The sequence below is a fragment of the Antedon mediterranea genome, chromosome 5, assembly GCF_964355755.1.
Source record: "Antedon mediterranea chromosome 5, ecAntMedi1.1, whole genome shotgun sequence".
Lineage (NCBI taxonomy): Eukaryota > Metazoa > Echinodermata > Crinoidea > Comatulida > Antedonidae > Antedon > Antedon mediterranea.
In genome coordinates this window covers 16,235,128-16,786,928 of record NC_092674.1, presented here as the reverse complement: position 1 = coordinate 16,786,928, position 551,801 = coordinate 16,235,128, and the positions used below count along the sequence as shown (strand labels likewise).

The following is a 551,801-nucleotide window of genomic DNA, read 5'->3' as shown; positions in this document are numbered from 1 at the left end:
ATAATACGAGGATGCTTCGCATTTACCTATCTCCTTCTACGATAATTGTTTTTAATAGCTGAAAACCGGTCAAACAGCATAAACATCATAATGTTGAAGACCGACCAAATACTATTTTTAGTATACATTTATACAAACGTATTGATTGGCGATAAATGGAACAATCCAATCTTTCAGTCTCCCGGTATAAATATTTGGTATAACGCAAATTTCTTACTGTGAGTGTGGGTACTGTTAGATATATTTATTACTGACAGTTGCTTCTTAATGTTTGTATTAATAATTACAAAAAAAATATGAACTTTACCATTTCAAAAAGGTGCGAGGCATATCTTAACGTGCTATTATGCTATATTATAGGCCTAATAATCAATCGATACAAGCGTATCTAAATAGATTCGTGTATACACTCATCATGTTGTTTATTTTTATGTAACGATTGTTTTTTCATTCAAGTCATATCGTGTCCAATTTTACTTTTACAAAAGTGCCCAAACTACGGTTAAAAAATCTGAACGACAGTCTTCAACTTTCGATAAACAATAATTGTTATAGCGACACACTCATCAAATGACTGCCATGTTTGTTGGCATTTCGAGCGTGTTCACTTTACAATTAATTTAACATGTCTCTCGAACATAACAGAGTGAAAATAATATTTTGTCACACCCCTGCGCCTCGATCCGGAAAATCCCTCTTTACTATTTAGCAGGTAGCGGAATGATTCTGCCCTCAGCTCAGAGGATTCAGCCTTGTGGTGCATTCCCCTCCTATAGCACGCACGTGGTTTCAGCAGCAACGCACAGACTTCTCTCTGAGCCAAAGACATTTTTGACATTCCATTCTCTAGGAAATCAACACGTGTACCTCTCTCGCAAATAAGGTGAACAGCGATTGCCAGGACAAGTTCAATAACTGGCGGTGAATAAAAGGTAACTGATATGCCGATCAAATAACATGCCGCAAAGAAAAAAAATTGCGAGAGAATTCTGGAGCGCGTGTGAAAAAAGACTTACGTCCGACGGGTGTCACGAAAGCTCAGACCACGAAAGCTCAGACCCCCTAAGACCTAAGATCACGAAAGCTAAGACCCAACACCTAAGATTACAAATACTAAGATATACTACAGCTTAAAAACAATACTTGTTTATCCATACATAATTTTAAACACAGTAGGTTTCATTTATTACCATAAATATAATTTAATACTACCGCAAAACATAGATAAACTCACATTATTTTCGCCCGTTGAGTAAATGTATATGTTATGCGCGATTTGAACGATTTGCGCAATTTGAAATTGCGCAAAAAAAATCCTTGCGCAATTTGAATTGAAACATGTGTTTCAAATTGCGCAAGCAACGTATTAAATTGCGCAAGTAATCTGCAAATTGCGCAAGGTTTTTCGACAGATTGTGAAATCATGCACACCCATATTTTTATAGTATTTAATTTCTAAGAATGATTCAAAATTAAAGATAAATATCGCATTTCCTTATTTTAGTAGTGCAAATATTGTTATAAGTTAGCATACCGTCGAAGAACCGACGAAGGAAAACGAAGCGGTGGTGTTCCACCAGGCGGGCGCGGCGCGGGCGGCCGGCTACACTAGGCCTACTCTAGCCTAGCTAGGGTCTGGACTACTGATACTGACTAGGTTACATGGCCTAGCTTAAACTAATATTAAAAACTTAAAAAGTGAGTATTAAACATTATCTTCATTGAAATGGTCTTATTTATATAATAAAATACTAAATTTTAAACTCCTCTGCCTAGGCCTAGCCTAGCCATGTATGGGAAAATTTACAGTTCGTTTTCAAATTGCGCAAAGGTGTCATATTGCGCAAGAACTATCTTGCGCAATTTACAAATTGTGCAGCGCAATTTAAAATTGCGCAAAGATTTTCTTGCGCAATTTGAAATTGCGCAAGTTGATTGCGCAATTTGAAATTGCGCAAAAAAATCCTTGCGCAATTTTAAATTGCGCAAGAATTCTTTGCACAATTTCAAATTGCGCAAGGATTTTTTTGCGCAATTTCAAATTGCGCAAATCGTTCAAATCGCGCATAACATATATTTTTTCTTTACAACAAACAAACTTGACGGGTTGTTTGTTGGTATATATTTACTCCATTGTGTTGGTTCAGAGGATGTTTTTCTTACGCACCTGCCTTTCTTGTATTTTGACTCCAAATTTGTTGACTAACTTTATCCTGAACACCACACTTTAAAATTAGGACTTATAAGTACTTTCAGAAGGAGAAACACATAATAACAAATAAATAAATCCTTTAAATTGATGATTTTACAGATGTGTTTCTTTGTATACTGTAATGACAATGTTTTTGTTTCTATGGAGCGACAAAAGAGCAACAGTAATAGAACAAGTATAAAAACAGAAAGAAAACGAAACAAAAAAACGTATCAAGATTTTTAAATTAAAATTTATTTGCCAGTATTTATTTCTTCGTACTTGCATGATTATACTATTATCATTACAATTTTAATTTTACATTGTTCCATCCACACTGTAGATGGACTCCACAGAGTTTTCAGCCCTCTATATAATTTTTGCTCTTTTGACGTTCCATAGAAACAAAAACATTGAACATGGCCTATGGGGTAGGCCTACTGTACTGTAGGCTAGTCATTTTGTGTGTGAGAAAAACGTCTGTAAAATCATCAATTTAAAAATGTATTTGTTACTTTTTATGTGATTCTTTTTCATGAAAGTGCCAATTCTAAGTTGTGGTATTCAGAATAAATGTTGGGAGTTAAAATACAAGGCAGGTGCGAAAGATAAATATTTGTAATCTTAGGTGTTGGGTCTTAGCTTTCGTGATCTTAGGTCTTAGGGGGTCTGAGCTTTCGTGGTCTGAGCTTTCGTGACACCCTACGTCCGACAATTGTAATACTAGGCCTAAAATTAAACTTTAGCTAATATGATTAGCCCTAACCTAGATAAGAGGCCTATGTAGAAAATAATTTAATCAATTTTGATATAATAATAATTGGTGTAATATTTAATAATGATACACTATTCCTGTTTTAGTAAGCTAGGTATATTACGAACGATTTTTATTTATTGTTGTCCATGTAGGGTGTCACGAAACCTAAGACCACGAAAGCTAAGACCCCCTAAGACCTAAGATCACGAAAGCTAAGACCCAAGACCTAGATTACAAATATTTATCTTTCGCACCTGCCTTGTATTTTAACTCCCAACATTTATTCTGAATACCACACCTTAGAATTAGCACTTTATGAAAAAGAATCACATAAAAAGTAACAAATAAATTTTCAAATTGATGATTTTACAGACGTTTTTCTCGCACACATACTGTTTGCGAATTTCGCATGGCCTACACTACAGTTAGGCCTACATCATGTTCAATGTTTTTGTTTCTATGGAACGTCAATAGAGCAAAAATTATATAGAGGGCTGAAAACTCTGTGGAGTCCATCTACAGTGTGGATGGAACAATGTGAAATTAAAATTGTAATAATAATAGTATAATCATGCTAGTACGAAGAAATAAATACTCGCAAATAAATTTTAATTTAAAAATCATGATAATAAGTTTTTTTGTTTCGTTTTCTTTCTGTTTTTATACTTGTACTATTATTGTTGCTCTTTTGGCGCTTCATAGAAACAAAAACATTGAGCATGAGGAGTTACAGTATACAAAGAAACACGTCTGTAAAAACATCAATTTAAAGGATTTATTTATTTGTTTTTATGTGTTTCTCCTTCTGAAAGTACTTATATAAGTCCTAATTTTAAAGTGTGATATTCAGAATAAAGTCAGTTAACAAATTTGGAGTCAAAATACAAGAAAGGCAGGTGCGAAAGAAAAACATCCTCTGAACCAACACAATGGAGTAAATATATACCAACAAACAACCAGTCAAGTTTGTTTGTTGTAAAGGAAAAATATACATTTACTCAACGGGCGAAAATAATGTGAGTTTATCTATGTTTTGCGGTAGTATTTAATTATATTTATGGTAATAAATGAAATCTACTATGTTTAAAATTATGTATGGATAAACAAGTATTGTTTTTAAGCTGTAGTATATCTTAGAATTTGCAATCTTAGGTCTTGGGTCTTAGCTTTCGTGATCTTAGGTCTTAGGGGGTTTTAGCTTTCGTGGTCTTAGGTTTCGTGACACCCTGTCCATGTACGTACTAATAAACCTGGCGCTAGTTTCCTTCGCTTGTATTTTTACTCCAAATTTGATAAATAACTTTATCGTGTGAATACCACACCTTAGAAGTATACCTCATGAGTACTTTAATGCAAGAATCACATAAAAAGGCGTGTTTCTCGCACACTTCGCGAATTTCACTTATTCAATGTTCAATATTTTTGTTTCTATGGAGCGCCAAAAGAGCAACGATAATAGAGGACTAAAACTCAGTGGAATGCGTCAATTTCTCATGCATTTATTGGTGAAACACATAGTCCGGTGGCAGGAGGGGGGATATCACCACCCGAAAGGGGACAAATTGCCATCCAACTTTTCTGGACCAGAATTTTCCGTAGATTACGAATATGGAAGGTAATCGATCAGGATAGGAAGCGTTCGAGATATAAGGGGTCAAGGTTCAAAATTGACCAATTACAACAATGTATTATGTATATGTATTATAACAAATTTATTTATTTTTAAATTGATGATTTTACAGACGTTTTTCTCGCACACAAACTGTTTGCGAATTTCGCATGACTAGCCTACAGTACAGTAGCAGTAGGCCTAACCCATGTTCAATGTTTTTGTTTCTATGGAACGTCAAAAGAGCAAAAATTATATAGAGGGCTGAAAACTCTGTGGAGTCCATATACAGTGTGGATGGAACAATGTAAAATTAAAATTGTAATGATAATAGTATAATCATGCAAGTACGAAGAAATAAATACTGGCAAATAAATTTTAATTTAAAAATCATGATTTGTTTCGTTTTCTTTCTGTTTTTATACTTGTACTATTATTGTTGCTCTTTTGGCGCTCCATAAAAACAAAAACATTGAGCATGTGTGTGGGGGGAGCTCGAGGAGTTACAGTATACAAAGAAACATGTCTGTAAAATCAGAGGTAAAATCATCAATTTAAAGGATTTATTTATTTGTTTTTGTGTGTTTCTCCTGAAAGTACCTATAAATCCTAATTTTAAAGTGTGGTATTCAGGATAAAGTTAGTCAACAAATTTGGAGTCATACAAGAAAGGCATGTGCGTAAGAAAAACATCCTCTGAACCAACACAATGGAGTAAATATATACCAACAAACAACCCGTCAAGTTTGTTTGTTGTAAAGAAAAAAATAGACATTTACTCAACGGGCGAAAATAATGTGAGTTTATCTATGTTTTGCGGTATTATTTAATTATATTTATGGTAATAAATGAAACCTACTGTGTTTAAAATTATGTATGGATAAACAATGGTGTCACGAAACCTAAGACCACGAAAGCTAAGACCCAAGATCTAAGATTACAAATATTTATCTTTCGCACCTGCCTTGTATTTTAACTCCCAACATTATTCTGAATACCACACCTTAGAATTGGCACTTTCATGAAAACGAATCACATAAAAAGTAACAAATACATTTTTAAATTGATGATTTTACAGACGTTTTTCTCGCACACAAAATGACTAGCCTACCCCATGTTCAATGTTTTTGTTTCTATGGAACGTCAAAAGAGCAAACATTATATAGAGGGCTGAAAACTCTGTGGAGTCCATCTACAGTGTGGATAGAACAATGTAAAATTTAAATTGTAATGATAATAGTATAATCATGCAAGTACGAAGAAATAAATGCTGGCAAATAAATTTTAACTTAAAAATTATGATAAGTTTTTTTGTTTCGTTTTCTTTCTGTTGCTCTTTTGGCGCTCCATAGAAACAAAAACATTGAGCATGGGGAGCTCGAGGAGTTACATTACAGTATACAAAGAAACACGTCTTTAAAATCAGGATGGGAAAGGATTTATTTATTTGTTATTATGTGTTTCTCCTTCTGAAAGTACTTATAAGTCCAAATTTTAAAGTGTGGTATTCAGGATAAAGTTAGTCAACAAATTTGGAGTCAAAATACAAGAAAGGCAGGTGCGTAAGAAAAACATCCTCTGAACCAACACATTGGAGTAATATATACCAACAAACAACCCGTCAAATTTGTTTGTTGTAAAGAAAAAATATACATTTACTCAACGGGCGAAAATAATGTGAGTTTATCTGTGTTTTGCGGTAGTATTAAATTATATTTATGGTAATAAATGAAACCTACTGTGTTTAAAATTATGTATGGATAAACAAGTATTGTTTTTAAGCTGTAGTATATCTTAGAATTTGTAATCTTAGGTCTTGGGTCTTAGCTTTCGTGATCTTAGGTCTTAGGGGGTCCTTAGCTTTCGTGGTCTTAGGTTTCGTGACACCCGGATAAACAAGTATTGTTTTTAAGCTGCAGTATATCTTAGAATTTGTAATCTTAGATCTTGGGTCTTAGCTTTCGTGATCTTAGGTCTTAGGGGGTCTTAGCTTTCATGGTCTTAGGTTTCGTGACACCCTACGGGCTTGTGTGGTTGTGTCGTTAACTGTATTATTCATATGATATAGTTAATCAAACTTATTATGTGATCTTTTAGATTAATAAGTAAATAATTAGACACCAAAGCCATTTTTTCATAGCATATTTATTCTCAGAGTAATTGATAATCAAAAATTGTTTACCTGGCCTAGTGAAGAAAAATAGCACGTCAAAGAAATCGCGCGCATAGTAACGTATCGTAGTTGAATCGTGGCAAGCAAAATACTGCTCTGGAACGCGTGCCTCTCGGACTCCCTAATAATAGACCTAGCCTATATTATTATTATTATTATTAATAATAATATTATTATTGAACTTCCTAACGTCATTTGAAAATGAGGAACCACGCATTTTAAATTAATAAAGTACATAACAAATGGGAGTAAAATAATTGCTAAATACGTCGGGCCAAAAAAGTTTCGTGCGTTTTGTTGTATATAGTAAATTATATATGTAAAGTAAGGGCTCTAAACACAGCGTGTACAACTCAACATTTATTCAGAAGAGAGAAAACAATTATGGCACACCAAAGGCGTCGTTACAACATGCATATATAACACGTTTATATGTTGTTATTGTTATGCTATTTTTTTGTAATTAGTTTTTTTTTTTAAAACATTCACCATCATATTTATCCTCAATGTTTAAGTTTAATGACTCCCTCCACCCCAAATGCACCCGTAGCCAAAGTTGTAAAAGATTAATAACACCAAATTGGAAAAATGCTCCAGGTAAAAGAACCTTCAAATACAGAGCAACAAAAGAATGGAATCTTTTACCAACTGAAAGTAGAACAAAAGTAACTGGGAAAAATATTTATACTCAAAAATATAGCAAATCTAATGTCATCTAAGTGGTGATCCTACATTTTTTTTTTATTAAAACTGTACTGTATATATCTTTTAAATTAGGCCTACTATGTATTTTTATATGTTATAATTTTTATTTACTTTTAAACTTGTAACTGGACCATTTTGGAAAGCATTACTGTCAAAAGAAAGAATAAATAAACCAAACAATTATTTACTTGAAAAAAATTTCAACGGTTCATAAAATTCTTCCAAAAGAAATTGGTAAATCAATTTGTCAAACCGGATCAAGGTTAGCTCATTTGTATGGATTGCCTAAAACACACAAAGAAAAGTTATCTATGAGACCAATCTTGTCAGCAACAGGTACCTACAATTATAAATTAGCTCAGTGGCTGGATGAGAAGTTGAAACCGCTATCCCAGAATGCATATACAATAGATGATGTATTTTGATATACGCTCCACCGTTATAAATGCTAGTGATATTTTGGTATCATATGATGTCTCGTCCTTATTCACAAATGTTCCTTTAACCGAAACAATTCAAACTAGATTTAATTCGTCACTATGACGAATTATAGGTTATATGCATTGATAATTAATAAAAATAATTGATTTTTAAAAGATATATTGATTGATTGATTTTCTCAGAATCTTTAATTATTTATAATATATGATAGGACCTTGCTAACGCGAACACCATAGCCGGTAACACAATCCGATCAAAGATCCATATGCGTATAATGTCATAAACCACATTTGTTGTTACATAATAATAATAAAGACATAAGTTAATTTTTATCTAGATTTCATTATAAATCATGTGTATAATCTATACACTAAGAAATAAATTTGAACAAACAATACGGATAATAAAAAAAAAAAATTTATTTCGTTTCCCAAGGTGAGACTCGATCTCGGTACCTTTAATGCCATAGACACGAGCACAGACCACCGAGCCGTACACAACTGACTAATAGTTGTAGAAAAATTCCTCCGTGTATTTACTATGCAGTAACCACTTTGATGCAAATAGATTATTACATACCGAAATGAATTATAATTTTTTACTATGATGACATCTTTAAAATGTATACAAATGATGCACTGTCAAACTACATACTTTTAACTTTAATATATGAATTTTTGAAGAAAGAAAGTTAATGTTAAGTTTGTTATTTTGGCCTAAGAAAATTTCATAATTTGTTTGATTGTCGAAATTATTTTTTTTAAATTTAATATGCAATTAATGATGACTTAATCAGCTTTGGTCCTCTTTATTTGATAATAAATCATACATATGATACATACACTTCAAGAAAATGAAATAAAAAATAGGTGTTCCCCTGCATTCTGACGATATATATTAATTTTAAAATTTAGCATATTTTCACCATTTTGTTAACTTATACGTGCGTAGTCAGTCACTTTTGACGTGCTCGTATAACGCAATTTCGAGTTGAAACGTGAATCAAATATGATGATATTATTAAAGAAAGATTGTAAAACAGAAATCGGGCAAAAAGAGTGCGCATTAACGTTTAACGCGCCATGCGCGTGAAAAAATCTGCGCACTCATGGCAATTTTTTAAACGCTTAAAATTGCCTGAAACGTACTCTAATTTCATCGAAAATAAATTTTGACAATTTTGAACATTTTAAGCGCACGTACGCAAGCGTTATATGCGCTACGCACGTAATTTTATTGCCATATGATGAAATATGACCTGAAATTTATGAGTACCAAATTTTGTTTAATTGTGATTCATGCTTGTGAAGATATGATTACAAACGTGATTTCGTAAAATCGCGCGTAGACCGCGTAATTTTTGATTACGCATCATGAAAATATAACCACATCGATTCCTGGCCATGAGGAATATACTCTGAAAACTTGACTTAGCTAGATTAAACTGATGCCAAGATAATGCACGGACAAAATAGTGCTAAGGAAAGAATAAATAAATAAATAAATAAATAAATAAATAAATAAATAAATAAATAAATAAATAAATAAATAAATAAATAAATAAATAAATAAATAAATAAATAAATAAATAAATAAATAAATAAATAAATAAATAAATAAATAAAGATTTTGACAGAATCAAGAGGTTATATGCATATCATGCATATAACCTAATAAAGAAATAAATAAAGATTTTGACAGAATCAAGAGGTTATATGCATATCATGCATATAACCTAATTATTGCTGAACATCTGGTTCAACGATAATTATGGACTAAACTTAGATAAGGACGATTTAATTGTACTCCTCAATATAGCAACGAAAGATCAGCTATTCCAATTTAATGGTAACTTGTATGAACAGGTTGATAGAGTTGCAATGGGATCACCTCTAGGGCCCCTTATGGCAAATGTATTTATGTGCCACATCGAGGAACGCCTTGAATCTACGAACCACATGCCCAAATACTACAAACGGTATGTTGATGACACACTAGTATTCATGCCAAATCTAGAAGCAGCCAATGAATTTTTAGCTTTACTTAACACAACCCATCCTGCGATAGCGTTCACAATGGAAACTGCCGTGAACAATTCAATCCCTTTCCTAGGAATGCTGATAACCAAAGATTTGGAAAAATTGCACACACGGGTTTATAGAAAGCCAACAGACACAGGCTTATTGCTACACTACAATAGTCACGTTGACAACAAGTATAAAAGGTCACTTTGTATAACTATGTTAAATCGGGCTTACAAACTATCGTCGACCCACCAGCTTTTTAATGATGAATGTGAAATTTTAAGGAAGATTTTTAAGCGTCTGAAATATCCAGATGAGTTTAGTCCATAATTATCGTTGAACCGTGAACAGTAGAGATTGGTACAAATTTGGAAACATTGTTGACTGATGCTTCACATAATAAATGTTCATACTCACTTCTATCCATGACTACTACTCCTGATCCTTTGTCTGGCTTTCTGATGATTATATCATCTCTCTTCTTTAATTGGCCAAGCGCTCTTGTTAAGGCTTTTGGTGGGGATGGTCCTTTCCTTTCTATATAATTAAGTGCGATAGACTTTAGAGTAGCTGCTGTTAATTCTTTAGTTTCCTCACCAACAATGTTAGGCTCCAGCTTTTACCAGGGAAGAGTTAAATTACTCTTCCCTGCTTTTACAGAGTCACTTTATTTATTCAGACTAGGTTTTAATTGTCTGATATACAACATTTCATAGATAAGACAGTCAAATTTGTTTTTGCATTTCTTAAGTATACTATTCTTTGGCTATAATAATAATATTGGAACAACACTTTTTTAACAGTGGCACACATGCGTAGATGGTGCGTCCATACAAATTACAAAATTTAATACAAAAACAATGGAAAATAAAAACTGAAACTAAACCATTTTTCATATTTGATTATGAACTATAACAACATAAAATTTGACTAAACGCTATTACAAAACTTATTTTAAAACTAAAACTACTAATTTTGCAACAGCAATGGAAAAGAACACACACATTTTTAAAATAAAACAGTTCAAAGTTGTGATACAATTTCATTTCTTAGTTTCCAAGCACGGCTTGTGTAAATTTTACAATAACTGTTAAATACAGCATAATTTTCATGAGAGTTATTTTTATGAAATAACGTGCTTCCTAGGACATATTGAACCTTAATAGATATTAAAACTGCAGCTTATCACATGTGCTGCTGTCTCGTATCGATAAATTGTGACGTAGGAAAATGGCAGAGAATTACCGAACTCAAGGTTCGGCAGTTGCAAAAAATTGGTCTAAAAAAAAACTTTTTTTGTACAAATTTGCAATTCTAATATAGACTAATGGAGAAAGGGGAATGAAAGGGGAATAAAAAGGCGCTAGTATCGATTGGTTGGCTGGCTTAGTGGTGTGGTACTGCGGCTAGAGGTCTAGTGGTTTTGTAGGTTCAATTCTCAATCAATTTTTTTTTTTATTAAAAAAATTGTATTTTTTTCACCATCGTCTTTATCCATCATCGTCTTTACCCACCATTGCCTAGAGGGATGTTTTTTTTTTTAGTTTTAGGTTTTAGTTCTCAGTGAATAGTTTCTGTCGGAATCTGTTACAATGGGCAGTTGAGTTCCGGAATCCTAACCACGGCGTATATTATGATGATACTTAGATCTTAAGAACAACTTCATAGACCATAATTTAAGTATGTATTGGGATAATTTTAATTGTGGATCTCAAGAATTATAACACCACTTTATGCTAGACAATTTATTCACTGAGAATGAAACATTAGGAAAAAATTTTTGATTTTTTTAATGAAAGCATGGGTTACTAGATGTACAATATTATCAGCATTATCTCTCTCAAACGTAAAATCATTAATTAATAGAAAACAAGATACAGACTATATGAGGATTGTATCTGTAATCTGTAAGTTTTAGTTTTTTTTAAATATCCTATACTTTTATTGTTCTGTTTTTGTTTTATTTATTTATTATTTATTATGTATTTACATACTGTTTTGATGTTATGTAGAACTTTGTGGCTTATGTTATTTGTAATTTCATTTTTTTAAATGGATGTTGTCACATGCACGGCTCAATAACACATGTACAGAAAGAAGTAAGAACTGGAGTTACAATATATACAATTTATTTACACAACGATAACCAAATAAAGTAACATAAAATATATGCGAGTTTGGTCAATTTAGGAGGTGGTGAACATTAAAAAACAAAAATGTAGTCTTACCCAGAATTGCACTATAAGAAGCCAAGTAACATCCACAAATAAGGATGGAGTGAGTTGGTGGGAGAAGGCAGCAAAAGAACCACACAACAACTAACAGTCTTTGGGTGTAGCTGCTATTTAAAGGGGGTAGTTAACTATTTTACATATAGGTACTTATCCAATCAGAATTCACTGGGTAATTTAAAAATATAAAGTGGTCTGATTCTGATAATTATACAAAGTTGGTAAACATGGTCATCAATATGTCAAATCGATGACCCAGGGTGGGGGGGGGGGGGGGTAGATTCCTAAGTAAATAGACAAGGGAGTAGTTATTTCCACAGTGAAAGTGCACACAGCAATATATTCATAAACAAGCGAGTACAGTAAACAGCTGTGTGACACTCCCCGCCCTATCAGAAGAAAGTTTAAAAAAAAAAATTTCTGGGTAAACTCCATGTAAGACAATATACGTTACTTGGGGTAAAGTACAATAAAATTAAGAAAAGCATGCATATAATAACAAATTAAGTATATAGAATATGTCGCATCAATTTAATGTGCTCGAGACAATGCATCTGCAAAGACGTTATCCTTGCCTTTTATGAAGTGAAAGTCCAAATTATACTCCTGTAACATCAGTCCCCACCTTAGAATTCTCTGATTCTTAAATTTCATTTTCTTAATTAAGGTGAGAGGGTTATTGTCCGTATGTACACTGATGGGGCAGACGGTAGTGTTCGAGTAAATGTCAAAGTGAGTTAAAGCTAACATTAAGGCTAAGCACTCTTGTTCAACCGTCGAGTAGTTCTTTTGGTGTCTGTTAAACTTCTTTGAAAAGTAACATATTGGGTATTCAATTCCATCCTCGCTTTTCTGCATTAGAACTGCTCCGGCACCGACTCCGCTGGCGTCGACAAAAAGCAGGAACTGCTTGTCAAAATTAGGAGCGTGAAGGATGGGACCGCTAATCAATAACGCTTTGATATGTTCAAAGGCGATATCACACTCTTTCGACCATGTGTAGTGTGTGTTTTTGGCTAAATTAGCCGTTAGTGGTGCGGCAAGTTCTTACAGAACTTTCGGTAGTATCCCGCCATTCCAAGAAACCGCATCAGTTGTCGTTTATTCTCTGGGACAGGAAATTCATTGATCGATCGGATCTTGGCGTCAATTGGTCGGACTTGTCCACTCCCAACTGCATGACCCAGATAGTTAACTGTTCCATGGCCAAATTCGCATTTTATCAAGTTGACAGTTATGTTCCGCTGAGTTAGTCGTTCAAATAAAGTTCTCAAAATGTTCAGGTGTGCACTCCATGAACTACTGTAGATGCTCAAATCATCAATGTAATCGTCACAACCATCAATATCTCGAACTAGTTCATTAACTAGACGTTGAAATCGTGACGGAGCATTCTTCATTCCGAAGGGCATGCGTTTATATTGGTATAAGCCAGTGCTTGTGGCAAATGCAGATATACGTTTTACTCTCTCAGTCAGGGGAATTTGCCAGTACCCCTTAAGTAAGTCTAGCTTGCTTACATATTTAGCGTTACCGATTTTATCAATGCAGTCATCAATTCTAGGTAATGGATATGAATCTGTGATGGTAACATTGTTGACTTTTCTATAATCCGTACAGAATCGATAAGTTTTATTCGCTTTTGGTACGAGCAGACAAGAAGAACTCCAGTCACTGTTGCATCACTTTCTCTTTAATTGGGTTTATGCGATATGGGTGTTGTTTGATTGGCTTGGCCTCGCCCACATCCACGTCATGGTAAACTCCATTCATTTCACCAGGAACATCAGGAAACAAATGCTTATTCTCAAGAAGCAAACATTTAATTTCAGAACGTTCATTTTCATTCAAATGCTCTAGTTTGTCATTTAAATTGGCAAGTGCATCTGAGTTTTGAAGTTTAACTCTAAATTCACTACTATTGTCTTTAATTTCACCAATATCAGATTTTGGATCAATATCATTAAATTTAGAAGAAATTGTGGCAACTGCCTTAGCAGTTAGCCGTGTAAAGTATGGCTTAAGCATGTTAATATGGCATAGCTGTGTTTTCTTTCGCCTTCCCGGAGTTTCTATTATGTAATTAACCTCACTTAACTTCTTACTCACTACATAGGGGCCTAAGTACCTAGCCTGTAGTGGTTGTTTGGGAATGGTCCTTTCGATCATTTTGACCTGTGACTCTGCCAAGTGCTGATTGGCTAAACTAAAAGCATTCCTAAGTCTATCCTTAAATGTAATAACATAGTCCAACAGATTTAAAGGGGAGGAATCTTCCAGAAAGGAGTCCTTAAGGGCACCAAGTGGACCACGAACTGTGTGTCCAAAAATAAGCTCAAATGGGCTAAAACCCAGAGAATCATGAACAGACTCTCGAGCGGCAAATAAGTAAAAATGTACCCCTTCATCCCAGTCAGCAGAATTTTCAACACAGTATGTACTCAGGCCACATTTTAAAGAAGCGTGAAATCGTTCAATTGCTCCTTGGGATTGAGGGTGATAAGCACTTGACTTAATTTGGTGAATTTTTAGCTCATGCAGAACTTGTTGAAAAACTCCAGACATAAAGTTGGAGCCCTGGTCGGACTGTATTTCTTTAGGCAGACCAATAAGAGTAAAGAATTTTAGCAAAGCATCTAATATAGTTTTCGCCTTAATATTGCGGAGTGGAATTGCCTCAGGAAATCGAGTGGAGGCACACATTACAGTCAGTAAGTATTGTTTACCTCGCTTGGTTTTAGGAAGGAGACCAACACAATCTATAATAACCCTACTGAAAGGTTCAGCAAAAGCTGGAATGGGTTTTAAAGGTGCAGGTGGTATCGTCTGGTTTGGCTTGCCAACCATTTGACATGAATGACAGGATTTACAAAAAGTAGTAATATCTGCCTTCATTGTCGGCCAATAGAAATGGTTGAGAATTTTTTTATAGGTCTTATTAATACCCAGATGCCCTCCTAGAGGACCATCATGAGCCAAACTTAAAATTTCATGACGTAAACCTTTTGGTACCACAATTTGATGGACCATATTTACGTCGTAAGATGCAGAGTCAGAAGGTTGCCATTTTCGCATAAGCAAGCCTGATTTAATATAAAAACAGGAGGTCTCAAGTTGAGATTCCTCCTCAGTCAAAGCATCTTTAATTAAATTAATCAAATCAGGATCTTTGCCCTGTTCCTGAATAAATTGATCCCTATTTGTAGGGTGTTAAATTTTTGAAAAGTCATTCATTGACTTATTAGTTGGCTGTGTACCCATATCATTAACCTCAGATTGAGGTGCAAGTAGGAATCAATCTCATCATCCGAAGATATAGATTTACTACTCATAGACCTAGTTATGGCACATAACGGAAAAAATGAGTCAAAAGGTTCCGATCCAGCTTTCACCGGATCGGAACAAACAACAGGCTCGGTAATAACGCGAGCACCAGCTAGATCATTACCTAGCAAGAAGGTGATACCTTCAAAAGGCAGTTTCTTCTGAACGCCTATTTTTACTATTCCCGATACTAAGTCCGATTTTAAATATATGCTGTGTAAATTAACAACAAATGGGGTCAGACTAACGCCCTGTAAAAGTACACTGGATCCAGTGGCGGAGCTCTCACAGACAAGGGTAAGATACCTTCTAAAATCAAAGACTGGGAGGCACCAGTATCTCTAAGGATACGGACAGGTACTTGTTTGGAGTTCTCTTCTAGAGATACATAACCATTAAAAATAAATGGTGAAAAATCACATAACTGAGATTTTGATTGATGATAAAGCAGTATTATCAATATCAGTTATGGTGATTGGGTTGGGTTTAGCAATACAACCACTCGGTTTCGACTCAGGCTGATTAGTATTTGCTTTAAGTGCTTCCTTACGCTTAAGCGAATAGCATTCAGACATAATATGTCCTACTTTTTTGCAATAGTTGCATTTAAGACTAGCCTTACTGTTCAACTTAAATTCATTAGGGGATGGTTTCTGGTCACTCGACCCCTTCGGAGGAGATTCCGGTCTAGGTTTTGGTGACTGACCAGCACCCTGTTTACTACTACTAATACTAGCATAGGGCTTGTTAGATGTAAATACCCCTTTGTGGGTCAAGGCATAATCATCGGAAAGTATTGCTGCTTCTTTTAAAGTTTTTGCTTTCTTTTCATCTAAATGGGTTTTAAGTGCTGGGTGTAAACAGTTTTTAAATTGTTCAATTAGGGTAAGTTCTCTGATCTGAGATTAGCATAATTGCCATTAACCTCTTGTGAAGTGCACCACCTGTCAAACAGATTTTCTTGTTCCCTAGCAAATTCTACATAGGTTTGCTTGTCCCTAACAGTATAGTTACGAAATTTTTGTCGATATGCTTCAGGTACTAACTCGTATGCTTTAAGGATAGCCTTCTTAACTAAGTCGTAATTATTAATGTCCCCTGGACTTAATGAAGCATACACCTACTAAAACACTCTGTAACAATAGGGTGTATTTACCTTTCGGCCACTCCATGGACTGCTGACCTATTTTTTCAAAATGTTGAAAGTACTTATCTACTTCGACCTCTTTAAAAGGTTGAACTAATCTTATGTTCTTACTAACATCGAACATAGGCACTGGTTTTGGTCTAGTATTTAATTCTACTTCTCTAAGTTTCACTTGGTGCTCAAATTCAATTTTAAGCCTTTCATTCTCTAGTTCTAACTTTTCACGTTCTAAAGCTAGTTGTTGATCAAATTTTTGGTGATCTACCTGCATTTGCAATTTCATCTTTTCAATTTCTAATTCTACAGAAGGAGGTTCATTGACCCTTTCTAAATACTGTAGAGCCTCTTCATCTAAGATGTCATTATCAACTAAATGATCAATAATAAAATTTCTTAAGTGAGGTTTCCTCATCTTTTGATCACTCTCTAACTTAAAATGTTTTATTATGCTTAAAAGATCTACCTTTTTACATTTGTCTAGAACTTCTAGAGAAGGCGATTCAACAAACTTTGCCAACACAAATGCCATCTTGTTTAGAATATAAAAATAATTAAAGTCAAATTAAAAGAAAAATAATCAAAAGTGTTCACGTTTCCCGGACGAGCCCCCAATTTCTGTCACATGCACGGCTCAATAACACATGTACAGAAAGAAGTAAGAACTGGAGTTACAATATATACAATTTATTTACACAACGATAACCAAATAAAGTAACATAAAATATATGTGAGTTTGGTCAATTTAGGAGGTGGTGAACATTAAAGAACAAAAATGTAGTCTTAGCCAGAATTGCACTATAAGAAGCCAAGTAACATCCACAAATAAGGATGGAGTGAGTTGGTGGGAGAAAGCAGCAGAAGAACCACAACACAACAACTAACAGTCTTTGGGTGTAGCTGCTATTTAAAGGGGAGTAGTTAACTATTTTACATATAGGTACTTATCCAATCAGAATTCACTGGGTAACACAATTTAAAAATAGAAAGTGGTCTGATTCTGATAATTATACAAAGTTGGTAAACATGGTCATCAATATGTCAAATCGCTGACCCAGGGGGGGGGGGGGGGTAGATTCGGACATACCAAAGTCCTAAGTAAATAGAAAAGGGAGTAATTATTTCCACAGTGAAAGTGCACACAGCAATATATTCATAAACAAGCGAGTACAGTAAACAGCTGTGTGACAATGTACCGATATAAATGTGATTCCTATGAATAAATAAATAACTACTACAGATGGCAAAAATAAATATTAAAATTATAATTTCAGTTTATTTAGATCTGACGTTTTAGTAACTATGAAACATCTATTGTCCTGATATAGAATGTAATTCTATTGTCTCGAGTCCAGATCAAATAGCAGGACTGGTAGCAGTAAGGTTTTCCTTAGTGTGATATCGCTTGACTTTCAAAAGGACTTGACAGTATTGAAAGACCTTTTATGATTGCATCTTATAAGAAATTTGGCTTTGGAAAATCCTGTATCAAATTGAAATACTTGCTAACAATATTGGAGAAAATAAACTCATTAGAAGTGGTATAAATGTTGATAATCATGACACAAAAATTTCTCAATAGTTATTTAAAAAAATAATATGGCCACATGACTTGTTTTAATGGGCCAAATAACTATTATATGTATTTTTTGACATGGGTACAATGGGAGGTAGTAGAATTTTGGCTAGTTTGAAATCCATGGCAGCTATTAAGGCTGGTAAAAAAAACAAGTTGGTTAAAAAGATCTATTTCAGCACAAAAGAAACACAAAAAACAAAAATATTTAAGTAAATTTAATATATATTATAATATATAGTATTTATTTATATGTTTTAAATTTATTATAGTATTCATGATGGTGCTTGTAAAGATCCTAATCTGTATCTTGTCTAGGATACTTTTGAGAAATAAGCTGCTTTATTTATACAGTAGGTTCTTATTTTTAAAAATTCATTACTAGTGTCATTTTAAATTTATTTGATAACTACAGTATGATAAAACAAGTCAAATTCTTTTTTTTTTACTAGAAATCGATATTAAAAGTATGCATGTTATTTTGCACCATCTTAAAATTAGTGACACATTTATTTGTAAAATGACCACTGTAAAAATTCTCCCAGTAGCTAAAATTAAATAAAGTAAACTGCTTCCAAAATCTTATGGAATACTGTGTTTAAAAACACAGTATCCTATTATTAAAACACAATTTATAAATTAAGTAATTGAATATATTTCACTTATAGATAGATAAATATTGGTGTTAGTGTGATTTAAATTTCTAGTAATGTTCTTTACATTCTTCACAAATAGCTGGTAAAATCTGTGCTGTGCATCTACATCTTCTTTTTCGTCACTTTTATTGGCTGGCTATGACTTTCTGTTGACTAGAGTTTGAAGCAAGGTTTGATCTCCTGAAAAAAAAAAAAAATTGGAATAGTTCTGTACTAGCTCAATTGAAAGACTGACTGTAAATCCCACCATCTTAAAAAAATATGTATTAAGGTTTATTTTATAATTATAACAATAAAACCAATAATATACAAATAACAGGCCCGTAGCCAGGATTTGTTATGGAGAGTTCGAATCTGGAACTAGATTTGAACTCGTTACTTTGACGAGTTCAGGTTATCCGTGCAAACGCAACATACACATACATTAAAATATGAACGGCAACAATTATTATGCCATCCTATGACATGAATTAAATATGTTTACAATGCTGAATTGTACCTATTTTGTGTCATAAAGCATTTACGGAATACACTGTATATGTTATATACAGTGTAGCATAGATGAGAAATTTTAATCTATTTTTGATCCAATTTTTAACATGATAATGTCATCAAAATGTAACATAAAGATAGCAATTTTAGAAGGTAATTATCAAAATAATTACATTACTTAAAATTTTAAGAATTTTAGACACGAGAAAGCGAGATGCGCGCTATTTTAAAATCAATCAATCAATCAATTCCAACATTCATTGCTCATGGCACTGTAAAAAATCAGAAAAGGTGAGTTTTGAGTAGTGACTTAAAGTGACTCAATAATGATGTGTGTTTAATGTTCAAGGGTAGGTGGTTCCAGAGCCTAGGTCCAGCAACACTGAAAGTCCGATCTCTCCAACCCAACTATGTTTGCTCCTTGGAATGTCCAGTAGCACCTGATGACTAGATCTTAGTTCTCGCTTTCCCTTCTTGACTGTCAACAATTCTGAGAGATATTTTGGAGCGCAACTATTTAGGCATCGGAACACCAGCAGCAGGATCTTAAATTTAACACGCGACTCCATGGGTAGCCAATTTAACTCTTTGAACAATGGTGTGACGTGATCATACTTCTTGGCACACATCACCAAGCGAGCTGCCCAATTTTGCACCTTCTGGAGAGTCCGCAACTGCTTCTTTGGCAGACCATACAGCAGGGAATTTCCCATATCAAGCCGACTGGTAACAAAAGCATGTACAATCTGCTCTGTTGCACAATGGTTCAGGTAACGTCTGATCTTGGCGATGTTACATAAATGGAAAATAGCAGATCGGCAGATTTTGTTGATATGTGATTCCATGGTCATTTTACAATCAAGTTGTACACCAAGGTTACGAACTTCTGATGATGGATTGACTAGTACGCCACCAATATGTAGGCCATCAAACCGGATCTTTTTTCTCTGCTGAACAGAACCAAATAGGATCACCTCAGTCTTTTTATCATTTAGCTTGAGGAAGTTGGAGCCCATCCATTTTCTAATCTCAGCAGTGCATGATTCTAACCGTTTTACGGCGGACAGAAACTTGGTCTGGCAAGGCTTGACAGAAACGTAGATTTGTATATCATCTGAATAGAAATGATGACATAATCCGTGTCTTCGTATTATTTCAGCAACTGGGGCAACATAGATGGAAAACAGCTGTGGTCCAAGCACCGAACCTTGTGGGACACCACATAATAGAGGAAGGTCATCTGATAAAAGGCACATTTTTACGAAAGAGATGAAAATCTGACTTTTTGAATTCAACTGGCCATGATGACGTCATGACATCATATAGAAAAAATGTTTATATGAATTTATATCTACAATTCAACAGCTTCCATAATAAGTTTTAATCATGCGGTTCACTTTTTATTCCGAGGAGCTATAACAGATTAGCCCTTTCTCACAGAGCTGTGTGCCAGGAATGTTGCGGGAATATACCATTACCATGCAGGTATGGTTTTCTGTGAAAACAGGTCGTCTTGGCATCATGCCGGCATCGACATGACCTGCTTTAGACCAGGGAAGAGTTAAATTTCTTCCCTGTTTAGACCTAGTAATATTACTAGGAATATTCCCCGTAATGCAAGATGGGCATTCTGTGAGAACGTAACACCGTTATATAGAACTAGTTATTAAATATGTTTACAGTGCTGAATTGTACCTGTTTTGTGTCATACAGCATATTACTTACAGTATTTACAGAATACACTATATATGTTATATACAGTGTGTAGCATAGATGAAATTACGAAGTTTAACATAAAAAAAATACATTGCTGTTGAAACACAAATTGTTAAGTTGTTTTCATGTTCAACAATATATAAAACCATTTGGAATCATTTTTGTTTGTGTTTGTTCATTTTTATTCATTTACATTTTATTTTTAATTCAATGGTTTTGATATTATTTTTACAATTTTTTTGTGTGGGAGATTTGTTAGCTATTTGTACTTCTGTAATAATCCGTTCTGTATAAAAGCGCAATACTGGATATGAAAGTGACAACGTGCATGAGAGGTGCATGTTGAAGTATGTCAATCAGTCGGCAGATTAAAACATTTTAATGATAAAATATGAATATGAATTAAGTTATAGAACTATAGAAAATAAAACTACAGCTGCTTATGGACACAAACAGTGTCCAAAATAAATGATGTAATGTAATTATCTGTAATTACAATGTGGTCTAGTTTTGATTTTTAGATTTAACCGGTGATAGAATGAGAGATATGCGTGCAACAACATTTGTGGAAGAAAGAAAAATAAGAAAGATGAAGGAAAAAAAAAGATCCTGACAAATACAAGGGATTATCCGCCAAGTGCGGATAACCAAAAAGTGGAGCCTTTGATGGACCAACCACGATTAATTGTATCCAAAAATTAATCAATAATTGAAACTGAAATGTACACTGGGGTGGTGGGGGTGGTAAGTGGGAGGGTTTGAACTCAAAATTGTTACATGAATTCATATCTACAATTCAACAGCTTTGATAATACGTTTTAACCACAAAGGTCACATTTTATTCTGAGTAATTATAACAGATTTAAATTTACTGTATATATGAAATTAAGTGACCCCAAGTTATTCCAATGTTTTGACATGATAACGTCATAAAAATTAAAATATTTTTTTATAAGCAAGATAATTGATTTAGACAGAACATATGATAATCTGAGAGAACGGATAAGCAAGACGCGCTATTTTGAATATGATAAACTATGACAAAATAGACAAAAATCCAATTTTTTTCATTTGAGTGGCCATATGTTGACGTCAGAACAGTTGTCAAGTAACAATATTACATTAATTCATATCTACTACTCATTAGCTTTCATAATAATTTGAAAAAATGGTGGGTCACCATTCATAGGCATATTTTTCATAAATTTGCATTGAATTAGCAATTTTTATGAGCACAGTTTTTAAAGTTTAACGTGCACATGCATCGTTATTCTGCAATTAAAGTTCATAAAATGAATGAAGATGAACAAAAATTAATTGCAAAAACTATGAGTGTACGAGTTGTCCGCAAGCATGCGCGCGAAACACACAAAAAATATGAACATTTTCAAATGCTCAAAAAGTCCTGAAACATATAGAAAGTTGATTTGAAATGATTTTAAATGCGTGTGCGCGCTTAACTTTGTGTGAAACACGCCATTTTCACTCCACACAAAGTTGACACTTGATATGAATTAAATTCTCAGCAAGTGTCAATAAAAAATGATATTTGGTTTTTAATCTATGATGAATCAATAAAATCCATAAAATCGTGCGTAAGTCATGTTGCTGCAAGTTGTGACATCATTTAAAAATTGGAGGTGCACAATTCATGTAAATGTCGATATGTTTACAAAGTTATGAAATATTGTGACGTTTTAGAGATGTATGCACAAAAAAGGGTGTAAAGAAAGAAGAATAATACAGAAAAAAAAGAAAGAAGATGATCTCATACAATTACAAGGAGTTATCCGCCAAAGTGCAGATAACTAATAAATTTGCTTAATTTTCATATATATTTTTATAGGCGGGCCATAACCCGACAAATGATGAATTCAGAAATTTTTTAATATTTTGTATATAATTTATGTATAAGTATTATACAATTATAAGTCAAACTATTTATTGATTTCCTCCATGTATGCACTTAAACAAAACCTCAGAACATCGCAGCAAATATTTGTCATGTCATCCAAAATGAAAAATCCGAAATTATGGTAATCGGAATGTAGTTTTGATGATAAAAATGAATTTGGGACCTTTTGGTATAGAGTTTCTGGTTTTCAAATAGTTTGGTATTGAGAGATTTGACTGCATTATTCTTTTGGATTGGTCATTTTGGATCACATGGCCAATACTTTGGCCAAATCTGGCATAATTTTGTTCTATCTGGATATCAGGATGCTAACAAATCTGGCATAATTTGATTTAATATCTGGAATCCTTTTACCCTAAATCTGGCATCATTTTTCTACAAATTGGGAAACCATGTTTGTACAGTCCAGTCTATTTGGAATCTGATTTATGTCCACAATATGTATGGTCAACCAACCAATCCTGTATTAAGCAAACAATGCCTATTTTGTTATTTGACCAATAGGCACAGAGAATTTGTTTCACTGTAATGATTCAAATTTTACTGCACTTTCAATTTAACAAATTGCATTTCTTAGAGGCATTGTATAAAACGTAATTCATGTAATTTTCATTGTAATGTTCACATTGTGTAATTTATCAATCCATACAAATACGTCAGAGGATCTATGGTGTTTCATAACTTATTTCCCTGTCATACCTTTCGCATTCTTGTGTATAACGTCAAGAAATGTTTTGAAGTAAAACATTCGTTAGTAAAAATCCAGTAATATCTAGGGTACACAAAATTTGTTTCTCTATGAATCTTTAGTATGCATCATTATATATGATATAGTATGCATTATTACTCTAATCTTACCTTGCCTTTATCCGCTCACATTTTTTACAATCTTTGGTTGTTTGAAAACATACTACATGATAACATGCCCAGCATTCTAAAATGAAGAATAATACATTTAAATGTTCATTACCATTCAAAGTAATTTTGGGTAATGATTTAACTTTAAAATCAATGCAGTCTGTGTGTAAATTGTTATTTGTTATTGTTTTAAATTAACTGTTATTTTACATTTCAGCAGAAGCTATTAACAGTCAACAACAACTCTGTGAGTGCATCTTCCGTCTCCGGAAAATATATATTTTTTATTTTTGTGTCTTTAGTGCTACATGTGATTAGGCTAATTGTTGAGATCCATGGTTCAAATCCTACTGTGGACCTTTTTTTATTATTTAATTTTTTTAATTATTATTTTTCAAAAATATTTTTTATATTTCAATGGACGTACAGCCTAAGTAAAATAAAAAAAAGTGGTCCTGGTCCGGATTGCTTGTGAGACTAAAACCAGGTTTCTATGACAACTGGTTTTGAGAAAATGACATCTTTAAAAGTGAGGTCATAGGTCAAAAGTCCTACTCCCGGTCATTTTTCACAAGAAACTACCATTAGAGTGAATATAACAAAAAATATTTCTTACAATAAACGCTGCTCGCTTGTTGCGTAATAGTTTTAAAGATATATTGTCCCCCTGAAAAATATTTTTTATTTCAAATTTGTTTTTGAATGTGTCATTTTAGTGTCACATAATAGTTATTTACGTTAACCAAACAATTATTTACCTGAAAAAATTTAATTTAAAGCAAAAAATACTTAAATTGTCTGTCAGACAATGGTTTTTAGGTTATAATTAAACGTTTCTTGTGAATAAATATTATTTTTTTGTTACAGAAGTGAATAACTTTTGTATTTGAAGTAAAATACAACAAGAATTCATACTTTAATATGAAACAAACTCAATTTCTGTCACTTTAGTTTATTTTTTGCTAAGGTCAAGTCTAGGGGTCACTTCATCAAGCCTAGATACTTCAAGTGTGAAGTATCCTATTACAAACAAAACTTTACTATGTGTACTTTTTTTATAATAATTCAATGATTATCTGACAGCGATTACAGTATTATAATATCGGTCTAGATTGACAGTCAAATGGGATTCATTGTAAATACCAGAAATAATGTTTTGATTATTTGACAGTGAATTATTATAACTAGATGGTACGCTCGCTTCGCTCGCGTACCATCTAGGTCGTGCCCACAGATGGTTCTCGAATACATTTCAGCGAAAAAAAACTGGCGATTTCAAATGTACGTACCGCAGGACTATAAAATATTGTCGTTTACAGAAACAAATAAATAGACACAATGATTTATGTAGTCAACCAAAATTAGCACCCTGGGAATTACTTCCGAAAGCGAAACTGGTCACAAAATGAGTCCAAATTTTTGATTTGGACTCATTTAAAGATGTACTGTCCCTTGAACACAAAAAAATGAAGATCAAAATATTCTAAATTTAAATTGGCCATATCAAAGTAATATTAAAGTTATTCACTTTAAGTTGAAAATTCGAGCCAAAAACAACAAGTTTACGTAATTAACAGGTAAATTAGTTTGATTACATTTCGTCTGGAAAATCGTTTGCGAGCGAAAGTAAACAAAGATTTTAAACCATGAGTACGAATTATGCATGATGCTAATTAGGATTGTTTACAACTCGTCACGGTTGAGAAGGTATTTTCACACAGATCGTGAGGAAGTTTTATGATTATGCATACAGAGTAGCCAATACAAGCGTGTTGCATTATGAGATATGTTTTGATCGAAAACTTTGACTGGAAGTCAAAGTTATTTTTTAAACAAAAAAAACGTCTGTATTTCAGTTAAATGATTTTTTTCCCCGAAAAATTTTTGGTGATAGTTAATAACTATTATGATACTTCAAAATGACCCACCTTTTTTCGAAATCTTTTATTTTTTATTTTTTTGGAATTAGTCACAGGGACAATACATCTTTAAACAAACCCAATTTGTGTTTTGTATCTAACATTAGGGTTGAGGGTTGGGGATGAGGATGAGGATAGGTACGGAGGAACAATTTTTAAATATATTCTTTATATTAAATTATTCTTTATATTTCTTTATTATCCACTCAGTAACGAAATTTTTTTTTTATAGGCCTATAAATAATATACCACTAAATAGAGTAAAACATTTCCGATTTAATACTTTGTTAAAACTGTCACTTTCATTGTCGATTGAAATAGTAAAGTACATGTAATGATACACCACTACGACGTTTATATTTTTTTCAATCATTAATTAATACAAACATTGAGAAGCAACTGTCAGTAATAAAGTATTATATTATTATGTGTTTATAATCTAAAAGTAGGGGCTACCCACACTCACAGTAATAAAGTTTATTATTATATCTAACAGTACCAACACACACAATAAGAAATTTGCGATTCAAATGGCGATCAAAAGTGGTTAATACCTATTTACAGTATTGTATAGCATTACAATACTATTTATGTTTATTCTCCAAAGGCCCATAAATTTACCTACTTGTGTTAAACCATGGAGGTATGCATCAGAGAACATTTTCGCCAGTGTAGCGTAGCAAAAAGCTATACAAAACAACCTCATTGCTACACATTTTGAAAATTGTGTAGCAAAAAATACAATACAAAACTATGTTTCTCGACTTAAAAATCAGTTTTATTAGCAATATTGCTAAACAAAATTTTTAAATGAAAATTTTCCCTGTGCATGCATGGTTAAACCAAATAATTTGGAATGTTCCATTCATAATTGCAAATCAACACATTTGTATAAACGTATATTACAGTAAATCTACCAAAATAGCATTTTTTAAAGAAAATCGGCCTGTCTTCAACATTATGATGCTGTACTCGAGCTGTTCAACCGGTTTTCAGCCATTAAAAACAATTATCGTAGGAGGAGATAGGAAAATGCGAAGTATCCTCGTATTATTGTATGTGGGTATTTTTCAAGATGGACATGCATTAGACAGTGTATACCACGATCGGAAAACACCCCTATTTGGGGCAAACCGATGAACCTAAATTCGTTTTAATTGTCAATAACTAATTATCGAACTCAATTTAATTAGTAAACAGGGTTACATCAGGTGGTTAAAATCAGTATCGAAAGTACGGATCAACTTTATATACCATCGAGTAAACATTCTAGAAATAACGCGCGATTTACCGAATTTTTCCCTTACGTAAATTTATACATAGATACTGGCCTAGGTTAACAGCAAGAATTCATTATTTATTATTTTCAAGATTTTACAGATTACTGTCTACATACATCTATATAATACTGTATTATCAGCAAATTTTTTCATGGACTCTCTTCTCCCAAACGTGCTTTGGGATTTGTAATTTTAGCATGACCTGTCCTAGTTTACAAAAAACCAAAAATGTCGGCCTCTAGAACTATAACTGCTGCTTGCTTTCAGCTTCTGAATGAGTGGTCCTCTTGGGACGTAGCTGGCTAAAGCAGCAGCGTGAAAATGCATATCGAGAGTACTTTGGCACAACAATTTTATTTCTATGTCTGTTAGTTATCGAGAACTGCAAATGCACCAAAATACAGCAAAATTTGTAAAAGGACAAAAATATCATTTAGCCAAAGCGGATATTGGCCCTTGATAGCATTTGCAGCAATAAAGAAATTGAATTGAATTGAATTGAAGTAGATAATGGAATAAGCGAGTACACACTGTATAGTTTCAATACGAGATTCTGTTTAAAGAAAAGAATTTACTTAGTCTGAATGATTTGTACAGTAGAGGATATTATAATATACTTCTCTATAACTTCATTCTTATATTATTAATTTGACAATCGATGAACGTTCTATTATTATGCTTAATGAGGAAAGTGGAAAAATCTTTTCAGCTTCACCGTAAGGCCTAAAAGGGCTGTAATGTACGTAAACTTTAGAAGGAAAATTTAGAAGGAAGCATGGCGCGGAACCTTCCCCTCCCCTTGCCAACCCCTCATGCATTTTGGTTTGAAATTCTATTATAAAAAAGTAAACCAACCTTGACACTGATGAGTTTTATTAAGTTCAAATGGAAATATAATATCAGACTCATTGTTACACAGTTCACAGATAAATCCACGTGCCTGACAGAGCTAAAAAATATTAATATAGAATGGTAGGTTAAAAAAATAAAAAGACAACAATTAGACAAGATACAAGATAACTTGTTGTGTTCAATGACTTAATCCAGACTTTATGCAGTAGCTATGTAACCGGCCCGCCACTGCCACAGAAGAATAAACGTACGAGTAGCATGGGTGTTATACCTTAGCTATCTACTGCATTGTTAAATAATAATGGATTTTGCAATTTAACTTCTATGTTAAACATAAATATGTATGGAATGAATAATAGAAATATTATTTTTTTAAAATATATTTATACATAAGGTTATACAGTACTGTACTCAGATTAATGCAGAATAATACAAGTAATCATTATAATACCACAGTATTTGAAATAATAAACCAACTAATTAACAACATGCCTAATGTGTATATCTTATACAAATATATTTAAACTTGATCCAATTGGTTCTGGCATATCTGGATTATTTAGAATTAATAAACTTAATTTTGTTTTAACCTGTGGCGTGGTATGGCGGAACAGCACTAGTCCCTCAATTGTACACATGCACACAAGAGAACAAATTGATACGCCATCATCTTTCTTCATTTTATTCAAGAAGCAGGATCTCCAAAGAGATACTTTTATATATATAAACACATCAGGCATAGAACATTAATTCTAAACAACCCGGTGATATACTGAAATTTAATTAATTTGAAATGATAAAGATGAGGAAATCTGGGAGAATGAGAAAGTCGCCCCAACTGAGACACGGAACCTTCTGCTTGATATGGGGCTATATATATTATATCTGTCTGTATATTGGATATACTAGAGGGTGAGCTCGCTTCGCTCGCTCCCCCTCTAGGAAGTGTAGACGATGGTTCTCGGAATCATAATGTTCTCCTTATACATTTTCTGTCGGTTACCATTATTGAAAATGCTTGACATTCGTAAAACTAAACTACTTTGTTTCACAGTGTTTTAGATGATTAATAACATTTTAAAGTATAGTTTTTATTGTTTGGTAGGGCCCTTTGGGGAGGCGGAGGTCATTTGAGGGAGGTGCTTATTCGAGGGATATATGTTAAATTTTTTAGTTCTAATAATATGGTAACATTTATAATCAAATGAACTTTCGTCTCATAGATATGAAAAGTGGTAAAAAAGAATAACAAATGCTTGGTAAATTGCAGATAACAGTGCGGTGAATTCTACTACAAATAGTATAATTGTGTTATTATAAATATGTGAATGGACGTTTATTAGATAGTTGGGTTGTGTGTGGGGGGGGGGGGGGGGGGGTTATTATTCAAAGTGATGTTTTATTGGAGAGGCGTTTATTCAAATGAATACCATCCTAATAATTATTAATACATTATTTAATTTAATCATCTTTTGAAACTAACTGCCGTGACAGAGTGGGCCCAAGAAAGAAGACATTACGGCTTGCAACATGGGCAGACATCTCGGTCCTAACGGGACACAGGAAGATAGCCTACAGTTATTCCTGCAAGCTTACTCAATAAAACTCAGCTATCTCAATAAAACTCAGCTATCGGGATTTCACTCGAAAAATGTCTTATCAAATCTCCCTATGTAATTTTATAATACTATTCCCCACAATATATTCTGATTCTTTATGGCGTATATTTAATTTGATCTTTATTAATTTGCAGTATAATTCCTATTATTTAACTACTGCACCTTCACACACGTGTGGTATGTTTTACAATAAACAAAAAACTGAAATGGCTATGATTAATGGCCAATTTTTTTTTCGTCTTCCAAAGGGACACTGTATTGATTGATGGAAAGTGCCTGTTTCCAGTCACCTTTAGGGTCAAATCTATTATTTTAACTGCTCCCTTGTGTATAAAAGAGAGAAAATATTTGATGTTATCAAATCTACGTTTCGCGGTACATCTCGGATAGATAAGGTAGGTATCCAAGGCGGAGATTTGTAGAGAAGTTTTTGCATTGTGCTCGCCTATGTCAGAATTAACCATAATTTATATATAGATGGATATGTACCGCAGAACTGGCACATATATAGGCTGAGTCTTTTATGCGATGATATTATAATCAAAGTTTGATTTTATTCATCTTTATTTTTCATGTTTCGGGGGATAACATCCTAAAAAAAATTCTTTCCATTTATTAGATTTTAATTCATAAAATACTTACCTGACACTGTTGTACATGGTGTTTTATGTCCTCTACTAAAACGTGTAACTCATCTGCTAACTCTCCAGTCTTTACCTTCAACAGATCATGTATAGAGTACAAATGAATATCTGTATACAGGTGCTGGGGGTACTGCTGAAGAGTTGGCAACAAACTATGGAAAATATGTATAACAGAAAGAATTGTAAACGAAATACCGCAAGAGTACAAATACAGATTTTTTCTATTTTGAGCATTTATATTGTTCAATACAGCAAATCTGCAAAAAGACTCTGCTGAGAAGGCAAGCAAATAAAGCCGAACATGTTATTGCTTATATGATATATGAACTGGATTCTTCTTTTTGAACTAATTTGAAGTTTGATTTAAACACAGAAATTACAAATGGTGAGGATCAACTTAATGACACTTAAGGTTTGTCTAGTATTAATATGTTTTTACATGATCTAGTTGATTCTATTGACATTCATGCAGGTAAATGTGGTCATTGGTTAAGCCTTTATCTGATTCAGTACCAAGGTCTTTTCAAAATTTACCAAAATCTGGTTAGTGGAACATATAATTTAGGGGTCATTAGAGGTCAAATTTGGTATTATATAACTTTTTTAGATATAAGTTATGACTGGTTTACCAAATAAAATAATGTAAAGCCCAACATTTTCGTGGCCCTAAATTTTCATGATTTTACATTTTCAACTATTTCGCGACCTTTTATTTTCTTGATTTGATTTTCTTGTGTAATTTGTTGCACCAAATTGGCGAATGTATTTCGCCTCCGCGATGAACGTCAAAAACAACAATTGAATAGTGTCAAGAGTAAATTTACAGAATACGTGATTGTAAATTTAGGGATGTAAATAAATATATGTTTTGGCTACAGTCTGTGACGCACATGTTTAATAGGCTCTTAAATAGTTAACACCCCCATAATTAATGTACTCTACCAAATTATTGTTGTTTCTACAAAACAACGAACGGACGCGACACCGGCCAGATGGTGGTTGTGGAGAGCATGGTGATGGTATTTTTGGCGTTTGCTGCACCACAAGCTAGGTTTATGCACACATTACAACTTATTATTTTATTTAATGGACAAAGGATTCGTCAAGCAATACACTATACATTTCACAAAAATTACCTAAGAAATGTTGTAAGCTTTTTTATTCCAATTCGAACAATTATTTTAGCGATCAATCCTCCCACGGCAGGAATTTCATCATTGTTTTGAGCGAGGCAGCCTAGGCTTAGCTAGCATATTCGGTCGGTTGCAATTTATTTTAATGTTTTAATTACACCTAAACAAACAATATAAATAATAATCAGGGTTTTTTGTAAATGTTTCAAAGAATACACAATTAGAAGTTTATCGTAACTATTTTAAATCTATTTTGTCCATATTTTAAGCCTCTAGCAAGGCTAGGCCTAGCTAACTAAGCCTGATTGACTGTAAACAACATCGTTGGGAATTTCGCTATTTTCGTGCTCGTTGTTCAATCGCGAAAGTCGTGAACATTTTGGGCTTTACAGTATATAATAGCAATTTAAATTATCTATCTAATGGTAGCAAACATGATACGTTTACATGCAAACATGGTATAGTTTTTGCGTGAAAATTGTAATATTTTAAAATTTTAATCAAAAAATACAATTTTTCAATAATTATATTTTAGTAAAAATAGAATAGAATAGGGTATGTTCAGACTGACAGCGTTAAGGTAATCCGTGGAATTAAAACACTCAGATCAGACTGACAGCGTTAAGGTAATCCGTGGCGTTAAAACACTCAGATCAGACTGACAGCGTTAAGGTAATCCGTGGCCATTAGGCACAGGAGCCCCGGATAGCGTTACGAAGTCGTTAACTCTGTCAGCCCATGGTCAACCCAACTAATGTGTTTTTCCCAAGGACAACTTATCAATAACTAAACTTTGTCACCACCCATAAGTGTGCTGTTCATTTCCTATTGACCAATGAACACCAATGTAACTGGACCTGAGTTTCTTGCTATTCGACCTTGTGTGCAAATTATACAATTAATTGATGTTAAGGCCACTGACTACTCTTTTCTGTATAGAAACACTGAATTGACTGAATAATAAGAAAACCCTACAATAATTTCTACTACTACTTGATGTTATACAAGAACTATATTAAAAGAATTGAATGTATGGAGAATGAAAAGTTAAACGTTATAACTTATATGTAAAACATCACTTAGATGATATCTATCAGATATATCATTTTCTAAAAATTGTTTCATTAGTTAGAATAGATCACGGAAAACCAATACCAATACTGATCTGGACTCGGAAATTCAAAATGTAGCAGGCAACGTTTCACCAATGAAAACTTTCAAGACAAACAAAGTATCATAATTATCATGATATCCATTTTTATTTAATAACGATAAATGGATATAAATATTTCGTCTTTTTTGTTATTTTGTGATGGAAAATATATTGAGTGAACATTGGCACTGAGCTTAAATGTTCCCCGTCCCCTTAATGTCCGCTTTATAGGAGTGTCCCCTCAGTAAGGATTTGCTGTTTTTCCCCTTAATAATAAATTATGATGTCCATCTTATCCTCTCAATTTTAATGTGCTACACCCGATAATAGAATACACATCTAGCTCGTGTGTACTTTAAAGAACCTAGTACATCTTTCGAGACGAGTGGGGGGTTACCCCGGTGTATTAGTACATCACAGCCACTGATCACCAACTGGGCACTCTGGGAGACCAGTCTTTGACTGAAGAGGTTACACAGTATAAATATATATTTCATTCAATTCAATAGAATAACTGTACAGTAGGCTCCTATTTGATGCAATGTGTTTAATACCCAATGTGCTCAATTTGATTGTGCTACCCAAATCCATGCTATCCATTTGAAATAATTTGCTATCCATTTGAAAGAATGTGCTACCCGATAATCCGTATAGAATAATGTACAGTACAATTATATCCATTTGATCGTGCTACCTAATGTGCTATCCATTTGAAATAATGTGCTATCCATTTGAAAGAATGTGCTATCCATTTGAAAGAATGTGCTACCCGATAATCCATATAGAATAATGTACAGTACAGTACTATATCCATTTGATTGTGCTACCCAATGTGCTATCCATTTGAAAGAATGCGCTATCCATTTGAAAGAATGTGCTACCCGATAATCCGTATAGAATAATGTACAGTACTATATCCATTTGATTGTGCTACCTAATGTGCTATCCATTTGAAAGAATGTGCTACCCGATAATCCTTATAGAATAATGTACAGTACTATATCCATTTGACTGTGCTACCTAATGTGCTATCCATTTGAAAGAATGTCTACCCGATAATCCGTAGGCTATAGAATAATGTACAGTACAATTATATCCATTTGATTGTGCTACCTAATGTGCTACCCGATAATCCTTATAGAATAATGTACAGTACTATATCCATTTGATTGTGCTACCCAATGTGCTATCCATTTGAAATAATGTGCTATCCATTTGAAATAATGTGCTATCCATTTGAAAGAATGTGCTATCCATTTGAAATAATTTTCTATCCATTTGAAAGAATGTGCTACCCGATAATCCGTATAGAATAATGTAAAGTACTATATCCATTTGACTGTGCTACCTAATGTGCTATCCATTTGAAATAATGTGCTATCCATTTGAAAGAATGTGCTATTCATTTGAAATAGGCCTAATGTGCTATCCATTTGAAAGAATGTGCTACCCGATAATCATAGAATAATGTACAGTACTATATCCATTTGATTGTGCTACCTAATGTGCTATCCATTTGAAATAATGTGCTATCCATTTGAAAGAATGTGCTATCCACATTAGGTGTACATCCCCATTAGAACTTTTTGGTCAAAATCCTTATCAGATAAATCAACTAAGCAGGTGATAAATGACCTAAATCCTATTATACCCCTGTGATTTTATTAGCTCTCTTGTAATTGATTGATTAGGACAAGGTACATTCTTCAGTATGCAAGGTCAATGGTCAGGCAAAAACTAGCAGAATTCGGCAATGATCAAATAGTTTAATGACCTGCCTATCAAAGTTGGACTTAAATAAACACATGTCACAGTAGGAGGTTAAGTGACATTTACCTGAAGTTTTTCAAAACTTCGGGTAAAAATGAACACATTCTCTAATGGGGCTGTACACGTAATGCATTTGAAAGAATGTGCTATCCATTTGAAAGAATGTGCTACCCGATAATCCGTATAGAATGCACAGTACAGTTATATCATAGTTATATCCATTTGATTGAGCTATCTATTGTGCTATCCGTTTGAACTAATGTGCTGTCTGTTTGAAATAATTCAGGTTTTTTTTTTAAAATATGTTTTGCTATCCATTTTAAACGTGCTAAACAAGTTACATATTTGTTGATATAAATTTGCGGTACACCACGTAGGCCTATATTAGTTCTGAAAAGAACTGTTGAGTTGCTTGACGTTTCGATTTAGGCCTACTCCAAAGTCAAAGTCTCCAAAGCTATTCCATCATGTCGTATTCGGGGAATCGCCCACAAGTGTTTTCTCAGAGAAGGGTATGTTCTGTATGGGGTTCTGTATGCTATTTGTTAATAATGTACAAAAAATGAAATAAAAAATCATATTAATTATCGGTATGTACGGAGGAAGCTCGAACAAGACGAAGCGCGAAACAAATAAAAGCGCAGCGCGAAACATCTGAAATGATATACAATTTCTCAAAACATGAAAACACAGAATATATTATATTAATATAACTTTTTAATATTTCCAAAGGCTCGGACAAGGAAGAAGGGCCTTAAAAAACTGAATTGCTATATGTTAGACCACATTTCCATAACTTTTCAAAACTCATCGAACCCTCTGCTAGTAGGCCTAATTAATATAGGAGCGTATCGCCAAATCATTAGAGAAAAAAAAACATGGCATGAAGATGTAATTAATCAAACAACGGCCAAAGAATACCAACAATTTTAATTTAGGTTTCGATTCGTAATTACTAATGTGGTGGACTAAGCCTAGTTTGAAACTATAGTGACCATTTATTTTAGAAAGAAAGATAGACAAATTTGTTCCCTCTCCATGTTATTGTTAATACCAAGGCACTTTTCAATTAAAAATTCTGGCCTAGTATTCTTGCAAGGTCGTCACAGCTCCAGTTACAAACTGTGATACAAAGTGTCAATCATTTGACCAGTGAACAGCCCACTGGTAGGATAGTCCTTGAAACCGTCCGTAAAACACATTAATCACTCACATCAGTCATGCCGCTAATGGTTGAAAACCTCACTTTTTGGGGTTTTCAAACGTAACGCTATCCGGGGCTCCTGCGCCTAATGATTAAAACACTCGGATCAGATCAAAGCAGATAGAACTATATGTATACATTCAATGCATGAAAGTTTACATCGCAAAATTGTTTTTTTAAATTTTTATTTATATAATGTTACCTTCAAATATACTGATTTGTTCTTACTACTTGTAGAATTGCATTTTATACCAAAATAACTTAATTATTACACGGACAATAATCTGATTTAATTTATGAAAATATCATATCACTGACGACAACTTTACTGTTCTTTAAAATTGAAAACCTGAAAATACATTTGACATAGCTACTTCACTGTCATATACTAGGGTACATGTATGTAGTTGCTGTCTGCTAATCGTGGTCGTGTCTTGGTTAAGGTTAAAATCACTGATGCGTCACTGGATTAGCCTTATCTGCTGCTAGGGTTATTAACGCCACTGGCGCGGTGCAACAGCTCCCTAACGCTAATCCGCGGCCTAGTTCAGACACAAAAATATGTACGCCGCTTACATAACGGCACCTTAACGCTGTGAGTCTGAACATACCCTTAATGACATATTTTTTTAAACACAGTTTTACCAATATTTTGAAACGCAATTTGGTACGAAATTACAGGAATTACAATAGAAACACTCAAAATTTTATGTCAAAGGTTAGACTGGTCCAAACTAGGACAAAACTGTTATTCTTTCCTGTCATCTCAATGATATTTTCAACTCGGAATTGCCATCCAAATACCATATTCTTTAAAATAACCTTGGGAGCCACGCTTATCCATGATCCATGATGCCGTCCAAAATGGATGCCAAATTTATGTAAACTGTATTCTTAATGCCTATTAAATGTCCATTTCTCACTTTTTTAAGTTCTCAGCAAGTATCTTTTAATTTAGAATTTTAATTTATAATAAAATTTAGTGGCATATGACTTATGTGTGTGATTGATGTGTTTTACGGATGGTTTCAAGGACTATCCTACCAGTGGGCTGTTCACTGATTGACACTTTGCATCACCTTTTGTAACTGGAGCTGTAACAACCTTGCAAGAAGACTAGGCCAGAATTTGTAATTGAAAAGTGCCTTGGTATTAACATGGAGATGGAAACAACTTACCATAGTAATTACGAATCGAAACCTAAATTAAAATTGTCTGTATTCTTTGGCCATTTTATTCTTTTTTTCCTAATAATTGGGCGATATCTTCCTTTATTAATTACTAGCAGAGGGGTCGATGAGTTTTGAAAAGTTATTGAAATGTGGCCTTACAATTACATATAAAAATTCAGTTTTTTTAAGGCCCTTCTTCCAGGTCCGATCCTGGAAAATGACTTTGGTTCTGCCATGGAAATATTAAAAAGTTATGAATCAAATATATTTGTGTTTTCATGTTTGTCAATGTAAGAAATTATACATGATTTCAGATGTTTCGCGCTGCTTTTGTATTTGTTGGCAATGTTTCGTGCTTTGTCTTGTTGGCAAAAGAAACGCTCAACTTCCGCTGTACATTATTATACAATAATGAATGTTTATGGGTGTAAGGTACAAATAATGGCATGAGGTGAATGATGAAAGGTTATACATCAACGAGGTGACAGCAACTACCGTAACCTTTCATCATTCACCAAATGCCATTGTTTGTACCATTACACAAATATAAAACATTCATTATTTGTTTTATATAACATCTAAATAGATTCCTGTCATTTGAATCAAATAAAAGGTAGGCCTAGCCAAGGCCTACAATTGAATCACTTGGTAACATTTGGTTTTTAAAAATTATTATATTAAATATTATTATTTATATGGATTTTATAAATGCATCTATTGTTAGTGTTAAATATGTCAACAAACGACCAAACAATCCTAGGCCTAGCAAGGCTAACCCGCCTAGGCTAATAACTAACAGGCCTTAGCCTATTAGGTAACAGGACGATTCGGCCCTGAGACGATTCGGCCCGGGACGATTCGGCCCGGGACTATTCGGCCCGGGACGATTCGGCCCTGAGACGATTCGGCACACTTAAATTTATCGGCGTTGATATGCATTTTATAAGCACAAAATAAGCTTTTTCCCCAAACGTTATTTCCAGAGAGACTATGGGGTAGTACTACTAGGGATAAAGATGCAATAAAGCAAACCTTTTGAAAAAATTGTCGATAAATACCCAAAAAAATGAATATGAATTTGGTCTAAAGTGAGACGTTTCGGCCCACAAAGTGGGATGTTTCGAATAGTCCCGGGCCGAATCGTCTCAGGGCCGAATCGTCCCTGAACCGCCTATTAGGCCTAGCTAGGCCTAGGTTGAAGATAGCAATACGAAACCTTGACAGACAACTGGAACTCATCTAGGCTAATTATGTTTTTCCAACAATTCCATGTGTTGTAAAGATGTTCCCATTAATTAATAAAAATCCTAAAAACGATCTAAAGTTAATTTAAATGCCTTTTTGATCTAAATTAGTACATAAACCGAATTATTTCAAACAGACAGCACATTATTTCAAATGGATATAGGCCATAATTCATCTCGTTCCAGTGTTATGGGTCAAGAATTTCTTAACATATTCAGAATGTTAATTTTATAGTTACCAACATATCAAAAGTTCTCCACAATCGTGGGTGTCAATTTAGAGAAATTATCGATTGATTTTGGTACTCTATTTTGATATACATCGTGATTGTGCCAAAATCTTTCTGGATAAACGTTTTGTACAAATGGACACTGCCAGACAAGTGTGTCTTATCTCTAGCAAGTAACTTCATATTTTGGTCTTTATAACTTTGATACAGCCCAGATATTGACTCGTGAACAACAATGAAAATGAGTTCGTTCATTAGATGTTGTACTATAATATTGTATATATTGTTACTAGAAATGAGTTGATAAAATATATTAGATATATTAGATATATTAGAAGGCCTAATAATTTGTTTCCATCAGAAATTACTGAAGTGGGGTGGGAAGAGTTACGAAATCCATTCCGACTTAAAATAACGCTATACGAGCAGGTTAAAAATGACAAAATGCGCACATTAATTGCACAAAAGTGCTGAAAATGGTAAAAAATAAGGCATTTTTAAAATGAAAATAATTCTTCAGAATGCACGGTGACCTCCAATTTTTTTTAATAATTCTGGAAGCCATCGAGTTGTAGATATGAATTCATGTACACATTTGACGTCAACATGTTGTGACGTCATCAAATGGCCACTTGAATTTAAAAATTAGGATTTTTTATCTTTTTTTTTTTTTTTTTTTTTTTTTTTTTTTTCAATAGAACGCATCTCTGTTATTTTGTGCCTGATTTTCGCTCAAATTTTAGTATGTGATTGCTCAATTAATTGACTTTCTTATCACTTGCCACTATTTTTATTTTGATGACGTCATCACGCGTAAAAACTTGAATAATGTAGGTCATGTAATTTCACCTTCGCCGTAAATTTGAATATCTTACAGCTCTTCAGAATTGAAGGTTACCTTGATGATTATAATTTATTATGAAAGCTGATGAAATGTAGATATGAATTCATATAAAAATCAAGCCTATTGGATGTTGTGACGTTAACATATGGCCAGTTGAAGTTAAAAAGTAGTTTTTTCATTCCTTTAGTCAAAGTTATACAAAAATCAAAGAAAAAAAAAATCATTGCGCTTCTACGTGCCAAATTCTCTTCCAATTCTTATGTTTATTTGCTCAATTCATTATCTTTTGAAATTGTCATCTTCAAGTTTATTTTGATAATTTCATCAAACCAAAAAATTAGAACATGGTGTGTGTCCCATATTTTCACCTATGCTACACTGTATATATAGGTATACTGTATATATTCTATATTGCATATAATAGGCACAACTCAGCACTATTATACAAATAATGAATGTTTATGAGTGTAATGGTACAAATAATGGCATGAGGTTAATGATGAAAGGTTATATATCAACGAGGCAACGCCGAGTTGATATTAACCTTTCATCATTCACCAAATGCCATTATTTGTACCACTACACGAATATAAAACATTCATTATTTGTTTTATATAACATCTAAATAGATTCCGGTCATTTGAATCAAATAAGGTAAGTAGCCCTAGCCAAAGGCCTACATTTCATTCACATTGATTAAAAACAGTAACATTTGGTTTTTAATATTATATTAAATGTTATATTAATTTATATGGATTTTATAAACACACCTACTTTAGTGTTAATTATGTCAACAAACGACCAAACAATCTTAGGCCTAGCAAGGCTAAAACGCCTAGACTAGGCTAGCATGGCCTAGGCTAGACCTAGTAGCCTAGTACTAGCTTGGCTGAAAGGCAAAACTTTGACAGACAATTGGAACTTATCTAGGCTAATTATGGTTTTTCCAACAATTCCACGTCTTGTAGGGATGTCCCCATTAATTAATCAAAATCCTAAAAACGATCTAAAGCTAATTTAAATGCCTTTTTTTTTAAAAATAGTACATATATATGTCCAAATCGTACACAAATATCTGCTGCTGTTGCATATCTCACGGTGGTGTTTACAAATGAAACTGAGACCAGACGACAGGTAACGCTGTTGTATTTCACAGTAATTTGTAGAGTAGATTTTTTTTCATCCGCGAAACGTGTTTTTTTCGTACACAAATGTTTAAAAGAGAAATGAAACTGAGGCCCGACGACAGGTGGCGCTGTTGTATTTCACAGTACAGAGCCATATTATAGGGTAATTTGTATACTAGATTTTTTTTCATCCGCGAAACGTTTTTTTTTTCGTACACAAAAATTTTTAAAAAAGTACTATTAAACGATCGTTTAACAATGCGTACTATTGCACGCCATGTGACCCACAATCGTCCAATCAAATGACAGGAATTTATTTAGGTGTTTATAAAAGCGTTTAATGCATCAGGTCATAGGATACATCAACATTTATCAATCGTATGTTAACGTACGTGTATGTTTTTAAAATTTAATGTCAGTAAAATTATAAAAATGATCACCTATAATTCGTCATAGTGACAAATTAAATTCTAGAATTGTTTTTGCTCTTGTACGTCTGATTTTGTTTGTGATCCACCAGTGATATCAGTTATGATACTGAAGGTATCTTCACAATAAAGACAGAAATAAATAAATAAAATACAATAAATCTTATTTGAAATGTTTATGTGAAGCCTAAAATAACTTTAATCATTATTTTTTCCAACATTACTTACCTTTGACCAACACGGCATGTTTTTATGAAGTCTTTTAAGTGGTAAAGTTGTAATCGTAATTCCTAAAAATAAAATAATAACATTTTATGTTGAATTTAAGTTTTTCTCGCATTGACTGGTTGTAACCAATAACAACAGTGTGGTCAATTCTATTCTACTTTTGGATTGTTTCAATCATGTCTAAAATGATATTTATTTTTTTGACTGATTCTATTATATTTTGAAAAAGCAGATTTAAATATACTGTAAAGTCGAAAATGTGCCTTTAATTTTCTTAAAGAATTTCCCAATTAGACTGAATAAGAAGTTAACATCTTGGAATCGACGGATGCATGCAAAAAAATTGGTGATAGATCACATCGATCATGTCGTTGATTAATTTTTTTTCAAATATACATACTGTACATAAATAAATAATTTGGAGGTTACTTACTCTGCACTGGTCCAATATATTCAATTTTCTATATAAAAAAGAATTCCTGTCTTGCATATCAAATAGCGCATCATTGTGCATCTTGCGAAGAAGTTCAAATGAAAAATTTGAAACACTAAATTTACGAAAGTCCCACTTTTCAAGAATGTGACCAGGAATAACAGCAGTAGAGTTATTATGGCAACAATGGCAAAAATATTTTCCGAGGTAATGACAGTAACGCAAACGATTCTGATAGCCAACTTCCACTCTCATGCCACAGCCTGCACAGCGCTGATTCTGCCTTTTCATTACATCTCTCCTCCTATAAATTATAAGGAATTAATTAGTGTTCGGATGATACCAACAACTATAGCAATCAATTCTAAAAATAAATTACATTAACTTAGTTCTTCACAAATAATTCCCTAATAATAATAATTTAACATACATACTTTTGATTCTTATGGATATTAAACACAATTTGGGCTCTGGGTGGTGCCCACTCTGAATTGCCTCTGATACGAGTCTGTAAAAAAAAAAAGCTTGTCAGTCAATGTATAAATATAATGGCACCTTATATATTAGTCAGTGTCCTCATGTAATTCCATAGGATTTTATGCCCAAAGTGAGATTTCACTTGATTTCACTTTATTATGGTACAAGAAAACCAAAAATGTTCTGGTAACAAATTTTCACGACACCCGTAACCATGGTAACAGCCACATTTCAAAATGGCCCACAAATTGCCCTATCTCCGTAACCCTTTGGTCTATCAACAAGATATTGGTATCAAAATACTCAGAATTTTATATTTATTGTAATGGAACATTTTGACGAAATGTAATAGGAAATGCTATTGTGGTCAGTGTTCTCCCCAGGCCTTTGAAGCGTCACGGTACCGTGACGTTTGGGTTCTGTACTGTGACGCTTTACGGTCGGCCGTGACGCTTAAAACCTTATCCGTGACGCTTAAAAATATCAACCACAACCAATCTAAAAATAGATTAATAACAGGCAGGTACTTTCTAGAGCTGAGGCGCAGCATGCATAAAGCCTAATGCATACGAGACACGTGACATGACCACAAGCCAAGAAACAAAAGACTGCATAACAAAGTGTTATAACAACTGAGACGCGTTTTCACCGGCCGTCGCCGAGAGATGTAAACACATGTTTTGTTTACTGCCATGTCTATCTTTCGACTCTAGTATTGGCTGTTGTCTGAATCGTCTAAAAATGCGGTAACTTGTATATTGTAAATAAAGTTTTCAGTTAAAACAATGATTGATTGTATTGTTTTTCTTGTAAAAATGTTATGTGTATTAAAAAATAAATATCAATGATATTTTCAATATCACACTGAATTAATCGACTCTCTATGGATCGGTGGGATTTACTCTTTCGTTGGTAACGTACGCACATCATCAATTGATTTGCTAGGCGCAATTCATTGCTAGCTGCTTTGATCGTATAATACATTCTACAGTTGTCCTACTGATGAGTAGGCATATTTTTTTTTCATTGGGGACTTCTCCTTGACGTTCGTAATGAAAGCAAAAAATGTTTCTTATCGCGTAGGACTATGTTTACCGGCGAAAAAGTAGATTACGATCATGCTGTTTGCTAGCACGCTATGAAGTGTCCTTTCCAGCCAACTACAGAGAATTGTCCTACTGATGAGTAGGCCTATAGTTTTATTTCATCGGGGACTTCCCCTTGACGTTCGTATTGAACGCAAAAACATTTTCTTATCGCGTATGTTTACTGGCGGAAAAAGTAGGCTACGATCGTTTCACTGTTTGCTAGCGCGCTATGAAGTTTCGTTTCCGGCCAATTAGAGTTGTCCTACTGATGAGTAGGCTTAGGCCTATTTTTTTTTCATTGGGGACTTCCTCCTGATGTTCTTAATGAACGCAAAAAATGTTTCTTATCGCGTATGTTTACCGGCGGAAAAAGTAGGCTATGATCGCTTTGCTGTTTGCTAGCGCGCTATAAGTGTTGTTTCCGGACAAACTAGAGGTGTCACTCAAGTCAAATATCATTTATTATCAATATGAATGTTACGTGTGAGAGTACCATTTCCGGCCATCTAGGGTGTCAATTACCAAAAATCGCTTCGCCACAGCCCAAACCATGGTGGGGCTGTGACTCATGTATTTAGTGTCGGAATTGCCCCTCTCCCACTCCCCGGAAGCGTGACGCTTGATGTGAATCCTGGGGAGAACACGTCATAGAAAAAAAAATGGTCTCAACTTGTTCAGACCATACATATTTATATTTATTGTAAAGTAAAGTTATTGACCTTTAACCTAATAAACATGAACTTGATATAGGCATTTGTATAAGCATATTTGAGCATGTATCGGAAATTATTTGTGGTAATTGGGCCAGTTCTGCGGTACATTTCATTTCGAAACTTGAGATCTAATAAGATTGAAACAGTAGCTTGGAAAACAGTAGTAGATTGGATATATAGTTTTTATATATTTTATAAATATTATATCTTTATAGTGTAAATAAACACATTTATCTATGTAAACAACTTCGGCCGATAGTAAAAGTAGAGTAGAAATTCATTGTACCATATTCATTTTCTTCCCATCCACTTTACTAACATTACATAGTCCAATTGATTCTTCCTCCACTTTTCTTGGAAATTTAATTGCTACACTTTCTACACAAACTGGAGCTCCAAAACAGGATTAAAACATCTTTAATTACATCAAAAGTTAAAGCCCCATTCCCTACGTTTTTTAGATCTAATTTAAGATCACAAACTATATTTAATGTAAAAATAATACTATATGGTCCTATTGCGATAACTTTTTTCGTCTTTAAACGGTTAAAAATGTGAAAAATAAATCGATTTTAATAATTATAGCGGCCCGCTATAAATCCCAAAATGCATTGCGCGCGGATTGATATTTTTGTTTTTCACTTGTAATTCGCCCACTTTTCGATCGATCGTGAAGCCAAAACAAATGGAAGACTCCTAACTTTTCAGCGAAAATACCGGGTTTTCCCCAATTTGTATCAACGGAGTCTGGCAAAAATAGAAAGACAATTAATGCAGCAACTATACAACGTCAGGCTAGGTATATAGCTAGCGTACGATGTTCGTACGTTACCGATGTTTACCAGCTAGGCCTACAAAACTAAGCCTAGCTAGGCTAGGCCTGAGACCGTCCACGAGAGGTCGATCGCCGCGAGCTACTTAGGTAGTGCATTGTTTCTCACTTTTTATCATAATTTACCATAAAACGTACATTTAAGACAAGGAATGACATGGTTTAATGTTTTTAAAGTGATATATATGTATTATTTTCCAAAAAACGTCCAAAATTGCAGGGAAGGGGTCTTTAAGGAGTGAGAGTGGTTGATTCTTCATCAACTTTTGTGCTTTTTTTTGCTTTGCTATAAATTCATCATGAATTGCAAATTCCTTTTTATTTCCTAATGCTTGTTTTTCATATATTAGAGGTTTCTCATACATTGAACTACTGCCGGCCATACATTATTATTACGTGGTCATAGATGACAATTTTAGTGTTTGGTTCCTTGGTTTTGGTTCTTGGATGTTTTGAGATATGAGAGGCAATCTTCCAATGCTAACATTGACTGCCATTTTGTAGTCATCTTCACTTTAAGGAGTGAGAAGTGACCAAGAGGTTTTTTATGTTTACAGCATTTTATGATTTCATCTCTTTTTAGATGCACACCAGTCTTGACTGTCAAGCTACTAAATGTTTTTAGTTTCATTTTCTTTTTAGGGAATCCAAACAGTGGCTGCTCACGGAAGTTCAACTGTATGTATGGTCTGAGCAATTTGAGACCATTTTAAAATGTCTATGACCAGCCGTTTTTTAGATACAGTGGGAGTCAATTGTCACTAGTAAAGAAAAATAGCATTTCTGGTTACATTTAGTCAAAATGGTATATTACAACGAATATAAATATATATATTTCGAGTATTTTGATACAAATATCTTGTCAATAGACAAAAGGGTTATGGAGACAACTGAATGCAAATCCTTGTAAGCTATTCTCTATGTCAAAGGTCAATAACTTTGCTTCCGGACATTTTTAAACAAAATAATGCATTACAATAAAATAAGGTCTGAGCAATTTGAGACCATTTTTGGTCGCGTGGATGCGACTCTATAGTTCACTATGTTGGTCGGTTGGTCTGTCTGTCTGTCTGTCTGTCTGTTTGTCGGTCCGGTATCACTATGCGTTTTATCGCTTTCTGACCTTATCTTGATATCAGTTTAATCTAGCTAAGTCAATTTTTCACAGAATATTCCTTATGGCCAGGAATCGATGTGGTTATGTTTTCACAGTGCGCAATAAAAATTACGCGGTCTACGCACGATTTAACGATTAATCACAATTAAATAAAATTTGGTACTATAAATTTCAGGGCATGAATCATCATATGGCAATACAATTACGTGCGTAGCGCATGTAACGCATACGTACGCGCGCTTAAAATTTTCAAAATTTATTTTCGATGAAATAAGAGTACGTTTCAGGCAATTTTAAGCGTTTACAAAATTGCCATGAGTGCGCCGGTTTTTGCGCGCGCACTGCGCGTTAAATGTTATTGCGCACTCTTTTTGCCCGATTTCTGTTTTCTTGACTTACTTTTCAACTCGAAATTACGTTATACGGCACGTCAAAAGTGACAGGCTACGCACGTGTAAATTAAAAAAATATAAATGTTTTTAAACATTTCAACATTTTTAAACATGTTCAGTAATTTCGGTCAGTATAGTTCACTATGTCGGTCGGTCGGTCTGTCTGTCTGTCGGTCTGTCTGTCTGTCGGTCCGGTATCACTATGCATTGTAGCATGCGACTTAATGGCTGTTGGCCTTGTTTTAAATGGTTCCAATCACAAAAGCCTAGAAGGTTTGAAACTAGACTTGCCCCAAGTCTGTATTCATTGTCTTTTTAGTTGCGTGGACGCGACTCTATAGTTCACTATGTCGGTCGGTCGGTCGGTCGGTCTGTCTGTCTGTTGGTCTGTCTGTCGGTCCGGTATCACTATGCATTGTAGCACGCGACTTAATGGCTGTTGGCCTTGTTAAGATACAATACGAGTCAAGGCCAAGGGTCAAAAGTACAGAAAAATAGCATTTCCGGTTGCCTTTAGTAAAAATGTTCTATTACAATTACGAATATAAATATATATATTCTGAGTATTTTGATACCAATACCTTGTCAATAGACCAAAGGGTTATGGAAATAAGGCCATTTGGACGCCATTTTGAACCGTTCATACATGAGGAACCTGACTACAGCCAAAGCCTGTTTAACATTTAATATTGTTATGCCTTTTAAATTATTTTATGGATCTTTTTAATGGTAATATAGTAAAAAGGATATATCACTTTAATACAAACATTTCATTGAATTTTCATGTTTCAGTTCCAAAACATTCCATACTTCTATTCCAGTATTCTTATATGGTACTGAGTATTTGATACAATTCACAATAGATTTAACAAAATAATAAAAATAGATGAAACAAACATTTCAAGAACCTTACACTTTTACTGCTTAAAGAAGACATGTTGACATTTTCTGTTTGATCAGGAGATATTGGCACAGACTTGGGAAGTGGAAGAAGCTGTGAAAAAAATATACACATAACAGTGATTAATCTTTATTTATATATTCTTTCCTTAGCATTATTTGTCCGTCAATTATCTAGGTACATCAATTTTTCAGAGTATATTCCTTATGGCCAGGAATCGATTTGATTATCTTTTCATGGTACGCAATCAAAAATTATGCGGTCACGTTTGTAATCATATCTTCATATTATAATTAAACCGAATTTGGTAATCATAAATTTCAGGTCATATTTTATCATATGGTAGCGCATATAACGCATGCGTACGTGTGCTTAAATTTGTCAACATTTTTTAAATTATATTTTCTATGAAATTAAAGTATGTTTCAGGCAATTTTAAGCGTTTAATGGTAATGTGCACTCTTTTTGCCTGATTTCTGTTTTACAACCTTTCTTTAACAATTTCATCATATTTTATTCACTTTTTCAAATTGAAACCATGTTATACGAGCACGTCAAACGTGATAGGCTATGCAGGTGTAAGTTAACAAAATGGTGAAAATATGCTAAATTTTTTAATTAATATAGATCGTCAGAATGGTGACCCTATTTTTCTTTTTTTTTGCTTAAGGCCCATTTACACTAGGACGATAACAGTCAACGATAAATAGATAAATATGCATTTTTCATACATAAAAATAAGGAAATCTAAAAAGTTTTCATCCTAGAACTATAGGATAACCATTTTATGCTGTCTTTGATGAAAATTACATTTCCACACGTCCAATCAAATGACGTTATGATCAGTAAGATCAATAATATCGTGGTAATACAATGATGTTATTGTTTTTATTGATCATGACGTCATTTGATCGGATTTAAAAAATATTATTTTTATCAATGACAGCATAAATGATTATCCTATAGTTCTAAAACAAAAACTTTTCCAATTTATTTTGCTTTATGTAAGAAAAATGTATGTTTATTTATTTATCGTCGATCATTATCTGCTATAGTATAAATGGACCTTTAAAGTGTATGTATCATATGTATGATTTATTATGAAATTAAAAGAAAAATTGCATATTAAATAAAACATTTTTAATTTCGACAATCAAACAAACTATGACATTTTCTTGGATCGAAAAAACAAACTTAACATTAACCTTCTTCTTTAAAATGTTCATATATTAAAGTTAAAAGTATATACTTTGACAGTGCATCATTTAAAACATTTTTTAAAGATATCATCGTAGTAAAAAATTATGATTCATTGCGGTGTGTAATAATCTATCTGCACCATCACTCTCCCTGATCGATTCCATTTTCAAACAATTCAAACTGAAAATAAATGCGACTAAAACAGAAACCATGACTACCAATCATAAATTCACATATGGAGAAGATGTTCATCCCAAGAGTGTTATATCCCTTGATGGAAAACCTATCAAAAACACCGACATTTTTGCGCTATCTTGGCTCTCAAATCGTCCATGACCAGAATACCACAGGAAACTGGGAATATTCTTCTCCAAATTCGTTTGATTTTCCTACTAGCTTATATTCGAAGTCGATTGACATTCAATTGTCAAAACTAGGTTTTAACGTCTGCACAATCAAATAAACTTGATTTTGACCTGGTGTACGTTTTTACGACAAATGATCCGTAATGGTTATCGGCGAAAAAACACTTTAGATGATGAATGTTATAAACTGTATTACACTAACATCGACATTCACAATATATTTAAGACATGTGATTTATCTACATTCATCAAAACCCAGAAATTATGCTGAACATCTGATTAGATCCGATAATGATCGGATGACGAAAAAGCTATTCTTCCAAGATGACAAATGCTCGAAACGTGGTAGAAATACGAACACATTATTCAAGTTCTCGATAATGTTGGAATGGTCAGACAAGCCTTCATTAACAACTCGAAGGCCCGCTTATTTTGAATCGGCATTTATTTATCATATGCCATCTAGAACACTCTGTCAGAGTTACAGATTAAATGTTTATATTATATTATATAAAGTGGTCTGCATAGTAAATACACAGAGGAATCTTTCTTCAACTTTCATTCAGGTGTGTATATGGCTCGGTTGTCTGTGATCTCGTCTATAGCATTCAAGGTACCGAGATCGAGTCTCACCTTGGCAAACGAAACAAAACAAAAATTTTTGCTATATCTGTATTGTTTGTTTAATTTTATTTCTTAGTGATGATTATGATTTATAATGAAATCTAAAGAAAAATTAATGTCTTTATTATTATGTAAGAAGGGTGGGTTTATGACATATATGAGGAGGGATCTTTGATCGGATTGTTTTATTCAAGTACCTAGGGTTACAGGTCTCAGGTTTTTAGTTATAAAATAATTAGTGTTCCATGACCTTCTCATCAAAATTAATGTCTCTCATTGTTGTGCTATGTCAACATAATGTCAATGACGGCGAAATGTCCCCAATAATGGGGATAGCTATGCAAACAAGTAACAAGTAAGTAGTATATGGCTCGATGTGCAGTGATACCGGCTATTGTATTTTGCGTTGCCAAGTTCCTATCTTTCATATATTATAAAAAAGATTCTGACAAAATCAATCAATCAATATATCTTTTAAAAATCATCTTTATTTAAATCAATGCATATAACCATGCACATACAACCAAGCAGTAACACTAAACCCATAGACTTCAATAGCATAATAGGATATAAGTATCAACTACAACTGCTTTCTAAGCTATAGCAGCTATAGCAGCTATAGCAGTAATACCAAACCCATAGACTTCAATAGCATAATAGCATATCAGTAGCAACCACAACTGCTTTCTAAGCTATAGCAGAAATAGCAGCTATAGTAGTAACACTAAACCCATAGACTTCAATAGCATAATAGCATATCAATAGCGAGCACAACTGCTTTCAATTGCATCAATCCAGTCCTCAGTAATGTTTAATAAAGCTGATGTGGTAGAGAAATTAGGTCGGAAACCTGAGATTGTTGTTCATAGATTAAAGGGTCAATAAATGGGTAAAGCTGATCAAAAACAGCAGTTCAAGAAGTTTAGATATAATGGGCAAAATTTAAATTGGTTGATAAATACATGATTCTTTATATTACCATTTAAACAAATTTAACATATCCTTGCATTTTTCCAATGATTAGGGAATTCTCCAGAAATTAAAGACATATTTATTATAAAAGTTATATTGGAGATGTGATAGCTAAATTTGGTCCTACATTTACAAAATAATTGTTCACTTCATTATCAATAGTTTTGGGATATGATTGAAGACCATTTTTAGTATTAAGTGCAGGTATTTGATTGCTTTTACTTTTAGATGGGACAATATACCTAATGTCTTAGTTTTTAATTGATTTGAGAAATACTCTGTCTTACACTTTTTAATATTTTTATTTACTTTGTTTCTTAGTTTTTTAAGAGGGCCAGTCACTAAATACCAAACATTAGGTAGCAAGGGTCAAAATTTCGAATTTGCTCATATTTTGCCTTGACCTTGATGTAAGTAAACCTGATGTGTAGTTTGTTTGGTAAAATATTGCTTAGTTTTCGAGAAAATCAAAAAGTAACGATTTTACGATTTAACAGCCTCTGGAAGCCAAACGTAACCACCTAGCGTTTTAATATTTTACAGTTACGTTAACTAGCACCTGGACAATAATTTAGTAAAGTTTCAAAAAATTTGATAAAATCCTAAAATTTGTACTAATTAATTACTAATTAGCATATAATATGGCACTAACGAAAACCTTATTACGACATCTTCAGATAAAGGTAAAAATTCTGGTAAAGTTACAAAATGATATGCTTTTGAGATAAGCTGTGCACAAAAGTCGTGGAAAGAAAGAAGAATAAAGAAGATGGAAGATGAAAAAAAAAGGGGGGGTAATACCTTGAGGATAACCAATTATTGTCTGATTACAAACAACATGGAGATTTCATGTTCTTTTAAATCGGTTGTTGGTGGAGCTTGTGGATTCGATGGGAAAGAGCGCAAGCAGAGCACTAAAGTTTACCTTTACAAGCATGCCAGAAGGAAATTTCGTAACATGCATATTTCTATTTGTCCTAATGGAACATTTTGCAGTAAATGTCATTCATATAATGAATCTATATATAAATTTACGTAAGGGCATATTTCTTAATTTTTGTAAATGTATGTTAAAATCCACTCAGGGTCTCTACATAAAATGCAGCTTTCTGTGCTAAAAGTTTACTATGCTTAGAAGAAAAAACAAATAGAAATAACAAGTCCTAGTGAAAGTGAAAAATCAAACTTGGCCAAATCGCATAAAGTAAATGACAAATGCTGCCTGACTAAGAAGTTTTCCCCAAGACCTTTTAGGGCCTGTTTCTGCTGCTACTATATATAATACGGTATTTTCTAAATATCTAATATCTAAATATATTTTTGGCAGCAGAAATGGTGCTTGCAAAAATACCAAATTTGTGGATAAAATACGGTAATTATAAATTTATACCGTAATTGTGTACCCTTTTCTGCTGCCAATACAAAATACTGTATATTTTGATTTTCAGAAAAGCGGACCCTTATATGTATATATTTTGAAAACAAGAAAAACAAGTTATAATTACAGCTTGTGGTGCATCATTTTCTGTAACCATCCATTGAAGGTCTGAAGCCGCTGGAAGATGCTTCTCAGAAAACTTCTTAAGCAATGAGAGGGCAACAGATTCTGCTGTAACAGATGGGAGAATTGGCAAGACGTATGTAGCAGCCACAACACCTCTACGTACATCAGCATCTGCACATAAAAACACATTAACACCGTAATTCTAGGCTTTGTATTTGTGGTTCAGTATAATCAGTAATAATGTAACCTTATAAGTTAATGTCACTCTACTATAGAGGGCGTTCAGGGAGAGACCTCGTGGGTTGAGGAGGAGAGACTTGTGTTGTGAAATCAGGTTGTGTTGGAAAACCCAATAAAGTGTTGTATTTTTTAGCTATTGAATGTCAAGTCTCTCGCCCATATTCTTAAACCAGACTTTAGTCGCAGTTCGAACTGAGACGTTCAAAAAGTGCCAATTTAAGCTATTCAAGTTCGATTTAATGAAGTCAGGCTTTTAGTCGAGTTTCACACGTCTGTGTAAATAAGGCTAATTGTCCAATGATAAAATTTTGTGTATTAATATCACTTTCCATTTTGTTACTACAAAACTTTTTACGCATCAGGACTATACATGAAATATAATTTTAATTGTTCATTATTAGAACAAGATCAGTATTAATTTAACAATGAAGTACTTTTGATTAACAACAACCAAAAACTACAAAATGTTTGTAGGAACCATGGTGGTATGGTAACTTTCATATTTTCTAGGCCTCCAACAAAGTATAATAGCGACAAAGTATGATAGCGACAAACCATGCACTTCATAGCGTGAACAGAAAGCGCTAGGCCCTCTAAACAACCCATCGCATGCGTAATTTCCGCATCTCCCGTTGTTGCTCTGACGTGATGTAGTTGGACTTGCCGCGAAGAAAATAATGTAATTTATATACGGTTGTAAATAAACATGCTTTTCATTATTATAACAGTAACACACTACCAATCATATCGCGCCCAGGGCAGGGTTTCAAAATTAGTTTAAAACCTTCTCAGTACAATTCCAATTATTTTGATACCTCATAACCCCTGGACCTACTGTATACTCACCAACCTCCACTAAGCTATGAAATCCAAATGGAATTGCAAGCCTACCTACTCTAAATGGGCATGTTTTTTTAATTGATCTCTTAAAATGCCGACCTCTGTTCAAATCTGTTTCCCATTCTCACAGATTTCCTCATCTTATCGTTTCAAATATATATATGGACTGACAAATCTTATAAGAAACGTCCAAAAGAAAACAAGTTAACAAAATTTATGGGAAGAAGATTTGAGCTTTCACAACCACTAATTAAAAAAGAAACTGAAAAAAAAAATGTAAAGAATGTTCATTGTTAAACGTGAAAAGCCAACAACTTTGAGAAGAAATTGTAGCGATGCGAAAATCGGGAGAGGAAATGGGGAAAAAAATTGGATGTTAAATCTGAAAATGAAAATCTTGCTTCAAAATTAAAGAAAGCTAACATAAAATGGTTCAACTTTGCACTGAAACGAAAGGAAAAGCAAATAAAGCTTAAATAGAAGAAAGAATGAAAAAAAGAAATCAAATTTTTTTACACAAATGCAGATGTGAATGATGTACACAGCGAACTGAGACGTTAAACGGCAAAACAGAACCTCCCAAAGGTTTTATAGAACACAAAATAACAGATCATCCAACCAAGTCAAGCAAGTAGCAGAACAGCTCTTGATAGTAAAAAAAGCAGTTGGAAAATGATGCGAAAGATCAAAGTTCTCTTGGTGAACGTATACAAAAAAAAGATGATGGAAAAATGTTCAATCCAAAAATCAGAGAAGTGGTTTACTTCTGTTTTTAACATGAAGTGACGGCAGCTAATATTGCTCCGGTTATCCGTCACATTGTAAACATGACTGGTTGTAAGGTTGAAGAACTTCCGAATAAAAGCAGCTGTCTGAGATTGTTGCGTGAAATGCAGGAACTTTCACGATTACATGTGAAGAGTGTTTTAAGTTCAAAGGAAAAAACCACACTATACTATGATGGTACATTTAAAAAAAAAACATTTTGCTGACGCACAAATTAGTGATGCCGACCAAATATATACACTAGGCATTGGAGAAATGGCGTCTGGAACAGCAGATGCATATGTTAAAGTGGTAAATCACTTAATTGAGCCACTCGATGAAGGAAAAAACAGTGTAATAAACAACGTAGCTAACACTATGACAGATAGATGTGTAGCAAACAAAGTTGTCAATGCTCAACTTAGACAAGCAAAGGAAAACAAGGAACTGAACGAATTCCATTGAGCAATGCACCCACTCGATTCTTTTGCTAAATCTATACGGAAGACTTAACACCGCCATAAAATGTTTAGTTGCCTTAAAAACTTAACATCCGAAAACAATTTCTATCACAGAAAGCAGACCCAACTCTCTTCTGCTTTTCATCTGCAGGGAAGAAGTTCAACAACAATCAACTTATAAACACTAATAAACTTAAGTAATGTATCAACCAATCAATCTAATCAAATACATAAAATTATTACGTCACATCACATCACATTCTGATTGGAAAAAAAATCCAACACCTATGGAACAATCACGATAAGTGGTGGGATGGCAATATTGTAGATATGGTAGAGGATGAATTTAAAGTAGACTATGTGATAGAAGATGGTACATCTTTCTTAGAATTAGAGGAAATAGTTGCTGATTTAAAAAATGGTGATATGATTATTGTTTGATTGTCTGTGTTGTAAAGTAAATGCACACACAAAGAAACGAAGAAGTGTTGCAAAAAAATTGAAATGTCTGTGACAGACTTAAAAAAAAATGATGCCATGGCATCATTTTTTTCATCAACAGATGTTTAGATTTGTCCATGGTGTAAAGTAAATATACACACAAAGAAACAAAGTGTGAAAAATTTAAATATCTGTGACAGACTTTAATGGTTAGATCTGTGGAAGGTGAAGGGCAATTGTCAGTTTTGTTAAAGGATTTTGATTAAAGGAACATTGCGTATTGAGCTTACTGTGGCGAATTTTGACACCCCTAGATGGCTGGAAATGGTACTCTCGCACGTAAAAATCATGATAAATGGCACCTCTAGTTGGCCGGAAATGACACGTCTCTAATATTAGCGAGCTTAGCCATTGGCAAAACGGTAAACACATTTGCGTTCAATGCTAACGTCAAGGGGTTCTCCCGAACCATAAAGATTTCCCCTGGCTAGGGCCTGAACAACATCGCTATGAGTGTAATTTGGGATGGACCTGTTTATATTGTTCTTTCTAATATTCTAATGTGTATTGTAAAAGTTCCCACTGAGTTCACAGTTTTTCAGTCAAGTTACACACTCCTTTGCAAACTACAGAAAAACAGCGTTGGAGAACCATTTTGGTAGGTTGTTAAATCCACGTCCTAAAAGGGATTCCCCTCTTATATATTAACAACGAACTATGCGTCAAATACGTCGATTCCCAATTGAAACAATTTTCGCGAATCATTTTTTTTTCTCAACCCATAGGTTGCGGAACGGCGGTGTAAAGTAAATGCACACATGAAGAAAACAAAGTGGTAATGAAAAAAATTGAAATATCTGTAACAGACTTTAAAAAGAATTTAAAAATTGAAAACATACCATGCGTGCACATGTTTTCTGATGTTTTTTTGTGTCCGTCGTTTAGTTTTATTGGTTTTTATTTACGATGCATAAAATAATAATTGACACAGTCTTTCTCAATCAAGCAAAATGTCCCGAATTATCCTTGCTTCGCTGCGTAAGCAGGCGTTATATAGTGGACTCTTTCACACAGATCAGGCTTACAATCGTGACGGTAATTATTATATTGTATTAGTTCTTCGGTTTAAGAATTAAAATGAAAAAAAGTTTTAGCTCGTACTACGACTAAAGTTCGGTTTAAGAATATGGGCGTCTGTATTTTTTATAACTGCCACTATCTGATCAATGGTTACAATAACTCAAAACCAATCAAAGAGAACTCACTCGGTAAATGGTAAACTCTACAGTAATAGTTTAAAAAACTGTAAATCCCATTTAATGTTTATTATGAACAATATACAATTTTGAGTTTCTCAAGACAATTTTCACTTGGGCCATACAAACAAAGAACTGGGAAAATGTACACAAACAATATTATTATACAATAAAAATAGATCAAAAAATATACTGTGAAACCTCAAGTCATCTTTCGAAAAGAAGCCCATCTCGGATAAAAGCAAATTTAATGTGACCAGTGGCAGATCCAGATTTGTATATAACTGTAATTTCCAAATCATAAGTTCCCATCATTTGCACCTGCAAACACTCCTTTACATAGACCTAATCGGACTGCTTGACACTAAATAGAGAAAAAAATCACACAGACTACAACTTCCTTGTTACCTGAATACAGTGATGCCATTGAGCCTGATAGTCCACTTGTTGTCATAGATTCTAAATTGCTACTTTTCTCAGTCAGTTCTTCTGATGAGGCACTGCTACTATCAAAATGTTCTATAAAGTAAAAGAAGACATAACTTGTTTCATCAAAGATTGTATATCCGTAAATAGATCAGACCATTTAGTTCAGTACGTAATGTTGCAGTTCATGAAAATTTTATAATACATTTTTTTATGCACCAGGGGGGGGGGGCGGGTGTCAGCCTCCATTTAATACTGCAAAGCAAGTATTGCCAGAAAATTGTTTTTTGATGTAAAAACATCATTTTTCATTCTATCATCATCATATCATTTTATGATTAATTTATGTTCAATCTGTTTAATGACATATTTGTCATTTCTTCTGAAGAAGCTGTCCGAGCAGGACAGCGAAACTGTCAAGTTTCCACCAAAACGATTTAATATTATGAATTTGCTCTAAACAATAGAAATGAAGTCACAGAAATCATTCTGAAGATATAAAAATTGTTAGGCAAACTATTTCTACTTGCTGTAATGGTACATTTTCAAACTAGAAAATCCATTATCCCATAAAACAGGAACATTTGTATTTATCCAATGATAATTAGTAATTATAATCACTGTCAGATGAATCAAACAATTCTTCATAAAGATGGTAACGGCATATTGTGGTATATCTCCCCTGTCTCACAGTACATATCTTCATTTGCTTTACGATTTAAGGTTGTCTTTCTTGTACAGCAAGCATTAACTGGATAATATTGATGGTTTCATAATAATTTTAACAGTATATGCCTAATTGAATGATTAAATGGTGATTACAAAATTTTGATTGACATCTCCGGGACCTGTATATAAAATATTCACACGGTAAAATAATCTAGCTCCTATCACGTAAAATCTATATAAACGACGAAAATGTGATCGCACCCCATACATCATGCCGCAAGCCAATGGGTACGAGTAAGACAACAAATTATATTTTATTTATTTTAACATTATTTTACGAGGATGGCCCGTTCAGCCGAAACTGATCATTATAGACCCTTCCAAAAATTCAATTTGACAAGACATTCACATACAACAACAATAATAATGGGTACGAGTACACCAAATTATGGGTACAAGTGAGACATATAATTAGGTACCAGTTAGTGTTAGCACAAGTTGGTTGGGGTTCGAGTTAGCTAAACTGACTTGGGGATGAACGAGTTGGGGATGAACGAGTTGGGGATGAACGAGTTGGGGATGAACGAGTTGGGGATGAACGAGTTGGGGATGAACGAGTTGGGGATGAACGACTTGGGGATGAACGAGTTGGGGATGAACGACTTGGGGATGAAGGGTTTTGAAACAGCTAGCTTCATGATGATTGGTTTGGTTTCACCATGATTGGTCTAGCGATAAACAATTTGACTTCACGTGAAGGGTTTGATTTCGCGATGAACGTTTTGTGTTCATGATGAATGATTTTGCGATGAATCGTTTGACTTGACGACCACAGATTTGACTTCGTGATGAATGAATGCATTGAAGGTTGATGATAAATGCATTGTTGTTGAATGGTATGAATTGAGGACTTTTGGAGGAAGTTTTTTTTTTTCAGAGCAACCTAGGCCAGTAATTTTGTTCATATATCAATTTATAAGTCCAATTTCCGGGACTTAGAAGCTTTATTTTTCAAAATTTTCTTACAGATCGGCCCGCATTTTTTCGCACCCACAGACAGCAACTAGCCTATGCCTCTGGCACTATATAACGTAATATTGAGAGATTTATGGGGTCTATATTTTTTAGATTTCTTGAAAACTGAGTTTTCATATGCCTATACACACAAGAAAATACTCATGGTAATAAGTTTTTTAAACCCTACATGATGATGTGTGCATTATTATGAACCTTTTTTTAAAATTTCAAATCAGGACGACCCTATTGGAAATAAGCTTTTTCAGCTAGCTTTATGGGTTATCTTAGTATGTATAAAAAATAGGAAGAAACAAACATTATAGCAACGAAACGAACGCATTCATCCATGTCTCAAGGCGCTACCGATGAATTTATTTGGTCAAATAAAATCAGAAATTCGTTTCTGTACACTATAACATTTATTAAAAATAAATAAAACTGAATGCCAACTACCTTTTGTCAGTGATGGTAATCGTATGTTAAAATAGAGTAAACTCATTATAGAATAGGAATGTGGAAAGAGAAAATAAAACAGAAGTTTTAACTTGATATTACCGTGTATTTTATGTCTAAAGAAATCTGGTGAAATAGAAAATATACAACATTTTTTATTTAATTGCTAAGCTCTTAATGCTATATAATATAAGAGAGATTGAATTAGTAAAGCTAAATAATGACCTTGAAATTTTGGATGAGTCTGCAACAAAGGGAAATAATTAAAATTAATGTGCAAAAAAAATGTTATCGTATGCTATTTGTTATGTTATCGTTACCGATTTTGACATACAAAACATGATAAAAACATAATGTCAAAAGAAAGACTAATCGCGCGATTGGTGTATTTTATGTGACTGACTAAGGTAACAAAAAAGCATCGGTAGCGCCTCATAGTTGACCGTTGAATACAATACGCAAGAGACACGGATGAATGCATTCTTTTCGTTGCTAATGTTTATCAAACGCATTCGGTTCTAGAATAAGACGGCGAGAAATTCAACTTTAAACTTCAATTTTTATCAGTTTCTGAAAGAATTAAGCTTTGAAATTTGCAATATACCCTTAATAATCAATTCCAAACAGGTGGCTGCTCTCTGGTGGTAAGATTTATTGCTCTAGTAGGTATCTGGTGGTATCTGGTGGTATCTTGTGGTGTTTAGTAGGACCGCCGGGCTGTTGTTGTTGTTATGCACTATTTTTCATTGATCCATGGGTATCATTTTTTCAAATCCATCTTTACAGTCAGTTCTTCTTCATACTTATAGATAATATAAATAACACAAACCTGCATTTTTCTGAACAAAGTAACCATACCCAGAGTTTTTCGGAACTAGAGATAGATACCATGTGTTGCGTCTAGCCAGATGAAAGGGGCTACCTGTACATTTATAGATGTTGTGCCGGTGCACAATAATTAAAAGATGAAGGTGTTAGCAAAATGACCAGGTACAATTACTTTGGCTACATGCAGTGTTTGTTGAAGGCATGGTGAAAGGATTTCAATCTACTGGTACATGTCTGTTTTGATGTTGCACATACTTTTGTGTTATGTTTCTGTGCTTGGAGAATGACTGTAGTTGATGGGTCATTGGTCATGTATGTGGCATCGGTGTTGCATCTATCTGTCTGACGGCTTAGTTTTATCAACTATGAACTTGTCTTGATGAAAAACATAAATAATAAAACTCGTCCTAAATATTAAAAACCTAACCCTCTAAATAATCTCTCTCAAACTAAAAAAAATATTTTAAAAAAATTGTCAAGTAGGAATACAAGCCTACTGAGTCATCCAGCTCGTCGATCCAATTGGGTGTTACTTTGTATATGAATGAATAAAACATACATTATACGTAAGCATTCAGAATCCTGGATATTACTTTTAACGGGTCTTGTGTGTCATATTTATTATGTACAAACACAATCTGTTAAAAGTCATAAATACCTACGTAAAGAATGCGAATGTACGCTGCAAAAAACAATTTATGTCCTTGGTTAAAGTACCCTTTTTTTCTGGATCTTTCTTTTAGAAAATGTTTGGATCCGCTCCAGCTTGCCATAATGATGTCGCATTTAATCCAGTTATTATTGCTGACCTGTGTCAATTGGCTGTCGTAGAGCCTGTCAGATGTGTGTTGCTCTGCAAATGCATGTTAACACATTACAAGTCATGCAGAGAATATATTCAATAAATACTATGTGTACAACAAGCGAGGTGCAGTAGAGAACTTTTTGATTCATCTGATTCATTACAGTGATTATGATTAATATCAATCATTGGATAAACACAAAATGCAACCGTTTTTTAATTAATATAGTAAAAAAATAGCAATAAAAAATGGCAATAATGTTTTTTTGACAACCTATTAAACAAATATTTTATTACAGCTAATACAAACCTTAGTATTTGGAACATTTTGATACAAAAATCAAATAGAACATACATTTTTAGTGTCACACATTATTATGTGTTGATATATTGAAAATTAGGTGAAAAATATTGTATTTCAAAAGTTAATTATTTAAATAAAATTAATGGTATAATTTTCTTTTTAATTTGTTGTATGATTGATTAATTTACTGCAGCTGTTTTTTGACATAAATTAATATAGTAAATGGATCTTGGTAGAAAAAAAATCTACATCTACCCCCTCTATGGCGAGTAAGTAACTAGCTTTTTCGAATGTTATAACACTTGACCTATTTAATTTTTCAAAATATTTTGGTATGCATCGATGACCCTCGACCTAATCTACCATTTGCCACCCTACTTTCACAAACTATTTTGCATCTACGCCCTGTACGACGAAAAGTAACTTGCTTTTACGAACCTTATAACACTTGACCTACTCAATATTTTGGTATGGATCAATGACCCTTAACCTAATTTATCTTATTTCCGCGAACTTTTTTGCATATACGCCCTCTACGGCGAATAAGTAACTAGCTTTTACGAACCTTATAACACTTGACCTACTTAATATTTTCAAAATATTTTGATATGGATCGATCACCCTTGACCTACTCTACCATTTGCCACCCTATTTTCGTTTTTGCATCTACGCCGTCTACGGCGAATAAGTAACTAGCTTTACGAACGTTATAACACTTGACTTACTTATATTTTTCAAAAACAAACAAATTAAAAATTAATTTTAAAAATTGCGGAACTAGGGCAGCTAATGGTAGAGTAGGTCAAAGGTCATCGATCCATACCAAAATATTTACAATTATTTGACCAGAAGAAGTAGAGGTCAAGGCTAAAATGTTGATGCAATAACAACTCAAATATTAGGTATTAAAATCTGTTTTTTTATATATTTGTGACTGTCCCTTTCATTTAATTTGAATAAGGAACTAGGAACTAGTAACCAACTTTACAGACATTATTGGACTATTGTGTATAACATTTTAATTCATTCACTCATTCCTTCATTATTTAATTCCAATCTTCACATATGGAAAAGTGAACATTTGAAAATAACTAAAATTCAACTTTTTGAAATAAGCGGCAGACAAAATCTGTGCAGAAAGAAACAAATATGATGATTAAATAAAGAGTTTGTGTAACAATAATGAAAAGAGTAACAAAATATATTGAAATTTGGGAGAAAATCGATAAAGGATATCAGAGATACGCAATGAATATTAATTAAGTCAATTTTATTACAGATAGGAATGGTTAATTCTGTGTACCCCATAAATTGCATGTGTAATTTTTAAATTCACACTGTGCATCTAAGCTATTGGTATTGGATGAAAATGTCCAAAATCATTACAAGGTCCAATAAGCTGGCAGGAGTGGGCTAATCAAACACAAAAGTCATACCTAAATCAGAGCTTTCTACTGGCGAATTTTCTCCACTGCTCGAGGTTGTAGTAGCTGAAATAAAAATTATCATTTGGTAAAAAAAAAACACTACAAACATATGTATTCTGAAAGGGGTTAAATGTACTACAGTACTATAACAAACTACAAAATAAAATTTTCAGCACTAAAATTAGCACCCTGGGAATTACTTCCGAAAGAGAAACTTGTCACAAAATGAGACCAATTGTTTAAGTCAAATTTAAACAAACTTAATTTGTGTTTTGTATGTAACATTAGGGTTGAGGGATGGGGAAGAGGATTTTTAAATATATTCTTTATCCATTTAGTAATGAAATATTAATTGTTTTCATGTTTTACAAATAATATACCACTAAACACAGTAAAACATTGCGATGTAATACTTTGTTGAAACTATCACCGTCCTAGTCGATTGAAATAGTACAGTACATGTAACGATACATCACTACGACGTGTATATGTTTATATTTATGTAAAACAATTTGTGAAAACCAGCTCTATTCGGGGCAAATCATAAATTCAATTTAATCGTCAATAAATATTAAATTATCTAACTCAACTTAATTAGTAGGCCTAATGGTTTTCAATTGTTTCTTAGAGCCAATTCATACTTAAGTTGGTTCCTACCCTACCCACCAAAGTTGTTCTGCGTTTAGGGCATGTGATGCACCGTAGGTCTATCCTCTACTGGCTTTACAACGCTACTCATGCCAGTGAGGAAAGGGTGATGATGTGGGTGGTTTAACTGCAATAATAAAGATTTGTACATAATATATACGGCGACTGAAAACGCTAGCTCATTATCCGTTTAAAAAAAATCTATATTCAACCTCTGCAGCACAGATTGAAAAAAAAATGGATCGAATTTCTGTTATGAGTATACAGTACCGTACTTGTCTTTACGACGCCTGAGGGAATAGACACTTGTGGAACAGAGATTGGAATATTCCATTCATCGCAAATCAATACATTTGTATAAACGTATAATAAATCTATCAAAATAGTATTTTTTAAAGAAAATCGGCCTGTCTTCAACATTATGATGCTGTACTCGAGCTGTTCAACCGGTTTTCAGCCATTAAAAACAATTATCGTAGGAGGAGATAGGAAAATGCGAAGCATCCTCGTATTATCGTCTGCGGGTATTTTTCAAGACGGACATCCATTAGACAGTGTATACCACGATCGAAAAACACCCCTATTTGGGGCAAATCGTTGAACCTAAATTCGTTTTAATCGTCAATAACCTCAGGCTACAAAAAATTCGAGGCAAAATGTTCACCAAATTTGCAGGTTATTTCAGCGATAATCCAATTATACTCGGCCTTCGAGGATAATAAATCTCCGATAGAGGCAATGTGTCAAATTTTGACAAACGTTCGCTGCCTAGGCCCGTCATTTCACCTACGAAGCTCTTCCATACACGCTTCGAGAGCGATCGTCAGCTGGTGCTGTCCTTGTTGGTGGTGTAAACCGCTTAGGAATACACCCCGCTTAGTAGGCCTAGCTGGTCGGTGGTGTTTCCGTCGTGTAACATTGGGCTCAAATTCTTCGTCAATGAGTAAAATAATGGTCGTCAGGAGAAGGCATATTTCGGTAGGATTATCAGCGTTAAGAGGCATAAGGTTTGTCGCAAGGATAAGCAGTGTAAAAGGTAGCAAGTAATTGTTATTGTAAAGAAAAATCGCGAGTAAAAAATATACAACACGAAACTAGCGTGCAAAAATGGGGTCGTAGGTTGTAAAGACAACTGACCTTAAAACGTAATTTCCGGTTTGTGATTCGTCGATTAAGCATTTAAGCGGTTAACTATTTCAAGTACGAACAACGCTCAATTTATAACCCGAGGCATGGGTGAAATTAAGCGCTTATTTTAACCACCGTACGAACACGACCCAATTGTTTAAGTCAAATTTAAACAAACTTAATTTGTGTTTTGTATGTAACATTATGGTTGGGGGATGGGGAAGAGGATGGGTGCAAAGAGGAACAATTTTTAAATATATTCTTTATCCATTTAGTAACGAAATATTAATTGTTTTCATGTTTTACAAATAATATACCACTAAACACAGTAAAACATTGCGATGTAATTGAAACTATCACCGTCCTAGTCGATTGAAATAGTACAGTAGGCCTACATGTAACGATACACTACTACGTATATATGTTTATATAATGTTAAACAATTTGTGAAAACCATCTCTCTATTCGGGGCAAATCATAAATTCGATTAAATCGTTAATATATATTAAATTATCTAACTCAACTTAATTAGTAGGCCTAATGGTTTTCAATTGTTTCTAGAGCCAATTCATACTTAAGTAGGTTCCTACCCTACCCACCCGAAGTTGTTGTTGATCCTTCGTACCACCGTAGGCCTATCCTCTACTATGATGCTGTACTCGAGCTGTTCAACCGGTTTTCAGCCATTAAAAACAATTATCGTAGGAGGAGATAGGAAAATGCGAAGCATCCTCGTATTATTGTCTGTGGGTAGTTTTCAAGACGGACATCCATTAGACAGTGTATACCACATCGAAAAACACCCCTATTTGGGGCAAATCGTTGAACCTAAATTTGTTTTAATTGTCAATAACTAATTATCGAACTCAATTTAATTAGTAAACAGGGTTACATCAGGTGGTTAAAATCAGTACCGAAAGTACGAACCAACTTTATATACCATCGAGTAAACATTCTAGAAATAACGCGCGATTTACCGAATTTTGCCCTTACGTAAATTTATATATAGATACTGTAATATGCTGTATGATACAAAATAGGTACAATTCAGCACTGTAAACATATTTAATTCATGTCATAGGATGGCATAATAATTGTTGACGTTCATATATTTTAAGATGTGCCTGTTGCATTTCCGCGGATAACCCGAACTCGTCAAAGTGACGAATTCAAATCTAGTTGGTTATCCGCACTTATCCGATTTTATGAAATGTTATGGTAATTGATCATAAATTCTGGAAAAAAAATTCATTTTTCATAATATAATATAGAGCAAATTTTGACATTATAAAAATAGGATGCTATGAAATAAATAAAAATTAAATAAAATGCGCAAAATTAATTTCAACTTCCTACGCGATTCATGACATTTGCGCATTTCAAAAATACCTGTGCCAACAATTTTACGCATATAGTGCGCACGGAGTAAAAAAATCATGTTTTTTTCTCTTGAATTATGATTTTCCAGCCTTTCCTAGTCATTTTAAAAAAGATTGACATCATTTCAAATTAAAAAAGAAAGATCTCTCAGATGTGGTGACGTCATCATGGCCGCCTTATAGGATTTTTGTATCTTTTGTCACAGCTCATCACATCTCACTAACCCATACTCCGTTTCCCTCCAGATTTTAATATTGTCTAGGTCAATCAAATATCTTTTGCAAATACTTTAATTTTAATGACATCATGTCAAAAAATTTGAATAACCTGGATCACTTATTTTTATCTTTACAGTAAATTTCAATATGTTATAGCTCGTCAGAATGAAAACTGACCCTCGTGGTTAAAATGTATTATCGAAGCGATGTCGATTCATGTAACAATTTTTCGGATCGGATGTTGTGACGTCATCATATGGCCAATTGAACTAAAAAGGTCCAATGTTAATCTTTTGCGTCATAGTACATCACATTTAAAAGAGAGTGCATCTATATGCTACATATTCAAATCTTTTTAACATGCTAAAATGTTGTTGCTCAGACAATTTTCTTTCGAAATTGCTATCTTTGTGTTTAAAATTGATGACGTCATCATGCTAAAAAAAATACTAAAGAGAATATCTGATTGCATCTGGGAAGAAGAGACACTACCAACAGATTGGCAAACGATGTTAATTACACTCATACACAAGAAAGGAGACAAGCTAGACCCATCAAATTATAGAGCAATTTCCTTACTTTCAAAACCCAGTAAAGTATTCTGTAGAATAATTATAAATAGGATAAAAGAAAAAGTTGAAGCAACGGTAGAAGAAAGCCAATTTGGATTTAGAGAAGGAAGAGGAACAATGGATGCCAATTTTCGTAATATGACAGATAATGGAAGGGCAAAGAACACCAGGTACCTGTACATTTGATACAATATGGAGATAAGTCCTTTGGAAAATGCTCAGCACCATCAGTATCAATCCAAAGATCATCAACCTCGTCAGAAATCTTTATGGTGACACCAAGTGTGCAGTGGTGAGATAGATGGTGAGATTACCAACTGGTTTGATGTGCTAGTGGGAGTTCGTCAAGGATGTCTCCTATCACCAACACTTTTTAACATTTTTCTGGAATTTGTTATGAAAGATCTAAATAGTATTCAACGTTCATTTGATCTGAACAGCAACATCTCACTAGATGTAAGATATGCAGCACCACCCTAATTTCATGCATCTTTGCGAAATTACAACTGTCGACCGAAGAGCTTGAGATAGCGTGTAGCAAGTGGGGTATGAAGATCAATGTAGACAAATGCAAAGTTATGACTTCACAAGATTCTAACATCACATAGACAGCAAGTGTTCGTTTTCTTGTCTGTCGTCGAATCTCCCTAGCAGCAAGTGCATTTGGAAGACTAACAGTCCCGATATGGAGCAAAAGAAATATTGAAAAAAATTAAAAATTAGATTATACATGCATTAAACATCTCCATTGCGACATATGCATCATAAACATGGACTCTAAAAACCGATGACAACAGAAAGCTAAATACATTTGAAATAAGATGCTTAAGAGCAATACTTGGTGTTACGCGTTGGGACAGACTAAGAAATGAAGACATAAGGGACAGATTAGGAATAAAAGAAACAATCTCTGAAATAATTCAAAAGGAACGAATATGCTGGTTCGTACATGTGATTAGGCGCACTCCAAACACATGTTAAACATAAGTTACAAACAGACCTTAAAAACAAAAGACCAAGAGGGTGTCCGCCAAACAGATGGAAGGATCAACTACTTAAAACATAATACCAGTCTACCTCTACTAACAGCAGGACAGAACGCGCTACAAAGAGACTTCTGGCGCGGTAAAAACAACATGACGTGTGCAAGGATACGAAGAGGATTACGCAATTAAGTCAAGTAAGTCAAGACGTCATCATGTTAAAAATTGAAATAAAAGGCGGGTCCAGTATTTTCACCTATGCGACACAAAACAGACACACTAGTAACAAAATTTTATTTTCTTCAGATAATAATGGCATACGGTAATCTTTTTCTGCACGCAATATTCTAATGTATGATTAATTTTTATCTATACGGTATATTTCAATCTGTCATAGCTCCTCGGAATGAAAAGTGACCCGCACAATTAAAATTTATTATGGAAGCTGTTGAATTGTAGATATGAATTCATATACAAATTTTGTCTATCTGATGTCATGACGTCATCATAATATGGCCAGAATTCAAAAAGTCAGATTTTTATCTCTTTCGTAAATGTTTGTCGCATTTAAAAGAGAGTGCATCTCACATTTAAGTGCCCAAAATTCTTCAAATTTTTTTAATCTAATTATCTTCTTAAATATTTATCTTTATATGTCACTTTTATGACGCCATCATGTTAAAAATTTGATTAAAGATGGGACACTGTATATAACATATACAGTATATGTTATATACAGTGTATTCTGTAAATACTGTATGATACAAAATAGGTACAATTCAGCAGTGTAAACATATTTAATTCATGTCATAGGATGGCATAATAATTGTCGACGTTCATATATTATAACATAATTATGTGCATGTTGTTGTATTTCCGCGGCAAAGTGACGAGTTCAAATTTAGTTATTCTTCTTTCTGTTTTTACAAAGAGCATAACAAAATTGATTTTTTCATTATATACTTTTAAAGCCTTTCCTATTTATTGCATAAAATGTGGGACTATTTCAATTTGAAATCACGTCATACGAGGACTCTGAATTAGAAGATTTGCACATGTTTAATAGTTACAAAATATTGTAAAATTGATGCCTATTTGTGGCAGGGACAAGCCAGATCAGTCACATGTCGTAAATATTTAATTTTGAGATAATATCATTATTATGCAGGTTATTATCTGTTTTATTATGGTAAAACAATTATTGCAATCCGACTTTTAATTACAAAGTTATGTGAAATTTAAAACACGTATGTGTTGGAACTCTCTGGATTATGTTTCGGAGAAATGTGCGTTCAAAGTTTACCACTGTGGCCTTCGCGGAATGAACACCCTTGCAACGGACAAGAGGACACAGTTTTATTATTGTTATATTGCTAGTTATCAGATGTTAATAAAATTCCGACAATTTGCTCACGATAATACTTCAGTTTTGTCTTGATCTTTACATGGCATTATTAATTTTAATTTTTTACCAAGTAAAGTATACACTGCTCTCGTGTTGTGTCCTGCTTCCTCCTCTGAACCACTGCACATGTGTGTGTGGATATTTGACAGCTACAACATTGTGAGCATGCGCAGTCATGAGCTTTAAAGCCATATGAGCACAATTGGCCAATCACAGCATCGAATACAGCGTTCATCGTTAAGGAAAATATTTTTGTTTATATCACTAAAAAAGTAGTTATCATTGGTTAGGATGAAGAACAACTGAAATCATTGTTCAATGAAAAATCACCTCTTTAAATTAGCATTATATTCGTAGCAAACAAGCCAGATTTCTCTTAGAAAATGGTAGCATACGAACCTTTTGAAAAGACAATTCTACAGGCGAAAAATTTGACATCTTACAAAAACATAGCCTTTACTTGTTTTAGGTTGAAAAATTTAAAAAAAAACCAACACAGTATGATTCTAGAATACATAATGGTTAGATTTAATCGATAAAATATTTGTCAACATGATTTTGCCTATTCCAGGCTATCCCTTTGCAAAAAAACCGTATACGAACGTATACGATTTACATACGTTTCGTATATGTTTCGTATAGGAAGTCCACTTCGTATACGAAACGTATACGTCAATTCGGAAGTTCCTGCCCGCATAATAAACATATACGAACCGTATACGATCATTTATAAACAACTTCCTAATTATACGCTCCATATACGATCCGTATATGATCCGTATACGACGACGCGTGTATACAAACTGCATCGTATCACCAAGCGAAAAGGGACTGTCCCTCTTTTTACAAGACGACGATAGCATACGTTTACGATCGCAGGAGCATCTTGACTTCAATAATTAGTGTACAATTTTTTTTTTTCAGTCGGTATATGTACATTAAATTCTCTATGATGATTTAGTTCATAGTTTTCGCGAATGAAAAAAATTGGTGCTGTATTTTACTAGACGTTGTTTTTCTAGCAAGCATAAAAACCCACCCAGGCTGTTCTGCCTTGTTTATCTCCTCTGCTATTTCTTTACCTTTTGTATGTTCCATTAATAAGTGAATCACAAAAAAAATTTGCTGTTATTAATTTGAAAGTGCTTCAAATAATATTAATGTACTTGGAAATAAATAAATATTAAATTGGGCCCGCAGTATATTAAATTTAAAACGAGTAAGTAAAATCCATAAATTACGATTTAATAAAAATGTAGAATACATGTGGCTCCCTACTATATGGAATGATCCAAATAAATTCGCCCAAAACGTGCCTGTGTTATGTGCGCTGCATGCATGCATCACATGGATGGATCAGATTTCATTTCAATCATTGTTGATTTTTTGGCTACAGGTTTTAACTCGCCATAAAAAAAAAAAATGGGATGTAGGCCTATAGTTACAGTAGGCCTATAGTGTAGGCCACTATTTTTTTGTTAAAAGCAAAATTCCAGCTGATTTAGTGTCTTTAGGATGTAAAGTAATGAAAAAAATATGTTGCCATTTTTTTAAAAAAAGCTTAAGGGTGTCAAATCCAAGATGGCCGCCAATACGTAAAATATCCAATAAATGTACCATATTGGACAAAGTAACACCCATTATGAATAATATTTTAAGTTCATATGGGTTCTCTGCTATATAAGAATTATTATAAACCTATATTCATTAGTATTCTGACATTTTGAATTTCAAAATGGCCGCCATTTTTTAAAAATGGATTAAATTTCTTATTAAAACATGTGCAAGTTATGACGTGGATTGAAATCACATAAAATGATTAATCACCAATGTTGTTGTCATAGGCCTAACACAAAATGGCCGCCATTTTTTAAAAATGGGTTAAATTTCTTATTAAAACGTGTATAAGTTAAATAAAATTAGATTGAAATACACAAAATGATATGCTTATGACAACAACATGGTGATTAACACAAAATGTTGACCATCAGGAGGTCTACAGTACTGACAGTACACTTCTTCATATTAAAACATCTTATAAACTTCTTCAGTTAAATGACAACTAACTCTGCCAAAGTCCTTCAATGAAATATTTCTAATCTTGAATACGATACAGTAAGTTGACCTTCCTTCATTCTCTACAACTGTATCCATCAAACTTCCACAGACTGATCTGCGTTCCCAACAACCTTGTTCAGAAACAAATTGGCAAAATAACTGAAATACCTCATTTCACCGGCAAATAATCTCTATAGGAGTCCTCTTTTACTTTGATAAGTTTGTGACCTGTATTCACCGTCATATTTATTTTTTTCCAATATTCGTCTTTTTCTTAGGATACCATATAGACAGTTTGCCTTTTACCAATGCCTCAAACATTTTCTGTCCAATTTCATCATGCCATGGCCAACAAACACCTTTGTGCGAATTGCAGCATTCTTCATTAATCGGGATATCATCTCTCTTTAAATGTTAACTAGATTTGCCAGCTCTGATGAAATCATTAATTTGTGTTATTCCAATTATAGCACGCTCAATGACCCTGATCAATTGATGTAAATCCAGCAAGTCCCACACATACATGTCCTCTCATATACATATATAGGAATATAGTTTAACCACATCATTTAGATTTCGTCGACTCTCAGTGTTCAAGTTAATGTCTTTATGATCAGCCTCTTTCAAACAAAATGATACTTAACTTAGAATCTCTTTCTCTGTCTGCATTTGTAGAAGCAAGTTGTAGAGAGAAAGCAGAATTAGTGTGCTTCTGTCCTTTAGAGATGTTTTCCATTTAAGATATTTGTGGCATAGGTAATACAAGTTCAGTTTCAACAAAAGCACTTGCCTCAACACTATTTTCACAATGATACATGTCCAAAAGCCATATAGTTCACCGGGTCGACATAATAATTGCTTTTTGATGTCATCTCTGTCCACCTCCACTCATCTCGGGCAAGAGTCATCACCAGGCATTCTTGTCTTTCCCTAGTACATGAGTTTTTATACCACAACCATGTGCACTCATCAAACGAGTGTATAATGCTACATATCTAATGAAATTGGTTGAGATTGTAGAAGATGAGAAGTAGGAGTTCATTCATTTACAAGGTTATTTATAGGCAGAGCTGTATCTGTATTTCTTTCAAGCTTTTACCAAAAGTTGACAGGTTGAAAACTTACCAACCATACTGGTGACTATGACCCTGAAGGTTCAGACATTGAATTACATAGCAATAACGCATTTATTATTTAACATATTTATACAGGATTTCACAATAAGGTATAAATGCACTTGTTTTATATTGTGGTCCTGTCTCCTGTCAAGTTTCAGTTTCATGAAAAGAAATGAGATCTGTAATTTAGAATCTATATATATATAAATTATGGTTAATTCTGACATAGGCGAGCACAATGGAAAAACTTTGGAACAAATTTCTGCCTTGGATACCTACCTGAACTATCTTAGGTGTACCGCAAAATGTAAAACAGTTTTCACTATTACGATATTGTTCCATATTTCTATCTATTCTATCTAGTTTTAAAACAAAATATCTGATTCATTGGTAGATTTTCAACTCAATTTCAATTGTACGCGGTCAAAGTAATTTCCGGATTCACGATGAGTTCACAGGTTCACCTTGCAACAACTACCTGGTTTCAGTTAAGTTGGTCGTTAGTGGCTATAGCTATTTTAGTTTTTTGTTTATTTTCGGATCGGACCGCACGTGTGAAGGTACAGTAATAAAATAAATTAAATCCCGATAGCCGAGTTTTATTGAGAAAAGCTGGCAGGAATAACTGTAGGCAATCTGTGTCCCATTAGGGCCCATATTGCAAGCCGTCTAAAACATCTTCCTTCTTGGGCCGAAACGGCCTACACTGTCGCGGAAGTTAGTTTCAAAAGATGTTTAAATTAAATAATGTATTATGATGGTATTAATTTGAATAAACGCCTCCCCAATAAAACATCACCCCTCCTACCCAACTATCTAATAGATAATAAAACGCCCATCCACATTTATAAACACAATATTGTATATACTATTTATAATATAATTCATTACACCGTTAACTATAATTTACCAAGCATTTATTATAATTTTTTACCACTTTTAATATCTATTAGAGGATTTTATTTGATTATAAATGTTACGATATTATTAAAACTAAAAAATCCCTCGAATAAGCATCTCCCTCAAATGAACTCTGCCTCCCCACCTCCGCCCTATAAAACAATAAACACTATACTTTAAAATGTTATTAATCATCTAAGACACTGTGAAGCAGAGTAGGTTTAGTTTTTCGAATGTCAAGCATTTTCAATAATAGTAACCGACAGAAAACGTACAAGGAGAACGTCCTTCTAAATCCTTTTTACCCGAGTCATTATCATTCCGAGAACCTTCGTTTACACTTCCTAGAGGGGAGCGAGCGAACTAGAGGTCTAACCCTCTAGTTAGACGTAATTGTTGTTGAATATTTGATATAAATTGTTAAGTTGTTCCATACTTTTGCAACTCCAACTTTGAACAATTATTTTATTTAATAGTCATAGTGGGGTATTATATATCTGTTATATAGAGGACATTGACAACTTTAGACAGCCTTATATTTACAATTTACAATCCTGTGAGAAGTGACAATTTTAGAACATTGTGTACAAACAACAATTTATGCACACATATTTAAAAAAAATTATTTAAAGAATTTAATTTTTAGTGGCGGCCATTTTGAAATCCAAGATGGCCGACAGATTATCGCTTTACATAGTTAGGATTGTATAATGGGTACAGTAATACCATCAAAATGGACTTGTTCCACATTCATAATTTGTATTATAGGTGATATTCTGATTTTTAATAGGGTTATTTGAATGTTGGCGGCCATCTTGAATTTGGTCCTTTAAATGTCTTTTGAAAAAAATGGCAACATATTTTTTTTCATTCCTTATATTATCAAGATATGAAATAAAGTCAAAGTTTGCTTTTAACAAAAAATATACACGACATTCATATAAACGACATACCAGCCTACACTACTAGGTAGATAGTAAATTCGATGACTTCTAGCTAGCTAGGCTATAGGCATATTGTAATTGTATATATCGAATATGCAGTATATAGCTACTGCAGCAGCTCTAGCAGTTCAGTAAACTAAGAGTAACTAGGCCTGGGGAAAATACGCCAAGGAAAAGAGTCTGTGGTACACTCATTGTGAAAATAAGCTAGCTAGCTTTCCCCCATATATTAGATTTGGTAATATTGTATTATTTTAATAACCTACTCTAGCTAGTAGTATATCAACAACGGTGAAATGGAAATACGATGCATTATGGATATCATCAGAGTTAGGGGGTGTCAACAAAACACTCAACAGCCAGAAATACAAAAAAGAAGCTCCGACGTTTTTATTTAGAGCATTTTAGTTACTATTTTAGGCATACAGAACTAATTGCTGTAAATTTCCTAGAGTTGTCACTGATAAATACAATTTAACATAACCTACATATAACTTTAAAAATCCAAATGATAAATTTTACGCGAACACCGTAAAACCAACCAGTTAAATGTTTGTTAAATAATTATTTTACATCTCCCTGGTAAAATGGTACCCTACGCCCCTATTTTTATGCCTCCATCATTGATAAGCCGAGCGGTATTTAATTATTTTTATTATTTAATTCGTAAATTAAAAAAAAAAATCGTTAATATAAATATGTGAACCTTTGTAACTTTTTTTTGTATATGCGCGGGCGCGATACTATTTAATAAGATAGGCTTTATTCATATCATTGGCGTGGAGTTGTAAACAACTATGAGCCTAGTTGATACCGCCTCGTAACCAGGTATTGACGTTTTACTATAATATTGAATATGCACTGTTAGTGTTACTTTAAAAAAGGATGTAATAAAACTGTGTACAATATTAGTAGGTACAGGTAATAGGTTTTTTGTGCCCCCTCTGTACACACGCCTGCCGGCTATTTGTTTATCCTTTTAATGAATGTAGTACGAGTCTAACTCCAAATAAAGATATAGAACACATTTTGAGAATTCAAAGTGTTTTTTTTTTAAGAATCTCATATTACCATGAATCATCTTTTTACATAATATACAGCATAAGCATGTACAATCTAATTTAATTGTCACGCAATTGAATTAACAAAGGACAAGGATTTCAAATAAACTGTTACAAAGAAACAATTATTAATGAAATAGTTGGGGTATTGTTGGGTCCATGGGAAATCAACAATGTTTAGTAGACTTATTTAATTTGTTATTTAAAGTTGAGGGTAGTTATTTTTTAAACATATTGGAATACCATGAAAATAAAGAAAGATATGTTTTATGATTTCTTAATCACCAAGCAGAAATACCGCTGAGATAAATGAAAGCAATTCAATCTGTTCGCTACCGGGAATAAATTGAGATTCGATATAATTGTATTTACTATCACCACTAATTGTGTTTTTTTTTTCCTCGGCGGAAGTGATCGACTTCATATTCAAAATCCGAATGTATTCATCGTTAAATAATAATTATTATTATTATACAATGACCCCACTTCTGTTTTGGGTCATGGTTTTCCTCTTCGGCATTATTTGCCGAATTATTGTTACTCCATCTCCATTGCTACAACACACGTCGCGGAATAATATCGCTTAACATTGTACGATTAACGATGTAATTTGACCACCCAAAGCTCGCACGTGGCGTGACAAATTGAGAACGACGAACCCGATGATTCACTCGATGATATGCATGATTGGCCACCCGGGAGCCGAGTCGACCACGAGTTGGAACTGTAGGCAACCGAGCGACGCTCGGTCGTCGTCGGCGGCTGCACTTACTGACCTCTGTCATATTTTATAAATGAAAACTGCAAACAACATCGTCGATTTGTGAAAATGGCCCCTTGTTTTTTCTAGGTCTACCTAGTAGTATACCTGTTAGTACTTTATTTACTTGCGAAAAACGTTGTTTGAATTTTATCGGTAGCCTAGGCTATCTAATAAATATAGAAATAAATATGATCTTATGTACTAGGCCTAGCTCCTCCTACTACTTACTAATAATTAATACTACTAGACTAGGCCTATCTAATGGCTGGTGCTAGCTAGGCCTAACCCTAGGCCAGAGCCTACGTACGTATTTGTTGTTTTATTTAGCTCTATTCTACTCATTACTGCTATTATAATTTATAAAATGGCCTAGTTTGTTCGTATATTATTCGTATACGTCCCGTATACGATATTCTTATCATGAATAAACAACGTATACGTTACGTATGCTAAACGTATACGATGCCAACTCTTTGTGGGAGCAACAGAGTGGAAATAATGTAAACAGTGAAATCGTATACGATCCGTATACGTTTTCAGCGTATACGGATCGTATACGGCTTTTTTGCAAAGGGATATCTCAGTTCGGGGATTACTGTTACATTAGTGGTTGATTTGAGTTATGTTAGTGGTTAATGTTATGTATGCGGACTTAAAAGCGGAAAAATATGACTTGATTGATTTTGAGCCAATACAAATATGTATAAATTTGAAAGAGCCAGAAATGCCTTGTATATGGAAAAACTATTTGCAGGAAAATTGCAACAACAGATTATCAGACGCATATACATATGTTACTAAATTGCAGATATTAAATATCATCATCTGTTGATAATTTCCATGACTCTTATGGTGATACAATCTTTGTATATGCTTCCGCCAGGTACAGTAGTTTTTGGTCTACCAACTGGTTTTTAATGTGAATAATATGATTCTCTTACTTACTATCTGTTTTACTCTCACCATCACTGAATAGAGACTTGGCTCTAATTTTTTGAGAATGTCGTTCATTTCTTCTTATTCTAATACGCTGCTTTAATTCTTGAATCTCTTCATCTGATGCATCAGAATCATGATTACTGTCAAGAATGGTTAACTGTTTCCATTTTATTTGCTCAACTGCAGAAATGATTGCTTCTGATATACAAAAATGAGCATTTTCCTGCAATAGAAAAATTATTACAGATAATACAATGGGTGAAATATAATCAGGGATGTTCCACTTTTAAAAGAAAAACATAACACTTCTTAAAGCTCAACCAAATGATTGTCAATATTCATTTTAGTGGTAAATTTTAAAAATGTAAAATATAGGTGTATGCATTTTAATGTATATTACAATAAAAATGTAGTTTCCTGAATGCCAACTCCAACTGTATTACCTCCGTCGTTATTGAATAATCAATAATACCCTCCCACGCTATTTATTAGAACTTTAAAATAACAGTTTCAGCAAAGTATATAATCTCAACATACAAATAAACTTAATAGTAGATGAAGGTGAAAAAATAATTATTCCTTAAAAATTACACTGATTAAACCAATGTTATGACAGTACCTTGCCGTTGAATCGTTAATGTTATGACAGTACCTTGCCGTTGAATCGTTAATGTTATGACAGTACCTTGCCGTTGAATCGTTAATGTTATGACAGTACCTTGCCGTTGAATCGTTAATGTTATGACAGTACCTTGCCGTTGAATCGTTAATGTTATGACAGTACCTTGCCGTTGAATCGTTAATGTTATGACAGTACCTTGCCGTTGAATCGTTAATGTTATGACAGTACCTTGCCGTTGAATCGTTAATGTTATTACAGTACCTTGCCGTTGAATCGTTAATGTTATGACAGTACCTTGCCGTTGAATCGTTAATGTTATGACAGTACCTTGCCGTTGAATCGTTAATGTTATGACAGTACCTTGCCATTGAATCGTTAATGTTATGACAGTACCTTGCCGTTGAATCGTTAATGTTATGACAGTACCTTGCCGTTGAATCGTTAATGTTATGACAGTACCTTGCCGTTGAATCGTTTTGCATTATTCTTATGTTAAGTTGAATTGACTTTTAGTCCCATTTTTTTCTGTGATTGCCATACCCATGGTATTTTACAAACCACTGAGATTTGTAAAAATTAAAATATTATTAGTGGGTTATGGTTTATTTCTGCAACTAAATGGTATGCTATGTGTACCATCTAGGTTGTGCCCACAGATTTTTTAATAATGTAATCAAGCTTCAGCATAAATAACTGACAATTTTCATTTATGTGCATCAGTAGGAGAATACTTGATAAAGTATATATGTAGCAGGTCACTCACTTTCCTGGAATTCATGTGGTTGACCATACTTAACTAATGTAGGCTATATACCTGGGCTATAACCACTAAGGTGTTTTATTTGAAGAAACTGGTATCTAATAATTACTTGAGTGGGACCTTAATGGATGTACCAGCTCTTGGGAGGAGACAAGTAGGGTCACTGAACTTATAAGTCACCCTCTTTACTGTTCCTTGAATAGTATGTATATTCTGTAATTAACTCTTTTTAAAATTCACAATTTGGAAATAACTTGAACTAATAGCTACAACTTAATCATTCTCTGAGTACCTGTATATAGTGTAAATCAAGTACTGTTGAGAAATTAACAAGAGTCTGTGTCAGTAATATATAGCTACATATATATAGAACCATGTTTTTATATAGATTATATAGAAATAAATCGTATAGAGGTGAGAGTTTAGAAATTTAGAATTTGAAAATATTGCCAGAAAATGAAATGTACAAAAAAACTAAATCTGGTCGCTGGGTAAATAACTATAAGAAAACAGAACATAAACCAAGTCATTTTCGCACTCTTTTTAGAATTTCAATTTAATTTCTCGACTATGTACAAAATAAAGATGGAAGGTTACATTTTTTTCCAAAATACAATGCATAACATACCTGACATTTTAAAGTGTTGTTTAGATTTATTTTGTTTATGTTAGTAATTTAATTTTGTTACATTAGTATATAATTAAGTTTGTTTAGTGGTTAATATTACATTGTTAGTTGATATGTTAGTGGTTGATATATGACAGGCCTACACAGCATAAATGTTGTGTACCTATAATAACATTGCATGCTAATTTTCTTACTCTGTCTAATTCAGGACACATTTTGAAATCTTTTAATGACAAAAAACTGAGTAGTGATTGACCTTCGACTGGGCGAGGGAAGTAGCCATCTGTAACAGGAGACACACTGCAGGACCCTACAAAATAACCAAATGCACTGAAATTAATATTTACAAGAGATATTATAATTCACAACACTTTTGAATGTATTAATAATTATAACAAAATATAGAATAAAGTGTAACAATTCTCAACAACAAAGTTTATTGCAAACTTCCCAACTTGTAAAAATGAAATATGGGAATTTTTAAAATACATCAAACCATAGAGGGAGCTTTTAAAAAATGTAAAGGTATTGGTATTTATAATAGTAAACCTGGGCTGGATGTCAGACGTGCCAAAAACAGAAAATACGATGCCAACTCATTATTTAACTTAACTAATAATACATGAATGTATTATCCATTTAATTTAAACCTAACATTATTTACATGTCGTCTAGTAGTACCAAATATGATACGCTTAGTTTTTCCGGCATGCATCGTGATACCATTGTCAATTAACCAGTCATTGCAGCTATTTAAACAATTATTCAATTTAGCTTCAATTATAATAGGATTTGGATCACTATACAAAATAGCACAATCGTCGGCATAAAGAAAAAGTATACAATGAGGATCAATTGATGTTACAATGTCATTAATACACTAAGAAAAGTAGGGGGCCCAGAATACTGTTATTAGTACATGCTATTATGACCCAATGTGGCATTCTTAACAGCAACATATTGTTTTCTGTCTGATAAATAAGACCAGAACCAGCCAGTGGGGTCACATCCTATATCGTACAGTTTTTCACATATAATACCATCAACTGAATCAAAGGCTTTACGCAGCATGTCCTGTAAGTTGACCATTAGCCATTTTCGAATTAACATGGACGATGAGATGAATGAGGTAGGTCTCAGTTGAGAAACCTTCACTGAAGCCATATTGTAGGCTATATATCAGATTGTTGTTTTTCAGATGATTGGCTAGTTGGACATACATTGCCCTTTCAAGAATTTTTTATGCAATGCATAAAACGCCAACAGGTCGATAGTTATTGGGGTCTGTACGATCCCCCTTTTTAAAAATAGGCTTAACTTTACCAAGTTTAAAGTCATCGGGTAAATTTTCACTAACAATTGAAGCATTAATTATGTGTGTCAGTGTAAGCTTAAGGATACCTGTCCCGTCTTGTAAGAAACGAGCAGGTATTTGGTCAATAACGCTGTTGAAGTCGTCGATGAAATCGTGATATCTTGGTGGCCGATAAACACATCCAACAATTATCGGTTTTGTATAGGGAAAGATAATTTCTATCCAAGTGGCTTTCAGAACTGAGATAAGTAGATCTCTCATTAAGTAGATCTCTTTGTAAGTTTGTCGCTTACATATAAGAGGGTTCCACCGTGTGAATCATTTAGACAATCTTGTCTAACAGCACTATAAATAACCACTTATTCGTATCTCATTGTATGTTACTGTAGCATTTAAGTTTCTGAGACTGCCAGCACATCAGGTATTTTCCGCAATCAACTTGATTTCTGAGAGCTTTGGTAATAACGATCGCGCATTGAGATGAAGAAATGTTAATTGTTTTTTAACACTGACAGATCCACCATGGGATCAAACCCATCAGTGATTTTGTTCTGTGATGGTGAATGATTTAGAACAGCTTCATTTATTTAATTGGGTATGTGTACAAAAAGACATTTTGACAAATCTAAGTAGTGAAATTTGCTTTCCTATAGTCGTTTGGAGACACTCGTCCACATTTTATGTGGCACTCAAGGTTGCAATCTGTACATCTTATGCACCTATGTGATACCACAACGGGTCTGTCACATACTGAACATGGGTTCTTCACTGGACCCGGATTCATCTCTATGTCACCTGTAGATAGAAGGGTGATATGTAACGTAGCTGTGCAGTTACTGTAGTACGCGCAGCAGCACTGTACTTGATGATCTTTCTTGATGTAGATAATTGCAGAAGTACAGCAGACATACCGTATATTTCGGTGTATAAGTCGCACTTTTGACACGAAAATTTGACCTCTAAATTAAGGGTGCGTCTTATACACCGAACATAAATGCCTTGCCACACAGATTGTACATATTGTCACCTCGTTGGCTAGGACTGAGTAGGCTAGGCCTAGCTACAGTGTACTAACGTAACGGCAACCTGCTTCTGCCTAGTTTTCAAGGCATTTTAGCGTGATGTTATAAATGTTGAAAAGATTTGTTCATTATGGAGCTGTTTTAGGAGCTCCGATAAAATTTAATTTGTAAACGTTTACGATTGGAATAGGCCTAGTAGTATTTATTTATAGTTATACGCACGATTGCCGATCGCCGTACCCCCAGCGCAAGCCCTTCTTGGTGTACGGTATTCGACTAGCTATGCACACTGAACCGTAAGAACGAGTTAGTCTCTACTTGTAGACATAGGAAAAAATTCTTACTAAATTGCAGATCCAAATAGTTTATCTAAATCTAAAACAATAGGCTATTGTATACGACTTCCTGATGACTCACTTCTATTAAGCACTATATGAGACAACTGTGTCACTTATGTTTTACATTTCACCTGAAGAGTGCGGCCAGCTACATGCTGGTCGTACAAAACAAATTTGTAGTGACTAAAACAATGAAGTAACCAAGTTTTCTGCTGTTATTTTATTTATTTATTTATGCTCTACCTTGGTATTGAGCACTCTATCCTAACGGTCTGATAATTTCAACCTGAATATATATATATATATATACTCATCTTTATCGTTTCAAATTAATTAATTAAATTTCAGTATATCACCGGGCGGTTTAGAATTAATGTTCTTTGCCTCTTGTGTTTATATATATAAAAGTATCTCTTCGGAGATCCCGCCTCGTGAATAAAAATACTGAAAGATGAGGGCGTATCAATTTGATCTCTGTTGCGCGTGCGTACAACTGAGGACTAGTGCTGTTCCGCCGTACCACGCCGAGAATGTTAAAGAGTCGTTATCCAATCGAGTTCGAACAATACCATGAAAGCCCCAGTGGTCTAATGGTTAGGACATCTGCATATCAAGCAGGCGGTCCGAGTTCGAGTCTCGGTTGGGGCGACTTTTTCTCATTCTCACAGATTTCCTCATCTTTATCGTTTCAAATTAATTAATTAAATTTCAGTATATCACCGGGCGGTTTAGAATTAATGTTCTTTGCCTCTTGTGTTTATATATATAAAAGTATCTCTTCGGAGATCCCGCCTCGTGAATAAAAATACTGAGAGATGAGGGCGTATCAATTTGATCTCTGTTGCGCGTGCGTACAACTGAGGACTAGTGCTGTTCCGCCGTACCACGCCGAGAATGTTAAAGAGTCGTTATCCAATCGAGTTCGAACAATACCATGAAAGCCCCAGTGGTCTAATGGTTAGGACATCTGCATATCAAGCAGGCGGTCCGAGTTCGAGCCTCGGTTGGGGCGACTTTTTCTCATTCTCACAGATTTCCTCATCTTTATCGTTTCAAATTAATTAATTAAATTTCAGCATATCACCGGGCGGTTTAGAATTAATGTTCTTTGCCTCTTGTGTTTATATATATATACTGTATATAAATCCAAAGGCAAACTAGACTTGAACTCGTTACTTTGACGAGTTAGTTATCCGCACGACAAACGCCACGCGCATGTCATACGTTGGAATTTTGCACACGGAAAAAGGTTATGGCATTATGACCTAAACTGAAGAATATCATAAGCTGTTAGTGCTGAATTATGTAAATTTTGTGTCATATAGTATATACAGTATAAACAGTATATTCTGTATACATATTACATACAGTGTAGTATAGGTGAAATGACGGGTGCCCCCGTTTATTCATATTTTTAACATGTTGACGGTTTTAAAATGAAACGCGAAGGTAGCAATTTCGGAAGGAAATTATCTCAGCAACAACATATTAACGTGTAGAAGAAATTTGAATACGTGAAATATTGATGCGCGCTCTTTTAAATGTAATGAATTATGACGCAAAAGATGAAAATACAACATTTTTTATTTAACTGGCCATATGATGACGTCACAACATCTGATTGGCAAAATTTTCACATGATTTCGTATCTACAATCCAATAGCTTCCAGAAAACGTTTTAATCGTGATTATTACATTTTATTTTTACGAGCTATAACAGATTAAAATTTACTGTAAAGATGAAATTAATGCCACACGTAATTTAAATTTTTAGGCATGATGACGTCATAGAAATTAAAATATTTTTAATTCATGCGAAGGATAGTTGATTGACCTAGACAATTTCAAAATCAGGGTGAAAATTGAAAACGGATAAGTAGAGATGCGCTCTATTAAATGTGATGAGCTATGACGAAAGATACAAAAATCCTAAATTTTATATTCGCGTGGCCATACGATGACGTCACAATGTCCGGTTAGCCATATTAATACATGATCCGATATCTACAACTCATCAACTTCAAGAATATGTCATCCACAAAAAGTTGACCGTCCAGTTTAGAAATTACGACTGTTTAAAAAAAGGCATAATTTTGACAAAATTTGACGAATTTTTGAATTTTTTCATCAAAAACGCACATAAATTATCCAATTCGACGTGCCCGTATGACGTAATTTTAAGTCGAAATCTTTTAAAAGTTGGTAAAATTACTAGAAAAGGCTGGAAAAACATAAATCACGCGAAAAAAATTGTTTTCAACACGTGGGAATTTTTTACCTGCTCAAAATGACATGAAACGCGTAGAAAGTTGATTAGAAATTGATTTTTCGCGTTTTGAAATTTTAAACGCGCGTAACTTCGTGTGAAACATGCCATTTTTTTTACACAGTCAGTTAGCGCAAGATATAACTTAAACTTTTGTTAAGTTTCAATTTAAATTGTTATACAGTATGGTTTTTGATCTATGTTAAATACGCGAAATTCATAAAAACGCGCGTAAGTCACGTTGCGCAGCTCTGACGTCATTCACAATAGCAGGTGCACAACTTCACGTGAATGCCCACATGTTGACAAAGTTATGAAATGTCATGTTTACACGTTTTAGAGATACGCTCTGCACAAAAATGACAGAAAGAAAGAAGAATACAGAAAAAAAAAAAGATGATGAAACAGGACAGTTACAAGGAGTTATCCGCTGAATGCGGATAACTAATAACTGAAAAAATGACAATGCTTCAGTTGGTAAAATTGTTTCACTGACTATATGAGGCCTGGCATCACAAAAGCGGCGCAGAGTCGCAACCCAAACTTTTGAGATATTTAGCCTTGAAGTTCAGAATGTGAAATACGGCCTAACCTACCCATTTTAAAATTTCAATAAAAAACGATACACAGTGATATAGTTTGCCGTTATTGAGGAGATAATAGCGTTGATCGGCGGGCTAGGCTAGGCCCAGCTAATCGGCGTCACTACTTCATTGTTGATTTTTCAAAATGAAGATTTCCTGAGGTAGAAAGTGACTCGTATGTTTTCATTTATAACTCTTCATATAATAAACCAAATTTTAATAACCAACACCTCATTTTAAAGCTTATATTAAATATAGATTATGAATATATAAAAATCTAAAAAATTATTATTTCTGACACTAAGCCGATTTTGTGATGCCATGCCTCATCAGTGAAACTGACTTTACCTGACTTACTGACCTACCTTCTTCAAGTAAACTTCCACTTTGACGTTCCATAGCTTTTGGAAAAGATGATGAAAAAAGGCTACCCTTGTTAAATTCATCAGCTTCTGGAGGTCTTTTCATTGCAGACAAACTGTTCATTTTATGAAGAGTTCGTCTCCTTTGTTTATTAGACATTGCTGCTGACTTATCATTGTTATCGGCAAAGAGTGGATTTTTTGGTAATGTTGATAATTCCCTAGGCTGAAGGGTCTGTGAAGTATTCCATTGGATTTTATCATCTTCTGTAATCTTTAGTTTTTTTCCACAAAGGCGACAGTAGGCTTTCCCGCCACCATAAACAAGGGCAGCCTCCATTTCACATTTCCATTCAGAATCAATATCTGAGTTTGTACTACATTCACATGATCCTTTCTTTTTTGATAAATTCTCACTTGGAAGATCAGAATGTGCCATATGTCTATCAAACTTCTCTTCAGCTACACGACTTATATTCATCAAAGGGTCGTTTGAAACATGTGTAATATGCGATTGCCTGATATTATTACTAAGCGCTTTATTTTCTTGTAAAACTAACATAAGAGCATCTTTTGCTGTAGTTCTGTCACGATTTTGTGTTTCAGCAGATTTATCAAGGGTCAACACATCATTTGTAGGTGATGTCAAGACTGCAGCATTGATCTGATTATAAGATGGATTATGATTAAAAGTCATTGTCTTATAGAAAGGCAATGATGAACTTCGGCTATGATGACCCACGTTTTGTCTCTGAAGCTGAAATTAAAAAAATATGGTTCAATATAAGTCATGAAAAAAATGACACAACAATACCACAAGTCATGGGCTTGCAAGGAAAATTGTCTATACTAGATTTACCGAATTTTGCCCTTACGTAAATTTATATATAGATGCAGGAAGCAATTTAATTCTATGTCAATGTTTAATGGTTATTGATTAATAGGTTGCTGGTCAAGTTGGCCTCATATGAGGTCAAAGGCCAAAAATGGTAAAATCATACTTTCGGCCATTTTTGGACAAACTTTCCCATTAGAACAAATTTTAATATGCAAATAATTATGTACTGTTAAATGACATTATGCTGATTAATATTATAATCTTAAACTATGTTTACAAATTGTCATTTTTTAAGGCACATCTTTCTCATCATCGGTAAAATAAAACAAATTCAATTATTAATACTAGAATTTAATTCGTCACTTTGACGAATTATAGGTGATCATTTTTATCATTTTACCGAAATTAATTTTTTTTAAACATGCACGTACATTAACATACGATCGGAAAATGTTGATGTATGCCATCCTATTATACGCTTATAGTGCTGAGTTGTGCCTATTATATTCCATATACAATATGTACAGTATATACTGTATATCTATATACAGTGTAGCATAGTAGCCTGGGTGCAGTACAAATTTTGCGGGAAAAAAGTATAGGAAAATTTTTTCCTTTTTTTTCTGATAGAGTATACCATATAGAATGTCAGAAAAAAAATCCCCATCCCAGGGTCTTGGAGAAAATTTTTTACGGCACTTTTAAATTTTGGCCTATATAACACACACAAATGCCTATTAACACACACAAATACCTATATATAGGGGATAGGGAAAACCAATTCACGTTTTTACTCGGGGTACCCGAGTCTAGTACTTACTCATTTTCTCCTTCTCTTCCTCCATCTGGACACTATTGATTAAAAAGTGCGATTTTTAAAGTACTACTCCTCCCTTATTCGTTATAGTATTGAGCTGGGATTTGGCATGAACATACTACAGGGACATGTCCTCAAAGCTATAGAGCCGGATTTTTAATTTTTTGTTAATTAATTTGTTTAATTAAGAAGCCACAATGTGTGACACACACCACAGCGTTATGTAGTTATATGGTTATATGCGGCTTCTTGCCGTAGTGGTTATCACGTTTGCTTAACACGCAGAAGGTACCTGGTTCGAGCCCGGACGAAACCTTTTTTTTTTTAATTTATGGTGAAAAGTACTGTATACGCAATATGACAATTATACAGAGTATATCTTATTTTTATTATTTTTTAAAATACTTATTTTGTGTAATCGGTAATTATCACTTTTACACATGTTTATTTTGCTTTGTGCTTATTACCATTTATTTGTAATTTAAATGGATTAAAAAACTTTCTGTAACCCACATTTTTAATGTAAGAGGTTTCGTAGTGTAGTGGTTGTCAAGTCTGCTTAACACGCAGAAGGTCCCGGTTCGAGCCCTGGCGAAACCTATTTTCTTTACTTTCTAACTGTATATGTCTGTATACAGCTTCTTTCGCTGTACCCCGAGTATTGCACATTCGTGCTTGTTTTTACTTGAAGTTGTGTTATGATGATTAAAATTTGCTGAGGCTTACTTTAATAACTACTTCTCATAGTAGTTGATAAATCGAGTCGATAACAATGACATCATCATGCCAGAATCCAATATGGCGTCCAATTTGGCGGAAAAACAGGGTATTGCTAAACCCCGCAAACCCTTGCAAACCTCCAAAAAAACATAGCAAACCCCACCGAACCAACATAAAAGTGATTGAATCATGGAGTGTACGCCCCACTGGGTATATCCATGTAAAAAAAAAAAATTTATTTCTACTGTTAACTACTTATTTTTGGGGTAAAGCATCATTTTTTTGGTCAAAAATGATTGTTAAACCCTGCAAACCTAAAAAAAAACATAGCAAACCCCACTGAACCAACATAATAAAAGTGATTGAATCATGTAGTGTACAACCCACTGGGTATATCCATGTTTAAAAAAAATATAATTTCTACTGTTAACTACTTATTTTTGGGGTAAAACATCATTTTTTGGTAAAAAATAAATGCTAATTTTTAACCAAAAAATGACGTTTTATCCCAAAAATAAGTAGTTAACAGTAGAAATTTTAATTTTTTTTTACATGGACATACCCAGTGGGGCGTACACTCCATGATTCAATCACTTTTATGTCGGTTCGGTGGGGTTTTCTATGTTTTTTTTGGAGGTTTCCAGGGGTTTGCGGGGGTTTAGCAATACCCTGTTTTTCCCGCCAAACTGGACGCCATATTGGATTCTGGCATGATGATGTCATCGTATCGACTTGATTCATCAACTACTATGAGAAGTAGTTATTAAAGTAAGCCTCTACTAATTTTAATCATTGAAACACAACTGCAAGTAACAAAAACTGTTAATTGATTTTCCCTATCCCCTATATATAGGTATTTGTGCAAGTTAATAGGAATTTGTGTGTGTTATATAGGCCAAAATTTAAAAGTGCCATAAAAAATTTTCCCCAAGACCCTGGGATGGGGATTTTTTTTCTGACATTCCATATGGTATACTCTATTAGAAAAACCAAAAAAAAATTTTCCTATACTTTTTTCCCGCAAATGTGTATAATAATTGTTCTGCACCCAGGCTATAGGTGAAATTACGGGACACACATCATGTTCTAATTTTTTGGTATGATGGAATTATCAAAATAAACTTGAAGTTGACACCTTTCGAAAGATAATGAATTGAGCAAACAATTATAAGAATTGGAGGAAAATTTGGCACGTAGAAGCGCAATGCGCGCTCTTTGAAATTTGTATAACTTTGACTAAAGAAATTTAAAAACAACTTTTTAACTTCAACTGGCCATGATAACATCACAACATCCAATAGGCTTATTTTTTATATGAATTCATATCTACATTTCATCAGCTTTTTTAATAAATTATGATCTTCAAGGTCACCTTTAATTCTGAAGAGCTGTAAGATATTCAAATGTATGGTGTAGGTGAAATTACACGACCTACGTTATTCAAATTTTTACGCATGATGACGTCATCAAAATGAAAACGCCGACAACTCATGAGAAAGATAAATAATGAAAACAAGCACATACTGAAATTTTTGAGAAATTCGAGCACAAATAACCGAGATTCGCTCTGTTGAATGTGATAAACTACACAAAAAGTTAAAAAATCCTAATTTTTAAATTCAAGTGGCCATTTGCTGAGGTCACAACATTTTGTACGTCAAATATGTACATGAATTCATATCTACAACTCAATGGCTTCCCGAATAAGTTTAAAAAATTAGAGGTCATCTTGCATTCTGAAAAGTTATTTTCATTTTAAAAAAGACCTATTTTTCACCATTTTCAGCACTTTGATGCAATTAATGTGCGCATTTTGTCATTTTTAACCTGCTCGTATAGGGTTATTTTAAGTCGGAACGGACTCAAATTTGGTGAATGTACTAAGGATGGTGGGTAAATTGCGATTTGTACAAAAAATTCGTATTTTTTACGCTTTTTAAGCATTGCACGCGCAAAAACGTGTTTTTGCGCAGTAATTTTTTTAAACACGCAAATGGCCTAATTCATGCTCTAAATTGATCAAAACTTAATTTGGAGCTTTTTAAATTTTTAACGCGCAATTTCACGTGCATGACCTTGAAACGCGTAAGTTTTTATTTGCTAATATTTTTACCCTTGACCTGAAGTTTACGTGTAGTGAATTTCATTGATATGTGATAAAGAGTTATGGAGATATGATTGATAGTGTGATTTCACAAAATTGCGTATTAATGACGTCACGGTTGAGTGATCACACTGAAAAGCTTATTATGGTTAAGTTAAAGTATTTAAAAGACATTGTGAAAAATTTGTGATCATTGACATATAACTTTTTGAGATAATTGTTACCCAAATTTGTACAGAGAGAAATAAATAACTAGACATGAAACTCGTCACTTTGACGAGTTAGTTATCCGCACCACGACAAACGCCACGTGCACGTCATACGTTGGAATATTGCACACAGATAAGGATTATGGCATTATGACAAGAACTGAAGAATATGATATGCTGTTAGTGCTGAATTCTGTCAATTTTGTGTCATATAGTATATACAGTGCAAACAGTATAATCTGTATACATATTACATACATGTAGAATAGGTGAAATTATGGGACCCGCCATTTATTCCTATTTTTAACATGGCGACGGTATCAAAATGAAACACTTAGATAGCAATTTCAGAAGGAAATTATCTCAGGAACAACATATTAACGTGTAGAAGAAATTTGAGTCCATAAAATAATGATGCGCTCTTTTAAATGTGATGAACTATGACGCAAAATATGAAAATACGATTTTTCAATTCAACTGGCCATATGATGACGTCACAACATATAATTGGCAAAATGTTCACATGGATTCGTATACAATCCAATAGCTTCCAGAAAACGTTTTAATCATGATTATCACTTTTTATTCTGACGAGCTATAACAGATTAAAATTTACTGTAAAGATGAAAATAAGTGACCCACGTTATTTACATTTTTAGACATGATGACGTCATCAAAATTAAAATATTTTTAACTCATGCAAAAGATAGTTGATGGACGTAGACAATATTAAAATCCCGGGGGAAATGGAATATGTATAAGCGAGATGCGCTCTGTTGAATGTGATGAGCAATAATGAAAGAGACAACAATCCTATATTTTACATTCGTGTGGCCATACCATGACGTCATAACATCCGAGAGGTAAAAATTCTGCATTCTTACATAAAAAGTTAAAAAAATTGGGGTCACCTTTGATCCTGAAGAGCTATAATAGATTAAAAATTGGCATTATTTTGACAATATTTTATAACTTTTTTAACTAAAACGCGCGCAAATGGTCTAAATCAATGTGTTCGTATGACGTCATTTTAATTTGAAATGATGTTAATCTTTTTTTAAATGACTAGGAAAGGCTGTAAAATCATAATTCAAGAGAAAAATACATGATTTTCATGCTCCGTGCGCACCTTACGCGCAAAATTGTTCGCGTGCGTGGGAATTTTTCACATGCTTAAAATGTCAGGATCAGCGTAGAAAGTTGATTATTTCATTTTCATTTATCTTTTTATTTCGGAATATCATGGTGACATAATATTATATCCATAGCAAAAGAGAGAAAAAAAAAATCTTAATCTAACAGCTCATAGAACAAAAACAAAGATATGTAAATATATAAAGTCAATGCAACAAAGCATTCCATTGTATGTGCATTCTTGACACACTAAGAACGTGGCGATTAATGGCCATGATCAAGGAATTACTACTTGCGTTCACACGATTTTTAAAACTAAAAACAGATTTTCTAATGAACTCATCAAAGGATGGGACGTCATTTAAGACAAACATCATGCTTGCACTACAATGTCTAGGCTGCTTCAGCAGCAAACGTAAGGCATTGTTATAACATACTTTCAGTGATCTCAGAGTGCTCTTATTATATCTACACCATAAGGTTGAACAGTACATGCTGACACAGTAACTCTTAAATAGATAACATTTAGTCTTAGTAGAACATTTTCCAAACTTTCTATTTAGAGAGTTGGCCCTAATGCAAATAGATCGATATTGACGTTTGATGTCACTTTCATCACTCAGTTTATTACTGATCACATGACCAAGATAGGTTATTGAATTATCAACGATTAGAGGTGCCCCATTTAAGGTAATATGTCCAAGTCCAATTAGGCTTTGTAAGCCAGTCACTGACGGAGCCAAAAGGACCAAGTCATCGGCAAAGCTTAGGCAATTCAGTTTAAGACTGTTAATTTCACAACCTTCTTTTGACTTACTCAGTTCAACAGTTAACGGATCAGTGTACACATTGTAAAGTAGAGGGGACATAACGCCTCCCTGGCGAACCCCATTACGAACAGTGAAAGAATCGGAAACGGAACTTCCCCACCTGACAACAAATTCCTGATTCCTATACCATGACCTCAGTATCTTAACTACAGGTGAAGGGGAACCCCTGTCAATTAGGGTCTTGAAAAGTGTCCAGTGATTCACTTTATCAAAGGCTTTGCTAGCGTCCAAGAAACAGCAATAAACTGGGCTACCATGATTGTTGTAATGCTCGATAATCTGTTTAAGAGCAAATATACACAATTCGGTTGAGTGACCAGATTTGAAGGCAAACTGGTTGTCATGGGAGTCCAGTGAATTACCACAATGTTGTATCATTACAGACTCTAGAAGTTTAGAAGCTACACATGCCAAAGCTATTGGCCGATAATTCCCTTTATCAGTGATATTCCCTGATTTAGATTTAATTACCGGAACAAGCGTGACTTTTGTGAGATTACTTGGAACAAACCCGTGAACAAACATAGCCTTAAAACATACACTTATTTTATTTTATTTTATTTTATTTTATTCAGTCAAAACCAACAGCGATAAATACCGCCACTAACAGGTTTGAAACATAAAACAATACAACATCAAAAACGGTTAACAATAAAATACAGATAAAATATATATATATATATGCACCCCTATACCAGGAAGCCCTCAAGAAAGTGGATACAACCATCAACTTGAGTTCAATGCTGAACAGCAGAAGCCCAAAAAATCACGTACCAGAAACATAATTTGGTTTAACCCACCATTCAGCAAAAACGTAGCAACCAACATCGGCCACAAGTTTTTAGCTATAGTAGAAGATTGTTTTCCTGCCGGCAACAAGGTCAGAAAAATATTTAACAAAAATACCTTGAAACTAAGCTACAGTTGCATGCCCAGTGTAGACAAAGTAATTAACGCACACAACAAATATGTGATAGCCAAAGAAAAATCTACTGAAACCAACGCGAAAACAAGCGGATGTAACTGCCGCAATCCCAATGAATGCCCGCTCCCAGGTAACTGCCTAACAAAAGGTGTAGTTTACCAAGCTACAGTAAAGAGAGAAGATTCATCAAAAGAAGAAACATATGTCGGACTAACTGAAAACCAGTTTAAAACCAGATACAGAAACCATACGTCTTCATTCCGGAACGAAAAACTAAGAAATGCAACGGAACTCAGTAAATATATATGGACACTTTAGACTCTAAAACAAATTACTCAATTAAATGGAAAATTATAAAGAAATGCAAACCTTACTCAAATATTAACAAAAGATGTAATTTATGATGAAAAGTATGTTATTATATGTCAACCAGAGCTGTGCTCACTGAACCGTAAGAACGAGTTAGTCTCTACTTGTAGACATAGGAAAAAATTCTTACTAAATTGCAGAACCAAACAGTTTATCTAAAACAATAGGCTATTGTATACGACTTCCTGATGACTCACTTTTATTAAGCACTATGAGACAACTGTGTCACTTATGTTTTATATTTCACCTGAAGAGTGCGGCCAGCTACATGCTGGTCGTACGAAACAAATTTGTAGTGATTAAAACAATGAAGTAACCAAGTTTTCTGCTGTTATTTTATTTATATATATATATATATATATATATATATATATATATATATATATAACATAGATCGGCATGCCATAAACAATTTCAATTAATCAAACAGGTTATGCAGGCTGTTCAAGAAGTGAACACATAATCGTCCTCTTAAAATAACCAAGTCTATCATTAAAAATATCGATATGATTGCTATTTAGATTATTAAATGTATAAGGTAGCCTTTAAAAAAGTCCCCTCTTAGTACAGTCGACACGGCTAAAAGGAATATGCAATAAATGTCTATTTCGTGTACGACCAGGAACATTTAAACTAAATAGTGAAATTAATGAACAGTCATATTTAGAATTTAAAATATTATATAGAAAAACCATATCAGATATCGTTCGACGATTGCTGACAGAATCAATGGAAAAGGCAAAATTAACACAGTTATAAGACAGGAATCGTACAAACTTCCGTTGAACTTAAAATAATACTAAGTCGACGCTCAGAAGCGAATTTGAAATGCTCATTGCATAGACCATCATATCCCGCTGCTTTAGCATTGGGCAATTTGTCAATTAATAGCTTAATATTATGGGGTGAAACATCAATTTCACCGTCTGTACAGTTTTATGCTCAGATGAGTCAATACTATTAAATAAATCGGAGAAATGTTGACGCCATAGGTCACAAATGTCATTTTCCCCCTTAGCACTACCAATAATGTTAGACTGGGAATTGGTGTAGCTGGATTTCTTAACCTTAGATTATAAATTAATTCTGCGCATTTTGAAATTTTAAATGGGCGTGCGCGCATAATTTCTTGTGAAACATGCCATTTTTAATCCATAGAAAGTTTGCCCTTAATATGACTTAAATTTTCACTAAGTGTCAATATAAAATAACTTTTGGTTTATAATCTACAGTACTGACTACATATCATATACCAAGCCCACACATTTTACACGGGTGTGAAAAACGCGTGACTCGCGTGTAATTAGGTACTAACAATACTGTCCATATTCACTCATGCATTACTGCATTGAGTAATTCAACTGCAGCGAACTGCATTTATAACTTGTTGATGTTTTGTTCATATATTATTATCATCAAACAGACAATAACTGGAATTACAGTACAGGATAACAGCATTTTATATAACAAAATATAGGCCTATTTGAAATAAAAAATCGATTTATTTATCATAGTGCAATCATGGAGGTAAAAATTAACCTCCATGATGCAATTATGTCTGTGAATGTGATATAAAATACTATTAGTATTACTACCCTAGGCTAGTTAGTAGGCCTACTACACTACAGTACTACTATTCTAGGCCTAGTTTGCTTTCAGAGTTTGTTTATATATATTTTTAAGTTATATTTATTAAGTATTTGAGAAAACTCATTAAAAAAAACAAGGTAGAAAAGACCCATTAACAATATCTTTCAAAACACGATCGTCGCTGGTGGCCGAATGACGTACTTTCTGTACGCACCACGTTGTAGAGTTCATCCATTGAGTACACACAGTTGCTAGGCCAAATAATAACATAAAGGTTTTACCATTCCCCGTCGGGGAGGAAATAATTTATATAGTATTACAACGCCAGTATTGACATGCATGTATTTAGCGCGGTAACTAATGTACACCCCTGTTACGGACTGGACCATTAATCGCTCCACGAAACCACGTTGGAGCGATCCTCCGAACACAGCCAGAGCGAGAGAGAAGCGAGGTCGAATAAATACAAGTTTTTACCATTTCCCGTCCAGGGAAAATCAGTTCTCTTATAATTACAGCCCTGATACCGTGCGCATATGTTTACGTTGATATTATTTAATTGCACACCTCATTTTGGACTGTGCCATTTTCGGAACCCTGTTTTGTTTTCATTATAAACATGGGCTGAAGTCAGACAAATATCTGCTTTAAACGTCAATTTAGCAACTTATTAAGTCATTTCATAAGCAGAGAATTTATAAAGCAAGTATACAATGCAGACATGTTAGATAGAAATATACTAAAAGACATTTAATAAACGTGTTGGAAGAACGTAATAATTTGACTTTCTACACCGAGCGGCGGAAAAACCCATTCACAGTTATGTACGGGAATCCTTATGTACTTGGCCTAAAACACTAGCTCTGTATTTTAATTTAAATATTTGGCTTACGGTTATGAAAATACAAGGAAACATCATTTTATAATATTACTATTATTAGGCTATTTATTGACCTAGGCACCTATTAAAGATCGCTAAATATGTTTTTTTGTGGGGGGGCTTAGGTACAGTAGCTCTCTATTCTAGCCTAGCCTCCCTGCTGTTGTACACTTCTCGCTGTACGCCTCACATTATACTGTATAAAATAATACGACGTGAACTCTAAACAAAACCCCGATGAAAAACAATTTACATGAATTCTATAAACTTTCTTATTTATTGTTTGCCTAACAATAGAGAAAAAAGAAACTTTGTTACATACAGTAACGGGCAGGTTCAGATTACATAAATATGATGGTAGGCCTAAACAATAGAAACAGAACTGATATCCACGTGTGTGTTGTCGCGGGCGTCGTACCGGGAGTTCCATATTTTACCAGTAAAAAGCTACAAAGTGATGACGTCATGGTCCACACGGCAAATACAGGCACGCGGCAATTACACATATTTTACACGCGCGACAAACGCAGGTTATGGTACATGATTTGTAGTCAGTACTGTATGATCAATCATTGAAATTCATAAAATCTCGCGTAATTCACGTTGCGCAACTCTGACGTCATTCAAAAATAGGAGGTGCACAAGTTCATGTAAATGTCGATATGTTGACAAAGTTACGATATGTTCTGTGGGCCGACTTTGTGTTGGGGCGACTTTGCGTTGGGGCGACATTGGGATGGGACAACTTTGTTTTGGAGCCACTTTGCGATGGGGCGACTTGTAAGGGGTGACTTTGTATGAGGCAACTTTGCGATGGGGCGACTTTGCGATGGGGTGACTTGACTAGCATCCGTTTTTATAACCAGCATGCTTCAAATATTCATAAAACACAATGTTTACACTTTCCCCATGATTTGCACATGAAAGGACTTATTTATGACATAGGAAACTGGACTATTATTTATTCTTTTACATGAGCATTGATGTGATACGCTCTCTCATTCACTTTCCTGAAGAGGCAGTTGGATAATTGTGTAGTAATAGTTTCAGTGTCATAGGCTTGTTTCTGCTGCATTTCATCAATCAATACACAACAATAATTATATAACAACACACGGTATATATAATTTGATGACCCATTTCTGCAGAATCTACTTTGTTGTAGGAAAGTTGTCTTTCATGAACCAAAATGCATTTCGTTAGTTGGAAGAAGTATGGATTGATCCTGTGAACTCCCGTCAAGCAAGTCATGGGAACTTGCAGTCATCGTCCATGGCCAAGTTTTATTGTTTGCATGCAGTATTTTATTCTTACATTTCACTTGCTGGCCTGCGAGCTACTATTTTAAAACATATGGGTATTATCATATTTGTGGGCATTTTAATATTTGCGAGTCCAACATTATTCTCAACCAGAATATTATAAATTTAGCACTTACAAGTGATGTATCCATTTCTGCTAATACAGATATGTCATTACGCTCCACTGCTTGTAAACACAAATAGAGTGCATGAAAATGTGAGGGACTTCTAACAAATGCACCATCTGTAATAATAGAAAATAAAACTATAACTAGACAAATTATAGGTGATTTTTATAATTTTACTGACGTGACATTTAATTTTAAAAAACATGCACATACGTTAAAATAGGATTGCAAAAAAGTTGATGTATGCCATCCTATGACCTCATGCATACACTTATAGTGGTGCTGAGTTGTGCCTAATAATTATGTGTCATGTAGCATGTACAGTATACTGTATATCTATACACAGTGTAGTATAGGTAAAATCATCTTCTAAATTTTGGGTATGATGACGTTATCAAAATAAACATAAAGATGACAATTTCGGAAGATAACAAATTGAGCAGATATGAGTTGGAAGACAATTTGGGAGAAAATTATAACAGATAAGCGATATGCGCTCTGTTAAATATGATTGTCTAAGATAAAAGAAAAAAAAATTTTAAATTCAGGCCATATGATGATGTCATAACATTTTGCACGTCAAATGTGTACATGAATTCATATCTACAACTCATTTGCTTCCATAATAAGTAAAACAAATTGGTGGTCACCTTTCATTCTGAGGAGCTATATAAGAGATTTAAAAAGATATGATTTTACAAAAATGTGCATTAAATTGACCATTGGAGGTCGCACAATTAACTAAGTTTCATGTGTGCATGTGTCGTTATTTGATATTTAGAGGTCATGGAAATTATAGCAATTCACCACATAGGGTATGAAGAACAAAAATTAATTGTTAAAACAAACTTTTTGCATTAATTATGTACTATGTGTGCAAAAACCTTGCGCATGATGCAAAAAAAGGCCAAATCTTTTTACACTCAAAATTTCCTAAACGATGATTTGATTAGAAATTAATTTTGAACATTTTCAAATTTTCTGCGTACACCTATCTTTTTTTTGTGCTTATATGTTGACTCTTGACCTGAGGTTTATGTGTAGTTATCTGTAATATAATAGCACTAAGCCAAAATTTGTTTCTCTATCTCCTCTTAAACCACAAATCCGATATTAACGCCGTTCAGGCTGGGCCACCTTTATGCATTAGTCTATATTAGAACGGAAAATTTGTACGAAAAAGGTGTTTTTTTAGACCAATTTCTTTGCAACTTCCAAACCCTGAGATTGGTAATTTTCGGCCGTTCCAAAGATCGATCGAGCATGCAAAATACAATAACAATTAAAGAGCGCCACGGGCAGCAGGTCATTGGCGCTTGAGCGTGCAATATACAATAACAATTAAAGAGCAGGTCAGACCATGCACATACTGATTTATTACGAACGTAAATCCCAACCCGGATAGAAGGTAAGAATTCTCAACTCATCCGCCCATGTCTGTACACCAATGCATGCCACCCGGACACATCCATCCCCGCCTAACTTTTAGAATCATTTAGAATAAAATGATCACCAATTGTTATTGTATAAATCTTTAATTAGGTGATCATTTAGAATAAAATGATCACCTATTGTTATTGTATAAATCTGTAATATTTTTCTTTTTATTTATTTATTTCTGTAGAGATTTTATGTTCCGATCATCTAAAAAACTTCAATCTCAATGGTTTTTAAATTTTCACAATATTTTTGTCATATTAACAAAACTTAGCCATAATACCATATTTTCCGGAGTATAGGTTGAGACTTTGTGGGAAAATTTTAATTGCAAAATCGGGGGGTCGACTTATACTCCGACCATGCGATTTTTGAAAAAAATCAAGCCGAAAAAATTTGTTCAAAAGCCGTCAGCTGTCAAGGCCTAGCAAGGTCAGTGGCCTATCATCAATCACTCACAGGAGTTTTCAATTTAATAATACCTACATTGTACAAAATAATACAACTCCAACAAGTACTGGTGGTACAAGTACTATTAATATATAACACAGATTAAAGATGTATTGTCCCCCTGAACAAAATTTTTTTTTTTTTAAAGGCCATTTTAATGATACATAAAAGTTATTCACTTTGAAAAAAAATTGGATCAAAAAAAAAATTATTTACCTTAGAAAATCGTAATTTAAAGTAAAAAATAGTCAACTGGAAGTCGGTTGGCTGGCTGGCAGCCAGCTGGCTTCCTGTTTAATTTAACCCTTGACCTGAATTAGCTTATGAATTATGCATATTGTATGATTCTTGTGCGTGTATGTGACCTCTAGGTCATCAGAAAAAAAATACGACGTGATGTGGGAAAGTTCTGTAGTTTAACAACAACAAAAAACAACTCCTACTTGAAGAAAAGACTATGGCTAGGCCCTAGCAGATTGGTAAGTAAGAACTGTAGTTTCTATGGTGCAGCTTTGTTAGTTAAAGTATAGGAAGCCTAGCTAGCCCATTACAGCTGTACTGGCTATCTAGTGTACTATCCCCTATCTATTGGCTAGGCCTAGAGTAGTAGCTAGTCTAGTAGTGGTAGTAGTACTAGGCCTAGTTGTAGGCCTGAGTGAGGGTTCACCCTGAGTGAGTAGCAGGCCTAGCTAATACTAATAGATACAACCTGTAAGCCTTATTAATAGTTATTGCCAACCTAGCTTTAAATAGGATTATAACATTCATCTGTGAGCATGGAGTAAGGAATAAGGTTTTAGCATGGAGGTATAAAAATAAAATATTTTATACCTCCATGGTTTTATTGTGACTTGTGTGAATTTCGACACCACCAACTCGTCTTATTTTTAGTATAATACTATAATATTAATAATAGTCTTTAATTTATCATTATTCATATCACTTTTCATTCATTTTAAAACATTTAATTTTCTTTTCTATGTAGAGTTTGTGATTAAAAAAAATTATACATAAGAGCAGCGAAACTCAAAAAGCGATAACTTGTGAATGGCTGCCAAAAATAGAAAATAAGGTCACCACCAGGGCCAGGAGAGATTATGGTGCTTGGTTTTTCCTTCATGATTAATTAGATTTTAATGCTAATATAAATTTGTGAAAATTGTAACTAGGCCTATACTGTACATCCAATAATGTAATTATTTTAGAGAAAATGACCAAATAATCTAAGTTGAATATTTTTTGGAATGTGTACTTTACAGTACTTAGTACCGTTATGTTGAAAATTCTTCCAAAGCAATAACGTTCAAACCAACATTCACACAATTAAACTTTTTATGTACATATTTTAATAAATAATGTCTTTCTTTTAATAGGTATTAACACACTTGAATGAACAATATGAGCAAGTAGTGGAAAATGGTGAAGAAATCAACACAAAATGTGGTAGCAACATTCACAATATTTATTTGAACGTTTCTTACTATGACACTTTAAAATGGATGAACAATCACAGAAGACAAGCTATTGCTGTAATGCCACAATCAACACATCAATTAATAGTTGAAAATAAATTGTCAACAATAATGCAGAAATTCAATGAAATATACTAGTAATTAACTCATTTTTTACTGTACTGTACTGTAAATCTTCACACATTAAAATTATGGTGATTTTATCTCATGTGTAGTAGTATTTTTATTTATTTAATGCTGTATACAAATGTTATTGCTCTAATTATGAAAACTATACAACATTTTAAAAGCTGGAAAACAACCAACACATTTGCCTAATGCTTTATGATAGTCATCCAATATTTATCTTGTGTTCCACTACCGAGTCTACTGCCAGTTGCCTTTAAAATGCTGTATGGGTGTAACTTCTGTTCCATTCTTCATTAGCTTAAGTCTATAAATTGAAAAACAATGATGTATAAATACAAAAGTCAAATAGAAAAGTTAAATATTTCACAATTTATTGCATACATGATACATATAATTATTATTTCTGTACATGAATCTGAAGTTTTCAATTTGGGGTACTAATGTACAGTAAGGAATCCCTGAAAAGTGCATCTCCTCCCTAAAAAAGGCCTAGTCTAATTACTAGTGTTTTCGTTTTGGTTGCTATCAACAACAATCTATTCTACCGTCAACTTCTTTGGTACTGTATGCTGATCATTTTCCAAATGTTCGTTTTTTGTCATCAGTTAGTCTTTTTTAGACTTTAAAATTAATTCGAGCTCCAAATGTATATCAGTGGTACATCAACATAGTAGGCCTATTTCCTGTAGCTAGTTGTGGAGTGATGGCTTAGCTAGGTGAGTACGACATATAGGACCTAGCTAGGCCTCAAAGTGGGTTCCCGTCTACTTTTCTGACCCGATTATCTGCCTGCCTACATCTGCTGCTACACTACACTACACAGTAGTAAACTACAGTACCAACTAGGCCTAGGCCCTACTAGATAGTAGAAGTAGGCTTATATTATAGCCCTAGCCTAGATAGCTAAGCCTATAACTATACGCCAAAAACTATTATAGGAGGATGTGTCATTCATCTAAAATAGAATTCTACTTACCAGCAAATTAACGGCAGAGCTTTTTACATCATACGATCAGGGAAACCCCAGCACTTTCTTCTGTTCTTCGGACATGTTTGTTTACGTGGTGAACAGATCGGATCTCCCCTGTTTGGATACTCATTAACATATCATGCATATTTATGAGCTGTTAGCTAACCATCGTTATTTTGGAATTTCTGAACTTATGAGTTCGAAAAAATGGTAAACTTATTTTGATTTTTTATAAGCGAAATCAATATTTTTTTCGGATTTTTTTTCGGCGAAAGTGAATAACTTTATTATAACTACAAAATGGTCTATTCAAAATTTGATTTTTTTCATCTTTATTTTTCATGTTTTGGGGGACAATACAACTTTAATGTTGATGTTTATATTACGCTTTTATTAAAATAATTAAGAATAAATAGTTTTCGTTTGTGTTTCATATGCTTCGTATTCACTCGCGAAAACAACGTAACACACACCACAAACAAACTACACGATGTTGGAATGTCCATGCAGCATGTTTGTTATTGCGCGATATTTTCATCTATACACATGCGCAGTTTGTTTGTTTGTTCGTAATTACAATTACTGCGCATGTCTATTCATAAATAAATTCTCCTCAGTCCGGCGCGTGTACATTTACAGATAACGCGATTTACAACTACTCGCCTGTACAATTTAATAAGCCTCCTAACGAAAAACTCGTTTTAATTTATTCGAGTGACGCGAAAAATCATCGCTGATGGCAAGTACTGTAACGCTACATCGCTGTCATTTATTATAGGCTGGCGAAGACGGCGGCAAAGCCGTTGTGATTACGTCCGTCCGATATTGATTAGGCCTACACTTTAATAATTGTATAAACAACCAACCACATTTCATACATTTCTAGCCTTCTTTGAACTTTAAAGTAAGTTGTGTTATTAGCCGATTTTGGGGGTCGACTTATATTCAGGTCATACCAAAATCAACGATATTCTAGGTCAAAGTTGGGGGTCGACTTATACTTCGGGTCAACCTATACTCCGGAAAATACGGTAAGCTTTTCAGTGTGATCACTCATCTGTGACATCATTTATACGCCATTTTGTGAAATCACATTATCAGTCATATCTCTAGTCATCACATATCAATCAAATTCACTATACATAAACTTCAGGTCATGGGTAAAAATTTTAGAAAATAAAAACGTACACGTACGTAGGGTCATTAAAAATGCTTAAAATTCCGTTTTGATCAATTTAGTGCATGAATTAGGCCATTTGCGTTTTTCAAAAAATTACTGCGCAAAAACCTAAGCGATACTTGTATACATTTAAAACATTAAATATATTTGATGTAATTGAATTAAATACTGCCATAATAATGTACAAAGCCCATGGACAACAACTTCCTCCTATAATCCAACTGTATTTTAAACAAAATAAAGATATCCATAACAATAATACCAGACAGCATGAACATTTTAATACCAATTTAAGGAAAACTATGTTAAAAAAAATGTGTTTATCAAATAAAGGAATTTTAATATGGAATAAACTCTCCGTTGAACTTAAAAACTCCACAAATGTTCATGTAGTTAGAAAACTGTACAAAAAAACGTCTATTAGAAAATTATATAATATGATAAAGTAATTAGTAAACCCATTCCTATGCATTTGATTTCAGAAAGTAATTCGTAAACCCATTCTTCTTTTGTAAATCAAAAAAAAAAATTTAATTGTTTGCTTAGTATTAATGTAGTATTTTGTTGCAGAAAACTTCTTTGAAATTATAATTTTTAGCTGATTTACATTTATTAATGAATTTGATATTTAAATGGTGAAAATGATGAAATGATGAAATGGTGTCTCAGAAAACCAGGAGGTTTGAGTGATAGAGACCCCGCAGATTACTTAAAAAAAATAATTAAAAAATTGGTTTACAAAATATTATAGTGCATGTTTAACAGTAAAAATGATGAGGGGAGAAGACCAAAACATGGACAAGCTAATTATTTACAAATAAATAAATAATAAAATAACAATTAAAAAAAATATGTACAGTGTATTTTTTTTTTTAGATAGTAATTATAATATTATTTACAAAACAAACAAGGATTTGCGTTTTAAATGAATGTACAGTAGTAGTTTAAAATATATAGACATTTGTGTATACTCGACAAACTGTTAAAAATTGTAAACTGTATAGTGAATGAAAACATAAAGAAAATAGAATTTGTCTTGAGAAAAAAAAAACTACTGTACCAACTAAAGCATATTTCACTCTTACCCAGTTAAACGGTCTGCCTATCATCAAGCTGGTTGTGTTTTGTTCTAATCAACTGAGAAAGGGCAACACGTTATTGTGATGGACCAGATTGAATATTTCAATATATATATATGACGCTAAAAACCAACATACCATTAACTGGAGGGCTGGTTTATAATTTTCCCAATTATAGGTGAACATTGTGATAAAAGATAATTTTAATGAAATTTCATTTTTTTAAATATGAGCGCAAAATGTTAATGTATGCCATCATCCTATGATGTTAAAATTGGTAATAGGTAAACACATTATTGTTTAAAGGCGAATATTAAACACTAATACATAAACAATTGGCTTGAGCAACAAACTTAGTAAAAAAAAAGTCAGAATTTATGCTAATTGGAACACTGTAAATAATAGCTTATCTAGGATAGACAATTGTAAATAATTATCTTGGTGTATATGTTGATAAACATTTAATTTGGGATAAACAAATAGAAAATGTTTGTAAAAAAAGCTGGCATATACATGTTAAAAAAAGCCAAACCATTTATCCTAAAACACACTCTTGTAAATGTCTATAACAGTATAGTTGTGCCACACTTAACGTTTACAGGTTATTCAAAATTAGCTTTTCTATTGCAGACTTAAAGAAAATAAATACACCTTTATGGCCTTCCTGGACTTTCATAAAGCATTCGACAGTGTTTGGCGAAACGGCTTACTTAAAGCCGTTTGGTCATCAGGTATTAGGGGCAAAATTTGGCGATTGATCGATAAACTTTATGAAGATGTTAAAGGTTCTGTAAGATTTGGAGATATCGACACAGAATTCTTCAAAATTCAACAGGGTGTAAAGCAGGCTGTGTACTTTCTCCAATCCAATTTAACATTTCCATAAATGAATTTAGAAAAATGCTAGTATCAAACAATATTGGTATCAAAATAAATAACACTTTGATAAGTGGGTTATTCTGGGCAGATGATGTTGTATTAGTTGCCAATAGCAAACATGAATTGTCAAAAATGCTTGATCTTGCAGCATTATTTGCAAAAAAATGGAAGTAAATTTTAACTTTGATAAATCCAATGTTCTGGTTTTTGGAAAAAGAATTGACAGCCATAAACAATGGAAGCTAGGGGAGAGATTTATTGTTGACGCAGAGACTTACAAATACCTTGGTGTCCATAAGAAACTAAATGACAATGTGCAGTTCCAAAATGTAATTACAAAATGCAATAGGCTTATAGCTTATATCAAATTGTTAATTGACAATTGCAATAATTTTAACAGGGTATTTTTTGCAGATATATTATAGAGGACAATCGGTCTACCTGTAATTAATTACGGATCAATAAAGTTGATATTGATAAAATAGAAAAATTACAATTGCAAATGGCTAGATATATTCTTAAGGCATCTAGAAACACGCCGCATGCAACCTTATATGGTGAACTGGGTTGGTTCCCACTAAATGTCACACACTATAGCTTGCATATAAAATATTTTAATCGAATTGTACACATGGAATCACATCGTTGGCCAAAGGTTTTGCTTAATGCTCTGCTTCAACTTAATTGTAATCAGAATGATGTTCGTTTTAAATTTTTAACTTGTTTACATACTACTTTTTCTAAATGTGGATTAGATAATTTGTTTGAAGAGACATGTAACACGATAGATAACCCCACCGTAGATCTGACCAGCTTTATGTTGTCTAAGATTAAAGAACGTGCTTGTATTGATTGGAGGAGTTATCTTGCATTAAAATCTTCTCTTTTAGACTATCAAATTATTAAAGAAACCCCCTGCCTAGAAAAATATTGACTTGAACCATTAGACTTCGAAAGCGCAAGCATAAAATTGTAATTGCGATCTAATACGTTACCATTAAACAGACGTACCTCAAGCTGGTCAGATAAAAGCAATAATGACGGTCTATGTACCCTATGTAACTCTAAATCCACTGTCCTGCGCTCCAGAATATTAGACTGGAGGAATTGGTAATACTCGAGGCAAAATCTATCAAATGCAATTAACGTTTGGAACCAATTTATTATTGGAACAATATACCAAAAATTAATGCATGTTCTTGGTTCACCTACTTGATCTTCCTATAAATATTGAAGTTGTATTCGATAGATTTTGTAAAGGTTTCACCAAACGGGCATGGAAAAAGAGAAGAGAAATCAACAATGAAAATGATTAGTTCTTTGCTTTTTAAATCCTGTATTACTTTTAATATTTATTTTTTTTTTATATCTTGTACACAATCTATTTCAAGTTTCCTTGTATTGTAAATAGGCCTATTGTTATATCATTTTTTTTCTTTAACTTTTATTTTATTTTACTGTATTATGGACGCACCTTCATTCAAGAAGTGTGCCATTGTTTCAAAAGTATTACTTTTGTTAAAATGTTATTTTTTTATATCGTACATAATTTAGTTTAAGTTTCCTTGTACTGAAAATAGGCCTATTGTTAAATCATTTTTTTTTCTAACTTTTATTTGACTCACTCTGGATGCACCTTCATTCAAAAGTGTATTTGTATTTTTTTTTTTTTGTGCATGGCCCCAGGGAAGAACAAGCATGTGTTGATCTGGTCCTTCGTTGTTATATAAAGTTGAATTGAATTGAATAAAGTGAGGCTTGCAGTACACCATATGTTTTCAAAAAGGAAATAAAGTATAGTTGAGAATACCTCAACTTTTGGTTGTTATACTACAAATGTCTGTTTTAGTACAAGACTGTTATTAACATCAGTAGCTTGAAGGAAGAGCATAAACAAAACCACTGCTAATAACATTCATATGCAGATTTCTTTTTTTTTCTTTTTTTACTACGGAAAACACTTCACAAAATATCACCAAGGGCTGAGAAGTTCGCCATCAGAATTTGAGTGACTAAGGAAAATTACACAACTCATTAACACCAAAATCACCCCAATATCAGTAATACATATGAAAAGGCTGTGGCTTTAAGTTTAAAACTTCACAAGATAATGAAAAGTCATACCCATCCTTTACACGATTCCTACAATTTTAATGGATTTGGAATCCGACTTTTGCTACCGAGAACATCAAATTTATTTGTGCCAAATAGCATTCATAGTTTCAAATCAAATGTAAAAAAACCCTAATATTTTAACCGTACATTTAAAGCAAGTTTTAACATTTTTTAAACATACATTTAATGACTTTACTGTATTGCTACAAATTGTATGTGCCTGTAATGTTTTGATGTTTGATATTTGTTATATATAGTGTAATTGTTACTGTATAATGTAACTGTTATTGCAGAGTATCACAAATTTCTGTATATTTATAAGGAAAATAACATTTTCTTGCATATGACAGAGCAAACACAGGGAGAGATCTTCTTCAGGGTTTATTCAAGTGTATATGTGGCTCAATATGTAATGATACTATAGTATTTTTAACCATGGCAGATAACTCTTTGTTATTGTATGGAATAATCTTTTTTTGTATTATTCTTTCTTTCTGTCCCTTTTGTGTTGGTCGCGTTTCTATCTATATATAAATTATGGTTAATTCTGACATAGGCGAGCACAATGGAAAAACTTTGGTACTAATCTCAGATGTACTATCTCAGATGTACCGCGAAACGTAGATTTGATAACATTAGTTTTCAGTACTACGCTATTGTTCCATTTTTGTCTTTTACAACGACAAAATTTAGCATTGCCTATCGAAATTTGTGGATATCACAGGGTTATTTTCACACACTCTCGCTGTTGTTCAACTGGCTTCCGGGTACGTCACTTCCTGCAAAATGGCCGTTGGTGGCGACATTCAATATTAAATACAAATATTTTAGTGGTTCAACTGATCGTGAACTACTGCAATTAATTTGTTTTAGATATTCAACTAAAAGGCATTTACTTTACGTACAATTACGTACAACCTACAATTTGTTTTAGTAATTTAACTATTATTGAAGGCCTTTACTTTTACGTGAACTACAATGTGATTTTAGTGATTCAACTGAATCGTGAACTACAATTTATTTGTTTTAGATATTCAACTAATCAATTATAAAGGCCTTTACTTTACGTGAAATACAATTTGTTTTAGTAATTGAACTAATTATTTATGCTATTTATTAATCATTCAATCAAATTTAGGTGCGATTCAATGTTACTACTATTATAGGAGGTCTGGTAGGCCTACCAGAGAAACACCTTTACTGTTTATCATTATCGAATATTTCTGTTGCTTGCTCTATTTATAATTAAATATGGTTTCTACTACGACCGATATATAAGTAGGCTACAAAAGTTGTTTTTGATCATTTCTTCCAAAATTAACAAGATGCTGTTGTCATGATATATTGTGATACAAATGTTAAAGCACCACTCACTGTCTGTCACCCACTTTGATAAACTATGCTTTTGGTCTCTTGGTACGGTCACGTTAGAGACGGTTTCAGTGATTGATGACCCCTATTAACGGGTTCCTCCTGTGTGTAACGTTCAGATAATATATATAATAATATAATATGTATATTATACGTATACTGTTCTTTACAATTATATTATTTGCATCTTACGGTCTTATGATTAATACCAATTGTTGTAAAGTTTTTACATCATTACAGGGGAATTAATGTACATTTTGTTTACAAATAATTAAATCTATTGAGTAACTTTTCCCCTTCACGTTCCTATAACCACCGATTGCTGTCACGTGTCCATACATCATTACTGACAGGGGACATAATCAATCATAATTGGCATACATTTCGCATCTTACCAAACTTATTTTCAGTACAGGTTCAAATCTCACACACTCATTCGGCGGAAGACCGAATATAATAATTAACCTACAATGTTCTCTATTCATACATTTTTTAATTTTACTGATTACACTATGCCCAAGATAAAGAAAAAATCAACTACGTTTCACGTCTACTACCGAAGACAACGAAGGAAATGCAAAGCATGAAACCGGTTAGTTTGATAGCATTCACACAACAACAGTCCCACATAGAATACCCACGTTACCTTATAACTTGCCCTACCACAATATACTCTAATTTGCTATATTACCCTGGAAGCGATATTTTTGGCGTACCTAATTTATGGACCATCATGAAACATCACAAAATAAACATGCATTACTCATCAGTCATATGCATAGGTGTCACCCGGGCTTTAATTTCCAGAGGCAATGGTCATGTTTTCAAGAACCATTCGGGTACACCCACTAGAGGGTGCGAGTTTTCCGTTAGGAGGCTTATTAATTGTACAGGCGAGTAGTTGTAAATCGCGTTATCTGTAAATGTACATGCGCTCAACTAAGGAGAATTTATTTTATGAATAGACATGCGCAGTAATTGTAATTACGAACAAACAAACAAACTGCGCATGTGTATAGTTGAAAATATCGCGCAATAACAAACATGCTGCATGGACATTCCGACGTCGTAGTTCGTTTGTGGTGTGTGTTACGACGTTTTCGCGAGTGAATAAGAAGCATATAAAACACAAACGAAAACTATTTATTCTTAATTATCTTAAAAGCGTAATATTAACATCAAAATGAGTCCTTGTGATATATTAATATTTTATTGACCAGTACTTGTTGGAGTTGTATTATTTTGCACAATGTAGGTATTAAATTTAAAACTTCTGTAAGTGATTGATGATAGGCCACTGACCTTGATAGGCCACTGACCTTGCTAGGCCTTGACATAACATATTTTTTCAGGCTGATTTTTTTCAAAAATCGCATGGTCGGAGTATAAGTCGACCCCCTGATTTTCCCACAAAGTCTTGACCTATACTCCGGAAAATACGGTATAGGTTGATGAAAGACAAATAATTTTTTTAGTTTCACTGGAAAATATTTTATTTTCTATAGTTTCAAAATGTAAACGACTTAAAGTATTAAGACCCACTGTATAAACTTACCATAGTAACAAAGTTGAACATGTTCTTGATTCTTCACAAGCAGTTTAAGTTGGGATGATAAGCTCAAATTCTCAAGACTAATTTTAACCCATAATTCACCTTTAACACAACCTTGTTCCACTGCTTGACGACTTATTTGGTCAATAGAGGGTGCTAATACTGGATCTAGTGTCCGGAGTCTCTTGATAAAAATCCAATGATCATCAAGATGTGTAAACATCATCTAAAGTATTTAATAGTAGCATTGTTTTACAATTGACAAGACAATGACAAAAAAAGAACAAAATTTAATTTTAAAATAATATAGGTATATATAATATATATAAGATTTTTATCAAAATTTGCCTATAATTTAATTTTTTTTTAACTTGGATACTGTATACTGTATTATCTATATTTAAATTTGCTTAATTCTGACATACTGTAGGCGAGCACAATGGAAAAACTTCGGGAAAGATCTCCGCCTATAGTACCTCATCTATCGCAGATGTACTGCGAAACGTAGATTTGATAACATTAGTTCTCAGTATTACGATATTGTTCCATATTTCTCTCTTAGGAAGATATCTTGGAGGGTTTTAAAAAGAAATATTGGGTTTCATTGGTAGATTTTTAAGCGTTGACGGTAAAGTTAGTTCTGGGTTCACAGTGAGTTATCATCTTGCAACTACCTGGTTGAAAGTTGGCTGTTGGTGGCAATAGCCATTTCAGTCTTTTTGTTTATTTTCGGACCGCGCATATGAAGCTACAGTACAGTAGAACCTCCATTTTACGTACGGTACGGGACCGAAAGGCGAACGTAAAACACAGGATTCGTAAAATCCAGGTTGACCTTAAATTTACCCCAAATACATAGAGATCGTAGCTATAAAGGCTGCCGTGTTTGCCTACAGTATGCAGGTGGTCACTAGCTTAGCTAGGCTAGGCCCTTCCTAGACTAATCTAGGCCAGGCTAGCAGGCCTAGCAAGATGTGAGGCCTAGAAAAGTACAGTATATACAGGCTGTGCGATTTAGAAAGTGTTATAAATAAAATATCAATGTTCTTGTATTTCTATCAATAAAAACAGTCACTGCTGTAGGGGAATGCACATGAGTTCCTCACACAGCAGCCATGGCTTTGTGCTTTGTTGTTGTTAAATTGCGCCCTCAATGTAAGAAAATGATGACGTCATCGGTAATTTTAAGCGTACGTAAAATCAAGGGAACGTAAAATCAGGGTACGTAAAACGAAAGTTCTATGGTAATTAGCAAAATAAAAATTATACTGCAAATTAATAAAGATCAAATTAAATATACTAGATGGTATGCTCGCTTTTCTCGCGTACCATCTAGGGATCCCCACAGATGGTTCTCGAATACAATAGAACCCACAGGGACATTTTGGGACACTAAACAGAAACGGAAGTGTCCCCTTAATTTTGGTATTCAGAAATAAAGACAAAATCACGAATACTGGATACCATAAAGAACAATTAATTGATTTAGACTCAGGAAATTGAGAAATGGAAATTTAACAAACGGAGATTGGGCGGCACGGGGTGGTGGTGATGGAACCGCAATAATAAAGTTGATTGTATTTATATGTATAAGAACCTCACTAAATAAATACAGTAAGACATTCGGTGATTGGAAATGCTAGCTCTTATTTACGGTAATAACAAATTAAACAGATAGTCTACCTCTTATTAACACTTTCACCGCCAAAGACAGAAATCTCCGTCTTTCGATGCCTAGCGCCAGACCGCCAAAGACGGAAATTTCCGTCTTTGACTTTTTATTGCACAATTTGTTAGATCAGGTATATATGGACCGCATGGAGAAATTTCAACATCCAAATCGATCTGGACCGTAAATATTTTGATACTTTATTAACCCCTAGTGCCATGACCCAGCTGGCCTACATCGCGTCCTATCCGTATCCAACAACATAATGTGCTTTACTGCAGACGAAGCAATTGCAGAAATATTTGCCGACTCTGACTCTGAAAATGAGTATTTATTATCCCCAGATGATGAAGGTATATTTGTACCTAAATCTGGTTTATAAAATGTAATAAATAATTGGAGATAATTTAGCTAGCCTAGCCTAGGCTAGTTTGTAGAATAGGTTGAGAAACGTGACACTGACAGAGAGTGCAGCCAGGCTAAAAACCTCATTATCTCTGCTTTGTTCTCCGATTGAGCCTAAAGTGCTAAAAGTGAGCCAAGTTCTTTGTACAATTATGTGGTATTACAGTTTTATTTCAATAAAGTGTTTGGTACCATTGGAAAGTTTATTTCTATCTCATTATTTGAGTGTATATTGCATGTTATTCTGATTACAAACACCTTTGCTATGAGCTTTGAAAAACAAGTAAATTTATCTAAAATGGCTGGCGGTGAGGGGTACTTCCTTTATTGAATGCCTGGCGGTGAAAGTGTTAAGCTAGGGATTATAAGACAGTTTGCTAAATATTTAGGGCTAATCATCGGTTGCGGTGTTAAAATTCCTGGAAACATTTGTGCGAACAAAACTGGATCGAATTTCATGAGTCATGAGTACTGATTTGTTGGGCCGTGATTTATGATGCCTATGGGATCTAGACTTATTTTTTCGAATAAATGTACTACTATTACAATCTCATCAATGAAAACACAAATATGTATATGCTTATTCACTTATTTATGAAAACGCATACTATAAAGTTTCGTTTGTCTGTAAAATGATGTAATCAAGCTGTTTACAGTAGTAACTAAAAGCCAAATTGTAGTTGGAGAAAAGATACTACGAAGCTTGTTTATGTTATGTTGTGTGCCGTTATGTTTTTACCATTGACAGCCATTGGAGTGGAGCTGTATCATGGAGGTTGGTGTTTGCCTTCCAATCCCGATTTAGTGCCATTTATTATATGTTTATAACTCACACTCTTTTAACTGCACTCCCTAAGCCTCGAATGAGACTTAGTTTAACTGCATGATGCCTATTATATACTCTACGATAATCATTTGATTTCCTAACTTTTTATTTTATGTTGTATGAGTAGGCCTAATAAAGTTTATTTTGTATTCTTGTTTTATTGTAACCATGTACACATCAGTAGGCCTAATTCGCTGGTTGGAATGGATGGTAACCGAAAACGTGAGCTATAGACCTAGTTTAGTTCTTATAAGTCTAACTACACTCCCAGTTTGATGAATCTTCATTTATCGGTCATGGATCTAAAATTATCCAAAAGCCACTTAAGTTTTACTGTTCTGTATACAACACACGACAATATTTCTAATCTAAGAATTTGTCGAAATAATGCGCCCTCTATTTACCGAGGAATTTGAAGGTTCAAATACAGATTGGAATGTTCCATTTATCGCAAATTAATACATTTGTATACATACTGTATATTAAATCTATCAAAATAGTATTTTTTAAAGAAAATCGCCCTGTCTTCAACATTATGCAGTGGGAAAGCCACTTCGCGTTTTGACCGTTAAATCGTGTAAAATCGACTTACTTCCGCATTGACGATTTTGAAGCGCCACCTATCGTTGAAAACTAAAACCACGATTTTTCGTCGCCTAGCAAATAAGTGCTGTTTTATTTTAAGCTCTCATGAATATTTAAGAACCGCCCAACATTACCTATTATGGTAAAATCATTTCCTAATAAGTATAATTGAATAACCAATCGGTTTCCTTCAAAGAAACCGAAGCTAATACAATACATTCGGCGACTGAAGTCGGGACTCGTGAAATTTATAAATGTGGTACGATTTGACTACTGTTTTGTTGTCCATTTTCTGAATAGTCGGAGGTGCATCCCAACAAATTAAAAAGATTATAATCAATTGTTTTATCAAGAATAATATTAGTTTAATCGAGTATGATATATTTCTATCCTGTTCAAAATTTGTTGGTGTATTCTCAGGCCTCGAAAGGTAGGTACATTTTCTAGCTGTGAGCGTGGTTTCGGCAACGCGAGACACGTGTGTCAGTATAGGCGATAGCGAGACGTGTGTTGTACTGTGTTGATGCTGATCCGATAGTCGTTAAGTTGTACTGATTACGAGTATCATTGGTCCTGGCCGGCCTGGCCTGGTGATCTGATCCCCCCAAAAAAATACTTTTTTTCAATCAGTATTAATATTATTATTTAATTTTTCATTTATTATTTGATTTATTAGCCTCAATAGATGCCTAGCTAGGTTACTAGTAGGCCTAGATTATATAAATAATAATAGCAAATACTGTAATAATTAATTAATAAAATACAGCTTCCATTTGACATTAACATTTTTTTTTTAAATAATATTTATTTTCAGGAATCGTTGATGATGCAGAGTTCTTTGTCTTTGTGACTTCAAACTGAGAGTGAAGTGGATAAAAAGATGACACCGGTACCTACCGACATTGTCATACCCAAACTATAATTTAATTATTTAAAACAAAATGTTGAATTACAAATATATGTATGTTGCAGAGGATTTTAGATGAATTACAATACAAATATTTATGTTGAATGCAAACCTACTACACTATACTCTGTAAATTATGTTATTGTCATGTGGTAGACCTTAAAAATTGAATATTTATTGTATGTTAGGCCTATTTTATATTTTATTAATACTGTATTTTAATATTACTATTAATTTATATTATACAGTACTAGTTTGTACATGTTTTTACCCTGTATCTGTAGATTATTAATTTTTCTAACAGGGATTTTAAATTCAGGACTGTTCAATTTTTCTAAATATTTTATTTTAACGATTTTCTAGGGTACAATTTCGGAAAAAAGACATTGGTTGATTTTGCCGTTAAATTACAGATTATCGTTTTGTTCAAATACATTTAATTTTACATGACAATATATTAAAACCATTTATGAATTTATTTCACTAACAATATTTTTCCGATAATCAGCTAAATTTACAAATATTGTGTTTTTCCAACACCCTAAAATTTAGCAATTTTGAACTAAATTAGAAAAGTAGGGCGCCCTCTCCGAGTCGAAATTTGACACGATTTGTCGACTGGCTGTCCCACTGTATGATGCTGTACTCGAACTGTTCAATTGGTTTTCAGTTATTAAAAACAATTATCGTAGGAGATAGGAAAATGCGAAGCATCCTCGTATTATTGTGTGCGGGTATTTTTCAAGATGGACATCCATTAGACAGTGTATACCACGATCGGAAAACACCTCTATTTGTGGCAAATCGTTGAACCTAAATCCTTTTTAATTGTCAATAACTAATTATCCAACTCAATTTAATTAGTAAACAGGGTTACATCAGGTGGTTAAAATAAGTACCGAAAGTATGAACTAACTTTTATATACCATCGAGTAAAAATTCTTGAAGTAAGGCGCGATTTACCAAATTTTTCCCTTACGTAAATTTATATACAATAGATTCATAAAGTATCGGAGTATAGTATACAAAATTAAATTGGGAGAACTGATGATAAGACCTTTTGTTTGAAATTGAGTGAAACCATGATAGCTGAGTTGTTGAGTAAACTGGCAGAACTGTATAACGGTGTGCTATCGCCATGTTGCAAGCCGTCTAAAACGTCTTCCTTCTTAGACCGAAACGGCCCACTGTGTCGCGAAAGTTAGTTTTACAAAAGATAAATATTGTATCAAATATACCAATTAGGATGGTATTTATTTTAATAAACGCCCAATACCTCCCCAATAAAACATCAATTAGAATAATAATCGCCCCACCCCCAATCATCTAATAAATGCCCATCCACATTTATACACACAATATTGTATTATATTTAACAAACAATGATACATTAACACAATTATAATATTTGTAGTAGACTTCATCGGACTGTTATCTAAAATTTACCAAGCATTTTTCATATCTACTAGAGGATTTCATTTGATTATAAATGTTACCATATTATTAAAACTAAAAAATTAAATTTATCTCTCGAATAAGCACCTTCCTCAAATGAACTCCGCCTCCCCACCTCCACCCTGTAAGTAAGGGCCCTACCAAACAATAAACACTATACTTTATACGGCATACCATTCTTCGGACTTTTGCACAATCTCAAACTGGCGGTAAGTACAGTACTGTATTCTTGCTCATGTTTCTACCTCATGCACGCTGCTCGTGCCAAACATAAGATTTGGCACCCTTTTACCATTTTTCCAAACACCAAATGCAGTAATAACACTAGGTTATGGTTTCTTACTAATTACTTGTTTCTAAGCTGCTATAGGCCTATTATAGGCGATAGCTGAATGCGGGACGATTCGGTCCACTTTTAGACCGATATATCTAACTAAGAGATGCTTCTAATTCTATTAGCTCCCAGGGTTTTATGATATGAAATATTGTGAAGTACATGTATGTTTTGTTATTTTTTTTGAATTTTTAATTTTTAAGTAATAAGTAATGTAATTTAAGTTTTATGTAATTTATTTTCAAGGAATGTAGTCTACACCAACAGAAAACATACATTGTTATTCATCTTAAAGAAAAACCACTAAACATTTTTACCACCACAAATCAAGACATTCAACTGAACAACAGAAGACTGCACAAGATTATTTAACCAGACCAGACTGTTCTCCAGTCGGAAATGATAATAATATAAACTTTGGAAGCTTATACAAAACATGACAATTTACCAGACGACCATGAAATGTAGTATTATGTCCTATACCAAACAAACATTAAGACGGAAATAACCGACATAATAATATTAATGAATAAAATAATGAACGTCTATTATTTTAATATATTTACACAAACAAAATTAGAACAAAGATGTATATTAAAAATGAATATCTAACAAGATTCTTTTTTTGTGACTGCATGTTTTGCAAAAATTCATTTTACAGTGAGCACTAACATTATTTGCAATGACTCTGCAAATTTGTATTTAAAATTGCTTGCTTGAACCTTAAAATCATTATACGATGGTGCCCGTCCATTGGATGGGTACCTGCTAGTACCATAATAAATACCATATTGACTTTGGCCAACAATTGGATTGAGAAAAAACAATTAATTAACAGACATCAAGTTGGAAATCAATTGGTTTATTTTATTTTTAAAGAGAAATCCAATACTTTCTTTGGCCAAAAGCTAAATTTTTTATATCCTATCTTTTATTTTTCATGTTTCTTTAAAGTTTTACACTTACTTGATTTTGTCTAAGTTTATGGCATAGTATCTTGTTGACAGCACTACATAGCCTACCAAGTCCACCATATGTTGACCATACATAGGTTGAATGAGATGCTAGTAATCCCTCAACAGTTGATTTAAGTGATAGTAATAACTCTTGCAAAGTATCTCTAGAATGAAAATTATGTAAGACTTTATTTACATGGTGATAGTGGCATTTTATTTCAAATGGTTAAAGATAACTTTCAAAAACCTATAACACACAATTTATTAAGAACGAGCACACAATGGGTTCCTCGATTTAAAAATCCAATTCGTCTCACGGCTGTTCATACACGGTAAGTCGAGCGCCCTCAGTAATAACAGATGACGTGAAACCAGAGCTGCAAATTGTTTGCGAAGTTAATCATATCAGAACTTTACATTTCATTATACTACCTATGTTTACAATTTACCTACTAATTTTAGTAAATGTTATACTTAATTCTTACTTTAAAATAGTTCTATCTAGCAAAGTTATGTTAATGACATCTTTTATTGTTTTTTATTGAAATATTTGCAAAGCCTAGACTGGAAATGGGAAGTAGTTACGTTTATTTACAAATGCGATCAAGTTGTTCATGTAGCTGAAAAAGTCCTCTTCATTTATTACATTTCTTAATAATACCGGTAATTATTGTTGTATACAGTACATATAAGGTAAGACTAATATTTATTATGTATTAACTGCTTTTATTTTTGTGTAAAAATTTGACACTTTATGAGCAAGACTATAATGAGATGTATCAATGCCAAATTTGCAACAACTTGCTTTCTCTCAAAAATGTACAATACAAACACCATGTCAGCATTTTTTTTTTATTTCATGTACAAATAAAGTATTCAAACCAGTCGGAAAAACAAAATCGATTGTTTTACGTGAAATTGCAAAGTTTCACAGGGGATTCAAAAGAAATTCCTATGATTATTAAAGATGCACTACCATCTGTGATCCTGATATGTGAGCACTGCAAAGAAAAATTAAACCTCACTGATCTAATCACAAGTGCAAAACCATCAAGGAACAGGTACATTCGATCATTGTAAAAGCTGTAAAAGCCTCAACATCAAACCAACCAAGTCTGGCCATGCGAGTTGAAGAAAATGGCTCACAAATTATTGAGGAAAGATGTAATAGATGGAAGAATGGCTCTTCAGAGTAAGTTTGTTTGTATATTTGCAGAAAAGTGAGCGTTTTCTATATAGTTTTACATTTCTACTTTTTCCCAAATTTACTTTAAATACTGAATCCTAATAATCTCAGAAAAAAGTCTTGACAAATCTGAATAAAAGTAAAAAATTGACCTTTAAACCTGTTTCTATACATAACTATGGATAATTTTTTTTTAAAATAAAATATGGGGTTTTCATGAAAACAAAAATGATTAAATTTTCATTGAGCTCAAATGACATCAACATTTTACCTATAGTGTATTGTAGCAACTGTTTCTATGCGTAACTAAGTTTTTTTTAATACAGGGTTTCATGACTACAAAAAATTGATTACATAGCTTTACTACTTTTTCCCAAATTTACTTATTAGTCAGGCAGCATTTGTATTTTACTTCATATATTTAGCCAAGTTTGATTTTTCACTTTTAAGTGATCAAGGACATCACAACGAACAACTTCCAACTTGTTGTCCAAATTCTAAACGCGTTTTTCCTTCGCTGGGGGCGCTTTTTCAAAATGGCCGCTTATGCTATCAAGTACTTATATCTCGGCAACCACTAATCGTAGAGACTTGGTTTTAATCTTAAAATTTTTGTAAGGTACATATTTCTATTTACTCTAATAGAATATTTTGACCAGAAATGACTAAAAATGCCATTTCTGACTGTTTGACCTTTGACCTTCTATCATCATATCTCGAGAACTAATGGTCACACAGACTTGAAATTTGTTTCAAATTGTTCGCAGTATGCCTTTTTATATTTACTGTAATTAAATGTTTTGTTTTAAAGCAAACAGAAATGCCATATCTGACCTCTTGCCCTAATGCATGTAATATCCACAACTGAGAGTCTATAGATTTGTCTAGTATTGTTTATAACTTGTACCGGTACTTGTGGTTTTGTTGATGATATCCCTTGTTCCAAAATCAATATTTCAAATCACCAATGGAACTGTTATAATAAATAAATACATACCATAAATATTGAATATAGTCAGATTACCCTCTCCAGTCAATAAAGTTCATCGATATCGTCTACTAGCTCTACATTCCAGTCCTTTGTATTCTCACATTCATCACCACACTCACATGCATCAGTACTGAGCAAGTTGTTTTTCTTACAACTACAGCGATTTGTTGAACATGAACCATCACAGGTACATCGACGAATTTCTAGAAGAGCTTCTGGTGCTGGTGGATTGTTGCAAAATACCGGCTTCAAGTGACCATCTTCTAGTTGCCAGGAGTAGTCAGTTGCTGGTGGAATAGATGGAGTTGGCTTGCATGATGAATTCCATACAATAGACATGTAGAAGTATGCTCTTTCAACGTGTGGTCTAAGAGTTCCCATGGTTGGAGGTAATTGTTGTCCTTCCTTGCCTTTCTGTGCAAATAACATCCATCTCAAGTCTGTGTGACATAATCTGCCTTGATCTTAAAAGTACTGTATAATATGCAAACATATCTTTCCATTTGCCTGAAAATCCAATTTGGTATTTCAGAGGTCAGTCCATATACAGCAAATGCATCTAGTATTTCATCGTCACATTTCATAAGTGCTTTGAAATGGGCGGACACTCCTTTTCCAGCAAATGTACCTGTGTTATCTGTACCTTTAAATGCGTACCATCCAATCAGTGCTGCTGATATTTGTTTTCAAAGTCGGTAATAGCATTCCCATATAGGTATTTTTCCCCTCTTTTCCTAAAAAATGTGGTCATTGGAGGAAGTCGAGGATAGCTTCCTGTTAAAAGGATAAAGACATCAGTATCTACAGAAAATATGTCAACATTGGCACTTGGGTCTTTGTTCATACAATCAAAGGCATACAATAAGACCAGTTGGTCCCCTTCTTCTAATGTGTGTTGTCCGTGTGTCATCTCTAGCATCATGACAACTTCTGAGAGATTGCAGTTTGCCATCATGGACGTGTGATGCGTTACTAGGACCTTCTTCGTGTTGTTCTTGAAGTGATTAGATATCTTCTCTGACAGATATTTTGTAAGTTCAGCTTTGGTCTCTTTGTGCGATAAAAATGTCTTAATGTTCTTAATCTCCGTGTTGTCATTGACATGGTAGTGAATGGTAGTTGTTTTCTGTGTTCTCTTATCTCGCGTAGATTCTTTTAAAGATGCTGATAGATATTGATCAAATAAAAGATGTCAGAAGCATTGAACTTATCAGACACCTTCTTTACCATATTGACGACACACATTCCATCAATAATTAGGATTGATGCTGCTTTTTATCATCTTTCTGTACAAGCCTGTTGACATTATCTGGTAGAGGGAGTTCTGTTATTGACTGCAATACCTTGGATTTTCCAGAAAGCATTATCATTCTTCCATCTGGATGGAAATTTGATGGTGGAGTGCTATTGAACTCATAGTTGCCTATGACATCCTTTAGAGGAACTCTGGCCTGCTTTTCACCACAACTAACAATCTAGACAGCAGCTTTCTCTCTTGCTTAATTGAAACTAGTTGACCTTTAATTTTGGTTTTCACCACTGCTCCTACATCCTTGAAATAAGAGAAGTTGTTTTTCTTTTGAGGGTCCCAACATTTTACGGTTTTTTCAACCATTCGTGAAGTCACAAATTTATCCAATGCTTCTTTTCCTAATTGGTCTCGCTTTTCAATCATTTAACTGACATCATCGGAGGTTACCATGCCAGGCACTGAGTTGGCTTGTCACTGAGTTCCACGGGGATCTCACAAGGCTAGCATTGTTTGCTAGGTGTTAGCGACAAGGCCTAGGCTGGAACTATAGTTTATAACTATTTAACTAAGGCCTCTCTGTACAACATTTATATCAGCATAGGTACATTATTATACAAGTAAATGTATATGTACTAATAATAAGTATGATTTCCCAGCAAACACTGTTTAAATCGGTTTAAAAAACTCCATTTAAACTCATGAATCTAATCTGCTTGAACTTTCAGCCAATCACAGGCTAGGATTATGTATGGAGATAATGAGTGGATTTTATTTATTTTAAAACTTTAATTTCCAAGCTTAAGTGAATGTTTTAAAGCATCAATAATTGAAAAATCAATAATGTGTTACAAATATGGATGTTCTGAGCAATCTGTCGAAAAATGTTATCTATAACCAACATGTTGTGGATATCACACAAGTTATGGTCAAAGGTCAGATATGGTTTTTTCGGCCATCTTGAAACAAACCTTTGCATTAAAGCAAATAGAAACATGTATTTTCAGAACAATTTGGGATAAATATCAACTCTTTCTGACCAATAGTTATTGAGATATGATAAGATCAGGTCAAAGGTCAAATGGTCAGAAATAGTATTTCCGGTCATTTTAGGGCAAAATGTTCCATTAAATAGAATTATGTACCTTACGAACATTTTAAAACTAAAACCAAGTCTCTACGATTAGTGGTTGCCGAGATATAAGTACTTGATAGCATAGGCGGCCATTTTGAAAAAGCGCCCCCAGCGAATGAAAAAAGCGTTTAGAATTTGGACAACAAGTTGGAAGTTGTTTCTTGTGATGTCCTTGATCACTTAAAAGTGAAAAATCAAATTTGGCTAAATATATGAAGTAAAGTTAATATAGTGACAAATGCTGCCTGACTTTATATCTACTGAATCCCAAAAATCACTGAATAAAAAAGTCTGATCTTGTGAAAGGGTCATTTGTGGGTCAATTTATGTCAAAATGTATTATTTATGTTATCTTAGAACCTGTTTCTATGCGTAACTAAGGATAATTGATTTTTAAAATACAGTTGAACCTCTCGTAAGCGGCCACCCTCGGGACCTGGAAAAGTGGCCGCTTACAGGAGGTTCTGCCGATAAAGGGCCAAAATCACGTATTATGGCTATGCACGATATTTTTAAGTGTTCCTAAACGCAACGAGCCTCTTAATTTTCCAGCTAATTGTATTATTGTTTATAATCAGGTGGTTTAGTATTATTTATCATTTTTAGACAAATTTTAAAAGCGTTTATCATATGAAAAATGGTTGGTCAAAATCTGTGTAGTTTTCTCATCTCTTCACAGAAATGTTTTTAAAACCGCTTCGAAATAAAGCTAATATATAAAGAAATACAATAAACATGGACCTCTGATTTATAGGTCCATGCAATAATTGCATGTAAAACTATTCAACCGGTCTGGAGAAAGTTTAAAGATATGCTGGTTCAGTGTCTTCCAAATGAGGTTACAGTACAGCAAGACTTCCCAAAGTGGGTTAATGTAATTTTGGGAACAACAAACAAACTTGTAAACGAATTAATTTCAGTTTTTACTTTTTGTATATATAAATCCTCCATAATATATAAAGAACTAGAAACGACAGAAAAAAAAAGAATCTGCAAATATTTGTATAACTTTTATACTGCTGAACAGAAATTGAAAAATAGTAAAGACAAGATATTTGACCTATTGAATAATTAAAATATATATGTTCTGGAGATCTCTCTCCCTACGCTTTAAAATGGTATTTTATATTAGTGTGACATATGCTGCATAAGAAGTTTTAATATAAATGTGTAGCCCTTTTTTATTTCAAGTGATTTTAAATGTAACCCTTGATTATGTTTTTAGACAATTTTAATATTACAGTATATGAAATCCGCAATATTCAGCATGTCTGTATATGTGACCCGATCTGGCAAAACCCTACTTTTGTCGGAAATATTCATTTTGAATTTTTTCATATATTTGGATTATTTGAATCATAAGCTTTGCAATGGTGTTTATTTCATAAATATTGAGTAAATATTTATAAAGTTATTATATTTTAAAAACTTATAAATCATTCAATTAGTTTACAAGAAAAGTTTGCAATGAAATTCTTTTTGATACGCGCAGAAAACTCACTCCGTAGCAACGCGGTATTTTGGTCTAAGGCACAATGACGTCATACCAGGAAGTGTGTGCGATATAGCAGCAGCATGGACACTATTGTCAATTTGACTGATTTCAGACGCCGTTTTAACCTATTTAGTCACTCAAATTAACTATTTTTCACTATTGAAAAGCAGCATTATAACTACCAAGCTAATGTTAACTGGTTTCGAAAGTGTTTACGATATCAACAGCAAAAAACCAAGCAGGCCTAGCTTGGCCTAGGCGCGCCTATTCAGATTTTCGCCGTCATCGCCTGTAAGACCTACTGCTGATGATGGGTGTTCATCAGGCCGTGTATGGCAGCGGTGCATCGACACGGGGGCTAGCGTTAGCCTAGACAAGTTAGGCGCCTTGCAGAGTCACAGCTAACTGCAAGCTAACATTACATTGTATTGACGATTACATTTGTTTTTTTTTTATAACGTGGAAGATTCGCTGTGATGTTTGGGCTTGAATCCAATGATTTAAAAAAACATTTAATATCGGAAAGGAATGGACAATAAATTAAATGAATAAATAATTAAGAGCCGATTGGATATATAAAATGTATAAATAAAACTATTGACAATAACTAGAAATTATGATAATTATTTTTGTTCAGAGAAGTAGAAATTTTATATAATTTAGGAAATGTATAGACTTTATGATACTGTGATTGTGAGAATGAAATGTTCAGGTTATATACATTTCGCATGGAAATGCTCAATTGGCAGGAAACACTATGTACTACATGGCACATATTATACTCAGGATTGTCAAAAACCTAATGTTAAGGACCATTTTATTTGTAAAAATAATGCATTTTGAAACATGAAACCAGGTCATTCCTTGTTTTAAAAGAGAATACACTCTTGAATGTTTTATTTTACCTACGACAAATATTTCTTGAGATACGGTAAAGAGATATGAATAGGTCAATAAGAGGTCAATAACCTCACTTCCGGTCATTTTGGGATAAAATATTTCATTACAGCAAATAAAAATATGCATGGTCTGAACAATTTGGGCCTAATCTTAATTCTCTATGACAAGCCATTACCGAGATATGATAAGACCAGGTCAAAGGTCAAACTGCCAGAAACTGTAGTAGCGGCCATTTTTTGACAAAATTTTCTGTTAGAGCAAATAGGAATGTATATATTGTGAACTATTTGACACCAAAATCGATACTCTACGACAAGCGGTTACAAAGTTATAGACCAATTTAAAATGGCAGCCATTTTGGACGCCATCTTGGATTTCTCAGAGAGCACAAGGAGGATTTTTCGGGACTTTTAGTATGATGTTCCAATCATAGTTCTTGACCTTTCCTGAAAAAATTAGCTTGTTACCAGAAATTTTCGGGTCAAACCCTAATGCTCTTGGACTCTTTTCATCAAATTTTTCTGTTAGAATGAATGTAAATATGTATATTTCCAACAATTTGATACTAAATTGAAGTTTCTACGACCAGTACATGTACTTACAATACATAGATATAAAGATGCCCTAGTATGTGGGTCAAAGGTCAGAAATGGCATTTCTGATCATTTTTCACTAACATGTCCCATTAGACTGAATATGAATGCATGCCTTCTCAACATTTTGAGACTAAAAAAATTAAAATCGAGATACAAGTACTTATTTGTGTTTGTTCATATAACCCTTGACCCTGACCCTTTGACCTTTTTTAACATTTTTCAAAATGTGCAACAAATAATAAAATGTATATTGCAAACAATTTAAGACCTAATTTTTTAAGTGTCTATGACCAGTAGTTACGGAGATCTATACATACATGCCCTGGGTAGTGGGTCAAAGGTCAGAAATGGCATTTCCGGTCATTTTTTACTAAAATGTCCCATTAGACTGAATATAAATGTATACCTTCTGATCAATTTGAGACCAAAATTACCTTGCTGTGACCAGTGGTTGTCGAGATTTAACTACCTATTGGTGTTTGGTATAACCTTTCACCTGACCTTTTGACCTTTCGCCACATTTTCAAATTGTGTAACCAAGCCAAAAATGATTGTTTAACCATCCTAAACAAATTTGTGAAGTCAAGTCTCTGGACCTCAAAGTGCATACGAAAGTTACTAGAGTATTAAACCATGTGCAAAATTTGAAAGAAATCCATTTTTTTTAGTCTGCCACTACTATTTTTTATATTTCTTTGATTCTTACAGACAATGGCTCTTAAACTGTTTTAACATTTCGAAAATATTTGATACATTTTTAAGTAGTCACTAATTTTTAAAATCACGAAACTATTTAAGTGGATACCAGCCTCATTTTTGCTGCTAAGTGAGCATAAGTTTTAGAATACATGACATGGGCAGAGAGCACGTGTATCGTCGTCTTGCTCCTCAGCAGGAATGTACAGTATACGTTACACTTCATTGATTTTGCCGTAGCTGCACTTGTAATCTGGCCTCATTTCACAGCCTTCGCTCTGCTTCACTGGGCGCTTATATAAATGAAACTTTCACCATTCAAGAGACAAACAAATATATTTTTTATTATTCATTTTAAACCCGGAACCCCACTTTAAACAGAGCGTTGTTAATTCAAATCATTTTAAATATACCAACACAATAGAAATAAAAATTACTTGATCAAATGTAGGCCTAATCAGGGAAGATAATTAGGTGATAAGAATAAAAATTGATAAGTATAAAAATTATACGTTGTTGGTGCTTTACCTCTGGGCTTAATTGAATTGTAATATACTATACAACAGTTAATTTTTTATTAATTAATGTTGTCTTACGTAAATAAAAAAGACACAAACATACGTTTATAAAAATATAATACTACATTGAAATAAATGTTAACAAATATAATGCCTTGCCCTAATTAAACGAAGTTTACAATTAATGGTCATTTTTATTGGCACACATTTCACCGAGACCTGTAAAATAAAAAAACAATTTAAATATAAAAATATTCATACGGCAAAAGCATACCACTAGTTTTGCGCCAATCAAATCATTACCAAAACAAGTAATTATTCAAATTGGGTACGAGTAGGCCAAATAATGGGTACGAGTAAGCCAAAAATGGGTACGGGTAAGCCAAATAATCGGTGTCTGATCATTTCGGCCGCCAGTCATTTCGGCCGCCGGTTATGGAATTGCCAAATTCATGAAACGCCAAAAAGGACAAAATATGTATTGTTAATTTCGGCCGCCAGAATTGTAATTATTCTTGAATATGTATGACACGCCATGTGTGTTAAAATGTTAATATTTTACTAAATAGTGTATTATTAAGCCGAATCGGCGGTCTTCAATTCCAGAAACAGCAAGCGATATTTATAGCGTGCACATTGCCATCACTACAGTGAATATTAATATTTTTTTAATAAGAAGGAGTTGATGCTGAAGTTTTTAGCCCATTGCACAACTGATCTCTAGTTTAAATGACCATAATTCTCTGTGGCGTTCCATAGACTTGATAAAGTTATTTTTTTTCACTGTAATTCTGTACAGTTATTTCTGGCTATTTCAATTTGGCGAGCCATACCTGGCAGCCGAAATGATCATGCCATATTTTGTCCTTTTTGGAGTTTCATGAATTTGGTCGTTCCATAACCGGCGGCCGAAATGATTGGCGGCCGAAATGCACTGTGACCAAATAATCGGTACGAGTAAGCCAAATACTTGGGTACGAGTAAGCCAAATATTTAGGTACGAGTTGGCATGGGTACGGGTTGGTTTGGGTACGGGTTAGCCAAAGTGGGTACGAGTTAGTTGACCAATTATTTGGGTACGGGTTAGCCAAGTTGCGTACGAGTTGGCATGGGTACGGGTTGGTTTGGGTACGCGTTGACCAGCACCCCCTACTACTAACCCTCCTCCTAGCTAGGCCTAGGCCTCTAGGCCTAACTACTATCTAGGGCCTCTAGGCCTACTCTAGCTAGGCTAGTTAGAGGAGGTCATCAACATATTGTTGGAAATACAACATTTCTTAAATGGCATGATTAGCAATGGTAGTTCAATCACATTTAGAAACTTGATAAATACCGCAAAAACGTAGGCCTAGCCTAGGTAGACCTAGGCCTAGGCCTATATTAACATTACTAGGCCTAGGCCTAGGATAGGCCTAGTTTGATCTAAAAAATGGGACGAATCAATCGCCGACCCGCCCGGAATCCCCTCCCTACCCTGACCTTTTTTAGTAATTTTAAGTTAGAGTCCGGGTGGTACGGTACTAAACTGCACCGTCACCTATAAACTTATGGCGAACTTTTATCCTACCTTGAATTATCTGGATTACATTCGGAGGAGGAGGAGGAGGAGGTAGGCCTAGACATTATCGTAATTTGGTAAGCATAATATAGGCGGCCTCCTACTACTAGCCTAGTACTAGGCTAATACAGTAGTACTTTTTAGGAGACTAGTAATAGTATGGAACGCCGTTACTGCCTTCTTCGGCTCTTTTACCATTCGGTCCTTTACTGAGGCGGACTTGTATTGATGGTTATAATAGGTATTAATGCATTTTCCACATTCTTTGCGTCAAACTTTAACTAACCTAATCGTAATTTCAATGTTAACCATGAGATCTGTAATTGTGTTCACCCAGATATTGTTCCCCTTAATAACATTAATATTACTGAAAAAACTATTTTCGAGGCTCTATTGTCATTGAAACCCAACAAATCCCCTGGACCAGACGGGATTACACCTAAAATGTTATCCATGTCAGCTCCAATTATTGCCCCAGTGTTGTGCAAAATGTTTAACAAGTTCTTAACGGATGGCTTTGTACCAAAAGATTGGAAACTCGCGAATGTCACTCCTATTTTTAGTCAGGTAATCGTAACGATGTTAATAATTATCGACCCATATCGCTATGTTCTATTATAGGTAAGGTTTTTGAACGTATTATAGCAGATAACATTCTTTTTCATCTTCAATTTTTTGGATTTATAAGTCCCACGCAACACGGGTTTTATCCAGGTAGATCATGTATTACACAGGCCTCAGCGTTATATCATGATTGGTCACAAACATTGGATGTTAGACAACCTCCTGTAATTGATGCAATATTCCTTGATTGGGAGAAGGCCTTTGACCGTGTTCCCCATGATTTAGTAATCAAGAAACTGCACAACATGGGAGTATGTGGATCTCTCCTAAAGTGTCTTCACTCCTTTCTCAGTGACAGATTCCAACGTGTTGTTCTTAATAAGGAGCATTCTGATTGGGATAGAGTGGGCTCGGGTGTTCCTCGGGGATCATTGTTAGGCCCGCTTCTATTTAATCTCTTTGTTTATGACCTACCTCTAAATACCTCTTCTGTTATGAAGCAGTAGGCAGATGATACAGTAATTTATAAACCTGTATTCAGTCGTCATGATGCACTTACCTTACAACAGGATCTTTGTAAAATTTCCAAATGGTGTGAGGATAATAAAATGAAATTAAATGCAAAGAAGTGTAAAGTCATGCACATAACTAGGAAACGTAATTATAGCCCTCATTTTATTTATACAATCGAATCCAATCCCCTTGAAGCTGTTATGTCATTGATAATTGTGGCTAAGTTTGGTGAGAATCGGATAAAAACTGTGGTCTCTAGGCAGTAAAATAGTTTTTTGTTAGTTGTGACCTTGACCTATGACCTTTTCCCCTCACAATCGAACTCTTCCAAGCTTTTGGGGCATCATTGTGTCCAAATTTGGTGAGAATCGGATGAAAACTGTTCACAGACACACACACAAACATACAGGGGTGAAAATATAACCTCTTTGGCGGAGGTAATAATACTGTAATGATTTTGGGGTAGAAGGAACAGATAGAGGGCGGCAGATGGAGGCAGAGTTAGGCAGGAAGAGTAGCAGAGAGAACGGACGTGAGAAAAAGGGCAGAGAGGGATTGGAGAAGGAAGGCAATGGAGGGTTACCTCGAGCTGCGTTAAAAAAGAGGGAGAGATTGGAGCTGGAAAAGCGGAGAAGCAGGGAAAAGACGTGTTAAATAAGTAGAGAAATTGGAAAACAAAGTGTACAGAAGATTAGAGAAAGGAGAAGGAGAAAATTAGAGCTGAATAATAAAAGGAGAGTTAAGACACAGCAAGTAAAGTTAGCCGGAAGGTACAGCCTACCACTTGTGCTACTGTTGGAGACATAGTGAGCCGGAGGTTGCAACTACTGGTTGTATCACTATTTGAGACATAGTGAGCCGGAGGTTGCACCTACTGTACTGGTTGTATCACTATTTGAGACATAGCTGAGCCGGAGGTTGCACCTACTGGTTGTGTTACTGCTTGAAATACAGTTAGCCCGTGGTACACCCTGTGGTTGTGATACTGCTTTGCTGGTGGGTACACCTATTAGCCAGTGGTTAAGACTACTGGTGGTTACCCTGTTAGCCGGTACGTGGTTACGCCATTGTTGGTCATGGTTACGTGCTGTGGAGGTTACACCATTGTTGGTGGTTACGTTTATGTGGAGGTTACACCATTGTTGGAGGTTACGTTGCTGTTGGAGGTTACACCATTGTTGGTGGTTACGTTGCTGTTAGAGGTTACACATTGTTGGTGGTTACGTTGCTGTGGAGGTTACACCATTGTTGGTGGTTACGTTACTGTGGAGGTTACACCATCGTTGGTGGTTACGTTGCTGTGGAGGTTACACCATTGTTGGTGGTTACGTGCTGTTGGAGGTTACACCATTGTTGGTGGTTACGTAGCTGTTAGAGGTTACACATTGTTGGTGGTTACGTTGCTGGTTGGCGGTTACGCCATTGCTGGTGGTTACGTTGCTGTGGAGGTTACACCATTGTTGGTGGTTACGTTGCTGTGGAGGTTACACCAAATTGTTGGTGGTTACGTTGCTGTGGAGGTTACACCATTGTTGGTGGTTACGTGCTGTTGGAGGTTACACCATTGTTGGTGGTTACGTTGCCGTAAGAGGTTACGCCGTTGTTGGTGGTTACGCTACTATTGGAGGTTACGTCATTACTGGTGGTTACGCTGTTGTTTCAAGTCCGGCGTAATAGCAGAACTAATCTAATTAATTATTATAATCGGTGGTTACCAATAATTTGGAATCAAAGAAGAATAAAGGAGGAGGTCACTCCAGTAATTGTAATTGATTTGTTTGTTTCATTCGAGTGTGTCGCAGTACCGCAGACCCCTCCCCCCAAAAGGGAACGAACCCGAGAATGGATTTTCGTTACAATACATTGAACTTGTTTACTACTGATTGTAGCGGATTAAGTTGTTTGTAAAGGTTTATAGAATTTGGGATCAGAAGGTTATAATTATCATGGATTAATATAATTTTGTTTCAGTTACTAATGAGTGTATTTTGACGGGTCGAAAGTATGACTTGTGCTAGGCTTGTGCTAGGAATTTGCCTGACAAACAGTGAGTTATTGAACAAATGTTAAAATAAAGTTATAATAGCTATTCAATCATACGTCAGTTCTTGTTTCTAACATGTAAGTTATGACTTGTATTTGCTTTCAGATTTTTTTTTCTGAATAAATCGTCTCAAACACAGGCGAATCTCAGGGTAGCGGGACGATTCGGCCCTGAGACGATTCGGCCCGGGACGATTCGGCCCTGGGACGATTCGGCCCGGGACTATTCGGCCCGGGACGATTCGGCCCTGAGACGATTCGGCACACTTACATTTATCGGCTTTGATATGCATTTATAAGCATAAAATAAGCTTTTTTCCCCAAACTTTATTTTCAGAGAGACTAGGGAGTAGCACTACTAGGGATAAAGATGCAATAAAGCAAACATTTTGAAAACATTGTCGAAAATGATCATTTTTTAGTCACGCGAACGATGTAAACAAGTTACGCCCTCTGTTGACCACTTGGCGAATGCACGAAATAAACAAGGTTTTCGCAGTAATAAATTGAATATAAAATTACGTTTTTTTTAGTAATTTATTATATATATTATATCAACTTTGTCAATATCAATAAAATACGGATTGTTAAACACCTTTAAAATCTTGATAAATACCAAAAAAAATGAATATGAATTGGTCTAAAGTGAGACGTTTCGGCCCACAAAGTGGGATGTTTCGGCCCAAAAGTGGGCCGAATCGTCCCACCAAAAGTGGGCCGAATAGTGGATTTAGAAAACTCATCACCATATTGGAGCAAGAACTGCAAGAAGGACTATTACGAGTTAAAAGAACGTTTGATGCCATTGAGCAATCTCATGCGGAGTTAGTCGAGTGGATGATGATGATGATGATGATGATGATGATGATGATGATGATGATGATGATGAATTTCAAAAGGAAGAAGAAAGTGATGCAAAAAGGAATATATGACAGAAGTCCATACTATCAAGACTGAATATAAGACCAAAACAGTATCTAACAACCTAGCAGCAAAAGCAATTCAAGATGTTGAAACAAAAACATTATAAAAGACTCAACCTGATACTATAGTTAATGATAAGGTAAACAATAGTGAAAATCATAATGTTGTAGATCAAGCTAATGTTGTTGAAGCAATAATGTGTACGCTTCGTACACCCTGAAACATTATGACGGGGACCTTGTATATTATCATTCCTTTATAACTTCTTACCAGAGCATGTCAGGAGTTGATGATGATAGTGTTAAGTTGAACACCTTAATATTATTTTGTAAAGGTAAAGCTCCGGATGCAATTCTGTGTCATGAAACCACCCACTGAAGGATTTAAAGCTTGGGACACCTTAAGGGAAAGAGTTGGTAATACAGCAATCATTGTCCAGGCATGGGTCCAAACTGAGATTTTGACTAGAGGAAAGGTGAATGTTTAAGGGAGTTTTCAGATGAAATTGAAAACTGTTATGAGGCACTAAGTGCACTCGGTTATTTAAATGAATTGAACACAATCAAGCTAGTTTAAAACAAATAATTGACGGTTTGCCTAACTTGTTTCTCCAAAAATCCAAGAAAAGCACAAGGTGAGAGTAAACCAAATTGCTGCCAAACAGAATACCATTTAAATGTTGGGTAGGTCTGTACAGAAGTGCAATTGGCAATAAACCATTACTGCAGGTACTCGAAGTTGAGGTAATTAGGCCTAATGGAAAAACAAGCAGGAAAGCAAATGTGATGTTAGACAACGGCTCCCAAGGTACTTTCATAAGGGAAGGCTTTGTTAACAGTTTGGGTATCCATGGTAAAAAAGTTACAGCAACGTTGATACTGTGGGAGGTAAGGAGGAAAAATATGATACAAAAATCTTTGACATACAGCTCGTAGGTGAGAATCCAAAGAAAATACATGTTAAAATCAGTAAACCTGTTGACCTTGCAGATTTATGGTCAACCTGAAGCAATGGGAGTAGTAGACAGTTCCCTACCCATGGGTAAGAGATCCGTCTGACCTGATGGACAATAAACAGCGGAAAAAAAATGTTGGGTCTGTTAGAAAGGAGATTAATTATATTAAGTATACATATATAAAATACTTAGGAAGATACTAAGTATCATAGCAAGGTTGTTTGACCCTATTGGCAAAATTGCGAATTCAAGAATTGTGGGAAACAGGAGTTGATTGGGATGAGTAGTTAACTGAACAAACTGAAAGCTAATGGAAAAGACTGATGATGTAACATTTAAAGGATTAATGATGTAACATTCTCCCGATGCTTGACCCCACATAATGTTTCAGATCAGCTTGTATTGGTGATTTTCTGTGATGTTTCTGAGAAGGCGTTTGGCGCATGCGCATATATAAGATGGAGACTGAAAGACGGAGCCTATGATACACTATCTAATTATGATTATAATAGGTAAATCAAGAGTAACACCGTTAAAGACACTTACTGTTCCAAGGCTCGAGCTTCAAGCGGCTGTAATAGCAGCTAGAATGAAAGCTGCAGTAACCGAAAAATTGACGCTGAGGTTCAATGAGATTATCATGATGACAGACAGCATTGTAGTTCTCGGTTGGATCAGGAAGCTCAGTTAGTCACTTCGAATCATTTTTAGGCATCAGGGTAGCAGAGATTCAAAGTAAAACAGAAATAAAGAGTTGGAGACATGTGCCAGGCAGCTTGAACTCAGCGGATGAAGAATTCCAGTAGAAAACATAAATGGTCGATGTTCCTCAAACTACCCATGCAGGAATGGCCCCATAAAAGAATTGAAATTTAGGAAGACAAAGGGAAAGAAAAAGGAGTAAAGTTTTGCGGGGCTATTATAAACTCAGGTGATTAATTTAAATGTAGCGGAATTTGGAACATGGGAAGGTATGTCAGAAGAATATAGAAAGACAGTATACCGAGTAGATTCCGAAGCATTAGATGTGCAGAAAGTGGGAGATATGGAACTGATGCTTTTACGAGAGAATGTTTCCCAGAAGAAGTGCAGTTGCTGCAGAGTGGGAAAAATGTGCAAAAAGGTATCCGACTAGTTAGCTTGGACCCACAATGGGATGAGTCAGGATTAAACAGAGTGAGAGTAGTAGACGTAGACGAGAAGGTTCATAAGCGTCCTGTTGTAAAACTGATAAAGTTTGATCAATGGGAATAAGTATGATCAATGTAGTTTAAGTTATAATACGTTTATGATAATGTTTTGAGTTTGCATTGTTTAAGTTAAATTTGTATTTATTTTTTAAGGAGATTTTCTCATTGCTGGGGGAATGTAGGATTTATAGCAAATCAGAGCGTCTACCCAGTAACTATGTCAGTTGCTAACCCGGATGTTGAACGCGCGTGAATAATGTCTTATATTGAAAAGGACTGGATCTGGATCATTATATTCCAATAAAGGGTCTTTCACACCCGTTCCGGCACGGTTCCGGTCCGGCGAATCGAACATCAATGTTGCGTTTTCACGACGCTCACCGCGGCTATGCGCCAATCGATATGCGCGTAGCCGCGTGAAAACGAAACATTGACGTTCGATTGTATTTTCCGGCGCCGGACCGGAACCGTGTTGGAACAGGTGTGAAAGACCCTTTAAGCAGGAAAACTGCATCACACTAGAGTTTATGACCCGACCTCAAAGAACTTATAACACAAGAATCTCCTGTTCGTCCGAAGCGCGTAACAATTTCGAAAGGCATTGTGGGATAGAATAGAGATATGGGTGCCGCCATTGTGAGCCATGGAGTAGGGCGCCCGCTTCAAATTAGAAAGTCAAAATCATAGAGGGGATCTGCTAATGCTCTAGAGGGGATAGAGTAATTGACTGAGGAGTAGGGCGCCCGCATCAAATTAGAAAGTCAAAATCATAGAGGGGGTCTGCTAATACTATAGGGGGTAGAGTAATTGACTTCCTAGTTTGGAGGGGGCGCTTCTCCAGGTTGTGAAATGGCGTCGCCCAGTTTGACCTTTTAACCCTGTACTTCCGATACTGTGTTTTGAATGCAAATTGAAGAACAGGAGATTCTTGTGTTATAAGTTCTTTGCCCGACCTTTAGTTGTTGATATGACTGGGTTGATTGAAGGTTGTGATGAGTTCATTGTACACATTATGCCGAAGTATTTTTTAAGTCCATTTTAAAATTGAACAAAAATATGTTGTGTGGTAATTCATTCCAATGTTTCACTGTCCATGGGAAAAAACTATATTCGAGGAAAGTCGTTCTTGTCTTGTTGACGTTGGTTGGCCGCTGTACTCGAAAAATGCAGATGTAACCTGTGTGTGCAGATCTGAGCCACAAACAATAAACCACTTTTGAATCAGAGATGCACAGCAAAAGACCTTGCTGCTTCAACGGCTGCTCATGATTGTGTGCAGCTTTGGCTGAAACACAATATCTAATTTGTGGATTCGATAAGAAGAAGAAGACGTTTGTTCATGGGTTTTTCTTTATTGACGCAGAGGTTTTTCCAATCGATGTTCCCAATGAGTGACTTATTACATGATTAACCGCGTGATAGTACGTCTTGTCTCAAGACTTTGCTATTCAAGTTCATGTAGCATTGATGTGACACTTGATTCCCGGGAATAGTCATTTTTACATAATTTGGCTGCTGATCTTTGGATCATATCTAAGCGGTATCTTTCCTTGTTTGTAAATTGTACTTGGAAATGCTGCGCAGCCACACTCCAATTTTGGTTGCACAAGTGATAAATATAAGCGTGATTTTATCTCTGATGTAGGCCTACATGAATCATGGAGGTATAAAATACCTCCATGCATGAATTAAAGTTCCTGCGGATAACACCAAGTATCTTTTTGCTATGGAACGCCATCGCTGCCTCCGGCAGCAAACTTTAATTCTATTCGGCTCTTTTAGTATTACGTTCGGCTTTTTCAGCATTCGGCGGTACAGTTTTAAAAGACAATATACCGTATTATATTGTCCTCTGAAAAATATTTTTTATTTCAAATTTGTTTTTGAATGTGTCATTTTATTTTCACATAGGCCTAATAGTTATTCACATTAATAACCAAACAATTATTTACCTGAAAAAATGTAATTTAAAGCAAAAAATACTTAAATTGTCTGTCAGACAATGGTTTTTGGGTTATAATTAAACGTTTCTTTTCTGTTTTTATACATGAATAAATATTAATTTTTTGTTACAGAAGTGAATAACTTTTGTATTTGAAGTAAAATACAACAAGAATTCATACTTCGATATGTCATAATTGTGCAGTTGAAATTGAAAAATAAAAAATACTGAATCTGCTTATTAAATAATTTAAATAAAAATGATGTCTAAATAATATTACTTTATTATACTAAACAGATTCAATTTCTGTCACTTTAGTTTATTTTATTGCTAAGGTCAAGTCTGGGGGTCACTTCATCAAACCTAGATGCTTCAAGTGACGTGTCCGAACAAATTGTATCCTATTTATTATAACCAAACATTTTACTATTACTGTATATGGACTGTTTTGGTAATAATTCAATGATTATCTGACAGCGAATTACAGTATTAATATATAGATTGACAGTCAAATAGGACTCATTGTAAATACCAGAAATAATATTTTGATTATTTGACAGTGAATTATTATAATACTGGCCTATGTTGACAGCAAAAACAAAGTCATTATTTATTGGACAAGATTTTACAGATTACTGTCTACATGCATTCTATAATACTGTATTATCAGCAATTTTTTTCATAGACTCTCTTCTCCCAGACGTGCTTTGGGGCTTGTAATTTTAGCATAACCCGTCCCAGTTTACAAAGTACCAAAAACGTCGGTCTCTAGAACTATAAATGCTGCTTGATTTAGCTTCTGTATGAGTAGTCCTCTTGGGACGTACCTGGCTAAAGCAGCAGCGTGAAAAGTCACTAAACATACATTACCCTTGATATAATGGTACAACCCACCATTACAAAAAATTATTAGTTTTCTAGATCTAGAAAACTAAGATTTAGGTCTTTGTTTTCTAGATCTTAGTTTTCCAGACAACCATCATCGGATCTAGAAAACTAAGACCTAAGATATCTTAGTTTTCTAGATCTAGAAAACTAAGATATCTTAGGTCTTAGTTTTCTAGATCTTAGTTTTCTAGACACCCCAACAATACTAATAAGAATAATAGCAATAGCAATATAAAGGTGTCGTTTTCCAATAAAGATTATTATTTACTATTACTATAACTAGGCTATAACTAGTTATTATTACTGTAAATAGTAACAGTAAATAATAATCTTTTTTTGAAAACGACACCTTTATATCGGTGGCACACGTGTCAAACGGTGCGTCCAAAAAAACTACGAACTGAGTATACAACAAAAGTAAATCAAAAGTAGTAAAAAATAAATCAAAATAAATCAAAAAGAAATCAAGGAACTATGTACAGATTAAACTTTAAAAGAACACAACGATTAATTATGGGATTGAGTCATCAATCAATAAAGATGATCGTTTTTCCATAAAATTTGTCTATTTTTTGGATTATAACATTTTCATAGGTATTTAATGTGACATAATACGGTATCTTCTTTAGTCTGTATACATCCGCCCGTGTGAGGGCGGGCACCCATGCTCTTTTAAAAGTGATACAAATTTCCAATCCAAAAATCGCGGATTGCTCATTCTTCTCTGACGATTACTGTATATTCTTTAATTATACTATTTCCGGGTTGCGATTTTTTTTCCGTACGGACGTGGATCGACTCCGAATATCAATCAATTCAATGAAATTTCGATCGTTTTTTACTTGCGCATAGAGCCTGGCGATTCGTATTTTGTTGGAAGTAAGTAATCTAGGCCTACCTTATTCATAAAAGAGAATAATGTCAACATGAAAATATTTTTTAGATACTTTTTGAGCTTATTAATTAGGCTAGACCTATAGGCTAGTAGGCCTAGCCTAGGTAGGCCTAGGCCTACAAACAAAAATACTCGGTAGTCTAGGCGGGATCCGTCTAGGCCTAGGCTAGGCCTAGGCCTAGCCGGCTAGCCTCGTTAGGGTGTCAGATGAAATCGGTCGCGCTTGAAATCGGTTGCGATAAAATCAACATCCGGTATTTTGTATGGAGCGCTAGCCTAGATACGCTTTTTATTATATTAGTTACGTTTGATTGATATCAGTCGCGTTTTATTTTGGTCGCGCTATTATTTGTATACAAGCGGTCTATAGGCCTATAAACGGTCTTCAATTCACTATTCCATTTGGTGAAAGATATTAACGGGGGCGGACTGCTATAAACAGTCTTAGCGCTTAGGAAAGTACGCCCTCTATTAATTTGTTACTGTACGCGGTCTAAAGACCGCTTTATAGCAATGGTCTAACAGGAGTGGCTTTAGACTTAGTAAGACCCCTGGGGCTTATACCCATGTGGTCCTTCGTCAGTATTCATCCAGATCCAGACCATCTATCTGATAAAGCAGGTAAAGCAGGAGAAAGATCTAGGTGTTACCTTTGATCCTAGTTTAATCTTTAATTTGCATGTAGCGGATATTTGTAAAAGAGCTAATAAGAAACTAGGAATGATTTATAGATCTTTTAAATTCTTGAATAAAGATGGATTTTTGAAGCTGTATAAGTCTATTGTAAGGCCAACGCTTGAATATTGTAACACTGTTTATAATCCTATTAGAAAACGAGATCAGGACGAAATAGAGAAGGTCCAGCAAAGAGCAACAAGATTGATTCCTAGGTACCGTAATATTCCTTATGAACAACGTTTGAGAATTCTTGGTCTTCCTACCATGAGATATCGAAGGCAGAGAGCGGATATTATCCAAGTCTTTAGGATTGTTAAAAGTTTCGATCGTATTTCGATCAACACATTTTTTGAATTTGATCTAGAATCTCGGACCCGTGGACACCCATATAAACTCAAGTTTAAAAGCTCTCGTCTTAATATTAGGAGGGACACGTTCTCCAGGAGAGTTATTCTCTTATGGAATGCTCTGCCTGCGGATGTAGTTTCATGTGCTACGGTGAACTTGTTCAAAGCAAAACTTAACGTCGCATGGTCTAACCACCCGCTGAAGTTTTCACCCTATATAGAATATGATTTTATTGCTAAGAGGGGCTTTTAAGCACTGAGTGCTTCGCCTCGATCCCGTAGACGAAAGTGTACGGGAAACAAGTAAACAAGTAAGTAAAAGCCAGCTTTTTGGGGAGTTAAGACCATCAGTTAACACTTTGACTGCCAAACACGAAGATCTTCGTGTTTGGAAACACAACGCTTGACTGCCAAACACAAGGATCTTCGTGTTTCGCGTTTTTTTTACGAAATCCGGTAGATAGGTTAATTATTGGTATACTATAAATATGGACAATATATTCGGTCTGGACTGTCAATATTTTACTATTTGAAAGTAACTAATCTGGTTACGAATGACTGTCAAAATAGTACCTGTCGAAATAACATACACCGCGCATCACAGTAGCGCGTAGAGCGATAGCTTGGCGCATTGTGTATCGGTCGCGCGCTAGCTATGCCGCCGAAGCATTACAAAGGTTTTTGTGGATTGGTATGTTATTTGTTATCTGAATAAAAATTAATGGAGTCATTTTCATATGAAGTCTTTAATTTAATTTTATTATTGTATGTATACCCTAATTGTTTTGGTGTTTCACTGTAAGTGACCGAGTTTCACGCAACAAACTTGTTTAGGAATGGTATGGATATCTACGCTAACGCTAAGGTCAAATTTGCTTTTGCAAAATTTGTGAAAGGTCGCCGATTTTTTTCCCCAAAATTGCAAATTCTTTCGCGAATTTAAAAACCATGAAAATGGCTAAGCTAGGCCTAGTCGTAAAACGGTTCCGGACAAACTTTAGGCCTGGTTAATTAGGCCTGGTGTCTTTACTATGTGGATTTTGGCGAAACATTGATGTAAGATTTATGATTTATAAAAGGTAATACATTTTTCGATAGTGATAACTTGTTTTTATAGGCCTATCGGTGCCGTGTAAGTAACTTTTTCATTGTTTGTTGATCTCACCGAGTGATATTTTCATATTGTGATGTCTTGCACAAAATCGCGAATATCTCAACTTTCTTGCGCGAAACTACGAAAAACTAAAAAAGTGGGTTACTTTTATTTTACTATTACGATTTACATATTGCGATTTGAAAATCGTTCTTGGTACCATTGTAAAGCTAAAATCTTTATGATTATTTTAGTCTAAATTACATATAAATCAGATCACATACATAGTTTCAATCAGCTTTAATAAAAACATCGAATTGGGCTAAAAACGCTGGCGGTTGCAGTTTCTAATTGGAAAAACCTCTGGCAGTCAAAGTGTTATGACTGTTTTATAGCAATCCGCCTCTTATCTCGAAAATATGAAATTGAATGATTTTCATTAAAAAAAAACATAATTTCATACATAAAATAATGATATTTCTCAAAACGCAAAAAAAACTGTGGAATTTAGATCGCAGTTTTTATTTATGCTTGTATTGAAATACGTTTATTGTTTACTAATTGTATCTAATATTAAAATTATACCATTTTTTAAGTGTACTAAAATTGGAAAAATTCCTCCATTTTCCACAAAGCGCAACCTCACAATTAATGAAATCAGTGATGCGTTACCAACATAGCTTTCTGACTGAGTGGAGGTGTACTCAAGGGCTTTTCTTTCTGTTATTTACTTCAGTATATTAATATTAGTATGTACAAACAAACAAATTCAACAATTTTTTGAAAATATCAAAAAAGCGCTGTATATTTTTTTTCAGCAGTTTGGTGGTTAGTTGTTAAGGTCATGTTATCATGTTACGTTATATGTCTCCTCCCATCTTTCTCTCTCGTTGCTGCTGCATGCTTGACAAGCGAGACGACACAATGTGTATTCTCGTCTCATCATCCTGATCAAACAAACCCTAGGCCTATTTCATTTACATTTATTTGACCAACAAACCAAATGAAAAATATACAGTTAATTGGTCAGAGACTGCTAAAGTAAATAAAGATTACTCTAACTACAAGAGTCTGCAGTCCCATGATCTTAACTAAAACTAGATTTGAACTCGTCACTTTGACGAGTTGGTTATCCGCACCACAACGCCACGTGCACGTACGCTAGAAAATGCGAACAGGAAAAGATTACTGCATTTATGACCTGATGATAATAATAATATTATTTGGCCTGATCACCTTACAATGGGCCCGGTTGTCTGTTTCCTCGTTGAATAGTCCCTACTAGTCTAGGCCTATCCAGATATCCGCCACTTTTAAAGTAAATAAGCAAAAAAACTTTATATTATATATTTATTTTTAAAGTTTTCCCTGAAACCACTTCACTACAGAATGATAATGGAAGATGATGATGGATCATCAGTTGTCTCGCTTCCATTGCATGTTGTAATATTTCCAGTTTTAGATGAGGTGAGTAATAATAATTTTCTTTTTAACTCCTCTTTTCAGAAATGTAGAGAAATGTTATAGTAATTCTGTTCTTCCCTAATGTAAATTTAAACCAAACATAACATGGTTGTCTGGAATATGGAAATTGATTGTAATTAAGAAAGATGAGTGAATTCATGTGCTATGTAGCTTTTTATATAGCGCTGCAATGTTTTACATAGTAGTACTGGTACATTTTGTATAATACCTCACCAACAATGATTTTCCACAACTCATACGCGCTGCCCATTTCAGCACTTTCTCTCACCCCAATCCATCAACATAGGCTAAATTAGGCTAAATTGTCAGGGTAGGTGCCATCAAGCCAGTTTTGAAAGTCTTTTTTCAATTGTTCATGTTTTGCTACCATCAGCATTTGATAATGCTTTCAACATAAATGCTCCATGTAATGCCAGTTAGACTGCCAGATGATAATGCTGCTTTTTGCAAAAATGCTTGACCTTATTAAGTGTTGTTTAGAAATTTGATATTTCAATTAATTTATTCAAATTCATATTGGATTTGTAAAATAAATAAATTTCACAATATTAATATAAGAAAGACTTACAATATTTAATATCAAACATAGTTACAAAAAACAGATCTTGCTGCAGCCCAAACATTGAGAGCAGCATTAAACAAAGTTGAGAAAAAACATCCAGGCTTTACACAGGATCTTGTCAATGGCATACTTAAGGCAAAGTCTGCAGATGTGAAATTAGCTGAATGCCTTCTACGCTTAGCAGCTTATGATAGTGAAGGTATGTACATATTTAAAATTTGTAACCTTCTAAGTTCTAGTGGTGGAGTGGCTATTCTGAAGAATACCTAGCTATAGCAACACCCGCATATACAGGGTTTTTTTTAAAAACAAAACCCAAAATCCTAAATTTGTTTTGCATGTCTCTTTTTGATATTTGAGATTGTTTAACATTCATTCATTTTACTTTTATTTCGGATACGTACATCCATAGTACTTTCAGTTTTTGTGACAGGGATTTCATATTCCTTTTATTTCTAAGTTGCATTGATGAAACATTTTTTGATTTTGGTAGCCAGTGATTAAAACATTCATTTTTGTTTACTTTTTTTGCAAAACTTATGCACAGGTTGGTCCTGCGTTTCTGCACCCTTTCAAGTGAAACATGAATTTTTACAGAAAGCCCACCAGACCATACAGGGGCAGCATATTCTAAAAGAATATAGCCCAAGTAAACACTTACTAATTCTCTATGGTTCAAACCAAATTCTCTTAATTTTCTTAGCATAAACCTTTTTTAATTTGCTTTTTTGATATCATTTGGTCAACGTGGCTATACCATTTAAGGTCATCACTTAACACGACACGTAGAAAAAAAATTAGAAATGTGAAAATTTGTGTTTGGAATATTGTTACGACCAAAATAAATTTGCATGACCTGACACTTCAGCGCAAGTTTATTATTGGTTGACCGATCATATAGTTTATCTGATCCTTGCGAGACTTACTTTCTCCAAGTGTCAGGCCATCGACATATTTTCAAACATGGAATTCATTAATATGAGCACTAGGTTCATTATCAATATCATTAAGATCAGAGTTTATAACACACAGAAAAATTAGTGGAGCTAAAATAGTCCCTTGGGGCACGCCTCCTTTTAGAACCTCCCAATCGGAGAAACAATTTTTATAATTACATCTTTGTTTGCAATCAGACAGGAAGTCAACAACCCACTGCAAGATAAATGGTGATAAACCTAGATTATATGATCTACTGTATCAAAGGCGATTCTGTGATCTATGGTATCGAATGCTTTAGTAAAATCTGTGACAAGAGAGGATATTAGAAATTAAGAAATTTACACATCTATCAGGCAGTTGGTCGTGGACACCCCTTTCTGATTGCCATATTGCTGAGGATCAATAAACGACTTAATTTGTCGTTAATAACAACTTTCGACACCCTTTTTTCAACAATCTTAGCTAAGGTACATGTTAGTAAGATGAGCCTTAATTTATCAATGGAGGGGGGAGGGGGGGGGTGTCTTTGGAAGAGGGACCACATTGGCCATTTTCCATTGCGAGGGAACTTTGCCCTCAGCATGTGACGAGTTGATGATATGCGTGACAGGTAGGCTAAATACATAAGCACATTCCTTGATCATTTTCTGTGGAATGCCATCAGGGCCAGCAGTTTTCGAAACAGCCACCCTCCTCAAGTCTTATTAATGAATAAAGTGCTTGTTGTAAGAAAAACGCTGGTGGTATATAACATCCGATGATCAAGTATGAAGCTGCTCTTGGTAATCTAGGATGTGATAGAAGTAACCAAATTATTTCATCATTGTTTACTTGATGCAATAAAGGAAATGCAATGAAATAGCTTAAAAAACAGGCCCAAACCTTGGACGACCATTGTCACGCAAAAAGAGAAAAGCTTCCCAGGTAATATTGTGTAAACTCATTACATTCCTTATTACAACCAGGAACAAATCTTAAAATGACTATGCTTATTACTCTTAAAAGACAATTCAGCACCTTCTTTCAAACAATAATAATTAAAATAATTGACTTTTACGACCCACACTCTCTCCTAATCCATGTGAACAGCTAAGCTATCACCAGCCACTCAATGATCGTACTGTATGTGAGCGATGACCTCAGATCGGCCCTACTGTGTTAAACACTGGATCACTAGAGTTACGCAGTGTTGGGCCCATTTACACAGAACATGGAGTGGACAGGCGGTTGAGTGGAAATCCGCTCAGGATAAAAACAGATTCTATTTTGTGAAAATACCGCACGGTAATTGTGGATTATGGATTATTATCAACGACATGATTGATGTGACGTCAACTATCAACAACTTTCTAGTTTTTGTAAAATCTCCTCGACCGTCTGTCAACTGTACAATCAAAATTTTGAATGTTATTGGGGAAATACTGGTCTTCTAAACCCAGTCAGTCCTAGGCTCAGCTGCTAGTAGTAAGCTTACAACAATCAGTAAATACGTCTAAATAGAGTGGCGCTGCTCAGTGAGGCGACACAGATTGCATTTTTCGTCTGTGAAAGTTGGTGATTTCTGTCCTTTATAGTATTTATTTGAGCAGTTTTGTGTTTATTTTTTCCTGATGTTTTGGAGAACGATAGTTTATCTGTTAATTGGTTATTTTATGTTGGCCATGAGTTTTAGGAGTGAGCTACTACGACTACGTGATCAAAACCAAGCACACCTGGACAAAGCGTATCTGAATAATACCTCCCTTGGGAAGTACATTGACTGGCTTAAAGAAATCAAACGCCGCAAACTAGGCAAAGCAGGAGGTCTTAGAAACAAATTCGACGGAGAGGATCCAGACCATACATCCTGTCACTGATAATCGGTAATGTACAATCGCTGGATAGCCAACAATGGCTGAAAATTAATGGCTCGGATCAAATGTGCAGCACCTAAATGAATTTAGGAATGCAAGTTTAATTTCATTGAAACCTGGCTAACTGACCAACACAATGATAGTCATACTGAGCTAAGTGGTTTTTATATAGATATGGATAGATACTCGCTGGCAACTGGTAAATCGCAAGGGATATTGCCATGCAAATAACGTATCGGTAAAATCCCATGTATGTACTCCAAACTCAGAAATCATGGTGACTAACATTCGGCCATACTACATACCACGAGAGTTCTCACACGTCATCGTAATGACCGTTTACATGCCTGATAAAACATTAGCTAAAAGTGCCATTCAGGAAATGTTTGTGGCTACATATGATATCGAAACAAAATCACCTGATGCTTTGATCATCATAAATAGAGATAAATTTTTCTACATTTAAGGAAAAAAGGAGCCAAAAAATGGAAGGATAAGAGTGCGTTTTTCAACTCAATAATAAATTGTCCTTTATACTCTAGTAGCTAGATCAACTTTCGTATGCACTTTGAGGTCCAGAGAATTTGACTTCAGAAATTGGTTTAGGATGGTCAAACAATCATTATTGGCTTGGTTACACATTTTGAAAATGTGGCGAAAGGTCAAAAGGTCAGGGTGAAAGGTTATCGAACTAAACACCAATAGGTCCTTAAATCTCGACAACCACTGGTCACAGCGAGGTAATTTTGGTCTCAAATTGATCAGAAGGTATACATTTATATTCAGTCTAATGGAAAATTTTAGTAAAAAATGACCGGAAATGCCATTTCTGACCTTTGACCCACACCCCAGGGCATGTATGTATCTCCGTAACTACTCACCGTAGACACTTGAATTTGGTCTTAAATTGTTCGAAATTAAAATTTTATTATTTGTTGCACATTTTAAAAAATGTTACAAAAGGTCAAAGGGTCAGGGTCAAGGGTTATATGAACAAATATAAATAGATACTTGTATCTCGGCAACCACTCGTCGCAGCAAGTCAATTTTAGTCTCAAAATGTTCAGAAGGCATGCTTTCATATTCAATCTAATGGGACATTTTAGTCAAACATTATCAGAAATGCCATGACCTTTGACCCACATATCATGGCATATTCATATCTCTGTAAGTACTGGTCGTAGAAACTTAAATTTAGTATCAAATTGTTCGAAATATACATATTTACATTCATTGTAATAGAAAATGTGGTTAAAAGATGAACAGAAATACTATTACTAATGTTTCAAACAAAAAACATATCTCTACATAACTTATCCTTAGACAGTAATGTTATGCAATAACTGATACTTTAAATTGTTTCAATTTCAAGTACTAGTTATTGCTGTCCCCAAGAACATTTTGATAGAAACGTCAAGCTCAACAATTCTTTTCAGAATGCTAGAAGTAACTTGCGATGTGTATCCGATTAAACGCCCCGGGCATTTATTGTTCAAAGGGGTTTTTAGGGGGAGGGGAGGCATCTTTATTTGGGGTATAATATGGTAATATGTATAATCAAATAAATACCACCTAGATGTAATTTAAATGAAATAAAACAGCAAACACTTTTAAAAGTATTATTAATAGAATTCGGTAAATTAACTGCATACTAATCAATAATAAATCCTAGTGAAGTAGTCTTCGTTCAGGACAATATTGTGTGGTATTGTTGAACTGGGGGTTTTTTTTTTTTTTTTGGTCAGCCATACAGTATAACAAAGGATTCATGACTAGTAGTTTCAATCTAAACAATTTGAAAAATTGCAATAGTCAGTCTGATAGTAATTGTAGATCATAGATAAAGTATGTGGTATATTTTGTACATGTAAATTCAATTACTTAATTAAATTTAAGTTTTTTGCGTATTCATTCATCAATTAATCATCTAGCAATATATCTATTGTAGAGTACATGATTATGCGTCCTGAGCCAGAGTTCAATAAGCTAAATCAACAAGCACACAATTTAAAGCATATATTGTCCATGCTTCCTGATGAAATTGAGAATAGACCAGCTTTTTTACAGAGAATAAAGTAAGTAAAACAATTTTCTAATTTAATTAATACTTTTATTTTAATGTTCAATTTTCATAATGAACTTGATTCTGACAGCATGTGTGCACATGGAGTGTGGGGTATGAATGTACAAACAATGAGGAGAATGTTTTCTGACATGTCCAAACAACAAGTGAAGATTTGCTAATCTTTTCGGAAATGTGTTTAAGATATATAGTAGGGATACCGAGAGCGGACTCCATTTTCATTACCACGATTAAACAGCACACGCGTTACTATGCGCGCAATGTCATTTTTACTTTGGTAAACACTTTTTATTAGGTTATTATTCTGAAAATAAATTAATTATGAAAATACCCCTTTGAGTAAATATTTATTTACCTATTATTCTATAAAATCAAGTATTTTTTATTCCCATTTGATTCAACCAAAAATGTGAAAATAGTGGTTAAAAGATCGTTATCGCCTAGCGCGTATAGCTTTTGTTTACTACAAAACCCTCGAAAGGCTCAATGACATACCATTTTCAACCTTTTGTACGTAGTTGAGCCTCTTATGACCTCAAAATGTTTTTTTTATTCCTACACCAAGATAATATAGTTATAGTGCAAAAAACAGTTTTATCCCGATATGAGGCCTTTATGATTCAAATATTTCATAGTAACAACCATGAAAAATATCCGTTTTGTCCATTTTAAAAATAATTTTTGGAAAATTCCGAGGGGCTCAACTAAAAAACGCCATTTTATGGTATGATGTCATCGCAAGCCAATCAAACCTCCGCATTCGACCGCTCCGCAGGTCTCATGGTTGAACGATTTTGGATTCTCGCCCCTTGATTGGTTGACTCGAATCACAGCGGAATAATTTACTTGCGAGTGCCGTGAAGTCACATGGTGTCAGGCCTGTCAAATTACACGGGAAAATAATGCATTGAAATTCTTCAAATATATAATAAATAAGTAATATCATATTTTATTAAATTTTACAATGTTGATATACAAAATACCGTGATTTTATATAATTATTTTTACGAAAAATGACTAGTTCATACAATTGTCGACTGAGGGCGCAATTTGTTTACACCGTTTGTTGCTAAAAACGATCATTTTCGGCGATGTTTTAAACTCTATATTTCGAAAACTACAAGTCATATTTTCATAATTCTTTCTTTATATATTGATACAAAATACTAACTTAACAGGCAATGTATTATAATTTGTTTGAAAAATATTAACTTTTAATTTTACATTGTTATCCCTATATATAGTCCATATTTTTAATTTGTAATTTTTGGAGTCTTGCATTGGAATTAGGCTACATTCACACACGTCTGTTCTTTGTACAATTTTCTATTCAATAACTATTCCATTTGGTGAATAAACGGGGGCGGATTGCTATAAACAGTCTTAGCACTTAGCCGGCTATAATTTGTGACGTAGTCTAACCTGTAAGTGGCCTACTCAAATGAGTCTTAAACCTCTCTTTTTGTTGCTTTTACGTATTATTTAAGTGTAAAATCAAATAATAATGGTGATTTTATTCTTATAATTAAATAGGCCTAGAATAGATTTTCTCGCTTAGAAATGTACATACCGTTTGATTGTAATTTGAACAAGCATGACCTACATTACGCCCTCAATTTGTTATTTTACACTGTCTTATCTAAGACTGTTTTATAGCAATGGTCTAACAGGTGGCTTTATTAAGACCATCTATATGATTAACCCAGCTGTAATCAGGGAATTTAAGACTGTTTTATAGCAATCCTCCCCAGAATAAAGCTTTACAGCAGGAACAAATGCATACACTAAACTAATAATGCCGAAATATGAACCAAATTGATATTGCCAAATATTTTATAAGACTATAATTAGGTATCCCAATGAAAAAATTCAAATTAATTTTTTTACTTTTTCTTTCAGTTAACCATAAAGAACTTAATGTAATTAGCATTTTGCAATTTAAATGATTGAAATCCGATTACCCGTTCTAAAGTTATGGTTATTTAAAGTGGTAAAAAAATATACGATTTTTTGCCTAAAAATGGTGTTTTTTGCAGTTGAAATTGGAAGCATTTTTAAAAGGTTATAACTTTTACAATAATTAGTTAAAAGTTTTGAATTTTGTTAAACCTATAGATATCACAGAGTTGTACAACTCTATTTTTTTTGGAGCCTCAACGAAACCTATTTTTTAAATTATTGGTCCGCAAAGTGGTAGGAAAGCATTTAGCACCCATTTTTGCTGGAATTCCCTAAAATATGAAAAAACTGCAATTTTTCAATGATCTGTAACTTTTGAACTACTGTACTAATTCATTTAATTTTTTTTGTACTTGTTAGAATGTAGTGTATATTTCATTAATAAATATATTTTAGATGTGTATATGAAAAAACAAAAATTTTTAATGGTGAAATTTAAAATTATAAAAAAAAAAAATGAAAAAGTATGTTAAAAACGGTGTGTACTGTTTCCTTTCTTTTACACTAATTTTCGGTAAGTATAATTATTAGAATATTTTAATATACTTTATATTTATAATTTCAATCATAAATACTATTATATATAACTTTTGAATACGTAAAACAAGATTTTAGGCCCGTATGATTATGACACCAAATCTAAGCCGGGCTGCTAAGTAAGATATGCTCTTTTAAGGCAAACGCACAATATGGGTCAAAATAAACTCATTTAAAATAATCAATGTTAATTAAAACAATTAATTGTTTACCTGAATAGTATATATAACATTATAAAAATTGTTTTCTTTTCCTATTATTACGTTATTAAATTGAAATACGGAGCTAAAGTTTAGGCCAAGTCACGGCTTACTCGCGATCAGTAGTCGCGACCGTTAAAGTATTTCGGTCGCAGTTAATGACTTTCGACCGCCGTATACAGAGTCAAATGTAACGTTGGTAAATTAGCTTAATAAATGTCTTCGGTACATTTTAACCTAACGCATTTGCATTGTATACTTGCATAATAAATCTTCCGCACATTACATCAATTTTAAGTTGTTAAATTAATGTGTAAAACCAGATATTCTACGACGGAAAAAGACATGTCAATCTCCGACATCGCTGCTGTCACACATCTCGCGTCGAGCCGGTCGAACTCGAGCGAGGAAAACTAAACAACGTGTTCAAAATATGGAACGTACCATTCGCTGATAGGGTGCATTAATGTATTTAACGGAAAACGCCACAACAAACACGCGCGTATTTTAGAGTACAATATTTTACTCACTACAATATTCACCGGATTATAATGGTTGGATCTTTAAAATTTTGAACGGGATTTACGCCTCATGCACCATTTTAAAATGTAGTTCGCACAATTACCATGCACAATACGTTTGTAAACTATGTTTTATCGATTTCAATGTAGATTTAGCTATAATTTAATACCAAAATCCATAATATTTTTCCATAAACGGTGAATCAAAATTGGATTTTTGTCACAAAAATTGACTTTTCGTTACGAAAAACCTATTTATAGAAGACGATTTTCGTATCAAATTAAAGCTTATTTAAAGCCTGATAACATACAACAAAAATTAATCCGCTAGCTCCAATGGTAATCGTGCGATCGTGTTTTGAAAACTGATGGGGATTTTCCGATGAGGTTTTCAACGCGCGGAAATCGGCTCGACTGGATTTTAGAACCGTTTTAAAATCGCATTTTCTCGGCAACTAATTCATTAATTTTAATTATAAACACACTTATACATAGATTAAAACAAGTACTTTCAAACAATATAAATTTTGTAAGTATTAATTAAGATTGAATACGATTTATTTAACATCAAAGTCGTACTACTTTTTCGAATTTCGTCAATATTTCAAAAGTGATACCCCTCTGTGCGCTTTCATTGGGATACCTACTATAATTACAATTTTAATTTGTCATGTCTTTAAAACTGTTTTTTTGCCATTCAGTTTTTAAACTGCAAGTTGGGCTGACCAATTTTTGCTGTAATCAACAGCCATAACAGGTGCGGTGAGGCCAAAACCGGGCCGGGCCTTTAAAATCGCTTATCTAATTCAATTCCATTCAAAATTCTTTAATCATCCCACACGGGGCAATTCAAATAAAAAGGTCTGGATTAAAATGATCTTACAAAATATCACAATACACAGTATTATATTACAAGAGTCAAAGTTCAAGAATTTAAGAGTCGGATGGCCACTGCCAAAAACGAATTTCTTCTCCGGTTTGTTCTACATGTCGGGCATCGAAAGTGACGCTCATGAGGCATGAGCTCGAAATCACTGAACAACGCATGGTTAACATTTTTTAGAATAGCTCTACTTTTTTCCAGAGTTTGCATGTCATTGTCACAGAAAGAAGATAAGCTATGAAGTTGACAACCTATTAATTTAGAACTTAAGTTAACAATTCTTTGTAGTGAGTTTCTCTCTTTGACCCTAAGACTAAACAAGAAATAAATCTACTAATTAAAAAATGGCATTTAAAAATGGTCAATTTTGAACTTTAATGTGCTGTAGCCTGTTTGTGTGTGGCCTCAACCTGTACTGAAGGCATGCAACTGAATACCCTAGAGACAACGTGACTTCACGGTGGTACACAAGTGAGAACATTCTTCCAGTCTGTTGATTCGCGTCAACCAATCAAAGGGCGAGAATCCAAAATCGTTTAACCGTGAGCCCTCATAGACTCTCTTTTCCCAGACATATTTTGGGTCCAGCAGCTGGGACCTATAAATTATAGCCAAGTTTACAAATTCGCAAAACTGTTGGCCTTAGATACTAAAGCTACCCGAAGAATTACTTTATCGACATTAAAATTGTTCAGCTTTCTTAACAGATAAAGTCTCTGGTGTCCTTTCTTTACTATTACCTCTTTAAAACATCTTAAGAAGCATGGAAAAAGTTCAAAAAGGTTGAAGTAAACTATGCTTAAAGTAAGTATACTAAATATTACCGTACAAACGAAAAGAAATTATTAAATGTGAAGAAACTCTAATCGACTTTTGAGATATTCTATTATTCTTTAATTAATTAAAATTAATAGCGCCCTCTAAGTTATTTTAAAATATGTACAGCGTATTCAATAATTATTAGTATAGAATATTAATAATTGGTTATCCGCACTTGGCGGATAACCCCTTGTTATTGTCAGGATCTTTTCTTTTTTTTTGGTTATCCGCAACTGTAAGGTATTGCGGATAACCCTTGTTATTGTAAAGATCTTTTTTTTTTCATCTTCTTTGTTCTTTCTTTCCCGGAATTTTGTTGCATGCATTTCTCTCATCCTTGTCAACATAAGATTGTATAACTTTGTCATAATATTGACCTGTAGCTGTAGATGTGCAGGAAACTTTGTTATATGACGTTAGTTAGAGTTGCGTAGCGCAAGTTACGCGCGATTTTATGAATTTCAATGATTGGTCATAGATTATAAACCAAAAGTCATTTTGTATGACACTTGGTGAAAATTTAAGTCATATCAAGGGCAAATTTCTATGGATTAAAAATGGCATGTTTCACAAGAAGTTACGCGCGCACACGCATTTAACGTTTCAAAATGCGCAAAATTTATTTCTAATCAACTTTCTACGCTGATCATGACATTTTGAGCATGTCAAAAATTCCCGCGCGGAGCATGAAAATCATGTTTTTTTCTCTTGAATTATGATTTTCCAACCTTTCCTAGTCATTTTAAAAAAGATTGACATCATTTGACAGTCGGGCAGCAAAGTGGTTGACCTCGCGAATTATTACCAAATCAAAATTTGAATTGCCGCCATCTTGGAATCGCGATAAAGCAAGTAGTGCGGAATTACAAAATGCAGCAAAAAAAAATGTCAATAACATTTAAATAGCATATTCATACAATTAAATTTATATTAATAAAATTCAACTAAGGATTTTACGAAAGATAGGCTACTTAAGAAATACTGCCGAGATCGGTTCCCCCACACGGCGTATGGTACCGCAGTGCTAAGGGGCCTAGGTAGGAAAAAATCTGATTTTACCTGTTAAACATGCTTGAACCAAGGCCATTTTAATATATATTATCCAGATTATATATCAAAACAAACTGATAAAAGGATTTGTTGATTTGCTTCTGATGAGAAAAGTGCCGGATTCATTTCGCTGACGGCGAATGAATACACGAATTTTCGCCATTTTCTAGCACTAGCCTTGGGTACCCAGACAGCTGATAACGATTATATTCGATTGTCCAGACGTCTCTGCTACTGGTGCTCAATACTACAGTATGTATTACTATGGACCTATAGGTCCATGGTATTACTGTACATAATAATAGTAGTACTGTATGTTTAGTTTTTGCTTTCTTTATGGCAAAATAAATATTTAATTTTTATTATTGCTTATTTTGCTTTAACTTTATCCAAGAAGAAGTAAATATTATTATCTATATGCATATTACAGTCAAGTTGCAACTGCCACGAATCCACTCCACTTTGGTTACTAACTAAATAATTAATAGTATAACATCATAACTAAAACAAAACAAACATAAAAAATTAACAAGTTAATAAATTAACCACCATTAAATAATTTTATTTACAAAAAAGTATTTTACATACAGTATAACATGTAATATCATATTTACATCGAAGTAAAATATGCCTATCAAACTATCTTGCTCAGGCTAAAATATCAAGTTATATATGTCAATATTTGAGTTAAATCATCGCGATAATAAAAATTTTTATTTTTTTTTTATTTTTAAAGACATCTGTTACGTACATCAATTTACAAATATCAAAATAGGATTGTTTTTGCAGCACAAGATGAATCACAAGTCTGATAGTTTATTCTTAGAAACCTGAAAGAAAAAAAAAACACCAATAATGAGCTATTCATAGTTAAATAATTTTAATGTCAACTTTAGTCATCCTAAATTTTGTCGCCATGATCACTACTATACACAATACTGTATATATAAATATCATATGTACAACCATCCAAATTACCTCATCCTACCTACAGTCCTTCCTAGCCTAGCTAGGCTACATTATTGTCATATATTTACAAACCTCCAACAGCCACAACGTATTTTCTTTTCTTTGGCAAAGAATTTCCCGTAATATAGTCCTAAATTAATTAAATAAAAAGGTCTAGGCCTAGGCCTTTCTTTAAATATCTGACGATATATATCCATAATCCAGTGGATATAGATTCAACATTTTAAACATAATAATAATATGGCTTCATATTGATTATAATAAGTCGGCGATATGCCACTAAAAACTAGCCTGCGGCCCTCTCTATCCGCCTACAAATAGCACTGGGTTTCCATCAAATGGGCTAGGCCTAGCCTAGGCCTAGATAATACTACAAGTTGGGTACATTTTTTTACAACCAAATAATCTACAATTATATTGCAATATTTACCAAACTAGCACCAAATCCAAAATAATAAAGCTACTAATAACATATTTTGGTATATTAACTGGTTTAAAAACGGATTGCACATAGTGATTTTGAAGGATTGAAATTACTCAACCACACGGCCTGTACTAAACATACGAATCCAAGATGGAGTCTGCTTAGAATATATCCCCAGCTTTGAACGGATATTGAATCCGTCCCACAAGCTGAACCAAGCTTAAACTTTCAGAAAAGATAGATTAATAACCTAATAACCAACCACTAAGTTTTTATAAAGGTTCCGTGCTGATGAGAAAAGTGCCGGATTCCCTACGAAACCAAACAAATAAATCATGTAGCCTACCTCAACGAACACCTCCATCTGCACTTTTTTCTTCAATAAGCTCTGTCGTCCTTTCCTGGGCTATTTATACCAAAATTTTGTGGCGGGAATAATCTTCCATATTAGGAGTAACAATTTCCAAATATAGAAAGATATAATTTAACCCGGATGGTGGAAATTGCAGCAGATTTGTAAGGGTATTCCTATGCAAAATGCTTGCCGCGAAGTGAAAAGCGAACCGGAAGTCACTATAACTTGGCGATGCTCAGTGACCTGCGCAGTTAAAAAACAGCGTTTTAACGGTTAAATGAGCACTTTGCTGCTCGACTGTTGAAATTAAAACATGACGTCATACGAACACGTTGATTTATACCATTTGCGCACGTTTTAGTTGAAAAAGTTATAAATATTGTCAAAATAATGCCAATTTTGAATCTATTATAGCTCCTCAGGATCATCCACGACCCCCAATTTTTTAAATTTTATATGTAAGTAGATAGGTTGTAGATATTAATTCATGCAGAATCTTTACCACTCGGATGTTATGACGTCATCGTATGGCCACACGAATGTAAAATATAGGATTTTTTACTCTTTCGTTATTGCTCATCACATTCAACAAAGCGCATCTCGCTTATACGTATTCCATTTCTCCCGAAATTGTAATATTGTCTACGTCAATCAACTATCTTTCGCATGAATTAAAAATATTTTAATTTGTATGACGTCATCATGTCTAAAAACGTAAATAACTTGGGTCACTTATTTTCATCTTTACAGTAAATTTCAATCTGTTATAGTTCGTCAGATTAAAAAGTGATAATCATGATTAAAACGGTTTCTGGAAGCTATTGCATTTTAGATATGAATTGATGTGAATATTTTGTCGTGAGGTGGTTTCCCGAATGATCGTAAAATCAAAACGGTACTGGGTATGACCAACTAGCGTTATTGTCACCGGCTAGTCATCCATTCATAGAAGTACTAATGTAGTAGCCTACTGTACCTGTACGGTGACCATAGAATGTGACCCGAGGCATGACTAACTACGACTTTTAGATGATAGAAAGTTGAGAAAAAAAAAAATCTAGTTCTATCTTATTAGTTATCCGCTTAGTAGCGGATAACTCCTTGTAATCATCCTGTTTCATCATATTTTTTTTTCTTTTTGGTTATCCGCACTTGGCGGATAACCCCTTGTTATTGTCAGGATCTTTTTTTTTTTCCATGTTCTTCTTTCTTTCCACGATTTTTGTTCGCAGCGTATCTCTAATTCTGGACACATATGATTGTATAACTTTGTCAAAAGATTGCCCTGTAGCTGTAGATGTGCAAGAAACTTTTTTTTTTGAATTTCGAGTTGCGCAGCGTAAGTTACGCGCGATTTTATGAATTTCATTGATTGATCATAGAATAAAAACTAATCGTCATTTTGTATTGACACTTTGTGAAAACTTAAGTGATATCATGCGGAAACTTTCTATGGATTAAAAATGGCATGTTTCACAAAAAGTTACGCGCGCACGCGCGTTTGAAATTTCAAAATGCGAAAAATCAATTTCTAATCAACTTTCTACGCGTTTCATATAATTTTGAGCATTTCAAAAATTCCCACGCGTGCGCATTTTTTTTACGCGCGCGTGCGCACGTAGCGCAAAAATATCATTTTTTTGCTTGATTTTTGTTTTTCCTGTCTTTTTTAGTAAATTTACCAACTTTCAAACAATTTCGACTTAAAATCACGTCATACGAGCATGTAGAATTAAACAATTTACGCGCATTTTTGATGAAAAAGTTCAAAAATTTGTCAAAATTATGCCTTTTTTTAAACAGTCATAGATTCTAAACTACGTGGTGAACTTTTTTAAAATTACATATTCTGAATGTAAATGAGTTGTAGATATAGAATGATGCATCCATTTGGCTAACCGGACATTGTGACGTCATCGTATGGCCACACGAATATCAAATATAGGATTTTTGTCTCTTTCGTCATAGCTCATCACCTTTAATAGAGCGCATCTCTACTTATCCGTATTCCATTTTCCCCCATTTTTATATATTGCCTAGGTCAATCAATTATCTTTCGAATGATTCACCATTTTTAAAATTGTTATGACGTCATCATGTCCAAAAGCGTCAATAACTTTGGTCACTTATTTTCACCTATTCTGCACTGTATGTAGTACGTATACAGTATTATGTGTATACCGTATATACTCAGACGTGACACAAAATAGAGAGCGCACTAACATTTTTTAAATGGCATAATCGTTTTTCTACGCGCAATATTCTAACTTATATCGTGCGCGTGGCTTTTGCGCTGCGGATAACCTAACTTGTACGTAGTGACGAGTTCAAATCTAGTCTGTATTATACTTCTTTCCTTCTGTCATTTTTGTGCGTCGCGTTTCTCTAAAACGTGTAAACAGAACATATCGTAACTTTGTCAACATATCGACATTTACGTGAACTTGTGCACCTCCTATTTTTGAATGATGTCATAGTTGCGCAACGTGACTTATGCGCGATTTTATGAATTTCAATGATTGATCATAGACTAAAAACCAAACATAATTTTGTTTTGACACTTTGTGAAAATTTAAGTCATATAAAGCGCAAACTTTCTATGGATTAAAAATAGCATGTTTCACAAAAAGTTATGCGCGCACGCGCGTTTAAAATTTTAGAATGCGAAAAATCAACTTCTAATCAACTTTCTATGCGTTTCATGTCATTTTGAGCATGTCAAAAATTCCCACACGCGCGAAAAATTTTTACGCACGCGGTGCACACGTAGCGTTAAAAACATATTTTTTCCGCGTGATTTATTATTTCAGCCTTTTCTAGTAATGTTACCAAACTTTAAACAATTTCGACTTAAAATTACGTCATACGAGCACGTCGAATTAGATAATTTGCACGCGTTTTTGGTGAAAAAGTTCAAAAATTCGTCAAAATTATGCCTATTTTTAAACAGTCATAGATTCTAAACTACATGGAGAACTTTTTTTTAATTACATATTCTGGAAGTTGATGAGTTGTAGATATCGGATCATGCATTAATATGGCTAACCGGACATTGTGACGTCATCGTATGGCCACGCGAATATAAAATATAGGATTTTTGTCTCTTTCGTCATAGCTCATCACATTTAATAGAGCGCATCTCCACTTATTCGTTGTCCATTTTCACCCCGATTTTAATATATTCTAGGACAATCAACTATCTTTTGCATGAATTAAAAATTTTTTAATTTTTTTAACGTCATCATGCCTAAAAATTTAAATTACGTTGGTCATTAATTTCATCTTTACAGTAAATTTTAATCTGTTATAGCTCGTAAGAATAAAATGTGATAATCACGATTAAAACGTTTTCAGGAAGCTATTGTATTGTAGATACAAAATCATGTGTAAATTGTGCCAATCGAATGTTGTGACGTCATCATATGGCCAGTTAAATAAAAAAAGTCGTATTTTCATCTTTTGCATTATATTTCATTACATTTAAAAGAGCGCGCATCAATATTTCACGTATTTAAATTTCTTCTACACGTTAATATGTTGTTACTGAGATAATTTCATTCAGAAATTTCTACTTTTGCATTTCATTTTGAAACCGTCAAGATGTTAAAAATTACAATAAAATAGGGGTCCTGTAATTTCACCTATTTTACACTGTTTGTGATATGTATACAGATTGTACTGTGTATACTATATGACACAAAATAACAGAATTCAGAAATAACAACATATCATATTCTCCAGTTCAGGTCATAATGCCTTAATATTTTTCTGTGTGCAATATTCTAACGTATGACGTGCACATGGCGTTTGTCGAGCGGATAACTAACTCGTCAAAGATGACGAGATTCATGTCTAGTTCTTATTTCTTTCCCGGAATTTTGTTGCACGTGTATCTCTAATTCTGGTCAACATAAGATTGTATAACTTTGTCATAAGATTGACCTGTAGCTGTAGATGTGCAAGAAACTTTGTTTTATGACTTTCGAGTCGCGCAGCGTAAGTTACGCGTGATTTTATGAATTTCAATGATTGATCATAGATTAAAAACCAAAAGTCATTTTGTATTGAAACTTGGTGAAAATTTAATTCATATCAAGATCAAACTTTCTATGGATTAAAAATGGCATGTTTTACAAGAAGTTACGCGCACACGCGCATTTAAAATTTCTGAATGCGCAAAAATAATTTCTAATCAACTTTCTACGCTGATCATGACATTTTGAGCATGTAAAAAATTACCCCGTGCGCAAAATATTTTACACAACGTTAAAAACATATTTTTCACGTGATTTATGTTTTTTCAGCATTTTCTCGTAATTTTACCAACTTTTAAACAATTTAGACTTACAATCAGGTCATACGAGCACGTTGATTTAGACCATTTGCGCACGTTTTAGTTGCAAAAGGTACAAAATATTGTCAAAATAATGCCTATTTTGAATCTATTATAGCTCTTCAGGATCGTAGGTGACCCACAATTTTTTTAACTTATTGTGCAAGAAGATAAATTGTAGATATGAATTCATGCAGAATCTTTACCTCTCGGATGTTATGACGTCGTCATATGGCCACACGAATGTAAAATATAGGATTTTTGTCTCTTTCGTTATTGCGCATCACATTCAACAGAGCGCATCTCGCTTATACATATTCCATTTTCCCCGAGATTTTAATATTGTCTACGTCAATCAACTATCTTTCGCCTGACTTAAAGATATTTTAATTTTTATGACGTCATCATGTCTAAAAATGTAAATAACGTGGGTCACTTATTTTTATCTTTACAGTAAATTTCAATCGGTTATAGCTCGTCAGAATTATAAGTGATAATCATTATTAAAACGTTTTCTGGAAGCTATTGGATTGTAGATACGAATTCATGTGAATATTTTGTCAATCAGATGTTGTGACGTCATCATATGGCCAGTTGAATTCAAAAAGTCATATTTTCACCTCTTGCGTAAAAGTTCATTGCATTTAAACGAGAGCGCATCTCAGTTTTACGTGCCCAAAATTCTTCAAATTTGTATTAATGTAATCAATTAGATAATTATCTTCTAAAATTGTTATTTTTATGTCAATTTGATGATGTCATTGTGTTAATAATTGGATTTAAAAGATGGGTATCGAAATTCCGTCTATGCTGCACTGTATAACATACAGTGTATTCTGTAAATACTGTAATATGATGAAAAAATACCTACAAAATAGGTACAATTCAGCACTGTAAACATATTTATTTCATGTCATAGGATGGTATAATAATTGTCGAGGTTCATATAGTTTAAAGTATGTGCATGTTGCGTATGCGCGGATAACCCGAACTCATCAAAGTGACGAGTTCAAATCTAGTTATTATTGTTTTATAGTTGTGTAGATTTATGAGTTGCAGTGTGTTGGACACCGATCAAATCCAACTCTCGCCGCATTGCTTGTATCCTTAGGCAAGGCACTTACATTTGCCTCTCCCCATCCAGGTGTATAAAATGGGTACCAGGCTAGATCAAGACACAACTTTGCGCCGATTCCTAGCTGCATTATTATGGGAGATGTTTCCATATGTTTTTGATTCAAAAACAACTGGAATAAAGCGCTTTTGAGCATGGTTACTTATGAAAAGGCTGTTATATAAATATATTTATACACTTGGCGGATAACCCCTTGTTATTGTCAGGATCTTTTTTTTCTTCTATCTTTTCTTCTTTCCACAAATTTTGTCCGCAGCGTATCTCTAATTCTTGTTAACATAACATTGTATAACTTTGTCATAAGAGTGACCTGTAGCTGTAGATGTGCAAGAAACTTCGTTATATATGACGTTCGAGTTGTGCAGCACAAGTTACATGCGATTTTATGAAATGTTATGGTTGCTCATAAATTCTGAAAAAACAATTATTTTTCAATGAAACTTTACAAATGTGTATTTCATAATATAGAGCAACTTTTGACATGATAAAAATGACATGCTACGCAAAAAATTATGCGAGTACGCGTATTTGAAAATTTTAAATGCGCAACATTATTTTTTTAAATCAATTTCGCATACATTTCAGGCAATTTTAAGAATTTCAAAATTTTCAAATTTATTTGCGTTTTGCGCATGCACAGCTTGTACAAAGAGTAGGAAAATGGTTTTTGAAATTGATTTTTGCTTTTCATACCTTCTGTAGCAATTTCATTCATTTTGATGAACTTTAATTGCAAAATAACGACATGTGTGTATGTTAACTTTAATAATCGTGTGCTAAAGAATAGGTAATTTAATGCAAATTTGTGGAAAAAAAGTTATAGCTCCTCAGGATTTTTATATACATTCTAAAATGTATTATGGAAGCTATTGTAGATATCAATTCATGTACAATTTGTAGCTACATGATGTTTTGACGTCACCATATGGATTTAGAGATTTTTTTTTCTCTTTTTGTACTAGTTAATCCAATTTAATAGAGCGCATCGCGCTAATGCGTTCCCCATTTTCTCCTAGATTTTAATACCTTTCTCAATCAATTCTCTTTCAAGAGTTACAAAAATTTTAATTTTTATATCATATAAAAATATTAGAATAATGTGAGTTACTTAATTTCATATTTACAGTATATTTTAATCAGTTATAGCTCATCGGAATGAAAAGTGACCACGTGATTAAAACTTATTATGGAAGTTGTTGAATTGTAGATATGAATTCATATACAAATTTTGTCTATCTTATCTATCATATGGCCAGTTGAATTAAAAAAGTCATATTTTCATCTCTTGCTTTATAAAAGGAGTGTAAAATTCTTCAAATTTGTATTAATGTAGGTATCCCAATGAAAGCGTACAGAGGGGTATCACTTTTGAAATATTAAAAAAATTTGAATAAGTAGTATGACTTTGATGGTAAATAAATCGTGTTCACTCTTAATTAATACTTAAAAAATTTATATTGTTTGAAAGTACTTGTTTTAATCTATGTATAAGTGTGTTTACAATTAAAATTAATGAAGTAGTTGCCGAGAAAATGCGATTTTAAAATGGTTCTAAAATCCCGTCGAGCCGATTTCCGCGCGTTGAAAACCTCATCGGAAAATCTCCATCAGTTTTCAAAACACGATCGCACGATTACCATTGAAGCTAGCGGATTAATTTTTGTTGTACATATGTTATCAGGCTTTACATGAGCTTTAATATGATGTGAAAATCGTCTTCTATAAATAGGTTTTTCGTAACGAAAGATCAATTTTGGTGACAAAAAAACAATTTTGAATCACCGTTTATGGAAAACTTTTATGGATTTTGGTATTAAATTATAGCTAAATCTACATTGAAAATGATAAAACATAGATTACAAACGTATTGTGCATGGTAATTGTGCGAACTACATTTTAAAATGGTACATGAGGCGTAAATCCCGTTCAGAATTTCGAAGATTGAACCATTATAATCCGGTGAATATTGTAGTGAGTAAAATATTGTACTGTAAAGTACGCGCTAGTTTGTTGTGACGTTTTCCGTTTAATACATCAATGCACCCTATCAGCGAATGGTACGTTCCATATTTTGAACACGTTGTTTAGTTTTCCTCGCTCGACTTCGGCCAGCTCGACGCGAGATGTGTGACAGCAGCGATGTTGGAGATTGACATGTCCTATTCCGTCGTAGAATATCTGGTTTTACACATTAATTTAACAACTTAAAATTGATGTAATGTGCGGAAGATTTATTATGCAAGTATACAATGCAAATGCGTTAGGTTAAAATGTACCGAAGAAATTTATTAAGCTAATTTACCAACGTTACATTTGACTCTGTATACAGCGGTCGAAAGTCATTAACTGCGACCGAAATACTTTAACGGGCGCGACTGCTGATCGCGAGTAAGCCGTGACTTGGCCTAAACTTTTGCTCCGTATTACAATTTAGTAACGTACTTACGGGTAGAAATACAAAAAGAAAACATTTTTTATAATGTTATATATACTATTCAGGTAAACAATTAATTGTTTTAATTAACATTGATTATTTTAAATGAGTTTATTTTGACCCATTGTGTGTTTGCCTTAAAAGAGCATCTTAGCCCGGCTTAGATTTGGTGTCATAATCATACGGGCCTAAAATCTTGTTTTACGTATTCAAAAGTTATATATAATAGTATTTATGATTGAAATTATAAATATAAAGTATATTAAAACAATCTAATAATCATACTTACCAAAAATTTGTGTAAAAGAAAGGAAACAGTACACACAGTTTTTAACATACTTTTTCATTTATTTTTTTTGGATCATTTTAAATTTCACCATTAAAAAATTATTTTTTTTTCATATACACATCTAAAATATATTTATTAATGAAATATAAACTACATTCTAACAAGTACAAAAAAAATTAAATGAATTAGTACAGTAGTTCAAAAGTTACAGATCATTGAAAAATTGCATTTTTTTCATTTTTTTGGGGAATTCCAGCAAAAATGGGCGCTAAATGCTTTCCTACCACTTTGCGGACCAATAATTTTAAAAATAGGTTTCGTTGAGGCTCCAAAAAAAATAGAGTTGTACAACTCTGTGATATCTATAGGTTTAACAAAATTCAAAACTTGTAACTAATTATTGTAAAAGTTATAACCTTTTAAAAATGCTTCCAATTTTAACTGCAAAAAACACCATTTTTAGGCAAAAAATCGTATATTTTTTACCACTTTAAATAACCATAACTTTAGAACGGGTAATCGGATTTCAATCATTTAAATTGCAAAATGCTAATTACACTAAGTTCTTTATGGTTAACTGAAAGAAAAAGTAAAAAAATTAATCTGAATTTTTTCATTGGGATACCTAATTAATGTAATTATTTAGATAATTATCTTCTAAAATAGTTATCTTTATATGTCAATTTGATGACATCATAGTGTTAATACAGTTATTGGATTTAAAAGATGGGTCTTGTAATTTGGTTTATGCTACACTGTTATAACATATACAGAGTATTCCGTAAATATTGTAATATGCTTTATGACACAAAATAGGTACATATTTAATTCATGTCATAGGATTGCATAGTAATTGTCGGCGTTCATATATTTTAAAAGTATGGGCATGTTGCGTTTGCGCGGATAACCCGAACTCGTCAAAGTTCAAATCTAGTTATCATTATTTTTTTTTTGCCTTTGTGAGAAATGAATTCCGTCTTAATTTTCCCTACGAATTAGCTAGAATAATAGACGATTCCAAACCGAACTCCAATTTATTAATGTTTCTTGCACATTTTTAATCTGTCCGTTTTTATAATTTCTTTTCGTTTGTACGATAATATTTAGTATATATTCACTTACATAAGCATAGTTTACTTCAACCATTTAGATTTTTTCCAGGCTTCTTACGACATTAAGAATAAATAAAAGCGATTTTAAAGGCCGGACCTGTTTTGGCAGCTGTTTCAACGCCAAAATCTGTCCGCAATTCTTGTTTTAGTACAGAACCATCGTTACCAAGGAGGTATATGTAATCGGTAGCGCGTGTTTGTTACTTGGCCAAATTGAAAATTGGCCAAGTATGTTGATCTGTTTGGTTTGTGTGTTTGTTTGTTTGTTACTTGGCCAAATTGAAAATTGGCCAAGTATGTTGATTGGTGCGGTTTGTGTGTGTGTGTGTGTGTGTGTGTGTGTGTTTTGTTTGTCATCACTCTAGCGCTCACAATTTTGATTCGAATGACTCCAAATTACTACCATACATGTCACCTAGTGCAAGGACGACACTGCCCGAAACTTAAATTGCATTTTCTCGGGAAATACTTGTCCAAAAAACTTCATTTTTGTACAAGAGGCAAGAGTTATAATTTGTGATTTGTAATTTTAAAACTGAATTAGATTTAATATAGAGGTTTTTTGATGCGAGTAGTTTACAAAACCTATTTCTTTTCAAATTCACCCGTGTGTTTTTCGCGTTGCTGTTCTATTGTTAGCCGACTGAAGCTATTGTTTGTTGAAAGGCTGGTTACATAACCTGTACACCAAACTCGTATACACATGATTGTAGTGAAATTAACCTAAATCACACAGCATAAGACACACACTTTTGGCGAAAATCGTGTCATGGTCAGGAGGCCAATTTTGATTTGGCCAAGTATTGCGCTATGCGCGAAGGCTAGTTTGTTTGTTTGTTTGTTTGTTTGTCATCACTCTAGCGCTCACAGTTTAGATTCGAATGACTCCAAATTACACCATACATGTCACCTGGTGCAAGGACGACACTGCCCAATTTTGGTTAAAATCCGGACCACGGTCCCAATTCGGGACCACTTTTAAAAATTATTTTCAGACCTGCTAGTGTTAAAAGATAGGACAGAATTATCAAAAGCCGGTGAGCAGTCTTAAATTAACAAGTAAACTAAAATTGCATTTTCTCGAGAACTACTTCTCCAAAAAACTTCATTTTTGTACAAGAGGCAAGAGTTATAATTTGCGATTTGTAATTTTAAAACATAAGTTGATTTAATATACAGGTTTTTTGATGCGAATAGTTTAAAAAACCTATTTCTTTTCAAATTCACCCGTGTGTTTTTCGCGTTGCTGTTTTATTGTTAGTCGACTGAAGCTATTGTTAATTGAAAGGCTTGTTACATAACCTTTACACCAAACTCGTATACACATGATTGTAGTGGATTTAGCCTAAATCACACAGCATAAGACACACACTTTTGGTAAAAATCGGGTCAAGGTCATTAGGCCAATTTTGATTTGGCCAAGTATCGCGCTATGCGCGAAGGCTAGTTTGTTTGTTAGCAGGATTGCTCAAAATGAATATACAGATAGATATGTGGTCAAGGACCATTCCATAAAATTTTGGGACCATGGTCCTAATTCTGGACCACTTTTTGAGTATACTTTTCAGACCTGCTAGTGTTAAAAGATAGGACAGAATTTTTCAAAAGCCGGCGAGCAGTCTTAAAGTACCAAGTAAACTGAAATTGCATTTTCTCGAGAACTACTTGTCCAAAAAACTTCATTTTTGTACAAGAGGCAAGAGTTATAATTTGTGATTTGTAATTTTAAAACATAATTTGATTTAATGTGCACGTTTTTTGATGCGAGTAGTTTAAAAAACCTATTTCTTTTCAAATTATCTACAAAAATTGAATGTATTGGTAAAACTAGCTCACAGCTAATAAATTGCCCATGTGACACTTTTTGTTGAGTGGAATCATGCTGCAAGTAAGCTAAAGGCCTTTTCACACGCATTATTGCCGGTCAAGATCCATTCACGCAGAAGATAATTTTACGGTAATTTTACCGTTTTCTGTGTGAAATGCTACAGTGAAAAGGCGCAATATATAAAAATTACTGTCTTCATAAAATAGAGGTCACATTTTTCAAAAAAATGGCGGGCACCGCCGCCGACAAAACATGCCATGTGCGCACATGTTTGCTGATGTTGTTTAGTGTGTCCGTCGTTTAGTTTTATTGGTTTTTATTTGCGATGCATAAAATCTATATTTTTGCCCAACACCACTCCATGCTAATAACTGCCCGATCGTGATGGTCATTCTACAGAAACAAAATATATTAATTAGGCCTACAAAGAGACGCGAATTTAATTATCAGAAGCTGTTATGAGCTAGCACTAGGGCCTAGGCTTTCGTACGTTACAGCAAGTTAAATAATCTTTGAACCAACATCTGTTATATTTTTATTATTATTGGCCTTATTCACAAACTAACCTAAAAAAAAATATATATATGGATATATCTAATAATTTGGCCTAAAATAATTGCCACAGTCTTTCTCAATCAAGGAAAATGTCCCAAATTTATCCTTGCTTCACTGCGTAAGCAGGCGTTATATCGTAGACTCTTACACACAGATCAGGCTTACAACCATGACGGTAATATTACCGCAATTTTACTAGGTCCAGAGGCGGTCTAACGGAAGCCGGTATTAAGGGGGTTTTACCCTTTCACACATAAGCCAGTGTTGCAAATTACTGCAATATTACCGTCTTACAGCTCTGTGTGAAAGGGGCTTAAAATAATGTCGTCATTCGAACCAAGTTGACTACATAGCAACATAAACAAGAAATATTTCTTACAAAAACTGCTGCTCGCTTATTGATGTAACAGTTTTAAAGATATATTTTTTATTTCAAATTTGTTGTTGAATGTGTCATTTTATTGTCACATAATAGTTATTTCACCTGAAAAAATGTAATTTAAAGCAAAAAATACTTAAAGGTTTTTGGGTTATAATTAAACGTTTCTTTTCACTTTTTATACATGAATAAATATTATTTTTTTGTTACAGAAGTGATTAACTTTGATATGAAACACAGATTTTTTGTCACTTTAGTTTATTTTATTGCTAAGGTCAAGTCTGGGGGTCACTTCATCATGCCTAGATACTTCAAGTGTGAAGTATCCTATTACTGTACAAACAAAAACTTTAATGGACTGTTTTGTTAATAATTCAATGATTATCTGAAAGCGAATTACTGTATTTTATTTATCGGTCAAATGGGATGGATACCAGAAATGCTTTGGGATTTGTAATTTTAGCATGACGTGTCCTAATAGACTCTCTTTTTTGGGTCCAGCAGCTGGGACCTATAAATTATAGTCAAGTTTCCATTTTAGCAAAAACGTCAGTCTCTAGAAGCTTTCAGCTTCTAAATGAGTCATCTCTAGTGACGCAGCGTGAAAAATCAGAAAAAGACCAGTACAGCATATTAGTATTTTAAAAATTGGACTGCTTTTTTTGTGTATCTAAATATCATAATAATTGTTTGCCTTAACATACAATCTCTTGCATCATAACAATTATGTGGAAATATTAATCATGTGGATTTTAACCTTAATTTTTGAGTAAAAAACAGTGAAATTGACTCAGAAATTATTTTTATACTGCAGAGATATTGCCAGTGGTATTAAAGAGCTCCTGCAAGCAGTAAATGTCATATTTAAACAATATGAAGCTTTTCGTCTCAATGAACATATACGAGTAAGTAGTCCCTTTTGATATTATTCATATACTGTAGACATTGATTTATTTTGTTTTAATTTATTTATTACATGTAAAATTTGATTGATTGTTATTATATTTTATACTTCATTCAAGACGTTCTGTATGTCCCCTGAAAATAAGAACATGTTTTGAAGAAAAAAAGAACCCAATCGGCACCCAAAAAGCTAATCTAAAATAATATTATTACGCTAATGGGGCTTCCGAGGTACAATCACACTATAAAGTGGTTTCACAAACTAATAAAAAAAAACACTTGAATGAGGGTCCTTTCAATATTACGGGCAGTAAAGCTGTTATGAAATGAATTTAATTTGAAATATGATGAAAATTAAAGACACCTTCCCTACATTTTTTAGATCTAATTTAAGATCACAAACTATATTTAATTTAAAAATAATACTATATGGTCCTATTGCGATTTTTTGTTCTTTAAATGGTTAAAAATGTGAAAAATAAGTTGATTTTAATAATTATAGTATTAGCAGCCCGCTATTGCACGCAGATTGATATTTTTTGATTATTTTTTTTTTTTTATCATAATTTACCATAAAACGTACATTTAAGACAAAGAATGACCCGGTTTAATGTTTTTAAAGTAATATATATGTATTATTTTTACAAAACGTCACAAATTGTAGGGAAGGTGTCTTTAATGCTGCTTTGTTTGGATGGAGCGATGAACCTTCATATTACGTACGGCACGGGACCCATAAAATCCAGGTTGATCTTCAATCGACCCCCAAATACGTAGATCGAAGGCTGCCATGTTTGCCTACTTTACTTACAACATGCAGTGGTCACTGGGTGTCACGAAACCTAAGACCACGAAAGCTAAGACCCAAGATCACGAAAGCTAAGACCCAAGACCTAAGATTACAAATTCTAAGATATACTACAGCTTCAAAACAATACTTGTTTATCCATACATAACTTTAAACATAGTAGGTTTCATTTATTACCATAAATATAATTAAATACTACCGCAAAACATAGATAAACTCATATTATTTTCGCCCGTTGAGTAAATGTATATTTTTTCTTTACAACAAACAAACTTGACGGGTTGTTTGTTGGTATATATTTACTCCGTTGTGTTGGTTCGGAGGATGTTTTTCTTTCGCACCTGCCTTGTATTTTGACTCCAAATTTGTCAACTAATTTTATCCTGAATACCACACTTTAAAATTAGGACTTATATAAGTACATTAAGAAGGAGAAACACATAAAAACAAATAATAAATCCTTGAAATTGATGATTTTACAGACGTGTTTCTTTGTATACTCTTACTCCATGGTATACTGTAACTTCTCCCATGCTCAATATTTTTGTTTCTATGGAGCGCCAAAAGAGCAACAATAATAGTACAAGTATAAAAACAGAAAGGAAAGGAAACAAAAAACTTATTATCATGATTTTTAAATTAAAATTTATTTTCGAGTATTTATTCCTTCATACTGATTTTCACTAAAAAATGCGTTAAAATAGATGGACTCCACAGAGTTTTCAGCCCTCTATATAATTTTTGCTCTTTTGACGTTCCATAAAAACAAAAATATTGAACATGGGGTAGGCCTATAGGTCATGCGAAATTTGCAAACAGTATGTGTGCGAGAAAAACGTCTGTAAAATTTAATTTTTTTATCAATTTAAAAATGTATTGTTACTTTTTATGTGATTCTTTTTCATAAAAGTGCTAATTCAAATGTGTGGTATTCAGAATAAATGTTGGGAGTTAAAGTACAAGGCAGGTGCGAAAGATAAATATTTGTAATCTTAGGTCTTGGGTCTTAATTTTCGTGATCTTAGGTCTTAGGGGGTCTTAGCTTTCGTGGTCTTAGGTTTCGTGACACCCAGTGGTCACTAGCTAGTCTTAGGGGGTCTTAGCTTTCGTGGTCTTGGGTTTCGTGACACCCAGTGGTCACTAGCTAGGCTAGACTAATCTACAGCAGTGGCCCAGGCTAGGCCTAGCTATTTGTGAGGCCTAACTAGAAAAGTATATGCAGGCTGTGCGATGTTTAAATAAAGTAAAAAAATCAATGTTTTTGTATTTTCTATCAATAAATAAAAGCAGTCGCTGCTGTAGGGGAAATGCCACACAGCTTGTCTCACAAGTTATGAATTTTTTGTTGTTAAATAGAAAATAACACTGTAATAAAATACTAAAAAATGATGATGTCATCGGTCATTTTATGCGTACGTAAAATCAGGGAACGTAAAACAAAGGTTCTACTGTATACTATGGTAGTTTTGGGTTACAACAACCAAATGAATTAAAGCAAGGCATTCTAACAACAGGGCACTATAAACTCGCCTTGTCAAGATAGGAACTTGTAACGGTCCTTTGCTCTTATGTCCGGCTACGGCAAATGCCAACAGTACTGTACTATGTACATATTCTCCGCAGCACACAGTGTCTGTTAACGAGCCAGGAAATGATCGTGTCGCAGCCATAGACAAACCCTTTGATCTCCGGAGCTCAGCATCCTGTTAGATTGCCTTGATTTAAGATATTTCAGCATTTAAACATTTTTAAAACCTTTTCCGGCCATATCAATCATTACCTTAGAAGCCCAATCACTGTTCTGCTGCAAAGCCCTAGGGATTTTTTTATAAGTTTCATCACAGCCGTTCAGCTAGTATTTTTTGCTAGTTTATAGAAATTATAAAAATGTTTCTACACTTTAATAGATAACACATCCAATACTTTATTTGGCAATTTTCAGTGACATCATCATGGTTCACCTTTGTGGGAGCCAGCTGCTTGATTCCAGTTTTAAACCTAATAATTACTAATTGTTACATTTTTTTAGGAACTGGAGCTTCATAAAAAGGAATTTATCAAGTCCTCCAAAAAGTTCAGCTACACCTTAAAAGGTTATTTTCGTGATAGTAAAATTGATAACGTCTATGACAGTGCAAATGTTCTTGTTAATGAGACTAACACAATCCTAAAAATGTTGAAAACTGTGAGTCGAAAAGTTCCTGATCAACAAGCAAGTTCATAGAGTTATGGAAAGATACTAATCGAGTTATGAAAAGATAGTAATCGAGTTATGAAAAGATACTAATCATCTACATATTTGTTTTTGTTTGCAGCTTGCAAAGTATAAATAGATTTGAAAAAGTAATTATATTAATCATACTGCTGTAAACAAAAATCATAACTTTATAATTTTGTAATAAAATAATTAGCAGTAGTCTGTAGTTATATAGTGACCTATTGGTACACAAAGAACTAGCATTTCAACCTTTCTCAGCCCTAAAAACAAGAAAGTCCATAAAAAATAGTTTATTTCAATGATATACTTGTATTTTCTATTTTCTGTATAAAAATGTTTTTAACTACAGGTACTATTTTAGTTCTTTATATATTTATTATATTACTGTTTTAATTAGTTTAAAACAATTTTTTTCAACCCCATGAATGTAAACTTGGATAACCTTTTCAGGTCTATATGCCCGCTAGAATGGATCATGCAGTTTTCTATAGGGTCTACAAGCGTTCTTGCTCCTAGTCATCCATTCATTGAAGCAAACCTATAGAATGGTTCTAAGACAATGACTATAATACTTCGACCTTATTTGATAGAAGATTGAAATGGTTTGTTAGAGAGTATACAATGTTTTGACTATATTCAAATTCCATGTCAAATCAACCATAGGTCCCTATTTGAATATTTTTTATTTTGATGAAACTTCATAAAATGATCGACTATGTGAAAAGCCAACAAAAAAACTGGATTTGAACTTGTCACTGCCTATGCTGCACAAAAAGTGTACAAACAGCATAGCTGTAGGTATTTCAGTTGAAATTTGAAACAATTTCTACCATTCAACATGCATAACAAATTGACACTATTAGCATTCTACACAACTCGCATTTATTCAATTATTTGAAATAATTTTTTTCAGCAATGTCTTAATTGATAAACGAGATGTGATCTATTAAATGTGATGAACTATGAAAAGAGCTTTTATAATTCTTTAAAAAAAAGTAGAGGGTCACTATTGCTGACATGCAGGTGACAATATACTTTGTATCTTAAATAAAATTCTGTCTCCAGTATAATTTACAAAGCTAACCATGGATCATCTATTTGGTATTACTATGAGTAACATAATTAAGACAATAGGGAGTTTTCACAACCTTACGAATACGATAACGAAAACGGATACGTCACGCACACGTATTCGTTTTTCGTAAGCCAGTAAAAATCTGTTTTGCATGGCAACAAAATATTGAGGGCGCCGTCCAAAATATAACTGCGGTAAATTTGAGCAAAGCGCAGGTACGTGTTGCTTGATGCTTGGCTGCCTAGGCCTAGCGTAACATCAAAGCGAGTGAGGACTTTAAAACTGCTATTATCAAAATTGACCTGGCATTTTAGTAAATTACTTTCAATAAAAGTATAATTATATTATAATCATGAATCATTCCTGATTCAAGTGCAAAATGTGCAAAATACATCAAAAACTATACTCGTTTATATGACTAGTGATATTCGTCAACACGAATACGCTTTACGAATATGAAATGGGGATCAGCTCAAAAGTTTCACAAATGTGTGACGTATCCGTTTTCGTTATCGTATTCGTAAGGTTGCGAAAACTCCCTTTTATCTTATTAATAATTAGCATATATCAGTCAGCTAAACAAACAAAATATTTTATGAATAAATTTAGCAAGATTCGACAATTTCTTAGTAATCTAGTCTGGTAATAAATAATTTGTACATTTTAATTTGATTATTCAAAAACAAATGTGTTTATATATGTATTATTTAAGTCGTTGATATAAAGTTTGCGGTACACCTTGACATTTCGATCAATTTATTTTTATTTATTTATTCTTTTTAGGCATTTATAGCCAAGGAAGACCACAAGTGAACTCAATCACTGTCCTTCTCTCAAAGGTGGCAATCCTGTTCACAACACAAACATATACACAACACAAACATACACAAGATGCTCTACATAAACAAAGACTTAATTACAAGTCTTTGGGAGTGGAGTTGCAAATTGTCATGAGAAAAAATCCTGACATATGACAGGACTTGAACCCAGGACGCCAAGCATCATAACCACCAAGCCACAACTCCACTCCTTCAATATACATTAATCGTCCTCAAGAATGAGAATACAGAAAGTTAGGGGTTTTTTGTAAAGTGTGTCTACTAGGCCTAGTTAGAGGCTACCTTTTAACTTGTTTTAGGTCTGGGTCTAGCATGTAAGTCACTAAATAAAACAAATAATTGTACACATGGGCTAGCTGGTAGAAACAGGTACTGTAGATTATAGATAGGTCTACCTTGTATAGATAACTATCAAAACTATTTCTTGAATAAATTAAAATTTAACTAACCAGTTGACATTTTAATCATTATATTTCTTCAATTTATGTGAAGTACCGTTATTTTACATTTTAAGAGTAATGTAGTGGAAGAGAAAGTAGGCTATGATTATGGAAGGCAAAGAAACAAGTTCTGTAATTTTTCTACAATCTATTAATTTCAGTAAATTACTACTTGTAGCAAAATTTATTAATTTTCAATTTATTTTGTTACATCTTATTATTGATTATTTGTTATATTATCACTTTTCAGATGTCACTCCAGTATGGTCGTGGCAATTTCAGATTAAAATCAGAAATAATAAACCATGCCTTTTGGTGCTGTCTTCTTGACAAAAAAGTTCATCTTACATTTCATCAACATAACATTTCATAACTTTATCAACATATCGTCATTCACGTGAAGTTGTGCAGCTAACATTATCTTGACGCTTACAATTGCGCAATGTGACTCGACACACGATTTTATGAATTTCGCGTTTTTAGCATAGTTCGAAAAAGAAATAACATTTTAAATTGTGTAATTTATATTTATATTTTCTGTTGGAAAAAATGGCATGTTAAAACCATATTTTTTTCATGTGATTTATGTTTTTCCCGCCTTTTCTAGTAATTTTACCAACTTTTGAACAATTTCTCTTCCGTAAAAGCTATATTATTTGTAAACCCAATCATAGTCAAAACTATAACCCAATTAACATTTAGGCCTACTACCACATACATTTCGCTGTTGGTACTAGCCCTACTCTCTAGCTAGCTAGCATTTTTATGTAAAATTTTAATTTTGAACAAAAACAATTTGAAACCATGTACAGTACATATTTTTACTGTGCTTGACCATGAATAAATGAATAATGAATACAAATAAACAAAACAAATTACATACAGAGAAGTGTAAAGACAAAAGAAAGAAGATAAATCAAATGAAAACATAACATACTAAAACAACTATCAATTTTTATTTTACTGTATTTCAATACAAGTTTATCTCCCAAGGGAATTTACTTACTTGTGTGAGAGGTTGGAATGTTACATTCATCACCAATTAATACGTTTGTATAAACGTATATTAAACCTATCAAAATAGTATTTTTTAAACAAATTTGGTTTGTACATTATGATGCTGTACTCGAGCTGTTTAACCGGTTTTCAGCTATAAAAAACAATTATCGTAGAAGGAGATTGGTAAATCCTTGTATTATTGTGTACGGGTATTAGACAGTGTATACCACGGTCGAAGCAAATCATTGAAGCTATTAAATTAATTTTAATTGTCAATAACCAAATATCTAACTCAACTTAATTAGGGTTACTTACTACAAGCTTTCTCCAGCCACAACGGTCCTTGGCTAACTCTGACAGCTTATCAGAGGTAATCATGCCTCCTTCATCCCCTAAAAGCTGTTGGATGGTTCTCTGCCTTCTCTTCCCACGTACTCTTTGCATGGTTCGTCATCAGGCATTCGAAGCGAGTGGCCCAGGAACTTTAATTGACGGGATCTAATATTAAATTCAGTACCAAAAGTATGAACCAACTTTATATACCTAAGGGGCTTTTTCTGCTGAAAAAATAAAAATAATAGATTTTTCCTAAGTACCACAAACCACAGAATTGACCACGTTGCAACTGAAAATGTTAATCGGTTATCTGGTAATTGCTTTTTAAAAATCATGTCATCCACAGCGCAGTTCAAGTTATGGAAGGCCAATGAGAGTTGGTTTGTTTACATCCTATTGCTGCCTAAAACTCTCACATGTAGGATTAAAAATTAAAGGCCAGGTGCGGGCAAAAAATTTCTATTGATCATACATTCCAATAATTATCGATCTATAGTTTCCCCTATGTTTCATAATTTTTGGGATTTTATTTGTGTTACAGGAGCTTGTTGAAAATTAGTACTTTCATATCAGTGGGGGGATAGTTCAAATTACACAGTAAAATCTCTATTCTTTTGTACACAAATTTTAAAAATAGAGAGGCATTTTAAAAAGCTATGAAAAATAAACAGTGTGGTAAAAAATGTTATCAGATGACTAAATATAGGTAATATAACTTGAATTTTACATTTCTGGTATTTTTATTCAACTTCAGAATTTTATTTTCATGCTATAGCAAAATCCACCGTATATCCACCATCTTTTTTCACCTTTTAGGGAGTCACCAGACATGTTATTGCATTATGTTAACTACCTAACTACTGAAAAAAAGTCTTCCTGTTTTTTTTGGCAGAATTTTGCCAAATTTTGTATTTGACCATATTATTATTCATGGTTTTTCGTCTTGATTTCTGTTACAAATATTTGATTTATGTACAATTAACCAGATATTATACTTAAAATTCATGCCTTTACCTGAGCTTTAAACTCTTACATAAAGCTACTGTATATTATTTGTAAAATAAATATCTAGGCCTACTTCTACCGAACCACATACAACAGAATGTTATATTAATAAGGGCTGCGGGCACGTCGCCGAGAAAAGTTCATTTCGCCGTTGTTGGTTCTACTCTAGGGCCTAGCTAGGCTATATATTTCTACCGAAACAACAGGCCTAAAAAAGGACATGCAAAACATCAGCCTGGACTGGTGAGATGTAACTGTATACTTGTAACGCAGAATCCTGGAGTCTCTCGGTATAATTCCCCCCACAAAATTTGTTGATAGTCGTCGATCGCGCAAATAAATAGCATGCTTTGTGTTGCCATACTCTAGAGGTTAAAGTGTGGTCAATAATCGCTATTTGTGTTGCAGCTCAAAACTGCTCCGCAATAATTGGTTATAACAAGAAATAATCGGTTAAAACACGCAATGGATATGGTTGAATTTTTATTCGGTTATTTCATTTTGCGCCGTTTCTGCTGCCAAGTACAAATGAGTTTTTGAGTTTGAATGAGTTTTTCCCTTACGTAATTTATATAGATTAGAAACAAATCAATAAAATACAAATACCATACTAACTATACTGAATAAACACCATTACTTTTATTATATTCACAGATACATTACATTCAAATTATTTAAACTAATGATTTAGTATACTAATTACTATAGCGTGTAGTTTGATTTTAGTGTCTGTTTCAGTTTAAATGACTACACAGTACACACAGATTGAATCATAGAGATAGTGACTTATAATATCTCAATGATTCAAACTGAATAAAAATAAAAGAATCTAATCTTTATAAAAAGCCAAATTGACAATCTACTGTATACATGCTATAGACCACAATAGCTGGGTTCACATTCACAAATTATCGTAAGTTTCTTTATCATGATGTTCTATGAACCGGCAGGAAGTCGTTAACGTGATCTTGTTTATCACGTTAATTCTGGCTAACATGCTCTTGGAGAGCCTGTTAATTTATCATGATCTTACGAAGTAATCATGATATATTAGACACCGTTAAATGCAGACACGAAATTCAAACAATCAGCGCTTGGTTATTTACTGCATCATCGGCCACCCAACGGAAGAAGAAGTCACCATTGTTGTTTTGATTTTTTGATAGTCAAATTGCTTATATCACTATATCGTTTCGGACATCATACATCAAGTTAGAATACCTGATTGAAATCTGGTGAACGAATCAGAAATTAATGTGAAACAGCCAGGACTATTTAGAAAGCTAGACCGTCCAACCCACTCGATCCACCACAAAAGCATATATGACCTTACGAAAAGGCTGACACACTATTTGCACGCACACCGCAACTTGCCTTTATTTTGTAAACTATTGATTTTAACCACGAAATGGATAATAAAATATCGTTGTGGTGCATGTAGATGATTTCACCATTTTTTTTTTTTCACAAAGTAAAACATGTATTGTTGTACGTAAACGGTGGGGGTAGGGCCTACTTACTAACTATCCTAGACCTATATGCATATTAAATATTGTTGTCATGAATTTCAGTAAATACATTGAAATTACAGTAATGTAATACCAATAATAAAATATTTGATGTAGTACAGTTGTGGCGTGATTGAATACATTATCATCAGACGGGACAAATACGTACTAGTCTGGTGAATAAATTCGTCCACGTTCAATCTTTCGTGCAAATAGAGAGTGTACGATGGAATGTTAATAAATCACCAACTTCATTTCCAAACAAGGTGAGATTTTTATAGTTAAAATCATGTGTGTTTTGAAACTTAAAGTTCTGCAAAATTATCGATTTTGAATGTTCTTGATTACTGCCGAAATTGAGGTGAAATAAGTAATAGAGTTTGTTTTCAAATTAATTCACGCTCGCTACTTACTTAGGCCTATTTTTTGACACGAACAAATTTGAGGCAAGATGCCATGGTTCATCCGCAAAAGAATCGTGGACAAAGCCTATTAGTTACTATTCTTTATTATTTTAGGCCTGCTGGCTAGCTACTGCTACTAGATAGAGGCCCACACTACAAAAACAAATCAACAATCCCTTCCCACGTCACGTGTTCTCTAAACACATCAGTTCAGTGCCCCTTTATAATAGCATACTTATATCACAATGTTAATTCTATTGTGAACACTCTTCCTGCTGACGTGATATTCAATATCACGATAAGAAAGTACGATAAAATCTTATGTGAACATGGCTATTATGACAGTTACTTATCAAAACAAGGCTAAAACTTAAATGGGATGACCTTGACACTAATAATAAACAACGAACTAAAACATTTTCAAATATAAACTGGTAAAAAATGGATAAAAGCATTCCTAATTACATGAACATAAACAGTGACCTCATAAAATAGGCTACAACTACCAGATAGCATTCTGGTTCAGTGGTGGAAGCTGTACCTATGACAGCAAAATACTTCCACCTCCTCAGTTTGTTATAGAATTACTATTGAACTTTGTTGTGTAACTATTGGGATAAAGTAAATCTCCTATTAGCACCCTTTCACATTCAAACAACTGTAAACTATTGGCAATTAACATTTACATAAATGTACCGTTCACATGTTTGCCAACATTTTGATGAAAACTGGTATATATTGGGTTTGGTCTATAATGGCCAAATCTTAAATTGTAAGCAAAATCTGGTCATTATTTTATTTTATAGGTTCACTAGGGTAGTAAGCTTTTGGGAATGTGGGTACAAGGAGTTGCAAATTCTAGCCATACCATGTTAAAAAAAACATTGTTCTGGGTTGCTCAAACTTTTGATTTTTGGCATAAAAAACCCCACTCAATATGTACATCAATTTTCATCAAAATCAAATCATGTATAAAACGCTTTGGATGATTTTATAAGAAATGACTTTTGACAGAAAACAAAGTAGTACGAGAAAAAACTCTTAACGTCTAACTACATCCCTTACTATGTGAATTCTAAAGCATATAAATGTTTTCGATTCAAAATCAGTCACATGAATCCTTGCTCAATTATAAAAGTAATAAAATAGGAAAGTGTCAGCATCTACATAAAAAAAATTGTTTCATTTGAAAAGTCAACTGCAATTGAAAACAAATTGCTTATCATTTGCATTGATTGGACTTCAAATGATTAATACTGTAGATAAAAATAACTTGCAAATTAGGTATTAGAGAATTTCATACATGTATGTTTTCAGTGCTTTCTATAAATAATACATAAAAAATCAGCACACACTTGGACCCAATGCGAGACCATGAAAGTATTATGAAAGTACTATGAAAAATCAAACTAAAACTAAAACTTTGGTGTTAACTCATCACTTATGCCAATTTAGGTTATCTGAGCTAACACATACACATATATGTTCAAAATAATGAGCACAGAAAACCGATTATGTAATCCTATGCATTTTTGGAAATTTCAAAGATTCATCAACTAAGGCCCCGTTTCTGCTGCCAAAAATATACCGTATATATACGGTATATTTTATATACGGTATATTTTTTGGCAGCAGAAATGGGTCTCATAAAAAATATACCGTATATATATGCGGTATATATACCGCATAAATATCCCCATCGTTTGTGGATATTATACGGTATATTCCAAAATATACCGTATATTTCGTACCCCGTTTCTGCTGCACTCAAAATATACCGTATATGTGACCCGGCCCATGACACGAGGTCAAAAACTAACAGAGCGTGACGCGTTTGTTTGGTTTTTCTGCTGCATTGACACACACGTGTATAATAAGCAAGCAACAGATCAAAATATCACTGTGGACTGAAGAAATAACTATTTTTGCAATTCAATTGTGGAGAGAAGCGAAAGTTGGGGGGAGACTACATGGCAACAGAAGAGATACCGAGATTTACAAAAGTATCTCAAACAAAATAAAAGCAGAATTTGTGGTAGACTTAATAACGCCAAAGTTATCGGCAAACGCCGTCGTCTTCTTTGCATAAATGTAGTCAATGCCCATTCTACATTTCTAGATTGTTTGTGCGATGTAAATTCGTTGCCACTTCTGATCATTAGATTTAAAATAGAAAGCAATGCTAAGACGTTTTGAGAAACCATCATTGTTTTGTTTTTGTCATGTAACCTCACTACACGAGACTCTAGGTCAATCCATACTTCCGTCTCACAAAATGCATTTTGGGTATATGAAAGCCAACTTTTTTTACAGCCCACCCACGAAGTATGTGCAGCGGAAACGGTGCATGAATTTCATATACGGTATATATACGGTATATTTATACGGTATATTTGGGATTGGCAGCAGAAACAGGGCCTAAGTAATGCGCATGCACTACCGGTATGTTATGTTAAGACGATGTGGAGACCAGTGGCGGATCGTGGAGGTTGAATAGGGTTGCTAGCCACTCCCCTTAATTCTAAAAAAAAAGATGCAACGTATTCTTTCAATTTGACTCTTTTTTTAATTAAGAAGAGTAGGCCTAGAGCTAGGGTTGGCATTAGTTGTGTAAATAGGCCTACATAGTTAAAAAGCTAAGAGTTTATTTACTATTTATGAATTCAAGAGTTTAAAAAAAAAAAGGCGATTTAAAATCTTCAGAAAATACCCCCAACTGAGTTATTTTCAAGACACAGGCACTCCTCCTACCTACGTTGTCTAGCTCATCGCGCCTCGTGTGAATGCCGACGTCATCATTCTCCAAAAATACACCATTATTTTCCATTTCAGTTAATTACCGCCTTGGTCCTCCGTGTGTGCAAGTTTTAGCGTGGTATATTTACACCCCTGATTGGAGTGTAATATCGTTAAATGAATAAAACAATAGTTTACACAGAGATTATTCTATTTTATAATTACGGTGAGATTGCCAAAGCTGGTTTTTCTAAACAACATCATCATAAATAATCAAGGCAAGGATACTGAGCAAGGGTCTCATGTGACTGAGTATCATTAAACACGCCCATTTTTAGGCCGCATTGATACAAATTCATCATAGCTAAGATTATACTTTTCACTTTGGTAACGTACAACACGAATTGTTTTCAAAAATTCTAATGTAACTTTGCCTCTAAAACCACCTTTGCGTAGAAGAGCTTCAAGTGTTTGGCGACGGTTCCATCCTGCAAAAAAAACAAAGTTATTTAAAAAAAAGGAGTAAAGTAAACAAAATAAGGTACTCTCTCTTACGGATGACGAAATGTTGAAAAATTATTTTACTACTACACTCAGGAATATATTTTCCACTGTAATTTGTTTTATAAAACCTACAGTACATTCCAGAAAACATCTACCATACCCACACTAGTGTCCGATGTTGCAATTGAATTATGATTAAGTTTATCAACCTGACAAAATAACTAATATTAGGTTAAATTTAAAACTATTGCAAGAGTTAAAATTTGGTATTAAAGCATAATGATTTGGGCAGTCTATGTGTGTGGAGACTTTCCCTATCCATAAATTAAAAGTAGACAGTACAAACAACATTAGTGTTAAAGAATTGAGAAGTTTGATACGATTGTACCAACTAAAAGGTCTATGTTTCCCTTTTTTTACCTCAGCCCCAACCATGATGGGACTGAGGTGGTGCAGAAGACCCCTTCACTTAACCGCCTCTACCATTGAAATTAGCGCGACCAATGTGTATATTTCAGATTCAAATATCATTTTAAAGTTTTATACAATTGACTCCAAGGTGGAACTTTGATACAATTTTTACCTAACTTAATTTCTGGTCAACTATAGGTCCATCTATATATAAATTATGATTAGTTCTGACATAGGCGAGCACAATGGAAAAACTTCGGGACAAATCTCTGCCTTCTATCTTAGGAAGATATTATTTTTGTTAGATGGGGTAACTCTATGTCTTCAGGTTTTAAAGTTACCAATGGCATTAGACAGGGTGATGTTATGTCTCCTCTGATATATAATGTTTACATTGACAATTTAAACAGTATGCTTAGTGATTGTAATTTTGGTTGTGAGCTCAATAATACAAAGTTCAACAACTTAAGTTATGCAGACGACATGGTGTTACTTGCGCCCTCTTTAGATGCCCTCCAAAAGAAGGTCAACATATGTGAGGATTTTGCTAATGACTTTGATGTATTATATAATTTTAAAAAAATCAATTTGCATGTGCTTTTGCCCTAAGAAAAGAAAACTGAATGGTAATTATACTGTTCTACTGTATGTGGTAAAGAACTAAATTACGTTCAATCCACTACCTACCTTGGTTGTGTTATAATAGTAATGATACTAGGGACGAACTGGATATTAAAAGGCAATATCGATCATTATGTATTAGAGGTAAACTCTCTTTGTAGAAAATTTAGTAAATACTCAACGAATGTTAAGATTACTTTGTTTAAGTCATACTGTATTAGTATGTATTGTGCGGCCTTATGGTGCGATTTTAATGTAAAAACTATGAAGTCATTTACAGGTATGTTATAACAACACATTTAGAAAGATTTTAAGATGCTCAAGGAGCTGTAGTGCTAGTGCAATGTTTGTTGATAACCATGTTCCCTCCTTCTATGAGTACATTCGGAAATAAATTTTTTGTTTCAAAACAAAAATTGAAAAAAGTGTTTTTTCTCGAATTCTAAAAGATTCAAAGTTGCACAGAAAATGGATTGAACTTCTGTATACATAATTTCATTCATACTTTTACGTATGTTAACTTGTGTCAGTATAGCCATAATAATGTGGTTTTTTTTCACTCCTAGTTGAAAACCGACGGTTTTCCGACGGCATTATTATGTGCGACATGTGGTATACTACTTTACTTGCATCTATTTATTAGGTGATCATTTAGAATAAAATGATCACCTATTGTTATTGTATGAAATCTTTATTATTTTTTTTTTTTTTATTCTTTCTGTACACTTTTTGTGTAACAATTATCTCAAAAAGTTGAATGGCAATGATCACAAAAAAATCACAATGTCTTTCAAATACTTTAACTTAGCCATAATAAGCTTTTCAGCGTGATCACTGACCCGTGACGTCACGTATACGCCATTTTGTGAAATCACATTATCAATCATATATCCATAATTCATTATCACATACAGTATTTATGAAATTTACTACACGTAAACTTCAGGTCAAGGGTAAAAATATTAGCAAATAAAAACGCGCGCGCACGTAGGGTCATGCGCGTGAAATCGCGCATTAAAAATTTAAAAAGCTCAAAATTACGTTTTAATCAATTTAGAGCATGAATTAGGCCATTTGCGTGTTTCAAAAAATTACTGCGCAAAAAAATTATTTTGCGCGCGCGATACTTACAAAGTGTAAAAAATGCAATTTTTTTATACAAATCGCATTCTACTCAGCATCCTTAGTACATTCACCAAATTTGAGTCAGTTCCGACTTAAAATAACGGTATACGAGCAGGTTAAAAATGTCAAAATGCGCAAATTAATTGCATCAAAGTGATGAAAAAGGTGAAAAATAAGGCCTTTTTAAAATGAATATAACTCTTCAGAATGGCAGGTGACCCCCAATTTTTTTAAGTTATTCGGGAAGCCATTGGGTTGTAGATACATATTCATGTACACATTAGACGTACAAAATGGTATGACGTCATCAAATGGCCACTTCAATTTAAAAATTAGTAATTTTTATCTTTTTGTATGGGTTATCACATTCAATAGAGCGCATCTCCGTTATTTTAGGTCGATTTTCGCAGAAGTTTTAGTATGTGCTTGCTCAATTAATTATCTTTCTCAGGAGTTGTCAACATTTTTATTTTGATGTTATCATATGGCCAGTTGAAGTTAAAACGTTGTTTTTAAATTTCTTTAGTCGAAGTTATACAAATTTCAAAGAGCGCGCATTGCGCTTCTACGTGTCAAATTTTCTTCCAATCCTTATATTTATTTGCTCAATTCATTATCTTTCGAAATTGTCATCTTCGAGTTTATTTTGATAATTCCATCATACCGAAAAATTTGAACATGATGTGGGTCCAGTAATTTCACCTATGCTACACTGTATATAGATATAAAGTATATACTGTACATAATAGGTACAACTCAGCACTATAAGTGTATATGCATCATGTCATAGGATGGCGTACATCAGCTTTTTACGGTCGTATGTTAACGTACGTGCATGTTTAAAAAATATTAATTTCATTAAAATGATAAAAATGATCACCTATAATTCGTCAAAGTGACGAATTAAATTCTAGTTGAATATTGTTATTTGTTATGATATGGACTTTGGTCTGAAATAAAAGTGAATTGAATTATAAAGGGTTTTATAACAAAATTTCTGATTTCATCAGTAGATTTTCAATTAAATTTCAATTGTACGCGGGTCAAAGTAATTTCCGGGCTCACGATGAGTTCACAGGTTCACCTTGAAACTTCTTGGTTTCAACTATTGTTGGCCGTTAGGCGTCATCTACAAATTATTTCAGACCACAGAGACGCGTCTGGAAACTTGCCACTCATCAGACGCGTCTGTCCAATGCTGAACCTCATTAACGATCTATTATGAATATTCATGAGCTACCCAATCGCGGTGAAGACGCGTCTGTGTGATTGAAACCCGTCTTCGCTGTTAGTAGGTAAAACAATAGAAAACGCGTCTGAGTGATTAAAACCCGTCTGTATTGCTTGTATGGTGAAACAATAGATAGAAGACGCGTATTACCACCTATGTTGTTAATTAACCAACAAGCTTATCATTGTTTAGGTCAAAACGTTAATTATTAGTTAACATCACTTAAATCTGCGAATTACAAAAAAATGTAATACATACTACAGTACAAAAAATGAATTATTATTAATAATTTGTTTGGAAATCTACACTTTTAAAACAGTGGCACACTAGCAAAGAAAATATATCTGCGTATACAAGTTTATGCACACAACGGCCGGAAACGTAAAACCCACAAACGAGGTTTTTTCCCATTGGATCGTACACGAAGTAATTAACCGTCTGTAAACTTCGCCTGGAAAGTAACTACAGTACACATTTTGGTCCCTGGATGGAACATGATATCGCGCGTGTGGACCCAACGCTGAACGATTCGTACAAAGGGACACCGCCAGACAAGTGCGTACTACCTAGCTATTTTGTTTAGTAGTTAGATCGCTGGCAATAATGAATGCATATAAAGTGCATAATATCCCTCTGACGTAGGTCTACTTACGGTCAAAGGAATGTAATGGTTTTCTAGGCGCTGAAGCTACGAAGTGAACGCGAACGATTTTTACTGTATATTATATTCCCCGACAAACGCATAATCATCCATGTCTCTGGCAAAATGTAAAAATAACCGAAATTTACCTGATGCTAGGCCTAATTGATCGCGAGCGAGAGTGACAGTAAATCGTTGCGTTGCATTACCTACTGTACTATCTTGCTACTTCGCGCCAATTCGCGTTAACACGAATCAAGTCATGATTGAAACCCGCGTTAACATGCTGATAAGCGTCACTAAATCGTCAATCGTAAGAGGTATTGATTCATATTTCATATCAAAGCCCAAAAAAAATGTCGTCGGCAAACTGAATGAAAACAATTTTTTTAAACGGGATTTAAACGTTATTTTCGTATATAGACAAATAAGTAGAAATAATTACAATTTCAAGAAGACTTATTTATTTATTTATGATTAACACAAACAAAAATGCAAATACATATTTAATTTAGAAGCATATATCATTATTTATAGGTATATTAGGCCTACTCTGTATACTAAAAATGACAATTTCAAAACATATCTTTATATACACATATTTACATATAACCTTTTCATTTAAAAAACATATTAACACAAAAAAAATGCAATATTTAATTTAGAAGCATATATAATTATTTATAGGTCTATTACTCTGTATACTAAAAATGACAATTTCAAAACATATCTTTATAATACACATATTTACATATAACCTTTTCATTTCAAAACATTGCCTATTCTTTTAAAACATCTTGTCTTGGGTGATATTTTCTTCTGTGTGATGTTACCTCTGCATTGCTGCTAAAAGTGTATGATGGGCAAAAGCGACACCGACCGACAGGCGCACGCATTGCCATGTCGGTTGTGTCCCATGATGGTAGACCAATAACTTCATTGAAAGTCAAGTAATGGTCCCCTTTCTCATTGCACATTGGAGATGGAAACCCCCCAGCCTGAATTATCGGTCGTAATATATCGTTGGCAATAATTGGATTAGCTGTGCAGTGAGAACAAGTATTGTCTAAACATTTGATAAATGAAATAAATCCTATGCGTTTATCTATATGTTTAAGCATAAAGTTAACCTCATCCTGTAGTTGACTTTCTCTGTAGACTTTACCACTGTTACTCGACATTACGGCATAAACCTCATTATAATCAGCATATGGTAGTTCCTGGCCCGACGAGGGAATATACTGAACATTAATCGGAAGCCCCCCAAACTCCACATTACTTAAATAGTTGCCAAGAGTCTGCATCGCAATGTCGTACATTCTGCACTCCTTCTGTTGTTGCTCGTCTTCTGATAGACCTTGTTGCCATGGACAGAGTGTTTCTCCGGGAAGTTTATCTGGTATGGAAACAGATGTCAGGGCTGCCGTACATGCTCCCCATACATGTTCGATCATGTTGAATGCCGATTGACCAGGAGCGTAAGCGGTAACTATTAGGGCATCCAGTGCAGTTTTTCGGAAAAGCCTTGCATAATACAGAAGATTCGTATGGTGTCCAGTGTTGAAATCCCCACCGCCATCTGCAATAATAGAAACTATCGTTTTGCCGTTATGAACTTCATTTATCACTAAAGGTAACAAGTCGTTTATATGCGAGGCAATGGTACATTTTGTCATCGGTCCTCTATTAACTATCGTCACTGGTCCACTTCGATGAACTTTAAGTTCCTTACGACCATGCTTATCTGATGTATTTTCAGGAGGGTTCGGTAGAGTAAGCTTCATATACCCGCATGGAGTAACCAAGTTGCCAGCACGTGAAGGGAAGTCATGATCACTGTATATAGGTTTGTCGTTGCACGGGAAAAAACGGCGTATGCTTATGTGTCTATCCACTGCAAGAACATCCGATCCTAAATAATAAATATATTTGGTAATATACACTTGGTAAAAGTTTAATTTATATCAAGGGCAAACTTTTTGTAAAAATGGCGTGTTTCAAAAATTAGACTGTGTTTAAATTGTGAATACCGTGATTTAGATTAAAAAGCACTTAATTTACATACCAATTTTAATTTTGTTCTTGTTGTCCACTGAAAACACGCAACAATTAGCTGGGTAGCTAGCAGACAGTTGAAGGCAATACTTTACACGGGCGCTGTAGAAGTGTCCATTTGGATTCTCCTTCATCTTTGAGTTGTCTTTAGGTGGGACTTTTGCATTAATGTTTCCTTTGTAACGCGCAGAGGTTTTTCTCCCTTCATGTGGACTTTTGAACATTTTATGAACAGTATCAACACCTACAAAAACAATTGAATAACTTGAAGCAGGAAATAATATAAAAACGATGTGGGCAATGATAATATAAAAAAACAAATTGTAAAACAATTACAATAAAAGTAATCTGCTAATCATCTGAAGAATATCTATATATATACTGTAATTTAAATTGTATGAAAAAATAAATTTTGTTGCTGTCAAACTTAATTTTTTTCAATTTATATTTTAAAACTAAAAACTAACTAAACAAATTTAAACAATAAAATGTATAATAAAAAGCAGTAAATATTGTCAACTTTCGTTCTCAAAACATTTATACTGTACTTACTAAATTGTGGATGTTGATCGCGAAGTCCTTCGATTTCTTGTAGCAGGTGCCTTCGTAGCTCCTTCAACCCAGTACCACAAAGGCCTGTGGTAGACTGCCGTCTCCTATGGGCTTCAAACCCGTTGTTTTCTACAAATTGCCTTGCAACAGTGATCATATATGGAAATTTTGACGTAATGGACGGACGACCAACTGGTTTAATATTTGATATGCATTTTGTTTTCTTGGTTCTAAAGTAATTGCCCGAGGCTAGTTTTGAAGAAAAATTCGGAGAACGTGGACTTGATAACATCTTGAATAGTAACAATAGTATAATAATAGTATACTGAATTTGTTTTTGCATAGGCCAAGGCGTTGCTAAAACCATAAATCAACGCTTTTGTTCACTCTTAATTGAATTGGGTGTTGCTGTTCTATAAAAAAAAATAGGTGCTAGCTTTTAATTGTATATAAGCAAATTAATTGAAACGGCTTTCAATGCACAAACAAGGGAGTTCCTACAACTCCCTGTATACCTAAATAAAAAGGCTCTAAGCAGCTATTAAATTCACTTCTCTTTCTGCAATTGCCTTAGATACATCAAATATTAAATTCGTCAAATATCATAGTAAATCATGAGTCGCCGTCGCTTATCAAGGAATCCAGAGTTTGCCTTAGTTTATTTCGAGTTCGATGAAAGCACGAGCATTGTGCCATCCAAAAAACTTCGTGGAGACGTAAACATTAAAAGTGTGGCGGAAATTACTTTCAGTGGAAAGAACCTGAAATGCCAAATCTTGGAACTGTCCGATGACAGCGATGTTCTCATTAAAGTAGACGCCGAATTTTGGAAAACCAAAAATAACAACGCTGACAACAATGGTAAGTTAATTATATTAAATTGTAGTGAATATGTATGCCTTGTGCAATTATTATGTCTTTTAAGACGAATGTTTCCATTTGTGGATTTTACTCATCATTTTATCACCATTCATTAGGACGATTTTGCGTTTTAAAAGTGTGTTTACATATCATCATTCGCAATGACCATTTGACACAATTTTAAGCCCGTACACACAAAATATGATGAAATATAAAATCCCTTTAATAATAGATGCACACACGTGTACAGTATGTTTTTCTATCGTACTGCAGTTGTGTACATATTCAAAAAATAAAATATGTTCCATAATAATGTAGATGTTTATGTACGGTATTGCCCTATGTAATATATGTTGTTACATTTTATTTAACATTGACTTTTTTTAGATGACAATGCAGCACCACTAAAAAAACGTCGATGTGTTGTTGAAACTGCACCAGATTCTGCACCAGACGCTGAACCAGATTCTGCACCAGACGCTACTCTTAGCAATGATGACAGTATCATCCACGATTTCTTAAACGAAGCGATGGGAATTCGTCGTAAGTAAATTGTTTTTATTTTGTTCTTCCAACACACGCATCCAATTTTATCTCTTCGTGTATTGTACAAATCGACCCGATGACTACTAACGAACAATATTAATTTTGTTTAATAATATACAAATGTCTTGTTTACATTATTGCATATTTTCATTCATATTCTGACATACTTTCGATATATAAATTACATTTGAATTTTTGTAACACTGACTATAATTATTTAATTCTAATTATTTTACAAAATGGTATACCCCATAGTAATAGTATTTTAAGATTGTGTCGCCAGTGAAAATTAACTAACTAAATCTGCCCCTTAAAAACTTAACACATTGATTACTAAAAATCAGACTTTATATGCCATTTTGCAGGTTTTTTTTTTTTATTGATTTCACTTAGAAGCCTTTAGCTAATTAGTAACCAACTGCCTTGACAAATAATTTGGCTATTTTTTGCTTTAGGCCTAAATTACAATTTTTGTTTAAATTTATTTTTAAAAAAATAAGAAATATGTACATGTACATTAATCTTTTATAATTATTAACAGATGTTTGCAATCACGGAGAGTTGTTAGAGCAGTTGGCGTCACGACAAGCTCGAGTTGAAGAGATGCTTTTACAAATACTTCAAAATCAGAAGGAGTTATTAAACATGCAACAACAACATAGTTCACCAGCTCATATTAGTCCACATTCACCAACTGATACTCATCTACATTCACCAGCTGATACTCATCCACCAGCTCATATACCTCTACCAACTCAAATACATCATCAACCAGCTCAACTACATCAACCAGCTAAAGTCAACAGACGGCTATTCAACAACCATCCCGTGACCCGAACCGCTGGGCCAGACGGTCTAGTAATGGTTGGTGGCAAAGTACCATTAAACAAAGATGTTTACAGAACGTGCATTGCATCTGGCCATACAGCAACAGCCCTGACGAGACTGCTTCTTAGAAAACTATTTACAGTCGAAGAATTAGCTAAATCAAATCTACATGGAAAAGCTACGAAATTAAATGGTAATCGAGTAGAGTGGGCACCACTATCTCCAACAAGAATGAAAGGTATTTTCATAGAAGTGGAAACTGTATTTCCCGGTTCGACTACAACACAAGAAAGAGCCCTGAAAGAAGCCGTCAATGGCAAATGCCGTTCGTGTCGCCAGATTTAATTGTTTGTATATACTGTAGTATTTAAGTTGTTTTTTTTAAATCAATGTAAATAAATACACTGTTATTCATATTTTCTTTACGATTCGATTGCTGTTTAAATTGTTTGAAAAAAAAAAGATTATAAGATAAGATAAAATTGTAAATTTTGTCTTTCAAAATCATCGTTATAATATGAGTAAAATATTAATAAAATAATAAATTGTTCCCACTTTTAATTTCCAATATTCATTTCTGTATTAAACTGTCTTACGAATCATAAAAATCATCTTACTGACACCATTTCCATGGTTACAATTCAACGTACATGTAGGCCTACCAGCAACACCGTGGGAATATAGACAATCGCACGGAAGTACCATTTATATAGGTAATTAATAAATGAACAGCAGGCCTACATTACTGTATTGTAATTTCCATGATGTTATGACCATCCCTTATGAAAATGGAATCGTCTAAACCATACAACAACAAAATGAACACATAGCATAGGCCTATCATAACTAGCGGTTATTCCTGATACCCTGGCTAGGCCTAGAGACCTGCCCTAACCTAGCTAGAAGATCGATCGTACGTGCCTAATTAACTGGGTTCGCCTAAATTAGCCTAGCTATCTTGCTAGGCCTAGACAAGACCAACCAAGGTCTGTCCACGATGGATGTTAAGATAGACTAGCACGCAGCAGACTAGCTAGGCCTAGGTCAATAGTTTGAGTGATTCCATGTTTTTTTACGTTTTTTTGCATGTGGTAAATTCACTCTTTAGCACAAGAAAAATAAAATCGCAAAAATGAAAGGTTGCGAATAAAAACTAAAATTTGCGCTTTATAGTATACTCTGTAAAAGGGTATACCAGTACTGATTTGTTTGTCTTACCGCCGGTTGTGCGGGCGGCGGGCGATACTGCATACGCAATTCAAAGGCCTGAAACAAGGTCAAACCAGTACACGTCAAACTATGTCAAAGGCGACGAATACTGATTCGTTGTCTTTACCGCTTGTTATGTGTTGTGCGCTGCACGACCGATACAGTGGATACCACATTACAAACAAAAAAATCTACAATTATGTGCTTAAAATTAAAATCGGATATTGTGGATATTTTCTTATTGGTTTTTTACAAAAAGAACATCCGCAACACTAAATAATATCACAAACTAATTAAAATATGTCAAAGCATGGAGTCAAATGCTAATATAAAGTTATTTTCAACTTGATCGTTTTCAAACGATCGTCCGACAATATAGTGTCGAATAACGTCGACAGGAAAACGGGCTTAATACCACACCACCAGTACACAGAACCAAGAATGTGCAGTCAGCCGTATAATAGGGGCGGGGCCAAAGTCGAACATGCATATTGGCGTCTAGACGCAGCCAAATCAGACGGGTTTTGAGACGCGTTTTTGGGTAAACAATAGAAAACGCGTCTGGACGCTGATTTGTGGTCTGAAATAATTTGTAGATCACGCCTTAGTGGCTATAGCCATTTTAGTTTTTTGTTTGTTTTCGGACCGCGCGCGTGAAGGTACAGTAGTTAAAAAATAAAAAATATACTGCAAATTAATAAAGATAAAATTAAATATACGCCATAAAGCATTGCAGTATATTGTGGGGAATAGTATTTATAAAATTACATAGGGAGATCTGATAAGACCCTTTGTTTAAAATGGAGTTTTTAGCCGAGTTTTATTGAGTAAGCTAGAAGGAATAACTGTGGGCTATCTCGAATACGTCTGCGCATGTTGCAAGCCGTCTAAAAAGTCTTCCTTCTTGGGCCGAAACGCATTGATTTAACATTGCTTTGTCGTAAATCCCAATAAATTACGTTTTTACATAATTTAGAGTTGTTCATCTTGCTTTATTTTAATACGTTACTACTGTTGAATATTTTGCAAGTTCACTTTCAGTTTATAATCGCGATGTTCAAAAAATAGCATTTAAAATTTCGTGTTACAAGCACTTTTTAGGCCTCTTTCTTTGGCGACGAGTTGACTCTTTTAAATATCTTGGGGTCACATTTGATCCGCAATTAAATTGGAATGATCACATAAGCAAGGTATCCTCAAATGTTTCAAAACGTATTTGTGTCATCCGGCGTGTAAAATGTTTTCTTCCGTCATATACGCTTAAAATGTTAGTCAACGCTCTTGTTTTTCCCCTTTTTTATTATTGTTGTTGTGTATGGTCTAATTGTATTGTTCAAAATACTAATTGTTTACAAGTACTCATGAATAGATTAGGTAGAATTTTGCTTTCTGTTGATATTAAGACCTCAATTGATTTTATTTTAAATAACCTTGGCTGGAACAGACTAAATGTACTCTGCAATGAAAAATTATTATTAATGACTTTCAAGTGTTTAAAAGGGTGTGCTCCTCCATATTTGACCTCAAAAAGGCCTTTTAATAACACTACCCATTCTAAAGGCACACGAAGCCAAAGCCATAACAATTTAGTTGTCCCCACCTGGAACATTTGTCAAGGCAAAAAAACCTTTACTTATCGTTCATCTAAAAGCTGGATGAACTTCCAAATGAATTAAAAATTAACTTTAAAGATTTTTCAATAACTTCATTCCAAAATACAATTAGTACTCAATATTTTTAACTGAATTTTTTGTTTTCTAAAATTGATTACTATTTTTAATGTATATTTCAATTACTCTTTTTTTTTTTTTATTATGTTTGTTATATTTTCAATTACTGTACCACTTTGGAAATCAATGCACTAGTACTGAAAGTGCCTGCAGAATAAAGAAAGAATAAATAAATAAATAAATAAATAAATACTAGCAGTATTTCTAACTTTCAGTTTACTATTTATTTATTTATAATGTATTGTTTATTAAAGTTTGAGTTTTTAATGTGGTAGGTAAAATGTTGAATTTTAATAGTTTTGATGCATAAGCTAGGCCAGATATGGATCTTATTGATCGGCAAAATGTCGTTGCTATAGGCGGCTTAGAACGACTGCACACGGCTACATAGAGACGCCATTTTGTGAATTCACATTATCCATCCTATTTTTGTAACTATCATAAGATATCATTCAATTAAATTCACTACACATAAGCTTCATGTCAAGGGTCATCATATAATTATAAGCACAAAAAAAAGGATGCGTACGCAGGAAACTTTGCGCACAATCGCGCTTCAAAATATTAGAAAATTTCTGAAAATCAATTTCTAACACCTAAGAGCATCATTCAGACAATTTTTCCAATTTTGTTAACGGCATGCACCTATATTTCTGTGCGCATAGCATGTAAATAATGTAAAAAGTTCATTTTTACAGTAATTATTTGTTCTTTATATATACCCTATGTGATATATTGCTTTCATTCCATGTCCTCTAAATGTCAAATAACGACACACGTGTAGGTAATAATGCGCTCTCCAAAGGGAAATTTAATGCAAATTTGTGTAAAAAGATATCTATTTTGAATATTTTGAATTTCTTATAGTATTATTAACATACGTGGATGTTGCTTTTGCGCAGAGTATTAAAAAATCAAAATCAATGATCACCTATAATTCGTCAAAGTGAGGAATTAAATTCTAGTTTTATCTTTTTCTTTTAACTAATTATTATTTGTACAATTAAGGATAAAACATATTATTCCTTGGTTTTTAACAATTTTACAATTGATGTATTTATAATACCTTGTTCAGAGGCAACTTCTGGTAAATATGTAGCTGATTTACTAGATCCTTTATCATTTGTAAATTCGATACGAATACCATGGCGACCAATCTGTAAAAAACATTTGATAAAATTAGTATATTTTATAGTATGCAGCTGTGATCATCATTTAATTATAAATCCTCATGAACTTATACTTATAGCTATCCAGCAGAGTGATGTTTCAAAAACATGCCTAAACATGTTTGCCATTGTTTTTTTATTCCAAAACCCTAGGGGGGCTTGTCACAAATGTGAAAACGCATCACCCACAAATGTGAAAACAACCATTGCCTACAAATGTAAAAAAAAAGAGACTTTTTCGCCCAGAAATGTAAAAAAAAAAAAATCACATGTAGTTCTAGACTCAACAATTTTGATCGAGTTACCGTAATACATTATATCATGATTATATTGAGTTGTTTCAATACTTGTGTGTTCACGATACGTCTGTCAACGCATTGAATTATTACTATTTTGCGATCTTTTTTGCTCAATGTCAAGGTCATATATACTATTGCTACTTGTAGTGTGTTGTTGATATTTATCATTGGCTAACTGTTATGTATGTATAGTTCCAAGTCGATGTTTTTTGCGCACGATACTACAAGGTCAAGGCCATGTATACCATTGCTACTTGTGTTTGGTTGTTAACATCATTTGCTTACTGTTATACGTATAGTTCCAAATTGATGTTTGATTCGATGTTTGTATGTTGTGCGCGTACATGACACTACAAGCAAGGTCATGTATACCATTGCTACTTGTAGTGTGTGGTTGTTAACTTGTTGGCTTACTGTTACGTACATCTAGTCCCAAGTAGATCTTCAATGATTTCTGAGCGTGAACATGATAGTACAAGGTCAGGGTTATATAGTGTCATAACGAAAGTTCTGGGAAATTAGACATTTTGATTACAAGAATGTTGGGGTTTGTGGGTCACTACGACATTAAGGAATAACGCCTCTACACCGGAATATGTACTATAGTTTAGTCTAAAATTATACTTTTGTTCTATACAATACAGCCATGGATTTTGTTCTGAAATAAAAATAGATTGTTTGATTCAATTAATTGATTGGTTTTCATTATTTCTTAAATTATCAAACAGAATATCAATTATTAAATCTATGTATTTTGTTGATTAAGAAAATTATATTTAGTTACAAATTAACTCACAAAAAGCCAGTCTTCCAGGTTTTCTTTAATCGGTTAAAATTTAATTATAACGTAGAAAAAAACATTGCTTCTAAAAGAAGTACATTGTATAATTTCAGACAAAAGTGGAGATTAATAGAAGATTATATTTAATAACTTAATGATACTGTTTCTCGAGAAAATGACTTACTTTTGTGTATTATTATTATTACGCTTGCTCTTTATTACTGTATTGAATTAAAACGTAAACCAGAAATTATTAGGTGATCATTTAGAATAAAATGATCACCTATTGTTATTGTATGAAATCTTTATTGTTGTTTTTATTGTTATTTATACGCCATTTTGTGAAATCACATTATCAATCATATCTCCATAACTCATTATCACATATTAATAAAATTCACAACACGTAAACTTCAGGTCAAGGGTAAAAATATTAGCAAATAAAAACGCACGCGCACGTAGGGTCATGCGCGTGAAATCGCGCGTTAAAAATTTAAAAAGCTCAAAATTATGTTTTGATCAATTTAGAGCATGAATTAGGCCATTTGCATGTTTTAAAAAATTACTGCGCAAAAACACGTTTTTGCGCGTGCGTACACAGAAAGCGTAAAAAATACAATTTTTTTGTACAAATTGCATTCTACTCATCTTACTTGGTACATCCACCAAATTTGAGTCCATTTCGACTTAAAATAGTGCTATACGAGCACGTTAAAAATGACAAAATGCGCACATTAATTGTACAAAAGTGCTAAAAATGGTAAAAAATAAGGCATTTCTGAAATGAAAATAATTCTTCAGAATGCACGGTGACCCCCAATTTTTTTAACTTATTATGGAAGCCAATGAGTTGTAGATATAAATGTATATACACATCAGACGTACAAAATTGTATGACGTCATCATTTGGCCACATGAATTTTTAAAATAGGATTTTTTCCCCTTTTGTCATAGACCACCATATTCAACAGAGCGCAACTCGCTTATCTGTGATCGATTTTCTTTTAATTTTTAATACATTGTGCCTCAACCAATTATGTTACTTATGAATTGCCAAGATTTTCATTTGGATAACGTCATCACGTCTTAAAATTTAAATAACGGTGGTTACGTAATTTCAACTACAAGGTAAATTTGAATACCTTACAGCTCTTCTGAATTAAAGTTGACCTTGATGTTTATAACTTATTATGAGATCTAGTGAAATGTAGATATGTATTCATATAAAAATGAAGCCTATCGGATGTTGTGACGTTATCATATGGCCAGTTGAAGTTAAAAAGTCATTTTTTCATCTCTTTCGTCGTTATACAAATTTTAAAGAGCGCGCACCGCGCTTCTACGTGCCAAATTTTCTTCCAATTGTTATATTTATTGCTCAATTCATTATCTTTCGATATTGTTCTCTTCAAGTTTATTTTGACAACGTCATCATACAAAAAAATTAGAACATGATGTGGGTCCCGTAAATTCACCTATGCTACACTGTATATAGATATACACAGTACAGTATATACAGTACATATTGTATATGGCATATAATAGGCACAACTCAGCACTATAAGCGTATAATAGGATGGCATACATCAACATTTTCCGATCGTATGTTAACATACGTGCATGTTTAAAAAATATGAATGTCAATAAAATGATAAAAATGATCACCTATAATTCGTCAAAGTGACGAATTAAATTCTAGTTATTATTATTATTATTATTATATTTTTTATTGGCATACTATTAGTTCCTTGGTTACAATACAGATAATTAAAAATATATTATGTATTTTTTTAAAGAAACAAAAATGGTTATGTTGTTAAATGTAGTTATCAGATTTTAATTAATACAATTATATTATAGTTCCTTGGTTATAATACAAATTAAGATATATTTGTGTGTATGCATGTGTATGTATATGAGTATTATTTATTATTGCTATGTAAAGACAAAAAAAAAATTAATATGTTAGTATATCTCTGGCTAATTTGATTAATACAATTATATTTAGTTAGATTAGTTACATAATTGTGGAAAACACAGCATTTACAAAATTAATTAATTATTTACTTTAAAAAAAAATGGAATTAATAATTTATAGTTTTTAATATTGTTTGATCACTATTTTATTTAAACGTTCATATCATTTTGATACCTATTACTTTATATAAGTGATTTTGTGTTATGGTTGTATTTTTTTGAAATGAATAAAAAAAAAAATTAAAAATAAAAAAAAAAATTAAAAAACATCATTTAATGACAAAAGAACAATAATTAAAACTATTAAATAAATTCATCTGGTTCTCTGAATATAATTAACTGGAAATTTATTACTTTTATGTTAACCAAAAAAAATACATACACAAACTAATGTTACCGTATTTATACCAATTGTGTATGTATTTTTTTGGTTCAACATAAAGTAATAATTTTCCAGTTAATAATTCAAACTGGTCAAAAAAGTCGAGCAGCGTTTTTTGTAAGAAATATTTCTGGTTTTTTTAATATTTTAAATCTTACATTTATGTTCTAGAATCATATTGAGATTTTGCATGTTACTGTACAAGAGTAATATAAAAACAAAATAATTCAGGAATTTTATTTAAACATACTGATAACTAAAACAAATTTCTCCGAAACATAATCCAGAGAGTTCCAACACATACATGTTTTAAATTTCACATAACTTTGTAAGTAAAAAGTTGGATTGCAATAATTTTTTTACCATTATAAAACAGATAATTACCTGCATAATAATATGATATTATCTCAAAATTAAATTTTGCGACATGCGACTGATCTGGCTTGTCCCTGCCACATATCAAGCAAGCATTGGACTACCAGTTTAACACCAATGATGTTCGATATTATTTCATTATTAATGCAGTATATGTACCTTCACCCGGAGGTTTTGGTTGTACTGTTATTTATAGTAGTCTTATGTGCAGCCAGTCTGGATAATACCTGAAGCATCCAAAGTAAGTAGAGAATTAATACTAAAGTGTGAACGTAAAAAGCTGCCCGTCTGCTCAGTAAACAACTGCAAGTTCCGATCAGCAGGATTTTCTTGCACAGGTCTTTGTTATCCATGCCGCGGTACTTGTATGACATATAAGCTACACAAGTAGTATAGTCTAATACCCCTTTCACACCAAAAGCAAAACTCCGGAGACACTCCGGAGACACCCCGGAGTTGACGTCCCGCTGTTTGGTGTGAAAGGTAAAATCAAGCAACTCCGGAGTTTAAAACTGCGGGGTTGAACAGCTGAACATTCTCCGGAGAGCGAACTGCGGGGACACCCCGGTGTTTTGGTGTGAAAGGTACCAACATCAAACTCCGGAGTGTTTCGGGTCAAAAGGTCATCCTCACACGATCACTCATTGCTTTAGTTTTATTTCAAAATACTTTAAATATTTGTACAACATATATAGCAGGTTCAAAAATAATAAGTAGTATCAATAAAACATTATATTACTTCTGAGACTTTTGAAAGTAATTATTAAATTAAACATATTATTAATTAAAATGATTCTAATGATCGTCGCTATGTAAACAAACAAAATAGAGGGCGACATTTACAATTTTATTTTATAAACCCCGGAGTTGCTAGGTTGGTGTGAAAGGGGTATCTCCGGAGTTTCTCGACGTTTTGAATGGTCATAAACCCCGGGGTGTCTCCGGAGACACTCCGGAGTTTTGGTGTGAAAGGGGTATTAGTGTCAATACAAATATGTCATGATTCTAGACGCATAACAAAAACGTAGATCCATGCTATAAATGTACTTGCACTTTATTTGTACACCCTTTTAGAATTGTTAGGTACTAAAGAAGGTTTCTGCCAAGTTTGGTGCTTTTGTCACGAAGTGCACAAAAAAGTGGTAAGCGACCTGACTATGTCAAATAATGAATAACAGTAAAAACTTTATTTATGGCCTGTATTTAAACTGACTGATTTTTGGCTGTCAATCTGGGCCAATATTATAATAATTCGCCATCAGATAATCATTGAATTATGGTTAAAACTCGAACTGGGCATGCTCATGAGTGTACTGGTTTTTGTTGGCCACTGATTTATTATGCCTGAGGAAATTAAAACTTGGAAGAGAGATTGGAATGTTCCAATCGCCAAGCCATCCGCATATTATTCTGTGCAGAAATTTATCACAACATCGACATCTTTTGAGGCAAATCGTTAATCCGTAATTCGTTTTAAGTTCAGTTGATCGTCTTGTTTTAAAAAAATAACACTAGACTTTCGCTCGAGCTGCAAGAAGACGTACGCCGTGTGTGAAAAAAATAGTCTACAAAATAGAAATACTGCTCAAGCTACAGTACTTGAAAATAGACTTCAATCTGTGCCGTTTTCATAACATTGTTTACGAAAATAGAAATATCCTTGATTCCCACTTGAGCTTTAAGAAGTACTACTGTGTGTAATTACTCCATGGTAAAAATACCACATGCATTTTGCTCTCAACCACAGTACAGTATTAGCTCCATTCCATTCCATTCATTATTGCCAGCGACCTAACTACTAAATAATAGCTACTGTAGGTACGCTACGTACGTTGAGTCCAGACGCGTCATATCATGTTCCATCCAGGGACCAAAATGTGTACTGTGGTTACTTTTCAGGCGAGGTTTACCGACGGTTACGTCGTGTACTGTGTGTCTACGTACGCTACAGCAAAAACGTTAAAAAAATGTTAATTGTTCAAATGTTCACCAATTTTTTTATTTACAAGTAACCCTCTGTACCGTGGGGCACCTAAAATAAATATTTCATACATTACTAAACAAAAAACATGCCATTTTCACTTCTTTTTTTTAAGCCAACATCTTATTATACCGTATATTTCGGTGTATAAGTCGCACTTTTGACACGCAAATTTGACCTCTAAATTAAGGGTGCGTCTTATACACCGAACATAAATGCCTCACCACACAGATTGTACATAATCGTCACCTCGTTGGTTGGCGCGCCTAGGCTAGCTACAGTGTATTAATGTAACGGCAACCTGCTTCTGCCTAGTTTTCAAGGCATTTTAGCGTGATGTTATACTAAATATGATGAAAAGATTTGTTCATTATAGAGCTGTTTTAGGCGCTCCGATAAAATTTCATTTGTAAACGTTTACGATTGGAATGTATTTATTTATAGTTATACGCACGATTGCCGACCTCTGTACCCCTAGCGCAAGCCCTTCTGGGCGGCCACATGGTGTACGGTATTCGACTAGTATATTCTCCAGTTGATTATAGCATGGACCTAGCGTATACACTTCTCGGATACATAGATACTAATCGAATACGATTGTCCGTGAAAACGTGCGCCCTCTCGAAATGATCGAGCGAGGCTAGCCCACACACGATCATGCACTCGATGTTGCGGGTGCGAAACTCATTAATAACAAGTTAGAAAGAACTTGTTGAGGCTGGGCGCGACCGAGCCTAGGTAAGAAAAAACCTAAATAAAGACTTCGTTGTAGATATAACAAAAAATATTATTACAATAATATTGATTACAATTTAAAAAAACATTGTTTTGATGAAATTTCTTCTACACGTTAATATGTTGTTGCTGAGATAATTTCATTCTGAAATTTCTACTTTTGCATTTCATTTTGAAACCGTCAAGATGTTAAAAATTACAATAAAATACCGGTCCCGTAATTTCACCTATTTTACACTGTTTGTGATATGTATACAGATTGTACTGTGTATACTATATAACACAAAATAACAGAATTCAGAAATAACAACATATCATATTCTTCAGTTCAGGTCATAATGCCTTAATATTTTTCTGTGTGCAATATTCTAACGTATGACGTGCACGTGGCGTTTGTCGAGCGGATAACTAACTCGTCAAAGTGACGAGTTTCATGTCTAGTTCTTCTTTCTTTCCCGGATTTTTGTGCGTCGCATATCCCCTATTGCTTGTAAACGTAACTTTGTATAACTTTGTCAAAAGATTGACCTGTAGCTGTAGATGTGCAAGAAACTTTGTTATATGACGTTAGAGTCGCGCAGCGTGAGTTACGCGCGATTTTATGAATTTAAATGATTGATCATAGATTATAAACCAAAAGTCATTTTTTATTGATACTTGGTGAAAATTTAAGTCATATCAAGGGCGAACTTTCTATGGATTAAAAATGGCATGTTTCACAAGAAGTTACCCGCGCCCGCGCATTTAAAATTTCAAAATGCGCAAAATTAATTTCTAATCAACTTTCTACGCTGATCATGACATTTTAAGCATGTCAAAAATTCCCGCGCGCGCAAACAAATTTACGCGTATGGTGCGCACGGTGCATGAAAATCATGTTTTTTTCTCTTGAATTATGATTTTCCAGCCTTTCCTAGTCATTTAAAAAAAGATTGACATCATTTCAAATTAAAATGACGTCATACGAACACGTTGATTTAGACAATTTGCGTGCGTTTTAGTTTAAAAAAAGACAAAATATTGTCAAAATTATGCCTACTTTGAATCTATTATAGCTCCTCAGGATCAACCGTTACCCCCATTTTTAAAAATTTAATATGTAAGCAGATATGTTGTAGATATGAATTCATGCAGAATCTTTACCCCTCGGATGTTATGACGTCATCGTATGGCCACACAAATGTAAAATATTGGATTTTTGACTGTTTCGTTATTGCTCATTACATTAAATAGAGCGCATATCGCTTATACGTATTCCATTTCCTCATATATTTTAATACTGTCTAGGTCAATCAACTATCTTTCGCATGAGTTTAAAATATTTTAATTTTTATGACGTCATCATGTCTAAAAATGTAAATAACGTGGGTCACTTATTTTTATCTTTACAGTAAATTTCAATCGGTTATAGCTCGTCAGAGTTATAAGTGATAATCATTATTAAACGTTTTCTTGAAGCTATTGGATTGTAGATACGAATTCATGTGAATATTTTGTCAATCAGATGTTGTGACGTCATCATATGGCCAGTTGAATTCAAAAAGTCATATTTTCACCTCTTGCGTAAAAGTTCATTGCGTTTAAACGAGAGCGCATCTCACTTTTACGTGACCAAAATTCTCCAAATTTGTATTAATGTAATTAATTAGATAATTATCTTCTAAAATTATTATTTTTATGTCAATTTGATGATGTCATCGTGTTAATAATTGGATTTAAAAGATGGGTCTCGTAATTCCGTCTATGCTACACTGTATATAACATAATATACAGTGTATTCTGTAAATACTGTAACATGATGTATGCTACAACATCGGTACAATTCAGCACTGTAAAGATATTTATTTCATGTCATAGGATGGCATAATAATTGTCGAGGTTCATATAGTTTAAAGTATGTGCATGTTGCGTATGCGCGGATAACCCGAACTCGTCAAAGTGACGAGTTCAAATCTAGTTTTTCTGTATTCTTCTTTCTTTCTGTCATTTTTGTGCAGAGCATATCTCAAAAACGTGTAAAGTTAACATTTCATAACTTTGTCAACATATGGGCATTCACGTGAAGTTGTGCTTTTTTATTTTTGAATGACGTCAGAATTGCGCAACATGACTTACGCGCATTTTAACGAATTTCGCGTATTTAACATAAATCAAAAACCATATAACAATTTAAATTGAAACTTAGCAAAAGTTTAATTTATATTCTGCGCTAACTGACTGTGGAAAAAAAATGGCATGTTTCACACGAAGTTACGCGCGCACGCGCATTTAAAAACTTTCTACGCGTTTCATGTCATTTTGAGCATGTAAAAAATTCCCACGCGCGCGGTGCGCACGTAGCGTTGAAAACAATTTTTTTCGCGTGATTTAGGTTTTTCCAGCCTTTTCTAGTAATTTTACCAACTTTTAAACGATTTCGACTTAAAATCACGTCATACGAGCCCGTAGAATTGGATAATTTATGTACGTTTTTTATGAAAAAGTTCAAAAATTCATCAAAATTTGTCAAAATTATACCTTTTTTTAAACAGTTGTAGTTTCTAAACTAAACGGTAAAAGTTGTTTTTATTACGTATTCTGGAAGATGATGAGTTGTAGATATCGTATCATGCATCAATATGGCAAACCGGACATTATGACGTCATCGTATGGCCACTCGAATATAAAATATAGGGATTTTTTCTCTTTTGTCATAGCGCATCACATTTAATAGAGCGCATCTCCACTTATCCGTTTTCCATTTTCACCCCGATTTTGATATTGTCTAGGTCAATCAACTATCCTTTGCATGAGTTAAAAATATTTTAATTGTTATGACGTCATCATGCCTACAAATTTAAATTACTTGTGCCTTTAATTTCATCTTTACAGTAAATTTTAATCTGTTATAGCTCGTACGAATAAAATGTGATAATCACGATTAAAACGTTTTCTGGAAGCTATTGGATTGTAGATACAAAATCATATAAATATTTTGCCATTCGGATGTTGTGACGTCATCATATGGCCAGTTAAATAAGAAAAGTCGTATTTTCATCTTTAGTGTCATAATTCATTACATTTAAAAGAGCGTGCATCAATATTTCACGTATTCAAATTTCTTCTGCACGTTAATATGTTGTTACTGAGATAATTTCCTTCCCAAATTGCTGTCTTAGTTTTTCATTTTGATACCGTCGCCATGTTAAAAATAGGAATAAACGGGGGGTCCCGTAATTTCACCTATTCTACACTGTATGTAATATGTATACAGATTATATTGTCTATATGACACAAAATAACAGAATTCAGCAATAACAACATATCATATTCTTCAGTTCAGGTCATAATGCCATAATCTTTTTCTGTGTGCAATATTCTAACGTATCACGTGCACGTGGCGTTTGTCGTGCGGATAACTAACTCTAGTTCTTCTTTCTTTCTGTATGATTTTTGTGTAACGCTTTTCTCCAAAACTCGCAAACATAACATTTCGGTAACTATCTTAACATATTGACATTTACGTAACGTCAGCAAGCGAAGCTTTTCATGATGTTTACAATTGCGCAACGTGACGTACGCGCGATTTAACGATTTTGTCGTATTTAACATATGTCGAAAACCAAATAACATTTTAAAGTGAAACTTTGCAAAAGTTTAATTTATATCATGCGCTAACTTTCTGTTGAAAAAAAATTACGTGTTTTACACTAAGTTACGCGCGCACGCGCATTTAAAATTTCAAAATGCGCAAAATTAATTTATAATCAACTTTCTACGCGTTTCATGTCGTTTTAAGCATGTCAAAAATTCCCACGCGTGCGCACATTTTTAAGTGTGCGGTGCGCACGTAGCATTGAAAACGTTTTTTTTTCGAGTGATTTATGTTTTTCCAGCCTTTTCTAGTAATTTTACCAAATTTTAAACAATTTCGACTTAAAGATACGTCATACGAGCACGTCGAATTGGACAGTTTGCGCGCGTTTTTTATGAAAAGGTTAAAAAATTCGTTTAAAATATGCCTTTTTTTAAACAGTCGTAATTTCTAAACTAGACGGTCAACTTTTTGTGGATGACATATTCTGGAAGTAGATGAGTTGTAGATATCGGATCAGGTATTAATATGGCTAACCGGACATTGTGACGTCATTGTATGGCCACGCGAATATAAAATTTAGGATTTTTGTATCTTTCGTCATAGCTCATCACATTGAATAGAGCGCATCTCCACTTATTCGTTTTCCATTTTCACCCCGATTTTGATATTGTCTAGGTCAATCAACTATCTTTCGCATGAGTTAAAAATATTTTAATTTTTTTAACGTCATCATGCCTAAAAATTTAAATCACGTGTGGCATCAATTTCATCTTTACAGTAAATTTTAATCTGTTATAGCTCGTAAGAATAAAATGTGATAATCACGATTAAAACTTTTTCTGGAAGGTATTGGATTGTAGATACGAAATTATGTAAAAATGTTGCCAATCGGATGTTGTGACGTCATCATATGGCCAGTTAAATAAAAAAGGTCGTATTTTCATCTTTTGCGTCATAATTCATTACATTTAAAAGAGCGCGCATCAATATTTCACGTATTCAAATTTCTTCTACACGCTAATACGTTGTTGCTGAGATAATTTCCTTTCGAAATTGCTACCTTCGCGTTTCATTTTAAAACCGTCAACATGTTAAAAATTGCAATAAATAGCGGGTCCCGTAATTTCACCTATTCTACAGTACAGGACAGAATTATTGCAAAAATCCCAACGCATTCAACACGTTGTCGTTGCGTTGTGTTTGCGTTGCGTTGAACGGCTTTCAACGTTTAGTTGTTTATTCAACGAAAGTCATTATCAGCATGTCAAGTAAACAATTAGTTATTTCAACGCTAGCTGCTGCAGCACTAGACTGGCCGATTGCACGCCTGAACGATCAGTAACAACAACAGGCAAAATACCTATCGGCAGTCACTACCAGATATTTTAATATAAATAAAATATATATGAAGCTTAGATATATTTTTAAGTATTGAGCGGACAGTTACCAAATAAAACACACAGTGATATTTCCCAGTGTTTAGTGAAGGAAAACATCGAATAATAAGGTCGATGCCAAGTCTAACAGTTAACACTGTACTGTAGGCCTTCCGGGGGAAAACACGATCTCGCGTCGTAAAATCAAACAACGTGGAAATTACTGACATCAACACACGAGGCCGCCACCCTGGTTTCCTCAAGAAAAACACCACGTGTGTTATGACGTATTTAACGATCGTTAATGACGACGAAGTAATTAATTTTATTTAGGCCTACATTTTTTAGCTGTTCGAGATTCAAGAGATAAAGTTAAAATATTGTTTCTCTATTTTGGTTTTTATTTTATAATTGTCCCATTGTTTGTTGTAATGTAATTTGAAAGAACTAAAAAATTTGACGTGTCCGACACCCATGAACCAATTTAAATCTTTATAAATCGAACAACATTACATTTTTAAGTACAAAAAGCGTTTTGAATACGTTAACAATAGAGCGTGTTGAATGTGTTGAACCCGTTGACCGTTCATTGACGACGTTAAACAATTGAATCCCATAGCGTTGAACGCGTTGAAAACGTTGCGCGTTTTGAAAAGCATCACACTGTAAACTGATTAAAATGTTGGCTGTTCGCTCGCATATTCTCGCAACTCCCATCCCATTCATACAGTTTCAGGAGGAGGCCAATATAATTATATTAAGAAACAAAACAATAGTATGTTAAAGAGAAAACGCCTAAACCTCGCCTGTAATAATATATTGTCTTGCATCAGAATAAAGTGGTTCTTTATTCTGAATTGTTTGGTTATTCAAATATTTGTGGGTTACACCTTGGCGTGAATAATATGGTATGGCACAGGTTTTGATTTTAAAGAAAACGCCTAACATTGCCTATTGTCATCAAATTGGTCATTCCTATTTCTTGGTTATTATATTTAACGCTTTTCTCTGCATGGGTTACGTTAGGCATCACAATAATTAATTTATAATATAATACATGATAATGATATATTTATGGATAATAATAAAACTAAACGATTTTTTCCCTTTTAATTACGCGTTATTTCATAATGAATGAACTCTTCACCTTTCGATCAGTCCCTCACGTCACGAAAAGCATGCGTGAAAAAGACGACGACCATGCTGGATCGTTATGTTGGTGGTGTATTGTTGCCTTCCATGGCGGCGGGTGTAGGCTATGTTGTTTTTATAAATAATCGAGAAAAATGTAGTACAGTACTGCGAAGTTTTTAGTTTGGAAATAATTAATTACGATGTGACCTAGCCTCCAAGATTCACCGCCGCCTTAACTTTGGTATTTAATACTCCAGTTAATATAGGCACACAGTAATTGAGGACATGACCACGTACTTTTAACTGCGATGGCAGACGCGGCTCATATACACACGGGGCCTACTCGTTAGTAGTAGGCCTAGCCTAGTGTAATATATTAAGCTAGGTTTCCGCGGAAAAATACACATTATGTTTGTTTTCGTAAATATTTGTAATACTGTATTTTATACTATTACTACTACCGTATTTTCCGGAGTATAGGTCGAGACTTTGTGGGAAAATTTTAATTGCAAAATCGGGGGGTCGACTTATACTCCGACCATGCGATTTTTGAAAAAAATCAAGCCGAAAAAATATGTTCAAAAGCCGTCAGCTGTCAAGACCCAGCAAGGTCAGTGGCCTATCATCAATCACTCACAGAAGTTTTCAATTTAATACCTACATTGTACAAAATAATACAACTGCAACAAGTACTGGTCAATAAAATATTAATATATCACAATGACTCATTTTGATGTAAATATTACGCTTTTATTTTAAGATAATTAAGAATAAATAGTTTTCTTTATGCTTCTTATTCACTCTCGCGAAAACATCGTAACACACACCACAGACGTCGGAATGTCCATGCAGCATGTTTGTTATTGAGCGATATTTTCATCTATACACATGCGCAGTTTGTTTGTTTGTTCGTAATTACAATTACTGCGCATGTCTATTCATAAAATAAATTCTCCTTAGTCGGGCGCGTGTACATTTACAGATAACGCGATTTACAACTACTCGCCTGTACATTAATAAGCCTCCTAACGGAAAACTCGTTTTAATTTATTCGAGTGACGCGAAAAACATCGCTGATGGCAAGTAACGCTACATCGCTGTCATTTATTATAGGCTGGTGAAGACGGCGGCGAAGTTGTCATCATTACGTCCGTCCGTCCGATATTGATTAGGCCTACACTTTAATAATACAGTATAAACAAATAACCACATTTCATACATTTCTAGCCCTCTTTGAACTTTAAAGTAAGTTGTGTTATTAGCTGATTTTGGGGGTCGACTTATATTCAGGTCATACCAAAATCAACGATATTCTAGGCCAAAGTTGGGGGTCGACTTATACTTCGGGTCGACCTATACTCCGGAAAATACGGTACTACTAATACACACTGGCAATCTGTAAATACCATACGAATCCGATTGTTCGTTATTTCAACGCAAACTCAACGCAACACATTGTGTTGGTTGAATAAACAGTTCAACGAACTCAACACTTTCAACGCCAACGGACAACGCAGTTTCAACGCGTTGTCAACACTTTAACAATGCGTTGAATGCGTTCAAAATCTGCAATAATTCTGTCCGGTACTGTATGTATGTCACTGTATGTGATATGGATACAGATTAATATACTGTGTATACTATATATGAATTTAAATAATAAAATTCAGCAATAACAACATATTATATTCTTCAGTTCAGGTCATAATGCCAACGTGAACACTTCCTTTTGTCCTCAACCTATGCCCTTAATGTTAATGTTGCACCACTTGCGCGGCGGATAACCAAACTCGTCAAAGTGACGAGTTACATGTCTAGTTCTTATGATTCTTCTTTATTTCTCTCTGTACAGATTTTGTGTAACAAATATCTCAAAAAGTTTAATGTTAATGATTACCAAAATCTCACAATGTCTTTCAAATACTTTAACTTAGTCCTAATAAGCTTTTCAGCGTGATCACTCATCCGTACGTCATTTATACGCCATTTTGTGAAATCACATTATCAATCATATCTCCATAATTCATTATCACATATTAACGACATTCACAACACGTAAACTTCAGGTCAAGGGTAAAAATATTAGCAAATAAAAACGCACGCGCACGTAGGGTCATGCGCGTGAAATCGCGCGTTAAAAATTTAAAAAGCTCAAAATTAAGTTTTGATCAATTTAGAGCATGAATTGGGCCATTTTGCGTGTTTCAAAAAATTACTGCGCAAAAACACGTTTTTGCGCGCGCGATACTTAAAAAGCATAAAAATACGATTTTTTTTGTACAAATCGCATTCTACTCACCATCCTTAGTACATTTACCAAATTTGAGTCAGTTCCGATTTAAAATAACGCTATACGAGCAGGTTAAAAATGACAAAATGCGCAAATTAATTGCATCAAAGTGCTGAAAATGGTGAAAAATTAGGCATTTTTTAAATGAAAATATTTCTTAAGAATGCACGATGACCCCCAAATTTTTTAACTTATTCTGGAAGCCATTGAGTTGTATATATGAATTCATGTACATATTTTACGTACAAAATGTTATTACGTCATCAAATGGCCACTTAAATTTAAAATAAAGTTTTTTTTCTTTTTAGTCATATTTTATCACATTCAATAGAACGCATCTCTGTTATTTTGTGCCGATTTTCGCTCAAATTTTAGTATGTGATTGCTCAATTAATTGACTTTCTCAGGACTTGCCACTATTTTTATTTTGACGACATCATCACGCGTAAAAAGTTGAATAACGTAGGTCGTGTAATTTCACCTTTGCCGTAAATTTGAATATCTTACAGCTCTTCAGAATTTAAGGTTACCTTGATGATTATAATTTATTATGAAAGCTGATGAAATGTAGATATGAATTCATATAAAAATCAAGCCTATCGGATGTTGTGACGTTAACATATGGCCAGTTGAAGTTAAAAAGTAGTTTTTTCATCTTTTTCGTCAAAGTTATACAAATTTCAATTTCACAGCGCTTCTACGTGCCAAATTCTCTTCCAATTCTTATATTTATTTGCTCAATTCATTATCTTTCGAAATTGTCATCATCGAGTTTATTTTGATAATTCTATCATAACAAAAAATTAGAACATGATGTGTGTCCCGTAATTTCACCTATGCTACACTGTATATAGATATACATTAAATATATGTACATATTGTATATGGCATATAATAGGCACAACTCAGCACTATAAGCGTATAATGGGACGTCATACATCAACATTTTCTGATCGTATGATAACGTACAGTACGTGCATGTAAAAAAAAATTAATTTCAGTAAAATGATAAAAATGATCACCTATAATTCGTCAAAGTGACGAATTAAATTCTAGTTCATCTTCTTTCTTTCTGTATGATTTTTGTGTAACGCTTTTCTCTAAAACTCGCAAACATAACATTTCGGTAACTATCTTAACATATTGACATTTACGTAACGTCGTCAAGCGAAGCTTTTCATGACGTTTACAATTTCGCAACGTGAGTTACGCGCGATTTAACGATTTTGTCCTATTTAACATAGCTCGACAACCAAATAACATTTCAACTTGAAACTTTGCAAAAGTTTAATTTATATCATGCGCTAACTTTCTGTTGAAAAAAAATTGCGTGTTTTACACAAAGTTACGCGCGCAAGCGCATTTAAAATTTCAAAATGCGCAAAATTAATTTATAATCAACTTTCTACGCGTTTCATGTCGTTTTAAGCATGCCAAAAATTCCCACGCGTGCGCACATTTTTACGTGTGCGGTGCGCACGTAGCATTGAAAACATATTTTTTTCGCGTGATTTATATTTTTCCAGCCTTTTCTAGTAATTTTATCAAATTTTAAACAATTTCGACTTAAAGATACGTCATACGAGCACTAATGCGAATTGGACAATTTGCGCGCGTTTTTTATGAAAAGGTTAAAAAATTCGTTTAAAATATGCCTTTTTTTAAACAGTCGTAATTTCAAAACTAGACGGTCAACTTTTTGTGGATGGCATATTCTGGAAGTAGATGAGTTGTAGATATCGGATCAGGTATTAATATGGCTAACCGGACATTGTGACGTCATCGTATGGCCACGCGAATATAAATTTTAGGATTTTTGTATCTTTCGTCATCGCTCATCATATTGAATAGAGCGCATCTCCACTTATCCGTTTTCCATTTTCACCCCGATTTTGATATTGTCTAGGTCGATCAAGTATCTTTCGCCCGTGTTAAAAATATTTTAATTTTTTTTACGTCATCATGCCTAAAAATTTAAATCACGTGTGGCATTAATTTCATCTTTACAGTAAATTTTAATCTGTTACCTGTATAGCTCGTAAGAATAAAATGTGATAATCACGATTAAAACTTTTTCTAGAAGCTATTGAATTGTAGATACGAAATTATGTAAAAATGTTGCCAATCGGATGTTGTGACGTCATCATATGGCCAGTTAAATAAAAAAGGTCGTATTTTCATCTTTTGCGTCATAATTCATTACATTTAAAAGAGCGCGCATCAATATTTCACGTATTCAAATTTCTTCTACACGCTAATACGTTGTTGCTGAGATAATTTCCTTTCGGAATTGCTACCTTCGCGTTTCATTTTAAAACCGTCAACATGTTAAAAATTGCAATAAATAGCGGGTCCCGTAATTTCACCTATTCTACACTGTATGTGATATGGATACAGATTATACTGTGTATACTATATAAGAATTTAAATAATAAAATTCAGCAATAACAACATATCATATTCTTCAGTTCAGGTCATAATGCCAACGTGAACACTTCCTTTTGTCCTCAACCCATCGCCTTAATGTTAATGTTGCACCACTTGCGCGGCGGATAACCAAACTCGTCAAAGTGACGAGTTACATGTCTAGTTAGTTATCCGCTTAATAGCGGATAACTCCTTGTGATTGTATTGGATCAATTTTTTTTTTTCTGTATTATTAGTTATCCGCATTCACGGATAACTCCTTGTAACTGTCCTGTTTCATCATCTTTTTTTTTTTTTGGTTATCCGCAACTTAGTTGCAGGATAACCCTTGTGATTGTAAATATCTTTTTCATCTTCTTTGTTATTCTTCTTTCTTTCCCGGATTTTTGTCTACAGCATATCCCCTATTGCTTGTGACTATAACTGACTGAACTGTGACTATTGTGTATAAGTCGCACTTTTGACACGCAAATTTGACCTTTAAATTAGAAATTTAGACACGTGTCGCCCGACGTACCAGGCTAAAAAATAGCATGAATCGAATCGTAAATAGTATGCTTAGACCTATATTTTTATTTTACCGTGTAGGCCTCAGCCTATATATATTTTTATTTTACGGTAGGCCTAGGATACAGTATAATACATGATTATTTTAATAAATATAATTATAACATAACATAACATAACATACGAGCCCAAAAAGCTATTAAACGAATTAACAATCGTGTTAACAACGCGTTGTAACAACAATGACCGGACTGCTAATAACCCGTTATTTTGAGTCATCATAGGATTTCACGCAACATACCATAACAAGGACTGTTAATAACGCAACACTGAACGGCATGTCCGGTCTCCCGTTAATTACGCGTTAAACAATGGAGTGATCACAACAGCATAGTAGCTAGTAAACGGAGGGCTTGATATGCCTCACTGAACACGCCCAACCCCATTTAAATTAGCTCGCATATAACGGTAAATCGTTAAACTAGTTGCGTTACAACAAGTTTAACGGAGTAAAAACATTTGGGCACGCTCCCTTAGACGTGACACAAAATAGAGAGCGCACTAACATTTTTTCAATGGAATTGTCGAGGTTCATATAGTTAAGTTTGTGCAGGGAGTTGAAAACTCCCTGGTTTGTGCATGTTGCATTTGCGCGGATAACCCGAACTCATCAAAGTGACGAGTTCAAATCTAGTTGTTGTATTTTATATGATCAAAACAATTGTTCAAATTGTTTTTAATCATACAGCATTCATACAGTTATCAATTTAATAATAATCAACATAATAAAATTATGTACGACGGTACGTCGTATAAATGCTAAAAATATTTCTAGCAAACGAACACTCGTATCGTTGTTGAACGTGCAGATAATATAGGCCAAAGCACAGGGAAAAAGCGTTTCTGTCGGGGGAGAAATTTATACCATCCCAGCTCGATTATTTATTACCCAACAACACAGAAGCCGGCGGCCGGCCGGCCTTGCTGTTTATATAGTCCGCAATAAATGCACGTGTTTGTTTAGCTAAATCCCTGTTAGACTCTACCATTTCCCGAATGTTATTTTGTTTACTCTACTGACGCACTGCACGCACGAGGAAACTTTATTAAGGGTAAAATATGAAACTACATTATTGGAGCCTAAAATGCATAACGCATAAATATTGATTTTGATAAGATCATTCATTGAAGATACTATGTTTGTTTTGAATCTGAAAAGTACACCCCTATCGAAAAATAGACAATCCCGGTAAATAGCCGACCGTCGGCTGTCGAGTCGTCGATCGTTTGTGCAGCGCAACACGTGATAGTTTGGGTAGACTCCATCATCCATGTGTCGTGTAATGTCTGTCTCTCTGTGCATTATACCTCCATCATATTGAAAAAACAAAGAGACGCCTGGTACAACGAAACAAGTTGACGAAAATGGAGCTTGAAGTAAACAACATTATAACGAACAAAATAAATGCTTGAAGATCGACAAATGGACCTTTTAGTTGGACTTTATACTTTCGCCAAAATGATTATTTGATTATCTATTTTATCATATGTCATCGCCAAAATGGCTAAAGTAGCCGTTTTATTTTTCGCCAATCTGGAAACGTTTTTGCCCATGGCGACTTGGCGATCGGCCAGTGCGAGCCCAGGAAGTAAAATAAACTTTAGTATTGTTTATATAGATTTAGATAATATTTAATGTATCAGCAATTGGTTTTTATTTATACTTTATGTTGAGGTATCGCTACACTCTCGCTACTACTACTACTAGCCGCCTACTATCGTTCGGGCAGGCGGCGTAGGCCTCATCGTCTTCGTAGGCTACGCATAAAATAATCGTGTGTGTACGTAGGCTACGCGTGGTATGTTACAATCGTACATTACGCCACGCAATTACCACGAGGAATGGACGTGTAGATTACGTTGTATACGCGTAGGGAAAGTTGCAGTATTTATTATCTGTACTGTACTTACTTCCCAATCCTGATAATCTTTTGCATCTTGAAAATGACGTAAAACAGAAACAGAGCAATGTAGATGAGGGAGCTCTTCTTTAGCAATTGGAGGAAATCTACTATCTCGAAGAGCACTGAAATTAAAAAGATAAGACAATAGTATGTTACGAAAACCTGCAATTGCACAATCTACCTGGATCAATCTGTGCTTCTGTGCCCCTCTTGACCAGAACATATTCTTCTTTGATTCATACTTTAACAGGTGGTCAGACCTATGCTTTTTTTTTAAGTGCAGTTTTAAATTAGTTTAAATTTTGAGAGTGCGCACTCTGATAAAAATACTTTGACAAATTATTAAAATAAAAACAAATTGTATCACGAATAAAATTCGGAGCTACTGTATTTACGGCGGCTATTGATTTTGTTATACACTATCCCTTCACTTTGAAATACTAGAAAATGAAAGCAATACTTGATGAGGAATTTTATACTTTACTTTACTTTTGACTGTTCAGACTTTGCGAAAATAAAAGACGCTAAAGAAAAATTGTGCTGTGTGAATTAGATTTTTATATTTGAGGAATCTACCATTTTTCAACAAGGGTTATAAAATCTGAGCGTTACAGACGAACATTTCATAAGAATTTTCAATAAGGTTTATAGTAGTATCCCAATGAAGCAGATTTCGTTACCACGATTTGAACACGTTCGTGAAATTTAAAAAATGGGTATGTCTTTAGAAGTTAAAAATATACTATTTCTTATGTACCCATGTGAATAAATTATGTCTGGAAAGATTTTGATTAAGGGATTATTTTTATATATTTTTAATCTATGTTTATTAAATATTTTAATTTGAGTCTTTCTCATTATCAAAATCTGGTTAATTTAGTAAAATTGAAGTTAATTTATATTTCTGTTTGATAAACAACATTGTTTTATTTGACTTTGCGTGGACCTCGTGCACAGAGGCCAACCACTGAAAAAAATAATCCCGACCATAAACATCAGTGTTTACCATTTTCCTTACAGGGGGATTCAGTCTTCCTTTTACAGTATTACTAAAATACGTCGCCCAGGCAATGTGCAGGGTATTCATGTACTGTATTAGCATGTTAATTAATAATTTGATACCCTCGCCGTGGACTGTTCCATTTTCAGAACTAGTCTTCGCCGCACACGAGGCATGTCGAAAAATGTCGCCTCTCATGGAACATTTGCTTTGAACCATCAATTTTGCCGATTTTTAAAGTTATTTAACAAGTGGAATATTTATCAATCTCTATAATTAATATAAAGTAAGTACGTTAGGAAGAAATGTAATGAAGAAATTTAAGAAGCTTAAAATTTGCTATGCAGCAGCCGTAACCAATTCTATATAGACATTCCACTGTGGGTAATTCGCGTTCACCAATCAAATAGCCAGAATCCAAAATCATTTAACCGTGAGCTCTGCCGATCGCGGGAAAGATCAGTTAGTTTTGTTTTTGAACCTCATGGAATATTCACAATTTTGTTTAAAAAATGAAATAAATGGACATTCGTTATGGTATGTGTGCTTTTTCTCTAATAGATTTGAATAATAAAGGCCTTATATCGAGAAAATTGAAACTATAATAAAATATGTGGAACTATATTATTTTGGCATAGGAAGACAAAAAAATCCCAGGTCATGAGAGGTTGAATAGGGTAAGGTCACCGGACCGTTTGTACGGCCCTACGCGTTAGATGATATCATATTTTAACCACATTATTTACATGTTTGGTTGGATGTAATTGAAATAAAAAATAGTTGATCTGATGGAATGATATGTAAATAAACAAACAAACACTCAAAAGAATTATTTTACAGTTCAATTATTTTCAGAATAATAATACATAAAAATGTGTTTACCTATGGACAAAATAATTTCATCAATGACATCGCGCGCATGGTAACGTACTGTACTGTAATATAACGATATACTTTTATAAGTAAGAAATTGACCTTTGTATCAGAATTCAAATAGGTTCACAAACTTGACCCAGAAAGTCCAGAGGAGAGTTTGTCCAGATGTTTTAATGACCATTTAGTTTATAATAGAATCCCTAAAGAAAACACTTAGCTTAACTTTGTGACTGTTCCCATCGTAAAACAATTAGATATTGACAGTTTTTAGCAGAGATTCGACAGGGCCAATTCATCATTGTAACCTCCCCAGATAAGATCAATCACTCCCACTTAAACACCCCTGGATCAACTTAGGACCAATCGTTACCCTCACAGATTACGTAGTGACATATGCAAATGAACCGAAGCCAATATACCCCCAAGTTTCAGAAGGGCCCAGACACACCTTACAGCCACTTCTTCAGAAGCAGACCTACACACTTCACACCTCACCGACAGCATCACTGATCCTCCGTTCCTTATCTATACTTATAGTTGTATATTGTACTGAAGTATTATACTGAATAAACAATATGTGTTACGACAGTTAAGCGAGTAAGAGTCTTCATTAGTACCTCAACCCAAAACACTATATTACAGTACCCAGAGTTGTTTCATAATTTGCTAGTTGAAACTTGCAGTAACTAGCAAATGTTTGCCATTCGTAATTTGTCAAAAAAGGGTACTTTTTAGTAGGTATCCCAATGAAAGCGCACAGAGGGGTATCACTTTTGAAATATTGACGAAATTCGAAAAAGTAGTATGACTTTGATGTTAAATAAATCGTATTCAATCTTAATTAATACTTACAAAATTTATATTGTTTGAAAGTACTTGTTTTAATCTATGTATAAGTGTGTTTATAATTAAAATTAATGAATTAGTTGCCGAGAAAATGCGATTTTAAAACGGTTCTAAAATCCCGTCGAGCCGATTTCCGCGCGTTGAAAACCTCATCGGAAAATCCCCATCAGTTTTCAAAACACGATCGCACGATTACCATTGGAGCTAGCGGATTAATTTTTGTTGTATGTTATCAGGCTTTAAATAAGCTTTAATTTGATACGAAAATCGTCTTCTATAAATAGGTTTTTCGTAACGAAAAGTCAATTTTTGTGACAAAAATCCAATTTTGATTCACCGTTTATGGAAAAATATTATGGATTTTGGTATTAAATTATAGCTAAATCTACATTGAAATCGATAAAACATAGTTTACAAACGTATTGTGCATGGTAATTGTGCGAACTACATTTTAAAATGGTGCATGAGGCGTAAATCCCGTTCAAAATTTTAAAGATCCAACCATTATAATCCGGTGAATATTGTAGTGAGTAAAATATTGTACTCTAAAATACGCGCGTGTTTGTTGTGGCGTTTTCCGTTAAATACATTAATGCACCCTATCAGCGAATGGTACGTTCCATATTTTGAACACGTTGTTTAGTTTTCCTCGCTCGAGTTCGACCGGCTCGACGCGAGATGTGTGACAGCAGCGATGTCGGAGATTGACATGTCCTTTTCCGTCGTAGAATATCTGGTTTTACACATTAATTTAACAACTTAAAATTGATGTAATGTGCGGAAGATTTATTATGCAAGTATACAATGCAAATGCGTTAGGTTAAAATGTACCGAGGAAATTTATTAAGCTAATTTACCAACGTTACATTTGACTCTGTATACGGCGGCCGAAAGTCATTAACTGCGACCGAAATACTTTAACGGGAGCGACTACTGATCGCGAGTAAGCCGTGACTTGGCCTAAACTTTAGCTCCGTATTTCAATTTAATAACGTAATAATACGAAAAGAAAACAATTTTTATAATGTTATATATACTATTCAGGTAATTGTTTTAATTAACATTGATTATTTTAAATGAGTTTATTTTGACCCATATTGTGCGTTTGCCTTAAAAGAGCATATCTTACTATAGCAGCCCGGCTTAGATTTGGTGTCATAATCATATGGGCCTAAAATCTTGTTTTACGTATTCAAAAGTTATATATAATAGTATTTATGATTGAAATTATAAATATAAAGTATATCAGACCTTGATTTATAAATATAAGAGGAGAGCTCCTAATGGCTCTCCTAAATATGTTGAGGAGAGCCATTATTTTGATTAAGTATTCGAGGCACAGGCCCACCATGGTTGGGCCTGTGGCGAGCCGAATTTTGATAAATGACACCTCTAGATGGCCGGAAATGGTACTCTCGCACGTAAAATTCATCGTAGGTCATTGTTCTCTGAACGTAGTCTACGATGTATTGTTATGATAATTATCAACGCGTCGATCGTAGGGTGGTTCGTAGGGTTAGTAAACACCATTGTCATCGCCTTTAGAAGCATGGACAATGCAAACAAACAATTGTTTGCTAATTAAAATCCTATCTAAAGATAGTAGACGTCAATTTTTGTAGCCACCCTAGCTAGGCCTACGCATCGGTTATCCTAATTTGGACGGAAATCCGCCGACGAGACGACATCGGGTCAGTGGACCTCTCAGCTCACGCAGAGTCTGAGAGAGAGAGTCGAGGCTATCTATCTAGTCTAGTTTCGGCGGCCTACACTATAAATTATTTAATCCTACCTTGGGTTAGCGAATTATAAAAACAACGACACCTAGGCTAGGACACCAACAAAATATATGCAAAATAAATATATATTCCATATTAATTACTATAAGATTTAACATAAAGGCGACATGTGTATAAGAAAAGGCCCGACCAGAATTTGGAGGGGAAAACATGTGAGCAGTTATTATAAAGATCAGAGAGAGTATTATGTTTCATGTCATGCGGTAAAGCAGAGAGTATCGCGTTTCATGCCATGTGACCAAAAAAACTAGGTCTGTATAATTACGGTCTTCTGACGGCAGTCTTTTTGAGCTACCGATTGAACGTTCTGATACTATATTTAGAATGAATTGTTTACGATATTTTTCTCGCAACATCAAAGATCGTAGGCGCGCCTAGCCTATCGGGGGTAGCCATAACAAAGATCGTTTGCGCTACTATATATAGACTGTGTGTTGTATTCGGGGTTAATATTCTTATCATTATATATATTTTTATGACGCACTGTAACAGGTTGGGGAGCGCTATTTTAGGCGCTCCTTTGATCGTTTTCAGGAGCGCCAAGGAGCGTCAGCGCCATGGCGCTCCTTTTAAATCAAGGTCTGGTATATTAAAATATTCTAATAATTATACTTACCGAAAATTAGTGTAAACGAAAGGAAACAGTACACACCGTTTTTAACATACTTTTTCATTTTTTTTTTTATAATTTTAAATTTCACCATTAAAAAATTTTTTTTTTTTCATATACACATCTAAAATATATTTATTAATGAAATATACACTACATTCTAACAATTACAAAAAAAATTAAATGAATTAGTACAGTAGTTCAAAAGTTACAGATCATTGAAAAATTGCAGTTTTTTCATTTTTTAGGGAATTCCAGCAAAAATGGGCGTTAAATGCTTTCCTACCACTTTGCGGACCAATAATTTAAAAAATAGGTTTTGTTGAGGCTCCAAAAAAAATAGAGTTGTACAACTCTGTGATATCTATAGGTTTAACAAAATTCAAAACTTTTAACTAATTATTGTAAAAGTTATAACCTTTTAAAAATGCTTCCAATTTCAACTGCAAAAAACACCATTTTTAGGCAAAAAATCGTATATTTTTTTACCACTTTAAATAACCATAACTTTAGAACGGGTAATTGGATTTCAATCATTTAAATTGCAAAATGCTAATTACATTAAGTTCTTTATGGTTAACTGAAAGAAAATGTAAAAAAATTAATCTGAATTTTTTCATTGGGATACCTATTTTTAGTATAGGCACAATAGCCACTTATCGCTATGTCGACACCGGCTATTAGGAATCAATTTGGATCACCTCTGATCGCCGTGTGTAGAGGCCTAGCTAGGATCAGAGAGGCCTACTGTAGCTAGGCCTAATGCTAAACTATTCTGTTCGCCCATGGAATATCATGTTAACATTATAATTTTATTTTCCTTTTTATTATTCTAACCGTAAAGATGTACATTAAATTGAAATACGGAAGTTTAGGCCAAGTACATACAATGACAATTCTTGTTAAATCGCATAGCAAATTCTTTTGGATAAACACAGAGGGCCCAAGTTCCCCAAAATCGGTTATTAGTATATTATTATTATTTATGATTTTCAGACAAATTTTAAAAGCTTTTATCATATGAAAATGGTTGGTCAAAATATGTGTAGTTTTCTCATCTCAATCTAAAACACAAAGGAATGTTCTTCACAGAAATTTCTTTAAAACCATTTTGAAATAAAGCTAAATAAAGCACAGTAAGCATAAAAATTATATTTTTGTTGTCAAAAGTCAATACAAATTTTTTGGGAGGTCGCTTTGGGAGGTAATTTACCATACAAGGTACCAAATGCACTAATTAGAAGAACAAACAGGCTTTTGAAAGTGCGGCCGCTTACGGGAGGTGCAATTAGTTATATTAATCTGTTTTCATCCGAGTCACGGTAGAGGTCCCAAGCATCACGGTACCATGGCACTAAAAAGGTCTGGGGAAAATACGGATATAAACCAGAGGCCTATACAAATTAAGTAAAATTAGCTTCTTGTATTACCGTTGAATAACAGTTAAATGATTTTCACCCAAAAATTCAGGCTTAATTAAACTTTTTATAATCTGAATACAACATTACCTAGTTATTGCATATTCCTTAAGACCTTCATGCAACTGCATAGCAGTAAACGTTCCTATACAACCTCGTAATTTCTTTTCATTTCCAACTTTCCAGGTAACAAACACAGGACTGTAAATAAAAATAAAATACCACTAATAAAATCTATCTAGAAGACGGGAAGAAGGTGGAGGGTTACTCTGTCTACCGAGCTGGCAAATTCGTACAAGGCTGGGTATAAAAAAGGGCAAGGGAAAGACAAATAAGGGAGAAAGAAAATAAAATAAAAAAGTAAAAGTGCATCAATGATGCAATATCTCACTGGTATACAATAAATAAACCAACTCAGACATACAGTATGAACTTTATTTTTAATTTGAAAAAGTCATCATATTCATTTCAAACAATTAAATAAATTGAATTGGCAGAGCTCACGGTTGAATGAATTTGGATTCTGACTATTTGATTGGTGACGCGAATCACCCATCAACGGAATGTTTTCTCTCGCGTATTTAGATCAATGATTTGTCCGAATTCCGTTAAAGAAACAACTTTATCTATCTTATAAAACATTTAATAACATATTTTATTGATATTTCCAATGTTGATATACAAAATAAATTATTAAAAGACGCGGAAAATTGTGTAGTTTAAAAATTCCCAAAACTGTCGGCCTTAGAACTATAGCTACCGCGATGATAAAGCTTCTTAATGAGTATGTCCTCTTGGGACATTGCTGGCTAAAGCCGCGGCGCGAAAACAAATTTAGTAGGCAGGGATGTCACCAGCATGTCATGAGTGGTGGTCGACGATCCCCCAAAAATTGGGTGAGGGGTTCCGGCTACTCCGCCAAACCCACGCATTTCAAAATAAGGTCGGAAAAAATGCATTTCGTAGACAACCCTATGATGTTTTTTGTGAGGTAACAAGGTGTGCAAAATTAATGAGTCAATTTTGACTGACGGAGGACCAAGTTGTAAATTACTCAGAAGCATTTATTAATAATAAATATTATTAATCGTAACCGTATTCTTCGTGGTGTTTTTTATCTACTCGACTGCGACTGCAAATATATAAATAAATAGAAATTTCCCACGGTAGAGGCATGATGGCACACTAGGCCTAGTAGTAGTATAGGCTTAGGCCAACTTCTAAATAAAACGTCCAGTCGATCCAGAAACGATGCCGACAACAAAAGATCATTAACATTCTAAATATAGTATCGGAATGTCGATCGCACATAGACCTAGATTTTTTTTTGTGGTCATATTATGGCAGGCCTGGAAATGCGACGAAGATCGTTTACCTAGATTTTGTGTCACGTGACATGAAACGCGATACTCTCTCTAAATTAACTGTTTCCCACCATCACACAATAGCTACAGAATACTATTACACAGTGACATGTTGTAATAATTAAATAGGTGGCCTACTGTAAGCTTATGTTACTGTAAATCTTAACATGAAATATATTGGTTTGCATATATTTTTTTATATTTACGTCGGCGTATTTATAATTAGCTAAGCCAAGGTAGGATTAAATAATTTAGCGTAAGCCTAGGCCGCAGAAACTAGACTCCACTCCGATGTCGATTCGGCGCATGAAATTGTCTCGTCCGGCTAAATTAGGCTATACACCTAGGCCTAGTCTGGGTAGGATTTTTAGGCGGCGCCGATTTTAATTAGTGAACAGTACATTGTTAAAGATGTATTATCCCTTTGACCAATTCCCAAAAAATATTTAAAAAACCGATTTCGAAAAAAAGTGGATCATTTTGAAGTATCATAATAGTTATTAACTTTCACCAAAAAAAAAATCATTTAACTTTTTGTTCAAAAAATAACTTTGACTTCCTTCCAGTCAAAGTTTTCGATCAAACATATCTATCTCATAATGCAACGCGCTTGTCTTGCTACTCTGTATGCATAATCATAAAACTTTCTCTCGATCTATGTGAAAACAGCTTCTCAACCGTGACGAGTTGTAAACAATCCTTATTAGCATCATGCACAATGCATACTCGTGGTTGGAAATCTTTGTTTACTTTTGCTTGCGATGATTTTTAGACGAAATGTAATCAAATTAATTTACCTGTTAATTACGTAAACTTGTTGTTTTTGGCTTGAATTTTCGACTTAAAGTGAATATGGCCAATTTAAATTTAGAATATTTTGTGTTTCAAGGGACAATTCATCTTTAATTTGCATTGTCCATGCATTTTCTAAAGGCAATGACAATGTTGTTTAATAACCCTACCCTCTGATCGACGTGTTGATAATTATAATAACAATACATCGTAGTAGGAGTAGTAGGTTACGAACAATTTAGCATAACATGCGTAAATATAGTGGTGATCGGCGTCATGAAAACTATGGTCGACAATTCTGAGTGGTGGACGGGGCCGTCCATCGTCGACCACCATGGTGAAACCGATAAAAATATTTTTCAACCAAAAAAATAGGGAATGCACGCCTCTACGCTCGCGCTAAGGTCAAATTTTCGTTTGCCAAAATGGCGAAAGGTTTTGAAAAACATTAGCCAAATTGAAAATCCTTTAGCCAAATTTTAAAAACATAAAAATTTGCAAAAGAGTTTATTAAACAAATAATTAATGCATGTATTTGTTAGTTATTTTACTTCTTTTACATTCAAAGTCGGAACAAAAATATAACTCTTGTAAGAAAGAAAATAAATAAGGTACTACTACTCGCCGGTTAGGCCTAGATGCGATCGTGCGTCGTGCCCGCCGGCGCCACCAGTGTTGGCTATACTTGAACATGAATATTATTATTAACCAAATGATAATAATTCACTTTGTAAATAAAATAAAACATCCTCCTACCGTATGACAATAATGTACAACCCTACTAGCGAAGTTAATTATAAATATCAATTATAGGCACTATGCCTATTAACTATTGCTAGAAAACTGATGATACAAATCAAAATGGGAAACACACACACATATCCGGCGGACGACCGGGGCGGCTATGCGCGACTACTTCTTCGAATGCAGCTAAAGTAAAATGACGTCACGTTAAAGCGGTCGTCACAGTGTCTTGCATATTATAATAAAGCAAACTTGCTGAGGAGAGTGTTTTCCACACCACGCGTTTTATCGAAACTCCCGAGCCATCGACTGACGATCATGTTTTTGACAATTAAAATCACTACACGGCATATTCAACCAAAAAATAAAATTTTAAAAAATATTTTCACTGAGGATAATTTTCAGATGCTGCAAGACATGAGAGCCGAAATAGGCTAGGCCTAGTGGCAGTGCATACATAGCTAGATAGAGCTAGGGTGCCTGGCGAGTGTAGTTAGCTAGTAAGCTGGGTTAGTGTACATACTACACAATGCCACGCGATACAATGAAGGAGAATATGGACGGCCTGAGCCAGGTAGTGTACTAAACTACAAGCTACTCTGGACTACTGTATTTTAGGCTGCTAGTGAGTAGGTGATAGTATGATATAGATAAAAGTTCTTTACTCTAGCTAGGCCTAGTACAGTACGTCATTGTCACTTCTTCTCCGGCTGCAGCCGACGCAAACCAGTACACGTAACAGAAAATGAAAACCAACAGCTTTAAGTAAAACATCTTACAACTACAATATAACCCCATTAATACTGTCTCAACGATGATATTTTGGCCCCTTTTTAAATAAAAGAACAGCCTTTTGAATAAAATAAAATATTAAAACAAGAGTAGGCAAAGCCTTTCACGCAATTTCAAAGTAAAATCTATATTTTTATTTCATATTATAATGACTTCAAGTAGTAGGAATAACTGTATAAACGGCCAAAATAAAATCAATAATACGCTGCTATCGGCCGAAGTACCTAATGACACAAATTAATATTTTTTTATATATAAAAACAATTAACTCATTTCTTTTCGCTGTGTTTATTCGGTCCTGAAATATGTACTAGGCATACTTTCTCTATTTCTAATGATTCAAATACACCAACAACAAAACATAACCAATTATACGTTTACGGAAGTATTCATCTACATGTTTCTGTTTACATTTTCTTCTAGAAGTTCATTTTCTGCGTCAAAGAATAGGGACTTCCCCTTTTATTAGCTAATCATCACGTCAACGGCTAACCAATCACATTAACTGTGTGTCATTAAAACGTAATCGCACGCTCTGCACATGTATAAACAGAACTAAAAAAATGAACATGGCGATCGTGATGTCACATAAAATGCTGTGGTGGTAAAAAGTGTACCCGAGTCAGTGACCGTGATTGTGTTGTCAGAAAGTACCGAAGTGTGGCTACTTCTCCGACCAGGTTAGGCCTAGGCTTGAAAATGTATTTTCACCATTTTGACGAACGAGGCAATACTTATTTTCGCCAAATGGAGACTCCAGTCGCCATTGGCGAATTGGCGAACGTTTAGCGCGAGCGTAGCGGCTGTCAATGATAACGTACGCAGAGTTGAATCGTGGCAATAACAATGGAGACAACATTGGTAACCCTAATGATAGATTGGGTACATAACATATATATCACATTTTCCGTTTCTTCAATCATCAATGGAAGCCTACCCTTCTATGATTTGCCAAAAAAAAAATGTTTTTGTACAGTTTGGGGCTTGAATCATGTACGTAGCGCATACAGTCTGACAGAGGTAAGATGAATAAGCAAACAAAGAAAATTATACAAGGCACATTTGGTATGCCATATACACGACCGATTTGAAACTCGACCGATTTCAAACGCGACCGAAATGATCTGTAACACTACTCTACTAGGCAGTAGGACATAGGCCTTGCCCAGGCTAGCTCTAGTCTAGGCCTAGACAGTAAGTAATCACTCACAAAGAATGGTTGGCAAATTTTGGTGTTGAAGACGGTGGTGGTTGATTGTGAAGATGGCAGTAAAGAAGGTCGAAACAAAAACAGCACATTTCTGCACACACGACTAGACTGCGATCTATTCCATTCGATGGATAAACTGCATTAGATCCATTACAACAGTTTTTAGTGCAGTTTGATCCACTACAAACTTTCTGTCTTTTAACACCACAACACCCCGTAGCCATCTTTGATACCAAACACTGTATTGCGCATGTGTATATTTATTTTATTGTCTCACACGCCCTCCGATGACGACGACCAAAAAAAGTTTACTAGACGCACAGCAAAGAACTTATAACCAAAGATCGTATATACTATTTATTTATTTGGAATTATACCTTTAGATCGGTGGCACACTTAGCACAAAGGTGCATCCTTGACCATATAAAATATAACAATTAACCAGTGGTGGCGCCAGCGGGGGGGGGGGGGGGGGGGGGCGGGGGGCCAGGGCCCCCCGTCGGGGAAAGCTGGCCCCCCCGTCGGGGAGTATTGGCCATATTTGTCGGGAAGAAAAATAGGATCATTTCTTTTCTGGTAAAAAATAAAACAATATTAAGTGTACTACTATATATTTTAAGTAACTGCGGCATTCCATTTTTGACGTACGTACGGTATACTGACAGCGAAGTAAACAGTATGTGGTACGCATTTGTCTGGCGGTGTCTGTTTGTACGAATCTTTCACTCACTGCGGTATACGCGTCGACATATCTGGGCTGTATCATATTACATCCAGGGACCAAAATATGTATTTTTCAGATTCCAGGCAAAAATCGAAAATTCATTTGCAACTACGCATCGACGTACGTTCATACAGGGATAAAGGTACGAGTTATGTTCTCACGGTTGAGTTTACGAATTGTTTCAATTTACCAATAACCCTTGCGTATATGTTCGCTGTCGATTAAAGGGGTTTGGGTGGGGGTTCGATTGGGAAAAGGAAGCGGTTGGCCCGAACCATAAAACAGGGTCTGGTCACGTTTCTTTTCGCGCATAAATCTCGATCTAGGGTAGGTGGGTGAATAGGGTGGCTTACTTCTAAAGGGAAAAAAAAGATGCAACAAACCCGTGACCGTCGCTAGACGCGGATTCGGCGCACTTGACTCTTTGAATTAAGAAGAGTAGGCTAGAGCTATAGTTGTGTAAATAGGCCTACATAGTGAAAGAACTATTTATGAATTCAAGAGTTTAAAAAGAAAACGCAATTTAAAATCTTCGGAAAATACCCACAACTGAGTTATTTTCAAAACACATGCACTCCCACTACCAGCATCACGTTGTCTTAGCTCGCTCCTCGTGTGAATGCTGACGTCATCACTCTCCAAAAATACACCATTTTCCGCCCTGGTGCGTGTGCAAGCGTTAGCGTGGACCTGTATATTTACACCCCTGTACAGAGTAGAGTGTAATATCGTGAACTTTTTTCTCGCGTAAGAAGGTTTTTTATATAATGGTATGCAGTATAAACGATAAAAAAAACGATAAACATGACGTTCTTTTTATTATTATTTTATAGGCATAACATAAACATGAAATGTCTTGTTCTATGTACACGGCCGAAAAAACGGCATTTTATTGATTTGTGTTATAGACACGGCGATTACGGCAATCATCATTGTATACGGTACTAAATTACATTGAGTTATTCACCCGGCTATAGGGTATATATCTGAGGTTAACAGACCACCAAAGCACAGTCGTACACTAAACACATGCACTATCGAGGCATTTTTGGATCAAAGTTTATTATTAGTTCGTCGAAAAAGATCCGTATTAATTAGAGTATTTAGGAAAGATTTATTTAAATTTACATTATTATGTGACATTGTTATTAAATGTAAATGGAAACAGTTGCTCTAGCCCATTAAACAGTGTGTAAGCATCTATTTTTTCAAAAAAAAATTCCGTGGGGGAATTCGGCCCCCCTGTCGGGGAATTCGGCCCCCCCGTCGGGGAAATCCTGGCGCCACCACTGCAATTAACACTAACAGAAAAGTAAAAAAAGGCAAAAGCAACTATCAACTCCTATCCCCCCCCCCCCCCCAATTTACATCGATACGTACAGTAGATCATTACTTTACACAATGAATACAAAACAAGATATAGTAAAAGTGTATAAAATAAAATAAAATCAACTGATAAACACAGCTTATTACGAACCACTTTTTTTTTCAATTTACTTAATGTAGCAATGTAGATAACATAGTTATTGAGTCATGGAATTCAGTGAATCATTTCGAAATTTCCATGCTTGTTTTAGGTATCTTTTACAAAAACTATCCAAAATATTTTCACACTCTTCATCAATTAAATTATCTGAGTATCCCAAAATATATTTAAGTTTGTCATTTTCATGAGAAGTATAAAAAGTATCAAACATATCTTTGCTGCGATTTCTATACATATCCACATATAAATTAAATAATTCCTGATTACGTATATTATTTAAAGCTGGACAATTAAGGATGAAATGATGGATGTCTTCGTCCGAATTTGTACCGCACAATTTACATTTTTTATTATTATCAATATTCCAATTTGCAGTTCTATCATTCAAAGGTAGAGTATTTGAACGAGCTTTAAATTTTAATGCAGCACCTTCAAAATTAGTTTTATCAATTAAGAAATTTTTAAGTCCAGGTTTTGATTTTAATGTTTCATAGATGTGGAGACTTGATTTATTTTGTAATTCAATTCTCCATTCATCTATCATTATATAGTTAAGTTTTCTTAAGATTTCATAAATTGGAAAGTAGACTTCTTTATAATTTGAGAGAGTGGTGAAAATATTTTTGGATTCACAATTACACTTCAAGAGAATATCGTTTATACAAGATAGAAACTTATACCTTAAGTCTTTAAATTCACAATTAAGTTGTAGCATTCCAATAAACATAATTTTTGGCCATCGATAGTTTTCCATCTTTATAATTCTATGGAAGTATTTCATACGAAGAGCGTTATGAATATCGTTAATTGGAGACCAACCAAGCTCTCCATATAAGGCGGCACAAGGTGTATTTCGAGGTGCTTTTAAGATATACCGTAACGCGCCATTTGGAGCTGGAGACGCTCTAGTTTATCTATATCTATTCTACTTAAAGAGCACCATACTGAACAACCATAGTTGATAGATTGGAGAACTATCGATCTCCACAGAGTATCCCCATAATATACTCTGTTAATCTTTGACCTTTTTTTATAACATTCTCAATTTGTATATGGTCATCATTTAATTTACTAGAAATATGTACACCGAGATATTTATATGATTCAGTTTCAGATATAAAGCCATTACCTAATTTCCATTGTCTTACTTTATCAACACGTTTACCAGTTATCAGTATATTTGACTTTTCAAAATTAAAGCATAATTTCCATTCCTTAGCAAAATTTCCTGCAAGGTCTAACATTCTTTTCATTTCCAGTTCATTGTTAGCTAATAATACAATATCATCAGCCCAAAAAAGGCTACCCATCCATGTATCATTTACTCTAATACCTATATCCTTGGATCTTAACATTTTGGTAAACTCATTTATGTAGATGCTAAATAAAACAGGTGATAAAACGCACCCTTGCTTTACTCCTTGATCAATATCAAAAATATACTAAAGATGGGACACTCTCGGAATTTTACGTGCATGGAGCTCATTTTATAGAGCGCCCTCGCTCAAACAAGTAGATTTATGGATCAGATATGTCTACTGTGTTGTAACTGAATACTCAATTTTTTTCATCACAATAATTGCGGTAATGTGCGATTAAATTATAATGATAGACTTATTTCCTGTACTTTGTATATCTCTATTTGTTTTAATTACTGAATATTGTTGTTATTATTGAATGTTTATCATCATCCTCAAAATCATCATCTAGGAGTAATCATCACTCACATCATCCGCACTACTACTTATTTATGCGAGTCTGCTCTGGTATTAACACTAAGCGCATCGTATTCCGTTTTTGTTCTTGATGTGTTCTTCTTTTTCATCCAGCAGCAAAACAGTGCAGATTAGGAAAATATAGTAGTCAAATAGTGTGTTATAAACAATTAAAAAAGAACAAGAAGTCACTTTTTAAAATCACTACTTCGACTATTTTATTGCAGTAATTTTTCGGAATATATTTATAAACAATCACAGGCTTAAGCCTACAGGCATGATATGAAACAGATTATGATAGTCAATTCTGAGACAATTCATACTAGGCATACATGTACCCATCATTCGCCATGACATTCATTATTTATTATCATAATTTATTTAAAACCTGAGATAACAATTAGTTATGTTATAGTAGTCTCAGTTTAAAATTAACTCAATAACTATTGCGAAAATGATGCACAGGCCACCCAAAAGAAATATAAAAAATGTAGAAACATTGAAATAAAATCATCATATTTACAATTATTCAATCATCATACCAGACCGTCGTAATGATCATCATTTCTAGCCGATAATGCACAGACCGGGGCGCGTACAGACCTCCTACAACTTTACCATACCTCATAAATGTGATACTTTAATTAATTTTTTACTGTTCTTCTTATCACTGATTATGTCTCTGTTGAAGAATATGCGTAGGTTTACGTACGTTTCAATTAGCAATGTTTCAATTGCTGGTGAACAAAGATTCAACTTCATACCAAATCTATGTAACATGGTAGCGATTTTTAACTTTATTTTTCTGCTGATGTTTGATGTATGTAAGTATTTGTTAAAGTTTTTTTTTTGTCTTGTGTGGGTTCGTCCCACTTTTATTATAGTTCTATAAATATAAATAATATATGTATATATGCACATTTATATATTTCTCTTATTTATAAGGTACATTGTTAAAAAATACATATCTTTTGAACAGTATATACATAAGACTAAGATTATTTTGATGTTAAGAAGTAACCACATTTACATTCATATACATTTTTAAAAATACAGTATTTGTTAAAGTTAGAAACAAAAATCTTTCACAGATAGATAGGACATTAACTACTTGGTGTGGTGGATTTGGGACATCAAATATTGTAGGGACGGCATTCCATACAATCTTCTTGTGACCATCAGTATTTGAGATTCTTCGAAATGAATATTGCACAAGTGGCAATTACGGTGTAAATAGGAACTTGGTTTCGTTCTCAAATCCGCGCGTCGTGTGTTCTGGGCCCATTTTGCACACCTGTAAATTAATAATATTGTCTAGTGAGTTTTTGCTTTATCATAATTAACGTTTACGTAATTATAGGACGTCTACGTGCATGCTAATTGATTTTCAAATTGGTTAGGGCCTAAAATCAAATACTTAAACCTAACCTAAAACCACTAAATAACTAACGGTTGAATTTCATAAATTTTAAGTATAAGATTCAATTAAAAATTGTTTGTTATGGCTACTCAACGGATAAGTAATATAACCAGGGAACAATACAAATAGTACAGTACATCCCTCCACTTTTTCTCTTTTCATTCATTGTTTCTTAACCATTCAAACTTTGGCGCGACTCCTCAATCCCATTTTCTAAAGAATACTGTGCGATCATCGTCACGCAAAAGTTCGTTACTTGTTTAAGCGAGGGGGCGCACTATAATTTGACGCTTCTAAAGTGTTACGCGTAAACGCGGGAAGTGTCACATCTTTAGTATATAAGATCTTTGCTTATAACACAAGAATCTCCTGTTCGTCCGAAGCGCGTAACAATTTCGAAAGGCATTGTGGGATAGAATAAAGCTAATGGGTGGCGCCATGTGAGCCATGGAGCAGAGCCATAATTATATCGTATCCGGATCAGTGGTGGCGCCAGCGGGGGGGGGGGGCTACGGGGGCTCTAAGCCTAGCCCCCCCGTCGGGGAACACGGGTACTTTTTGTCGGGGAATATAATATACAGTAAAAAACGTTCGCGTTCACTTCATATAGCTTCAGCGCCTAGAAAACCACGACGTTCCATTGACCGTGAGAGTACGTCAGAGGGCTAATATGCACTTTTATGCATTCATTATTGCCAGCGATCTAACTTACTACTAAACATTAGCTAGGTACGCACTTGTCTGGCGGTATCCCTTTGTACGAATCGTTCAACGTTGGGTCGAGACGCGTGATATCAAGTTTCATCCAGGGACCAAAATGTGTAATGTAGTTATTTTCCAGGCGAAGTTTACCGACGGTTACCGAAGGAAACGCGTGTACTTTTTGTCGGGGAATATAATATACCTGTACAGTAAAAAGCGTTCGCGTTCACTTCGTAGCTAGCTTCAGCGCCTAGAAAACCGCGACGTTTCATTGACCGTGAGAGTACGTCAGAGTGATATTATGCACTTTATATGCATTCATTATTGCCAGCGATCTAACTTACTACTAAACAATAGCTAGGTACGCACTTGTCTGGCGGTATCCCTTTGTACGAATCGTTCAACGTTGGGTCGAGACGCGTAATATCATGTTCCCTCCAGGGACCAAAATGTGTACTGTAGTTATTTTCCAGGCGAAGTTTACCGACGGTTACGTCGTGTACTGCGTCGACGTACGCTACACTACAGCAAAAACGAATTATGTTAATTTTTCGTATGTTCACCAATTTTTTAATTTACAAGTAACCTTCTGTACCGTGGGGCACCTAAAATAAATTTTTCATCCATTACTAAACAAAAAAACATGCCATTTTTGCTTAGCCAACATCTTTATAATAGCTAAGTTATTACATTTTCAATATCCTGTATGTCATGAATTTCTCACCACTCGGAAGTCCAGATGGTACGCATGCATACACCTGGGAGGAATAAACTTATTTCCCCGACTGAAAAAGGTCTACGCTTGCGTTTTTTTAAGCCTCTAGGCCTGATGTTTCCAAAGTATAAAATGCAATTTTTTGAAGACCTGCAGCTCTAGTTTTAAACATTTTCTTAGCTCAGCCTCAACAATAAAGCTGGTCATATTTCGAAGAACAAGAAGTACATTTTCCGGGACCTAACATCTCTATTTTTCAAACATTTCTTAGCTCAGTCACAACCATGATAGGGACTTATAAATTTGTTTTCATGTTTTGAAGTATAATAAGTCCAATTTCCGGGACCTCCAACTCTATTTTTCTAAATTTTCTTTGAACTTTTAATTTTTAAATTGAAAAATATGGATTGAAACAGTCATCGCGCATCGTTTTTTTGCACGCAGTATTTTATTTATGCATTATAAAAAATGGAAAAAATGGCTACCCTAAATCTGATTAAAAAGACCTCAAATGACGCTAGAACGCATTGCTTCCGGGGGCGTCGCCCCCTGGACCCCCACCGGGCCCTTGGCGTCCCCCTGGCCCCCAGCCTAGTGATGCTCGCATAGCCCCCTCGTCGGGGAATGTAGCCCCCGCGTCGGGAAGATCCTGGCGCCACCCCTGATGACAACTACCCCTTTAGGACAACTACCCCCCCCCCCCGGACAAATACCCCCCCGGACAAATACCCCCTTAGGACAACTACCCCCTGGACAACTACTCCCAAATAATTTGACACTAAAATTATTTCATTTAATCTAAGCGTTGCAAAGATATGACCATTTTGTTTTCAATGGGTTAAAACATTCAAATTGAGGTCAGAGGTCAAAGATGAATTTTAGAAATTTGACAACATGGGTTTTTATAACCAGCATGATTCAAATATTCATAAAACACAATGTTTACACTTTCCCCATGATCTGCACACGAAGGCACTTTTTTTGACATAGGGATCTGGACTATATGTCGTTATTGAGAAAAGCGGGTCAAATGCTAATACACAAAAATTACATGTTCCGGTCACTTTTGGGAAAAAAAGTATAAACATATATCTTGCGAACAATTTGACACCAAAATTAGCTCCCTACGACAAATTAATTTATGTTATTATAATATAGAATAAACTTGTTTAATTATGTGAAAGGTCAATAACCACACTTCCGGTAATTTTCAAGCAATATCATCTGTTAAACTGAATATAAATGTATATCTTGAAAACAATCTGCTCCTAGTTTTGTTTTCTCTCCGACCTACCGTTACTTAGATATAGCGAAAAGGTCAAAGGTCAAAATTGCTAAAAATTGAGTTTCCGGTCAATTTTAGAAAAAAAAATCTACTAGAGCTAATATAAACATATACATTGTGAACAATTTGACACCAACAATATCTCACTACGTCCAGTATTTCCAGATATATAGCATATTTTATGAAAATAGCGGGAATTTTGTTTTTGCTAATTATGTAAATTGCTCAATGCTGACAGCCATCCACTAAAAAAAATTCTTCTTCATTCTGATGGTATCAAGAATCAAAATCCATACAAAAAAAATATAGAAAACATTGCAAGTTAAACCCTTTGCTGGCGGACTATTTTACATAAAATTTTATGTTAATTGTTAGTTTTTATTTGGTTTTATAGGTAAGTTCTATGATTGGACAATATTGACATTTGACTTTTAATCGCGAAGGATTTTTTTTTCATAAGGTGATTGAATAGATACATATAATCATAAAAATGTAAGAAAAGACCAAATTGTGTTTCAATAAATTGGTTAGAATACTTGAAAGCTTGGTTATATGCGCTATATAAGAATGAACTATTATATTATTATTATTATTATTATTATATATATAATACACTGTTGTAATTGGTCAATTTTGAACTTTGACCTCTTATATCTCGAAAACGCTTCCTATCCTGATCGATTACAATGGATCCCTGCTTTTTCTTTGCTACGTTAATGACATGCCAAGTAAGCTTCTGCTATATGCAGACGACAGTGTTTTAAATATGTCAAACAACGATCCGATCTCATTTGCTAATAAATAAAGTAGCCTAGATAACTAGATTCATGTAATGAATAGTTGGTCAACAACAAAGTATCAATTCACTTAAGTGGTAAAACAGAAGCTATTCTATTTTGAACTAATCACAAAGTAAAGCAATTGAATGAGTTTTTGGTCAGTTGTAGGCCTAATGGAGTTTTCATTAAGGAATCGTCTTGTTTAAATTACCTATCTATCACTTGACCAGTCGTTAACAAGTGAAAATGTTGCTAGTTGTAAACAAAATTGGTACCAGACAAAAGTTGTTATATAGACAGGCATCATTCCTTAAAACGCCAGAAAATGTTCTGCTCGTATTCAACATCATTTTGATTACGCATGTTCATCATGGTATTTTGCCATCACAAAAAAGTAAAAGAAAAATGTTGGACAAAAAGAGATAGACAAATTAAGATTTTGAATGTTGAAATAGAGTTGTTCAAATTAAATAGGTACTGTTCATAAAATATTACCATCGTATTTGAACGCCAACTTTAAACATAATCACAGTACACAACAAAGTTTTATCACCAATATGTAAAAATATGACAAAATAAATTGTTAAGTTCTAAGTTTTGCTTTAAATTACAGTTTTTCAGGTGAATACATCTTTTTTCCAATCCAATTTTTGGTCAAAGTGAACTATTATGTGATATTAAAATGGCATATTCAACAAAAACAAGAAAAAATGTCCAAGGGGACAATACATCTTTAACGGATTCTTTTGCGTAACAGCGTAGTTCAGTGAACAGTTGCTCTACCGTACTTGTTCGTTTTGATTTCGCTTTGACGGGAAGTGAGTGTTAGAACGCAACTCATGTGTCGCGCACGCAACATACGCCGCTAGAATTAAAACAAATCATGGAATACTTTGTATTCTAGGCAACCTAATATCACAAATGTAAAAACATGTCACCCGCCACCCGCAAATGTAAAAATGTGTTGTTTTAGTTAGACAATGTCTCTAAAGTATTAGTTTCAACTCATGTGTCGCGCACGCAACATACGCCGCTAGAATTAAAACAAATCATGGAATACTTTGTATTCTAGGCAACCTAATATCACAAATGTAAAAACATGTCACCCGCCACCCGCAAATGTAAAAATGTGTTGTTTTAGTTAGACAATGTCTCTAAAGTATTAGTTTCTACCGTAGGCCTATCGTTGTTTTCTATTCAAATTGAATTAAAAAAAGGTTTTTACAATATTTCATAACTGGACCCCTAGAATTAAAGTAGTCACAAACTTCAAGTCATGCGTTATCAAAGAATGGCAGATTATGCATGTAAGTAGGCCTATGTGTCAAATTTTAAACAAATGTTTAAAAAAATTATTAAATGTTTTTGATGGATAAGAGTTTAAAATCTTTTTGAGGCGTTTCGTAAATTCCAATGCGTTACGTGCGCACTTTTTTAAAGCACAATCTGAAGTGCATTTGTCAAACCTTAGGACTATTATTCGACATCAATGCTGGTTATACGAGCACATTTAATGTGACAAATTGCGCACATGTAGGCTTAACTTTAAAAAGTTTGTAAAATTAGGAAGATTATACATTATTTTGAAAACGTCATATCTCATTAGAATGTACAAACATAATGTTATGTAACGTCATGTTGCATTTTAATGAAATTTGAACGCGCGATTTTCTGAAATCAACATTTTTATCATATCTTCACAACTGGCAGCAGCTTAAGACGTGTTACTGTATACTGCTTTCTATTAGGCTTTTTCACTTTAAATTTTTTATTTGAGGTAAAACAAATAAATTAAAAGAAAGGATAGTGGACATAAACTTCAGGTGAAGGCTGTGAGCGGAATGTACCTTAATTTCCTGTCATGTAACGCGTATATTAATATTGACTAAACACTTATTTTAGGAAGCGTTACGTTTTCTTGATATATGCATTACATTTCTCAGCAGAAAACAAACAATATACTAAAGATTTGTTTTGATCTTTCTTTTTTTTATTGAAAATTAACAGGTATGATAGATGTTGGCCTTTTGATTGATTGATGTGTTCTTTTAAATTAGGTTTATCAACGTGTCTTTTGATTCGTTTTCGTCTTTAACTATGTTTTACTTAGGGCTACTTATATTACTATAATAGTTAAGAATGCATTCATAATTGACATTATGCATAATTGTATTACTCTCATATACTGACATTACACCATCTTTACATTGTGTGCATAACTTAGTATCCTATGTAATATGTCTTCTGTAATTTGGGATGTAAAGGAAACAAAACAGCAACATACTAATCTATAACTCAACAAAAAAAAAATATCAAAAACTTAATTTAAAAACAATCTGGAGACTATTATGAAATTAGAACTTTGAAAAACAACATTTTATGTGACTGTTAATTTTTTTCCTCTAAAATCATACGCGTTTGTGTATACTACCCAGCTGGTTGATCATTTCTGGATACAACCAACCATGCAAAATACCACAATGCGGCATTTATAATACTTCGAATATTCATACTCAGTCCACTGTATTCCTGAATTTCTTACAATTTTGTTCACACTTAAGAGGATCCTAAGTTTAATGCGTGTTGCATTGCTGGATTTATATATAAACATAATTCTTTAGGGGAATGACTTCTACTGACACATGGCAGGAATTGCCGAGATGAAATGTCGTGTCTCGTGGCATATTGTGCAATCTGAACTAAAATTTCGAATGGCAGTTTGTAAATTGACATTCTGCAGGTTCATCTTGATTTGTGTTACTGCTAAGTAAGTTTTCACCCGATTCATCGGAATTTGTGCTTTCATATTCCCTCCACCCCCCCCCCCCCCCAGCGAAAGTTACCTAAGTTTTCACCCGGTTCATCGGAAATTGCGTAATCTCTACTTGAGCTTTCAGCATCTTCCTCTTAGGAAACGTTACATCTTGATTTGCAGCATCATTTTCAGAAATTTCATCCTCTATTAAAATTTGAGTACTGATTTTAATGATAGAAATCAGTTGTCTAAATCATGTCGGAGTGAAACAAAGTGCTCACCATTTCCTTCTGCTAAATGTCCTATGACAATGCAAGGAATTTTAAATGAAAACAACATTTTCCCTCATACCACTTTATCAGTGTAGTCCTTGGTTAAGAGATGAACAACAAATATTTGTACATTAAAAATATCCGAAACGGCCTGGAGAGTAATTTGATCGCCATACGTGCCATCTTGAACCATTTAATTCGATTAGGTACCTTTGTGGAGATTCTGTGATGAATGAAGACCACAATGAGTTATGTATGTGGAGAAATCGTACAACTTCCGAGACCTATCTATGTCAATAGTTCTTAATTTATGTGTTAACGCAGAAGATTTCCATCACCAATCGGATTGTATGAAAACTGATCATGATCAATCTAATCGAGCCTGTTGATCAATAGTAAAAAAGTAATTTGATTTATTACCGGTAATTTGCTTTTTCCATAAAGATATTCTCTTTTTTTCTGTTGTGCTAGCGTTATCTCAGTAATATCAGGGTCTTCTTTTGTAGTACGGTGGACAAATGTTACTTTGTATTTATTCTTTTTTAAATTTCTTTTCATAATTTTTAAGGTAACATTTAACCTACTACAAACTCGAGATGATTTTGATGGAAATTTTATAAAAACGTTGTCCACTAGTTCATATATAGGTATTTTAAGTCGTCGCTGTTGATTAATTTTTGCTCTTTTATTTATGTGTTTGGATGCAAGATACGCCTTTTCTCTAATAGGCCAGAAACACTCTCTTTGAGCTTGTGATTTAGACGTCTTGCACCAGATCCTTTGATTTTAAAATGCGCATCTGAGACAACCTTTCGAAGCTCAGACGTTCTCAGTACCCTCCTATCATCAAGAAATAGTTCTTGTGAACCTCATCGCAGAGAATATCGATGCCTATTTCTGTAAAATCGTGTAATGGCAGTCTGTTCTAATCGTGTTCGCTCACAACATGGGACAGCAAATGAACCTTCAACAAGCTTTACTCTTATTTTGTAAATGTCATCATTCATAGCTGATGGCTTACCACCAGCACATTCAACAACTGTTATGAGCAATAACAGTATAAAGACCTAAAGAATAATAATACCGATGATGTGTTTATGTCTTGAACATTTATACTTATTTAATTTTATTCCAATTCGTATTCTACATCAAAGAATCTCCTAATTTTACTCTCTTTTTTTTAAGTCTGCAATATCAATTAATTGATATAGACCCTCCGTATTTATGTCTTGGCCTCTCTAATATAACATGGCTATAATATAATTTATTTTGAATAGCCTTAGACATTTTAAAAACTTTTTTAGAGGACTTCTTGCTGGAGACTCTTTGTGGCAGCCATCATTTCACTAAACACACTGTTTCCATCAAGAAGGAGTGAGGAAGGCTTGTCAAACTCAACAACCTGTATAAAAACATACATCCTGTATTAAAGTGTGATTCCTTTTTCATTAGTTTTATTAAAATAAATTCTATATTATTCAATATAAAATGGCATTGCAGAAAATCTGTGCCAAGTTTACATTCAAATAAATCATTATATAAAAAATATCAAAATTGAAAGTTTAACCACAGTACAAACAGAAATTATATTAATTAAGATATATTGCTAAAAGCTAAAATTAAATTTTCAATTCCAAACAAATAAATACATTCAAAATACAAAAAAAAAACAAGGCAATCAAAGCAAAATTTAAAATCTATTTTGAGGTTTGAAAATTAAGTCATTTGATAATACTGGGTACAGATGATTTTGTGAAACGTTAAGAGCCATTGTCTGTAAAAATCAAAGATTTGGTGGCAGATGTAAAAAAATGGATTTCTCTCAAATTTTTACCATGAATAGACATTTCAATAAAAAGCATATCTACAACATTCATTTTAATTTTTAGCCTCCGTTGCCATGACAACAGTCAATTATCCAAATTTTGATGTTTTTGCCATTTTTAACAGATTTTCTATAGTGAAAAAGTACAAACTTGTATACTTATTTTAACCAAAAATACTTACAGTATACAGTTTTTGTTTATAGCAGTGTAATCAACATGTATTGAGTTCCATTTAATGTAGAAAAAAAATAAATTACAAAATGGAGTTTGGTTGATACCATTATTTTAAAAAGGGGTGTTTTAAAAAAATATTTTTGTTATAAAAGTATACCTCATAAACGTACCTATAACTTCCAAAGTGGTGTTTTTAAATCAATAAGGTTTTTTAATTTGATAGTCAATAGGTTTTTCAACAATAATCACAAAAAAAACACTGGGGTAAATTTCGTACATAGGTTTTGTGTTGCCAGGAAAATACAAAAAATACAAAAAATATAACAAAATATCAACAAACAAAACAAATGAAACACAATTTAAATATGGCTAATCCAATAATAAAATGTATATGTGGCTTGTCATAATGCTACTAGAGTCATACGAATAGTTTAGATAAAATAGGAGAATGTGTTACCAGGTTTATTTCAATTAATTGCCAGAAAAACAGTATTTTGCATTGAAATATTTAGTTGATGGAAAATAATGTTAAACTTGGAAATAACTGCGTCAATGGTTTTTATAAATTTTTAAACCTATTTTGTGTAAAGAGATACAGAAAGACCTCCCAAAAAATCTGACCTTGTAAATAGGTCATTTGAGTTCAAAAGGGGTCAGAATGCAAAACATGACAGGTCCCCACTTTACTACAACTATTAATGTTTGATCAAAATTTACAAGATAGTTCATAACAATTCTCAACAATTTTCATATTTTACCTAGTGTTACCTTAGCAACCATTTCTATGTGTAACTAAGGCAAGTAATTTAAAAAAAAACGTAAAAAATGGCGTTTTTATAAATACAAAGAATTGATTGCATTTGTAATTTTTCTCAATTTTACTTCTAATGCATTCCATTAATGACAAACTTGACCTTGTAAATTCATTCATTTTGAGGTCAACATTTTACCATAGTAACTGTTTCTATGCGAAAATTTAAAAAAAAATAAGGGGTTTTTCATAAATACAAAACATTTTTTCTACATAGATTTACATTTCTACTTTTTGCCAAATTTACTTTAAATACTGAATCCTAATAATCTCAGAAAGAAAGTCTTGACGAATCTGAATAAAGGTAAAAAAATGACCTTTAGTGTTATCTTAAACCTGTTTACGTAACTAATGATATTTAAAAAAAAAAATTAATATGGAGTTTTCATGAAAAAAAAAAAAAATTTACATATTGAGGTCAAATGACATCAACATTTTACCTATAGTGTATTGTAGCAACTGTTTCTATACGTAACTAAGTACAATATTTTTAATATGGGGTTTCATGACTACAAACAATTGATTACATAGCTTTACTACTTTTTCCAAAATTTACTTATCTACTGAATCCCGGAAAATGTCTGACCTTGTGAAAGGGTCATTTGTTGGGTCAGTTATTTCAAAATGTATTATGTTATCTTAGAACCTGTTTCTATGCATAACTAAGGAAATTGTTTTTTTAAATACAGTTTAACCTCCCGTAAGTGGCCACCCTCGCGACCTAGAAAAGTGGCCGCTTATAATTGTAGGCCTATTATTATTTATAATCAGGTGGTTTAGTATTTTTTAGCATTTTCAGACAAATTTTAAAAACTTTTATCATATGAAAAATGGTCGGTCAAAATCTGTGTAGTTTTCTCATCTCTTCACAGTAATGTTTTTAAAACCTCTTCAAAATAAAACTAATATATAAAGAAATACAATAAACATGCACCTCTAATTCATAGGTCCATGCAATAAGTATCACATTTTTCGATTGGCCGCTTTAAGGGAGGTGGCCGCTGTAAATAAAATATGGGGTTTTCATGAATAAAAATAATCACAGAAGAAAGTGCTTACGAATATGACCTTGTGAAACGGTAATTTGAAAATGCAAATAAGGCATGCCTGCTAATAATCTACAAATTTAAATTTGTATAAGATAAATATGTAAAATCTAAAGAATATCTCAATTTTAGTTACCATAGTAACTGTTGCTATGCATAACTAAGGGAAATTAAATAATTATCAGATAATTAATTATTAATTAATAATTAATACTGAATCCAACCATCACAGTAAAAAAAATATAGAATTTAAAACCAATATTTAATAATAAAGTGTGATATTTTACATGCTGACCTTAAATGAAATGAAATTTCAAATCAGGGCTTCAATATTTGTTATGTAGCATTAACATACCTGAGTATATCATTGATTTTTGATTGGTTCTATGGGGAGGGGAAAGTGGTGGATCCAGGATCAGGACTTTTAAATAGTTAGGGGGTATAAGGCGAGGGTCTAAAAACTTAACTTTATGTCTTATCTTTTGCATTGCAATTTTTAACTTGGGGTGGGTGGGGGCTTGGAGAAAGGGGAGGGGGTGGGATGGAGGAGTTTGAATCCGTCTATTCATTGGGGCGATAGTAGCGGCAGTGTGGGTGGTGCTTGAATGCATGCATTTGACACTCTATAGTGGATGATCGACCAAAGTGTTGCAGTTTATCTTTTTGTGGTTATATTCGGGGTGGGGGGGGGGGAGGGGTGGTAGTCGAAAGTGGTGGTGGATTGGCATGTGGGATCTGCTTAGGTTAGCAAATAAAAGAAGTAAACAAATGAAAGAGGAGCTTCAAAATAAGAGGAGTAATCTGTTGCAAAGATTAAAATTCACAACGATCTGATAATTTATTCAAATTTCCAGAGGATATAACCTATAAAATGACATTAAAACTGGGAATTACAGAATCTATAATTAAAACATTTTTTTTTTCTCACAACACAACTAGAACTATATAAAACGTTTTTTTCTGACCAATGAGTTTCAAATCAAATAATCAAAGAAAATAAAATGTTTTTACTAATATACCATGTTTTTTTTTTATAAAAATGCCTATGTTTCTCGCAACACTGCTTGTAGATTTTATATTTACCCCAGTATTTTATTTTAGAAATCAATTATTAAACATTAGAACTACCTATTTGTAATAAATCAGTCAAAAAAATACACCACTTTGGGCGTTATGGTGAAGTAAAGTTTAGTTGCATTGAACAATTTAAAAAAAGTGAAAAACACCCCTTTTTAAATAAATGGTATCTCCAAAATTATGAAATAAAAAAAAATTTTAAAAATTTGAAACAGGTACACAATGCATTGTTATTATGCATACACTAATTATTTTTTATAACTAAATGAACAAAACAAAAATATCGTTCATTAAAGTAGTACCAATATCCATTTTTAAAAACCTTAAAAAAGGACAAAATTAGTCAAAAACACAAATTTGGCCGTTGCCATGGAAATATACGTGTGAAATAAAAAATACTTCATATTTGATTTCTCTCAACACATATATAGCCATGAGCAAAATTTGAAAGAAATCCATTTTTTTGAGTCTGACACTCTTTTTGATATTTCTTTGATTCTTACAGAATCAACTCTTCACTGAGTTTAGCATTCGAGTGGAGGTATCTAATTCTATTGTGTTCTAAAAGGTTCTTCAAGGCTTATACTGTTGGCGCAAAATAAATGCTGATCTGATTTCTTTAATTTAAGTTGAATTTAAAGATTATTGCAAAACTGGAGAGGCATATTCATGAATAGACTGAACAAAAATAATTTAAAGCATTCACAAAATGGGGATGGGAAATCCAATTTTAGTAAGGCAATAGTGCACAACGTACAAAGAACTTGATTTCACCAACAGTATCTAAAACATCATCATTAACAAAATCTGATTAATACAATTAAATGGCATTCATTGTTTTTCAATTAAAAAAAAATTTTTAATTTCAACTTCATATGGTTATTGTTGTTAAAATGGTTTTATACCACCATGATCCAAAGTATTATGTCTTTCTGTTTGATATGCAATTATGAAAATATTATTAAAAAAGATAAAAAGAAACTGAATTGCATTACAAGGAAAGCTGAATGCATCAATAAAGATATATTGTCCCCTGAAAAAATAATTCTTAACAAATGTAAGATAATAGTTATCCACTTTGACCTAAAATTGAATCGAAAAAAATGTATTTACCTGAAAAAAGTGGGTTTTGGTTGAATTTAACCATTTATTTTTAATATGCCTTTGTTGCAAATGCCATTCATATTATTAATTCACATCACCATCGATAAAATACTGTATTTTAATTAAGAGGATTTTATTTGTAAATGTACCATATTATTAAAACTAAAAAAATGTACGTATCCCTCGAATAAGCACCTCACTCAAATTAACTCCGTCTCCCCACATCCACAATATAAGGGCCCTACCAAACACAATAAACACTATACGTAAAACGCTATTAATCATCTAAGACACTGTGAAATAGGATAGTGAGTAGGTTTAATTTTACGAATATCAAGCATTTCAATAATAGTAACCGACTGAAAACGTCCTTCTAAAACCTTTTTACCCGAGTCATTATCATTCCGAGAACCATCGTCTACACTTCCTAGAGGGGAGCAAGCGAAGCAAGCTCATCCTCTAGTGGTATTTAATTTATAATAATGTTTCAAATTACAAATTGATTCCCAGTTGAAGGGCGGATAACCCCTTGTTATTGTCGGGATCTTTTTTTTTTTTTTTCTATCTTATTAGTTATCCGCTTAGTAGCGGATAACTCCTTGTAATCGTCCTGTTTCATCATATTTTTTTTTTTTTCTGTATTATACTTCTTTCCTTCTGTCATTTTTGTGCGTCGCGTTTCTCTAAAACGTAAACAGAACATATCGTAACTTTGTCAACATATCGACATTTACGTGAACTTGTGCACCTCCTATTTTTGAATGACGTCAGAGTTGCGCAACGTGAATTACGCGCGATTTATGAATTTCAATGATTGATCATAGACTAAAAACCAAACATAATTTTGTTTTGAGACTTTGTGAAAATTTAAGTCACATCAAGCGCAAACTTTCTATGGATTAAAAATAGCATCATTCACAAAAAGTTACGCACGCACGCGCGTTTAAAATTTTAGAGTGCGAAAAATCAACGTCTAATCAACTTTCTATGCGTTTCATGTCATTTTGAGCATGTCAAAAATTCCCACGCGCGCGAAACTTTTTACACACGCGGTGCACACGTAGCGTTAAAAACATATTTTTTTCGAGTGATTTATGTTTTTTCAGCCTTTTATAGTAATGTTACCAACTTTTAAACAATTTCGACTTAAAATTACGTCATACGAGCACGTCGAATTAAATAATTTGCACGCGTTTCTGGTGAAAAAGTTCAAAAATTCGTCAAAATTATGCCTATTTTTAAACAGTCATAGATTCTAAACTACATGGAGAACTTTTTTTAATTACATATTCTGGAAGTTGATGAGTTGTAGATATCGAATCATGCATTAATATGGCTAACCGGACATTGTGACGTCATCGTATGGCCACGCGAATATAAAATATAGGATTTTTGTCTCTTTCGTCATAGCTCATCACATTTAATAGAGCGCATCTCCACTTATTCGTTGTTCATTTTCACCCCGATTTTAATATATTCTAGGTCAATCAACTATGTTTGCATGAATTAAAAATTTCTTAGTTTTTTTAACGTCATCATGCCTAAAAATTTAAATTACGTTGGTCATTAATTTCATCTTTACAGTAAATTTTAATCTGTTATAGCTCGTACGAATAAAATGTGATAATCACGATTAAAACGTTTTCAGGAAGCTATTGTATTGTAGATACAAAATCATGTGAAAATTGTGCCAATCGAATGTTGTGACGTCATCATATGGCCAGTTAAATACAAAAAGTCATATTTTCATCTTTTGCGTTATATTTCATTACATTTAAAAGAGCGCGCATCAATATTTCACCTATTCAAATTTCTTCTACACGTTAATATGTTGTTGCTGAGATAATTTCATTCTGAAATTTCTACTTTTGCATTTCATTTTGAAACCGTCAAGATGTTAAAAATTACAATAAAATACGGGTCCCGTAATTTCACCTATTTTACACTGTTTGTGATATGTATACAGATTGTACTGTGTATACTATGTATATTACACAAAATAACAGAATTCAGAAATAACAACATATCATATTCTTCAGTTCAGGTCATAATGCCTTAATATTTTTCTGTGTGCAATATTCTAACGTATGACGTGCACGTGGCGTTTGTCGAGCGGATAACTAACTCGTCAAAGTGACGAGTTTCATGTCTAGTTCTTCTTTCTTTCCCGGAATTTTGTTCGCAGCGTATCTCTAATTCTGGCCAACATAAGATTGTGTAACTTTGTCATAAGATTGACCTGTAGCTGTAGATGTGCAGGACGTTTCGTTTTTTGACTTTAGAGTCGCGCAGCGTAAGTTACGTGCGATTTTATGAATTTCAATGATTGATCATAGATTAAAAACTAGAAGTCATTTTGTTTTGAAACTTAGTGAAAATTTAAGTCATATCAAGCGCAAACTTTGTATGGATTAAAAATGGCATGTTTTATAGAAAGTTACGCGCGCACGCGCGTTTAAAATTTCAAAATGCGTAAAATCAATTTCTAATCAACTTTCTACACGGTTCAGGTCATTTTGAGCATTTCAAAAATTCCCACGCGTGCGCAATTTTTTTACGCGCGTGTGCGCACGTAGCGCAAAAACATCTTTTTTTTGCTTGGTTTTTGTTTTTTCAGCCTTTTCTAGTAAATTTACCAATTTTCAATCAATTTCGACTTAAAATCACGTCATACGAGCACGTAGAATTGAACAATTTGCGCGCGTTTTTGATGAAAAAGTTAAAAAATTTGTCAAAATTTTGCCTTTTTTAAAACAATCATAGATTGTAAACCCCGTGGTGAACTTTTTTAAAATTACATATTCTGGAAGTTGATGAGTTGTAGATATCGAATCATGCATCGATATGGCTAACCGGACATTGTGACGTCATCGTATGGCCACTCGAATATAAAATATAGGATTTTTGTCTCTTTCGCATAGCCCATCACATTTAATAGAGCGCATCTCCACTTATCCGTATTCCATTTCCCATCATTTTGTTATATTGTCTAGGCCAATCAATTATCTTTCGCATAATCTACCATTTGTTAAATTGTGATGACGTCATCATGTCCAAAAGCGTCAATAACTTTGGTCCCTTATTTTCACCTATTCTGCACTGTATGTAGTACGTATACAGAATATAGTGTATACCGTATATACTTTGACGTGACGCAAAATTGAGAGCGCACTAACATTATTTCAATGGCGTAATCGTATTTCTGCGTGCAATATTCTAACGTATGACGTGCACGTGGCATTTGCGCTGCGGATAACCTAACTCGTCCGTAGTGAAGAGTTCAAATCTAGTTTATATTTGACCCATATGCTAACCTAATCAAGTGTGTTGCACATGTTCTTAAAATGAAAAAAAATGCTTATTAGAATAAACAGATTTCTTCCAGGGTCATTGGCCTGGTTTGAATGCCCAATGTTCGACATCCGGTTTCATATCGAAAGGCTGCAGAGCGAACTGCAACTGTCTTGGCGTGCGAACCTCTGAGATGTGGAGCGAGTTGTGCGGCTGGGAGATGGACTATTAGTAATCCCTCCTGCCACCACTATAGGCTGTATACAGCCTATAGTGGTGGCAGGAGGGATTGCCCTGTTTGGCCATCCTACCATCCTACTGACTGTGAAGTCAGCGCCTTGACGCATGGCTGTGTTGTGGCTCCTGGCTATTCGCGGGTTATTTTAAATAAATAAGGTTATTTTGCTTGCAAGTCTTTCAAGCAATGCTACCTTTGCTGATTTAGCTTTGACGGTTTTAGATAAGGTCGTAAAACATGCTTAACAGTCTTCAATTGTTCATTGGGTATGCAACACCTTTTTCCCTACGTTCATATAAGTAAAAGCAAAAGGTGCAATACGAATACAAAGAAATTACGTGCTCGTAAGTACAAACCATAGCATTATTTTTGGGAATGTTCAATCTATATGCAACAAACTGGATGAATTACGTGCCAACGTCAATTACTTGTATGATTTCAGAACATGAACTTTGTTGTCTTTCTCCGAGACGTGGCTCACCGAAAATCATAACAATGAATTTGCTAACATAAATGGTTTTACATTGGTCAGAGGAGAGGAACGACCAAGAGCGGGTAAAATGGCGAAGGTGGTCTTTGTCTATACGTTAATGAACGGTATTTTCATCCAAAGAATGTGCCAAATTTTTTATTCGAAGAATGGCGTCACAATAAATATGATTATATACTGGTCAAGTGACAGTTTATGCAACTGCTCAAAGTGCTATGTATGTTGGGAAGTTATAGTTAGCGAGCCAGAAAGAGTTACCTGCACCCTCTAGCAAACTATATTAACAATGTGTTTTTTTTGCTTCTTTATATACAAATCAATTTTTTGCTGTTGACTAAAAAAAAATTGGGATGTTTGGTCACTACAAGGACCAAAAGGTCAAAATTAAGACTTTGCGTAACTACTGGGTGTATTAGAATAGTTTTTGTGAGAAACTACTCAGAAGACCCATATTTCTATTCACTCTAATGGGCACCTTTTGCCCAAAAGTGGACGGAAACCCCTTTTCTGACCACTGGTCAAGAAATTGGCCATATGAATATCTTAGCAACCACTGGTCAGAAAGAGATAATTGTGGTCTCAAATTACTCGCAAAGTATATGTTTATATTTGTTCTACTATAATAAAAATCATAAAACTGTCAATAAACCCCTAATTTTGACCTTTTCGACATATAGCCGCACAAATGTTTTCCGTTTAGAGCATATTTTTCATATCTCAGAAATTGTTAGGCAGATATGGTCATAGTTGGTGTCAAAATATTATTTCTCATATTTCTATTCACTCTAACTGTGGAACTATATTTTTGACAATGGTCATATCAATATCTAGCAACCACTAGTCAGAAAGTTATAATTTAGCTGGGGTTTTTTTGGGGGGGCTAAAATTCAACACTTTGCTTTAAAAGTAGTTATTTGATGACAGTAATGTTAAAACCAATTTATTGAATAGATAATGTAAATAGACACATTATCGAGTTATGAACAATAATTGGCAGTTAAAATGGCGGCCAGTTTGGAGTAAATGCTAAAAACAAGGTAAGTGAAATAATTCACTATCTGGAATAAAAAATCACAGCATGTCTAATCTTGGGTGATTTGGTCCAAGCCCGAAAGGAGCACATTTAGGATCTCTGTTATGAAAATGTCACATACCCTAAATCAGACCACGAAATGGTGTTACTGTTACCACAATACAAACAAAAATCAAATCGAGTTGTTACGTAACGTATCAACTACGCAACTTCCTCTGTTGTGTACTGCAATGGCTGGATCTACAACTACCATGACGAGCCGCTAAATTAAAACAGTGTTTAGTCTCGGCAGCTGGCCAACCATATCAACTGATTTTGTGTTGATTTCAAGTCCATAAGCAGCTGTAGTTTTATTATTCCAATATTTCACATCTTAATTCTATAAATTACCAATTTATATTTTATTCAACGTGGATGTCCCTCTCATGCACGTTGTCACTTTCTGATGCGCACTCTAGATTAACATTCAAACAGCACAATTTTTTAGTCTTCTATTTTCGTAAAGACCCATATCCAGTATTGCTTTCATTTTTTTAGCTTACAGATATTTCAAAGTGAAGGAATACTTTGTGTATAACAAAATCAATGGCCGTAATAAAATAGTACTTTTATCGGGGTAGAGTGCTCTTTTATTATACTTACTCATCCCATGGGTATAGTATATAACCACATATTAACACATATTAAGGCAGAAAAATACTATACAGAGCACAGGTTATTGCTAATTTTTTTAATTGGCTGACTAAAAACTATATATAGTTAATATAATAAAAAAAATATTTAAAAAATGGACAGCATAAAACATACCTTTCCATCATTTAGTACCATGATCTTGTCACAATCCAAAATTGTATTGAGTCTATGAGCTATCGTTAACATTGTACAACTCCTAAATGCCTCACGTATTGTAGCTTGAACCAAGCTATCAGTCTCAGTGTCAATGGCGGCAGTAGCTTCATCTAATATCAAAATCTAAGAGAACCATGTTAATGTAAAATTCTGTAACATGACAATTTTTTTAAAGTAAATTAATTTCATTGTAATAATTACAGCAGACATGAAACCAACTATTAAGATTAATAGAGCACTAAATAAATCAAGCCAACCTACAGATTTAATCAATTGTTTTAGTCCTCGACAGGCAGGAAGATTAAAAATGAGAATGAGATCTATTTTAATATTAGCATAATTCAATATCCTTTGGTATTTGTTATAATATTGCAAATCATGTTTATTTACAAACGTATAAAAATAATAACAACAATAAGAGATGCGAAAATTCATCATGCAATATTTTTCGTGGTTAAAACCAAGTTTCAATTCTTTGGCAAGTCTATTAGCAATTTCTAGCATTTCAGACATTTCCCTTTCATTATTAGAGATCACTATCACATCATCAGCCCAAAAGAGCCTTCCCATTCAGATACCATTCATTTTTCCCCCTAGATTTCTTTGTCGAATAGAATACACAACCTTATTTTACTCTTCTGTCATACCTTCAACAACTTTAACTTTTGCCATAACATTATCATATAAGCTTATAATTCTCTAGACTTTCCCTCGTACAGTAATTATTTACAGTAATGATAATAATATACAAAAAATACTGACTATTAATTGAAATATACTGACTATTAATTAAATTGTTGACATGACTGATAAATTATTTTTATTTTATTTTTTTAATTTAACCCATTGTATAATTAATATACTTATCTTTGTAAGCTATAACAATCTAATTTGAATTTGTAAAAAAAAAAAACTTCAAACATAACCTTAACTGATGCAAAGATAGTAGAGGTTTTTGTATCGCGTATTGGGCCCCATAAAAAAAAATGTTAACACCCTATCCCAAGCTCAAAACTGATGAGGGAGGAAGGTTTTTGTTTTTCTCTCTCTCTCCACGGGTGTTTGCTGATCAGTCTTGGCAATTTCTATAAATAGAAATTTACACTAAGCCCCATGCTTACAATAGGCCTAGCCTCCCTAGCGATATTATTATGTAAAATAACTACATGGGAAATGCAACTAAAATATAAAAGCAATTATAAAAACTTTTTTACACAACACCAATCATTGCTGAACATTGTGGTTCTGTGCATGCTGTGTACATCACACAGTGCAGGGATCATCTTAATTACATGTCACGACACATCACACAGTGGTGAATATTGAAGTCCAATTAAGACGATCCCTTAACTTATTGCATTAAATTGAATTTTTCAAAAGTGATGCGCGCACTAATAATTATTTTTATGGGGTCTTACTACATTGCTTCAAAACTTCTCTTTCTTGAATTACGAGAGTTTAATCTATCTCAATGCTTACTAATCAGAGCAAGAAATCTGTACCATTTAAAAAATGGTGCTTCATCCATCACTCCGAATTTGTCCACCAGAACAAATCTGTACGGAATCTGCTATGAGTTAGCTTCTATTCTTTAATACTAAACCCATTTTTTGACACCCTCAGTGTGAACGTAGCTATAAGAAGAAGACATGAAAAGACAGACAACATTGTCTGGTCTCACCTTGCTGCTTCTTAATAAAGCTCTTGCCATACACAATAGCTGTCGTTCACCCACAGAAAAATTCTCACCATTTTCTACAACAGTTGTTTTTAGTTGTTTATTTAAATTAACAATCTGAAATACATAATTGTTTACAATAGGTTTGATAAATCAACTTTGATAAAGGGCAAATTCCAACTTTTAGATTTTTTTATTCACAAAATTAATTCAGAAATAAAAAACCTTAATATATTAATCCGAAGGCAAATTACTGGTGAAAAATTACAATGTTGTGGGTATCAGTGGTTGGATCTCAATAAAAAAAAAATAAGCAAAAAGGTAAACAAACAAAATACATAAATAATGAATAAAACCACAATATATTTTTATAGATTTATATATTGTTCTTTTTAATAGTAATCATATCAATTTGAATTGCATAAAATAAATAATTTTATAATAAGAGGGGCTACGAAAGCCTAATCCTGCCACATGAATATATATAGCTGTCGAAACGTCAACATTTAAACAACTTGATTTTTTATTTTTGCTATGTTGAAATATTTCATGTAAATTGTAGTAATAATTTGATACAGTGTGATTTTGAGAATTACTAAACAGTCCTATGTTTGCTATTAATCTGTATCCGAGTCTTTTGAGGCGTAAAAAAAATTAGACACTAATATAACAAATAATAATAATAAATATTAAGACTTACACTCTCTTTCATGTAAGTCCTTTCAAGAGCACGCCATATCTGTGCATCTGAATACTGGTCAAAAGGATCTAAATTATATCTGAAATAAAATATTTACAAATCAATTTTGAACTTTATTATTATATTGTGATTATTAGGCTACCGTAAAACCTCGAAAGAAGCCCATGAGCTTCTTTTTTTAGTGCTCTTGGGTGGGCTTCTTTTCGAGATGGGCTTCTTTTCGAGATGGGCTTCTTTTCGAGAGTACTTTTGCAAACTGTAGAGGGGGCTTCTTTTCAAAATGAATGCTGTAAATTTTGTGAATTTCTACTACAATAATATTTCTTTTGAGACATTTTTTGTTTAATATACCAATTACAAAACAATATAAATATTGATCAAATACAATTATTTCGTTATCATTTTCTTCATCCACAATGGAATATTCAAGAGTGTCGTATGTCGATGATGGCATCTCATATCCAACCAACCCTTCGACGTTTACTAACTTCTTTGTTTTCAGAGAACCATCAATGGCTAATTTATCCCACACTTTCTGAACGACCGAATTTGCAGCGATGGATTTGTGTTGATCATGGACCAGGCATTGCCAACCCACTTTGTTATAAGAATTCGCCTATCGCTAGCGCATGTCTTACACATCACATAATCATCGAGGTTATCACACATCACAATTATCTGGCACTGAATTATCCTACTACAGTAACTCTTAATCACGTGTTTGTATTGTTTATTTCTGTTCCTTTGACGTTCAGTTAATAAACCTACATTCTTAATATAGTATAGTAGTCTATCTCGAAAAGAAGCCCAGGGGGCCTCATTTCAAGATGGGCTTCTTTTCGAGAGTACTTTTGCAAACGGTAGAGGGGGGCTTCTTTTCGAGATGGGCATTTTAATTCATAAACTGAACTTCAACTAAATCGCCGACTAATTCAGGCCAACCTCGACTAAATCGAGACGAATTTTGATCGATTTTTTTAGTCCTGGAGGAGGCAGGCTAAATGGTCGACTAAATGGTTTTTAAACGATGTTTATGAAAAACGTAACACTCATTGAGTTGTTATATTGGCCAGATATTGAAAAATGAAATATCTATTTTTATATTAGCTTAATTAAGTATACATTGGTATAAGTTATAATAATCAAAATAATCTTTATTTACAACCGTATACCAATTACATTATTTTCTTCGGAATACGGGCGTTAGCCACCGAAAGGAAAACAATGACTCGTACTCGAAACCTCACAACATACCGCATCGCCCGTCACATGGGTTACCAAGGGCGCGTTCTACTGATGGTACGACTTTGACTCAGTGTTCGAAAAATCAACTACAAAGTCACAAAAACACCCCTCTTATAAAATGTAAGAGGACGACAACCTTCTCAACGTTCAACGTTCGAACTCTAAACACCATAAATCAACTTCCTGAACTTGTTGCCTCTGCCATTCTTTTCAACATCGACATTATTTGCATACAGGAACACCGCTTTTTTCATGATGATTAATTTGACACTTAAAAACGATAATGTTGGCAAAGGCTGGACATTTACACTATCTCAGCTTCTGCTTGGAAGAACAATATTAATGCTTCCATCGGTGGTGTTGGACTCCTACTAAGTCCAAACGCCCTGAGATCTTTGAGTAATATCGAAATGATCCTCCCTCGAATAACAATTGCTTCTTTCAACGGAAATCCTGCAACAACCGTTATTTCGTGCTACAGTCCAACCAACACTAGCCTTGAGGATGATTTCGAGGACTTTTACAAAGCCCTCTCTTCACTCGTTCGAAATATCCCTAAACATAATGTTTTGGTAATAGGAGGTGATTGAATGCACAACTTGGAAAAGAAAATTATCTGTTCACTTACCGCCATGAAACAAATCGAAACGGTCAATATCTACGAGACTTGCCGATGAAAATGATCATCTGTCTAAACACCAATTTCCAAAAGAAATCATCAAAGCTGTGGACACATACATACCCACACGGAATGAAAGCCCAACTCGATTATATGCTTGTAAATAAGAAATGGATTAACAGCATCGTCAATAGTGAAGCATATAATACGTTTGAAGAGTGAGCTCAGATCACGGGATTGTCTCAACAAAAATACGCCTTAGTCTCCGTGCTAACAAAGCAACAAAATCATCATCACCATCTTACGACTGGTTAGCTCTATCCAACCAAAATACTCGAGACATCTACACAGCTGCCGTGAGGAACCGCTTTGATGCTCTTCAATCGGTACATGAATCAACATCAGCAAACTCTGTGTATGAAAGTGTGTGAGTGGCCGAGCGGTTAAGACAGTGGAACCGTAATTACGTAGCCATAACATCGGCATGGGTTCGAGGCTCACTCACTCCATGGTTCTGGTGGTAGAACGAGTCTTCTCGGATAAGGACTATAAACCGTAGGTCCAGTGTACACATCTAGCTCGTGTGCACTTTAAAGAACCTAGTACATCTTTCGATGTATTAGTACATCACAGCCACTGATCACCAACTGGGCCCTCTGGGAGACCAGTCTTTGACTGAAGAGGTTACCCAGTATAAATATATATTTCAATCAATCAAAGTTTCATCGAAGCACATAACCATGCTTCTAAAATTGCTATTCCACTGAAGCCGAAATTATACCGTAAAGTTCCCTGGGAAACGAATGCAGTTACTGAAAAGCGCAACGTTCTAAAAACTCCCACTATCAAAAAGACCTTGTTGACACTTATGAATCTGAACAATCTAAATATGTCCAAGATCAAATTGACGATATAGTAGAGCAGTTAACGCCATAAAAATAGCCAAGTTGTGCACTTTATTACCAAAGCATGAAACTTTCCACAAAGTTTCTTTGATGTATATAAATTCTAAATATCGGGGGGTGCCAAGTGTCCAACGTCCGGTATGGCGGCCATCTTGATTTCAAAATGGCCACCATAAAAACAAAAAGTGTTCATATCTTGGCAACTATAAACAGTAGAGACTTGATTCTGGTGTTAAATTGTTCAAAAACCACATATTTCTATTTGCTCTAATGAAAAGTTTCGTCCAAAAATGACCGGAAATGACGTTTCTTCTAGTTTGACCTTTGACCTCTTATCTGTATATCTCAGTAGCTACTGATCATTTTCAATCGATTTTGGTGTCATTTTGTTCAGAATAGAGACATTTATATTTGTAGTAATGAAACATTTTCACATAAAATGACTGGAAATACAATTTATAACCTTTGACATATATAATTATGTGAACATACTGTATGTGGTTTACATTGGTATAAATGCACCTAATTTTCATACCAAAATAAATGACACTTAACGCAAAAATGACCAGGAATTATTATTCTGAATTTTTGACTTTTGATGTGATAGGATAGGCATAAAGTATGACAGATCACTGAGCTCATCTATGCCGACTTGTTTGCTTAACTGTGATGTGTCAATCGTTAGATAAAAGTTGTGGTCCTCTCTCCTTCATCTTTTCTTTTTTTTAAATGTATTATACCATATGTTGAATTGAATTGTTAGATGCCATTTGGAAAAATGTTTGATGTAAAGTAGCATTCTTTCGTTGGCCTCTTTGATGTTGCATATGAGACAAGTTCGGAAAGTTCTCATTTTCATGAGTTAAGAGAAGAGAACACCATCTTTCAAAGTACTTACTACAAATTAAAACTTATCCTGCATTTGTGCAGTAGACCTACTTTCATTAGTCAAAAACTCAGATAATTCTTGTTCATTTTCGTTGCATCTAAAAAAATGTACTCCATTTTTATAGTAATGGGTCTTTGCTGTAAACCTTTCATCTGAATCAATTTCCTCGATTTTCTCTAGTCATTGATTTTTTAGCAAAATCCGAACCAAATCAATTCGTAAAAGACATCTCAATATAATTATTCAAGTAATCCTCAAATTAGTGACATGGACCTACAATATACTGTTCTGTACAAGACCTTTTTAGGCATTCACCTGGACTTTCACTTTGAAGGTCTTGGTCTCCTAATCATACAAGAAACAATGTCTGATTTAATCAATCAAAGTAGTGGGTCCAGTGTAAGACCGTCCACAGACAAAGAAGGGGGTGTAAGACCATCCACTGACAAAGAAAGGTGTATAGAACTACTTACAAACAAAGAAGGGGGTATAAGACCATCCACAGACAAAGAAGGGGTGTAGGACCATTCACAGACAAAGAAGGTGGTGTAGGACCATCCACAGACAAAGAAGGAGAGGTAAGACTATCCACAAACAAAGAAGGGGGTATAAGACCACCCACAGACAAAGAAGGGGGTATAAGACCATCCACAGACAAAGAAGGGGGTGTAAGACCATCCACAGACAAAGAAGGGGGTGTAAGACCATCCACTGACAAAGAAAGTGGTATAGGACCACTTACAGACAAAGAAGAGGGTATAAGACCATCCACAGACAAAGAAGGGGGTGTAGGACCATCCACAGACAAAGAACGGGTGTCGGGCCATCTACAAACAAAGAAGGGGATGTAAGACCACCAACAGACAAAGAAGGGGTGCAAGACCATCCACACACAAAGAAGGGATTATAAGACCACCAACAGACAAAGAAGGGGGTGTAGGACCATCGGCAGACAAAGAAGGGGGTATAGGACCATCCACAGACAAATAAGAGGGTATAAGACCATCTACAGACAAAGAAAGGGGTGCAAGACCATCCACACACAAAGAAAGGGGTATAAGACCATCCACAGACAAAGAAAGGGGTATAAGACCATCCACAGACAAAGAAGGGGGTATAAGACCATCCACAGACATAGAAGGGGGTATAAGACCATCCACAGATAAAGAAAGGGGTGTAAGACCATCTACAGACAAAGAAGGAGGGTTAGGACCATATTAAACCAGGAAGCATACAAAAAGATGCAATCAAAATAGGCCTACCACTTGGAAAACAATAAATTGTAGAATAACTGAGGCTTAATTGTTGAAATATAAAGGGTTCTTTGTAAGGTCATTAATAATATATTGATATAAACACGATTATCATACTAATTATTTGAAATTCAAATACTCGAATTCAATCTCGAAAAGAAGCTCATACTATCACCTTTTTGAGGTTTTACGGTATTCCATACATGTATGTTATTTCCTCTGCCAAACTATTAAAACTTTTAGCGAATCAGAAGGTGCCAACATCGTTGAACTAATGGTACCACCAAGCACAATGTTTACCAATTTTATGTACTATATACAATTCAAGTCCATTAATCATTTAATATAATTACGCCTATCAGGTAAAAGTTCAAAATTAGGTGCATTTAAGACCAACAAAAACCACATACAGTATATTCACATAATTAAAAATCAACAAATAAATGTCAAAGGTCATACATTGTATTTTCGGTCATTTTATGTGAAAATGTTCCATTACTACAAATATAAATGTATTTATTCTGAACAAAATGACACCAAAATCGATTGAAAATGACCAGTAGTTACAGAGATATACAAATACCAGGTCAAACTGTAAGAAACGTCATTTCCGGTCATTTTTGGACGAAACTTTTCATTAGAGCAAATAGAAATATATAGTTTGTGAACAATTTGAAACCAGAATTAAGTCTCTAATGTGTATAGTTACCAAGATATGAACATTTTTTGATTTTATGGTGGCCATTTTGAAATCAAGATGGCCGCCATACCGGACGTTGGACACTTGGCACCCCTCGATATTTTGAATCTATATACATCAAAGAAACTTTGCGCAAAGTTTCATGCTTTGGTAATAAAATGCACAGCTCATGTCATTAACTGCTCTACTAATATAAACAATGCCCATGCAATTAGACAATCCTCCCTGGTTTGGAAAATAATAAACGACATTAGTGGAAGAAAGAAGTCAAATAAAGCAAAACTTAAAGCTGATAGTCAACAGGAACGCCTTGATAAATGGAAGACACATTTCTCTAATCTCTTTGGCAAAACTCCTACAGTGTCAGACGAACCAATCAAAACGATCATAGAAGAAAACCTCCAAATAAAACTAGTAAACTTCACAGAAGCTGAACTCAACACAGTCCTTAAAAGCCTTAAAACGAACAAGGCTGCTGGTCTAGACTCAATACCTCCTGAAGTATGGAAAACAGAAGCGTTTAATGACATAATTTTACAACTTTGTAATGCTATGTACCACGGTGAAAGAAATGACAAATGGTTGGAAGGATGCATACTCCCGTTTCCAAAAAAAGGAGACCTTGGTGACCCGAAAAACTACAGGGGTATAACCCTCACCCCCATCGCAGCCAAAATCTACAACTCGCTTTTATTGAATCGTCTTCAACCTGTGGTAGATAACATCTTACGTGATAATCAGAACGGCTTCAGAAATAACCGGTCAACGATCAGTCAAATACTGACCATCAGAAGAATTATTGAAGGTATCAAATTAAAGAATCTACAAGCTGTGATCTTATTCATAGTTTTTTCTAAAGCAATAATGATGCTCTATAAAGACAGGAAGAGCAAAGTACGATCCACAGACGGAGATACTGAATTTTTTTATATCTGTGCGGGTGTCCTTCAAGGTGACACCCTTGCACCTTTCCTGTTTATTCTATGTCTTGATTATATTTTACGAAACTCAGTCGATAAAATCAGTCATCTTGGTTTCACCCTCAAGAAGGCTGCTTCTCGCAGACATCCTGCAGTAATGATTACTGATGCCGATTATGCCGATGATCTGGCACTGATTTCAAACTCTATAAACGGCGCTACAGCTCTTCTATATTGTCTTGAGGTAGCTGCTGCAGATATTTGACTCCATGTTAATGCTGCAAAGACAGAATTCATCTCCTTCAATCAACATGGTAACATCAACACCGTTAACGGTATCCCAATAAAAGAGGTGAATACCTTTAAATATCTAGGAAGTCACATCGAATCAACATCAAAAGATGTTGAAATAAGAATAGCTAAAGCCTGGACTGCCCTCAACTCACTGATTGTTATTTGGAAATCTTCTCTAACACAGGATATCAAAAGAAAATTCTTTCAAGCTACAGTTGAATCGGTGCTGCTGTATGGATCCTCTACCTGGACACTAACGAAAGTTTTAGAAGCGAAACTTGATGGTACTGTAGTGCCGCTACAAATGCTTAAGTGGAGCGCGTCGTTCTAAACACCTGGACGCGCTCCGCCGTGCGTATACCTTGGAACGTCAACTACGTTGAGGGCACTTGGATAAGTCAGCAACGGAACCTATATTATTGCTCACTCATATTATCATACAGTCAAAGACTATTATAATGGTGAGTCTTTTATCGTAGTTAAGTAACTAAACCAAGAGACTAGCAATCTCTTTATTGGCGACGAGGATTAAAATTAAACGCGATATTTTTCTGGTAAAATATGACGCCGAAAATACGCGAATCTGGACGTGCGTTGTTTATTTATTTACATTCAACGTATCGGCCCTCGCCAATTCATCACCGTCTCGAGGATAAGAACGTGAATGTTTCTTATAAGTTCATGTTCTCTCCGAGAGTTGGGGATGAATAGTAGATTAGGATTTTATTATTTTTATTTTTTAAAATTTAATATTCGACGAATGAACGATTGGCCTATACTAGATGAAACTGTAGTATAAGAATATTATTATTCATGCTCGTGACATGTATTTCATGCTCATATGAATGTTCACACTCGTGACGTGAATGGGATTTGTATGTTAACCCACTGGACTCGTGATTCCAGAACGAAACGACATGGCCCGTGTTTCATGTCCGATTTTGGAAAATATGCGATTAGGTTAGGCTAGGAAGTATTAGTTATCATATTAGTGGGCCAGTTGTTTACGTCGTTCCTTCACTGGAAGTCGGCAGTGTTGGAAGAATTTATTTATTTATTTTATTAGTTTATCATGAACCGCAAAAATAAATAAAAACTTTGCCTTTTAGGGGGAAGATGGTTGAAAATGTATTTAAGGTATACTGTATTAGATCCTTGGGCGATAGTTTTTCGATATTGTTTCAGATCTTATCCAGGTCTTATTCCATTCGAACAAACTGCCGCGCAGTTCTTGGGCATACTCTGATTGGTTGAGCAATGAAAGAATTCTATGTAATAATGGTGTCTGATTGGCTACTTACTTTACGGAAACATCCTATTTTTAGAATACTATTTTTAGGATGTGGATGTGAGTTTTAGTTATACGCACGCCGGTACGCTCTGGCGAATACTCAGAATTCTATCTATCTATTGTATGTTACTATCCTTCTAAATAATTTGTCTACTCTACTCATTGGTTGCCTGAAATTATGATTCTGACTCAGTATTTTGAACGAGTACCCTTGTTAATTTGCAGATGTCTACTGAAAGAAACCAAGAAGAGGCGAAGTTCAAAATTAACTTTGCCCAGCACAAAAATGATTTCCCAATTGGATTTTCCTCTCGGGCTATAGAAAATGTTTGCGAATATCGAGAAACCGAAGGAAATATCCGTTGTTGGGAGGAGTTGTTGCAGGCGATCGGAGACGCAACATTAGTTGCGGATCTAGATAGCTATGGCATCAGCTACGTGCTAAATTCGGTGTTTGCTCATAACGAAAAAAGCACTGACTCTTTTAAAAAGAGTAATGCGCTGACATCGGCGAAAATCATAAATGGCAGTGCTGACGAGGTCTTTGAAGGGCCAGATCTTGAGGTTAATCCTAATAATCAGGTGACTTCAAAGAATGCGTCCGTTAGTTTTAACGGGGAGGAGGAGCAGTCAATTCGAGCTACTCCTAACGTTAATTCTGTGTCAAATGATAGATTTAATTCCTATTCTAACTACGGTACTCCTAACGGGGATATTCGTAATCGCGACTCTCATTATCCAGACGATGGCATGCATTTCGATAAACGAGCTGGCGGCGAATCCAATAGGTTTGTGCCTATGGAACGTGGTCGAGTTCCTTGGCGATCAATAGATCGTCAAGGGGACGCAAGAGATCGAGAGTCCGAATGACGGTATCCTAATCGAGGTTGTAGAATGGGAATGTCGCCACGGGGGTATATCGCTATAAACGCTACTCGGACGATGTCGGTCAAGTTCGGACTGATTGTCGAGGTTTCGATTATAATGATCGAGATTGCGGGTGTTACTACCCCGACAATGAGGACAATACGATTGAGTATGTCAAAAGAGGAAGCAATGGTGAAAGTTTTGGGCGTGAGCCGCGCCGGGTTCATTATGTGGATAGTGACCACTCGCGTGGTCGATATGGTCATAATGAAGAATGGCGAGCTGAGCGTCGGGAACGACAACCTTTCTGCCCTCAGAAAAACCTGGAATTTTTCGGTCAAGATGACTGGCACATTTTCCGGGATAGGTTTGAGGGGTATGCCCGAGTCAGCGGATGGAACCTGGTGGAGAAGAAGGAGGCTTTTCATTTAAGTATGAAAGGGAAAGCCGCCACGTACATCCAGACGTTGTACACTCTTCACGGCAGTGACATCGCGTATGACTCGATGGTTAGAGCTTTCGAAGCTTATTTTGGATTGAACAATGATCAATCCTTGTTTGCAGCTAAATTTGACAAGCTAAAGCAAACGGAGAATGAATCTCTCCGCGACTGGGGCTCCCGGGTTTTCCATGCGGCAGCTATGGCATTCAAGAGCGGCATGGGAAGAGGGGCCGATGTTTGGATCGAGGAAATGGCGGCACTTCGATTTTGCAGAGGGTGCTGTGATCAATCTGCGGGAAAGTATGCGGGGTTACAAAGACTGGCGACTATTCCAGCGGCAATTAAGTTGTTCGAGTGGTACCACTGTGTAGAAGAGAAGCCAGCTTATACTCAAACATCCACTATGCCTCAGTCGAAACTAAAAAATGACGCCCCATCTTCGACTACCGTGTGTCAAGTTCGTTCGGATCCGTCGGAACGGGATTTCGATGCAAAGGTCGGGGAGGATTGGGGACGCGTTAATGAGATACGGGAAGAAAATCGAAGGAGATCGGTGAGGTTCGGAGATAGTAAATTTTCTCCAGCTATAAGTCGCCGAAATGACTTCCGTGATGCGAAACCACGTTCGTCGACGGAAGCTCAAATAAATGATTTGGAAGACAAGGTTTCTTACCAAAGACAAAGTTCGATAGATTGTTAGAAAAACTAGATAATAGAGGAAGTAAATCGCCCGCTAGACGCAAATCGCCAGAGCAGTCGGCGTGTTTTAGTTGCGGCGAAGAGGGACATTTTTCAAGGGAATGTCCTAGAAATAAAGAAAATATAAATAAAAAGTTTGTGCGACTCGTAAGTCAAGAAAGTGACGACAAGGGCATGTCTTTAAACGATTAGTGGTTGGCTACGACCATTCTGATTTACAGTGCGACTCAGGCGTTTCATTGGTAGTTCAGAGAGTTAAATCTGATTCTTTGTTACATACCTGTGTTACCATCGCCTCTACTACGCTCGATGCAGTGGTAGATTGTGGAACTACTGTTAGTATTTAATTGCTGATAGTATATATAATTCATTAAATCCTAAACCAGCTACGGTAGGCACAATCAAACTCTTTTTGGCAGGCAAAGGTGTGTCAATGAAGGGTCGAAAAGGTTATCAAGCTATCAGAGGTGAACTCTTAGCAATATCCGCAGAGCAACAGCGCTACTGTACCACGAGGAAAGAATTGTTGGCCATTGTTAAATTTACACATCAGTTTAGGTATTACTTACTAGGTAAACCCTTTAAAGTGCGAACTGATCATAGTAGCTTGACTTGGCTTCTGCGATTTAAAGAACCACAGGGTCAGTTGGCACGTTGGATCGAAGAACTAAGTCAGTATGTCATGGTCGCTGAACATCGCCCAGGTAAAAAGCACGTAAATGCTGATGCGTTGTCAAGGGCGCAAGACATGACTAATCACTATAAACATGGGGTAAAACTCATATAGACTTATCATGTAAAGGGTTTAAGTATTGCCAACGTGCACATCAACAATGGGCTTTATTTATAGAAGATGTAGATGATATTGTACCCCTAACCGTCACATCAAATCATCCATCACCATCTTTGCCAATATCATCCGATATGCCAATCACCTTTCCGGTAATTAATAAAGTAGCTACAGTACAAGACAACTTGGAAGGTCTCATTGGGGCTTTTCCGAGCTGGAAATTGGACAGGCCCAAGAGCGGGATGGGGAGTTGGAGCCAACCCATACCTGGTTAAAAACAGGCGAGGTACCTTCACCTACCGATCTTTTCTCGGCTAGTCCAGCTACTAAAAATTATTGGTTAAATAAAGATAAAATGCGGCTGATGGATGAATTGTTGTTCATAAAAGATAAACTGCAATAGTCACAAAAAAGGTGAACGACGGGGAAAATATGAGTATATCAAGTACCATGCTGGTGCACCTATGGAACGGGTCCACATAGATTTCTTGGGACCGTTACTTAGGTCGGACCAGGGGAATGTGTACGTCCTTATGGTCGTTGACCAATTTACAAAATAGGTCGAAGGATATCCGGATATATTTGTGATCCATCACGACAAATTGAAGCTTTGCCATGATCGTACGTTCGACCAAACTGGTACCGGCACGGTGAACAATGGTGCAGATGGGGGTGATGATAACCTCTACTGCATCTGCCGAAAAACGTGGGGGGGGGGGGGGGAGCGACGGTTTATGATTGAATGTGATTATTGTGGTGAGTGGTATCATGGCGCATGTGTCAATATCACTCCGGCGGAGGCGATTGATGTCGATCGTTTCAAATGCGCCAATTGTAGACTTTAGATTGACTAACTCGAGCATCTGTGACTTACGCCCGTATTCTTAAACCGGACTTTAGTCGTAGTTCGAAGTTCGACTTGAAAAAGTCGTAGTTCGAGCTATTACTTCAAATTCGATTAAAAAACGAAGTAGTCGAAGTTTGCAGTTCGACTTAATGAAGTCGAGCTTTTAGCCGAGTTGCACACGTCTGGGTAACAAAGGCTATACATTGGCCAATGACAAGAGAGTATTTGAGGAGCAGACGAAATTTTGCGCATTGATATCACTTTCCATTTTTTTACAACACTTTTTACGCATCAGTACTCTATACATGAAAAACAATTTTAATCGTTAATTATTAGAACAATATCAGTATTAATTTAACAGTGAAGTATATTTGATTAACAACAAACAAAATCTTCAAAATATATTTAGGAACCATGGCGGTACGGTAACTTTTATATTTTCTAGGCCCCCAACAAAGTATGATCGCGACGAACCATGCACTTCATAGCGTGACAAGAAAGCACTAGGCCCCCTAAACATTTCATCGCGTGGTGAATTTCCGCATCGGCCATTGTCGCTATGGCGTCACATAGTTCAAGTCGGACTTGCACAAAGAAAATAATGTAATTTGTATATGGTTGTAAATAAAGATGATTTTCATTATTATAACTTATAAAAATAGATATTTCATTCTTCAATATCTGGCCAATATAACAACTCAATTACTGTTACGTTTTTCATAAACATCGTTTAAAAACCATTTAGTCGACCATTTAGCCTGCCCCCTCCAGGACTAAAAAAATCGATCAAAATCCGTCTCGATTTAGTCGAGGTTGGCCTGAATTAGTCGGCGATTTAGTTGAAGTTTGGTTTATGAATTAAAATGACGTAATTTTTAAAGTTTTAGCTCGAACTACGACTAAAGTCCGGTTTAAGAATACGGGCGTAAGAGGTATTCCTTGTCCTAGTACTTTACTAACTTGTGCTTTGTCTCTTAATGTTTTACAGATGGATAACTGCACTTCCGATCGAGTAACGGTGGAGGAGTAATTGTTCCTGCTTCAGGTGGATGACTTCCCGTCGTTGGGCAGACCTACTGCGACACGGAAGTCTGCACCCTCACCTACTGTGCCGACTGGATTGGAAGGAGAAGATGATGTGGCGATGGAGGTCGGGGACCTAAATCTGGCAGGATCGCCGGAGAGGCCAAAGTCCCCCTCCATTCTCTGTAAAGGGTTGCTTCCCGCCGCGCCAGCCGTGAAAGTATGGCGAACTCCGGGAAGTAAGGAGTCGGACTTTGCGTGCCGAGACGTTCGTCTTATTGGTACGGCGACCAGTGCTGTTCCAACTAGTGCTGGGGCGGTACCAAAAGCAAAGGCAAAGGCTGACAAACGGTCAAAAGTCACAAACAAAAGACCTCATCCTGAAGGTGGTCAGAGGGAATCGGGTAAGCGTTGGGCATTCCCGTGTCCAGTGGCAGGATGTGGCCGGGTGCCCGAAAACCCAAAGCAACACCTGGCGCACCACATACCGCCATTTATGACAGAGACATCGCCGGAGATATCGTCGACCACCTCATCTCGGCGCTGGAGTTTCATCCAGGAGTTAGTGAAACTTGTTCCAGAGTGCGGCGAGAGTGTTACCAAGGTGGTGGCACTTTTCAACGCCGAGAGGAGAATCCAACCTGGATTCTTCTTCACAAAATCACTAAGAAGGATGATGGAGTCGATGGGCGAGGCGGCGGGGCTCAAGATGCCCGAGTCGAACACTCTATCGCCGTTAGTGTCACTGCTGGGTCTACTCCACACTCGGTGTCTCCTTTTCCTGGTGGCGAGAGCCACTAGGGATAATAAGAGGGCATTTGTGGAGTTGTGCCAGAGGTATGGTAGGCCTACCTCGGTGGAGCCCAGACGCCGTCGATTTCCCAAACCAACTGGACCACTACGTCAACAGACCGGACCGTCAAGTACGGTGGCAGCAGCCAAACGTGGAAAACAACATCCATCCACCCACGCCTCTGTTATGTCAGTTAAGGCGGGCCGACAGAGTTGCTCTGCGGTCGGCATTCAATGCCAATCGGGAGGTGGTGGAGCGTTTGGCTCAGCCGGGAAGTGGCCAGCGGCGGATAGGATGTTGGAGGGATTCTTAGAAAACCTCCACTTCCACGCCCAGTTTGCCTATGAATAAATAAAAAAAAAAAAAAAAAAAAAAAAAAAAAAAATCCAAGACCAAATTAATGAAAATTTAGTTAAAGTAATTTTAAAATTAATTCCAATTAGTTCATTTTTTTTTACAAAATTCTTATCAGGTTCTTGGTAGTTTTTTTCTGGAATTGTATGTTATGTATGTTGTGTTATTGTTGTGTTTAAAAAAAAAAGAAAAAAAAAAATGAAGCGGAAGAAAGGAAAGTAAGAGCAACGTGTGTAGAAGAACAAGAGGGAAAACAAAAAAATAAAACAAGGAGGAATGTAGTGCCGCTACACATGCTTAAGTGGAGCGCGTCGTTCTAAACACCTGGACGTGCTCCGCCGTGCGTATACCTTGGAACGTCAACTACGTTGAGGGCACTTGGATAAGTCAGCGACGGAACCTAGACGTAAACTATATTATTACTCACTCATATTATCATACAGTCAAAGACTATTATAATGGTGAGTACTTTACGTTGTAGTCTTTTATCGTAGTTAAGTAACTAAACCAAGAGACTAGCAATCTCTTTAGTACATACACTCGTATGCTAAGAGCAGTTTTGAACATATCTTGGAGAGATCATCCAACCAAACCACAGTTATATGGAAATATGCCTCTAATCTCCTCCACAATCAGACAACAGCGTCTTCGCTTTGCTGGACATTGCTGGAGATCGAAAAGAGAACTTGTTAGCAATACACTTCTATGGCATCCAAGACATGGTCGTCAGAAGGTTGGACGTCCCCACAAAACCTACATAGATCAACTATGCGAGGACACAGAGTGCAATCCGGATGAACGGCCTGCTGCCATGGAAGACCAGAAAGGGTGGCGTATCAGAGTCAAAGAAGCCCGAGCAAGCTCGACATGATGATGAAATATTAATCTACCAATTAAAAAATGGCATTTAAAAATGGTCAATTTTGAACTTTAGTGTGCTGTAGCCTGTTTGTCTGTGACCTCAACCTGAACTGTAGGCATGCAAGAATACCCTCTAGGGACAACATGACTTCAAGGTGGTATTGAAGTGAAAATTCTTCCACAATCTGTTGATTCACCTCAACCAATCAAAGGGCAAGAATCCAAAATTTGTTCAACCGTGAGTTCTCATAGACGTTTTTGGGTCTAGCAGCTGGGACCTATAAATTATAGGTAGGCCTTGGATACTAAAGCTACCGCTATGAAACAGCTTATTTATAAATATGTCCTCATGGGACATAGCTGGCTAGAGCAGTGGCGCGAAAAGTGCTACTTTGGTTGATTAAATAGAACATTGTTATATTTATTAAGAAACAAAATACGAAAACAACTTAATTATGCATTAGGTGAACATTATACAAACACCACAAACGAAAAAGGAGTACAGTAGCTTATTAGAATAAGCATATTCAAGTACAGTGTTGTAATTTACAACTGGTTGCATGAGGGCCAGGCACACATGATGTAACATGGAACGACGTGTAATGAAACATTTTTAGAGCAAGCAATCTTCTGATATACGATCCCTACTTATACTTACCGAATAGTTCCAACAAAAAGCACTGGATCTTGAGGAATAATGGATATCTTCGAGCGAAGATCTTCTAAACCAATTTTTGAAATGTCAATACCATCAATTATTATACTACCAGCACTTTTTTCCACCAGTCGAAATAGTGAAACTCCGAGAGATGACTTACCTATAAAGACTCAATATCATCAGTTTTAAATCTAATTTTGATAACAATAGGGGAAATAACGGTCAGAATTGGGGGTGCTAATTTTCCTATGTTTATACATGGGTCAATGTTTATGTTGTAAAGCTAATTCTCCTGTCATATTTATAATCTCAGTAATATTATATATATATAAATCCAAAGGCAAATTACTGAAAAAATGACAATGCTGTGGGTATCAGTGGCTGGATCTCAATGGAGATACAAAATAAAAGCGAAAAGCTAAATCAAAACGAGAAGTAAAACAGCCAGAAAAGTTAGCAGAGCTTACGGGCAACACTAGCCTTTCATCAGTGATATATATCATATATATATATATATACCCAAATCGAATATGTATTTTGAATATTCAGAAAACAAAATGTTTACACATTCCTACTGTTAGTTAATGTTATAAGTATAATAGGTTAGTGTAAGTTCTAGATAGTGATTTTCATACACAGCATGTCCTATTATCTTTTAATGACGATGTCATATTGTTAAATTGCAGGATTTTAATCGGTCATTTTATTAGGCGATCGCAGTATAAACAATGACTTGGAAAATTTGTAGTACTTACCAGAACCTGTTCTTCCCACAATGCCTATTTTTTCCTCTGATTCTATGGTAAATGTGACGCCTTTAAGTACAAGAGGTAGATTTGGTCTATAACGCATTTTTAAGCCACTGAATTGTATAGTACCACTAGATGGCCAATCATCTGGAGGACGATTAGAATCAACAACTGTTGTAGCTTCTGAAGCTAAATTCTAAGTAGAAAACCATCAAAAGCGTCAATGTAAATAATTGTAATTTTGACCTGATTAAAACTAAATATAATAGAGCAGCAACATCTACACAAAATTTAACTCTCTGACGAAAGCTACTTGTAGAAATTAAAATCATGCTGGTTTAGCACCGGATTATAGCTTGGTTCTCTACAGGTATGATCCGAGTCATCCTAGTATATTTGATTATAATTAAAAATCTTACGTTGATATAATAACATATCCTTTCAACTGATGTAAATCTTGCTTCAACCTCGGATGAAAGTCGAACAGTATATTGAAAAATACCTAGCATCTTTTTAAAACAAAATGAAAACATTGTTTAATCAATTAAGTGGATAGACAAAATAAAGATACAGTTTTCAATTTTAATATATTATTATAGTGTTATGCCGGTAAAATATTCGGAGATATTCGGAAATTTTGGCGTTCTAGCGCATTGTAAGTTGTTTAAAACGATTTACAAACATCTCATAATGTCATTTACCAACATTACGACATGTGGAACATGCAGCTGATACTTACCTAGGGTACCAAAGCAAGCTAACAACTTGCCTGTACTTTACATCTAAATTTTTACAACGAGACAATGGTTTTCAGCTTTTATATAAGCATAAACTTGTCCTAGCCTAGGCCGGTATTATTTTCTTACACACGCGCCGGGTCGATCGCGGTGACTACTTCTTCACATGCAGCTAAAGTAAAATGACGTCACGTTAAAGCAGGTCGTCACAGAGTCTCATGCATATTAATGAAGCAAACTTGCTGAGAGTGTTTTCCACCACCACGTAACACATGCGACGCGAGATTTATCGAAACTCCGAGCCATCGACTGACGATCATGTTTTTGACAATTAAAATCACGGCATATTCAACGGCCTGGTTTAAACGATCGTTTAAAAATTAGCGGTCCGGCTCGATCATCATTACATTATAATTTAGTGATTTGAAAAAAACAAAACACCTCTTTTGTCATCGCGTTTTATTTATGAGAATCATCGACGGAAAAGCAAATAAAACAAGGGTCATGAAATGCTGCAGCATTTTTAATATTTTAATAGTAATACGTTTAATAAAATATAGGCCTAACGGGATAAATTTCATAGGCACTATACAGTCCTAGCCTTTGTTTTTATTGTACTTAATAAATGGGCGCGTAGTATAGTAGCACTGACCATGTGGCTTCATCAATTCTATTTATTGACTGTGATTGATCGTCGGAGAAACCGCTACTCTACAATACAGGAGTGACGGTCACAAAGGATGCCGACCTGCTTAGTGGAACGCGACCAAGCTCACCACTTGGCTTTTATCAACTTGCTCCTTTTACACTTAACTGTGAATGATCGTTGGTAACGCTAGAGATTGATTGTACACAAAGGACGTACATGCCTGGTGGAATGCGATCAAGCTGAGGATGTGCTCCGACGTATTATTTTCACTATGAAAATCTGCAAACCATCGGTAATTGATGACCGTCGAAACGATATGTGTTTTTAAAATCTATTTAATTTAAAAAAAAAAAAAAAAAAATCTTTAAAAAATAGGGGGGGGGGGGGCGTACGCCCATACGCGCCCCCTCCCCCCCCCCCGCTAGATCCGCCACTGATGTATGTACAGAGACTGTAGTGTCATATATAAGATTTTGTTAGGACCTGTTATACCCACTATGAGGGTGCATCAGTCTGGCAGCCAAGAGGTTTATATCTCTGGAAATACTGGACGTAGTGAGATGATTTTGGTGTCAAATTGTTCATAATGTATATGTTTATATTAGCTCTAACATAAATTATTTCGTAAAATTGACCGGAAACCCCATTTTTTAAAGCAATTTTGACCTTTGACCTTTTTTCGCTATATCTAAGTAATGGCAGGTCGGAGAGAATTAAAACTAGGAGCAAACTGTTCCAAAGATATACATTTATATTCAGTTTAACAGATATTGCTTGAAAATGACCAGATGGATTTGCCCAAAAAAATCCCAAAGGCCAATCTATCTATATGTGGAGACCCTATAGAAATACTGTATGTGGGGTGAAAATGTGGGTTCATAGAGATATTACATAAAATTGGTAAACATTGTGCTTGGTGGTACCATTACTTCAATGATGTTGGCACCTTCTGATTAGCTAAAAGTTTTAATAGTTTGACAGAGGAAATAACATACATGTTATGGAATACCGTAAAACCTCGAAAAGGTGATAGTATGAGCTTCTTTTCGAGATAGACTGTATTTGAATGTCAAATAAATAGTATGATGATCGTGTTATATCAATATATTATTAATGACCTTACAAAGAACCCTTTATATTTCAACAATCAAGCCTCAGTTATTCTACAATTTATTGTTTTCCAAGTGGTAGGCCTATTTTGATTGCATCTTCTTTTTGTATGCTTCCTTGGTTAATAAGGTCCTATCCCTCCTTCTTTGTCTGTAGTTGGTCTTATACCCCATTCTTTGTCTGTGGATGGTCTTATAATCCCTTCTTTGTGTGTGGATGGTCTTACACCCCCTTCTTTGTCTGTGGATGGTCCTACACCCCCTTCTTTGTCTGTGGATGGTCTTATACCCCCTTCTTTGTCTGTAAGTGACCCCTTTCTTTGTCTGTGGATGGTCTTATACCCCCTTCTTTGTCTGTAAGTGGTCCTATACCCCTTTCTTTGTCAATGGATGGTCTTACACCCCATTCTTTGTCTGTAGACGGTCCTACACCTTCTTCTTTGTCTGTGGATGGTCTTACACCCCTTTCTTTGTTTGTGGACGGTATTATACCCCTTCTGTGCCTGTGGATGGTCTTATACCCGTTTCTTTGTCTGTTGATGGTATTACACTCCTTTCTTTGTCTGTTGATGGTATTACACCCCTTTTTTGTGTGTGGATGGTCTTACACCCCTTTCTTTGTGTGTGGATGGTCTGACACACCTTCTTTGTCTGTAGATGGTCTTACACCCCCTTTCTTTGTCTTTGGATGGTCTTACACCCCCTTCTTTGTCTGTGGATGGTCTTATACCCCCTTCTTTGTCTGTGGATGGTCTTACATCCCCTTCTTTGTCTGTGGATGGTCCTACACCCCCTTCTTTGTCTGTGGATGGTCCTACACCCCCTTCTTGGTCTGTGGATGGTCTTACACCCACTTCTTTGTCTGTGGACGGTCCTACACCCCTTGTTTGTCTGTGTATGGTCCTACACCCTTCTTTGTCTGTGGATGGTCTTACACCCCTTTCTTTGTGTGTGGATGGTCTGACACCCCTTCTTTGTCTGTGGATGGTCTTACACCCCCCTTCTTTGTCTGTGGATGGTCTTATACCCCCTTCTTTGTCTGTGGATGGTCTTATACCCCTTCTTTGTCTGTGGATGGTCCTACACCCCCTTCTTTGTCTGTGGATGGTCTTATACCTCCCTTCTTTGTCTGTAAGTGGTCCTATACCCCTTTCTTTTTCAGTGAGTGGTCCTATACCCCTTTCTTTGTCAGTGGATGGTCTTACACCCCTTCTTTGTCTGTGGACGGTCCTACACCCCTTCTTTGTCTGTGTATGGTCTTACACCCCCTTCTTTGTCTGTGGATGGTCCTACACCCCCTTCTTTGTCTGTGGATGGTCTTACACCCCTTTCTTTGTGTGTGGATGGTCTTACACCCCCTTCTTTGTCTGTGGATGGTCTTATACCCCTTCTTTGTCTGTGGATGGTCTTATACCCCCTTCTTTGTCTGTGGATGGTCTTATACCCCCTTCTTTGTCTGTGGATGGTCTTACACCCCCTTCTTTGTCTGTGGATGGTCTTACACCCACTTCTTTGTCTGTGGACGGTCCTACACCCCTTGTTTATCTGTGTATGGTCCTACACCCTTCTTTGTCTGTGGATGGTCTTACACCCCTTTCTTTGTGTGTGGATGGTCTGACACCCCTTTTTTGTCTGTGGATGGTCTTACACCCCCTTCTTTGTCTGTGGATGGTCTTATACCCCCTTCTTTGTCTGTGGATGGTCCTACACCCCTTCTTTGTCTATGGATGGTCTTATACCTCCCTTCTTTGTCTGTAAGTGGTCCTATACCCCTTTCTTTGTCATTGGATGGTCTTACACCCCCTTCTTTGTCTGTGGATGGTCTTACACCCCCTTCTTTGTCTGGACCCACTACTTTGATTAAATCAGACATTGTTTCTTGTATGATTAGGAGACTCCATGTCACTAATTTGAGGATTACTTGAATAATTATATTGAGATGTCTTTTACGAATTGATTTGGTTCGGATTTTTTCTAAAAAATCAATGACTAGAGAAAATCGAGGAAAAGGATTCAGATGAAAGGTTTACAGCAAAGGCCCATTACAATAAAAATGGAGTACATTTTTTTAGATGCAATGAAAATGAACAAGAATTATCTGAGTTTTTGACTAATGAAAGTAGGTCTACTGCACAAATGCAGGATAAGTTTGTAGTAAGTACTTTGAAAGACGGTGTTCTCTTAACTCATGAAAATGAGAACTTTCCGAACTTGTCTCATATGCAACATCAAAGAGGCCAACGAAAGAATGCTACTTTACATCAAAAATATTTCCAAATGGCATCTAACAATTCAATTCAACTTTTATTTCAGACAATTGTCCATATGGTATAATACATTACAAAAAGAAAAGAAAAGAAGAAGGAGAGAGGACCAAAACTTTTATCTAACGATTGACACATCACAGTTTAGCAAACAAGTCGGCATAGATGAGCTCAGTGATTGCTGTTTCTCAGTGATCTGTCATACTTTACGCCTATCCTATCACATCAAAAGTCAAAAATTCAGAATAATTCCTGGTCATTTTTGCATTAAGTGCCATTTTTTTCGGTAAAAAAAATTAGGTGCATTTATACCAATGTAAACCACATACAGTATGTTCACATAATTATATGTCAAAGGTTATAAATTGTATTTCCAGTCATTTTATGTGAAAATGTTTCATTACTACAAATATAAATGTCTCTATTCTGAACAAAATGACACCAAAATCGATTGAAAATGATCAGTAGTTACTGAGATATACAGATAAAAGCTCAAAGGTCAAACTGGAAGAAACGTCATTTCCGGTCATTTTTGGACGAAACTTTTCATTAGAGCAAATAGAAATATGTGGTTTGTGAACAATTTAACACCAAAATCAAGTCTCTACTGTTTATAGTTGCCAAGATATGAACACTTTTTGTTTTTATGGTGGCCATTTTGAAATCAAGATGGCCGCCATACCGGACGTTGGACACTTGACACCCCCCGATATTTTTAATCTATATACATCAAAGAAACTTTGTGGCAAGTTTCATGCTTTGGTAATAAAGTGCACAACTTGGCTATTTTTATGGCGTTAACTGCTCTACTATAGGAAAAATGTACGGTCCTTAAGGAACTCATATCGATTTGCCCAATGAACCTTTTGGGTACACTATGGCCTATAAATGGGTCTTGCATCGGATATATATATCGACCGAACTGTGGGTCCCTTGCATTGGTCCATGTGGGAAAAGTACTCAATAAATCTTTAAGTTGGTCTGCAGCCCAAATTTTACATATATACACCGTATTATGTTGTCCAATAACTTCTGCTTCTTCATTCTGCTATTGCTTATCAAATTTTTCTGAAAGACATTGTACTGTATAATAGTAGTAATAGTATCCCCCTTCTACACCTCTTTGAATTAAAATCCACCCTGATAGGCTCTTATGTACAGGATTTCAAAGCAATAATCAAACTTGTATATTTAAAACAGTATAATCCATTAGATTGAATAAAAATATCTAATATATTATAAACAATTTGCACTTGGAAATCTCTATGCCATGTTGTTATTTAGATGAGAAAAACAGGTCAAAGGTTAAATTACATTAAAAATAGGTGTTTCAGTTACTTTTTGAAAAAATGTTGCATTATGGCAAGTATAAACATACATATTGTGAACAATTTGACAAATATTGATTAATTTATGTTATTATAATAGAATAACCTTATTAAATTATGCCAAAGGTCAATAACTACACTTCCGGTCATTTTCAAGCAATATCTGTTAAACTGTACTCATTCCTTGCATAATGTATTTGAGGTGTTACAGAGCGGTAGACGTTTCCGGTCCATTATTTCTTATACTAATAGGTTTCGTAACAGTTTTATCCAGCTGCCATTCGGGCACTGAATGCTTGTCAGTATACCGTATGAGAGTGATGTTACACTTTGAATTGTAATTGTGTTTGTTTTATCTGATTTTGTATATCTCAGAGAAAACATAATTTCTATGTATATTTTATATGCAAATGACAATAAATGGAAATAATTTACCACTGATGAATGAATCTAATGACCCTGAGGTTAAATGAAAAATATGAATATTAAGGAACCAAATGGAAATAAGTTTAAATTATTTGAAACTTTCTTTGGTTAATCTGGTTCAATAAATTTCTTTTTTACTGTTTTTTTGCATCATCTTATTCATGTTTTGAAACCAATAATTCAAATCAAAAGGAGGCAATTCAACTTACTTGGGTAGAATATGATAAAGCTAAGCCAGCTAGAGAAGCAGGAACAACTCCATGAGTTACAACAACTAATACAGCTGTACTGACTGACATGATACAGGTTAGAAGATCAAATCTGATGGCTAACCACCGATTAGCAAAATAGAAAAGGCACAGGGCTACAGAATTCTCATCAAGGAGTATGTCAAATCTATGTAAAATATAACAATTTAAAATTGATCATTACAGTAATTATCCACCAAAAACATAACATGACTTTGCATTGTATCTATTTGTTTTCATTTCCTCAAATTGAAATAAAATTCAATACATCATTTTTCTTCCTTTAAGTCAAATAAAACATAAGTACCCTAAAGTTCATACTACTTACTTTGCAATGTACTCTGAACCTTTCTTAAATGCCCAAATCGTTTGCAATCCCAAAATGGTTGTGTTGATATGAGAAAACCAGAAAGAACGTGTAATATTATCTAATTTTTTAATTTCTCGTATTCCATGACGAAAAAGTTTAACCAGGAAAACAAAGAAAATCAGCATGACAAAAACGGGAATAAGAAACCAAGGGAAGACTGCAATGATGCTACTCATTGATAGAAGAATAAGGATGCTATTCTGTATCAAAGGTTCCATAACAAATGGTAATCTAACATCAACTGTAAAATATAAAGTATTTATAAACATATTCAAATATTAACAGTGTACTGTTAACTTCTTCTAAACATTAAAATGGCAAGAAAATCAAAGTAGTCATGTTGGATTTTAGGAAATGATAAATCACATGGCAATTATATTTTATGTAAACTTCAGATATTACAGATGTCACAATTTAAAAATAATATAGCATAGGAGTATCAAATAACGGTATAAAATAAGAGAATTGAGACGGAAGTTGTAAATAAATTCTAAAAATATATTTTGTTAGTCAAAAAGCGCAAATTTCATAACATTTATTTACAGACTCTGATAATGAAAGATAATAAAATACAATGCAATTAAATAATGATGTAAGATTAGAGTTATTATTATTAATCATGGTGAATAAATAATGTACTACAGTATGCCTAATAAGAAATCATAAATAATTAAAAAAAAATCATGCAAATTAATTTATGTTATCGTACAATATAAGTGTCGAGATATCGACTTTAAATATCTTGGGTCATGGATTGGTAGTACCCAGCATGATATCAGTGTACGCAAGGCACTTGCCTGAAAATCTTTCAATGCCCTTTCCAAAATATGGAAGTCAAATCTCCTTAAAGGAAGATCAAACTTGTTCAAAGCTACAGTTGAAAGTGTACTCCTTTATGGAGCAGAAACCTGGACAATTACCAAACAAATCAGGAAATCACTTGATGGTTGCTACACCAGGATGCTCAAATCTGCTTTCAATATCAGCTGGAAAGAAGATTGACCAACAAAGAGCTATATGATGATCTCCCTCCCATCTCAGAGAAAATCAAAGAGAGACGATTGAGATTTGCTGGGCACTGTTTCCGAAGCAGAGAAGAAATCAACTCAAACCTCATTCTATGGAGACCACAACATGGACATCGGAATCCAGGCCGTCCTACAACCTCTACCTAGATGCTCTAATTAAGGACACTGGACTTAAAGCAGAAGAACTTTCAACAACCATGACAGATAAAAATAAAACCACCTGGAGAGCCATCATAGGAGTCCGACCGAGATCGCCTTAAGTAAGTAGTGATGTCACCCTAAATTTCGTATTTAAGCTAATTTGCATATTATCGGGATGTGACAGAGGTGTGATGCTCAAATTTGTATCTCCTCATCATATATTAAGACCATTTAAAAAAAAAATTTATTTCACTTTAGGCTGTTTTTAAGCTTGATTGCCTATCCTAGCACCATTTACAATTTGTTTTATGTACCTAAAGATCCCGGATCCCAGCTTTTATGTTTGTTAATATTTGACCAATTTTGATGTCAGGTTCGGTATTGCCATGTATAATTAATTACCTACAATTTCATGTAATTTTTATTTTATCAGTTTATGAAACATTGTCAGCATTGGTTTTTAAGGTAAGAATATCCCCAAATCGTCCTATGTTAAAGTATATTCGTAGATTGGAACTACAGTAATTCTTAAATTTTGATTTTAAAAAAAAGAAGCAGATTCAGACATAGCATTCTAGCATTTTCATGATTAAACCAACATTATTAACATATTAAAATACAAAAACCAGACTGTATTAGCGTGCATATATGACGTTCCATACATATTTCTTTTATCGTGTTGGGGGTCGACATAGTGTGTGGCCGACCTCACCATAACTCAAAATAATTGACATTCTGTATGTATACATACCCTCATCAAGGTCTTTTGAGAAACGATTGAGTATTCTGCCAAGTGGATTTGTATCGAAGAAGCTCATTGGGCAAGTTACAACACGTTTAAAAACGATGTCATGCATGCGAGATGAGGCACCTAATGTTACCTGTTTTAAAAATAAAAATAGTTACTTTCAATAGTGGATTTTACAATCAATTTAATGTATATTGATTTAATCTGAGATAAACAGATATATAAAATTTTACCCTATTTAAATTAATAATAAAACACAGGAAAATGCTTCACTCACTTCTATGTTCATACTAAACTGTACTCTTCTGATCGTGGCCCTGATTTTAATCATCAAAAACATGATCATCCATGTTTGTGGCAGTTTTATTTGTGTTAACATTTTTTATATTAGGTGTGTGAAAGACCTAGCTTGCTCTAGAAAGCCAAAGCTTTCAATCACTAGTCGATGTTCATAGGGGATGGCAGCCATAGTGATCACCTGTGAGTGGAATGAAGATAAAATAACAACAAAACAATACTTACATTAGTATAAAAGAAACTACGAAGACATATAAGAAATATGAAAACTACAGCCGATAAAATGTACACTATCTGATAAAAGTAGGTGTCTTGCTCCCCATATATACTCCCAACCTCCAGACTTGTGGAAACATTATAATCCTGCATATATGGTAAAATAAAAAGGAATTTAGTTATGGAAAACTATTTTGTATATATATAAACAGAATGTGCAAGAAACTATACCTCTGTATGCTGCTGATTTAACCAGTAACTAAGCCACCAGTTGCTGAATGTGGAGCAGCCTGCTGTTACAATGAATAACAACAAGACAAACAATGTTACAATATAGCCACCAGCTGCTTCGATATAAGCTTTGTATGTTTTTAAACCAACAGTGCCTTCACTTTTCTCTTCTTCTTGTATTAATTTTCCTAAATAAATATAAATATAAATTAATAATATATTTCGAAATTCCTTAAATTTAACACCAACTTAACCATTAACATAACAAATTTAATAACCACAAACTTTAATAAAATTAGCTAACTGCTCTATTAAAAAAAAATGTCAGTGACTAGTTCATTGTCTTCTATAGTACACTAGACTAGTGTGAAATAGGTGCCTATAAAAACCTTGTTTTTATGTTAATGGAATGTCATAACTTACAAGGCTAACACAAAATTGTGATGTTATTTAAACACCACATATACATGCGTGGGCAAAGCTTTCATGCAACAATATTGGTCCTTTCACTGAATTTTAAAAATAATATGTACAAGCAGTTTTTTCCTAATTATTGACCTAAGTCCATGTTTATGTCCATAATTATGCAGCCCTATTTGACCCCGAAATAAAACTTGTATTTGATTGGCTTTCACAAAGAAGGGGTCACAATGTGCATGTGAGTGGCTTCGACAGTCGTTTCATGCCTTGCAAGATGAACCTATTGAGAGGAAATCGAGAGAGGCCTGTTGTAGGTCGCTCTTGATAGAATTTGCACTTGATGATGGAATGGATCTCAACATGTGACATGTGAACTTGATAGTAATTATGATACAACTTACCATCATTAAAAATACATTCCTCAGATTCACAAAAAGTTTGCAATGACTGATGATCATCCTTACAGATTTCCTTTGGAGGAACGGATAAATTATGTTTTTGAAGCATATCTTGAAATTGGTTTTCTTCTTCATACTCAGAACTAGATTTAGGCTCCTTAAAATCATTGTAAAATGTCTGTAAAAGAGCAGCATATGCTCCATTTTGAGACATTAGGAATTTATGAGTGCCATGCTGTATAATGCATCCATCTTTCATGAGAATCACATCATCACAGCGGTCTAAATACTGCAGTTGATGAGTGACAAACAAAACAGTTTTTTCTTTTAAACCATTTAGAATGTAGTTGTTGAAGATATGAAGACCTACATGGGAATCTACAGCACTTAATGGATCATCCAATAAATATATATCACTATCAGCATACAGTGCCCGTGCCAGACTTATGCGCTGTTTTTGTCCACCACTAAGGTTAACGCCCCTCTCTCCAATCTAAAACAGCAGCAAAAAAAAAACTTTAATTAATTATAATAGTATAAATGCATCTTATCTTTATTGAATGCCCTAATGTATTCTTGGAGTAAATATCAACAATGTTGACTGAATAAAATAAAAACTGAATAATATTAGGTAGTTTCATTGGCAGCAAAGACAAATGAAAAATTGAAATTAAAAATTCTTTTTCTTTATTTTACTATGTAGGGTGTCCATTTCTGTTTATTTCTTGAGACAATATTAGTTTATCAGTTTTTGTTAGAAAACCTAGAGATGACTGTATTCATTGTGCCTTTTAAAAACTGTACAATGCAGTGTACATTGTATTAAAATGGGAAAGCAGCATTTTAAAAGATCTTTTACGTATTTAAAGAGTGAAATTTCTGGGCACCTAGAGGTCCATATTCTCAATTCTATTCCATTCATCAACATCGTTGCAATTTTCAACTTGACATTCTGTCTGAGACCAGTGCTGTTTTGAACCTTCTCAACAAATTTCCCTTTGTGTCGCAAATTTGCTGAGTCATCTACAATAAGCTAAAGTGTCCACTTATAAAGAACCCAGTACATCTTTCGGAAGAGTAGAGGGTTACCCCGGTGTACTAGTCAATTCAGCTCCTGTCGTGCCATTTCGTGGCAACAATCGACACAAAGGGACTCTTAGGAGAGAAGAAAGTTGTGGTATGTGTTGTCTACACCTGTGCGCAATTCAGCCCAGTAGGCTGCAAGTTGCAGGTTATTCCCTCATTACATTTACAGCTCATTGGTCATCAGTGACCCTGCGAATGTGCGCTTGTGCAGTTTTACTTTGTAGTCAAAATCAGTGATCCATAAATGTTTGAACAAGGAATCTCACAAACGGAATTACGCCGATGAATGCACATAAATTCCTGTAATTAAGCCCTGGCTGAATAAAGGTAATGCAACGACATTGGGCCTATATTATATTGAGTAAATTATAGTGTATTTCTTTTTCAAATGAAAAATAAATACATACAGAACAAAATTTATTATTTAGCTATTAATAAAAGGTAAGTAACTGATACAATTTCATAAATACGATTTTCTAAATTGTGATACGATTTAGGGAGTGTGTATTCAGCTAAAAACTATAAAATTAGTAAAATAATCATTATTTAATTAATTAACATAACACACAAAAATAGTTATTCTATCATAATAAATTTCATCGATTACACTAGTGTCTTTTAGTGAAATTGCGAGGATCTAAATACTGGTGTTACAAAATTGTTGGGCTACTACACATAACAATGAATTCACTAAGAGGTAAATTGAAGATCAAAAGAGCTGACATGCGTTGCAAATCTTTTTTAGTTGTTGTCCCAGGTACCGGTACTTAGATTTTAAGTGAAACTTTCTATGAAAGTGCCTTTTCCGGGCATCTAGAGGGATCATATTTAAAAATTTGCTCACCCATTAAAAAAATAAAAGAAACAAAAACATTTTGTTCAGACTGTCCTTTGTCCTTGGTGGCTTCAATTATTAGAAAAAGTTGACCACAATCAATTCATATGGCATTATGGATGGATGTTGAGCAATGTATATACACCCTGTGACAAAAAATGCAATATCCATGTTCAATGAATAATATCAAATACCTCTGTCTTATCTCCATTTGGTAGCATATCTATATCCTGTTGAAGACTACATGCGAACAGCACTTGCTCATACTTTTCTTGTGACATTTTTTTACCAAATAAAATATTTTCACATAATGAATCATTAATAATCCATGGTTGTTGAGAAACATATGCTATAGATCCATCTACTGCAACTTTGCCTAATTGTTTTATAGGAAAATTTAATACAGCTGACAATAGACTGCTCTTTCCACAGCCAACAGATCCACAAATACCAAGTACATACCCCTTTAAAAAAAAACAATTGTACAGTATATATATCAGAACTTAATTTTAGAGATTGCATCACAACAATTTACAGCCATTATATTTGTAATTTTCATTCTCATTATACTGTACTTTCTACCAACAACATTCATTTCTTGAATTAGACTAGAGCTTACAGTGCATGATGTAACAAAAAAAAAATATTTATAGTTCAAGGTGGTGGAGGTTTATCAGCCAGTGCACACAAATGAACCTAGTACATCTTCAAAGAGGCGTTTAACTCCTGTGTACTATACAGCACACAGGCACAATTTTAAGTAGGTCTTTTAGTAGGACCCTTAGTTCTGTAATAATCAACATGTTGATTGTGACTCATGACCATAAAGAAAAAGAAGAAAATAATAACTTTGATGTTTTATTTTGTACATTATGAATTTTGAGGTTTCAATGTGTATATTATATTGCTTTTAACAAAAATGAATACATTTAATTCATTCAATATTTTACTTTACATTATGTAACAAGAGTATTCTCTATTTCAATAAAACTTTTAGTTATTATAAAAACATAGATAATGCCGTAATCAAAAAAATGGACAAATAAACTTACCTTTTTAATTGTTAGGTTAATATCAAAAAGTATTTTTACAAATTCTTCTTCACTTTTCACAAGAAAAGAATTTTCTTCTTCGTTGCCAGTTTTTGTAACTCTTGTCTTTGAATTCCTTCTTCCAAACCTTTGTAGAACTTTTGAGTTTCTTCTTACTGGTTTAAAATTAAGTTTTTCCTCATACTTAGAAACAAAAGTTTCTTTATCCCATGCAAATGTTGCATTTTTAATTTCAATGGCATTCATTTTAGTTTCTGGCTTGTCTGTATGTGCTTGTACTTCATCAAGAATAAATAATTCCTGAAAAACATAATTTCAAAAATTGGATTTTAACATATTTTTAACTCAGATAACTATTTACAGAGATTCACAACGCATTTTAGTTCTCATTGTTATGCAAATTATGTGTGTGCTTGAGAATATTCCGACTTGGAGCCCGCTTCATCATATTACCAGTTTGACAGATTTGTTAACAACTCCCTGGTTTAAGTTACACTTGAATTACAATTTCAAATTTCTGTTACAGGGTGTTAAAAGGTAAGAGTTTTAAATAATGTTTGGTACTTAACTATTTTTCAAAGAAAAATGCATCTAGTTTTAGTAGAACTAGGTCTGCAAAGGAGTTGATCAATAATTATTGTTTTTAAGGTCTTGCGTCTTGTGTTCTTAGGTCTTAGGGGGTCTTACTTTTTGTGATCTTAGGTTTCGTGACACCCCCTATAAGAGGCAACACAAAGCAAAATTGTGTGTGAATCGGACAACGAAAATTTAAACATTCCACTGAAACGCAGCATGAAGTCTAAATAGATTTTTCGTGCCACATCTACTGTCTACACCATTATCAGTTGTCAAGTTTGTTAACATCTCTAATTCAACATTCATGCATTTGTAAGTGGTAAGGGCTTCCAGATTTTGATTTCACTAATTGATGAATCATGGGCATTTGATTTTGAATTTACAACCACACCCAGCTCTTTAATTTTCTCTGATTTTAAATCATTGGGAGTATTTTTTATTTTTTACACATTAGTAATAATATGATTAAATGGATATGCTTTAAGCATGAATGCCATAAACTCACTGAACCTAGCACCTAGGTCTTGCCTACTAATATATGGTAGTAATAATACTAGTACTAGATCCCAGGGCCTACTATATATTAATTATTAGCCTAATAATAAGTATGCATAGGCCTACTAGGCCTCTCTACTACAGTACTATGATTATTTAATTTCAATACTAGCTCGAACAAATTTTTTTTTTTCAATTTAAGTCTTGTAGTGTTGTATGTTTATAAAACATTTTACCAGTAAAACAAGTCTTTGAGCAAACATTTTTATATATAATAAAAATAATCAAAAAAACTCTAGCCTTACCATATTTTTCCTTTGATTATCTCAGCTCATGCAAGATTAAAGAAACCCTCACTGAATCGGGGCAGTGCAAATTCATTCATTTAATCGGAGTCTCCGAAGACTCAGCAAATTTGCATAACAAAGAGGTACGTTACACTGAAGCTGCAAATGCAGTTCACAGGAAAATCGTACACGATTTCAATCTTTCTAAATAGTTACCTCATGTTTTAGACTCCGCTTTCCCATTACCTCTCATTTATTTTCAAATCTTAATCTCATCAAACTCAATGATATCAATTTAATTCAACAAACCATTTTTGTCTACTCTGACTTAAACAACATCCTTCCTCACCATCTTTGTTATCTATTTACTTCCAATTCCTTCTATCATTCCCATCACACACGTACTAAAAATAAATTATCTGTACCCTCCCATAGAACAAATTCTTTTCGATACTCTGGACCCACCCTATGGAACAACCTACCACCCTCCATTTTAAAATCTGCTTCCCCTAAGACACTTCTCTCAAAATTAAAAAAATACACCTTTTCTACTTATTAAATATTTATTAATCGGTCATGTCTCGATCTGCAGTACCAACAGATTTTTTTTTTTTTTTCTGTTATTCATATTTTAGATTATGAAATTTATTATGATTTTCTTCAATGCATTTCTTTTCTTTTTTATTTGTGTTAAGGCTCGCCCAACACAAGATGTTTACAAACATCTTTCAGGGCTTTTTCCTTCATTTTCTGATACTTTTATAATTCGGTACAAGCCTGTTTCTTGTTTTCCTACAGTATGTATTCAGATTTTGTAAATAAATGTCTATTAAAAAAATTGAAATTGAACAGTAATGCGTTAAAAATGTTTCATACCTTCATACGTGTTGTAGTAACTTTTGTTTCTCCAAGGTATCTGATGCTAGCTGGAGTTACAGCCACGATGACACGTGTGGCATTCAGGCATGCTATGTATGTAAATGCCTATAAGAAAAGTAGTTGAGAATCTTCGTTTACAATTTACATGAAATTAATTTCATAAACATTTGAAAAACCAAAATGTTCTCTTCAATTTTGAATGGTGCTTTTAACAAGATCTCTCCTGTGCTGATTAGGAACAAGCGCACTGCTGACAAGCCCTGGATGTCCGACAAGATTCGAAGATTAATTGACTCTAGACAAAATTTGTTTCGTAGGTTTGGTAGAACGGATGAGTGGCGTTCAATTCGCAACTTAGTCCAAGATTGTATTAGAAAGGCTAAAAACAAATATTATTGTAATTCCTTATTAAGTCTTAAACGTTATAACAACCCTGCCATGTGGCATAAAGGTGTTAAGCAACTATGTAATCTTAAGACTAAAAATACTAATTTCACCTTGCCTGGGCTGTCCAAAGTTGAAACTGCCTCTGAGATTAATGCCCATTTCTTTAGTGTTTGTAATGCCATCCCTCCTCTTAATTTAAACGATTTGCCTGCTTATCTCCCAGCCCCTGGGCCACCACTTTTAATATATGCTGGTCAGGTCCTAAAAGCCCTTTGTAATCTTAAGCCTAACAAAGCTGGCCATCCAGATGAACCCCCTATTAAACTATCTAGAGATTTTGCTCCTGAACTTGCTGAGCCTGTTGCGGATATCTTCAATCATGCATTGAAGGATGGTGTTTTCCCCGACCTTTGGAAAAGGGCTACTGCAGTTCCCATTCCTAAAATTGTGAATGCTAGTTCTGTCTCTGACCTTAGACCTATTTCCCTTACCTATATTCTTGCCAGGGTATTTGAATCTTTTATTGTTAAGTGGATTCTTGAAGATATTAAGGGTAAATTAGATTCTCGTCAATTTGGTAGTAGGAAAAAGGCTTCCTCAACTCACTATCTTGTTAGTCTTATTGACTCTACACTCAAAGATGTTGAGAAGGGTAAATGTTATGTTAACCTATGTGCCACTGACTTTACTAAAGCTTTTGATCGTGTTGATCATAATGTTATTTTTATAAAGTTGATTGAACTGGGTGTGAGGTCGTCCATAATTCCCATCGTCTGCAGCTTTCTCACTTCCCGTTCTCTCAACACCAAGTTTGCTGAGATTTTGTCATCTTCCAAGTCACTGACTTGTGGTGTCCCACAGGGGACATTGCTTGGCCCTGTACTTTTCCTAGTACTTATTAACGATGCTTGTGTTGATTGCTGCAGACGATGGAAATATGTGGATGACCTCACCCTTGGGGAGGTCGTTCGCAAAGGTGATTTGCCTTCCATGCAATCCCTGTTAGATGATCTGAGTGTTTGGTGTTCATCCAATAATATGATACCCCAACCCTCCAAATGCCATATCTTGGTTGTCAATTTTCTTAAAGACAAGTCGGATGATATTATATCGCCTTCTTTTAGTCTGAGTGGTTCCATTTTACAAATAGTTGATCACATGACGCTTCTTGGTGTAATCATTCAAAATGACCTGAAATGGGAACTTAACACTAATAATATTGTGTCTAGAGCTTCTAGACGTTTATTTTCCTTGTGCATTTTGAAGAAATCAGGAATCTTAATTAATGATCTGTTGACTGTTTATATGGCGTATATAATGTGATATAAAGATATACTTTTATATTTAAGAAATTGACCTTTGTATCGGAATTCGGAATTCGGAAAATTTGAACATTGATGAGCACTTTAACATTTCTTTAATTCGTTGTTTGAACATTTATACATTTTTGAACACTTTTTGCATTCCTTTAATTCATTTTTAATTGGATCCGAAGCATTTGGGGTAAGTCGAAACCATTTCGAATTTTGATTTGTAACCTTGATTGAAAAAGTGAGAGTTTACATATATATACACTAAATTGTTTTGATATTTTGAATAATTAATATTATAAAGTATGGTCGACGTTGTTGATAACGAAGTAATTTTAAATGAGCCCGTCAATCCTCACCCCGTGCCCCACCTAAGACAAACCGATTTCCTTCCCAAAAGATATGACGGTTCCATAACCGATCACGACCAATGTAGTGCACATTACTTATCGTTTACCGACTACCTTGAGGCCCACGCGTTAGAAAACCCTGTAAACAATGCCCAATTAATTAATGTAATAAGTATTTTTAAACGTAGCCTTCAGGGCCAAGCTAGACTCTGGATTGAGGGAAAGCAGTTCGATTCACTAGAATCCTTAAAAACCCAATTCATCAACAGGTTTAGTAAAAACAAATCAATCTATGCGCACATAAGAGAATACGATTCAATTACATACACCACTGGCGACAACGCCGAAAAGCATTTAACCAAAATCAAACAAGCCGCAGACAGAATTGGATACGCTGACCAGCAGATAAAGAATAAATTTATTTCGACCCTTCCACCAAAATGTAGAGCAGCTGTAGCCATGTCCACCCCAATCGATGCCACTATTGAAAATATTGTAAATAGCACACAAAATTACCTTGACCTTTCCGTAGATGATGCCACACGGGAAGTTTCATTCAATATCAATAAGGAAACAGATAGGCCTAATAGTCTCGAATCGCTCCAACATGAGATAAATTCTCTCAAGTTAGACATGGCCACAACAAAACGATCCCTTAATGATGATACTCGACGCTCACGTTCCCCCACCCGAAATTATATCCCAAGACGAAACCGAAGCCCAAGCCCATACAAACCCCGATTCCAGACCCCACCGACCCCAAGATATAGACAACCTCCCCCAACCTGTTATTACTGCGGGAAACCAGGCCACATAGCAAGGCACTGCCGACAACAATCCCGCTCTTACGGAAACTATCCCCCGCCATACCCATACCAACAGTCAAACAATTACTACCCTAGCCACCAGCAGGATTTTTAAAAAGGGGACTAGATGCCGCCTATAATCTGGCCCCCCATACTAAATACGACAATTTTAAGGCAAAATACTTAGGAAATTCAGATAATATTGATTTGTTACTTAACGACAGAAATTACGTTAAAGGAAATTTACCAGATGGTAGAAATGTTTTAACTTTATTTGACAGTGGTTCAACTAGAACTATAATCTCACAATCGTACGTTAATTCCTCACTTTATTTATCGCGTTTAAAGCCAGTTAAAGTGAACACAACCAAATTTCGATTAGGTAACGGTGACTTCTTATATGCCAACCACTTAGTGCAATTCGAATTAATTATCCAAGGACACAAATTTAAAATTTCAGCATTAATCGTTAAAAATTTGACAGGTATTGACCTGATACTTGGAACCGAAACATTGTCTGAACTCGACGGTACTTTAAATTTTAAGGAAAACACATTTCGCATTAGACCAAAGATTTTTAGCTTTCGTCCAGTACACAAGATTTTTCTTAAACCCGGTGATACTAAAACAGTTAAATTAAAAGGAAGGGTTCCCGCCTTCGTACGCAATTCTGATGTTGTTCTACATGCAACCACCCATATTTCAAAACTTTGTCCATCAGATATGTTAGTAAAATTACATAGAGGAGAAACCAACATTGATATCACTAACAACACAAACAGAAACGTATCTCTAAATACACATCAACCTATCGCGAGCCTTCACTTAACCAACCTTGTAACAGTTACTAACGACCTACCAATTGATAGAATAAAGTTGACCAATGACAACGCAAACAAGTACCCACATTTAGAACGTACAGACCCATTGCTAACTTTAACCGAGGAAGAAATAATTAGAAAACAAGTTGATTTAACAGACAGCGTTTTAACACATACATAGAGAAAAAGAAGATTTGTATAAAACCTTACAACAAAACAGAAACGCATTTTCACTATACGGTGAACTATCTAGCTGCCCAAACTTCAAAGCTGACATACACCTCTCTAACGATGAACCATTTTTTATTCGCCCATACTTTGCGACAGACAAAGACAAACATGTTATTGAGGCCGAATTGAACAAATTAGTCAAATTAGGAATCTTAGCAGTAGGACACCAATCGTATACTTCCCCTGTCCTTCTTGTTTCAAAGAAAAATTCAAAAGATAAAAGAGTTGTCACAGACTTTCGCTATCTAAATTCCAGGATAAAACGTATTAATCACCCATTCCCATTATTGGCCGAAACTTTGAAAACAATAGGTAACGCTAATGCACAGATTCTTAGCGTAATTGATTTGAAATCAGCGTTCCACTGTGTACCATTAGCCGAACATGCCCAACAATACACAGGTATAGCTTCATATCATGGTGGAAAACATTATTATTATAAGAGATTAGCACAAGGATTAAACGTTTCACCAGGTATATTTCAAGCAAAGATTGACGAAATTTTAAATGAAATCCCAAATTCTAGAGAATTCTGTATCGCCCATCATGATGATATTATTTTATTTAGCCAAGACAAATTTGCTCATAAGCAGCACCTTGTTTCCGTTTTACAAGCCCTACAATTAAATGGTTTTAGAATTTGCCCAAAGAAATGTAAGTTATTCAAGAATAAAGTGCAATATATGGGACACACCATCCTGATTAATTCTTCAGGACACGCATGTATCACACCATTAGGCGACAGGTGTGCAGCTATCCGAAATTTGCCAGTCCCACGAACCCATAAAGAAACTAAACGATTTATTGGTGCAGTAAATTATGTATCCCATTTTTTCCCTCAAATACAATCAATTTTACGTCCGTTACACACACTCGCAAGCAAACGCCGAAAATTTTGTTGGTCTACTGAACACCAGAAAGCATTTGACGAAATTAAACACTTAATGGTTAAACCACCAACTCTTCAAATGCCTAGAAAAGAAGGTAGATTTACGCTATATAGCGACACTTCAAGAACCGCAACAGGTTCATATTTAACACAAACAGTAAACGGTAAAGAACACATAATAGGTTATTATTCCAAAATCTTACCACAAGCCTGTCAACGATATAGCGTCACAGAACTAGAGTTATTTGGACTTTACATTAACGTTTCAGCATTTCGACACTTACTAAAGGGTTGCGAATTTGATGCATTCGTAGACCACTCAGCAATTGTACAAATTTGGAATTCAAAAGATCAGCCATGTACACCCCGTTTACAGAAACTAATATTACGATTGTCCGGATACATTTTCCAAATTGGTTATAAGAAAGGAACTGAATTAGTTTTAGCAGATTTCCTCTCCCGAGCCCCTCGTGATGACGATTCCGAAATTGATCAAGTTGTACCCATTGCATTTAATATTACAGAGACTGCATCTCTTAACCCGATTACAAACACATCTACTAGCAGACCAGTAACAAGGTCATACGCCAAGCAAATGGGAATAAATATACCTGACCTACATAAACCCAAACCCAAACAAACGCCCGTCATTAATCAAAACCCAGTGACAACAAACACGCGACCTACACCTCAACCTACCGCTACACCGCAAATAATCACGAGACAACAAACAAACGCACATCGATCACCGCCCATCACAACGCCACCCATTGTAACACCACCCCCAATACGTAATGTAAACATTCGACAACCTCCAGAGGAACGACTAGTAGACAAAAATAAGCAAAGCAAAGACACTACACATCGAAATGTACCAGTTGAATTGTATACATCGCCCAAACCACTAGTACCCAACATAACTGAATTTAAGTCAGCACACATCCCAAAACAACAAGACTTAGATAGATTAATGGATGTTATTCAAAGAAAGATAATTAGAGATTATAACCTCCCAGTAGACGTTAAACAATTACGTGTTGAACAAGAAACTTCACCATTTTTTAAGCCAGTTTACGATTATTTAGTTCATGATATCCTTCCAGCTGATAAGAAAGCAGCTCGTGCAGTTCAGAATAAGTCAGAGCAGTACATATTGTGCAACGGTTTACTATTCCGTTTATTTTTCCAAGATAAAGGTGGAGAATTTGTATTGCAATTAGCTGTTCCTGAAAACTTAGCCGAGACCGTTATTTCTCAGTATCACGACAATTTGTTAAGTAGCCACCAAGGTACGATGCGTACTTACCTTACCATTAGGAAATTATTTTACATGCCCCTTATGTTCGAGAAAGTCAACAATTATACCCAAGCGTGTCTTAGATGTCAACAATTTCGTCCCAAAACCGATAAATTACGTCCTTTACACGATCGAGTACCAGCAACTTACCGTCCCTTTCATACACTCAGTCTAGATTTTAAGAGTATGCCAACATCACCTTCAGGTTTTAAACATATTATGGTAGTATGTGATGAGATAACTAGATTTTTGATTTGTGTACCTTTGAAATCCATTGATGCCGAAACAATTTGTGAAGCACTAATTCAAAAGGTCATCAGTATTTTTGGACCCCCATCTCGTCTTATTTCAGATGCAGCAACCTCCCTTACAGGAAAATTATTAACACTATTATGTAACACCCTTAATATTGATAGGAAAATCATCAGCGTCCACAATCACGGTAGTTTACAAGTTGAACGTCATATCCGCACCGTATCGGACCTGTTAAAAGTGAACCTTAACCAATTCGGAACAGATTGGGTTAGATTTGTATCAACAACATGTTATGCCTATAACTCGTTTTCATCCCCACATCTAGGAAACCACTCCCCTTACGAATTAGTTTTTGGCCGCCAACCTCCAAGTTTGACCTCATTAGCATTTAACCCTATTTCAGGATTGTCTCATTCCTATGAAGAATACTTTGAACATCTCAAGAAGAAATTTCAAAACATTTCACAGACAATGCTACAATTACAGCGAACACAACAAAACGTCCAAAACTCAAAAATTTCCCAACGCTTAGAAAAATGTCCAATTTACTCAGTAGGACAACTCGTATATTTATACAAGCCAACATCATCATCACTAACGGCAAATTCAAAGAAAATCGCCGCAGAATGGGTCGGACCATTAGTGATTCATGAAGTACTAGACAGAACACACTACATCCTAGCGACGATTAAAGGAGAAATACTTCGCGACGTATTCAATTATAACAGACTGAAACCCTGTTTTATGAGAACACCCAAAGAACGCAAAAATTTTACACATCTCCAAAAACTTAAACAATTGTTGAATGAACCCACCGATGATAATAACGATAAAATCCAAAACACCATTAATGTAGTAAATGACGAAACCAATGTTGAATTTGTAGACGAACATGATAGGACACCCACCCAATTGCAATCAGATACCCTTACACATCCAACTAAAGTAGAACCCCTTAACTTTCAACCTTACATTGACTGTGTAGAGAATAACATGGGATTAGCAGCCCCATTCCAAATGAAAGAAGAACAAATCAAGGAACAAACTAATCTAATTATGACAGCACCTAATGATTCAATTATGACATTAAACCGAGGTAGATTTAAAGCAGGACATTTCCAAGTTTTAGTTTCGTATTCTAAACCGACTTCAGCCAAACGCAACACTGATGAAACAAAACACGAATCTAATGATCGCCAATTTTGGTGGAATATTGACAGATATAACGATACAGATAAATTGATTAAAGAGATCATTAAAGATAAACAGATACCGATAAGTGGATCGCCAAAACGATTCATAAAACGTTTGTATAATGCAACGAATTACTGATTTAATTTTTTTGCAAGATTATTTTTAAATTACGACATTTGCTAAATTAATGATAGCATAGTCTACGTATTTTTGATGAGATTTGTTTAGTAATGATGTGATTTCAGTTAAAAGAGAATTGAAATTATGATTAAGTATTGATTTTGTAACGAGTTTGATAATGATTAATTTTGAATTTTGAATGATCGATATATTGAGATATTAAAAGGAACGACAATCATTTTGTAACAAATATTTTGTTTAACCTTTGAGTCGTTAATCTCAAGCATTAATTAATTGATATACAATAACAGGAGATTTTCTTAGTACTTTTAATTGTAATTTTGTTGACATTGAGTACAAAAGTCGAATTTGTCGATTGATTGAAATCGTAATTACCTGTAAATATAAATGCTTAAATCGATAAAGTTGTGACGATAATGATATATTGTGGATAAGTTTGTGTCAACGGGACACACACATTTGTTTCTTTTAAAGTTTTAAGTGATTAAGTTTGATATTTTGATTTTAGGCTAATCAGCCACAGTTTCTTGAGTTTTATGTTTTAATTTGATGATTTATGTTTGATTTACGTGAATTTTATACCAAATTCATTTTTAATTTCATTTTTTTTTAAGAGAGAGAAGAGAGAGAGTGAAAGTGATAAGGTTACACTTCAGAGTCAATGGTTTTGGCTAACTCAATTTTGCTTATATGTATAATAATGTTTTTTTCTTTTATATAACTTTAATTTTGCATGCCACTATTATAACCATTTTTATATGTTAAATAGATTAGAAAAAAAAACAGGGAAACAGAGGGATGTGATATAAAGATATACTTTTATATTTAAGAAATTGACCTTTGTATCGGAATTCAGATAGGTTCACAAACTTGATCCAGAAAGTCCGAAGGAGAGTTTGTCCAGATGTTTTAATGACCATTTAGTTTATAATAGAGTCCCTAAAGAAAACACTTAGCTTAATTTTGTGACTTTCCCATCGTTAAAACCAGGAGTGATTGACACTATTTAAGTACAGATTTGACAGTGTCATCCATCACAGAAATACCTTATTATACCGTTAATCACTCCCACTTAAACACCCCTGGATCAACTTAGGACCAATCGTTACCCTCACAGATGATGTAATGACATTATGCAAATGAACTGAGCCAATATACTCCCAAGTTTCAGAAGGGCCCAGACACATCTTACAACCACCTCACGGAGCACACACCTTACAGCCACCTCACGGAGCACACACCTCACAGCAGACCTACACACTTCACACCTCACCGACAGCATCATTGATTGTCCGTTCCTTATGTATACTTATAGTTGTATATTGTACTGAAGTATTATACTGAATAAATAATATATGTGTTACGACAGTCAAGCGAGTTAGAGTCTTTCATTAGTACCTCAACAACCGCAACACTATATTACAATAAGACCTATTTTAGAATATGCTGCTCCTGTTTGGCACTAAGGACATGTCCAAGTCTATTGAAAAGGTACAAAAGAGAGCATTGCGTATCATGCTAGGTAACAACTATTTGTGCTATGATCATGCATTGTCTGTTACTGGTTTACCTACTCTTGTTGAGAGAAGAAACAAACTTGTGTTGTCTTTCGGGGAAGGCTTATTAAAATCCGAGCTGTTTAGAAAAATACTTCCCCCTCTTCATAAGCCAGCTCGGTCTCTCAGATTCAACCGCTTTCTAGAAGTACCTCATTGTAAAACCAGCAGACTTAGGTTGTCTCCAGTTCCCACCAAGGTGGATATAATTAATAGGCACCACTAGCTCTTTTTAGATGTTAATAAGTGAATGTTTTAAGGTTTTTTATTCATGTATGTTTTTAATTTTATGGTACGATATCTAATTTTAATAAGATGTTTCTATTTTTATAGCAATTTTAACTAATTTTTAGTCATTTGTAATACAATTCATTTCAGTCCTTGATTGTCGTTTTGTAATATATTTTTATATACCGAATAAATAAAAAAAAAAACAAAAAAAAAAAAGCAACATAAACTCATTTCCTTCTTTCTAATAATTTTGTTTAGTATTCAGTTTTCAAATGCAATGTTTTCATAGAGTTTCATTTAAAATTCAGCACCTACACACATTCCAATGAAACAACATTCACTAGGATACACCTCTAATAGATATTAGTAGTAGATTTCATTCATTTTGATGAACTTTAATTGCAAAATAACGACGCACGTGTACGTTAAACTTTAATAGTAGGGTAGGAAGGAGGGGTTACCGTGCACCCCCATGATGTATTTTTTAAATGTACATTTTTGTAATCCTGAGTATATGTAATTAACATTTTTTGATGTTCCCAAGATGAAATATTGTCCCATGGGGTTTTTTGGAGGCCATTTTGGTGGCCATCTTGGATTGATTAAAATCATAAATATAGACGGTACTTGACAAAGACTGATCATAGAGGTCTGATTTTGGTCTTAAATTGTTCAGAATATGCACATTTCTATGTACTATAATGAAAAGTTTTCGTTCAAAATGGCAGTAAATGCCACTTTTGACCTTTGACCTTGTTTTTACATAACGGTCATATCTTGGTAACCCCTGGTCATAAAGATTTTATTTTTGTCTTAAATTGTTCAGAATATCCATATTTATATTAGCTTTAATGGAACATATTTTTGAAATTTGACGGGAAATATCATTTTTGACCTTTGACATTATTGCATAACGATTTTCGCAATAATTTAGACTATTTTTGTATTCGACCTATATCTTGACAACGAGTGATCATAGAGGTTTGATTTTGGTCTTATATTGTTCAGAATATGCACTTTCCTATGTACTATAATAAAACATTTACATACAAAATGACCGGAAATACGACTTTTGACCTTTGACCTTGTTTTTACATAAGGGTCATATCTCGGTAACCAATGGTCATAACGATTTTATTTTTGTTTTAAATTGTTCGGAGTATCCATATTTATATTAGCTTTAACGAAACATATTTTTGAAATTTTATGGAAAATATCACTTTTGACCTTTGACATTATTTCGACCCGAGGGTCATATCTCGGTAACCCCTGGTCATAAAGACTTTATTTTTGTCATAAATTGTTCAGAATATCCATATTTATATAAAATTTAATGAAAAATATTTTTGAAAGTTGGCAGGAAATACAACTTTTGACCTTTTACCTTGTTTCCACCCGAGGGGCATATCTCGGTAACCCCTGGTCATAAAGACTTTATTTTTGTCATAAATTGTTCAGAATATCCATATTTATATAACATTTAATGAAATACAACTTTTGACCTTATTTCACCTGAGGAGTTTTTGTCTTAGATTGTTCAAAACATACATATTTCTATCCACTCTAATGAATATTTATTTAAAACAATGATCATAAATGTTACTATCAATTGTCACATTTAACACCTTCCACAGAATTCTCATACAGTAAGAATTTTTTCTGTTTTAAAGTAAAAATAAATTTAAAAGATGTAAATAAAATAACAACATGCTGAGAAAAAGGGAAAATTACAGACTTTATAAAAAAACTGTTGAATATACATGCTATCCACTCTAATGAGGATTTATCCTCAAAAACTGACAATAAATGTCATTTTTTACCTTTGACCCCTATTTAAATATAATTTACATATAATGCAAGAATTCTTAATTCTCAAATTAGAAAAAAGTCATAACAAAATGGTAAAATGTAAAGTATTTGATAAATAATAAAAAAAAAGTGTCTGATAACACGTTTCATCACATAATTATTCATAATTAAAGGTGGCTACTTTTAGGTCTGCAAACAACTTTATCCAATAGAATGTGTTTATTGTCCAACTGGTGGAAGAGACAATAACAAAATTAATGTCAACATCTTCATAATCTTAATTTATTTTGGAAACAGTACTGATAGACAGCTACAAAAATACATTCTAATCAAATTCTATTCTTCATTAAATAATGGAAAATTTAGGGAAAGAAAAGGAGATAATTGTATTTTACACGTGGATGGTATTCTTGACATAACACTCGATCCGAGGACAGGTACCTTCCACCCATATACACCAAACCAAACAATACGCCATTATATGTACACCGTGAAAGTAATCATCGGCCATATTACGCAATATACCACTAGCAATAAATAAACGACTCTCAAACATCTCATCCGAGGAAAATTCGTTTAATGCAGCAATACCTCAGTACCAAGAAGCACTTAGAAATAATGGATATGAACATGAGCTACACCTGAACAAGCAACCAAAAAGAAAACCCGAAACAGAAACATCATTTGGTTCAATCCTCCGTACAGCAAGAACGTAAAGACCAATATCGGACCCAAATTTTTACATTTAGTGGATGAGTGTCTCTCACAAGGCCATAATCTCCGAAAGACTTTTAATGTTGGCTTAATTACAGATTTTTAATACAAGTTCGGTAGTAATGGATAGAATATTTTATGGGCTTTCATTTGATACCAAATAGTTTTTCCAAACACTTAAATTAACATAACAATTACGCTACAAAATATTCATTTTTTGTATAAAAATAATCAAACTATGCACATTTTCCATACAATTATCTTCATAATTAAAAATGTTCAATACAAGTAGTTGGGTAGCAATAGGTAGCATATTGTGTATGCTTTCATTTGATACCATACAGTTTGGCATTTTAAAGAATAATTTAACCCGGAAATGTGTTTTTGGGTCATTTTTGGGTCAAATGTCAGTAAAAGCATTTCGGGTCATTTTTTCGCTAAAAGTTGTGTTAGACCAAATATAAATATGTATATTCTGAACAATTTGACACCAAAAGAACACTTGAATTATTTAATATTATAAATAAACCAAAATAAATTTACACTATCTAGTATACTCATTTTTGTCAAAAATCAATAAAATATGCACATTTTTCACAAAATTAGCATCATAATTACAGATTTTCAATACAAGTTGGGTAGCAATGGATAGAATATTTTATGGGCTTTCATTTGATACCAAATAGTTTTTCCAAACACTTAAATTATTTAATATTATATAATAAACATAAAAATTATGCTACCAAATGTTCAATTTTTGTACAAAAATAATCAAAATATGCACATTTTCCATACAATTAGCTTCATTAAATTAAAAATTGTCAATACAAGTTGGGTAGCAATGGGTAGCATATTGTGTATGCTTTCATTTAATACCATACAGTTCGTCCATTGGCATTTTAAAGAATAATTTAACCCGAAAATGTGTTTTTGGGTCATTTTTGGGTCAAAGGTCAGTAAAAGCATTTCTGATCATTTTTTCGCTAAAAGTTGTGTTAGACTGAATATAAATATGTATATTCTGAACAATTTGACACCAAAAGTAAATCTGTACGACAAGTGGTTGTTGAGATATAAGAACCACACATTTTTAACCTTTGACCCCGATTTTGGGCATGTTCCTCCCGGATAGCGAATTTGGCACACATTCCATGTTGTTCGTTGGGGTCAAATTATCCTATAACAGTTGAGATATTCTCTCCTAAATTAAATGCATACAAATCTGACCCAGGTCCTAGAATACTCAAATCAATTCTATTTCACATGCGTTAAAAAAATTTAAATTTTTATTACGTCATCATATTAACAAATTATAATAACGTGAGTTACATAATTTCATCTATACAGTATATTTCAATCTGTTATAGCTCATCGGAATGAAAAATGACCCACGTGATTAAAACTTATTATGGAAGCTGTTGAATTGTAGATATGAATTCATATACAAATTTTGTCTATCTGATGTCATGACATCATCATATAACCAGTTGAATTCAAAAAGTCACATTTTCATCTCTTTCGTAAAAGTTCATCGTGTTTAAAAGAGAGCGCATCTCCCTTTTACATGCCCAAAATTCTTCAAATTTTTATTAATGTAATTATTTAGATAATTATCTTCTAAAATAGTTATCTTTATATGTCAATTTAAAGAGGTCATAGTGTTAATAATTGGATTCAAAGATGGGTCTCGTAATTTCGTCTATGCTACACTGTATATATCATATACAGTTTATTCTGTAAATACTGTTATGCTGTATGACATAAAATAGGTACAATTCAGCACTGTAAACATTATTTAATTCATGTCATAGAATGGCATAATAATTGTCGGCATTCATATATTTTCAATGTATGTGCATGTTGCATTTGCGCGGATAACCCGAACTCTTCAGAGTGACGAGTTCAAATCTAGTTAATGTTGTAATTTAGTAATGTCATTATGTAATGAACCTGGATAAAAACCATTGACCTAATTTCATGTTCAATACGTGTCTTAGTTTAACTAATATGTTGAACCACGCTATAAACTGATTCCCAGTTTTGCTAAGAAATGCCCGTCAATAATATGGACATCGACTTGATTTTCGAAAAATTCTTGCCTTGGAAATGACTCTGATAGGGCCTAAAAAAAAATTGTTTGTTTGCTGTCAAGTTTTTTTTTTTTTTTTTTTTTTTTTTTTTTTTTTAATGTTAATTTCTCTGTTAATTGTACGCGAATTTGAGAGTAACAAACACACTGAATAAAACAACGAGCTCAAACATCTATTCATAATTTGTTTCACACTTTAATTCTGCTTTGGGCGCGTTAGGCCCCGTGTCTAAACTAGCCTAGGCTAGGCCTACTACAGTAGGTCGTTGTTAGCAGGCCTAATTAAATATTTTAGAAGTTAGTGTACCGTATATTTCGGTGTATAAGTCGCACCTGTGTATAAGACGCACCCTCTAACTGAGAGTAAAATATCGGTATTTTGTATATCGTCGATGTATAAGACGGCCGCGCCCAGCCTCAACAAGAAAGGGAAGTCCCCCATTCCGTCAGTTCTTTCTAACTTGTTATTCATGAGTTTCGCACCCGCAACATCGAGTGCATGACCGCACGTGTATGTGGGCTAGCCTCGATTGCTTGATCCTTTATCGAGAGGCGCACATTTTCACGGACAATCGTATTCGATTAGTATCTATGTATCCTAGAAGTGTGTACGCTAGGTCTATGCTATAATCAACTGGAGAATATACTAGTCGAATACTGTGTACACAATGTGGTTGCCAAGAAGGGCTCGCTCGCGCTGGGGGTACGACGGTCGTGCGTATAACTATATTAATACTATTCCTATCGTAAACGTTTACAAATGAAATTTTATCGGAGCGCCTAAAACAGCTCCATAATGAACAAATCTTTTCATCATATTTAGTACAAAATCACGCTAAAATGCCTTGAAAACTAGCAGGTTGCTGTTACGCTAGTACACTGTAGCTAGGCTAGGCCTACTCTTTAGTGACTTTAGTAATACTAATAGGCCTAGGCCTTACCTTAAAAAGCCCAGGCCTAGCCAACGAGGTGGCGATATCTGTGTGTTGAGGCATTTATGTTCGGTGTATAAGACGCACCCTTAATTTAGAGGTTAAATTTGCGTGTCAAAAGTGCGATTATACACCGAAATATACGCTACGTTATTATTTTTATTGTTTCATCCTCGCACACTCGATTTTTACACCTTTTCGGCCAAAAAAAATCATAAAAAAACTTTTTTTTTAAAGCGCCCTTAACGTAAAAAAAACACTTTTTGGCGAAATTAGGGGTGGCGGATGACAGCAAACAAACTATTTTTTTTTTTTTGGCCTTAAGTCATTGGGTTAAGAGATTTAAAGAGGTACTGTGTGACACAAACAAGAAAGAAAATATTTATTGGATTGTACAGACTTTAAACTACTATCGAACACCCTTCCTTTAGGTCACATGGCTTCCAGATTATGATGGTATCTGTAAATGGTATAACTTAATTGTTCGAGGAATGCTTTACTCAAAGCAGGGTGTTTATTAGAATAAATCAGGTGATTGTATTGAAAATGTGCAAAAGCGAGCTTTCCGATTTTATTTTTAGTAATTGTTCTTCTTCATACTGTGGTGCCCTTGAATTCTTCTTCATACTGTGGTGCCCTTGAATTTTTAAAACTTAAACGTTGGCTCATAGAAGGGTAGAGCATTGTCGGAAGTTTGCTGGTGGTCTTTCCAAAATTAAACGGACCAACTAGACTTGGCTGTAATGGTAGAAATTTAAGAATTAAAAAATACCCAACTAGTCACTAAAACAATTAGATTTGCTAACAGTCTTGTACCATTTTTCATCAAATTATTAAATTCTAAAATGTTAATACAATTTTACCTTCCCTGCTGACTTGCGACTTGCTCTTGCCTTTTTTGACTTCTGTTTTTTATGCCTGTTTCTTTTGTTTCTAACTTTTTATAAGATTTTTACTTTTTTAATGCTGTTCTGATTCTTGTACATTTTTTAGTTAGTTATACTGATAATTTTTTTTCTTTTTCTAACATGTTTTACATGCAATTTGGCCATGAGTAAAGTTGGTCAGTATTTTTGTATATCTTGGAAATAAGAGAGAATATATATGTATGTTATTGTCACTGTAAGCAGTATGTTAAAAGGGCATGCACACACATATGTGTTGTTTTAAGCGAGTAATGCTAGATGGCTTCTCTTTCATTATAGTGTTAGGTCTGTCTGCATTGTTGTTACCCAATTAATTTTATATTGTACAGCTGTATGACTTGTGTTTGATTTTAAATTGTTAAATTTGGTAGTTATGTTGTCTTTTGTTTATTGCATTTTATAAGTTTTGGTGTATTTTGTTATTCTTTTTTATGGATGCACCTTCCTCTTGGTTGAGTGCCACTGTTCCAAATAAATTATTATTATTATAATGATAATGGTAAGGTAAGGCCCAAGTGAAAATCTTCATATCATAATCATTTCATCATATATATTAATCCTTTTTAAACTAAGTGGCCTACTATTCATGTCTCAGAAATAAATATACAAATGCCGCAAACAAACAAGCTCATTCTATAGAACCATAAGTTATTTTCATGTTCATTTTTTGAAATATCTATTAAATGAATAATAACAATAATAACATTTACCTGTGCAGGGTTCAAACTATTGCCAAGAAAGGTATGAACAGACAACGTTATTACAGTAGCAAGAACTGGTATCAGTGGGGTAAGACCATTATTAATACTTTGTATATATCCAGCTTTTTCTAACACTGACTGTTCTTGTGCACGTATTCCTGAAAAAGTTAAATAACACGAATATAACTTTCAACTTAAAAATGACCTAATGTAGTACAATATGCTTATGATTCTCAGGTAGTTATAAATGGCATGCTCTACAAGTTGATTTTCAAACACAGATCAGTCGATCAGTCAACAACCTTGCGTAGCAACAATTATCAAAATGTTTACAAAAAGCTTTAAAGCCTATTAATTATCATCATTAGATATTACTTACAGTTCGGTGAACCAATACCGAATGGCATGGCAATGTGTAATTAATTTGCAAGGAAACACAATAAATAATAAAAATATATGAGTTGCTTCTTGAATTTAACGTTTGAATAATACTGCATGCAACTAAATGTTAAAGCGATTGGTTACAGAGATATGAAACAATCAATCACAAACTTTTTTGTTAAAGTAGGTAACTAGTCAAAACAAATTGTTAGTCACCACAAACTACATTATGCCAAATTTACAGAGTAAATACGCTTTTCATACATCATGACTGCATTGATTCCTATATTAACATAGGAATCAAAAAAGGAAAATTATGTATAGAATGTCTTTATGTCCTGTGAAGATATTTGCCATCCATTCTCTGTATATGTCAATGCACCTAAATCAGCATTTGGCAAACTTGTTATTTTGCAGCTTTAAATTCTGTTCCCGGGATTAAACCACGGCCAAACGCCAAGCTAGAGCAACGTAATGATTGAATCTACTATAAAAGAGTCCGCCATCCCAGCTTCAATTCAATATTTAGTTTAAATCTATCAAACAAACCTGCAATTGACTTTGCAAATGACTTTTCCCAAGCATACATCTTAATAAGCTTGATACATGTAATGATTTCATTCATCATCTTGACGCGGCAATCAGTCACGATAATGCCTTTGGTCCGAAAGTATGCAATTACCTTTGACATAACAAGCTGGTTATAATTGAAAAAACAATATTAATATCAATTTTAAGGAAACTAATCTATTGAGCCTAAACTTAATTTTGTGTTCAATGAAAAATTAATAAAAAACATACCTGTAAAGGGTAGAAAAGAAAAAACACGCCTGTTCCAATAATAGCCGCAGGACCAATAAGAGCAGTTGTGTAGACAAGACAAACCATGGCTAGTATTGGGCCAATGAAAAGGAAAGGCAAAAACATCATCATATCAAAAACACGCTGACCATCATTAGTACATAAGTTAACAATCTGAAAATTAAATAAAGTAAAATGTGTGGTCATTCAAATGGAGGGTTTGTCAGTTTTGTTTGTTTTCTTTTTACACCCAATTGGGTAACCAGATGACTACACGAGTACAGAGCAACGTCAACAGGTAATATCTAATATCATATGCATGTAAAAAAACGGCTACAGAATTCTGCTGCTACATATCTGCATTATTAATGGCAGTGTAAAAAGGTTACATGGTTTTAGAAAAATCAGTATAATACAACAAAAAGCTTCAGAGATTGAAAAATTTTACATACCTCACCAGTGGACTTTCCTCTTAAACTGCGTACACAGAGAGTCTTACGATAAATAGCAGCAATGGTAGCACCTCTGAGCCTGGTTGCAGCTCTAGTGCTTAGGTACCATGTTAAACCCATGAACACAATTGTGATTATTTGGAATATGAATAAAAAACACACTAACAAAAACCCATAGTAAATATTAGATTCAGTTGATTCAGCATAATCAAGTAGTCTTCGAACAACTACACTCTGCGTAAAAAAAATTGTTAACATTAAAGTTTGACATGGCAAGAATGTTGAATAAAGGCATACCCTATTGTTCGTTTTTGACAAAGCTTTAAATATATATAAAAAAAAACAGGAATAAATAGGCCTACATTGAATTTGTTTAAAATGGACCTGAAAATGTTTCATTTTAAAATGATGTTTTTGGGGCTTTTACTTTTTCAGGTTAATTTTAAGTCTGAATGGTTGTTGTTTGCTGTATGTACGATATTATCAACGTCGTCGAAAAATTAATTACTAAATTTTCAGTATATATGTTCTGTGCCTGATGTGTTTATATATATAAAAGTATCTCTTCTCTCAAAATCTCAAAAAATACTGAAAGATGAGGGCGTATCAATTTGATCTCTGGTGCGTACAATTGAGGGACAGTGCTGTTCCACCGTACCACGCCGAGAGTGAGAGTGAGAGAGTTGCTATCTAATCGAGTTTCAACTATATCATGAAAGCCCAAGTGGTCTAATGGTTAGGACATCTGCATATCAAGCAGAAGGTTCTGGTTTCAAATCCCGGCTGGAGCGAATTTTTCTCATTTTCACAGATTTCCTCATCTTATCAAATTGATACATTTTCAGTATATAACCGGGCAGTTTAGAATTTGTTCTGTGCCTGATGTGTTTATATAATACAGTACAGCTAACTAGAAAGACACTCCGAGAGTGCATACCTCTGCCTACTGTAAAATTCTCCTACATAAGATTTCTCCGGTAAAAAAGAAATATATATATATATATTTGTGTGTGTCTTAATGCTGTTTGTGATTTAGGCTAATTTCACTACAAGCATGTGTATGGTGTAATGGTTATGTAACAAGCCTTTCAATTAACAATAGCTTCAGTTGACTAACAATAGAACAGCAACGCGAAAATCAAACGAGTGAATTTGAAAAGAAATAGGTTTTTTAAACTACTCGCATCAAAAAAACGTCCACATTAAATCAAATTATGTTTTAAATTTACAAATCACAAATTATACCTCTTGCCTCTTGTACAAAAATGAAGTTTTTTGGACAAGTAGTTCTCGAGAAAATGCAATTTTAGTTTATTTGTTATTTTAAGACTGCTCGCCGGCTTTTGGAAAATTCTGTCCTATCTTTTAACACTAGCAGGTCTGAACAGTATACCGAAAAAGTGGTCCAGAATTGGGACCATGGTCCCAAAATTTAATGAAATAGTCCTTGAACACATATCTATCCGTATATTCATTTTGGTAAAGATCTTGTAATTACTTTTTGAGTAATCCTGCTAACAAACAAATGAAAGCACTCAGAAACTGAGTGAAGTACTTGGCAAAATATATCCACTGACTGGGAGCATGTTTAAAGATACATTTTTTTTGCTTTATGTATTAGCTTTACATGTTAAAATCCTGCTGGGTTTAATAATTTTGTTTAAATAATTTTTTAATACAAACAATTCCGGAACTGCAAAAAAATGACCTTTCTAAAATCAAGATTGACCAGAATAATGGTCGAGGAGTGTCTTGAAGCTGTGGCGATTTGCGGCGCCCCTGCCAGTCGACTAATATTTTGATCCATGTCAAAGAATATGTTCATGTTAAAAGAATACAGAGTGTGCTATTTAATATATCGATGGAAGATAAGCTTTTGTGGCATGACCAATATATCAATTTTCCTTAAAATCAATAGGCATGTTCTGACAGTAAGTATATACCTATGCACAGAATGAAATAATAAAATTACTAAAAAACTAATTATCAACTAACAATAGTCTCATTTGACTAACAATGGAACAGCAACGCGAAAAACAAACGGGCAGATTTTAAAAGAAATAGCTTTTTTTAAACTACTCGTATTAAAAAACTGGTACATTAAATCAAGTTATGTTTTGAAATTACAAATCACAAATTATAACCCTTGCCTCTTGTCTAAAATAAGGTTTTTTGTACAAGTAGTTCACGAGAAAATGCAATTTCAGTTTACTTGTTACTTTAAGACTGCTCACCGGCTTTTGAAAATTGTCTCCTATCTTTTAACACTAGCCGGTCTGACAATAATATCATTTTTGTTATTTGTGAAGTTAATTATTAATAAACCAATTTTGTTGATTTTCAATAGGCATGGTCTGAAAGTATATACCTATCTACACTCAAAAATTCAGAACGATAACTTGAAAACTGTAGGCGCTATCGTGCTAACAAACAAACAAAAAAATTGGCCTCCTGACATTGACCCAATTTTCACCAAAAGTGTGTGTCTTATGCTGTGTGATTTAGGCTAATTTCACTACAATCATGTGTATACGAGTTTGGTGTACAGTTATGTAACCAGGTTCGGAGACTAAAGCTCTGTCTACACTATCAAACTTTATGTGACAAAAAAATGCGATGTGCCCATATATGGAAATAATAATGTCATAACACTACCATATTTAAGCATATCACACACTTTTTGTTACATAAAGTTTGATAGTGTAGACAGAGCTTTAGAATTTGAGCCACAGGTCTCGCCTGTGGCAAAGCGAGTTCTGTTAAATGACATACCTAGATGGCCAGAACTCTTGCACATAAAATTCATGAAAAATGGCACTTTTAGTTGGCAGGATCATCGAAAAATCTTGTTTAACAACATCGTACACAAAATTAACGAACAAGTTTTTACTGAACTCAAGGAAATGGTATAGTCCACAATACATGTGCAGAAGGCTATACAGAGAGAGGGACCAACACAATAATTTTTTTTTTTTGCTTAATGTCATTTGTATTTCTTTCGATAAAGGGTGCTTTAAAGATGTTTTTTTAACTAATCAGATGTAATCGTAAAGTGGAAGTGGATCTTAGTTTAAAGAGAAAATTTAATAATTTTAATATTTAAATACAGAAGTTTCAATGAGAAACAAAGGTATCTATTACTTTAATATTACATTAAAATAAATCTAAATCGGGTGTCAATGCAGTATTTTGGAATTTTGAAGGTCGCTCTGTCACTACTATAAAGTACAAAAAAAGACTAACAGCATTCGAAAATGAGGCTGCTAGGCATATAAAAAGCACTAAGGAAGCTCTCAATGTATCCTTCCAGATGAAACGGGAAATAACACGAGTGAATGTAGCTCCTTCTTTGCCATGGATATCTAACTCTTGTTGCCACAGTTGTTCCAATCTTAAACAAAAAGAACATTTACTCAAAGTTGTATTCCTTTTTACACTATAACAATGTATTATTTACTTTGTTATAGTGTTAAAAAAATAGATCTGCTGTATAAAAACCATGCAGAATTAAATTACATTATTTGAATCAATGTATCAATATATATTAAAGCAGGGTCTCTATCCCTAACTACTAAACTAAACATGTAATAGCAATCAAAAAGGAAATATTGCCTATACTTATTTATACAATTAATCTACACAACAAACAATAACTTACCTTTTAGCATTTGTTTTAGCTGAATCTTTCTCCACAATCTGGAATAGATCAGACTGCTCGAGTGTTGTCTTAATTGCTTTCAAGAAGTATTTAGTACACCAAGAAAATGTAAGTATAGAAAGAAAGAAAGCACCATCAAATGGGCATGGAGGTCTAGAAAAAAAATCAATTTACAAATGATGAACGCATACATTCAAAAACAATTTTGCAAAATCTGTAGTGTAAATTCCAATTTCTTGAAATGTTTAAACACATGTTAACAAATGACACATTCAATTCATAGCATCTGAGATTCACCTCTTAAATGCATTTGTTTTTGGATATCAAGCCTAAATTGCTCATATACATACAATTCATTGTTTTTGTTAAAATTATTCATGATAAAACTTAATTTAGGCAAGTAAAAATTGATTAACTAATAAAATTTGAGGATTTTAGGGGCAAGGCCAGTTGCCTCCGGTTTTTCGTTAATTTGAGGGGAAGCAATGCCAACTTGGAAGGCACCAAGGCCATCATTTTTTTTTAATTCACCAAAAAAAAAATAGGCCTAGCCTACCGTAAAATTAATACCATATTTACGAGGGAGCGTTTATTTGAGGGAGGTGTTTATTTGAAGAAGGGAGTTTATTTGAATAAATATTGTACTAAAAAAGGTAATGTTTTGTTTTGTACTGATAGAAAGTATTGATTTTCACAAAACTGACACTATAAAACAAAATACAAAGCATATTTAAATTTTGTTATGTGGTACATTAAACCCTAGATTAGACATAATAAAACAAGACTTGTAAATTCTATCTGTGATGATCAAAGACATGATTTTTCACTGGTGGTTTTGTGATTTCCGAACTTCATGAATTGTGGGTTCTTTAGTTTTATTGATTTACACTTACTTTCCTTCATGAATATCTTCTGGCAATGAGGAGTAAGCTCTGTTGTTAGTCACTGTTACCTCTGGTAAATCTTCACATCTATTTATATCTAATTCACTCTCATCAGGTATTTCATCCATTATCTACAATAATTAAATTATATATCTATCTATCTATATATCTTTTTGGAAATACATTATGAAAATACTAGGCCGACAGGTAATTTCAAATTTCAAATTTCAACAAATGTAACTTGCGTGTTCAAATTTTTTTTTTAATCTATATAAATCACAAAACACATCATATTTGATGGCAGTGAATTTTATAATTTTACTAATTATTATTGTGTATAAATAATTTCATAGTTATGCAATTATATTATATTTAGTATACAGTAGGCCTATGCTGTAGTTTAAAGGTCAATAACCATACTATCGGCCATTCTTGTACAAAATGTGCCATTAGACTGGATAGAAACACACATGTTTTAAACAATTTAAAAAGAAAAAAAAATTCATAAGACCACAATTTTCAAAGTTATATTATTATATTTGACTAATAGTTCAAAGGTCAATCGTTGTAGAATCGGCCATTTTTTGTAAAAACATTTCATTATAATAAATATGAATGTATAGTTTCTGAACAATTTGAGCCCTATGTGAAAATGTGTCATTAAAGTGAATATAAAAACATATATTTAAAACATTTTGAGACCAAAATTAATTATCTGTGACTAGTGGTTCTCGAGATATAAGGTAATTATTAAAAATGGCCGCCATTTTTAATTATGCAAATTAAGGGCTTAGATGGCCGAATTTCGCTTGGGATCCGCCATATTCGTAATCAGCGAGGTCAAAATATCCTAAACCAAGTGGATCCCAGCTTCTACCCAAAAATGCTTCTTGATTCGTTTTCTAGGCCGTTTTTTGAGAAATGGAACCTGTCTATTATACCAACTGTAATGGAATAGCCCAAATCGTTTATTTTCTACCTATTTCTATAATGTAGCAGGCCGAATAAGACTAAGTTATTTTTACAGGATAGAGGGGGGAAAACAATATTTTTCTCGTATCAGAGCCGTTCATCGTTGTTAGGAGATATGTGATTTCTATTACATTTTCTGGTTTGTTTGTCAGTTGCTCGTCCGGCCTGTAGGTCATAACGCCAACGCTTTCTTTTGGCCTCAACCTATCCCCTTAATGTTAAAAGGTACGTCGTTAAACATCCATGTTTCACCATTTGCGCGGCGGATAACCAAACTCGTCAAAGTGACGAGTTTCATGTCTAGTTTGTTTTTGTTTTTTTGTGGACCTTATCTTTGACCCTGACCCTTCAAAATTTAAACATAATTATATGATGAGTCATTGATCATTGTGACTAAGTTTGCTGAGAATCGGATAAAAACTGTGGTCTCTAGGCAGTAAAATAATTCTTTGTTAGTTGTGACCTTGACCTATGACCTTTTCCCCTCACAATCGAACTCGTCCAAGCTTTTGGGGCATAGATCATTGTGGCCAAATTTGTTGAGAATCGGATGAAAACTGTGGCCTCCAGGCTGTTTACAGACACACACACAAACACACACACAAACACACAGGGGTGAAAACATAACCTCCTTGGCGGAGGTAGTCTGGGCTCCAGACGGAGTTTTGTAAAAACATAAATATTTTTGCACATATGGCGTTTCATACGTGTATTACTTGAGTTTGGATACTCCGTCTGGGGAAACACGCATAAGTCACGTGGTTTGACACCAAGAATTCTTGGTGCATAAATTATCCAGTTGACTAGTTTCAGCCGCATGCCATTGGCTACTCACTCGTACGTCGTTTTAATATTCATATTTCAGAATTTCAAAGACTCAACGTCTAAGACGATGCGCATGCGCTATGTTACGTTTAGACAATGTGTACTTTGGGTACATTTGATGAAAGTTTCTGAAGGCTAAAAATGATTTTATATGCCTAGTATAAGTCTGGTAAACATTTGATGAGATTTTTCCCAAGAACATGAAAACTCGTCGTGATATGATAGGCTAGCTTCTCCGCCAAATCAAACATTGAATGGATCATTTATTATGCGGAGAAAATTTGATTTAATTCCCACCCAGACCCTGTCCTGTTCTGTGTGGTGGTGTAGCCCTGTTGTGTGCCGGTCGGTTCGGTGGTGGTATGTACCTTATTGGCGTTTTATTTGGACGTACGAGTTGAGTAGCCCTACGAACCCGCCTACGAAGGAGGCCTAGGCCAGAACAATTAATAAACAAAACAACTTGGCAACACGATTTTATATTTCAACAGTTGTTCAGTCTCGATCGTACATTCAGCTAACTGTACGTACGTACTCGATCTTTTTCATTTTGAAACAAAATGATCATTGGTTGATTCGAAATCCATATTTACATACCGCCCGCCCCATATAGCCAAATACGGTATGATAACCTACGTCATTCTTATCGGATGTTTGCGGTTTGCAAATCGATTTCTATACGTGTTTCACAAGTCTGTATTTTCAGACAAAAATCGCGGTCGAAATAAAAACAAATAAATTAAAAAAAGACAATAAATACAGACTTGGGGCAAGTCTATGGCGGAGGTAAAAATACTCAAACTAAAAATAATCTCATTGCATTGAAAAATGTGAAAAACTTTAAATTATGTAGTTAATAAACACCATTGTCAACGCCTTCAGAAGCATGGTCAATGCACACACACAATGTATTGTTGACTAATTAAAATCATACCTACCTGTAGCCGCCCTATGCACCGGTTAGTCTAATTTGGGCCTCATCATACCTACCTGTAGCCGCCCTATGCACCGGTTAGCCTAATTTGGGCCTCATCATACCTACCTGTAGCCGCCCTATGCACCGGTTAGCCTAATTTGGGCCTCATCATACCTACCTGTAGCCGCCCTATGCACCGGTTAGCCTAATTTGGGCCTCATCATACCTACCTGTAGCCGCCCTATGCACCGGTTAGCCTAATTTGGGCCTCATCATACCTACCTGTAGCCGCCCTATGCACCGGTTAGCCTAATTTGGGCCTCATCATACCTACCTGTAGCCGCCCTATGCACCGGTTAGCCTAATTTGGGCCTCATTAACAAAAGACATGACTCAAACCTAGCCTAATTTCGCCGGCATACGCTCTAGTCTAAATTATTTTAAAAGAAATAGGTCTTGTACCTTTAGGTTAGTGAATTATAAAAACAGTGAAACCTAAAAATATTTATAATTATATATCAATATAGTAGTAGTTTTTAGTAAGTGTATCGCATTTTGTGTCATATGATACAATATCAACTTTAGACCGGGCAGGAGGTGGCTGCTTTACAGGAGGTACAAAATTCACTAGATAGGAAGAACAAACAGGCTTTGGAGACTGAGAGTGTGGCCGCTAAGAGAGGTGGCTGCTTATGGGGAGGTGGCAGCTCACGGAGGTTCAACTGTATGTCCCAATTGTAATGGAATAGATTTAGATACCTGCTGTGGACAATGGTAATCAGGGTGATAAGTGGTCATGATAAGTATAAAAATGGATATGTTGGCTTGTTTTATGTAGGCTTAAAATAATATGTCACTTCGACAAATTATAGGTGATCATTTTTATCATTTTTGACATTAAATTTTTTTAAACATGCATGTACAAAATTAATTTATAATCAATTTCGCGTACATTTTAGGTCATATTAGGCATTTCAACATTTTCTAAATTGTTTGTGGTTTGTTTTGCACTTGTGCGCACATCTACACTTCAAAGTCAATCTTTTGACAAAATTATACAAAGTTATGTTCACAATTAGGAGAATGCTTTCCACAAAAATCGTGGAAAGAAAGAAGAATAAAGAAGATGAACTAAATAAAAACAAAACAAAAGTTGCGAATAACCAATTAATTGATCGAATACATATGTTCTAATTTTTAACGATATATTTGGAATATGATGCAATTTTATAATGGATAATGCTGGGAGTGCTTTTCCGGGCTTATCAAATGCTCATTGTAATACTAAATAAAAAACTGTAAGTTTATTAATAAATTATTTTAGGTAATTTGGTGCATATAAAATAAGACAGACGTAGCCTACGTTCCCTATAAAATATTTCACATTTAAATACTGTAATTATGTACTGTTAACGTATGCTACGAATATTATAATCTTATACTATGTATACATTTTTTAAGGCACACATCATTCTCCTCGATCTGTAAGTGTAAAATAAAAAATAAAAACAATTTAATTATTACCATAAATATTCGACCAAATCAAAAATATCCACGAGGTAAATAATCCAGATCCTAACATCATTATCGTGACCAAAATGTCGCAATCGATATTGTAAAAATCAAAGAGACTACGGTGGGGTTTCCTCTTTTTGCAGTGCGATCACGGCAGCAGATGAGCTAGTGTGTTTAGTGCTACCTCTCATGGGATCATTGGCGAGGTAGTGCAACCTTCGACTACATGGCAGAGCTTCCCAGTTTATGCTTACACGTTATTACACATTGTTATTTTGTGTTCAAATTGCGTAATTTTACACACTGTAAACTATTTTTGCAATGGGGTGACTTTGTGATAGGGCGACTTTGCGTTGGACCAACTTTGCGATGGGGCGACTTAGTGATGGGGCAACTTACTAATGCGGCAACTTTTTAATGGGTCGACTGACTGTGCAGGGGCGACTTTGCGATGGGGCGACTTTGCGATGGGGATACTTGTTGGCGCTAGTTCCGTTTCGCACCTGTTTTTATTTCGACTTCTTTTCAACTCCAAACTTGTTAAGTAACTTATTGTGAATACCACACCTTAGAATTAAGCCTCATAAGTACTTTTATGAAGAAGAATCATATAAAAAGTAACAAATAAATCCTTTAAATTTATGATTTTACAGACAAGTTTCTCACATAATAAATACCGTTTGCAAATTTCGCATACTTGAAGTTCAATATTTTCGTTTCTATAGAGCGCCAAACTATAAAAGAGGGCTAAAAACACATTGGAATGCATCTAGTTTGAATGCATCTATTGATATTATTGAAATACATGTTTAATGATGAATTTTTTCGATTTTTATTCTGAAAAATAAAACGAAAACCGTGTACTACAGCATCAGGCGCTAATTCCTTTTTGCACCTGTCATTTATTTTGATTCAAAATTTGTTAAGTAACTTTATTGTGAATACCACACCTTAGAATTAGGCTTCAAAAATACTTTTACGAAGGAGATCACACATACAAAAAGTAACAAATAAATCCTTTAAATTGATGAATTTATAGACGTATTTCACACACATCGGTTCGTGAAGTTCGCATACTCCATGGTCAATGTTGTTTCTATGGAGCGCTAAAAGAGCAACTATAATAGAGGGCTAATAACTCAGTATAATGCGTATATTTAATGCATTTATTGGTGAAAATTATGTTCAATTTTAATATATTTGTCAATGTCAATGCAACAAAAATGTTGTTGATACTGTACTGTACATGGTTTTCGTTAACTTTTAAGAATAAAAATCGACAAATTCATTATCATATTACATGTACTGTAGGTTTATACCTCAATGATCTAAATAATATTCCTCTTAGTCTCAGGCCTAGGCTAGGTAGTGATGCTGATTTGGGTCGGTTGATATTTGAAAACAGCACAATATTTGAAAAGCATTTTTATTGACAAAATATATTTAAATTAAACGTGTACAGTATTTCAGTATTAATAGATGCATTAAAAGAAGACGCATTCCACTGAGTCTTTAACCATCTACTATAGCTGCTCTTTTGGCGCTCCATAGAAGTGAAAATATTGAACTTCGAGTATGCTAAATTCGCGAACGGTATGCGAGAAACATGTCTTTAAAATCATCAATTTAAGGATTTATTTGTTACTTTTTTGTGATTCTAAGGTGTGGTATTCACAATATGTTTGAAGTCAAAATAAAAACAGGTGCAAAACGGAACTAGCGCCCATAGACTAAGAAGGACGTTATTTAGAATTTAGATCATTGAGGGACATACTGTACAGTACATGTTATGATGATGAATTTGTCGATTTTTAGTCTAAAAATAAAACGAAAACCGTGTACTACAGTATCAATAGTAACATTTTAGTTGTATTGACATTGATAAAATATATTGAAATAAATAAATGCATTATATATACGCATTCCACTGAGTTATTAGCCCTAGGCCTATATTATAGTTGCTCTTTTGGCGCTCCATAGAAACGACATTATTGAACATGGAGTAGGCCTCTATGCAAAATTCATGAATCGTGTTCGAGAAACACGTCTGTAAATTCCTCAATTTCAAATTCAAGGATTTATTTGTTACTTTTTTTGTGATTATCCTTAGTAAACGTACTTATGAGGCCTAATTTTAAGGTGTGGTATTCATGATAAAGTTACTTAACAAATTCGGAGTTGAAATTTACGAAAGCCCTTTAATGCCATTTTAAGTATATGTTTTTCGAACGTAATTCGTTTGAACAGATTAATAATCTGTTCAAACGAATTAGTAATCCGTTCAAACGAATTGCAACATATACAACAAGTGCCATTTAAAGTATATGTTGTAATTCGTTTGAACGGATTACTAATCCGTTTAAACGAATTACTAATTTGTTTAAACGGATTACTAATTTGTTCAAACGGATTACTAATCCATTCAAACGAATTACTAATTTGTTTAAACGGATTACTAATTCGTTCAAACGAATTACTAATTTGTTTAAACGGATTATTAATCCGTTCAAACGAATTACTAATTCGTTCAAACGAATTAGTAATCCGTTTAAACGAATTAATAATTTGTTTAAACAAATTAATAATTTGTTTAAACGGATTACTAATCTGTTTGAACAAATTAGTAATTCGTTTGAACGAATTAGTAATCCGTTTGAACAAATTATTAATTTGTTTAAACAAATTAATAATTTGTTCAAACGGATTACTAATTCGTTAGAACGAATTAGTAATTCGTTTGAACAAATTAGTAATCCGTTTAAACAAATTACTAATCCGTTTGAACGGATTCCTAATTCGTTTTAACAGATTATTAATCTGTTTAAACAAATTAGTAATTCGTTTGAACGGATTAGTAATCCGTTCAAACGAATTACAACATATTCTTTAAATGGCACTTGTTGTATATGTTGCAATTGGTTTGAACGGATTACTAATTCGTTTGAACAGATTACTAATCCGTTCAAACGAATTACTAATTTGTTTAAACAGATTAATAATCTGTTCAAACGAATTAGGAATCCGTCCAAACGGATTAGTAATTTGTTTAAACGGATTACTAATCTGTTTAAACGAATTACTAATTCGTTTAAACGAATTAGTAATCCGTTTAAACAAATTATTAATTTGTTAAAACAAATTACTAATTTGTTTAAACGGATTACTAATTCGTTCAAACGAATTACTAATTCGTTCAAACAGATTAGTAATCCGTTTAAACAAATTATTAATTGTTTAAACAAATTATTAATTTGTTTAAACGGATTACTAATTCGTTTGAACGAATTAGTAATCCGTTTAAACAAATTATTAATTCGTTTAAACAAATTAGTAATCCGTTTAAACAAATTAGTAATTCGTTTGAACGAATTAGTAATTCGTTTGAACAAATTAGTAATCCGTTTAAACAAATTAGTAATTCGTTTGAACGGATTAGTAATCCGTTTAAACGAATTACAACATATACTTTAAATGGCACTTGTTATATATGTTGCAATTCGTTTGAACGGATTACTAATTCGTTTGAACAGATTATTAATCCGTTCAAACGAATTACTAATTCGTTAGAACGGATTACGTTCGAAAAACATATACTTCAAATGGCATTAATGGGCTTTCGTAGAAATTAAAGACGAGGTGCAAAAGTAGTACTAGCCTAGGCCTAGTAGGCCTAGCGGCGACTTAACTAGCATCCTACATAGGCCTAGCTAGCTAGAGGAGGACTCTATAGAGGCCCTCTCTAGACTACTAGTAGCCTGGGCCTAGGTAACTAACCTCAGAATTAGGCTTCATAAGTACTTTAGATGAAGGACAGTAACAAATTAATTCTTTAAATTTATGACTTTACAGGAACAACGAAATCACACTGTTCGTCGCATAGGCCTACTCGATCCTCCTAAACTACTCCTATGTGGACTAGGCCTATTACGATCTTTGGTGGTACGGTGGTTGTTGTTGTCATGTTAGTAAACTTTGCTAGACCCTCTAGAGTGAAGACTACACTTTGTTTTCGTTTCTATGGCGCGCCAAAAGGGCCAAAAACGCTGTGTGGAATCTATATATAAATTTACGTAAGGGCAAAAAATTGGAAAATCGAAAATATAAGGTTTACTCGATGGTATATAAAGTTTGTTAGAATCTCGGTACTGATTTTAACCATCTGATGTAACCCTGTTTACTAATTAAATTGAGTTAGATAATTAGTTATTGACAATTAAAACGAATTTAGGTTCAACGATTTGCCCCAAATAGGGGTGTTTTCCGATCGTGGTATACACTGTCTAATGGATGTTCTCTTGAAAAATACCTGCACAGAATAATACGAGGATGCTCCGCATTTTGCTATCTCCTCCTACGATAATTGTTTTTAATAGCTGAAACCGGTTGAACAGCTCGAGTACAGTATCATAATGTTGAAGACAGCCCGATTTTCTTTAAAAAAAATACTATTTTGATAGATTTAATATACGTTTATACAAATGAATTGATTTGCGATGAATGGAATATTCTAATCTTTTAGACTCCCAGTTTTTAGGTAAATTTATGAGCCCTTGGTTTAACACAAGTAGGTAAATTTATGGGCCCTTGGAGAATAAAATTACAACTGAGATATAGTATTGCAATACTTTGACAATATTGCAAATACGTATTAACCATTTTTGGTCACCAGTTGAATCGAAATTTTCTTACTGTATGTTAGATATATAAACATATACAAAGAACATTTATTACTGTGACTGTGGGTGGCTCTACTGCTGGATATATAAACACATATATATATATACTATGATGTTATCCAAATTCCTTCACTTGCACTGATGAAGGGCTAGTGTTGCCCGAAAGCTCTGCTAACTTTTCTGGCTGTTTACTTTATCGTTTTGATTTAGCTTTTCGCTTTTTATTTTTGTATCTCCATTGAGATCCAGCCACTGATACCCACAGCATTGTCATTTTTTTCAGTAATTTGCCTTTGGATTTATAAACACATATACAAATAAAAACTGTATTACTTACAGTTGCTTCTCAACGTTTGTATTAATTAATAATTATACAAAATATAAACGTCGTAGTGGTGTATCGTTACATGTACTTTACTATTTTAATCGACTATAACATGGACAGTTTAAAAAAAGTATTAAATCGTAAATGTTTTACTGTGTTTAGTGTTATATTATTGATAGGCCTATAAAACATTTAAAACAATATTTCGTTACTGAGTGGATGATAAAGAATACTCTAATGTTATATTATACAAAACACAAATTGGGTTTGTTTAAATGAGTTAAATAAAAAATGTGGACTCATTTTTAAGACAAGTTTCTCCTTCGGAAGTAGGCCTAATTCCCAGAGTGCTAATTTTAGTTGACTACATTAATCATCGTGTCTATTTATTCGTTTCTGAAAACTGCGGTACGTACATTTGAAATCGCCAGTTTTTTGACTGAAATTACTGTGTATTCGAGAACCATCTGTGGACACGACCTAGATGGTACGCGAGCGAAGCGAGCTTACCATCTAGTAATAATAAATAATACATATTGAATCATCTATACTATAAGTAAAAGAGTTTGTACGTTTCTTACTTGGCCAAATTGAAAATTGGCCAAGTATGTTGATTTGTGCGGTTTGTGTGTGTGTTTGTTTGTCTGTTTGTTTGTCAGTCATCACTCTAGCGCTCACAATTTTGATTCGAATGACTCCAAATTACTACCATACATGTCGCCTGATGCAAGGACAACACTGTTCAATTTAGGTGAAAATCCGGACCACGGTCCTAATTCTGGACCACTTTTTAGAATTATTTTAGACCTGCTAGTGTTAAAAGATACTGGACAGAATTTTCAAAATCCGATGAGCAGTCTTAAATTAACAAGTACTGTAAACTTAAATTTCATTTTCTCGAGAACTACTTGTCAAGAGTTATGTTATGTCTAGCTATGGTGCCAGTATGCAAGATGATACATTTGTGAATAAAAGAGTTAAAAAGTAGTCGAAGTACAATACAATGACGTATTTTTAATGTTATGTATTGAGATGCCAAATAAATGAAAGAAAGAAAAAAATACATCACAATGCATTTACTACTACTGTACAAAGGTACTGGGGGTATATAACAAGTTACAATTTGTGATTTGTAATTTTAAAACTTAATTACATTAAATATACAGGTTTTTTGATGTAAGTAGTTTAAAAAACCTATTTCTTTTCAAATTTACCTGTGTGTGTTTTTCGCGTTGCTGTTCTATTGTTAGTCGACTGAAGCTATTGTTAGTTAAAAGGCTGAGAAGAGGGGTGTTTGAGAGGATGGTGGGGATTTCTGCTTGGGCTAGGGCTAGTAGGCTATCAAATTGACCAGAATTGTTGTAGTAGGACATTATTAAAGTATTTTAATTATCTCTAGGAAGGGACTGACATTATTATTATTTATTCAGGCAAAAGATACATTTTACAAAATATAATATAAATTAAACAAATTAAACAAACACAACGCAAAAGAAAATATAAAATCATAGTCACTAGCTGCTGCCAGGAAAGCACAAAAGCAGCCTAAGCCACTGTCACCAACTAGGTGTGTACTTCCAACCAGTGACTAATTATTACAAATAATATATAATATAGATGATGATAAAGTTAATATCTTAAAAGAATAACTTAATTATATTAAGCCTATAGTTTATATATGTAAATGCTAAATTAAATTATAAATAAACAACTATAAAATAAATTATTTTTAATTTACATTAAAATATGTCAGTTAATAATAAATTAAGTACAAAGTACTGTAATATTTCCTTCCAATTGTTTATTAACTTAATCAACGGGTAAGTAATGTTTCCTTAGGTTACTTTTAGATGTACTCCATTTTAATAGAATAAAATAATTTCTTAAATTCACGGGTAATGTATCCCAAAGTCTACAAAACCGTACAGGTAAGCAATGCAGTGCACTATCAGTCCGAGCTTTAAGTCTTTTAAATGTTAATATTTCCTGATGACAATGATTGATATTAATCAGTTCATTTAAGTATTCATTGTTCATATTTAATGCTTTACATACAAATAATATACTAATATTATATATCTGAGGGAGTTTAAGTCCATCATTTTTAGCCGAAGAATTCTCTGGTCATATGGCTGTTCAAGTCGATGTTGATGCAAAATCATACGAGTTGCCCTTCGCTGTATTTGTTCTATAGTGAACTTGTGCTTTTCGCGATACGGGTACCATACAATGCAACAATACATGAGGAGAGGCAGAACAAGTGCTTTGTACAATTTCAGTAGGATTACTGTTAGGCAAATCTGACCAGAGATGGATCTAATAAATCCAATGGTCTTGTTACATCTGGCAGTAGTTTAGCAATGTGATAGTCCCATGTAAGATCTGATGAAATATGAACACCTAGAAGTTTCAGGTGTGGCACACACTCTAGTTCCTTGTCCAGTATTTTGTAGACAGGTATGGTAGGATTTCTTTTTCTGATAACACTTGACATTTTTTCAGGATTCAAAGTCAGCATGTTTGCATTGGACCATTTCGTAATTGAGTTTAAATCATCTTGTAGCTGGTGTTTGGAGTCATCATTTGAATTTATAGTTCGAAAAATGAAAGTATCATCAGCATAATTGGTGAAGTTCACTTTTTAGATGGAGGTGAAGATCATTCATGTAGATGTTAAACAGCTACTGAGCCTTGAGGGACCCCAGAAAGTACACTGGTCCATTCTGAAAACTCCCCATGATACACTGTACGTTGTATTCGATCTGTGATAAAACATTTTAGCCAGCGCATCGGATGTTGTGACGTCATCATATGGGCAGTTGAATGATAAAAGTCGTATTTTCATATTTTGTGTCATAGTTATGACATTTAAAAGCATTGGAATAAAAGGCGGGTTCCGTTATTTTCACCTATTTTGCACTGTATGTAGTACGTACATAGATTCACAGTTATAAACAGAAGTTACTTTATTTTATTTTGGATTTGACAATTCATCTTTTGTTGGATGACCTTGTGAGTTAAATTAGCTAGCCTTAAGTTATAACCATATGGATAAATATAATTACTTTAGAAGTGACATGTTATATGGCGTATTCGCATAGCCATTGTGCTATCAACCGAGTGTGAAAAGTGTAGTTAAATTACTTCGGTCTGTTCTGTTATATTGATTGTTCGGTTTACTTTTGCTGTAGGTTTTACTACTGAAAATAAAGAAGCACAGCGGTAAGGACACCAAGTTCAATCTTTTATTACTAGTTTGTCATATCCAAATCAAGAGACAAGTTAAAAAAGAAATTTAACAAATCACCCTCCTCTCAAGTGTGGAAGAAATTTTAAAAACAAAGAAATTTGTTAAATTTGCTAATTAAAAATTGAAAAAAAGTTTATTTTGCAGAAAATAACTCTAAGAACATATGGGAAAATATAAGATACATTGTTCCTGTATCATTATTGTAACATTATACTATAATACATTTGGCACTTTTGGCTTTTCATATCTCGCACGTGGACATGCTACAAAATGAAGCTTTACAAAATAAATGTTCATCTAGTTTGCCAGTTACTTTCGTCTTATTTGTGACCTAATTATACAGTTCCGAGTAAACAGAAAAACTCTGACATTAATAAAAATCAAGACAGAGAATGGTCTTGAATCAACCCCATCTGTAATATTGCTAAACTCTTATTTTGCTAATATAGGACCTAAACTGGATGAAAATATTCCTAAAAATAATAATCAATTAAATTGCAGAAAACCTATCTCAACCAATAATACTTTTTCTTTTTGTAAAGTAAAACAAGATTACATAAACGACCTACCTGATGCAGTTAAATCTAAAGTATGGATGTTTGCAGATGACACTAAGATGTTTAATGTTGTGCATGAAAACAGAAATGATACAGTTCAAAATGATCTCAAGGCATTATCTGATGGGTCTAAAAGATGGCAGCTGAAATTCAACATCAATAAATGTAAAGTAATACGTTATGGAAATTCAAATCCACAAATGAAATACACTATCCCAACAGAGGAAGGTGACGAGGATCTGCCAAATGCCAATACTAAAAAGGACCGTGGAGTTACTTCTGATCAGTCTTTAAATTTTCACTACAAACGAATGAAGTTGTAAATAAAGGAAATAGACTCATTGGGCTGGTAAGGCGATCTTTTGCTTACATGGATAAGGATATGTTCCTGCCATCTGGAATACGCAAGCTGTATATGGTACCCTCTCCTAAAAGGTGATTTGGATAAGCTTAAAAGAGTGCAGCGTAGGGCCACTAAAATTGTCAAAAAGTTACGAGATAAATCTTACAATCAGAGATTAAAAGAGCTTGGACACTGAATTACAGAAGAAGGAGAGCGGACATTATACAAGTGTTTTTTGATTTTATAGAGGACAGTAGAACAAGGGGCCATCAATTCAAATTAAGAAAGCCAAGAGCCCGACTGAAAATCAGAAGCCACTCCTTTTCAAGTAGAATCTTCAACACATGGAACAATCTATACCACACTACAGTACAAGCAGAAAACATTAATGCATTCAAGGACCACCTAAACAAAGACAGAGCAATGGGAGATCAATTTTGCTACCAATTCTAGTTAAATACAGAAGAAATGGAGGGCGTTTAAAGGGCATTTGCCTTAATCATGAGCCCGAAGATTCAAGTAAGATTCAAGTAAGATATACAAGCTACTCTTTAATCTGTCAACTAAAGAAGCAACTGGAAATGATGGAAAAATGGTTTTTGATCATGAAGTAAAGCTTTTTATATAACACCTAAATAAAGTCCTGTCATTTGATTGGACGATTGTGGGTCACATGGCGTGCAATAGTACGCACTATTAAACGATCGTTTAATATTACTTTTTTAATAGCCTTGGGCTCAGCTATATTTGTAAGTCTTGAATTGCTTTATGTATTTTGATTGTGTGATCACCATCTTATGCTTTGATAATTATTTTATATTATTAATTAATCATTATCTGTATAATCATTTTAATTGCTTTTGCTTTTCTGTTAATTCAACAAACTGTAGCAGAGGGACTCAACCTGGAAGGAAAACCAATAAGTATTGACATTGGTACCCTAGGAGGTGAAATTCAAGCCCATCTTAGCTAACCAGAAAGAACATACAATATCTGCTATTGGAGTTTCTGAGATAGCCAAGGTTAAAAAGCCCAACAAGAATGTCATTAAGAGTTTAGAACGAGAGTTAGACTGTACGTTGAGCCGAGGAGATGGTGCTGTTGATGTTCTAATTGGTGTAGACTATCCTATGATGCATAGTGGGGAGACCACTATGGCTACTTACTCACTCAGAAAATCACCATTAGGCTGGGTAACATTTGGGTCATCCAACAACCACCACAAACATAATATGACTTTGTTAACAATCAACTTAACTGAGAAGACCGATCTAACTAAGTTTTAGAGAACAGAAGAAATGGGGGTTCAGTTGCCAAATTGTTCCTGTAATCAATCACCATCTGATAAATTAAAGTTGACACCTTCTGAGAGACAAGAGTACAACGTGATGTGGGAGTCCTGTAAAAAGGTCGGAGACAAGTGGCAAGTACCAATTGCTTGCAGAGAGAATGCTAGTCTCGACTGAGAATCGACTGAAGAAAGACCTATCACACATGAAATGCTATCAGCAACAAATGGAAGAAATGATATAATTAGGTTTTTCCTGGAAACTATCACAGAAAGAAATAGCGGCTTATGATGGACCAATATGTTATCTACCACACCACGCCGTTATTAGATCAGAGAAGAAGACATCTGTAAGAATTGTCTTCAATGCATCCCGCTAAATTTCATGGTCAAGCACTGAACGAGTTTTGGGAGAAGGGTCCTGACTTACTTAATAATCTGTAAAAAAATATTAAAAATCAGGCAACAGAAAATCGCACTAGCTGCTGATATTTCAAAGATGTATCATCGTATATCTATACCCGAGAGCGATCAGCAAGTCCATCGATTTCTATGGCGTGACTGCAATCAAGCAAAGAGGGCCAACACCTATGTTAAAACTAACAAACAAACCAGCTTCTGCCATGGCTCAAGTAGCTTTGAGAAAACAGCTAAAGTTAATAAGGAGACTCATCCAGAAGCAGCTCAAGTTATCACCAATGACAGTTATATGGATGACATACTGACGTCAGTGTTCGATGTTAACTCTGCAGAACAACTATCAACAGACATCGACCAGGTGCTGAAAACAGGAGGCTTTCAAGTCAAAGAAGGGATATCCAATGGTCAAATTAACAACTCACCTACCAATCAACAACTAAATGACAAATCGGTCCTGAGTGACGAGTTAGAACAGAAGTTTCTGGGGGTAGTATGGTACCCTACCACCGACCTATTGCTTTATAAAGTTGAACCTGACTCATTTCCAGAAAATGTACTTACCAAGGGAATTGCTACGGCATTCCCGATAAGGGGAAAGAATTTGAAGCAGAAGCTGTGGCAGCAAGGGTGTGACTGGGATGACGACTTAAATGAGAATAATAAAGCCGAATGGAGACAATTCTTTACAGAATTAGCAGACTTAGATAATGTTTCCTTTCCAAGATGCCTGTTGTCTAATTCCAGCTTCAAACCACCTGAATTAATTGTCTTTTGTGATGCTTCCGAGAATGCCTTTGGCTCGGTTGCACACACTAGATGGGAAGATACGGAGCATAAATTTGAAGTCAGATTCATTTCCGCCAAATCCCGTGTAGCTCCACTGAAACAGCTGTCGATGCCTCGATTAGAATTACAAGCTGCTGTTGTTGCATCAAGACTGTACAGTACGATTAAAGAAGAGATGACAGTGAGTTTTGACCGAGTTGTATTCTTTTCGGATAGTATAATAGTTTTGTCTTGGATCCGAGGTCAGTCTAGACTCTACAAGTCATTTGTAGCAAACAGAGTTGCCGAAATTCAAGGTCATACTGACCCATCTGATTGGCGTCATATACCAGGAGAAAACAACATCGCCATGTTTTTAGATTTATTGCGAAACCGAAGGCGAAATACAGTATAAATGAGGGTTCTCTTTCTGCGGAAGAATTAAACATGGCGGAAAAGTACTGGATTTTTTATGCTCAGAAACAACTTAATGCCAGAATTCAGAAAGAAGAGTTGAAATCATTAAGCCCGTTCCTTAAAGATAAGTTAATATACGTAGGAGAAAGAGCTTCGAAAAGTCTATTGTCGTAAGACCAATGTCATCCAGTATTACTACCAAGAGATAACCATATTTCCTATCTGATTACCCGGAATGTTCACGAGCGGGGTCACTACGGAGTCGCTACCACAGCTGCTAAAGTCCGAATCAGATACTGGATAATGGGTGTGACGAATTTAGCTAAGACGAATAGAATAAATTTTGTTGTGTAAAATGCAGAACCATGGAACACAAAACTGAGACGCAATTTATGGCTGATCTTCCTGTAGAAAGAATGGCTTCTGATACACCACCTTTCTATTATACAGCATGCGACTATTTCGGGCCTTATATTGTTAAAATTAGCCGAAACATTATGGAGTCATCTTTACCTGCCTCAACACCCGAGCTGTACACCTGGAAGTAGCAACCGAGTGTTCTACGATGTAGTTTCTGTTAGTACTTAGACATTTCTTTGCAATCCGAGGAAAGCCGAAAATGATCCAGAGCGATAATGGTACACAGTTTATTGGTGCTGAAAGACAACTTCGACAAATGATCCAAGGTTGAACCAAAGAGGAATTTTGTGCTGAACAACAAGTACTCTAGAAATTCACCACCCCACTCGCTCCACACTAAATGGGGGTGCGCGGAAGCACTAGTAAAAAGCTGCAAGTTGGCACTGAAGAAAGCCGTAGCCTGGTGAACAGAAACTGACGCCATTTGAGCTTCATACCTGTTTTCAAAAAATAGCCAACCTAGTCAACGAACGTCCTATTAGAAGAATTCCAAATGATGGTAAATATATCCGCCCCAACGATATCTTATTACGTCCACCATCTAGTAGAGTACCCCAAGGACCATTCCGGCCAAGCAAGAACCCCAGAGATAGATTAGAATATGTACAGAAGATAGTTGATGCATTCTGGAAGTGTTGAACTAGAGACGTCTTTTCACTGTTAGTCCCTCCATATAAGGAAATTGTTACAACAACTTTATACTAAGATGATGATGTTATTTGAATTTCATCTTAAAATCAATTTCTTCATCTTTAAGTTATTTGATGAGATCATTATAATCACCCCATATATCCTCCATAAGAATATAAATAGTTGTACATATTTACTCAGTCCTAATACAAATACTGAGTTAAAATGTTAAACTGAGTATGTATGACGATGACACTGCTTTGTATTACATATCTAACGACCCAAAAGATACACTAATATAAATAACTGGCTATGCAACAACAAACTAAGCTTAAATGTAAATAAGACAGAGTTCATGTTTATTGATTCGCATATAAAATTATCAAAGCTATCAAATGCAAACTTAAATATTAATATAAATGGAATCCCCCTTCAGAGGGATTCACACTGAAAACACATAGGTGTTCAAATTGATGAATCTCTATCGTGGAACAAACATGTTGAACTTAATAAAAACAAAGTTCTGCCAAGTTTGTTCTATCTTAAAAAAGCTAGTTGTTTGTTGCCAAAGTATCTGCAGACAATGCTATATAAAACAATTATAGCCCTCCATTTGACTACTGTAAAATTGTATGGGGCAGATGCAATAAACATCTAAATCATAAACTTCAAGTGCTTCAAAATAGAGCAGCCAAAATAATCACTAAAAAAAGAAAGTATGATTCAGCAACAGAGGCACTTGAAGAACTTAAAGAACTTGGAATAATCTTACCTACAAAACAAAAAAGTCTTAATGTATAAAATAACAAATGCCTTAACTCCGACTTATCTATCAAATAAATTTACTCAAAGAAAATCCTCATATGATACTAAAGATCTAAAAATGACCTATGTCTAGTAAAGCCAAACACAGAATATAAAAAGTTTTTCTTACTGTGGAGTCAAAATTTGGAACATAAATTATAAAATATAAACACAAAAAATGCTCTTTCCCTAAACAATTTCAAAAGATTAATTTATTCTTAATTTAAGCCTGTATTGTTGTAGTGAGTTTATAATTGTTTAGCTTTTCTGTTTTAATTTTATCTACTAACTGGAAAATCTATTATTCTATTAATATAATTTTTTTATACTTTTTTCTTTTTCAATGTATAATTTTCTTGTTTGTTCATCAGTTTGATAATTGTGATATTTTTCATACGACCTCGTGGAAGAACACATTTAGTAATGAATGAGCCTCTGTTTTAAAATAAAGATTTTATATTATTATAATGAGGCCTAGGCAGGCCAGGTTTTTCACAATACGGAAGACATTTTTGATCAATGAGAAAAATTAGCATAGCGTAACCAAATAACATAGCGCAGCGACCACATTATTTTCAAAGGCGAGGTTACTTTAACGGAAAGTCATACTTTTTGCCTTAAAAGTTTCTAGATTAGCCTATCGTAAATGCTATATTTGGTATGGGTTGAAAGAAGGCAATCTGATTTTTTTTGTCTGCATAAAATTATTAACACAAATTTGTATTACATGAATGGTTTTAATGATGAAAACAGTTTAATCACCAAATTGGTAAATTTATCATTGTTATTGGTGGAAATAAGCAAAAAAACTAATTTGCATAAAAAGTATATATGGGAAATTCTACACTTGTGCTAACATAGAAAATCATTTTCTACACAATTTTGTTCAACTATAGTGGTACACGGGACTCACTTTTATAGTGGTACTAATTTAAAAAAATATTTCCAGGGTGCATGATATTCTGGAGAATAGAGTATTGACAGTATGGTTTAAAGAAACAACAGAAGGATGATTACAGTTAGTAAATTGAATCATGCAGGTAGATTATGAAAACTTGTAATTACATTTATTTCATGTTTAATAAATATCTAACCAACAAATATATCACTGGGGACAGTTTTCATTCCATTTTTTAATATACCCTTTTTCTCTGTTTATGATATATCATGGGGCTTCGTAATTTTGGTTCTTTTGCTTTGTAGATTTCATTAAAGTCAAGTCGAACTGCAAGAAGCTTCAGACTTTCATCATTGTGTTCTGTCAACATCACCAAGAATTTCTGTACCATATCCTGTAAATAAATATAGAAGAAATGTTGTAATTTATAAAAATAATTTTTTCTGAAAGTTCTGAACGTAGAGGAATGAGCTGTTAGGTAATTTTATTAAGCCTCGGCATTATGTGGTTCCTTTCCATGCCGCCTTATCCTCCCAGAATATGTAATAAAAATAAACTTCACTGTTTAGTGTAGTAACTATGAAAAAAAAGGCTTATTTTTGACGAATGTTTGAACTTTTTCATAAAAAACGCGTAAAAACAAAAAAAATTTTCACGCATAACTTTCTGTAAAACTTGCCATTTTTTTCCATCCAAAAGTTAGGGCATTATATAAATTACACTTTTGCTAAGTTTCAATTTAAAATGCTATTTCGTTTTTTACCTATGTTAAATACGCGAAATTCATAAAATGGCACGCAAGTCACGTTGCGTATTTGTAAACGTCTTAAAAACCCTAGCAACAAAAGTTGCGGATAACCAAAAAAAAAAAAAGGATGATGAAACAGGAAAGTTACAAGGAGTTATCCGCCAAGTGTGGATAAGTAACTATAGATTTGAACTCGTTACTATTAACGAGTTAGGTTATCCATCGTGCAAATGCCACTTGCATATCATACGTTAGAATATTGCGCACAGAAAAACGATTATGCCATTGTGACCTGAAGAAAATAAAATGTTAGTGTTCCCTCTATTTTGTGTCCAAGTATGTATACAGTATACACACAGTACAGTGCAGAATAGGTGAAAATAATTCTTCATTACTGTCGCTGGACCACGATTATGGAATGGACTTAATGACAACCGTAAGACGCTAAAAAACACTTAATTTCTTTATTATAATTATAATGATTAATCTGATGTCGTACTGCTTTTTTTTCTTTTTTTTTTTAAGTATCTCAATTACTTTATCTGTTTTACTTAGTAATTATATTCTTTTAATTTGACAAGGGATAATTTGTAGAATAATGGATGCGCGCTCGTTTAAATGTGATGAACAATGATACAAAAAATGAAAATACAACTTTTATCATTTAACTGGCCATATGATGATGTCACATCTGATGCGCAACATCTGTACATGAATTTGTATCTACAATTCAACAACTTCTAGAAAATGTTTTAATCATTTCCATCAACAGTTATTTTTATTTCAATTTCATATTGAGGATCTATACTAGAAGAATAAATTTTTCTTCTCAAGTATAAGACCCTTGTCCATTCCATAATTGTGGTCCAGCGACAGTAATGAAGAATTCTGAAATGTTTAATTTAAACAAGCACGAACGTGTGATACTCGGGGTACAGCAAAAGAAGTTGTAATGACATCATAAGACGGGAACGTCACATACACATTGATAATCTCGCTACCAAATATGGATACATTCCCGAAAAGTTACGTCACATAACCGGAAAAGGCATAATTACGGTAAATTATGAGATCTCAAAGTGATTTTTTGCTATTTCCGGGAGCAGAAGTGATGTCACAATATCATAAATAGGTTTTACTGTATATATTCTTATTCTCCAAGTCAAGACCTTTGAAATGACACCAAATATGGTTATATTACGATGAAAATCGTTTGGCACCAAGGTACCATCTTCGAGACGTCATATGGCTGCATCCGGTTTGAAATTAAAAAATCCGACTCTATAGCTTTGAGGACATGTCCCTGAAGTATACCCATTCTAAATCCCAGCTCAATACAACGAATATTAGGTGAGGAGTAGTACTTTATAAATTGCACTTTCTTCGATTGGTACCATGTTTATGACTGCATCCAGTTGAAGTTTGAAAATTTTCTCTCTATAGCTTTGTTCACCTATTACCCTAGTATAGGAGAAGATAAGAGAGTCCTAGACTCGGGTACCCCGACCCGAGTAACAAGGGTATTTGTAATTGATACAGTTTAGCAAGGCTACGTAATTTATGTGGTATTGTGTCAGTTTATTAAATAATTTTGACATGGTCACTGTTAAATTGTTATTTTGGAATTTGAAAATAAAAGATACAGTTTGTAATTTATATAAATCGTATATATTGAGAATATTGAGGTGCTTAAAGATCGGTTCCGAAGGTGTGCAATAATGAGAAAAATTAATAATTCGGGAGGCACGTTTAATTAATTTATTTAATTTGTCTAAATTGTTTATAATCTGCTGCCCAAATAAAATTACAATACAAAAGATGTGGTTGAATTGTATAACATGAGAAGGATTTTTAATGGGAATATGTGTCTTAATTTACTTATGACTAGAGGGGGAGCTCGCTTCGCTCGCTCCCCCTCTAGGAAGTGTAGACGATGGTTCTCGGAATGATAATGTTCTCCTTATACATTTTCTGTCGGTTACCATTATTGAAAATGCTTGACATTTGTAAAACTGAACTACTTTGTTTCACAGTGTTTTAGATGATTAATAACATTTTAAAGTATAGTTTTTATTGTTTGGTAGGGCCCTTTGGGGAGGCGGAGGTCATTTGAGGGAGGTGCTTATTCGAGGGATATATGTTAAATTTTTTAGTTCTAATAATATGGTAACATTTATAATCAAATGAAATCCTCTCATAGATATGAAAAGTGGTAAAAAAGAATAACAAATGCTTGGTAAATTGCAGATAACAGTGCGGTGAATTCTACTACAAATAGTATAATTCTGTTATTATAAATATGTGGATGGACGTTTATTAGATAGTTGGGTTGTGGGGGGGGGGGGGGGGGGGGGTGGAGGGGGGTTATTATTCAAAGTGATGTTTTATTGGAGAGGCGTTTATTCAAATGAATACCATCCTAATAATTATTAATACATTATTTAATTTAATCATCTTTTGAAACTAACTGCCGTGACAGAGTGGGCCCAAGAAAGAATTAAGACATTACGGCTTGCAACATGGGCAGACATCTCGGTCCTAACGGGACACAGGAAGATAGCCTACAGTTATTCCTGCAAACTTACTCAATAAAACTCAGCTATCGGGATTTCACTCGAAAAATGTCTTATCAAATCTCCCTATGTAATTTTATAATACTATTCCCCACAATATATTCTGATTCTTTATGGCGTATATTTAATTTGATCTTTATTAATTTGCAGTACTAGATGGTACGCGAGCGAAGCGAGCGTACCATCTAGGTCGTGCCCACAGATGGTTCTCGAATACACAGTAATCTCAGGGTAACAAAACTGGCGATTTCAAATGTACGTACCGCAGGACTATTGTCGTTTACAGAAACGAATAAAAAGACACGATGATTTATGTAGTCAACTAAAATTAGCACCTTCCGAAGGAGAAACTTAATCACAAAATGAGTCCAAATTTTTGATTTGGACTCATTTAAAGAAACCCAATTTGTGTTTTTATGTAACATTAGGGTTGAGGGATGGGAAAGCGGATAGGTACAAAGAGGAACAATTTTTAAATATATTCTTTATCCACTCAGTAACGAAATATTTTTTTTCATGTTTTATAGGCCTATAAATAATATACCTCTAAATACAGTAAAACATTTGCGATTTAATACTTTGTTAAAACTGTCACTGTCATAATCGATTGAAATATTAAAGTACATGTCACGATACACCACTACGACGTTTATATTTTTGGTAATTATTAATTAATACAAACGTTGAGAATGAACTGCCAGTATAAAGTTTATTTGTATATCTAACAGTAGAGCCTATCCACAATCTCAGTAAGAAAGTTTATTTGTATATATTTTATATTACATCTAACAGTACGAACATTCACAGTAAGAAATGCTCGATTCAAATGTGGACCAAAAATAGTTAATAGGTAATTTATAGTATTGTCAAAGTATTGCAAGTTTATTCTCAAAGGACCCACATATTTACCTACCGTATGTGTTAAACCAAGGGCTCATAAATTTACCTACTTGTGTTAAACCAAACTCTGGCAGACTGAGAGATTGGGATGTTCCATTCATCGCAAATCAATACATTTGTATAATCGTATATTAAATCTATCAAAATAGTATTTTTTAAAGAAAATCGGCCTGTCTTCAACATTATGATGCTGTACTCTAGCTGTTCAACCGGTTTTCAGCTATTAAAAACAATTATCGTAGGAGGAGATAGGAAAATGCGAAGCACAGTAAAACATTGCGATGTAATACTTTGTTGAAACTATCACCGTCCTAGTCGATTGAAATAGTAGGCTACAGCACATGTAACGATACATCACTACGACGTGTATATGTTTATAATATAATGTAAAACAATTTGTGAAAACCACCTCTATTCGGGGAAAATCATAACTTCGATTTAATCGTCAATAAATATTAAATTATCTAACTCAACTTAATTAGTAGGCCTAATGGTTTTCAATTGTTTCTTAGAGCCAATTCATACTTAAGTTGGTTTCTACCCTACCCACCAAAGTTGTTCTGCGTTTAGGGCATGTGATGTACCGTAGGCCTATTCTCTACTGGTTTTACAACGCTACTCATGCCAGTGAGGGAAAGGTGATGATGTGGGTGGTTTAACTGCAATAATAAAGATTTGTACATAATATACGGCGAGTGAAAACGCTAGCTCATTATCCGTTTAAAAAAAAATTATATTCAACCTCTGCAGCACAGATTGAAAACAAAAATGGATCGAATTTCGAGTATACAGTACTGTACTTGCCTTTACGACGCCTGAGGGAATAGACACTTGTGAAACAGAGATTGGAATGTTCCATTCATCGCAAATCAATACATTTGTATAATCGTATATTAAATCTATCAAAATAGTATTTTTTTAAGAAAATCGGCCTGTCTTCAACATTATGATGCTGTACTCTAGCTGTTCAACCAGTTTTCAGCTATTAAAAACAATTATCGTAGGAGGAGATAGGAAAATGCGAAGCCTCCTCGTATTTTTGTGGCGGGTATTTTTCAAGATGGACATCCATTAGACAGTGTATACCACGATCGGAAAACACCCCTATTTGGGGCAAATCGTTGAACCTAAATTCGTTTTAATCGTCAATAAATAATTACCTAACTCAATTTAATTAGTAAACAGGGTTACATCAGATGGTTAAAATCAGTACCGAAAGTATGAACCAACTTTATATACCATCGAGTAAAAATTGTAGAAATAAACCGAGATTTACCGAATTTTGCCCTTACGTAAATTTATATATAGATAATTCCTATTATTTAACTACTGTACCTTCACACACGTGTGGTATGTTTTAAAATAAACAAAAAACTGAAATGGCTATGATTAATGGCCATTTTTTTGTTCGTCTTCCAAAGGGACACTGTATTGATTGATGGAAAGTGCCTGTTTCCAGTCACCTTTAGGGTCAAATCTATTATTTTAACTGCTCCCTTGTGTATAAAAGAGAGAAAATATTTGAAACTAAGGTGAACTTATCTTAAACCCGGAAATTACTTTGACCGGGAAGAATTGAAATTGAGAGGAAAATCCAATGTTGAAATCATAAATGTTGTTAAAAAACTCTTTATAATATCTTCCTAAGATATAAATATGGAACAATAGCGTCGGCGTGCACACTAATGTTATCAAATCTACGTTTCGCGGTACATCTCGGATAGATAAGGTAGGTATCCAAGGCGGAGATTTGTACCGAAGTTTTTGCATTGTGCTCGCCTATGTCAGAATTAACCATAATTTATATATAGATACCAATCACTCTTGCTATTTTTTTTATACATAATTTTGGTGACTGTTCCACTTTAAATTTTCATTTATATAAACACCAAGAAAAAGTGGTTGAACATGATGACGTCATAAAAATTGAAAAAATGGTAACTCATCCGAAAGATAATTGATTGAACTAGACAATATAAAAATCTTGAGTAAATTGAGGTACGCATAAGTAGAGATCCGCTCTATTAAATGTGATGAGCTATGAAGAAAGAGACAAAAATCCTATATTTTATATTCGGGTAGCCATACGATGACGTCACAATGTTCGGTTACCCATATTGATGCATGATTCGATATCTACAACTTATCAACTTCCAGAATATGTAATAAAAATAAACTTCACGGTTTAGTTTAAAACTATGACTGTTTATAAAAAAAGGCATAATTTTGAAAATATTTTGAACTTTTCATAAAAAATGTGCGCGAATTGTGCTCGTATAAGTGATTTTAAGTCAAAGTTGTTTAAAAGTTGGTAAAATTATTAGAAAAGGCTGGAAAAACATAATTCACACGAACAGAAGTTTAGGTTTAGGTTTAAACAAGAAATAAGTACACACATCTTTTCTCATTGATAGGAATTAAATTAAGAGAAAGATGTTCTGTATGAGGATTATTAAATATTCCTCAATATATGTAGTGGTGGTATGTGTAGTATGTATATTTGGGTTTTCTTTTACACAATGATAGCAAACTACCATTTGGCATGTGTAACACTAACAGTATACATAACTCCCAACCCCCAGTTAATTTTAATTGTTAAAGATGAGGAAATCTATAAGATACATAACATTATTTATAAAGATTGAAGGGCGCTTCACAGAGGCGACCAGAAGATTGGCAATTCGTTCCTAAAATTGTTGTTCTTGTTTTAAACGGTATGTGATTATTCTGATACTTGTAAATGGGCTTCTACGAGCAGAAACAAGCCCCTCGAATGCTAGGCCTCCTGCGGTACAATTCCCGCACGTCTATCCACTGGCTGAACTGTACAGGCTGCGATCAGCGTCGCACTCGATAACAAAGCCAGATGACTTCGCTACGTACCCGAAAGAGGTCAAGCGTAGGAAGAGAGGCAAAAGTGGCGGCCTAAAGAAACGTCTCAGAAGGAGGAAAGTGAAGCCCCCGTTACCGTCTATTATTTTAGCAAATGCTCGTTCGATAAATAATAAGATTGATGAACTTCGCGCATGTACTAAATTCATGAATGAATTCAGGGAAGCATCTGCAATATGCATTACAGAAACGTGGTTGAAGGACGATATTTTAGATGGACAGATGGAACTTGAGCAGTTTGATTTAGTCAGGAGACAGGACAATGGAATCAGGAAAGTCGAGAGGTGGAGGAGTAGCCATTTATCTGAACAAAAATTGGTGCAGTAATTGGATGATACGCGAACAGGTGTGTACACCAGATATTGAACTTATTACTGTTAGTACTACACCTTTTTACTTGCCACGTGAGTTTGGTCAGGTTTTCTTTACTGTTGTGTACATCCAGCCAAAAGCCGATCATGAAACAATATCTGCAATTGTCAACAAATTTAAAACATCTGCACCAGGGGACCCCCAGATTATACTGAGTGATTTTAACAAATGCCTGCTCAAACCTGTGCTACCAAATTATGACCAAGTTATCGATGTTAAAACCAGGGAAGACGTAACACTGGATTTATGTTATTGTAACATAAAAAACAGCTACGCCAGCAAAGTTTGCTCAAAACTTGGCGTGTCAGATCACAACACGATACACCTGATTCCCACATACCGTCAACGAATCAAGCAATCCAAGCCGGTTATACAACAACATAAGCGATGGATAAGGGATGTCATAGAGACACTGCAAGATTGTTTTGATTCTACAGATTGGGACACTTTTAAATCAAATGATCTTGACATGGAAACACGGGTCACCTCTGATTATATTTCTTTTTGTGTGGACAGCATTGTACCAACAGTGACAAAAATTCAGTATCCAAATGACAAACCTTGGATTACTGGCGAACTTAAAAGTATGCTCCAAGAAAAACGCAAAGCGCATGGTGTTGGAAATGAACTAAAGGTTAAAGAATTACAAAAAGAAATAAACTGTAGTATAAGTAAGAATAAATTTAAGTATAAGTGTAAAATAGATAACAAATGTAAGGAAAATAACCCTAAAGCAGCATGGAAAGGTCTTCAGATTCTTACAGGGTATAAAAGTACAAACACTAACACATCAAACAACGATCCAAATCTTGCAAATAAATTAAACAACTTCTTCTGCCGTTTCGATGATGAAGCTGATACCAATAATTTACTGAATACACAGATGCCGCCTCTAAATTGTGTTAACCAATCTCTGATCTCTGAGGAGTCTGTCAGGAATGTGTTTTCGAAAGTTAAGGTCAATAAAAGTACAGGACCAGATGGCATCTCAAATCGTGTTTTAAAATATTGTAAAAATGAATTAGTACCCATATTTACTAGGCTTTTTAATTTAAGTATAACAAATGGAATTGTTCCCAAAATATGGAAAACCTCTTTTATTAAACCTCTCCCTAAAGTAAAAAACCAAATAAATTAAAAGACTATAGACCCATTGCCCTCACGTCAAATGTTGTCAAATGTCTTGAAAAAATAATTCTCAATGATGTCGTCAATCAATCAAGTAATTTTCAAGACAATTATCAATTTGCTTATCAGTCTAATAGAAGTGTGGAGGATGCTATTTTAACACACCTAAATAAGATCTGTAATCACTTAAATAAGTCAAGATCATATGTTAGATCTCTGTATGTAGACTTTTCAAGTGCCTTTAACACCATTATTCCTGCATTTCTTGCTCGTCAACTCTTCAGAGAAGCATAATCACACGCTACTACTTGCACAGATCTTGGAAAACACAGCGCCTTGAAACCTTTGTCTCTTGCGCTTTATAAATGTTATTTATTATTATTATTATTATTTAGAGTAAAGAAAGATCCTATTATTCCAGTTCTGATTGATGGTAACGAAGTAGATAGAGTAGAAGAATATAAATACTTAGGTTTTGTCATGGACCACAAATTGTCGTGGGAAACCAATACAAATAGAATAGTTAAAAGAGCCAATCAAAGAATGTTTATACTTTGCAAAATGAAATCACTTAGTATTGATAGCTCCCTGTTAAAATTGTTTTATACCACCATGATCCAAAGTATTATGTCTTTCTGTTTGATATGCAATTATGAAAATATTAATAAAAAAGATAAAAAGAAATTGAATCGCATTACAAAGAAAGCTGAATATATTGTTAAAGATCCGTTGGTGCAGTTAGATGAAATATACATAGAGTGGATAGTGAAGGCAGCTCATAAAATAATTAAGGATGTTGATCATCCCCTTAGCAAATACTTTATTATCAAACGCAATGGTAGAATACATGTTCCAATAACTAAGACAAACAGATCGAGATATGCCTTTGTTGCAAATGCTATTCATATAATTAATTCACGTCACCATCGATAAAATGTTATGTAATACAAGACTATGTAAACAATGAAACTTTATAAAATGTTTTTATATTTTTAATATTTTTAAAAGATTTTAACATTTTTAGCCTATTTGAATTTTAGCAATTTATAAATTGTAAGGTTTTAGGAACATTCTAATGGTTTGAATCCTTTTAAAGCTGTTTTAAACTATTTTAATCTCCTGAATCCTATTCAATTTTAATACCTTGTCATTTTTACACCGTGTTTCATAACTTATATTTTTTTGTGCAATTATGTGTGTGTACATAATATATTTTATTGTATATCTATTTATTATTTTACTAATAATTGTCAATCTTCAAGAAGAATTTCTGTTGTAATTTTATGATGATGATGGACAAATAAAGCATTTCAGTATTCAGTATTACAGGTTCCAATAGATTGTCTTACCTGGTAGGATTGACTAAGAACTCTAAACTGGGCCCTACAGCCTGGTAAAACTTGACAGATGAAGTTTGCCTTTCTTTTTTTTTCTGCTTCTTCTTCCTTTTCACTTTCACCCCATTTTCCCTAAATAAAGTATAATTCTATGTAAATACACATGACTAATTATAGGTTATATGCAGGTTTGTCAGAATGTTATTTATAAATAAAATATAAGATAACAATCTATATTTTTCCTATAATCGGTACCCCGAATGGAATAGCCGTGATCACTGACCATTTTACACAACTTTGAAGAAAGATTCTTTGGTGTATTTGAATCATATTTTTTAGGCTGACCAATATATACATTTTTACTTGTTTGCCACATTTTTTCCAATTAAAGACATCTAATTTAAGGTTACAAACTGCATTTTATGTAAAATTAAATACTATTGGGCCTATTGCAATAATTTTCTTTGTCTATACAAAGATTTTAATCATTAAAGCGGCTAGCTATAACTTCTGTGATTCACCCACTTTGATCGATCATAATGGCTAAAACAAATGGAAGAATCATAACCTTTCAGCAAAAATACCAGGTTAACAGATTCTGCCAAAAAGAAAAAGACAATGCAGCAACTAGACAAAGTCAGGTAGGCCTACGATGCTAGCGTACGATGTTCTCTCTTTTTATCATATTTAATCATAAATGTACATTTAAGACAAGGAATGACATGGTTTAATGTTTTTAAATATATATGCATTATTTTTACAAAACATAAAATATTGTAGGGATAGTATGTTTAAGTTTTCTGCATGTTTATAACCAGTTGGACAGAGTACACTTGAAACAGCAAAACCTAATCATACTAAAGCAAACTGTAGGCTACTGTTACTATAATAGGTCAACAAACTCAATTTTCTAGGATCTATAACATGTCATCAACAAGAAGTGTATGTGGTGAAATATTCTATAATAAATAAAACACTAAACAAAACAGTGGTGTTTTGTTTTCAAACTTGCTACAGTAGATATGAGAAAATATTACATAGAAAAATATATGATCGTGATTGGTTGAAACTGCATCACATGACTACCGCTTTGAGGATCATAATTCGTATTATGTCCTTGTGTACGATGATATTGATAATATAAAATCCAGCAAATTCTGAAGGAGTTTGATATTGACTGTAATTTTCGAGTGAGAACTTGCATCTGCTGTCGTAATTGGCAATTGTAATTATTGTCTTTATTCGTCGCAAGCTTAATTACATCGGATAGGAGGCTTAGCAGGGGCGGTCGTAGGACTATTTGAAGGAGGTTACCGTAGTTTTAATCAGTATAGTAAAAACATTGACATTGGTTATAAAACATTGGTGAGGCAGTTTCTAATGGGAATGGCACCTCTAGTTCACCGGAAATGACACTCTATATCGGGCTACAATAGCAAACAGCAATACCATCATATCCCGCCTAGTTTTTCCTCCGGTATAAAACACATGCGACTAACAGGATAACATTTATTGAGTTCAATGTTTAGTAACTTCCGGTAAGGTAATAAATTCTAGCAATTATAATCAATTAATACTAATTAATTATAACTAGTCCAATGGACGGGCACCATCTTATAATTATTTTAAAATTCGGGAATCAAAAAGATAGTACAGTAATATTATAGTAATACAGTATTCACAAATGTAAATGGAAGTATAGCGCACGGCATTATGCTGTATATTTCAGTGTCTATTTTGATTTAATTTTAAAAGCAAGCAATTTTAAATGGACATTTGCAGAGTCATCGCAAATAATAATAGTGCTCACTGTAAAATGAATATTTGAAAAACATGCAGTGACAAAAAAAAACACCATCTTGTTTATTAATGTTTATTATACATATGTATCTTTGTTCTTGTTTTGCTTGTGTAAATATATAAAAATAATAAACGTTTATTAATTAATATTATTATGTCTGTTATTATTATTATTATTATTATTATAAGTGTGGTATAGGACATAATACTGCATTTCATAGTCGTCTGGTAAATTGTCATGTTTTGTAAAAGCTTCCAAAGTATGTTTTGTCATTTCCGACTGGCGAACAGTGACTTAGTTGAATCTGGTTAAATATTCTTGCAGTATCCTGTTGTTCAGTTGAATGTCTTGATTAGTGGTGGTAAAAATATTTGGTGGTTTGTCTTTAAGATGAACAACAATGTATGTTTTCTGGCGGTGTAGGCCTAATTAGAAGTAAGTAAATATGATTACAACTTCATCTTCCTTGTTTGTACCTACTTGTAGGCCTTAAAAATAAATTATATAAAACGATCAATTAAATTTTCCCCAAAAAAACAACAAAACATGATGTTAGCATAATGTACTTCACAATCTTTCATATCATAAAAACCTATCGGGAGCTAATGAAATTAGAGGCCTCTCTTAGGCAGACATTATATCGGCCTAAAGTGGGTCGATTCATCTCGTCGAACCTGGGCCGAATCATCCCACATTCAGCTATTGCCTATATAGCAGCTTAGAAATAGTAATTACAGTAAGAAACACAACCTAGCCTAGTGGTATCACTGCATTTGGTGTTTGGAAAAATAGTAAATAAAAAGGGTGCTCAATCTTATGTTTGGCAGGAGCGGTGTGCGTGAGGTAGAAAAATGAGCAAGAATACAGTATTGTACTTACCACCCCGGTTTTCATTTTAAATGGCGCAAGGCAGCATTGCTGCTATACTATAACTGCAGCTGCGCTGATCACATGTGCTGCTGTCTCAATATCGCTAATGACCGGAGTGATCTAATTGTGAAAATGATTACCGATAACGGGTCGTGCCCACAGATGGTTCTCAAATACATGGTGATTTCAGCGGTAACAAACTGGCGACTTTAAATGTACATGCAGGACAACAATACATGTCGTTTACAGGAACGAATAAATAGACACGGTGATTTATGTACTCAACTAAAATTAGCACCCTGGGAATTACTTCCGAAAGAGAAACTTGTCACAAATAAGACTAATTGTTTTGTAACAACTGAATTTGTATTTTGTATGTAACATTAGGGTTGATGGATGGGGAAGAGGATGGGTGCAAAGACGAACAATTTTGAATTTGAATGTATTCTTTATCCATTTAGTAACAAAATATTAATTGTTTTCATGTTTTACAAATAATATACATTCAACACAGTAAAACATTGCGATTTATTACTTTGTTGAAACTGTCACAGTCGATTGAAATAATACAGTACATGTAACGATACATTACTAATACAACGTTTATATTTTTTTTGTAATCACATTATTAATTAATACAAATGTTCAGAAGGAAGTAAACACCTCTATTCTATTCGTTTTAATTGTCAATAACTAATTATCTAACTCAATATAATTAGTAAACAGGGTTACATCAGGTGGTTAAAATCAGTACCGAGATTCTAACCAACTTTATATACCATCGAGTAAACATTCTAGAAATAACGCGCGATTTACCGAATTTTGCCCTTACGTAAATTTATATATAGATATCGGCCTAGATTGACTGTTAAATGGGAGTCATTGTAAATACCGGCCTATAGTTGACAGCCAAAATAAAGTTTTGATTATCCGACAGTGATATACAATACCGGCATAGGTTGACGGCAAGAACGAAGTTATTATTTATTTACAAAGATTTTACAGATTACCATCTAAATGCATAAATGACCTACTGATCTTATATTAATGTATTAGTTATAATATTCAATTTTTTCAAAATGTTTAAGGTATATATAATCATTGACCTACTGTATTAATCTCTGGCAGAGAGGGATGTGGGTGCAGTGTGCACACATCAATATTTTTATACAATATAGTTGTACATTCTTATACAAAATTAGGATGAAAGTTGTCAAATGGCAGCTATTTTGATTTTATGCAAATTAGGCCACTAATACTCGGCAGATCAGGGTAGATTTTGGATATAGCATTCTCTTATATATTTCAACAATAAAACAAACTTTTGCAATTTGTTTGACTGAAAGGCTATTTTTGAGCTATTTCCATTCGTCTAAAAGCACAATTTACAAACTCATTTTCATTTATCCACTACAAACTGTGGTTCTGCTTAAACTACACCCTATATAAAATAAATATAATAGAAATTTGCAGAAAGAAGCAATTAAACACTGTTAATTCAAAGTTCGGAACGTCTGTAATTACTACGGAAATTCGGCCCAATATTACGGACGTAGGGAAATGAAGATATACTTAAATGATGGGGAATCCCTGGCAAAATGCAACAATTTCCACGAACACAGCATACCTTTTCATGACGCACACAAGCAATCCAAACAGTCAGAAATTCATTCTGAGCATGTTCAGAAACAAAACAAAACAACAATAATATCAGATATCACCTTTTATATCTGTAAAATATAAGATTTGACATCACCTTGAAAATGATATTTTGCTCTCGGGAGTATATATTCGATCGAGGAAAATATCATTCCCTCTGGGATGTCAAATCTTATATTAAACCTCTAAGCAGGCAATATATGTAATTATAGTTTTGTGTAGAACAGTATAACAAAAACAATACCTCTTGAGTCCGTGTAGTGATGAGATTTCTCATCTTTTGTTGCGCTTCAAGCTCATTCAGAGCCTTCTTGTACATTGTTTCTTGTGCCGATTGGTACTGAATTATTAAGTCAAATATTGCTCTTAACTGAGTTAACAAACGCTATATAAATAGGAAAGATATTATTTCATGTGATTAAAAGATGCTAAAAGAAGTTAGCTTGTTGACTATCATATCAGTTATTTGATTTATTTATTTGCATCTCATTCTTAATAGCTGAATATTATTTAGTATGAGCAGCTTTATATATACAGTAGGTACTCGAAAATCTAAATTACACCATCTGGTATTATAATATTGGTGACATTCATTAATGCAAGAAAAATGGGATGTAAAGTGGACAGTAATCATTAAAAATGATACAAATTCAACGATTCAGATGCATAAGGTGAGTAGATTTAGCTAAAAGGCATGATTTTCCTTCTGGTATTAAATATTGGCTTCCAAGACACGGTGCAATATAGAGGTTTTAAGACATATCTGTTGGAACAATCTTGTCTTGAATCCTGTCAGCTGATATAATGTAAGTTGAAATATTATCATAACAACAGCGATAAAGTAATTAAAAAATGTACATAACCCAACACTAGAATGTGATGACAACTGTAAACAATTAACTTATTCTAATTTATCTATCTAATAACAAATTCTTACAGTAGATTCTGGATCAAGTAATGATCGTTTAATGATGGTGTCAAGAAAGTCTTCATGAGCAGATATTATGTGGTCAAGATCTTGTGCATTTGTAACCTGTTTCCATAGCTCACACCAAGCACACTCCAACACCTAAACAAACATAATTCAAATCTATATTATAAGTGAGAGAGAAAGTGTTTGTTTGTTTGTTTGTTCGTTATACAAATTGTTGTTACTGCACGTACCTTACATATTGGGCATCAAAATGACCGCATTTGTACTGGGAAGATTCTAAACTACATTTGAACATCATCCGCCATCTTGGATCCAAGTTAGGGGCCAAAATGTGGTCAAAATGGCCCACTTTTGATGTTTGTTTGTTATACAAATTTCTGTTTCTGCATATGGGGTATCAAAATGATCGCAATTGTACCGGGAAGGTTTTAAACTTTATTAAAAAAAGTCTGGGGATTTGGTGGGAGATAGAGTGTGAGAATTGGGGTTCAGGGGATAGTGGGATTTTGCTTAGGCTAGGGGTAGTAGTCTATCAAATTGACCAGAATTGTGGTAGGAAATTGTTAAAGTATTTTAATTATCACTGGGAAGGGGATGGGAGTTTTGGGTGGGGATGTAGGCCTATCACCATGACTGAAACTGTACTGGGACGGAATGTTTTAAACTACATTTGAAAACTGCCACTGAGGGATTATGGGTTGGGAGTGATGGCTAACATTATTTGTACTGGAACTGTCTTAAACACATCACCCAGTATCTGGGGTGTGTTGGGAGGGGGAGGGAAAATACTGGCGTAATGAAGTAGCCTATATGATTGGAATTGTACTAGGAAGATTACTACATTTGAACTGTCCAGGGGAGGAGTTAAAGTTTGTTGATTGTGGCTGGGATGGTAAGAGGAGAAAGAAGGCTGGGGGAACACAGTATCAAAATGAGATATTTTAATTATCAGCCAATATGACACCTATTCATTTACACAGATTACAACATACTTAAACCATAGGCCTATCATACCCCACTCATTTTGAAGCTAACGTTTAATTGAATTTGTCCTCAGAAGAATTTTTTTTCAAAAAGAGTGTGGGGTGTTATTGAAGAGGGATGGAGGTTGATGAGTATATAGTGCGTCGGGTGTTATGTACTGAGAAGGCTTCTCAACACTAACTTTGAAACCCGCCCTGGGGCGGGTATAATTGCTAGTAGTTTATAATAACTTGTAAACCAATGTGTTACTCTATCCCATGCTAATAGTCTGAGAGATGGGTCGATTTAGTGCACATATTTTACCATTGAGACATACATCGAAAAAACCCAATTTTGACCTATTTTTTTACAGAGTCATAATTTTACAAAATATATGGAAAAAAATCTCATTTTTTTTGGTAAAATTTCATTTTTTTATTTTAATGAATTGAATGAATTATAATGAATTTGTAACATATGCTTTTACACTTTTAAAAACTACCCTAACTCTATGGGAGTTGATATCAAAAAGATATTTTAAATTTGTGTTACAATTAGAACTAATATAACTAGTATAATTATGTAAAATACTGATTTTATTCATTTTTGGTTAAAAATTGCTAAATCTTATATTAAATAAAAGCCAATAATAATGTTTATATTCATTGTAATGGAAGTTTTTGTCATAAACCTATAGTTATCATAAATTTAGAAAATACTGATTTTGACAATGAATGAATACCATGAATATAAACATTATCATTTGTTTTCATTTATTGTATGATTTAGCGTTCTACGTTTAACCAAAAATAAATGATCTAGCATGTGTATTGTATGTATTATATGTATATTGTTTGTATATTTTCATGTAAAATCCGGAATAAATTGAATTGATCAACAATTGTCAATTTAATCTTTAATAGTAAGAAGTATAGTCCAGTTATTAATGTAATGACATAATGTTAAAACTGTGTTCAGCAAGCAAAATAGGCTCTATAGTAAAATGCAGATGAGAAGCCATTATTACATCTACAATGCACCTAGCGGGTTGGTCGGTGCCATCAAGTAAGTAATGTTGGGTTTAGGAAAAGTCTTAATGAATGAAATTGATCACTAGGCATTGTACGGCATTGAACTGCATACAGCAGAATGGCACCCCACCACATTATTAGCCTAAAATTATCATGTAAAGTGTTCTATGAGGACTATGGTAATTAAAACTGAAAATGAGTATTTAAAATCTGACACAAACACAAATAAAGCCTACAATTACCTCAAAGTTGATGTAGTACTGCATTTGTTGTACAAAGTAAATCATCTCAGCAGCTATCATATGACACTGATGTAAGACCGGTGCCATTTCTAATAAAAGAAAGGAGAGGTAGAACTGGGTTTTTTGGTGTTAAACTTTTTGTCATAATCTGGATTAAAAAATAGTAATAAACAATGCTATTGTCTGTATTAATTCAACCTTTTATGTGAAAAGAAAGAAATACTTAATAATGTATAATAATAATCATATATAATGGTAATACTTGTCACAATGTTTTCGGTCTTATACCTTAAATATCACATACCTGGAATTGCCTTAAGCATTCTAGCATAGGTCATCTGTCCACGCCATACCTGAGCTAAGATATATTCCATACGCTTTGCACGCCACAGAAAATTAAAAGCACGTAGGTACATAATAATACATTCTGACTTGAAAACTGTTGCAATTGGCCCATCCACATGATAATCAAGACTAAAGATATCCCAACCAGTATCGCCTGGTGATACCTGTAAAATTTTTAAGTCACACAGTACTTTTACACTGGTCTTCAGCTTCATATTATTATCTCCATGGTTCAGTAAGATTGCTAATGTTTATATAATATATAATGCGACATTTATATAGCGCTATTTCATCAAGATCAGAACGCTGTGGACTTAGATGTTACACCCTTTAAACATTCTTCTCCCCTAAGGGTCACCTCATGTCATCGGCAGCCAACTAATACGCCATTACGTTTGTCAACGGCAGTGTGTGAACTAGTACACCGGGGTAATCCCCTACCCGTCTCGAAAGATGTTCTAGGTTTTTTAAAGTACACACAAGCACTATGCATACACTGGACCTGTGTGATTTATAGTCCTTTCCGAGAAGACTTGTTCTACCACAAGAACCATGGAGCGAGTGAGCCTCGAACCCCTGCCAAAGTTATGGCTATGGATTACGATTCCACTGTCTTAACCGCTCGGTCACTCACTAACTATGAGTTTAATTAGTAAAAATATTTTCCAGAGTTGAAAGATTTACTGGGTGGGTGAGTGGCCGAGCGGTTAAGACAGTGGAACCGTAATCACGTAGCCATAACATCGGCAGGGGTTCGAGGCTCACTCACTCCATGGTTCTGGTGGTAGAACGAGTCTTCTCGGATAAGGACTATAAACCGTAGGTCCAGTGTACACAACTTGCTCGTGTGCACTTTAAAGAACCTAGTACATCTTTCGAGACGAGTAGGGGGTTACCCCGGTGTATTAGTACATCACAGCCACTGATCACCAACTGGGCCCTCTGGGAAACCAGTCTTTGACTGAAGAGGTTACCCAGTATAAATATATATTTCAATCAATCAATCAATCACTGATCTATTCAATACAAGTTGAATAGGACAGTTAGGCTTTTATGAAAGAACATTTATAACTAGTTACTATTAACACTTTGACTGCCAAACACGAAGATCTTCGTGTTTGGAAACAACGCTTGACTGCCAAACACAAAGATCTTCGTGTTTCGCGTTTTTTTACGAAATCCGGTAGATAGGTTAATTATTGGTATATACTATAAATATGGACACTATATTCGGTCTGGACCATCAATATTTTACTTTTTGAAAGTAACTAATCTGGTTACGAACGATTGTCAAAATGGTATCTGTCGAAATAACATACACCGCGCATCACAATAGCGCGTACAGCGATGGTTTGGCGCATTGTGTATCGGTCGCGCGCTAGCTATGCCGCCGCCGAAGCATTACAAAGGTTTTTGCGGATTGGCATGTGTGTTTGTTATCTCTGAATAAAAAATAATGGAGTCATTTTCAATATGAAGTCTTTAATTTTTTTATTGTATGTATACCCTCATTTTTTTGGTGTTTCACTGTAAGTGGCCGAGTTTAACGCAACAAACTTGTTTAGAAATGGTTTGAACATTATCATCAGTTTACCAGGCTAGTACGTAGTACTAGGCTAGCCTAGGCTTAGCCTAGTCGTGAAACGGCTCCGGACCAACTTTAGGCCTAGTTAACTAGGCCTGGTGTCTTTACTATGTGGATTTTGGCGAAACATTGATGTAAGATTTATGATTTATAAAATGTAGTACATTTTTCGATAGTGATAACTTGTTTTTATAGGCCTATCGGTGCCGTGTAAGTAACTTTTTCGTTGTTTGTTGATCTCGATATTTTCATATTTTTTGAGGACGATAAAGTTGCCATTTTCCGGTTTACGGAGAATGACTAGAAATAATGTACATATAACCTTAAATATACAGTTCAAATTAAACCTAAAATGTGGAATTTTCGAAACTCTAAATGTCATAGCCCAGTTGGGCTAGATGAAAAGAAGATGAAAAAAAAGAGTTCTTCCAACAATAATAAATTTACAACAGACAGGAATGAGAAATACAGAGACTTGATGATAATCAAATACGGAAAGAGAATATTGTATCTATATATAAATTATGGTTAATTCTGACATAGGCGAGCACAATGGAAAAACTTCGGTACAAATCTCCGCCTTGGATACCTACCTTATCTATCTCAGATGTACCGCGAAACGTAGATTTGATAACATTAGTTTCCACTATTAGGATATTGTTCCATATTTCTATCTTAGGAAGATTTTATAAAGAGTTTTATAACAAAATTTCTGATGTCATCGGCTGATTTTTAACTCTACGCGCGTTAAAAGTAATTTCTGGGTTCACAGTAAGGCGTGTCAATCACCTTGCAACTTCCTGCATGGTTGGTTCCAACTAAGATGGCCATTGGTGGTGATAGCCGTTTTAGTTTTTTGTTTATTTTTGGACCGCGCGTGTGAAAGTATAGTAGTACATAAAGATCAAATTAAATATATTCATAAAACATAGGAGTATAACTATATTGTGGGGAATAAGTATATAAAATTACATAGAGAGAAATAATGGTAAGAGCTTTTGTTTGAAATCGAATGCAACCCCGATAGCCGAGTTTTTGAGTAAGCTGCCAGGATTTTATGTATACTGTGCGCTATCTGTTAGGACCCTGGATACTTATGCCCATGTTGCAAGCCGTCTACAATGTCTTCCTTCTTAGGCTAAATCGGCCCACTGTGTCGCAAAAAAATGTATTGATTATACCAATTAGGATGGTATAAATTATTTAAATAAACGCCCGGAACACCTTCCCAATAAAACATCAATTAATAATTACCCCCATACATGTGGATAAAGGTTATACACTAAAGTATTTAATTTCTGAAATACTGTGAAAATTATTGATAGATTGATTGATTATTAAATACGTCACTCAATCCATTAATAATTACTCAACATACCTCTAATAGCCTAACATCAAGTCTCTTGAGAATGCCTGGATCATCATATTGGGCATTAGTTCCTCTGATGGCAGTCTCCAATACACCAGTTACATTGTGCAAATACAAAACATTGGCAGGTTTTGCCAAATCATCCCTTAAAAAATTAAATATTGTATTGTATTATTGTTTTTTTCCTATTTCCAGTTTTCTAAAAAATATTTTTTTTTATGCTAAATTACAAATCTGTGTGTAAATACAATATGGTCCTTAGAGAATATTAAAACAAAAGTATTTGCTTTTATCTGCTGCTGTATTAATACACTAATTATCATTTACTTACTCAAGCAAGTCCATGAGATGTTTAATGAAATCACCCTGGCCCAACAGCAAGTATCGTCTCATAGCCTAAACACAAATACAAAGTAGAATACTAGAATTTAATCCGTCACTTTGACGAATTATAGGTGATCATTTTTATAATTTTATTGACATTAATATTTTTTAAACATGCACATATGTTAACATACAATTGGTGAAATTACGGACACACTAATTTTTTGCCACAAATGACAGTATCAAAATAAACTTGTGGATAACAATATCGAAAGATAATGAATTGAGCAATAAAATATAATAATTGGAAGAAAATTTGCCACATAGAAATTTTTATAACTTTGACGAAAGAGATGAAAAAACTACTTTTTAACTTCAACTGGCCAACATTCGATGGGCTTAATTTTTATATGAATTCATATCTACATTTCACCAGCTCTCATAATAAGTTATAAACATCAAGGTCAACTTTAATTCAAAAGAGCTGTAAATAAGGTATTTAAATATACGTTGTAGGGTAAATTATGTAACCACCGTTATTCAAATATTAAGACGTAAAAATATTAACAACTCATGAGTAATATAATTGGTTGAGGTAGCTTATATTAAAAATTAAGTTAAGTTCTGTTGATTATGGTGGTCTATGACAAAAGGGGACAAAACCCTATTTTAAAAATTCATGTGGGCAAATGATGACGTCATACCATTTTGTACATCTAATGTGTATATACATTCTACAACTCATTGGCTTCCATAATAAGTTTTAAAAAATGAAGTCGCCTTCCATTCTTAAGAGTTATACTCATTTTAAAAATCCAATGTGCACATTTTGTCATTTTTAACATGCTAGTATAGCACTATTTTAAGTCATGGACTCAAATTTAGTGAATGTAGTAAGATTAGTAGAATGCAATTTGTACAAACAATTTTTATTTTATACGGTTTCTATGTACGCATGCAGTAATTTTTTAAAACAAGCCTAATTCATCCTCTAAATTGATCAAAACGTAATTTTGAGGTTTTTAAATTTTTAATGCGCGATTTCACTCGCATGACCCTACGTGCACGTTTTTATTTGCAAATATTTTTACCCTTGACCTGAAATTTACGTGTAGTGAATTTCATTAATATGTGATAATGAATTATGGAGATATGATTGATAATGTGATTTCACAAAATGGCGTATAAATGACGCACTTGTAATTTTAATGTATATAGTATAACATATTTTGATTTCATAAAAAGCAATTATTAGTATTAATATCCAGCAACTTTGTCATTCGTATGTTACATGTGTTGACCTGTTAAACAGTTATGTTCTTGCTTTAATGGATGGTTCAGTGTATAAATTCAGACCCATAAATGTATCAAATGATGCTCACTGCACATATTTTATTTGATATCAGTGCTGCTTTTGGAGAGTTTTTATCATTATTTTTACATTGATTGAAAATAATGCAAGTTTGCATCTTAGATTTCTAACTTTTCTTCTGGAATGTCCAAGTCTATAATCCTATTTTTCTTGATTACTCTTAGGGTCAATTTTTTTTCTTTTTTTCAATCTATATGCTTCATGTATTGTATCAAAGTTCAACCTATGTCATCATATATGTGGTGACAGTGATGAGAATATCACATGTTCCAGGTCATCGCATGTATTACTAGGCAAATGCAGGAATGACAAGATACTGATTTAAATACAAAAACATCTGGCATTTTGCTGATGATTGTAACACGGTCTGTAGTCGGGATATTTCTCAGGGTGAAAAAACATAATTTGCATAATAATAGTGACGAAACATCAAGATCAAAAGAACTGATATTCTATTTCAATCCTCTGGATTGTTGTCTAAAGCAGTGTGAATTTCATGTAAAGTAGAATATTATTGAAAAAAAGCAAGTGTTATCATCACATTATGGAGGTAACAGTGGTCTACTAATCTGTTAATTAAAATTGGTATTTTAATCACAAATTTGGAATGAATAAAGATAAAAACAATACAAGACAACAACCTATATATTTATTTGATGTATCTAGACCAAACAATTTAGCCATTTTCATAGTTTTTAAAATTTGCTAATTTTCAATTTTGTGAAAACAAATTGGCAACCTTTCGCAAATTTTGCGATAGAAAATTTGACCTTAGCGTAAGCGTAGAGTATATATACCTATGATCTACCCGCCATTGAGCTACAAATGGAAATGTACATTTGGTACATGAATGTAAACTTACATGCTAAGATTTATCAATTTTTTCTTAAATTTCAGTATGTTATATCCAAGACAATTCTTATAGGTGAGGAGTATTTTTTGTTTGCAAAATTGTAATCATATTCATTTATGTAGTTATTAGTTTGTTTAATGCATGAAATATGCTTAAATTAAAATATTACCTTTAGATGATCCAAAAATTTGTACTTGGAGAAAAATATGTCTAAAAGATGTTTACTTGTTTCTTTGTAGACAGTGTTGATAATCTCTTGAAAACCTCCATCTAAATCCTGATTAAATAACAATTCAGCTGCAATAATATAAATCAGATATTTCAGTTTCTTTCTTGTTAATACACAATTAATATAATTTATATCAAAATCTTTATCTAAAATAGAGGATGGATTAGTGATTATTAATTAGTTTTTTACCCTGCTTGCTTAAAAATTTAAATGGACCACCTCTAATACAGAAAGTGCTAAATGACAAAAGAGCTAAAGAGAATTGTGTTCCATATTATTACTGTATGGATGAGAACTTGATGGTTGCTTCGCACTTTCACTGCAATAAAAAACACGTAGTCGTATAGAAATATGCGGTAAAGACAGTGGAACCGTAATACGTAGCAAATAACACCGACAAGGATTTAAGGCTCACTCGCTCCATGGTCCTGGTGGTAGAACAAGTATTCTTGGATAAGGACTATCTTAGTACATCTTTTGAGAAGAGTAGGGGGGCTACCCCGGTGTACACAGCAACTGTGTCACAAAATAATGGAATAATCCAACAGGTGATCACTATAATTATGGTAATGAGCAAATTATTTGAATAACGATGTTTTGTGTAGACTGCGGAGTAGCGCATACAGTCTTTTTGTAGACAACGGGGAGAGAGTGAGCATTGTCACCAGAAGACAATGAAATTGGGATTTGCGAACAAGTTATAATGAATTAGGATGCATTATAAATAGAATAATTATATTATAAAATAGATTGTTGGTATAATGAATGTTATAGGGTACCGTAAATGAACTGTATACTACGGTAATATTTGTCTGTGTTACAGTGCCACTTGAGAATAGAGAAGTGTCAAGATTAAGAAGATTAAGCTTAGAAAACATCAGAGAAATCATCGAAGAAATTATGGATAAGATGGAGTGGAAATATGCGAGTGAGTTGAACAAAGAGTACTGTATTTCGACGTAAAATTGGAAATGGACTCAGATAATTCACCTGTTATTTGTATTATAGAGATATTTATATACCTCAGATTGGGTGCACCCTTGTAATAAAAAGATAATCTGGATATATATATTATAGTGTTTTATATGTATATTATACTTGTCTTGAGTCCACCCTCCACAACACACCAAACCCACTGGAAATGTTGCCGTGACAATTTGGGAACTCGTCCGAGAGGTTTGTTTGGTGTGCGGTTGGTGCGGGAGTCAAGAGATAATTAAGTGGATATCGAAATTGAACTGTATGTATCTAATCTCAATATATGTGTTTTGAGGGTATTGTTTTACCTTCGTGTATTTTTTATATTATACATATTTATTTTTTTTACAGTAACCGTGACCCTAAACATATATGAATTAATGAGCATGGCAAGCTATATGGAGATAGAGAAATTGACGGCAGTGGGAGAGAAATTAGGTTTGACAGGGAAGGAGTTGAAAGATTTTATAGATGAAGAAAGAGAAAGATTAAAAGTTCAGAGTGATATAGAAAGAGAATTCAGAATTAAATTGAGAAACGTGGAGAAAGAACAAAAAGCATTAGAGATAAAAGAAGAGAAAAGGATGAAACAAAGGAAAGAAATAGAGTTAAAAGTTGAGATAGAGAAAAAAGAGACAAGATATGAAGATGGAAAGAGAAAAGAAAGAGTTAGAATTTAAAGCACTTCAGCTACAGCTGCAATTAGAATAAGCCAAATCGGCACAACAACTCATTACTGCAGATACAAAGATTTTTAATGCCAAAAGCATGAGAGCGCCAAAATTGCCTCTACTTAACCCTGATAGAGATGATATAGATGTATATATTCATCGATTTGAGAGATACGCTACTTCTTAAAATGAATGGGCAAATAATTTGGGTGCATTACTACAGGGTAATGCTCTTTTTGAGTATTCAATTCTAATAATAATAATAAATGAAAACTTATATAGCGCCGGTATCCTCCACCCATGTGGCGCTCATGGCGCTTTGTGCATTAACAACGTGCGAGAACATCAGCGAATAGCGACGTCTTTAGGTTGGTCTTGAAACTGTTTAGACTAGTTGAGCATTTAACTGTTGCTGGTAAGCTGTTCCATACACTTGCGGCCGCAACGTAAAAAGATCTCTGACCCCACTGATTTTTCGCTCTACGCTCTTGAAGAAGGCTTTGTGACAATGATCGTAGGCCTCTGCGGGATGATTCGTAACGATCCACAAGGTCAGATAAATAAGCAGGAGCACTGTCATTTAGGATCTTGAATACAAACAACGCAAGTTTGTACTTAATACGTTGTTGAACAGGCAACCAATGCAAATCCATCAGGCTACCTCCTAATGGAATAACTAATTTTGATAAAGTTAAATTTGTCGTACTTAAAGCATATCACCTCACGGCTAACAGGTTTAGAAAAAAATTTAGAGATATTTCTTCTTCTCACGGTGAAAACGGAACAAAGTTTTTAAACCGTTTAAAGAATTGCCTAAATCGTTGGTTAGAGTTATCGGAAAGACTTTAATGGGATGTTTAATATAATTTTAAGACAACAGTTTCTTAATTGTTGTTCTAAAGTACATGCGATTTTCCTTAAAGAACGAAAACCTAAAGACGCGTCTAGCATGGCTACATTTGCTAATCAGTATATCGAGGCACATGGTTCTTGGTCACCACGTTCTAGCGTAAACATGTCAGGAAAAAATCAAAATCAATTTCAAAACAGAGGGCAAGCAAGGGTACTAAGTATGAACCAACATTTTGGCAAAACCTTGTTATAATCAGTTTGGTCAGCAACCAAGTTCGCGTGGGCCTTGCTATATTTGCGGGAAAATGGGTCATTTTGCGAGAAATTGTAGGCATAGGGCCGATTTTAGTCATGCATGTATCGTTGAGGGATCTCATTCCCATTTTGAACATGCTATGGAAGATGGATTCTTAACTTTAAACTGTGGTCATAAATTGCCTATTCTAACAGCGGCGTGTGGAAATAAAGCGGGTATGCCTGTATGGAAAGGTTTAGTAGAAAATAATATTACCGAAGCTTTGCGTGACTCTGGGATATTATTTATTTATTTCATATAAAACATTAAAAACCACCATGCCACAAGTTACCACTAGTGGCCAAAGGCCAGATTGTGGGTAACTTTTACATGCATGTACCTATGACAAATAAGTAGTGTCGTGGTGAAACGATCCTTTGTGAAACGGGAACAACTAACGGGAGAATTTAGTATGTGTGTATTGATAGATGGAACTGTAAGACGTTTCCCTATAGCTAAAATTAATATTAATACTCCATTTTTGTCAGGATCGGTAAAGGTGATTTGTATGGAAAATCCTGTGTTTGGATTAATTATTGGAAACGTTACAGGGGTAAGGGATCCGAATGATCCTGAAGAAAATTGGGCCCTTAATAACGGTATAATAAAAGAGAATAAAATGTCGTTAATCAATGATATCGAAAATGCAGAACCATCCGGTGCTATGATGACTAGAAGCCAGCACAATTCCGTGAGAAAACCCCTTAAACAATTAAAAGTAGCTACTCAGGAAAAATTAATCGAAGATCAGTATAATGACTCTACATTGGGGAAAGTTAGAGATTTGGCAAAAAGAGGAGATAAACAAATGACTAGAAATGGAAATTACTTTAAATACATCTTTAATGACGGAATTTCGTGGAGAGTTTTTGTCTCCTAAGGTGGAATTCGGTAATTTAGTAAGACAAGTAGTTGTTCCTAAAACTCTTAGAGGGGTAGTTTTGCAGTTGGCCGATGAATCTATAGGTGGTCACCTCGGTGTTAAGAAAACCACTGACAAAATTTTAACACATTTTTTTTGGCCTGGGTTGCAATCCGATGTACATAGATTTTGCCAGTCGTGCGACATATGCCAGCGAACCGTATCTAAAGGAAGGGTCCTTAAAGTACCATTGGGTAAAATGCCTACAATCGAGGAACCGTTCCAAAGAGTAGGTGTAGATTTAGTAGGTCCAATTAAACCCATGACAAAAAGGGGACATCGATTTATTTTGGTGTTGATAGACACGTTATCTGGAAGCTATACCCATCAAGAATATTGATACGATAACGGTAGCAGAAATGCTGTGTCAATGTATTCTAGGTTAGGATTCCCAACGGAAATACTTACCGATTGGGGCTCTCAATTCATGTCGCCATTGTTATATATACGTAGTGTAAAGACCACGCCATGTCATGCGATGTGCAACGGGTTAGTAGAAAAGTTTAACGGAACGTTAAAGCCCATGTTGAAAAAAATGTGCGAAGAACGCCCTACTGATTGGGATAGATATATTTATCCACTACTATTCGTGTATCGAGAGGTTCCTCAAGAAAGCACCGGCTTTTTACCTGTTGAATTGTTATACGGGCGTAATCCACATTACACTACAAAAAGTAGTGAGCCCTCTAGCGGTCATTTGTGATTTCTGAGATTCATCGAAGCGCGACAAAATCTACCGGAAATGATGTGAATTTAAAATTTTAATAGGGTTAAACTCTTTTAACCAATTGGAAGCCTTAATTTATAGTTCCTTATGAATAATTCATGAGAATAAGTAAAGCAAGGGTTGAAGAAGCATGTGACTTGGTTTTTGGAACAGGATAGCAGTTATGATCGTGTCAGGTAATCATTGAATTTGCTCTTCTTTTTGTTTGATTTTTATCAATAATAATATTGTACATTTTTACGAGACCATAACAAAATTCTTAAATTGACTAAACGAGTGACTAAATAAAAAGTTACTATGTAATGTAAATATTCGTTTGACAAAAAATGGGCATGTTGATATTTTCAGGTATTTTTTAAATAGCGATTGAAATAGGTAAACAAATCACATGTATAACGGTTGTTTGTGCGAAGCTGGGTCTAGCCTTGATGGTCCAACGCGTACCGCGTGTTAATCAATGCGTATAGATATACACATAGTCGTTTAGGCCAATTTTTTACATGTTTATTTATTAATATTAGGCCCCATTCTCATTTATTTTAATTAATGTACTGAATTTATACGTACCACACTTTACAACTCTATATAAGATTTTATAGATTTTGTACTTGTATTAAATTCAAACGTTTTATGGGATTTAAAACCTTTAGCTAGGCCTAGTAGTAGGCCTAGGATCACAGGTTAGGTTATTCAGCCTAATTTATCATGCATCATACCTCTAGCACATCTTTCAAATACATATTTATTAACATACTTTTTATATTTCTATATTTTTTATAGGATCTGACTACAGAAAACATTTGCATCACTTGAAAGTGGCTATTTATGGACAGCATGTTGACATTCAAAAAAACTTTAATAGCTCTTATTAATTAAATGTCTTTTAAATTAAAGGTTTTCATTATAAAGAAATGTACGGTGACAGAAATTTAAATTATTCTCATAATTGAGGTTTCTCATAGATTTAATATTGAATGTAAATAAATAAAGCTGTTTGTTATTCTTGCCTTTAGAAATAAACATGTTGTTAGTACTATATTAGGCCTACTGTAGGCCATTGTACAAATTAAAACTAAAAAAATACAGTAATCATATTTAAGGCCTACACAGCAGTACCTTATTTGATTTGATTTTTTTCAAATATTTAATTGATGAAATAAATGAGTTTGACTTTTCAATTAGTTGCCATTTTATTAGTTTCTGTGTGTTTTTATTTATACTCTTAAAATAATTGTATACAACAACTTTAAAGTATTGCAAAGAAGTGATCAAATTATAGTACTGTATTTGTATGTTATTGTCACTTAAAATTATGCAGTTAAAGTATTTGATTTTAGGGAGACAGAAACGTAGGCAAGAAAAGAAGTAAATTTGGGAATTTTGTTATGCGGTAAAAACAATTAAACATAATTTGCCCCTAATGCATGTAAATGTAGAAAACATTGCTTATGTTAGCGCGACCGAAACTCGCTACTGGGAATAGAGCCTGCAAAAGCGACGCGTACACACCTACTCGGGCACCAGCGGAGCGCGATCGATAGTAAATATCAACATTTTGATTTTTTGAGGATTGAAAGTAAAGATATTGAAATTTAACATAATATTTACAAATATGTATTTAAAAATTCGGAAACAAACGTTTTAGAGTTCCGCGATTTCCTACGTAAGATTTGTTTGTTTTCATTGTTAATGGGCGAATGTTACCTAAACTAGAATCGTGATAAATCTTTTAAATTTGTATTATAAGTAATTTCTTTAGTATTCTTAGTAACATCGAATGTCTCAAATTAACTAGCAGTTATTTATACCAACTATTGTTCAATAATAAGCGTGTATGAAGAATAGTAAAAATGTTCTTAGTCAGTTCGTCTCGCTCGCGTGAAGTCTTCGGGTTTCTCAATAAAATTCTCAGCGGTTAGATAGGCTCGCGCTAATGTTTAAATCAAAAGCGCTCTCAAAACACTTTTTGTCAAAAATCCGCAATATGACGCGAGTGTGAATCCAAGGGTCCTATGACAGTGCTCAGAGAATTGTGGACCAATACAACTGAGAAAAACACGAAAACCAAGTATCAATATGTGTTCGAATTACAAGAACGTTTGGAACGAACGTGTAAATTAGCCCGTGAAAACCTTGCACGTGCAGTGAATCGGTATAAAAAACTTATTACAATTATTATTATATATTACAAGGGTACGATCTTTAGAAGTAAATGACATGGTATTGGTATTGCTTCCAACCGACAGTAATAAACTTTTAATGCATTGGAAGGGACCATTCCCTGTGATTGAAAAGGTAAACAAGTTAAATTATAAGGTTAATATGGCTCATAAATCCTCCACCTTTCATATAAATATGTCCTTCCTTGAACAAACAAATCTATAACTTAGGCGTCACACTTGCCATATGATTGGTTGTTGCCTACATTCCTTGTTTTATTATGCTAATTACTTACTTATTTACATACAATATGTCCTATTGGTATATAAGCACTCTAGGCGTTGTTTACTGTTCTGATGATGAGAATAGTTCCTCGAAACATGTCACATTTACATTTTAAGGCAATTTGCCTTTTTATTAAATGCCTCGTTATAGTCATCCTAAATATGTCAAGACAATATAAGCGTAGACCCATTCTTGTAGCATGTTGTCAAAGAGTATATGATATTGCTTGCACTTCAGTAATTAAGAAGAGCAAAGTCCATTCTTTGTGGATGCACCTGAGTTGAAAAGTTATGCCAATGACAATTTGCTTGAGTTGGGTCCAACAAGAGAAGGTGAAAGTGTGAGTGATGTAAAAATTAATCCAAAGTTAAATGAAAAACAACAAAAACAAGTTTAAGTATGCTTAACAAATACTGTGAAGTTTTGACAGATAAACCAGGGCATACTCACCTTGGGGAACATCAGATAGTGGTTAATGAACATAAACCAATTCTATTAAACCATACCCCATCACATATAACTTGAGAGTGGATGTGTGGAAAGAGGTGCAGGAGATGTTGAGAATGGGAGTGCTATCGCCTAGTAGTAGTGCATATGCTAGTCCTGTGGTCGTTGTGAAGAAGCCAGTTGGGTCTAATAGAATTTGTTGCGATATGCGAAATCTTAACAAAATTACTGTGTTTGATGCGGAGCCTATTCCTGACCCGGATGAAATGTTTGCACAATTAGTTAAAGATCAGTAATTTACAAAAATTGATTTGAGTAAAGGATATTGGCAAATATCAATGGCTCCCGATTGTAAACATTTGACTGCATTTGTAATACATGAAGGACATGATGCCTTTTGGCCTAGTGAACGCTGCTGCTACTTTTAGCCGGGTAATGCGTAAATTGTTAAAAGGTATAACAAAGGTTATAACTACATAGATGATATCCTCATCCACAATGAGACTTGGGAGGAACAAATGAGAAAAGTTGCGGAGGTATTTAAACGGTTAAAAAATGCAAACATTACTGCTCGCCCCAGGAAAAGTTTTACTGGTTATGACGAGGTAGAGTTTTTGGGACATGTAGTAGGACAGGGAAAGATAAAACCAAGGGTAGAAAAAGTAAAGGCAATTGAAAATGCAGTAAAGCCAACTAATAAAACACAAGTGCGATCATTTTTGGGGTTAGTTGGTTACTATCGTAAATTTATTGATAATTTTGTAACTATTGCTGCTCCACTGTCTGATTGTACTAAGAAGGGTAGACCGAATGTTATTAATTGGAATGTTGAGTTAGATGAATCATTCCATTCATTAAAACTAAAGTTATGTATAGCTTAACAATTTTACAATTTTGACAAACTGTCACACACAGCTACTCATCATAACTGGGTCCTCTGGAAGATACAGTCTTTGACTGAAGAGGCCACCCAGTATAAAAAATATAGTATAGAAAGCAAATTGTAGATTGTTTGGTACTTACATCTATGATCTTTCTTCAACATTTCTTTATTCAACTTGTTTTGCCCATTAAGTACTGAATGGTCATGACAAACTTGTCGAATAAAGTTGATTGATTTTCCAATCAATAAAATCTAAATGGAATTTGTGTGTAAATGATTATCTATTTCATATAGCAAAAGAGTTTTAAATTCAGTTCTTGAACTAATTCAAATAAATATAGTGTTCTTTTATGCAATTTATAGAACCTGTTAATAAAAGTCACAGCCAGAGGTTCAGAATACCTAAGACCAGAATAGAATTGTACAAGGGTATTTTCTTTCCAGACACCATCCATTTTTGAAACACACTACCCCAAGAGGCCATGGAGTCAACATCACTAGAGGGATTTAAGAATTGTAAATCTGAAATTATCTTAAATAAAAAAGGAGAAACAAAAAATAGAAAAATGTTCAAACCAAAAGAAAAAATAAATCATAAAAATAATGAAATGTGTAAAACATGAGATAATCCAAATTTTGAAAGGAATGTTAATTTGGTATTACAGTATAATGACAATTTTAATTTACCTTTGATGCTTGTTCCATTGATAGGAAAGATGGAATCATAGACTTGCGGAGGGAATAGCGTTCATGCCATAGCCCTACATCTTTAACAGTAGGGTCAGCAGCAACAAAGAACTATAATAAAGATGTGTTCATTAATACTGTCATAACTGAAGTAATGTCCATTAGTAGTTTTAGATAGGTATAAATAGTCAGGCAAAAGGCAAAGTTTGTTTTTTTCCTGATGTATGTACAGTACAGCTAAAAACTACTGCAACGTTACCCACGTTCTAGCTTCTATTTTGTATTTTAATGCGGTAACCCGTGTAGCTCAAACGTTGCGTATCATTTAAAATGTCCTATATTTGTTTTATTACAATTTCTCAATAAATAAAATAAGCGAGTTTTTGTCGGCTACACATTCATGAGTTTCAGTTCTGCGATTTTTGTAAATTATTATTATTATTTACAGCTCTCTTTGTTTTGGCGCTTTTTTTATGGTTACATAAAAACAAAGGGATGTTTGATGTGTGCGGCATTGTTCGGAGGGGCGGCAAGCGCGCACAATTCATGTTCTACAGTTATTGTATTATATTGTTCTTCGATTTTGTTTATGTTCCCGCTCAACAAGTATAAAAACACGCTGATAACTGGTGTTTGTCATCATTTAATATTTACTATCACTTACAAAATGTCGACGTTTAAAATTGGGAGCAGCATCCAGGCCATCGATAAGGAATGCGGGATTTGGCTAACGGGAAAAATTTAAAAAATAGACAGAAGGCGAATACTGATACAGTGGGCTGGATACAGTAACTCATCATGGGTAGCGAGCGATTTTGTTACGCATTACGCAGACGAATCATATCTGCAGCGCACGTAACTTTAAGAACACTGCAACGTGGAGATAAATTTAGTAAAACCATCCCAAGTGGAGAATTATCACCGCCATTAGTTGTCGAAAACAACAATCCGTTTCTTTGTGAGGTAAGATGTTATTCTTGTTATTTACTTTCTTGTTATTTAATTGATTATCCATTTTTGAAACGGACAAGCATTTTAATTTTGTCCTTACATTTTAATTTTAACATTTACAAACTACATGTAATATTCCATAGTTTGTGGCGACTGACACATCAATAAATAAATTAATATAATTTCCTGTTGTTTTCAATGATTTTTTTTTATGGTATACATTTCCACTATTTTGATATGTTTGTTAAATTTTGTTGTTTTTACTTCTTTTTAGATTAATACTTCGATTGGCGTGACGGTCAAATACGAAAGCATCGCTGGAGAATTGGTTCAGAGCGACAACGATGATGATGATGACACTGATGATGCCGTGGTGAATGATGATAGAGATGATGGAAAGAAACAACATGATTATGGAACGAAACCAAAGAAGAGGAAGACTGTTAATGTTGAGAAACCAGTTAAGTTAAACATTTTAAAACTCATTTTTTAAATGTTATTCCCATAATTTAAAAAGTTGTTTTATTTCCCTTATTTGATATTATATTACATACAGATTTAGCTTTCTTCCATAGACCCACCACTATTTGTTGACAGTAATTACTAGAATTAATCACATTGTTTATTGCATCCACATGTGGTTTTCCACAATTCATCGTAAAATTCATCTTACGCTTGCGCGCTAATTTACATTATTGGTTTTTGTTTTATAATGTTCTATGTATTATTTTCTTTTCTTTACAGGCTGCATGTGTTCGTGAAATTGTTACTGACGTTGTAAGGACTGACGACGTTGGAGATGATTGGCAATATGACGCGTGCCCTTTAAACACCGCTGATGACCAAATGAGTACGATGATAGCCAGATATGAACAGGACACAGGAAAAGACATCACTTTATCAGCCACTGCATGGAGGGACAGCGACGACTCGAACACTGATGCCATCACCATAGCCACGTTGAATGATCGGGTTCATGAACTGGAGGCAGCGAATCTAACTCTGACCAACACAGTAGCTACCCAACAACGCCAACTTGACCGTCAATCAGCCGACTTACTTGCCATTCACCAAAGACTATCATCAATTGAATCACGACCTGAACCACAGCAACGGCAGATACACCAACCATGGTTACCTTCGACGACAGCACAACCAATCATTCAAACTCCTCCACCACCACCAACCGCTACTCCATCAAGACCCAGCGTACACCCACCAAGACGACTAAACTCAGAAGATGACCTACCACGTAACCTGATTCTAAAACTTCTACGCGACCACGAAGACACGAAGAAAGTATCGAAACATTTGCTTGGATATTATTTCACCGAAGAAGAACGACTACGATGCAACGTAAGCGGTACTCGGGATGCAGAACAACTGGACGTGGAACGAATGGATATCGTACGACAACAAACTTTCAAGTATTCTCCAGTCGCGAAAGGATTAGAACAGAAGGTATGGAGATCCTGTGAAATTTCATTCGATGCTGCTAGACGAAACAGAAAACGCGATTTAAAGAGACTCTCTTCACTAGATAAGTAAATTTAAGTGTAATAATGTTTAATTTTTTAATTTAGTATTTAAATGTTTACAAATTGTCCGAATTTTATTTAGTATTTTATTGTTAAATATTTTCTTTTACTTAGTTAATAAATTAATGTTAAAACGCGATTTAAAGAGACTCTCTCTTCACTAGAAAATTTAACTAAAGATTAAGTACATTTAAAATGTTAAGTATAATAATGTTTAATTATTTTATTTAGTATTTAAACGTTTACAAATTGTCTTTAATTTAGTCTTTTACTGTATTTATAAATTAATGTTATATTTTTGTATGTCGTTAATGTTAATAAATCAAAACGTTTATTACTTTTACATCAGTGTTTAGTATTTATAATTTAATGATTTTTTGCTAACTAACAGAAAATAATAATAAAGATAAAAAAGAGCTTCATTTAACAGTATGACTCATTTCATTACAGTTGCGCCTATCATTGTTTTAAACGTCGCTTTGTATTATGTATTGTTACAAAAAGAAAAGGTATTATTATCATAATAGTACCGCTATTGTTATTTGTTCTTCTGGGGTTTGTGCTTACAATGTACAGTACGTAAAGGTGTCGATAAAGAGATTTAAAATAAAACATATATAGGGTATAAGTAATGTGGTAATAAAAAAAAATAGACCAAGTAAATGCTATCAAATTTCTTTCGTATTTTTGTAGCCCTGAAAAGGGCTGTTTGGTTTGCGATGAATACACTTCAATATCCGGTTGCTTTGCCTTCTCTTCTAATAACGGCCAGGATAACCTTTCTCAAGTGGCTAATATAAGTTTGACATAATTCTGGAGTCATGTTAGTTGTCCAAAACGTTTTGATACCACAAATCAGTTCATCTTTTGTACGTGGCTTATGAAATCGAATCGTGGACGGTCACTAATTTGTTTAAAATTATTAAATCGCTTTATAATTCTTGATATTATCGATTTATGAACGTCATAACCTTCAGTGTGTAGGATTTACAATATCTTTGTTAGTTTGTACCCCATATGATGGTAACGAACGATCCTTGATCGGATATGAGATGGCGTTTTTGACATTATAAATGGAATGAACGTATGCTTACTACTGACCAGAAATGATAAATGACAGCAATTACAGTGCATTATTAGGGAGTTAACTAACATGATTGTACCCCGCATTTCAATAGATAATTTAAATTTCAATACATATTAAGAATGACTGTAATGACTAATAATACACATTGATTTACCCTTACATATTTGGCGTAAACGTAACAATTATACTGTACGCTTATCGAGGAAAATCATGATTGACTTTTTAAAACATGCATTACATTAATTTTTCAGTTTATTTTTTGTTTAAAAAATTTCCCCGAATTTTACCCATTTGGTGTTTTGTATGTTATTATATTGATATTATTCTGGTCAAATAAATAAACGAAACGAATCATTTAGAAACACCAGCCATGATACAAATGTCAGTGTCAACCTCCTAAGAAGTAATAGGACAAAGTTCACAACTACAAAGTCTACATGGGAATAGGTCTAGGCCTATAATTATTTATCATCTGTATTATCTGTATTTGTAGCCTAATTCCCGTCATTTTTAATTGCAACTACGTTAAAATATACTCATTTGCTCATTTAAAAAACAAACGGCTATACGACGCGAGGTTAATGCCTGATCGTCCGTAGGCTACATAAAGGTATACTGTACGTACAGTATGTTGTATACAGATCTCCTCGCCTAGCCATCTACACCATGACACACACAATAGAATCTTCACCCCAAAAACACGTTCGTGGGAGCGCGTGGAAACGCAATCAAGAAACAATTCGTTTCGTAGAATCACAAGCAAAATATAATGCCTTTCGTGGGAGCTCGTGGGAGCGCGTGGGAATGCGATCAAAGAACAATACCTCTCCTAGAATCGCGATCAAAAAACAATGGCCTCCGTGGGAGCGCATAGGATCGCGATCAAAAGACAATACATCGTAGGTTCAACAATGCCCCACGCGTGGGCTACGAAAGGTTACACGTGGGAACGAAGCAGTAATTATTAGCTGTACTGTATCCAAAATCTACCCAATCTGGTCATTATAAATGACCTAATTTGCATAAAATAAAAATGGCTGCCATTTGACAACTTTGACTCAATTATCTCTTAAATAAAAAAAAACCTGATTATTTAAAGACCACATTTGTATGTTTGTACATATCTTTTAACGATAAAAACAACTAACCTCATGACATCGATCTTCTAATTGTCCATCATAAATCCATTTATCAATAAAATGTTGTATTGGGTATGCAGCTAGTTTCAATACATGTTGCATTAGTCCATGTACATCTGGGTCACCATGCATTGCATATGAATGAATGGCTGAGGATAATGCTCCTCCTTTTTTATCTAAATAAAACATTAAGCAAGAGACTGTCAAAAATACAGTGCAAGATTTAGTTTTAATGATAAAAGTCTAAAAATATATGTTTTATAACACATCTATTCAATTTATCCATCGTAAATTATTAACAAATAATAGGCCTGGAAGCTAGGCAGTGCTCTTTTAAACTTTCGACACAAAGTAGAACAATTATAATAGACAGCGTGCACTATAGGCTGATTTCAAAATGTCAACAACATCGCATGGCAAAAATTCCCAAAATGTTTACTAAAAGCTGAACATGCATTAAAGCATGTTAAGTATCACCTTTTCTATTAGGTAGGGCTAATGCCGAATGACACAGGATGCATAATTAATCAATCAAATTGCAAATGTGTGTTATAATAATATACACTCAGACATTTGGGTTAACCATCTTAGACAAGAATGATATGAAGCTTTCTGAAGTAATTTAACATGGATTAAAATCTTTACCTTTACAGTAGTCTACTAGTTGGGCTAGCCATTTCAGTCTTTGCTTGGGATCAAGAACCCATACAGAAAGTCTAAGTAGAGTCAAAGAGCATCTGGGGTCACTTTGCATCCCTTCATCATCTTCTTGTTTAAGCTTCATAAAACATAACACAAGATATTAAATTACTCTGAAGATATCAATGCCAAACATTACTAAAGGAATTTTTAAAAGCTTGAATTTCTAGTAACACAATTTAAAATAAATCATAAAAATTAAAATTATTTTTCCCTTTCTTTTGTCTGTTTGATTATTATAACTGTTCCTTCAAATATTGATTGAAAATTGGCTAATTTAAGCCTGCATACAGGACAAATTAGCAATTATATACTTAACAACAGTAAACACAGTTAGATTTCCGATGCATTGGCAACCTGACAGCCAATTCAAGGTGACAGCATGGTAAAATTATAAATCTTGCAAAAAACTATGGTTACCCATGAAGTTGTCCTTTAATATAGTAAATTCTACAATATATTTAATTCAATTCATTTGTCATTAGTGATAAGCTATAAAGAAAGAGAAAAAAATCCAATTTTTTCCATTCGCGTGGCCATATGACGACGTCAAAACATCATTTTTCATGAATTCATGTCTACAACATATCCGCTGGCATAATAAGTTTAAAAAATTGGGGGTCACCTTAGTTCCTGAGGAACTGTAATAGATTAAAAATAGGCAATTTGCCAACATTTTGTATCTTTTTCAACTAAAATGTGCGCAATTTATATATGAATTCATATCTAAATTTCATATTTTAAACATCAAGCTGTAAGATATTCAAATATACGGTATTTAATTTTTTAGGTGGGATGACGTCATCAAAATGAAAATGGTGGCAAGTTATGATAAAGACAAATGGTTTCAAGTACATATTAAAATTTGAAAGACAATCGGGCACATTATAAGCGAGCGCTCTATTGAATGTGATTATTTATGACAAAAGAAATGTGACCATATGATGACGTCATAACATTTTGTACGTCAAATGTGTACATTAAATCATATCTAGAACTCATTGGCTTCCATAATAAATTAAAAAAATTAGGGGTCACCGTTGATTGTGATGAGCTATAAGAGATTCAAAATAGGTATCTTTTTAACACAAACTTGGATTACATTTCCTATTGCAGGGTGTACGATTATTTAACTTTCATGTGATGTGTGTTGTTAATGGGAATTTATCATGTAGATACATTTAAATTTCTAATATTAATACTACCTGGATGAATTTCTAATATTAATACTACCTGGATGAATTTCTAATATTAATACTACCTGGATGAATGAGAATATTAATACTACCTGGATGAATGAGAATATTAATACTACCTGGATGAATGAGAATATTAATACTACCTGGATGAATGAGAATATTAATACTACCTGGATGAATGAGAATATTAATACTACCTGGATGAATGAGAATATTTATTAGAAATTGATTTTGAGCATTTCAAAAATTTCCTGCAAAGTTTCTGCATATGCATTTGTTTTTTTGTGCTTATATGTTGACCCTTGACCTGAAGTTTATGTGTAGTAAATTGAATTGATATCTGAAAATCAGTTGTGAAAATATGATTGATATTATGGTGAATTCACAAATTGGCGGCCTGATGACGGTAGAGTGATCACACTGAAAAGCTTATCATGGCTAAGTTTGATTATGATACAGATAATATTGTAAAAATTGAAAATCATTGAGATTTTTTAGATAATCGGTACAAACAAATCTGTATTTTTTTAATACCGTATTTATACCGTATACAGCAGAAACTGCGCTCATAAAAAAATTATCGTATTTTGTATACCGTATTTTCCCCACAAAATTTGTGGATAAAATATGGTATTTTTTGTACCCTTTTCTGCTGCCAATAAAAAATACTGTATTTTTTTTGACCAGCGACATGAGGTCAACATCATGTATTTATTTTCTGTCGCCGTCAGCTGTTTTAAACACGTGTATAGATATATTTGGCGAAAATGTAGGGCGAAGTTGTTACGGTTACTATATAAATCTGTGTGGGGAGAGGGTGAGGGAAAGCTACAATGTCAGGCCAACTAAAAGGTAATAAAAGGGACAATTACCATATTTATAAAGACATTTCTAAAAAAATAAAGCAAGTAAACTCAAAGCTGAAAAGCCTGTGAAAGCAGTACAACATTGCAAAAGACAATCACTCGTGGAGGGAACAAATTACTTGTCCCCATTACGATGTTTTGGCCCGGATATTGGGAGATCGGGCCATAGCTGTGCTCTCACAACATCTCTATCACTAGGGCTAGGCTGTTGAAAGTGAGGCGTAAAACTTCCTTTATTGCGACTTAATAAATGAATGGCAATTTGGGTAAAAAGGATGAATTTTAACACGACCACCCAAGAAGTATTTTTAGCAGAAACGGGGTATTAAAAAATACGGTATGAAAAATACCGTATTTTATACCGTATTTTGAGCAGTTGCAGCAGAAACAGGCCCTAGGTGATCATTCTAAATTATCACTGTTATAATATTATGTTTGTGCTTTCCTGTGGTTAGATAAAGGATGGTTTAGACTAGGTCTGCTAATTTATAACCCAATCATTTTATCAATTTGGTAGGAAGACATTTTTGGAGGGAACATTTTATCTTACTCTGGAGCCCCTAATTTGCATGTTGAGTATAAATAGTAAAATGTTATAGATATTGGGAATTTGGGAGGAAGAGAAAATAATATCACAGTAGAAAGAAGTATAGAGTACAGAAGAAAGGTTTAGTCTGATAGAAAGTTGTATTGTATTAATACTGTGTTACAAGAAATAAAATGTGGAATTAATTAGCACAGTCTGTGTACGTCTTGTGGAATAATACGCCTGAGAATGCATTACGCTCGGAAACAACACCCCACTACCAAATACCAAACCAATAAATCACCTAATAAAATTGAATGCTCTAACCTGTGCCTGCAAAACTGATAACAGTCTATAGTACTCTGTAAGTTCTTCTTGTAAAGCAGCAATAAAACTCTGTCATAAAATTTTCAACAGTTAATTGTCATATAGATAATAAAAAAAAAGCAAATAAATTTACCTTAAAAATGTTTTTTAAATTGTTAAAATGCCGTCAAAAAGGTGTATGTTTACCAAAATGGTCTATACCCTGTCTACATATAAATAGTTATAGACAATTAAAACAAATTGAACCATTTCCCCCGAATATGGCAAATGTGGTACACATTGTTGTGATTGTATACTGTACAAGATCTAGATTTTAGTTTTGGTGGTTGGTCGCTAAAAAGGGGCCTTTAAAACCCTTCTGGCTACAGGATTGGGAAGTAATACATTGCTTTACTTACCTGGCCAACAAGCCCAAATGTTTTGTCTTTGTTTCTATTTTCTGTATACTTTTTAATTTTGTCATGTAACCAGCCAAGTTCAGCTTGTTTGTGCACTTGATCCCGAACTGCACGTGCAACACCAATCTATAGAAAAGTTAGTACAAAAGATATTGTGTATTTTGTACTCACAATTGATAGTACAGTTATTTATTTATTAGTGCAAGGAAATACCTATTAAAGATGCCGGTTCTTTGATCTATGTACATTGCACTGGTAGATGCAATTTCTGCGTTGGGCCAGTAAATTGTAGAGGATAATTATGATTAGTGGTTTTAAATTTTTTGAAATATTCCCTACAGTCGTAATAAATTTTAAAGTTCCTTATCCTGTGTAAACCACGGGAGAATAATTTTGAAAATCCACTGAATTATTTTGTTCAATTACTTTTTGTATGGGGTCAAACAAGTAGCTCACTGTGCAACATTTTCAACTACAGGCTAGGCAATGCTGCAAAAACACTAACAACCAGCTTTATTTATTATACATTTGTTTTAGGAAATAAAGTCTGTAATTAGCCTTTGTAAACATGCAATCAACATTCCATGTCCAATTATCAGAGACAAACTATGTTTGCTTTTAACATTTAATAGGGGTTCAAAGTAAGTAATACCAAGACCTGCACATTCCTGCAGTGTTTTTTCTGTTGCAGTTTGTCGTCATTGGAATAAATTACTGCTTCACATTCCATTAGTGCTAGCAAAGCTACTAACATTTTCAAAGGTGTACTAAAGACATTGGTTTTGCAATATATTATTTTGTGTTTTTATTGTTTAGTTAGATACTGTAATTGAGAACACCTGTGATTTATGTCCTAGATGATTTGTGCACCTTAAATTGCTGGTAAGCGAGGTGCAATTATGTGGGATTTGTCTAGATTTTGTTGTTTTTTTAGGTTTACGGATTAGTTTCCTGTTTTTTTTACAGGTGGTGGATATGTGCGCTTAATAATTATTATTATTTAAGAAGGATAGAAATAAAATTCATTTATGGTTATCCCAATTTTCATATTTCAAAGAACCAAACAAACCTTGCAACTCACTTCTATTAAAGGGGGCTCTAGCCCCTTGTCGGGGAGCCTAGCCCGTGTACTGTGTGTCGACGTACGATACACTACAGCAAAAACGAATTATGTTTAATTGTTCGTATGTTCACACATGTTTTAATTTACAAATAACCCTCTGTACCGAGGGGCACTTAAAATATATATTTCATACATTACAAAACAAAAAAACCTGCCTTTTTGCTTAGACAACATCTTATTATAGCTAAGTTATTACATTTTCAATGTCCTGTATGTAATGAACTTCTCACCACTCGGAAGTCCAGATGGACGTACGCACGCATACACTTGGGAGGTATAAACTGATTTCCCCGACTGAAAAGGGTCTACGCTTGCGGACGCACCCCACCTCCCCCTCTTGTCGGGGAATATAATATACAGTAAAAAGCGTTTGCGTTCACTTTTGTAGCTTCAGCGCCTAGAAAACCGCGACGTTCCATTGACCGTGAGCACATCAGAGGGCTATTATGCACTATGCATTCATTATTGCCAGCGATCTAGCTATTAAACAGTAGCTACTGTAGGTACGCACTTGTCTGGCGGTATCCCTTTGTACGAATTGTTCAACGTTGGGTCGCGCGATATCATGTTCCATCCAGGGACCAAAATGTGTATTGTAGTTACTTTCCAGGCAAAGTCTACCGACAGTTACGTCGTGTACTGTGTGTCGACGTACGCTACACTACAGCAAAAACGAATTATGTTAATTGTTCATATGTTCACAAATTTTTTAATTTACAAGTAACCCTCTGTACCGTGGGGCACTTAAAATATACATTTCATACATTACTAAACAAAAAAACATGCTTTTTCGCTTAGCCAACATCTTATTATAGCTATAAGTTATTAAATTTTCAATGTCCTGTATGTAATGAACTTCTCACCACTCGGAAGTCCAGATGGACGTACGCACGCACACACTTGGGAGGTATAAACTGATTTCCCGGACTGAAAAGGGTCTACGCTTGCGGACGCACCCCACCTCACCCTCTAAAATAAAGGCAAAACGGCCCACTTTTTATAAGCCTCTAGGCCCGATGTTTCCATAGTATAAGATGCAATTTTTGAAGACCTGCAGCTCTAGTTTTAAACATTTTCTTAGCTCAGCCCCAACCATAAAGCTGGTCATATTTCGAAGAACAATAAGTGCATTTTCCGGGACCTAACGGCTCTATTTTTCAAAAACGTCTTAGCTCAGTCACAACCATGATAGGGACTATATTTTGTTTCTTGTTTTGAAGTATAATAAGTCCAAATTCCGGGACCTCCAACTCTATTTTTCTAAATTTTCTTAGCTCCATCCCAACCACGGTTGTCTGTTTTTGTAGACTAATCTCGTTTTATAGTATCATTAATAAGTATTTTAATTTATTGCAACTTCCGGGGACCTAGCAGCTCTATTTTTCAAAATGTTCATACAGATCAACCCAAGGCACGCATTTACAATTTTTGCACCCCAGACAGCAACCAGCATACGCCTATGCGATAAACAATATAGGCACACCTCTTCGCCTGTGGGTAGCCTACGTTTTACGTTCGCGTATATTAATTTTTCTAAGCTACAATTTACCCGATAAATATAGGCATATTTTGAACTTTTATTTTTTAAATTGAAAAATATGGATTGAAACAGTCATCATCGCGTATCGTGTTTTTGCACGCAGTATTTTATTTATGCATTATAAAAAATGGAAAAAGTGGCTACCCTAAATCTTATTAAAATAGCCTCAAATGACGCTAGAACGCTTTGCCCACTGGACCCCCACCGAGGGCCCTTGGCGGCCCCCTGGCCCCTAGCCTAGTGATCGCTTAGCTCGCATAGCCCCCTCGTCGGGGAATGTAGCCCCCGCGTCTGGAAGATCCTGGCGCCACCGCTGCTACAATGAGAGACCATGATTCTTCAAGCAAACAATATAAAACATGGCCTTGTCATTTAAAATAATAGATAGATGTAGATCTCCTGTAATGGTCAGATCACTTCAGGCATAGTATATAAATAGCTGATTTATTTGGGTAAAAAGAAACAGATTGGCTAAAAAAAAATGTAAAAAAAAAAAAAAATTTTAACCTACCGTGAGTATTTTATAAGTCATTCCTAAATGGTAGTCATACCTGTTTATCAATACGATACGCTTCCTCTGATTGGTCAAATTTAATCATTTTTCCATCAATACCTTGAAATATGTAAACCAATTCACGTAATATAGCTCCTTCAGAACTTTCATTTAAATCTAATCATAAAAGAAAAATTTTAATAGTCAGCTCTTCTATAATTTTTTAAATAATATATGAAAACAATTTTTAATTTGTAATTTGATTAATTACCTACCGTATTTATTTGAATAAGTTGATTGTTCAGTCTTTTATTTTAGGGAGGCGTTTATTTGGAAGCGTTAATTATTTTGGATGAATATTTAAAAAAATACCCCGTAGCTACGCTCACAATAGCCATTCACGTTTTTCGTAAAATAGCAATTGGAGTTGCCATTTGATATATCCTTCGCAAAACTGGCGAAAATGAATTTCCCTTAAAAAAACATGTCCATCTGGGCCTGGCTCCGAATAAAGTTTTCCGAAACCATAACATTGCCGCCGATAGCCAACCTAGAGAGATCACATTGCGTGACTTGCCCGTCACACATATTTTTTTTTCACTTCACATTGAGTAAATTAAAATGAGATATTAATATTATATATTAATATATATTATTTCATGAAAAGTATTTAAACACAATCTTTTAACCTTAATTTTTGACCTGTTGGAAAAGTGTGAGAAAAATTTATTTTTAAATTACTGCGATACTTACAGTTTTCATCTTCTCCAATTGTATAAACCGATCTGTCCACTACCTGAGCTTGTGATGGTAATAAACTTCTATGCATGATATGCTCAGCAGGCTGACTGCTTGTCATTATTTTAGCAAGTCTGGTTCCCATAGATTGAACATCTCTTTCAGCAAGATTGTAACCAGGTGTTGGAGCAAAGCTATAAATGTATCATAAATAATGAAATATAAGATGAAAGTTAATTTTGTTGTTAAGATGCTGCTTTAGATGTGTTGGTCTGAGCATGGACCTATAAATTACAACTATCATCATTAAAATGTTCTTAAAATTGCTTGTAATTTACTTTCACTTAGTCATTATCACAACAAAAAGCAACTACATCCATCACTCTGGCCAAGTCATTTTCTGTTCGTGAGTTTTAGAGCAATATGACCCAACAAAAAAAGATTAATAACAAAAAATTGATTTCATAAAAAATCAAAAGAAAACGACAAATTAAAATTGTAAAATGAATAAAAATATAATTTAGACATAAAATCATACTGCCGGTTAACTCTTAATCTTATTTTTGTGTTTCCTTCTTTCCTCCTTAAAAGTTAAATTTTAAAAAGACAAAAAATTCACAAAAAAGGTAGGCTTGGTTTCCCTTCATTAAATGCATAATGAAACACTTCTACATACAGTATTATGAAAGGGTATGTATTGTAGATATTACTGTATTTTAACCACTTATATTTTTCCAAAGCCATTTCAGTCAAAGTTAAATTCTAGCCTAGGCATAATGTACCTAAACAATATTGTTTGAATTACAAAGGTTAAGTATAAAGTGTGCCTTTTAATTCAAATTTGAAGGATGTTTTTCTTGGCAAGTCTGGACCTAGACAAGTCACCCTATTATTAACGGATCCTGAATTATTAGCTACCATGGTCTAAAGAGCACAAGGTCTAGGCTACATATCGACACAGAAGCATTATCAATCCCCAATGTACTGAATAAAACAATAAGCATGTGTAAATTTCCTTTCTGGGTTGCCATTAGACATGACAATCACTTGTGACAGTTTCATTAGTTTCATGTCACGGTAAGGTTCCAATTATGAACTTAATGAAAAAGCCTCTGCAAAAATAACCGCTTATACAGTCTTCATATTACCGCGTCTTCTATTGTCAGGGCTCGAAATTCACGCTAGCAAACTAGCATTTTGCTAGTAGATTCTGCATAATTGCTAGTTGAAAATTTCAAAACTAGCAAATGTTTGCTAGTGTAATTTTTGAAAAAATACGTACTTTTTAGCTAGCCGCCGATCGATATGTCGACAACGGCTAATAGGAACCAATTTGGTGAAAGCAATTGTTTCATTTACACGCCGCCGATTTACGTCAAGGAAACACGAATAGCACCGTGAATCATGTGGTAGCATAGTTGTTAACGATGTGCATTATAAACAGCAAGCTTTTTCCCAACACATTAAATCACGTGCATTTAGTACATCGCTGTGGATTACATCATCAGTCATGTGATTACAGAATACGCGATTATCAATTTAGCGATTTAACGAAATAATTTTTTTGACTACACAGTGGTCGAAGCGCGTTTTTAATAGGTTCGTAAATAGTAAAACCCCCATACTTAATGGACTCTACCAATTTTGTTTACAATGGTCTCGCGCTTGAAAAGAACGTCTCCTCGGCACACCACGAGGTCCTGTTGTGCGATAGGTTTTCTTATGCCTATTGTTTACACTTTTCCCATCACAACCCTAATTACTGATTACACAGCAATGAGCAAAGGATTCACCACGGAAGAATACGTTGAATAAAAATTCACTTAAGAAATGCCGTAAGCTGTTTTCAAACTATTAATCAGACCACTATTATTGAGACCAACATCATGCTTCTCGCGATAGGGAATTTCCTGGATAGATGAGTCGCGAGCGAGAGACGGCGGACCATGGCCGATGAGTGAGGCGGGGGTAGCTTGGACGGATTAGTTAGGGCCTAGACCTAGCCTACAATTTCGCTCGGTGGCAATTAAATTTAATGTTTTAATTACGTCTGGATATAAACAATATAAAACTCATTTTTGTCATCGGCATTAATATTTTATACATAGCCAATTTTGTTCTGCTTCAAATTTTAAAAGTTTGACGTTTCCACCTAAAAAAAAAGTGGTCCGAAACGTCTCGAGACGAATCGTCCATAGGCCGAAACGCCCTGCATTTGGCTAGCATGAAAGCATGATCTTAGTTTTTTTAATTTGGCTAAAAAGGCGTTAGCATTCGACTGTCTAGTAAAAAAGGTACTACTACTACTAGCTTGGTCTAGTTAGCTAGGCCTACAACTAAAAACTAGCTAGGCCTACACCTAAAAAATTGTGATTTTTGTAGAATTTAAGTATTTTACCGAAAAAAATTGTGATTGCTAGTTATGCTGCTGATTTTGCTAGTTAATTTTTTTTAAACTAGCAATGTTTGCTAGTCAAAAAAAAAGTAAATTTCGAGCCCTGATTGTAGATGAGCATATTACAACTGTGTCCCAGTGATGAGTTAAAGCTATAAAGCTAATAATAACTTTTTAAAATAACCACTTTATTTTACATGGTTTGTGTCAATGGCTGGTACTGTATGTGCCTCTCTTATCACAGCAATGTTCTGTTCTATTACAGGTCTATTGTAACTATAGGCATACATACCTTGGAATAGAAGATGGTCTGGAATCAGCTGTAATGCTACTTATGCCTGTACCTATAAAAAATAAATAGCTTTTCTTCATTGTTTTTTTTAAATAAATAATTTAACTTTACTTAGACCCCATTTATGGTCCAGAGCCACTCCCACTGGCCAAATATTCTAGGCTGGAGCTTATACCTTGGAAATAAAGGTTGAAACTTTTATCTGAAAGACTTAATCCGTTTGGTTTTGAAGCTCAGTATTCAACATTTATTTGCTTTGTCCTATTTCTTTAAAAAAATAATAACATCTTTAGAGCTTACATAGATTAGCCCAGAGAACATTGCAGTGGTATGGTTTAAATCAATCAATTGTCCTGATATCAATATCTAAATTAACCCTTACAGACGCCAAGGGGAATAAGGCTTATTGCTTTTACCCCATCTATAGTAAGTCAGAATACCATTTCTTTGGATTTCTAGGTCATTGAAGTATTGACCTTTTAGAAATAAAAAAAAATGTATAGGTTTTTTTTACATAAAAATGCTCCAAAGTTGACTAATTGAGCGGTTTTACGCAAGCGATCCCTGAAAATCAGCGCTATAAGAAAGGTGTGAGATGTTTTTGAACTGAAGTGATGATGGTGAAAGGGGGACAAAAGGATTTAGGCATAGGCCTAGAGAAGGAAAATCATTTGAGTGACAATTAGAGGCGTATGGTTTTGTTTTGGAAACATTCTATACTTTCAACTACATCAATATAATAAATTTAATAACATCCATTTAAAAGGAAATTTTTATTAGGAATATTGTTAATTTTGAGCCAAAAAATCATCAAAAAGAAAATGAAGATTGTCATGTATATTTGTGTATCTTTATGTGATTTAATTCAACAGCACAAAAACATTCTGCATGAGTGAACTTCAGCATTAATTGTAAGGGTTACCCATTTTGCTATGTAAGCCAAGCCAAATTAGCATGGGACTGCCAAAAAACAATTTACACTTATCAGACCTCCTAATGGAGGTAGTGTCCAGATAAATACAAGTGATCTAAAGGTGCAATATTTCCTGATTGTTTTGGATACAAAAAACATCTTGTTACCGCCTACTAGTAGCCCTTTTGACATGACATAATGACACACTTGTATAAGATTTTTTTTAAAGCAGCACCCTCTATGATTGAATGTATTTTGTAAGGTCCCCTCTACGGTTTAACCACATGTTTTAAATGCCAACTCTGTGTTGTACCGCAAGTCCGATACTACCTTTTAATTCCCCTTTATCCATTAGTCTATATTAGAATGGCAAATTTGTAAGACCAATTTCTTTAATACAATAATGCCATGGGCAGCAAACGAGCATGCAATTGGTGACCATGCTGTACTGAATTATTTCGAACATAAAACGAGACCGGATGGACGGTATAGTATTCATGTGCTTATTATTTATTAAAGAAATTGTGCTTTTTTTTTATTGATATTCTATTTAATAATTTAAGAAATTATGATTTATTATCCGTTTTTTTTTATGATTTTCGCCCTGAAAAATAATTCTTAACAAAATTGTTGTTGGATATGCTATTTTAATAACATAATAGTTATCCACGTTGACCAAAAATTGGATTGGAAAAAAATTTATTTACCAGGAAAAACCGAGCCACAACTGGTGATCACCAGGGTTTAATTTAGACTGAACCCTGGTTACCCTTGCATATCCCCATACTTCGGTTTGGGTTTAATCTTTTTCCTCTCTGTTTCTATTGTATGATCAGCGCTTTAGAGAGGTTTCACAACATAAAGCGCTTTATAAATCCAGGATATTATACTGTAATTGTTGCACAATGACAGGCCATATACACATATCTAATTTTAATTATTAATTAATAATCAAGGTGCCTGTCCATGCTAGTAATAAAATGTATAAATAAAGTTAAAGAAAACACATGTGTACCTATCCCACTGCTTGAGACACTATAGTGTTTTGAAGATGGTGTATTGTATGGCTGCTGTCCTGCATGTGTGTTTCTTGCTACATAAGGTGTTGACGTTGCATGACTTGCAAGTCCATGACTAAAGAAAGCTCTACTTTCTGTGACCTGGAAACAAACATAATGTAATGATTTGAACATGTTCCGTGGCTTGAAAAAGAGCTAGTAGAAATGTATTTGGTATAAAATAAAATAAGAAAACGTCAATATTTTTTGGAATTGGCTAAAATTAATTTCACATAATTATACCAATACCTTTGGTCTCTTTTTCCGTGGGTCTTGATAAAGTTCAAACAAAAGATAAAGCACAGCCCAGCGATTAGCCAACACAGCCTGTAACGAAAAAACAAATAATAAACCTAACTTAGATTAATTACAAATAAAGATTTTCTAAACTTTTTATTGAGCAAATATGTTAACTTTAACTGTTTATTAGCAAGCAGCGATATAGTAATAATGCAATAAGCAAGCAATATAAATGCAGTTGTCCTGTATGCAGTTTAAAGACATTATCTGACTTAACTGCTGGCAAGAGAATGGAGGCAATTCATTCCGGTCATACCAATCTACATCCGGTAGGGCCTGTAAGGGTTTTACGATATAAAATAATATCATGTCACAGAGGGCGGTCTTCAGTCACCGAATAAAGCTAATCAGTATTTTGACTTACAGTACATTACTAATTTTGATTTTAAAATGTATAAAAACAAAACATTAAATATAATGATTGGATGTACATTTTATTGTAACATTTTATATCATAAGACCTACCGGGCCCTACTGGGCATAGATGAGTATCACCCATTCATTCACATAATACTTTAATCAGTTATTAATTTCTCAAAGCAGAAATAGGCCCATGGTAAAATTTTTATATATTATTTATGTTTTTATTTTTTATTGTTGTGTGTGAACAAGATTTTCATTCTATATATCAGGTAAAAAAACCGTTTGAAATGTTAAATTTTAAGTTACATTTTAATACTATTATCCTATTAAAATAGATTATAAAGATCAGTAATTCCATCAACATTTGTTAATAAAAATAAATAATGATGATTCAGCAAAAAGAAAAATGCAACATTCTAGAGGAATATGTGTTAGAGCATTTATTACGAATCCAAAGGCAAATTACTGAAAAATGACAATGCTGTGGGTATCAGTGGCCGGATCTCAATGGAGATACTTAACTGACTTACTTAATACAAATTGGGCTGAAATTATAAATTATACTGAAGTTGATGATGCTGTTGATTTCTTTCAAAAAACCTTTCTTAATATTGCAAATAAAAATGCACCCATTAAACGTAAAAGAGTTTGCCAAAAAAACAGTCAATGGCTAACTAAAAATGTAATACTTCTCATCAGAAGAAGAGATGCATTAAAAAGACGAATAAATAAGAAAAATAGGCCTCAGCTTTGGCCTGAATATAGAAAATTAAGAAATCAAGTTAATTATGAACTTCGAAAAAGTAAGAAGAACTATTTTTCTGAACAACTCAATACAAAAGATCAGAAAAAGATATGGGAAAATATTAAATTAATTATTCCTGGCAAAACTAAAAGCATGAATATAACAAGTATTAAAACCACAAATGATGAAGAAAATGATGAAGTAATTAATTCTAAAGATATTGCAAATGTATTAAATAAGTATTTTGCCAATGTGGGTTAACATTAGCTCAAAGTATTCAATCTACTAATCAACTCTCTAACTTTACTAATGATATAAATAATACTAACGACAACTTTTAAATAAGTTAATAAACAAGACATACATAAACTTCTTAAATCACTTTCATCAAAAAAAGAAACTGGAACTGATGAAATACCAGCTAATCTTCTAAAAATCGCTATCGATGAAATTTTTTACCCAATATAATTAATTTATCTTTAAAAAATTTAACTTTTCCAAAACAATGGAAAAGGGCCAAGATCTGCTCTCTTCATAAAGGTGGAAATAAAAACGAATGTAATAAACTATAGGCCAATTTCAATTCTCCCAATATTATCAAAAGTTCTTGAAAAAGTTGTATTTGAACAAGTTTATGATTTCCTAAATCTAAACAAAATTCTATATGAAAATCAGTCTGGGTTTAGACCAAGCTACTCAACTACACCTGCATTGCTTAATATCACAGAGACCTGGCTAGAAGCCATTGACACAGGAAATTATATTGGGCTAGTAATGATAGACTTGAAAAAGGCTTTCGATACAGTAAATCACAGTATTCTCATCAATAAACTAAGATCTTTCAATTTTCATTCAAATGTTATTAAGTGGTTTGAAAACTACCTGCATAATCGTGTACATATAACCAATGTAAATGGTGATTTTTCTGATGAAAGTCACAGTATATGTGGAATTCCTCAGGGGTCCATCCTAGGACCATTAATGTTTCTCCTTTTATGTTAATGACTTGCCTAATGTTGTAAATAAATGCTCGGTTTCTATATATGCTGATGACACTGCCATATACTACACTTCCAATAATATTAATAACCTTACTGAAACAATAAATTCTGACTTATTGTGTCTTAAAAGATGGGTCATATGCAACAAACTTAGCCTAAATGTTTAAAAAACTGAATTTGTGTTAATTGGAACGAGGCAGAGGTTAAATAAGCTATCTGACTTACAAGTCCACATTAACATGGATGGAGAACAAATCTCTCGTGTAAATAAATGTAAACACCTTGGTGTGATATTAGATAGTAATCTTTCTTGGTGCTCAAAAATCGATAATGTAAAATCTAAGCAGAGCTTGTACTATTTAAAAAAGACTAATAATATATTTCCAAAAGAAATTCAATGCAAACTATACAAATCACTTATGGCTCCTCATCTTGAGTATTGCCATGTTGTTTGGAGACGTTCAAATATAACTCAAAGTAAAACACTACAAATTCTTCAAAATCGCGCAGCAAAAGTTATTATTACAAACAAATCTCAAACCGACTCTTGTACTCAAGCTCTACAAAGTCTAAATTGGATGAACTTAGATGAAAGATTATATATAAATGAAGCTATTGTTATGTTTAAGATTATGAACAACCTTGCACCTCCATATTTAATAAATAAGTTCAATATCAAAAACAATTACTATATTATTAGGACTAAGCCAAATCTAATAGTACCAAAACCAAAAACAACCTACAAAAAACGTAGCTTATCATATAGAGGTGCCAAGGTTTGGAATGAGCTAAATGAAGATATTAAAAATGTGAACACTGTCTCTCTTTTTAAGAAACTGTTAACTGCTAATTTCATGTAGCTTTATTTAAATGTAGTGTATTATTTAATTTTATAGTTAGTAAGTGTATCCTTGTTTCATTTTATTTCATTGTAATTGTTTTATTATCTGTTTTGATAGTAATTAAGGTCTTTTTACATTCATTTTTGTTGGTGTTTTCCTTTAAACCCGGTCTTACTGAAAAACAACTTTCAGTTGAGTTAAGTATCCGTGATTAAATAAAGCTTATTATTAGGTGATCATTTAGAATAAAATGATAACCTATTGTTATTGTATGAAATCTTTATTATTATTATTTTTTTTCTTTTTATTGTTTCTGTACACTATTTTGTGTAACAATTATCTCAAAAAGTTTAATGTCGATGATTACAAAAATTTCAGAATATCTTTCAAATAATATAACTTAAAATCCTAATGAGCTTTCCAGCGTGATCACTCATCCGTGACGTCATTTATACGCCATTTTGTGAAATCACATTATCAATCATATCTCCATAATTCATTATGACATATTAATGAAATTCACTACAGGTAAACTTCAGGTCAAGGGTAAAAATATTAGCAAATAAAAAGTTGCGCGTTTCAAGGTCATGCACGTGAAATCGCGCGTTAAAAATTTAAAACGCGCAAAATTAGGTTTTGATCAATTTAGAGCATGAATTAGGCCATTTGCGCGTTTCAAAAAATTACTGCGCAAAAATGCGTTTTTGTGCGCACGATTCTTAAAATGCGTAAAAAATAAAATTTGATGTATAAATCACATTCTACTCACAATCCTTAGTACATTCACCAATTTTGAGTCCATTCCGACTTAAAATAACGCTATACGAGCACGTTAAAAATGACAAAATGCGCACACTAATTGTACAAAAGTGCTAAAAATGGTAAAAAATAAGGACTTTTTAAAATGAATATAACTCTTCAGAATGGCAGATGACCCCCAATTGTTTTAACTTATTATGGAAGCCAATAAGTTGTAGATACAAATGTATATACACATTAGACGTACAAAATGGTATGACGTCATCAAATGGCCACTTGAATTTAAAAATTAGGAATTTTTTTCTTTTTGTGTGGGTTATCACATTCAATAGAGCGCATCTCCGTTATTTGAGCCCGATTTTCGCACAACTTTTAGTATGTGTTTGCTCAATTAATTATTCTTTTAATGAGTTGTCAACATTTTTATTTTGATGACGTCATCACGCGTAAAAACTTGAATAACCTAGGTCGTGTAATTTCAGCTACACCATACATTTGAATATCTTATAGCTCTTCAGAATTAAAGGTGACCTTGAAGATTATAACTTATTATGAAAGCTGATGAAATTTAGATATGAATTCATATTAAAATTAAGCCTATCGGATGTTGTGATGTTATCATATGGCCAGTTGAAGTTAAAAAGTAGTTTTTAAATTTCTTTAGTCAAAGTTATACAAATTTCAAAGACCGCGCATTGCGCTTCTACGTGTCAAATTTTCTTCCAATCCTTATATTTATTTGCTCAATTCATTATCTTTCGAAATTGTCATCTTCGAGTTTATTTTGAAAATTCCATCATACCAAAAAATTAGAACACGATATGAGTCCCGTAATTTCACCTATGCTACACTGCATATAGATATACAGTATATACTGTACATGACACATAATAGGTAGAACTCAGCACTATAAGTGTATATGCATCATGTCATAGAATGGCGTACATCAACTTTTAACGATCGTATGTTAACGTACATGCATGTTTAAAAAATGTTAATTTGATTAAAATGATAAAAATGATCACCTATAATTCTAGTTATTAATATTATTATATAAAATAAGCAAAAAGCTAAATAAAAACGATAAAGTATCCAGCCAGAAAAAATTTGCAGAGCTTTCAGGCAATACTAGTAATTCATCAGTGCAAGTGCATTAATTTATAATTTAAATAATATCGAGATACAAAAATGAAGCAAACACCTTAATAGACAGAAAAGAGAGCAAAACCAATATATGTGAATAAGATAAAGCAAGAATTATAAGAAGCAAAGAATTATTAAAGTTGAAGTAATTGCAATCAAATGAAATTATAATAGCAAAAATATAATTTAAAAAAAATATAATAGAAAGAAAATTGGTTATCTGCAATTAGAAATTTAATTATATAAAAAGTTATAAACATCTGTATGAATACACGTAGACAATACTAATTTATGAAAATGTTACACTATAGATATTCTATGTAGTTTTGTATAAATGGATAGAATGTGGGATGCACAGTTTAAATTTAATCTGAAAAATGTGGTAGTCCATAAGTTCACGGCAATATCACTTTGCTCACGGCAATATCACTTTGCTCACAGCAATATCCGTTTGCTCACGGCAATATCACTTTGACCACGACAAAATTAATTTGGTCACGGCAATATCACTTTGCTCATGGCAATATAATTTTGCTCTCGGCATTATAACTTTGCTCACGGCATTATAACTTTGCTCACGGCAATATCACTTTGCCCACGGCAATATCACTTTGCTCATGGCAATCACTTTGATTCATGTTATCTAAACTCTAATATTCATGACACACTGCAATAACAAATTATGTACCCCACAACATTTAATCATCAGTAATTCATTATGGTGATCGTGCACAATGAACGGTTGTCACGCATGTAGTAAAATCTGTGTAATTTCTCTGTGTTATTCAGCTTCTCATATTCATGTAAATTGTTTTTACCATTGTTTTATTATTTAGAATTTTATGGTATGTAGTAGAAGCATACAATACTAGTAGGTTAATAACTAATAGCTAGCTATCAAATTTAGCCTACACTACACAAACAACAAAAAAACACAAGTCATGTTTCAACTTGCTAAATTGATGTTTAAAGCAGATATAAAGCAGAACTTTTCACACAAATGAAAACCTCGGGGATGTCAAATCTTATATTTAACCTCTAATCAGTCAATATCTGTATAATATTTTTAATCTTTTGTTTGTTAATCTGTTATTATCAATATCATTCAACGTTATTATTTTCATGCTTATTTTTAAATTTATTGGTTTTCATTTCATTTTCTATTCATTAGGTTATATGCATTAATGCATATAACCTCTTGATTCTGTCAGAATCTTTATTTATTTATTTATTTATTTATTTATTCTTTCCTTAGCACTATTTTGTCCGTGAATTATCTTGGCATCAGTTTCATCTAGATAAGTCAAGTTTTCAGAGTATATTCCTTATGGCCAGGAATCGATGTGGTTATATTTTCACGATGCGCAATCAAAAATTACGCGGTCTACGCGCGATTTTACGAAATCACGTTTGTAATCATATCTTCACAAGCATGAATCACAATTAAACAAAATTTGGTACTCATAAATTTCAGGTCATATTTCATCATATGGCAATACAATTACGTGCGTAGCGCATATAACGCTTGCGTATGCGCGCTTAAAATGTTCAAAATTTATTTTCGATGAAATTAGAATACGTTTCAGGCAATTTTAAGCGTTTAAAAAATTGCCACGAGTGCGCAGATTTTTGCACGCGTACTGCGCGTTAAACGTTAAAGCGCACTCTTTTTGCCCGATTTCTGTTTTACAATCTTTCTTTAATAATATCATCATATTTGATTCATGTTTCAACTCGAAATTGCGTTATACGAGCACGTCAAAAGTGACTGGCTACGCACGTATAAGTTAACAAAATGGTGAAAATATGCTAAATTTTAAAATTAATATATATCGTCAGAAGGCAGGGGAACACCTATTTTTTATTTCATTTTCTTGAAGTGTATGTATCATATGTATGATTTATTATCAAATTAAGAGAACAAAAGTTGATTAAGTCATCATTAATTGCATATTAAATTTAAAAAAAATAATTTCGACAATCAAACAAATTATGACATTTTCTTAGGCCAAAATAACAAACTTAACATTAACTTTCTTCCTTCAAAAGTTCATATATTAAAGTTAAACGTATATAGTTTGACAGTGCATCATTTGTTTACATTTTAAAGATGTCATCATAGTAAAAAATTATAATTCATTGCGGTATGTAATAATCTATTTGCACCAAAGTGGTTACTGCATAGTAAATACACTGAGGAATTTTTCTACAACTTTTAGTCAGTTGTGTATGACTCGATGGTCTGTGCTCGTGTCTATGGCATTCAAGGTACCGAGATCGAGTCTCACCTTGGGAAACGAAATTAGATTTTTTTTATTATCCGTATTGTTTGTTCAAATTTATTTCTTAGTGTATAGATTATACACATGATTTATAATGAAATCTAGATAAAAATTAACTTATGTCTTTATTATTATGTAACAACAAATGTGGTTTATGACATTATACGCATATGGATGTTTGATTGGATTGTGATACCGGCTATGGTGTTCGCGTTAGCAAGGTCCTATCATATATTATAAATAATTAAAGATTCTGAGAAAATCAATCAATCAATATATCTTTTAAAAATCAATTATCTTTATTTAAATCAATGCATATAACCTATAATTCGTCATAGTGACGAATTAAATCTAGTTTATTTTGTTTCCATAAAAATACGATATAAAAAAACATGGACAATTAAACAAGAAAACATCACATAAAACCAGGCAGAGACAGGATTCCTAGAAAGCGAACCTAATTCCTATCTAGTAGGTCTCCTATTGCACTGATTGTATAAAAAACATTTAGAATAAAATTTGCATAAACATTAAAAATGCATATTATAAATACTATATCAAAATAAATTAAAATATATTGCAATATCATTAAAAATCACACTTGGCGGATAAACCCTTGTTATTGTCAGGATCTTTTTTTTTTTCTATCTTATTCTTCTTTCTTTCACCAAATGTTGTGTCACGTATAACTTTGTCAGAAGATTGACCTCTAACTGTAGATGTGCAGGAAACTTTTATGACTTTAGATTCGCGCAGCATAAGTTACGTGCGATTTTATGAATTTCGCGTATTTAAAATATAATGTTAAAACATATAATAATTTAAATTGAAACTTGGCAAAAAACTTTTTAAGCGTTTCATGTCATTTTAAGCATGTAAAAATGTCTGAAAACATCTTTTTCTTTTCTATTAATTTTACCAACTTTTAAACAATTTCAACTTAAAATCATGTCATACGAGCACTTTGAATTGGACTATTCGCGCACGTTTTTGATGAAAAAGTTAAAAAATTTGGATCATGCATCAATATGGCTAACCAGACTCAAATATAAAATATAGGATTTTTGTCTATTTCATCATAGCTCATCACATTTAATATACCGTACTTACGCGGGTATAATAGTTCATGACATTTAAAAGAGCGCGGATCCATATTCTACGTATCCAAATTTCTTCAGCACATTAATATGTTGTTGCACAGATAATTCCCTTCCAAAATTGCTATCTACGCCTTTTATTATGATGACATCATCATGTTAAGAATTGGAATAAAAGACGGGTCCCGTTATTGCCACCTATTCTACACTGTATGTAGTATGTATACAGTATACAGTGTTATATACTTAGACACAAAATAGAGGGCACATCAACATTTTATTTTCTTCGGGTCACAATCAATGGCATAATCATTTTTTCTGTGCACAATATTTGAACGTATGACGTGCACGTAATGTTTGCACGGTGGATAATCTAACTCGTCCATAGTGACGAGTTCAAATCTAGTTGGTTGGTAACTATGGTGTTGTGTGGAGTGATCAATGGTGCAGTCCATTACAGGTGTGTATACACCACGCAAAACATATGCAAGATGCCAGTATTGTAATAACAACAACAAATTAAACAAATGTTTACCTGTTCTTGTAGTTGTCTATATAACTGCATGAATCTTACAGCATCATTGGCGTGTCCTTGCAAAGCCACTACATTAAAATAAATTAGCTGTTATTATTGAAATATTATCAACACATTGATAAGAAGACTCAATGTAACATCAATATTGACCACTGGAACATTGTTGGGCCTGTTTTAATTTGATGGCACCATTACAAATATGTTGTGTTAATTTTTGGAAAAAAACAAAAATTTCAAAATAATGACAATTTAAGGAGACTGAAAATAAAGTACTTTTGGATATACAACTCTGGGAAAGAGAATGATAATCTGATTCAAGTGAGGATTAAATCTGAATGATATGCTAGTTACTTTTAGTTTAAAAAAATACAGTAGAAATTTTAAGGAAATTGTTTTTGTAACTTACACTTCTTTTTTATTTTTTCAAGGACTTGAAATTCATCAGGCTCAACTGTTAATGAAAAATTACTGTAAAAAAAAAAAACGACAAATTGCAATTTATGTAGTAATTAAATTTGATTTTTAGAAACAACAGTACATATTTTTATATTACTTATGGTATGTTCAGAGCTGGTTTCATGGTTTTATATAATATTATATTATTTTTTTAAATATTGAACCATGTTTCATGAGGGTAGCCCATCCAGAAAACTGATCATTGGGACCCTCGACAATACAATACATACAGCTCAACAATTTCATAAAATACACTTATAAAAAACTACTATAAAGATGTAAAGATACCATAAAATGATTTTATTTTTAAATAAAAAATGTATGCAATGCAATTAAAGATTATAATATAAAAATATGAAATTTTGATACTGTGTTGTGATAGCTGGAGTTTTTGTATTGAAAAGATAGTAACTAGATTTCACTAATTTTTGTCTAGATCTAAACTCAGTAGCTGAACATGGTCAGTAGTGGAAGATGAGCTAATCCAACAAGCTGCCAGAAATGCCAGATACAAATAAATAAATGAATTCTAACCTACTAATCACTCTGAGTACATGTTGAAATTCTGCTATAACCTTATCTGCAATATAAATGTTCAAAATACAAATGTTTGTCAAATGTTATAATTGAAGAAATCTTTCCATTGATTTTTTTTCTACTGTAATATCGTTTAAGGTTTACATGGAAACCATGTGTTTCAAACAAGGAATATAAAGTATGCTTGTTTTTTCAGTATGTAACGATTTTGTCTTGATGTTTTGGTTGTTAAGCTACAGTACAACCATCTTCTGGAAGATGGTTGTATAGTATAACAACTGAAATGTACAAACTCTCAAACTCAAGTATAAACTCTAACGTTAGGTACAGCAAAAACCATATAAAATGAGCTTTCAGAATTAATAATCTATTCTACATTAATTAGGGTCACAATTACGCTTGGTGGCAATTAAATATAACTACCAGGTTCAATTGACGGGCACAATCTTATGATGATTTTAAATCAAAAAAATAAATGTTTGAAAAATATGCAGTCACCAAAAACACCCAGAATCTTGTTTAATAATATAATAATTTTAAACATATCTTTGTTCTTGTTTTGTTTGTAAATATATTAAAATAATAGACATTTGTTATTTTATTGATAAATATTAACATGTCAGTTATTTTCCATTAGGAGATACAGCCATACTGCATTTCATAGTCATCTAATTTTGCTAGTTAAAGATTTTTACTTCATGATCTAGGGTAAATATAGTACATTATTGTTCTGTCATACCTTCTTTTCGTTGAAGTATTTTAACTACCAATCTGTGTAGCAACTGATGCGGATCCTCTTGGCCCTTCATTGCCATGTCAATTCCGTTTTTATTAAAAACTTGAAAATAAAAATAAATTACCCACTAATTAATTCTAAATTGTAATTGTAAACCATTATTTACATGCTTGGCTTACAAAAATGGTGTTTTTGTAGTCGAGCCCAACAAATTATTTCACAAAATTTTAAAAATGGATACTGGTAGGCCATCAACAAAATTGAATAAAGGTCTCATATTACGGGTTTTTGATTGGTCAATTTATACATAAAAAGTGATATCTACAGACTGTAATGGTGCTAATTATTTTTAATGATCGAAATAATTACCGACTGCCAGAATTTGGAACGGGGCCAGATCCAGGATTTTTTAAATAGGAGCGTGCTAATAATAAATTGAAGGACGTGCTGGCCAAGGGTGGGTCCCACGTACAATCAATAATTTGGTTACTGTAACATTAACAACACAATATTTCATTTCATCCACTTGGTATGTATGCCGAGAACTAAATTATAAACTAGCTAGGCCTATAATAATGGAACAGATTTACAAATGATACACTTGGCTATCGGGCCCAACGATTAAGACTATCTGAACCAATGACTAAGAAAATCGCCTGTTTACCATAGATAGCCTACTAGCCCTAGATAGAGAATGGCTAGGCCTAGCTCCTAGTACGGTTGTCAGACGATCGGGACCACGGACGATCAGGTCTAGAAAATGTGGTCTTCAGCGTTTGGCCCGATCGTTAGGAACCATGATGTTGGTCCCGATCGTCTCATTCGCTGGGCCTGATAGCCTTGTATTTAATATGGTAAAATCAAACGCATTTTATTTTGATTATAGAAATCAACATCCAGTATTCGGTACGGAGCATTGCTGATACGGTTTTGTGGTTGTGTTCGCGTTTTATTTCTGTCGGGCGTTTATATGTGCTGCCTAGATACATTTTCGACATTTTCCAATTTAAAAATAATTTATTGAACAGTTTTTATTTTACAGGTTGCAAGAAGTTTGTGAATGTGTACTCTTTGAAAATCATTGTAAACAAGAAATATTTCTTACAAAAAAACGCTGCTCGCTTATTGACGTAACAGTTTTAAAGATATATTGTCCCTCTGAAAATTGTTTTTGAATGTGTCATTTTATTGTCACATAATAGTTATTTTACCTGAAAAAAATGAAATTAAAAGCAAAAAATACTTCAATTGTTTGTCAGACAATGTGGTTTTTGAGTTATAATTAAACGTTTCTTTTCTCTTTCTATAATGTGAATTTTGTTACAGAAGTGAATAACTTTGATATGAAACAGACTCAATTTAGTTTATTTTATTGCTAAGGTCAAGTCTGGGGGTCACTTCATCATGCCTTAGATACTTCAAGTGTGAAGTATCATATTACAAACAAAAACTTTCATGGACTTTTTTGATAATAATTCAATGATTATCTGACAGCCAAATACAGTATTATCATGGGACTCATAAATACCAGAAATGCAGCTGCTACCTATAAATTATAGTGGAGTTTCCATTTTAACAAAAATGTCAAAGTGTAGTACTATAACTGCTGCTTGATTTCATATAATTAATGAGTCATCTCGTGTGACGTAGCGGGCTAGAGCAGCAGCGTGAAAAATTAATAGTTAAAAAATATAATTTATAGTTAGTAATACTAATTATTACATACGAGACGTTTTTTATATGCAATACAAAGGATGCCAGAGTACGTGTTTTAGGGTAGGCATATTATATTATAAAATAATATGTAGATTTTTTTATTGTACGAGATCATCATCAAAATTTTTTTTTTCTGTATTATTAGTTATCCACACTTGGCGGATAATTAGTTATCTGCACTCGGCGGAGAACTCCTTGTTATTGCAGGAAATCATTTTTTTTTTCTGTATTATAGTTATCTAGTTACTCCTTGTAATCGTCCTGTTTCTTTTTTTAGTTTAGCTTTGTAGCACTTGTATTCTATCTTGTTTCTTTGTGGTTATTATATATATTAATTCAAACAAAAAATAGTACATATTTTATCTAATACATTTTAACATAATATTTTCCCCCCTTATTTTTGGTTAGGATATGGTTTAGAAGTAATACTGTACACTTGTCTCAATCAGACCCCTCACAAAACAATATATTAGAATTAGTTGTATGTAGAGGTTTCTCACCTCAGCCTTCCATTTTTTCTTTTGCAATTAGTTAGCTTTTGTTAGATCATCAATTATGTAAAAAGATTCATCTCAGAGTGCAGCTTGTCTAGATTTCAGTATATGTATGTAATTTTGTTGTGTAGTACATTTTAACTATAATATGGGGCAATTTGTCGGTATCATAGTCCCTTCCGTCACGGTGAGCCCTTTCAATTTGTGGGGGTTCATTAAAGTTAAAATGTTTCTTTAGTAAATCACGTACAATTTCAACACACTTTTCTGACTGAGTGTATTTAATTCCAACAATACGTAAATTGTTGCGTCTGGAAAATCTTTTGTTTTTATTAATGTTTACCTTTAGTTTTGGCGTTTAACAGGCCTACGGTTTTCTTGTTGGCTTTTTTAGCTGTTTCCAAGTCTAGTATTCTTATCGAGTTGTTTTTAATAGCTTTACTGAAGTTTTCTTCCAATTCTTTAATACTAGATACAGTAGTACTTTATTATTAAAGTGTTAGCCTGACAAATTGGCGAAAGTCCAATTCATCCTCTGCTGGTTCAGCGGTAGCGTCCGGCTCATGTAACTCTCTTCATGGTTATAATTAGTAAATATTGGTAGGCTAGGGAGCTTGCAAGAGGAACGTCTTACTCCAACAGTGTCATGATTGAACATTTTCTAGAATCTATTGAACATTTTGCCAATCAGATGTTGTGTTCTGTGTTTTGCGCACGCACGTGTGCACACAGCTCGTAAAAAGCGTAGAAAAACGGTTTTCTACCTTCTGTAGTAGATTAAATTCATTTTGATTGCAAAATAACAAAATAACGAGTAAATTCTGGTAAAACTAAACTTAAGGTAATTAGAAATCGTAATGTTCGCCCTCAGTCTTCTCTGAATATTCATGTTGGTAGTAAAACCCTTGATGTCGTGAAAAATATCCGGTATCTTGGACTTCAAATTGATGAGAATCTGAATTGGAATGATCATATTCGGCAATTAAATAAGTTGTCTGAAACGCTTACTGAATCTCTTTTAAATATACTATATACCAGCGTAATTCAGCCCTGTATGGACTAGGCTATCTCTGTGTGGAAAACTACGTCTCAAAAAAATAAAAATATTCTTTTAAGATTACAAAAACGTGCCGCTCGAATTGTAAAAAATAATTTTGAGTTTAAAAACTATTGTTGGATTGATTTTATTAAACAAAATAAATGGAAATTGCAAGATGAACGTAGAGACTACGCTCTAGCTTATATATGTACAAATGTATACATGGTATTGCACCCCCTGTCTGTGCAACGATATTGAAATGGTTTACGACCCACATGGATACTCTACGAGAATATTCCCAATCTCTGAATTTTATACCACCTATGCCAAATTGCTTATTAATGAACAGATCACTAAAGATTGCAGGAGCAAAAGCTTGGAATAAGATCCCTGTAAAAATTCAACAAAGTTTGTCTGTAAATAGTTTTAAAATTAATTATAAAAAGCATTTCTTTAAAAAAATAATTGTATTTCCCACGTATTTCTATTAACGTTCTATATTTGAATTGAGGGCGCTACATTGCAAGCAACTACCTTGGTGCTTTTTCTGTCGTTGAGTTTTTGAAATTTTTACTGTTTTACAAGCAGAAGTGAAGTTTTTTTTAGTATTTATTATTTATTATTTTATTTTATTTTCAATCTTTCTACATAGCAAAAAAACAAACATATAAGTATAACAGGGGAGTAGCGGAAAAGCAAAAGTATAAAACTGTCATCTTGTGATGTGCTTGACCAGCCCCTGTCAACTTGAACGATACAATAAAACCGACATTTAACAAATTTAGAAAAATACATAGAAAAATAAGGTATAATAAAATGTTAACAAAAGTGTTATAAAAATGCAATTGCTATCTGAACAATCTGATTGTGTAAAAGTTAAAAATTCTGATTGTATAAAAGTTAAAAATTCTGATTGAATAAAAGTTAAAAATTATGAATGTATAAAAGTTAAAAATTCTGATTGTATAAAAGTTAAATTCTGATTGTATAAAAGTTAAAAATTCTGATTGTAAAAAAGTTAAAAATTCTGATTGTATAAAAGTTAAAAAGTTAAAAATTCAAAGTAGGTACAATCATGTTAATAAAAATATGAAAAGTTAAAAATCTATAAAATGTTGCTTTAAACTGTGTTTAAACTTAAAAAACGACTCTTCAATAAGATTGTTTCTGATCGTAGCACCAAGTTCTGAAAACATTTTAGGAAATCGTACTATCCCTGAGTATTTAAAAGCATCAGTACGAGCTCTACCATGATGAAAGGTGAGTATATCTAGGTGTCGATTATTAACTAAAAAAGAATCAACATATTCACTCATAAAATCAGATCGTGGAGAAATTATTATATTGGCAATGAATGTCATGTTTAAGAAATCACGCCTATTCTCTACTGACATTAGACCTAGCTCCTTTCTTCTATCTATATAATGTTGATCTAAATAACCTTTCTTCAAGATCATGCAGGTAGCTCTCCTCTGAACGGATTCTAGCATATTTATATGTTTTTATTGTTGTCATCCAACCGTTATGATATTTATAGAAATACGTGGTTGTGTTTTTTTGCTGTTATATTGTTTCGTTTTCGATGAAATTGATGTGGTTGTACCTAGCCTGGAGTACCGCCAATCTATTCCAGTAGTAACAAATGGTCGTGTGGAGTTACTAGCGTTCCGGTCGCGTCCAAGCCAAGTGAATGAAGCGACACGGAACAGAGCCAAGCTCTTAGGAATCGATCGTGAAATCCAGCAAAATAATACTAAAAAGCGTGGAAGTAGAGGTGGGGTACGTTCAAGACTAAGAAAACATAAGTTTAATCCACCTTTGCCATCTATCCTTTTTGGGAATGCTCAATCTCTTAACAATAAGCTTGACGAACTTACATCATCTGTTCAACACTTACTGTACATGAGTATAGAGACAGTTGTTTGCTTGGTTTCTCAGAAACGTGGTTTAGTGAATTGAATACCCTATCGGATGTGGCTATAGACGGTTTTCACTGTGAACGTCTTGATAGAGATATGAATACAGGGAAATCGAAAGGTGGAGGAGTCTGTGTATACGTGAATGAGCGATGGTGTAGTATGTCTCTGTCAAAGTGAAATTCTGCTTGGAAAACCTAGAACTTATAAGTGTAGCTCTTCGTCCTTTCAATTTACCAAGAGAATTTAGTCAGATATTCATTACCATGGTATATGTTCACCCTGGAGCTGATGTTAATATAGCAAGTGCTAAGATTGCCGAGATTTATCACCATCTTCAAAATAAATCTCCTGAAGCGGTATCTATTATTCTTGGTGACTTTAACAGAAGTGTAAGTTGAATCATGTCCTACCTAACTTATATCAACATGTAAATATTCCAACTAGGAAGGTGAAAACCATCGACGTCTGTTACACAGTAAGATTAAGGATGCGTACAAAGCTGAGAAGAAACCGGGAATTGGATTGTCTGATCACAATATGGTGCATCTTTTACCTAAATATATACAGAAAGTCAAGCACGAAAAACCTGTGGTTAAATCCATTAAGAAATGGAGCCAAGAAAATGAGGAAGAATTGAAGGACTGCTTTCATAATACTAGTTGGGATATTTTTCTAGATAATGCGGCTTCAATAGATAATGCTACAGAATACGCAACAGAATATATTAAGTTCTGTGAGAACAGCATTATACCGGATGTGAAATTTAAAGTTTATGCAAACAACAAGCCGTGGATAACAAAAGAACTACGTGAACTTATAATTAGTAAACAGGAAACCTTTAAAAACAATGACTTGGATGGAGCGTCTTATTGAAACTAAATCGTTGATATGGGAAAAAATAAAGAAAGTGAAAGAAAGGTATGGGAAGAAAAAAGAAGAAAGCTTTAAACAGAAAAATGCTAAATCAACATGGAAAGGCTTGAAATCTATAACAGGAATTGGAAAGAAAGTAAATAAGTTGGACTCAAATTTGGACTTAAATGACTTGAACACTTTTTATACTCGTTTTGACTCTAATTGTTTTATTGATGACAAAGATAACGTGATTCTACTAGCCATTGTCTTGTGGACATGATTCAGTCTGTAATTAGTGTCATTGAAATAGGTTCTTTTGTGCCGTCTTTCGACCGAATTGACCATACGGTCATTGTTAAAAAGCTAGTCGACATCAGAGTAAGAACATCTATTATTCCCACCATCTGTAGTTTTCTGACGGATCGTAAAATAAATACTAAGTAAACTTAGTTCATCCTCCCCTTATGCCAACATCACCTGTGGGATTCCACAGGGTACAAAGCTTGGACCAATTTTTTTTCTCATATTAGTCAATGATATTTCCATGGATGGCTGCAAATGGTGGAAGTACGTTGATGATGATCTCACTCTTGGTGACACTGTTAAACATGGTAATGCCCACTAAACTTCAATCTTGTCTTGATGACCTTACTGAGTGGTGTGATACAAATCACATGATCCCTAAACACTCTAAGTGTCATATCATGAGATACAGTAGTTACTTTTTTGAAAAGAAATATTTCGTTTTTCCCCTCCTAATTATTACCTTAGCATACAACATGTTGTTTCGTGTATGAAGCTCCTTGGACTTATTATCCAGGATGACTTGAAGTGGGATAATAATGTCAGTGACATGGTCAAAAGAGCATCCAAAAGGTTATATACATTATATATTCTTAGAAGGGCCAATGTACCAGTTCATGATATTACATCAGTTTTTTTTTTATATTCGCTCAATCTTAGAACTACGCCTGCCCTGCATGGAAGCATCAATAAGGCCCAAATACCGACCATCGAAAGAGTGCAAGAGAGCTTTACGTGTTATTCTGGGTCCCGCTTTCCTTACGTATGAGTCAGCTCTTAAGCTTACAAATCTGACCACTCTCGCATCCAGACGAGACGTTAATTTTAAAATTTGGAGAAAGGCTCTTGAAATCAGAGTTGTACAGAACTATCTTGCCCGACTACCGCATTATTACTAGAGCTTAGATCAACCACGGTAGATAAACCTCCAATTAACATACTTGTTTATAGAACTAACCGTCTTAAAGATGTATTGTCCCCCTGAACAAAATTTTTTTTTTTTTTAAAGGCCATTTTAATGATACATAAAAGTTATTCACTTTGAAAAAAAATTGGATCAAAAAAAAAATTATTTACCTTAGAAAATCGTAATTTAAAGTAAAAAATAGTCAACCGGAAGTCGGTTGGCTGGCAGCCAGCTGGCTTCCGGTTTAATTTAACCCTTGACCTGAATTAGCTTATGAATTATGCATATTGTATGATTGTTGTGCGTGTATGTGACCTCTAGGTCATCAGAAAAAAAATACGACGTGATATGGCGAGACGACGATGTGGGAAAGTTCTGTAGTTTAACAACAACAAAAACAACTCCTACTTGAAGAAAAGACTATGGCTAGGCCCTAGCAGATTGGTAAGTAAGAACTGTAGTTTCTATGGTGCAACTTTGTTAGTTAGTATAGGAAGCCTAGCTAGCCCATTACAGCTGTACTGGCTATCTATTGGCTAGGCCTAGAGTAGTAGCTAAGTCTAGTAGTAGTAGTAGTACTATAACCTATATAGGCCTATAACATTCATCTGTGAGCATGGAGTAAGGAATAAGGTTTTAGCATGGAGGTATAAAAATAAAATATTTTATACCTCCATGGTTTTATTGTGACTTGTGTGAATTTCGACACCACCAACTCGTCTTATTTTTAGTATAATACTATAATATTAATAATAGTCTTTAATTTATCATTATTCATATCACTTTTCATTCATTTTAAAACATTTAATTTTCTTTTCTATGTAGAGTTTGTGATTTAAAAAAATTATACATAAGAGCAGCGAAACTCAAAAAGCGAAAACTTGTGAATGGCTGCCAAAAATAGAAAATAAGGTCACCACCAGGGCCAGGAGAGATTATGGTGCTTGGTTTTTCCTTCATGATTAATTAGATTTTAATGCTAATATAAATTTGTGAAAATTGTAACTAGGCCTATACTGTACATCCAATAATGTAATTATTTTAGAGAAAATGACCAAATAAATATTTTTTGGAATGTGTACTTTACAGTACTTAGTACCGTTATGTTGAAAATTCTTCTAAAGCAATAACGTTCAAACCAACATTCACACAATTAAACTTTTTATGTACATATTTTAATAAATAATGTCTTTCTTTTAATAGGTATTAACACACTTGAATGAACAATATGAGCAAGTAGTGGAAAATGGTGAAGAAATCAACACAAAATGTGGTAGCAACATTCACAATATTTATTTGAATGTTTCTTACTATGACACTTTAAAATGGATGAACAATCACAGAAGACAAGCTATTGCTGTAATGCCACAATCAACACATCAATTAATAGTTGAAAATAAATTGTCAACAATGCAGAAATTCAATGAAATATACTAGTAATTAACTCATTTTTTACTATACTGTACTGTAAATCTTCACACATTAAAATTATGGTGATTTTATCTCATGTACTGTAGTAGTATTTTTTATTTATTTAATGCTGTACACAAATGTTATTGCTCGAATTATGAAAACTATACAACATTTTAAAAGCTGGAAAACAACCAACACATTTGCCTAATGCTTTATGATAGTCATCCAATATTTATCTTGTGTTCCACTACCGAGTCTACTGCCAGTTGCCTTTAAAATGCTGTATGGGTGTAACTTCTGTTCCAGTCTTCATTAGCTTAAGTCTATAAATTGAAAAACAATGTTGTATAAATACAAAAGTCAAATAGAAAAGTTAAATATTTCACAATTTATTGCATACATATAATTATTATTTCTGTACATGAATCTGAAGTTTTCAATTTGGGGTACTAATGTACAGTAAGGAATCCCTGAAAAGTGCATCTCCTCCCTAAAAAAGGCCTAGTCTAATTACTAGTGTTTTCGTTTTGGTTGCTATCAACAACAATCTATTCTACCGTCAACTTCTTTGGTACTGTATGCTGATCATTTTCCAAATGTTCGTTTTTTGTCATCAGTTAGTCTTTTTTTAGACTTTAAAATTAATTCGAGCTCCAAATGTATATCAGTGGTACATCAACATAGTAGGCCTATTTCCTGTAGCTAGTTGTGGAGTGATGGCTTAGCCAGGTGAGTACGATATATAGGACCTAGCTAGGCCTCAAAGTGGGTTCCCGTCTACTTTTCTGACCCGATTATCTGCGTGCCTACAGCTGCTGCTACACTACACTACACAGTAGTAAACTACAGTACTAACTAGGCCTAGGCCTAGACCCTACTACTAGATAGTAGAAGTAGGCTTATAGTATAGCCCTAGCCTAGATAGCTAAGCCTATAACTATACGCCAAAAACTATTATAGGAGGATGTGTCATTCATCTAAAATAGAATTCTACTTACCAGCAAATTAACGGCAGAGCTTTTTACATCATACGATCAGGGAAACCCCAGCACTTTCTTCTGTTCTTCGCACATGTTTGTTTACGTGGTGAACAGATCGGATCTCCCCTGTTTGGATACTCATTAACATATCATGCATATTTATGAGCTGTTAGCTAACCATCGTTATTTTGGAATTTCTGAACTTATGAGTTCGAAGAAATGGTAAACTTATTTTGATTTTTTATAAGCGAAATCAATATTTTTTCCGGATTTTTTTTCGGCGAAAGTGAATAACTTTATTATAACTACAAAATGGTCTATTCAAAATTTGATTTTTTTCATCTTTATTTTTCATGTTTTGGGGGACAATACAACTTTAAGACTTCGTCTGCCCTTACTATAAAATAAGCAGAATCCTTAATTTAAACAGGACTTAAAATGATCACACGCTGAAGATAGCTACAGTATGTTATTTAAATATATACAGTACATATATAGGCCTATGCATTTGTATATAAATTTTGTTTTTTAACTGACTTTTTTAGTATAAATTTTTTTAATATTTGTGTTGCCATTTATATATATATATATTTTTTTTTTTCGAGCTGTATGTTTTTTTACTGTAACACGCTACATTTTATTTTAAGGGGAATCCCTGGATTGTGTCACGGTTCTCAAAATCACATGCTGAAGAACTACAGGCGCGCAGGAAGGTTTACTCGTCTTATCTCCTACCACCACGTAAAATTATCTGACATTTGACGTTCATTATATTAAAATGATTACATTTAAACGTTAATAAGTATAATTATAATTATAAACAATCTTGAATTAAAGTAATTTTGAAAAGCATATCCTCTGCTCCTCACCTGTAATAAAGTAATGAAATATATAATTAGCATAATAAATTATTCATCAACTAAAAATATCCAGATGGTAAATGAATAATCTACACGAAATGTATAATTATCACGAAAATGTATTTAGTGCGGCAAATACAAAATAGCGCGACACAATAAATTTTGAAAAATACGACCAATATGATAAAAAAAATGCTTAGCTAGTCACGCGCGCCATAACAAATTCCAAAAGTTTTTATTTTATTTTGACCAAAATAAAAAGTGACCAATTTGGGCCCCGATCGTCTTATTTGTTGGGCCCGATCATCTGGTCCCAATCGTCTCTGGTCCCGATCGTCTTAAAACCTTGTTCGTTGGGCCCGAGTCAAGATATTACTCCTTGACCTTCAGTCAAACAAAGCTTCTGGACCAGACCAGATACAGCCAGGATTTTATAAGAGTGTGCAAATAAATTTTTATTCAAAGTCCGAATACTGCTACATTACCATCAGATTGGCTCATGTCTTATAACTCCCATCCATAAGAAAGGTAGTAAAAGCTCTCCAAGCAACTATCCTATCTCACTCACCTCGATTTGTTAGCTAATGGAACATGACATTATCAAGTCATATTATGGATCAAATGGTCAATTATGGACAAAAACAAGAAAATCGATGCAGTGCTTCTTTATTTTTCGACAGAGTTTCTGATACCGGTTTCCTTTTAAAACTAGAACACGACGTTATTACAGGTCACATACTCATTGGTTAAAATCTTTCCTCACTCAACGCAAGCAATGCGGTGTTCTTGACCACAAAGCACGGTCGTGGGACCTCTTTGTTTTCTAGTCTACTGTACATTAATGATATGCCAAATTGTGTTTCACCTGGAACTAAATCCTGTCTGTTTGTGGACGATGCCCTTGTTTATAGAGAAATCAACAGTATTGAGGACAATCAAAAATTTCAAAATGACCTTAACCCTTTCACTCATTTCATTTTCATTATTCTCACCTCTGTGCGTAATATATATTTAAGAAGAACATGATATTTTAATAAATTGCAAAAAAATACTAATTGAGATAATTGTGTAATTATTTTTGTGGTGTGTGATGGGCAAAGGGTTAGTCTCCAGTTAGGTATAAAAAAAAAAGTAATTTGCATATTGATGACGTCATGTGGTATTGTGGATTTCGTGTTTTTTATCGAATCAATGATAAAAACTATATTTTCTATAAGAAATTCTTATGGAATACATTTTTTCCAAATGGATATTGATGAAGATACGTATAACAAATAAAAATATTTTAAAAAATTGAATTAATTTTATTGTTTTTTAAAAATTATGCACAAATCAAAGTTTTGGGGCAAAATCGTGAAAATAATGAGTTTCCAAAAATTCACTATAGTACAAAAACTAACTATTGTTTCAGAATTTTTTTTTTGCGCGTTGTGATAAACACGATGTTGCCCTATTGGGGCTGGTAAATTTTTGTTACTTTCAAAATGGCCGCCATTACGCTACTCAAAACAACTTTTCAAAGTAGAAATACTATTATATGCTATACTATATAATTAATTAATTAACTATAGAGGGCGCATTATTTTCAAGACGATAATACAACTATAGAGGACAGTTTTTTTGCTGGAAAAAATGTTTAATGATAGATATAATAGAGGGTGCTATATATTATAGGCAAATACGATTAAATCATTGTTTTGCCTATACCTGGTATTACCGTGTATACGTATTTCAACGACGTCTGTTTATACCCGGTAGTACCGGGTATACGTAGTGAATGGCTTAATGGCAGATGGCTTTTAATAAACACTGATAAGTGCCACATAATGCACTTTTCAAAGAAACAATTATCCTAATAGAGCCACATACAAATTATGTGGCAATTATATTCAGTACATTCAGCACAAATCTCAAATGGAATAATCGTATTCAAAATGTCACAAATAGCTGGGTCATCCGAAGGAACTTTAATTCATGTACATCAGAGATGTAGATACTACATGAACTTGAATGGCAAAGTCTTGAGCCAAGACATACTACTATTACTACTACTGCGTCGAGCTTGCTCGGATCCTTTTGACTACTTCTTTCCAGCCGTCTCTGTTCATCATTGCTCCTGGTAGCTCTTCAATTGTATGGCCGGAGTCCGCAACTAGTTGGTCAATGAATGATTTTGGGGGCCTGCCTGGTCTTCTTGTCCCATGTGATGGCATCCAGAGCATAAGTTCGCTTATCAGTTCACTTTTGTTGCGGAAAGAGTGTCCAACAAAGCGGACTCTTCTTTCTTTGATAACATCGGTGATCTTGCGAAGATTCCCATATAGCTGAGCGTTCGAGAGGTGCTCTTGCCACGAAACGTTAAGAACGGCTCGTAGCATCCTAGTATATGTTCCGTTTAGAGTGTTTTCAAGTTTCTTAGTTAGGGTCTATGTCGATGACCCGTAGAAAAGGACAGACTCGACTGTGGTCTTAAAGAAATTTTTCTTCATGTTGTTTGAGATGTTGGACTTCCATATGACAGTCAGGCGTTTGAGAGCTGACCAGGCTTTGCTGATACGTATATCTACGTCTTTTTTTGTTGAGGCAATGTTGCTGCCAAGATAGGTGAACTGGTCGACTTGATTGAGAGCGTATCCGGAGCTAGTTTGAATTTGACCTTGACAGTTTACGTTCATACTTTCTGTCTTTTTGGCATTTATGTGGAGGCCGATTGAGGATGCAGCATTTTCAAGGGTGTGTAGGAGGGATTTTGCTCCAGCAATCGTGTTCGACAACAGGGCTATATCGTCAGCATAATCAGCGTCAGTTACCAATGTCGCAGGGAACCTCTTACTGATTCTTGGCTTCAATGTTAAGCCGTGTTTGTTGAGTGGATCAATAGCCGAGCGGAGAACATAATCAAGACATATGATGAAGATGTAGGGAGCGAGAGTATCTCCTTGAAGGACGCCTGCTTTTACCTGAAACGGATCAGTATCACCATCTGGAGAACGAACCAGGGCACTTGAGATTTTGTACAGCATCATTATGGCATTGACAATCTCAAGTGGAATTTTGTAGACGAGAAGAATTTCACGCATCTTTTCACGATGGACAGAATCGAAGGCTTTTGCGAAATCTACAAAGAGGAGGACTGCAGAAAGATTTTTGGTCAGAGACATACTATCACGCAGTTAATCATGATGTTTAAAATAAGTCACTCATTGGTGGACAACGATTGGAAAAATTATTTGAAAAAACCTCTGCGTCAACAAAGAAAAACCCATGAACTAACCTACCAACGACAACGTCAACAAACAAGAACGATACTACTAGCGGCGGCGCTTCATACCGAAATAAAACTGTGGGCGGCTTTGCGATGGGCCAACTGTCTGTGTGATGGGGCAACTGTGCCGGTGACTTTGTTTTGGGGCGACTTTGCTTTGCGATGGGGCGACTTTGTATTGGGCAACTCTGCAATGGGGTGACTTGACTGGATCCCCATTCAAAATGAAGAAATAAAAAAAGGGGGATTTCTTCGCCGATATGATCGTTTTACACATGCAGGTATTTTAGTAAAATTAAAACGCTACATTTTGACCATGGAAAAACCATCGTACAGTATGATTATCGTGTGCGTGTTTTTTAAAAAGGGGAATCCCCGACGGGCAGCAGAAAGACGTAGCAGCTGTGAGAAGGAAACACATACCAGAAGGAGCAGCTCCGATTGGTTTCAGAGAATGTTTCAGATTGCGAGTCGCTTTTTATTCAACAGCAGAATGATCATTTTACTGAAGAAATTCTTTTCAACCCTTTTGGTTATAGAACATTCTAATTATCATGCCTAATAAATATCCTCATATCGGGTGTTTATTTAATTTTAATAAACAAGACAGTGAAGAGGCACGGAATAATACGTACACGGACGTACGACAAATACACACATGCACGTCATCATTTACGACATATAGTGGCGATATGATGCAATTTTATAATGGATATAATGATGGGATTGCATTTCCAGGCTTATGCTAGTCAAGTCGCCCCATCGCAAAGTCGCCCCATACAAAGTCGCCCCTTACACAGTCGCCCCATCGCAAAGTCGCCCCAAAACAAAGTCGCCCCGACACAGTCGCCCTATCGCAAAGTCGCCCCATCGCAAAGTCGACCCAACGCAAAGTCGCTCCATCGCAAAGTCGCCCCATCACAAAGTCGCCCTATCGCAAAGTCGCCCCAAAATGTTAAAAAATAGTTTACAAGTGCGTAAAATGTTGCAATGATACACAAAATAACACAGAACGTGTAGGCATAAAAGGGGAAGCCCCGCCATGTAGTCTCGGGTCACACGATCGGCACGCACCCCCATATCAGAGAGGAAGCCCCCGACTAATCACTCGGTCGCACTCCGCGGTCGCACGAACGTGCTACCAGAGGGAAACCCCCGTAATTACTCCGCCGTTGCCGTTGTCGCACTCTACAACGCACTATCTGAAGATGGGGAAACCCCGCCGGAGTTTTACGATGATATCAGTCGCGTTCGAAATCGGTCGCGATAAAATGATGTTATACGATCTATATTTTTACTTTGGTCGATGAATATTTATTATTATTATTAGGCCTATATTAATAATTGATTTTTGTTTTTATTCTACACATTTATACATTTATTAATTTATATTATCCTAAAAAATGAGCTGGTATCGCGTAGGTTGAAGAAATTGTAATTGTGGCTCTGGTAACTAATTTTAAAATCATATTAAATTAACATTTTCGAAACTATAAATCAGGGATAATCTTTTTGGGCGACTTTGCGATGGGGCGACTTTGCGTTGGGGCGACTTTGCGATGGGGCGACTTTGCGTTGGGGCGACTTTGCGATGGGGCGAATTTGCGATGGGGCGACTTTGTAATAGGGCGACTTTGAGATGGGGCGACTGTGCCGGGGCGACTTTGTTTTGGGGCGACTTTGCGATGGGGCGACTTTGTATTGGGCGACTTTGTATGGGGCGACTTTGCGATGGGGCGACTTGACTGGATCCCATATAATCAATGTTCATTGTAATACTATGTATATAATAGTAAACTGAATGTTTATAAATAAATTGTTTTACCTAATTTGTTGCATATAAAAAATAAAAGACACAGACGTAGCCTACGTTCCCTATAAAATATTTCACATTTAAATTTATGTACTGTTAAATGACATTATGCTGAATAATAGGCTTACTATAATCTTAAACTATGTTTACAAATTGTAATTTTTAAGGCACACATCTTTCTCTCATCATAGACCTCAGTGTAAAATAAAAACAAAAATCAATTATTAATATAGGCCTAATAATAATAAATATTCATCGACCAAAGTAAAAATAATCTAGATCGTATAACATCATTTTATCGCGACCAAAATTAAACGCCACCGATTTCGAACGCGATTGATATTATCGTAAAACTCCGACGGGGTTTCCCCATCTTCAGATGGTGCGTTGTAGTGCGACAACGGCGGAGTAATTACGGGGGTTTCCCTCTGGTGAGAGCTAGCACGTTAGTGCGACCGCGGAGTGATTAGTTGGGGGCTTCCTCTCTGATGATTGGGGAGCGTGCCGATCGTGTGACCTGAGACTACATGGCGGGGCTTCCCCTTTTATGCCTACACGTTCCGTGTTATTTTGTGTATCATTGCGACATTTTACGCACTTTTAAACTATTTTTTAACGTTTTGGGGCGACTTTGCGATGGGGCGACTTTGTGTTGTGGCGACTTTGCGATGGGGCGACTTTGCGTTGGGGCGACTTTGCGTTGGGGCGACTTTGCGATGGGGCGACTTTGCAATGGGGCGACTGTGTACGTGTCAGGGCGACTTTGTTTTGGGGCGACTTTGCGATGGGGCGACTGTGTATGGGGCGACTTTGCGATGGGGCGACTTGACTAGCATCCATCCCGAGTACTACTAGCCTATAAGATTACCTAAGCCTATAAGGTAGGTAAGCCTACCTTAGCTAGCTAGCTAGCCTAGGCCCTAGTATAGTAGGCCTAGCTCAGGGAACATTTTCGCCAGTGTAGCGTAGCAAAAAGCTATACAAAACAACCTTATTGCTACACATTTTGAAAATTGTGTAGCAAAAAATACAATACAAAACTATGTTTCTCGACTTAAAAATCAGTTTGATTAGCAATATTGCTAAACAAAATTTTTAAATGAAAATTTTCCCTGTAGCTAGTAGGCCTAGGCCTAGGGCAGGCCCTATATACCAGGCTAGGCCTAGCTAGGAATCCTACCTAATAAGGCTAGGCCTAGGCCTAGGCCTACTAGGCTACCTAGAGGTGGTAGGCTGTTTTCATTTCCTAAATGTTGACAGAATAAATCAGGCTAAATTAAAATGTTAATAGGCCTAGGCCTATATAGATAATGAAATCTTACCATGTACGTTTCAGTTGTTGAGTACGTTTGAGTATTGTTTGGTAGCCTAGCCTAGCTGGCTAATATAATACAAAGAAGGATAGGCCTAGCCTAGCTAGGTGGTGCGCCTATCGTGTACGTAATAATATTGAATTTGGATTATTCGCGCGAACCTTTATGAAGCGCCAAAGATGCATTAATTGCTTTATTTTAGCGCTATTATTTTCACGACGACGACCTACCTGTTTTATTATTCAAATATACTGTACTAAAATATACTAGGCCACATTCATTCATCTTTTATTGATCTAATTCATATAAATCAGAAATTCACTGCAGGAAATAAAAAAGTTAAGTACCGTATTTATTCAAATTAACGCCTTCATTGTTCAGGAGGGTTTTTAGGGAGGAGTTATGGGGAGGCGTTGATTTTTTTGGGGTGTAATATATGGTAACATGTATAGAGTATCACGGTGCTGAAGTCACGACAGTGCACCAATGGTTTGGAATAGGCTTATTGAAATAGTCATTTTAAAACAACAACTAAAATTTCAAAAGATCACTAAATAGTTGTTTTTAATAAAATCAAGCTAAGATACATAATTTGATAGAATTACAGATCTTTCAGTTTATCAACATAGTAGCGTTGAACGCATTTGGTTGGCTAGCAACCATGCAGCGCTCTCTATCGTTGTGACGTCGCACCGTGATACTATATTATACAGATATTGACTGCTTAGAGGTTAAATATAAGATTAGACATCCCCGAGGGAATGATATATTATGTTCGAGGAAATATATATTTCCCGAAGCGCCAGCTGAGGGAAATATATAATTCCCAAGAACTTAATATCATTCCCGAGGGGATGTCTAATCTTATATTTTACCGATATAAAAGGCGATATCTGTTATATTACATAGCCAACAACAAGTAGAATATCTGCTGGGTCGGGTAGCTAGGCTAGGCCTCCTTTTTGTATTGTATGTAAACAAGCTGCCCAGACACCTTACCTTTCGAACAATAATATACAGATAATTACTAATTAATGATTCCTTTACAATAAAATATTCACTAGCCTAGGTCGTTTAAATAATAACAGAAGAATTTCCATCAATAAGCCTACATTAATAATAATAATATTATCAGGTAGGCCGAATAAATAATAATTCGTCTTCTTTCGAGCCGAATCACCAGATGTTCAGTGCGTCGCACGCGTACCGGTTACAACTGTGAGTATTAACCAATCACAAATGGTGTTTCATCACATCTAGGGAGGACTAAAAATAAATGAGGGCGCTATGTATGCATAGTTTAAATAGTTTAGATGATTAATTTCGTCAAGCAAGTTCCGTGGCGCAGCGCATGAAGCGTTGTCTTGTGATGGCGTGACAATTTCATCGCGAGTTCAAGACCCAGTAGATGACTTTTGTTTATTTATCGGCAAACGCGAGTGTTGCCACATGAAAATTACACAGTCAATATCATCGTACTCGAGAATTTATATGATTAGTGACAGGGACACGATAATTACGCGAAAATTACTCCGTCAATATCATCGTTCTCGAGGATATATAGGATTTACAATCCTCGCAGCGGAAGTCATGTGATGCAGTTTCAACCAATCACGTTCGCGTATTTACATAGGCTATGTAATATAATCAAATAAGTACCCATTAGATATAAAAAAAATACAACACAAGTAATATCAAGAAGTGATAAAATACAGTAAAAATTGTATCAAAATGCTTGGTAAAGATCATGTCAATCATTCAATGAATTCTAGTACGAATTGATGTGTTGTAATACAATATTATGCATGTCTTGAGGCGTTATTCAACAAAGTGTGGGCGTTTTCGAATAAATACGGTATAAATAAATAAATAGAAAAACAGTACATTTTTTAAAGTTATATTACAGTCGAACCCCATATTAAAGGAACACCATCGGTACCCAAACAAATGAATAAATATTTGGTATTTTTAGTCGCGTGCAACGCGACTCTACAGCTCACTATGTCGGTCGGTTGATTGGTCGGTCGGTCGGTAAACACTAACAAATTTGAGCACGGGCAGCCATGTATATGGCCTTCTTGTTGTTTTGTAATGGAAACAAAATCAACTATTTGGCACATTCAAACGTGTCCCTGTTTCCCTTGTGTTTCGTCATTGAGCGAAATTGTTAGTGCGGCCTCACAGTTTTAGGTTTGAGGCGAGTCGACGAAAATAGTTAAAAAAGAACAAATAATCATTTGTTTGTTTAAGATGCCAGAGCGTAAGTTCTGAATTTGTTATAGTTTTTACTCATTTAGTTGACAGTTGTTTGACCTACATTTGAGTGAACAGGCTTCACTCACGTGGGCCTTTTGTATATTAGTCTAGGACCTGGGTCAGATTTGTATCTATTTAATTTAGGAGAGAATATCCCAACTGTTATAGGATAATTTGACCCCAATGAACAACATGGAATGTGTGCCAAATTCGCTATCTGGGACGAACATGCCCAAAATCGGGGTCAAAGGTTAAAAATATGTGGTTCTTATATCTCGACAACCACTTGTCGTACAGATTTGCTTTTGGTGTCAAATTGTTCAGAATATAAATATTTATATTCGGTCTAACACAACTTTTAGCGAAAACATGACCGCAAATGCTTTTACTGACCTTTGACCCAAAAATGATAAAAAAACACATTTTCAGGTTAAATTATTCTTTAAAATGCCAATGGACAAACTGTATAGTATCAAATGAAAGCATACACAATATGCTACCCATTGCTACCCAACTTGTATTGAAAATTAATTATGAAGCTAATTGTATGGAAAATGTGCATATTTTGATTATTTTTATACAAAAAATGAATATTTGGTAGCGTAATTGTTATGTTTATTTATATAATATTAAATAATTTAAGTGTTTGGAAAAACTATTTGGTATCAAATGAAAGCCCATATAATATTCTATCCATTGCTACCCAACTTGTATTAAAAATCGGTAATTATGATGCTAATTTTGTTAAAAATGTACATATTTTTTAATTTTTTTACAAAAATGAGTATATTAAATAGTGTAAATTTATTTTGGTTTATTTATAATATTAAATAATTCAAGTGTTTGGAAGATCTTGGTAAATTTACCAAGCATTTTGAACAAATTTTTACTGTTTTATCACTTTTAGATATTAATTATGTTGTATTTTTTATATCTAGGCTGAGGGTAGTTAAGAGCAAATAATCCTATAACAGTTGAGATATTTTCTCCTAAATTAAATGCCAACAAATCTGACCCAGGTCCTAGACTATATGCCATTAATTTTAACTAAAAATATTATTCATATTGGATGTTACTTTGTCCAATATGTTACATTTTAAATCAATAAAATATGCACATTTTCCAAACACTTAAATTATTTAAAATTGGGTATCAATGGATAGAATATTTTATGGGCTTTCATTTGATACCAAATAGTTTTTCCAAACACTTAAATTATTTAATATTATATAAATAAACATAATTATCAATTACGCTACCAAATATAAATATTTATATTCTAAACAATTTGACACCAAAAGAACTCTTGAATTATTTAATATTATAAATAAACCAAAATAACATTACACTATTTAATATACTGTACTCATTTTAGTAAAAAAATAATAAAATATGCACATTTTTAACAAAATTAGCATCATAATTACAGATTTTTAATACAAGTTGGGTAGCAATGGATAGAATATTTTATGGGCTTTCATTTGATACCAAATAGTTTTTTCAAACACTTTAATTATTTAATATTATATAAATAAACATTATAACTGGCGCAGTGTGTTGAATCTGGCGCAGTGTGTTGGACGTTGGACTACCGATCGTCAGACCTAGGTTCAAATCCAACTCTCGCCGCATTGCTTGTATCCGTAGGCAAGATACTTTACTTACGTTGCCTCTCTCAACCCAGGTGTATAAATGGGTACCCAGTTAGATCTAGACACAACTTTGCGCTGGTTACTGGCTGCATTATGGGAGTATGTTTCCATACGTGTTTGATCCCAAAAAATACTGGGGTAATAATGCTTGTAAAGCGCCTTTGAGCATGATTACTCATGAAAAGGGTGCTATATAAATGTGGTATTATTATTATTACTATAACAATTACACTACCAAATATTCATTTTTTGTATAAAAATAATCAAAATATGCACATTTTCCATACAATTAGCTTCATAATTAAAAATGTTCAATACAAGTTTGGTAGCAATGGGTAGCATATTGTGTATGCTTTCATTTGATACCATACAGTTTGTCCATTGGCATTTTAAAGAATAATTTAACCTGAAAATGTGTTTTTTGGTCATTTTTGGGTCAAAGGTCAGTAAAAGCAGTTCCGGTCATTTTTTCGATAAAAGTTGTGTTAGACAAAATATAAATATGTATATTCTAAACAATTTGACACCAAAAGAACTCTTGAATTATTTAATATTATAAATAAACCAAAATAACTTTACACTATTTAATATACTCATTTTAGTCAAAAAATAATAAAATATGCACATTTTTAACAAAATTAGCATCATGATTACAGATTTTTAATACAAGTTGGGTAGCAATGGATAGAATATTTTATGGGCTTTCATTTGATACCAAATATTTTTTTCAAACACTTAAATTATTAATATTATATAAATAAACATAAATCAATTACGCTACCAAATATTCATTTTTTGTATAAAAATAATCAAAAATATTATATAAATAAACATAACAATTACGCTACCAAATATTCATTTTTTGTATAAAAATAATCAAAATATGCACATTTTCCATACAATTAGCTTCATAATTAAAAATGTTCAATACAAGTTTGGTAGCAATGGGTAGCATATTGTGTATGCTTTCATTTGATACCATACAGTTTGTCCATTGGCATTTTAAAGAATAATTTAACCTGAAAATGTGTTTTTTGGTCATTTTTGGGTCAAAGGTCAGTAAAAGCAGTTCCGGTCATTTTTTCGATAAAAGTTGTGTTAGACCAAATATAAATATGTATATTCTAAACAATTTGACACCAAAAGAACTCTTGAATTATTTAATATTATAAATAAACCAAAATAACTTTACACTATTTAATATACTCATTTTAGTCAAAAAATAATAAAATATGCACATTTTTAACAAAATTAGCATCATAATTACAGATTTTTAATACAAGTTGGGTAGCAATGGATAGAATATTTTATGGGCTTTCATTTGATACCAAATATTTTTTTCAAACACTTAAATTATTAATGTTATATAAATAAACATAACAATTACGCTACCAAATATTCATTTTTTGTATAAAAATAATCAAAAATATTATATAAATAAACATAATTATCAATTACGCTACCAAATATTCATTTTTTGTATAAAAATAATCAAAATATGCACATTTTCCATACAATTAGCTTCATAATTAAAAATTTTCAATACAAGTTGGGTAGCAATGGGTAGCATATTGTGTATGCTTTCATTTGATACCATACAGTTTGTCCATTGACATTTTAAAGAATAATTTAACCTGAAAATGTGTTTTTTGGTCATTTTTGGGTCAAAGGTCAGTAAAAGCATTTCCGGTCATTTTTTCGCTGTTTCGTGTTAGACCGAATATAAATATGTATATTTTGACCAATTTGACACCAAAAGCAAATCTGTACGACAAGTGGTTGTCGAGATATAAGAACCACACATTTTTAACCTTTGACCCCGATTTTGGGCATGTTCGTCCCGGATAGCGAATTTGGCACACATTCCATGTTGTTCGTTGGGGTCAAATTATTCTCTTCTAAATTAAATGCATACAAATCTGACCCAGGTCCTAGACTATATCGTAAATCTTCTAATAGTAACCCACACTAATAGTAATAGTAAGCCCCTTCTAATAGTAACGGCACTAGTTCCGTTTCGCACCTGTTTTTATTTCGACTTCCTTTTGACTCCAAATTGTTAAGCAACTTATTGTGAATACCACACCTTAAAATTGGGCCTCATAAGTACTTTTATGAAGAAGAATCACATAAAAAGTAACTAATAAATCCTTAAATTGATGATTTTACAGACATGTTTCTCGCATACCGTTCGCGAATTTAGCATACTCGAAGTTCAATATTTTTGTTTCTATGGAGCGCCAAAAGAGCAACAACAATAGATGGTTAAAAACTCAGTGGAATGCGTCTTCTTTTAATGCATTTATAATTGAAATACACGTTTAATTTTAATATATTTTGTCAATAAAAATGCTGTAACATTTTACTGCTAATAATTTGCTGTTTCCAAATAGCAACCAACCCTAGACCTAAGAGTAAGACTAAGACTAAGAGGAATATTATTTAGATTAGGTATACCCCTACAGTACATGTAATATGATGATGAATTTGTCGATTTTCATTCCTAAAAGTTCCTGCAAAAACCATGTACAGTATCAACAGTAATATTTTTGTTGAATTGACATTGACAAAATATGATAAAATTGAACGTAATTTTCACCAATAAATGCATTAAATATACACAATTTATTGAGTTTTTAGCCCTCTATTATGATTGCTCTTTTGGCGCTCCATAGAAACAACAACATTGAACATGGAGTATGCGAAATTCACGAACCGATGTGCGAGAAACACGTCTGTAAATTCATCAATTTAAAGGATTTATTTTTTACTTTTTGTGTGATCTCCTTCGTAAAAATATTTTTGAGGCCTAATTCTAAGGTGTGGTAGTCACGATAAAGTTACTTAACCAATTTTGAGTTGAAATAAACGACAGGTGCGAAACGGAACTAGCGCCATAGTAACCACCTTAAGTCAATCTATAATAATAACCCACTCTAATAGTAACCCATGGGGGTTACAATTAAAGTCTAATAGTAACCCATGGGGGTTACAATTAGAGTCACAAAAACTTATGATGCAGCCATATTTTGAAAATAAGGAGATAATGCATGTTGATCTCGGGAGTGGGGAAGGATTGAGTGTTTTTGAGTTTATAAAATAAAGTTAGTCACTTTCCTAAATTTTAAGGATAAACACTAAAAAAAGGCAAAAAATAGTAGTAATTTGACTATGTTACCTCACTGTATAAAGTACGCAACCTCCTCTCTTGTGTACCGCCATGGCCGGACCGCGTAATTTTTTTTTCCAGGACGAACGTGGGTAATTTACATAAATGGGCGTGGCTTAACCCCCAACTACTCTCGCGCATGCGCTTATTGTCTACATTCAGCAGAGAGAATATGCACAGAGAGATTACATCATTTATGTAAACAGCGTTCGCCAACCGAAATGTTTGGTCTAGTGGTATAGGCGTTAACCTATTACACTGGAGCCCTCGATTCGAGGTCTTTCAAGAACATGTTTTTTTAAATAGTTGAGAGAGATTTAATTTAGGGGGTTAGGTTTAGTATATTTAGGAAGTAGATCAGCTATCTTGCAATTCTTTATAATAGAAAATAAATAAGGTAATGAATTATTCATTATTTCTGCCCACGTTCGTCCTGGAAAAAAAAATGCAGCCGGATCTACAAATACCATGCCGGTCCGCTAAAAAACAGTCAATCGTATCGAATGAATGCGTCATTGGTTTTAATTAATAATAATTAATTACACCTATTCTTTGAACAGAATGATTTTCGTAAATCACGGTTTGGCTGAGTAAGTAAAACACCGTGGCCATTGATATCAATGCGTAGTATACGTTCGAGTTCAAATCCGGGACATGTGTAATTATTAAGTATCATCGCTTAAGGTTAAAAATGAAATTACAAAACTAGCAAAAAAAATTTGCAAAATATAAAAAAAACATGAAATGAAACAAATAACACGAATTATTCTATAACTGAATTCATATTCATATTTTATCATTAAAATGTTTTAATCTGGCAGACAAGACCATGCAGAGCACGGACCACAATTTAATTACAGAAGTAGCAAATAGCTAACAAATCTCCCACACAAAAAAAATTCAAAAATATCAAAACCATTGAAATAAAAATAAAATGTAAATGAATACAACTGAACACACAAAAACAAAACGTTTTATATATTGTTGAACATAAAAACTTAACAATTCATGTTTCCTCAGCAATGTATTTTTTAATCGATTTATGTTAAACTTTTTTATTTAATCTATATGTATCAAATAAATAGTTTGGCATTTTATTTTCGCAAAGTATGAACAGTCAAAATTAAGGTATATACTATTTGTTCCATGTCCTGCAGTATTGCTTTCATTTTTTAGTCTATATATATTTCAAAGTGAATGGATAGTGTATAACAAAGTCAATGGCCGTAAATACAGTAATTCTGAGTTTTATTCTTGACACAATGTCCCCGGAACCACCGGTAGGTGGCGCTGTACAAGACTAAAGGTTTTACGGGACAACGAATCTAGTTAATCAATTGTTTATAATACGGTAATAATAAAACTGTCATAGTCGATTGAAATAGTAAAGTACATTTAACGATACATCACTACAACGTTTAGGCCAAATAAAAAAACATACTTGTTAAGCGTCACCGCCCGCTCCTGATTATCCAGCCGCCTCTCTTTTTATTTTTATTTTTTTTTTACCCATATACAACGGAAAGTTTAGCGGCCCGGCCCAGCTCTAGAGCAGGGCTCAAAATTTGCGCTAGCAAACTAGCATTTTGCTAGTAGATTCTTCATAATTGCTAGTTGAAAATTTCAAAACTAGCAAATGTTTGCTAGGCTGGTGTAATTTTTGAAAAATACGTACTTCTTAGCTTAGCCACGCTAGCTAGCCACCGATCGCTCTATGTCGACAACGGCAATTTGGTGAAAACAATTGTTTCATTTACACGCCGCCGATTTACGTCAGGAAACGCGAATAGCACCGCGAATCATGTGTGGTAAACAGCAAGCTTTTTCCCCAACACATTAAATCACGTGCATTTAGTACGTCGCTGAGGATTACATCATCAGTCACGTGATTACAGAATACACGATTATCAATTTAGGGATTACTGAAATAAATATTTTGCCTACACAGTGGTCGAAACGCGTTTTTTATAGGTTCGTAAATAGGAAACACCCCATACATAATGGACTCTACCAATTTTGTTTATGATGATCTCGCGCTCGAGATCGGCACACCACGAGGTCCTGTTGGGCGATGGGCCCGGCGATGTGTTTTCTTATGCCTGGTTTACCTGTGGAATAATTACACACACTTTTCGCATCACAACTTTAAATACTGATTTACACAGCAATTGGCAACGGATTCATCAAAGAAGAATGAATACGTTGAATAAAAATTCACTTAAGAAATGCCGTAAGCTGTTTTCAAAATCAGCCCACTATAATTTAGTATTAATATTGAGACCAACATCATGCTTCTCGCGATAGGGAATTTCCTGGATAGATGAGTCGAGCGAGAGACGGCGGACCATGGCCGCCGATGAGTGAGGCGGGGTGGCAGCTTGGACGGATTAGTCTAGGGCCTACAATTTCGCTCGGTGGCAATTAAATTTAATGTTTTAATTACGTCTGGATAAACAATACAAAACTCAATTTTGTCATAAGCAATAATATTTCATACATAGCCAATTTTGTTCTGTTTCGCATTTTAAAAGTTTGACGTTTCGTCCTAAAAAAAAAGTGGGCCAAAACGTCCATCGCGCAAAATTATACCTCCATAAAAAGTTAAAAAAAAAAAAAAAAAAACCGTCCCCCCGCCCCTGAAAATTTATGAGGGTGTGACGCTTAACAAGTATTTTTTTTTATTTGGCCTTATAGATATTTTTTTATTATTAATTAATACAAACGTTGAGAAGCAACTGTCAGTAATAAAGTTTATTTGTATATTATATGTTTATACTGTAATCTAACAATAGGGCCTACCCCCACAGTCACAGTAATATAAATTAGTTGTATATTTTTTATATTATATCTAACAGTACCAACACTCACAGTAAGAAATTTTCGATTCAAATGTGGTTAATACCTATTTAGAGTATTGTACAGCATTGCAAAACTACTTATGTTTATTCTCCAAGGGCCCATAAATTTATCTACTTGTGTATGGAGGTAGGCCTATACCTCTATGGTTAAACCAAATAATTTGGAATGTTCCATTCATCGCAAATCAATACATTTGTATAAACGTATATTAAATCTATCAAAATAGTATTTTTTAAAGAAAATCTTCAACATTATGATGCTGTACTCAAGCTGTTCAACCAGTTTTCAGCTATTAATAACAATTATCATAGGGGGAGATAGGAAAATGCGAAGCATCCTCGTATTATTGTGTGCGGGTATTTTTCAAGATGGACATCCATTAGACAGTGTATACCCTGATCAGAAAACACCCTATTTGGGGCAAATCGTTGAACCTAAATTTGTTTTAATTGTCAAAAACTAATTATCTAACTAAATTTAATTAGTAAACAGGGTTACATCAAGTGGTTAAAATCAGTACCGAAAGTATGAACCAACTTTATATACCATCGAGTAAAAAGGCGCGATCATAATACCAAATTTTCCCCTTACGTAAATTTATATATAGATGCCTTATCAATTATGTAAATATTGTGGTTTTAGCCTTCAGGCTATTTTACATTATATGTTGACTATTGCAATAAAAGACCAATATATCATGAATTTTTTTACAAAATCAAATTCTATCTATAGTCAATTTATTACTGAGTAGTAATAACAGAAATTACTAAAAAGAATTATACAGTATAAAGTTGCATTGATTTCATAAAAAGAAAAATTCTTTGGTCTGTGTTAGAAGGAAACTTTATTTATCTAGGTACAATATCTCTGAAAGCGACTCCACATTTGACATAAATAAATGTTTACATTGGGGTGAACATGACAAAAAGTAAAATGGCAACCTCCGAATGCCAAAAGCTTTGCGACATGGCCGGATGAGTCTTAAACCAGATCCATATAAAGGTCCTTGGCAACAATCACAAATGGTGTAGCTAAAAATGAAAAGCAAAAGAAAATTTAATGAAATATTTCTCTGACACTTACATTGTGAAAACGAGTCATATCAAAGCCATTTAAAAGAACACACAATCAGCGCAATTCCTTTCCACTTATAACTGATCAAGCCTGAGGTTGTAACAATGTTTTGGGTCATTGAGGCTTTTGTTTGCATAATTAGTCTGAACTAAATTTTGAAAAGCGGTATACTTTGCTATAAATCATCTGATTTTGCATCAGTGGGAATGATAACAATAAGTTGAATCATTGGGAAAAAAGAGGGAAAAACACCAACTACTGTAGGCCTAGGCTAAGATAGGCCTAGAGGAGATCTTTTTCCACAAATAACATGTTTCGTATTTGTGGAGAGAATATTTCACCTAAAAAATATTCATTATTTGTATATTCAGGATTTTTTAACATTCAAAATTAAAGCACATCATATACCGGTACTAAGATGCACAGGCTTTGTTGCATTAAAGTATTCGCCCCACCAACATGAAAACTAGATTTACTTTGGCAGACTATAAAACTCCTTTAACCATTGACTGTTTCAATCATTTATAAAAGATAGCATTACCTACAGTATGTAATATGGGACACTGTTCCAGCAATTCGACTGGTATGGTAACATTAACAACAATGTATGGCTCTGTCTAGTACATATAAAGTACAATAAAAGATCATTTTGAGATTTAAAGTTTGAAAAATTCACAAAACTTTCAGTAGAATGAATTTCTATAGATTTCTCCACACACAAAATTTCAGTTAAATCGAGTAATTCTGAGAAATGTTTGTTCTGCCTTAACTGGTAAGATATTGTACCAACAGAAAAGAAAACATGACTCCTTTTAGGATAATAAATTAGAACAATACAATACAAACCTGTTGATAATAATTGCCAGGTCCTTGGAAACTTCTGTATAGACATTATCCAACCCATGTTGCTTCAAAATTAATGCACACAAGTCAGAAAGCCGCTGCAAAAAAATAAACACGATTTGTTTATTATAGAATCAGTGAGAAAAGACCAATCTTCCCTGAGACAATGTGAAATAATAATAAACACTAGCAGTTACCCGTTTTTTCTGCCTTAATATTTATTATTTGAAATTTTTTTTGTTTTTTTTGTGTGAGAGCTTCTATATATAAATTACGGTTAATTCTGACATAGGCGAGCACAATTGAAAAACTTTGGTACAAATCTCTGCCTTGGAAACCTACCTGATCTATCTCAGATGTACAGTGAAATGTAAATTTGATAACATTAGTTTTCACTATTACGATATTGTATATTTCTATCTTAGGAAGACAATTTCTGATTTCATCGGTAGATTTTCAACTCAATTTCAATTGTACGCGGGTCGAAGTAATTTCCAGGTTCATGATGAGTTCACCTTGCAACAACCTGGTTTCAACTAAGTTGGCCGTTATTTTTGTTTATTTTAGGAACGGCCCACTCTGTCGCGGAAGTTAGTTTCAGAAGAATAAAATATATCAATTGTTGCATGATACAATTAGCCTTCCGTGTTCTCTATTACGTATATAACAATATAGATAATTCTGAAATAATGATAAATGATATGAAATTTGTAGAATTGATAGAAATAATGGGAAATCTGGTGGTGGGGTCTTATGCTATGTCAAATGTGGTATTGTATACAAAGAGGTAAATACTATTAGACATGATGATATTGAGGCTCTCTGGGTTGAAGTTAATCTACCCTGTACAAAACCTATGCTAGTTGGAACTGTATATAGACCACCCAGTGCAAATGCAGACTATTTATCTAAACTAGATTTGATGTTCCAGCAATGTACCACACTATATGAGGATGTTGTAATTTTAGGAGACTTTAATTTTGATATTAATAAACAAACTAACCTAAGAAAAATTAATAATTTAGCAAAACAAAGTAGCCTACACCAAATTGTAAAGGCTTTTACAAGGATAACTGAAATTACTAAAACAACAATAGATTTAATATTTGTTACAAATCAAAATAGTCTAGGTCTTAGTGACCATTCTTTAATTTATTTAGTTTGTAAAAATAAAAAAATAAAGGCCCCTCCTAAAGTTATAAAATCGCGATCTTATAAAAACTTTAATGCAAATGCCTTTATTAATGATATTAAATCTGCCAATTGGGATCAAATTTAAAGTGTTTTTGATGTTAACACTGCTTGGTCAGTTTGGAAATGTTTATTCGAGAACATCCCACACCCATGCTCCCCTTAAAACAAAGAGAATAAAAGGCTCACTTCCTGAATGGATTAGTAGTGATTACATAAGACTAACAAAAAAAATTGAGATTATCATTATAACAAAGCCCACAAGACTAATAGTGCCCAAGATTGGAAACAAGCAAAATCACTGAGAAATAAAGTAAACAATTTAAATATAGAGCTAAAAAGGAAATACTGCACAAAATCAATCAGTGAAAATGTTAAAAACCCCAAGAAACTTTGGAGTACAATTCATAAACTAATTCCAAAGAATATTGTAAATGTTGGTAAAGTCTCAAATTCTTCATGTGATAAAGATATAGCAAATAAATTAAATGAACACTTTACTTCGATAGGAAATATCCTTGGCTCAAAATTTTCAAACAATTCTTTAAACACTACTACTAACAACACTATAAATGTAAATGTAAATATTGAAAACCAATTTAAATTTGATTTTATATCCTCACAGTATGTGTTTGATGAACTTTGTAAACTTTCTGGTAACAAAGCCACTGGTATAGATGGCTTAGATTGTAAATTGGTAAACTTGGCTGCACCAGTGATTTGTGATACAATTGCTTATATCTGTAATTTATCTTTATTTTCTTTAATCTTTCCATCTAAATGGAAGAAAGCAAAAGTAACTCCAGTTTTCAAAGATGGTGATAAAAACGACCCAAGCAATTATGGACCAATCTCCAATTATTTCCAAAATAATTGAACGAGCAGTTCATGATCAACTGTATAACTTTTTAACTGCTAATAATATTATTAATGCATCTCAATCAGGGTTTAGAAAAAAACCATTCTACTGACTGACTACATTAATAGACATGTCTGATATATACTAAATAATTTGAATGATGGTAAGCCTACAGCAGCAATATTCCTGGATCTTAAGAAAGCTTTTGATACAGTTGATCATGAATCCTGGTAAACTCAAATGTTATAGAGTCAGTAATAATGAACTAGATTGGTTTATATCATATTTAAGAAACAGATCACAAGTTGTCAATATTAACACTTCTCAATCAGATTTTATGAATATAAATATTGGTATACCACAGGGCTCAATTTTAGGTCCTCTTTTGTTTATTATTCATGTTAACTCCCTACCAGATATTATGCCATGCAAATGTGTTATGTATGCAGATGACACCACTATACTTTGTAATTCTTCCTCACTCTTCAATACGAGCTAAATGCCTATTTAAATACAATTGCTAATTGGTTTAAAACTAATAAACTAACATTGAACATCAAAAAGACAAACCACATTCTTCCTAAATTTTAAGATATTTCAATATCTTATAATGTAGATATAATATTGAACGAGTTGACTCTTTTAAATATCTTGGGGTCACATTTGATCCGCAATTAAATTGGAATGATCACATAAGCAAGGTATCCTCAAATGTTTCAAAACGTATTGGTGTCATCCGGCGTGTAAAATGTTGTCTTCCGTCATATACGCTTAAAATGTTAGCTAACGCTCTATTACTGTTGTGTACGGTCTAATTGTAATGTTCAAAATACTTGTTTACAAGTACTCATGAATAGATTAGATAGAATTTTGCTTTCTGTTGATATTAAGACCTCAATTGATTTTATTTTAAAGATGTATTGTTCCTTGAAAAACACAAAAAATGAAGGTCAAAATTTTCTAAATTTAAATTGGCCATATCAAAGTAATAGTAAAGTTATTCACTTTTGTAAGTCAAAAATTCGAGCCAAAAACAACAAGTTTACATAATTAACAGGTAAATTAATTTGATTACATTTCGTCTAAAAAATCGTCGCGAGCGAAAGTAAACAAAGATTTTAAACCAGGAGTATGCATGATGCTAATTAGGATTGTTTACAACGTCACTGTCCGGTTGAGAAGGTGTTTTCACACAGATTGCGAAGAAATTTTATGATTAATGCATACAGATGAGCCAAACAAGCGCGTTGCATTATGAGATATGTTTTGATGGAAAACCTTGACTGGAAGTCACAGTTATTTTTTGAACAAAAAAATGTCTGTATTTCACTTCAGTTAAATGATTTTTTTTCCGACTAATTATTGGTGAATGTTAATAACTATTATGATACTTCAAAATGACCCACTTTTTTTCGAAATCTTTTTTTTTTAATTTTTTGGGAATTAGTCAAAGGGGACAATACATCTTTAAATAACCTTGGCTGGAACAGACTAGGGCCCTGTTTCTGCTGCCAAGAAAATACTGTATTTTTTACGCTATTTTTTGAATACCGTATATATACCGTATTTGTTTGGCAGCAGAAACTGCACTCATAAAAAAAATCCCGTATTTTGTATACCGTATTTTCCCCACAAAATTTATACCGTATTTGTTATACCCTTTTCTGCTGCCAATAAAAGATACCATATTTTTTGTTACCTGTGACATGAGGTCAACATCGTGTTTTTATTTTCTGTCGCTGTCAGCTGTTTTACACACGTGTATAGATATATTCGGCAAAAATGTGGAGCGAAGACGTCACAGTATTTACTATATAAATCTGTGTGGGAAAGGGGTGGGGAAGCTAAAATGTCCGGCCAACTAAAAGGTAATAAAAGGGACAACCACATTTATAAAGACATTTCTAAAAAAATAAAGCAGCAGGAGTACGGAATAGTCTCCAAAGCAAGTAAATTCAAAGCTCACATCTCTATCACTAGGGCTAGGCTGTTGAAAGTGAGACGTAAAACTTCCTTTATTGCGACTTTTAATTATCGACCAAATAAATGAATGGCAATTTGGGTAAAAAGGATGAAATTTAACACGACCACCCAAAAAGTATTGTTAGCAGAAACGGGGTACTAAAAAATACGGTATGAAAAATCTCGTATTTTATACCGTATTTTTAGCAGTTGCAGCAGAAACAGGCCCTAAATGTACTCTGGAATGAAAAATTATTATTAACCATCTAGGTCGTGCCCACAGATGGTTCTCGAATACATAATAATGTCAGCGTTAAAAAAACTGGCGATTTCAAATGTACGTACCGCAGGACAATAATACATGTCGTTTACAGGAATGAATAAATAGACACTGTGATTTATGTACTCAACTAAAATTAGCACTCTGGGAATTACTTCAGAAAGAGAAACTTGTCACAAAATGAGACCAATTGTTTAAGTCAAATTTAAACAAACTTAATTTGTGTTTTGTATGTAACATTAGGGTTGAGGGGTGGGGAAGAGGATGGGTGCAAAGAGGAACAATTTTTAAATATATTCTTTATCCATTTAGTAACGAAATATTAATTGAACTTATTCAACCTTATCTTCCTAAGCGGTCTCTGAGATCTAGATCTGAGTCTCTTCTTGCCCATATATTTCAATTTCATCCTTCCACTAAGTTTTATGGAAATCGTTCATTTTCTTCGGCATCCGTTTCTCTATGGAATGCGTTGCCTATTGAAATCCGTCAGGCTACTTCCACCAGTGTCTTCAAATCTCTCCTCAAAACCCAATTTTTAATTTGTAAATTTCTAAATTGTTCTGTCCTTGTAAAGCGCATTGAGGCTTTCAGCATAATGCGCTATATCAAGTACCAGTTATTATTATTATTATTGTTTTCATGTTTTACAAATAATATACCACTAAACACAGTAAAACATTGCGATGTAATACTTTGTTGAAACTATCACCGTCCTAGTCGATTGAAATAGTACAGTACATGTAACGATACATCACTACGACGTGTATATGTTTATATAATGTAAAACAATTTGTGAAAACCACCTCTATTCGGGGAAAATCATAAATTCGATTTAATTGTCAATAAATATTAAATTATCTAACTCAACTTAATTAGTAGGCCTAATGGTTTTCAATTGTTTCTTAGAGCCAATTCATACTTAAGTCGGTTCCTACCCTACCCACCAAAGTTGTTGTAGGCCTACCGTAGGCCTATCCTCTACTGGTTTTACAACGCTATTCATGCCAGTAAGGGAAGGGTGATGATGTGGGTGGTTTAACTGCAATAATAAAGATTTATACAGTACTTGCCTTTACAACGCCTGAGGTAATAGACACTTGTAGAACAGAGATTGGAATGTTCCATTCATCGCAAATCAATACATTTGTATAAACGTATTGTAACGATTTTGATACCCCTCTTATTGTTATGGAGTAGTCCTCTTAGGAGGCTTCTGATTGATGGATGGATTTGTAATTTAAGGAGGAAGAAACCCACATGTGAGGCAGTGGAGCTCCAACCTTGAACAGGAAGAGTCATAGGCTTAAAATTATCTGATCCAATCCATACTAGGAATTACTTTGTACCTGAAGTTACACGCAATTATTAGGCAGGGCATACGAATATCATTTCTATTGTGTACTGTAGTATCAGTTGTGAAAAGAATAAAACACCTCCTGAATTCGTAACAGATTGTAGTTTGTGCTTCTGTACGTCATATTACTTACTTATCGTCGTCGTAATAACACAGACGCCGAACCCGCTAACAACGAGGCAGGGAAACGTTACAGTATATTAAATCTATCAAAATAGTATTTTTTAAAGAAAATTGGCCTGTCTTCAACATTATGATGCTGTACTCGAGCTGTTCAGCCGGTTTTCAGCCATTAAAAACAATTATCGTAGGAGGAGATAGGAAAATGCGAAGCATCTTCGTATTATCGTCTGCGGGTATTTTTCAAGTCGGACATCCATTAGACAGTGTATACCACGATCGAAAAACACCCCTATTTGGGGCAAATCGTTGAACCTAAATTCGTTTTAATCGTCAATAACTAATTATCGAACTCAATTTAATTAGTAAATAGGGTTACATCAGGCGGTTAAAATCAGTACCGAAAGTACGAACCAACTTTATATACCATCGAGTAAACATTCTAGAAATAACGCGTGATTTACCGAATTTTGCCCTTACGTAAATTTATATAGAGATGTGGATGGACGTTTATTAGATAGTTGGGTTGGGTTGGGTGGGGGGTGGGGGGGGGGGGGGGGTTATTATTCAAAGTGATGTTTTGTTGGAGAGGCGTTTATTCAAATGAATACCATCCTAATAATTATTAATACATTATTTAATTTAATCATCTTTTGAAATTAACTGCCGTGACAGAGTGGGCCCAAGAAAGAAGACATTACGGCTTGCAACATGGGCAGACATCTCGGTCCTAACGGGACACAGGAAGATAGCCTACAGTTATTCCTGCAAGCTTACTCTCAATAAAACTCAGCTATCGGGATTTTACTCGAAAAATGTCTTATCATCAAATCTCCCTATGTAATTTTATAATACTATTCCCCACAATATATTCTGATTCTTTATGGCGTATATTTAATTTGATCTTCATTAATTTGCAGTATAATTTCTATTATTTAACTACTGTACCTTCACACACGCGCAGTATGTTTTAAAATAAACAAAAAACTGAAATGGCTATGACTAATGGCCAACTTAAGCTCCAGTCCTACTATCTGATTTTTTTTTTCATCTTCCTAAGGGACACTGTGGCCCTGTTCAGACCCATGGCGTTAGACCGTTTTAGCGTACGACGCTAAAAGAATGTGTGTCTGAACAGTTGGGGATTAGCGTACAACGCGTCGTACAACGGTTGTAGCGTTGTAGTGGAAAACGGTTGATAGTACCGTTTTAGCGTACGACGCTACTGTAAGTCAACGTTGTATCCAATCAGAACGTTTCCTGTTATGACGCGAAAAAAGGTTTGACCTAGGCTGACATCTTGTATCGTCAATGTGTAAGATGGATTTCAATAACAAAAAGGCCAGAATAAATAAGGCCTAACTACACTACAAATACAACTGTTACAAAGGCTACAAACTATTATCAACTGATTACCATTATATTTTCGGCGCTAGTTCCGTTTCGCACCTGTTTTTATTTCGACTTCCTTTTGACTCCAAATTGTTAAGCAACTTATTGTGAATACCACACCTTAAAATTGGGCCTCATAAGTACTTTTATGAAGAAGAATCACATAAAAAGTAACAAATAAATCCTTAAATTGATGATTTTACAGACATGATTCTGCTGGCATACCGTTCGCGAATTTAGCATACTCGAAGTTCAATATTTTCGTTTCTATGGAGCGCCAAAAGAGCAACAACAATAGATGGTTAAAAACTCAGTGAAATGCGTCTTCTTTTAATGCATTTATTATTGAAATACACGTTTAATTTTAATATATTTTGTCAATAAAAATGCTGTAACATTTTACTGCTAATAATTTGCTGTTTTCAAATAGCAACCAACCCTAGGCCTAACTAAGAGTAAGACTAGGCTATAGACTAAGACTAAGAGGAATATTATTTAGATCAGGTATACCCCTACAGCAGTACATGTAATATGATGATGAATTTGTCGATTTTCATTCCTAAAATAAAAGTTCCTGCAAAAAGCATGTACAGTATCAACAGTAATATTTTTGTTGCATTGACATTGACAAAGTATGATAAAATTGAACGTAATTTTCACCAATAAATGCATTAAATATACGCAATTTACTGAGTTTTTAGCCCTCTATTATGATTGCTCTTTTGGCGCTCCATAGAAACAACAACATTGAACATGGAGTATTCACAAACCGATGTGCGAGAAACACGTCTGTAAATTCATCAATTTAAAGGATTTATTTTTTATTTTTTGTGTGATCTCCTTCGTAAAAATATTTTTGAGGCCTAATTCTAAGGTGTGGTACTCACGATAAAGTTTCTTAACCAATTTTGAGTCGAAATAAACGACAGGTGCGAAACGGAACTAGCGCCATATTTTCTAACAAATGACATAAATACATGCACCTTGTATTTAAACATAGGGACTACGATCCCATCCGCTTTTAGGCCTACCTAGGCCTAGAGCCATTCACGCATTTCATTCAAGCTAAAAACTAGCGTGGGACATCAAGTCACTCATTCATACAAGGCAGACTAGACTGGACAAGTTTAATGCTGAAAACCCCCTAACTCCTAAAAAAATCAGTAAACAAACAAGGGGAGCTGTGTCCCTTTTATTAGCAAGTTAAGGGTTATTTTCAACCGACTGGACCAAAGAATATATATCTTTGACTGGACTGGATAGACTAATCAACAATCATTTTTTTCTTCATCATTACGACGAGGCCTGTTTTATTTTCGTAACACAATAGCCTGGGGAAAATGTTTTTTACTACAAAATAAAAACAATAGAAACAGAAATTTGGCTTTACTATATTTTTCTTAAATAAATGCTGAGGTATTTTTTATTTACGGCAAATTTTGTCATAATTGTAGGGCTGAGATCTAGGCCTATATACAGTGGAAATAATGATGAAAACACGTGGGTAAGAGTACATGAATATGCAACTAGAAACAACCTGGATGACGTACTTCCGTTGTAACGATAATCGTACGCTATGGGTCTGAACACCTCGTTTTTTTCTCTGCGGTTTGTAACGTGACCTTGATAGTAACGTTGTACGCTAAAACGGTCTAACGCCATGGGTCTGAACAGGGCCTGTATTGATTGATGGAAAGTGCCTGTTTCCAGTCACCTTTAGGGTCAAATCTATTATTTTAACTACTCCCTTGTGTTTAAAAGAGAGAAAATATTTGAAACCAGGTTGGTACAAGGTGAACTTATCTTAAACTCGGAAATTACTTTGACCGGGAAGAATTGAAATTTAGATGAAAATCTAATGTTGAAATCATAAATTTTGTTAAAAAACTCTTTATAATATTTTCCTAAGATAGAAATATGGAACAATAGCGTCGATGTGAACACTAATGTTATCAAATCTACATTTCACGGTACACCTCAGATAGATAAGGTAGGTATCCAAGGCGGAGATTTGTACCGAAGATTTTGCATTGTGCTCACCTATGTCAGAATTAACCATAATTTATATATAGATGACTTTCAAGTGTTTAAAAGGGTGTGCTCCTCCATATTTGACCTCAAAATTGACTTTTAATAACACTACCCATTCTAAAGGCACCCGAAGCCAAAGCCATAACAATTTAGTTATCCCCACCTGGAACATTTGTCAAGGCAAAAAAACCTCTGGAATGAACTTCCAAATGAATTAAAAATTAACATTAAAGATTTTTCAATAACTTCATTCCCAAATACAATTAGTACTCAACATTTTTAACTGAATTTTTTGTTTTCTAAAATTGATTGCTATTTTTATTGTATATTTCAATTACTCTTTGTCTTTATTTTATTATGTTTGTTATATTTTCAATTACTGTACCACTTTGGAAATCAGTGCACTAGTACTGAAAGTGCCTGTAGAATAAAAAAAAAAATAAATAAATAAATTATCTCAACTCAAAGAAGTGGCCAGTGAGGCCGCAGTTACAGTCTATACGTGACCATCGATAATAAAGCTTTGTCAGCCATTTTGTGTTGATTTATGATACGATAATATGACGACCAATAAGGTTAGTGCTGAGCGGGTATATAAGGCCAGTGAGGCCGAAGTTTATTATTTAATAGAAGAAATAAATACATGCGTATCGTTTAACGCCTTTCAAGAAAATATAAATCAGCTGAGGTCTCATGAGCAGAGAATATTTCAAAGTCATGCAAATTCATCTTGGATTCATTTCGAATGATTGATCATGGCAGGGATTACGACAGTTTATGCAATAGGATCGAGATTTGTCTTATTAAAGCTGAGAACAGCTAGCTATTGGAAACGGTGTCTCTACGGTCAGATCCGAGTGTCGGGTTTGCTGCTAGTGTTGCAGCTAGTACTACTAGTTATAATGGATAGGAAAATAAAGCTGGCTGAAAGTAAAGCTTCCCTGAAGGTAGAATTAGAGTTTAGTGCTGAGGAGAATCGTCTAACTAGCGAGCTCAATTGACTTCGCATTGCAAAGAAATTAGCAAAGAGTGAGGCTCAACTTGAATCATTTAGAGACTTAAATAACGAATTTGTTACGATTGATAAAACAGGATACACTTCTGATATTACAACTCCTAAAGAAACCAGTTATGGAGACAGAATAACACATCTTGAGAGATTTCTGGATAAGAAAGTAAAGAATCAGGTGGATAAGGTTGATGTTCAAGTACATAATACTACTCCAAAATATGATCAAGGTAAACTTAATTCGTTTATGCGAAACAAGTTATATCCTCCATTCAGAAACTATGTTGAACCGTTTAGTTGATTCTTTTAGACTCCCACCAGTAAAGGTGGATAAATTTGACGGGGACCTGTTAGCATTTCCTATGTGGGAAACTGCATTTGAACCGTTGTTGGCATCGAAAGCTGCTTCAACATCAGAAGCTAAATCTATTAGGCCAACACCTCATAGGTCAACCAAAAGTGCTGGTAAACAATTATTTATTCTTACAATCCGAGGATGCATACTACCTAGCTAGAAATGAGTTGAAGGATTGGTATGGTCATAGTTCAGTGATAGCGAATACCTTTCTTTCTAAATTATCTTCCTGGCCTAAAGTGTCGCCACGGGAAAACATAGGTTTGAGACAATTTTCAGACTTCGTGTTTGAGATGGCAGTCGCAAGACAGAAGGTAGAAGACTCTGGAATTCTTGACTATCCTCAGGAGAACTATAAATTGGTATGTAAATTACCTTATTATATTGAAAACAAATGGAGAACAGTAGTACAGACTCATTTAAATAACAAACAAAGTTTTCCAACTTTAATGCAGTTTTCTAATTTCTTAAGATCGAAGGCAAAAGAGGCGAATGTTTCAAACTAAAATCAACACTACTCCAGATGGAAGTGCTACCAGGAAATCTGCAAACAAACCAATTTCTTCCCTTTCGACAAACATAGACAAAAGTCGTTGCCAAAAGAAATGTTATTATTGTAATGATGTGAAACATGATTTTGATAATTGTAACACTTTTCTTGATATCCAAAGAAACGCTAGAAAGCAGTTTTTATTTATATTAAAGCCAACTTGTGTTTCGGTTGTTGAAAAGCAAATCACCAAAAACAGGAACGCAGGAACAAATCTAAGTGTAGGACTTGCTCTAAAGAACATATGACGTGCTTACATTTCGAAAAGAAACCGTAAGTGGTGGACAACAAATGTGTGCGGATCGATCGGAAAATGTAATGACAATTCGATGATTGTTCCAGTATGGGTACGTAACTTGCAAAATCATTCAGAGCATCTTGTATACGGGATTTTTGATGCTCAAAGTAATTCATGCTTCATAGACAAAGACTTGATAAAACGGCTGAAAGTCAAGGGTACACAAACTCAGTTGAAATTATCTACGATGCATTCATCTGATACTGTAGTGGATTGTCAAAAGGTAATGGTCTTCAAATTATAAGCTTTAACAGAAGCGAGAATGTCACCCTACCACCTGTATTTAGTAGACCAAACATCTCGGCCGAAAGAAGTCAAATACCTTGTCCTGAAGTAGCTCGTAAATGGGAACATCTAAAATGTATTGACGACTATATTATTCCGCATATGCCAGACATACCAGTATCTCTGTTGATTGGTAATAACGTCCCTAATGTCATACGACAAGGGACATTAAGGCTGGTGGTGATAGTCAACCGTATGGTCAAAAGTCGCTACTGGGATGGGGGTATTGTAGGAACTGTGTGTAAAGATGAGGATTCAGCAATATCTCATAGAAATATCGTGTTACCTTCATCCTGTAAGGAAATTATAACACCTTCACAAATTAATCAAATGTTTGAGCTTGACTTTTCAGATCAAAAGATGAAACCTTTGTCTTTGGAAGAGAAACGATTTCTTCAGGTAATGGATGAGAACATCAAACAACGTACTGATGGACACTATGAAATGCCTCTTCCATTTAGAAACAGTGAAAAGCGACGCTTTAGCTACATTAAATTTATGAACCAAATAATTAATCAATGTGCAGAACCAGTTCCTGTTGATAGCATTGTGGTAATATAGTAAAATAAATTACGTGTCACATACTGTACATACAAGAATATCGAATGAAAGTGCACTTATTTGGTGCAGTTCACCAGCATGTGCAAATTATGGACTAAAACGGGCAGCGAGCGACGGCGAAAAGAAATTCGGTAAGAATGCCGCCAACTTCATTCGTAACAATTTCTATGTAGATGATGGGCTGATATCTGTATCATCACTGGATGAAGCTATTAATCTGATTTCTAGCAGTACAGCCATGTGTGCTAAGGCTGGTTTACGCTTACACAAGTTGGTTACGAATGACAGAAAATGGTTAGAGACAATTCCTCAAGATTAGCGAGGTAAACTAATTAAAGAAATAAACCCTAAATCTGACCCATTACCGCTGGAACGGGTGCTTGGGATATCTTGGTGTGTGGAAAGCGTTTAATTTCCGAATTGAACTGAACAATCGTTCCCCGGCCAGAAGGACTATTTTAGGTACTATTTGTTCTATTTATGATCCATTCGGATTTGCAGCTCCGGTACTAATTACAGGAAAGCTGATTTTACAGGCTATGTGTAAGCAGAATTTAGACTGGGACGAACCGTTAACATCTGAATTACGGACCAGTTGGTTACAGTGGTATGAAGATATCGCTCATCTTGGAAAACTACAAGTCAGTCGATGTTACAAACCACAAGGGTTCGGAGAAGTCAAGCCAAGCAGGCAGAAATCCACTATTTCTCAGATGCCAGTGAAGTACCATATGGCCAATGCACGTATTTAAGATTGATAAATCATGATAACATTCCTTCTATTTCTCTTCTACTAGCTAAAGCAAGAGTGACGCCAGCTAAGAGGAAGATCTCTATACCGAAACTAGAACTAACAGCAGCGGTGCTATCTGCTCGTGTAAGTGAATTTGTAAAGCAAGAGTTGCCGTATGATTTAAGAGAATACTTCTGGACGGACAGTATGGTAGTCCTTGGAAATTTGCAAAACGAATACAAAAGATATCAAGTTTATGTAGCAAACCGGGTTTAACAAATCAACGGCAATAGAAAATTGGAATTACATAATATAATCATTTTCTAATCCGAGTGATAAAGTCAGTAGAGGTGTGCATGCTAAGCAATTGATCTCGGATACCATATGGGCGAGTGGTCCTACATTTCTTCACCAATGAAGAATCTCGTAAAACTGTTGCTTCGGAACTAAAATGTATGCATTCATTCCACACTAATGTTGATAAAGTTGTCTTTCAGAATGATGATCCACTCAAATGTATTTACAGCCTGTTGTCAAATTGGATGTTACTTAAGGAAGTCGTAGCACAACTTCTTACTTAAAAAAAAAATGATGCTGGCAGCAAATGTTCCAATCAAGAAAGGTGGAGTAATGGATAGAATATCCGCAGACATACAACTTAATGTTCAAGACTTACAAGTTAGCGAATCAATTATCTTAAAATCTGTTCAATCTGAATATTTCTCTAGCGAAAAATCTGTATTATGTGGTATCTGAAGAAATACAAAACAAAGAGACTAAGAAAAGAAATCGTAATTTGAAACGAACCATTGGAATATATCGTCTGGATCCCTTCCTAGACGAAGATGAACTTGTTAAGAGTCGGTAGGAGAATGAGAAATGCGGTAGCTCCAAATGAGGTAAAACATCCCATCGTAATCCCAAGAAAATCCACAATTATTACCACAAGAAGGTTAATCATATGGGCAGAAGTACGACACATAATTGCATAAGGAAAAATGGATACTGGATCGTGGGTGGTAATTCAGCTACATCACAATACATTTATAAGTGTGTAACTTGCCGAAAACTAAGGGGACCATTATCAACCCTAAAAATGGCCAACCTTCCTTTGGATAGACTAGAACAACATCCTCCCTTTACTTATTAGTACGGGTTATTATGTCTTCCAGCTCGATATTTGTGCCAAAATAGATTTTTTTAGCTAACTTTGTTATTCTTGAGATGCTGAATCCAAAAAAGTTAGGTGCCATTTTTTTCGACCACTCCTTCAGCCGCCATTTTGTATTTCAAAATGGCTGACGTTCCACACTAAACTTGGTCATCCATGGTATCATTGGAAAGGGAATGTAATACTGATTATTTTATTCCATTACACCCATATCAATAACCGCATAGTTACATAGTTATTGCGAAATAAAACAAATCACGTGACCAATAAAGGTCAAGAGGTCAAAATGCAATTTCATCAAAATACTGTACTGTTTGGTATTGTTGGATAGATTTTTTTATTCTAAATACAGTTTTACTAATATCTATTCTATTTTACTTTGTTTATTGTCATAATTTTCCAATTATGTAAATAAATTGTTTTTAAATGTTCCTTGTTGTTTTTTCATGCTAATCACTTTCTTATTTACATACAATCTGTCCTATTGGTATATAAGTACTTTAGGCGTTGTTTTCTGTTCTTCTTCTGATGAGAATAGTTTCTCGAAACATGTCACATTTTAAGGCAGTTTGCCTATTCATTAAATCGCTATACTCATTTTAACAATGACAAAAGTAGTCTCCTTCGTATTAAGATAAATACGGTTTTTCTTACAATTCATTCAAATGTTTGTTTGATTTTCATTCTACTTTGTTATTGTCCATTTATATGTTTTATAGTATATTATATATTATCTTAATACTAAACAAGTACCGTACGGTACTGGATTACACTTAACTTCAATGTCAAATTTCCGAGTTATTTACTTTAAAATCAAAATAACTATAGTCTGTGAACAAAGGTGAAATAAACTGTTGTCAAGTCACATCTTTGGTTTGTTTCGTTGGATAGAAATTCTGAATCTATTTTTTTTTTAGTAGTTTACATTTCTGTTTTTCGTAAAAAGAAAAAAATGCTACGGGTCATGGTATCATTTGCGTAGTGTTCAAAATCATTTGTATTTTTGTCAAAGCGGTTACCACACAATATAAAGCCATCTGTGCACAATGCCAATGTTAATTGGCATGCCTTTCCCTTTGAACCTCAGATGAAGTGCAGCAGCAAACATTTTTTCATTGGATATTATTATACAGTGAAAAAATCTTAAGAATTAAAAAAAAAAAAATAAATAAAATGAATTAGTTTTCCTCAAATAAAGTTTACACGAAATAAAGAGAAGTCAGTGTCCTACTGCCTTTACAAACTACCAATCGATATTGTAAAGAAACGAATTCGGTGTTTTTAACGTCTAAATGTAAATCCTAACTATACGTGGTTATTATTAAAAGTCACATAGAATAATTAATCAAACTATACTTGTTTCTGGTAACTTAACTTTAAGAACTTATTGGAAATAAGGGAAACAAAATCCTCTTTCCAGCAATAATATTCAAATTAGTTTGAGAAAAACGAAATCTTTTAACTACAGACACTTTATAAATATATACCGTATGTAACGATTTCAGTTATTGAATTCCCTTTTATAAATTTGTATTTTAATTTTGTTACTTTTACTGCATTTCTCAGTTATATTTATTAAAAATGCAGTTGATTGCGACCACACACCGGTAGGAGATAGAATCGGCCTTTCAGTCATCGGTGCGTTTTGAATTATTATTATTTTATTTTTCTTGGGCATGATCCTATTGTGTCCGTTTGTTGTTAGTATTTGTATTCTTGTGAGCATTAGAATATGCCACCGATTTAATTTATATTCAATAAAATTATGTTATCATGAAGGAGTGGTCGAAAAAAATGGCACCTAACTTTTTGAATTCAGCAACTCAAGAATAACAAAGTTAGCCAATAAAATCTATTTTGGCACTAATATCGAGCTGGAGCTAGTTTTCCTTACATATGTGACTGTACTATATTGTGCTGTTGACATTTTTGGACCTTTTCTTATTAAAGATAGACGAAATAAGGTGAAGCGGTACGGTGCATTGTATACATGTCTTGCATCTAGGGCTGTTTATCTAGAATCTTTGAACTCGATAGAGACCGATTCTTTCATCAACTCGCTAAGACGATTTATTAGTATTCGTGGGGCGGTTCGTTAAATTCGGTCAGACTAAAGGTACAAATTTTATTGCCGCTCGAAATGAATTTCAAGAAGAGAAACTAGACAATATCTGTTAGATGAAAACTGCGACTGGATTTCGTTTAAGTTCAACGTCCCGTCAGCTAGCCACATGGGTGGCATATGGGAGCGCATGATACGTAAAGTAAGAAGTGCGCTAAAACTTCTACTACAACGTTGTGGCGAGCAACTTGATGACAAATCTTTCAGAACATTATTAGCCGAAGTTCAAAATATTGTAAACTCTCGCCCTTTAACTATAAATACTTTATTCGAGGTTGATTCACCCGAACCTCTTACTCCAAACCGTTTATTAACCATGAAGGCGAAAGTTATTCTTCCTCCCCCAGGTAGGTTCCAGAATACAGATGTGTATTGTCGTCGACGATGGCAAAGAGTGCAGTATGTTGCGGAACAGTTCTGGCAACGCTGGAAAAAGGAGCACATTACAACTCTTCAGACTCGTCAGAAATGGACTTGCCAAAAACGTAATATGGAAATTGGAGATGTTGTTTTGATAAAGGACGATAATGCTGCTAGAAACCAGTGGAAACTTGAAATAATAACAAATGTGTATGCCAGTGAAGATGGACTTGTGCGGAAAGTACAACTCAAAATTGGAAAAGACACTTGATCGACCTGTACACAAATTAATTTTATTGGTTGCAACGGATAAAATGGAACTCTAAATCATACAAACTGTATTGAATTGAAGGTTCATTCCTTGTCAGGGAGCCAAAAGTTGTAAAGGAAGTATATTTTAAATTTATCACTTCAAACTGGACTGATACCAGGGAAGTTGAAAATTTCCAAAGTAGTTCCTATACATAAAAAAGGGGACCGCCATTTGGTCTCAAACTATCGTCCCATATCGCTGTTGCCCATTTTTTCGAAAGTTTTTGAAAAGATTATCCATAATCAATTATACAAAATTCAAAGTGTTAAGCAACAATCAATATGGATTTAGAAACAAACACTCAACTTCTCATGCTATGATCGACTTGGTCCATAGTATATTAAATGCATTTGAAAAAAAGGAATATGCACTTACTACCTTTATGGATTTGTCAAAAGCAAATTGGCGCATTATGGTATAAGAGGCATCGTTTTAATGCGGCTTAGAAACTTTTTAAGTGGCCGCAAACAATATTTTTATGCCAATGGTAGCTCATCATGTTTAAAAGACACCAATATAGGAGTGCCACAGGGCTCTGTTTTAGGACCACTTTTGTTTTTGATTTACCTCAATGATATAAGTCGAGCAAGTAGTAAAGTAGATATAATAAGTTTTGCCGACGACACAACTTGTATAACAAGGGAAGATGACCCTACAATGTTAAACCATATTATGAATATTGAACTAGAAAAAATAAACGTATGGCTTAAAGCCAAATAAGCTTGTTACTGAATGTCAGCAAAACTAATTACGTTGTTTTTAGAACTACCCAAAAGTACTTCGACAAAAACCAGTTTGAAATCAAAATGAATAATGTGCTATTACATAGAAAAAAAAAATGTAACATTTCTAGGTGTAATTTAAACGGAAATTTTAACTGGAAACATCACATACAGCTTATTAGGGCAACTGGTATACTTTTAAAAGTAAGAGAATTCTTTCCTCATAAAGTCCGTATTAGTCTGTATAACACCTTAGTATTACCTCACTTTCAGTATGGTAACTTAATACGTGGAAATACATAAGAGAGCTGTAAAATGCATCACCTTCTCTAAATTCAGACAAGCCTCAGAGCCACTGATACCCACAGCATTGTCATTTTTTCAGTAATTTGCCTTTTGATTTATATATATAATATACACATCATATAATTTATTTATTTATTTTATTTTATTCAGTTGTCAACCAACAGCGATGAAACCGCCACTAATGGGTGTGGCTTAAGTAATGGCATCATTATATTTTACATAGTTCCGTGGTTTTGTACATGTCATAAGCTTTAATTTAATACCAAACTTGCCATATTAATTTGATTTCTTCAATTTTTATTTTTCCACAAAGTTATTACATATAATGGGTGTGGCTTTGATGATGTCATTATATTGTGAAATTTTATTTTTCTCATTTTATTGGTATTGTACATGTCATAAGCTATAATTTGATACCAAACTTGACATATTTATGTAATTTATAGATTTTCTTAATGTTCACATAGCTACATAATAATTACTATATTTAAAAGGGGTGTGGTCAAAATGACGTCATTAAATTGTTCAAATTTTTGGGCACCCCTTCTAGAATTGTTAGTGTCGAACACTATACCAAGACGAATGGGGGCTGTGTACTCTAATTTACCATCGTATTATGCAGTCGGCTAAACTGGTAGTTACTGCTGAACCGTGAGGGATTTGGAAAACTGGCCTAGAATCATCTCTAGTTACAGTAGTTAAAATGAATGACTAATTTTTACCTGTGGAGTATTTGTACTGTTTTCAAACCAGAGATATGGATGCATGTAATTGTTATATACACGGAGATATTCCAAGTTGTGAAGTTTGAGTGAACCCGCAGGCATGGCAGCTAACTGGTTACCATCTAAATTTAACGCTCTTAATTTCCTGCAATAATCCAAAAATTTACCATTACCATATATATTAAATAAACAAAATGCTGTTATAATGTAAATATACTTAAAAAATAATAAATCAAAATATACATACATTTATTTTTCAGATTATATTTTGTTAGTGCCATAATAAGAAGATTCACATTTGTTTACTTGCTCAGCACAAAATTTAAACTAAACAAGTCAAAAAGTGATTGTAAACAGAACTTACTTCAATTGTTTAATTTCATTGGGTAGAAAAGATATCTTGTTGTGTGATAAATCTAGAAACTGCAATGGGAGTGTGTACAAACTATAAAGAAAATATGCATTTTTAAATAGGAATCAAGCCAATCAATAAACCAAAGTTAAATAAACTCAAAATAAGAACATTGCGGCCCTAACATTTTTTAGATTTTACAATTCCAACTGTTTTGCGACCTTTTACTGTAGTTTCGCAATTTCCTTTTCTTGTATAATTTGGTGAACAGTAATTGTTTTCTTCTCAAATATCGTGCAGTGAATAATATAGAATGCGCGATTGTAAATTTAGGGATGCAACTAATCGTTTTTACTACACACACACTAAATAGTGGACACTCCAAAAATGAACGGATTTACCAACATTACACATTACAACTTATTAAATATTTATTAGATTCTTCAAGCAAGTACAAAATATACATTGAATTACAAATTTACTAAAAACTGCTGTAAAGCTGTTATATCTTAAAATCAAACTTGCTATTTAGCGATAAAACCAGCTAGCACCCTTCTCAATTGTTGGGTGAAGAGCAAGCGGATTGAGGAAACATTTTCGCCCAGTCCAGTTGCAATTTGTTTTAATTACACCTGAAAAAATATAATCACCGTATAGGTGAATTTATGATGCTACTTTATTTTTCGCACCTACTGCTTTACAGTATACATATTAATTAGTAATCATGGTATATATTAATAGGATTTGGATTAATCTTCATTTTGCAAACCTGTATTGAACTTAATACTAGAACACTATGTTAATTGACTAACCTCAGTGGTAATGATGTAATTAAACAAAAAGAGACAACCAGCGTTTGAAGCTTTGTTAATCTGTTGATATCTTGAGGAAGCTCTTTGAGTGGATTATTACGCATCTTCAAAACTTCAAGTTGCTTTAAGTACAAGATCTCACCTGGAAAAACCTAAGAAAATAAGGCTAAGCTTAAAATATGGTAAAACTAAAAATAAGAACCCACCAGTTGGCCTTATTTACAACACTTCATCAAAAACTAAAATGACTTGAAAGAAAATGTTTGTTTTTCTTCATCCATACCAAAATAATTTGTTCTGTAACTAAACATATATGGGCATATTCAGACTTGTGATGAGACTGGAAAGAAAGCAACATTTCACACTAAAGCACACACAGACCTTAAGAGATACCAAAATAACTTTTTCAGCCACTGTATTTATTGATCAAGTCAAGTCAAGTATCATTTATTGTCATTTGTTTTAAGAAAAAAATATAGAAATTCTGTTTGCTCTGTTGGCGGAGCACAATCCAACGGACGCAACACAAACTCAAAACAAAAACATTACAAAAAGTGTCTACATGATGTTTAAGGCTCTAATAGCTCCTGGAAAGAAACTATTTGTAAATCGTGCCTTATTGGCCTTAATAGAACGAAATCACTGACCGCTGCGCATTAACTGGAACATACTAGAGGCCGGATGAAATTGATCATCTTTGATAGCAACTGCCTTTTTCAGAAGACGATCCGAAAATATGTTCTCCAAAGGCAATTGTGCAGATCCAGTTTAGGTCACGTTTTACATTTTCGGTAGCGCTACCGGACCATACTGTTAAAGAATACGTTTTGATACTCTCTATAATATAACTGACCTATAGAAGGACGACATTATTGCAGAGTTTATACCAAATGACTACGTAGGTAGTAGATTCTTCTCTGGGCCTTTCTAATATTAATGTTTTGTGTGTTAATATGCCACTTCTCATCATTAGAAATATAAATACCCAAAAATTTAAATTCTTCTACAGTACAAACTCGTCTGATATACCATTAATAAATATTGGATAATTGACATTAAGTGATTTACGGAAGTCTACAACCATTTCTTCAGTCTTAGATACATTCAAGAACAGATTGTTTTCGTTACACCAGTCTACAACTTGTTTAACTTGGTTGCGATAATTATACTCATCACTGTCATCATTGATTAGACCTACAATGGTAGTACCCTCTGCAAATTTAGCGATATGACAGTTACTGTACTGTAGTAGGTAAGACAGTCATAGGTAATTAAAGTAAAAAGAAAGGGCGACAGTACACAGCCCTGTGGTATACCTTATAAAATGGTGCCCACTTTTACTTTAGTACGTTGGGGTCGATCAGCTAAAAAGTTTAACACTCAGTTACATATAGAAATATTGAAACCGATTTCAACCATCTTAGTGTGTCCCTTATTATACAGTACAATCGTATTAAATGCTGAACTAAAATCTACCGGTATATAAAATCCTAGCATCTTTTATCTTGTTCGAGATTCTCTAAGATCCTATGCAAAGTGATAGATACAGCATCTTCGGTAGACCGGTTTGGTCCATAAGCGAACTGATATTGGTCAAGATCTCGAGGACACTTGGCCTTCAGGTAATTAAGCACATATATGTTCAAAGCATTTTCATCAGAACCGACGTTAATGTTATAGCATTTGCATCAGGAGGTACAGTATGTAGACTACTGTTATGATTAGCGACGTCAACTCCCGTGGTAAGTAGAAAGGACGACAGCTAATCGTAAGCGCCTCCAGCTGCGATGTGCATGTGGCTGACAGATTCTTTATATCCTTACACCAATTTTGAGTAACAAGCAGACATACTCCGTCCCCGCGGAATTTTCCCACAGCTTTCGAGTCGCGATCCTGTCTGTACATCTCAAAATTCTGTGATGCAACATTTACACTATAATATTTATTTATGCCTGGTGCTATATAATAATGCTGAATCTTCTAGTATCACCAAAATTAAGGAAAAATCTTAACAATAACAAAAGATGACACAACATATGGCACTACCATGTACAGATCCAGCATGTTGAAATTGTTGGCGCATGTTGGCAAATTTTGGTAAATGACACCCCCAGATGGTTGGAAATGGTACTCTCGTACATAAATTTCATGATAAATGGCACCTCTTATTGGCTGGACGCTACCAAGCAATCAGCGATCCTGATCACGATAATTTTTCGTCGCTAAAAACACAGGATGACATAACATTGTTTTGCGTGATTGTTTGATTGTTGATCGTTGCTCAAACAGTGTTTTTTTTTTGCATTTACAGTAACTACAATAAAATAATAATCCTGTACACGGTTAAGTCAATAGTTATAAGAAGCTGTGCATTTACACCAATCACCAAACCCACCCACCCTTTGAATCCACCCCTGGATCAGTCCAGAGAGACCATGTGCGAGATTTCCATGTTAAACTTAAGCTGAAGGCAAACACGCTAAGATACGTATAAATGGTATACTTGTTCAACTCTTCGTAGACAACATGGGTTGGAACGGCAATTAGACCTTGAACTGTTTCTTTTATGAACTTTATAATAACTTTATTTTTTCTTGGAATGTCTCTCACTTTTTAGCCTTTTTCTCATCTTTGATGATAGAAACTCTGTATTTTAGTTACACGTTTATTTTTACATTATTATGTTTCTGTTTAAATATTATTGGCATGATACTATTTTTTGTATATTATCTTATTTCTCTTGATCGTTATTGTTTTACCAAATCCTTTAGATGGAAATAATATGTAATACTTGTTTTAAACTTATCTACTCAAATCAACCCCACATAAAGTGTTATTCCTGCAATTCACACTATCATGTAAGGTGTGTTTACAGTGACGAAAGTGATTTTAAAGACTCGTATTGTTTCCAATGTACAGGAGATTTACTTCCTTTTAATCATTATACCGATGACAATGAGTTTAGATTTACTTTATTTTGTCACAGTAACTCTACAAATTTTAACAAAATGCTTTGTTTAAAACTAAACCTATTTGAAATTGATGAATAGTTGCACAAATATAGTAGCATAAATAACCACAATAAGTATCGCAAAAGTGTTCATATTTATATGATAATATTGTTGATACTGTTTGCGGTACACCACGTATATTAGTTCTGAGAAGGTGAACCGCAAACAGTATATCAACATTTGATTTCGCCATCCAAACCTTCAAACAATATATATGATAATAATATAGAAATGTCTCCCCATGAAAATGATTTTTCAATTTTGCACATAAATCCACGCAGCCTTAATAAATCGATAACATCCGCTCTTTTATATTCAGTTTAAGTCATACCTTTACAGTAAATGCAATGTCAGAGACATGGTTTGATGACAATAACTCAAATATAATAGATCTTGAAAATTACAACTTAATAAGCAATTTCCGTCTTGAACGAATGAGTGGTGGTTCAGCAATCTATATTCATAACTCCGTTGAATTCTTTGTAAGAATTGATCTTAAATTAATAGTTGAATCATCAATTAATAACCACTCCGAATCTTCATTTATCGAAATCTCAAATCCAATCTGTAAAAATATTATTGTTGGAAATGTTTATTTACGGATTGCAACTTGTTTAAAAATGATCTTGAAAATTGTTTATCTAAGGTTACCAGTGAAGGCAAAAAATGTTACATCTCTGGTGATTTCAATCTAGATTTATTAAAATACAATGTTAACGATACCATCAACAATTTTCTAAATGCACCGTTTGTTTAAGCAAAATAGGCTAAATGCTTTTTATAATAATGTATCTGAAACAGATTGGTCTTTTGTTTTAAATTATAATTAGGATGCATATGATGTATTTATCAAATATTTTTTTTTGCAATTGTAAATTCTCGATCTCTTTCTGGCCGTAGGCAAACTTGTATTTCCAAGAAGCCGTGGATATTTTCTGCTGTGATTAAATCTATAAATCGAAAACAAAAACTCTACAAAAAGTATATGAACAATCCCACAGATCTAAACCAACAAAAATGCCATCATTATCGGAATGTACATTTACTACCTTAATTAGAGTCTCCAAAAGACAATATTATTCCGAAAAACTTGAAAGTTGTAAATACAATTCTAAACAAACTTGGAACATTCTTAACACTATCTTAGGTTGTCATAAAACTCATACTCTTCCTGGAACATTTAAAATAAATAATTCTTCTATCTGATCCATGTACAATTTCTGACCATTTTAATTCTTATTTTGTTAATATTGGATCTAATCTGGCCTCTAAAATGCAATCATCAAACAAGGATTTTATGTTATTTCACCAATAAATTCATTATATTTTACCCCAACAAATTCTAATGAAGTAATTGAACTATGTCAATCATTAAAATCTGGTACCAGTTGTGGTCATGATCACTTAAAAGCTGATGCTATCTTTTCTTCTCGTCTTTTCAAAACTATTAGAAAAGATTGTCCACACAAGACTATATAATTTTATTTCTCGCTTTAATTTATTACACAATTCCCAATTTGGTTTTAGATCTAAACATCCTCATACATGGCGATACTTGAAGCCTATAATAAAATTGTGACCGAGTTAGACAAAAAGTGCCATACTCTTGGAATTTTCCTGGACCTCTCGAAGGCTTTTGACACGATAGACCACAAAATACTTTTACTAAAACTTAAACATTACAGGGTTTGTGGGATCGCCTTCAAGTGGTTCATTGTAACCGCACTTATCTTAATGTTGGTGGCATATAAACTATTTTTTACTTTTTATACTTTCTGTTTTTTTTAGGTGACCATTTGTTATGATCTACTGTATGCTCTTATTGGTCTTCCTTTCGTTCACAATGGTTCTTATTTTATCACCTGTTTTACTTTTTGTGTTTGATAAATAAATTGAAACTTGAAACTTGGAAAAAATGTTGTTGTATTGAGTTATTGACAGTTATTAAAATACATTAGTGGCATTACATCGGTCTATGTGTGATCTGTAGAGTTGTGGCATATAAACATCAACCTTATTGGCATGGTGGCGGCCCAAGATATTCGAACCTACTGTTAAAACCAGACCGTATTATCTACGAGACCGCACTAACGCACAGAGGCGTACGACCAGCCAGCACATATAGCTGGTAGGATGGCGAACGTTAACAGAGCTCCTAAACAGTGGAGCTTAACCAAAACTGAAACAATAAACTCATTTGAGTCATGGCAGCAGAACATTATTTATACACTTTTGTTGGATGAAAATTTTGCTCCATTCTTTATAGAAGGCACACAATGGGCCACCAAAACCAGATCCCTCCGCCTATTTGAGGACGATGATGACGCTGTCCCTAGAGCACGTCGACGTACTGCTCAGAAAAGGGTACACATGCTCGAGCTCATGCTAGGCCAGATCGCAAACTACTGTCCTGTTATTTCCCGAAGCACAATTGTTAAAGCTCCATGGAAGATGAGCTACTTCGTTTGGATCCTGATGCTGGTTTTATATCGCCTATTGCAACCGCACAACTCAACTCATGCATTCGCTCCCGTGGTTTATCCGCTCGTGAGATGTGGACCCAGCGTGACCAGTTTTCCCACGAACAGATCCCACTCTCTGACCTCGAGCTTATCCAAAGAACAGCACTCAACGCGCACCGCTAATCACAAATACAGTCAAATTTCAAAAGCTCCCAATCGTGAACTCCTGTGGAGGTGGGTGATCTCGTATACCTTTATGCAGACCTTAACAAGTCTAACGCTCGTAAGAGATACCTTGTCGTATCTGTTGATGGTACATGGTGTTGCGTTCGCAAGTTCAGTGGAACCCAGTTACGAAACACATCTTACTGTGTTAAGCGATCCGAATGCTTTAAAGTTCCTAGCTCTATACTTGCTCCTAGTACGCTTACTTCACGAAAGTACCAGAGTAAAGGGATCAGACTATGAGGATTATACATTTGGACCTACCGTGGTAGCCCCGGTTCAGCCTGTTATTCCTGTCGAGATATCTTCTCCGCTTGTCGACGGTGCCACAAACACCGTGATAGTGATCCGCCCTACAACCAGTTTCGCGATGAACCAACCAACTCAGTCTTGCTTAAGACCTCAACGCTCTCACCACCTACCAAACCGATTTGCTGAATTTATTATGGACTAGTGGTTTTACGATCTTGCACGATATTATTATTTTAAAAATTATACACAGACTAACATTATTTTATTATTAGCTTTGATTTTGTGAACCCGGTTACCATATATTTTGCTTTTCTCATGTATTGCTTTAAAGGAAATTGTATTAGATAAAAACTGATACTTTTTTATGAAGAAGAAAGAAAAGTAGTCACGCCAGTGCACCCTCTTGGGCTGGCGTTGTTCGTTAGTTGTTGCTTTGATTTTCATGTTGTTGTATTGAGTTATTGACAGTTATTCAAATACATTATTCGCCCTACATCTGTAGAGTTGTGGCATATAAACATCAACCTTATTGCAGGCGCTAACCCCTAGCCATCAGCGCAAGGTTAGTGGTCTACAGGAGAATTCTCAATGTACATAGTATAAAGTACAAATTACGTCAGGGTAGGGTAAAACATTTGACAAAGCCTATACACGCTGAAGGAAATTGATACAAAAGGTACAAAAAAAAACCTTTAGTAGTAGACCAGGCCCAGGGCTATAAGCCAAAAAAAATTAGGTGGAGGATCCATGCCTGATGTAATACAATTACTGTCAATCTATTTTGTTACAACTCTGTTAAAACACATTAATTTAATGAGACTGAAATAGACTTACCCAAAAGTTATTGAAAGAAAGGTTCAGGTAGGTTAAAGTTGTCCTTAGAGGTGTAATCTCGGGTAACTGTGCAATAAAATGAGCCTAAAATGTGACAAAATTAATTCAATTAAAAATAGAGACAATATTATATATATATAATAATTAATATAATAATATTTGAAATGCTCAACTAAGGTACATACACTGCTTTTTTAGTTTCATTAACTTTTAATTCTTTTTTCTTTCTTTTAGGTAGGTAGTATACTGTACTCATAGAAAATTCATATTATCATTTGAGAAAGTCACTAAACATATAATTTCTATTCAAATTATATTTTTGAATTCTATTTTATTCACATGATTCATTGTTTGACATTTATATGAAGTAACACAAAGAGTAAGATGTTGAGAGCTCAGATATTAATGTGAGGCAATAGTCACCTGACATAAGAACACATACTTTTAAGCTCAATGCAAGACCACCATTCACTAGGCAATCTAGAATAGCCAGCTCTGCTGGGGTTATTGTTGAAGACTGGTCAGAATCATCTGTAAAAAAAATAGTTCACTGAATTTTCCATTCAGCTCATTAAAACCATAATTAAAATTACTATAGCTGTAAAATAATATACAAATAATGACTGATTTAGAGGTGGATACTTAGTGAGAATATTTCATGATTTGACTGTTCTATTTCATTTAATGAAACAGAGCCATCAATTTTTCATCAAATGAAATATTCTCTCCATTCAACGAATACAAAACATTCAATATTTGTTTTGTTATATTTACAACACCTAAATAAATTCCTGTCATTTAATTAGATGATTGTGGGTCACATGGCATGAAGTAGTATGCACTATTTCACAATCATTAAATAGTAAAGTCGAAAAAAAAATCTTTTTTTTGCAAACGGAAAATATTTTTTTAGGACCATTTAATTTATTTATAAATCAAACAGTGCCGCCTATATCATTTTTTTAGAGATATATCATTTTTTTTAGAGATATCATACATGCCGATTAACATTTTCTCCCTGATTACAAAGGTAACTGAATTTTGATGTATAATGTGTTGTTTTCTGCATTAAAATACAACAAAAAGGCTTCACAAGCAAATTTATGATTCTTAAGCCATTGCACGACCATCTGCAGTCATAATTTTTTTATGAACAGAAAAGGGATTCCCCTCACATAGCCACCATGTGATACTGCTTATGATGTCACACACTGCACTCCTTACATCTCGAATAATAGACAGAGGGTGCTGTTGACAAAAAACACCACTTCCCGTTTTTTTAACTTCAGATGTTGGCATGTATGTATTAAATTAGACCAAAATAAGCATTTAAATTAGTTTTAGATCGTTTGTAGTATTGTGATTAATTAATGGGTACATTACTACAAGAAGTGGAATCATTAGGAAAAAAACAGAATTAAAGATCAGTTTGCTACTGTATTAGTATTAGGTTAGGCCTAAGATTGTTTGGTCAGTTGTTGACATAATTGAAACTACAGTAGGTGTGTTTATAAAAATATACAAATAAATAAAATATTTAATATAAAAAAACATATATTTACAAAAAGCCAATTAAATGTTACTGTTTTAATGTGAATCAAATGTACCTATTATTCAATTCAAATGACAAGAATCTATTTAGATATTATTTTAAACAAACAAACAATAATGTGGAGTATAGAGGCTGCGACAACACGTTGATTTCGGAACGCGATTAGTCAACAACGTCGCATGGCAAAAATGCCCAATATGTTTAAAGAAAAGCTGAACGTGAATTTGAGTGCATTAATTATCACAATTGTTATCACTTTTTTGTTAGGTAGGGCTAATTTCAAATGAAACATCAATAACCAATGAAATTGCAAGACTACAATCAGGTGCGTTATAATAAAAATATATACCATAAAAACAATTGAGGTTGACACAGTGTCAAAGACAGTTGATGCCATATTTTAGACCGAAATTAAATATTGATTATCTTATTACGCCAAGCAGGAACAAGAGTAGACAACATTAAACCTATGTCACCCGGATATAACAGACAGACAGTATTGTGAGTTCTTATAGTAAAAAGATTATCATGGATTTTTGGAATTACAGAGTCACATTTCACTCTACAAATGTTCCACCTGTTACACCGTTATTGGGTCATCCAATTAGAGTAGAAAAAAGGGGAGATTAAAGAAGAAGAAAATAATGTTATGAAACACAAATAGGCTATGAACATTTAACTGAACAGTGTGAGATAAATAAGAAAGACTGATTGTGCCTAGGCTTTCCTTAAGAACAAATGTACCAACGGCTGGCATTATGTGCATGAACTTACTGAAAGGAGAATAACTACGCTTGGCCCCTTGAAAATATTTAGCAACTGGAACTGTAACTATTGCTTCATTCACATATGGCATGTCATGTCTGTAAAACAAAGAAAGAGTATTGTATTATTATCATCATCCATAAAAAAAATTCTCTCTTGCATGCCTAGCCACCATTCAAAATAATTTTGTAGTTGAATTTCAGTAGTTGAAAAATAGGTTAAAATGCATGCTTTACAGTATTTTAGTACAAATGGTTAAATAACAAGCAATAAAAGTAAAAAACTTACACTTTTTTCCGCATTGGTTTGCCTTTGTCCAATGGAGTCAACTGACTGTTTGATGTTATATAGACTTGAGTAATATCATTATGTATACCTTCATTCATCAACTCTCGCATTTGTTGACGAATTGTTAATGCAATTTCAGCCAACAACTGACACTGAGGAATTCTGGGCTGAACATTAGGAATATTTTCACCTATAAACAATGAAATATTTTAGTAATAAGTAATAGTTTAGTAAGTAATATTTATTTCCACACTTACACAAGCATAAATGATATATAAAGTAACAAGTTGGCATGTCACTACATAAGCAAGTTAAGTTTTACATGTAAGAAAACAAGTTTGAACAAAACAAATAGGTTAACATGCATAAATAATGTAAAAAAAACATTATAATAATAAAAATTATAACAGTACATTGATTAGTCATTTGCCTTTAATTAAATTATTAGGACATATTAATCCTACCTTTTAGCTGAATTGTGTTTACTTTCTCTTGTCTTGGTGTTTTAACTAATGTTGCGAACAATGTTGTTAATTTCTTATAGTTCTGTTTTGATAGCACAGCTTTTGTCATAGTAACTTTTGGCATTTCATAAATAGAATTGATATCAAACTGAAAGTCATTTAATGTAAATTCAGGAAACTTTAAATTCTCCATATCAAAAGTGTCTGTATATAAAAGTTCCTTTTTAACTTCTGGAGGTCGCATAGGCTCTCTAAATGGAAATGCATCTGGTCCTCTTGGTTTATAAGGATATACTATTGAGGGTGACTCAACCTTAGGTAAGTAATTGTGGCTCAATTGATACCTAGGCTCTATCTTAAATCTAAAATCATGTTTTCCAGTGAAAAGGGGTGCACAAGCATTTTTTTGTGATTTCCTACTCTTTGCTCGTGTGCGTGGTGTGTTTGCTGGTGTCTGAAACTCTGCAAAATCCCCTGTTTCAATATCTGACGCTAGAGTTGGTGCAACACTTGGCACTGGAGATAAATTCTGGCATGAGCTGACAAATGACTTTGTTTCATGCACTATAACATTCTTTTCATTTAAATCTTTTTCAACTTGTTCTACTGTTGATGTTTGTGATGGTGCTATGGGTCTTCTGAGAAGTTGGTTACTCTTCCTACAAATCTGTACAGTATAAAAATTATAAAAAAAAATGAGTTCAAGCTTTTTCCAAACAAAAATTTACAATTTTGAGATTATTTCATTTCGAATAAAAAAACCACAACAATACAAAAAACTGTTGATAACATTTTCATGGAGAAAATAGAGCTGCTCGAATGGCACTTAATTTGAAATAAAAATGTACAAGACCTAGGACCTAGGACCTCGGCCCACCATCGTCACTGGGGCTGAGGTAAGAAAAATTGAAAAAATAAAGCTGTTACGATGCCCGGAAATGAAACTTAATTTGAAATATGGAACAAAAATTCTGTAGTAGAAAATTTTTTTTAAATTAGAGCTGCTAAGTTACCGGAAATTGCCCTTTTAAGGGTTGGGGTGCATTGTAGCACAGTTTGAGGCCGTTTTAATCAGATTTAGGGTAGTCAACTATTTCCATTTTGTTATGGTACTTAAATAAAATACTGTGTGCAAAACACATTGCACACAAGGTCCAATGTGATGACTGTGTGTAAATCAATTATTTCAATTTTAATAATGAAGTGACCTTTTTCAATATACCTATATTAATTATCTGGTAAATTGTAGCATAGAAAAAATATGCGAACATAAAACATGGCCACAGGCCAAGATATCGTTAATCGCAGAGGCACGTGTAGGCTGGTTGCTGTATGGGGATGTGAATTGTAAATGCGCAGGACTAACACCCTTGAGCTGACCTGCAAGACAATTTTGAAAAATAGAGCTGCTAGGTCCCCAGAAATTGCAATTATACATTGGTATATGAAACAAAATTCCAGCCCACCATGCTTGGGGATGGAGCTAAGAAAATTTAGAAAAATAGAGTTGCTTCTATAAGGTCACCGGAAATTAGATTATAGGCCTTCTTTGAAATATAAAACAAACTACAGTATCTTCAGGACCAGCTACCATGGTTGGGACTGAGCTAAGACAATTTTTCGAAAAATAGAGCTGTTAGGTCCTCGGAAAATGCACTTATTTTACTTTGAAATATGAAACAAAATTTATAAGTATCCATGACCAGCTCTATGGTTGGGACTGAGCTAAGAAAATTTTGAAAACAAGAGCTACAGGTCTTCAAAAATTACACTTATACTTTGAAAATATCAGGCATAGAGGCCTGAAAAAGTGGACCTTTTTTATATAATGACCTTATATATAATATAAATATATTTTATATTTAGAATAATTTTGATAACTATAATGGTCTTGATAACGTGCAATTTTTCTCATTACTTGTTTGCTTTCTCTTTTAATTTTTCTGTTTTACTGGGCTTTATTTTTATGTATATTTATATATTTATAGTTTTATAATGTTGTATTTTCTATTGTTTGTTATGTGCAATTTGGACCCCATTGGAAATGGGCTGGTTTTTCCGGCCTAATGGGTGTTCCTGATGCTCGTTATTTTGTCTTTTGTCTGTTCGTTATATTAATGTTGAGCATCAAATAAATTCAATCATAAATTCAATCAAGGGAACAGTAATTATAAACTGAAAAAAAAACAAAACCCCTTTCATAATGTTTTCGTTCAATTGTCTCTACATCTGGGGATCCAATAACCTGCATGATCTCTGAAATATAATTGGTCAATCGCGGCTAGCCTCGTCGGTGTCGTTGTGCTGCCTATCAGACACAAAGTAGGCCTAGTTTGTAAGCAGACTTCCTATCCGAAGAGTCGATTGAGTCCAAAGTGAAAGGATGGAGGAACTATTGTATGGAAAAAACTGACCGACCTGTTTGGAGGCTAGCTACTGTACTCCACCACCTAGGCCTATAGTAGGTGTAGGCCTCTCTAGCTAGGCCTAGGCTAGCTAGTAGGCCTAGCAGTTTACTTTTTAAAGTATAGGCCTAGAGATTAATTAACCCTACTAGGTAGGAAGGAGGGTGCTACTGCACTGTCGCATCACAATCTCTCTAGCTTATCCAATTTAAAAACATTCACCCGCTGCGCGGCAGTAATGGTGAATGACCGAGAAGTCTTATTATGCCCAGTTTAGTTTTAGGTGCGAAACTGCCGAGCGCCGGACGAGGGTGTCCCACCAAGCAGGGTAGCTATCGAAGCCTACAGTACCATCCAATCCTACCTGATCCATCCTAGCTAGCCTAGCTAGGCCTACTACAACTGTACTAGGCTACTTTACTTAGTTTAGACCTAGGCCTAGCCTAGTAGGCTAGGGCCTAGGCTACTCTAATACTAATAGTAACCTACACCGTACACGAGGTCCTGCCCGCAAGCTACTAGGCTAGGCTAGCCCAACCGTACTAGCTAGCTAGGCTAGGAGGGGGCCTACTAGACAAGGCCTAGCCTAGGCCCTCTAGGCCTAGCCTATATATAGGCTAGAGCCTAGAGGCCTATCTAGAGGCCTAGGGTCTAGCCTGGCCCTACCACCACACCAGGCCTAGCTAGGGTCTAGCCTGGCCCTACCACCACACCAAGGCTAGAGGCTGCATGATGAATGTAGGTAACAAAACTCCGATATTTGCAGTTTTTAAACTCACATAGGAAGGCATTTCAACATTATTTGGGCGTTAGGCCTATATAAAATATATTAGTTAAGATGAATAAGTAAATCCAATCGTCGAATCAACAGAAAATAATTTAGGCCTAGCAAACTCCAAGCAAGAGTTGTTTACGACTTTGTTTATGTTGTTCACAAAAGTGGTGTGGCGTGTGTACTGTGTGACGTATCGTGTCGCCATGCTAACGGTTATGAAACGCCAAGTGTGCCTTCAGTTGAGTCCTCTTAAATACTAAGCCCAACCAAGTCCCTATCAATTATAACCAAGCCCCATTACCCAGTATAAAGTGTAAATTATACAAAATAGGATATATTGTGTGTGTTTTGCATTTTCATTATACTTTTGAGGCGATTGGTGTAAAAAATAATCAATCAGCATCAAGGATGCAGTAGGCCACACTGCGGAAACTTGTACGTGTCCACAGTTTATATTATCAGAAAATTAAACGACTGATACGAACAAATAATTTAGTGCGTGTATAGGCTTATTTCACGAAACAGAAGACATCGATTGATGACGCCGTGCAACGCTTCGTAACTAACAGAAATAACATAGCGTTTTCAAGCCTATTTTCAGAGGACAATTTACTTTTAAAAAACGTCAACTAGTATGTTTATTTGTTTTGCGTCGTATTTAGGAGGGATTAGTCAAGTCGCCCCATAGCAAAGTCGCCACACATCGCAAAACATTAAAATAGTTTACAAGTGTGTTAAATTACGCAATGATATTCTATTTAAACACAAAATAACAGGGAACGTGTAGGTATAAAAGGGGAAGCTCCGCCGTGTAGATTTCGCACCTCGGCAATGCTCCCAATTAGAGGAACCCCGCCGTAATTACTCCGCGGTGTCGCACTAAACGCGCTATCAGGTCAGGGGAAACCCCTGCGCGGGGAGAAATATGATCTATTTCCTAACAAAAATAAAACAATACCCTATACTAACTAAGTGTGCCAAATCAAGGATTTTCAACTTTAAAAGCGACTAACTACCCTTAAATTAATATTTATTATCGTCTTGAGTTTTGCAGAGGCTCCCACCATGTTGCGTAATAACAGTCGAGGAGGCAGGTGGAATAGCAAATTCGTACCAGGCTGAAGAAAAAAGAAATAGAGTGCGTGGGAAAGGCAAATAAGAAATGGGTTGATTGTAGATCAATGCTAATTGTATGTTTGAGTATTATTAATAAATCAATACTTTCTAGCTACTGTATGACAACGGTACAGTGAAAGCATAGATTCAGTATTCCAAGTGTCCAGCTTTCGATGGAATTTTAAAAGGGAAATTCCCGGAAGCTATCAGCAAAAGCACGCAAATACTCTGTAACCGTAGTCTGATAGCAATGTTTACTACAGTAGTACCTTTGGTTTCGGTGTATCTAAAATGAGGCATATTTTCCTTCCTAATAATATAGCCAGACCTTTTTAAAGTATAGGCCTAAGTGTAATTTCTGGGGACCTAGCAGCTCTATTTTTCAAAATTGTCTTTACCTTACAACTCACAAATTTTGTATAATTCAAAGTATAGGCCTAAGTACAATTTTAGGGGACATGTCTTTGCACCCACTTTGAACCAATAGTTGGGGAGCCAGAAAGGGTTTACGTGCACCCTCTAAGGCTCTAGCAAACTATGTTAACAATGGTTTTTTGCTTCCTTATATCAATACAGATCAATTTTTTGCTGTTGGCCGAAAAAAATGGGGCGCTTGGTCAGTACAGCGGCCAAAAGGTCAATATGGTCAAAGTTAGTACTGTGCGTAACTTGGTAACTACTAGGTGTATTGGAATATTTGTTGTGCCAAACTACTCAGAAGAACCATATTTCTATTCACTCTAATGGGAAACTTTTGTCAAAAGTGGACAGAACCCCCTTTTCTGACGACTGGTCAAGAAATTGGCCATATGAATATCTCATTAACCACTGATCAGAGAGTGGTAATTGTGGTCTCAAATTACTCGCAAAGTATATGTTTATATTTGTTCTAATGTAATAAAAATCATAAAACTGTCAATAAACCCTTAATTTTGACCTTTGACATATAGCCGGCACAAACATTTTTGGTTTAGAGCACACTTTTCATATCTCAGAAATTGTAAGGCAGTTATGGTCATAGTAGACTTGCCCCAAGTCTGAATTGTTTTATTTTATTTTATTTATTTGTTTTTATTTCGACCGCGATTTTTGCCTGAAAATACACGTATAGAAATCGATTTGCAGACCGCAAACATCCGATAAGAATGACGTAGGTTATCATACCGTATTTGGCTATATGGGGCGGGCGGTATGTAAATATGGATTTCGAATCAACCAATGATCATTTTGTTTCAAAATGAAAAAGATCGAGTAGGCCTACGTACAGTGCTGAATGTACGATCGAGGCTGTTGAAATATGAAATCGTGTTGCCAAGTTGTTTTGTTTATTAATTGTTTAGTCCTTAGCCGGCCTGCGATTTTTTTTTCGTACATAAGTTGGGGACCCCTCATGAAACGTCACAAAATAAACATGAATAATTCATCAGTTAAATTTGTTGTTCCGTGTGCACCCAAGCGTATAGCAACAAGAAGTGATTACACAACTGCGATACGATACTTTCTACAGTAGGCCTAGGATTCTAAGTCAATTCACGTGATGCCTTCGCGCACTCTTCTTCACACAAAATGTGTGGTCGAGTCGAGGCTAATCGACAGCTAGGCAATTCGCCAAGCTTCGCACGTTGATCTTTTGCATAGTACGTCGAATTCATCCTGCATGGCCATATAACCACGAACATCGACTCTATCGATTACATTCTCGTCACGATCGCAGGCGTCAGAAAAGTCACTGTCAAACGTCCAGTAGCGTCTCCACTCCAAGTACTTTTCTAACGACATGCTGTCAGAATACTATCTGGACGCGGATGCAATAGAACGCGAATATTACCAGCACAGAATCGTCGCTTGCAAACGTAACGATATGGTGTACGTTTACGAGTCTTTAGTCACATTTCAAACGGTGCCTGTACTTTTACCAACACCACCACGACTCAATTGGATTAAATTTCCAACGTTCCAGACGAGCGATGGAGTAGTTCGAAGAGCAAGAGAAATAGAAAGAGTCGGCTACGATCCCTATCCGTTCCTGGAATCTGTCGTTATGAATCGTCTATGGAACAGACTGAACGATCGCGTTCGTGTACTCACCGATTTCAGAAGTCATGCACACAAACATAACTTGGCGTCGATAAAGTGTTTCGATCGTCTCTTTGTCTCCTTCGTACCAGCTATCCACATGCATTTGTTCAACGTCGCACAGTCAACGTATAACGCACGCATACGAACGAGTGTGTAACGCTGGTGGGAAGAGTGTTGAGAGATTGGGGAAAAGGTGGTAGAGCCGACGAGTTTGTTAAAGCGTTACTGAAACCGTTAGTTCTTGAGACCGACGCAGAGACGGGTATCGTGCAGTCGTTTCGACGATCATGTGGAATCTATAACCGAACGGTCAAGACAAAAAGGAACGTCGTCACAATTCAATCGGAGCCTATTTCGTGGAAATTCAATTGGAACGATTGTCGATTGAAGCAACACGATCAACTTGTAGGCCTACTTTACGAACGTGAAGATGAACGGTTAAAGTGGACGTGCTGCATGTTTTTCGACAGACGAGTACCCATCGAACGTATTCCAATAATGATACACATTGAGAAGAATGGAGAAACGATCGATAGAGGCCTCACCTCGTGCTTCACGCGGTCGTGTAATTCATTATTGTCTATATAAAACGATTTATTGTAGCTTTTTTTTAATTTATTTTGTTCGTCCAAGAGTCATTATTAAAAAAAAAACACAATGTAACGCACGTCTTTGCTTTTGGTTTTATTTGTCACTACTACTGCTGCTGCTGCTGCTGCTGCTGCAGCAGTAGCAGTACCGCTGCCGCTGCCGCTGCCGCTGCCGCTGCCGCAGCAGCAGCAGCAGCAGCAGCAGCAGCAGCAGCAGCAGCAGCAGCAGCAGCAGCAGCAGCAGCAGCAGCAGCAGCTGCTACTGCTACTGCTACTGCTACTGCTACTGCTACTGCAACTGCAACTGCAACTGCAACTGCAACTGCAACTGCAACTGCAACTGCAACTGCATCTGCATCTGCATCTGCATCTGCATCTGCATCTGCATCTGCATCTGCATCTACATCTACAACTACAACTACATCTACATCTACATCTACATCTACAACTACAACTACATCTACATCTACATCTACATCTACATTTAGATTATGGTAAAAGATTTGTTTCAATTCATGAATCAAAGTAAACAATCCCATAAACAACATGTGTAATAGATAGATCATGAAAACACAGTTTCAAGATCTCTAGCGTTTATACCCGTTATCAATTCTTCACAATCACTATATAAAAAAAACAAAAACAAACAGCAGCACATCGATGATTCCAATATACGTACCAACTATTGAGTAACACAGTCGTCGTAACGGCAAACATGTTCGTAGTTCTATTGTGTAAAGGCAACAGTAAGTTTAAACGTGCTAGGTAGTAGGTAGACACGGACACTGAGAGAATCCATCCCATACGTTCATGCACGCGTCACACGTAATCAAATGGTCTTCTTCGTCGCTTACCACCGTCGCTGACGATTGTGGTGAATCAACAAAGATTATTGGCGAATCGGTAATCGATTGGTCATTCGATGTATTACTACTATACGTTTCTTCGCATAACATTGGATCCAAATCGATATGGTTCAACTTTCTTGTTATCTCATGATCAACGATGTCATCATCATCATCATGATATTCCCGGGCGTTGTCGGCATGTAAACATTCTTCATTATTGTACTGCAACACTGGATCGTTTTCGTATTGTATTTCAGTCACTGTATCGTTGCGCGTGTACCAACAAGGACATTGACCGTTTCCGTCCCATGTCTGTAAACAGTGTTCGCATTGAAAGTGATCTGTCAATTCTGCCATATAGCTATTTTTCTTCTCTTCCTCAACGAACAGCACCTTTATACTATCGTTATCAATTGGCAAATCAATATTGTACAATCTTCTTGTCATCTCACCATCATCATCATGACATTCCCCGGCATGTAAATTTCTTCATCACCAGCGTCGTATTGCATTTCAGTCACTATATAGTTGCAACAAGGACATTGACTGTTTCCGTCCCATGCCTGTAAACAATATTCGCATTGAAAGAGATCTGTCAATTCTGCCATATAGCTATTTTTCTTCTCTTCCTCAACGAACAGCACCTTTATACTATCGTTATCAATTGGAAAATCAATATTGTACAATCTTCTTGTCATCTCACCATCATCATCATGACATTCCCCGGCATGTAAACTTTCTTCATCACCAGCGTCGTACTGCATTTCAGTCACTATATAGTTGCAACAAGGACATTGACCGTTTCCTTCCCATGTCCGTAAACAATATTCGCATTGAAAGAGATCTGTTAATTCTGCCATATTTCTCTCCCAAACGAACAGCATCTCTATACGACGATGCGTAATCAACTAACTAATGTCATCTCATTGCCTCTTTTTAAGTACTACAAATAGCCTCCTCGTAACAAAATAGAAAATTCGTCCTCGTACCCCAAACAATGCGGATCCTCGTAGCAAAAAAGAAATTCGTCTTCGAACTCAAGAAGACCGTGCGGATCCTCGTAGCAAAAAAGAAAATCGTCCTCGAACTCGAGAAGACCGTGCGCATCCTCGTTGCAAAAAATAAAATCGTCCTCGAACTCTAGAAGACCGTGCGGATCTTCGTAGCAAAAAAGAAAATCTATCGATAGGTCCTTCATAGTGTTTTGCTTGACAAAAATAAAATATACATACTATATATATGTGTGTGTGTGTGTGTATGTATGATGCAACATCCGTGATGGCAGCAGGGTGTAGACTGTGCTCGTATGACGTTGACAGTAAGCAGAGACAATTTTGCAACAATGATCCTAGTTCACAAAACTATCATCCCGTGTTGCACGGTGAGCACATATTCGAAAAGTAGGGCGGTAGAAATCAAAAAGAGATCCTTCAGAGTATCACAACCAGCATAGCTACAATAGACACATCAATGAACGATATTACGTTGGACGAGGTTCGTCTTCATTTCGATCAGCACATTATACCCAGCTATCGTCGAGTGTGTGAAGAGCAATTGTTGATTTGCAGACGTTTAGAGAGATTCATGGCGGATACGGTGATGATGCAAGACGAAGTACCGTCACCGAGTGATTTTAAAACGTATAGAACCGTGTGTCAGGATACACAAAAACTTGCCAAAGAGATTGAGCAAATAAACGCTTAATTTACACACGAGCACTTGCAATACTATGAGTTCGATATACATTCATTGTATTCATACACAGACAATCTACCGCATAAAATGTACTCGAGATGCAGAAAGCACGTTAGTTGAAATCGTTTTATTTTTTTCTCTGTTGTGAAGGAAATGAATTTGTACACACTGAACATCTAAAACCATCCAGATATCCGTCTTGGATCAATTCGATCGTTGTTCTAACTACCAGAAAATTAAAATCCATTCGACATGGGGCAGATTTTGTTAACTCACGGCAGCACAGTTTCACGAGTTTGCTTACGTTGGAAAGAAACAACGTCGTCGCGGGCTCATCAGCGGCTTTAACTGTAGTTAAGTGTAGTGAAGGCCAACAAACAAACCGTTCGAAATAAAGGTGAAGAGAAAACGCAGACCAATTGTTGTGTATTTTTTAATTGGTATGTGCCTCAACCAATTCTTTATAATTATTATCATCATCATCATCGGTATTTGAGCACCAACTAAGTATTCGGTAGTTACTACTGGTTTTTTTTTAATACCACTTACGTTTTTGTCGGTCATGTGTATTACATAGTTTGTTACCATCATCAACGTCCACTCAGATAATTTACGTTTTTGCTTCTCTGGCCGTTGTTATTTGTATCGTTTACAGTAGGCCCTACTACTAGCTGTCATCGATATTACAAACACACGCGCACAGTAATGAAATAAGAAGAAGACATTAAGGTTTGTGGTGCATTTATTTTTACTTTCTTATGTTATACATGACATTTTACACAATTGTTTCACACCACCGTTGCTCCGTATTCGGCCATCAGTTGATCGCACGTGTCTAGTAATGGATCTTCAGGAAACTGCACCGGTTCAATTGCATGACAAACATTTGCTTCTATTTGATTGACGTCGGCACAGTCTGTTTCAAGATCACCATCAACATAATCCTGTCCGATCAATAGATTCAGCTTTCGTATGACTTCTGTAACGGTTTGTTTGTACGGTAAGTTTGCTCTTCTGGCCAACATTTGACGATCCGCTTGCTCCTTCATAAAGTCTTGTTTGTTGATTTCACATTGAATTTGTAAAAGTTTGATCATCTCGGTCGCCCCCTTGTATTTGGAACATAATTCCAAAGTTTCGGGCAGTTTCCTTCGCAACTGTTCATACTTCACAGTCATTTCAGCGAGTCTTGCCTTTAGGCTGTCTATCTCGTATCGTTGTGTCTCCTCCTTTACCACATCCCTATGCGCGTCCATGGCGGCATGTGTCAAGTCTTTGTACATGTTTTGCGGTAACGAGTTGGCGTACTTTTCGGCAGCGATTACTCTTCCTCTCAGTCGATCTTGTTCTTGTAACATACTCAACTTATCAACTTGCATAGCTTCAAGTTCCTGTTTCAATTCCGCAATCATATCCTTTGACTTTCCCATACCGAACGAATCTGAATGATTTTTTTTTTTGCTCTGACACGTTATTATATAGTGTGTGTGTGTGTGTGTGTCGCGTCAAGAAAAGTGATACGGTCGAAAGTATCTGTTCATAAACAGTTCAATCTCGGGACTGCGAACGTTACCGTAGAAATCGGTAGCAAACTCTCCGATGGCTTTCACCATACACGGCGTCACACAACCGTTTCTCGATCGACAAACAAATCCCATAGACTTTAGTTGATTGGGAATATAATGATCGTTGCTAAAAAACAGCGAAGGATATGGATAGTTAAGAGCGTCGGTTACTCCGGGTAGCATGCCAACGGCCAAGTACAGTTTAGTACCCGCTTTTGCATTCAATCGACACGATTCGTGAACTCCAGACAGTGTTGTAATCATCTTACCGAAATGTTGCGTTGTTATGCACGGATACGATTCGTTCGTAAACCATTGATTGCCACCGAAAGAAAGCTGATAGCCGATAGGCAGAAAGTAAGAGAGGAAATCTCTAGGAGTTTTCATGCGTGCCAGTACGGTTCCAAAGCTGTCGAATCCACGTCGTTGACACACCGTTTTGATGTATTCGTTGTGCGGCACGTCGCGATCGAAACAGTCGTTGATGTCGAGTGTAACCTCTTCTTTGATGATGTTTTGGAGGTGAGGCAACGGCACCGTTGCCTTGTCCGTACTCGCTTTAAAACTGGGTTCGGGTAACGCGTAACAGTTTACAGGAGCCGGTGTTGCAGTAGACATTTTCCTTTGACCGTTGTAAAGAAACAGCATATCGCCTCGATTGAATTGAATGGATCTGTTGAAGAATTCGTGATACGTTGTTATGTCACGAACACCGTCCGTATCCTTTTGTGCGTGAGTTGACGTTGGATACATAAAGTTTCTTCTATCGCCGAAATTTGGTATACGCGACGTACCGGCCGTCATGTCTGTCTCATCGAGTCTGTACTCGCCACGACGTTCTGTCGCTTTGATCGGTGAATTTGGCTGTATGCCCGTGTACCATCTAATACCATCACCGGCGGCGTAAGGATGGAATCGTGATACCATTATTATTTGTGTGTGTGTGTTTTACGAAAACAAACAAAGAAAACCGGGACGTTAACAACAAGATGGAAGAGAAACGTTTGCTTGTCAATCATCACAAAGCGCGTGAAGATCTAGCATACGTCGGTCAACGACCGAGAACGTTGGGCTACAAAGGATCTGAACAGATTCGAGTATGTACATCGAAAGACAAAACGATTATGGTTTGGATAATACCCACGTACGAGAGTAAAAAGCCTAAAGGGTGCGTAAACATTATTGGAATGGCAAACGATCAACTTGTTGACGCGTTGTTGACGTTCATGAACACGAATAGAAACTCATACTTTGTCGCCACTCTTTCCTATCAGGATCGAATCTCTTGCTTGAGTATAGCCGAGAAGATTGGCTGCAAGGACACCATCTGCGTGTTTACGTCTGCCGTGTACGAGATGTGCATGCACGATCTGCTGAAAGCCAGAAGAACCGCCGACAGAATTTCATCTTGGCCATTTGCAGAACGTTTGGCAAAATTAAACTGCACGAACAGGAACTCAAGTGGGAAGAGTTGATGACCTGGCTGGATACGGCCAGACACGATCAGCCGACAGAAGTAAAATCGCACGACAGTGTGTACTATATGCCAGAATCGTATCTTTGGCATCTTGTGCACACATGGATTAACAAAAACGGCAAAACGGAACATCGAAGAAAACAACACGCTCTCGTTAAACTCATACGAGGCAGATTACTGAACGATTCGGAAATGCTGTACAGAATCGCGTTTGTACGTCTCTCCTCCATCAATCAACTGGTTCAAGATTTGAGACATTATGTAAAACAAGTGTTTCATCATCATCGATTGAACGAGCAATCGGCGTTGGGTGTTCGTCACAGTCATCGACAAATTGCCACTTTCGGAACAACAACGCCACCTCCACCACCATCAATACCATAACAGCAGCTGGAAGAATACGTACACGTTACCGCTTCGTTCATGACGGCACCGTTCTATCGAACTACCGTAGTTCGGAATCTGGCGTACACAGTATCTCCAGCAGACGAGGAGAACGCGACGATGCGTCTTCATCGATACAATGCCATCGTTGGAACGTTCGTAAGATTGCAAAACTCTACAACGAAGCGTACAGACGAATCGGTATGCCTGACGAGAATGAACGAAGATTTGTTGATACTAAGCGGTGGTGGAGCTAAAGAATTTGAAACGTTCGATTTGGATAGTGGTGCGTGGAGCGTGGAACAGTCGTTGGATACGGGCGTCGGCGGTGAATTGTACACGTCGCACGCAACGTGTCAACACGGTCGCGACCTATGCGCATGGTACGTGGATCAAGCGGGTGATCATCTTCTGGTGATGTTGCGACGTACCCGAACAACGTGGAACGTCCTACTCAGACATCCAATTTCCATGGACGAAAACGAAAAGCAAAAGAATGTGAAACGTACCAGTGTGCATTCGTTCTTTGACGCAAACACGATTGTAGCGTTCCACGGCAACACCGTCATCACTGTACACGTACCGTCGGGAAGGTTCGTGAAAACAACGGCACCATTGCATCCTACGCCCGGTGAATGGATAGGCGAGGTGAAACACGAAAACACTGTTCAACGCATCGGCTGTAACGGCATTGTAGACACTTTTGTTTTCCAACAGTCTGTTGCTGCTGCTGCTGCTTCTTCTGCTGCTGTCGACGAATTTCGAATACAGATTGTCAACAGAAAAATAAAACTCGAGCACGGTACAATTGTTGCGTGCGCACCGCTTCTCTTTCCCGATGGTGCAGTGCGACCGACAGTGCTGCATGCATCCGTTTTGAATTCCACAAAGAAACAACACAGATTCTCTCTCTTTCGACGATCAAGAAGAAGAAGTAGTAGTAGTAGTAGTAGTAGTAGTAGTAGTAAGCTGAAAAGTTGACGTGAAATCATGTTCAGAAACGTCGAGCATTTCGGCGAGCATACGCCGTCCACAGCCTGATCGAAAGTAGGGCAGAAGAGGCATCATCATTTCAATGTCCTCAAACGCTCTCTTTGTCCACGGTTTCAGCGGTACGCCGTATTCTTTCATCCAATCGTCGAGCAGTGACGATGAAATCTTGCCACGATGCCGAACAATCGCTGACAATCTGCTGTAACATTTTCGCTGGAAGCGCAGACGTTGTTCCGTGGCGTGCAACGTTGCCGGCGCCTCCCCCTGACACCGGTATTGATCCCAATAGAACGTTTCTGACGAGAACATCGAGAGAGGCGGATGCCTGTTCGAGTCCCGATTGAGTTTTTATACATACATACTTCTCTCGTCACCAACATCCTCGGTCGTCATAACCGGTAACAAGTGTCGTTCACGTCTTTTATCGAAAAGAAAACTCTTTCTCAACTTTTCCTTCTCCTTTCTGCATCTGACTAGATCGCCGATAAGTTTCTCTTTTTCGTCTACTGTGCTCGTTTTGTTAACGTCGTCCAGTAGAGAAGTTGCCATTGGAACGCCCATGGTTCTGGCTTTGATCAGATTCGCTCCGGCTGCTCCGGTAACCAAGTCTTCTGTGTTGTTGTTGTTGTTGTCATCTTCGCCATCATTCATGCCGTTAGATTTCGATTGAATTTTAGGACCGGTCACAATAATGTTCGTGGCCGAATTGCGCACGGCCGCCAAATGATATTCGGTCAAGAGACGTACGTTTTCACAGCTGGCGAGCAGATTTGATAGAGCGCTGTGCATTCTACCGTCAACGCCTGGCCGATGAACGACAACGACACGCAAACGAGATTGGCTTTTAATCGATCTAGCATACAGATCACCTCCTATCTCATATGGGTAACATACCGAACTCCTATCTCATAAAAGGTAACATACTGAACTCCTATCCCATAAAGGGTAACATACTGAACTCCTATCCCATAAAGGGTAACATACTGAACTCCTATCTCATAAAGGGTAACATACTGAACTCCTATCTCATAAAAGGTAACATACTGAACTCCTATCTCATAAAGGGTAACATACTGAACTCCTATCTCATAATGGGTGACATACTGAACTCCTATCTCATAAAGGGTAACATAGGCCTACTGAACTCCTATCTCATAAAGGGTAACATACTGAACTCATATCTCATAAAGTAACATTAACGGCTTAAAATAATCTTTGTAACACCCCCTATTTAGGGGATAATTTCCCAATAAAATGAACTAGGAGCAATATGTGTGCTAACATAACGGCCGTATTAAGGGTAAACTTTTGTTTGGTCCTGGAGTTGTTGGAGTGTACTGTATGAACATTTAATATACAGTATATAACAGTTTGATCAATGATTATTAATAACATTAACATGTTTCATAATGGTGCTGAATATGAATTTACAAAAAGCATATTGATAAAATTAGTTTTAGTTATCTTAAAATATATTTTAATATCATTTACTGTATACAAAATACATAATTATTTTAGCTTATAATTATTTTAATATGTTTCATTTGTAGGCCTAATATGCTACCATTGAGATCAGTGCTACTAAATCAACAGACATTTAGTATATTTTCTGTATGTATGTGACCCCTTCATTTAGAGATGATGTCATGGTGTCGTGTGACCTCTGCCCCCCGCCCCCAAAATACCCCCTCTATTACTGAATAGTTTTCTATTCTCTATAGTTTAATGCAGGCTTTGTATTGGCTTACATATCAAATTGATAGCAGAAAATATTTTAATATTTAATATATTTCTTCCCGTCGTCTTGTGCGGTTAAGGACTGTAAACTGTAGGTCCAATGTACACAAAATGCTTGTGTGCACTTTGGAGACGAGTAGGGGGTTACCCCAGTGTACTAGTTCACACTCGGCCACTGTGAGTAGGCTACTGTGCCCTATGGGAGAACAGTCCTTGATTGAAGAGTTCACACAGTATAAAGAAGAAACAAAAACTGGTTTTAATAACAAAATGTTAAAAATTAAACAATATATCTGTATACCATATCTATACAACTGTTTATGGTTCTAGTTTTGTATTTCCAGTATTTTGTTGATGTTTTTATTAAAGACACTAGACCTGCAATTTTTGACTTTTTGTAAAAATAATGCATAACTTTAAAAACATTAAACCAGGTCATTTCTTGTCTTAAATGTGGGTGAAGTGAAAAAACAATGCACTATGAATTGTACCTTTAGTAGCTTTTTTGCCAGAATCTGTTAAAATAAATTGGAGAAGACTTGGTATTTTCGCTGAAAAGTTACGGTTCTTTTATTTGGTCACCCTTTCATTCGATCGGTCGAAGTGGGTGCATTACATAAAAATATGGAAATATCAATCCGTGCGCGATATATATTTGGATTTATAACGGACCGCTAAAATTATTAGAATCGACTTATTTTTCACATTTTTAACCGTTTAAAGACGAAGAAATATCGCAATAGGTCCATATAATATGTGTGTATAGTGTGTAACCTTAAATTAGGTCAAAGAAACGCAGGGCTAGTGTCTTTAATTACAGTCTGGAGAATCTAATTTTCAAATTTACATTGTTTTATTTTGATCAAATAAACTACTAGACTTTGTTGGAAATGTAAAGTTCAGATCTTGATGTGGCTTGCATTGATTGCTATCACAGCAACGGATGTGTATTATCATATGGCTAAAAGCACCCTGTAAATAATTTATGCAGCTACCAGGAAAGCGTTTGTTAATTCATATTAATCAAAGTACTGCAATGAAGATACTGCTAGGATAATAATTATGAATTATGACATGTTAAGGTAAACAATGGACTAATTATAATAATTCAAAAGCCTTCGTTCGTTATTGAATAAACTCTGTTGAGAATTAACGATTAAGAAAGGTCTGTTAATAACAATAAAAAAACGAAATTAAACAATATTTATATAATTAAAATTCTTATTTTTACTTGTGTAAATGAAAAATGCAATTTAAGCTACAACTTTTTTTAAAGATGTGTTTTTCTTGAAAATCAAGAAAAAAGAAGATTTATAAAATCAGACTTTTAATAGGCCATTTTAGTTTTTACAGTTTTAATAAAGTTATTATTCCATATAAAAAAAAAAACTACTTTATATTTTTAAAGATGTAATATAAGTTTTTGTTCAATCAAATCTTCCAAACATGACTAAAACAAATTTTAAAGTTTATTTACAAATGATAATGTCAGAAATCTGGTAGTTAGTTTGGAATGTAATGACATAATAGAGTAAAAAAAGCCTAAATAATAATCATAAAGTATAGGTTTAGACCTAAAAGCTGGTTCCACTAGGACGTAACGCAAGAATGTGAGAACAACGCAAGTGAGTTGACCAATCACAAGCGACAGTTTGGATGATCCATTGCATCGTGATTGGTCAAATTACATATGTTGTGCTCACGTACTTGCGTTGCATCCAAGTAGGAACCAATTGTATGATATTAATATTAATAATTCAAAATTATTGTTCAATTTTGCATTAAGGGTTTTATTTTTAGGATTTTAGCATGTCACTTTAAAGCTCAGGTACAGGCATGAATTTTAAATATAATATTTGGTTAATTGTACATAAATCAAATATTTGTAACAGAAATCGAGACGAAAAAACATGAATTTCCCTTAATGTGGTCAAATACAAAATTTGGCAAAATTCTTCCATAAAAACCAGGAAGACTTTTTTTCAGTAGTTAGGTAGTTAACCTAATGTAATAACATGTCTGGTGACTCCCTAGACGGTGAAAAAAGATGGTGGATATACGGTGGATAATTTTTGCTATAGCATGAAAATAAAAATCTGAAGTTGAATGTATGTTGAAATGTAATATTCAAGTTATATTACCTATATATCTGATAACATTTTTTACCACACCATTTATTTTTCATACCTTTTTAAAATGCCTCTCTATTTACAAAATTTGTGTACAAAAGAATAGAGATTTTACTATAATTTGAACTATCCCCCCACTGATAAGAAAGTGCTTATTTTCAACAAGCTCGTGTAACACAAATAAAATCCCAAAAATTATGAAACATAGGGGAAACTGTAGATCGATAATTATTGGAATGTATGATCAATAGAAATTTTTTGCCCGCACCTGGCCTTTAAAACCGTTTTATATTTGCAACAATTTCTATTTTTTCCTTGTGTTTTTTAACTTCTAGTACATTGTATGGTATATTGTATCAACTGCACATATATTAAATTGTGTGTTTATTTTTGTGCTATAATTATGATTTTTTTTTAAATATAATTTATTTTTCTTTTTTTTAAAATTTCTTTCCTAATGTTCTTAAATGTTTATAAAGTTGTTAGTTGTCAAATATTTAAAGTTCTTTGATGTGAGGTGGGTGAAAACATTCTTCTAAAATAGTATTATTTGTGTGCCTCTCTTGTTGAGAAATGGACTCTTTTCAACTGTGCAAACTACTAGTTAAATATTACCTCTATATAGTGCATAGAAGGGATGGACCTATTCTCATTCCTCAGCAGTATCTGCACATATTGTGTATTAAGAGTTATTTTAATCATTTTTTTCAGTTATTGTGTGTGATCATATTAATTTTGTGTCGAATATAATAATTAGTTAAGCCTTGAAAATAATCTTTTTTTTTTACTGTACTTTTAAACTTTCCTTGTAATATGGAATTGATGTTAATATTAGTTCAAAGAAGTGATAACTATGATTTTAGTGAAATATTTGAGCATATTCTATTACTTTTTATTTTACATTTTGTAGATGAAAATCCAGTACTGAATATGAAAAGGCAATATGATATAATGATAATGTTACTAAAAAATATTTTTTAATTAATATTTTAATGTTTACTAAACCATTTAACATCATGTAAAATAAAATTACTAGTCATCTACCACAACAACTACTTTATATTCTACTAAGTGCTTCTATTGTTACAATTACTTTCAGTTTGTTTTTTAATCAAAATTAGTTTACTAGTATTTGGTATGTTCCATTGTTGTTGCAGGGAGGTCAGCCAGCTGATTGGAGATCAGGAGCTTTTTCTGGACAGATTGTGCAGGGCCGTAGCCAGGATCTGTCAAGGGGGGGGGGGGGGTTCGGACACTAAATATTTGGGTCAACTCTCAAAATAATCGGATGCCATAATGTGAACTACAGTACTTGATACCATAGATATTATAGTGTAAAATATTAATATTCACTATAATCCTCTATGATACATTATACTTCATAGTCACACATAAATACTGATGTACGTCGGAAGGCTATATACTTTATGCATGCTGCCTGACTGCCAGTGATCTAAACAATTATAAGTACGCAGTTGTCTGACAGTGTCCTTTGTACGAATCGTTCGTGCGCCAGCTCGCTATGAGACGCGTCAATATCATGTTACATGCAGGGACCAAACATTTATTTTTCAGGTTAAAATCGGCAATTCATTTGCAGCTTTTAGAAATTTACAGACACGTATCACTAGTTGACGCTCATACAGAAAAGAAGGTTCACGAACAAGTTTACGAATTTTTCAATTTACAAACAACTTTTTGTACTGTGGGGCACGTATTTGGAGGATTTTTGGAGATGAGGGTGAGGTATTGGGCATGTCGAGGATGGGGGTTCGCAGTTGGTTAAGGGGGTTCGCTGTAAAGGGCGGGTTCGCCCGAACCATAAAAACCCCCCCTGGCTACGGGCCTGTTGTGGCATCTAATCAACAAATGGTATGTCTCATTTCCTACATAAGTTCTGAATTCACAGTTTTGAAAATATAACAAATAATAATAATTAATATTTAGCTTATTTCCTATGATCCTTTTGTCATGTAAATGTATTTGTACAATAAAGTTAAAATGATTCAAAAGCCTTCGTTCGTTATTGAATAAACTCTGTTGAGAACGATTAAGAAAGGTCTGTCAATAACAATAACAAAACTAAATTAATATATGGTATGTTAAGGTAAACAAATGAATAATTATAATAATTCAAAAGCCTTCGTTCGTTATTGAATAAACTCTGTTGAGAATTAACGATTAAGAAAAGTTTGTCAATACCAATCAATTCAATATAACAAAATAGATATATTTATACAAAGAATGTTCATGATTTTATAAAGTAAAACTATGTTGACACGAATATTGGTCCTGCACTGCCCCGCATTGAATTCATTACAATGTGGGAATCATGTGTACCATTTTGCGGAAATTTGAGGGACATTGCATGTAATGCATGCACAAATGTTCAACATTACTGAATATTTGCGCCTGCATCCATATTCCTGAACTGTGCAATGATGCGCACCATGGTTGCAGCCGTGCATGTTATCTGAGACAACAATCAATTGATTGTTGTCTCAGATGTTATTGTGGGAAATGACACGCATTTCACGACATGGGTGATAATAATTTGTGCATAATTTACGCTGGTTTTTTAGGTAATAGATTGCCCATGCAGACCATGTGACCTAGGGTACGATGCGTAAAATATTTGTGACAACATTAAATGACACACACTGAATGCGGAACAGTGCGGACAAAAATGTGTGTTAGTTTGAACGGGACATAAGTAATCAATATATATATAACAAGTGTTGAATACTTCTTTATTTTAGGGAATGAGAACAGGTATGGCATACAATGCAACAGGACCACAGCAAATACATAGACCACCAACACAGCAAAATACAGATCCATTTGTAAGTAGTCATCCACAATCCACAAAGCGCCACAGTAAGCTCTGCAGTCCACAAAGTGCCACCGTCCAGTAAGCGCCACAGTCTAGTAAGCGCCACCGTCCAGTAAGCGCCGCAGTCTAATAAGCGCCGCAGTCCAGTAAGCGCCGCAGTCCAGTAAGCGCCGCAGTCTAGTAAGCGCAACAGTCCAGTAAGCGCCTCAGTCCAGTACGCACCACACAAGTAAGCGCCACAGTCAAGTAAACGCCAAAATCCACAAAGTGCCACCGTCCAGTAAGCGCCACAGTCTAGTAAGCGCCACCGTCCAGTAAGCGCCGCAGTCCAGTAAACGCCACAATCCACAAAGTGCCACCGTCCAGTAAGCGCCACAGTCTAATAAGCACCACAGTCCAGTAAGCGCCGCAGTCCAGTAAACGCCACAATCCACAAAGTCCCACCGTCCAGTAAGCGACGCAGTCCAGTAAGCGCCACAGTTCAGTAAGCGCCGCAGTCGAGTATGTGCCACAAAAAGATTTTTTTATTAAAATTGACAATTTTATTTATTTTTAAGCAATTATTTACCAATTATTATATGCTGTAGATGCCTTTATTTGTATAAAATCTTTGATTCAATTTTGATAAAGTGAGAAATAAATTTATTTCTGCTATACTTTTTTTTTATATTTGCAGGGAAATCTGTGAAGCTAACTGGCAAATCAAGATATATCATGTTAGCTCTTTTAAGAACTAAACATATTCATCTGAAAAAGAAGAAAATATAAAGATATTTAATCATAGCGACATTAAAAATATCAGAAATATCATAATTTACAGGATGTATCAAAATGGTTTTTAGTTAATAATATTTGTTACCAATGAATTATAAAAATTGTAATTGTCACCCAAAATCATTGTTTTCCTGACACATTTTCAGAGGAGGAAATATATCTTGAAACAACATATATTAAATCATTTTATATGGATAGAGTTACAATTAATTTAATGTAAACAATTAAAATTGTAATTGAGTTGTTTAAAGATGTATTGTCCCTTGAAACACAAAAAAATGAAGGTCAAAATATTCTAAATTTAAAGTGGCCATATCTAAGTAATATTAAAGTTATTCACTTTAAGTCGAAAATTTGAGCCAAAAACAACAAGTTTACGTAATTAACAGGTAAATTAGTTTGATTACATTTCATCTGGAAAATCGTCACGAGCGAAAGTAAACAAAGATTTCAAACCATGAGTACGCATTATGCATATGCTAAATTAGGATTGTTTACAACCCGTCACGGTTAAGAAGGTATTTTCACACAGATCATGAGGAAGTTTTATGATTATGCATACAGAGTAGCCAAACAAGCGCGTTTCATTATGGGATATGTTTTGATTGAAAACTTTGACTGGAAGTCAAAGTTATTTTTTTAACAAAAAAACGTCTGTATTTCAGTTAAATTTTTTTTTTTTTCGAAAATTTTTTGGTGATAGTTAATAACTATTATGATACTTCAAAATGACCCACCTTTTTTCCAAATCTTTTATTTTTTATTTTTTTGAAATTAGTCAAAGGGACAATACATCTTTAAATATCTGAGAGAAATCCTCCTGTTGTCGATCATGCTAGTAATTCTGTAGAAAGTGAGTTTATATTTTTTATCTGGAGATGTGAATTACATTGTATATTATATAATATGTTATATAAAATGTTGGTTTAGATCAACAAATTATCCGTGTGTTTATACTATGATGCTAACACGATACATTGTGAAATGGAAATATGAATACATACAACAAATATGTATTTCATAATAAATGAAAGAGTAAAACTAAAACATAAATACATTTATTTAATTAATTTGTATTTCATATTAAAATGAAATTAAAATTAAAGAGATACATACATTTGATAAATTTGTATTTCATAACAAATTAAATAGTTTAATTACAATATTAAAGGGACAACCATAGGACCCAAGAAAGTGCCCCTTTAATTAGGGGTGTCCCCTAAATAGAGGTGTCCCAAAGGAGGGGGGTTATACTTTATGTATATACATTAAATAAAATAAGGAATAGCCAACGTCTCTCATACAGTTGTTTTTTTTTTTTTTTTATGGTCATAGTATAAACACATTTTAGGAAATTTTCATTTTTTTTAAAGTAATTCCGAAAATCTTTATTTTATTTATTTCTGATTCTTCATATTTCTTGTTTAATTCCTGCCATTGTTTTTTAAAACATGAACCAAATACTTTGCCACCTACAATACTGACCATATGTGCTCAATATGACCCCACGTGACCCCATATTAATTAGTAACTGATTCATAATTGTAGAATAATTAACAGTTTTGTAACGAGCAATAGACGGGTTACAAACAATTATTTGTTTATGAAACTTATGTATAAAGAAAATTATCAATTTTTCCTTCGGTCCTATATTTTTATTTTTGTTATATATTTTTGTTTATTATAATAATATATAATTATAAATGTATAATATTACTGTACTAAGACTATAAACATGTTTAGTATAATAGTATTGCATGATATGTTGAACTCTATCCGTGTTTATATGTATGTGTACCACTTATACAATAGACTATATGTTCAAACATGGTTGTTATGCCTTCATCTTTTGTAGACATATGACTACTGATTTATCTGAATAAGACAATTGAGCAGAGGTGTTTTTGTAGTCCTGGTTCACGCTAGAAATTGTTATGAAGTCATGGTTCACGCTAGAGTTGTTATCGGGAGCTAACAAATCGTGTCAGTCTATGTAAGAAATTATCGATCTGATAGCGCGATCTTGGTTCCCAAGTCGAGACACAAGTACGTAACGCAACATAAGTGATTTGACCAATCACAAGCGATGGATTATTCGAACTGACGCTTGTTAACTCGCTTGCTGTGCGCCTCTAGTGTGAACCAATAGTCGACTAATCTTAATCTGGTTATTATGATTGGAAACCGATTTTGATCAGCCCTAGTATGTATTGCAAATCAGGGTTACCGGTAAAATGACGTCATTTTTTTGTAACGAATATTACATTTTGTTTGACGAAATTTGGCAATTAAACATTTCAGGTAGGCCTCTTTGGAAGGAAAAAAGCGATAATATAATAGTACTATATGCACATAATATTAAGTTATCATTGTCTTATGGAGTCATATTAATTATGTCAACTAAACAAAAAGGTTGAAATTAAAAAATTAAATTATGCCATAATATTTTTGTAATATGCGCCTTATAGTACCGTATTATATTATGTTTAAAAAACTTTACTATAGTATAGAAATTTTCGAGAAACTGACTTTTTGACATTGCATTGACATGAGTAGAATCGCATACAATTTCAACCTTTTTCTGCTTTGAGAAAAAGTCTTGAAAGTCTGGAAATATACATGCATATATAGCAATATTAGAACATATTAAATTAATTTTAAAAAGGTCATGTTTGGGTGATTTTGTGACATAACTGGTTACTATGACTCTATAAGATGATGATAACGCAATATGTGCATATATGGCAATATTAAAAAAAAAAAACCCCTATAAACTTATAGTACAGGGAAATTTTCGAAAAGTGACCAAATTTCGACCCTTTTCTTTTTTGACATAACTAGTTACTATGACTCTATAAGATGATGATAACGCAATATGTGCATATATGGCAATATTATTTCATAATAATTTAATTTTAAAAGGTCGATATTTTGGTCATTTTTCTTTAAAAAAATTTCGAAAAATGACAAAATGTCGACCCTTTTTTTGGTATAACTAGTTATTATGTATTTTCTCTCTTTGGTGTGGTGTGTCCTTCTCTTCATATACATAATATGTATATGTTTATACGTATATATAAACAACACAGGCACAGAATAAATTCTAAACCGCCCGGTACTGAAATTTAATTAATTCATTTGAAACGATAAGATGAGGAAATCTGTTAGAATGAGAAAAAGTTGCCCCAACTCGAACCCGGAACCTTCTGCTTGATATGGCCACTAGGGCTTTCATGGTATTGTTCAAACTCGATTGGATAGCGACTCTTTAACATTCTCGGCGTGGTACGGTGGAACAACACTAGTCCCTCAGTTGTACGCACGCACACCAGAGATCAATAGAGATCAATAGATGTATATATCAAAATATATATAAATCCAAAGGCAAATAACTGAAAAAAATGACAATGCTGTGGGTATCAGTGGCTGGATCTCAATGGAGATACAAAAATAAAAAGCGAAAAGCTAAATCAAAACGATAAAGTAAACAGCCAGAAAAGTTAGCAGAGCTTTCGGGCAACACTAGCCCTTCATCAGTGCAAGTGTGTATATATATAAACACATCAGGCAATGAACATTAATTCTAAACCGCCCGGTGATATACTGAAAGTTAATTATATATATATATATATATATATATATATATATTAAATTTCAGTATATCAGCGGGCGGTTTAGAATTAATGTTCTTTGCCTCTTGTGTTTATATATATACACACATCAGGCAATGAACATTAATTCTAAACCGCCCGGTGATATACTGAAATTTAATTAATTAATTTGAAACGATAAAGATGAGGAAATCTGTGAGAATGAGAAAAAGTCGCCCCAACCGAGACTCGAACTCGGATCGCCTGCTTGATATGCAGATGTCCTAACCATTAGACCACTGGGGCTTTCATGGTATTGTTCGAACTCGATTGAAAAAAAAATTAATAAGGGTTAGTACACTACCAGTGTCTAACTAATACTCCTGTTATATACATAAGTAAATAAGGGTTAGTACACTACCAGTGTCTAACTAATACTCCTGTTATATACATAAGTAAATAAGGGTTAGTACACTACCAGTGTCTAACTAATACTCCTGTTATATACATAAGTAAATAAGGGTTAGTACACTACCAGTGTCTAACTAATACTCCTGATATAGTCACATTATATTCATAATAACAGTACACATAGTAAATTCACATTCATTACTGTTTATCTTCAATCTATGTAATTACTTATTCCAACAAAACAATTAAATATTAATATCAACCACTAAGCAAAGTAATACAGCTGGTGAACTGATTTATATTAATTATTTAAAACTCTTTTGCAACAATACTAAAAGAAACAATATTATGTCAAACGTTGAGATGACTTTCGGAGATAAAGTTTACTACGCACATCACGGTACTGAATTGCATAAAAAGATGTTTGTCTTTAAAGTGGTAATAATATTGGTGGAGTTATCGTTTTCTAGTTGTGCTGATGTTGGTTCAAATTCCGGTATGATTACTTCTCTTAATATTTATCATTTTTAATAGATATTATAATATTGTAAGGCATTATAATATTTGATGACCTTTTCAGAATTTGTGGCTAATCCTTATTTTACAACATTGTTCTATAATGTTTTATTGAAATGAAATGAAAATATTTTTTCGAACTATACATTTTAGATTTTTTATATACGGTACTGTGATCAAATTCTTTAGTTAATGTTGTCAATAGTTTACCTTTTAATGAACAAATAGTAAAATTGCGAGAGTTTTTTCCATTTGTTCAAGAACTAATATTTTGCACTATTTTGTTCATCTTTCGATGTATCCACACACTTAAGACCGGTTCCCACTGAGCATTTTACACGCGCGTCAAACGTCAAACCGAAACGATTCGCGAATAAGCTTGAAAAAGGTGCCAATGTTGGGGGAGCAACAACTGAAAAATGCAGCACCAATGTTCTCTGCGAGCTGTACAGTTTTAAGATCATTTCTTTTCCCTAAATTTGTCAAAACACATTAAAGTATTATTGTAGTTCCCAGAATATATAACATTTTATCATTATTGTTACTGTTGCAGAATATTTCCCAAACATCTAACTCATTATATGCTAAATTAAATCTTGCTTAAGTGTTTTTTGGATTTCCATAAAGAGAGGCCCGATATGGAAAAATAATCGTTTTTAATAACATTTTTGTCTAAACTTTATTAGTTTTGACTGGTTTTAATCGCCGGACATCACTTCAATTCTGTATGCGTCACACTTTATTATAACAATCACACTTTATAACATTCGGCAGGTTTTGATCACCGGACATCGCTTCCATTTTGTATGCGTATTATCACATACGATTGTTACGTCACACTTTATAAGATTTGACTGGTTTGAATCGCCGGACATCACTTCTATTCTGTATGCGTATTATCACATACGATTGTTACGTCACACTTTATAAGATTTGACTGGTTTTAATCGCCGGACATCTCTTCCATTATGTATGCCTATTTATCACATACGATTGTTACGTCACACTTTATAAGATTTGACTGGTTTGAATCGCCGGACATCACTTCTATTCTGTATGCGTATTATCACATACGATTGTTACGTCACACTTTATAAGATTTGACTGGTTTTAATCGCCGGACATCTCTTCCATTCTGTATGCCTATTATCACATACGATTTCTATTTGTCGTACTTTATAATTTAAAAATAATAGCAGTAATTAATACAATTAATTAATAATAATTTCATTTTTTGGCTTTAGTAAACATTTTCCGCAAACTATTTATTTACTTATTTGTAAGGCAGAATATTATTACCCCTCACTCCAAGAATACCGTGTATTACTACTACTACTGCTACTGCCGCTGCCGATGCCCTGATAATATACTGCCGCTGCCGATGCCCTGATAATATACTGCCGCTGCTACTAACACTCAACTAGGATTAATAACAGTATGCATGTAAATAAAGAAATGTTTTAAACTTGTATTGTAATTTTACAATGTAATGGAATGAGTGTACACGATTGTGGACACGATGAGGATGCTAGTGTTATTTGTCAATGTAAGGACAATTTCACACTTAATACAAACTTCAGTACTAACAGGCGGTATTACAATACACTATTGACTAAGAGGGAGTGTTTTGTTTTATAAATTATATAAAAATAAGTTCTATTTTCAAGAGTTTACCCAGTTAGAGAAAAAAGAGATTAAACTACTTTTGGCGTCGTTTATTCTCCTTTCATAATATTCCATTGTTTAACACGACGAAATAAACAATACCGTTAAATTAAATAGTGTAATATTGAAACTTAAATATGATATGATTTTATTTCACCTGTATCGAATTATAAGAATTTATGTTCATCTTTAAAATACTCATTGTTATCACCATCATTATTCATCATTATCGTAGTGTTCTACTATGTAAGATAGAAACAAAGTACAGTACTTTTAGTTACTGCTTGTTTTTTTTTTACAAAATCATTAGGGCCTATAGTCGGATGCCCAGCATCTTGCACATGTAATGTCCCGACGTGTTACTCGGATGATTGTTATAATAACACTAGATGTAATCCATGGAATGCAAATATACATACAGAGCTTGTTAAGTACAATGTGTATGATCCAATAACAACATTGTAAGTAGAACATCTTTTGTCGATATTTTGAAATTTAACTAAATTTATGTCATACTGTGAGCAAAATTTATATTTCTTTGATAATAGGTCCATGCTTTATACAGTAGGATCATGATAATATTGAACAGAGGGGGAGTGGGTGGAATTTGTTAATGTGAAACTACTGGTCTTGTGGCGGTCTACAGTATATTTAGGTGGTTTCAATCAGTTTACGGGCTCATCATTAATCTGGTCAATATCCGTATACGACATTTTACGTAAGAATGTGATAGACTAAAAAAAAAATGATTAAAACGATTGTAGGTATTTGGTAGGTAGGCCTTAGTTTTCCAAAAATTATAACATGGTCAGCTATGTGCATGCTCCCAATCAGTCAATCATCTATTTGGAATATATATAAATAAGGTAGTTAAAACAAGTAATGTGACGTGTACATTCTGAATGAGAGTAGAGTGCTCTGTATTATTTTTAATGTTTTAATTTTTCACATTTGCTAGTTTATACTATATTGTTTGTATTTTGAGATTTTTACCAGCTTTTTGTGATTCTTTTGTGTGTGGAACAAAGGCAAATTTACATGTTTGGTTATTTTAACCAGTTTGTTTTTAATTTATAAATACATTTACACATTGATAATGGATTAATATTATTATATAATTTTATTATCTTTATACTTATAAAAATAACTCTAGAAACAATTCATTTTCTTGTTCATGAGTGAACTTTTTTTTTGGAGGATATAATAATTCGAAATCCTTTATTGTATAATTTCACGATATAAATATCAAAATCATTGTTACTAAATAACTAGTATTTGTTTATGTAGTAATTTTGTCTTTGATAATTGATAATTATATTCAAATTCAACAAATGTCACAGACTTCAATAAATACACATTTATCAAACCGATCAGTATAACCAAGTCTTTATTTGTTTGAGTGTTAAAAAAGGGCAGTGGCATCACATAATTATAAGAACAAAGGGATAACCCTAAATAAAACACAAATTAAGATATAGGGTGCAGAGTAACATAATTAAACCTATAGTGAACAATATCATGTACAACTATACATTCATACGTTTTGAGATGAATATTTACTTTTAATAATTTTTATTTTGACATCAATAAAATGTTGACACAATACAATGCATGCATTGTAGGTTCAATTGTAATAATGGATTAATATGTACCTTATGATTTCATGATTATTTATAGTAAAACAAATTTAAAAAGCAACAATTCTTAAATTTATCCACCATGATTGAACTATTTATTTTGTAAGATAACAATTTAAATTGAATCTGTTTAACATATTAGATAATACATTTATTATGGTTGACCAAACAATTGATTTATAAAAATAAATTATCTGTGATCTTGTAATAAATAACTTTAAAAATCAATAGTTTGAACTTAATTTGTTTAATAATACATAATAATTTAAAATCAATATCACAATATATATATATGTAGACATTTCAACAAAATAATGTAAAAACAGATTGGATATATAGCAATTTACTTATACTTTGCAAATTGTTAAAATAATTATATTTACCACATTTATTTTAACATAACATATTTTGACATCACTAATAGAGTAATAATGTACAAGAATGTAGACATTTCAACATTTGAGGTGACAGAAAAACTAAAATAATTTTAAAACAACTTGAATATTGTGATTTACTCATACTGTGCATTCTTATTACTTTTAAGGTATTTGAGCTATAACCAAATAAGTACATTACCAGCCAATGCATTTGCTGGTTTGACAGCATTGGAAACACTGTAAGTGTATTGCTTATGTTTGCTTACTTTTACCAATTTGGTTTAATTTAGTAATTAATAGTTTTTTGCTTATCCACCATGAATGAACTTTATTTTTTTAAATAATAATATTTCAAAATAAATTGTTATTGTAAATATCACAATATAAATATTATAATAACAAATGTTACTAAATAATTAGTATTTGTTTAAGTATTAATTTTGTCTTATGAGAAAAAAATTATTAAAATATAAATATATATTTTATATTTGTATGTATAGCAAAAAGAATTATTTTAAAATCAACATTTTTAAAATTTATCCACCATGATTGAATTATTTAATTTTGTAAGATAATAATTGAAATTTAATCAGTTTAACATTTAATTTAGAAATACAATTACACATTATTTTACATTAATAATAGAATATATTCTATCATTTCATTATTATTTTTAAAATTTATCCACATTGATTGAATTATTTATTTTTGTAAGATATAACAATTGAAAGTGAATCTGTATTACATATTAGATAATACATTTATTATATGGTTGCTAACAAACAATTTGAATTTGTTGTAGAAATTTTATTTTAACAAAATAAGTTTTAAAATTTATTTACCACCTTTTAATTTTAACATAGTATATTTTGACATCACTAAAGTACATACAATAGAGTACATGCAGTATAACTACTGTATAATGTACAGGAATGTAGACATTTCAACATTTGAGGTGACAGAAAAACTAAAATAATTTAAAAACAGCTTGGATATTGTGATTATATTTATACTGTGCATTCTTTTTACTTTTAAGGTATTTGTACAGTAACCAAATAAGTACATTACCAGCCAATGTATTTGCTGGTTTGACAGCATTGGAAACACTGTAAGTGTATTGCTTATGTTTGCTTACTTTTACCAATTTGGTTTAAATATAGAAATTAATAGTTTTTTGCTTATCCACCATGAATGAACTTTATTTTTTTAAATAATAATATTTCAAAATAAATTGTTATTGTAAATATCACAATATAAATATTATAATAACAAAACTGTAAGTGTATTGCTTATGTTTGCTTACATTTACCAATTTGGTTTAATTTAGAATTAAATTACAAATTATTTTACTTTGTTGGTTAAACAATGATAATGGATTGAAATGTTTACATAATTTCACAATTTGTGATTTTATAAAAACATCTTTAAAAATCACTAGTCTTATAGTTCATCCACCATGAATGAACTTTATTTTTTCTGTAATATATAATAATTCAAAATTAATCTTTAATTGTAAATATTTGCAATATAAATATCATTATAATGAATGTTACTAAATAATTAATATTTATTTATGTAATAATTTTGTCTTATGAGAATAAAAACTATTACAATTTACAGAAATATTGTATATTTTTCCATAAAATATTGATACAATACAATGCATGCATTGTAGGTTCAATTGTAATAATGGACTAATGTGTACATTATGATTCCATAATTTAATTATTTACAGTAAAAAGAATTTTAAAATCAACATTTTTTTTTATTTTTTATTTATCTACCATGATTGAATTATTTATTGTTGTAAAATATAACAATTCAAAAATGTGAATTTAAATATATTTACCACATTTTTATTTTAACATAATATATTTTGACATAACTAAAGTACATACAATAGAGTATAGAGTATAACTACTGTATAATGTACAGGAATGTACACATTTCAACATTTGAGGTGACAGAAAAACTAAAATAATTTTAAAACAACTATTGTGATTTACTTATACTGTGCATTCTTTTTACTTTTAAGGTCTTTGAGCAGGCACCAAATAAGTACATTACCAGCCAATGCATTTGCTGGTTTGACAGCATTGGAAACACTGTAAGTGTATTGCTTAAATTACAAATTTTAAAAAGCTATGAAAAATAAACAGTGTGGTAAAAAAAATTTTTCGGATGACTAAATATAGGTAATATAACTTGAATATTACATTTCTGATATTTTTATTCAACTTCAGATTTTTATTTTCATGCTATAGTAAAAATTATCCACCGTATATCCACCATCTTTTTTCACCGTCTAGGGAGTCATGTTATTACATTATGTTAACTACCTAACTACTGAAAAAAAGTCTTCCTGGTTTTTATGGAAGAATTTTGCCAAATTTTGTATTTGACCATATTAAGGGAAATTCTTGTTTTTTCGTCTCGATTTCTGTTACAAATATTTGATTTATGTACAATTAACCAAATATTATATTTAAAATTCATGACTGTACCTGAGCTTTAACATAATATATTTTGACATAACTAAAGTACATACAATAGAGTACATGCAGTATAACTACTGTATAATGTACAGGAATGTAGACATTTCAACATTTGAGGTGACAGAAAAACTAAAATAATTTTAAAACAGCTTGGATATTGTGATTTACTTATACTGTGCATTCTTTTTACTTTTAAGGGATTTGTACAGTAACCAAATAAGTACATTACAAGCCAATGTATTTGCTGGTTTGACAGCATTGGAAACACTGTAAGTGTATTGCTTATGTTTGCTTAGTTTTACCAATTTGGTTTAATTTAGAATTAAATTACAAATTGTTTTACATTGTTGGTTAAGCAATGATAATGGATTAATATTATTATATAATTTCACAATTTGTGATCTTGTAATAAATAACTTTAAAAATCAATAGTTTGAACTTAATTTTTTTAATAATACATAATAATTTAAAATCAATATCACAATATATATATATGTAGACATTTCAACAAAATAATGTAAAAACAGATTGGATATATAGCAATTTACTTATACTTTGCAAATTGTTAAAATAATTATATTTACCACATTTATTTTAACATAACATATTTTGACATCACTAATAGAGTAATAATGTAATATAAATATATATTTTATATTTGTATGTATAGCAAAAAGAATTATTTTAAAATCAACATTTTTAAAATGTATCCACCATGATTGAATTATTTATTTTTGTAAGATAATAATTGAAATTGAATCGGTTTAACATAAGTTTATTGATACAACAAATATTCTGCAACCAAAGAAAGAAAGAATTTATATAGATTCATGCTAATTTAAAGGTCCATGATAATAGTGACCAGAGGGGGGGGGGGGGGGGGGGGTGCAGTTGTTAATGTTGAACTACAGCTGATGGTTTAGAGTAATTTTATGTTGTTTCAATCAGTTTATTTATTTGGTTTTAATTTAGAAATACAATTACACATTAATAATAGAATATATTCTATCATTTTTTATTTTTATAATTATATTTACCATATTTATTTTAACATAACATATTTTGACATCACTAATAGAGTAATAATAACTAACTAATAACTAACTAACTAACTAATAATAAACTAAAATAATTTAAAAACAGCTTGGATATTGTGATTTACTTATACTGTGCATTCTTTTTACTTTTAAGGAATTTGAGGTATAACCAAATAAGTACATTACCAGCCAATGCATTTGCTGGTTTGACAGCATTGGAAACACTGTAAGTGTATTGCTTATGTTTGCTTACTTTTACCAATTTGGTTTAAATATAGAAATTAAATATAAAATTATTTTACTTTGTTGGTTAAACAATGATAATGGATTAAAATGTTTACATAATTTCACAATTTGTGATCTTATAAAAATATCTTTAAAAATCACTAGTCTCATAGTTCATCCACCATGAATGAACTTTATTTTTTCTGTAATATATAATAATTCAAAATTTATCTTTGATTTTAAATATTTGCAATATAAATATCATTATAATGAATGTTACTAAATAATTAATATTTATTTATGTAATAATTTTGTCTTATGAGAATAAAAACTATTAAAATTTACATATATATTGTATATTTTTCCATAAAATATTGATACAATACAATGCATGCATTGTAGGTTCAATTGTAATAATGGACTAATGTGTACATTATGATTCCATAATTTAATTATTTACAGTAAAAAGAATTTTAAAATCAACATTTTTTTTTATTTATCTACTATGATTGAATTATTTATTGTTGTAAAACAATTCAAAAATGTGAATTTAAATATATTTACCACATTTTTATTTTAACATAATATATTTTGACATAACTAAAGTACATACAATAGAGTACATGCAGTATAACTACTGTATATTGTGCATTCTTTTTACTTTTAAGGGATTTGGACAATAACAAAATAAGTACATTACCAGCCAATGCATTTGTTGGTTTGATAGCATTGGAAACACTGTAAGTGTATTGCTTATGTTTGCTTAGTTTTACCAATTTGGTTTAATTTAGTAATTAATAGTTTTTTGCTCATCCACCATGAATGAACTTTATTTTTTTAAATAATAATATTTCAAAATAAATTTTTATTGTAAATGTCACAATATAAATATCATTATAACAAATGTTACTAAATAATTAGTATTTGTTTATGTATTAATTTTGTCTTATGAGAAAAAAAATTATTAAAATATAAATATATATTTTATATTTGTATGTATAGCAAAAAAAAATTATTTTAAAATCAACATTTTTAAAATGTATCCATCATGATTGAATTATTTAATTTTGTATGATAATAATTGAAATTTAATCGGTTTAACATAAGTTGATTGATACAACAAATATTCTGCAACCAAAGAAAGAAAGAATTTATATAGATTCATGCTAATTTAAAGGTCCATGATAATAGTGACCAGAGGGGGGGGGGGGGTGCAGTTGTTAATGTTGAACTACAGCTGATGGTTTAGAGTAATTTTATGTTGTTTCAATCAGTTTATTTATTTGGTTTTAATTTAGAAATTTTTTTTATTTATCTACCATGATTGAATTATTTATTGTTGTAAAATATAACAATTCAAAAATGTGAATTTAAATATATCTACCACATTTTTATTTTAACATAATATATTTTGACATCACTAAAGTACATACAATAGAGTAAATGCAGTATAACTACTGTATAATGTACAGGAATGTAGACATTTCAACATTTGAGGTGACAGAAAAACTAAAATAATTTTAAAACAGCTTGGATATTGTGATTTACTTATACTATGCATTCTTTTTACTTTTAAGGTATTTGTACGGTAACCAAATAAGTACATTACAAGCCAATGCATTTGCTGGTTTGACAGCATTAGAAACACTGTAAGTGTATTGCTTAAATTACAAATTTTAAAAAGCTATGAAAAATAAACAGTGTGGTAAAAAAATTTTTTCGGATGACTAAATATAGGTAATATAACTTGAATATTACATTTCTGATATTTTTATTCAACTTCAGATTTTTATTTTCTTGCTATAGCAAAAATTATCCATATATCCACCATCTTTTTTCACCGTCTAGGGAGTCATGTTATTACATTAGGTTAACTACCTAACTACTGAAAAAAAGTCTTCCTGGTTTTTATGGAAGAATTTTGCCAAATTTTGTATTTGACCATATTAAGGGAAATTCTTGTTTTTTCGTCTCGATTTCTGTTACAAATATTTGATTTATGTACAATTAACCAAATATTATATTTAAAATTCATGACTGTACCTGAGCTTTAACATAATATATTTTGACATAACTAAAGTACATACAATAGAGTACATGCAGTATAACTACTGTATAATGTACAGGAATGTAGACATTTCAACATTTGAGGTGACAGAAAAACTAAAATAATTTTAAAACAGCTTGGATATTGTGATTTACTTATACTGTGCATTCTTTTTACTTTTAAGGGATTTGTACAGTAACCAAATAAGTACATTACAAGCCAATGTATTTGCTGGTTTGACAGCATTGGAAACACTGTAAGTGTATTGCTTATGTTTGCTTAGTTTTACCAATTTGGTTTAATTTAGAATTAAATTACAAATTGTTTTACATTGTTGGTTAAGCAATGATAATGGATTAATATTATTATATAATTTCACAATTTGTGATCTTGTAATAAATAACTTTAAAAATCAATAGTTTGAACTTAATTTTTTTAATAATACATAGTAATTTAAAATCAATATCACAATATATATATATGTAGACATTTCAACAAAATAATGTAAAAACAGATTGGATATATAGCAATTTACTTATACTTTGCAAATTGTTAAAATAATTATATTTACCACATTTATTTTAACATAACATATTTTGACATCACTAATAGAGTAATAATGTAATTTATAATTTAGTAATTAATAGTTTTTTTCTCATCCACCATGAATGAACTTTATTTTTTTAAATAATAATATTTCAAAATAAATTTTTATTTTAAATATCACAATATAAATATTATTATAACAAATGTTACTAAATAATTAGTATTTGTTTATGTATTAATTTTGTCTTATGAGAAAAAAAATTATTAAAATATAAATATATATTTTATATTTGTATGTATAGCAAAAAAAAATTATTTTAAAATCAACATTTTTAAAATGTATCCATCATGATTGAATTATTTAATTTTGTATGATAATAATTGAAATTTAATCGGTTTAACATAAGTTGATTGATACAACAAATATTCTGCAACCAAAGAAAGAAAGAATTTATATAGATTCATGCTAATTTAAAGGTCCATGATAATAGTGACCAGAGGGGGGGGGGGGGGGGGTGCAGTTGTTAATGTTGAACTACAGCTGATGGTTTAGAGTAATTTTATGTTGTTTCAATCAGTTTATTTATTTGGTTTTAATTTAGAATTTTTTTTTATTTATCTACCATGATTGAATTATTTATTGTTGTAAAATATAACAATTCAAAAATGTGAATTTAAATATATCTACCACATTTTTATTTTAACATAATATATTTTGACATCACTAAAGTACATACAATAGAGTACATGCAGTATAACTACTGTATAATGTACAGGAATGTAGACATTTCAACATTTGAGGTGACAGAAAAACTAAAATAATTTAAAAACAGCTTGGATATTGTGATTTACTTATACTATGCATTCTTTTTACTTTTAAGGTATTTGTACGGTAACCAAATAAGTACATTACAAGCCAATGCATTTGCTGGTTTGACAGCATTAGAAACACTGTAAGTGTATTGCTTAAATTACAAATTTTAAAAAGCTATGAAAAATAAACAGTGTGGTAAAAAAATTTTTTCGGATGACTAAATATAGGTAATAATAACTTGAATATTACATTTCTGATATTTTTATTCAACTTCAGATTTTTATTTTCATGCTATAGCAAAAATTATCCACCGTATATCCACCATCTTTTTTCACCGTCTAGGGAGTCATGTTATTACATTAGGTTAACTACCTAACTACTGAAAAAAAGTCTTCCTGGTTTTTATGGAAGAATTTTGCCAAATTTTGTATTTGACCATATTAAGGGAAATTCTTGTTTTTTCGTCTCGATTTCTGTTACAAATATTTGATTTATGTACAATTAACCAAATATTATATTTAAAATTCATGACTGTACCTAAGCTTTAACATAATATATTTTGACATAACTAAAGTACATACAATAGAGTACATGCAGTATAACTACTGTATAATGTACAGGAATGTAGACATTTCAACATTTGAGGTGACAGAAAAACTAAAATAATTTTAAAACAGCTTGGATATTGTGATTTACTTATACTGTGCATTCTTTTTACTTTTAAGGAATTTGAGGTATAACCAAATAAGTACATTACCAGCCAATGCATTTGCTGGTTTGACAGCATTGGAAACACTGTAAGTGTATTGCTTATGTTTGCTTACTTTTACCAATTTGGTTTAAATATAGAAATTAAATATAAAATTATTTTACTTTGTTGGTTAAACAATGATAATGGATTAAAATGTTTACATAATTTCACAATTTGTGATCTTATAAAAATATCTTTAAAAATCACTAGTCTCATAGTTCATCCACCATGAATGAACTTTATTTTTTCTGTAATATATAATAATTCAAAATTTATCTTTGATTTTAAATATTTGCAATATAAATATCATTATAATGAATGTTACTAAATAATTAATATTTATTTATGTAATAATTTTGTCTTATGAGAATAAAAACTATTAAAATTTACATATATATTGTATATTTTTCCATAAAATATTGATACAATACAATGCATGCATTGTAGGTTCAATTGTAATAATGGACTAATGTGTACATTATGATTCCATAATTTAATTATTTACAGTAAAAAGAATTTTAAAATCAACATTTTTTTTTATTTATCTACTATGATTGAATTATTTATTGTCGTAAAACAATTCAAAAATGTGAATTTAAATATATTTACCACATTTTTATTTTAACATAATATATTTTGACATCACTAAAGTACATACAATAGAGTACATGCAGTATAACTACTGTATAATGTACAGGAATGTAGACATTTCAACATTTGAGGTGACAGAAAAACTAAAATAATTTTAAAACAGCTTGGATATTGTGATTTACTTATACTGTGCATTCTTTTTACTTTTAAGGTATTTGTACGGTAACCAAATAAGTACATTACAAGCCAATGTATTTGCTGGTTTGACAGCATTGGAAACACTGTAAGTGTATTGCTTATGTTTGCTTAGTTTTACCAATTTGGTTAAATTTAGAATTAAATTACAAATTGTTTTACATTGTTGGTTAAGCAATGATAATGGATTAATATTATTATATAATTTCACAATTTGTGATCTTGTAATAAATAACTTTAAAAATCAATAGTTTGAACTTAATTTTTTTAATAATACATAATAATTTAAAATCAATATCACAATATATATATATGTAGACATTTCAACAAAATAATGTAAAAACAGATTGGATATATAGCAATTTACTTATACTTTGCAAATTGTTAAAATAATTATATTTACCACATTTATTTTAACATAACATATTTTGACATCACTAATAGAGTAATAATGTAATTTATAATTTAGTAATTAATAGTTTTTTTCTCATCCACCATGAATGAACTTTATTTTTTTTAATAATAATATTTCAAAATAAATTTTAATTTAAATATCACAATATAAATATTATTATAACAAATGTTACTAAATAATTAGTATTTGTTTATGTATTAATTTTGTCTTATGAGAAAAAAATTATTAAAATATAAATATATATTTTATATTTGTATGTATAGCAAAAAGAATTATTTTAAAATCAACATTTTTAAAATGTATCCACCATGATTGAATTATTTATTTTTGTAAGATAATAATTGAAATTGAATCGGTTTAACATAAGTTTATTGATACAACAAATATTCTGCAACCAAAGAAAGAAAGAATTTATATAGATTCATGCTAATTTAAAGGTCCATGATAATAGTGACCAGAGGGGGGGGGGGGGGGGGGGGGGGGGGTGCAGTTGTTAATGTTGAACTACAGCTGATGGTTTAGAGTAATTTTATGTTGTTTCAATCAGTTTATTTATTTGGTTTTAATTTAGAAATACAATTAGACATTAATAATAGAATATATTCTATCATTTTTTATTTTTATAATTATATTTACCATATTTATTTTAACATAACATATTTTGACATCACTAATAGAGTAATAATGTACAGGAATGTAGACATTTCAACATTTGAGGTGACAGAAAAACTAAAATAATTTAAAAACAGCTTGGATATTGTGATTTACTTATACTGTGCATTCTTTTTACTTTTAAGGAATTTGAGGTATAACCAAATAAGTACATTACAAGCCAATGCATTTGCTGGTTTGACAGCATTGGAAACACTGTAAGTGTATTGCTTATGTTTGCTTACTTTTACCAATTTGGTTTAAATATAGAAATTAAATATAAAATTATTTTACTTTGTTGGTTAAACAATGATAATGGATTAAAATGTTTACATAATTTCACAATTTGTGATCTTATAAAAATATCTTTAAAAATCACTAGTCTCATAGTTCATCCACCATGAATGAACTTTATTTTTTCTGTAATATATAATAATTCAAAATTTATCTTTGATTTTAAATATTTGCAATATAAATATCATTATAATGAATGTTACTAAATAAATAATATTTATTTATGTAATAATTTTGTCTTATGAGAATAAAAACTATTAAAATTTACCTATATATTGTATATTTTTCCATAAAATATTGATACAATACAATGCATGCATTGTAGGTTGTAGGTTCAATTGTAATAATGGACTAATGTGTACATTATGATTCCATAATTTAATTATTTACAGTAAAAAGAATTTTAAAATCAACATTTTTTATAATTTATCTACCATGATTGAATTATTTATTGTTGTAAAACAATTAAAAAATGTGAATTTAAATATATTTACCACATTTTTATTTTAACATAATATATTTTGACATAACTAAAGTACATACAATAGAGTACATGCAGTATAACTACTGTATAATGTACAGGAATGTAGACATTTCAACATTTGAGGTGACAGAAAAACTAAAATAATTTTAAAACAGCTTGGATATTGTGATTTACTCATACTGTGCATTCTTTTTACTTTTAAGGGATTTGTACAGTAACCAAATAAGTACATTACAAGCCAATGTATTTGCTGGTTTGACAGCATTGGAAACACTGTAAGTGTATTGCTTATGTTTGCTTAGTTTTACCAATTTGGTTTAATTTAGAATTAAATTACAAATTGTTTTACATTGTTGGTTAAGCAATGATAATGGATTAATATTATTATATAATTTCACAATTTGTGATCTTGTAATAAATAACTTTAAAAATCAATAGTTTGAACTTAATTTTTTTAATAATACATAATAATTTAAAATCAATATCACAATATATATATATGTAGACATTTCAACAAAATAATGTAAAAACAGATTGGATATATAGCAATTTACTTATACTTTGCAAATTGTTAAAATAATTATATTTACCACATTTATTTTAACATAACATATTTTGACATCACTAATAGAGTAATAATGTAATTTATAATTTAGTAATTAATAGTTTTTTTCTCATCCACCATGAATGAACTTTATTTTTTTAAATAATAATATTTCAAAATAAATTTTTATTTTAAATATCACAATATAAATACTAGAATTTAATTCGTCACTTTGACGAATTATAGGTGATCATTGTTATCATTTTAATGAAATTAACATTTTTTAAACATGCATGTACGTTAACATACGATCGTAAAAAGTTGATGTACGCCATCCTATGACATGATGCATAATCTTATATCGCTGAGTTGTGCCTATTATATGCCATATACAATATGTACAGTATATACTGTATATCTATACACAGTGTAGCATAGGTGAAATTACGGGACACACATCATGTTCTAATTTTTTGGTATGATGGAATTATCAAAATAAACTCAAAGATGACAATTTCGAAAGATAATAAATTGAGCAAATAAATATAAGAATTGGAAGAGAATCTGGCACGTAGAAGCGCTGTGCGCGCTCTTTGAAATTTGTATAACTTTGACGAAAAAGATGAAAAAACTACTTTTTAACTTCATCTGGCCATATGTTAACGTCACAACATCTGATACGCTTGGTTTTTATATGAATTCATATCTACATTTCATCAGCTTTCATAATAAATTATAATCGTCAAGGTAACCTTCAATTCTGAAAAGCTGTAAGATATTCAAATTTACGGCGAAGGTGAAATTACACGACCTACGTTATTCAAGTTTTTACGCGTGATGACGTCATCAAAATGACAACACTGACAACTTATGAGAAAGATAAATAATTAAGCAAGCACACACTGAAATTTGTGCGAAAATCGAGGTCAAATAGCGGAGATGCGCTCTATTGAATGTGATAACCTAAACAAAACGGAAAAAAATCCTAATTGTTAAATTCAAGTGGCCATTTGATGACGTAATACCATTTTTTACGTCTAATGTGTATATACATTTATATCTACAACTCAATGGCTTCACGAATAAGTTAAAAAACTTAGGTGTCATCGTGCATTCTGAAGAGTTATTTTCATTTTAAAAAAGACATATTTTTCACCATTTTCAGAACTTTTGTGAAATAAATGTGCGCATTTTGTCATTTTTAACGTGCTCGTATAGCGTTATTTTAAGTCGGAACTGACTCAAATTTGGTGAATGTACTAAGGATGGTGAGTAGAATGCGATTTCTACAAAAAAATCGTATTTTTACGCTTTTTAAGTATCGCGCGCGCAAAAACGTGTTTTTGCGCAGTAATTTTTTGAAACACGCAAATGGCCTAATTCATGCTCTAAATTGATCAAAACTTAATTTTGAGCCTTTTAAATTTTTAACGCGCGATTTCACGCGCATGTCTATACGTGCGCATGCGTTTTTATTTGCTAATATTTTTACCTTGACCTGAAGTTTACGTGTAGTGAATTTCATAAATATGTGATAATGAATTATGGATATATGATTGATAATGTGATTTCACAAAATCGCGTATACGTGACGTCACGGGTCAGTGATCACGCTGAAAAGCTTATTATGGCTAAGTTAAAGTATTTGAAAGACATTGTAAAATTTTTGTGATCATTGCTATTCAACTTTTTGAGATATTTGACGAACAAAAAGTGTACAGAAAGAAGAATAACTAGACATGTAACTCGTCACTTTGACGAGTTTGGTTATCCGCCGCGCAAGTGGTGCAACATTAACATTAAGGGGATAGGTTGAGGACAAAAGGAAGTGTTCACGTTGGCATTATGACCTGAACTGAAGAATATGATATGTTGTTATTGCTGAAATTTATTGTTTAAATTCATATATACTGTAGTATACACAGTATAATCTGTATCCATATCACATACAGTGTAGAATATGTGAACTTACGGGACCCGCTATTTATTGCAATTTTTAACATGTTGACGGTTTTAAAATGAAACGGGAAGGTAGCAATTCCGAAAGGAAATTATCTCAGCAACAACGTATTAGCGTGTAGAAGAAATTTGAATACGTGAAATATTGATGCGCGCTCTTTTAAATGTAATGAATTATGACGCAAAAGATGAAAATACGACCTTTTTTATTTAACTGGCCATATGATGACGTCACAACATCCGATTGGCAACATTTTTACATAATTTCGTATCTACAATCCAATAGCTTCCAGAAAAAGTTTTAATCGTGATTATCAAATTTTATTCTTACGAGCTATAACAGATTAAAATTTACTGTAAAGATGAAATTGATGCCACACGTGATTTAAATTTTTAGGCATGATGACGTCAAAAAAATTATAATATTTTTAACTTATGCGAAAGATAGTTGATTGACCTAGACAATATCAAAATCGGGGTGAAAATGAAAAACGGATAAGTGGAGATGCGCTCTATTCAATGTGATGAGCTATGACGAAAGATACAAAAATCCTAAATTTTATATTCGCGTGGCCATACGATGACGTCACAATGTCCGGTTAGCCATATTAATACCTGATCCGATATCTACAACTCATCTACTTCTAGAAAATGTCATCCACAAAAATTTGACCGTCTAGTTTAGAAATTACGACTGTTTAAAAAAAGTCATATTTTAAACGAATTTTTTAACCTTTTCATAAAAAACGCGCGCAAATTGGCCAATTCGACGTGCTCGTATGACGTATCTTTAAGTCAAAATTGTTTAAAATTTGGTAAAATTACTAGAAAAGGCTGAAAAAACATAAATCACGCGAAAAAAATACGTTTTCAATGCTACGTGTGCTCCGCACACGTAAAAATGTGCGCATGCGTGGGAATTTTTGACATGCTTAAACCGACATGAAACGCGTAGAAAGTTGATTAGAAATTAATTTTGCGCATTTTAAAATTTTAAATGCGCGTGCGCGCGTAACTTTGTGTAAAACACGCAATTTTTTTTCAACAGAAGGTTAGCGCATGATATAAATTAAACTTTTGCAAAGTTTCACTTTAAAATGTTATTTGGTTTTCGACATATGTTAAATACGAGAAAATCGTTAAATCGCGCGTACGTCACGTTGCGCGATTGTAAACATCATGAAAAGCTTCGCTTGACGACGTTACATAAATGTCAAAATGTTAACATAGTTAACAAAATGTTATGTTTGCAAGTTTTAGAGAAAAGCGTTACACAAAAATCATACAGAAAGAAAGAAGATTAAGAAAAAGATGACTAGACATGTAACTCGTCACTTTGACGAGTTTGGTTATCCGCCGCGCAAGTGGTGCAACATTAACATTAAGGGGATAGGTTGAGGACAAAAGGAAGTGTTCACGTTGGCATTATGACCTGAACTGAAGAATATGATCTGTTGTTATTGCTGAATTTTATTATTTAAATTCATATATAGTATACACAGTATAATCTGTATCCATATCACATACAGTGACATACATAGAATAGGTGAAATTACGGGACCCGCCATTTATTGCAATTTTTAACATGTTGACGGTTTTAAAATTAAACGCGAAGGTAGCAATTCCGAAAGGAAATTATCTCAGCAACAACGTATTAGCGTGTAGAAGAAATTTGAATACGTGAAATATTGATGCGCGCTCGTTTAAATGTAATGAATTATGACGCAAAAGATGAAAATACGACCTTTTTTATTTAACTGGCCATATGATGACGTCACAACATCCGATTGGCAACATTTTTACATAATTTCGTATCTACAATCCAATAGCTTCCAGAAAAAGTTTTAATCGTGATTATCACACTTTATTCTTACGAGCTGTAACAGATTAAAATTTACTGTAAAGATGAAATTGATGCCATACGTGATTTAAATTTTTAGGCATGATGACGTCAAAAAAATTAAAATATTTTTAACTCATGCAAAAGATAGTTGATTGACCTAGACAATATCAAAATCGGGGTGAAAATGGAAAACGGATAAGTGGAGATGCGCTCTATTCAATGTGATGAGCTATGACGAAAGATACAAAAATCCTAAATTTTATATTCGCGTGGCCATACGATGACGTCACAATGTCCGGTTAGCCATATTAATACCTGATCCGATATCTAAAACTCATCTACTTCCAGAATATGTCATCCACAAAAATTTGACCGTCTAGTTTAGAAATTACGACTGTTTAAAAAAAGGCATATTTTAAACGAATTTTTTAACCTTTTCATAAAAAACGCGCGCAAATTGTCCAATTTGACGTGCTCGTATGACGTATCTTTAAGTCGAAATTGTTTAAAATTTGGTAAAATTACTAGAAAAGGCTGGAAAAACATAAATCACGCGAAAAAAATACGTTTTCAATGCTACGTGCGCACCGCACACGTAGAAATGTGCGCACGCGTGGGAATTTTTGACATGCTTAAAACGACATGAAACGCGTAGAAAGTTGATTATAAATTAATTTTGCGCATTTTGAAATTTTAAATGCGCGTGCGCGCGTAACTTTGTGTAAAACACGCAATTTTTTTTCAACAGAAAGTTAGCGCATGATATAAATTAAACTTTTGCAAAGTTTCACTTTAAAATGTTATTTGGTTTTCGACATATGTTAAATACGAGAAAATCGTTAAATCGCGCGTACGTCACGTTGCGCAATTGTAAACATCATGAAAAGCTTCGCTTGACGACGTTACATAAATGTCAAAATGTTAACATGGTTAACAAAATGTTATGTTTGCAAGTTTTAGAGAAAAGCGTTACACAAAAATCATACAGAAAGAAAGAAGATTAAGAAAAAGATGATGATGATTTCGTACAATCACAAGAGGTTATCCTGCAACTTCGTTGCGGATAACCAATGATGATGATGATTTCGTACAATCACAAGAGGTTATCCTGCAACTTCGTTGCGGATAACCAAAAATAAAAAGATGACTAGACATGTAACTCGTCACTTTGACGAGTTTGGTTATCCGCCGCGCAAGTGGTGCAACATTAACATTAAGGGGATAGGTTGAGGACAAAAGGAAGTGTTCACGTTGGCATTATGACCTGAACTGAAGAATATGATATGTTGTTATTGCTGAATTTTATTATTTAAATTCATATATAGTATACACAGTATAATCTGTATCCATATCACACATACAGTGTAGAATAGGTGAAATTACGGGACCCGCTATTTATTGCAATTTATAACATGTTGACGGTTTTAAAATGAAACGCGAAGGTAGCAATTCCGAAAGGAAATTATCTCAGCAACAACGTATTAGCGTGTAGAAGAAATTTGAATACGTGAAATATTGATGCGCACTCTTTTAAATGTAATGAATTATGACGCAAAAGATGAAAATACGACCTTTTTTGTTTAACTAGCCATATGATGACGTCACAACATCCGATTGGCAACATTTTTACATAATTTCGTATCTACAATCCAATAGCTTCCAGAAAAAGTTTTAATCGTGATTATCACATTTTATTCTTACGAGCTATAACAGATTAAAATTTACTGTAAAGATGAAATTAATGCCACACGTGATTTAAATTTTTAGGCATGATGACGTCAAAAAAATTAAAATATTTTTAACTCATGCGAAAGATACTTGATTGACCTAGACAATATCAAAATCGGGGTGAAAATGGAAAACGGATAAGTGGAGATGCGCTCTATTCAATCTGATGAGCTATGACGAAAGATACAAAAATCCTAAATTTTATATTCGTGTGGCCATACGATAACGTCACAATGTCCAGTTAGCCATATTACTACCTGATTCGATATCTACAACTCATCTACTTCCAGAATATGCCATCCACAAAAAGTTGACCGTCTAGTTTAGAAATTACGACTGTTTAAAAAAAGGCATATTTTAAACGAATTTTTTAACCTTTTCATAAAAAACGCGCGCCAATTGTCCAATTCGACGTGCTCGTATGACGTATCTTTAAGTCGAAATTGTTTAAAATTTGGTAAAATTACTTGAAAAAGCTGGAACAACATAAATCACGCGAAAAAAATACGTTTTCAATGCTACGTGCGCACCGCACACGTAAAAATGTGCGCACGCGTGGGAATTTTTGACATGCTTAAAACGACATGAAACGCGTAGAAAGTTGATTATAAATTAATTTTGCGCATTTTGAAATTTTATATGCGCGTGCGCGCGTAACTTTGTGTAAAACACGCAATTTTTTTTCAACAGAAAGTTAGCGCATGATATAAATTAAACTTTTGCAAAGTTTCAAGTTGAAATGTTATTTGGTTGTCGAGCTATGTTAAATACGACAAAATCGTTAAATCGCGCGTAGGTCACGTTGCGCAATTGTAAATATCATGAAAAGCTTCGCTGCACATCTTCATGTGCATGACGATATGTTGAGAAAGTTACAAAATGTTATGTTTGCAAGTTTTCGAGAAAAGCGTTCCACAAAAATCATACAGAAAGAAAGAAGAGAAACTAGACATGTAACTCGTCAATTTGACGAGTTTGGTTATCCGCCGCGCAAGTGGTGCAACATAAACATTAAGAGGATAGGTTGAGGACAAAAGGAAGTGTTCACGTTGGCATTATGACCTGAACTGAAGAATATGATATGTTGTTAATGCTGAATTTTATTATTTAAATTCATATATAGTATACACAGTATCTGTATCCATATCACATACAGTGTAGAATAGGTGAAATTACGGGACCCGCTATTTATTGCAATTTTTAACATGTTGACGGTTTTAAAATGAAACGCGAAGGTAGCAATTCCGAAAGGAAATTATCTCAGCAACAACGTATTAGCGTGTAGAAGAAATTTGAATACGTGAAATATTGATGCGCACTCTTTTAAATGTAATGAATTATGACGCAAAAGATGAAAATACGACCTTTTTTGTTTAACTAGCCATATGATGACGTCACAACATCCGATTGGCAACATTTTTACATAATTTCGTATCTACAATCCAATAGCTTCCAGAAAAAGTTTTAATCGTGATTATCACATTTTATTCTTACGAGCTATAACAGATTAAAATTTACTGTAAAGATGAAATTAATGCCACACGTGATTTAAATTTTTAGGCATGATGACGTCAAAAAAATTAAAATATTTTTAACTCATGCGAAAGATACTTGATTGACCTAGACAATATCAAAATCGGGGTGAAAATGGAAAACGGATAAGTGGAGATGCGCTCTATTCAATGTGATGAGCTATGACGAAAGATACAAAAATCCTAAATTTTATATTCGTGTGGCCATACAATGACGTCACAATGTCCAGTTAGCCATATTACTACCTGATTCGATATCTACAACTCATCTACTTCCAGAATATGCCATCCACAAAAAGTTGACCGTCTAGTTTAGAAATTACGACTGTTTAAAAAAAGGCATATTTTAAACGAATTTTTTAACCTTTTCATAAAAAACGCGCGCCAATTGTCCAATTCGACGTGCTCGTATGACGTATCTTTAAGTCGAAATTGTTTAAAATTTGGTAAAATTACTTGAAAAAGCTGGAACAACATAAATCACGCGAAAAAAATACGTTTTCAATGCTACGTGCGCACCGCACACGTAAAAATGTGCGCACGCGTGGGAATTTTTGACATGCTTAAAACGACATGAAACGCGTAGAAAGTTGATTATAAATTAATTTTGCGCATTTTGAAATTTTATATGCGCGTGCGCGCGTAACTTTGTGTAAAACACGCAATTTTTTTTCAACAGAAAGTTAGCGCATGATATAAATTAAACTTTTGCAAAGTTTCAAGTTGAAATGTTATTTGGTTGTCGAGCTATGTTAAATACGACAAAATCGTTAAATCGCGCGTAGGTCACGTTGCGCAATTGTAAATATCATGAAAAGCTTCGCTGCACATCTTCATGTGCATGACGATATGTTGAGAAAGTTACAAAATGTTATGTTTGCAAGTTTTCGAGAAAAGCGTTCCACAAAAATCATACAGAAAGAAAGAAGAGAAACTAGACATGTAACTCGTCACTTTGACGAGTTAGTTATCCGCACGACAAACGCCACGTGCACGTCATACGTTGGTATATGGCACACAGAAAAAGATTATGGCATTATGACATGAACTGAAGAATATGATATGTTGTTGGTGCTGAATTCTGTCAATTTTCTGTCATATAGTATACACAGTATAATCTGTATACATATTACATACAGTGTAGAATAGGTGAAATTACGGGACCCGCTATTTATTGAAATTTTTAACATGTTGACGGTTTCAAAATGAAACGCAAATGTAGCAATTTCGGAAGGAAATTATCTCAGCAACAACATATTAACGTGTAGAAGAAATTTGAATACGTGAAATATTGATGCGCGCTTTTTTAAATGTAATGCATTATGACGTAAAAGATGAAAATACGACTTTTTTTATTTAACTGGCCATATGATGACGTCACAACAACCGATTGGCAACATTTTCACATGATTTCGTATCTACAATCCAATAGCTTCCAGAAAACGTTTTAATCGTAATTATCACATTTTACTCTTACGAGCTATAACAGATTAAAATTTACTGTAAAGATGAAATTAATGCCACACGTAATTAAAAGTTTTAGGCATGATGACGTCATAAAAAATAAAAATTTTTTAACTCGTGCGAAAGATAGTTGATTGTCCTAGACAATATCAAAATCGAAGTGAAAATGGAAAACGGATAACTGGAGATGCGCTCTATTAAATGTGATGAGCTATGACGAAAGATACAAAAATCCTAAATTTTATATTCGCGTGGCCATACGATGACGTCACAATGTCCGGTTAGCCATATTAATACATGATTCGATATCTACAACTCATCTACTTCCAGAATATGCCATCCACAAAAAGTTGACCGTTTAGTTTAGAAATTACGACTGTTTAAAAAAAGGCATAATTTTGACAAATTTTTGTACTTTTTCATCAAAAACGTGCGCAAATTGTCCAATTCGACGTGCTTGTATGACGTAACTTTAAGTCGAAAGTGTTTAAAAGTTGGTAAAAGTACTATAAAAGGCTGGAAAAACATAAATCACTCGAAAAAAATATGTTTTTAATGCTACGTGCGCACCGCACACGCAAAAATGTGCGCACGCGTGGGAATTTTTTACATGCTTAAAATGACATGAAACGCGTAGAAAGTTGATTAGAAATTAATTTTGCGCATTTTGAAATTTTAAATGCGCGTGCACGCGTAACTTTTTGTAAAACATGCCATTTTTAGTGTACTAACAATTTGCCCTTGATATGACTTAAATTTTCATAAAGGGTAAAAAAAAAATTACTCTTGGTTTTAAAGCTATGATCAATCATTAAAAATCATAAAATCGCGCGCAAGTCACGTTGCGCAACTCTGACGTCATTCAAAATAGGAGATGCACAACTTCACGTAAATGCCCACATGTTGTCAAAGTTATAAAATGTTATGTTTACACATTTTAGAGAAACGTGATTCACAAAAAAATGGGAAAGAAATAAGAAGAATACAGAAAAAAAAAAAAAATATTGATCCACTACAATCACAAGGAGTTATCCGCTACTAAGCGGATAACTAATAAAAAGTTGATGTTGATGATGATTTCGTACAATCACAAGAGGTTATCCTGCAACTTCGTTGCGGATAACCAATAAAAAGATGTTGATGATGATTTCGTACAATCACAAGAGGTTATCCTGCAACTTCGTTGCGGATAACCAATGATTTCGTACAATCACAAGAGGTTATCCTGCAACTTCGTTGCGGATAACCAATAAAAAGTTGATGATGATGATGATGATGATGATGATGATTTCGTACAATCACAAGAGGTTATCCTGCAACTTCGTTGCGGATAACCAACTAGACATGTAACTCGTCACTTTGACGAGTTTGGTTATCCGCCGCGCAAGTGGTGCAACATTAACATTAAGGGGATAGGTTGAGGACAAAAGGAAGTGTTCACGTTGGCATTATGATCTGAACTGAAGAATATGATATGTTGTTATTGCTGAATTTTATTATTTAAATTCATATAATAGTATACACAGTATATTCTGTATCCATATCACATACAGTGACATACAGTGTAGAATAGGTGAAATTACGGGACCTGCTATTTATTGCAATTTTTAACATGTTGACGGTTTTAAAATAAAACGCGAAGGTAGCAATTCCGAAAGGAAATTATCTCAGCAACAACGTATTAGCGTGTAGAAGAAATTTGAATACGTGAAATATTGATGCGCGCTCTTTTAAATGTAATGAATTATGACGCAAAAGATGAAAATACGACCTTTTTCATTTAACTGGCCATATGATGACGTCACAACATCCGATTGGCAACATTTTTACATAATTTCGTATCTACAATCCAATAGCTTCCAGAAAAAGTTTTAATCGTGATTATCACATTTTATTCTTACGAGCTATAACAGATTAAAATTTACTGTAAAGATGAAATTGATGCCACACGTGATTTAAATTTTTAGGCATGATGACGTCAAAAAAATTAAAATATTTTTAACTCATGCGAAAGATAGTTGATTGACCTAGACAATATCAAAATCAGGGTGAAAATAGAAAACGAATAGGTGGAGATGCGCTCTATTCAATGTGATGAGTTATGACGAAAGATACAAAAATCCTAAATTTTATATTCGCGTGGCCATACGATGACGTCACAATGTCCGGTTAGCCATATTAATACCTGATCCGATATCTACAACTCATCTACTTCCAGAATATGTCATCCACAAAAAGTTGACCGTCTAGTTTAGAAATTACGACTGTTTAAAAAAAGGCATATTTTAAACGAATTTTTTAACCTTTTCATAAAAAACGCGCGCAAATTGCCCAATTCGACGTGCTCGTATGACGTATCTTTAAGTCGAAATTGTTTAAAATTTGGTAAAATTGCTAGAAAAGGCTGGAAAAACATAAATCACGCGAAAAAAATACGTTTTCAATGCTACGTGCGCACCGCACACGTAAAAATGTGCGCACGCGTGGGAATTTTTGACATGCTTAAAACGACATAAAACGCGTAGAAAGTTGATTATAAATTAATTTTGCGCATTTTGAAATTTTAAATACGCGTGCGCGCGTAACTTTGTGTAAAACACGCAATTTTTTTTCAACAGAAAGTTAGCGCATGATATAAATTAAACTTTTGCAAAGTTTCACTTTAAAATGTTATTTGGTTTTCGACATATGTTAGATACGAGAAAATCGTTAAATCGCGCGTACGTCACGTTGCGCAATTGTAAACATCATGAAAAGCTTCGCTTGACGACGTTACATAAATGTCAAAATGTTAACATAGTTACCGAAATGTTATGTTTGCGAGTTTTAGAGAAAAGCGTTACACAAAAATCATACAGAAAGAAAGAAGAAGAATAACTAGACATGAAACTCGTCACTTTGACGAGTTAGTTATCCGCACGACAAACGCCACGTGCACGTCATACATTGGACACAGAAAAAGATTATGGCATATTGACATGAACTGAAGAGTATAATATGTTGTTAGTGCTAAATGCTGTATATTTTGTGTCATATACTATTTACAGTATACATAGTATAATCTGTATACATATTAATACAGTGTAGGATAGGCGAAATTACGGGTCCCGTCATTTATTCCAATTTTTAACATGGTGACGGTATGAAAATGAAACACTGATATAGGAATTTCGGAAGGAAATTATCTCAGCAACAACATATTAACGTGTAGAAGAAATTTTAATACGTAAAATATTAATGCGCGCTCTTTTAAATGTAATGAACTATGACGCAAAATATGAAAATACGACTTTTTTTATTTAACTGGCCATATGATGACGTCACAACATCCGATTTGCCAAATTTTTACATGATTTTGTATCTACAATCCAATAGCTTCCAGAAAACGTTTTAATCGTGATTATCACATTTTATTCTTACGAGCTATAACAGATTAAAATGTTCTGTAAAGATGAAATTAATGCCACATGTAATTTAAATTTTTAGGCATGATGACGTCATAATCATTAAAATATTTTTAACTCATGCGAAAGATAGTTGATTGACCTAGACAATATCAAAATCGGGGTGAAAATGGAAAATGGATAAGTGGAGATGCGCTCTATTAAATGTGATGAGCTATGACGAAAGATACAAAAATCCTCAATTTTATATTCGCGTGGCCATACGATGACGTTAAAATGTCCGGTTAGCCATATTAATACATGATCCGATATCTACAACTCATCAACTTCCGGAATATGTCATCCACAAAAAGTTGACCGTGTAGTTTAGAAATTACGACTGTTTAAAAAAAGGCATAATTTTGACAAATTTTTGTACTTTTTCATCAAAAACGAGCGCAAATTGTCCAATTCGACGTGCTCGTATGACGTAACTTTTAAGTCGAAAGTGATTAAAAGTTGGTAAAATTACTATAAAAGACTGGAAAAACATAAATCACTCGAAAAAAACATGTTTTTAATGCTACGTGCGCACCGCACACGTAAAAATGTGCGCACGCGTGGGAATTTTTTACATGCTTAAAATGACATGAAACGCGTAGAAAGTTGATTAGAAATTAATTTTGCGCATTTTGAAATTTTAAATGCGCGTGCACGCGTAACTTTTTGTAAAACATGCCATTTTTAGTGCACTAACAGTTTGCCCTTGATATGACTTAAATTTTCATAAAGGGTAAACAAAAAATTACTCTTGGTTTTTAAGCTATGATCAATCATTGAAATTCATAAAATCGCGCGCAAGTCACGTTGCGCAACTCTGACGTCATTCAAAATAGGAGATGCACAACTTCACGTAAATGCCCACATGTTGTCAAAGTTATAAAATGTTACGTTTACACATTTTAGAGAAACGTGACTCACAAAAAAATGGGAAAGAAATAAGAATAATACAGAAAAAAAAAAAAAATATTGATCCACTACAATCACAAGGAGTTATCCGCTACTAAGCGGATAACTAACTAGACATGTAACTCGTCACTTTGACGAGTTTGGTTATCCGCCGCGCAAGTGGTGCAACATTAACATTAAGGGGATAGGTTGAGGACAAAAGGAAGTGTTCACGTTGGCATTATGACCTGAACTGAAGAATATGATATGTTGTTATTGCTGAAATTTATTGTTTAAATTCATATATACTGTAGTATACACAGTATAATCTGTATCCATATCACATACAGTGTAGAATAGGTGAAATTACGGGACCCGCTATTTATTGCAATTTTTAACATGTTGACGGTTTTAAAATGAAACGCGAAGCTAGCAATTCCGAAAGGAAATTATCTCAGCAACAACGTATTAGCATGTAGAAGAAATTTGAATACGTGAAATATTGATGCGCGCTCGTTTAAATGTAATGAATTATGACGCAAAAGATGAAAATACGACCTTTTTTATTTAACTGGCCATATGATGACGTCACAACATCCGATTGGCAACATTTTTACATAATTTCGTATCTACAGTCCAATAGCTTCCAGAAAAAGTTTTAATCGTGATTATCACATTTTATTCTTACGAGCTATAACAGATTAAAATTTACTGTAAAGATGAAATTAATGCCACACGTGATTTAAATTTTTAAGCACGATGACGTAAAAAAAATTAAAATATTTTTAACTCATGCGAAAGATAGTTGATTGACCTAGACAATATCAAAATCGGGGTAAAAATGGAAAACGGATAAGTGGAGATGCGCTCTATTCAATGTGATGAGCTATGACGAAAGATACAAAATCCTAAATTTTATATTTGCGTGCCCATACGATGACATCACAATGTCCGGTTAGCCATATTAATACCTGATCCAATATCTACAACTCATCTACTTCCAGAAAATGCCATCCACAAAAAGTTGACCGTTTAGTTTAGAAATTACGACTGTTTTAAAAAAGGCATATTTTAAACGAATTTTTTAACGTTTTCATAAAAAACGCGCGCAAATTGTCCAATTCGACGTGCTCGTATGACGTATCTTTAAGTCAAAATTGTTTAAAATTTGGTAAAATTACTAGAAAAGGCTGGAAAAACATAAATCACGCGAAAAAAATACGTTTTCAATGCTACGTGCGCTCCGCACACGTAAAAATGTGCGCATGCGTGGGAATTTTTGACATGCTTAAACCGACATGAAACGCGTAGAAAGTTGATTAGAAATTAATTTTGCGCATTTTGAAATTTTAAATGCGCGTGCGCGCGTAACTTTGTGTAAAACACGCAATTTTTTTTCAACAGAAGGTTAGCGCATGATATAAATTAAACTTTTGCAAAGTTTCACTTTAAAATGTTATTTGGTTTTCGACATATGTTAAATACGAGAAAATCGTTAAATCGCGCGTACGTCACGTTGCGCGATTGTAAACATCATGAAAAGCTTCGCTTGACGACGTTACATAAATGTCAAAATGTTAACATAGTTAACAAAATGTTATGTTTGCAAGTTTTAGAGAAAAGCGTTACACAAAAATCATACAGAAAGAAAGAAGATTAAGACTAGACATGTAACTCGTCACTTTGACGAGTTAGTTATCCGCACGACAAAGGTCACGTAGACGTCATACGTTAGAATATTGCACACAGAAAAAGATTGTGGCAATATGACCTGATCTGAAGAATATGATATGTTGTTATTGCTGAATTCTGTTATTTTGTGTCATATTATATATACAATGTAATCTGTATACATATTACATACTGTGTAGAATAGGTGAAATGACTGGACACGCCATTTAATCCAATTTTTAACATAGCGACGGTATCAAAATGAAATACTAAGATAGCAATTTCGGAAGGAAATTATCTCGGCAACAAAATATTAATGTGTAGAAGAAATTTAAATACGTAAAATATTGATGCGCGCTCTTTTAAATGTGATGAATTATGACGCAAAAGATGAAAATACGACTTTTTTTATTTAACTGGTCATATGATGACGTCACAACATCCGATTGGCAAAATGTTTACATAAATTCGTATCTACAATCCAATAGCTTCCAGAAAACGTTTTAATAATGATTATCACGTTTTATTCTGACGAGCTATAACAGATTGAAATTTACTGTAAAGACGAAAATAAGTGACCCACGTTATTTACATTTTTAGACATGATGACGTCATAAAAATTAAAATATTTTTAACTCATACGAAAGATAGTTGATTGACCTAGATAATATAAAAATCGGGGTAAAAATGGAAAACAGATAATTGGAGATGCGCTCTATTAAATGTCATGCGCTATGATGAAAGATACAAAAATCCTATATTTTATATTCGCGTGGCCATACGATGACGTCACAATGTCCGGTTAGCCATATTATTACATGATCCGATATCTACACCTCATCAACTTCAAGAATATGTCATCCACAAAAAGTTGACCGTCCAGTTTAGAAATTACGACTGTTTAAAAAAAGGCATAATTTTGACAAATTTTAACGAATTTTTTACCTTTTTCATCAAAAACCCACGTAAATTATCCAATTCGACGTGCCCGTATGACGTAATTTTAAGTCTAAATCGTTTAAAAGTTGGTAAAATTACTACAAAAGGCTGGAAAAACATAAATCACGTGAAAAAATTTGTTTTCAACGCTACGTGCGCACGGCGCGCGTAAAAAAATGCGCACGCGTGGGAATTTTTTACCTGGTCAAAATGACATGAAACGCGTAGAAAGTTGATTAGAAATTGAATTTTCGCGTTTTGAAATTTTAAACGCGCGTGCGCGCGTAACTTTGTGTAGAACATGCCATTTTTTTTACAAAGTCAGTTACCGCAAGATATAACTAAAACTTTTGTTAAGTTTCAATTTAAATTGTTATATGGTTTTCGATGTATGTTAAATACGCGAAATTCGTTAAAACGCGCGTAAGTCATGTTGTGCAATTCTGACGTCATTCAAAAATAGAAAAGCACAACTTCAGGTGAATACCCATATGTTGACAAAGTTATGAAATGTTAACTTTACACGTTTTTGAGATATGCTCTGCACAAAAATGACAGAAAGAAAGAATAATACAGAAAAAAAAAAAAGATGATGAAACAGGACAGTTACAAGGAGTTATCCGCTGAGTGCGGATAACTAAAAAAGACTAGACATGTAACTCGTCACTTTGACGAGTTTGGTTATCCGCCGCGCAAGTGGTGCAACATTAACATTAAGGGGATAGGTTGAGGACAAAAGGAAGTGTTCATGTTGGCATTATGACCTGAACTGAAGAATATGATATGTTGCTGAATTTTATTATTTAAATTCATATATAGTATACACAGTATAATCTGTATCCATATCACATACAGTGACATACATAGAATAGGTGAAATTACGGGACCCGCTATTTATTGCAATTTTTAACATGTTGACGGTTTTAAAATGAAACGCGAAGGTAGCAATTCCGAAAGGAAATTATCTCAGCAACAACGTATTAGCGTGTAGAAGAAATTTGAATACGGGAAATATTGATGCGCGCTCGTTTAAATGTAATGAATTATGACGCAAAAGATGAAAATACGACCTTTTTTATATAACTGGCCATATGATGACGTCACAACATCCGATTGGCAACATTTTTACATAATTTCGTATCTAAAATTCAATAGCTTCCAGAAAAAGTTTTAATCGTGATTATCACATTTTATTCTTACGAGCTATAACAGATTAAAATTTACTGTAAAGATGAAATTAATGCCACACGTGATTTAAATTTTTAAGCACGATGACGTAAAAAAAATTAAAATATTTTTAACTCATGCGAAAGATAGTTGATTGACCTAGACAATATCAAAATCGGGGTGAAAATGGAAAACGGATAAGTGGAGATACGCTCTATTCAATGTGATGAGCTATGACGAAAGATACAAAAATCCTAAATTTTATATTTGCGTGGCCATACGATGACGTCACAATGTCCGGTTAGCCATATCAATACCTGATCCGATATCTACCACTCATCTACTTCCAGAATATGTCATCCACAAAAAATTGACCGTCTAGTTTAGAAATTACGACTGTTTAAAAAAAGGCATATTTTAAACGAATTTTTTAACCTTTTCATAAAAAACGCGCGCAAATTGTCCAATTCGACGTACTCGTATGACGTATCTTTAAGTTGAAATTGTTTAAAATTTGGTAAAATTACTAGAAAAGGCTGGAAAAACATAAATCACGCGAAAAAAATACGTTTTCAATGCTACGTGCGTACCGCACACGTAAAAATGTGCGCACGCGTGGGAATTTTTGACATGCTTAAAACGACCAGAAACGCGTAGAAAGTTGATTATAAATTAATTTTGCGCATTTTGAAATTTTAAATGCGCGTGCGCGCGTAACTTTGTGTAAAACACGCAATTTTTTTTCAACATAAAGTTAGCGCATGATATAAATTAAACTTTTGCGAAGTTTCAAGTTGAAATGTTATTTGGTTTTCAACATATGTTAAATACGAGAAAATCGTTAAATCGCGCGTACGTCACGTTGCGCAATTGCAAACATCATGAAAAGCTTCGCTTGACGACGTTACGTAAATGTCAATATGTTAAGATAGTTACCGAAATGTTATGTTTGCGAGTTTTAGAGAAAAGCGTTACACAAAAATCATACAGAAAGAAAGAAGAAAAATAAAAAGATGACTAGACATGTAACTCGTCACTTTGACGAGTTTGGTTATCCGCCGCGCAAGTGGTGAAACATTAACATTAAGGGGATAGGTTGAGGACAAAAGGAAGTGTTCACGTTGGCATTATGACCTGAACTGAAGAATATGATATGTTGTTATTACTGAATTTTATTATTTAAATCCATATATAGTATACACAGTATAATCTGTATCCATATCACATACAGTGTAGAATAGGTGAAATTACGGGACCCGCTATTTATTGCAATTTTTAACATGTTGACGGTTTTAAAATGAAACGCGAAGGTAGCAATTCCGAAAGCAAATTATCTCAGCAACAACGTATTAACGTGTAGAAGAAATTTGAATACGTGAAATATTGATGCGCGCTCTTTTAAATGTAATGAATTATGACGCAAAAGATGAAAATACGACCTTTTTTATTTAACTGGCCATATGATGACGTCACAACATCCGATTGGCAACATTTTTACATAATTTCGTATCTACAATCCAATAGCTTCCAGAAAAAGTTTTAATCTTGATTATCACATTTTATTCTTACGAGCTATAACAGATTAAAATTTACTGTAAAGATGAAATTACTGCCACAGGTGATTTTAATTTTTAGGCATGATGACGTCAAAAAAATTTAAATATTTTTAACTCATGCGAAAGATAGTTGATTGACCTAGACAATGTCAAAATCGGGGTGAAAATGGAAAACGGATAAGTGGAGATGCGCTCTATTCAATGTGATGAGCTATGACGAAAGATACAAAAATCCTAAATTTTATATTCGCGTGGCCATACGATGACGTCAAAATGTCCGGTTAGCCATATTAATACCTGATCCGATATCTACAACTCATCTACTTCCAGAATATGTCATCCACAAAAATTTGACCGTCTAGTTTAGAAATTACGACTGTTTAAAAAAAGGCATATTTTAAACGAATTTTTTAACCTTTTCATAAAAAACGCGCGCAAATTGTCCAATTCGACGTGCTCGTATGACGTATCTTTAAGTCGAAGTTGTTTAAAATTTGGTAAATTTACTAGAAAAGGCTGGAAAAACATAAATCACGCGAAAAAAATACGTTTTCAATGCTACGTGCGCACCGCACACGTAGAAATGTGCGCACGCGTGGGAATTTTTGACATGCTTAAAACGACATGAAACGCGTAGAAAAATGATTATAAATTAATTTTGCGCATTTTGAAATTTTAAATGCGCGTGCGCGCGTAACTTTGTGTAAAACACGCAATTTTTTTTCAACAGAAAGTTAGCGCATGATATAAATTAAACTTTTGCAAATTTTCAAGTTGAAATGTTATATGGTTGTCGAGCTATGTTAAATACGACAAAATCGTTAAATCGCGCGTAAGTCACGTTGCGCAATTGTAAACGTCATGAAAAGCTTCGCTTGACGACGTTACGTAAATGTCAATATGTTAAGATAGTTACCGAAATGTTATGTTTGCGAGTTTTAGAGAAAAGCGTTACACAAAAATCATACAGAAAGAAAGAAGAAGAACTAGAACTAGACATGTAACTCGTCACTTTGACGAGTTTGGTTATCCGCCGCGCAAGTGGTGCAACATTAACATTAAGGGGATAGGTTGAGGACAAAAGGAAGTGTTCACGTTGGCATTATGATCTGAACTGAAGAATATGATATGTTGTTATTGCTGAATTTTATTATTTAAATTCATATATAGTATACACAGTATATTCTGTATCCATATCACATACAGTGACATACAGTGTAGAATAGGTGAAATTACGGGACCTGCTATTTATTGCAATTTTTAAGATGTTGATGGTTTTAAAATGAAAAGCGAAGTTAGCAATTCCGAAAGCAAATTATCTCAGCAACAACGTATTAGCGTGTAGAAGAAATTTGAATACGTTAAATATTGATGCGCGCTCTTTTAAATGTAATGAATTATGACGAAAAAGATGAAAATACGACCTTTTTTATTTAACTGGCCATATGATGACGTCACAACATCCGATTGGCAACATTTTTACATAATTTCATATCTACAATCCAATAGCTTCCAGAAAAAGTTTTAATCGTGATTATCACATTTTATTCTTACGAGCTATAACAGATTAAAATTTACTGTAAAGATGAAATTGATGCCACACGTGATTTAAATTTTTAGGCATGATGACGTCAAAAAAATTAAAATATTTTTAACTCATGCGAAAGATAGTTGATTGACCTAGACAATATCAAAATCGGGGTGAAAATGGAAAACGGATAAGTGGAGATGCGCTCTATTCAATGTGATGAGCTATGACGAAAGATATAAAAATACTAAATTTTATATTCGCGTGGCCATACGATGACGTCACAATGTCCGGTTAGCCATATTAATACCTGATCCGATATCTACAACTCATCTACTTCCAGAATATGTCATCCACAAAAATTTGACCGTCTAGTTTAGAAATTACGACTGTTTAAAAAAAGGCATATTTTAAACGAATTTTTTAACCTTTTTATAAAAAACGCGCGCAAATTGTCCAATTCGACGTGCTCGTATGACGTATCTTTAAGTCGAAATTGTTTAAAATTTGGTAAAATTACTAGAAAAGGCTGGAAAAACATAAATCACGCGAAAAAAATACGTTTTCAATGCTACGTGCGCATCGCACACGTAGAAATGTGCGCACGCGTGGGAATTTTTGACATGCTTAAAACGACATGAAACGCGTAGAAAGTTGATTATAAATTAATTTTGCGCATTTTGAAATTTTAAATGTGCGTGCGCGCGTAACTTTGTGTAAAACACGCAATTTTTTTTCAACAGAAATTTAGCGCATGATATAAATTAAACTTTTGAAAAGTTTCACTTTAAAATGTTATTTGGTTTTCGACATATGTTAAATACGATAAAATCGTTAAATCGCGCGTACGTCACGTTGCGCAATTGTAAACATCATGAAAAGCTTCGCTTGACGACGTTACATAAATGTCAAAATGTTAACATAGTTAACAAAATGTTATGTTTGCGAGTTTTAGAGAAAAGCGTTACACAAAAATCATACAGAAAGAAAGAAGAAGAATAAAAAGTTGATGATGATGATGATGATGATTTCGTACAATCACAAGAGGTTATCCTGCAACTTCGTTGCGGATAACCAATTTAATTCGTCACTTTGACGAATTATAGGTGATCATTTTTATCATTTTAATAAAATTAACATTTTTTAAATATGCATGTACGTTAACATACGATCGTTAAAAGTTGATGTACGCCATCCTATGACATGATTGCATATACACTTATAGTGCTGAGTTCTACCTATGTGTCATACAATATGTACAGTATATACTGTATATCTATATACAGTGTAGCATAGGTGAAATTACGGGACTCATATCGTGTTCTAATTTTTTGGTATGATGGAATTTTCAAAATAAACTCGAAGATGACAATTTCGAAAGATAATGAATTGAGCAAATAAATATAAGGATTGGAAGAAAATTTGACACGTAGAAGCGCAATGCGCGGTCTTTGAAATTTTTATAACTTCGACTAAAGAAATTTAAAAACTACTTTTTAACTTCAACTGGTCATATGATAACATCACAGCATCCGATAGGCTTAATTTTAATATGAATTCATATCTACATTTCATCAGCTTTCATAATAAATTATAATCTTCAAGGTCACCTTTAATTCTAAGGAGCTATAAGATATTCAAATGTATGGTGTAGCTGAAATTACACGACCTAGGTTATTCAAGTTTTTACGCGTGATGACGTCATCACAATAAAAATGTTCACAACTCACGAGAAAGATAATTAATTGAGCAAGCACATACTAAAATGTGTGCGAAAATCGGGCTCAAATAACGGAGATGCGCTCTATTGAATGTGATAACCCACACAAAAAGATAAAAATTACTAATTTTTAAATTCAAGTGGCCATTTGATGACGTCATACCATTTTGTACGTCTAATATGTATATATATTTATATCTACAACTTATTGGCTTCCATAATAAGTTAAAAAAATTGGGGGTCACCTGCCATTCTGAAGAGTTATATTCATTTTAAAAAGGCCTTATTTTTTACCATTTTTAGCACTTTTGTACAATTAATGTGCGCATTTTGTCATTTTTAACGTGCTCGTATAGCGTTATTTTAAGTCGGAATGGACTCAAAGTCGGAGAATGTACTAAGGATTGTGAGTAGAATATGATGTATACATCAAATTTTATTTTTTACCCTTTTTAAAAATCGCGTGCGCAAAAATGTGTTTTTACGCAGTAATTTTTTGAAACACGCAAATGGCCTATTTCATGCTCTAAATTGATAAAAACTAAATTTTGAGCTTTTTAAAATTTCAACGGGCGATTTCACGCGCATGACCTTGAAACGCCCGAGTTTTTATTTGCTAATATTTTTTATCTTGACCTCAAGTTTACGTGTAGTGATTTTCATTAATATGCGATAATGAATTATGGAGATATGATTGATAATGTGATTTCACAAAATGGCGTATACGTGACGTCACGGATGAGTGATCACGCTGAAAAGCTTATTAGGACTAAGTTAACGTATTTGAAAGACATTGTGAAATTTTGGTAATCATTAACATTAAACTTTTTGAGATATTTGTTACACAAAATCTGTACAGAGAGAAATAAATAATAAGAATAAGAAGAATAAAGATTTCATACAATAACAATAGGTGATCATTTTATTCTAAATGATCACCTAATAAAAAGTTGATGATGATGATGATGATTTCGTACAATCACAAGAGGTTATCCTGCAACTTCGTTGCGGATAACCAATGATTTCGTACAATCACAAGAGGTTATCCTGCAACTTCGTTGCGGATAACCAATGATGATGATTTCGTACAATCACAAGAGGTTATCCTGCAACTTCGTTGCGGATAACCAAAAAGTTGATGATGATGATGATGATGATGATTTCGTACAATCACAAGAGGTTATCCTGCAACTTCGTTGCGGATAACCAATAAAAAGTTGATGATGATGATGATGATGATGATTTCGTACAATCACAAGAGGTTATCCTGCAACTTCGTTGCGGATAACCAATGATTTCGTACAATCACAAGAGGTTATCCTGCAACTTCGTTGCGGATAACCAACTAGACATGTAACTCGTCACTTTGACGAGTTTGGTTATCCGCCGCGCAAGTGGTGCAACATTAACATTAAGGGGATAGGTTGAGGACAAAAGGAAGTGTTCACGTTGGCATTATGAACTGAACTGAAGAATATGATCTGTTGTTATTGCTGAATTTTATTATTTAAATTCATATATAGTATACACAGTATAATCTGTATCCATATCACATACAGTGTAGAATAGGTGAAATTACGGGACCCGCTATTTATTACAATTTTTAACATGTTGACGGTTTTAAAATGAAACGCGAAGTTAGCAATTCCGAAAGGAAATTATCTCAGCAACAACGTATTAGCGTGTAGAAGAAATTTGAATACGTGAAATATTGATGCGCGCTCTTTTAAATGTAATGAATTATGACGCAAAAGATGAAAATACGACCTTTTTTATTTAACTGGCCATATGATGACGTCACAACATCCGATTGGCAACATTTTTACATAATTTCGTATCTACAATCCAATAGCTTCCAGAAAAAGTTTTAATCGTGATTATCAAGTTTTATTCTTACGAGCTATAACAGATTAAAATTTACTGTAAAGATGAAATTGATGCCACACGTGATTAAAATTTTTAGGCATGATGACGTCAAAAAAATTAAAATATTTTTAACTCATGCGAAAGATACTTGATTGACCTAGACAAAATCAAAATCGGGGTGAAAATGGAAAACGGATAAGTGGAGATGCGCTCTATTCAATGTGATGAGCTATGACGAAAGATACAAAAATCCTAAATTTTATATTCGCGTGGCCATACGATGACGTCACAATGTCCGGTTAGCCATATTAATACCTGATCCGATATCTACAACTCATCTACTTCCAGAATATGCCATCCACAAAAAGTTGACCGTCTAGTTTAGAAATTACGACTGTTTAAAAAAAGGCATATTTTAAACGAATTTTTTAACCTTTTCATAAAAAACGCGCGCAAATTGTCCAATTCGACGTGCTCGTATGACGTATCTTTAAGTCGAAATTGTTTAAAATTTGGTAAAATTACTAGAAAAGGCTGGAAAAATATAAATCACGTGAAAAAAGTACGTTTTCAATACTACGTGCGCACCGCACACGTAAAAATGTGCGCACGCGTGGGAATTTTTGACATGCTTAAAACGACATGAAACTCGTAGAAAGTTGATTATAAATTAATTTTGCGCATTTTGAAATTTTAAATGCGCGTGCGCGCGTAACTTTGTGTAAAACACGCAATTTTTTTTCAACAGAAAGTTAGCGCATGATATAAATTAAACTTTTGCAAAGTTTCAAGTTGAAATGTTATTTGGTTGTCGAGCTATGTTAAATACGACAAAATCGTTAAATCGCGCGTAAGTCACGTTGCGCAATTGTAAACGTCATGAAAAGCTTCGCTTGACGACGTTACGTAAATGTCAATATGTTAAGATAGTTACCGAAATGTTATGTTTGCGAGTTTTAGAGAAAAGCGTTACACAAAAATCATACAGGTTGATTTCGTACAATCACAAGAGGTTATCCTGCAACTTCGTTGCGGATAACCAATAAAGATTTTATACAATAACAATAGGTGATCATTTTATTCTAAAAATGATCACCTAATTATTATAACAAATGTTACTAAATAATTAGTATTTGTTTATGTATTAATTTTGTCTTATGAGAAAAAAATTATTAAAATATAAATATATATTTTATATTTGTATGTATAGCAAAAAGAATTATTTTAAAATCAACATTTTTAAAATGTATCTACCATGTTTGAATTATTTATTTTTGTAAGATAATAATTGAAATTGAATCGGTTTAACATAAGTTTATTGATACAACAAATATTCTGCAACCAAAGAAAGAAAGAATTTATATAGATTCATGCTAATTTAAAGGTCCATGATAATAGTGACCAGAGGGGGGGGGGGGGGTGCAGTTGTTAATGTTGAACTACAGCTGATGGTTTAGAGTAATTTTATGTTGTTTCAATCAGTTTATTTATTTGGTTTTAATTTAGAAATACAATTACACATTAATAATAGAATATATTCTATCATTTTTTATTTTTATAATTATATTTACCATATTTATTTTAACATAACATATTTTGACATCACTAATAGAGTAATAATGTACAGGAATGTAGACATTTCAACATTTGAGGTGACAGAAAAACTAAAATAATTTAAAAACAGCTTGGATATTGTGATTTACTTATACTGTGCATTCTTTTTACTTTTAAGGGATTTGTACTATAACCAAATAAGTACATTACAAGCCAATGTATTTGCTGGTTTGACAGCATTGAAAACACTGTAAGTGTATTGCTTATGTTTGCTTACTTTTACCAATTTGGTTTAATTTAGAATTAAATTACAAATTGTTTTACATTGTTGGTTAAGCAATGATAATGGATTAATATTATTATATAATTTCACAATTTGTGATCTTGTAATAAATAACTTTAAAAATCAATAGTTTGAACTTAATTTGTTTAATAATACATAATAATTTAAAATCAATATCACAATATATATATATGTAGACATTTCAACAAAATAATGTAAAAACAGATTGGATATATAGCAATTTACTTATACTTTGCAAATTGTTAAAATAATTATATTTACCACATTTATTTTAACATAACATATTTTGACATCACTAATAGAGTAATAATGTAATTTATAATTTAGTAATTAATAGTTTTTTTCTCATCCACCATGAATGAACTTTATTTTTTTAAATATCTTTAAAAATCAATAGTTTTTTTTCCCATCCACAAATTTTATTTTTTAAAAATAAAAATAATTCAAAATAAATTTTTATTGTAAATGTCACAATATAAATATCATTATAACAAATGTTACTAAATAATTAGTATTTGTTTATGTAGTGATTTAAAATTAAAATTTACATATATATTTTATATTTTGACATTAAAATGTTTATACAATGGAGTGCATTCATTGTAGGTTCAATTGTAAAAATGGACTAATGTGTACATTACGACTATTTACAGAAAAAGAATTTTAAAATCAACATTTTTAAATTTATCAAATTATTTCAAATAATTTTAAAATCAACATTTTTTAAATGTATACACCATGATTGAACTATTTAATTTTGTAAGATATAACAATTGAAACTGAATCTGTATTACATATTAGATAATACATTTATTATGGTTGCTAACGATTTGAATTTGGTGTAAACATTTTGTTTTAGGAAATAAATTATTAAAATATATTTACCAAATTTTTATTTTAACATATTATATTTTGACATACTAAAGTATACAATAGATGGATTACATGCAGTATAATGTATTTACTGTACTACAATTTAGTTTTAATTAAAAAGTTAAATTAGAAATTGTATTTTACATTGTAGGACAACTATAACAAAATAATTAATATATAATTATATTATTATGTGATTATAAGTTTAAACCACTCCCCACACCCAACCCCAAAAATAAACAACTTCTTTTTAATCATACCCAGTACCGTTTTGATCGTACGATTAATCGGGAAACCACATCACGACAATAAACAACTTCTTTTTAATGAATTCAGTATGAATTTTTTTAATTTTTTGTAAGATAATATAATAAATCAAAATAAATTTTCAGTTGTAAAATAATATTTTACAATTTAAATATCATTTAAGTAAGATTTACTACATTTTGTTTATGTAGTTATTTTGTTTTGAATTATCAAAATATATATATATATATATTTTTTTATAATAACAATTACTTTGTATTTCTCTTACTTTGAAGGATATTGCACGTCGGGCAAATCATTGATTACAGGTATTTTTTTTTTATAGTTACTCTTATGAATTTCTTTTGATTAATAATTTACCCTTTAAAAGATCCATTCAGTTGGTAATACAAATAAAATATAATTATATTTTTATTTACTGTTACAACATACGGTTGAGATATAATAAACTGTTATATTTTATTTTGTAACATAATTTAGCTTAAACAGTGTACTATGAGAACAAAATGTCTATTTTTTACTTATGATATTGAATATGAATGAATAAATGAATGTGAACAAAACAAGGCTATTAAATTAAAGTTAGTTCATATCATATTTCTTGTCTTGCTGCTTAAACCTATTCTTTAAAAATCAAAACTTACCTAAACATTATTTACATATTTATTGAAATTGCTTTGTTAATTCTACTTTTTTTTAATGCATTTCTTATACCAATGTCTAATTTTCTTTCAATAATCATGATTATTTTATGTGGTTTTCATAAAATGAAGCATCATTCAGTACCATTTCAGTACCTGTTTCATTTATTGAATTACAGCGGTGACAACAGGATCCCCTCCCCCACCACCATTAAAAAACAGGGGGGGGGGGGATATGTGTGTTTACAAAAATAACTGAATTGTGATGTATAATGTAGTCCACCTATATCACTACAGTGTAATCCCGTGGAAAACAAAGAAAAGTAACATTTCACAAGCAAGCAGACAAAACACAATTTTGAATTAAATGTTGTGATAATTACCCAGTCGGAGAATTAGAATTCTTAGATCTCATCTTTAATGGTAACTAATGGTTTTAAATTATAGTTTATAGTAGTATATATAGTTTTAAATACTGCAATTTTTTCTTACTGAACTTTCCTTTTCTTTAGTCCTGAATGGGTGGAAACTAATCAAATTAGTACACTGGAAGCCTATGCATTTAATGGGTTGACATCACTGCCACAACTGTGAGTATTTTTTTACTCTGAATTCCTACAAACTTTCTAGAAATTTCAAATAAAACTAAATTTTAGAAAGTTTTTGAAAAAATTTTGTTCCAAACTAAAACCAACAAAAAAACATGGCCACTTACAAGATGGTATATGATTACACAAACCAACAGTGGTGTCTATAAGTGAGATACCTAACTGTATAGCAATCCCTCCCGCCTCCCCTCGCCGTGATCACGTGGATCTCGGAATATGAGGACGATGTCATGCGTGAGAGACGTTTGTACGGCCCGCTACGGCGCCTGGACTATTCCATTTTCCTTTCGAGGGGTGTCCATATTGGGAATAATGGCATATGTAGAGTCTATACAGGTATATTTCTTAATACATGGTCTGCTACTTGGTTAATACTAAATTGTTTTATCTTGAAGGTGGTTGAGAGATTTCAAGATAAGCACATTGCCAGCAAATGCATTTTTTGGTTTAACTGCATTGACATTGCTGTGAGTATTTTTATTGATATGTACTTTATAATTATGATTGAATTACTACATAAAAAATGAGTTCATGTTTAAATTTTGTTATACAGTAAGTCAAAAGTAGATTTCACAATCAGACAAAACACAATATTGCATTAAATTTTGTGATAATTGCCCAGTCGGAGAATTAGAATTGATATTTTATCAGTGATTTTTTATATTGATTGTTTTCTGCATGTACGTATATTGTTATTATCTCTGCAGTGTATATAAGAGGAATTTCTGATGTATTTTTATATTGGACCAAATAAAATGAATGAATGAATGAATTTAATCTTGTACTATAACAAATAATGTATAGCGTCTAATTCTCCAACATAAAGGCTATTTTAAAGTAAAGTAACATAGATTTCAGTATTTAAAATTATTTTTAGAAAATAAACAGTTTTTAGAAGTTATCTATACAAATAAAATGTTTTTCCTGTCCTCTTATGGAAATGTTTGAGATGATTTAAGATGGTAACAGGGAAAGTAATTCCACTCTTCCCTAATGGTACTTACCAATGCACTATATTGAATAAAAAGGACACACAGACTTTTATGTGAGTATCCGTTATGAGGTGTACATTTACAAGTGGTGTCCACAGGAGGTTTCAACTGACGTATTATGGACCATATCTAAAACAAGTCATAGGAAAAGAAAATCGTACAAAATATATTTTAATTTCTTTTGACTGTGTATTCTTTATTTTAGGAGGTTGGACAATAACCAAATAAAGAAATTGCCAGCAAATGCATTTAATGGTTTGACAGCATTGACAGAACTGTGAGTATAATATCTTAACAAATTTATCCCAAATCACTACATTGTACAATATGTATTTTATAGTGTAATCTTTCAATTAAATGTTTGTAAAATTATGCCTATTTTATGATGATGAACCTGGAGCCACTGGTCGACTTGCCTGAAATAACACTTTTGTACTATAAAAGGGTTACTATTCTCTAGGATAAAGCAAAACATTTACAGGGTGGGCAAGTAAAGCTTGAGACTTAGTAGCGGAGTGGTTTTTGTTGCCAACAAAGCTGTAAATGGAACTTATAAACTGAAAACAAACAAAAATAAAAGGAGTAAATGCAGTGTTTATATTAAATCAATAGATGATTTGCAACTAACTTAATTTGTATTATTTATCATTTAAGGTTTTAGAACTATTCTAATTATTCCAGTTGATACTGGATGTCATGGACTGCCCTAACATTGCTGTAACACTGGTACCAATGTTTGAAATCATTTGGAGATTTTTTTCAATACTTCCTAAATTATGGTTATTATATATAATTATTCCAGTTAATACTGAATTTCATGGACTGCCCTAACAAACATTGAGTAAACACCTGTGTCAGTCAATGGAATTCGAATGAACAACATTAATTATAATTGATTAATTGATTTAAAGATATTTCCGTGACTTTAAAAAGAATGAAATCTTACCATAAGACTGAATCAAACAAATTATATATTATTATATGATTTTAATTACTATAAATTATTTTATTTTTAGTCTAAGGATGGATAAGCAAGCCTGCGAGCTACAGCGATTTTAATTGCTTTTGCTTATCCTTGCCTCCTTAGATTTCCACCCTGTCTTGTTTTTGTTACCTTGTTTTAAATGTATTTCGATTTTAAAGGCTAAATAAAGAATGAATGAATGAATGAGTCTGTGGTGTAGTCAGCTCCAGATAGACTTTTCTTTCATCATTACCTCTACTGTATAATAACTACCGTAGTTTCAAGCAGGAATGCTTTTTACTCTCAGTATAACATTTTAAATCGTAATATAGTCTTAAAGATACATTGTCCAAATATTTAAAAAAACAATGTTTTTAATTGTCACATAAATATTTAAGTTCACTTTGACCAAAAAAATATACATATATTAAGCAAAAAATAAATTGTTGAATTTAACCATTTACTTTGTCTTTTTATATTGTTTAAATTTTTTTATTCTATGGAAGTGAATAACTTTATTAAAATAACAAAACGGCCTATTCAAAGTCTGATTTGATAGGGGACATAACATTTTTAAATAAAACATATTTTTCAATAAACAAATATTTATTAAATGTCTATTAATTTATCTTTAAACAGGAACTTAGATAACAACGCTATAACTACCATAGATCCTGAGGCATTCTCTTCTTTTGCTTCATCACTTTTAATTTTGTAAGTTAACATTATGTAAGATATAATTTGCATATTGCCTTCCTGAATGTCCACAACACATAATTATGATGACCTGAATTGATTTGATTTGTATCAGGATCAGGGGGAACATTCCCATTTGACTGCCTCAATTGAATTATTATTAACAATATTAGTGCGTGTGATTTACCACTAAATTCAATAGTGTTCCACATTTCGGATATCATGGATTCGCAACTGAGAACATGCTTATATAATCAGTGCAATGTGTAACTAAACACTAATCTACACAAGGACAAAATGTGTGATGTGCTGAATATGCTAGTAATATGATATCATTGTGTCCATATGGTTTTCACATAAAGTTTGATAGTTTAGCATTAACCTATTTGTGTTGTTCACACACACACACACACAAATCTAAACTTATTATTCCTTCTGTACAGTATTAAAATAAGAAATGTTAATATGTACAGCATATATATTAAGTAATGAAGGAATTAAGAAGTGTTAAAACAAACTTATTGAGTTTGAATTTATTGTTTTTTTAGAAAATTAAAAGGCAACAAGATACAGGTTTACAGGGATAGGACCTTTCAACAATTGATAAGCTTAAACGAATTGTAAGTAATGATTTTTCACAATTTGGGAAATCCAAGTAACTCCCTGGTAAAAATAAATTAATTGTTGAAAAAAATAAATTAAAAAATCTAGTTAAAAAAAAAATAAAAATAGAAATAAAAGTATTTTACTAATCCCCAAAACCATCTGTGAAAGACTGCCACCACACGGACTAGTTTACAATCAACATGATGATAGTGGAAACTTACGACGATAAAGATCTCTCTTGTTTTTCAAAATTTAATTTTGCATGTTTTTGAAATTCACAAATGCGCCACTAAATTTGTGCTTAAGTCACAGGAGCATTCTGTTAATCCAGTCGCAGTTCGGGACTGGAAAATAAAAGGGAGACACGTAAACTTGAATTAGTTGCATGTGGGTATTTCAAGAATGCAGGTGGGTGACTTAAAAATGTGCACAAATTTCAAAACTTAAGAATGTTGGTTCTTGAGTATTTTTAAAAATTTCTGAAAATATAATAACATTTTCTTTTAAGATACAACAAAATAATAACTTATCACTTATTATGTTGCTATATTTGATTCTTTTAGGTACTCGGAATACTCTAGTCTCTGTTTCCTTGTGGGCGCCATCGATGTCTGCGAACCTTCAGATGCATTTGCATCGTGTGAAGACTTGCTAAAAAATGAACTTCTCCGTGTGCTGATGATGATTATCGGGTTATCTTCGGTCATTGGGAATGTTGTTGTTATCGTTTCACGAAAGTTTAAAAAAGATAATGATATTAACAATGTTAACAAAGTCCAAACTACACTTATCACCAACCTCGCCGTGTCTGACCTGCTGATGGCAGTCTATCTGATCATCATTGCGAGTGTGGATATACATTACAGAGGAAGATACGGAAAGGTTTCCAGAGTTTGGAGAAATAGTGTTCTTTGCAGTTTTGCAGGGGCTATTTCTACACTCTCTGGGCAATGTTCAGTGTTTACACTGATGCTGCTGAGTGTGGATCGAGCTATTAACATTGTTAATCCATTTAGTACGAAACGCCTCAATCGTACAAAATGTCGAATCATTATCAGCTTCGGATGGCTATTCTGGATTGTGCTGAGTTTTCTTCCAGTGACAGCCAATGAATTAAACTTATCGTATTTTAGTGACAATTATTATGGAAAGGAAAGTGTGTGCCTTGCACTACCTTTAACCAGAAGTCGGTGGCCAGGTTGGGAGTATGCTGTTGCCATTTTTGTTGCCTTTAATGGCGTCGGCTTTTTTGTAATTGTACTTAGTTATCTGACAATTTTCTTGTCAGTGAAGAGATCGGGGGCCACTGTCAACAGAAGACAGCAGAGAAAAGAACAGTTAAAAATGGCGAGAAAACTAGGCCTGATAGTTTTCACTGATTTCTGTTGCTGGGCCCCGATTATAGTAATGGCAATTGGTTCCGAGACGGGTTGGATGACGATTCCTGATGAAATATATGTTTGGGCAGCGACATTCATCATACCCATCAACTCCTCAGTCAATCCGTATCTTTACACAATTGCTTATATGTTTAAGTGCAAAGTGCGTCAACCGGCACCTCTACAGATTCCACTTAATACATTGTGATTTGGCTATTTATTGAATTCAATCACTAATCAGGGAGTTGCAATTGATAACTCTCTGTTTTGATTTTGTTTTAATCATATTTTTATCTAATTTAAACTTGTTAACTTTTTACTAATATCATTTAAAAGCATTTTTATTATTATACAATTATCTTAATTCTTGTACAATTCATATTTTTGTTTGTGCTAAAATGATTTAAGAATTTATTTATGTCAAGATTGTAGAATATTTAATGAATTCATCAATGTAGTTTGATAATTTTAATTTTCAAGATTTCAGTATATTTATATGCACATTTAAATTATTCATCAATGTATTTTGGTAATGTTGTTTTATAATTGTCAAGATTTTAGTATATATAATTCATTTAATTTATTTTAAGTTTTGTCACGATTTTAAAGGCCAGGTGTGGGCAAAAAATTTCTATTGATCATACATTCCAATAATTATCGATCTATAGTTTCCCTTATGTTTCATAATTTTGGGGATTTTATTTGTGTTACACAAGCTTGTTGAAAATAAGCACTTTCTTATCAGTGGGGGGATAGTTCAAATTACACAGTAAAATCTCTATTCCTTTGTACACAAATTTTGAAAATAGAGAGGCATTTTAAAAAGCTATGAAAAATAAACGATGTGGTAAAAAATGTTATCAGATGAATAAATATAGGTAATATAACTTGAATTTTACATTTCTGGTATTTTTATTCAACTTCAGAATTTTATTTTCATGCTATAGCAAAAATTATCCACCGTATATCCACCATCTTTTTTCACCTTCTAGGGAGTCACCAGACATGTTATTACATTATGTTAACTACCTAACTACTGAAAAAAAGTCTTCCTGTTTTTTTTTTTGGCAGAATTTTGCCAAATTTTGTATTTGACCATATTATTATTCATGGTTTTTCGTCTTGATTTCTGTTACAAATATTTGATTTATGTACAATTAACCAGATATTATATTTAAAATTCATGCCTGTACCTGAGCTTTAAAGAAATTCATCTATTCCTAATAAGTTAGTAATTTCATTATTGATATGTGGATGTTTCATAGATTCAAACTAATTTATTTATTAATAGTTAATTATTGTTAATTGGTAACTAGTTTGGTGAATAACGCGAGTTTTATCTATTTACATCTATGGTAATTTGTTTTTTATAAATATTTTTTGTCTGAAAAACTTTCAGTAGGCCTATCTTCTAAATACATGATAATTCAATCTTCATTAAACATGATTAAAGTTGTCTAACATTGTTAGAAGAAGAAAGAAATCTGATTTTATCAATAAAGTAAAATTAAATAATATTTGTTGAATCTAAGTATTTCATTTTTGTTTTGGAATTTATAAATGCGACAGCTAATTCGTAAACTCCCATTGGTGATAATAGGACCAACTTTTACTTTGAAAACTTTACAATATTAATACTGAAAATGAATGTTTCATGAGGACTGCTTCTAAAAGCAAAATCTATACGTGACTACGACCTATGACAGACAATTGTGAAAGACTTGATTTGGTGTTTTATACAGGATAAGAAAAATCGCAGCCATATTTGAAGTATATTTTAAACCATCTTGGATTTTTAAAAGTGTAACAATTTATTTTTTAAACATCTCCATGATTTTCTTGCAAAATATATGTTTGCCAAAATCGGATGCTTTAATACTGATATTTGTGTAAAATTGAGAGAAAACGGCCATTTTAGTTATATGCAAATTAGCAATTTTTCTTCATCTTCCCTTTTTCTCCATTTTTCATATGTTGTTCAGATGGGTCTTACTGTTAGGAAGCACAACAAAAATAAATTCTGTTCTAATTTTGTCTAGGTCAAACCGTAGTTTGACCAGACTAATGAATGGTCTTTCACACATGCTCCAGTCTGATACGGCAAATTAATCATGACGAAAACGTGATATGCGCGTAGCCACATGTCTGGTGTAAACGAATCATACGTAGCCACATGGAAAGCAGCAAGCAGAACATGTTGAAAAGGCATTACAATATTACATTATTATACTAACATTTCTAAAATGAAAATTGTGTTTAAATAGAAAAATTAAGAATTAGTCACAAATGTTAACAATTGAGGCTTAAACATTGTGTACATATGCCAGTCCTCAGTTGCTGTTAAATCTATTGAGTTGATTGTTTTATACATATTAATTGCTGGTTTATTCCAACCCAGCACTGCCCACTGCATTCTCTGGCAACCTTTCTCTAAACCAATCTGAAAAAATTATAATGAGTTAGAAATTATTTATATTAAATATATTCATTTATTCACGTTTTTTAGTTATTTTTTTGACATAATTACCTCAGCAACCCTTCTCATCAAAATTCGTCCTTAACCTATTCCTATAAAATTTAAGTAAAGAATAACATTTATATTTTCTTTTTTTGTGACATGCTAATTGACTTTTTATTGAAATTTGGTTTATATTAACAGAAAGAATTTTTTAAATATCAAAACCATTTTTTTTGGTTTGGGTTGGATTTCAACTTTTAAGAATGTTCAGTTTCAGCAGTGAAAAATAATAATAACATAGTTAGAAATACATCAGCTTAATTTTAACCGATTGAAACCAATCAAAATCTTTGGATGCATTCAGGTACATTAAAGGTCAGTTAGAAGTAGGTCATAGGTCAGTTAGTAGGTCATTTACCTCTGAACTCTTTCATGATATATAGGTCTTCCATATAAACCACCTTTCCCTTCCAAGTACTGTATGTATAGAAGAAAACACTGTAACCAATTACTTCAAATGTCTCTACTTCTGGGCTTTTATATTCCGCTACTATGCAAGACACAATGCTTCCTGGTTCAAGTATATCCTTCTGTAGACCTAAAAAAAACAAGAGTTTTAACAAGTTCAATAAACATCTCACAGGAAAGCTACATTTCAGAAGACAAGTGTGCAAGTGCGAGTTTTAATTATGTACACTTTTTTGCACAAACCTTATAGTATTAAACACCGGCGCAGATTAAATTGTTGAAATGAAATAGACAGTAAGACTTCTTTGACATGCATGACGTATCGTATGAAATTTCAGAAAATTCAGTATCTATTAAGAATAGATTTTGAGTGAATATAACCAGTGGCGCATCAGGACCAGTGCCTAAAAAGTGTGTACCCAAAATAATATTCTTCCGGGCGGGATTTTTATGTGATCACAAAATCGATTAAAACGATCTAAAAATTATTCAAAGAGCCAGCTTCTGGGGGCCTTTGGCGGTCCCCAGCCTAATAGTGCTCGCTTTGCTCACTAAGTATTTCATTTTTATACGTCCTCCACCCACTATTAAAAACGGATCTGCGCCGTTGATATTAAATTGGATCTTCATAGTGTTTACATTACAGCAGGGTCATACTATAAGTTGGTTAACCAGTCCGTGCGTAAGACCCAGCAGTCATAAAATGGCAGTTCATCCAGTGATCAAATTATCGTCCATGGGTTAGTTCCAGCGGTAAAATCACTGTGCATGTAAAGTGAATAAAGTACTGTAAATCTCAGTAGAATAGCCTATTGTTTGTTATTGTTTTCTTCATGAAAAAAAGTATATTAAAATCTATTGGTTGTTAAATCGTTTAGGGTTGCTACTGGCTTGAGATTTCCTAAATATGGTCAAAATGCCCAGGGCCAAAATGGTCCTGGGATGAAAGCCTCACTAATCCGTACTGGACATGTATGGGTAATTTGTGCTTTATTTTAGTAATGTTAATGTTTTAGGAAAATTAAAGAACCCTTAGAACCTCTGATTATAAATGAAAATGAGATTGAAGTAGTAAATGAGTACAAATATCTGGGTTGTATAATTGACAATAAGCTAAATTGGATAAATAATGTAAATAAAGCCACATGCAAAGCCAACCAAAGGATGTTTATTTTAAGAAAAATGAAGTACCTACAATTTGACAAAACTATACTTAAATTGTTTTATAACTCTGTAATTCTCAGTGTAATACTTTTTTGTAATGTTTGTTTTTATGGTAATACAATGCAAAAAGATAAAATTAAACTTAATCGAATAGGAAATAGAGCAATTAGACTAGTAGGAGAGCACTTACCTGATGTTGAATCCTTGTATAAAGAAAATGTGTTAAAAAAGTAAAAAGTATCATTGATGATGAAACACATCCTCTTCACAAACAATTTGCTCTCATGAATTCTGGCATAAGACTACGTGCACTTAATACCAAAACAAAACGGTTTAGGTGCTCGTTTGTACCTAATGCTATACACTTATATAACTCCAGAGTACAAAGGTAAAATGTAACCGATAATTTTTATCTAATTTTAACAATTTTTAGCCTCTTAACTTTTTGTGTGTGTTCTTGTAAATTGTATTTTATATTTTTGTATTTTGCCAGTTTTCAAATCACATTTCTGTTTTTTAAATGGACAATAAAGTATATATGACTATGACTATGTTACAATAGTGTACCCTATTTAATATACCTATACTACACTACTCCTTAATTTCATTTTTAATGTAATGTGCAGTATACCTTCAGTAGTGTTTTCTACTTAATCTTCTGAATTTTCAAACACTGCTAATTCCACAATCATCTTCATTATCGCAGCGCAATCCTCCGGTCTTGCATCTCGTATACGGAAGTTGCCATCTTCCATTTTCCTGCTACTGTACTACTTCTCTTTTATATATAAGATATCAGAATCTTTGTAAATGTTAGCAATGCATGACAGCATTAGACATTGAATTTCATTATGCTATTTCCATAAACTCTGTAATACCTTACTTTATACTGTACAGCATGGCTCTATGCTCTTACAGGAAGATAAACTGGAACACTTTTGATTCCGCTTTCCAGCTAACTAACGAACTCCTGATTTTACAGAATAATGCAAAATATTTATTAACTAGGTGAATAAATGGGTTTATTTTGATGGATCTTTAATCTAATATAAAAGAAAAATAATACAAATTTGGCCATAGCTGCCTTAACCAGCCAGACATAGGTAAACATCAAGAGGCGATAGAGAAATACTTACATAACATTTTTACTAATTAGCAGTCTTGTCCAAATAATGGTGCATAACGATGACGTTCAGTCCATACACCAAATTCATCATTAGTGTGCCGCTGATGAAATATTTATTTCGCTCATTTTGACTATGCGGTATGGAAGAACATATGATACCACAACCGCATATGGTAGTCGTCAACTCACGTAATACTTAACATTTGTCTTCTTTTTGCAACATGATAATATTGGGCGGTACTGTTCGCAACTCAATCTCAACCCAATTAAAAACATTCACCCTCTCGGCATTGCGCGGTGGTAATCTTTATTTGCAGCAGCGGTTTCAAGTTATGTGCAAAAGTACAGCAATTGTGCCGAACTTATGTATTGAATTTGAATCTCCGGCCCACAAATCATATAATTATTGAACTGTATTTTTGGGTCAGTCTAATTACCGACAAAAACTGAAAAAAAAACCATGAAAACAACCATAAACAAAAAAATCTAAATACCAAAAACAAATTTGTATCTATATATTTTTAATGTCGCCCCATGTTAAGAATTGCAAAATAACTTGCCTATACCTTGAATATTTTATTAATTTGCATTTAAGCCCTCTAATAAAAAAAAACGCATCGTATAATCATGCGTATGTTACACTGCGCAACACGGACGGGACCGGAAACCTAATTACGACATCTTCAGATAGAGGCCAATCTTCTGATAAAGTTATACAATGTTATGTTGAGACTTTGTATAGACTCTAACCTTACGGTTTTCATTATATATATATCATTCCATCCTATCCATTCTAAACACCCTTTTTTCAAGCTTTTGCATTCTTCGTTTTCATCTCATCCATTTTTGTCTTGGTGAAAAGGGAAGATACTTTATATTCTTGCCCTGAGTTTATAGCCTCTCTACCCAGACACGGACACGAACAGAATAAAACAATAATAATTACTTTTTCATAAGTACGTTTTTTTTAAATCAATTTTTATCGTCATTTTATTGCCATCGACATATTTTAACTAATTGTATTTTTAAAAATGTATATGAATGTAAATGTGGTTTCTTTTTAACATCAAAATAATCTTAGCCTATGTATATACTGTTTAAAAGATATGTATTTTTTTAGCAATGTACCTTATAAATAAGAGAAATATATAAATGTGCATACAGTATATATATATTATTATATTTATAACAGAGAACTATAATAAAAGTGGGACGAACCCACACAAGACACAAAAAAAATGTTATGTTGAGAAGATTTAGAGATACACGCGCAACAAAATTCGTGGAAAGAAAGGAGAATAAGAACTAGATTTGAACTCGTCACTTTGACGAGTTCGGGTTATCAGCGGACACGCAACATGCAAATACTATATGAAGGCCGACAATTATTATGCCATCCTAAGACATGAGTTACATATGTTTATAGTGCTGAATTTAGTCTGGGTTCCAGACGGAGTTTTGTCTTAATATTAGTAAAAAGATAAATATTTTGGCACATGTGGCGTTTCATACGTATACTACTTGATTTTGGATATTTTTTGCAGACAAAAATCGAAATAAAAACAAATAAATAAAAAAAAGACTTGGGGCAAGTCTATGCTGAATTGTACCTATATCATTGCGGTATTATAACAGTATTTAAAGATACATTATATGTTATACAGTGTAGCATAGATGAACCATCTTTTAATCCAATTTTTAACATGATGACGTCATTAAAATGAAACACGTAGATAGCAATTTTGGAAGGAAATTATCTGAGCAACAACATATCAACGTCTTGAAGAAATTAGGATACGTAGAATATGAGAGCGCGTTCTTTTAAATGTCATATGACGCAAAATATGAAATTACGACTTATATAATTGAACTAGCAATATGATGACGTCACAACATCCGATGCGCATAATTCATTGTACATGAATTCGTATCTACAATTCAACAGCTTCCAGAAAACGTTTTAATCACTTTTCATTCTGAGGAGCTATAACAAATTAAAATTTATTGGAATGATGAAAATAAGTGACCCAAGTTATTCACGTTTTTGCGTATGATGGCGTAATAAAACATTTTAAAATGGTAAATCATGCGAAAGATAATTGATTGATCTATCAAATATCAAAATATGGGAGAAAGTGCGGATAACCAAAAAAAAAAAGATCCTGACAATAACAAGGGGTTATCCGCCAAGTGCGGATAACCAATAACAAAATCTAAATACCTGAAAACAAATTTTGTATCATTGTTTTTGATGTCGCCCTCTAATGATGGGTTTCTAAAGCTAAGACCATGCAGAGAAAATGACCGCGCGCGCGCGCAAAAGCCAAGGAAGACCCTACGAAAACAACTGCCGAAACCGGTTTCCAAGAAAACCGTTCTTTTTTTATTTTTCAATAGAAACAGGCCCTTATGTTAGTAGCCGTTTATTACTGAAATACAATGCAAATAGGGCCTACACAAAACAAATAAGATATAAATTTGACGCTTTTATCTTGACTGTATTCATGTAGTTAGGAAGCTTATGGAAGAACTATACATTACTCCATCATGGGCTATACATTAACACTTAACTGTAGGACTTTCATTACAAAAGTGTACTTGGATTGGAGACAAAAATTGAAGACAACATAAGCTACAGTATATGGGGACAAACTGTTAAGGCGTGTGACGTTTTATAACAATTACGTTACTATACTGATCAATAAACTGGAAATTAGCAGACTCAGGTTGGTGTAACGTTGACAATCTCGAATACGTTGATACAATGGGAATTGTAGGTACAGTATCCCGCATGATACAATGGGAATTGTAGGTACAGTATCCTTCATGATACAATGGGAATTGTAGGTACAGTATCCCGCATGATACAATGGAAATTGTAGGTACAGTATCCCGCATGATACAATGGGAATTGTAGGTACAGTATCCCTAATGTAAACCGATGTAAGCACTTCAAAGTAAAATGCATACATTTTGAATACAAATTAGAAAATCCAGAGTAAACAATGAGAGGCGTCAAAGGGTAGCCGTAATAAAAATTAAGCTTCTGTATAAGCTGGTAATTATTCGGCGGATTAGTATAATAATGAAGAATACTACGTTCAAACCTCAGGTATAACATTAGTCTGGGCTCCAGACGGAGTTTTGTCTTAATATTAGTAAAAATATAAATATTTTTGCACATATGGCGTTTCATACATGTATTACTTGAGTTTGGATACTCCGTCTGGGGAAACACGCACAAGTCACGTGGTTTGACACCAAGAATTCTTGGTGCATACGATTATCCGGTTGACTCGTTTCAGCTGCATGCGATTGGCTACTCACTCGTACACTGTTTTAATATTCATATTTCAGAATTTCAAAGACTCAACATCTAAGACGATGCGCATGCGCTATATTACGTTTAGACAATGTGTACTTGGGTACATTGATGAAAGTTTCTGAAAGCTAGAAATGATTTTATATGCCTAGTAGTCTGGTAAATATTTGATGGGATTTTTCCCAAGAACATGAAAACTCGTCTTGATATGATAGGCTAGCTTCTCCGCAAATCAAACATTGAATGGATCATTTATTATGCGGAGATAATTTAATTTATTTCCCACCCATCCATACCCTGTCCTGTTCTTTGTGGTGGTGTAGCCCTGTTGTGTGCCGGTGTAGCCCTGTTGTGTGCCGGTCGGTGTTGGTATGTACCTTATTGGCGTTCTATTTGGCAGGTCATACGTACGAGTTGAGTATCCCTACGAAGGATCGGAGGCCTAGGGCGCCAGGACTAAACAATTAATAAACAAAACAACTTGGCAACACGATTTTATATTTCAACAGTTGTTCAGTCTCGATCGTACATTCAGCACTGTACGTACTCTATCTTTTTCATTTTGAAACAAAATGATCATTGGTTGATTCGAAATCCATATTTACATACCGCCCGCCCCATATAGCCAAATACGGTATGATAACCTACGTCATTCTTATCGGATGTTTGCGGTCTGCAAATCGATTTCTATACGTGTTTCACAAGTCTGTATTTTCAGAGAAAAATCGCGGTCGAAATAAAAACAAATAAATATAAAAAAAGACAATAAATACAGACTTGGGGCAAGTCTAGTATAACATGGGATTGTGTAGGGACGGACAGGGCTAGAGCATGGAGGTACAAAATAATTTATTTTTTACCTCCATGGGACAATACACAGCCAATATGTATACTGTCCACTCCAGAAAATTGTTGAAAGTAAGGTATCGAAATTTCTGGTTCCAAAGTTGTATTAACTTACCTCCATGGCTAGAGTACGCCTAGAATATAACAAGCACGAATGTGCGATACTCGGGGTACAGAAAAGGAAGCTGTAATGACGTCATTAGACCGGATGTAACGTCACATACACATCAATAACCTCGCTACCAAATACGGCTATACGGTACCATCTTCGAGACGTAAAATAGCTGCATCCGGTTTGAAATTTTAAAATCCGTCTCTATAGCTTTGAGGACATGTCCCTGTAACATATTCATGCCAAATCCCAGCTCAATACTACAACGAATAAGGAAGGAGTAGTACTTTAAAAATCGCACTTTTTACTCAATAGTGTCCAGATGGAGGAAGAAGAGGAGGAGAAAATCCTAGACTCGGGTACCCCGAGTAAAAACGTAGCATAAGGTTATAGTAATGATTCGCATTCCCATTGTTACAGGTGGCATAGCTGATGTACGTTTGCACGCAAGAAAAACGAATAAACGTAGAGCCTACACTTCAATTTTTAGAAGATATACAATACAGTTATATAGCCTACATAAATTATCATATAATATAAATGTTATTACAAATGGAAGTGAACTGAAGTAATCCACGACCAAATGGCTTTTCTTGTACTTAATCCTACCCTATCGACTCACCTCTTTAATGGTAATAATGCTAGAGTATACCTAGAATAAAAACGTAACATAAGGTTATAGTCACCTAAACAAATAATTAGCATTCCTATTGTTAAAATACAGGTGGCATAGTTGCCGATACGCCGATTTTGTACACACTAGGAATGACAGAAAAAACAAGCACGAATGTGCAATACTCGGGGTACAGCGAAAGAAGCTGTATACAGACACAGTATACAGTTATTTCACCATAAAGTTAAAGAAAAATAGGTTTCGCCAGGGCTCGAACCGGTTCCTTCTGCGTGTTAAGCAGACTTGACAACCACTACACTACGAAACCTACTTACACTAAAAATGTGGGTTACAGAAAGTTTTTTAATCCATTTAAATTACAAATAAATATGGTAATAAGCACAAAGCAAAATAAACATGTGTAAAAGTGATAATTACCGATTACGCAAAATAAGTATTTTAAAAAATAATAAAAATAAGATATACTGTGTATAATTATTATCATATTGCGTATACAGTACTTTTCACCATAAAGTTTTAAAAAAAGGTTTCGCCCGGGCTCGAACCAGGTACCTTCTGCGTGTTAAGCAAACGTGATAACCACTACGCCAAGAAGCCGCATATAACTACATAACGCTGTGGTGTGTGTCACACATTGTGGCTTTTTAATTAAACAAATTAATTAACAAATAAGCACGAATGTGCGATACTCGGTGTACAGCAAATGTCACATACACATCAATAACCTACCAAATACGGCTATATGGTACCATCTTCGAGACGTCTTATGGCTGCATCTGGTTTGAAAATGAAAAATCCGGCTCTATAGCTTTGAGGACATGTGCCTTTAGTATATTCATGCGAAATCCCAGCTCAATACTACAACGAATAAGGGAGGAGTAGTACTTTGAAAATCGCACTTTTTACTCAATAGTGTCCAGATGGAGGAGAAGGAGAAAATGAGTAAGTCCTAGACTCGGGTACCCCGAGTAAAAAGCAGGAATGAACATAGGGCCTACACTTTTAGAAAGATATATTATAATTGTAGCTAAGAACTTAAAAGCGTTATAAGTTCTTTGCAATGTAGTTATAAAGCCTATGTAACGGCAAAGGAGGTTAAGAGGTAACGCAGCTGTTATTGCGAGGATGTTTGCAGATTTCGAAGTGAAGAAATCTATGTAGTATTTGTTATGTTTAATGAAGTTCATCTATATATAAATTTACGTAAGGGCAAAATTCGTTAAATCGTACCTTACTTCTGGAATTTTTACTCGATGGTAAATAAAGTTGGTTCGTACTTTCGGTACTGATTTTAACCACCTGATAATGTTTAGTGGTTTATTATTTATAAAACATAAAAACAAATATGTCGTTACGGATAAAGAATATATTTAGTTCCTCTTTGCACCAAACCTCTTACCATCCCTCAACCCTAATGTTACATACAAAACACAAATTGGGTTTGTTTACTCAAGTAATTCCCAGGGTATTAATTTTAGTTGGCTACATAAATCACCGTGTCTGTTTATTACGTACATTTGAAATCGCTAGTTTTTTACACTGAAATTACTATGTATTCGAGAACCATCAGATCGTGGGCACGACCTAGCTGGTACGCTCGCGTACCATCTAGTTGATTATAATTGTATAAGTAGTAATGTTCTAGTTATACTACTGATTTGATTGATATAGTTAATAGTTTAAATTAATGTTCGAGATATTCGTAAAATAAGATGTTGATAGAACATCGTGACAACCTTGGCATAACGTGCAGCAGTTGTGCACGCGCGCCGTCCTTGTTGTGGGTAAACAGCGCCAGCATGTTCATGTTTTCATTAAACGTATGTAATCAAGTTTACGTGAGGAATTAGATCATCCGATGCATTTATGTAAGTCAAAGTATGTGTAAGATAAGATCGCTATGATGTATTGATAGTTGGACTACACTTCGTTCTTGATAGTTATATTAAACATGTTAAGTTGATCGTTTTTCCATAAGGTTTAATGCAAATAGCTTGATTTCGCGAGGAACGTCATTGCATGTCTGTGAAGTTGGTTACTAGTTCCTAGTTCCTTATTCAATTCCTCAATCAAAAAGGGACAGTCACAAATATTTAAATAAAAAAACAGATTTATCTACGGCGAATAAGTACCTGGCTTTACGAACGTTATAACACTTGACCTACTTAATTTTTTCAAAATATTTTGGTATGGATCGACGACCCTTGACCTACTTTACCATTTGCCACCGTAGTTCCGTGAACATTTTTGCATCTACGCCCTCTACGGCGAATAAGTAACTGACTTTTACGAACATTATAACACTTGACCTACTTAATTTTTTCAAAATATTTTGGTATGAATCGATAATCCTTGACCTACTTTACCATAATTATGCCACCTTAGTTCCGCGAACTTTTTTGTATCTAGGCCCTCTACGGCGAATAAGTAACTGACTTTTACGAACTTGTACCATTTTGTGTCAATAAGCATGTTACATTTGAAATCAACGTGTTAATTATTATAATTTTTACATTACAAAAAAATCAGAAATACTGTAAAAGTATTTTGTTCAGTGAAATTCTGAGTAGGATTTAATTATCAACATTATTACCATATTTGGCTAATTAAAAAAACCAGTATCATTTTTGGATAACCCGTATCGCCGTAATTGTCTATTTATAAACACAATATACCATTTGGATAAACTTATTTCCATATTAGGCAATTACTATATCCCACAAGGCCCCACCACAGAAAGCTGAAAACATTATTGGATGCAACTAATTACAGTAGTCAAATACAATGATTGCTAAACAAAAAAATAATTATATTATTTCTTAATTTGTAGCAACATACTAGAAACAACTTTTATGTACAACTTGCACCATTTAGTTTTATTTATTTATTTTAAATTTAATTCAAATTCTCACAGGCACAAAAATAGAAATATAAAATAAACCATGACATTAAACTTAGCACTAACAAATTATATTTTTGTATGTACAGTACTATAAACTCTATACAAATGCATGTTTCAATATTATTATTTTTCTTTATGTTCTTCTTGTAATTTAGTATACCTTACATCTGTTATCACTACGTATAAACATATGCCCACTCTTTATACGGACCTCTTACTCATCTTCAGGTTTTGAAAAATTATAAAGTTTCGTTTTTTCGGCATGCATGATGTACGAGATTTATTAGTTTTAATAACGTCACGGTGAAGAATTCATATTAATGGAATCAGATAGAATAGAAAACATCACATCATCATCAATGTATTTACTGTAGTTTAATCATGACAACTGGTTGGGTATTGTAGTTGGTTTATAATTAATTCACTATACTGGCTTTGGTATAGCACTCTATCCAATAAAGTATAACATACTGGTAACATACTGAACTCCTATCTCATAAAGGGTAACATACTGAACTCCTATCTCATAAAGGGTAACATACTGAACTCCTATCTCATAAAAGGTAACATACTGAACTCCTATCTCATAAAGGGTAACATACTGAACTCCTATCTCATAAAGGGTAACATACTGAACTCCTATCTCATAAAGGATAACATACTGAACTCCTATCTCATAAAGGGTAACATACTGAACTCCTATCTCATGGGTAACATACTGAACTCCTATCTCATAAAGGGTAACATACTGAACTCCTATCTCATAAAGGGTAACATACTGAACTCCTATCTCATAAAGGGTAACATACTGAACTCCTATCTCATAAAGAGTAACATACTAAACTCCTATCTCATAAAGGGTAACATACTGAACGCCTATCCCATAAAGGGTAACATACTGAACGCCTATCTCATAATGGGTAACATACTGAACTCCTATCTCATAAAGGGTAACATACTGAACTCCTATCTCATGGGTAACATACTGAACTCCTATCTCATAAAGGGTAACATACTGAACTCCTATCTCATAAAGGGTAACATACTGAACTCATATCTCATAAAGGGTAACATACTGAACTCCTATCTCATATGGGTAACATACTGAACTCCTATCTCATAAAGGGTAACATACTGAACTCCTATCTCATAAAAGGTAACATACTGAACTCCTATCTCATATGGGTAACATACTGAACTCCTATCTCATAAAAGGTAACATACTGAACTCCTATCCCATAAAGGGTAACATACTGAACTCCTATCCCATAAAGGGTAACATACTGAACTCCTATCTCATAAAGGGTAACATACTGAACTCCTATCTCATAAAAGGTAACATACTGAACTCCTATCTCATAAAGGGTAACATACTGAACTCCTATCTCATAATGGGTGACATACTGAACTCCTATCTCATAAAGGGTAACATAGGCCTACTGAACTCCTATCTCATAAAGGGTAACATACTGAACTCATATCTCATAAAGTAACATTAACGGCTTAAAATAATCTTTGTAACACCCCCTATTTAGGGGATAATTTCCCAATAAAATGAACTAGGAGCAATATGTGTGCTAACATAACGGCCGTATTAAGGGTAAACTTTTGTTTGGTCCTGGAGTTGTTGGAGTGTACTGTATGAACATTTAATATACAGTATATAACAGTTTGATCAATGATTATTAATAACATTAACATGTTTCATAATGGTGTTGAATATGAATTTACAAAAAGCATATTGATAACATTAGTTTTAGTTATCTTAAAATATATTTTAATATCATTTACTGTATACAAAATACATAATTATTTTAGCTTATAATTATTTTAATATGTTTCATTTGTAGGCCTAATATGCTACCATTGAGATCAGTGCTACTAAATCAACAGACATTTAGTATATTTTCTGTAATGTATGTGACCCCTTCATTTAGAGATGATGTCATGGTGTCGTGTGACCTCTGCCCCCCGCCCCCAAAATACCCCCTCTATTACTGAATAGTTTTCTATTCTCTATAGTTTAATGCAGGCTTTGTATTGGCTTACATATCAAATTGATAGCAGAAAATATTTTAATATTTAATATATTTCTTCCCGTCGTCTTGTGCGGTTAAGGACTGTAAACTGTAGGTCCAATGTACACAAAATGCTTGTGTGCACTTTGGAGACGAGTAGGGGGTTACCCCAGTGTACTAGTTCACACTCGGCCACTGTGAGTAGGCTACTGTGCCCTATGGGAGAACAGTCCTTGATTGAAGAGTTCACACAGTATAAAGAAGAAACAAAAACTGGTTTTAATAACAAAATGTTAAAAATTAAACAATATATCTGTATACCATGTCTATACAACTGTTTATGGTTCTAGTTTTGTATTTCCAGTATTTTGTTGATGTTTTTATTAAAGACACTAGACCTGCAATTTTTGACTTTTTGTAAAAATAATGCATAACTTTAAAAACATTAAACCAGGTCATTTCTTGTCTTAAATGTGGGTGAAGTGAAAAAACAATGCACTATGAATTGTACCTTTAGTAGCTTTTTTGCCAGAATCTGTTAAAATAAATTGGAGAAGACTTGGTATTTTCGCTGAAAAGTTACGGTTCTTTTATTTGGTTACCCTTTCATTCGATCGGTCGAAGTGGGTGCATTACATAAAAATGTGGAAATATCAATCCGTGCGCGATATATATTTGGATTTATAACGGACCGCTAAAATTATTAGAATCGACTTATTTTTCACATTTTTAACCGTTTAAAGACGAAGAAATATCGCAATAGGTCCATATAATATGTGTGTATAGTGTGTAACCTTAAATTAGGTCAAAGAAACGCAGGGCTAGTGTCTTTAATTACAGTCTGGAGAATCTAATTTTCAAATTTACATTGTTTTATTTTGATCAAATAAACTACTAGACTTTGTTGGAAATGTAAAGTTCAGATCTTGATGTGGCTTGCATTGATTGCTATCACAGCAACGGATGTGTATTATAATACATATTATCATATGGCTAAAAGCACCCTGTAAATAATTTATGCAGCTACCAGGAAAGCGTTTGTTAATTCATATTAATCAAAGTACTGCAATGAAGATACTGCTAGGATAATAATTATGAATTATGATATGTTAAGGTAAACAATGGACTAATTATAATAATTCAAAAGCCATCGTTCGTTATTGAATAAACTCTGTTGAGAATTAACGATTAAGAAAGGTCTGTTAATAACAATAAAAAAACGAAATTAAACAATATTTATATAATTAAAATTCTTATTTTTACTTGTGTAAATGAAAAATGCAATTTAAGCTACAACTTTTTTTAAAGATGTGTTTTTCTTGAAAATCAAGAAAAAAGAAGATTTATAAAATCAGACTTTTAATAGGCCATTTTAGTTTTTACAGTTTTAATAAAGTTATTATTCCATATAAAAAAAACTACTTTATATTTTTAAAGATGTAATATAAGTTTTTGTTCAATCAAATCTTCCAAACATGACTAAAACAAATTTTAAAGTTTATTTACAAATGATAATGTCAGAAATCTGGTAGTTAGTTTGGAATGTAATGACATAATAGAGTAAAAAAAGCCTAAATAATAATCATAAAGTATAGGTTTAGACCTAAAAGCTGGTTCCACTAGGACGTAACGCAAGAATGTGAGAACAACGCAAGTGAGTTGACCAATCACAAGCGACAGTTTGGATGATCCATTGCATCGTGATTGGTCAAATTACATATGTTGTGCTCACGTACTTGCGTTGCATCCAAGTAGGAACCAATTGTATGATATTAATATTAATAATTCAAAATTATTGTTCAATTTTGCATTAAGGGTTTTATTTTTAGGATTTTAGCATGTCACTTTAAAGCTCAGGTACAGGCATGAATTTTAAATATAATATTTGGTTAATTGTACATAAATCAAATATTTGTAACAGAAATCGAGACGAAAAAACATGAATTTCCCTTAATATGGTCAAATACAAAATTTGGCAAAATTCTTCCATAAAAACCAGGAAGACTTTTTTTCAGTAGTTAGGTAGTTAACCTAATGTAATAACATGTCTGGTGACTCCCTAGACGGTGAAAAAAGATGGTGGATATACGGTGGATAATTTTTGCTATAGCATGAAAATAAAAATCTGAAGTTGAATAAAAATATCAGAAATGTAATATTCAAGTTATATTACCTATATATCTGATAACATTTTTTACCACACCATTTATTTTTCATACCTTTTTAAAATGCCTCTCTATTTACAAAATTTGTGTACAAAAGAATAGAGATTTTACTATAATTTGAACTATCCCCCCACTGATAAGAAAGTGCTTATTTTCAACAAGCTCGTGTAACACAAATAAAATCCCAAAAATTATGAAACATAGGGGAAACTGTAGATCGATAATTATTGGAATGTATGATCAATAGAAATTTTTTGCCCGCACCTGGCCTTTAAAACCGTTTTATATTTGCAACAATTTCTATTTTTTCCTTGTGTTTTTTAACTTCTAGTACATTGTATGGTATATTGTATCAACTGCACATATATTAAATTGTGTGTTTATTTTTGTGCTATAATTATGATTTTTTTTTAAATATAATTTATTTTTCTTTTTTTTAAAATTTCTTTCCTAATGTTCTTAAATGTTTATAAAGTTGTTAGTTGTCAAATATTTAAAGTTCTTTGATGTGTGGTGGGTGAAAACATTCTTCTAAAATAGTATTATTTGTGTGCCTCTCTTGTTGAGAAATGGACTCTTTTCAACTGTGCAAACTACTAGTTAAATATTACCTCTATATAGTGCATAGAAGGGATGGACCTATTCTCATTCCTCAGCAGTATCTGCACATATTGTGTATTAAGAGTTATTTTAATCATTTTTTTCAGTTATTGTGTGTGATCATATTAATTTTGTGTCGAATATAATAATTAGTTAAGCCTTGAAAATAATCTTTTTTTTTTACTGTACTTTTAAACTTTCCTTGTAATATGGAATTGATGTTAATATTAGTTCAAAGAAGTGATAACTATGATTTTAGTGAAATATTTGAGCATATTCTATTACTTTTTATTTTACATTTTGTAGATGAAAATCCAGTACTGAATATGAAAAGGCAATATGATATAATGATAATGTTACTAAAAAATATTTTTTAATTAATATTTTAATGTTTACTAAACCATTTAACATCATGTAAAATAAAATTACTAGTCATCTACCACAACAACTACTTTATATTCTACTAAGTGCTTCTATTGTTACAATTACTTTCAGTTTGTTTTTTAATCAAAATTAGTTTACTAGTATTTGGTATGTTCCATTGTTGTTGCAGGGAGGTCAGCCAGCTGATTGGAGATCAGGAGCTTTTTCTGGACAGATTGTGCAGGGCCGTAGCCAGGATCTGTCAAGGGGGGGGGGGGGGGGGTTCGGACACTAAATATTTGGGTCAACTCTCAAAATAATCGGATGCCATAATGTGAACTACAGTACTTGATACCATAGATATTATAGTGTAAAATATTAATATTCACTATAATCCTCTATGATACATTATACTTCATAGTCACACATAAATACTGATGTACGTCGGAAGGCTATATACTTTATGCATGCTGCCTGACTGCCAGTGATCTAAACAATTATAAGTACGCAGTTGTCTGACAGTGTCCTTTGTACGAATCGTTCGTGCGCCAGCTCGCTATGAGACGCGTCAATATCATGTTACATGCAGGGACCAAACATTTATTTTTCAGGTTAAAATCGGCAATTCATTTGCAGCTTTTAGAAATTTACAGACACGTATCACTAGTTGACGCTCATACAGAAAAGAAGGTTCACGAACAAGTTTACGAATTTTTCAATTTACAAACAACTTTTTGTACTGTGGGGCACGTATTTGGAGGATTTTTGGAGATGAGGGTGAGGTATTGGGCATGTCGAGGATGGGGGTTCGCAGTTGGTTAAGGGGGGTTCGCTGTAAAGGGCGGGTTCGCCCGAACCATAAAAACCCCCCCTGGCTACGGGCCTGTTGTGGCATCTAATCAACAAATGGTATGTCTCATTTCCTACATAAGTTCTGGATTCACAGTTTTGAAAATATAACAAATAATAATAATTAATATTTAGCTTATTTCCTATGATCCTTTTGTCATGTAAATGTATTTGTACAATAAAGTTAAAATGATTCAAAAGCCTTCGTTCGTTATTGAATAAACTCTGTTGAGAACGATTAAGAAAGGTCTGTCAATAACAATAACAAAACTAAATTAATATGGTATGTTAAGGTAAACAAATGAATAATTATAATAATTCAAAAGCCTTCGTTCGTTATTGAATAAACTCTGTTGAGAATTAACGATTAAGAAAAGTTTGTCAATACCAATCAATTCAATATAACAAAATAGATATATTTATACAAAGAATGTTCATGATTTTATAAAGTAGGCCTAAAACTATGTTGACACGAATATTGGTCCTGCACTGCCCCGCATTGAATTCATTACAATGTGGGAATCATGTGTACCATTTTGCGGAAATTTGAGGGACATTGCATGTAATGCATGCACAAATGTTCAACATTACTGAATATTTGCGCCTGCATCCATATTCCTGAACTGTGCAATGATGCGCACCATGGTTGCAGCCGTGCATGTTATCTGAGACAACAATCAATTGATTGTTGTCTCAGATGTTATTGTGGGAAATGACACGCATTTCACGACATGGGTGATAATAATTTGTGCATAATTTACGCTGGTTTTTTAGGTAATAGATTGCCCATGCAGACCATGTGACCTAGGGTACGATGCGTAAAATATTTGTGACAACATTAAATGACACACACTGAATGCGGAACAGTGCGGACAAAAATTTGTGTTAGTTTGAACGGGACATAAGTAATCAATATATATATAACAAGTGTTGAATACTTCTTTATTTTAGGGAATGAGAACAGGTATGGCATACAATGCAGCAGGACCACAGCAAATACATAGACCACCAACACAGCAAAATACAGATCCATTTGTAAGTAGTCATCCACAATCCACAAAGCGCCACAGTAAGCTCTGCAGTCCACAAAGTGCCACCGTCCAGTAAGCGCCACAGTCTAGTAAGCGCCACCGTCCAGTAAGCGCCGCAGTCTAATAAGCGCCGCAGTCCAGTAAGCGCCGCAGTCCGGTAAGCACCGCAGTCTAGTAAGCGCAACAGTCCAGTAAGCGCCTCAGTCCAGTACGCACCACACAAGTAAGCGCCACAGTCAAGTAAACGCCAAAATCCACAAAGTGCCACCGTCCAGTAAGCGCCACAGTCTAGTAAGCGCCACCGTCCAGTAAGCGCCGCAGTCCAGTAAACGCCACAATCCACAAAGTGCCACCGTCCAGTAAGCGCCACAGTCTAATAAGCACCACAGTCCAGTAAGCGCCGCAGTCCAGTAAACGCCACAATCCACAAAGTCCCACCGTCCAGTAAGCGCCACAGTTCAGTAAGCGCCGCAGTCGAGTATGTGCCACAAAAAGATTTTTTTATTAAAATTGACAATTTTATTTTTTTTAAAGCAATTATTTACCAATTATTATATGCTGTAGATGCCTTTATTTGTATAAAATCTTTGATTCAATTTTGATAAAGTGAGAAATAAATGTAAGGATGTGGACGACAACACAAAAGGAAAAACACGCCTTTTCTCACTTTTACCACGGTCCGGTGGTGTATTTGGTTTTAATTTGTTTTTAGCATAACAATAGAGATCAGTATGGTCCTGAAAACCACAAAATAAATACAATGAGAAACAAAAGTAAATAATATTCTAAAATACAAGCCAATTCTTAGTAACGACCTCAACTTAACAGGCGACTCTAATAAAAAGGATTCTCTCTGAGGACTGCGACTATTACATCAAACGGCACGTCTACCTAAACAGCCTCTGTATACTTTGTTAGAGTATACAAATACCTAATTAATTACCTACACAATTGCATCATAAGTGCCTGAATATTAGTATTATATTACTAGAATAAATGCATGTTGGAATTTACTCACACTATTTGAATACTAAACTTAGTCTATTCATTGAATCAAGGAGTTATAATCTTAGGTTTGTGTAAAATATATAAACAATAACAAATCCATGGGCGCAGCCATTTTGTATGACAAATAGAGGGCGCACTACATGACGATCTATCACGAGCATGGTAGCCTCGTGTATACAAATTAATCAAGTGTGAACTGTAGGATGAACTATTTTATACAAACTGTTAACTAGAAACTATCTTCTATAAACTAAACATTACTAAATCTATCTAAACATATTTTGTTAATACAAAGAAGGTTTATCACAAAAGTATATATTATAACATTATATGGCATAAAATCCTAGTTCAAAGATTGTAACACAATACTATTCTGCTATTGTCAATAGGCTTCCTAACTGCACATTCCATGAGTCAAGGTTAACCCAAAACAAATGTCTAGGCCTATGAATGCAATCATCTTAAAATACAACATTAATGTTTCTTAAACATAACAGAATCTTATAAATGTATAACAAAGTAATATATGTATAAAGTAGAGCAATTACCTTTTAATCAGATCTTTAATTAAATAAGAGACAAAACTATCTGCTTCCTTGACCGGTTCATGAATACAAAAGAAAGCAAATCATTTGAAAAAAGACTGTTACAATTATAGGGGGCAGCAACACCTATAGGGGGCAGTATTTAATTATCACATGATTAGATTAATCCCCACACTCCCCTGTTTAAGCTGAGTTTGTCCTCAAACTTATTATTCACAACAAGAAGAATCTTTTCAGCATTTTCAGAGTCAATGCCAGCATCATCAGGCCAGTCAGGGTAAACGTCCCCAGTACCATCGTCTTCAACAAAGGACTCTACACATTCCCCTCCGGCTCCCACAAAGTGTCTCATCTTCTTCTCTGGGAGAACATATACTGTGTTTCCATTACCATGGGCAGCACGCCTAGTTGCTTCTAGTTCGGCTCTTAGCTCATCAACCGTCCTCTGCACATCTCGCAACGATGCCTTGCTTGCCATCACTGATCTCTAATGTTAAAGCCAAATACGATCCACAATCCCACTTCTGACACCAAATTGTAAGGATGTGGACGACAACACAAAAGGAAAAACACGCCTTTTCTCACTTTTACCACGGTCCGGTGGTGTATTTGGTTTTAATTTGTTTTTAGCATAACAATAGAGATCAGTATGGTCCAGAAAACCACAAAAAAAAAATACAATGAGAAACAAAAGTAAATAATATTCTAAAATACAAGCCAATTCTTAGTAACGACCTCAACTTAACAGGCGACTCTAATAAAAAGGATTCTCTCTGAGGACTGCGACTATTACATCAAACGGCACGTCTACCTAAACAGCCTCTGTATACTTTGTTAGAGTATACAAATACCTAATTAATTACCTACACAATTGCATCATAAGTGCCTGAATATTAGTATTATATTACTAGAATAAATGCATGTTGGAATTTACTCACACTATTTGAATACTAAACTTAGTCTATTCATTGAATCAAGGAGTTATAATCTTAGGTTTGTGTAAAATATATAAACAATAACAAATCCATGGGCGCAGCCATTTTGTATGACAAATAGAGGGCGCACTACATGACGATCTATCACGAGCATGGTAGCCTCGTGTATACAAATTAATCAAGTGTGAACTGTAGGATGAACTATTTTATACAAACTGTTAACTAGAAACTATCTTCTATAAACTAAACATTACTAAATCTATCTAAACATATTTTGTTAATACAAAGAAGGTTTGGCGCTAGTTCCGTTTCGCACCTGTCGTTTATTTCGACTCAAAATTTGTTAAGTAACTTTATCGTGAGTACCACACCTTAGAATTAAGTCTCAAAAATACTTTTACAAAGGAGATCACACAAAAAGTAAAAAATGAATCCTTTAAATTGATGAATTTACAGACGTGTTTCTCGCACATCGGTTCGTGAATTTCGCATACTCCATCATGTTCAATGTTGTTGTTTCTATGGAGCGCCAAAAGAGCAATCATAATAGAGGGCTAACAACTCAGTAAATTGTGTATATTTAATGCATTTATTGGTGAAAATTACGTTCAATTTTATCATATTTTGTCAATGTCAATGCAACAAAAATATTACTGTTAATACTGTACATGGTTTTTGCAGGAGCTTTTAGGAATGAAAATCGACAAATTCATCATCATATTACATGTACTGTAGGGGTATACCTTAATCTAAATAATATGCCTCTTAGTTAGTCTTAGTCTTACTCTTAGGCCTAGGGTTGGTTGCTATTTGAAAACAGCAAATTATTAGCAGTAAAATGTTACAGCATTTTTATTGACAAAATATATTAAAATTAAACGTGTATTTCAATAATAAATGCATTAAAAGAAGACGCATTCCACTGAGGTTTTAACCATCTATTGTTGTTGCTCTTTTGGCGCTCCATAGAAACGAAAATATTGAACTTCGAGTATGCTAAATTCGCGGCGAACGGTATGCGAGAAACATGTCTGTAAAATCATCAATTTAAGGATTTATTTGTTACTTTTTATGTGATTCTTCTTCATAAAAGTACTTATGAGGCCCAATTTTAAGGTGTGGTATTCACAATAAGTTGCTTAACAATTTGGAGTCAAAAGGAAGTTGAAATAAAAACAGGTGCGAAACGGAACTAGCGCCGAAGGTTTATCACAAAAGTATATATTATAACATTATATGGCATAAAATCCTAGTTCAAAGATTGTAACACAATACTATTCTGCTACTATTGTCAATAGGCTTCCTAACTGCACATTCCATGAGTCAAGGTTAACCCAAAACAAATGTCTAGGCCTATGAATGCAATCATCTTAAAATACAACATTAATGTTTCTTAAACATAACAGAATCTTATAAATGTATAACAAAGTAATATATGTATAAAGTAGAGCAATTACCTTTTAATCAGATCTTTAATTAAATAAGAGACAAAACTATCTGCTTCCTTGACCGGTTCATGAATACAAAAGAAAGCAAATCATTTGAAAAAAGACTGTTACAATTATAGGGGGCAGCAACACCTATAGGGGGCAGTATTTAATTATCACATGATTAGATTAATCCCCACATAAATTTATTTCTGCTATACTTTTTTTTTATATTTGCAGGGAAGTCTGTGAAGCTAACTGGCAAATCAAGATATATATATATACATGTTAGCTCTTTTAAGAACTAAACATATTCATCTGAAAAAGAAGAAAATATAAAGATATTTAATCATAGCGACATTAAAAATATCAGAAATATCATAATTTACAGGATGTATCAAAATGGTTTTTAGTTAATAATATTTGTTACCAATGAATTATAAAAATTGTAATTGTCACCCAAAATCATTGTTTTCCTGACACATTTTCAGAGGAGGAAATATATCTTGAAACAACATATATTAAATCATTTTATATGGATAGAGTTACAATTAATTTAATGTAAACAATTAAAATTGTAATTGAGTTGTTTAAATATCTGAGAAAAATCCTCCTGTTGTCGATCATGCTAGTAATTCTGTAGAAAGTGAGTTTATATTTTTTATCTGGAGATGTGAATTACATTGTATATTATATAATATGTTATATAAAATGTTGGTTTAGATCAACAAATTATCCGTGTGTTTATACTATGATGCTAACACGATACATTGTGAAATGGAAATATGAATACATACAACAAATATGTATTTCATAATAAATGAAAGAGTAAAACTAAAACATAAATACATTTATTTAATTAATTTGTATTTCATATTAAAATGAAATTAAAATTAAAGAGATACATACATTTGATAAATTTGTATTTCATAACAAATTAAATAGTTTAATTACAATATTAAAGGGACAACCATAGGACCCAAGAAAGTGCCCCTTTAATTAGGGGTGTCCCCTAAATAGAGGTGTCCCAAAGGAGGGGGGTTATACTTTATGTATATACATTAAATAAAATAAGGAATAGCCAACGTCTCTCATACAGTTGTTTTTTTTTGTTATGGTCATAGTATAAACACATTTTAGGAAATTTTCATTTTTTTTAAAGTAATTCCGAAAATCTTTATTTTATTTATTTCTGATTCTTCATATTTCTTGTTTAATTCCTGCCATTGTTTTTTAAAACATGAACCAAATACTTTGCCACCTACAATACTGACCATATGTGCTCAATATGACCCCACGTGACCCCATATTAATTAGTAACTGATTCATAATTGTAGAATAATTAACAGTTTTGTAATGAGCAATAGACGGGTTACAAACAATTATTTGTTTATGAAACTTATGTATAAAGAAAATTATCAATTTTTCCTTCGGTCCTATATTTTTATTTTTGTTATATATTTTTGTTTATTATAATAATATATAATTATAAATGTATAATATTACTGTACTAAGACTATAAACATGTTTAGTATAATAGTATTGCATGATATGTTGAACTCTATCCGTGTTTATATGTATGTGTACCACTTATACAATAGACTATATGTTCAAACATGGTTGTTATGCCTTCATTTTTTGTAGACATATGACTACTGATTTATCTGAATAAGACAATTGAGCAGAGGTGTTTTTGTAGTCCTGGTTCACGCTAGAAATTGTTATGAAGTCATGGTTCACGCTAGAGTTATTATCGGGAGCTAACAAATCGTGTCAGTCTATGTAAGAAATTATCGATCTGATAGCGCGATCTTGGTTCCCAAGTCGAGACACAAGTACGTAACGCAACATAAGTGATTTGACCAATCACAAGCGATGGATTATTCGAACTGACGCTTGTTAACTCACTTGCTGTGCGCCTCTAGTGTGAACCAATAGTCGACTAATCTTAATCTGGTTATTATGATTGGAAACCGATTTTGATCAGCCCTAGTATGTATTGCAAATCAGGGTTACCGGTAAAATGACGTCATTTTTTTGTAACGAATATTACATTTTGTTTGACGAAATTTGGCAATTAAACATTTTAGGTAGGCCTCTTTGGAAGGAAAAAAGCGATAATATAATAGTACTATATGCACATAATATTAAGTTATCATTGTCTTATGGAGTCATATTAATTATGTCAACAAAACAAAAAGGTTGAAATTAAAAAATTAAATTATGCCATAATATTTTTGTAATATGCGCCTTATAGTACCGTATTATATTATGTTTAAAAAACTTTACTATAGTATAGAAATTTTCGAGAAACTGACTTTTTGACATTGCATTGACATGAGTAGAATCGCATACAATTTCAACCTTTTTCTGCTTTGAGAAAAAGTCTTGAAAGTCTGGAAATATACATGCATATATAGCAATATTATAGAACATATTAAATTAATTTTAAAAAGGTCATGTTTGGGTGATTTTGTGACATAACTGGTTACTATGACTCTATAAGATGATGATAACGCAATATGTGCATATATGGCAATATTATTGCATAATAATTGAATTTTAAAAAGTCAATATTTTGGCCATTTTTGAAAAAATCCCTATAAACTTATAGTACAGGGAAATTTTCGAAAAGTGACCAAATTTCGACCCTTTTCTTTTTTGACATAACTAGTTACTATGACTCTATAAGATGATGATAACGCAATATGTGCATATATGGCAATATTATTTCATAATAGTTTAATTTTAAAAGGTCGATATTTTGGTCATTTTTTTAAAAAAATTTCGAAAAATGACAAAATGTCGACCCTTTTTTTGGTATAACTAGTTATTATGTATTTTCTCTCTTTGGTGTGGTGTGTCCTTCTCTTCATATACATAATATGTATATGTTTATACGTATATATAAACAACACAGGCACAGAATAAATTCTAAACCGCCCGGTACTGAAATTTAATTAATTCATTTGAAACGATAAGATGAGGAAATCTGTTAGAATGAGAAAAAGTTGCCCCAACTCGAACCCGGAACCTTCTGCTTGATATGGCCACTAGGGCTTTCATGGTATTGTTCAAACTCGATTGGATAGCGACTCTTTAACATTCTCGGCGTGGTACGGTGGAACAACACTAGTCCCTCAGTTGTACGCACGCGCACCAGAGATCAATAGAGATCAATAGATGTATATATCAAAATATATATAAATCCAAAGGCAAATAACTGAAAAAAATGACAATGCTGTGGGTATCAGTGGCTGGATCTCAATGGAGATACAAAAATAAAAAGCGAAAAGCTAAATCAAAACGATAAAGTAAACAGCCAGAAAAGTTAGCAGAGCTTTCGGGCAACACTAGCCCTTCATCAGTGCAAGTGTGTATATATATAAACACATCAGGCAATGAACATTAATTCTAAACCGCCCGGTGATATACTGAAAGTTAATTATATATATATATATATATATATATATATATTAAATTTCAGTATATCAGCGGGCGGTTTAGAATTAATGTTCTTTGCCTCTTGTGTTTATATATATACACACATCAGGCAATGAACATTAATTCTAAACCGCCCGGTGATATACTGAAATTTAATTAATTAATTTGAAACGATAAAGATGAGGAAATCTGTGAGAATGAGAAAAAGTCGCCCCAACCGAGACTCGAACTCGGATCGCCTGCTTGATATGCAGATGTCCTAACCATTAGACCACTGGGGCTTTCATGGTATTGTTCGAACTCGATTGAAAAAAAAAATAATAAGGCTTAGTACACTACCAGTGTCTAACTAATACTCCTGTTATATACATAAGTAAATAAGGGTTAGTACACTACCAGTGTCTAACTAATACTCCTGTTATATACATAAGTAAATAAGGGTTAGTACACTACCAGTGTCTAACTAATACTCCTGTTATATACATAAGTAAATAAGGGTTAGTACACTACCAGTGTCTAACTAATACTCCTGATATAGTCACATTATATTCATAATAACAGTACACATAGTAAATTCACATTCATTACTGTTTATCTTCAATCTATGTAATTACTTATTCCAACAAAACAATTAAATATTAATATCAACCACTAAGCAAAGTAATACAGCTGGTGAACTGATTTATATTAATTATTTAAAACTCTTTTGCAACAATACTAAAAGAAACAATATTATGTCAAACGTTGAGATGACTTTCGGAGATAAAGTTTACTACGCACATCACGGTACTGAATTGCATAAAAAGATGTTTGTCTTTAAAGTGGTAATAATATTGGTGGAGTTATCGTTTTCTAGTTGTGCTGATGTTGGTTCAAATTCCGGTATGATTACTTCTCTTAATATTTATCATTTTTAATAGATATTATAATATTGTAAGGCATTATAATATTTGATGACCTTTTCAGAATTTGTGGCTAATCCTTATTTTACAACATTGTTCTATAATGTTTTATTGAAATGAAATGAAAATATTTTTTCGAACTATACATTTTAGATTTTTTATATACGGTACTGTGATCAAATTCTTTAGTTAATGTTGTCAATAGTTTACCTTTTAATGAACAAATAGTAAAATTGCGAGAGTTTTTTCCATTTGTTCAAGAACTAATATTTTGCACTATTTTGTTCATCTTTCGATGTATCCACACACTTAAGACCGGTTCCCACTGAGCATTTTACACGCGCGTCAAACGTCAAACCGAAACGATTCGCGAATAAGCTTGAAAAAGGTGCCAATGTTGGGGGAGCAACAACTGAAAAATGCAGCACCAATGTTCTCTGCGAGCTGTACAGTTTTAAGATCATTTCTTTTCCCTAAATTTGTCAAAACACATTAAAGTATTATTGTAGTTCCCAGAATATATAACATTTTATCATTATTGTTACTGTTGCAGAATATTTCCCAAACATCTAACTCATTATATGCTAAATTAAATCTTGCTTAAGTGTTTTTTGGATTTCCATAAAGAGAGGCCCGATATGGAAAAATAATCGTTTTTAATAACATTTTTGTCTAAACTTTATTAGTTTTGACTGGTTTTAATCGCCGGACATCACTTCAATTCTGTATGCGTCACACTTTATTATAACAATCACACTTTATAACATTCGGCAGGTTTTGATCACCGGACATCGCTTCCATTTTGTATGCGTATTATCACATACGATTGTTACGTCACACTTTAGATTTGACTGGTTTGAATCGCCGGACATCACTTCTATTCTGTATGCGTATTATCACATACGATTGTTACGTCACACTTTATAAGATTTGACTGGTTTTAATCGCCGGACATCTCTTCCATTATGTATGCCTATTTATCACATACGATTGTTACGTCACACTTTATAAGATTTGACTGGTTTGAATCGCCGGACATCACTTCTATTCTGTATGCGTATTATCACATACGATTGTTACGTCACACTTTATAAGATTTGACTGGTTTTAATCGCCGGACATCTCTTCCATTCTGTATGCCTATTATCACATACGATTTCTATTTGTCGTACTTTATAATTTAAAAATAATAGCAGTAATTAATACAATTAATTAAAATAATTTCATTTTTTGGCTTTAGTAAACATTTTCCGCAAACTATTTATTTACTTATTTGTAAGGCAGAATATTATTACCCCTCACTCCAAGAATACCGTGTATTACTACTACTACTGCTACTGCCGATGCCCTGATAATATACTACCGCTGCCGATGCCCTGATAATATACTGCCGCTGCTACTAACACTCAACTAGGATTAATAACAGTATGCATGTAAATAAAGAAATGTTTTAAACTTGTATTGTAATTTTACAATGTAATGGAATGAGAGTACACGATTGTGGACACGATGAGGATGCTAGTGTTATTTGTCAATGTAAGGACAATTTCACACTTAATACAAACTTCAGTACTAACAGGCGGTATTACAATACACTATTGACTAAGAGGGAGTGTTTTGTTTTATAAATTATATAAAAATAAGTTCTATTTTCAAGAGTTTACCCAGTTAGAGAAAAAAGAGATTAAACTACTTTTGGCGTCGTTTATTCTCCTTTCATAATATTCCATTGTTTAACACGACGAAATAAACAATACCGTTAAATTAAACAGTGTAATATTGAAACTTAAATATGATATGATTTTATTTCACCTGTATCGAATTATAAGAATTTATGTTCATCTTTAAAATACTCATTGTTATCACCATCATTATTCATCATTATCGTAGTGTTCTACTATGTAAGATAGAAACAAAGTACAGTACTTTTAGTTACTGCTTGTTTTTTTTTTACAAAATCATTAGGGCCTATAGTCGGATGCCCAGCATCTTGCACATGTAATGTCCCGACGTGTTACTCGGATGATTGTTATAATAACACTAGATGTAATCCATGGAATGCAAATATACATACAGAGCTTGTTAAGTACAATGTGTATGATCCAATAACAACATTGTAAGTAGAACATCTTTTGTCGATATATTGAAATTTAACTAAATTTATGTCATACTGTGAGCAAAATTTATATTTCTTTGATAATAGGTCCATGCTTTATACAGTAGGATCATGATAATATTGAACAGAGGGGGAGTGGGTGGAATTTGTTAATGTGAAACTACTGGTCTTGTGGCGGTCTACAGTATATTTAGGTCGTTTCAATCAGTTTACGGGCTCATCATTAATCTGGTCAATATCCGTATACGACATTTTACGTAAGAATGTGATAGACTAAAAAAAAAATGATTAAAACGATTGTAGGTATTTGGTAGGTAGGCCTTAGTTTTCCAAAAATTATAACATGGTCAGCTATGTGCATGCTCCCAATCAGTCAATCATCTATTTGGAATATATATAAATAAGGTAGTTAAAACAAGTAATGTGACGTGTACATTCTGAATGAGAGTAGAGTGCTCTGTATTATTTTTAATGTTTTAATTTTTCACATTTGCTAGTTTATACTATATTGTTTGTATTTTGTGATTTTTACCAGCTTTTTGTGATTCTTTTGTGTGTGGAACAAAGGCAAATTTACATGTTTGGTTATTTTAACCAGTTTGTTTTTAATTTATAAATACATTTACACATTGATAATGGATTAATATTATTATATAATTTTATTATCTTTATACTTATAAAAATAACTCTAAAAACAATTCATTTTCTTGTTCATGAGTGAACTTTTTTTTTGGAGGATATAATAATTCGAAATCCTTTATTGTATAATTTCACGATATAAATATCAAAATCATTGTTACTAAATAACTAGTATTTGTTTATGTAGTAATTTTGTCTTTAATTGATAATTATATTCAAATTCAACAAATGTCACAGACTTCAATAAATACACATTTATCAAACCAATCAGTATAACCAAGTCTTTATTTGTTTGAGTGTTAAAAAAGGGCAGTGGCATCACATAATTATAAGAACAAAGGGATAACCCTAAATAAAACACAAATTAAGATATAAGGTGCAGAGTAACATAATTAAACCTATAGTGAACAATATCATGTACAACTATACATTCATACGTTTTGAGATGAATATTTACTTTTAATAATTTTTATTTTGACATCAATAAAATGTTGACACAATACAATGCATGCATTGTAGGTTCAATTGTAATAATGGACTAATATGTACCTTATGATTTCATGATTATTTATAGTAAAACAAATTTAAAAAGCAACAATTCTTAAATTTATCCACCATGATTGAACTATTTATTTTGTAAGATAACAATTTAAATTGAATCTGTTTAACATATTAGATAATACATTTATTATGGTTGACCAAACAATTGATTTATAAAAATAAATTATTAAAATAATTATATTTACCACATTTATTTTAACATAACATATTTTGACATCACTAATAGAGTAATAATGTACAAGAATGTAGACATTTCAATATTTGAGGTGACAGAAAAACTAAAATAATTTTAAAACAACTTGAATATTGTGATTTACTTATACTGTGCATTCTTTTTACTTTTAAGGAATTTGAGGTATAACCAAATAAGTACATTACCAGCCAATGTATTTGCTGGTTTGACAGCATTGGAAACACTGTAAGTGTATTGCTTATGTTTGCTTACTTTTACCAATTTGGTTTAATTTAGTAATTAATAGTTTTTTGCTTATCCACCATGAATGAACTTTATTTTTTTAAATAATAATATTTCAAAATAAATTGTTATTGTAAATATCACAATATAAATATTATAATAACAAATGTTACTAAATAATTAGTATTTGTTTAAGTATTAATTTTGTCTTATGAGAAAAAAATTATTAAAATATAAATATATATTTTATATTTGTATGTATAGCAAAAAGAATTATTTTAAAATCAACATTTTTAAAATTTATCCACCATGATTGAATTATTTATTTTTGTAAGATAATAATTGAAATTTAATCAGTTTAACATTTAATTTAGAAATACAATTACACATTATTTTACATTAATAATAGAATATATTCTATCATTTCATTATTATTTTTAAAATTTATCCACATTGATTGAATTATTTATTTTTGTAAGATATAACAATTGAAAGTGAATCTGTATTACATATTAGATAATACATTTATTATATGGTTGCTAACAAACAATTTGAATTTGTTGTAGAAATGTTATTTTAACAAAATAAGTTTTAAAATTTATTTACCACCTTTTAATTTTAACATAGTATATTTTGACATCACTAAAGTACATACAATAGAGTACATGCAGTATAACTACTGTATAATGTACAGGAATGTAGACATTTCAACATTTGAGGTGACAGAAAAACTAAAATAATTTAAAAACAGCTTGGATATTGTGATTATATTTATACTGTGCATTCTTTTTACTTTTAAGGTATTTGAGGTATAACCAAATAAGTACATTACCAGCCAATGCATTTGCTGGTTTGACAGCATTGGAAACACTGTAAGTGTATTGCTTATGTTTGCTTACTTTTACCAATTTGGTTTAATTTAGTAATTAATAGTTTTTTGCTTATCCACCATGAATGAACTTTATTTTTTTAAATAATAATATTTCAAAATAAATTGTTATTGTAAATATCACAATATAAATATTATAATAACAAAAAGGTAAGTGTATTGCTTATGTTTGCTTACATTTACCAATTTGGTTTAATTTAGAATTAAATTACAAATTATTTTACTTTGTTGGTTAAACAATGATAATGGATTAAAATGTTTACATAATTTCACAATTTGTGATTTTATAAAAACATCTTTAAAAATCACTAGTCTTATAGTTCATCCACCATGAATGAACTTTATTTTTTCTGTAATATATAATAATTCAAAATTAATCTTTAATTGTAAATATTTGCAATATAAATATCATTATAATGAATGTTACTAAATAATTAATATTTATTTATGTAATAATTTTGTCTTATGAGAATAAAAACTATTAAAATTTACATATATATTGTATATTTTTCCATAAAATATTGATACAATACAATGCATGCATTGTAGGTTCAATTGTAATAATGGACTAATGTGTACATTATGATTCCATAATTTAATTATTTACAGTAAAAAGAATTTTAAAATCAACATTTTTTTTTATTTATCTACTATGATTGAATTATTTATTGTTGTAAAACAATTCAAAAATGTGAATTTAAATATATTTACCACATTTTTATTTTAACATAATATATTTTGACATAACTAAAGTACATACAATAGAGTACATGCAGTATAACTACTGTATAATGTACAGGAATGTACACATTTCAACATTTGAGGTGACAGAAAAAATAAAATAATTTTAAAACAGCTTGGATATTGTGATTTACTTATACTGTGCATTCTTTTTACTTTTAAGGGATTTGTACGGTAACCAAATAAGTACATTACAAGCCAATGCATTTGCTGGTTTGACAGCATTGGAAACACTGTAAGTGTATTGCTTATGTTTGCTTAGTTTTACCAATTTGGTTTAATTTAGAATTAAATTACAAATTGTTTTACATTGTTGGTTAAGCAATGATAATGGATTAATATTATTATATAATTTCACAATTTGTGATCTTATAAAAATATATTTAAAAATCACTAGTCTCATAGTTCATCCACCATGAATGAACTTTATTTTTTCTGTAATATATAATAATTCAAAATTTATCTTTGATTTTAAATATTTGCAATATAAATATCATTATAATGAATGTTACTAAATAATTAATATTTATTTATGTAATAATTTTGTCTTATGAGAATAAAAACTATTAAAATTTACCTATATATTGTATATTTTTCCATAAAATATTGATACAATACAATGCATGCATTGTAGGTTCAATTGTAATAATGGACTAATGTGTACATTATGATTCCATAATTTAATTATTTACAGTAAAAAGAATTTTAAAATCAACATTTTTTTTTATTTATCTACTATGATTGAATTATTTATTGTTGTAAAACAATTCAAAAATGTGAATTTAAATATATTTACCACATTTTTATTTTAACATAATATATTTTGACATAACTAAAGTACATACAATAGAGTACATGCAGTATAACTACTGTATAATGTACAGGAATGTACACATTTCAACATTTGAGGTGACAGAAAAACTAAAATAATTTAAAAACAGCTTGGATATTGTGATTATATTTATACTGTGCATTCTTTTTACTTTTAAGGTATTTGAGCGGTAACCAAATAAGTACATTACAAGCCAATGCATTTGCTGGTTTGACAGCATTGGAAACACTGTAAGTGTATTGCTTATGTTTGCTTAGTTTTACCAATTTGGTTTAATTTAGAATTAAATTACAAATTGTTTTACATTGTTGGTTAAGCAATGATAATGGATTAATATTATTATATAATTTCACAATTTGTGATCTTGTAATAAATAACTTTAAAAATCAATAGTTTGAACTTAATTTTTTAAATAATACATAATAATTTAAAATCAATATCACAATATATATATATGTAGACATTTCAACAAAATAATGTAAAAACAGATTGGATATATAGCAATTTACTTATACTTTGCAAATTGTTAAAATAATTATATTTACCACATTTATTTTAACATAACATATTTTGACATCACTAATAGAGTAATAATGTAATTTATAATTTAGTAATTAATAGTTTTTTCTCATCCACCATGAATGAACTTTATTTTTTTAAATAATAATATTTCAAAATAAATTTTTATTGTAAATATCACAATATAAATATTATTATAACAAATGTTACTAAATAATTAGTATTTGTTTATGTATTAATTTTGTCTTATGAGAAAAAAATTATTAAAATATAAATATATATTTTATATTTGTATGTATAGCAAAAAGAATTATTTTAAAATCAACATTTTTAAAATGTATCCACCATGATTGAATTATTTATTTTTGTAAGATAATAATTGAAATTGAATCGGTTTAACATAAGTTTATTGATACAACAAATATTCTGCAACCAAAGAAAGAAAGAATTTATATAGATTCATGCTAATTTAAAGGTCCATGATAATAGTGACCAGAGGGGGGGGGGGGGTGCAGTTGTTAATGTTGAACTACAGCTGATGGTTTAGAGTAATTTTATGTTGTTTCAATCAGTTTATTTATTTGGTTTTAATTTAGAAATACAATTACACATTAATAATAGAATATATTCTATCATTTTTTATTTTTATAATTATATTTACCATATTTATTTTAACATAACATATTTTGACATCACTAATATAGAGTAATAATGTACAGGAATGTAGACATTTCAACATTTGAGGTGACAGAAAAACTAAAATAATTTAAAAACAGCTTGGATATTGTGATTTACTTATACTGTGCATTCTTTTTACTTTTAAGGAATTTGAGGTATAACCAAATAAGTACATTACCAGCCAATGCATTTGCTGGTTTGACAGCATTGGAAACACTGTAAGTGTATTGCTTATGTTTGCTTACTTTTACCAATTTGGTTTAAATATAGAAATTAAATATAAAATTATTTTACTTTGTTGGTTAAACAATGATAATGGATTAAAATGTTTACATAATTTCACAATTTGTGATCTTATAAAAATATCTTTAAAAATCACTAGTCTCATAGTTCATCCACCATGAATGAACTTTATTTTTTCTGTAATATATAATAATTCAAAATTTATCTTTGATTTTAAATATTTGCAATATAAATATCATTATAATGAATGTTACTAAATAATTAATATTTATTTATGTAATAATTTTGTCTTATGAGAATAAAAACTATTAAAATTTACATATATATTGTATATTTTTCCATAAAATATTGATACAATACAATGCATGCATTGTAGGTTCAATTGTAATAATGGACTAATGTGTACATTATGATTCCATAATTTAATTATTTACAGTAAAAAGAATTTTAAAATCAACATTTTTTTTTATTTATCTACTATGATTGAATTATTTATTGTTGTAAAACAATTCAAAAATGTGAATTTAAATATATTTACCACATTTTTATTTTAACATAATATATTTTGACATAACTAAAGTACATACAATAGAGTACATGCAGTATAACTACTGTATAATGTACAGGAATGTACACATTTCAACATTTGAGGTGACAGAAAAACTAAAATAATTTAAAAACAGCTTGGATATTGTGATTATATTTATACTGTGCATTCTTTTTACTTTTAAGGTATTTGAGCGGTAACCAAATAAGTACATTACAAGCCAATGCATTTGCTGGTTTGATAGCATTGGAAACACTGTAAGTGTATTGCTTATGTTTGCTTACTATTACCAATTTGGTTTAAATATAGAAATTAAATATAAAATTATTTTACATTTTTGGTTAAGCAATGATAATGGATTAATATTATTACATAATTTCACAATTTGTGATCTTATAAAAATATCTTTAAAAATCACTAGTCTCATAGTTCATCCACCATGAATGAACTTTATTTTTTCTGTAATATATAATAATTCAAAATTTATCTTTGATTTTAAATATTTGCAATATAAATATCATTATAATGAATGTTACTAAATAATTAATATTTATTTATGTAATAATTTTGTCTTATGAGAATAAAAACTATTAAAATTTACCTATATATTGTATATTTTTCCATAAAATATTGATACAATACAATGCATGCATTGTAGGTTCAATTGTAATAATGGACTAATGTGTACATTATGATTCCATAATTTAATTATTTACAGTAAAAAGAATTTTAAAATCAACATTTTTTTTTATTTATCTACCATGATTGAATTATTTATTGTTGTAAAACAATTCAAAAATGTGAATTTAAATATATTTACCACATTTTTATTTTAACATAATATATTTTGACATAACTAAAGTACATACAATAGAGTACATGCAGTATAACTACTGTATAATGTACAGGAATGTAGACATTTCAACATTTGAGGTGACAGAAAAACTAAAATAATTTAAAAACAGCTTGGATATTGTGATTATATTTATACTGTGCATTCTTTTTACTTTTAAGGTATTTGAGCGGTAACCAAATAAGTACATTACAAGCCAATGCATTTGCTGGTTTGACAGCATTGGAAACACTGTAAGTGTATTGCTTATGTTTGCTTACTATTACCAATTTGGTTTAAATATAGAAATTAAATATAAAATTATTTTACATTTTTGGTTAAGCAATGATAATGGATTAATATTATTACATAATTTCACAATTTGTGATCTTATAAAAATATCTTTAAAAATCACTAGTCTCATAGTTCATCCACCATGAATGAACTTTATTTTTTCTGTAATATATAATAATTCAAAATTTATCTTTGATTTTAAATATTTGCAAGTGTATTGCTTATGTTTGCTTACTTTTACCAATTTGGTTTAAATATAGAAATTAAATATAAAATTATTTTACATTTTTGGTTAAGCAATGATAATGGATTAATATTATTACATAATTTCACAATTTGTGATCTTATAAAAATTATCTTTAAAAATCAATAGTTTTTTTTCCCATCCACAAATTTAATTTTTTTAAAATAA

General features: G+C 33.5%; 11 protein-coding genes and 4 long non-coding RNA genes across 19 annotated transcripts; 8 read left to right on the top strand and 7 right to left on the bottom strand.

The window, feature by feature from the left end:
- The first annotated feature begins 9,756 nt into the window (after positions 1-9,756).
- LOC140049744 (uncharacterized) lies at positions 9,757-10,230 on the top strand. Its single transcript, XM_072094695.1, has one exon. The coding sequence runs from the start codon at positions 9,757-9,759 to the stop codon at positions 10,228-10,230; it is 474 nt and encodes a 157-aa protein (XP_071950796.1).
- Positions 10,231-18,380: 8,150 nt separating this feature from the next.
- LOC140048489 (run domain Beclin-1-interacting and cysteine-rich domain-containing protein-like) lies at positions 18,381-125,272 on the bottom strand. Its single transcript, XM_072093220.1, has 18 exons — positions 125,170-125,272; positions 114,847-115,000; positions 107,703-107,925; positions 95,075-95,181; positions 83,224-83,977; positions 77,528-77,643; positions 75,330-75,546; positions 61,216-61,269; positions 55,689-55,799; positions 51,279-51,448; positions 46,625-46,705; positions 41,527-41,600; positions 41,093-41,396; positions 40,660-40,721; positions 30,125-30,278; positions 27,867-27,960; positions 23,813-23,888; positions 18,381-19,011 (listed from the first exon to the last, which is right to left on the bottom strand). The coding sequence occupies exons 1-18, from the start codon at positions 125,223-125,225 to the stop codon at positions 18,957-18,959; spliced, it is 2,862 nt and encodes a 953-aa protein (XP_071949321.1). The 5' UTR covers positions 125,226-125,272; the 3' UTR covers positions 18,381-18,956.
- LOC140048491 (uncharacterized) lies at positions 97,331-98,627 on the top strand. The gene is made up of 2 exons (XR_011845076.1): positions 97,331-97,431; positions 98,326-98,627. It is a non-coding gene; the product is annotated as an uncharacterized lncRNA (long non-coding RNA).
- Positions 125,273-134,967: 9,695 nt separating the features above from the next.
- Positions 134,968-170,482, top strand: LOC140049565 (programmed cell death protein 10-like). Its single transcript, XM_072094470.1, has 6 exons — positions 134,968-135,058; positions 138,555-138,659; positions 139,267-139,438; positions 143,980-144,106; positions 164,711-164,801; positions 167,637-170,482. Exons 2-6 carry the CDS (start codon positions 138,582-138,584, stop codon positions 167,829-167,831), a joined length of 663 nt encoding a protein of 220 aa, XP_071950571.1. The 5' UTR covers positions 134,968-135,058; positions 138,555-138,581; the 3' UTR covers positions 167,832-170,482.
- A 5,350-nt stretch (positions 170,483-175,832) lies between these two features.
- Positions 175,833-222,131, bottom strand: LOC140049564 (nuclear protein AMMECR1-like). Its single transcript, XM_072094469.1, has 5 exons — positions 221,906-222,131; positions 217,094-217,204; positions 210,462-210,576; positions 190,547-190,637; positions 175,833-177,655 (listed from the first exon to the last, which is right to left on the bottom strand). Exons 1-5 carry the CDS (start codon positions 222,127-222,129, stop codon positions 177,486-177,488), a joined length of 711 nt encoding a protein of 236 aa, XP_071950570.1. The 5' UTR covers positions 222,130-222,131; the 3' UTR covers positions 175,833-177,485.
- LOC140048898 (uncharacterized) lies at positions 182,479-184,598 on the bottom strand. The gene is made up of 3 exons (XM_072093701.1): positions 184,307-184,598; positions 183,765-183,998; positions 182,479-183,611 (listed from the first exon to the last, which is right to left on the bottom strand). The coding sequence occupies exons 1-3, from the start codon at positions 184,596-184,598 to the stop codon at positions 182,479-182,481; spliced, it is 1,659 nt and encodes a 552-aa protein (XP_071949802.1).
- Positions 222,132-233,536: 11,405 nt separating the features above from the next.
- On the bottom strand, positions 233,537-311,104 carry LOC140049513 (ATP-binding cassette sub-family C member 5-like). 3 transcript variants are annotated; one of them, XM_072094410.1, is made up of 24 exons: positions 310,985-311,104; positions 302,919-303,040; positions 302,026-302,178; positions 301,611-301,758; positions 298,368-298,601; positions 297,916-298,089; positions 297,664-297,811; positions 296,743-296,891; positions 280,092-280,199; positions 277,858-278,157; positions 277,000-277,269; positions 274,888-275,377; positions 274,067-274,254; positions 273,845-273,982; positions 273,326-273,455; positions 271,364-271,646; positions 270,997-271,183; positions 264,694-264,783; positions 264,281-264,470; positions 263,526-263,685; positions 248,076-248,154; positions 247,379-247,492; positions 245,656-245,820; positions 233,537-235,160 (listed from the first exon to the last, which is right to left on the bottom strand). In XM_072094410.1, exons 2-24 carry the CDS (start codon positions 303,035-303,037, stop codon positions 235,059-235,061), a joined length of 4,119 nt encoding a protein of 1,372 aa, XP_071950511.1. In that variant the 5' UTR covers positions 303,038-303,040; positions 310,985-311,104; the 3' UTR covers positions 233,537-235,058. The 3 variants fall into 3 exon arrangements, with proteins under 3 accessions (XP_071950511.1, XP_071950510.1, XP_071950512.1); XM_072094409.1 differs by having other exon boundaries at positions 310,912-311,098; XM_072094411.1 differs by lacking the exon at positions 233,537-235,160 and adding an exon at positions 245,161-245,302 and having other exon boundaries at positions 310,912-311,098.
- A 6,971-nt stretch (positions 311,105-318,075) lies between these two features.
- LOC140049743 (uncharacterized) lies at positions 318,076-319,176 on the top strand. Its single transcript, XM_072094693.1, has one exon. The coding sequence runs from the start codon at positions 318,076-318,078 to the stop codon at positions 319,174-319,176; it is 1,101 nt and encodes a 366-aa protein (XP_071950794.1).
- Positions 319,177-319,924: 748 nt separating this feature from the next.
- Positions 319,925-399,434, bottom strand: LOC140050288 (gamma-tubulin complex component 3 homolog). 3 transcript variants are annotated; one of them, XM_072095409.1, is made up of 25 exons: positions 399,329-399,434; positions 382,446-382,544; positions 381,704-381,749; positions 381,120-381,181; positions 380,714-380,781; positions 371,896-371,973; positions 371,604-371,748; positions 369,676-369,727; positions 367,004-367,182; positions 366,309-366,427; positions 363,095-363,220; positions 362,697-362,765; positions 359,725-359,857; positions 359,089-359,255; positions 354,365-354,475; positions 353,818-353,929; positions 345,398-345,525; positions 343,011-343,075; positions 342,689-342,824; positions 339,685-339,889; positions 339,381-339,469; positions 337,148-337,279; positions 336,455-336,595; positions 331,893-332,012; positions 319,925-322,324 (listed from the first exon to the last, which is right to left on the bottom strand). In XM_072095409.1, the coding sequence occupies exons 2-25, from the start codon at positions 382,519-382,521 to the stop codon at positions 322,166-322,168; spliced, it is 2,718 nt and encodes a 905-aa protein (XP_071951510.1). In that variant the 5' UTR covers positions 382,522-382,544; positions 399,329-399,434; the 3' UTR covers positions 319,925-322,165. The 3 variants fall into 3 exon arrangements, with proteins under 3 accessions (XP_071951510.1, XP_071951511.1, XP_071951512.1); XM_072095410.1 differs by having other exon boundaries at positions 336,455-336,550; XM_072095411.1 differs by lacking the exons at positions 381,704-381,749; positions 382,446-382,544 and having other exon boundaries at positions 399,329-399,411.
- LOC140048913 (uncharacterized) lies at positions 389,984-391,147 on the top strand. Its single transcript, XR_011845168.1, has 3 exons — positions 389,984-390,119; positions 390,501-390,615; positions 390,879-391,147. It is a non-coding gene; the product is annotated as an uncharacterized lncRNA (long non-coding RNA).
- On the bottom strand, positions 394,977-395,306 carry LOC140049742 (uncharacterized). The gene has a single exon (XM_072094692.1). The coding sequence runs from the start codon at positions 395,304-395,306 to the stop codon at positions 394,977-394,979; it is 330 nt and encodes a 109-aa protein (XP_071950793.1).
- A 7,139-nt stretch (positions 399,435-406,573) lies between the features above and the next one.
- Positions 406,574-444,175, bottom strand: LOC140049238 (uncharacterized). The gene is made up of 11 exons (XM_072094082.1): positions 444,076-444,175; positions 440,892-441,558; positions 440,428-440,617; positions 440,149-440,237; positions 438,265-438,353; positions 437,823-437,906; positions 431,039-431,190; positions 430,239-430,319; positions 429,872-430,019; positions 411,176-411,270; positions 406,574-410,286 (listed from the first exon to the last, which is right to left on the bottom strand). The coding sequence occupies exons 1-11, from the start codon at positions 444,085-444,087 to the stop codon at positions 410,100-410,102; spliced, it is 1,794 nt and encodes a 597-aa protein (XP_071950183.1). The 5' UTR covers positions 444,088-444,175; the 3' UTR covers positions 406,574-410,099.
- A 36,238-nt stretch (positions 444,176-480,413) lies between these two features.
- Positions 480,414-509,550, top strand: LOC140048593 (uncharacterized). The gene is made up of 6 exons (XR_011845096.1): positions 480,414-480,472; positions 481,236-481,307; positions 506,613-506,684; positions 508,154-508,186; positions 509,032-509,109; positions 509,523-509,550. It is a non-coding gene; the product is annotated as an uncharacterized lncRNA (long non-coding RNA).
- A 783-nt stretch (positions 509,551-510,333) lies between these two features.
- On the top strand, positions 510,334-512,391 carry LOC140049233 (uncharacterized). Its single transcript, XR_011845217.1, has 3 exons — positions 510,334-510,396; positions 511,723-511,797; positions 512,328-512,391. It is a non-coding gene; the product is annotated as an uncharacterized lncRNA (long non-coding RNA).
- Positions 512,392-512,770: 379 nt separating this feature from the next.
- LOC140049741 (G-protein coupled receptor GRL101-like) lies at positions 512,771-513,972 on the top strand. The gene is made up of 2 exons (XM_072094691.1): positions 512,771-512,793; positions 512,949-513,972. Exons 1-2 carry the CDS (start codon positions 512,771-512,773, stop codon positions 513,970-513,972), a joined length of 1,047 nt encoding a protein of 348 aa, XP_071950792.1.
- Positions 513,973-551,801: the final 37,829 nt, after the last annotated feature.

Coding starts and splice junctions, on each gene's coding strand:
- LOC140049744 (XM_072094695.1), top strand. CDS start 9,757: ATGGGATCACCTCTAGGGCCCCTTATGGCAAATGTATTTATGTGCCAC.
- LOC140048489 (XM_072093220.1), bottom strand. CDS start 125,225: ATGTCTAGGCCTACCTCCTCCTCCTCCTCCTCCGAATGTAATCCAGAT. Junction 51,449..55,688: donor AATGGCATCACTGTATTCAG/GTAACAAGGAAG, acceptor TTTTATGTGCAG/ATGCTGATGTACGTAGAGGT. Junction 46,706..51,278: donor AAAATGATGCACCACAAGCT/GTAATTATAACT, acceptor TTTTTTTCACAG/CTTCTTCCACTTCCCAAGTC.
- LOC140049565 (XM_072094470.1), top strand. CDS start 138,582: ATGATAATGGAAGATGATGATGGATCATCAGTTGTCTCGCTTCCATTG. Junction 139,439..143,979: donor AGCAGCTTATGATAGTGAAG/GTATGTACATAT, acceptor TATCTATTGTAG/AGTACATGATTATGCGTCCT. Junction 144,107..164,710: donor GCTTTTTTACAGAGAATAAA/GTAAGTAAAACA, acceptor TTTATACTGCAG/AGATATTGCCAGTGGTATTA.
- LOC140048898 (XM_072093701.1), bottom strand. CDS start 184,598: ATGTTATCAAGTCCACGTTCTCCGAATTTTTCTTCAAAACTAGCCTCG. Junction 183,999..184,306: donor CGATCAACATCCACAATTTA/GTAAGTACAGTA, acceptor TTGTTTTTGTAG/GTGTTGATACTGTTCATAAA. Junction 183,612..183,764: donor CAAGAACAAAATTAAAATTG/GTATGTAAATTA, acceptor TTTATTATTTAG/GATCGGATGTTCTTGCAGTG.
- LOC140049564 (XM_072094469.1), bottom strand. CDS start 222,129: ATGGCTACGGGGTGTTGTGGTGTTAAAAGACAGAAAGTTTGTAGTGGA. Junction 190,638..210,461: donor AAGATTATCAGGATTGGGAA/GTAAGTACAGTA, acceptor TGTTTTTTACAG/ATTGGTCGCCATGGTATTCG. Junction 177,656..190,546: donor AGAAGTTGCCTCTGAACAAG/GTATTATAAATA, acceptor TTTTTTTTGCAG/GATGGAACCGTCGCCAAACA.
- LOC140049513 (XM_072094409.1), bottom strand. Junction 298,090..298,367: donor GAGGAAAGTCCACTGGTGAG/GTATGTAAAATT, acceptor TTTAATTTTCAG/ATTGTTAACTTATGTACTAA. Junction 264,784..270,996: donor CTTTATCATATTCTACCCAA/GTAAGTTGAATT, acceptor TGTTTTAAAAAG/ATGCTAGGTATTTTTCAATA.
- LOC140049743 (XM_072094693.1), top strand. CDS start 318,076: ATGTATCATCGTATATCTATACCCGAGAGCGATCAGCAAGTCCATCGA.
- LOC140050288 (XM_072095409.1), bottom strand. CDS start 382,521: ATGGCAATGAAGGGCCAAGAGGATCCGCATCAGTTGCTACACAGATTG. Junction 381,182..381,703: donor GTACTCAGAGTGATTAGTAG/GTTAGAATTCAT, acceptor TTTTTTTTACAG/TAATTTTTCATTAACAGTTG. Junction 362,766..363,094: donor CATTTGGGCTTGTTGGCCAG/GTAAGTAAAGCA, acceptor ATTTTATGACAG/AGTTTTATTGCTGCTTTACA.
- LOC140049742 (XM_072094692.1), bottom strand. CDS start 395,306: ATGCTACGAGCCGTTCTTAACGTTTCGTGGCAAGAGCACCTCTCGAAC.
- LOC140049238 (XM_072094082.1), bottom strand. Junction 438,354..440,148: donor GCGTAGTTATTCTCCTTTCA/GTAAGTTCATGC, acceptor TTTTTTTTACAG/ATGATTCTGACCAGTCTTCA. Junction 411,271..429,871: donor ACAGTACAAATACTCCACAG/GTAAAAATTAGT, acceptor ATTTTTTTGCAG/CGGCTTTCTGACTTGTGTGC.
- LOC140049741 (XM_072094691.1), top strand. CDS start 512,771: ATGTGGGTATTTCAAGAATGCAG. Junction 512,794..512,948: donor TGGGTATTTCAAGAATGCAG/GTGGGTGACTTA, acceptor TGATTCTTTTAG/GTACTCGGAATACTCTAGTC.